Consider the following 542,559-nt stretch of genomic DNA (forward strand, 5'->3'; position numbering starts at 1 on the left):
TGTCAGTACACAGCGGTATAATGACAGGGGTCCTGGAGGTCTGACACAATTCAGAATAAATGGTTTTGAACACATTCACATATATTGCTGCAGTGGAGTTCTTGGCATCCTCCGCAGACAAAAATGAGATTGGTTCAGCCTTCAGTTGTAATGTAGGTTATAATAAATCCCTGCTGCTGATAACATGCAAATACCACTGATGCACTCCTTCCTGCTGTAACTGTTCAGCAAGCTGTCTTCCAGAGGAAACCTCCTTGCAGTGCAACTGCCAGCTTCTTGCATTCTTCAGGCTTGAAAATGTTTTCCTTGATGGTTTATTAAGAGATGTACTGAAAGCGAGACATAATGGGGTCATCTGGAACATTGCTGCTGCTTGCCCAAAACTAACAGTTTGAGCTCAAGAAGCCACATGCTGTTCTATTAAGATGCTCTTTCATGTTGTAATCTAACTCAGCATGTCGTGATCTGTGCAGTGCATTGTTCAGTGTTTCTCTCCAGCTGAGAGCCCTGTTCCTGGATTTCCATGCTGGCATACTCTGGGATCATGTTGTAAAAATTTGCTGCATTGCAGTACTTTGTCTTGGAGCTAGTAATGTGGAAGATGTATTTTTTCTAAGCTAATAGACTCTCTAGCACAAGTATGCATTCACCATGTATCTTTTAAGCACCGTAACATTCCTTCTGGACATGAAAGGGGATGTCCTAATTACTCTAGTGTGTGTGCACACTACGTTTGAAAGTCTAATGGAAGATTTTTAGTGTGTTAAAGTCTTGTTTTCCTTACAGTATGCTCCCCTTGGAGAAGAGAAATGCAGTCTGGCCAATGACAATTAAATTGACAAGAAAGGGGGTTTTCTTGTATGTTTGAAAATCACTCAGCTGCATTTGAAGCAAGTACTGGGTATTGGTATGTTCTGTTGAGCTCTGAAAACTGAAGTTGCTTAGGTTTGTGTTTTGTGTTTTGTTTTTTTTTTTTTTAAATGGATAGTACAGGTATTGAAGGGAAGGAAATACTTCATTCTTCGTACAGGTATTGAAGGGAAGGAAATACTTCATTCTTCGTACAGGTATTGAAGGGAAGGAAATACTTCATTCTTCGTACAGGTATTGAAGGGAAGGAAATACTTCATTCTTCGTACAGGTATTGAAGGGAAGGAAATACTTCATTCTTCGTACAGGTATTGAAGGGAAGGAAATACTTCATTCTTCGTACAGGTATTGAAGGGAAGGAAATACTTCATTCTTCGTACAGGTATTGAAGGGAAGGAAATACTTCATTCTTCGTACAGGTATTGAAGGGAAGGAAATACTTCATTCTTCGTACAGGTATTGAAGGGAAGGAAATACTTCATTCTTCGTACAGGTATTGAAGGGAAGGAAATACTTCATTCTTCGTACAGGTATTGAAGGGAAGGAAATACTTCATTCTTCGTACAGGTATTGAAGGGAAGGAAATACTTCATTCTTCGTACAGGTATTGAAGGGAAGGAAATACTTCATTCTTCGTACAGGTATTGAAGGGAAGGAAATACTTCATTCTTCAGTCTACCTGGTTTGTCTCCATCAGTGTGACCTGTAATGGTAGCTGGCAGACCACTGTTACTTTAAAGGAAATGTGTTTTATTGATTCTGTGTTATGACCTCAACTTTAATCATAAAGTGTTTCCCCATTTTCACCTTAATAAAAAGAGCATGGAGCTGTGGTCTGCAGTAGATGGAAGGTACAGTGATATTTGAAATGTAATGGGACTTACACTGTCTAAAACCTGTGACCTTGTGTGTAAACTCAGTAATCTGAATGTTTCATGAAAACTGAAGGGGTGCTGCCCAGAGGCACTTGACCAATGTTTCTTTGTGTTCCCTGGGGTTGACTTGCTGGAAAACTGTTCTAAATCGGACTAATCTGGCTTTTCTTGTAGTTGCTGGATATGATGCTGTTGTAGGCTTGGTAATCGCTTCTAGTTAGCAGTATTGGGAAGCTGTGGGTTTTTTCTCCTTTATGGTTTCTCACTTGGATAGAGCAACAATACTGTAAGAACTGTGTGAGATACATACTTGTGAGGGGCTGGAACAGGATTGAAGGGAAATATTGAGGTACTCGCTCACATGTAAAGTGGTGGTACTGGAGGAACGTGGCTGGGAAGAGAGTCACTCCTTGTAGGTTGACTGGCTCAAGAGCCCGTTTATGTTTTGACTGCAGCAATTGTGTAGAAAGGACAACTCTTAATAAATAAATCCCACAGGGAAATAACTCTGTTCTGCTCTCTGTGTAATGAAGTAGAGCCTGACATCCACATTATCAGAAGCACTTTGTCTTGTAGCTAGGATACTGGAGTACTAGGCTGGTGTGTGTTCTGTCAAAACAGAGTATGGGTCTAAATAGCTTCCCTTTCCCTTTAGTAACTATTAATAATTAATTCTAGATCCTCTCGTGTCACTAAGCAGCTTTAGGCCACCTTGTACAATGTAGCTTTGAATTCATTTAGTAAATGACCTCCAAAAGAACTCAGATTTCCCTGTGTATAGCAAGGTGTCCAGTTCCAGGAGGTCTGGTGACCTGTAAATATCCTGTTCCTCAGTTCGTGTTCAGATGAACAAATGGATTTTTGAGTATTTTTTTAACTTTTTTAATAAAGAAGAGCAAACGGTATTTGAAGAGGAGCAAGGTGGATACAAATCAGGATGGTCTATGTAACTTGGTTTCCCTGCTGTGGTGCAAACATGTGAAATTAAACTTCTTTCTGGTTAATCTTTATGCATCTCATTTTCCGTTTCTGAAGTGCCAGCAACTAAACTGATCCATTGATTCAAAAGTCCACATTTTCCCGTGCCCAACTTCCATTTGCAGCCATTAACAACTGCATCACAAAAGATCTTGTGTGGAAGAAACTTCTCTAGAGGAAAAGCTTTCCTGTAAGTCGCCCACGGTAGGATTCATTGAGGTGTGTTTTCTTGAGCTGAAAGATATCTGGGTACTACAGCTGTGCGTCTATGTGCCCAGTTCCTCCTTCAGCTTTGTAAGCTGAATTTAGGCAATATTTTGTGGACTGTGTTTCTCATGGCCTTGCAGTCTTGGGCATGCAGGAAGGCAGGCACATCCAGGACTTGTTGCTGCTAGCCAGCATTGTGGTCGCCTCGTTCCACAGGGCTTGGTGTCAGCTTGCCGTTCAAGGGAGGGCGAGGAGCTGGTGCTTTGAACCTTGGTGACCAGATACAATTTAAGGGTAGCAACCTGTATTTTAAGATCCTTTGTGGATCTGGCCATACTATCTCAAAAGGGCAAGTCCATGATCTGTTTTTAGGCTAGACTGAGGGTGATTGGGGACTTCTGTAGTTCTTCCTGCTGTAGTAGTTCTCTTCCTGAGATGTCAGGATCAAACTATGCATTTTAGTTCTGCAGACTGGTTGGGTTGGCAGGGATGAGGAGGGCTAAGTATTTCTGTCAAGTGCTCTTCTTGATAATCCCCCGCACCTCAAAAGCATATGTCCTTCACCACGAAATGTAACTCTTCAAGATGTTTCTTACAGTTTAGCCTGTAGTTCTCGTCGTCCTACAAAGGGGTAATGCCAAAAATAGCCTGTGTTCTTTACCCTGCAAATCTCAGGCAGCCAGTTCTGCATTGCCTCAAGCCTTTGGGTGGGTGATGTTTTACCAGGGAACTAAACTATTAAAAGTAGCTGGGTTTGGGGCTTACTAATACCCCATTGTAGGATAAAACAAACTTAATGTGATGAAGGTGACAGCTGGTTGTTGCACTGGAGTAGCCTTTGTCTATTTCATGCAGGTAGCTCTTGGGTGTTAGGTTTCTCCAAAGGAACCATCCTCTGCATTTTCTCTTTCTTATGTATTTGGCCTTTTAAAACATTCCCCCTTAAAGTGATAGCAGCTAAACTCATCCCTCCTTTAACTGCAATGTCCAGTGGAGTTAGCTACACTGGGCCAAAAAATTGCTTAGCTGTAATGAAGATTAAATGCTAGAGATGGGGTGTGTAAAGTGGGACTAAATTGTGGGATGCTTGAGACTGAGACCAAGCGTAGGTTATGGGGGGGTGTGGAAGCTTGATTTCAGACTACTTTCTCCAAGGAGAGAGAAAAAGAAAAAGCCTGTAATTCATAGAATGGGTTGGATTGGAAGGGACCTTAAAGATCACCTAGTTCCAACCCCCCTGCTATGGGCAGGGACACCTTCCACTAGACCAGGTTGCTCCGAGCCCTGTCCAACCTGGCCTTGGACATTTCCAGGGATGGGGCATCCACAGCTTCTCTAGGCAACCTGGTCCAGTGCCTCACCTCGCTCATAGTGAAAATTGTCTTCCTTACATCTAATCTAAATCTGCCATCTTTCAGTTCAAAGCCATTCCCTCTTGTCCTATCACTACATGCCCTTGTAAAAAGCCCCTCTCCAGCTTTCTTGTTGGCCCCTTTAGGTACTGGAAGGCTGCTCTGAGGTCTCCTTGGAGCCCCCTCTTCTCCAGGCTGAAGAACCCCCAACTCTCTCAGCCTGTTTTCACAGGAGAGGTGCTCCAGCCCTCTGATCATCTTTGTGGTAACAGAGCTCCTAGTGTTTAAGGTCTATTGTATGTGAAGATTGTCTGGTAGATACATAGTGGGGAGAATAAAACCAGAGGCCAAACCAAGCTTCTCTCAATGTGCTGTGTTTGGATGTAGGTTTGTAGGTGTCTTTCTATCCAGGGGAGGTAAATTGTTCTACCTGCTTTAAGGATTTTCTTCTAGCATTTTGAATTCTGACTTAGTCAATTGCTGTTCCTTATTGTAGTCCAAGCTGCCTGCTGTCAATGCTTTTGCTCTAGTGAGATTATCTTCATGACTGCAAAGAGCTGCCTTCTCTTTAAATCTTGCTTTTACCTTTCTTTGCCTTCTGTCTTGACAGACTCTAATGAGCAGGAGCATGTTGTAGTGCCCTCTATAGTAAATGGTCAATAAAAGCCAATTGCTTTGTTCAGAAGAGATGATAATGCAGCTTGTATTGGCGCAGCTGATCCTGATACTGGGGTCCTCAGTTAAGACACACAAAAGCCTTTGTCTCTTAAGTAGTAACAAATGTATATCATCCCTTTGTTTTCTTCCCTCTTATCCATGGAAAATAATGTAACTTGGGGTGACACTGCTTTTTTTGTGACTCTTCTCACCTGTGGGATGGCTGAGCCATAATAGATGAGATGGCTCTTGTATTGCTGGAAAAAACACAGGCATGCGTGGTGAGGCTGTTGCAGGTGCGGTGGGTGGCATAAGTGAGGATCAGAATGGAGGGAATGTCTTGAAATTTGTTTTAGTGCTGTCTTGGGATGATTGTGCTGAGCTTGGCAAAGAGGCTTCCAGCATCCTCGATGAGAGAGGCAGTTACCACAGGTCTCCTGTGGCAAGGGTAAGTGTATTAATAAGGCGTTTGGTTTTTTTGTCCCCGAGGACACTGTTCTGGGGTGCTGATCTGCTATACTGTCTTGAGTCCTGAGTCACTTTTGTAGGGTGGCACGATATCCCATTGGCCGCATATCTCCCTAAGAACGTGTATGCACCTGCCACTTGCTGAGGGGTGTGTGGAAGAGCAATTGTCGGTGCCTCAGCTGCCTCTTCCCCTGAGCTGCTTGGGATGCTTTGTTCTGTGGGAGCTCTGTGAAGCTGGCAGGCATTCCATGCTCAGCGTGGCTGTGAAGGTACCGATCTGCATCTCCTGGGTGAAGCCAGACTTATTTGCTTTGGGATGGATCTCATACCAGGAGGTGGTAGCCCAGTTGGAGGGGCTACAAAGAAGAGCTGCAGTGACTGAAACAAGAGAATTGGGCAATGACAGAAGATTATGACAACTAAAGCTGTAATCTTGACTAAGTGATACTTAAAGAGTGGCAAGAAGATGTAGCATGTTACAAAATGGCTGCTTGGGGATGAAACCACAGAAATGAGTGGAAATTAATTAGTGTGGCTCAAGGCCTGAGCTGTGGTGAGGTGAGATGTAATAGAGGAAAACAAGATGTTGGGAGAAACCTTTTGCCAATGAGACTGGTTTGGCTGCGAACAATCTCCCTGGAGAACTGGAGGTGGTTCTGTGTTGTTTTAGACAATCAACACTAGACTGGACAAATCACTGCTGAATATACTGTAGGGAACAACCCTTTATTGGCTGTGAGTTGGACTAAACACCTGACTCGGTCTTTTTCTGTTTGCTTATCTCTGTGTGCAGTATATTGCATGCACAATTTCTGGTTTGGGGGTTCACTTCTCTTTTACTATTAAACCTTGTAGATGCCTTAAGTGAGCTTGGCCACTCCATAGCAGGAACATAAAAGTACTATGTTAAAATGAAGCTGGAGTGTGTGCACCCTAATCTGTATTCCTAATAAGTCAGGGTTTTAACTGCTGCTGCAAAAACTGAGCTGAAATATCTGCTGGGATTTACCAGGCACACAATGCCTGTGTGTAGCCATGAATCAGAGCAGCCTTGTGGGAGGCAATAGCTCAACCTGTTATGCTAACAAGATTTTAAGAGTAGGTACAGGTTGATTTTGTATGTTTGAATGGGTTTTCATTTTGTTTGTGGTAGGTTATTTGTGGGTGTTTTGATTTTGGTTTTTTTCAATTTAACAGTCTCCAGGGTGAGGCTTGGGTGGAGAGATGGACAGACATCATTGCTGCAGTTCAGTTTGCTCACCATGCTCAAGAGGCTTGTGTCTTGTCTTAGAACCAGACCAGGTCAGCAGTGACCAGCCCTGGCTGATGCTGCTCCTCGGGCTGCTCCACAGCAGCACCTGGGAGCAGAAAAAGAAGGTGGTTTCCAGTTGCCAGTTGTGATTTGTGCTGTGCCACAAGGGAAGATCGCAACACCTCCTCCTGCTTGTTTTTGTCTCAGCCAACTGCTGGCTACACATGGCAGGCAACTGGGAGAACAGCTGATGAGTTTACCACAGCCACCCTTTCCACGTTCATGCATTAGCTAACAGGCACAGCCCCAAGGCTGTAAAGGGCATACAGTCTTTAAAAAAAAATATACCAGAATTTAACAGAGGAATTAATAGCATAGCAAATTTTAATGCTCAGCACATTGTCTGCATGTCAGTCTTGAAAGACAGCTGTACGTGCAGCCTGGGCACAGTTGTGCTCATTTCCAGGCCTTCCTCTGCATTTGGCCATCATGTCAACATCTGCAATTCTGTTTCCTGGGGAAGGAGCCTGTGTGGCACCATTCCTGCTGCTACCTACCAAAAAACCTGGTAGGGTTTTTTCTGTTGCGTTACCTCTAAAGCCATTGTATGTATTGGCACTAAAATGCTGTGCTATCTGGAATGAATTTATAATGGTGATAGCCAGTAGGTCTGCTAGAGGTCGAGTCTCACCGTATTTTGGTTTATAAATCTAGATTTCCGAGAGTTTTCTTATTTAGTCATATATAGCTCAGCTATCAAAACAGTTACAATGATAACTGCCAACACCTGTTGTGCTTGCTGTGGCCACCAGTGAGACCAGGGGTGAGGCAAGAGCAGCACTGCTCACATCTTGTCAGGCTTAAAAGAGCTTCAGGAATGCACTGGTTAATGAGCTTGAAGCTATGGAGTCCCATTTAAAGCTGCCCACAGTCTTGAAGTCATACACTTATGTAAAATCGTTGTAATCTGAGATCCGTGTGATGCCTGGGAAGCTGTGGCACTGTCGAGGATGTCTCCAGGACTAGCTGCTGCATTCCTGCAGCATTCCTTCCTTCTGCAATCCCAATTTCTTAGTTGTTTAGGATCCTTAAGCATGCAAACCTCGGAGAGGAAGGCCCGCTGCAGGAATGCACCAGGATGTTGAACTTACTCTACTGGCTTTTTTTTTCCAAATCTCCTTGAAAAGCAGCTGGTTTGATGGCACTTAGTGCCAGCGGTGACCTGGCTTGTCTGGTGGAGCAGCCAGAACTGATGCCAATAATTTCTTTGGTGCTTTTTCAGAGTCAGATCACTTAAGCATTAACCTTAAAATAGCAACTATTTTTGTAGTTGATATAATTAATCTTGTACGTGTATGTGCTTTCCCCATCCTAGGCTTTGAGGCTTCACCACTCCCCTGCTGACTGACTTCCTGCTTTGGCACATAAAAGCTCTTAGCAAAACTTGGCTTTTTCATTAAAAAGCACAAAGTACAGGCTATGTGAGCTCTGCTCCATGGGTTCACTGCCAGGCTGATTGCCTTTGCTGCTGCTGTCTCCAGTAACAGATTCCTCATTCACATGGTTGGTTGGTTTTGGAGCACCTTCTCGATGAGCTTTTGGGTGGGTGGATGCAGAACAGGGATGTTCACAAGCTGACAGCTCTGGGGGTGACACTGGCCACAAAGACGCCAGTAACAGACAGACGGGTGTTGGTGAAGCCTGGAGCATGAGTGGACCCTGTGTGGAGCCTCATCCAGCCCTGGGAAGTGGAGAAGAGAGTCAGAGGCTGAGCTGAGCAGGGTTGCAGATCTGCCACCTAGCTCAGCCCAGCCCCTGCCTCTCTCTGCCTTCCCAGTGCAGTTGCTGTGTCAGTGCACAGCCAAGAGTGCACATGTGGGATGCTGCTTACTACTCCATGCCCCCTTTCCAGCCCCACTCGTGGCCTGGCTCCAGCCATGCCCGAGGTAGGAGTCCAGAGAATGCTGTGCTTGGGCAGTGTTATACCACTGATTTTTTTCAAATCTGAGCACATCAGGAAGGGGGAAAGAAAAGACCTTTGTACAATAATGCACAGAGAATGAGTACACTAGAGCTGGGGGACTGAACATTGCCACTTGCATGCGGTGCTATTCCCATGAGGCGACTGTAATCTTAACAAATCAAGAAGGATGCATTGGGGAAAACCTCCATGATGGTGTCTGAGCTGCGTGCTTTTAATAAGCATGCATGGTGAGCCCATGTGGAACAAAAGGCTGCATGGCTAAGCCTGTCAGTCTTGCTGTGTTCTAGGGAAAAAGGATGCAGTGGTTTTATTAAGCACTTTTAAGTGAATATCTGAGGAAGCAAAAGCTTTCTGCAGCACAGACACGGCCACGCAGCTCCCAGCTTTTGCAGTCAGAGCATGAAGCATCCTTGGATCCCATCTCAAGCGTCAGTGGTGGCACAGCAGGAGAGGTAGTGGCTTCTCCATAAGCAAGACCCTGCTCTGACTGCGACAGGGACAGCAAATATTGCCCAGGGAATAATCATTTCTATGGCAGCATGTTGCAGTATGGTGAACAAACAGTGGATGCACCATGAGCAGCATATGTGGCTGCTTAATAAAAAAGCCAGCGCAGGCTGGCTGCAAGCTTGTGCTGCAGTTGCTGACAGTGGGGAGGTGTGAGCACTGCTTGGGCTGCTGAGGTCTGCCTTGGCGGAGAGATGCAAAAGGACCTGCAAAGCAAAATTGCTGTCAGGGGCTGGCCAAGCACTGGATTTTCCTCTCTGAGCAACCAGCCAAGCTCCTTCCCTGGTACACTGACTGCGTTCGGCTGGACAGGATTGTTTTGTACCCCAGTCACTGTTCAGATGTCAATTTTGCTGGCCCCAAGAGTCTTTCCAGACTGGGGCTGTGTTCCTTGGGCTGCAGAAATGTCACTGCATCTCAGAAAATACCACTGTTGGTGTTATTTAAGCAATAATAGGATTAAAGCTAATAATTAGGAAGAGAAAGTGACTGGCTTGCACCATTTCTGACTATTTTTCTCCTCTCATCTGGGTGATCTGAGCTCTCTCTTCAGCATTCCCTGCGGTGGAGGCAGGGTAGAGTTTTAAATAAAATTAAATGCCTTTACCATCGGTTTTGCATCAGCAGAGCTTATGCTAAAGCGGCTGTGCTGCAGGGGGAGGGTTTGGAGCTGGCCTGATCTCCTCAGCTGGGTGCAGGACAGGTTGTGCTCTGTACACAGCAGGACACCCCTGCTGCAACGTGGTTACAGCCCAGTGACCGCAGATGAAGGGAAATACTGCAAAAATTGGTGTATTGCTGATGGGTAGCAAAGGAAGGGGCTGCATGGGGCATTTTGCAGCAGATTTGTGGACTGAACTGAAATCTGCTGAGACCTATGCCAGAGTCACAGAAGGGCCTTTGTCCCTAAAAGCAGTGCAAACATTGGTAGTGGCTGGAAGAGATGCTGGAGGGTAGACACGAGCCTTGAGCCTTGCAGCTCTGCGCTGCAAATCCCCCATCTCTCAGTGCTGTTGCTCCTGGTGGTCCCCCCAGGGTGTGCCGCTGCTGGGTGCCTGAGCTGGGACACAATGATGGTGGTTTTATACTATTCTGCCTTAATGAGCTCGTTTCTGGAAGGCTGGGTAGTGGAGGAATATGCGTTTTAGAAACATCTGCCTGGGGAACATATCCCTAGAGAAGTGAGTCAGGCAACCCTTTGCTGGTAAAAAAAAAAAAAAAAAAACAACAAAAAAACCCCACACAACCCCCACCCCCCCCAAAAAAAAAAACCCAACAAGGTGCAGAGAACAGCATTGTATCAGCTGTGCTCTTTTGCTTCGCAAGTAGCCAGTGTGCGTGCTTGTGTTGGGTGCTTTGCAGCCCGTTTCACTGTATGCAAGCCCAGTTTTTTTCCCTGCTTGGCTGCTGCCACGGAAGTCCAGGCGTGCCTGGGCAGCTCCAGCCGGCCTCTGTTGCAACATAAGCAGGAAGAAAACTATCATGCACATCAGTACAGCTAATGAATGTGTGCACACATATCTAGAGAGCTTTTATAGAGGCATAAAGCCCTGCACGGTGTTGAGGTGGAAAAGAGCCAAGTGCCGCCGATTTTAGCACTTGCATGATTTCCTGGCTGTGCCGCAAACCTGCTGTAGGTTGAATCCGTGGGTTTTTGAAGGGATTGAGCTTGGTCTCTAGATGCACGTTGCAGAGAGTGGAGAGGGTCCTGCCGTGCGCGGCACAGGCCTGCCCTTGGCTGGGGGCAGCCGGGAGCTGGAGGTGTTGGTGTCCCACCAAGGTCATCCCCGCCCCTCAGGCCCTAAGCGCAGCCCTGCTGCCGGCTGCGAGCTCCCCTCGCCCCGTCCTCCCACCGCCCGTCAGCCCTCCCCGACCTCCACCGAGGGGCGGCCTCGGCGGGACCCCAGCTGAGCGTTGTCGCCTCCCGCATTTTGCTCCGGGCTTTCCCCGTGGATCCCTGCAGAGCAGCTCCGGGAGGGGGTGGTGGGTGCGTCTCCGTGGCGGGGGCCGGGCGAAGCCGGCCGACCCCCCCTCCCTGCCGGGGCCTTCGCGATTGGGGGCGGCGGGGCCGCGCCAGTCCCCCCCCCCTCCCCTCCCCGCCCAGGCCGGGCCCACAGGCGGGGCGGAGCGCGCCGCCCCTCCGCAGCGCCCCTCCGCAGCGCCCCCCCGCCCCGAAGCGCGGCCGCGGCCGCTCCGCGCCTGGCAGCGGAGGGGGGAGGGTGCGGTAACCAGGGTCACGCGCGGGCGGGGAGGGCGGCCCTGTAGCGCCGCTCGGCTCCGCGGCCCGGCCCCGGCCGCAAAGCCGCCCCCTTCTCGCCCCGGCCCCGGCCGCGAAGCCGCCCCCGCCCCGGCCTCGCCGCGGCATGTAGCCCGGCCGGGCGCTGCCAGCGAGGCGCCGCGGCCCCCCCACCCCGTCCCTCAATGCCCCCGCAGTGAGGCCGGGAGCTGGGCGAGCCGGCGCTGCGCGCGCTGCCGGCCACCATGGGGAAATCCAACAGCAAGTTGAAGCCTGAAGTCGTGGAGGAGCTGACCAGGAAAACGTACTGTGAGTGAGCGGGCCCGGCGAGGCGCGGGGGCTGGGGCGGGCGGCGGGGGCGCTCTGGGGGGCGCGGGGCTTCCCCACCGGCACGGAGGCGCGATGCCGGCCCCGGCCTCCTGCCCCTGCTCGGCCCTGCCGGGGCAGCGGCGGGCTGGGCTCCCTCCGGTGCCGCTCCCCAGGGCAGGCGCGGGCTCGGCCGGGCTTTGTTGCGAGAATTCGGAGATGAGCCCGGGAGGATAAAAAACAAGCTACCCCGTGAGGCCGCAGAGGCAACGGTAGGGAGCCAGGGAAACGCTCTGCTCTCTTGTGAAAGCGATTCTCCGTGGCCTGCTCCTAAGCCTCCGGTAACCGCGGGACAAGGGCCGCATCCTGCGCCCACCCGGTGCGATGCATCTTCCTTTGCTGATCCCCCTGCCCCAGCGCGGGGCATCCTTCCTCGGCGCCGGGGTTGTGCTGCCAGGCCGGTGCCGGGGGACGGCCGTGGTGTCTCGTCCTCCCCTCCCCACTTCCCCGGGGCCAGGCGGCTGCTCCCTCAACGGCGACCCAAACTGCCTGGTTGGCTTCCAGAGTTTGGATGCGTTAGGTGGAGGGTTTCTCTTTGTTATTATGCTCTGAAGTGGAGACAGGAGCCCAATGCCAGAGAGTTCAGTGTTTTTCTACGAGTATCTCAGTATCAGTTTAATAACCTGATTTTCTAAGTGAGTGGTTTTCCCATCTGAACCTCTACTGTAATTTTATTAATGTGGCTGGTGCCTGAGCCCATCCAGTTTTAGCAAAATCAGGGTTTTGTTTTCCCTGAAGGTTGCACAAAGGAAACAAAGGCTTCCATGTTTCAAGTTTCCCTCTCCGCTTGCAGGTTGGAGATGCTCCCCTACCATGCAGCAGACCTGCGAGCTCTCCCCGCTGTCATTGCTGCAGTCCCACAGCAGTGCTTACCCAAAAAGGCAATAGATTAGGTAGGATGCAGCAAGTTCTCCCATATGGAGAAGAGGCAATGCTGGTGCATTGCACAACCCTGCATGTAAGGTTGCGCTCTCGTCGCAGCACAGCCAGGAGCAGGCGGAAGAAGGGCAGTTGTGGGGGGCATGTCTGCAACAGCTAAACCGTGAGTGGTGGTAGGAGAGGTTGTAGTACCCTGGCTGGGCTTCCTCGAAGTGGCTTGGGGAGAAGAAGCAGTGAGAACATGGCAGTGCCAGCTGGGCACTGACCCCAGCTGGGGTTGAGTCCTGGATTTTGGTGTCCTTACTGCAGTTGTGACCCACGGTGGGTGCAGCCGCGCTGGGCCAGGTATGGTTATTGCCATGCTGCAGTCGCCCACTCCAATGCAGCCACTGTGATGATCCCATCTGCGATGGAGAGGGAGGGGAAGAGCTGGCCCTGGTACAGCCTCTTCTGCTGGTGATCTCCCGTGTGCTGGGCTTTTTGCACTCCTGGGGTGGCTTCTCTGCATGAGGAAGGTGCTGACCCCGGTGAAGCTTACAGTGAGACACATGGGCAGTGATGCCCTGTGTCTTACCAGTAGCTGATGCCAAATAAACACTGCGCTGGTGAAACCATGACCTGTGGGCACAGGGGTGGCTTTTGCTGGATAAGGCCAGAAGAGGGTCATTGCCCTTTGAATCGCTTTATTCCCAACTTTCTGCGCCTCTTTCTTGGGCACCCTCCCCTTCCTACCACAGCGCCTCCAAAATGGACTCTGGTCCTCTGATAGCTCCCTCAGTGAGCTCCCAGCCTGCCCACTCCGGGCCTCTCACTGCCTCTTTTTCAAAGTGCAGCAGACTCATCCATGTACCTGTGCAGGTGAAGCAACAGTGCCTGGGCAGCCGTGCCATAGGGCATCATGTGGCCCTTTGCATGGCTGGAGCCTGGTGCAGCATCCTGACGTGCCCCAGCAGCATGCAGCCAGCAGGGCAATGCTCGCCAGGGAGAGCTGTTGCTAATACCAGGCTCTTGTTTGTTGAGCTCTGCTTGTTCCACCTCTCGTCTCCGGGATTAATTACTTTTGCTGAGTGTTTCTGCAGCTGTCAAGGCAAGCACGCGTTCCCTTGTCTGGCAAAGCACTTCACAGGGCCCTCCCAGGCATGTCTGAGAGCTGATTTATCTTCAGATGATTTATCTTCAGAACCTGGGAGATTGGAAAGCTATTGATTTCCTTCTGCATTTTGGGGAATCTAGGCAGAGGAGGTGCAGGTAGGAGTGCAGGGTTGCACTGAGTACAGTGGAAGGGACTGATCCAGACCCCTGTGCCACAGCTGGCAGACCAGTGTGAGCAGGGGATAAGTCGTACCCATAAATCCATGGCATGCTCAAGAATTTCTCAAGGTCTGCCTGGGAAAGGCTTTACTTCACAGCACTGTGGTATTTTGGCACCTTTCTGGGGGACTAGCAGTGACCATCCTTCTAAGAGCATCGCTAGCACGTGGTGCCCTTCCTGCATGCTGGCTGCTGTGTTACTGAGTGTGCGCTGGCCCTGCCTTGTGCATGGTGCTGTTTCTGCTGCTGTTACAGCACATCTGGGCAGGTGTCTCCAGGAGCCGGTAGCTGCCTGTGGTACGTGAAGGGTTTCTCCCACAGTGGGGTTTCCTTCCATTGCATCATTTTATGTTTGTGCCATTTCCACATGAAACGAAGCAAATAACCGAAGCCCCTTCTTGGTTCTGCAGTGTCAGAGGCATGAGGAGACATCACCCACTCTCCCTGCCCCACACAGCTCTTCTGTAGATCTTTCTCATCCATGGGACACAGAGGATCCGCAGCCTTTGCCATGTCCCCTCAGTGCTCTTCCAGTGCCTGGTGGCTTATTGCATGCCCCAGCCACTGTCCCCTCTGTTCTCTCCATCTCTGATTTGGGGCATTTCTCTGGCCGTGCATCAGTCGCAGCAGTCTTGGGGCAAAGCAGGTGGTGGGAGCAGTTGGGAGAGGAGCATGGGCCTGCTCATGTACCAGAGCAGTCACAGGCATGGTGATCGTGCCGAGGATGCTGCTGGGTTGCCGCCAGTGGCCTCCATGAGATGCAAGAATTATTTTACTGTGGGTATTCAGAGCAGGTTGTCCCGGGCCCTGCTGGGAACCAGACACGGAAGGGCAGGAGCCTGGAAAACTTGTATCTTGGCTTCCCTCCCCACTCCGCTCCCAACTTATGGTTCCAGGGGCCAGATTTTAGTGGCACTTGGACACCTCAAGGCACAGGAGATCCGAGGGCTTCTTCGAAGTGCCAGCTGCCCAAGTCCTGTTGTTCTGGTGACCCATCACTGTGTGCCTTTCAGCATCTCTGGGCATCGGAGTGCCCAGGAATATCCGGCAGTGCCAATCTCGCCTGCCTGCCAGGCACTGGAGTGATGCTGGTGGGGAGAGCCCAGCTGTGGGGCAAGGATTTAACCTTCCTCATGGGCCAGGCTGGTGCCATATAGGAGCGTGTGGGAGAAGGCAATGCTGAGTAATAATAATGAATAATAAATTGTGTAGTTCTTTGTACTTCCATAGAGCCTTTCATCCAAATGCTCTTGAAGTGCTTTATAATCATTAATTTATTAATCTTCCTGATGCCTTGTTGAGGCAGCTCAGAGACACAGTTTTGGCCGAGTGTGTGTTTTGTCCCAGGAGGCAGTAACGCCCAAGACTCGAAGGAACCACTGTCCTCCCTGGATCGTGCCTGCCAGCCCCTCTTTGGTGGGGATTTAAGCCTGGACTTAACTTGGGCTGGGTGCTTGCAGCTCATGGATTGTGCTTAAAGAGCTTTGCGGGGCTGCAGTCAAAAGGTTCTGCTACGCTGGATGTTTATGAAGGTCCTGAGGCGTTGCTGCTCCCTGCAGCCTGCCTGAAGTTGTGTAAAGTGCACGTGTGCATTTGTGGGTGCAGAACATGTGTGGTGGATGTGAATGGCTTGGTGTGGATTCCTGGCAGAGAAACTGGGAGAGAAATGCAGTGCTGAGTATTCCTACTTGCAGCAGTGCTCCCAGGCCAGGCCAGCCACTGCAATGGCAACCCTTAAAATCACAAAACGTGCTTAAAAATACCATGAATTTTTTCATAAGAGCACATATTAGCTGTTTTACTTAGTCATTTTGAGGGGGGGTGGGTTTCAGGGTTTGCTTTTTGTAGCTATTGCCTGTGTCCAGTACTAGTAACTGTATTTTTTTTAACACTAGCTGCGGTAGCCGTGCAATCCAGTGCATTCGGAGCCATGTAGATGCAGCAGCATCACTGCTGGGACCAGGCATGGGGTCACGATGACAGTCCCTGTGCTCTGGAGACTGCAGCCAGGCTCTGGTGAAGGCATAGGAACTGCGGCAAGGGTGCCAAAATGACGCCTACGGCGCTGGGAGGCCTGGGCTGCAGAGTGGGCGCAAGGAGAGGAAGAACACTCTTTTCCCAAGAACCACGTCCCACCCACTGTGATCTATTTTGTGGAATTTAAACTCACTCTGGCATCATCATTTTCTGCTCTTTTACAATAAGCCGCAAAATCGGCTCTGTTGCTGGACAGTAATGCGTTGAATTAGTGGGCATTAGTTTAAGAGCAAACTACAAACATATTGATTTATGGTTACAGGGGTACGTCGTGGTGGACTGAATTCTGTGGGAAAGGTAATTCTCCGACTGCAGCCATTTTCAGCCAGGAAAATGGCTCTTTTCCTTGCTGAGGGAACTGGCTTGGGGCTTTGCTCCATCATGCTGCCCCGGTGCTGGGGGAATGCACCATCCAGGGTGGTGGGCAGGAGCAGAGGGGCAGACGGAGCAGAGGAGGGACCTCAGTAGCTTCCCACTGTCGCTTTATTTTTAGCCTCTGAAATGTTTGGCCCTGGGTGCTGGGTTTCTCTGCCAGGTTGGTTCGTGTTGAAATACCTCCTGTTGCTCATCTGGCAGAAAGCAGGGCAAACTGGCCAGGTGGTTACGCACCCGTTATCCCTCCGTGGCAAATGCTGAGTGAAATGCTTAAAGCGTGGAGCCCTGAAGCCAGGCTGAAAGGCAGCTCCTTGCCTGTGTCTGGTGGCTGCCTGCGGTCACCCCTGCAGCGTCGGTCCTGCACCCCTTGGCTGCACTTGGCCCTGTAAGCACCTGTTTTGGGGCTGCCTGCACAGCCGTGGGCAGAGAGCAGATGGCAGAATCTTAGCCCATGCAGCCTGCTCCTGGGAGAAGGGCACTGGGATGCTGAGGTGGGCATGCGCCCAGTGTGTAAAGCTGAGGCTGGGCTGCTGCTGGCTGGTTGAGCTGGCGAGCATGCCTGCCTGCTTCGAGTGCTCTCAGCGCATCACAGCGTTTGCAGGAGCCCAAAAGGGAAGTTCTAGGGGGAGGAGGAGAGCACCTGCCCAAGCACCCTGGAGGTGTGCTGGGGACAGGGGAGCAGAGCAGGTCTGCCATCCTGTGCCAGCCAGGGAACTCCAAAGGAGAGCAATGGGCACGACACGCCAGAGGGATGCCCAGTGCCTGGCTGTTGTTCAGTACCTGTTTTTACTGCAGCCGTGTGTAATCCAGAGCTGTGAAGATGGCAGCTGCAGTGCAGGTTCACTGTGAGCTTGGTGGGGACCTCATGTGCTGCCTCTGGAGGGCTGTGGCACTCTGGAGGTATCTCCAGCCCCTTCCCCAAGGAGACCCCAGCCTGCTCCTAGTGGATCTTATGAATAGGCATCCCATGTACATGTGGACCTGGAGCTCCGCAGGTACGTGCAAGCGAAGTAAGTTTTGGGGTGTCCCTGCAGTCCCTGGGAGGTGCTTGCAGTGCCTGGGTGGGAAGGGGAAGAGGTGACTGAGGGGCCCTCTTGGCTCCCTCTGCAGCAGAGCAGAGCAGCCGTTCCTGCCGGCCGTGCTTGCACCACTGTAGTGCTGCTCACACATCAGAAGAATTACATTTCATTTATCCCCTGACATGTTAATAGATCCGCTTAACCACTCTCCTGACCTTTGCTGCTGCCACTGTTATTAAGGTTGTGAAACAAGAAGCTCTGAAGGCATCAAAGGAAGTGGCTGCTTCAGGTAGGAGCCCACAGATGCAGTCAGTTATTGGGGTGGCATTTGTGGGGTCACTTTGTTCCACCCACCCCTCCTTGTCCTCTAGGTCTTCTAGGGAGCTGGATGGGAAAGGGAGCCAGGGTCTGTGCCCTGCATCCCTGCCCTCATCCTGGGGTGCAGTGCTCCCATCACCACCACTGCTGTGTGTTCCCAAGCCCAGTGGTGCTGGCACAGGGCTAGCTTCTTGTACCTCCTGCACGTTGTTCTCCCTTCAAGGCATGTTTTTGGTCTCTACAAGGAAGGAGGGCTGCCTGTGCTTTGTCCACCTGTGCTTCTCCAGTGTCTCCTGACTGATGGCTGGACCCTGTGGAGATGCCCTGGGTGTCTCTGTTACCCCCCACAGAGGAGCAGGTGTTCTGCACCTCCAGCACCCTTCACTTCTACACCCCTGGGCGCAGCATGGTCCCTGCAGGCAAGACAGGGAGGGGGATGGAGGTGGTGGCCCCACTGCCAGCGAGGCTTTGCCCTGCAGAGCCCTCCTCAGCTCCCCTTGGCTCCTGGGTTTGATGGCCAAGTTGGAGAGACTTCCCTTCCCCTGCCTGCGCTCACTCCAGAGGGGAGTTCTCTCTGCTGGGGGCAGGAGTTGCTCCGCAGATTGGGGACAGCACCTTGGAGCACCAGGCTATGCTGAAATCCCCATAACCAAGGCGGCAATTGAGCAGAGGGCAGGACACAGCTGCCCCCTGCCCAGCCATGGCTCCATCCCTGCTCCTGGCTGCGTTGGCTTGTGGAGAAGCTGGGATTAAATCCAGCCTGGGATAGACCTACCACAGCCACCAGCTCCTGCTGCAGCTGTGTTTCAGTCTGATTCATTAATTTCCAAATGAAGGCACTGTCCTTTGCCCTTCCTCTACTGCCTTCGCTGCAATGAGCAACTGCTGCTTTTTCCCTGAACCCAATTTCCAAAGCCTAATGTTGGGCCCTTAAATATTTAATAAAGTCTAAAAAGGATTTTAACTGCATATTGGCTTTCCTGTTGGTACCAGCCCTGCGGGAGATGAGAACAGAGCTGCTCATAGACCTGTTTATCCAGTCTGGGAGCAAGGCAGATGAGCAACCGCCATCGAGAAGAGTGCCAAACGCACATGCAGCTCTCTCTGCATATTGCTTTGTATCTCAGTAGTAACAAATGACACCAGTAACACTGTTGGGCTTGTGCTTTGAACATCTCGGAGGCTTCCGGACCTGCTGTGGTGCTGGTGACATCTGTGTTCGATGGGGAGAAGCCAAACTGGGCAAGTGCATGGGGAGATGGGTGAGCTGGGCTGGGGATGTCCTGTGCAGACAGGTAGGCAGCTCTGGCTGTGTTGGTGCCTGCGCGCTGAGGCTGCTCCGACATCCCTTTGCGATGGGATGTTACACAGGTGAGTACCTGCATGGGAACACCCCCAGCGCATGGGCGACACGGCTGGGGTACGTGGGGCTGGAGAGATGGTATGTGGAGACGGAGACACAGTGGTTCAGGCAAGCTGCTGCTGGTCATCTCCAGGAGCAAAAGAAAATGTCATCAGGCAGGTTCTTGCCACGGTTGTTTCCATGGGGGGTGACCTCCATGCTGCAGCCAGGTTTTGCTGGGGTCTGCTTCCCCAAAGCTAGCCCTGTGTGGGCTGGCAGCAGGAGCAGACCTCAGCCCCGGGGCAGTCTGGTAGCCCCAGAGCTGGGACAGCCCTGACAGAGGGCAGGAGGACGGTGTGCTCTGTAATGTTTGACCAGGACATTGGTTATTTAGTTAAACCTGAATTTTAATGGGACTGAGGTGTCAGAGCCAAACAACCCAAATTTCCAAAGTGCTGACGCATCTTAAAAGTTACCATCATCAAATGGGGTGAGCTCTGGGGTGTCCCAAGGTGGGGTGATGGACAGTCCCAGGGGAGGACTGAGACTGTGGCACCCCTTCCCCTCACCGCAGTGCGGCTCCTGTGGGTGCTGTGCTCCATGCTGGGGGTTTGGTGCTGGAGCCAGGGGAGTGCATTGGTGGAGGAGTCTTGTGTCCACACTCTAGCCATCCCCAAGTGACCAGCCAATACTTTTCCCCTTCCCAGCCTGTATAAAGCCACCCAGATTGTCCCAGACTGCCCTGGTGCATGGTAGGGCCTGCCCACGGGGCACCCTGCTTCTCCCTGCAGAGAGATGCCTCTTGTGCACCAAGCAGGTGCTGCCCAGTGCCCATTTGGGGGCTGGATGAAGCCCCACAGCTGCTGCACTCATCAGTACCTCCAACAGCTTGAGCTGCTGCCATGCGCTTGGCTATGTGTTCTGTAGGTATAAGGCCTGAAATTGGTAATGATTGCTCAGGTTATGATGCAGTTAGCCCGGTAATCACTCTGCGGGGCCAGGGGCTGGTGCTGGTGGTGGGTCCGTTTGTGCTGACTAATGGGACCTCCTTAGGGCAGTGTTCACAGGAGCAAGGTGTGAAGTCTGCACCAAGTATCCTTTCAGACTGCCTTACTGAGCCCAGTGGTCACTGTGTGGGGACCAAGGGCTATTCTGTGGTCGGTGTTTGTTCAGGCTGCGATGCTGACCCTGAATCTGGGTCCCAGGGGCAAGGAGCACATGCACATGCTGTGGAGCCCTGTCACCTGCTTGGTGGGCAGGGAGGGGGGAGGTCGTAACTGGTGAAATGTTAACGTTGTGATGATGTTGAAGGTAGACTTTCTAACAGCTCTACGTTCAGACAGTTCTTAAGGATGTGTTTTGCAGTGGTGAGGGGTGGTGTGTTAGGCATTAATTGCAGGGTGTGTGTGGGGTTCACCCTGGAGCATTGTGGTATTTTATGCGTGAGGGACTGGTTAGCTCATACATGAGCACCCCAGTCACTTCTGCATCAGCATCCAGTAAGTTCACACATGAATATCCAATTAATACACACACGAGCACACAATTAATTTACATGGGCACCCGGTTCCTTTATGCATGGGTACCCAATTAATTTGTGCTGTACTGCACACTGATCCGTGCATGAGTGTCCTGTTAGTTGATGCATGGGTGCCCAATTAATTGGTGCAAGTGCCTCCAGTCAGCTGGTGCCTGATTGTCTACTTAATTTGTGCATGAGCACCTGAGCCATTCACACCTGAGTGCCCAATTAGTACATGCACAAGTGTGTTACCTACTAATTACAGTAATTTACATGAGTGCCCAATTCACCCAGGAGTGCCCACGGAATTTATGCGTGAGTGCTCTGTTAGTCCATGCATGAGTGTCTGATAAATTCGTGAGTGTCCAGAACATTTATGCATGAGCACCCAGCTGGTTCATGCACAAGTGCCCCTTTCATTCGTGCCGGAGCACCCAGGTAGTTCATGCATGAGCACCTGATTAGTTCACCTAGAAGCATCCAAATATTTTATGCATGAGTGCCCAATTAGTCCATGCATGATCACCCAATTTATTTTTACATGAATGCCCATCTAGCTCAGACATGGGTGCCCAGTTAGTGCGTGCATAAGTGCCCCATTAATGCACACCTGAGCACTCTTTTTGCTCACGTGGGAGCACCCGCTCTGCACATGTATGGGTGCCCAGTTTGTCCTCATCTGGGCACTGCACTGAGCACCCACAGCAAGTTCAGGCAGCCTCAGACCCAGGCAGGAGCTGGAGTACAGGGTCATGTGCCAGCTTCCCCCAGACCGGGATGTCCAGGGGCCTGCAGGGACCCCTGGAAGGAGCTGCAGCAAGTCCCTGGGGGAAATAAATGCCTCTGAGAGTGATGCCGGACCAACGGCCCATGGGTTGGCAACAGGGCCCTTGACCTGGCAGGGCTGGCATGCCCACCTGGCAGTGGCAGGGGAGCCACTTTGTGCCTGGAAATAATTAACCCCGGCTTCCCTGATGAAGTGGCAGTGCCCACGGCCCTGTGGGATCAAGGTGCTGCTGGAGTGAGGGGGTATGTGTGGGGCTCAGTGGAGACTCCCCGCTGGCCGCTGCGTGGGGACAGTGCTTGCTGAGCCTTTGGGAGCCCAAGCTCACTTAAGGACACACCTGTGCCATGGCCGTGGCACATGGGGCCAGGCTGAGTGTGTGTGTTCCTGCTGAGGATCCAGCCCTGCAGCTGTGGCTAAACCCCTGCCCTTGTTCAGACAGGGCAGGGGATGGTTGTGGGATGGTATGGCAGCACGAAAGAAGCTCTGTGCAGCTGGAGCAGCATGTCATGTCTTGCACCCCACCATGGCCAGAAGTCCCCAATCCAGCCGCCTCTCTGACACTCCTTACTGTCGCCATGCCCTGCCACGGTCCAGCGAGCAACGAGCTCCCCCCACGGGCAGGGCAGTGGATGGGCATTTGCAGTCCCTGGTCCCTCCTCTCCTCAGTGCCTGGCAAACGCAAATTAATGGGCTTGAGCACTGCTTAACCAGATCTGTTTCTTGCTGCAGTGGCAGCTGGATGGTGGGAGGAGAGGGGGCACACAAAGGGCGGGTGGTGATGGAGCTGTCAGTCCTTGCCTGTGCCATTGGGGATTGATGGAAGGGTGGGGGTAGAGGTTTGGGGTTTTTTGGGTACAGGTTGCTGGCAGGAGGGGGCTGGGGGCTGCTTGCAGTGTAGCCCTGTCTGCAGTCTCTGCCCCTCTGTGCTGTGTGAGATGTGTGGCCACAACCCTCCTCCAAGCTGAGACTGGAATGGAGATGGACCAACCAGCACTGCGACGGGGCAGCAAGGGCCCATGACTGAAGCTTGGCCATGCAGGCAGCTACCGTGCTGCTCTGGGGTGACTGCCCCTGCTGCCTGCTCCTGCCTGTGGTGCAAGCCCTGCCGTTGGCGTTTCCCTGCACTTTGTTAAGAGCAGTGGAAACAAAGATGCTGCTGGCATAAGCTGCCATGTGGTGGTGTACATACAAGAGGGTGTCTGCAGCACGTAGCCAGGGCTCCCAGCTTAGTGCTGCCTCTTACAGTACTGCAGTTCATAGCGAATGCTAATACGCTGCCTTTATTTAGCACCTTTCATCCCCAAGGATCCTGGGGCATACTGCATCCACTAACAAGCTGCTACATGTGCCATTTATATCTGTCCCCATAGTGGCTGTAGGAATGGTGGTCCCTGGGGAGCGTGGCATGGCAGCTGAGCCCAGTCACAGCCCTGGCTCAGCAGGGGCACAGTGGGAGAGCTGGCCCTGCTCGGGTGGGATATCGCAACAGAGCTGCTGTGGGTCACCCCTGTGTTCTTGTGCACTTTGGGTCAAACCTGGCTGAGGTTTATGTCGCTGCAAATTGATTTGCATTGACTCAGCATCACACCATAATCGATGCCAGAGGAGGGAAATGCAGCAACTGCCACTGCACAGGTATTTTCTGTGAGCTTGGCTGGGCTCTGCGGACTGGGAAGCTGCAGAGGTTGGATTGGGGAGAGCGGAGGGACAGCCTGGCCCCTGCATGCGTGCCCTGTCCCCAGCCCCAGGACAGGTGGCTCAGTCAGCTGGGAGAGTGGCATGTCCCCAAGGCTTCCATGGCTGTGGGTCCCTGCTTCGGGGGATGGGAACGGACATGGACGGGACACAGACACAGATGACACACGATGGTCGTTAGCATCCCTAATCACTGCTGCTTGGGAGTGTCAACACCCAGCAAGGTCATAGCAGCTGGGAAGTGGCAGGTGTTAAGTCATCATCTGTCTTGGATCCATAACTGCAGATATGGGGAGGCAGGTGCCCACTCAGCCCCGGCTTGCCCGGCTGCAACCGTGCTGGGCTTGGGGCCGTAGTGATTCCCTGCAGCTGGAACCTCTGCCCCGGGGAGAGGGAAGATTTGGTGGCAGTGGAGGGATGCACCCAGACATGGGTGGTTTTCTGAGGGCTGGAAGATTGGGCCCCATTCCCACCCCAGGGCAAACCCCACAGCTTTGTGCCTGCCTCATGCCTGGGGCAGGAGGAAGGGCACCGGTGCCAATGTGCTGGTGGAGGGATGGGGCTTTGCTTGGCCCCGTTTCCAGGGATGCATATTAACAAATCCCACCTCAGGAGCCCAGTGCCGGTTTTCAGGCTGGCACCTGAATGTGCCCCTCTGTTGGAAAAAACTCTCCTGGGAGCATCACGCATCCCTCCTGTGGGCACGAGGGGAGACAGCTCCATCCTTCCCCTCCCACCCCAGCCCGAGCATGTCATTACTGGCATCTCTCCTGTACTAAAAAAAGCACAGATTCCTTAATTGTTTCCTGGTGGAGTTGAAAGGCAGCTCCTGGGCCTGAAATAGCACGTTGCGGGAAACGCAGCCAAACAAGAGAGCGAGTAGAAGGTGATCTGCCTGGAGGGGCTGAGCCAAGCCCCGACTGCAGCCCCAGGCTGCTGCTGTTGCCCCTTTCACCTGTCCCAAGGGCTGGCCGAAGTCCTGCTACTATCCCTCCTCCTCCCACCCACCTTCTTCGGCATCTGAGGGTGACTGGGGCTGCAGCGCTGGTGGATGGGGCATCCCCGGGGAATCCTCAGGGTGCGGCTTGTGGCTGGTGTCTGGATGCTTGGGGGCAATGTGTGCAGGGAAGCCTGTTTCTGTTGGAGACATCACTCAGCATCTCTCTTTTGGAAGGATGCTTACGTGAAACCCTTTTTTTTTGGGGGGTGGGGAATGCTTCAGGACTGGCGTGACTGTTGTTTGACTGTTGTTTGTGCCTGGCTCAGCTCAGCTGCTGGATGCAGTGTCCTTCCTGGTTCCCTCCTGCCAGGACACCTCTGTCCTCCCTGTCTGCTCTTCTGCCAGACAGCCCTGCCAAAACAACCCTCCAAATCCTTCCTGTGGCACAGCTGAAGCCCTTAGTGTCCTTCAGCCCAGGTGCAGAGCATCTCCACACCTGCCTCCTCTCTCCCGGGGTGCTGCCATCCAGACTCCCCATGGTGGTACAGTGGGTGCTGCTGCCCTCCCAGCATGGCTGGTCCCTGTGCTTCTGGCACAGCTGCCGCAGCACACTGCCAGCTCCCTGGGTAGGTGAGGTGTGAGGCTTCTCTGTACCGAGCCCTTTCTGGGGGAGTTTGCAGGCTCTGTCCCCCCAGCGGTCCCTAAGCCTGGATAGAGGGAAGCGCCCATATGCATGTGGACAGCCTCGGGTGCAGCAATTCCTGGCCACAGGGATGCAGGAGCCAGCACCTGGCCAGCGGCTGGCCTGTGCCCTCCCGGCTGCCCCACAGCTGCTGCCTGCCAGCCCTCACCTTCTGTGATCTGCACCTTCTGCCAGGCATGTTGTACATCTTTCTGATGGAAAATTGCTTTCTTTTGGGTTTTTTGCCATCCAAGGTAATTGGCATTTGTTGGTGTGTCTTTGGTCTCTATTTTTATCCGCTGTTTGCACGTTGACACATCTCCACTCCTCCTCATATCTCATGGCATTTCAGAGCTATTGCTTTTTTATTGTTATTTCGATGCATGATGCAAAGGAAATGACTAATGAAGCCATTCCCCCCATGCCTGCCTGCTGGCAGCGAGCTCCCTGCTGGCGTGCTGGTCAGGCACCGTTCCTGCAGCGGGATGGGTGCCAGCCCCCCACCCCATCAGGCTCCCCAGTGTCCCACATTCCATCAGAGCTTTTCCTCTGCAGAGGACATTTGCAATCTCAGCAGCTGTCCCCAGGCTGGGGACACTCAGGCTTGGCAACACTCATTTTCTAGCTTGTCACGTTTTTGGGATTTCTTTGGAGCCCGGTAAAGCTTCCCAGGACCCTGGGATGGGTTTGATGACGCTTCTCTGTTGAGTTCAGAGGCAGCACCTGGTACCTGGGGGGATGGCAGCCCCAGGGCTGTACCTGTGCCCATGCCCATGTTCAGTGTATCAATGTTGGGACTAAGCAAGTGCCTTCCCCAAGCCACCTCCAGGCAGCTGTTTTGGCAGATGTTTCCAGGGAAGTTTTGGCTCTGGGAGGGCAGGGCTGAATCCTCCCCAGGCATGAACCAACCCAACCCCTGCATGGTCTGTAGCATCTCACAGCAATGGTACTGCACTGCCCTAGCAGGGAGCAAAACATCTTGGTGGGCTCCCTGGTTTTGGGGCCAGAGGGACCCAAGCACCCGCAGCCCTGGCCCCATCAACCCCCTGGGCTGCTCCAGGCTGGGCCTTGAAACCTAACCCTAATGCGGGTAACACCTGGCAGTGCATAGAGGGGCGAGCCCTGGGATGTCACATAGGTGAAGTGCAGAACAGCAGCCATTACTGGGAAAGCACTAAATTCCTTTCTCTTTTCTTTTTCTCTTTTCTCCTGTTTTCTCTTGCAGTTACGGAGAAGGAGGTGCAGCAGTGGTGAGTGTCCATTTTGGTGGCGTGGCAGTGAGCTGCCGGGGCGCGGGGCTGGCGGGCGAGGGGGCCAAAGCCAGCGGTGCTCAGCAACCCCACCAGCCATGCAGAGCAAGGAGGTGCAGGAGGGTGCATCTGTTTTGGGATGTAGATGTTAGCTTCTAGAGGGGATACCAGAAAATAGAGGGTGTTTTCTTGCAGGCTTCGTGCACAGTGCACGGTGGGCTTGGCTCTGGCTGCTCTTAGCCATCCATGTGGGATGGTACGTGCTCCCTCTCGTCGCTTCCCTGCCTGTGTGGGTGGCCAAGGGTAGGAGGGATGTGAGGATTTTTCAGCTGGTGGCCATGGCCCTGGCTGCAGGAGGCCGGTGCTGTCCCAGTGTGTCCCCCTTTTGCAGTGGGGTCAGTAGAGGCTGGCAGGGGCTGGGGCCATGGTGCCTTGTTGGCAGCACGCTCTTGCCTCATCCCTTCCACCTCACTAAACATGACCCTAAAAAAGCCACTGCGTCCCTTTCATCTTCCTATCCCACCAGTCAAGGTTTGCTTTCTTTGTCTCTTTCTCTCATCCTTCCCCTACCCTGATGAGTCATAGCTGCAGCAGCATGAAAAAGATGTCACTGGCCATTTTCCCACCTTGCCACCCTCTTCCCCTCCTCCTCCAGCCCTTGGCCTGCTGCAGTGGGTGCCCGACAGATCTGGGCAATGCATTGCATAATGTTCACGCACACTGTGTGGTCGCCGCACCCCCAGAGCCAGCGAGCCCCTTCCCCTGCACCCTCCGGGGTGGCACTCAGTATCCTGGTCCAGCTCAGAGCTGGAACCAAGGGCTTTTGGGGGTGTTTAACTGCAGATGGGTTTTGGGGGACACCCTGGGCTGTGCCACCCCGAAGACACAGTAACCCTGCTGTGCCCCCCAGCTCATCTGAGCAGCTTTCAGTTGGAGTTGTGTGAAAAATGCTGTCACAGAGCCTCATCTGCCTGGGGTGCTTCAGGCCTCTGTGCTGTTGGTTTTTAGCAGGGCATGGCTGCAGCATGTGCGTGCCAAGTGGCGGGTTGCAAATTGCCTGTGAGGTTGCTGTCTGTCATGAGTCCCTCCCCTGCGATGGTGCAGCAACTTGAGGGGAGTTTTCCTGCCTGTCTCCATGCCGGAGAGCCAGCCAGATGCACCTGATGTAGCGGGGCCAAGCCGCAGCAGTGGAGGGGAAGGGAAGCTCTGGCCCTCGGGTGAAGCTTTCTGTTTGCAGCTTCTTGCTTGGAGCCGTGTGCATCTGAATTTCTGGGATATGTTTATATCTCTATATATGTATATAAACTCTGTTGCTGGCCCTGTGATGGCTTCAGGGCTGAGCGAGGCATCACTTGCTGTGGCACCTCTGCCTGCAGCATGGCCGTGCAGGTGGGAGGTGACTCTGGGCAGAGGCCTTTTTATTTTAAAGGAGGTTTAAAAGACCCTCTTGGGTGCCTCTGGCTAGGCAACGGGTCCCTGTTCCCTCCCGGGTCCAGGAGTCTGGCTGTGGCTTGGTTGCCACTACTGGGCTCATGGCAGGATTGGAGCAGTGTGGTGGGCACTGCTTGGTGTCACCGGTGCCACTCACTACTTACCCGGGCTCTCCTTGCTGCCACCCTTGCTGCGGTGCCCGCGGGGACCTCATGCTGCAGGGCTGGGAGGTTGTGGGTAGGTGATGGGAGCAATTCAGGGAGCACCCTGGGACCTTCCTGGCTCCAGCCCACTGCAGCACCAGGGAGGGCCCTGTCCCAGCGTCCCAGGGCTTGGGGGGACTGCATTCAGCAGGGAGACCCACCTGGTGCCCATCCTTGGCCCTTCCTTCACAGGTACAAGGGCTTTATCAAGGACTGCCCCAGCGGGCAGCTCGATGCCGCTGGCTTTCAGAAGATCTATAAGCAGTTCTTCCCTTTCGGTGACCCAACCAAATTTGCCACCTTTGTTTTCAATGTCTTCGACGAGAACAAAGTAAGTCTGTGAGCTGGGGGTTATGTTCCGGGGTGTCCGGGCTGGGCCTGTGGTGATGGTGGGACAGGTTCAGTACACGGCTGTGCGGCACCAGAGAAGCAAAATATTGCAGCACTTCCTGGGGCGTGAAATTAGAGTGGTGCAGCAGTACCGGGTGAGCCCCTGTGCCCTTTCTAGTCGATGACAGTCACATGGGAAAAGGCAATGAAGTGGCAAGCGAGAGAGGAGAAACGCGATGTTTCAGTGCCGCTGACAAAAGCCCTACCGTGCAGTGCACCCCACGCTCCGCAGTCACTCCCATCAGGATGTTTGCTGACGGGCTTGGCACCAGTGGCTGGATCACAATGCTGGAGATAAATGCGCATCACTCCTCCCTCCTCATTGCCTTTTTGGATGTGCCCCCTGAGACGGCACACATGGGCAGGGGGGGCTTTGCAGGGTGGGGGCGGCAGCGGCCCCCTCACCCCCTCCTTTCCTCACCAGGATGGGAGGATCGAGTTTTCGGAGTTCATCCAGGCGCTGTCGGTCACCTCCCGGGGGACACTGGATGAGAAGCTGAGGTGTAAGTGCTCCCTGTGGGATGCTGGTGGGCTCAGCCCTGCGAGGGTGCTGGGGGTGGCCCAGGGGTGCTGGGACGTGTGTCCTGTGGGGAGGGGGCTGCAGACCTCAGCACCTTGGTGTTGCTCTGGCTTGCAGGGGCATTTAAGCTGTACGACTTGGACAACGATGGGTACATCACTAGGAACGAGATGCTGGACATTGTGGATGCGATTTACCAGATGGTGGTAAGCAGCAGGGGGGGTGGGGCTGAGCAGCCTCTGGGGGTCCCTGCTGGGCTGGAGATGGAGCTCTGTGGGCAGGGGGGCTGTGGGGAGGATGCTGAAACACCCTGATTCCCCCCATAGGCTTTTCAGTGGGGGGGCTGTGGCCATTGCAGCTGGGTCAGGGTCTGGGTCTGGCCGCTGAGGATGGTTATGATGCCAGTGCCAGCCCTTTGTGCCTGTCCTGATGTTGGGGATGTTGAGGGTGTCCTCACCGAGGGACACCATCTAGGCAGGGCACAGATGGGTGCATGACCAGGTCCCATCCTGCTGCTGCAGGGAAACACAGTGGAGCTTCCCGAGGAGGAGAACACACCAGAGAAGAGGGTGGATCGGATTTTTGCCATGATGGACAAGGTGAGGATGCTCGAGGGATTTTTCCCTTGGGGCCCAAGGGATTTAGGAGGCGGTTGTGGGCCCCCCTGCCACATCTTGGCTCTTGCAAGTGCCTCCTTCCCCTGCCAAGAGAAGGTATCAACTGCTGCTGAGCTTGCTGCAGAGCCCTGCCTCCCTCCAGAGTCCCTGTATCCATTTCAGGTCCCTGAGGTGGCATTGCACTCTCCACGGCACTCCTCCCTGGCTGCCAGTGTGAATGGCTTGACAGGGAAACCGAGGCTGTGGGGGTGGACGCGGGCATCTATACAGGATGGCATGGGTGCTGCCAGCGCACTGGGGTGCTTGGTCTCAGGGTGCTCAGTGACTTCTCCCTCCCGGGGGTGAAGCCGCAGTGCAACAGGGGTGTTTTGCAGAATGCAGATGGGAAGCTGACACTGCAGGAGTTTCAGGAAGGCTCCAAGGCTGACCCCTCCATCGTGCAGGCGCTCTCCCTCTATGACGGACTTGTATAGTCCTGGGGCCAAGCGGTGGTAAGCACAGTGTGAGAGGGGGGGTCTGGGGATGCCTGTCTCCCACCCACCTGATGCCATTCCCCATTCCCACCTTCCCTGGGGGCAGGTGGCTGTTTCTCCTCTGATGAAGCATCAAACCATGGGCTTCCCCCTCAAATCCAGCTGCAGGGGGATGCTGCTCCCATACCGATGGGTTTCTCCCAGTGCCCCGCATCCCGCAGTGCACCCTCAGACTGCAGCTCCCAAGGATGCAGTACAAGCCTCCCAGCTGGCAGGCGTTTGCCTGAGGCACAACTCTTGCTCTCACCTGCAGGTGTGGCTGCAGAGGGGGCAGGGAGGGAGCTGGCTTGCTGGGAGCACAGGAATGCCCCAGAAAGAGATTATATTCAAAGTTTTATTTATATTATATCTTACTATGTTACGCTCTGGAGTTGCCAGGGTTTGGCATGGTGTTGGCAGGGACACTGTAGTTTGCAGCATCCCAGGGGTGCTGAGCACCCTTGCCATGCAGAGGTGTCATTGCAGTCCAAGCAGTGTCCAACCATGGGGGGTGGTTTTTTTTTTAACCCTGCTGGAGTTTTGTGCTGTTCAGAATCTGTTTTGTCTTTCCAGCTTTGCCCCTTCCAGCTGCCCCAGTGCTGCGCGAGATGGCTGCAGGGCTTTCTGCCCATCCTTCTCACCTGATTTTCCTTCTCCCAACCCGCTCCTGCAGATGCCTGGGGGAAGACACTCTCTGTGCCATGTGACCACTGCTGCGTGAAGCTTACCTGTCCCTCTTGGCCTTCCTTTCTGTTCTGCAAACAAAGGATGCCCTTGAAATGTGAGCTCACTCCCCCTCTCTGCACTCTGAACCAGCCGCTGCCATTTGCCGACTTCTGCTTTTTCGAAGAAATACCCCACAGCAGACCCCAGTCTGAGCAGCAGCAAATGCCCAAGACTTCAGGGTTGGGGGAACAGGTTGAGCATCACTGAAGGCAGAGCCCCCCTGGCCTCCTCACCTCCTATGCTCCCTCTTTCCTACATTTTCGGATGGGACTGCAGATGCGCCAGCACCAGCATGGTCCTCTCCTAAGAACTGGCCAGCTGGAGATGGAACCCAAAGGTACCGGGGGGCCGCGCACCCCGGGGTGCTGCCTGCGTGGGGCAGCTGGGGAGCCGGGGCACTGACAGCAATTGGAAACACAATCCTGGCGTCACCTGTGATGCTGCTGGCAGCCCAGCCCGGCTCACTAGGGAGATATATATATATATGGTTATATATATATATATATATATATATATTTCTTTTTTGTGGTGAGACAGTAGTGAGGCTTTTTTTAATATGCCTGTCTCGACGATTGATATCCTTATTTATTTGTTGTAAATGTTGTTGCTGTGTTTAGTCTTTCATGTGTGTGTCTGACCACCTAGGTGATGATCTGTAAGGTTTACATGCTCATACGCCATTGCGGGGCACTGGGAGCCTGCAATAACAATGAAGCCAAAAATCTGCCTTCCTCCCTCTCCTCTCACCCCCCATATCCTGAGCTCTGTGGGCTGGCTGCTGTTTTAAGGGGATGCTGTAGCTTCTTTTCCTCCTCCCGTTCCCATGTTCCCTGCATTTTTCTGTTCACCCTTCTCTTTGCAAGCTCAGCGAGGGCTCACTCAGCTCAGGCTCCAAGCAGACTGAGCCCAGATCATCCCTCAGTTGGGCAGGGCAAGGAAACTGCTGGCCACCAGGATATTGCTATTTCCTCTTTTTTTTTTTTTTTAATTTTCTCACTGCATGAAAAAGTATTAGTGGAGCTGAGAGTTGGGTTTTGCTTTCAAGGGGATTCCTTGATTATTTTCTGTTTTGCAAATGGTGGGAAGGTCTGTTTGCACCCTAGGTTGGTGGCTGTGAATTAGCCCATGTGCCGGTGGGGCTTGGGGAGCAGAAGGGATGCTCATGGGGATGGCTTGCTCCGTGCCCACCATCGCGGCTGGGGCAATGTGGCAGCTCCTGCCTCGGGGGTCCCAGCCTGGGAGACATGCAACTAGGAGTGTCTCCTTATCCCCTTCTTCCTTGTTTAGGACGTGGGAGGTTTTGCTGTAAACGAAGGGCATGGCCCCAAAACGGAGCCACTTGTGCCTGCCCTGGGGGAGGTGTAGGGCTGGGGAAACACGCCTGGAGACACCTGAGTGTGGCGCTTGGAAACAGCCACCCAGGCACAAGAGCTGCCTTTGTGGCCTCTCCATCACCAACTGCCACTCCGGGATGTGCCCAAGTAGGGCTCAGCTGCACCGCAGCACTGCAGGACACTGTTGGCATCTCCACCGAAGGATGAGCATTACGTGGATGCTGCTGCAGCTCCGTTCCCATCTGCCTTGGCCTCTGTCCTGGGGAAGGAGAGATTTGCATCTCCTCAGGAGCAAAGTGCAGGATGTCTGTGGGACCCTTGAAGCCAGCCAGGGTACAAACCCCTCCTGCTCCATCATGGTTTGTTCCTGGCCCAGCAGCACCAATGTGGCTCTCCCACCCCCCCAGGGGCTCACCCATCCACCGCCGATCTGGGTGGTGGTAGTGGCATCTTTCTGCCCCACTGTCTGCAGCTCCTGTGGCTGGAGCCCAGGCAGGGGACTGTCCCCATGGTGGTGGGAGGTGACATCTGGACATGGAGGATGTTCTCACAGATGTCCCACAGTGCAGGAGACATAGACGGTGCCCCAACGGGGTCTGAATCCTCCTGGTGTGGCAGGGACAGAGTCTGCAGCCAAGCAGTGCTTGTCCTTTGCTGTGCAAGCCCTGCTCCCCTGTTTTGGGGCCATGTGTTGGTGGTACTTTCTGATGCCCATAAAATAACCACCCTTCCCCATCCCCAAGGAGACTAACCTGACATTCACATGCAATATTTCTGCCTCTTCTGTGGTTTCTTGCCCCCAAGGGTGCCTGTGTTTTATTGTGGGGGGCTCCTGAGTGGTGTCACCTTGCTCCCTTCTTTGCAAACTCCTTTTTCTTGATGGCCTTTGTGGTCAAAACACAACTTTCTTGGGTAGATCTTTGCAGTGCCTCCAACTTCTCTAACTCTCATCTGCCAGATTAGTCCCTTCCCAGTGCCAATTGATGTTCCCAATGAATGTGACTGCTATAATTGCCTCCACTGATAAATGATGGATGCTGTGACATTTGACATAATTCCCAGGAAAAGACAAACCTCATTTGCTCTGACACTTTCCCCTGAAAGGCTTTTAATTTCTGGAGGACTTGTCATGCTTTGAGCCCCATCAGTGCTTGCTGATGTCTCACTGGGGAGGCAGCCCTGCAAGGGCAGTGTGTGCGCAGCCCCTTGTCGTGGATGGGGTGAGGGACCAGCATTGGCTTAGAAGAGCTTCAGACCCCAGAAATACCAAAATTCAGCGTCCACTGGGCTAGTGCTGCCCTTTCTGCCAGCAACATCCTGCTGCCGCTGCCGCTGGTGGGCACAGGGAATGGAGCCCAATGCCTCATTCTCCCTTGCCCCTTATTAAATATTTGCACATCAGAAAAAAAAAAGGCAAAAAGGTTTTTGTCTGTGTTCAAAAGCTCAGTGCTGGCTGTTGGTTTGGTGGCAATGATGAGTTTTCCTGGGCAGTGGCCCCTTCTGCAGGATTGGGGCTGGCTCTTGTCCTAGGTCCTGGCTCCAGACCCGTGGTGGGTCCCAGCATGGGGTTTGTCCTGCCCTGGTCTTGGCATGCTGAGTGTCCCTGAGCAGATCATTTTGGCCCCAGTACTTCCCCTTGGCTGTGGATTTGGGACCCTGGCTTGGATGCTTATAGCTTGCCTTTGGGGAGCACCAAGGGCCTCCAACCCCTGAATATCACCAGAATCTGCAGATTCTCTGTACCGCTGAAAATAAGGCTTGAAGCATCTCACGCTTGGAAATGTTGGCCTTAACCACCTTGTGCCTCAGTTTCCCCATCAGTAAAATGGCCTGGGTGACCCATCCCCTCTCCAGAAAGTGATTCGATGCCTGTGCCCAGGGGAGCATGAGTGCTGGATACAGCTCGCAGCTGTGACCATGAGGGTTTGGCAGGACCCGCTGAACGTCAGGCATGTGCAGAACACTGGGAGTGGTGCATGAACTGCTGTGTCAGAATTTACATCAGTGAGTAATTCATTTTGGTCTTCTTTTTACATCTGCTCATTATTAAAAGCAGACAGCTGACAAGACCTGGTTTGTTTCCGTTTATGCTTGGGGTTCCTGATGCCTGGCTGAAATAAAGCTGGCTGCAGCACTGGCAATGGGAGGGGGACCTGAAGCACAGCCAGGCAAAGGCGAGGGTCTGGCCCCAGCAATTGCAGCGTGTCTGCACCCCCCCCGCCACCCCCCCAGTCTGTCCACACCAGTGTTGCCCCATTAAAATGCTGTGTCTATACTTCCTTTTGATTTTTCTGTTTGTGCGCTGACTGTTGCTGTTTTGTAACCATCTTTCCTTGAGCTCTGGGGCTGGGCTGAGCTCTTTTCCCTGGAGAGCAAGGACATGGGAGAAGGCTCTGGGGGCAGATGCCCCTCACCCTCTCATCACGCCACGAACCAGAACCTGAGAGAGAGAAGCTAAGTAGGTTTTTCCTCCAGAGCAGCCCTTTAATTGCTGCATTTTGTAATGAGACCGGGTGGCCCCTGGGAGTACTCCTCACTGCATTCACGGCAGGGGGTGTTTGCTTATGGGGGACCCCAGATCCTGTTTGTGCCTGGTACTGGCTGCATGTCAGCTGGCCTCACAGAACTGGGTACCTGTCAGTGCACACCTCCCATGCTATTGAGACACTGCATCCCAGCTGGATGGGAGGGCCTGAGGCTGTGGGACCCCAGTCCCAGAGCCACTGCTCCCCCCGAGCATGCAGGGATGCAAGTAAAAGGCTGCCATGGGGCTGTGCTAACCCAGGGGGTGGGAGTGTCTCCAGTTCTGGGGCCGAACCCTGCTTGGAGCAGGGCTGGCTGTGAAGCAGGGCCAAGTGTGGCATGGGGACAGCCGAAATTGCTGGCAGTGTCCCTCTTGCCCTATATTTAGGGTCAGGGGATTTGGTTGGATGGAGTGGGTGGGTGACCCACAGCCAGCTTGCTGTCCCAGCATCGACAGCCCTGAGGTAAAGGGGGAGATCTGAGGCATTTTGGGAGGGCATCAGCCACCCCTCCTTCATGGGGGCATTGGAGGGGAAGGGTCTGGCCGGAGTGGTGGCTGGCAGGGCTGGAGTGAGGGCTGGGGGCAAAGGAGGGAGCCGATGGCCCTGGTCTCGGTGCCCAGCTTGGGGTGTCTCCTTGCAGTGCAGTTTTGGGGTCACAGTTACACATACCAGTTCTGACTGTTCCAGTGGTGCTGCAGGAAAGCCGTCCTTCCCTTTCTTTCTGCTCCTGCAGCCGCCAGCCCAGGTTGAGTGCTGTGTCCCCCGGGACCCCTTCCTGGGGGGCAGCCAAGACCCCAGCTGAGAAACAGCAGCTCCAGCAAAGAGCCTTGTTTGTAAAGATGAACCCTGTTTCTGTGTCCGTGCCAGTGTCTCAGTTTGCATGCCCTGCTGCCTTGTCTTGAGATGAATGCAAGAGCAAACCAAGCAAATGCAACAGTTTAAAAACAAAAGAAATCAAAACAAAACCCAGGAACTTTGTGACAGTGGAAATAAAAGCTTAATGACAGTAATGAAGCACCCATGGTCTGTGATGTGCTGCAGGGGGAAGGCAGGCAGGCTTGCAGGGCGGCATGGGTCAGGCTTGCAGCCTGCTGTAGCCCTCAAAGCTTCCCCCAAACCTGCCCTGGCGCTCAGCAGGGCCGGGATCTGGGCTGGGGAGTGCGGCTGGCCAGTGCCTTGTGCCAAGTACGGGGCTGCAGTGGCAGCAGCAGTGAGCGGTACCTGGGCTATGCCAGCATGGCTGCAAATGGGGATGCACTGAGGTGTGCTGGCAAGCAGTCCGTGAGGCCCCTTGCCCACATGCTGTGATGAGCTTTCAGGTCTCAGCTCCAGGCATGCCAGGGACCATTTGTCCCTGTAACACTGCTCCTTCCACCTCCATTTGCCCAGACACAGCTTTTCTTCTGCCAGGTCATATCCCCCCACAGTGCCCACATCCTTTCTTCTTTTTCTGCAGCAAAGACACTTGCAGCTGTGCCTGCCTGCAACTGTCCCCTTGTTGATGCAGAGGGCTGGGAGCCATCAGGTCACTTTTGGCATGCAATGGCTGCTGAGGAAGCTAGGTATTAATGTCTCATATTTGTGCCCCACAAGCCGTAACAGAGGTGCCCCTTGGCAGCCCCCTCCACGGCTGGCTGGGCAAGCAGGGGGGCTCACAGGCTGCATTAGGCTTTTCACATGTGGTCGGATCACATTTGCTGTTCTGCCCGGCCAAGTCTTCCAGAAACGAGCACTTCCAGAAACTGGCCTCCCTGCCAGCCCATCTTCATTTGTTTGCTCTCCTAATGAGGCTGACTAATTATTTTCAGGAAGCCAGAGATGCCCTAATGGTCTAAACAAGGAGGCTGTGTTTGCACAGGGGGTTTTGTTCAGCGGTGCCTTGTGCCAGCACATGGTAGGGGCACCCAGGGATTTATCCCCTGTGCCGGGGAGCAAGCAAGGATGGGCAGAGGCTCCAAACCACAGTGGTTACACAGGGGCTGTGCCTTGCTTTGCTGTGCTTTAACCCCCAGCAAGGAAGGGGTTAAAGACCAGCAGGTGCTCCTGGGATGGGGAGCACTAGTGGGTGTGATGGGGAAAAGCTGCTGTCATTTCCTCTGTGCCAGCAGCATTGGCAAGAGGTGCTCCCTGGTGGGGAGCCGAATGGAGCTGGGGTGCAGGGGAGGATGCTCTGTGCTAGGCTTGGTGGCACTGTGGGGTGATGGACCTCCCCAAGCTTGCATTGATTGTGGAGTCAAGGGTACAAAGCCTGCGGGGGAAGCCTTGCCTTGGCTGGGGGAACAGGCCACTGGCACAGCTCACGGCTCAGTGCTGTGGGGCAGAGGTATCACCTGGCTGTTTAAGTCACAAATCCTGAAGGACAGGACCAAGTCTGTTGGGTTACAAAAGCGCTCTAAGTCTCACTGTCTAGACACTGCCTCAAAAATGTGGCTTCTTGAATAACTAAGGCAGGTGATAAGTCAGACACTGCTGAGGGGATAAAGTGTTATCAGGACCCTCGTTGTTGAGATTGTGAGGTATAACAGGTGGACAGAAGTGAGTATTAAAGACACCTGTATTAGCCACAGAAAAAAAAAGAGATTTTAATTAGAAAGTATGAAATATGCATGAAAAGCAATCATTAACCTTACTTCTTTAATCAAATACTTTATGGTAGTTATGATCAAGCAAATAAAAACTTTTAGGAAAATACACCCATTGTTAAGCAACTGTATGAGACTTACTTTCTACAGCTTACAACATTCAAACAAGTTGAAAATACACTTAAGAATTCAACTGGTATGGGTTTTGATCCTGTAATTACACTAAAAGATAGCGTCAGGAAGAATGCAGCTTAGTAATTCCTATGCTTTGTCAAAGCCATGGTTCCTACCATTTGAAGAAGGACACCTGTACAACACACGGAGACTTTCAAAATAGAGCAACTAGTAACAGCTTTCTGAATGCAATCGGTAGCTGCCTGTCAAGTTGTCTCGGACAGCACCGAGGTACTGCAGACAGCTTAGGTACTATAAAGAAACTGCAGTACATAAAAATCCACATGCAAAGTTTCTTGCTGTTAACATGGTCCTCTGAAGAGGGTCCCAAATCGGAGAGTCAGCCGAGTAACAACAATCACACCAATATGGCTACGTGTCATCCTACTTTATTCAGCAACTTAGTCATATTTATACTTCTAATGCACTGCTCACATGGTAACAATCATTGGTTAGCTGATTGCAACTACGTCTTCATATTACTTGTTGATTGGACTGCAATTAAGTATTCAGGTTACTTGTTGATTGGTTGTTAATTACATATTCATGTTATTTGTGGACTGGTTAACAATTACGTATTCACGTTACTTGTTGATTGGTTGTCATGCTGCAAGCACCTAATAAGGATGCGCTAACTTAGCAATTTTCATATCTTGCTTGGCATCCGGCTTTGTTCTTGTACAATGCTCATTATTCTTTATTCTGCCTATTCAAGGATAATACAAGATCTTCAAAGTAACTTTGTAATCTACAGGCCACGGTTGTCCAATTCCTGCAAGGGTACAGTATGCCCTTGTTCTGCCAGGAATGAGCTACAGTCCTCAACTTGCATGCAGATATGACGTGTGACACTGGAAAACTCTGCCCATGTTAAAAGAAAGGAAACAGTAAGAACCACCCATAAAAAGTTCAATCCTCTATTGCCATTCAATGGAAATGAATGAGATGACATCCCAGCACAGAATGCAACCTACCATAGAAATCATTAAGCTATTAACTATTTTAACGTAACTATGATCAGGAAAAGCCTCCACATACTACCCCATAATATTTAGGTATGCTTTACTAAATTTAAGGTCAACATTAAAGAAAATGGATTTTTAACTAAGAAATTTAATGTGCTGAAGCAGCTAAGTGGCAGAACCAGGCCTTGTCCCTAGCGTAGCCCTAATCCAAGGCTGGTTTAACACCCAGTCCAGTTAATCGGTGGCAGAACAGAGAAACAACAGATGATCAATTTGTGGACACAGGTGCTCTCAGAAACACAGGTGTTTTTAGAGAAATTGGTGTATGTGAATAGGAATTGCTTGTTCAAAGACTAACTGTGCTTGAAAGAGCGTGTGAGTTAAAGCTGGCAGAATGAAGACCATGATCCGAGGAGGAGCCTGGAACTGAGGCAAAGACTGGAACCAAGCAGGTGAATCAACTGGGACAGAGTCAGGTGATGGATTCACAGAACCGACAGGATAAAAGGAAACTCCTAAAAACTTCAGACATTGACTAATGATCTGATAAGCGTATATAAGCTGTGCTGTATCCCTTGGTTCTCTGCCACTCACTGGGGTGGTGGCCGAACTCTTGAGTCGTGACTAAAGCAAGCCCAGCGGTAACCACGTCTGTGTGGATTTTTCCTTTACCAGTCAATACTGCTATAGTTGCCATTTAAATAACTGACTGAACATCAAGTGTTACTAACAGAAACAATCGTAGAGTTTCACGAAGATGGGTGTACACTTCCAATCTAACTTGCCACACGTGTGGTGGAAATCAAACTAGCCATATACTTTTTCCAGACAGCAGAAGAAATTGCTTGTTGCATGCAATGGAATTTGATCGCTTTCAAAATGCCTCTCTTGGATGAGACTGTTTGCTCCCTGCAAGTTTCTCTTCCTCTCCGTTGATAATATAAGGAGCGAGAGCAACCAGTTCAGACCAAGTAATCCCAGTGGAGGCTGGCAACATAAGCAAGGCAGGAGGCCTACATGTGTTAACAGAGAATTAGATACAGAAAAGCGGGGTTTGACCCCAGACATTACATTCGTCACGCCACAGCCTCTGAATACAGAAAGGCTGCTAAGTGACACAACAGTAAGAACGCTATCACCACACTTCTGTGGCAACAGGAGAAGCTCTTGTACCTACCCATTGTTCAGCTCTTGGCTTAGTTTAGCCTTTCAGCATTTAAGAACAGAAAAGTTAAATCCGAGTTACAACAAATCAGCAAATTTAGTTCATGCCAATATACAGAACTACACTATCTCCCAGAACAGATAATAAGGACCTCACATTTTAGAAAGACAAAGTGAGGACAGTATTACCATTAGATTGCAACACTACCAGAATTGTTCCCGGGTTGTATTGAAGTAGAACAGTAAGCCATAACATGTAAAAAAAATACAGAGGAGAGGTTTATGTAGCCAAGGACCATTTACTCCAACATGTAACTGATAAATCAACTGAAATCTATGAATCGGGTATGCATTAACACACACAAAGCAAACATAGTAAGACGCAATTTTAGGCTTAAGGGTCAAGTCAGCGGAGCCTTCCCTGGAGAGAGGCTCTTTCCTCTAACCAGCTTGTCCCGTTTGTCAGCCTTCTAGGATTTAAAGATGCAACCAAAGTCAAGTTTCGCCAGAGCAGCTGCTTGATTTCTAGTAGGAAAAGCCTGCTCACTCAGCAGCTTTGCTCCTGAAATGCATCAATGGGTCCTTGTCCCAGTTTCAGAGGGACGAGGCAAAGACTTGCCTCGCATAAGTACCGAGTATAATATATACACACACACAGAGGAGCTTGTCTGATCTGCCAGTGTAATAGATTTGTGTCCTATAAACTCTTCAAGAGTTTGTGGTGTTTAAAACGCTGTGAATTCAGCCGTCCCTCGTCCCCAGGAATATCATAGCAGGCATACGGTGACGGAAAGGCTATGAGAGCATCCATCCAAGAATGGCAGAATAGCATCTTACCGTGTCTCTCAGCTTCTGGAGTCACACGATTGGCAGCTTTATCCAAGTGTTGTTTAAACAGCTTGTGCTCTACATCCTGCTGCTGCTCTCCTGTTACATCCATGGCATCGATGCTCAAATCTGAAAGCAGTGAGCAAGGAAAGCGGTCTATGAACACACAAGTGTTATGGCCTGTGGCAAGCTGAGGAAATGAAAAGACAGAATCTTTCAGCCAGCAAGGTAAGAATGTGCCAAACCGGGAGAGTGTGTATGGCTAGGGCCAAGTGACCAACAGGGAATAAAACGCATGGTGTGGCATGCTAAATGGCCCTCCCAGGTACAGGGTTTGGTTTGGTGTCCAAGAAGGACAGTTTCCAACTTCCAAGAAAGCGTTGCCCTGAAAGGTAGACGCGCTTAAGGCAAAAAGCCAAAAGCAAACCCCTCAAAGCCCAGAACCATTTACAGGAACACAGGAGTTAAGCCTAAAATTGGTTGAAAGCTGCCTCCTACCTCTTCCCCCACCACCTCTCCCCCTTCAACATCAGCACATTTCCTTGTGATCCCTTTTCACAAAAAGATTTGAGGCCTGTGGTATCAGCTCGGTACCGAAGCACCACGATGCGCTTGCTGGCTAGATGCTCTCTTAGAAGGCTGACAGCTTCTCCACACACAACCGCCGAGGCTTCCAGTCTCTCTGGCCTTCCCACACCCTGTGAAACGTGAGGAAGGCAAAGACCAATAACATCTCGGGGGGGTCAGGAGGAAGTCAAGATGCACTACATTAGAGCCCAACGCATTACCCAAAGGAATTACCACAACAGAACAAGAGGCAGGAATGATCGGTAGACAGGCAGATAACGTGCACGGCAGCAATACCCAGTCAGACTTGCAGGGCTTCCAGTCACTTCATCCCACAACTTTGTTTTGAATTTAGTTAAAAGGTAATCAGATTCCTAATGCTCATTCTGCCTTTATAACTTCTGGAGAAAGGCTAACACGTGGCATTGGCATTACAGTCCAATTATTGCCCAAGCAGCAGCGCAGCACTTGGAAGCAGCGGGCACATGGAGCCTTGTGGCACTCGGCAAGAACATAAGTTATCCCTCCACTGTCAGCAGTCCGACTCACAAGCACAAGGCACACGTGGAAAAGTAACATCTAGACTGAACTTCAGTTTAGCTCCCCTTGATTTGTCAGCGTACAATTCCCGATGTACCTAGGTACAAAGAAAAAAACAAATGAGCCCTGTTTCACTGGGAAGCAAATCCAAAGGCCTCTTCCCCTCGGCTGCTCTGGCCCAGGAGCTGACTGTCACGACACAGGATCAGCGAGACACCAGAGCTGCTGCCTCCCAACCCTCCCCGGTAGTTAAACGCTTGCCCTTTGCAATACTTTTTAGAGATATCAGCAGTCGGGGGCGAGGGGGGAGGATTCCACCGCCGGCTTTCTTTTCCTTCTCTTGCCCGCTCGCAGGGGTGGGAAGAGGCTCCTGGGCCACCCCCCTGAGACAGCGTTACCGCAGGCCCCAAGGCAGCCCCTGCGGCCCCAGCCCACTGCCACGGCCCCGGCCGGCGGCTGGGGGAAAGACAAAGCCCCGCGCAGAGCTGCGGCGGCTGCCCGGAGGCGGCGGGGGGGCGGCAGGGCGCCGCGGGCCGACCCCCCTCCCGGGACCCGCCGCCACAAGGGAGCACCGGGGCCGCCCCATCACCGCTCCTCACCTCCTCGCTGAGGCAGTACTGCAGCTCCGAGAAAAAAAAAAGGCAGCAGCGTGAATAGCCCGCTGACCACCGTCACTGCCGGAGAGACGAGAACCGCCGGCAGCCCCGCCGGTCCCGGGCCGGGCCGCCCGCCTCAGCCCGCCCGCCGCCGCTACCAGGCGCTCCCTGCCGCGGCCGAGCGCCGGCCAGCCACGTCCCCCCCAGCTGGACGCTGCCCGACGGCCGCGCCCGGGCTCACCCACCGGCACCCGGCCGCCCTCAGCTCGACCGCTCACCCAGCGCGCCGCCCGAAAGTCTTCCCAGCCCTAAAGTCTTCCAGGCTCCTGGGGAAGCCCCGCACCACCTCAGCCGCTCCATCGCGCCGCGCGGGCCAGAAATGAACCCACCTTCCGGCGCCGTATGCGTAAGCCCATACGCGTACGTAGCCGGAAACCCCGCCCCAAGGCATCAGCCGATGCTGCGCATGCGCTGCCCTTCGTTTGCCAAAAACTATATTATGCAGGCGTAAAAGCCGATTTCGTAATAACCATACGTAGCCACAAGCCCTGCCCCTAAGCGTCCAGCGCAATCTGCGCATGCGCTGCCCTTGTCCGCCAGAAAAGCTACTACGCATGCGTAGCCACAACCCCCGCCCCTAGGCGTCAAGCCAATTGTGCGCATGCGCTGCTCTTGGCGTGCAACAAAACCCGACTGCGCATGCGTAAAAGCCCATGTCGTAAAGCGCATGCGCCGCCTGAAACCACGCCCCGTAGCGGCAGGCCCATTCTGCACATGCGCTGACCTTAGTTTGCCATTAACGCTATTGTGCATGCGTGTTAGCGTTAGGGTTAGGGTTAGGGTTAGGGTTGGGGTTAGGGTTAGGGTTAGGTTAGGGTTAGGGTTAGGTTAGAGTTAGAGTTAGGGTTAGGTTTACAGTTAGGGTTAGGATTAGGATTAGGGTTAGGTTTACAGTTAGGGTTATGGTTAGGTTATGGTTAGGGTTAGAGTTAGGTTATAGGGTTAGGGTTAGGTTTAGGGTTGGGGTTAGGGTTAGGGTTAGGTTTACAGTTAGGGTTAGGGTTAGGTTTAGGGTTAGGGTTAGAGTTAGCGTTAAGGTTAAGTTAGGGTTAGGGTTAGTTATGCTTAGAGGTAGGGTTAGGGTTAGGATTAGGGTTGGGGTTAGGGTTAGGGTTAGAGTTAGCATTAAGGTTAGGTTAGGGTTAGAGTTAGCATTAAGGTTAAGTTAGGGTTAGGGTTAGAGTTAGGTTTAGGGTTAGAGTTAGCGTTAAGGTTAAGTTAGGGTTAGGGTTAGGTTTAGGGTTAGGGTTAGGTTAGGGTTAGGGTTAGTTATGCTTAGAGTTAGGGTTAGGTTTAGGTTTAGGGTTACGGTTACAGTTATGGTTAGGGTTAGGGTTAGGTTAAGGGTTAGGGTTAGCGTTAAGGTTAGATTAGGGTTAGGGTTAGGCTTAGTTTTAGGCTTAATCTTAGTCTTAGGCTTAGAGTTGGGGTTAGGGTTAGGGTTAGGTTAAGGGTTAGGGTTAGGGTTAGGGATAGGGTTAGGGTTAGGGTTAGCGTTAAGGTTAGGCTTAGTCTTAGTCTTAGGCTTAGAGTTGGGGTTAGGGTTAGGGTTAGGTTATGGTTAGGCTTAGGTTAAGGATAGGATTACCTTTATGGTTACCCTAGAAACTTAATATTTAAAACTTAAATATAAGACATGGTGGTAGGACTAAACCCTAAAACTTAGGGTTAAGTATTAAGGTTAAGATTGATTAAGGTTGAGTTTAGGGTTAAATCTTAGAGTTAAGTCTTAGGGTTAAGTCTTAGGGGTAGGCCTTTAGGTTAAAGACTTATGGTTAAGTCTCAAGGTTAAGACATAGGGATAAGAGTTAAGGATAAGTCTTAACGTTGACTCTTAGGGTTAAGTCTTAAGGTTAAGTATTAAGGTTGAGTCTTAGGGTTAAGACTTAGAGGTTGAGTCCTGGGGTTAAGTCTTAGGGTTAAGTCTTAAGGTTAAGTCTTAGGGTTAAGCCTTAGGGTTAAGTCTTAAGGTTAAGCCTTAAGGTTGAGTCTTAGGTTTAAGACTTAGGTTAAGTCTTAGGGTGAAGTCTTAAGGTTAATTCATAGGGTTAACTCTTAAGGATAATTCTTAACATTGAGTCTTAGGTTTAAGTCTTAACGTTGAGACTTAGGGTTAAATCTCAAGGTCGAGTCTTAGGTTTAAATCATAGTGTTAAGTCTTAGGAATAAGTCTTAGGGTTAAGTCCTAAGGTTAAATATTAGGGTTAAGTCTTAAGGTTGAGTCTTAGGGTTAAGTCTTAGGGTTAAGCCTTTGGTGTAAATCTTAATGTTAATTTTTAAGGTTAAGTCTTATGGTTATGTCTTAAAGTTAAGTCGTAGGGTTAAGTCTCAGGGTTAAGTCTTAGGTTAAGTTTTAGGATTAGGTCTTAATGTTAAGTCATAGGGTGAAGACATGTTTATGACTTAGAATTCAGACTTAGGGTTAGGTCATTAGGTTAGTTCTTAGGGTTAAGTCTTAAGGTTAAGACTGAGGTTTAAGTCTTAGGGTTAGATCTTAGCACTATGTCTTAAGGTTAAGTGTTAGGGTTAAGCCTGAGGGTTCAGTCTTATGGTTAAGTCTTAAGGTTAAGTATTAAGGTTAAATCTCAAGGTTAAGTCTTAGAGTAAAGTCTCAGGGTTATATCTTAGGGTTAAGTTTTAAGGTTAAGTCTTAGGGTTAAGTCTTAAAGATTAAGTCTTAAGGTTAAGACTTAGGGTTAGGTCTTAGGATTCAGCCTTAGGGATAAGTCTTAAGGTTGAGTCTTAAAGTTAAGTCTTAGGGTTAAAGACATAAGGTTAAGTATTAAGGTTATGTGTTAGGGTTAAGAGAGTTAAATCTCTACAATTAAGTCTTTAGGTTAAGTCTCAATGTTAAATCTTAGGGTTGAGTCTTTAGGGTTAAGTCCTTAGTTTAAGTCTTAAGGTTGAGTCTTAGGATTAAGCCTTAAGGTTGAGACTTAGAGTTAAGTCTTAGTATTAAGGATCAGGGATAAGTCTTAGGGTTAAATCTCTAGGGTTAAGTCTTTAGGTTAAGTCTCAATGACAATTTTTAGGGTTGAGTCTTAGGGTTAAGTATTTGGGTTAAGACTTAGGGTTAAGTCTTAAGGTTAAATCTTAGGGTTAAGTCTTAAGGTTGAGTCTTAAGGCTAATTCTTAGGGTTAAGTTTTAGAGTTAAGTCTTAAGGTTAATTGTTAAGGTTGTGTCTTAGGGTTAAGTCTTAAGGTTCAGTCTTAGAGTTAAGTCTTAGAGTTAAATCTTAAGGTTGAGTCTTAGGGTTGAGTCTTAGGGTTAAGTCTTAATGTTGAGTCTTAGGGTTAATTCTTAGGGTTAAGTTTTAGAATTAAGTCCTAAGGTTAATTCTTAAGGTTGTGTCTTAGGGTTAGGTCTTAAGGTTCAGTCTTAGAGTTAAGTCTTAGAGTTAAGCTATAAGATGAAGTCTTAAAGGTTGAGTCTGAAAGTTGAGCCTTAGAGTTAATCTTATAGTTAAGTCTTAGGGTTAAGTCTTTAGGTTAAGTCTCAATGTGAACTCTTAGGGTTAAGTCTTAGTGTTAAGTGTCCGCGTTAAGTCTTAAGGTTGAGTCTTTACAGTTAACTCTTAGCGATACGTCTCTAGTTTAAGACAGAGTTAAAGTCTCATGGATAAGTCTTAGGTTTTAGTCTTAAGGTTATGTCTTAAGGTTAAGTCTTAGAGGTTGAGTCTTGGACTTAAGTCTTAGGGTTAAGTCTTAAGGTTAATTAATAAGGTTGAGTCTTACGGGTTAAGTCTTAAGATTCAGTCTTAGCGTTAAGTCTTATAGGTAAGTCTTAGGGTTAAGTCTTAGGGTTCAGTCTCAGGTTTAAGTCTTAGGGTAAATATTAAGGTTAAGTCTAAAGTTTTTGTCTTAGGGTAAAGTCTTAGAGTTAAGTTTTAAGGTTAATTTTTCAGGTTGAGTCTTAGGGTTAAGTCTTAAAGTTGAGTCTTAGGGTTAAGTCTTAGAGTTAAGACTTTAGGTTAAGTCCTAAGGTTAAATTTTAAGGTTCAGTTTTAAGACTTATGGTTATGTCTTAGGGTTAAGTATTTAGTTTAAGTCTTAAGGTCAAGTCATAAGGTTGAGTCTTAGGGTTAAGTCTTAAGGATGAGCCTTAGAGTTAAGTCTTAGGGTTAAGCCTTAGGGATAAGTCTTAGGGTTAAGTCTCTACAATTAAGTCTTTATGTTAAGACTCAATGTTAAATCTTAGGGTTGAGTCTTTAGGGTTGAATGCTTAGTTTAAGTCTTAAGATTGAGTCTTAGGATTAAGCCTTAAGGTTGAGCCTTAGAGTTAAGTCTTAGTGTTAGGGATCAGGGATAAGTCTTAGGGTTAAATCTCTAGGGTTAAGTCTTTAGGTTAAGTCTCAATGACAATTTTTAGGGTTGAGTCTTAGGGTTAAGTATTTGGGTTAAGACTTAGGATTAAGTCTTAAGGTTAAATCTTAGGGTTAAGTCTTAAGGTTCTGTCTTAGGGATAAATCTTGAGGTTGAGTCTTGAGTCTTAGGGTTACTTCTTAGGGTTAAGTTTTAGAGTTAAGTCTTAAGGTTAATTGTTAAGGTTGTGTCTTAGGGTTAAGTCTTAAGGTTCAGTCTTAAGTCTTAAAGTTAAGTCTTGGGGTTCAGTCTTAGGGTTAAGTCTCAGGGTTAAGTTTCTAGTTATGTCTAAGGGTTAAGTCTTAGGTTTAAGTATTAAGGTTATGTCCCAGTGTTAAGTCTTAGGGTTAAGTCTTAAGGTGAAATATTAAATTTAAGTCTTAAGGGAAAGTCTTAAGTTTAAGTTATAGGTTAACTCTTAGGGTTAAGTCTTAAGGTTAAATCTTCAGTTTATTTCTTAGGGTTAAGTCTTAGCGTTAAGTCTCAGGGTTAAATCTTAGGATTAATTCTTAAGGTTAAGTATTAAATTTAAGTCTTAGTGTTAAGTCTTAAGGTTAAGTTTTGAATTTAAGTCTTAAGGTTAAGTCCTAAGTTTAAATCTTAAGTTTAAGTCTTAGGGTTAATATTAGGGTTAACTCTCAGGGTTCAGTCTTGAGGTTTAGCCTTATGGTTAAGTCTTAAGGTTAAGTATTAAGGTTAAGTCTTGGGTTAAGTCTCACGGTTATGTCTTAGGGTTAAGTTTTAAGGTTAAGTCATAAGGTTAAGTATTAAGGTTATGTGTTAGGGTTAAGTCGTAGGGTTAGGACTTAGGATTATGTCTTAGGGTTAAGTTTTAAGATTAAGTCATAAGGTTAAGTATTAAGGTTATGTGTTAGGGTTAAGTTGTAGGGTTAGGACTTAGGGTTATGTCTTAGGGTTAAGTCTTAGGGTTATGTCTCAGAGTTAAGTCTCAGGGTTAAGTTTTAAGGTTAAGTCTTATGGTAAAATCTTAGAGTTAAGTCTCAGCATTATATCTTAGGGTTAAGTCTTAAGGTTAAGTTTTAAGGTTAAGACTTAGGGTTAGGTTTTAGGATTAAGCCTTAGGGATAAGTCGTAGGACTAAGTCTTACGGTTACATCTTAGGGTTAAGTCATAAGGTTAAGTATTAAGGTTATGTGTTAGGGTTAAGTCTTAGGGTTAAGCTTTATGGTTATGTCCTAGGATTAAATCTTAAGGTTAAGTCTTAGGGTTAAGACTTAAGGTTAAGTCTTAGGGTTAAGTCTTAAGGCTGAGTCTTAGGGTTAAGTCTTAGGGATAAGTCTTATGGTTAAATCTTAGCGTTAAATCTTAGGGATAGGTCTTAGCATTAATTCTTAGGGTTAGTTATTAAGGTTATGTCTTAGGGTTAAGTCTTATGGTTAAGTTTTAGGGTTAAGTATTAAGGTTAAGTCTTAGGTGTAAGTCTCAGGGTTAAGTCTTAGGGTTATATCTTAGGATTATTCTTAAGTTTAAATCTTATTTTTAAGTCTTAGGGTTAAGTCTTAATGTTATGTTTTAAATTTAAGTCTTACATTTAAGTAGTAAATTTAAGTCCTAAGTTTAAATCTTAAGGTTAAGTCTTAGTGTTAATATTAAGGTTAACTCTCAGGGTTAAATCTTAAGTTTGATCCTTAAGGTTAAGTCTTAGGGTTAAGTCTTGAGGTTGAATCTTAAGGTTAAGTCTTAAATTTAAGTCTTAAGGTTAAGTCGTAAGGTCAAGTCTTAGGGTTAAGTCTTAAGGTAAAGTTTTAAGGTTAAGTCTTAGGGTAAGTCTTAAGGTTAAATCTTAGGTTAAGTCTTAGGGTCTTAAGTTTATGTCTTAGAATTCAGACTTAGGGTTAGGTCATACCTAACATAGGGTTATGTAATGACTAGAAATTCATAAAATGCCATGCAATTTTCCATGTTCGAGAAACACATCTGTTCTGGCTGTTGCAAAGGCCCCAGAAATGTCCATAACTTACGGCCAATTAATTTGTTCTGTAAAAATTGTGTTAGTTTCCAATGAAGAATTAACGGGACATATGAAAAATGGTAAACAGCTTCTGAAGTGCTGCTTCTTTGTATCTTGCAGATGAGTAATACTGCAGAATTACACTGTGGCCAATAAGGTGCTCCCCTTCCATCTTCCCAAGCTGGGAACTACTCTTTACAGGATACTATCAAAGTTGCAGGAGCGGGCTGGAAACTAGGACCATGCATGGCAATCAGTTAGCTGAGGGAAATGTGCTCGAGCTTGTACAGACAACAATTAACATGATGAGACATGTTTACAGAGCACAGGGGAGTGGGAGACGGATGGCGCCAAGCAAAGGTAACACCTTGTGGTTAATTGATGGTAGTTAACCACCAATCAGGGATTGCCTAGTATGCAAGGCTTAGCTTCAAGAACCAATCAGTTTAAAACACGCAGCTTTTGAAAGTGTATATAAGCTCGTGCTTCTGTACAATAAATTGACATTTGCTTGCATCAAGCTGCGTCCCGTCTCTTCATTCGCAGCACAAAGTAACATTTTAAAGTTAGGATAAACACTCTGAATTATTAACAATTAATGTTTTGCTCATATTATAGCAGTTATCCAGCTAGAGAGCACAGTGTAAGGTTTAAAACACACTATTTCACAAGAAAGTACATCTAAGCATACCTTAATAAGCTGGGCCAGAGAAAGAGGTGTGGAAGAGTCGCAATCTATTCAGAAAAATTAAACACATATTCAAGTTCTACAATCAAAACACAGAAATAGTTCACCCCTATTGCTGTATGAAAGCCTGCACTATATCCTCTGAGTGTCACTGGAAGAGCCATCTCCAAGCCAGTGGAATTTGTATTTGTTCAAAACAAAGTCCAAACCTTAAACAGCTTAAGTATCCCTACGTTGTTAACGAGAAGAATCTAAAGTAACCAACCCCTCTTGAGATCAACCTATTGCTCAGAATACCTCAGAGAGGGACCCTTTTCAAATGCTCACAACTGCTTAAAAGACAGAGGGTTAAGGAAGCTGTCCATTTTCAGCTCAAAAGGATCTAAAAAAAATATTTCCATTTATTTGAGAAGGAAGTGTCACTACAGGAAACATTGTCAGCACAGTTTATAAATTAATCAGTTAATAGCTCATCATTTTCTAAATGCACACAGGTATGATTCATGAACACAGTATAGTTTTTGCGCTGTCTTTTATTTACTATCATTAGACCCCAAGTTCATTAATTTCTAGATTAAGTTATTCTAAGAGCTTACAAAGTGATCAGATCCAGTGACCTAGAGCTCGTGTAATGCCTCACACCATTCTAGTGAAGAAAAAGCAGTTATACTTACAGATGAAAACCAAACACCACCACAAAGTAATGTTTGTACTATGAGGGCTATTTTGAAATGCATCATTGCACGTAGCATTCCACCCAAGGGCCAAATGGAGATCTAGACCATTACTAGTCAAGGATCTCCTCGAGTTACTTATTCATGTTTTAGCAGCAGAACGACAGTGTTTTCTGACCTGAAGAAAAATGCTGCCCCTTTTCCTAACGTAAATTCAAAGTGGTGGTGGTGTACTGAAGAGTGGCACCAAGTTCAGTGGTGCAAACCTTGAACCTACAAGCTCTAAAAATGAGCCTACATTTTCTGTACAACACACAGTCATACAAGAAATATTCTAGCCTATTCAGTACGAAATGCGATGCGTTACTAGGCACAAATACCATTCTTCACATTAGAACTGCGCAAATGTTGGCATTGCTCAGTTTTCACTATGCTGAATCAAATACATTGGATTTATAGCATACACTATGTTTCACTGGAAAATATGTTTTTATATATATATTATAAATATATATAAAACATATATATTTTATATATAAAAAAATAGTACAAGACTACATTTCTTAGACTTAGGTGCAGCATGTAGAAAAAAGTTTCAGCTTGTGTTTTTACATACCTCTTTTGATGTTCTACTCGCTGGCTCAGCTCGACTTCTAGAAGAAGAAAGAAAGATGATCAGAACTTAAAATAAAGCACTTGTAACCAACATAAAGCAGTGAAAACAGTTTATAAAACCTGAACACCAAAACATTGTGTTCTGATAGTCTTATGAATATGGAAATTTATTTCTATACATAAAGTGTGCTCTCCTGGTACATTCAGTGCAATTGAAATAAAACCCCAAATCCCATTCCTTCTTTGTCCCAAATTACTCTAAGATACAGAATACAGCAGTGCAAGAAGAAGTCCTCAGATATCTTCTTTCTGCTCTCTAAGTATCAAAACTATGAAGACTGTGCTACAGTTTTCTGTTCTTTAAATAGTCAGCCATACAAATACGAAGGCACCTTCAGGCAATCTGTATAGCCCCACTATCACAAATAGGTATCAGATAGAGCACTTTGGTTTCTACACTTCTCTGACAAAACAGGAACAGTTGTCTGTAGAAAAGTGTTTCTTTGTGGAAGCCCAAGCACTGTGTTCAGGTACCTACGATACTTAGCCTAAAGTGACTACAAATAGCAGTAGAAACATCACCTGAAAGCAGTTCCTAGGATTTTCTGTGATCGAGGAGGCCTGTGTTAAAAAAATAAGAAAAAAGGTCTTGATTACCAGAATTTGCTTTAAGATCATCTTGAACGTGCTACAATATTTTAGGAAACACTTATGACACACAAGCCCTTGCCGAGATTCCACATACTCATTGGTCTGTACCTGCATGCTACTCATGAATCAAACATGCAACTGCCGATCTAGTTAACAAACAATTCAGACATCATCCAAAGCGTCCCACGAGCAGAGGCAACCCAAAGGCTGCTGTGCAATTCCTGCACAAATAGAAAGGCTCATACTTCCTGCCACTGCTACACCACCACCAGGCTCGCAAGTACAGCCATGTACCTCCTGAAGATGAGGAAGCGCGAGGAAATGCTTTAAATAACCACACCATGGTTTCTTCATCCACTTGCCTTGAGGAAGATACTACAAGGTGACTAACGCATTTCTGAAGGCCTCTCCACCATGACAGCATACATTCATCATTCCCAAACATTAACGACTCTACCAGTTGTTTCCACAATGTTTCCAGCTGAAGGAATAGAAAGCTAACCTGCCTGATCTATTTGCAACTTTAGGAGAGCAGCGGCATTCATCCCTTATCCCCACGTGCAGATATTTCTTGGATCTTTGATGCTAGTGGCACCTAGCCTCTCATTTTAGGGCAGCATTCCAACACCAGGAGAGGGTGCCAACCAACCAGAAATGGAGGATATATTGACAAGACAGCACTAAGCATCCCTATCTAAATTAACCCCCCAAACAAGGCCATGTTTAGCAGCACAGTGCCGCGGCATCCAGGAATTCTTGGTAGTGCCTGAAAGCACTAATATGCCCAAAGCTTACAGGAGAGCCACATAAATTCAGGAGGGTTTGCTTGCAGATGCTTCATGGGTACTAGGATGCTGCTGTACTGTTTGTTTGAGACACGCTGTAACTCGCCAGTATACTTTATTTATTGAGAACTAACATTAGAAAGACATGGCAAAACCACAAGTCAGTAATATCTACTAATGGTGGAGGAGAGGTCTGTCTTGAAGAAGACTGGAAAACATGACCATTCAAACCATGCTGATACAGCTGATACAGAACCGGACTGTACGAATACATCGATGACAGCAATAATGCTGTAGTCAGGCTTACATTTGAATATCTGCAATTGTAATCAGATTCTCTGTTCTCCATAAATCTGAGGAATACAGCAGTAATACCTGGAGCACAGAGAGCAGCTTAGGGTGAAAACAAACTTAGAAAGGTAACTACTAACATTTGGGAATGTGCTAAACTGCTTTCTGAGCTTCAGGTTTGGAAAAGATCAACTGTTCCTTCACCATCCTGGCACAAAAGGCAATACACTTTAGGATGTTGTTCTTTTTCTCTTGCCCGACACAGACATTGTCTTTAGGAAACTAATAGGAATCAATTAAGAATCAATCTTCTTGTTTGCATGGTTTGCCAGCTGGCCACTCTCAGTCCTTCCTCTGGAGATAGTATGCAGCCCACACACACACACCCCTTTGGGGTGTAAGAATACCCTGCCCCCCTCCCCTAAACAAAGGAAGCAGTCAAACACCGAGACTCAGACTGCTGGCAGATGGGAAAAAATTACCAGTTCACACTGCAGTGTGTCTCTCCGTTTACTCTAAAAGCAATAAAAGCAAAAGCATACAATAAGGAATCTCTCTGCATAGAGGAAACAGGATGGAGAACTTGACTCTCAGAAAAACCAACCCCAAGAACAAACTCAATTCAAACGTCTGAACAGCTACCACTGTTGGACTTTGAATGCCACATCCCAGCAGGCTGAAAAATCTAAGTCTGCTTTGGGACAGATACATTCAAATCTGCCCTGTCACAACAAAATTTAACAGCAGCTTTAACAAGAAAGATACAACCTGAATGCCTCCGCAAACTAACAGCCACAAAGAAGGTGAACACACTGAAACCCCTCCCAAAGAACACAATGCGTTATGGCTACTTACCCAAGGTCTGTTTTGCTGGTAGCTTTAAATCCTCTAACAGGGACTCTCCTAACAGTTACCGATGAGTGCCTTGGAATCAGGGCCTTATCATCTGTGTATTCTGAAAACAACATCAATACAGAGAAAGCATCAGTCAGTTCACAAGAGTGATATTAATCTGTCATGACATAGCACTTCAGGGAATCCCTTTACAGATATAAAAGCAACATTTTACACACAGCATCATGCTTTTATCATCTCCACACACTCACGGTACCTTTCCAGAAATCTTCAGGTCTGATAGTCAAACACAAGCAGCAAATTCTTTTCCATTTTTTTGGAATCGTTTCAATGCCAACAGCAAAATGGTCTCTAAAGTCACTAAAGCAGAGTCTGCTAAAGCATGAGGTTCTTTCCTGATCTAACTTACATTGCTTTTGCTCCTGTTAGCTTACAAAACCCTAGAACATGTCTCTATAATAGCGAGCACGGAAGAGGACACCCCCACCCCGCCTCCCACCTTTTAAAACACATCCCAACCATCCATTTTGCCTTCCCACCATCTTCAAAAAGAGTCCACCATCTCTTTTTTTTTTCCCCAGTGATGTTTAAAATCCTGTTTACTTTTAGCTTCTGTTAGCATTGCTTCTATTACAAGATTTCCGTGATCACGAGGCTCAGAAAAATCTGAACAAGTTGGCCATCTTCACTCAAGGTTCACTGAAGGGTCTTTCCAAGATCATGTCAACATTTAGTCAGGACTCCTGCACAAAGTTATAAAACCCACTACCATATCTCCACAGGTAAGAACTCCAAAACCCCCTTTAGGCAGAACTTCCTGGCCTAGTTCTTTCCTTCATCTTCTGAAGGTGACTTTAAGCACGTAGATGCTGTTTAATAAAAATGGAAATTCACGGTTATGTATAAAACCCCAAAATCTGGCATACATGTGTATGACACTGAAATGTACTCCTTAGCTTTGCTCTGACAACCGCTGGGGGATTTTTCCATTTTCACAGGGAAAACACCCTTACAAAAGTTCCAGTAAGCATCTGTGTCACAACCTGTACATCTGCCTCTACCTGCATGTCTGTCTCTACTGCCGTATGACATGCGATCCCGTAACACCCCCAAGACCCCTAACACCGTGCTGTTAAGTCTCCTCACAGATACTCTCCTGAACATACTTTACCTATCTGTAGGTAAGCAGCGTGTTTAGGTCCAACCACTTGCAAGGCTGGGGCCAAAGTTACAGTTACCGCAGCAGGCATGTTATTCTGTTTAAGTTTTAATACATCAAACAGGAAGAGGAAAAAATCCTGTGAGTACACATTGTAAAGAAAAGACTGTTGTGAGAATGTCACAGAACCACAGGAACAGAAAAAAAAAAACCCCCAACCAATAAAATTTGAACGTTTAAGGAATGGAAACAGTTTCCAAGTCTTTTTATTTCTGTCATATCCCAAAATCTTTAATCACATGCAAGCTTTGCCAGATGGTACATTACCAAACTGAAACAGCACACAAAGTAATACGAAACCATTACTGTCTCTGAGAATCAACCACCATTTCTGAGATTCAAAAGAACTTAGGGCTTCTTTAAGACCATTTTTAGGTATATTCACCATAACCGATCTGCCATAAAACTTCAGTATTGCCCTGACACCGTTTAACACACAGTACCAGGAAAAAAATGCACCTTTTGAAAGAAACGAAGAAATGATGCTCAATAGCATCTGAATGAGAATGTCTTTGGTGTAGCAAAGAAGCTGTATTAGCAAGAAATGCCAAGTATACTTTAACAGAACACTCGTGTACAAGATGGCTTTCCAGGGTCTGCATAGATTCTCACTCACAGATACACTCTTGATCCAAAACGTTGCTACTGAGCAGCTTCTGCAGCAGCCAAGCACCACTTTTCCAATGCGGTGGAGTAAAAGTAGCTGAAGACAAATTTCAGTCACCAAACCCACTTTTTTTCCCTTCAAATTAGCCATCCATTCCTTTTCTATCACGTTCAGCCTTCTCTGATGGGTTTCAAAGAAATCTGGCATGTTTGTGATTACAAGGCATTGTTGCACATTTCCTTATGGTTTTACCTAGAAGGGTTCCCAGAAACCAAACCTCTTCCACGCGCGGTGTCTCACATCGACCCCGTACGCTGCTGTGCCTGGCTGCACACACAGCCCTGACACCAGCTGCCAGCGCACAACCACGGAAGAGCAGTTCTGATGCCCCAGCACAAGTCACCGCTGCCGGCCGTGGCCCAACCACCTCACTGGCTGCCTGTGCCGCCGCCAGCCGGCCAGTCCCCGCGCCCCGCGCCTGCCGCCCCCACACACCTTCCATGGTCTGGGTGTTGGTGACCTGCAGGTTGCAGTGGGTCTCCTTCAGCCTCTCGCAGCCCATGTTCTGGCGCCTGAGGTCGCACAGGGAGATGTGGGGGCCGTGAAAGGTGACCACATCAGAGTTCAGCCTGGAGGAGAACTTGTAGTGGACACACGACATGGCCGGGGCCAGGCGGTGCCCGTTCTGTGATGGCACCTCATGCAGCAGGTGGCCTCATGGCCCCCACGGCAGGTCAGTAACAAGTAAACACCAAAGGCGATAGCAGAGCTTACCATTTCCCTCCACTGGCGACCAGCTGTGCAGTAAACCAGCTTAACCATCCTCCCTAAGGATGGCTCTAAAGTCACTGAAAAGTAAAAAAAAGAAGGTAAGTTCTTAGCCCGGAATGTAAAGGCACCATCTTGGCTCCCAGGCAGGTGGTACAGATGGCCCAGCAGGGTCATGCCCCCACGTTCCAGGAAAGATAAAAAAAGTGCAGGATGTCTTTGTGGGGTGGGTTTGATGCATCCTTTCCGTTTGGTGAAAGCCTGAGGAAGGATGTATTCCGCAGTAGGACCGGTGGCACTTTAGACCTGAGGTTAAAAAAGTGCTGCACTTCAGTGACACTCCCCAAGCTGCTTTCACCACCAAACAAAAAAAGATTTGCTTTCTCCAGTATGGTGGGAATGATATCATAAAGTTGGTCATGGAGAAAAACCCTCTAAGACTTGCATGCAAGTTTCAGAAGGCCGGCTTTAATGCAAACGAGCACACACCCTCACACAGCACTATCTACATCACATTGGTGTCGATAAGTTCTTCATTCCGAGATTTCGGTAACAGTTTTGGCGACCCAGGTGGGACCTTGCTGAAGGAGACCAGAGGAGTTGGGGACCTGATCGGTTCCAGCCGGCACCGAGGACTTCTCGGGGATACCCATCGATCCCCAATCCGTAAGGCTCTTCACGACATTCCGTGGATTTTAGAAAGACACTTCTTTTTGTAATTGTAGTAAGTGGGTTGGAGTCCCACTAAAGTAAGTGCACTGGAGGAAGTGGGTTAGAGTCCCACTAAAGCAAGTGGGCTAGAGTCCCACTGTAATAAGTGTATGGTAAGGAGTGGGTTAGAGTCCCACCAGTGGGTTCGAATCCCACTGAGTAAGTCTGCCTGTCAGACACGGCGAAAGCTGCACAGGTGTGGATAACTGGCTAGCTGAAAAAGGTCTCAGAGACATAGTCCAGCTGGCTGGACAAAAATGCACATCGCTCTCAGCTTATCTGAAGTAAAGCAAAAATACACTGTCTTTGGCTGTCCTTGTTACACAGTAACAGGAAGATTTTGGTGGGAAAAGAATGTTGCAGGTGGGAACAGATAACTACAGAAGAGAAACTAGGGGCGGACTTGGTATTTAGGCAACTAACCAATAATGAGCTTAACTTTTGTAATATGTATGAGCTAATTATAAGAAGGCATAAAAGGTGACTGTAAGGTACAATAAACGAAGTCTGCTGATCACTCTTATTGAGTGACTGTGTCTTCCTTCCGTCGCGACACACAGGGTTGGACTAAAAGGATCCTTGTGGAACTGGAAGCCTAGGCGTCTGCCCATAAGACATAAGCGAAAGCTGTTGCAGGGTTGGACAAAAGTGGAAACAAGAGAACCTATATGCTGTATTGTTCCCTAAGGTAGTGCCTCTAACAAGAAGTTAGTTATTTTTTTGTGTGTTACGGAATTGTGTACTGTGTTTGTGTATTGAGAAGAAAATTAAGAAGTGTATAATATTGTGTTTCATATCTTTGTTTAAAGTAACAATTGTGGAAAAGTGTGAGTGTGGCTGTAAGGGTGAGACGTGCAATTGAGCACAAAAGCGAGTGTGGAGAGTGGATCCATGGATCGGAGTGACAGAGTTGAATAATTGTGTATTGTACTGAAGTGATTATACCATGGCATCTAAGTTAACTCAGTTGTTTAAAAGTAAAAGCATGGGTAATCTTGTGGTAAATGACAAAATCCTGAAAAATTCTCCGTTGAGATGTTTATTGGCACATTGGGGAGATTTACATGATGATCTGCAAAAGAGCCAAATGATTGAGCATTGTAATAATTTGAGTATTGTAATAATTGGTGGCCTTTGTATATATTGGATGATCAGGAAAAGTGGCCCATGAGTGGGACACTGAATTGTAACACTATTCTGCAGTTAATGCTGTATTGTAAAAGAGAAGGGAAATGGAATAAAATGCCAAATGTGGATTTGTTCTTTTACTGAAGGCAAGGAAAGGATTGGCAGGATGAATGTAAGCTAACTATTAGAGATAATTTGGTAATGTCTATAACTTCTGATAATAAGAAAGTGGAGGGGAAAAAAAAATGTTGCTCAACCTGTGAGATTGGGAGTGGATACAGGAGCAACATTTTTGGTATTAAATACCTGTAAAGGAAAAATTGGAACAAAACCAGGCCATGCCGGCAACCCCCGGATTTGAAATTTGGAAATAAGATAATTACACATGAATTTTTTTATGTACCAGAATGTCCGGTACCCTTGTTAGGAAGAGATTTGTTATCCAAATTAAATGCACAAATTGTTTTTGATGAAGGAGAACTCTTTTTGAAAATACCCGAGTCAAAAACGGGAGAAGTCTTGATGATACAAGAAAAGGTAAAGGAACAAGAAATTCCACCGGAGGTGGATTTGGCAGTGATCCCTACTGTATGGGAGACGGATATTCCTGGTAAATCGAAACTAGCAGAACCTGTTAAAATAGATTTGAAGGAAGGCGCAGGAACAGTGAGAATTAAACAATATCCAATCAAACCGGAAGTGAGACAGGAATTGAAGAAATTGATTGGTAAATTTTTGGAGTATAAAATTTTGGAAGAATGTGAATCTGAGTATAATACTCCTATTTTACCAGTCAGAAAACCCTCGGGTGAATATAGGCTGGTACAAGACTTGAGAGCAGTAAATTAAATAGTTAAGGATATTTATCCTGTAGTAGCAAACCCTTATACACTGTTAACAACATTAAGGGAGACTTATCAGTGGTTTACAGTGCTTGATTTAAAAGATGCTTTCTTTTATATACCTTTGGAAAAGGGAAGCAGAAAACTGTTTGCTTTTGAATGGGAAAATCCACAAACCAGGCAAAAGATGCAGCTGACATGGACCAGATCACCCCAAGGATTTAAAAACAGTCCAACTATTTTTGGAAATCAGTTAGCAAAAGAACTTGAGATCTGGAAACAGGACAAATCAAGGCCTGGACATTTACTTTTACAATATGTGGATGATATATTGATTGCTACAGAAGAAAGGTCTACTTGTATACAGGTGACTATTGTCCTCTTGAATTTTCTTGGACTAAATGGGTATAAGGTATCCAGGAAGAAAGCCCAAATAGCCTGCCAGACTGTGATATATCTGGGCTTTGAGATTTCAAAAGGACAACGACAATTAGGAAAAAATCGCAAAGAAGCTATTTGTGGTATACCTGAGCCGAGAAATATTCATGAACTCAGAGCATTTTTGGGAATGACTGGGTGGTGTCGCCTTTGGATCATGAACTATGGGCTAATAGCTAAACCGCTGTACGAGGCCCAAAAGAACTCTCCCTTTGTATGGGGCCCACAACAACAAAAGGCTTTTGTAGAGTTGAAACGTGCCCTAATGTCTGCACCTGCCTTGGGACTGCCAGATCTAACCAAAGATTTCCAGCTGTTTGTACATGAAAGACAACAGCTTGCGCTGGGTGTGTTAACCCAGAGGATAGGAAGCTGGAAACGACCAGTCGGATATTTCTCCAAACAACTGGAAACAGTGAGTAAAGGCTGGCCAAACTGCCTTCGAGCAGTGGCCGCAATAGTGATGCTCATACAAGAAGCTTGGAAATTGACTTTGGGAAGAACAATAACAGTCTATGTTCCACACATGGTGATAACTGTCCTACAACAGACATTGGCTGTCCCCCAGCCGAATGATGAAATACCAGGTGGTATTGACTGAACAAGATGATGTGATTCTAAAGACAACTAACCTGGTAAATCCTGCAGTGTTTTTAAGTTCCATACAGGAAGAAGAACAACTGGAACATGATTGCTTGGCTACCATCGAGTATGTTTATTCCAGTCGTGAAGATCTGAAGGATGTGCCATTGGAGTGACCAGACTGGGAATTGTATACTGATGGAAGCAGCTTTATGGAACAAGGAGTTCGATATGCCAGATATGCGGTAACAACAGAGACTACAGTTATAGAAGCAGGAGCATTGGCGAGTACCACATCAGCCCAAAAGGCGGAACTCATCGCTTTAATTTGAGCCTTAGAACTAAGCAAAGACAAGAGAGTAAATATCTGGACTGATTCAAAATATGCCTTTGGGGTAGTGCATGTCCATGGAGCTTTGTGGAAAGAGAGGGGGTTATTGTCCTCTCAAGGATCAAACATTAAGCATCAAACAGAAATTTTACGATTATTGCAAGCAGTTCAAAAGCCAGATCAAGTAGCAATCATGCACTGTAAGGCACATCAGATTGGGAATACAAAAATAATAGCTGGGAATAATTTAGCTGATAGAACAGCAAAAAAGGTAGCAAAGGAACAAGCATTGCAAATGGCAATAATTCCTTCTAAAACAGTAAACCTTCCGAGGGAAAAAACCAAGATATTCAGAGGAAGATGACAAATTGGGTCAGTTACTAAATGCTAAGGAAAACTTAGTGGGATGGTGGGTAACTCCTAACGGACAAGTAGTAATTCCACCTCTTTTGATGAGAGAGATAATTCAAATGAGACACCAAGAATGTCACTGGGGGGCAGAAGCCTTAGTAACATCTTTACGAAAGCAAATAATATCAGTTAAAATGTTGGGAATAGCTAAAATAGTAACTGCAAAATGTGAGGTATGTTTGAAAAATAATCCAACGATTAAGAAAAAGGTTCAAATGGGTAGGCTGAAGTCTGGTACAGAACCTGGAGATTATTGGCAAGTAGATTTTTCAGAGCTGCCTAGACAAAATGGGTACCGGTACATCCTGGTAAGGGTTGATACTTTTACAGGATGGCCAGAAGCCCTTCCCTGTCGTACCACCCAAGCAAAAAAGGTTGTAAAGTGTTATTACAAGAAATAATTCCGAGATTTGGAGTTTCTATTGGAATTTCTTCTGACAGAGGTCCACACTTTGTTGCTGAAGTAGTCCAAAGTATTAGCAAAGTATTGGGTATTAATTGGGATTTACATACGTCTTGGAGGTCACAATCTACTGGGAAAGTGGAAAGGATGAATCAAAGTTTAAAAAGACAAATAACTAAAATTAGTCAAGAGACTAGTCTAAAGTGGCCTCAGGCGCTTCCATTGGCATTATTATGAATCAGGGTACAGCCAAAGAGTGGAACCTCAGTCAGTCCTTATGAATTATTATATGGAAAACCATATGAGCCTCCAGAACCAAATCCAAGCATACATGTAAAAGGAAAACAAGATGTGTATAACTATTTGCTTTTTCTAAGGAAAACTTTGGCTGCAATATGGAGTGCAGTAATTTGGAATAGACCTTTATTCCAGGAAAATTCAGAGCATGATTTCCAACCAGGAGACTATGTCTATGTGAAGACCTGGACCTCTGAACCTTTGCAGGAGCACTGGAGACGACCTTTCCAGATACTGTTAACCACTTTTACAGCTATCAAAATTGCAGAATTGGATGCTTGGATACATTATACTCAAGTGAAGAAAGCACCTACTCCGTGGAAGATTGTGAATCATGACCCAGAGACTTCAAAATTGACACTGAAATATGTCTAATTTTTTTATATCAGGTTATGATTGTTCTTTGGATTTTATTTTGGTCGGTAGTGTTGGTGGGATCATGGGCTGGCTTGGTGGACAGGAACAAAAGACAAGTAGAAACAGAACAAGTGATTGAAATTCCCAAACAAATGGCTGAGGAAAATTTGATGGTAGGATTGACTAAAGAATTTGCCAATTTACAAAATGTCACGCAGATCACTGCTTGTTTGCCAATACCGAGGGCAGTAGGTGAATCTATTCCATGGGGAATTTTAACCATGAATCTGACCAATCTGGAATATAAAAATGAGACCACCTATTGTGAACAAAGGCCAGTAACTCAATGGTATGAACAAGTAAAGGTTATTAGAAAACAGTGGAAGTCACCAGGTAAAGAAACAGATTGTAAAAAAAAACTATTGAATCATGATTTTATAACAGGATCCCGACCTAGTGCCATAGCTTGAGTTCTTCTTCCTGGGGGTCCAAATCCCCAGTTAGGATGGTGTTCTTATGATGAACAACTTAAAACCAATGTGAGCAGAAGTATCATGAAATGGAAGTGTAACAAAACTGGCCAAGGTACCCAATTAGTAGAACAATGGGACTCTATATGGTCTATGTCCATATTTTCCCATTTTCAGTATATAAAAGAACTTCTTGGTGTTTTACCTGGGATGGAAATGTTTGTTTCAGTATTACCCTGGGTCAATGATAGATCAATTTCATCGGGAGAGAAGGAAAATAAAATAGTGCAGTGGTGGAAATGTGAAAAAGTGTATGATTGCAGTAATGCAGACTTAGTAATCCAAAGAATTCCTCCATAGGCCACTGTTTTAAATTTTTGTCAAGGTCTTAAGAACACTCTCAATTTAACCAGCACTTTTACAGTTAGAAAAGGAACTCTGTTTAGTTGTAGTAAAACTGCTATTTGAAGTCCAGGACATTTAGTTTGGGCATTAAGTGATGGAACCTGGACCACACACTTACCATTAGATGGTAAGGTGAAACAAATTACTTTAGGCATGCCAACATTGTGTCCAATTTAGAAGAAATCTCCATTCAAAGGATCCTTAGAGAATTTGGAATTGAAACGAATAAAGAGATCTGAGATAAATGATGATATTTGGAATGAACCATTTACAGGAGTGAAAACTGGTTGGGCACTTGAATCGCTTTTAAATCCTATAGCTTCATATAGAAACAGAGCATGGCTCTATCAGTTAACTGGTCAAGTGGAAAAAGTAGCAAACGTTAACAAAAAGGGGTTTAAGGAATTGAATATATAATTACAGGCGACCTCCAGAATGACTTTACAAAATAGAATGGCACTAGATATGCTCCTACTTAAAGAACATGGAGTATGTGGGTATCTCAAGGATAAATTGGACCACTGTTGTATCCACGTTCCAAATGTCACTCAGGATGTGGAACATGATATAGACCTATTGGGAAAAATTGAAAAAGAAACTGAAACAATTCAAAAGGATATGTCAGAAGATTGGCTTGGGAAAATTTTTAACAAACTGGGATGGAATTTGAGCTCTTGGATACAATCTATAATTAAAACTTTGTTTCTGTTACTAATTGTCTTTTTGATGAGCATGCTAGTATATGCATGTTTGAAGAAACAGTTTACCAATAGAATTGCAGTCAATCGTATGATTATGAGAGAAGTACCAACTATTTTATCAAGACATGATCCATCACCAAAATATGTTGAAACAAAAGATATATGAATAATGTGAAAGTATTGAAATAATGATTTTCAACACTTTCAAAGGGGGGAAATGTTATCGATTTGTTAATAAGTTAAGATTGATTGACTTCATTTGATTGATTAATTGATTTTATAAAATCATTTTATAAAATTGAAAAATAGAAGGACAAGAAATATTTTTAATGAAACTTATAGCTGCACAGTAAAAGCTGCTATGAGATCTTCTGTACATCCTGTACCAAGGCTAGAAGAATGGGCTAGAACCATTGTTAAAACTTAGGTAATAACTTTAGGGTTTGAAAGGTTTCTTTGTATTTGACCAGTCTTCTGTATGTAGAAGTGTATTGAAATGTCAGAATATGAGATTAATGGAAACCGGGGAGAGTCGACTGGAACAGCTTGTAGTTACCTGCCAAGAAACCGTGAACTTTACTAAAAGGTAATTCCGGCAGGGGGAGATCGCGACCACCGACTCATATACATACCACCTACCCAAATCGTACCCCAGACCCATTTCTAGACCTTTCTAAGCTCTACTGCGCAGAATCGGATATAGGAGGAGAATATGTTAATGACTTATGGGAAATAACATGGTTATGCATGAATACTTAATTAATATGTATGAACGAGTTCTATATATGGTGTCTGATTTTGAGACCTGGCGTGCGTTGATCGTGAGAGGACTCGCTCACACACCCGGCCGTCAATAAAGAAGTGTCTGCTTATCTACATCACATTGGTGTCGATAAGTTTTTCATTCCGAGATTTCGGTAACAGGAGCACATCTCACGAGTGACCAAACCACTTTCCTCAACACAGGTAGTGACTTGGATGGCCAAGTATTCTGCTGAGGCATGCTGGGGTTGTGTAGAAGTAGCGCTGAAGAACCTGAGTTACAGTTATAAAAATATAAAAGAACATTTAGAAACTTTTCATATGTATTCTTTACTATTGGTCATTTATACGCTATCTTGCATGAACACCTAGCTTAAGTATATTTTTATTTTATAACCATCTTTTATCCTGTATGCAGAGGTAGTATAAAGATGCACTGTTAACAGATTATGTTAGCTATGGATTAAATGAGGGACCATAAGAGCCTCGTGTGTGGTCCTTCTTGGATTCATAAATATAAAACTCCAGTAACGGTCTGTAAAATAAAATTAAATAAATTTAAAAATCAGTCAGTCTCATTCTCCATTATTTGTATTCATTTCTGACATGTAACTTTTTCATTTTTCTGGTCTGGCACCATCTCTCTAGTCACAGTTGGTTAAGGTTAGTTTGTTGGTGAAAGTTGGTTGAGGAAGGTTGGTTAAGATGATCAACCTTCCCTCCACCTGCTTCTTGCCTAGAGCCCCGTGGTGGTTCCTCAGTGCCCCCTTCCCACAGCAGGTGCCAGGCACGCTCTGGCACCAGCGGCTCATGCCAGCATTTTTGTCCCTCCTGCTTTAGTAGCCTAGTTTTTATTTTGTCCAGAAGTCTCTAATCATTCATACTCGTTTCAAGTCAATACTGAATACTTCAATGAAAAAAATTGAAATATATTTTTAATCTTAGGTTGCCTCAGGCTGGAAAACTGGGATTTTATGTAAGTTCTGACAAGCTTTGGTTGTAGTTACTCATGCAGTAACAATTTTGGTTTGGAGCTCTGTAGAAAGGTGTGTATTCCTTTCCTTTCTGAGTTTATTATCAGTAGAAAATAATTTTATCTGCGTTGTAATTATGTGGTTTTCTGTTTTTTCTTTGTTTGCCAAATGTAATGAAAATTTAAAAAGAGCTTGCAAACAGAAAACTTCTCATGTGTAGTGGGTAAGGTCTTTCATCTATTCTTGCACTAGATTGAACAAGCTTTGGTAGAAACATTTCTTACTGATAACATTTTTGAGAGGTTTCTGCCACTTTTATTCACACTACTGAATATTACAAGGTATTCTCCAAGGTAATTCCATGTTATTTCAGTACTTGATCGTGTACCTTGAACGAATGTGTGGAATGATTGGGAAAAAAATATGCATTACATGTTTCTCTCTTTGCCATTAATATAATTCCTTGTTCATAAAATATAACATTCTTTTGAATGTTTTGAAAGTTGATCTTCCTTTATATTTCTGCTAATATTGTGCATCCCACTCAATTTTAGAAACAGTTTATTGCATTTTGTTATGGCTTATTTTGGCAGATGATATTTTTCAAAGGTGACTTAGTACCTTTGTCTAGGTGGAGGAAACATCACTTGTAAGGGCTGCTACAGCTTGGAATTTGCTTTTGCTAGAGTGTTCGCTACTTACTTGCTGACGCAACAAAACCATCCTGCCATGGTAATGACCAGAACAAACTAGTACTCTTTTATAGTTCTTCAATGACAGCTTAACGTGCCAGGCAAACTGGCTTCCTGCCAGCTGCTGGAAACAATATAAAAAGTATATAAATTCTGGGGGGGTTCTAAAACATGGGAATGAATGAAAAGCTCCACCAGCTTCACTGTGGTCAGTGTTGGGAGGATGATGCTCTCCTAAGATGGCGTAATTTATAACCAGACATTTGCTGGTGCTTTTGTGTCAATGTCTTCATGTTCTGTGACTAGCCCCACATCCCAGTGATAGGATTGGCTGTGAAGTCACCTTCCATGTGAGCCTTTCCCCCTCCTATTTTATTTTTCCCTTTTCTTGGAAACTATCTAGCTTTTGAAAGGCAGCAATCACGAGCATAATGTGCCCTTTGGGATTGTTACTCACTATTAAAAAAGATTAATCAATATCCTTTCATTCTGAACTTGATCATAGAAATAATTAAAGGATACTCTTTATTAGTAAAGTGTAGATTATGGCCTTTTGATGGGAAAGGTGAGTGATAACATCTGTATTTACATACAATTATACCTGACAGCACGGACACTTCGGTAGTTCCGAGGCTTGTATTTATGATATAACATTATTTTTTTGGTACTAATTTCTTTAATAACAATGCCTTATTATTATACTAAAATGATCTCATTTTTGCAGCAGCCTTCATTAAACCTTGCATAATGAGCCTGGGAGAGAGTTAAACTTAATGTTAATAAATATTGGACTAAGTAAAATGTTCCAATATTTGTTGTTCTTCATAGGCTCTGGTCTCAATGATGGGCAGTGGCACGAAGTTCGATTCCTAGCTAAGGAAAATTTTGCTGTCCTCACCATTGATGGCGATGAAGCTTCAGCTGTTCGAACAAACAGTCCTCTACAGGTTAAGACTGGAGAGAAATATTTCTTTGGAGGTAAGAAAGTACCAAAACAAGTATCTGCTTACTGGGCTGTTGTCTTTCAATCTACATAATGGAGCTCAGAATTGAATTAATTCATGTAGGTCTTAATACGGCTACAGTGGCTAGGTGCTTCTCATCAAAAAGTAGAATACAAAACTTAATTTCACTTTTAAGACTCTTTTTACACCTCGTCATCCTTGCAAAAGAAGTCCTGAGAAGTTCTGTACAAGAGTCAGTCTGACTTGGAGTGATTTCTCAGGTCTTCTCTGAACATTTCAGAGACCTTCTCTGAAAGGGGAATCTTCCATTAGTAGTTTAATTAAATGGCTCTGAGAAGAGAGAGAAATTTGTCTTTTCATGTTTGGTATCCTGAAAACAAAAAAACTACCATTATTCAGGATAGGTCTTAACCTTTGCTGATTTCTTTAAGAGCTGTCATGATTATGGGTAATTAAGAAGCTCTTCTAAATTGAAGCCTTAGATTGTTCAGTATTTCTGTCTCTCGACAGTCCATATACTAAAAAGAGTTCTTGCAAATTGTACCGTGAATGTATATCCCTCTTGCTCTTCTATGTTAGCATTTATGGAAATCAAAAAAGGCCATCAAAACTCTTGGATTTTTTAAATATATGTTTAAATTGCTATCTTAAGAAGCCTATTAAGCATACCACAAATATTTTTTTATACACTGCTGTCTTATGGGGGAAGGTCATTAAGAGTTTTAACTCAAATATAAGTATCACTTTTCATACTGCTAGCCATGTATTTCTAAAAACAGTTCCCTATGAATGAAAATCATGCCTGTGCTATGCTTTAATAGTTAGATTTGCTCCCAGTAGCAATATAGTACATACCTGTTTAAAATGTGTAGTCCAGGTGGTATGTGATGTAAGAACAGAGGTGGGCTATTATGTACGTATTTTCTCCTAGCTGAGCTTGGGTACAACCCTGCAGACAGTTTGAGAATGGCATAGTCTTTGTGTTTTGCAGGAGATTACTTTAAAAATAGGAGAAATATCATGTTTGTAATTACCTCAGGGAAGGAAAACATAAAAAAAATAAAAAAAGAGTAACCATCCTTTGACACTGAAAAGTAAAACGAAAGGAAAAAGCTGCCATAGCTGAAGGTGAGGTATACCTCAGGGCCCACTGTGGTTTGTTTCAAACAGCTGAACTGGTACCATCACCTTGGAACCTGAAAGCCTGGGTTACAACCCCGCTATTTCCCAACTGGAAGGCACAAATGTATTTGGATTCTTTGAATTCTCTGGCCAGCCATTGGGAAAAGTGTCTCAGAACAGTTTTTATAAGAAGTACACTGTTGTTCACACTAAGATCCACAGCAATCTGAGAGAAGCACTGAATCAACTAAGCTGATAAAAAGAGACAACGCTACTGTAGTCTTCCCTTGTTACTGTCGGTAGTTTTCTTGTGTGCTATTAAAGACAGTCTGCCTTGCTCCTGTTTCTGCTTATGTCAGTGCCTTCTTAACTGTATTTCCTTTACTTTTTTCTCGGCTGTCATCCTAACCATTTAATACCTTGTAAAATAATATTTCCAAGTTACAGTGTGGCTTGAAGGTTGTTTGTTCACAGCTAGTTTCTCAGCTGTTATCATCTGAGTTTCTTTTGGGCTTTTTCTTACCTAGATTGTTGCATTATTGGTCTGTGCCTTTGCTTGATGACCGACTTACAAACTACCATTATAATCAGATGTTCAGATAACCTATTGTGCTATACATAACCTATATCTACGGCTAGATCGCATAACCCTAGAATTATTACATATAGATCTCAGGTGTGCTCCAGGAAGAATTTCTCTGGCACATGGTAAAGGAGGACTGTAGTACTGTATTTGTATTCTTCATACCTCGGGTAGAGGGGTCCTAGAAGCTACTTTTTAAAGAATTCAGTACCATCGAGAATGGTGGGTACTGAATCAGTGTCAATGCACCTAAGTAAAATCTAACTGCAAGTTAAGGAGTGATTGCATGGAGAGAGACTGAAAAATCTCAATTTTTTTCCCCCTTCGATTAATAAGCAGAACACCTGGTGACAAAATACTTTTAGAGATGAGGGTCTGGCTGAAGACAAGATTTCCAGAGGAGACAAAACAAATCAGGTGTTGCACCACTGGTAGAAAATGCTGCCAAGTTTATGAGATCTGGTTAAATATTTTGTCATAATATGAATGACATGTACAGGAAAGATTCTGTGAAGTCCACTGTAGACATGGGATCCAAATTTCTTGGTAAGCCCCATCCTTAGTCCTCACATTCCCTAACACAGGATTATGACTGGAGTTAAAGAGGCATGACTGCTGAAACTTCCAATATTAATCCCATATTCCTTCAAATATCTAGTATATGTGTGATTTTTTGAGCATTTATGTAGCTTTACAGAGGTGCAATGAAATGGAAACCCCCCACATTTTAACTCATGCTATTCATCCCTTCTGCAGTTTGTTTACTTCAGTTTATTTCATGCTCTTGGAACAGGAAACTTTTAGTATTCCAAAGTTACTGCCTGTGTTGCAGTTCACGCTAAGGGCCCCATTCTGGTCTGACTGAAACAAGCATAAAAATACGATAGTGAATTTGGGTATGTAGGTGTGTTAAGCTTTTATTTTAGTGTCTTTTCCTGATTATTGACATATGAAACTGATATTGTATGCATTCACTTTAGGATAGAACAAACCTTGTAATTAAAATATAATGAATATAAGAAATATATTCTAATGAAACTAGTAGTTGCACAACAAAAGCTGCTATGAAATCCTCTGTACAGCCCTGTACCAAGGCTAAGAACTTATATTTACTCAAAGAACGTAGGTATAGTAATTAGGTCATGTAACCATAGTCTGAAAGAAATAATTAATGAAATAACTGATGAAAGAAGGAGTCTGTTTCTCTTTCTTTAACTTTCTCTAACAAGGGGCCTGTTTATAAGTTATCTAGAGGGAGTGACTAAAAGAAATAAGCAGAAGGACCAGATGGTCAACAAGGACATAAATTAGCTCGGACCGACAAGAACACTGCAGACTTGCAAGACCATCACATACCAGGCAAAGGTGAAAAGCACACCATGAGGAAGACCTACAGCCTTCCTCCCAGAGACCACCGCCCACGTCCCAAAGACCCCTGCCCACAATTCTTGGAGGAATTTGCGCAAGCGCAAAAAGGACTGATAAGCTAATTAACATACGAAGTGAGAGTGGGCGGGGTTATGTAATGAATATGTATAGGCATTAATTGAATATTCATTGGTTTATGGTATAAATATAAGATAATTAGTTACTTTAGACATGCACGTTAGGCGGAAGGATCCCCCATGCATCCAGCGCTGCCAATAAATACTTAGTCACTAAGAAATTTTGACTACGTTCTTTAAATCAAAACACCAGCTATAACTTGAGACTAAGTATATTATTATGCACTGAATTTGAATTTTGTTTTATGGGTTCAGAATAAAATCTTACAACTGTGCAATATGTGTAGAATATTTGAAGATTACTTGACCCTTGAACCTCTGCTGATATTTATCTTGTCAGACAAAGATTTTTGTTTCCTCTCATTTTGCATAGCAAAGATTCAAGATGTGTGGTTGAAATACCATGCAGAGAGATATCACTGTCAGACTTGAGATCAGCCACTTTTTCTATTGATTACTAGATTCTGCAGCTACCCATGCAACTAGTTGAAGACCATACGGACTACCAGCTGGGTATCTAAAATAATAGTTTTTTCTTTTTTTTTTAATGAGGTGTACTTTTTTTTAAAAAAAAGATGTAAAATACCAAGTACCATCTGTACACAAACATCAGCCCATTATTAATTTACAAATAAAAGTAAAAAATAAAATTATAATGATGAGGTGTTCTCAAAAGCTGGGGAGAAAATTTTTCTTCTCACAATAAATTTATATTATGTTTCAGAGAAAACTTGAGTCTTTCACATAGGGATACAAAATAAACTCTAATTGTGTGTTCAGAATCTAGTATGATATTTCATTCCTAGGTCAGATCGCAGAAACAAGTAACGCATCCGATGTGTAACGGTATACTCTGACTGTCTGCTCTTTTGTTATTATACCATGAACCTGAATGTATTCTTCGTTCAACTTCCTTTATTATAATGTCTTTGACAGAACCATACTCAAGTGATTAGAAGTGAGGAATTAGAAGTGAGCTTGACAGTGGAAAAGAAAGACTGTATTTAATTTATAGCTATTTTATGATACTTATTATAGTTTTTAAAATATATATTTTATATTAAAGTGACTTCTAACATAGAAAATAGCATGAATCAAAAGTATAGATTTTCTAATTTTTCTTCCAAGTTTGAATTAAAATCAGGAGCTGAATCTAGAATTTTGGCTGTTATGTGTTTGGTAGGTAGGTCAGAATGAAGTCCTGGAAACAAATTTCCTTGAACTTGGGAAAATTCGGGCTGAATCCATGTCCGACCTTTGCAGGCTAATCCATCTCTTTAAGGGTTTAAAACACGAAAAATAAAATCATTAGGATTTTAGCACAGGACGTTCAACAGGAATTATTACAACTAATTTATCCCAGCAGTATCAGAGAATTCTGAAACTTGCCTGACGTTATTGTGGCTAGAATTATGGATGTTAATCACAAAATCACAATGATAAGGTACTAAAATTGTTTCAAAATCTCGTGTCAAATCTGTCATTGCAGATTAGGCAGAACACATGCCAATTTTAATGAAAATCTCTGTGTATCATAAGAGGTGAAATGACAGAAGTGGGGGGAAAAACGCAGTACCAAGAATTTTAATTTAGCTGCTTCTAGTGTTTTATGAATGTGTAAATTGTGTGATTGCCTTTGTAATACAGTGAGATGAATTAGACGCCAATTTTTGATAACAATTTCATGTTAAAGAATTCATGTAAGTAATCAGATATGTGCAGCAGAACGTTTCTGGGTGATTATCGCTTACCTGCTGTGGTGGTACACTCTGTATGACAGCCAGCATTCAGCTTTAATCCCACACAGCCACATGCTCTAGATTATGTGATCGTCAATCAAAATTTGAAATAAATCATTTAAATAACAAAACACAGCAAGCATATTGGTGCGTGAAAATGGCCATAATGTAACTGACAGCAAAACAGAATTTCTTTGGAATTTAAAATCTTCATTTCAAGGAGTCTTACAATTCTTCACTTCTGGCTCTTTGCATGAACTTTAGGCTTCTGGCCTTCCTCTTTGTTCTCTCCCTTCCTCTGCCAGTTCAGTGGTGAGGCAGACAGTGAGGAATAAGACATCATCCTGTAGTATGCTCATAAGAAGCATAAGATATACTAATATCCAGACTGGAAGGAAAAACCTGCTTTACAGTTCAGTTGTTTCCAAGACAAATTCACAAAAAGGAAGTAAAATAGGACTGGGGAAGAGCTGAAACCATACAGTGACTTCAACCTGCAGACGCTCCTGGCCCTATGGCTGGAAGCCACTTCCTACATGTGCACTCCCTCTGCTGGCCCTCTCATATTTATTTTTTTTTTAACTATGAAAAAAACGCCTATTCTCTCACATTTTAAAAGAATAAAAAAATTAAGAGAGGAAAACACTGTAAAAATAGGGAAAAAGGAGGCAGGAAAAAAGGCAACACACTAACAAATTGAATTAATTGGGTTTTCCCATGTGTTCACGTACATTCTCCCTTGCATGCAGCTGGAAACTTTTGGATAATTTGCAAAACTTAACAAAGAATCAGTCCAATGAGAACTAAAATATAAGTTGTTTTAGAGATAAGATACTGATATAAAAATAGTTGTTTGACTGAAGATGTCTATGCATCGCTTTGATATACACAAGAAACTGGCTGGACATTCCTGCTGTCATTAGAAGTGAGCTCCCCAAGACAGCAACACAAAAAATGAAGATGATGCTGATTAGATCATGGAAGTTTCCACACAAAAAAACAGCATCAAGGGATGGAGCAGGACTGAATGGATAGAAGGCAGAAAACATGTGAAGTTCCCTGTGTGAAACAGTAGGACTAATGACCCAGATTGTTAAAGAACTAAATAGTGTAATCAGTAGCTGTCTAAGCAAATTAGGATAGTTTCAAATCCAGATGATTTGAACACTATTTTATTTTTATGCTTTTGATGTACTGATTTTTTTGAGGTGGTGGTGGTGGGTTTTGGTCGATATTTTTTTTCCCCACGTTAACTTATATAGCATAGTTTACAACAGTCAATAGCATACTTCTAAAGCTCTTTAAAGTCACTTTGTGGGTTACATATCATCCTATATCTGTATGCGTAAACATTTTAAAATCTCCAAAATCCTTATTTGTTGTCTTCTATTTAATCCTAGATAAACTCTGAAAAGAGGGGGGAAAAATCTTCTTTCATTTTAACACCAGTAATTATTAATCCATCTTCCTATTATGAAAAATGTATGCCACTGAAATAATTTTCTAAAGCAAGTGGATTATTGCATGTTATATACTTCTTGCTAATACAAAACTAAGATAGTAAACATTTAGGTATATTTCTGAGGAGCAGTAGTATGCAAAACAGAGCCTGGACAACATGACAGCCAACAGGGGTGCTGGCTGGGTTGCAGGAACAGTCCCTGCCATGGCCCAGGAGAGGAGAAACAGCCGGGGGTCTGTCCTTGGGAGGCCAGAGGGAGAGGAGGTGTCAGGGACGCCTAGCAGCTGTGCCCGGTGCATGGCTACCAAGGGCAGGGACACCCCCCGAGGGCCTCCTGGGAACAGGGGCTGCCTCAGTACTGGCACCAAGCCCTTCCTCCCAAGGGTGCTGGGCAGGGTATTGGGTGGCGCCTGGGGGGCTGTGTAACCCCATGTCACCCCGATGTCACAGTGCTGTCACCCGGCAACGCAGCAGTCACAGTGCCCCAGAGGACTATAAAAGGGGCATCGTCCTGTGTCTCCCAACCAGAGCTGACCTGGCACCGGCCTGAAGGCACCTGAGAGGAAGGCCTGGAGGGGCTGGTGGGATTCCCTGAGGGCTGAGGGAGGAAGGCTGGGGGACACTGGATGAAGCTGCTGGAGCTTATCCACTGCAAGTACAGATTCTGGCAGGGCCACGTACAAAGTTCATCTGATGGATGGAAATCTTGCTTCAACCTTCAGGGAGCAGACACAAGCTCCTCAGGAGAAGAAGAACCACCAGCACCTGGAGGTGCCCAAGGCTATCAGGCTTTTTCAGCTGGACAGCCATGGCAACACCGAGGGAATGCCTTCTTAAGGAGCACTGCAGAGCTCACCATCCTCACCCCTGTGGAGCCAGGGGCAACAGCCGTAAGACATGGAATGCAGAGATATTGCCAGGGATCCCAGAGCTTTGGAGCACCCACTGGTGCCCTGCCAGGCACGGGAAGGATTCTTGCCCCCCTGGTCGATCAGGCCAGGGGTGTTTGGTCACTCTTGGAAGCCCCTGAGATGGCTCCGGGCTGAGGGAGAAGAGGGCTTGGGCATCTCCCGGGAGGCGTGTCCAGCCCGTGGGACGAGGAGGCCGGTCCCGCTCACGTGCTCAGGGAACAGCCGATCGCCAGCGCTGCCTGGGGTCAGGAAGGAATTTTCCCCCGGGGCACATTGGCACTGGCCCCCGGGGGGGTTTTGCCTTCCTCTGCAGCACTGAGTTCGACCACTTGTCAGGGCTCCTGTGGTCCCTTGGGCCAGGCCACCGCCTGCTGCTGGTGCCCCACGAAGGTGGCCTCTCATGCCCTGCAGCTGGGGGGAGGAAGGCTTTTTTTCCCCCGCGGTGGGCGAGCAAGTGTCCCTGCCCGGGGGTTTTTGCCTGCCTCTGCAGCACCCAGCAGGGCCCCTGGCCAGGGCTCCTTTGGGCCATTCTGGCCAGGTGCCTGCTGCTGGTGCCCCACGAAGGTGGCCTCATGCCCCGCATCCGGGGGGAGGAAGCTTTCGAGGATCCCAGGGGGCCCCCAGCGTGGCCCCCGCGGGTTGCTGCTTTTCCTCGGTAGCACTGAGCACAGCCCCTGGCCAGGGCTCCTCAGGGCCCTTTCGGCCAGGTTCTTGCCCACTGCCCTCGCACCCCCGAGGCACCCCCGTGCCCTGGCGCTCTGGCTCTCTTGCCCATCGCAAGCCTTAGCAGGAGCGAGCTGCGCAAAGCAATCTCATTGTTTTATCAGCCTGTGATGAACACTGGGAACAGAAGGCTCTCCTTGTCGTGATGTTTATGGTTGGCCATTTTGGAGACAATGCCACTAGGCCACAGACGTCTGCCCTGAGGGAGTACTGCTGTTCTCAGGATATTGAAGTTTAGCTTGTTTCTCCAAGGAAAACAGCTCAGGCATTTCTAAAAATGAGTACAAAGGGGATAAAAAGTCCATGGGGAAATGAGCAGGTATTGCTCACCTCACAAGGGTTTGCAGCCATTCCATTGAGGAGCATGTCCTGCTCCAGACCGAGGGCTTGGTCTCAGCCTCCCCAGGGTCAGAGATGTGGGGGTTTGCCATCCTGTGGAAACCCAGTGAAACTGGGTGAACACAGAACCCCTTCACAAACCACCCGCAACACCTGCTCTTTGCAAATTTGCCTGGATGGTCAAATGATCTGGAAACGACCCACAGCTCTACCCCGCATCAGGAGGGACATGACTCCTGCCCACAAGGTGACAGAGGCAATGCCCAGGCTGGGACATGACTGCCCATTCAATCCCTTCTGCTAGGGCAGGGCTGGGAAGAAATGTCAGCAGAGATTTCCTCAGCACATGCTGGTAGGGAAAGGAGGTAGGAAGAAAATTACAAGAGAAGAGAAAAGAATATTTAAGCTGGAAGGGACGTACAACAATCATTGAGTCCAGCTGCCTGACTGCTTCCCAGCGCTGACCAAACATTGAAGCACAGTTATTAAGGGCATTGTCCAAATGTCTCTTAAGCAGTGACAGGTGGGGCATTGACCACCTCACCAGGAAGCCTGTCCCAGGGTCTGACCACTCTGAAGAGCAAGGACAAAGATGATCAAGAAACAAAACAAGTTTTGGATTTTTTTCCAAGACGATGACCTCACCACAAGGAGGTTAGGAGCAAATGTCCCTTGGTGCATTGGTAAGGAGTGGTGAGGAAATACTGCAACAGGGGGCTGCGCCACTACTATGTCACAGTGACAAAAGCAGTCACAGTGCCCCAGAGGACTATAAAAGGGGCATCGTCCTGTGTCCCCCAACCAGAGCTGGCCTGGCACCAGCCTGAAGGCACCTGAGAGGAAGGCCTGGAGGGGCTGGTGGGATTCCCCGAGGGCTGAGGGAGGAAAGCTGGGGGACACTGGATGAAGCTGCCGGAGCTTATCCACTGCAAGGACATATTCTGGCAGGGCCACGTACAAAGTTCATCTGATGGATGGAAATCTTGCTTCAACCTTCAGGGAGCAGACACAAGCTCCTCAGGAGATGAGAAGAACCACCAGCACCTGGAGGTGCCCAAGGCTATCAGGCTTTTTCAGCTGGACAGCCATGGCAACACCGAGGGAATGCCTTCTTCAAGAGTGCTGCAGAGCGCCTTGGAACAGTTTGTCTGCAGCCGAGTACAAAAGTCAGCAGTTCACCATCTCAGCCCAGGAAACCCAACTTTTGTGGTGCCTTTCAGCTGGCTACCAGGGCACTGTGAGAACTACCAAAAGAATTCCTTCCTGGCACCTTCCCCGGTGGAGTTGTGCATGGGGTGTGGAGAACTCAGCGGTTCCCCATCTCAGCCCAGAAACAAGTTAGTCCAACTTTAGTGCTGCCTTTCAGCTGGCTACCTGCAGGAGCGGGCTGGAAACTAGGACCACGCGTGGCAATCAGTTAGCTGAGGGGAATGTGCTCGAGCTTGTCTAGACAACAATTAACATGATGAGGCATGTTTACAGAGCACGGGGGAGTGGGGGACGGATGGCGCCAAGGAAAGGTAACACCTTGCTGTTAATTGCTGGCAGTTAACCACCAATCAGGGATTGCCTAGTATGCAAGGCTTAGCTTCAAGGACCAATCTGTTTAAAACGCGCAGCTTCTGAAAGTGTATAAAACCGCGTGCTTCTGTACAATAAATTGACATTTGCTTGCATCAAGCTGTGTCCCGTCTCTTCATTCGCCGCAAATTGGTGACCCCGACGTGATGCGTTTAAGGATCTAATGTGAAGGGCTCTCGAATCGCCTATCTGAGCGACATGCAGCGAATCCCACAGAACTTTGAATGATCTGCTGAAAGGAAGCAGAAGCCGGCCAGAAATCCCTCCGGAGTTGAGAGGTGAGCTGTGGGAAATCCATAATGGGGAATCATGCTTCATCCCCAGAAAGAGACATATATGGACTCATAAAGGGTCTTCTAGTCAGATCAGAGAGTCCGTGCCTCAGTCTCCTCAAATGGTGACCCCTCTGGTGGTGTTCCGAAGCCTTGGAAGAATAAGGACGGAACTGGTCAATAAAAAAGACAGCTCATGGAAGAGGGCTGCGTTCCGGAGGAGACGTCTTGGCTGAACGATCATCTTGCTGTCTGGACCAGGCGGACAACCTAAACCCCGAGGATAACACCTGTATTCATCGAGACAGGTGAGCAGCCAAGAAACTTTAGAGACTTTGAAAGAATGAAAGTGTGTACAGACAGCAGCCAATTGTATGATGCTGCCGCGGAGGGGAACTCCGTGTCGGGAATGCATTTAGCATCTTGGTGGCAAATTCTGACTACTCTTTGCCAAGTGTGGACTAATTCTACTAACGGCGCTAAACCAGGAGAGGCTGTAAATCCCCCCGACAGCGCGGCTCTTCTCAACACACCGCCAGCGATGGCGATTCCGTCCACACCTCCTCTGCCCCCAAAGCTCCTGTCACTGATTGCAGCGACCCTCACAGCACAGGACCGAGCGCGGGAACAGGACAACTCGGACAATGATTCCATTGACACCGATAAACCTTTGGATCCAGGTCCTATAGACCCGGAAGAGGAGCTAGACCTTTTTCCTCCTCCCCCTGATGCACTGGCTGTATGTTCGGGGAGGGTGAAAGGGGGTCTGCGGGATCGGTGGCAGCAATGCAGGCAGGAAGCGCTTAAGCGAGGGCATTTGGGAGGCGCCATGGCACGTTCACTATTTTGTCAGCCAAATCAACCTGCAGAGTGGCAGCCTGTGCAATACGAGGCTGTTTAAAGGGTTAAGCAAAGCCGTGCGGGAAGGGGGGATTCATAGTACTTTTGCTGTGTCCCTTCTTGAAGTGATGGCAGAGCTTATACACTCACACTGCATGATTGGAAGTCATTGCTTTGTATGGTACTAACTGATACAGTATATGATGTGGTTATTTGATTTTTGTGATCTATGTGTAGTGGCCTTGATTGAAAACCTTAATCGGGGAATTGCTGTTAACTATGAGCAGTTGGCTGGAGAAAATAATTGTGCCGATTCTGTGACTCAGGCAAGGTATCCCAGGGACAACTGTTTGCAAATGCATGAGATGGCTATTAAGGCAGTCAGGATGCGGGAGTCTTGCCACAGTGTTGCGGGGTCCTAGAGAGTCACTAACTGTAATACTAACTTTATTGATTGGCTTCAGAATATTTTGTAGCAAGTCGAACATCAGGAAGCTCAAGAGTTGCTTTCAAAACAACTAGCTGTGATAATGCCAATGAAAATTGTAAACGGGCAACTTTCACAATCGCAACCCCAACATGTGTCAATGATTGTAACGCAGAACTCACAGCAGACTGTAATTCTCAGGCTGAGTTCTGGAATGCAGCATAACACATTTTTGCTTCTCTAATCTCTTCTGTAAGAATAGTACATGCTTTTAACTTGCTTAGTAAATTAGGCTGCTAGCTTGCCAAACAAAGTAATACTACAAATACTATTTTTTTTTCTGGCTTATTAACCGATGTTGATTCTGTCCATCATATGTTGCTACAGAACCGAGTTGCTATTGATTTTTATTATTAGCACAGGGACACAAGTGTGAAGACTTTGATAGGATGTGTTACGTGAATCTGAGTGACCACTGTGAATTAATTTACAAAAGTATATAAAACTCAAAAGCCTTAAAACAAAGATCTGCAACAGAGCCAGGGGCAGGATGCCTTTGGTCTCTTCTCACGGCTGGGAAACTTTGGGCCATCACTCAAAAGTATTACAGGATTTATTATAATTATCTTTAACCACCTTATTGATGTTTGCCTTATGTCTCCCATACCTTTTTTTTTTTCCTGTATTCAGCGTTTAGTTGATTGTAACATGAAGCAGGTCATGGTCACCCAGCTACACACACCCTTTGCCTTGTCGCAATTAACAAGCAAAAAAGAGGATAGAGAATGTCTGAAGAGAGATGTAGGAGAGGAAGCTGGAGAATATTTGACCTAACAAGAGATGAGAGAACAGCTGGGTATTGTGAAGGAGACTAGGAAAGATAAACATGGTTATCTAGTGTTTAATAGGTGTCTGCATGCATGTAGCGGTACATAGCTATGTAACTGCGTGAATGAGCTCTGCCCTGAGCCTGGTGGTACGTGCAGCTGCAGTTTGTGTCCGGTCTCAGATGTAAATAGGGGCTTCTCTGTTATGGTAAAAGTGTTTCTCTTTGCATAAAAAAGAGAGGGAATGAAGGGAATGACCCCAGAGGTATGTTCAGAGAAGGCATGCGATGTTTCGAACTTTTTGATTGAACCAGTTCTTGTTTGCTGTGCCCTTCCACCTATGTATAATGTTAATCCAAAAGAAGATGATATTGTTTACACTTTGTCGATAATTGTCTTTCTGTAGATACTAATGTAGTAGGAGGCTATGACGGGAACGTGTCGCAGCGGTTCTTCTCTTATCCAGAGTAACAGCAGGGAAAGCATTAAAGAGTTAAATCACCTTGTTTGTTAGGCAGTTCAGAATGTGAGTCAAAATTGCCACTGCTTTTTGTTGTTGGTTCAGGGACATGGCTGTGAGGATTTTGATGGTATGGGCTGCGTGGATTTTAGGCGCCCCATTGCAGCAACATGTTAACAAAATCTGAGAAAATTTCAGCCTTTTTTTGGCATCCATTCACTCAATCGGCAGTATTGTTTGTTTGCTATTGCCTTGGTTGCTGTCATGTTTGCAAGGGCCCTGCAGAACATGGCAAACCTGGTACTAGCTGTTCAAAAACAAAAAGGGGAAATTGTAAAACTGTACGGAACAAAGACAGTGGGTTATTTTGACATTGATAATATGTCTTAGTTGGTTTTTTATTTGTTCTATTACTTGTGCCTTGTTTTTGCTCGATTTCAGGGGTTCTTTTTGTGCAACAGGAAGGGGGAGATGCAGGAGCGGGCTGGAAACTAGGACCACGCGTAGCAATCAGTTAGCTGAGGTAAATGTACTTGAGCTTGTCTAGACAACAATTAACATGATGAGACATCTTTACAGAGCACAGGGGAGTGGGAGACAGATGGCGCCAAGGATGGCACCAAGGAAAGGTAACACCTTGCGGTTAATTGCTGGTAGTTAACCACCAATCAGGGATTGCCTAGTATGCAGTGCTTAGCTTCAAGAACTAATTAGTTTAAAACGCGCAGCTTCTGAAAGTATATATAAAACCTCGTGCTTCTGTACAATAAATCAACATTTGCTTGCATCAAGCTGCGTCCCGTCTCTCCATTCGCCACATGATGGGACAGTATTTTTTTTTTCCAAGTCTTCACTGTATGCTTTCAGGTTCTTTTTGAACAGCAGCAATAACAGTTGAGCAGTTATTTAAGGTAAAACTTTGCTCTACACAATTTCCACTTCCATGCTTTAGAATGGAGGCACAGCGGAACACTCGCCCAAGGGCAAGATTTCAAGAGCTTTTAAGTAGGTTTTATCTTTTCACGTTAGGATAGAAAATGTTCCTTAACAGCTTATATATAGAATTTACAAGTTAAACACAATTTCTCATGCTCATTTATTGGATTAGAAGTTCCTGAAAAATATTTTCATAAAACTCCCATAGCTTATTGCACGTTCTTATAAATAATCATAAACCTGTATGTTGACCTCTGGATGAAATGCACCGATAACAAGTTTAACATTTTGTGAACCCGACTGAAATGTACAAACGTACACATAAAAGGCGGCCAAAATTGGTAATTAAGTAGTGAGAAAGAAAACAAAAGAAAAAGGGATGACAACTGTAGGACAAGGCCTCAATGACAAGAGTCCAAGTACTGATAGCCTGATGAATAGAGACTTGTTAGAACTTGCAGGGCACAAGCCCTGGGAACAAAGGAACAAGCTAACTGCAGACCCCTGAGCCGTTACAGTTGAGGAGGCAACCAGACGGACAGAGAAACAAGTAGCCAGATAAGGGAACGGATGGCGCCGATATGTAACTTTGTTAATCAAGAAAGCTGCGTAGAAAGAAACTCCCTAACGTTGGAATAGAAACTGTTGCTATGTCAAGGTAAACTAATAAGTTCCTATTGTTCTAACGGTGTGCCTTAAGTATCAACCAATCAGTGTTTTTTACGCTTAAGATTTAACCAATCAGTGTGTAATATGTAGAAGGTAGAAACGTATATAATTGTAAGAAAATCACTAATAAAGGGACAACTTGCTTGCATCAAGCTGCGTCCCGTCTCTTCATTCGCCGCAGACAACTCCATAACATGGTAAAGCAACCTTTTACAAAATAAAAACCAACAAAGAAACAAAACCAAAAACCACAAACAGGGGTGAATTGTAGAGAACAGAGACAGGGGGTTGTTTTGACATTGATAATGCGCAGCCGAGAACCTGCAGCAAAGAGTCAAATAACTTTGAGGGAGCACGAGAAGACACCAGCATGAGACAGAAAGAAAGGAGGGATGTGATCTCACCTGTAGAAGGCAAGTGAACAGCAGAGAGTGGCCTGTCGCAGCACTCTCCAAAGGAGCCAGCTGCAGCCAGGTCTTTTACCATCACACTCTCCCATGGCAGTCCCTCTGCTGCCTTCTAGTCTCGCCTCATCCAGGGCACGCTCACCCTCTCTGCCTCTTCCTCGGCTGCCCAACCGCTTCACAGAACCAGCCACAGCTGCACCTTGTCTACACCAGCCAACCCACCGCCCCTGAAGCCAGCCCACAGCTGTACATTGTCAGTGCTGATTAACCCAGCTTCGTTCCTCTGCAGTAGCCTACAGTGCACAGCGCTAAGGAATGTGTTGTACGAACCTTCCGGGCCATTCCGCGTCGATTCACAGTCAGTTGCAAAAATTGAAGGACATGTCCCAGGGCTTACGGCATGAACTTTTGGGAGATTGGTTGCGGAATCTTTTCAAGTCTCAGGGAACCACCAGATGGTTGCAGGAGTTTACAACACGCGGAGGAATATTGTTATTGGTAATTGTAGTCATGTTGACCATTATTCCCTGTATGCTGAACTGTATAATGATTCAAAAATAGTTTAACCTCTAATGTTGTTTCTGTTCAAAATAAAGACGGGGGAAGTATAGAGAGCTTTATGGCCAGTGCTGGAGGCCACGATGCCTGTGAAGGGCCTTGAAGGCTAAAGAAGAGAGAAAGTACGATAAGGTTGGCTGAACGCCTGGAAGAAAGACGGGGTATGAAGCAAGGCCAGAGCGGATGCGCGATGCCACATCTCGGCGGCTGGCTGAGAACATGAAACCCACAGAGATAAGAAAGAAGAGAGAAAAAAAGGCAAGAAGTTCAGTGCATTTGCAGCTTAGTAATTAACCAATTATATGTAGCCAAGACGTGTGTGAACAGCATTGATTAACCAATGATAATTTAGTATGGGGCGCGTGAACAGCAAACGAGGATATTATAAGCGTGGGTTCTGGACTAATAAAAGGTCTTCTGGTTGAACTCGGGAGTCTCCTCAGGCCATGTGCTCCTCCTCCTCGTCTGCCATTGCATGGACCTGCAAGGCCACACCATAAAAGTTATAACAACGTTCATGGTGCATTCACTCCTGCCTGTGTTTGTCTAGAGCAGCTGTGACGCTGCCCCTGGTGTTACCTGCTCAGAGAACTGCTGCACCTACTGCTGCCACATTCTCCGCACCTCCTTCAGTTTCTTTACATAGTGATCTCTTTCTGCCTGGAGCTGGTGAACTGACCCTGAGAGCTGTTCAAAACAAAATAAAACACAAAGAAAATCACATTGGCTAAAGAAATTTGGCAGTGACTGCTTCAGGGATAAAGCCTGAAGAAACCAGTGTTAACGCAAAGCTCAGGCTGCATTCTTCTGCCACACAAGTTTCTTTACAGACATGAAGATCTGGATGTCATTCCGTACAAGCCCTGAGCAACCCGGGTTCCCAGGCCTGCCTTCTCCTCCAGTGCCACCTGCAACTGCTGCTTTGCATCCAGACTCCCTGCCTGATTTGACAACTGCCAAGAAAAATCAAAAAGTCACGGCAAAATGTTAACACGCCACTTCTGCATAGCCTTTCCCCTGATAGCAACCTGCCACATGATCCATGTTGCAACCTTAAAGTGCTCCAACTCACGGTGATGTTCAATGGGGAAAAAAAAAAAAAAAAAAAAAAAGAGGAGGGGGGAAGGAGATTAAAATCAAAAAGCTTAGATTTTAGCCCTGTAAAACAGGCTGAGCTAGACAGCTCCTCCCTACCAATTTTGTATTTACGACTTGTTTGATTAAAACCTATTTTCTTAATCTAAAAATCTGGCTCAGAAACTTTGTGCATTTCCAGAGCCTGTATTACACAGCCAGACCAGATGGTATAAAAGCTTGTGATTTTAAAAGTTGTCAAACACGTCAGGAATTTAAAGCCAATGTCTGGAGCATGTCAGTTGGCACACAGTACTTTTCCCAGAAGAGGAGCAGCTGCCTTTATTTCAAGGGTAACTTAAGCCACTGTCTGGGGAGGAAAAAAAAAACAAACCCCAAAATAAACAAAAGAGCAGTTTCTTCCCTCACAGGCTCAGGTTCACACCGGCTTGCTCTCTGAACTGCTGACAGCTGGCTTCCTGAATTCCCTTCCTAACTGGCTGCTTCTCTTAACTTTCCCCAGCTGACCTTCAAGTTACCATTGTCCAATTCACCTTCTGCAAGGGTGGGTACAAACACCAGCCCTATTCAACTGGCTTCTCAGTGAGACCACGAGACAGCTGCGTAACCAAAATGCCAAACAGATACAAAGCAGGAAAAGTCTTCGTATTGTCACGCGCTGTATGTTCAGTCACCCTCTCATATTGTAGAACATTCTTTTCGCAGACCAGCGTCACAACAGCTTCCAGTCTACTGCTCCAGCTCCTTCAAACAGACCTTCTGTTCCTCAGAGGCCTCGCTGAAGGCCTTTGACCAAGAGGATGCCTTGATGAGGTTTTGTGCCTTCCTTTCAGAACAAGGGTTAAGCCTTGCCCCCACTCTCAGAAGCAAAGTCTTACAACGGTCAGTGTGATCTACCCTCACAGCCTGGAAGCAGTATGGGCACCTGTTGGATCCTCCGTTCAGCCACGTCCAGTTCCTCATGCAAATCCTTTATATATAACTGCAAGGCTGAGTCCTCGGAAACCAGGCAGCGAATCTTCTGTGACAGCTCTAAATTCTGCAGCTTCATTTCCTCACTGCTTTTGCTGAAACAAACCAAGATTAAAGCAGCATCACTGTATGTACTATGGGTCTGGGCAAGTACATGTCATAAATTTGCAGTCCAGCTAGTCGTAACAGTTAGAATCACGGAAACATCACATCCAGTCACTTTTTTTAAGCTGAATATCCAACCCCCCAAGTCACCACCTGTGGTGCATGCCCCTTGTGATGTTTTGTGGCTCTACCGGGAAGAGCAGTGTTACTCTGCAGTAACAAGCAGCAAATGGACTTACCTTTGTTTGTACAGCTCCTGTTTCAGGTCTTCTAGCTCCTTCATTAACTCTTCGTTATGCTGGAGAAAAAAGAAATGACTGATTCAGCTGCAGACTTCAGCAAAATATTTCACCTTTAGCACATCAGCTGAAGTGGAAAGCATCAGAACTTTGGCAAAACCCTTCAGGACAGGTTGCTTAGAACCTCCTGAATTTGCCAGGAATAAATCTGCTCAGCCTTTTCAAACGCGATGCTACTAACTGAACGTGAGGTCATTTCTGCAGACTTCTGGATTAATATCAACACTGAAGTGTCTGCCTGATGGAGACCCTCCTGAGACAAGGTCTCGGTGGCGCTTCTGTTGCGTGTGGAGCTGGCAAGACTAATGAAGTAAGGTGCCGGATCTGAAGACAGCAACTGGACCATATGATTAGTGGTCACAGAAACCTGAATGAACTTTGCCTTGACCATGGAGAACACAGGGCTTTACAAGGTTAATTAACAATTCAGAATGTTAATTTCTGCCCCTTCTCCGAGCAGGGACTACAGACTTTGCATTAGTGTACTGACAAGCAAATAGCCAAAGGCAGAGCTGCTGGTGAAGCGTAAGCAGAGGTGACTCTTACCTTCTCTGCCTGTTTCTGCTGCAGAGAGATGGAGGCCAAAGTACGTTCCAGCTCCGATTCCCTCTCGCGCAATGAACATAAATCAACACGAAAGCTCTCGGCTTCTCCTGAACAAGTTAGAACAGAGTGAGTTGAGGCTGGACCACAAAGAGCTTTTTGGAACTGCTAAACAGCACTTTCTACTTTGTCTACAAGCTCTTAAGGCAGCACAGAGCTTTGCAAGTCAGTAGACCTGGTTCCGCCCCTGGCTCTACAGGTGGCTCACTAGCAGCTCTGGGCAGTAAAGCTCTCTGTAACTACCATCCTCACTTTGAGGGAGATGACGAAACTTCCTCTGCAGAATAGGCAATATGTTGGTTGGGATCTTTCTTTCTAATAGAAGAAGTCGCTCAAACTTGGTTCAGAATGAAGGGCTCGGGTAAAACCTACCTTTACGCGATAGCTGTGTGGGAGGGAGGGTGGCAAAAAGGGAACTAAGTTTTAAAAGGATCAGAAGAAAGTCAGAAAGGAACAGCCTGGGGTAGTCACCGGGGCTGAACAGGGCTGACAAGGCTTTAGCGATGCACAAAAGAACCTCAACTGCCATGGGATCAACATGCTCCCACTTGGGGGCAGCTCTGGTGACAGAGGCAGCGATGGTGCCAAGTATTGCCCACCGAGGAGTCGGCCACTGCTGTGAGCTGGCTGCCAGCAACTGTCATGCCTCTGGCTTGAAATTCACACTTTGACCAACAGCTTGAGCTGGAGTGCCCACAGTCAATTACCTGATTTCTTCCCTGCAGCTTCTCGAGTATGTGCAAGGGCCGCCTGCAACTCAGACTTCTTAGAAGTTAGAATTCCAATAGTCTGGACACGACCCTTTGGGAAAGGAAAATCGGCTCAGCACGAAACTTCTTTGCTTGTAACTGCAACATCACTGTTGCCACAAAAGGCTAACTCAGTAAAGGGAAAGAGCTCGTGCAGTTAAGCACAGTCGGGCTGACTCCCAGTTTTCCTGAAGGAACACGCTCGCGGCTTCCCGAGTAAAGACTATGAATGGTCAGTAATCCAGAGAACAGCAGAAGGCAGGTAGTGTTACTGTAATGGAGGCTCTGCCATACCCGTAGCTGTTCCCTCAGCGCGGCTTGCTCTTCAGAAAATTTCTTTTCCAACTCCTTCTTTTCCTGTATAAAGAAATGATGCCTATTTAGCACAAAAATGTAGATAGGTAACCCTTGTTTTGTGTCAAACTAAAAAAGCAGTGATACATTGGTAGGACTTGCAGCATCGAAACAACAGCAGTCTTTTTAAAGACATACTTCAGCCCTGCGTTATTTGAACGCCTTCACTATTTATCCATCCTAGATTGGCAGTAACAGCATAGCACAATCGCTGCTAGCATAAATACGGTAGTGCTTGGAAGCAAGCTGCTGGCAAGGACTTGTATTCTCCTGCCTCCACCACACTCCTCTAATACTTGAGTATTTAAACGTTCGCTTGTGTCAAAATAAGAACGCTACCTGCCAGGCAGGCCTAACTCATGAAGTCAAAGCATTCAACCCTACGCTACAAATGAAACTGAATCTAACATAAGACAAGACCACACGTGCCTGGGCCACAGCCCACTATACTCTCTACTCCGCCAAGGAAGAGATACTATTTTTCTGCCTGTCCAAAAACAGGACACACTTTACCTTCTCCAGCTGATCCACTGCCTCCTGGCTCTGCTCTTTCTGTGGAAGAAAAGTGATGCACCAGTATCAAGAGAAAATACTCTCACACATCTGAAACACATTTTCACTTCAACAAAGTAGGATACACGCCCAATTCACGCAAACAGAATTTCCACTTTCTGTACCCCTTGCTGTAGAGGACTAGGAAGTTCATCTTAGCTATTAAAAATACAAGATCTGGAGCTGCCTTCACTAACGTACTTCATATGCCAGGCATCTTTTTCATTGCTCAGTAGATTGCCACAGTTGTTCTCCAACACCGCTGCTGAAACCCCTCCATGTCTACATCTGAGCATCTACCACCTTCAGTTAAACTCGCATCCCCACATCTGTGCAACTGATGGCAGTAATCCTGGTGTATTGGGATGATCGCCAGAAATGCTGGGTTTTTTTTAAAAAACACCACCAATAAAACAAACAAACAAACAAACAAACAATAACCCCAAAGAAAAACGTAGTCTTTTCCTTGAACTGAGACCTCAGACCTTTCTTCCACTGAAGAGCTGGCCTTAAGTCACGCAGAGCCGCACTTGTGTTGGCAGACTTCTGCAGGAGGTGGTATGGGAGGGCTGAAGCCAGATACAAAGAGAAGGGGTAATTCTGTCCTAGCCCATTTCCATCTTAGCGGTGAAGTATTTGGAGATTTGTTGTCCGTAGGTAATGCACCTTTAGATAGGAGGTGAAGGAGACAAAGGTGGCAGCTGCCTACCCAGGCCGCCACACAACTGTGCTGCTGCGTTTGCTATTTGCTTGTTGTCTCCCTGACAGCTTCTTCACAGATGCCTCGTAACTAACTACAGAAGCAGGGCTTTTTTGCCTTCCCAAAGAATGAGCATTGTCCAAGCTCTTTCTTTACTACTACTGCTACTACTTCAATGCATTTTGAAAGGTGACTACAGATGGAAGAGCGATGAGTGAGAGGTTTTGATTCTAGCAATGCCCATGCACAACATAACCAGCAAAAGCAAAGGCAAGACCACAAATGCAGCAAAGGCCCTACACAGTTGCAGGCCAGCGTAAAAGCAGGCAAACAAGGAGAATCTTGGGTGGGCAATGCACTATGCCAAGTTCCTCTGCAGCCCAGCTAAAACACAAAAAGAACCAGAATGGAACAAAAATAACCCAAAGCCCAAAGGAAAACAACAAGGGGGGGTCACGGGGTACACCGGGAAATGCTGAACTTTGCAAAAAGTGTACTTTTACAGAGGAACAAAATGGGGAAAAGCATTTCACACAAGAAAGGCTCTTGTCAGACTGAAGCAAGTCCACTTGGCTGCATTTCTTGCAGTGTTAAAGCTGAAGGCTGAAAAGCTGCAGCGGGAATCCATGCAGGCCACAGGACAAAGCAGTTCACTCATCGCGCCAAGAGAAGCTGAGGATATGATCAGAAACCAGCCCCAGACCCTCTCAGAGACCTACTGCTCCCACTCTGCCGATATCGTTAGACCAGCAGCACCACCTGCAGAAACAGGTTTTCACACTGCTGCCAGCACCAGAATTGTGTGCTTCAAGGATTCGGACAGGCGCAGAAATAGCTGTTTTATCAGGATGCTTATCATCCAGGGAAAGCCTGATGAGATCGGCAGAGCACACTTAAATGGAAACAACAAAACTCCGTTTCTTGTTCCTCAGTTGAGCCAATACATTCACCAGCGGCCTTAGACTTTGAAGCCCCTTAACAGGTTTTCCGTGCAGCTCATTTTGTTCCCTACAGAGTGCTGTGTAAGCAGCCTTCCTTGTGGCACTAGGAGAGAACCCATAACTTTGCAGACACCCAAAGAGCTTGGAGGAGCAGCGAGGACCACATCAGACTGGTTGGTTGGATTGTTTCTTACCAGTTCCTCTATCTGTGTAACGAACTGCTTGTTCGTTAAGATTGCTGGAATCCAGGGCTACTGCCAGCTCCCGGTAACGTGTCTGATGGGCACATGCAGACAGGAGAAAAAGGAAGGAGCAGAAGAGGAGGAGGGGAGGAAAAAAAGCAGGAATTAAAGAGGACAGCAAAATAAATCCTATCAAACTGTGATAATCAGATTCTCCAAACAAAACAAAAATCTACCGCTTCAACAAAAGCAGCTGAGACATCAACACATTTTATCCATTCTGCCAAGGCTTCATTTTGACCTAACAGTGACTCAGAAATAAGAACGGCAGTTGCACGGAAGCCAGATTATCCCCAGTCCCCAAACTGGAAACACCTCCGATACCTGCCTCCCACTGTTGATCACAACTACCCGATGATAGCACAAGACAACACTAGACAGCAGTGAACGAGAACTGTGCATTCAATGAGGTCTCGCTAACACTGCCGAAAGCAGAGTAGCAAATAAGAAAGGGGGCGGGGGGGACGGGGACACTGAGAACAACCTCCTTCCATTTCCTTAATATTTGTGGAAGAAACAGCACTTTCTCCATTCACATATGATGTAGACTACAAGCAAAGCAGTCAAGTCAGCCAGTTTTATTCCCCACGGAAACAAGTCACTACTAAGGAAGAACTGACTATCACAATAATACTCCTTATAGCGCCTTTCACTCCAAAGTACCACACAGAGAAAACATCCTTTTCTGGGTAAGGAGAGATGCAGACTCCCTCTGCGACAAGCTAATGTCAATGATGCAGGTTGATTTCCCATTCTTTTCCACTAAATCAAGAATACATCTTTCCATGAATACATGCTGTCCGTTCATCCCACTCAGCTTTTCTTCCCACTGCTGAAAGTTTACGTTCTAAACCAGGATTTTTTGCTTCTCAATGCTTAAATATCATATTGTTCAGTAGGATGACTGCAGACACCGCTGAGATCCAGGAGTGTTTTCTTGAGCTGACTGCTTAAAGCTCCACATCAAATATCAAGAGAATTAACAGGACAAAAGGAATACAAAGGCAAACCAGAGTGAACTCCATTCCATCTTACAGGTTTCACTGCATCTAACTGGTACCCCTGGTGATTACTATAGTTACGTTTATTGATAAGAGACGCATGGATATGTAGTAAACAGGAGTTACTTTATGACAACTGAACTGAAGCAATGGTAGGAAAATAAGCTACCAAAATGATGCAAGTGAAACGAAAATCAGAGCTTTGCCACAGCAACAGCGGAAGACAATTCTGGCCTACCAAATTTGACTTCCCTGAGCTTCTATCACAATTTGATCAAGCCTTCCGTTTAAATAAACTGCCTGAAAAGAATTGGTTTAAAAAGGCTGGGGTTTTATGTTTGTGCCTGAACGCGTTTCTATTGCTTATCGGCATAGTTCCTGCCCTTTCCTCTTCAGAAGCCTGGCAACACGAAGACGCTAAAGCCTGTAAACGCTTGACTCAAAGGATCCGACTTCCTGCCTAAACCTATTTAAACCCAGCACTGGAACTTGCCAGACTGTGCATCCCCTGCGCAAGTTTCATCGCCTGTTGTAAAACGGGTTGGCAGGAGTAACTAGACAGCTTCCTCAGGGCAGCTGTTCAGAAAAACCAAAGAGCAAGGAGGTAGCAAATGAGCTGGGACAAAGACCGAGGCACTCACATTCTCTGGAGGCTGCCGGTCATCGCCCGTGGGAGTCTCGGGCCGACCGTCGTCTTTAGTTTTGTGTTTTTTCTTAGCTCCTGCAGCTGCTCCAGGGCTCTTCTTCTGCTGATACTCCTTCAGCTGTGAAAAATAATAATAATGATGATCTGAAATCCAAACAGAATATGCCTTCCGTGAGAATGATGTCAACTCCCCAGCCCCAACTCCACTGGCTAAAAAGACCAAGAGAAATGCTCTTCAATGAGTTTGTCGCTCCGGCGGAAGAAAAATAAAAATCAAAACACGTCCAGAAAAGGCTAACCTAAGATCTAATGTGATGAGTGTTCAACTTTTGTATACAGCTAAGAGTTTTTGGGAAACGACTTGATACTCCATCCTGCAACTAGAAGGAGATGAAAAGAAGTATCTTGGGGTGGGGTTTTTTTAGGGTTATAACTAAGAGCATTGAGGAAAAATGAATAAAGGGCAATGAAATCTGAATGTCAAGTGAAACATCAACACCCGACAGTAAGGTCTCCCACTCTGTGAAAGATTTTGAGGAGGAAAATTACAATCCTCACAGACAAACGCCACGTTAATACAAGCAGCGTAGTCACTGTGAACTAAGGGCAGAAGCAACCTACAACGGATTTTTCAATCACACCCACTTCACCCCGGAAAAGCTAGTCGGATAAGCCGTTCGCTTGAATTCGGCTGGGTCTTCCGAGCCGAATCGTTTGTGCTCCAGCAGGGTGAAGCCCCCAGGCAAGCGAGCCCCAGGCAGTTCGGTCAACTGCCCCTTTCCCCAGCCCGCAGCCCGCCCTCCGGCCCCCCGCCGGGCCGGACCGCGCCGCGCCTCGGCCTCCAGGTGGGGAAAGAAGGACCCGTTATTGGCAGAACTCCAAAATGGAAGCCCGAACCGCTCCAGGACACTTTCCCCTCCCCAGGACTTTCACATACGCCGCCCACGCCGCGGCCGGGGAACTAAGTAACATGAGACCAAAACCCCCCCAGAAAAGGGTGTGGGGGAGGCCAGGGGGAGGGAAATCCGCCAAACCGAACCCGGCGGACCCACGGCACCGCCGGCCCGGCCCGCCCCGGCCCCCGCCGCCCCTCACCTTCTCCTTGCCCGCCGCCAGCCAGCTCTGCCCGCTGCCGGCCGCCACGGCCGCCCCGCGCCTGGGCCGCCTTGGCTTCGCCCACCGCCGGCGGCAGCAGCCAGGGCCCGCCCAGCCTGCGCTGCCGCCCTGGAGGCCCGGCCCATCGCCGTGCCGCGACGTGCCCGGCCCATCGCCGGGCCCCGCCTCATGGCCGGGCTCCACCGGCTCCGGCACGGCGCCGGGCTGTGGCTCGTGGCCGGGCTCCACCGGCCGGGGCTCGCGGCCGGGCTCCATCGCCTCGAGGTTGCCGGGCCCGGTGGCTCTGCTTTTACTGCAGGGACTGGAGGAGCAGGTGCCACCTTGCAGTGCCTGCTGCCCGTGTTGGAGCCCGCACCGCCCGCTGCTCGGGTGACAGCCCGCACCGCCCGCTGCTCGGGTGACACCTGGCTGCCCGGCGTGCCCCACCCAGAGCTCACCTGCAGCTTCCCGGAGACGTTTGTTCCCCGGCGCTGACGGCACAGTGGGCCCTGTCGCTGGGAGACTCCACTTCCCAGCGTGCCCCGCGGCGCGCCCGCGCCTGCCGCTCCCGGCCGGCCCCGCGCGCACCCGGCCGGCCCGGCGGGAGGCGGCAGCCCTGGCCGAGCGGGTCCCGCCGAGCGCGGGTCGCAGCCCGGGCCGCCCCGGCGAGCCTGCCCGCCCCGCCGCGGCCCGGGCCCGGGCGGTAGGAGCCGGGTCCCCGTGTTACAGATTTGCTAACGGTTAGAATTAACTAACCTTATTTGATTTTATAAAATCATTTTCATAGAACTGTAGAGGAATAAGAAATATATTTTAGTGGAACCAGCAGCTGCACAACACAAGCTGCTGTGGAATCCTCTGTACAGCCCTGTACCACGGCCAAGGACTGAGAAGCTGATTAACATACGAAGCGAGAGTCTGTTAATGATTTTGGGGAAACAGTATGTTCATGCATGAATACTTACTGCATATGCATGACTCAGTCCTAGATGAGCTGTATGATGTCGAAGCTCGGTGTGCGTTGGTCGGGAGAGGACTCACTCACGCACCCGGCCGTCCATAAAGAAGTGTCTGCTTATCTCCCTCACATCGGGGTCGGCAAGTTTTTCATTCCGAGGTTTCGGTACCAGCCGCTCCCCGCCCCCGCCGCGGGCCGTGCCTGCGCTGAGGCGGCGCGGCCCGGCCCCTGACGCGGCGCCGCTCTGCTCTGCCAGGGCCTCCGGTGGCGGCCGGCGGAGCGGCGCGGCCGGCTGCAGGTCCGCGGTGAGGCCCTGCGCGGGCTGGGGGGAGCGGGCCCTGCTCCAGGGCTGCCCCGGCCGCCGTCTGTGGCACGGCCCGGCCCGGCACGGCACGGCCCGGCCGGGGGTGTGTTTTCTTGGGGGGGAGCTGCCGGCCTCGCCCCCCGGCGCTGCCTCGTCCTGGCAGCGCCTCTGAACACCGAAATTGTGGGGGTTACGGTCTTACTGTCACCTGACGCTGTAAATCTACAAAACGCCGTAGAATATGATGGGGGGCGGGGCAACGTTACAGAAACCCATCAGTCTTTTACCTGAGCTTCCCCCCTCCCTGCCCAGGAGACACGTTTTCCCTTTTTTCTCCTCTTTTATCCACTGACAGACACATCAGAGGATTTTCTGGTTAGTGCCCCCCAGCACCGCAGCATCTTCCCCTGGGCTGACGTAGCGTGAAATGTCTCCTGTGCTCTACAGATGCCCCGTCCCGCGTCCTGCCGACCTAATGGAACCAGCCAAGAAGCCCTGCAGTATGAAATCGAAGAGCTGAAGCAGAAAGACCTTGCTCTAGACCAGGAAACTGCACAATTCTTGTCCGAGTATGTCCTTGGCGAGCTCAGTGTCCGCTGTGATGCCTCAGTTGGTTTTGTTTAAAAAAAAAATACGGTCTAGGGCTTAGAGCTAAAAGCCGTCCTCTTACGCCACCGCTTTTATCATGGTGGTGTGCAACGTTGATTACAGCGTTGTTTTGATTTATGGGACCCGTTAAGGGAGAATTCTTTCCACTTTATTTGGTAAAGCAACCCCAGGTTTCACTAGGAGCTGGGATAGGAGCATTTTAACTTTACCCCAGGTGTTGCTGAGGCAAATTACCTGTGAACTGGGAATGAATGGTTTTAACCGTCGTGATGCTATGACACATCATGCTCCCGGAAGGCCTTGTTCATGTGAGAATTAAAATTGAGATTGTGGCTTGTATGACCTGCCCGGTTTAGCCCCGGATGAAACAGTTTCCTTGTTTGTTCCATCCCGATCAAGTGTCTATTTATTTCCTGTCTGAAGCGAGTGGGTTAAACGTTGGTGTTCAAGAAGCAGAGGTGTTTCCCAGGCAAGCGAAGGGCCTGGAAAGAGACGGGTGCCGCTTACAGGGTAGCGCAACTGCTTTAACTGCGGTTTCTTATGACCTACTGTGGCAGCTGCTTATTAGCAGCTCTTTTGAGATAAAGTTGCTGCTTGGTTTTTAAAGAGAGGGTATCTCTGTGCGTTATTTGTTGCAAAGGAGTGTTATTTTCTAAGGTCACGTGTAGTACAGAGAACGGAAATGGTAGAACAACAAAGGCTGTTCCCAAAGCTTTTTTGCTTTACCACCACGCCTTTTTTTTTCACTAGCTACAGATTAGAGATACAGATCCAAACAGAATTCACCACAGCCTATTCCTGTTTCTACTTGATTCTGAGAATTCAGGTGGGTTGGGGTTTTTTTGTAAGTCGATGTGGCAAAAAAAAACCCACTCAAAATGAGGGTCTACTCATTTGTAGCTTTCGTGTTGATGACTTGCAGCAACTGTACTTGCTGCCTTCGGATTCTGCTTTGGATAGTGCCAGGCTTGAGCGTCTCAAATCTGCTTGCTGTGCTGGGTCAGTAGGGGCAACACTCGCTGTGCGGCATTTGTGACCTTGTCTGCTTTTATTGCTACAGAGGCTACAGCCTGGAGGAATTGGAGCAGCACATTTCTCTGCTCGCTCCATGAGTACAATGATATTAAAGATGCTGGACAGATGCTGCTGGGCAAACTGGGTAAGGAAGGGGAAAACTGTTGATGAACAACTCAGTCAATGTTTTCATGTAGACAGAGAGAGAGAAGGTACTACGCCACGAAGGCAGAGCTTGTTTTAAAGATTCTTGAATTCTAGGGCTTTCATTGCCCAGCCACTTGTGCAGGCACAAACACTTCTGTCGTTATTTTCGCAGGATGTGTTTAGAACCGAACATGCGAAAGAATTGTCATTTACTGCTATTTTAGTCTGTGTTATGTACTGCCAAAATTTGTTCAGTCTTACCAATTTTTGTCAGTTTTGCTCTTCATATACTTTAAAAGAGTGTTGAGACAAGCAGAGAGCGCAGCTGCAAAACCTTAGGTTGGTTCCTTAGCTATGGGAGGTTCTGTGAGAGAGTTAGGGGCTACTGGGAGGAAAACACAACTTTTCTGACTGGTCTGATACTTCTGTAATGAAAATAGTGGTCTTTCTTTTCCAGCTGTTATCCGAGGGGTTACTACAAAGCAGCTCTGCCCTGAATACATACGACCTGGAGCTTAGCGACTAGTATTGAACCTGAAGATTGCCCCGTCCTGCAAAGCTGACACTTACTGGGCCGTGACGGTTTGGTGTGGTATTGGTTCAGAACGGACAGAAGGTGGCCTCAGAAGCGTGTGTGTGGAATTGCAACAGCGCGTGCATGAACAGCCTTATTTCCGAGCAGCTTTACAACGTGAAAGCTGTTGAATCTGTCAGCTGTGTCCTGCTTGTGGGAAAGGGATGTAGGACTTTGGATGATTTTGTCTCCTGTCTGATGGGACAGTATTTTTTTTTTTTTTTCGTTTGTTGGAAAGGCCGTAATTCAGGTTGATGTGAAGACTCTTCCCGTGGAGTCCTTGCTTCTCTCCAGCATCCAGGGGCTGTTTGGTTACTGAATAACAAGAGGAAGTGAGGGCATGCAAACGTGCAATGTAATAGCTGCTTTGAAAGAAAAGAAAAAACCCTCAGAAGCAGCATGGGATGAAGGCTGAACTTGTGGTGGCTTGGGGGTTGGTTTTGTTTTACGATCACATCTGGGTGAGTCTGGGTATTCTGCATTTTTGTACTTAACTGCTCGGGTATCTAGAGGTTCTGTATCATTTCTGTGGTAAATGGCAAAAGGTGAAGTTGTATTGAACTGTCCTGTCTGAATAAAGCAGCTGTCACATTTCTCAGTAATTCACTTATTTAAGAGCCTATAAAACAGCGCATGAACCTGGGAGCAAATTCTTAACCTCTATTCTGAGGCAACTGGAACATCTATTACTCAAATGTTTTCTGAGGACTCTCAATGGTGACGGTGTGGCAGCGCTACCCAGTAGTGGGTAGGTGCCGAATTACCTTTACTGCTACAGAGGCTACAGCCTGGAGGAACTGGAGCAGCACATTTCGTTTTTGCAGCTAAAACAGGAACAGTCAAAAGTAAGGAGGAAGCGAGTGGTGCGGCAGAGCGGTAATAAGGGGAGCAGCGGCGATGATGAAAATGCTATCGGCAGACGCGTTACAGAGGGCTGGAGGAGAGTGCGCTTGGAAAGTATGAAAGAGGGAGCGCACGCGTTTCCCGTGATATTACAAGATAGACACCCGGGCCAATATCAGGCATTTCACTGGGAAATGATTAAGGAACTACGGAAAACTGTCATGCGAAATGCACTATATTCTCCTTTTACACAAACTTTATTAGAGAACGTGGTGATGGGTCCGCAGCTAGTGACTCTGCTAGAATGGATCTGTGACAAAGTGCTGGACTTTCCACCTGATGGCACCTGGAAAATTCCTGCCTGGCAAGCAGTCGGCAGGCGATTGTGTGATGCTGCCGTGGAGGGGGACTCCGTGGCAGGCATGTGTTTAGCGCCTTGGTGGCAAATTCTGACTCCTCTTCCGCAGAGTGTGGGCTAATTCTAGTAACGGTGCTAAACCAGGGGAGGCTGTAAATCCCCCCGACAGCGCGGCTCTTCTCAACACACCGCCAGCGATGGCGATTCCGTCCACACCTCCTCTGCCCCCAAAGCTCCTGTCACTGATTGCAGCGACCCTCACAGCACAGGACCGAGCGCGGGAACAGGACAACTCGGACAATGATTCCATTGACACTGATAAACCTTTGGACCCAGGTCCTATAGACCCGGAAGAGGAGCTAGACCTTTTTCCTCCTCCCCCTGATGCACTGGCTGTATGTTCGGGGAGGGTGAAAGGGGGTCTGCGGGATCGGTGGCAGCAATGCAGGCGGGAAGCGCTTAAGCGAGGGCATTTGGGAGGCGCCATGGCACGTTCACTATTTTGTCAGCCAAATCAACCTGCAGAGTGGCAGCCTGTGCAATACGAGGCTGTTAAAGGGTTAAGCAAAGCCGTGCGGGAAGGGGGGATCCATAGCACATTTGCTGTGTCCCTTCTTGAAGTGATGGCAGAGCCTTATACACTCACACCACGTGATTATTGGAAGTCATCGCTTTGTGTGGTACGCACTCCGACGCAGTGCATGATGTGGTTATCTGATTTTTGCGAGCTATGTGTAGTGGCCTCGATTGAAAAGCTTAATCGGGGAATTGCTGTGAACTGTGAGCCGCTGGCTGGAGAAAATGATTGTGCCGTCCGATTCTGTGACTCAGGCAAGGCATCCCAGGGACAGCTATTTGCAGACGGAGGAGATGGCTACGAAGGCAGTCCGGGTAGGGGCATACGGGAGTCTGGGCGAGCCTCTAGTGCGTCCTTCGCCACAGTCTTGCAGGGTCCTAGAGAGTCATAGACTAACTTTATTGATCGGCTTCAGAATAGTTTGCAACAACAAGTTGAGCAGGAGGAAGCTCAAGGGTTGCTTTTAAAACTAGCTGTGATAATGCCAATGAAAATTGCAAGTGGGCATCACAGCCCTTGCACAGTCGCAACCCCAACACGTGTCAAATGGTTATAACCCAGAACTCACAGCAGACTGTAACTCCCAGGTTGAGTTCTGGAATGCAGCGTGACACGTTTTTGCTTCTCTAATCTCTTCTGTAAGAACAGTGCACGCTCTTCACGTGCTTCGTAAATAAGGCTGCTAGCCTGCTAAAGAAAGTAATACTACAATACTATTTCTTTTTTTTTTCCCCTGGCTTATTATTATTTACAGGTGTCGATTCTGTCTGTCGTATGTTGCTACAGAACCGAGTTGCTATTGATTTTTATTATTAGCGCAGGGACAAGGGTGTGAAGGCTTTGATAGGTTGTGTTACGTCAGTCCGAGTGACCACTCTGAATCAATCCACAAAAGCATACAAAACTTAAACCAAAGACCTGCAGCAGAGCCAGGGGTGGGAGGCCTTTGGTCTCTTCTCACGGCTGGGAAACTTTGGGCCGTGGATCAAAAGTAGTCCAGGATTTATTATAATCGCCTTAACCCCCGTATTGATGTTTGCCTTACGTCTCCCACGCCTTTTTGTCCTGTATTCAGCGTTTAGCTGAGTGTGACATAAATCAGGTCACGGGCACCCAGCTACACACCACCTTTGCCTTGTCGCAATTCACAAGCAAAAAAGAGGAGGATAGAGAATGTCTGAAGAGATATACAGGAGAGGAAAATGGGGAATGGCTGACCTAACAAGAGATGAGAGAACAGCTAGGTATTGTGAAGGAGAGGAGGAAAGACGAACACGGTTATCTAGTGACAAATAGGTGTCTGCATGCGTGTAGCGGTACATAGCTATGTAACTGCGTGAATGAGCTCCGCCCTGAGCCTGGTGGTACGTGCAGCTGCGGTTCGTGTCCGGGCTCAGAGATGTCAATACGGGCTTCTCTGTTACGGTCAAGTGTCTCTGGTTGCATTAAAAAACCAAACCAAACCAAACCAAACCAAAAAAACACAGTGACTTTAATAAGACTGCAACCTAATCGAATTCCAAGAAATGTGAGATAAGATGAACTTCTGAATTTTGTTCATAAGCTGTAATGGAGTGCTACCTATATATGAATGCTAGAACATAACTCTGTTTCAGTGTGACCAGAATTTAGCATGCAACTGCATCAGCATATTGACAGAATACCTTTTGAGTTATTTCTTTTTTTTCATAACCTCTAAACTGGGAACAGCTCAAGGTGAAAAGAGACTGTTCAAATCCTCAGCGGTTGCCTCAGAAGGAATAACGTGTTCTTTGTGTACAGGTGAATTTAACACAGCTGACAATTTGTTTTGAGTTAGAAGTATCTGTCACACCTTCATCCCCACCACCACAACCTTTAAGGCCGGTGGGAAAAGCATTCTGTACTCCGTTGCAGCGGTGAAACTTCAGTTGAGCTGCAGTAGTTTGCGTACTTAACTGCAGCTCCTTTGGTGAAAATGAAGTTGTCGTAGAAGTTAAGACTTTAACTTGAGTAACATACCATTTGATACCTTGTAAGCGAGAAAGATTGTGTCCTGAGAGCATGCTCTTTCCCACACTTGTGCCTAGAGTTGTACTTGAAATCAGGTTGCGTGTTAAGTTTAAACCTAATCACACAGACATCTCAAAGTCCACAAAGACACATCACTGCTTAGGGGATTCTTGCAGTATAGCAGGTGCAAAACCCGTTCCAAAGTAACGATCTAGTGAAGCGTTTTCTTTCAGGAACACCATTTTCTCACTTCTCATAGGTTATACACCATACAACGTAATATCTCTCCATCAAGTCTCTTGTGGCTAAACTGCATTCGGCAAATTTGTGTTAGAAATAGATGCTTGCATTTTCACCTGCCGAAGTTCCCTAAGCTAAAGGATTGTGACCTAGGCATTGCTACGAAGCTCAAAGATCGTGACAACAGCGATGGCGAAGAGTGATTTAACACGTAGTTGATTTATGGTTCATACAGGTCTATATCACACTATAAAACCGGTATGAATTCAGAGTTGTGGATGTACCACATGTTCAGGTAATAGTTTCTCTACAATTTTTTTTTTTTTTTTTTTAAAAAGGTGCCTAAGCTATAAATACCATATACTATTCTCTTTCCCTATTTTTTTAAGCATTTTTTATTTCCCTGTTTGTGTATAGTTTTATCTATCTATCTCGATATAAACAACCAACACAAAGCAACCAGAACATTTTGAGAAACTTTTATAGTTAACTTCTGCATTTAATTCCAGTAACAATCTAGAGGTGTCCATTCAGCCGTTTGTTTAGTTCCAAGTCTTCACTGTATGCTTTCGGGTTCTTTGAAAAGCAGCAGTAACAGTTGAGCAGTTATTTAAAGTAAAACTTTGCTCTACACAATTTCCATTTCCATGCCTTAGAATGGAGGCACAGCGGAACACTCGCCCAAGGGCAAGATTTCAAGAGCTTTTAAGTAGGTTTTATCTTTTCACATTAGGATAGAAAATGTTCCTTAACAGCTTATATATAGAATTTACAAGTTAAACACAATTTCTCATGCTCATTTATTGGATTAGAAGTTCCTGAAAAATATTTTCATAAAACTCCCATAGCTTATTGCACGTTCTTATAAATAATCATAAACCTGTATGTTGACCTCTGGATGAAATGCACCGATAACAAGTTTAACATTTTGTGAACCCGACTGAAATGTACAAACGTACACATAAAAGGCGGCCAAAATCGGTAATTAAGTAGTGAGAAAGAAAACAAAAGAAAAAGAGATGCCAACTCCGTAACATGGTAAAGCAACCTTTTACAAAATAAAAACCAACAAAGAAACAAAACCAAAAACCACAAACAGGGGTGAATTGTAGAGAACAGAGACAGGGGGTTGTTTTGACATTGATAATGTGCAGCTGAGAACCTGCAGCAAAGAGTCACATAACTTTGAGGGAGCACGAGAAGACACCAGCATGAGACAGAAAGAAAGGAGGGATGTGATCTCACCTGTAGAAGGCAAGTGAACAGCAGAGAGTGGCCTGTCGCAGCACTCTCCAAAGGAGCCAGCTGCAGCCAGGTCTTTTACCATCACACTCTCCATGGCAGTCCCTCTGCTGCCTTCTAGTCTCGCCTCATCCAGGGCACGCTCACCCTCTCTGCTTCTTCCTCGGCTGCCCAACCGCTTCACAGAACCAGCCACAGCTGCACCTTGTCTACACCAGCCAACCCACCGCCCCTGAAGCCAGCCCACAGCTGTACATTGTCAGTGCTGATTAACCCAGCTTCCTTCCTCTGCAGTAGCCTACAGTGCACAGCGCTAAGGAATGTGTTGTACGAACCTTCCGGGCTGTTCCGCGTCGATTCACAGTCAGTTACAAAAACTGAAGGACATGTCCCAGGGCTTACGGCATGAACTTTTGGGAGATTGGTTGCGGAACCTTTTCAAGTCTCGGGGAACCACCAGACGGTTGCAGGAGTTTACAACACGCGGAGGAATATTGTTATTGGTAATTGTAGTTATATTGACCATTTTTCCCTCTATGCCGAACTGTGTAAGATCTATGATTCAAAAGTAGTTTAACCTCTAATGTTGTTTTTGTTCAAAATAAAGACGGGGGAAGTGTAGAGAGCTTTATGGCCAGTGCTGGAGGCCACAATGCCTGTGAAGGGCCTTGAAGGCTAAAGAAGAGAGAAAGTACGATAAGGTTGGCTGAACGCCTGGAAGGAAGACGGGATATGAAGCAAGGCCAGAGCAGATGCGCGATGCCACATCTCGGCGGCTGGCTGAGAACATGAAACCCGCAGAGATAAGAAAGAAGAGAGAAAAAAAGGCAAGAAGTTCAGTGCATTTGCAGCTTAGTAATTAACCAATTATATGTAGCCAAGACGTGTGTGAACAGCATTGATTAACCAATGATAATTTAGTATGGGGCACGTGAACAGCAAACGAGGATATTATAAGCGTGGGTTCTGGACTAATAAAAGGTCTTCTGGTTGAACTCGGGAGTCCACGTCATCGTCTCCTCAGGCCATATGCTCCTCCGCCTCCTCGTCTGCCATTGCATGGACCTGCAAGGCCACACCATAAAAGTATAAACAACGTTCATGGTGCATTCACTCCTGCCTGTGTTTGTCTAGAGCAGCTGTGACGCTGCCCCTGGTGTTACCTGCTCAGAGAACTGCTGCACCTACTGCTGCCACATTCTCTGCACCTCCTTCAGTTTCTCTGCATAGTGATCTCTTTCTGCCTGGAGCTTGAAAACTGACCCTGAGAGCTGTTCAAAACAAAATAAAACACAAAGAAAATCGTATTGGCTAAATAAATTTGGCAGTGACTGCTTCAGGGATAAAGCCTGAAGAAACCAGTGTTAACGCAAAGCTCAGGCTGCATTCTTCTGCCACACAAGTTTCTTTACAGACATGAAGATCTGGATGTCATTCCGTACAAGCCCTGAGCAACCCGGGTTTCCAGGCCTGCCTTCTCCTCCAGTGCCACCTGCAACTGCTGCTTTGCATCCAGACTCCCTGCCTGATTTGACAACTGCCAAGAAAAATCAAAAAGTCACGGCAAAATGTTAACACGCCACTTCTGCATAGCCTTTCCCCTGATAGCAACCTGCCACATGATCCATGTTGCAACCTTAAAGTGCTCCAACTCACGGTGATGTTCAATGAAAAAAAAAAAAGAGGAGGGGGGAAGGAGATTAAAATCAAAAAGCTTAGATTTTAGCCCTGTAAAACAGGCTGAGCTAGACAGCTCCTCCCTACCAATTTTGTATTTACGACTTGTTTGATTAAAACCTATTTTCTTAATCTAAAAATCTGGCTCAGAAACTTTGTGCATTTCCAGAGTCTGTATTACACAGCCAGATCAGATGGTATAAAAACTTGTGATTTTAAAAGTTGTCAAACACGTCAGGAATTTAAAGCCAGTGTCTGGAGCATGTCAGTTGGCACACAGTACTTTTCCCAGAAGAGGAGCAGCTGCCTTTATTTCAAGGGTAACTTAAGCCACTGACTGGGGAGGAAAAAAAAACCAAACCCCAAAATAAACAAAAGAGCAGTTTCTTCCCTCACAGGCTCAGGTTCACACCGGCTTGCTCTCTGAACTGCTGACAGCTGGCTTCCTGAATTCCCTTCCTAACTGGCTGCTTCTCTTAACTTTCCCCAGCTGACCTTCAAGTTACCATTGTCCAATTCACCTTCTGCAAGGGTGGGTACAAACACCAGCCCTATTCAACTGGCTTCTCAGTGAGACCACGAGACAGCTGCGTAACCAAAATGCCAAACAGATACAAAGCAGGAAAAGTCTTCGTATTGTCACGCGCTGTATGTTCAGTCACCCTCTCATATTGTAGAACATTCTTTTCGCAGACCAGCGTCACAACAGCTTCCAGTCTACTGCTCCAGCTCCTTCAAACAGACCTTCTGTTCCTCAGAGGCCTCGCTGAAGGCCTTTGACCAAGAGGATGCCTCGATGAGGTTTTGTGCCTTCCTTTCAGAACAAGGGTTAAGCCTTGCCCCCACTCTCAGAAGCAAAGTCTTACAACGGTCAGTGTGATCTACCCTCACAGCCTGGAAGCAGTATGGGCACCTGTTGGATCCTCCGTTCAGCCATGTCCAGTTTCTGATGCAAATCGTCCATACGCAAATCCTTAGCTGAGATCTTGGAAGACAGGCAGCGAATCTTCTGTGACAGCTCTAAATTCTGCAGCTTCATTTCCTCACTACTTTTGCTGAAACAAACCAAGATTAAAGCAGCATCACTGTATGTACTATGGGTCTGGGCAAGTACATGTCATAAATTTACAGTCCAGCTAGTCGTAACAGTTAGAATCACAGAAACATCACATCCAGTCACTTTTTTTAAGTTGAATATCCAGCCTCCCAAGTCACCACCTGTGGTGCATGCCCCTTGTGATGTTTTGTGGCTCTACCGGGAAGAGCAGTGTTACTCTGCAGTAACAAGCAGCAAATGGACTTACCTTTGTTTGTACAGCTCCTGTTTCAGGTCTTCTCGCTCCTTCATTGACTCTTCGTTATGCTGGAGAAAAAAGAAATGACTGATTCAGCTGCAGACTTCAGCAAAATATTTCACCTTTAGCACATCAGCTGAAGTGGAAAGCATCAGAACTTTGGCAAAATCCTTCAGGACAGGTTGCTTAGAACCTCCTGAATTTGCCAGGAATAAATCTGCTCAGCCTTTTCAAACGCGATGCTACTAACTGAACGTGAGGTCATTTCTGCAGACTTCTGGATTAATATCAACACTGAAGTGTCTGCCTGATGGAGACCCTCCTGAGACAAGGTCTCGGTGGCGCTTCTGTTGCGTGGAGCTGGCAAGACTAATGAAGTAAGGTGCCGGATCTGAAGACAGCAACTGGACCATATGATTAGTGGTCACAGAAACCTGAATGAACTTTGCCTTGACCATGGAGAACACAGGGCTTTACAAGGTTAATTAACAATTCAGAATGTTAATTTCTGCCTCTTCTCCGAGCAGGGACTACAGACTTTGCATTAGTGTACTGACAAGCAAATAGCCAAAGGCAGAGCTGCTGGTGAAGCATAAGCAGAGGTGACTCTTACCTTCTCTGCCTGTTCTTGCAGCATAGAGATGAAGGACAAAGTACGTTCCAGCTCCACTACCCTCTGGTGAGATGAACGTAAACGAGCAGCAAGGCTCTCGGCTTCTCCTGAACAAGTTAGAACAGAGTGAGTTGAGGCTGGACCACAAAGAGCTTTTTGGAACTGCTAAGCAGCACTTTCTACTTTGTCAACAAGCTCTTAAGGCAGCACAGAGCTTTGCAAGTCAGTAGACCTGGTTCCGGCCCTGGCTCTACAGGTGGCTCACTAGCAGCTCTGGGCAGTAAAGCTCTCTGTAACTACCATCCTCACTTTGAGGGAGATGATGAAACTTCCTCTGCAGAATAGGCAATATGTTGGTTGGGATCTTTCTTTCTAATAGAAGTTGTTGCTCAAACTTGGTTCAGAATGAAGGGCTCGGGTAAAACCTACCTTTACGCGATAGCTGTGTGGGAGGGAGGGTGGCAAAAAGGGAACTAAGTTTTAAAAGGATCAGAAGAAAGTCAGAAAGGAACAGCCTGGGGTAGTCACCGGGGCTGAACAGGGCTGACAAGGCTTTAGCGATGCACAAAAGAACCTCAACTGCCATGGGATCAACATGCTCCCACTTGGGGGCAGCTCTGGCGACAGAGGCAGCGATGGTGCCAAGTATTGCCCACTGAGGAGTCGGCCACTGCTGTGAGCTGGCTGCCAGCAACTGTCATGCCTCTGGCTTGAAATTCACACTTTGACCAACAGCTTGAGCTGGAGTGCCCACAGTCAGTTACCTGATTTCTTCCCTGCAGCTTCTTGAGTATGTGCAAGGGCCGCCTGCAACTCAGACTTCTCAGAAGTTAGAATTCCAATAGTCTGGACACGACCCTTTGGGAAAGGAAAATTGGCTCAGCACGAAACTTCTTTGCTTGTAATTGCAACATCACTGTTGCCACAAAAGGCTAACTCAGTAAAGGGAAAGAGCTCGTGCAGTTAAGCACAGCCGGGCTGACTCCCAGTTTTCCTGAAGGAACGCGCTCGCGGCTTCCCGAGTAAAGACTATGAATGGTCAGTAATCCAGAGAACAGCAGAAGGCAGGTAGTGTTACTGTAATGGAGGCTCTGCCATACCCGTAGCTGTTCCCTCAGCGCGGCTTGCTCTTCAGAAAATTTCTTTTCCAACTCCTTCTTTTCCTGTATAAAGAAATGATGCCTATTTAGCACAAAAATGTAGATAGGTAACCCTTGTTTTGTGTCAAACTAAAAAAGCAGTGATACATTGGTAGGACTTGCAGCATCGAAACGACAGCAGTCTTTTTAAAGAAATACTTCAGCCTTGCGTTATTTGAACGCCTTCACTATTTATCCATCCTAGATTGGCAGTAACAGCATAGCACAATCGCTGCTAGCATGAATACGGTAGTGCTTGGAAGCAAGCTGCTGGCAAGGACTTGTATTCTCCTGCCTCCACCACACTCCTCTAATACTTGAGTATTTAAACGTTCGCTTGTGTCAAAATAAGAACGCTACCTGCCAGGCAGGCCTAACTCATGAAGTCAAATTATTCAACTCTACGCTACAAATGAAACTGAATCTAACATAAGACAAGACCACACGTGCCTGGGCCACAGCCCACTATACTCTCTACTCCGCCAAGGAAGAGATACTATTTTTCTGCCTGTCCAAAAACAGGACACACTTTACCTTCTCCAGCTGATCCACTGCATCCTGGCTCTGCTCTTTCTGTGGAAGAAAAGTATGAGAGTATTTTCTCTGGTGCATCACATCTGAAACACATTTTCACTTCAACAAAGTAGGATACATGCCCAATTCACGCAAACAGAATTTCCACTTTCTGTACCCCTTTCTGTAGAGGACTAGGAAGTTCATCTTAGCTATTAAAAATACGAGATCTGGAGCTGCCTTCACTAACGTACTTTATTTGCCAGGCATCTTTTTCATCGCTCAGTAGATTGCCACAGTTGTTCTCCAACACCGCTGCTGAAACCCCTCCATGTCTACATCTGAGCATCTACCACCTTCAGTTAAACTCGCATCCCCACATCTGTGCAACTGATGGCAGTAATCCTGGTGTATTGGGATGATCGCCAGAAATGCTGGGTTTTTTTAAAAAACACCACCAATAAATTAAAAAAAAAAACAACCAACCAATAATCCCAAAGAAAAACGTAGTCTTTTCCTTGAACTGAGACCTCAGACCTTTCTTCCACTGAAGAGCTGGCCTTAAGTCACGCAGAGCCGCACTTGTGTTGGCAGACTTCTGCAGGAGGTGGTATGGGAGGGCTGAAGCCAGATACAAAGAGAAGGGGTAATTCTGTCCTAGCCCATTTCCATCTTAGTGGTGAAGTATTTGGAGATTTGTTGTCCGCAGGTAATGCACCTTTAGATAGGAGGTGAAGGAGACAAAGGTGGCAGCTGCCTACCCAGGCCGCCACACAACTGTGCTGCTGCGTTTGCTGTTTGCTTGTTGTCTCCCTGACAGCTTCTTCACAGATGCCTCGTAACTAACTACAGAAGCAGGGCTTTTTTGCCTTCCCAAAGAATGAGCATTGTCCAAGCTCTTTCTTTACTACTACTGCTACTACTTCAATGCATTTTGAAAGGTGACTACAGATGGAAGAGCAATGAGCGAGAGGTTTTGATTCTAGCAATGCCCATGCACAACATAACCAGCAAAAGCAAAGGCAAGACCACAAATGCAGCAAAGGCCCTACACAGTTGCAGGCCAGCGTAAAAGCAGGCAAACAAGGAGAATCTTGGGTGGGCAATGCACTATGCCAAGTTCCTCTGCAGCCCAGCTAAAACACAAAAAGAACCAGAATGGAACAAAAATAACCCAAAGCCCAAAGGAAAACAACAAGGGGGGGTCACGGGGTACACCGGGAAATGCTGAACTTTGCAAAAAGTGTACTTTTACAGAGGAACAAAATGGGGAAAAGCATTTCACACAAGAAAGGCTCTTGTCAGACTGAAGCAAGTCCACTTGGTTGCATTTCTTGCAGTGTTAAAGCTGAAGGCTGAAAAGCTGCAGCGGGAATCCATGCAGGCCACAGGACAAAGCAGTTCACTCATCGCGCCAAGAGAAGCTGAGGATATGATCAGAAACCAGCCCCAGACCCTCTCAGAGACCTACTGCTCCCACTCTGCCGATATCGTTAGACCAGCAGCACCACCTGCAGAAACAGGTTTTCACACTGCTGCCAGCACCAGAATTCTGTGTTTCAAGGATTCGGACAGGCACAGAAATAGCTGTTTTATCAGGATGCTTATCATCCAGGGAAAGCCTGATGAGATCAGCAGAGCACACTTGAATGGAAACAACAAAACTCCGTTTCTTGTTCCTCAGTTGAGCCAATACATTCACCAGCGGCCTTAAACTTTGAAGCCCCTTAACAGGTTTTCCGTGCAGCTCATTTTGTTCCCTACAGAGTGCCGTGTAAGCAGCCTTCCTTGTGGCACTAGGAGAGAACCCTAACTTTGCAGACACCCAAAGAGCTTGGAGGAGCAGCGAGGACCACGTCAGACTGGTTGGTTGGATTGTTTCTTACCAGTTCCTCTATCTGTGTAACGAACTGCTTGTTCGTTAAGATTGCTGGAATCCAGGGCTACTGCCAGCTCCCGGTAACGTGTCTGATGGGCACATGCAGACAGGAGAAAAAGGAAGGAGCAGAAGAGGAGGAGGGGAGGAAAAAAGCAGGAATTAAAGAGGACAGAAAAATAAATCCTATCGAACTGTGATAATCAGATTCTCCAAACAAAACAAAAATCTACCGTTTCAACAAAAGCAGCTGAGACATCAACACATTTTATCCATTCTGCCAAGGCTTCATTTTGACCCAACAGTGACTCAGAAATAAGAACGGCAGTTGCACGGAAGCCAGATTATCCCCAGTCCCCAAACTGGAAACACCTCCGATACCTGCCTCCCACTGTTGATCACAACTACCCGATGATAGCACAAGACAACACTAGACAGCAGTGAACGAGAACTGTGCATTCAATGAGGTCTCGCTAACACTGCCGAAAGCAGAGTCCCAGTAAGTTATCAACAGTAGCAAATAAGAAAGGGGGCGGGGGGGGACGGGGACACTGAGAACAACCTCCTTCCGTTTCCTTAATATTTGTGGAAGAAACAGCACTTTCTCCATTCACATATGATGTAGACTACAAGCAAAGCAGTCAAGTCAGCCAGTTTTATTCCCCACGGAAACAAGTCACTACTAAGAAAGAACTGACTATCACAATAATACTCCTTATAGCGCCTTTCACTCCAAAGCACCACACAGAGAAAACATCCTTTTCTGGGTAAGGAGAGATGCAGACTCCCTCTGCGACAAGCTAATGTCAATGATGCAGGTTGATTTCCCATTCTTTTCCACTAAATCAAGAATACATCTTTCCATGAATACATGCTGTCCGTTCATCCCACTCAGCTTTTCTTCCCACTGCTGAAAGTTTACGTTCTAAACCAGGATTTTTTGCTTCTCAATGCTTAAATATCATATTGTTCAGTAGGATGACTGCAGACACCGCTGAGATCCAGGAGTGTTTTCTTGAGCTGACTGCTTAAAGCTCCACATCAAATATCAAAAGAGAAGTAACAGGACAAAAGGAATACAAAGGCAAACCAGAGTGAACTCCATTCCATCTTGCAGGTTTCACTGCATCTAACTGGTACCCCTGGTGATTACTGTAGTTACGTTTATTGATAAGAGACGCACGGATATGTAGTAAACAGGAGTTACTTTATGACAACTGAACTGAAACAATGGTAGGAAAATAAGCTACCAAAATGATGCAAGTGAAACGAAAATCAGAGCTTTGCCACAGCAACAGCGGAAGACAATTCTGGGCTACCAAATTTGACTTCCCTGAGCTTCTATCACAATTTGATCAAGCCTTCCGTTTAAATAAACTGCCTGAAAAGAATTGGTTTAAAAAGGCTGGGGGTTTATGTTTGTGCCTGAACACGTTTCTATTGCTTATCGGCATAGTTCCTGCCCTTTCCTCTTCAGAAGCCTGGCAACGTGAAGATGCTAAAGCCTGTAAACGCTTGACTCAAAGGATCCGACTTCCTGCCCAAACCTATTCAAAGCCAGTACTGGAACTTGCCAGACTGTACATCCCCGGCGCAAGTTTCATCGCCTGTTGTAAAATGCGTTGGCAGGAATAACTAGACAGCTTCCTCAGGGCAGCTGCTTGCCTGGAGATCAGCAGAGTCATGCCCTTCAGAAGCAAGGCCCTAGGGAATACAGCAACGACACGCACAGCGGGAGAAATACAGACTAAGAAAACACTGCCTCTCCCTACTGCGCTTGCCCTCAGCAGTTCAGTTAGTTTATCGCCTCACCCCACACTCCTCCTTTTCCTCAAAGCTCAGCTGTCTCACGGAAGAGGTTTTGACAAGGTTCACTTTTTCACACGTTCAGTTCGACACAAACCAGAAGGGCGCAAGCACTTTATGAGCAATGGCAACGCATGGTATCAACTAGCTCCATGATAATAAAAACAGCAACAAAACTCAAGCAACTGAGAGGGGCTATGTCAGGACAAGGCTCCACCCAAGAAATCGAGGCCAGCGTAAACAGAACCTGAAGCATGCAGTAGGGAGAGAGAGTCACTGCGAGGGACACGAGCACTGCCTCACCTTCCTCCTGTCCAATGAGGGCATGGCTACCCCATTGGAGCGCTTCAGGTCTGACACCGGCACCTTCAGAACGTTCTGAATCTGAAGGAGGTGAAAGAAAAGGGGGAACGGCTCAGAAAAGGACAGAGAGAAAGTGTCAATCGAAGGTAGCCAAAGAAACCGGCATCCTCCGGCTGGCCAGGAGCACGCAGCTCAAAGCAGCAGCTCTGGGCACACCCAGGGCTGCGTGACAGCACCGCATGATCAGATGCGGCTTTGGCACGTACCCTGAGCTCTAGTGTGCACCTTCCAGCAGCGGTAGCTGCTAACTATTGTGGCACGCTTCGCGTGCTGGCGATACAGGCAGCTGCGCCAGTCATCTATTACACCCGCATAACCATTTCCCGGCTCTAGTCACGTTGTTCAGAAAACCAGAGAACAAGGACGTAGCAAATGAGCTGGGACAAAGACCGAGGCACTCACGTTCTCTGGAGGCTGCTGGTCATCGCCCGGGGGAGTCTCAGGTCGACCGTCTCCTTTAGTTTTGCGGTTTTCCTTACTTGCTGCAGCTGCTCCAGGGCTCTTCTTCTGCTGATACTCCTTCAGCTGTGAAAAATAATAATAATCTGAAATCCAAACAGAACATGCCTTCTGTGAGAATGATGTCAACCCCCCAGCCCCAACTCCACTGGGTAAAAAGACCAAGTGTATAGGACAAGAGAAACGCTCTTCAATGAGTTTGTCGCCCGCGGGGGGAAGAAAAATAAAAGTCAAAACACGTCCAAAAAAAAGGCTAAAGTAAGATCTAATGTGATGAGTTTACGACAAGAGGCTCAGAGCCTCAAACGTTCAACTTTTGTACACAGCTAAGAGTTGCTGGGAAACGACTTGATACTCCATCCTGCAACTAGAAGGAGATGAAAAGAAGTATCTTGGGGTGGGGTTTTTTTAGGGTTATAACTAAGAGCATTAAGGAAAAATGAATAAAGGGCAATGAAATCTGAATGTCAAGTGAAACATCAACACCTGACAGTAAGGTCTCCCACTCTGTGAAAGATTTTGAGGAGGAAAATTACAATCCTCACAGACAAACGCCACGTTAATACAAGCAGCGTAGTCACTGTGAACTAAGGGCAGAAGCAACCTACAACGGATTTTTCAATCACACCCACTTCACCCCGGAAAAGCTAGTCGGATAAGCCGTTCGCTTGAATTCGGCTGGGTCTTCCGAGCCGAATCGTTTGTGCTCCAGCAGGGTGAAGCCCCCAGGCAAGCGAGCCCCAGGCAGTTCGGTCAACTGCCCGTTTCCCCAGCCCGCAGCCCGCCCTCCGGCCCCCGCCGGGCCGGACCGCGCCGCGCCTCGGCCTCCAGGTGGGGAAAGAAGGACCCGTTATTGGCAGAACTCCAAAATGGAAGCCCGAACCGCTCCAGGACACTTTCCCCTCCCCAGGACTTTCACATACGCCGCCCACGCCGCGGCCGGGGAACTAAGTAACATGAGACCAAAACCCCCCCAGAAAAGGGTGTGGGGGAGGCCAGGGGGAGGGAAATCCGCCAAACCGAACCCGGCGGACCCACGGCACCGCCGGCCCGGCCCGCCCCGGCCCCCGCCGCCCCTCACCTTCTCCTTGCCCGCCGCCAGCCAGCTCTGCCCGCTGCCGGCCGCCACGGCCGCCCCGCGCCTGGGCCGCCTTGGCTTCGCCCACCGCCGGCGGCAGCAGCCAGGGCCCGCCCAGCCTGCGCTGCCGCCCTGGAGGCCCGGCCCATCGCCGTGCCGCGACGTACCCGGCCCATCGCCGGGCCCCGCCTCATGGCCGGGCTCCACCGGCTCCGGCACGGCGCCGGGCTGTGGCTCGTGGCCGGGCTCCACCGGCCGGGGCTCGCGGCCGGGCTCCATCGCCTCGAGGTTGCCGGGCCCGGTGGCTCTGCTTTTACTGCAGGGACTGGAGGAGCAGGTGCCACCTTGCAGTGCCTGCTGCCCGTGTTGGAGCCCGCACCGCCCGCTGCTCGGGTGACAGCCCGCACCGCCCGCTGCTCGGGTGACACCTGGCTGCCCGGCGTGCCCCACCCAGAGCTCACCTGCAGCTTCCCGGAGACGTTTGTTCCCCGGCGCTGACGGCACAGTGGGCCCTGTCGCTGGGAGACTCCACTTCCCAGCGTGCCCCGCGGCGCGCCCGCGCCTGCCGCTCCCGGCCGGCCCCGCGCGCACCCGGCCGGCCCGGCGGGAGGCGGCAGCCCTGGCCGAGCGGGTCCCGCCGAGCGCGGGTCGCAGCCCGGGCCGCCCCGGCGAGCCTGCCCGCCCCGCCGCGGCCCGGGCCCGGGCGGTAGGAGCCGGGTCCCCGTGTTACAGATTTGCTAACGGTTAGAATTAACTAACCTTATTTGATTTTATAAAATCATTTTCATAGAACTGTAGAGGAATAAGAAATATATTTTAGTGGAACCAGCAGCTGCACAACACAAGCTGCTGTGGAATCCTCTGTACAGCCCTGTACCACGGCCAAGGACTGAGAAGCTGATTAACATACGAAGCGAGAGTCTGTTAATGATTTTGGGGAAACAGTATGTTCATGCATGAATACTTACTGCATATGCATGACTCAGTCCTAGATGAGCTGTATGATGTCGAAGCTCGGTGTGCGTTGGTCGGGAGAGGACTCACTCACGCACCCGGCCGTCCATAAAGAAGTGTCTGCTTATCTCCCTCACATCGGGGTCGGCAAGTTTTTCATTCCGAGGTTTCGGTACCAGCCGCTCCCCGCCCCCGCCGCGGGCCGTGCCTGCGCTGAGGCGGCGCGGCCCGGCCCCTGACGCGGCGCCGCTCTGCTCTGCCAGGGCCTCCGGTGGCGGCCGGCGGAGCGGCGCGGCCGGCTGCAGGTCCGCGGTGAGGCCCTGCGCGGGCTGGGGGGAGCGGGCCCTGCTCCAGGGCTGCCCCGGCCGCCGTCTGTGGCCCGGCCCGGCCCGGCCCGGCCCGGCACGGCCCGGCCCGGCCCGGGGTGTGTTTTCTTGGGGGGGGAGCTGCCGGCCTCGCCCCCCGGCGCTGCCTCGTCCTGGCAGCGCCTCTGAACACCGAAATTGTGGGGGTTACGGTCTTATTGTCACCTGACGCTGTAAATCTACAAAACGCCGTAGAATATGATGGGGGGCGGGGCAACGTTACAGAAACCCATCAGTCTTTTACCTGAGCTTCCCCCCTCCCTGCCCAGGAGACACGTTTTCCCTTTTTTCTCCTCTTTTATCCACTGACAGACACATCAGAGGATTTTCTGGTTAGTGCCCCCCAGCACCGCAGCATCTTCCCCTGGGCTGACGTAGCGTGAAATGTCTCCTGTGCTCTACAGATGCCCCGTCCCGCGTCCTGCCGACCTAATGGAACCAGCCAAGAAGCCCTGCAGTATGAAATCGAAGAGCTGAAGCAGAAAGACCTTGCTCTAGACCAGGAAACTGCACAATTCTTGTCCGAGTATGTCCTTGGTGAGCTCAGTGTCCGCTGTGATGCCTCAGTTGGTTTTGTTTAAAAAAAAAATACGGTCTAGGGCTTAGAGCTAAAAGCCGTCCTCTTACGCCACCGCTTTTATCATGGTGTTGTGCAACGTTGATTACAGCGTTGTTTTGATTTATGGGACCCGTTAAGAGAGAACTCTTTCCACTTTATTTGGTAAAGCAACCCCAGGTTTTACTAGGAGCTGGGATAGGAGCATTTTAACTTTACCCCAGGTGTTGCTGAGGCAAATTACCTGTGAACTGGGAATGAATGGTTTTAACCGTCGTGATGCTATGACACATCATGCTCCCAGAAGGCCTTGTTCATGTGAGAATTAAAATTGAGATTGTGGCTTGTATGACCTGCCCGGTTTAGCCCCGGATGAAACGGTTTCCTTGTTTGTTCCATCCTGATCAAGGGTTATTTATTTCCTGTCTGAAGCGAGTGGGTTAAACGTTGGTGTTCAGGAAGCAGAGGTGTTTCCCAGGCAAGCGAAGGGCCTGGAAAGAGACGGGTGCCGCTTACAAGGTAGCGCAACTGCTTTAACTGTGGTTTCTTATGACCTACTGTGGCAGCTGCTTATTAGCAGCTCTTTTGAGATAAAGTTGCTGCTTGGTTTTTAAAGAGAGGGTACCTCTGTGGGTTATTTGTTGCAAAGGAGTGTTATTTTCTAAGGTCACGTGTAGTACAGAGAATGGAAATGGCAGAGCAACAAAGGCTGTTCCCAAAGCTTTTTTGCTTTACCACCACGCCGTTTTTTTTCACTAGCTACAGATTAGAGATACAGATCCAAACAGAATTCACCACAGCCTATTCCTGTTTCTACTTGATTCTGAGAATTCGGGTGGGTTGGGGTTTTTTTGTAAGTCGATGCGGCAAAAAACACCCCACTCAAAATGAGGGTCTACTCATTTGTAGCTTTCGTGTTGATGACTTGCAGCAACTGTACTTGCTGCCTTCGGATTCTGCTTTGGATAGTGCCAGGCTTGAGCGTCTCAAATCTGCTTGCTGTGCTGGGTCAGTAGGGGCAACACTCGCTGTGCGGCATTTGTGACCTTGTCTGCTTTTATTGCTACAGAGGCTACAGCCTGGAGGAAGTGGAGCAACACATTTCGTTTTTGCGGCTAAAAAAGGAACAGTCAAAAGTAAGGAGGAAGCGAGTGGTGCGGCAGAGCGGTAATAAGGGGAGCAGCGGCGATGATGAAAATGCTATCGGCAGACGCGTTACAGAGGGCTGGAGGAGAGTGCGCTTGGAAAGTATGAAAGAGGGAGCGCACGCGTTTCCCGTGATATTACAAGATAGACACCCGGGCCAATATCAGGCATTTCACTGGGAAATGATTAAGGAACTACGCAAAACTGTCACGCAAAATGCACTATATTCTCCTTTTACACAAATTTTGTTAGAGAATGTGATGATGGGTCCGCAGCTAGTGACTCTGCTAGAATGGATCCGTGACAAAGTGCTGGACTTTCCACCTGATGGCACTTTGCAAATTCCTGCCTGGCAAGCGGTCGGCAGGCGATTGTGTGATGCTGCCGTGGAGGGGGACTCCGTGGCAGGCATGTGTTTAGCGCCTTGGTGGCAAATTCTGACTCCTCTTCCGCAGAGTGTGGGCTAATTCTAGTAACGGTGCTAAACCAGGGGAGGCTGTAAATCCCCCCGACAGCGCGGCTCTTCTCAACACACCGCCAGCGATGGCGATTCCGTCCACACCTCCTCTGCCCCCAAAGCTCCTGTCACTGATTGCAGCGACCCTCACAGCACAGGACCGAGCGCGGGAACAGGACAACTCGGACAATGATTCCATTGACACCGATAAACCTTTGGACCCAGGTCCTATAGACCCGGAAGAGGAGCTAGACCTTTTTCCTCCTCCCCCTGATGCACTGGCTGTATGTTCGGGGAGGGTGAAAGGGGGTCTGCGGGATCGGTGGCAGCAATGCAGGCAGGAAGCGCTTAAGCGAGGGCATTTGGGAGGCGCCATGGCACGTTCACTATTTTGTCAGCCAAATCAACCTGCAGAGTGGCAGCCTGTGCAATACGAGGCTGTTTAAAGGGTTAAGCAAAGCCGTGCGGGAAGGGGGGATCCATAGTACTTTTGCTGTGTCCCTTCTTGAAGTGATGGCAGAGCCTTATACACTCACACCACGTGATTATTGGAAGTCATCGCTTTGTGTGGTACGCACGCCGACGCAGTGCATGATGTGGTTATCTGATTTTTGCGAGCTATGTGTAGTGGCCTCGATTGAAAAGCTTAATCGGGGAATTGCTGTGAACTGTGAGCCGCTGGCTGGAGAAAATGATTGTGCCGTCCGATCCTGTGACTCAGGCAAGGCATCCCAGGGACAGCTATTTGCAGACGGAGGAGATGGCTACGAAGGCAGTCCGGGTAGGGGGATACGGGAGTCTGGGCGAGCCTCTAGTGCGTCCTTCGCCACGGTCTTGCAGGGTCCTAGAGAGTCATAGACTAACTTTATTGATCGGCTTCAGAATAGTTTGCAACAACAAGTCGAGCAGGAGGAAGCTCAAGGGTTGCTTTTAAAACAACTAGCTGTGATAATGCCAATGAAAATTGCAAATGGGCATCGCAGCCCTTGCACAGTCGCAACCCCAACACGTGTCAAGTGGTTATAACCCAGAACTCACAGCAGACTGTAACTCCCAGGTTGAGTTCTGGAATGCAGCGTGACACGTTTTTGCTTCTCTAATCTCTTCTGTAAGAACAGTGCACGCTCTTCACGTGCTTCGTAAATAAGGCTGCTAGCCTGCTAAAGAAAGTAATACTACAATACTATTTCTTTTTTTTTTCCCCTGGCTTATTATTATTTACAGGTGTCGATTCTGTCTGTCGTATGTTGCTACAGAACCGAGTTGCTATTGATTTTTATTATTAGCGCAGGGACAAGGGTGTGAAGGCTTTGATAGGTTGTGTTACGTCAGTCCGAGTGACCACTCTGAATCAATCCACAAAAGCATACAAAACTTAAACCAAAGACCTGCAGCAGAGCCAGGGGTGGGAGGCCTTTGGTCTCTTCTCACGGCTGGGAAACTTTGGGCCGTGGATCAAAAGTAGTCCAGGATTTATTATAATCGCCTTAACCCCCGTATTGATGTTTGCCTTCTGTCTCCCACGCCTTTTTGTCCTGTATTCAGCGTTTAGCTGAGTGTGACATAAATCAGGTCACGGGCACCCAGCTACACACCACCTTTGCCTTGTCGCAATTCACAAGCAAAAAAGAGGAGGATAGAGAATGTCTGAAGAGATATACAGGAGAGGAAAATGGGGAATGGCTGACCTAACAAGAGATGAGAGAACAGCTAGGTATTGTGAAGGAGAGGAGGAAAGACGAACACGGTTATCTAGTGACAAATAGGTGTCTGCATGCGTGTAGCGGTACATAGCTATGTAACTGCGTGAATGAGCTCCGCCCTGAGCCTGGTGGTACGTGCAGCTGCGGTTCGTGTCCGGGCTCAGAGATGTCAATACGGGCTTCTCTGTTACGGTCAAGTGTCTCTGGTTGCATTAAAAAACCAAACCAAACCAAACCAAACCAAACCAAAAAAACACAGTGACTTTAATAAGACTGCAACCTAATCGAATTCCAAGAAATGTGAGATAAGATGAACTTCTGAATTTTGTTCATAAGCTGTAATGGAGTGCTACCTATATATGAATGCTAGAACATAACTCTGTTTCAGTGTGACCAGAATTTAGCATGCAACTGCATCAGCATATTGACAGAATACCTTTTGAGTTATTTCTTTTTTTTCATAACCTCTAAACTGGGAACAGCTCAAGGTGAAAAGAGACTGTTCAAATCCTCAGTGGTTGCCTCAGAAGGAATAACGTGTTCTTTGTGTACAGGTGAATTTAACACAGCTGACAATTTGTTTTGAGTTAGAAGTATCTGTCACACCTTCATCCCCACCACCACAACCTTTAAGGCCGGTGGGAAAAGCATTCTGTACTCCGTTGCAGCGGTGAAACTTCAGTTGAGCTGCAGTAGTTTGCGTACTTAACTGCAGCTCCTTTGGTGAAAATGAAGTTGTCGTAGAAGTTAGACTTTAACTTGAGTAACGTACCATTTGATACCTTGTAAGCGAGAAAGATTGTGTCCTGAGAGCATGCTCTTTCCCACACTTGTGCCTAGAGTTGTACTTGAAATCAGGTTGCGTGTTAAGTTTAAACCTAATCACACAGACATCTCAAAGTCCACAAAGACACATCACTGCTTAGGGGATTCTTGCAGTATAGCAGGTGCAAAACCTGTTCCAAAGTAACGATCTAGTGAAGCGTTTTCTTTCAGGAACACCATTTTCTCACTTCTCATAGGTTATACACCATACAACGTAATATCTCTCCATCAAGTCTCTTGTGGCTAAACTGCATTCGGCAAATTTGTGTTAGAAATAGATGCTTGCATTTTCACCTGCCGAAGTTCCCTAAGCTAAAGGATTGTGACCTAGGCATTGCTACGAAGCTCAAAGATCGTGACAACAGCGATGGCGAAGAGTGATTTAACACGTAGTTGATTTATGGTTCATACAGGACTATATCACACTACAAAACCGGTATTAATTCAGAGTTGTGGATGTACCGCATGTTCACGTAATAGTTTCTCTACAATTTTTTTTTTTTTTTTTTAAAAAGGTGCCTAAGCTCCCTGACAGCTTCTTCACAGATGCCTCGTAACTAACTACAGAAGCAGGGCTTTTTTGCCTTCCCAAAGAATGAGCATTGTCCAAGCTCTTTCTTTACTACTACTGCTACTACTTCAATGCATTTTGAAAGGTGACTACAGATGGAAGAGCAATGAGCGAGAGGTTTTGATTCTAGCAATGCCCATGCACAACATAACCAGCAAAAGCAAAGGCAAGACCACAAATGCAGCAAAGGCCCTACACAGTTGCAGGCCAGCGTAAAAGCAGGCAAACAAGGAGAATCTTGGGTGGGCAATGCACTATGCCAAGTTCCTCTGCAGCCCAGCTAAAACACAAAAAGAACCAGAATGGAACAAAAATAACCCAAAGCCCAAAGGAAAACAACAAGGGGGGGTCACGGGGTACACCGGGAAATGCTGAACTTTGCAAAAAGTGTACTTTTACAGAGGAACAAAATGGGGAAAAGCATTTCACACAAGAAAGGCTCTTGTCAGACTGAAACAAGTCCACTTGGCTGCATTTCTTGCAGTGTTAAAGCTGAAGGCTGAAAAGCTGCAGCGGGAATCCATGCAGGCCACAGGACAAAGCAGTTCACTCATCGCGCCAAGAGAAGCTGAGGATATGATCAGAAACCAGCCCCAGACCCTCTCAGAGACCTACTGCTCCCACTCTGCCGATATCGTTAGATCAGCAGCACCACCTGCAGAAACAGGTTTTCACACTGCTGCCAGCACCAGAATTCTGTGTTTCAAGGATTCGGGCAGGCGCAGAAATAGCTGTTTTATCAGGATGCTTATCATCCAGGGAAAGCCTGATGAGATCAGCAGAGCACACTTGAATGGAAACAACAAAACTCCGTTTCTTGTTCCTCAGTTGAGCCAATACATTCACCAGCGGCCTTAGACTTTGAAGCCCCTTAACAGGTTTTCCGTGCAGCTCATTTTGTTCCCTACAGAGTGCCGTGTAAGCAGCCTTCCTTGTGGCACTAGGAGAGAACCCATAACTTTGCAGACACCCAAAGAGCTTGGAGGAGCAGCGAGGACCACGTCAGACTGGTTGGTTGGATTGTTTCTTACCAGTTCCTCTATCTGTGTAACGAATTGCTTGTTCGTTAAGATTGCTGGAATCCAGGGCTACTGCCAGCTCCCGGTAACGTGTCTGATGGGCACATGCAGACAGGAGAAAAAGGAAGGAGCAGAAGAGGAGGAGGGGAGGAAAAAAGCAGGAATTAAAGAGGACAGCAAAATAAATCCTATCGAACTGTGGTAATCAGATTCTCCAAACAAAACAAAAATCTACCGTTTCAACAAAAGCAGCTGAGACATCAACACATTTTATCCATTCTGCCAAGGCTTCATTTTGACCCAACAGTGACTCAGAAATAAGAACGGCAGTTGCACGGAAGCCAGATTATCCCCAGTCCCCAAACTGGAAACACCTCCGATACCTGCCTCCCACTGTTGATCACAACTACCCGATGATAGCACAAGACAACACTAGACAGCAGTGAACGAGAACTGTGCATTCAATGAGGTCTCGCTAACACTGCCGAAAGCAGAGTCCCAGTAAGTTATCAACAGTAGCAAATAAGAAAGGGGGCGGGGGGGGACGGGGACACTGAGAACAACCTCCTTCCGTTTCCTTAATATTTGTGGAAGAAACAGCACTTTCTCCATTCACATATGATGTAGACTACAAGCAAAGCAGTCAAGTCAGCCAGTTTTATTCCCCACGGAAACAAGTCACTACTAAGAAAGAACTGACTATCACAATAATACTCCTTATAGCGCCTTTCACTCCAAAGCACCACACAGAGAAAACATCCTTTTCTGGGTAAGGAGAGATGCAGACTCCCTCTGCGACAAGCTAATGTCAATGATGCAGGTTGATTTCCCATTCTTTTCCACTAAATCAAGAATACATCTTTCCATGAATACATGCTGTCCGTTCATCCCACTCAGCTTTTCTTCCCACTGCTGAAAGTTTACGTTCTAAACCAGGATTTTTTGCTTCTCAATGCTTAAATATCATATTGTTCAGTAGGATGACTGCAGACACCGCTGAGATCCAGGAGTGTTTTCTTGAGCTGACTGCTTAAAGCTCCACATCAAATATCAAGAGAATTAATAGGACAAAAGGATCAAAACGAGGCTGTACCCGAGAACACGGGGCAGTAACGTCACCCAACTCTTCAAGTTCACACACTAGATGAATGGCAAAGGACGCACCAAGAAGCGAGCGAGGGCAAAGCCAGATGGTGGCCACTCTGCTCTGAAAAGCGCTACCTTCAGGATGTATCTGGGGAAAACAGAGATCGCTGGATGCAGATTAAGATAGAAAAGAACCGGTCAGCGACTACCTGAAAACTGCTGGTTTTTTGAGTCAAACTCAAACACTCCCTGTAAAACTTGGTGAGATGTGCGGCACGCTATGAACCACAAGTTTAGAAGGAGGACATTTACGAACAGGGCAAACTCAGCGTGGCTGGGAGCAGGTGCCAGTGGCCCTCATGGAGCGATGAATCCCATGACTAGAAGAAACTAAACGGAAAAGGGCCAAAAACCTGTTCCTGGACAGCAATGCAAGTTCTCATCCAGCCTTCGTGGGAGGATGAACAGCATCTGACCACACCTCTACCCACCGTGAACCAGACAACTTCATTTATCTTGTACAGCATCAGAGCGCCATGAAGACCCGGAGCAGTGCTCTAGCGTTTCATGGCAAATTATTTCATCATCCAGCTCTGCTAAGCCATAATTTAAAAACACTACAAAACAAACGAGATAATCGTTTTCAACATCCAACCCCAGCAATCTATCACAGCTCTTTGCAATGCCACCTGCAAGGGTTCCCTCTTACTTCAGTCGCTTCCTTCTTGGCACTTCACAGGAAACAAGAAATCTCTCTCTTGGCATTCCCCGTCTACCTGCTCAGCACTTTTCTCGTGAATCGAGCAGCAAGAATACGGTAATGGTGAAGACATTTAAGGAAAGCAATAAAGTGGAAGACTGCAGAGGGAAACAAACAGAATTTTCTCCCTTTCTTTTTAGCAGGACAGATACTTGTGCTCTCAAGGGAAAACGTATGTTAGGTGCTTCTAGGAAGGTCAGGAACTCCCTTACTTCTTCCAGTTACAGGTCACCTCACCCTTATTGGTTCAAACACTCCTCAATATGAAACATCAGATGGACAAGAGGAATACCTTCACCAGTACATGTCAAAAATGTTTCCTTCATTTCTTCCAGTCCAGACGTTCTGTTTGCTTAACGCTTCAAGATGCAAAGAACAGTAATGTGCCTTAACCACAAGAACTTCCTTCTTCCTCCACCATCAGTTGTGAAACAAATCAAAAAAAACCAACCAACAACTCAATAAACTACTTGAACAGCTGGATTTGTTGGAAACAGAGAGAACTAGGAACAAGACACTTCTCGGGAAATTATGCATTGTGAGGTTCTAATAACATAGCAAAAAAAAGTTAGTAATTCTGCTCAGCTTGGAACGCCATGCTTGATCCATTTGCTTTCACACACGGAGACCTATTTTGATGGGCTTTCTGCGTTTCACAGCCAAGAAAGCTGAAGTGGCTGAGATGGGAAGGGTCTGCCTCGCATGAAGACACCAATGGCGGCAGCAGCTCATGCCAACAATCAGCTTTCCTGCCCTATTAGCGCCAAGTGAGCTTCTGAACAGCATTTTCCTGAACGCAGGATTTTTACAAGACGGCAACTGGAAAAAGAAATCTGTCATGACATATTGCAAGTAAAGATCAGTTTACAAATTATTTCTGAAACCTCAGACACAACGGTCCACATAACAGCCAATCAGATCAAAATGTATCTCTCCGTGCTAAGAAAACGACAGCAGAGAAAAAACTGGGCTCAGAAACTTTGTGCATTTCCAGAGTCTGTATTACACAGCCAGATCAGATGGTATAAAAACTTGTGATTTTAAAAGTTGTCAAACACGTCAGGAATTTAAAGCCAGTGTCTGGAGCATGTCAGTTGGCACACAGTACTTTTCCCAGAAGAGGAGCAGCTGCCTTTATTTCAAGGGTAACTTAAGCCACTGTCTGGGGAGGAAAAAAAAACCAAACCCCAAAATAAACAAAAGAGCAGTTTCTTCCCTCACAGGCTCAGGTTCACACCGGCTTGCTCTCTGAACTGCTAACAGCTGGCTTCCTGAATTCCCTTCCTAACTGGCTGCTTCTCTTAACTTTCCCCAGCTGACCTTCAAGTTACCATTGTCCAATTCACCTTCTGCAAGGGTGGGTACAAACACCAGCCCTATTCAACTGGCTTCTCAGTGAGACCACGAGACAGCTGCGTAACCAAAATGCCAAACAGATACAAAGCAGGAAAAGTCTTCGTATTGTCACGCGCTGTATGTTCAGTCACCCTCTCATATTGTAGAACATTCTGTTCGCAGACCAGCGTCACAACAGCTTCCAGTCTACTGCTCCAGCTCCTTCAAACAGACCTTCTGTTCCTCAGAGGCCTCGCTGAAGGCCTTTGACCAAGAGGATGCCTCGATGAGGTTTTGTGCCTTCCTTTCAGAACAAGGGTTAAGCCTTGCCCCCACTCTCAGAAGCAAAGTCTTACAACGGTCAGTGTGATCTACCCTCACAGCCTGGAAGCAGTATGGGCACCTGTTGGATCCTCCGTTCAGCCATGTCCAGTTTCTGATGCAAATCGTCCATACGCAAATCCTTAGCTGAGATTTTGGAAGACAGGCAGTGAATCTTCTCTGACAGCTCTAAATTCTTCTGATTAATTACCTCACTACTTTTGCTGAAACAAACCAAGATTAAAGCAGCATCACTGTATGTACTATGGGTCTGGGCAAGTACATGTCATAAATTTACAGTCCAGCTAGTCGTAACAGTTAGAATCACAGAAACATCACATCCAGTCACTTTTTTTAAGCTGAATATCCAACCTCCCAAGTCACCACCTGTGGTGCATGCCCCTTGTGATGTTTTGTGGCTCTACCGGGAAGAGCAGTGTTACTCTGCAGTAACAAGCAGCAAATGGACTTACCTTTGTTTGTACAGCTCCTGTTTCAGGTCTTCTCGCTCCTTCATTGACTCTTCGTTATGCTGGAGAAAAAAGAAATGACTGATTCAGCTGCAGACTTCAGCAAAATATTTCACCTTTAGCACATCAGCTGAAGTGGAAAGCATCAGAACTTTGGCAAAACCCTTCAGGACAGGTTGCTTAGAACCTCCTGAATTTGCCAGGAATAAATCTGCTCAGCCTTTTCAAACGCGATGCTACTAACTGAACGTGAGGTCATTTCTGCAGACTTCTGGATTAATATCAACACTGAAGTGTCTGCCTGATGGAGACCCTCCTGAGACAAGGTCTCGGTGGCGCTTCTGTTGCGTGTGGAGCTGGCAAGACTAATGAAGTAAGGTGCCGGATCTGAAGACAGCAACTGGACCATATGATTAGTGGTCACAGAAACCTGAATGAACTTTGCCTTGACCATGGAGAACACAGGGCTTTACAAGGTTAATTAACAATTCAGAATGTTAATTTCTGCCTCTTCTCCGAGCAGGGACTACAGACTTTGCATTAGTGTACTGACAAGCAAATAGCCAAAGGCAGAGCTGCTGGTGAAGCATAAGCAGAGGTGACTCTTACCTTCTCTGCCTGTTCTTGCAGCATAGAGATGAAGGACAAAGTACGTTCCAGCTCCACTACCCTCTGGTGAGATGAACGTAAACGAGCAGCAAGGCTCTCGGCTTCTCCTGAACAAGTTAGAACAGAGTGAGTTGAGGCTGGACCACAAAGAGCTTTTTGGAACTGCTAAGCAGCACTTTCTACTTTGTCAACAAGCTCTTAAGGCAGCACAGAGCTTTGCAAGTCAGTAGACCTGGTTCCGGCCCTGGCTCTACAGGTGGCTCACTAGCAGCTCTGGGCAGTAAAGCTCTCTGTAACTACCATCCTCACTTTGAGGGAGATGACGAAACTTCCTCTGCAGAGTAGGCAATATGTTGGTTGGGATCTTTCTTTCTAATAGAAGAAGTCGCTCAAACTTGGTTCAGAATGAAGGGCTCGGGTAAAACCTACCTTTACGCGATAGCTGTGTGGGAGGGAGGGTGGCAAAAAGGGAACTAAGTTTTAAAAGGATCAGAAGAAAGTCAGAAAGGAACAGCCTGGGGTAGTCACCGGGGCTGAACAGGGCTGACAAGGCTTTAGCGATGCACAAAAGAACCTCAACTGCCATGGGATCAACATGCTCCCACTTGGGGGCAGCTCTGGCGACAGAGGCAGCGATGGTGCCAAGTATTGCCCACTGAGGAGTCGGCCACTGCTGTGAGCTGGCTGCCAGCAACTGTCATGCCTCTGGCTTGAAATTCACACTTTGACCAACAGCTTGAGCTGGAGTGCCCACAGTCAATTACCTGATTTCTTCCCTGCAGCTTCTTGAGTATGTGCAAGGGCCGCCTGCAACTCAGACTTCTCAGAAGTTAGAATTCCAATAGTCTGGACACGACCCTTTGGGAAAGGAAAATCGGCTCAGCACGAAACTTCTTTGCTTGTAATTGCAACATCACTGTTGCCACAAAAGGCTAACTCAGTAAAGGGAAAGAGCTCGTGCAGTTAAGCACAGTCGGGCTGACTCCCAGTTTTCCTGAAGGAACGCGCTCGCGGCTTCCCGAGTAAAGACTATGAATGGTCAGTAATCCAGAGAACAGCAGAAGGCAGGTAGTGTTACTGTAATGGAGGCTCTGCCATACCCGTAGCTGTTTCCTCAGTGCAGCTTGCTCTTCAGAAAACGTATTTTCCAACTCCTTCTTTTCCTGTATAAAGAAATGATGCCTATTTAGCACAAAAATGTAGATAGGTAACCCTTGTTTTGTGTCAAACTAAAAAAGCAGTGATACATTGGTAGGACTTGCAGCATCGAAACGACAGCAGTCTTTTTAAAGAAATACTTCAGCCTTGCGTTATTTGAACGCCTTCACTATTTATCCATCCTAGATTGGCAGTAACAGCATAGCACAATCGCTGCTAGCATGAATACGGTAGTGCTTGGAAGCAAGCTGCTGGCAAGGACTTGTATTCTCCTGCCTCCACCACACTCCTCTAATACTTGAGTATTTAAACGTTCGCTTGTGTCAAAATAAGAACGCTACCTGCCAGGCAGGCCTAACTCATGAAGTCAAATCATTCAACCCTACGCTACAAATGAAACTGAATCTAACATAAGACAAGACCACACGTGCCTGGGCCACAGCCCACTATACTCTCTACTCCGCCAAGGAAGAGATACTATTTTTCTGCCTGTCCAAAAACAGGACACACTTTACCTTCTCCAGCTGATCCACTGCATCCTGGCTCTGCTCTTTCTGTGGAAGAAAAGTGATGCACCAGAGAAAATACTCTCATACATCTGAAACACATTTTCACTTCAACAAAGTAGGATACACGCCCAATTCACGCAAACAGAATTTCCACTTTCTGTACCCCTTTCTGTAGAGGACTAGGAAGTTCATCTTAGCTATTAAAAATACGAGATCTGGAGCTGCCTTCACTAACGTACTTTATTTGCCAGGCATCTTTTTCATCGCTCAGTAGATTGCCACAGTTGTTCTCCAACACCGCTGCTGAAACCCCTCCATGTCTACATCTGAGCATCTACCACCTTCAGTTAAACTCGCATCCCCACATCTGTGCAACTGATGGAAGTAATCCTGGTGTATTGGGGTGATCGCCAGAAATGCTGGGTTTTTTTAAAAAAACACCACCAATTAAAAAAAAAAAAAAAACAACCAACCAATAACCCCAAAGAAAAACGTAGTCTTTTCCTTGAACTGAGACCTCAGACCTTTCTTCCACTGAAGAGCTGGCCTTAAGTCACGCGGAGCCGCACTTGTGTTGGCAGACTTCTGCAGGAGGTGGTATGGGAGGGCTGAAGCCAGATACAAAGAGAAGGGGTAATTCTGTCCTAGCCCATTTCCATCTTAGCGGTGAAGTATTTGGCGATTTGTTGTCCGTAGGTAATGCACCTTTAGATAGGAGGTGAAGGAGACAAAGGTGGCAGCTGCCTACCCAGGCCGCCACACAACTGTGCTGCTGCGTTTGCTATTTGCTTGTTGTCTCCCTGACAGCTTCTTCACAGATGCCTCGTAACTAACTACAGAAGCAGGGCTTTTTTGCCTTCCCAAAGAATGAGCATTGTCCAAGCTCTTTCTTTACTACTACTGCTACTACTTCAATGCATTTTGAAAGGTGACTACAGATGGAAGAGCAATGAGCGAGAGGTTTTGATTCTAGCAATGCCCATGCACAACATAACCAGCAAAAGCAAAGGCAAGACCACAAATGCAGCAAAGGCCCTACACAGTTGCAGGCCAGCGTAAAAGCAGGCAAACAAGGAGAATCTTGGGTGGGCAATGCACTATGCCAAGTTCCTCTGCAGCCCAGCTAAAACACAAAAAGAACCAGAATGGAACAAAAATAACCCAAAGCCCAAAGGAAAACAACAAGGGGGGGGTCACGGGGTACACCGGGAAATGCTGAACTTTGCAAAAAGCGTACTTTTACAGAGGAACAAAATGGGGAAAAGCATTTCACACAAGAAAGGCTCTTGTCAGACTGAAACAAGTCCACTTGGCTGCATTTCTTGCAGTGTTAAAGCTGAAGGCTGAAAAGCTGCAGCGGGAATCCATGCAGGCCACAGGACAAAGCAGTTCACTCATCGCGCCAAGAGAAGCTGAGGATATGATCAGAAACCAGCCCCAGACCCTCTAAGGCCTACTGCTCCCACTCTGCCGATATCGTTAGACCAGCAGCACCACCTGCAGAAACAGGTTTTCACACTGCTGCCAGCACCAGAATTCTGTGTTTCAAGGATTCGGGCAGGCGCAGAAATAGCTGTTTTATCAGGATGCTTATCATCCAGGGAAAGCCTGATGAGATCGGCAGAGCACACTTGAATGGAAACAACAAAACTCCGTTTCTTGTTCCTCAGTTGAGCCAATACATTCACCAGCGGCCTTAGACTTTGAAGCCCCTTAACAGGTTTTCCGTGCAGCTCATTTTGTTCCCTACAGAGTGCCGTGTAAGCAGCCTTCCTTGTGGCACTAGGAGAGAACCCATAACTTTGCAGACACCCAAAGAGCTTGGAGGAGCAGCGAGGACCACGTCAGACTGGTTGGTTGGATTGTTTCTTACCAGTTCCTCTATCTGTGTAACGAATTGCTTGTTCGTTAAGATTGCTGGAATCCAGGGCTACTGCCAGCTCCCGGTAACGTGTCTGATGGGCACATGCAGACAGGAGAAAAAGGAAGGAGCAGAAGAGGAGGAGGGGAGGAAAAAAGCAGGAATTAAAGAGGACAGCAAAATAAATCCTATCGAACTGTGGTAATCAGATTCTCCAAACAAAACAAAAATCTACCGTTTCAACAAAAGCAGCTGAGACATCAACACATTTTATCCATTCTGCCAAGGCTTCATTTTGACCCAACAGTGACTCAGAAATAAGAACGGCAGTTGCACGGAAGCCAGATTATCCCCAGTCCCCAAACTGGAAACACCTCCGATACCTGCCTCCCACTGTTGATCACAACTACCCGATGATAGCACAAGACAACACTAGACAGCAGTGAACGAGAACTGTGCATTCAATGAGGTCTCGCTAACACTGCCGAAAGCAGAGTCCCAGTAAGTTATCAACAGTAGCAAATAAGAAAGGGGGCGGGGGGGGACGGGGACACTGAGAACAACCTCCTTCCGTTTCCTTAATATTTGTGGAAGAAACAGCACTTTCTCCATTCACATATGATGTAGACTACAAGCAAAGCAGTCAAGTCAGCCAGTTTTATTCCCCACGGAAACAAGTCACTACTAAGAAAGAACTGACTATCACAATAATACTCCTTATAGCGCCTTTCACTCCAAAGCACCACACAGAGAAAACATCCTTTTCTGGGTAAGGAGAGATGCAGACTCCCTCTGCGACAAGCTAATGTCAATGATGCAGGTTGATTTCCCATTCTTTTCCACTAAATCAAGAATACATCTTTCCATGAATACATGCTGTCCGTTCATCCCACTCAGCTTTTCTTCCCACTGCTGAAAGTTTACGTTCTAAACCAGGATTTTTTGCTTCTCAATGCTTAAATATCATATTGTTCAGTAGGATGACTGCAGACACCGCTGAGATCCAGGAGTGTTTTCTTGAGCTGACTGCTTAAAGCTCCACATCAAATATCAAGAGAATTAATAGGACAAAAGGATCAAAACGAGGCTGTACCCGAGAACACGGGGCAGTAACGTCACCCAACTCTTCAAGTTCACACACTAGATGAATGGCAAAGGACGCACCAAGAAGCGAGCGAGGGCAAAGCCAGATGGTGGCCACTCTGCTCTGAAAAGCGCTACCTTCAGGATGTATCTGGGGAAAACAGAGATCGCTGGATGCAGATTAAGATAGAAAAGAACCGGTCAGCGACTACCTGAAAACTGCTGGTTTTTTGAGTCAAACTCAAACACTCCCTGTAAAACTTGGTGAGATGTGCGGCACGCTATGAACCACAAGTTTAGAAGGAGGACATTTACGAACAGGGCAAACTCAGCGTGGCTGGGAGCAGGTGCCAGTGGCCCTCATGGAGCGATGAATCCCATGACTAGAAGAAACTAAACGGAAAAGGGCCAAAAACCTGTTCCTGGACAGCAATGCAAGTTCTCATCCAGCCTTCGTGGGAGGATGAACAGCATCTGACCACACCTCTACCCACCGTGAACCAGACAACTTCATTTATCTTGTACAGCATCAGAGCGCCATGAAGACCCGGAGCAGTGCTCTAGCGTTTCATGGCAAATTATTTCATCATCCAGCTCTGCTAAGCCATAATTTAAAAACACTACAAAACAAACGAGATAATCGTTTTCAACATCCAACCCCAGCAATCTATCACAGCTCTTTGCAATGCCACCTGCAAGGGTTCCCTCTTACTTCAGTCGCTTCCTTCTTGGCACTTCACAGGAAACAAGAAATCTCTCTCTTGGCATTCCCCGTCTACCTGCTCAGCACTTTTCTCGTGAATTGAGCAGCAAGAATACGGTAATGGTGAAGACATTTAAGGAAAGCAATAAAGTGGAAGACTGCAGAGGGAAACAAACAGAATTTTCTCCCTTTCTTTTTAGCAGGACAGATACTTGTGCTCTCAAGGGAAAACGTATGTTAGGTGCTTCTAGGAAGGTCAGGAACTCCCTTACTTCTTCCAGTTACAGGTCACCTCACCCTTATTGGTTCAAACACTCCTCAATATGAAACATCAGATGGACAAGAGGAATACCTTCACCAGTACATGTCAAAAATGTTTCCTTCATTTCTTCCAGTCCAGACGTTCTGTTTGCTTAACGCTTCAAGATGCAAAGAACAGTAATGTGCCTTAACCACAAGAACTTCCTTCTTCCTCCACCATCAGTTGTGAAACAAATCAAAAAAAACCAACCAACAACTCAATAAACTACTTGAACAGCTGGATTTGTTGGAAACAGAGAGAACTAGGAACAAGACACTTCTCGGGAAATTATGCATTGTGAGGTTCTAATAACATAGCAAAAAAAAGTTAGTAATTCTGCTCAGCTTGGAACGCCATGCTTGATCCATTTGCTTTCACACACGGAGACCTATTTTGATGGGCTTTCTGCGTTTCACAGCCAAGAAAGCTGAAGTGGCTGAGATGGGAAGGGTCTGCCTCGCATGAAGACACCAATGGCGGCAGCAGCTCATGCCAACAATCAGCTTTCCTGCCCTATTAGCGCCAAGTGAGCTTCTGAACAGCATTTTCCTGAACGCAGGATTTTTACAAGACGGCAACTGGAAAAAGAAATCTGTCATGACATATTGCAAGTAAAGATCAGTTTACAAATTATTTCTGAAACCTCAGACACAACGGTCCACATAACAGCCAATCAGATCAAAATGTATCTCTTCGTGCTAAGAAAACGACAGCAGAGAAAAAACTGGGCTCAGAAACTTTGTGCATTTCCAGAGTCTGTATTACACAGCCAGATCAGATGGTATAAAAACTTGTGATTTTAAAAGTTGTCAAACACGTCAGGAATTTAAAGCCAGTGTCTGGAGCATGTCAGTTGGCACACAGTACTTTTCCCAGAAGAGGAGCAGCTGCCTTTATTTCAAGGGTAACTTAAGCCACTGTCTGGGGAGGAAAAAAAAACCAAACCCCAAAATAAACAAAAGAGCAGTTTCTTCCCTCACAGGCTCAGGTTCACACCGGCTTGCTCTCTGAACTGCTAACAGCTGGCTTCCTGAATTCCCTTCCTAACTGGCTGCTTCTCTTAACTTTCCCCAGCTGACCTTCAAGTTACCATTGTCCAATTCACCTTCTGCAAGGGTGGGTACAAACACCAGCCCTATTCAACTGGCTTCTCAGTGAGACCACGAGACAGCTGCGTAACCAAAATGCCAAACAGATACAAAGCAGGAAAAGTCTTCGTATTGTCACGCGCTGTATGTTCAGTCACCCTCTCATATTGTAGAACATTCTGTTCGCAGACCAGCGTCACAACAGCTTCCAGTCTACTGCTCCAGCTCCTTCAAACAGACCTTCTGTTCCTCAGAGGCCTCGCTGAAGGCCTTTGACCAAGAGGATGCCTTGATGAGGTTTTGTGCCTTCCTTTCAGAACAAGGGTTAAGCCTTGCCCCCACTCTCAGAAGCAAAGTCTTACAACGGTCAGTGTGATCTACCCTCGCAGCCTGGAAGCAGTATGGGCACCTGTTGGATCCTCCGTTCAGCCATGTCCAGTTTCTGATGCAAATCGTCCATACGCAAATCCTTAGCTGAGATTTTGGAAGACAGGCAGTGAATCTTCTCTGACAGCTCTAAATTCTTCTGATTAATTACCTCACTACTTTTGCTGAAACAAACCAAGATTAAAGCAGCATCACTGTATGTACTATGGGTCTGGGCAAGTACATGTCATAAATTTACAGTCCAGCTAGTCGTAACAGTTAGAATCACAGAAACATCACATCCAGTCACTTTTTTTAAGCTGAATATCCAACCTCCCAAGTCACCACCTGTGGTGCATGCCCCTTGTGATGTTTTGTGGCTCTACCGGGAAGAGCAGTGTTACTCTGCAGTAACAAGCAGCAAATGGACTTACCTTTGTTTGTACAGCTCCTGTTTCAGGTCTTCTCGCTCCTTCATTGACTCTTCGTTATGCTGGAGAAAAAAGAAATGACTGATTCAGCTGCAGACTTCAGCAAAATATTTCACCTTTAGCACATCAGCTGAAGTGGAAAGCATCAGAACTTTGGCAAAACCCTTCAGGACAGGTTGCTTAGAACCTCCTGAATTTGCCAGGAATAAATCTGCTCAGCCTTTTCAAACGCGATGCTACTAACTGAACGTGAGGTCATTTCTGCAGACTTCTGGATTAATATCAACACTGAAGTGTCTGCCTGATGGAGACCCTCCTGAGACAAGGTCTCGGTGGCGCTTCTGTTGCGTGTGGAGCTGGCAAGACTAATGAAGTAAGGTGCCGGATCTGAAGACAGCAACTGGACCATATGATTAGTGGTCACAGAAACCTGAATGAACTTTGCCTTGACCATGGAGAACACAGGGCTTTACAAGGTTAATTAACAATTCAGAATGTTAATTTCTGCCTCTTCTCCGAGCAGGGACTACAGACTTTGCATTAGTGTACTGACAAGCAAATAGCCAAAGGCAGAGCTGCTGGTGAAGCATAAGCAGAGGTGACTCTTACCTTCTCTGCCTGTTCTTGCAGCATAGAGATGAAGGACAAAGTACGTTCCAGCTCCACTACCCTCTGGTGAGATGAACGTAAACGAGCAGCAAGGCTCTCGGCTTCTCCTGAACAAGTTAGAACAGAGTGAGTTGAGGCTGGACCACAAAGAGCTTTTTGGAACTGCTAAGCAGCACTTTCTACTTTGTCAACAAGCTCTTAAGGCAGCACAGAGCTTTGCAAGTCAGTAGACCTGGTTCCGGCCCTGGCTCTACAGGTGGCTCACTAGCAGCTCTGGGCAGTAAAGCTCTCTGTAACTACCATCCTCACTTTGAGGGAGATGACGAAACTTCCTCTGCAGAGTAGGCAATATGTTGGTTGGGATCTTTCTTTCTAATAGAAGAAGTCGCTCAAACTTGGTTCAGAATGAAGGGCTCGGGTAAAACCTACCTTTACGCGATAGCTGTGTGGGAGGGAGGGTGGCAAAAAGGGAACTAAGTTTTAAAAGGATCAGAAGAAAGTCAGAAAGGAACAGCCTGGGGTAGTCACCGGGGCTGAACAGGGCTGACAAGGCTTTAGCGATGCACAAAAGAACCTCAACTGCCATGGGATCAACATGCTCCCACTTGGGGGCAGCTCTGGCGACAGAGGCAGCGATGGTGCCAAGTATTGCCCACTGAGGAGTCGGCCACTGCTGTGAGCTGGCTGCCAGCAACTGTCATGCCTCTGGCTTGAAATTCACACTTTGACCAACAGCTTGAGCTGGAGTGCCCACAGTCAATTACCTGATTTCTTCCCTGCAGCTTCTTGAGTATGTGCAAGGGCCGCCTGCAACTCAGACTTCTCAGAAGTTAGAATTCCAATAGTCTGGACACGACCCTTTGGGAAAGGAAAATCGGCTCAGCACGAAACTTCTTTGCTTGTAATTGCAACATCACTGTTGCCACAAAAGGCTAACTCAGTAAAGGGAAAGAGCTCGTGCAGTTAAGCACAGTCGGGCTGACTCCCAGTTTTCCTGAAGGAACGCGCTCGCGGCTTCCCGAGTAAAGACTATGAATGGTCAGTAATCCAGAGAACAGCAGAAGGCAGGTAGTGTTACTGTAATGGAGGCTCTGCCATACCCGTAGCTGTTTCCTCAGTGCAGCTTGCTCTTCAGAAAACGTATTTTCCAACTCCTTCTTTTCCTGTATAAAGAAATGATGCCTATTTAGCACAAAAATGTAGATAGGTAACCCTTGTTTTGTGTCAAACTAAAAAAGCAGTGATACATTGGTAGGACTTGCAGCATCGAAACGACAGCAGTCTTTTTAAAGAAATACTTCAGCCTTGCGTTATTTGAACGCCTTCACTATTTATCCATCCTAGATTGGCAGTAACAGCATAGCACAATCGCTGCTAGCATGAATACGGTAGTGCTTGGAAGCAAGCTGCTGGCAAGGACTTGTATTCTCCTGCCTCCACCACACTCCTCTAATACTTGAGTATTTAAACGTTCGCTTGTGTCAAAATAAGAACGCTACCTGCCAGGCAGGCCTAACTCATGAAGTCAAATCATTCAACCCTACGCTACAAATGAAACTGAATCTAACATAAGACAAGACCACACGTGCCTGGGCCACAGCCCACTATACTCTCTACTCCGCCAAGGAAGAGATACTATTTTTCTGCCTGTCCAAAAACAGGACACACTTTACCTTCTCCAGCTGATCCACTGCATCCTGGCTCTGCTCTTTCTGTGGAAGAAAAGTGATGCACCAGAGAAAATACTCTCATACATCTGAAACACATTTTCACTTCAACAAAGTAGGATACACGCCCAATTCACGCAAACAGAATTTCCACTTTCTGTACCCCTTTCTGTAGAGGACTAGGAAGTTCATCTTAGCTATTAAAAATACGAGATCTGGAGCTGCCTTCACTAACGTACTTTATTTGCCAGGCATCTTTTTCATCGCTCAGTAGATTGCCACAGTTGTTCTCCAACACCGCTGCTGAAACCCCTCCATGTCTACATCTGAGCATCTACCACCTTCAGTTAAACTCGCATCCCCACATCTGTGCAACTGATGGAAGTAATCCTGGTGTATTGGGGTGATCGCCAGAAATGCTGGGTTTTTTTAAAAAAACACCACCAATTAAAAAAAAAAAACAACAACCAACCAATAACCCCAAAGAAAAACGTAGTCTTTTCCTTGAACTGAGACCTCAGACCTTTCTTCCACTGAAGAGCTGGCCTTAAGTCACGCGGAGCCGCACTTGTGTTGGCAGACTTCTGCAGGAGGTGGTATGGGAGGGCTGAAGCCAGATACAAAGAGAAGGGGTAATTCTGTCCTAGCCCATTTCCATCTTAGCGGTGAAGTATTTGGAGATTTGTTGTCCGTAGGTAATGCACCTTTAGATAGGAGGTGAAGGAGACAAAGGTGGCAGCTGCCTACCCAGGCCGCCACACAACTGTGCTGCTGCGTTTGCTATTTGCTTGTTGTCTCCCTGACAGCTTCTTCACAGATGCCTCGTAACTAACTACAGAAGCAGGGCTTTTTTGCCTTCCCAAAGAATGAGCATTGTCCAAGCTCTTTCTTTACTACTACTGCTACTACTTCAATGCATTTTGAAAGGTGACTACAGATGGAAGAGCAATGAGCGAGAGGTTTTGATTCTAGCAATGCCCATGCACAACATAACCAGCAAAAGCAAAGGCAAGACCACAAATGCAGCAAAGGCCCTACACAGTTGCAGGCCAGCGTAAAAGCAGGCAAACAAGGAGAATCTTGGGTGGGCAATGCACTATGCCAAGTTCCTCTGCAGCCCAGCTAAAACACAAAAAGAACCAGAATGGAACAAAAATAACCCAAAGCCCAAAGGAAAACAACAAGGGGGGGGTCACGGGGTACACCGGGAAATGCTGAACTTTGCAAAAAGCGTACTTTTACAGAGGAACAAAATGGGGAAAAGCATTTCACACAAGAAAGGCTCTTGTCAGACTGAAACAAGTCCACTTGGCTGCATTTCTTGCAGTGTTAAAGCTGAAGGCTGAAAAGCTGCAGCGGGAATCCATGCAGGCCACAGGACAAAGCAGTTCACTCATCGCGCCAAGAGAAGCTGAGGATATGATCAGAAACCAGCCCCAGACCCTCTAAGGCCTACTGCTCCCACTCTGCCGATATCGTTAGACCAGCAGCACCACCTGCAGAAACAGGTTTTCACACTGCTGCCAGCACCAGAATTCTGTGTTTCAAGGATTCGGGCAGGCGCAGAAATAGCTGTTTTATCAGGATGCTTATCATCCAGGGAAAGCCTGATGAGATCGGCAGAGCACACTTGAATGGAAACAACAAAACTCCGTTTCTTGTTCCTCAGTTGAGCCAATACATTCACCAGCGGCCTTAGACTTTGAAGCCCCTTAACAGGTTTTCCGTGCAGCTCATTTTGTTCCCTACAGAGTGCCGTGTAAGCAGCCTTCCTTGTGGCACTAGGAGAGAACCCATAACTTTGCAGACACCCAAAGAGCTTGGAGGAGCAGCGAGGACCACGTCAGACTGGTTGGTTGGATTGTTTCTTACCAGTTCCTCTATCTGTGTAACGAATTGCTTGTTCGTTAAGATTGCTGGAATCCAGGGCTACTGCCAGCTCCCGGTAACGTGTCTGATGGGCACATGCAGACAGGAGAAAAAGGAAGGAGCAGAAGAGGAGGAGGGGAGGAAAAAAGCAGGAATTAAAGAGGACAGCAAAATAAATCCTATCGAACTGTGGTAATCAGATTCTCCAAACAAAACAAAAATCTACCGTTTCAACAAAAGCAGCTGAGACATCAACACATTTTATCCATTCTGCCAAGGCTTCATTTTGACCCAACAGTGACTCAGAAATAAGAACGGCAGTTGCACGGAAGCCAGATTATCCCCAGTCCCCAAACTGGAAACACCTCCGATACCTGCCTCCCACTGTTGATCACAACTACCCGATGATAGCACAAGACAACACTAGACAGCAGTGAACGAGAACTGTGCATTCAATGAGGTCTCGCTAACACTGCCGAAAGCAGAGTCCCAGTAAGTTATCAACAGTAGCAAATAAGAAAGGGGGCGGGGGGGGACGGGGACACTGAGAACAACCTCCTTCCGTTTCCTTAATATTTGTGGAAGAAACAGCACTTTCTCCATTCACATATGATGTAGACTACAAGCAAAGCAGTCAAGTCAGCCAGTTTTATTCCCCACGGAAACAAGTCACTACTAAGAAAGAACTGACTATCACAATAATACTCCTTATAGCGCCTTTCACTCCAAAGCACCACACAGAGAAAACATCCTTTTCTGGGTAAGGAGAGATGCAGACTCCCTCTGCGACAAGCTAATGTCAATGATGCAGGTTGATTTCCCATTCTTTTCCACTAAATCAAGAATACATCTTTCCATGAATACATGCTGTCCGTTCATCCCACTCAGCTTTTCTTCCCACTGCTGAAAGTTTACGTTCTAAACCAGGATTTTTTGCTTCTCAATGCTTAAATATCATATTGTTCAGTAGGATGACTGCAGACACCGCTGAGATCCAGGAGTGTTTTCTTGAGCTGACTGCTTAAAGCTCCACATCAAATATCAAGAGAATTAATAGGACAAAAGGATCAAAACGAGGCTGTACCCGAGAACACGGGGCAGTAACGTCACCCAACTCTTCAAGTTCACACACTAGATGAATGGCAAAGGACGCACCAAGAAGCGAGCGAGGGCAAAGCCAGATGGTGGCCACTCTGCTCTGAAAAGCGCTACCTTCAGGATGTATCTGGGGAAAACAGAGATCGCTGGATGCAGATTAAGATAGAAAAGAACCGGTCAGCGACTACCTGAAAACTGCTGGTTTTTTGAGTCAAACTCAAACACTCCCTGTAAAACTTGGTGAGATGTGCGGCACGCTATGAACCACAAGTTTAGAAGGAGGACATTTACGAACAGGGCAAACTCAGCGTGGCTGGGAGCAGGTGCCAGTGGCCCTCATGGAGCGATGAATCCCATGACTAGAAGAAACTAAACGGAAAAGGGCCAAAACCCTGTTCCTGGACAGCAATGCAAGTTCTCATCCAGCCTTCGTGGGAGGATGAACAGCATCTGACCACACCTCTACCCACCGTGAACCAGACAACTTCATTTATCTTGTACAGCATCAGAGCGCCATGAAGACCCGGAGCAGTGCTCTAGCGTTTCATGGCAAATTATTTCATCATCCAGCTCTGCTAAGCCATAATTTAAAAACACTACAAAACAAACGAGATAATCGTTTTCAACATCCAACCCCAGCAATCTATCACAGCTCTTTGCAATGCCACCTGCAAGGGTTCCCTCTTACTTCAGTCGCTTCCTTCTTGGCACTTCACAGGAAACAAGAAATCTCTCTCTTGGCATTCCCCGTCTACCTGCTCAGCACTTTTCTCGTGAATCGAGCAGCAAGAATACGGTAATGGTGAAGACATTTAAGGAAAGCAATAAAGTGGAAGACTGCAGAGGGAAACAAACAGAATTTTCTCCCTTTCTTTTTAGCAGGACAGATACTTGTGCTCTCAAGGGAAAACGTATGTTAGGTGCTTCTAGGAAGGTCAGGAACTCCCTTACTTCTTCCAGTTACAGGTCACCTCACCCTTATTGGTTCAAACACTCCTCAATATGAAACATCAGATGGACAAGAGGAATACCTTCACCAGTACATGTCAAAAATGTTTCCTTCATTTCTTCCAGTCCAGACGTTCTGTTTGCTTAACGCTTCAAGATGCAAAGAACAGTAATGTGCCTTAACCACAAGAACTTCCTTCTTCCTCCACCATCAGTTGTGAAACAAATCAAAAAAAACCAACCAACAACTCAATAAACTACTTGAACAGCTGGATTTGTTGGAAACAGAGAGAACTAGGAACAAGACACTTCTCGGGAAATTATGCATTGTGAGGTTCTAATAACATAGCAAAAAAAAGTTAGTAATTCTGCTCAGCTTGGAACGCCATGCTTGATCCATTTGCTTTCACACACGGAGACCTATTTTGATGGGCTTTCTGCGTTTCACAGCCAAGAAAGCTGAAGTGGCTGAGATGGGAAGGGTCTGCCTCGCATGAAGACACCAATGGCGGCAGCAGCTCATGCCAACAATCAGCTTTCCTGCCCTATTAGCGCCAAGTGAGCTTCTGAACAGCATTTTCCTGAACGCAGGATTTTTACAAGACGGCAACTGGAAAAAGAAATCTGTCATGACATATTGCAAGTAAAGATCAGTTTACAAATTATTTCTGAAACCTCAGACACAACGGTCCACATAACAGCCAATCAGATCAAAATGTATCTCTTCGTGCTAAGAAAACGACAGCAGAGAAAAAACTGGGCTCAGAAACTTTGTGCATTTCCAGAGTCTGTATTACACAGCCAGATCAGATGGTATAAAAACTTGTGATTTTAAAAGTTGTCAAACACGTCAGGAATTTAAAGCCAGTGTCTGGAGCATGTCAGTTGGCACACAGTACTTTTCCCAGAAGAGGAGCAGCTGCCTTTATTTCAAGGGTAACTTAAGCCACTGTCTGGGGAGGAAAAAAAAACCAAACCCCAAAATAAACAAAAGAGCAGTTTCTTCCCTCACAGGCTCAGGTTCACACCGGCTTGCTCTCTGAACTGCTAACAGCTGGCTTCCTGAATTCCCTTCCTAACTGGCTGCTTCTCTTAACTTTCCCCAGCTGACCTTCAAGTTACCATTGTCCAATTCACCTTCTGCAAGGGTGGGTACAAACACCAGCCCTATTCAACTGGCTTCTCAGTGAGACCACGAGACAGCTGCGTAACCAAAATGCCAAACAGATACAAAGCAGGAAAAGTCTTCGTATTGTCACGCGCTGTATGTTCAGTCACCCTCTCATATTGTAGAACATTCTGTTCGCAGACCAGCGTCACAACAGCTTCCAGTCTACTGCTCCAGCTCCTTCAAACAGACCTTCTGTTCCTCAGAGGCCTCGCTGAAGGCCTTTGACCAAGAGGATGCCTCGATGAGGTTTTGTGCCTTCCTTTCAGAACAAGGGTTAAGCCTTGCCCCCACTCTCAGAAGCAAAGTCTTACAACGGTCAGTGTGATCTACCCTCGCAGCCTGGAAGCAGTATGGGCACCTGTTGGATCCTCCGTTCAGCCATGTCCAGTTTCTGATGCAAATCGTCCATACGCAAATCCTTAGCTGAGATTTTGGAAGACAGGCAGTGAATCTTCTCTGACAGCTCTAAATTCTTCTGATTAATTACCTCACTACTTTTGCTGAAACAAACCAAGATTAAAGCAGCATCACTGTATGTACTATGGGTCTGGGCAAGTACATGTCATAAATTTACAGTCCAGCTAGTCGTAACAGTTAGAATCACAGAAACATCACATCCAGTCACTTTTTTTAAGCTGAATATCCAACCTCCCAAGTCACCACCTGTGGTGCATGCCCCTTGTGATGTTTTGTGGCTCTACCGGGAAGAGCAGTGTTACTCTGCAGTAACAAGCAGCAAATGGACTTACCTTTGTTTGTACAGCTCCTGTTTCAGGTCTTCTCGCTCCTTCATTGACTCTTCGTTATGCTGGAGAAAAAAGAAATGACTGATTCAGCTGCAGACTTCAGCAAAATATTTCACCTTTAGCACATCAGCTGAAGTGGAAAGCATCAGAACTTTGGCAAAACCCTTCAGGACAGGTTGCTTAGAACCTCCTGAATTTGCCAGGAATAAATCTGCTCAGCCTTTTCAAACGCGATGCTACTAACTGAACGTGAGGTCATTTCTGCAGACTTCTGGATTAATATCAACACTGAAGTGTCTGCCTGATGGAGACCCTCCTGAGACAAGGTCTCGGTGGCGCTTCTGTTGCGTGTGGAGCTGGCAAGACTAATGAAGTAAGGTGCCGGATCTGAAGACAGCAACTGGACCATATGATTAGTGGTCACAGAAACCTGAATGAACTTTGCCTTGACCATGGAGAACACAGGGCTTTACAAGGTTAATTAACAATTCAGAATGTTAATTTCTGCCTCTTCTCCGAGCAGGGACTACAGACTTTGCATTAGTGTACTGACAAGCAAATAGCCAAAGGCAGAGCTGCTGGTGAAGCATAAGCAGAGGTGACTCTTACCTTCTCTGCCTGTTCTTGCAGCATAGAGATGAAGGACAAAGTACGTTCCAGCTCCACTACCCTCTGGTGAGATGAACGTAAACGAGCAGCAAGGCTCTCGGCTTCTCCTGAACAAGTTAGAACAGAGTGAGTTGAGGCTGGACCACAAAGAGCTTTTTGGAACTGCTAAGCAGCACTTTCTACTTTGTCAACAAGCTCTTAAGGCAGCACAGAGCTTTGCAAGTCAGTAGACCTGGTTCCGGCCCTGGCTCTACAGGTGGCTCACTAGCAGCTCTGGGCAGTAAAGCTCTCTGTAACTACCATCCTCACTTTGAGGGAGATGACGAAACTTCCTCTGCAGAGTAGGCAATATGTTGGTTGGGATCTTTCTTTCTAATAGAAGAAGTCGCTCAAACTTGGTTCAGAATGAAGGGCTCGGGTAAAACCTACCTTTACGCGATAGCTGTGTGGGAGGGAGGGTGGCAAAAAGGGAACTAAGTTTTAAAAGGATCAGAAGAAAGTCAGAAAGGAACAGCCTGGGGTAGTCACCGGGGCTGAACAGGGCTGACAAGGCTTTAGCGATGCACAAAAGAACCTCAACTGCCATGGGATCAACATGCTCCCACTTGGGGGCAGCTCTGGCGACAGAGGCAGCGATGGTGCCAAGTATTGCCCACTGAGGAGTCGGCCACTGCTGTGAGCTGGCTGCCAGCAACTGTCATGCCTCTGGCTTGAAATTCACACTTTGACCAACAGCTTGAGCTGGAGTGCCCACAGTCAATTACCTGATTTCTTCCCTGCAGCTTCTTGAGTATGTGCAAGGGCCGCCTGCAACTCAGACTTCTCAGAAGTTAGAATTCCAATAGTCTGGACACGACCCTTTGGGAAAGGAAAATCGGCTCAGCACGAAACTTCTTTGCTTGTAATTGCAACATCACTGTTGCCACAAAAGGCTAACTCAGTAAAGGGAAAGAGCTCGTGCAGTTAAGCACAGTCGGGCTGACTCCCAGTTTTCCTGAAGGAACGCGCTCGCGGCTTCCCGAGTAAAGACTATGAATGGTCAGTAATCCAGAGAACAGCAGAAGGCAGGTAGTGTTACTGTAATGGAGGCTCTGCCATACCCGTAGCTGTTTCCTCAGTGCAGCTTGCTCTTCAGAAAACGTATTTTCCAACTCCTTCTTTTCCTGTATAAAGAAATGATGCCTATTTAGCACAAAAATGTAGATAGGTAACCCTTGTTTTGTGTCAAACTAAAAAAGCAGTGATACATTGGTAGGACTTGCAGCATCGAAACGACAGCAGTCTTTTTAAAGAAATACTTCAGCCTTGCGTTATTTGAACGCCTTCACTATTTATCCATCCTAGATTGGCAGTAACAGCATAGCACAATCGCTGCTAGCATGAATACGGTAGTGCTTGGAAGCAAGCTGCTGGCAAGGACTTGTATTCTCCTGCCTCCACCACACTCCTCTAATACTTGAGTATTTAAACGTTCGCTTGTGTCAAAATAAGAACGCTACCTGCCAGGCAGGCCTAACTCATGAAGTCAAATCATTCAACCCTACGCTACAAATGAAACTGAATCTAACATAAGACAAGACCACACGTGCCTGGGCCACAGCCCACTATACTCTCTACTCCGCCAAGGAAGAGATACTATTTTTCTGCCTGTCCAAAAACAGGACACACTTTACCTTCTCCAGCTGATCCACTGCATCCTGGCTCTGCTCTTTCTGTGGAAGAAAAGTGATGCACCAGAGAAAATACTCTCATACATCTGAAACACATTTTCACTTCAACAAAGTAGGATACACGCCCAATTCACGCAAACAGAATTTCCACTTTCTGTACCCCTTTCTGTAGAGGACTAGGAAGTTCATCTTAGCTATTAAAAATACGAGATCTGGAGCTGCCTTCACTAACGTACTTTATTTGCCAGGCATCTTTTTCATCGCTCAGTAGATTGCCACAGTTGTTCTCCAACACCGCTGCTGAAACCCCTCCATGTCTACATCTGAGCATCTACCACCTTCAGTTAAACTCGCATCCCCACATCTGTGCAACTGATGGAAGTAATCCTGGTGTATTGGGGTGATCGCCAGAAATGCTGGGTTTTTTTAAAAAAACACCACCAATTAAAAAAAAAAAAAAAACAACCAACCAATAACCCCAAAGAAAAACGTAGTCTTTTCCTTGAACTGAGACCTCAGACCTTTCTTCCACTGAAGAGCTGGCCTTAAGTCACGCGGAGCCGCACTTGTGTTGGCAGACTTCTGCAGGAGGTGGTATGGGAGGGCTGAAGCCAGATACAAAGAGAAGGGGTAATTCTGTCCTAGCCCATTTCCATCTTAGCGGTGAAGTATTTGGCGATTTGTTGTCCGTAGGTAATGCACCTTTAGATAGGAGGTGAAGGAGACAAAGGTGGCAGCTGCCTACCCAGGCCGCCACACAACTGTGCTGCTGCGTTTGCTATTTGCTTGTTGTCTCCCTGACAGCTTCTTCACAGATGCCTCGTAACTAACTACAGAAGCAGGGCTTTTTTGCCTTCCCAAAGAATGAGCATTGTCCAAGCTCTTTCTTTACTACTACTGCTACTACTTCAATGCATTTTGAAAGGTGACTACAGATGGAAGAGCAATGAGCGAGAGGTTTTGATTCTAGCAATGCCCATGCACAACATAACCAGCAAAAGCAAAGGCAAGACCACAAATGCAGCAAAGGCCCTACACAGTTGCAGGCCAGCGTAAAAGCAGGCAAACAAGGAGAATCTTGGGTGGGCAATGCACTATGCCAAGTTCCTCTGCAGCCCAGCTAAAACACAAAAAGAACCAGAATGGAACAAAAATAACCCAAAGCCCAAAGGAAAACAACAAGGGGGGGGTCACGGGGTACACCGGGAAATGCTGAACTTTGCAAAAAGCGTACTTTTACAGAGGAACAAAATGGGGAAAAGCATTTCACACAAGAAAGGCTCTTGTCAGACTGAAACAAGTCCACTTGGCTGCATTTCTTGCAGTGTTAAAGCTGAAGGCTGAAAAGCTGCAGCGGGAATCCATGCAGGCCACAGGACAAAGCAGTTCACTCATCGCGCCAAGAGAAGCTGAGGATATGATCAGAAACCAGCCCCAGACCCTCTAAGGCCTACTGCTCCCACTCTGCCGATATCGTTAGACCAGCAGCACCACCTGCAGAAACAGGTTTTCACACTGCTGCCAGCACCAGAATTCTGTGTTTCAAGGATTCGGGCAGGCGCAGAAATAGCTGTTTTATCAGGATGCTTATCATCCAGGGAAAGCCTGATGAGATCGGCAGAGCACACTTGAATGGAAACAACAAAACTCCGTTTCTTGTTCCTCAGTTGAGCCAATACATTCACCAGCGGCCTTAGACTTTGAAGCCCCTTAACAGGTTTTCCGTGCAGCTCATTTTGTTCCCTACAGAGTGCCGTGTAAGCAGCCTTCCTTGTGGCACTAGGAGAGAACCCATAACTTTGCAGACACCCAAAGAGCTTGGAGGAGCAGCGAGGACCACGTCAGACTGGTTGGTTGGATTGTTTCTTACCAGTTCCTCTATCTGTGTAACGAATTGCTTGTTCGTTAAGATTGCTGGAATCCAGGGCTACTGCCAGCTCCCGGTAACGTGTCTGATGGGCACATGCAGACAGGAGAAAAAGGAAGGAGCAGAAGAGGAGGAGGGGAGGAAAAAAGCAGGAATTAAAAAGGACAGCAAAATAAATCCTATCAAACTGTGGTAATCAGATTCTCCAAACAAAACAAAAATCTACCGTTTCAACAAAAGCAGCTGAGACATCAACACATTTTATCCATTCTGCCAAGGCTTCATTTTGACCCAACAGTGACTCAGAAATAAGAACGGCAGTTGCACGGAAGCCAGATTATCCCCAGTCCCCAAACTGGAAACACCTCCGATACCTGCCCCCCAGTGTTGATCACAACTACCCGATGATAGCACAAGACAACACTAGACAGCAGTGAACGAGAACTGTGCATTCAATGAGGTCTCGCTAACACTGCCGAAAGCAGAGTCCCAGTAAGTTATCAACAGTAGCAAATAAGAAAGGGGGCGGGGGGGGACGGGGACACTGAGAACAACCTCCTTCCGTTTCCTTAATATTTGTGGAAGAAACAGCACTTTCTCCATTCACATATGATGTAGACTACAAGCAAAGCAGTCAAGTCAGCCAGTTTTATTCCCCACGGAAACAAGTCACTACTAAGAAAGAACTGACTATCACAATAATACTCCTTATAGCGCCTTTCACTCCAAAGCACCACACAGAGAAAACATCCTTTTCTGGGTAAGGAGAGATGCAGACTCCCTCTGCGACAAGCTAATGTCAATGATGCAGGTTGATTTCCCATTCTTTTCCACTAAATCAAGAATACATCTTTCCATGAATACATGCTGTCCGTTCATCCCACTCAGCTTTTCTTCCCACTGCTGAAAGTTTACGTTCTAAACCAGGATTTTTTGCTTCTCAATGCTTAAATATCATATTGTTCAGTAGGATGACTGCAGACACCGCTGAGATCCAGGAGTGTTTTCTTGAGCTGACTGCTTAAAGCTCCACATCAAATATCAAGAGAATTAATAGGACAAAAGGATCAAAACGAGGCTGTACCCGAGAACACGGGGCAGTAACGTCACCCAACTCTTCAAGTTCACACACTAGATGAATGGCAAAGGACGCACCAAGAAGCGAGCGAGGGCAAAGCCAGATGGTGGCCACTCTGCTCTGAAAAGCGCTACCTTCAGGATGTATCTGGGGAAAACAGAGATCGCTGGATGCAGATTAAGATAGAAAAGAACCGGTCAGCGACTACCTGAAAACTGCTGGTTTTTTGAGTCAAACTCAAACACTCCCTGTAAAACTTGGTGAGATGTGCGGCACGCTATGAACCACAAGTTTAGAAGGAGGACATTTACGAACAGGGCAAACTCAGCGTGGCTGGGAGCAGGTGCCAGTGGCCCTCATGGAGCGATGAATCCCATGACTAGAAGAAACTAAACGGAAAAGGGCCAAAACCCTGTTCCTGGACAGCAATGCAAGTTCTCATCCAGCCTTCGTGGGAGGATGAACAGCATCTGACCACACCTCTACCCACCGTGAACCAGACAACTTCATTTATCTTGTACAGCATCAGAGCGCCATGAAGACCCGGAGCAGTGCTCTAGCGTTTCATGGCAAATTATTTCATCATCCAGCTCTGCTAAGCCATAATTTAAAAACACTACAAAACAAACGAGATAATCGTTTTCAACATCCAACCCCAGCAATCTATCACAGCTCTTTGCAATGCCACCTGCAAGGGTTCCCTCTTACTTCAGTCGCTTCCTTCTTGGCACTTCACAGGAAACAAGAAATCTCTCTCTTGGCATTCCCCGTCTACCTGCTCAGCACTTTTCTCGTGAATCGAGCAGCAAGAATACGGTAATGGTGAAGACATTTAAGGAAAGCAATAAAGTGGAAGACTGCAGAGGGAAACAAACAGAATTTTCTCCCTTTCTTTTTAGCAGGACAGATACTTGTGCTCTCAAGGGAAAACGTATGTTAGGTGCTTCTAGGAAGGTCAGGAACTCCCTTACTTCTTCCAGTTACAGGTCACCTCACCCTTATTGGTTCAAACACTCCTCAATATGAAACATCAGATGGACAAGAGGAATACCTTCACCAGTACATGTCAAAAATGTTTCCTTCATTTCTTCCAGTCCAGACGTTCTGTTTGCTTAACGCTTCAAGATGCAAAGAACAGTAATGTGCCTTAACCACAAGAACTTCCTTCTTCCTCCACCATCAGTTGTGAAACAAATCAAAAAAAACCAACCAACAACTCAATAAACTACTTGAACAGCTGGATTTGTTGGAAACAGAGAGAACTAGGAACAAGACACTTCTCGGGAAATTATGCATTGTGAGGTTCTAATAACATAGCAAAAAAAAGTTAGTAATTCTGCTCAGCTTGGAACGCCATGCTTGATCCATTTGCTTTCACACACGGAGACCTATTTTGATGGGCTTTCTGCGTTTCACAGCCAAGAAAGCTGAAGTGGCTGAGATGGGAAGGGTCTGCCTCGCATGAAGACACCAATGGCGGCAGCAGCTCATGCCAACAATCAGCTTTCCTGCCCTATTAGCGCCAAGTGAGCTTCTGAACAGCATTTTCCTGAACGCAGGATTTTTACAAGACGGCAACTGGAAAAAGAAATCTGTCATGACATATTGCAAGTAAAGATCAGTTTACAAATTATTTCTGAAACCTCAGACACAACGGTCCACATAACAGCCAATCAGATCAAAATGTATCTCTCCGTGCTAAGAAAACGACAGCAGAGAAAAAACTGGGCTCAGAAACTTTGTGCATTTCCAGAGTCTGTATTACACAGCCAGATCAGATGGTATAAAAACTTGTGATTTTAAAAGTTGTCAAACACGTCAGGAATTTAAAGCCAGTGTCTGGAGCATGTCAGTTGGCACACAGTACTTTTCCCAGAAGAGGAGCAGCTGCCTTTATTTCAAGGGTAACTTAAGCCACTGTCTGGGGAGGAAAAAAAAACCAAACCCCAAAATAAACAAAAGAGCAGTTTCTTCCCTCACAGGCTCAGGTTCACACCGGCTTGCTCTCTGAACTGCTAACAGCTGGCTTCCTGAATTCCCTTCCTAACTGGCTGCTTCTCTTAACTTTCCCCAGCTGACCTTCAAGTTACCATTGTCCAATTCACCTTCTGCAAGGGTGGGTACAAACACCAGCCCTATTCAACTGGCTTCTCAGTGAGACCACGAGACAGCTGCGTAACCAAAATGCCAAACAGATACAAAGCAGGAAAAGTCTTCGTATTGTCACGCGCTGTATGTTCAGTCACCCTCTCATATTGTAGAACATTCTGTTCGCAGACCAGCGTCACAACAGCTTCCAGTCTACTGCTCCAGCTCCTTCAAACAGACCTTCTGTTCCTCAGAGGCCTCGCTGAAGGCCTTTGACCAAGAGGATGCCTTGATGAGGTTTTGTGCCTTCCTTTCAGAACAAGGGTTAAGCCTTGCCCCCACTCTCAGAAGCAAAGTCTTACAACGGTCAGTGTGATCTACCCTCGCAGCCTGGAAGCAGTATGGGCACCTGTTGGATCCTCCGTTCAGCCATGTCCAGTTTCTGATGCAAATCGTCCATACGCAAATCCTTAGCTGAGATTTTGGAAGACAGGCAGTGAATCTTCTCTGACAGCTCTAAATTCTTCTGATTAATTACCTCACTACTTTTGCTGAAACAAACCAAGATTAAAGCAGCATCACTGTATGTACTATGGGTCTGGGCAAGTACATGTCATAAATTTACAGTCCAGCTAGTCGTAACAGTTAGAATCACAGAAACATCACATCCAGTCACTTTTTTTAAGCTGAATATCCAACCTCCCAAGTCACCACCTGTGGTGCATGCCCCTTGTGATGTTTTGTGGCTCTACCGGGAAGAGCAGTGTTACTCTGCAGTAACAAGCAGCAAATGGACTTACCTTTGTTTGTACAGCTCCTGTTTCAGGTCTTCTCGCTCCTTCATTGACTCTTCGTTATGCTGGAGAAAAAAGAAATGACTGATTCAGCTGCAGACTTCAGCAAAATATTTCACCTTTAGCACATCAGCTGAAGTGGAAAGCATCAGAACTTTGGCAAAACCCTTCAGGACAGGTTGCTTAGAACCTCCTGAATTTGCCAGGAATAAATCTGCTCAGCCTTTTCAAACGCGATGCTACTAACTGAACGTGAGGTCATTTCTGCAGACTTCTGGATTAATATCAACACTGAAGTGTCTGCCTGATGGAGACCCTCCTGAGACAAGGTCTCGGTGGCGCTTCTGTTGCGTGTGGAGCTGGCAAGACTAATGAAGTAAGGTGCCGGATCTGAAGACAGCAACTGGACCATATGATTAGTGGTCACAGAAACCTGAATGAACTTTGCCTTGACCATGGAGAACACAGGGCTTTACAAGGTTAATTAACAATTCAGAATGTTAATTTCTGCCTCTTCTCCGAGCAGGGACTACAGACTTTGCATTAGTGTACTGACAAGCAAATAGCCAAAGGCAGAGCTGCTGGTGAAGCATAAGCAGAGGTGACTCTTACCTTCTCTGCCTGTTCTTGCAGCATAGAGATGAAGGACAAAGTACGTTCCAGCTCCACTACCCTCTGGTGAGATGAACGTAAACGAGCAGCAAGGCTCTCGGCTTCTCCTGAACAAGTTAGAACAGAGTGAGTTGAGGCTGGACCACAAAGAGCTTTTTGGAACTGCTAAGCAGCACTTTCTACTTTGTCAACAAGCTCTTAAGGCAGCACAGAGCTTTGCAAGTCAGTAGACCTGGTTCCGGCCCTGGCTCTACAGGTGGCTCACTAGCAGCTCTGGGCAGTAAAGCTCTCTGTAACTACCATCCTCACTTTGAGGGAGATGACGAAACTTCCTCTGCAGAGTAGGCAATATGTTGGTTGGGATCTTTCTTTCTAATAGAAGAAGTCGCTCAAACTTGGTTCAGAATGAAGGGCTCGGGTAAAACCTACCTTTACGCGATAGCTGTGTGGGAGGGAGGGTGGCAAAAAGGGAACTAAGTTTTAAAAGGATCAGAAGAAAGTCAGAAAGGAACAGCCTGGGGTAGTCACCGGGGCTGAACAGGGCTGACAAGGCTTTAGCGATGCACAAAAGAACCTCAACTGCCATGGGATCAACATGCTCCCACTTGGGGGCAGCTCTGGCGACAGAGGCAGCGATGGTGCCAAGTATTGCCCACTGAGGAGTCGGCCACTGCTGTGAGCTGGCTGCCAGCAACTGTCATGCCTCTGGCTTGAAATTCACACTTTGACCAACAGCTTGAGCTGGAGTGCCCACAGTCAATTACCTGATTTCTTCCCTGCAGCTTCTTGAGTATGTGCAAGGGCCGCCTGCAACTCAGACTTCTCAGAAGTTAGAATTCCAATAGTCTGGACACGACCCTTTGGGAAAGGAAAATCGGCTCAGCACGAAACTTCTTTGCTTGTAATTGCAACATCACTGTTGCCACAAAAGGCTAACTCAGTAAAGGGAAAGAGCTCGTGCAGTTAAGCACAGTCGGGCTGACTCCCAGTTTTCCTGAAGGAACGCGCTCGCGGCTTCCCGAGTAAAGACTATGAATGGTCAGTAATCCAGAGAACAGCAGAAGGCAGGTAGTGTTACTGTAATGGAGGCTCTGCCATACCCGTAGCTGTTTCCTCAGTGCAGCTTGCTCTTCAGAAAACGTATTTTCCAACTCCTTCTTTTCCTGTATAAAGAAATGATGCCTATTTAGCACAAAAATGTAGATAGGTAACCCTTGTTTTGTGTCAAACTAAAAAAGCAGTGATACATTGGTAGGACTTGCAGCATCGAAACGACAGCAGTCTTTTTAAAGAAATACTTCAGCCTTGCGTTATTTGAACGCCTTCACTATTTATCCATCCTAGATTGGCAGTAACAGCATAGCACAATCGCTGCTAGCATGAATACGGTAGTGCTTGGAAGCAAGCTGCTGGCAAGGACTTGTATTCTCCTGCCTCCACCACACTCCTCTAATACTTGAGTATTTAAATGTTCGCTTGTGTCAAAATAAGAACGCTACCTGCCAGGCAGGCCTAACTCATGAAGTCAAATCATTCAACCCTACGCTACAAATGAAACTGAATCTAACATAAGACAAGACCACACGTGCCTGGGCCACAGCCCACTATACTCTCTACTCCGCCAAGGAAGAGATACTATTTTTCTGCCTGTCCAAAAACAGGACACACTTTACCTTCTCCAGCTGATCCACTGCATCCTGGCTCTGCTCTTTCTGGGGAAGAAAAGTGATGCACCAGAGAAAATACTCTCATACATCTGAAACACATTTTCACTTCAACAAAGTAGGATACACGCCCAATTCACGCAAACAGAATTTCCACTTTCTGTACCCCTTTCTGTAGAGGACTAGGAAGTTCATCTTAGCTATTAAAAATACGAGATCTGGAGCTGCCTTCACTAACGTACTTTATTTGCCAGGCATCTTTTTCATCGCTCAGTAGATTGCCACAGTTGTTCTCCAACACCGCTGCTGAAACCCCTCCATGTCTACATCTGAGCATCTACCACCTTCAGTTAAACTCGCATCCCCACATCTGTGCAACTGATGGAAGTAATCCTGGTGTATTGGGGTGATCGCCAGAAATGCTGGGTTTTTTAAAAAAACACCACCAATTAAAAAAAAAAAAAAAACAACCAACCAATAACCCCAAAGAAAAACGTAGTCTTTTCCTTGAACTGAGACCTCAGACCTTTCTTCCACTGAAGAGCTGGCCTTAAGTCACGCGGAGCCGCACTTGTGTTGGCAGACTTCTGCAGGAGGTGGTATGGGAGGGCTGAAGCCAGATACAAAGAGAAGGGGTAATTCTGTCCTAGCCCATTTCCATCTTAGCGGTGAAGTATTTGGAGATTTGTTGTCCGTAGGTAATGCACCTTTAGATAGGAGGTGAAGGAGACAAAGGTGGCAGCTGCCTACCCAGGCCGCCACACAACTGTGCTGCTGCGTTTGCTATTTGCTTGTTGTCTCCCTGACAGCTTCTTCACAGATGCCTCGTAACTAACTACAGAAGCAGGGCTTTTTTGCCTTCCCAAAGAATGAGCATTGTCCAAGCTCTTTCTTTACTACTACTGCTACTACTTCAATGCATTTTGAAAGGTGACTACAGATGGAAGAGCAATGAGCGAGAGGTTTTGATTCTAGCAATGCCCATGCACAACATAACCAGCAAAAGCAAAGGCAAGACCACAAATGCAGCAAAGGCCCTACACAGTTGCAGGCCAGCGTAAAAGCAGGCAAACAAGGAGAATCTTGGGTGGGCAATGCACTATGCCAAGTTCCTCTGCAGCCCAGCTAAAACACAAAAAGAACCAGAATGGAACAAAAATAACCCAAAGCCCAAAGGAAAACAACAAGGGGGGGGTCACGGGATACACCGGGAAATGCTGAACTTTGCAAAAAGCGTACTTTTACAGAGGAACAAAATGGGGAAAAGCATTTCACACAAGAAAGGCTCTTGTCAGACTGAAACAAGTCCACTTGGCTGCATTTCTTGCAGTGTTAAAGCTGAAGGCTGAAAAGCTGCAGCGGGAATCCATGCAGGCCACAGGACAAAGCAGTTCACTCATCGCGCCAAGAGAAGCTGAGGATATGATCAGAAACCAGCCCCAGACCCTCTAAGGCCTACTGCTCCCACTCTGCCGATATCGTTAGACCAGCAGCACCACCTGCAGAAACAGGTTTTCACACTGCTGCCAGCACCAGAATTCTGTGTTTCAAGGATTCGGGCAGGCGCAGAAATAGCTGTTTTATCAGGATGCTTATCATCCAGGGAAAGCCTGATGAGATCGGCAGAGCACACTTGAATGGAAACAACAAAACTCCGTTTCTTGTTCCTCAGTTGAGCCAATACATTCACCAGCGGCCTTAGACTTTGAAGCCCCTTAACAGGTTTTCCGTGCAGCTCATTTTGTTCCCTACAGAGTGCCGTGTAAGCAGCCTTCCTTGTGGCACTAGGAGAGAACCCATAACTTTGCAGACACCCAAAGAGCTTGGAGGAGCAGCGAGGACCACGTCAGACTGGTTGGTTGGATTGTTTCTTACCAGTTCCTCTATCTGTGTAACGAATTGCTTGTTCGTTAAGATTGCTGGAATCCAGGGCTACTGCCAGCTCCCGGTAACGTGTCTGATGGGCACATGCAGACAGGAGAAAAAGGAAGGAGCAGAAGAGGAGGAGGGGAGGAAAAAAGCAGGAATTAAAAAGGACAGCAAAATAAATCCTATCGAACTGTGGTAATCAGATTCTCCAAACAAAACAAAAATCTACCGTTTCAACAAAAGCAGCTGAGACATCAACACATTTTATCCATTCTGCCAAGGCTTCATTTTGACCCAACAGTGACTCAGAAATAAGAACGGCAGTTGCACGGAAGCCAGATTATCCCCAGTCCCCAAACTGGAAACACCTCCGATACCTGCCCCCCAGTGTTGATCACAACTACCCGATGATAGCACAAGACAACACTAGACAGCAGTGAACGAGAACTGTGCATTCAATGAGGTCTCGCTAACACTGCCGAAAGCAGAGTCCCAGTAAGTTATCAACAGTAGCAAATAAGAAAGGGGGCGGGGGGGGACGGGGACACTGAGAACAACCTCCTTCCGTTTCCTTAATATTTGTGGAAGAAACAGCACTTTCTCCATTCACATATGATGTAGACTACAAGCAAAGCAGTCAAGTCAGCCAGTTTTATTCCCCACGGAAACAAGTCACTACTAAGAAAGAACTGACTATCACAATAATACTCCTTATAGCGCCTTTCACTCCAAAGCACCACACAGAGAAAACATCCTTTTCTGGGTAAGGAGAGATGCAGACTCCCTCTGCGACAAGCTAATGTCAATGATGCAGGTTGATTTCCCATTCTTTTCCACTAAATCAAGAATACATCTTTCCATGAATACATGCTGTCCGTTCATCCCACTCAGCTTTTCTTCCCACTGCTGAAAGTTTACGTTCTAAACCAGGATTTTTTGCTTCTCAATGCTTAAATATCATATTGTTCAGTAGGATGACTGCAGACACCGCTGAGATCCAGGAGTGTTTTCTTGAGCTGACTGCTTAAAGCTCCACATCAAATATCAAGAGAATTAATAGGACAAAAGGATCAAAACGAGGCTGTACCCGAGAACACGGGGCAGTAACGTCACCCAACTCTTCAAGTTCACACACTAGATGAATGGCAAAGGACGCACCAAGAAGCGAGCGAGGGCAAAGCCAGATGGTGGCCACTCTGCTCTGAAAAGCGCTACCTTCAGGATGTATCTGGGGAAAACAGAGATCGCTGGATGCAGATTAAGATAGAAAAGAACCGGTCAGCGACTACCTGAAAACTGCTGGTTTTTTGAGTCAAACTCAAACACTCCCTGTAAAACTTGGTGAGATGTGCGGCACGCTATGAACCACAAGTTTAGAAGGAGGACATTTACGAACAGGGCAAACTCAGCGTGGCTGGGAGCAGGTGCCAGTGGCCCTCATGGAGCGATGAATCCCATGACTAGAAGAAACTAAACGGAAAAGGGCCAAAACCCTGTTCCTGGACAGCAATGCAAGTTCTCATCCAGCCTTCGTGGGAGGATGAACAGCATCTGACCACACCTCTACCCACCGTGAACCAGACAACTTCATTTATCTTGTACAGCATCAGAGCGCCATGAAGACCCGGAGCAGTGCTCTAGCGTTTCATGGCAAATTATTTCATCATCCAGCTCTGCTAAGCCATAATTTAAAAACACTACAAAACAAACGAGATAATCGTTTTCAACATCCAACCCCAGCAATCTATCACAGCTCTTTGCAATGCCACCTGCAAGGGTTCCCTCTTACTTCAGTCGCTTCCTTCTTGGCACTTCACAGGAAACAAGAAATCTCTCTCTTGGCATTCCCCGTCTACCTGCTCAGCACTTTTCTCGTGAATCGAGCAGCAAGAATACGGTAATGGTGAAGACATTTAAGGAAAGCAATAAAGTGGAAGACTGCAGAGGGAAACAAACAGAATTTTCTCCCTTTCTTTTTAGCAGGACAGATACTTGTGCTCTCAAGGGAAAACGTATGTTAGGTGCTTCTAGGAAGGTCAGGAACTCCCTTACTTCTTCCAGTTACAGGTCACCTCACCCTTATTGGTTCAAACACTCCTCAATATGAAACATCAGATGGACAAGAGGAATACCTTCACCAGTACATGTCAAAAATGTTTCCTTCATTTCTTCCAGTCCAGACGTTCTGTTTGCTTAACGCTTCAAGATGCAAAGAACAGTAATGTGCCTTAACCACAAGAACTTCCTTCTTCCTCCACCATCAGTTGTGAAACAAATCAAAAAAAACCAACCAACAACTCAATAAACTACTTGAACAGCTGGATTTGTTGGAAACAGAGAGAACTAGGAACAAGACACTTCTCGGGAAATTATGCATTGTGAGGTTCTAATAACATAGCAAAAAAAAGTTAGTAATTCTGCTCAGCTTGGAACGCCATGCTTGATCCATTTGCTTTCACACACGGAGACCTATTTTGATGGGCTTTCTGCGTTTCACAGCCAAGAAAGCTGAAGTGGCTGAGATGGGAAGGGTCTGCCTCGCATGAAGACACCAATGGCGGCAGCAGCTCATGCCAACAATCAGCTTTCCTGCCCTATTAGCGCCAAGTGAGCTTCTGAACAGCATTTTCCTGAACGCAGGATTTTTACAAGACGGCAACTGGAAAAAGAAATCTGTCATGACATATTGCAAGTAAAGATCAGTTTACAAATTATTTCTGAAACCTCAGACACAACGGTCCACATAACAGCCAATCAGATCAAAATGTATCTCTCCGTGCTAAGAAAACGACAGCAGAGAAAAAACTGGGCTCAGAAACTTTGTGCATTTCCAGAGTCTGTATTACACAGCCAGATCAGATGGTATAAAAACTTGTGATTTTAAAAGTTGTCAAACACGTCAGGAATTTAAAGCCAGTGTCTGGAGCATGTCAGTTGGCACACAGTACTTTTCCCAGAAGAGGAGCAGCTGCCTTTATTTCAAGGGTAACTTAAGCCACTGTCTGGGGAGGAAAAAAAAACCAAACCCCAAAATAAACAAAAGAGCAGTTTCTTCCCTCACAGGCTCAGGTTCACACCGGCTTGCTCTCTGAACTGCTAACAGCTGGCTTCCTGAATTCCCTTCCTAACTGGCTGCTTCTCTTAACTTTCCCCAGCTGACCTTCAAGTTACCATTGTCCAATTCACCTTCTGCAAGGGTGGGTACAAACACCAGCCCTATTCAACTGGCTTCTCAGTGAGACCACGAGACAGCTGCGTAACCAAAATGCCAAACAGATACAAAGCAGGAAAAGTCTTCGTATTGTCACGCGCTGTATGTTCAGTCACCCTCTCATATTGTAGAACATTCTGTTCGCAGACCAGCGTCACAACAGCTTCCAGTCTACTGCTCCAGCTCCTTCAAACAGACCTTCTGTTCCTCAGAGGCCTCGCTGAAGGCCTTTGACCAAGAGGATGCCTTGATGAGGTTTTGTGCCTTCCTTTCAGAACAAGGGTTAAGCCTTGCCCCCACTCTCAGAAGCAAAGTCTTACAACGGTCAGTGTGATCTACCCTCGCAGCCTGGAAGCAGTATGGGCACCTGTTGGATCCTCCGTTCAGCCATGTCCAGTTTCTGATGCAAATCGTCCATACGCAAATCCTTAGCTGAGATTTTGGAAGACAGGCAGTGAATCTTCTCTGACAGCTCTAAATTCTTCTGATTAATTACCTCACTACTTTTGCTGAAACAAACCAAGATTAAAGCAGCATCACTGTATGTACTATGGGTCTGGGCAAGTACATGTCATAAATTTACAGTCCAGCTAGTCGTAACAGTTAGAATCACAGAAACATCACATCCAGTCACTTTTTTTAAGCTGAATATCCAACCTCCCAAGTCACCACCTGTGGTGCATGCCCCTTGTGATGTTTTGTGGCTCTACCGGGAAGAGCAGTGTTACTCTGCAGTAACAAGCAGCAAATGGACTTACCTTTGTTTGTACAGCTCCTGTTTCAGGTCTTCTCGCTCCTTCATTGACTCTTCGTTATGCTGGAGAAAAAAGAAATGACTGATTCAGCTGCAGACTTCAGCAAAATATTTCACCTTTAGCACATCAGCTGAAGTGGAAAGCATCAGAACTTTGGCAAAACCCTTCAGGACAGGTTGCTTAGAACCTCCTGAATTTGCCAGGAATAAATCTGCTCAGCCTTTTCAAACGCGATGCTACTAACTGAACGTGAGGTCATTTCTGCAGACTTCTGGATTAATATCAACACTGAAGTGTCTGCCTGATGGAGACCCTCCTGAGACAAGGTCTCGGTGGCGCTTCTGTTGCGTGTGGAGCTGGCAAGACTAATGAAGTAAGGTGCCGGATCTGAAGACAGCAACTGGACCATATGATTAGTGGTCACAGAAACCTGAATGAACTTTGCCTTGACCATGGAGAACACAGGGCTTTACAAGGTTAATTAACAATTCAGAATGTTAATTTCTGCCTCTTCTCCGAGCAGGGACTACAGACTTTGCATTAGTGTACTGACAAGCAAATAGCCAAAGGCAGAGCTGCTGGTGAAGCATAAGCAGAGGTGACTCTTACCTTCTCTGCCTGTTCTTGCAGCATAGAGATGAAGGACAAAGTACGTTCCAGCTCCACTACCCTCTGGTGAGATGAACGTAAACGAGCAGCAAGGCTCTCGGCTTCTCCTGAACAAGTTAGAACAGAGTGAGTTGAGGCTGGACCACAAAGAGCTTTTTGGAACTGCTAAGCAGCACTTTCTACTTTGTCAACAAGCTCTTAAGGCAGCACAGAGCTTTGCAAGTCAGTAGACCTGGTTCCGGCCCTGGCTCTACAGGTGGCTCACTAGCAGCTCTGGGCAGTAAAGCTCTCTGTAACTACCATCCTCACTTTGAGGGAGATGACGAAACTTCCTCTGCAGAGTAGGCAATATGTTGGTTGGGATCTTTCTTTCTAATAGAAGAAGTCGCTCAAACTTGGTTCAGAATGAAGGGCTCGGGTAAAACCTACCTTTACGCGATAGCTGTGTGGGAGGGAGGGTGGCAAAAAGGGAACTAAGTTTTAAAAGGATCAGAAGAAAGTCAGAAAGGAACAGCCTGGGGTAGTCACCGGGGCTGAACAGGGCTGACAAGGCTTTAGCGATGCACAAAAGAACCTCAACTGCCATGGGATCAACATGCTCCCACTTGGGGGCAGCTCTGGCGACAGAGGCAGCGATGGTGCCAAGTATTGCCCACTGAGGAGTCGGCCACTGCTGTGAGCTGGCTGCCAGCAACTGTCATGCCTCTGGCTTGAAATTCACACTTTGACCAACAGCTTGAGCTGGAGTGCCCACAGTCAATTACCTGATTTCTTCCCTGCAGCTTCTTGAGTATGTGCAAGGGCCGCCTGCAACTCAGACTTCTCAGAAGTTAGAATTCCAATAGTCTGGACACGACCCTTTGGGAAAGGAAAATCGGCTCAGCACGAAACTTCTTTGCTTGTAATTGCAACATCACTGTTGCCACAAAAGGCTAACTCAGTAAAGGGAAAGAGCTCGTGCAGTTAAGCACAGTCGGGCTGACTCCCAGTTTTCCTGAAGGAACGCGCTCGCGGCTTCCCGAGTAAAGACTATGAATGGTCAGTAATCCAGAGAACAGCAGAAGGCAGGTAGTGTTACTGTAATGGAGGCTCTGCCATACCCGTAGCTGTTTCCTCAGTGCAGCTTGCTCTTCAGAAAACGTATTTTCCAACTCCTTCTTTTCCTGTATAAAGAAATGATGCCTATTTAGCACAAAAATGTAGATAGGTAACCCTTGTTTTGTGTCAAACTAAAAAAGCAGTGATACATTGGTAGGACTTGCAGCATCGAAACGACAGCAGTCTTTTTAAAGAAATACTTCAGCCTTGCGTTATTTGAACGCCTTCACTATTTATCCATCCTAGATTGGCAGTAACAGCATAGCACAATCGCTGCTAGCATGAATACGGTAGTGCTTGGAAGCAAGCTGCTGGCAAGGACTTGTATTCTCCTGCCTCCACCACACTCCTCTAATACTTGAGTATTTAAACGTTCGCTTGTGTCAAAATAAGAACGCTACCTGCCAGGCAGGCCTAACTCATGAAGTCAAATCATTCAACCCTACGCTACAAATGAAACTGAATCTAACATAAGACAAGACCACACGTGCCTGGGCCACAGCCCACTATACTCTCTACTCCGCCAAGGAAGAGATACTATTTTTCTGCCTGTCCAAAAACAGGACACACTTTACCTTCTCCAGCTGATCCACTGCATCCTGGCTCTGCTCTTTCTGGGGAAGAAAAGTGATGCACCAGAGAAAATACTCTCATACATCTGAAACACATTTTCACTTCAACAAAGTAGGATACACGCCCAATTCACGCAAACAGAATTTCCACTTTCTGTACCCCTTTCTGTAGAGGACTAGGAAGTTCATCTTAGCTATTAAAAATACGAGATCTGGAGCTGCCTTCACTAACGTACTTTATTTGCCAGGCATCTTTTTCATCGCTCAGTAGATTACCACAGTTGTTCTCCAACACCGCTGCTGAAACCCCTCCATGTCTACATCTGAGCATCTACCAACTTCAGTTAAACTCGCATCCCCACATCTGTGCAACTGATGGAAGTAATCCTGGTGTATTGGGGTGATCGCCAGAAATGCTGGGTTTTTTTAAAAAAACACCACCAATTAAAAAAAAAAAACAACAACCAACCAATAACCCCAAAGAAAAACGTAGTCTTTTCCTTGAACTGAGACCTCAGACCTTTCTTCCACTGAAGAGCTGGCCTTAAGTCACGCGGAGCCGCACTTGTGTTGGCAGACTTCTGCAGGAGGTGGTATGGGAGGGCTGAAGCCAGATACAAAGAGAAGGGGTAATTCTGTCCTAGCCCATTTCCATCTTAGCGGTGAAGTATTTGGAGATTTGTTGTCCGTAGGTAATGCACCTTTAGATAGGAGGTGAAGGAGACAAAGGTGGCAGCTGCCTACCCAGGCCGCCACACAACTGTGCTGCTGCGTTTGCTATTTGCTTGTTGTCTCCCTGACAGCTTCTTCACAGATGCCTCGTAACTAACTACAGAAGCAGGGCTTTTTTGCCTTCCCAAAGAATGAGCATTGTCCAAGCTCTTTCTTTACTACTACTGCTACTACTTCAATGCATTTTGAAAGGTGACTACAGATGGAAGAGCAATGAGCGAGAGGTTTTGATTCTAGCAATGCCCATGCACAACATAACCAGCAAAAGCAAAGGCAAGACCACAAATGCAGCAAAGGCCCTACACAGTTGCAGGCCAGCGTAAAAGCAGGCAAACAAGGAGAATCTTGGGTGGGCAATGCACTATGCCAAGTTCCTCTGCAGCCCAGCTAAAACACAAAAAGAACCAGAATGGAACAAAAATAACCCAAAGCCCAAAGGAAAACAACAAGGGGGGGGTCACGGGGTACACCGGGAAATGCTGAACTTTGCAAAAAGCGTACTTCTACAGAGGAACAAAATGGGGAAAAGCATTTCACACAAGAAAGGCTCTTGTCAGACTGAAACAAGTCCACTTGGCTGCATTTCTTGCAGTGTTAAAGCTGAAGGCTGAAAAGCTGCAGCGGGAATCCATGCAGGCCACAGGACAAAGCAGTTCACTCATCGCGCCAAGAGAAGCTGAGGATATGATCAGAAACCAGCCCCAGACCCTCTAAGGCCTACTGCTCCCACTCTGCCGATATCGTTAGATCAGCAGCACCACCTGCAGAAACAGGTTTTCACACTGCTGCCAGCACCAGAATTCTGTGTTTCAAGGATTCGGGCAGGCGCAGAAATAGCTGTTTTATCAGGATGCTTATCATCCAGGGAAAGCCTGATGAGATCGGCAGAGCACACTTGAATGGAAACAACAAAACTCCGTTTCTTGTTCCTCAGTTGAGCCAATACATTCACCAGCGGCCTTAGACTTTGAAGCCCCTTAACAGGTTTTCCGTGCAGCTCATTTTGTTCCCTACAGAGTGCCGTGTAAGCAGCCTTCCTTGTGGCACTAGGAGAGAACCCATAACTTTGCAGACACCCAAAGAGCTTGGAGGAGCAGCGAGGACCACGTCAGACTGGTTGGTTGGATTGTTTCTTACCAGTTCCTCTATCTGTGTAACGAATTGCTTGTTCGTTAAGATTGCTGGAATCCAGGGCTACTGCCAGCTCCCGGTAACGTGTCTGATGGGCACATGCAGACAGGAGAAAAAGGAAGGAGCAGAAGAGGAGGAGGGGAGGAAAAAAGCAGGAATTAAAGAGGACAGCAAAATAAATCCTATCGAACTGTGGTAATCAGATTCTCCAAACAAAACAAAAATCTACCGTTTCAACAAAAGCAGCTGAGACATCAACACATTTTATCCATTCTGCCAAGGCTTCATTTTGACCCAACAGTGACTCAGAAATAAGAACGGCAGTTGCACGGAAGCCAGATTATCCCCAGTCCCCAAACTGGAAACACCTCCGATACCTGCCCCCCAGTGTTGATCACAACTACCCGATGATAGCACAAGACAACACTAGACAGCAGTGAACGAGAACTGTGCATTCAATGAGGTCTCGCTAACACTGCCGAAAGCAGAGTCCCAGTAAGTTATCAACAGTAGCAAATAAGAAAGGGGGCGGGGGGGGACGGGGACACTGAGAACAACCTCCTTCCGTTTCCTTAATATTTGTGGAAGAAACAGCACTTTCTCCATTCACATATGATGTAGACTACAAGCAAAGCAGTCAAGTCAGCCAGTTTTATTCCCCACGGAAACAAGTCACTACTAAGAAAGAACTGACTATCACAATAATACTCCTTATAGCGCCTTTCACTCCAAAGCACCACACAGAGAAAACATCCTTTTCTGGGTAAGGAGAGATGCAGACTCCCTCTGCGACAAGCTAATGTCAATGATGCAGGTTGATTTCCCATTCTTTTCCACTAAATCAAGAATACATCTTTCCATGAATACATGCTGTCCGTTCATCCCACTCAGCTTTTCTTCCCACTGCTGAAAGTTTACGTTCTAAACCAGGATTTTTTGCTTCTCAATGCTTAAATATCATATTGTTCAGTAGGATGACTGCAGACACCGCTGAGATCCAGGAGTGTTTTCTTGAGCTGACTGCTTAAAGCTCCACATCAAATATCAAGAGAATTAATAGGACAAAAGGATCAAAACGAGGCTGTACCCGAGAACACGGGGCAGTAACGTCACCCAACTCTTCAAGTTCACACACTAGATGAATGGCAAAGGACGCACCAAGAAGCGAGCGAGGGCAAAGCCAGATGGTGGCCACTCTGCTCTGAAAAGCGCTACCTTCAGGATGTATCTGGGGAAAACAGAGATCGCTGGATGCAGATTAAGATAGAAAAGAACCGGTCAGCGACTACCTGAAAACTGCTGGTTTTTTGAGTCAAACTCAAACACTCCCTGTAAAACTTGGTGAGATGTGCGGCACGCTATGAACCACAAGTTTAGAAGGAGGACATTTACGAACAGGGCAAACTCAGCGTGGCTGGGAGCAGGTGCCAGTGGCCCTCATGGAGCGATGAATCCCATGACTAGAAGAAACTAAACGGAAAAGGGCCAAAAACCTGTTCCTGGACAGCAATGCAAGTTCTCATCCAGCCTTCGTGGGAGGATGAACAGCATCTGACCACACCTCTACCCACCGTGAACCAGACAACTTCATTTATCTTGTACAGCATCAGAGCGCCATGAAGACCCGGAGCAGTGCTCTAGCGTTTCATGGCAAATTATTTCATCATCCAGCTCTGCTAAGCCATAATTTAAAAACACTACAAAACAAACGAGATAATCGTTTTCAACATCCAACCCCAGCAATCTATCACAGCTCTTTGCAATGCCACCTGCAAGGGTTCCCTCTTACTTCAGTCGCTTCCTTCTTGGCACTTCACAGGAAACAAGAAATCTCTCTCTTGGCATTCCCCGTCTACCTGCTCAGCACTTTTCTCGTGAATCGAGCAGCAAGAATACGGTAATGGTGAAGACATTTAAGGAAAGCAATAAAGTGGAAGACTGCAGAGGGAAACAAACAGAATTTTCTCCCTTTCTTTTTAGCAGGACAGATACTTGTGCTCTCAAGGGAAAACGTATGTTAGGTGCTTCTAGGAAGGTCAGGAACTCCCTTACTTCTTCCAGTTACAGGTCACCTCACCCTTATTGGTTCAAACACTCCTCAATATGAAACATCAGATGGACAAGAGGAATACCTTCACCAGTACATGTCAAAAATGTTTCCTTCATTTCTTCCAGTCCAGACGTTCTGTTTGCTTAACGCTTCAAGATGCAAAGAACAGTAATGTGCCTTAACCACAAGAACTTCCTTCTTCCTCCACCATCAGTTGTGAAACAAATCAAAAAAAACCAACCAACAACTCAATAAACTACTTGAACAGCTGGATTTGTTGGAAACAGAGAGAACTAGGAACAAGACACTTCTCGGGAAATTATGCATTGTGAGGTTCTAATAACATAGCAAAAAAAAGTTAGTAATTCTGCTCAGCTTGGAACGCCATGCTTGATCCATTTGCTTTCACACACGGAGACCTATTTTGATGGGCTTTCTGCGTTTCACAGCCAAGAAAGCTGAAGTGGCTGAGATGGGAAGGGTCTGCCTCGCATGAAGACACCAATGGCGGCAGCAGCTCATGCCAACAATCAGCTTTCCTGCCCTATTAGCGCCAAGTGAGCTTCTGAACAGCATTTTCCTGAACGCAGGATTTTTACAAGACGGCAACTGGAAAAAGAAATCTGTCATGACATATTGCAAGTAAAGATCAGTTTACAAATTATTTCTGAAACCTCAGACACAACGGTCCACATAACAGCCAATCAGATCAAAATGTATCTCTCCGTGCTAAGAAAACGACAGCAGAGAAAAAACTGGGCTCAGAAACTTTGTGCATTTCCAGAGTCTGTATTACACAGCCAGATCAGATGGTATAAAAACTTGTGATTTTAAAAGTTGTCAAACACGTCAGGAATTTAAAGCCAGTGTCTGGAGCATGTCAGTTGGCACACAGTACTTTTCCCAGAAGAGGAGCAGCTGCCTTTATTTCAAGGGTAACTTAAGCCACTGTCTGGGGAGGAAAAAAAAACCAAACCCCAAAATAAACAAAAGAGCAGTTTCTTCCCTCAAAGGCTCAGGTTCACACCGGCTTGCTCTCTGAACTGCTAACAGCTGGCTTCCTGAATTCCCTTCCTAACTGGCTGCTTCTCTTAACTTTCCCCAGCTGACCTTCAAGTTACCATTGTCCAATTCACCTTCTGCAAGGGTGGGTACAAACACCAGCCCTATTCAACTGGCTTCTCAGTGAGACCACGAGACAGCTGCGTAACCAAAATGCCAAACAGATACAAAGCAGGAAAAGTCTTCGTATTGTCACGCGCTGTATGTTCAGTCACCCTCTCATATTGTAGAACATTCTGTTTGCAGACCAGCGTCACAACAGCTTCCAGTCTACTGCTCCAGCTCCTTCAAACAGACCTTCTGTTCCTCAGAGGCCTCGCTGAAGGCCTTTGACCAAGAGGATGCCTTGATGAGGTTTTGTGCCTTCCTTTCAGAACAAGGGTTAAGCCTTGCCCCCACTCTCAGAAGCAAAGTCTTACAACGGTCAGTGTGATCTACCCTCGCAGCCTGGAAGCAGTATGGGCACCTGTTGGATCCTCCGTTCAGCCATGTCCAGTTTCTGATGCAAATCGTCCATACGCAAATCCTTAGCTGAGATTTTGGAAGACAGGCAGTGAATCTTCTCTGACAGCTCTAAATTCTTCTGATTAATTACCTCACTACTTTTGCTGAAACAAACCAAGATTAAAGCAGCATCACTGTATGTACTATGGGTCTGGGCAAGTACATGTCATAAATTTACAGTCCAGCTAGTCGTAACAGTTAGAATCACAGAAACATCACATCCAGTCACTTTTTTTAAGCTGAATATCCAACCTCCCAAGTCACCACCTGTGGTGCATGCCCCTTGTGATGTTTTGTGGCTCTACCGGGAAGAGCAGTGTTACTCTGCAGTAACAAGCAGCAAATGGACTTACCTTTGTTTGTACAGCTCCTGTTTCAGGTCTTCTCGCTCCTTCATTGACTCTTCGTTATGCTGGAGAAAAAAGAAATGACTGATTCAGCTGCAGACTTCAGCAAAATATTTCACCTTTAGCACATCAGCTGAAGTGGAAAGCATCAGAACTTTGGCAAAACCCTTCAGGACAGGTTGCTTAGAACCTCCTGAATTTGCCAGGAATAAATCTGCTCAGCCTTTTCAAACGCGATGCTACTAACTGAACGTGAGGTCATTTCTGCAGACTTCTGGATTAATATCAACACTGAAGTGTCTGCCTGATGGAGACCCTCCTGAGACAAGGTCTCGGTGGCGCTTCTGTTGCGTGTGGAGCTGGCAAGACTAATGAAGTAAGGTGCCGGATCTGAAGACAGCAACTGGACCATATGATTAGTGGTCACAGAAACCTGAATGAACTTTGCCTTGACCATGGAGAACACAGGGCTTTACAAGGTTAATTAACAATTCAGAATGTTAATTTCTGCCTCTTCTCCGAGCAGGGACTACAGACTTTGCATTAGTGTACTGACAAGCAAATAGCCAAAGGCAGAGCTGCTGGTGAAGCATAAGCAGAGGTGACTCTTACCTTCTCTGCCTGTTCTTGCAGCATAGAGATGAAGGACAAAGTACGTTCCAGCTCCACTACCCTCTGGTGAGATGAACGTAAACGAGCAGCAAGGCTCTCGGCTTCTCCTGAACAAGTTAGAACAGAGTGAGTTGAGGCTGGACCACAAAGAGCTTTTTGGAACTGCTAAGCAGCACTTTCTACTTTGTCAACAAGCTCTTAAGGCAGCACAGAGCTTTGCAAGTCAGTAGACCTGGTTCCGGCCCTGGCTCTACAGGTGGCTCACTAGCAGCTCTGGGCAGTAAAGCTCTCTGTAACTACCATCCTCACTTTGAGGGAGATGACGAAACTTCCTCTGCAGAGTAGGCAATATGTTGGTTGGGATCTTTCTTTCTAATAGAAGAAGTCGCTCAAACTTGGTTCAGAATGAAGGGCTCGGGTAAAACCTACCTTTACGCGATAGCTGTGTGGGAGGGAGGGTGGCAAAAAGGGAACTAAGTTTTAAAAGGATCAGAAGAAAGTCAGAAAGGAACAGCCTGGGGTAGTCACCGGGGCTGAACAGGGCTGACAAGGCTTTAGCGATGCACAAAAGAACCTCAACTGCCATGGGATCAACATGCTCCCACTTGGGGGCAGCTCTGGCGACAGAGGCAGCGATGGTGCCAAGTATTGCCCACTGAGGAGTCGGCCACTGCTGTGAGCTGGCTGCCAGCAACTGTCATGCCTCTGGCTTGAAATTCACACTTTGACCAACAGCTTGAGCTGGAGTGCCCACAGTCAATTACCTGATTTCTTCCCTGCAGCTTCTTGAGTATGTGCAAGGGCCGCCTGCAACTCAGACTTCTCAGAAGTTAGAATTCCAATAGTCTGGACACGACCCTTTGGGAAAGGAAAATCGGCTCAGCACGAAACTTCTTTGCTTGTAATTGCAACATCACTGTTGCCACAAAAGGCTAACTCAGTAAAGGGAAAGAGCTCGTGCAGTTAAGCACAGTCGGGCTGACTCCCAGTTTTCCTGAAGGAACGCGCTCGCGGCTTCCCGAGTAAAGACTATGAATGGTCAGTAATCCAGAGAACAGCAGAAGGCAGGTAGTGTTACTGTAATGGAGGCTCTGCCATACCCGTAGCTGTTTCCTCAGTGCAGCTTGCTCTTCAGAAAACGTATTTTCCAACTCCTTCTTTTCCTGTATAAAGAAATGATGCCTATTTAGCACAAAAATGTAGATAGGTAACCCTTGTTTTGTGTCAAACTAAAAAAGCAGTGATACATTGGTAGGACTTGCAGCATCGAAACGACAGCAGTCTTTTTAAAGAAATACTTCAGCCTTGCGTTATTTGAACGCCTTCACTATTTATCCATCCTAGATTGGCAGTAACAGCATAGCACAATCGCTGCTAGCATGAATACGGTAGTGCTTGGAAGCAAGCTGCTGGCAAGGACTTGTATTCTCCTGCCTCCACCACACTCCTCTAATACTTGAGTATTTAAACGTTCGCTTGTGTCAAAATAAGAACGCTACCTGCCAGGCAGGCCTAACTCATGAAGTCAAATCATTCAACCCTACGCTACAAATGAAACTGAATCTAACATAAGACAAGACCACACGTGCCTGGGCCACAGCCCACTATACTCTCTACTCCGCCAAGGAAGAGATACTATTTTTCTGCCTGTCCAAAAACAGGACACACTTTACCTTCTCCAGCTGATCCACTGCATCCTGGCTCTGCTCTTTCTGGGGAAGAAAAGTGATGCACCAGAGAAAATACTCTCATACATCTGAAACACATTTTCACTTCAACAAAGTAGGATACACGCCCAATTCACGCAAACAGAATTTCCACTTTCTGTACCCCTTTCTGTAGAGGACTAGGAAGTTCATCTTAGCTATTAAAAATACGAGATCTGGAGCTGCCTTCACTAACGTACTTTATTTGCCAGGCATCTTTTTCATCGCTCAGTAGATTACCACAGTTGTTCTCCAACACCGCTGCTGAAACCCCTCCATGTCTACATCTGAGCATCTACCAACTTCAGTTAAACTCGCATCCCCACATCTGTGCAACTGATGGAAGTAATCCTGGTGTATTGGGGTGATCGCCAGAAATGCTGGGTTTTTTTAAAAAAACACCACCAATTAAAAAAAAAAAACAACAACCAACCAATAACCCCAAAGAAAAACGTAGTCTTTTCCTTGAACTGAGACCTCAGACCTTTCTTCCACTGAAGAGCTGGCCTTAAGTCACGCGGAGCCGCACTTGTGTTGGCAGACTTCTGCAGGAGGTGGTATGGGAGGGCTGAAGCCAGATACAAAGAGAAGGGGTAATTCTGTCCTAGCCCATTTCCATCTTAGCGGTGAAGTATTTGGAGATTTGTTGTCCGTAGGTAATGCACCTTTAGATAGGAGGTGAAGGAGACAAAGGTGGCAGCTGCCTACCCAGGCCGCCACACAACTGTGCTGCTGCGTTTGCTATTTGCTTGTTGTCTCCCTGACAGCTTCTTCACAGATGCCTCGTAACTAACTACAGAAGCAGGGCTTTTTTGCCTTCCCAAAGAATGAGCATTGTCCAAGCTCTTTCTTTACTACTACTGCTACTACTTCAATGCATTTTGAAAGGTGACTACAGATGGAAGAGCAATGAGCGAGAGGTTTTGATTCTAGCAATGCCCATGCACAACATAACCAGCAAAAGCAAAGGCAAGACCACAAATGCAGCAAAGGCCCTACACAGTTGCAGGCCAGCGTAAAAGCAGGCAAACAAGGAGAATCTTGGGTGGGCAATGCACTATGCCAAGTTCCTCTGCAGCCCAGCTAAAACACAAAAAGAACCAGAATGGAACAAAAATAACCCAAAGCCCAAAGGAAAACAACAAGGGGGGGGTCACGGGGTACACCGGGAAATGCTGAACTTTGCAAAAAGCGTACTTCTACAGAGGAACAAAATGGGGAAAAGCATTTCACACAAGAAAGGCTCTTGTCAGACTGAAACAAGTCCACTTGGCTGCATTTCTTGCAGTGTTAAAGCTGAAGGCTGAAAAGCTGCAGCGGGAATCCATGCAGGCCACAGGACAAAGCAGTTCACTCATCGCGCCAAGAGAAGCTGAGGATATGATCAGAAACCAGCCCCAGACCCTCTAAGGCCTACTGCTCCCACTCTGCCGATATCGTTAGATCAGCAGCACCACCTGCAGAAACAGGTTTTCACACTGCTGCCAGCACCAGAATTCTGTGTTTCAAGGATTCGGGCAGGCGCAGAAATAGCTGTTTTATCAGGATGCTTATCATCCAGGGAAAGCCTGATGAGATCGGCAGAGCACACTTGAATGGAAACAACAAAACTCCGTTTCTTGTTCCTCAGTTGAGCCAATACATTCACCAGCGGCCTTAGACTTTGAAGCCCCTTAACAGGTTTTCCGTGCAGCTCATTTTGTTCCCTACAGAGTGCCGTGTAAGCAGCCTTCCTTGTGGCACTAGGAGAGAACCCATAACTTTGCAGACACCCAAAGAGCTTGGAGGAGCAGCGAGGACCACGTCAGACTGGTTGGTTGGATTGTTTCTTACCAGTTCCTCTATCTGTGTAACGAATTGCTTGTTCGTTAAGATTGCTGGAATCCAGGGCTACTGCCAGCTCCCGGTAACGTGTCTGATGGGCACATGCAGACAGGAGAAAAAGGAAGGAGCAGAAGAGGAGGAGGGGAGGAAAAAAGCAGGAATTAAAGAGGACAGCAAAATAAATCCTATCGAACTGTGGTAATCAGATTCTCCAAACAAAACAAAAATCTACCGTTTCAACAAAAGCAGCTGAGACATCAACACATTTTATCCATTCTGCCAAGGCTTCATTTTGACCCAACAGTGACTCAGAAATAAGAACGGCAGTTGCACGGAAGCCAGATTATCCCCAGTCCCCAAACTGGAAACACCTCCGATACCTGCCCCCCAGTGTTGATCACAACTACCCGATGATAGCACAAGACAACACTAGACAGCAGTGAACGAGAACTGTGCATTCAATGAGGTCTCGCTAACACTGCCGAAAGCAGAGTCCCAGTAAGTTATCAACAGTAGCAAATAAGAAAGGGGGCGGGGGGGGACGGGGACACTGAGAACAACCTCCTTCCGTTTCCTTAATATTTGTGGAAGAAACAGCACTTTCTCCATTCACATATGATGTAGACTACAAGCAAAGCAGTCAAGTCAGCCAGTTTTATTCCCCACGGAAACAAGTCACTACTAAGAAAGAACTGACTATCACAATAATACTCCTTATAGCGCCTTTCACTCCAAAGCACCACACAGAGAAAACATCCTTTTCTGGGTAAGGAGAGATGCAGACTCCCTCTGCGACAAGCTAATGTCAATGATGCAGGTTGATTTCCCATTCTTTTCCACTAAATCAAGAATACATCTTTCCATGAATACATGCTGTCCGTTCATCCCACTCAGCTTTTCTTCCCACTGCTGAAAGTTTACGTTCTAAACCAGGATTTTTTGCTTCTCAATGCTTAAATATCATATTGTTCAGTAGGATGACTGCAGACACCGCTGAGATCCAGGAGTGTTTTCTTGAGCTGACTGCTTAAAGCTCCACATCAAATATCAAGAGAATTAATAGGACAAAAGGATCAAAACGAGGCTGTACCCGAGAACACGGGGCAGTAACGTCACCCAACTCTTCAAGTTCACACACTAGATGAATGGCAAAGGACGCACCAAGAAGCGAGCGAGGGCAAAGCCAGATGGTGGCCACTCTGCTCTGAAAAGCGCTACCTTCAGGATGTATCTGGGGAAAACAGAGATCGCTGGATGCAGATTAAGATAGAAAAGAACCGGTCAGCGACTACCTGAAAACTGCTGGTTTTTTGAGTCAAACTCAAACACTCCCTGTAAAACTTGGTGAGATGTGCGGCACGCTATGAACCACAAGTTTAGAAGGAGGACATTTACGAACAGGGCAAACTCAGCGTGGCTGGGAGCAGGTGCCAGTGGCCCTCATGGAGCGATGAATCCCATGACTAGAAGAAACTAAACGGAAAAGGGCCAAAAACCTGTTCCTGGACAGCAATGCAAGTTCTCATCCAGCCTTCGTGGGAGGATGAACAGCATCTGACCACACCTCTACCCACCGTGAACCAGACAACTTCATTTATCTTGTACAGCATCAGAGCGCCATGAAGACCCGGAGCAGTGCTCTAGCGTTTCATGGCAAATTATTTCATCATCCAGCTCTGCTAAGCCATAATTTAAAAACACTACAAAACAAACGAGATAATCGTTTTCAACATCCAACCCCAGCAATCTATCACAGCTCTTTGCAATGCCACCTGCAAGGGTTCCCTCTTACTTCAGTCGCTTCCTTCTTGGCACTTCACAGGAAACAAGAAATCTCTCTCTTGGCATTCCCCGTCTACCTGCTCAGCACTTTTCTCGTGAATCGAGCAGCAAGAATACGGTAATGGTGAAGACATTTAAGGAAAGCAATAAAGTGGAAGACTGCAGAGGGAAACAAACAGAATTTTCTCCCTTTCTTTTTAGCAGGACAGATACTTGTGCTCTCAAGGGAAAACGTATGTTAGGTGCTTCTAGGAAGGTCAGGAACTCCCTTACTTCTTCCAGTTACAGGTCACCTCACCCTTATTGGTTCAAACACTCCTCAATATGAAACATCAGATGGACAAGAGGAATACCTTCACCAGTACATGTCAAAAATGTTTCCTTCATTTCTTCCAGTCCAGACGTTCTGTTTGCTTAACGCTTCAAGATGCAAAGAACAGTAATGTGCCTTAACCACAAGAACTTCCTTCTTCCTCCACCATCAGTTGTGAAACAAATCAAAAAAAACCAACCAACAACTCAATAAACTACTTGAACAGCTGGATTTGTTGGAAACAGAGAGAACTAGGAACAAGACACTTCTCGGGAAATTATGCATTGTGAGGTTCTAATAACATAGCAAAAAAAAGTTAGTAATTCTGCTCAGCTTGGAACGCCATGCTTGATCCATTTGCTTTCACACACGGAGACCTATTTTGATGGGCTTTCTGCGTTTCACAGCCAAGAAAGCTGAAGTGGCTGAGATGGGAAGGGTCTGCCTCGCATGAAGACACCAATGGCGGCAGCAGCTCATGCCAACAATCAGCTTTCCTGCCCTATTAGCGCCAAGTGAGCTTCTGAACAGCATTTTCCTGAACGCAGGATTTTTACAAGACGGCAACTGGAAAAAGAAATCTGTCATGACATATTGCAAGTAAAGATCAGTTTACAAATTATTTCTGAAACCTCAGACACAACGGTCCACATAACAGCCAATCAGATCAAAATGTATCTCTCCGTGCTAAGAAAACGACAGCAGAGAAAAAACTGGGCTCAGAAACTTTGTGCATTTCCAGAGTCTGTATTACACAGCCAGATCAGATGGTATAAAAACTTGTGATTTTAAAAGTTGTCAAACACGTCAGGAATTTAAAGCCAGTGTCTGGAGCATGTCAGTTGGCACACAGTACTTTTCCCAGAAGAGGAGCAGCTGCCTTTATTTCAAGGGTAACTTAAGCCACTGTCTGGGGAGGAAAAAAAAACCAAACCCCAAAATAAACAAAAGAGCAGTTTCTTCCCTCAAAGGCTCAGGTTCACACCGGCTTGCTCTCTGAACTGCTAACAGCTGGCTTCCTGAATTCCCTTCCTAACTGGCTGCTTCTCTTAACTTTCCCCAGCTGACCTTCAAGTTACCATTGTCCAATTCACCTTCTGCAAGGGTGGGTACAAACACCAGCCCTATTCAACTGGCTTCTCAGTGAGACCACGAGACAGCTGCGTAACCAAAATGCCAAACAGATACAAAGCAGGAAAAGTCTTCGTATTGTCACGCGCTGTATGTTCAGTCACCCTCTCATATTGTAGAACATTCTGTTTGCAGACCAGCGTCACAACAGCTTCCAGTCTACTGCTCCAGCTCCTTCAAACAGACCTTCTGTTCCTCAGAGGCCTCGCTGAAGGCCTTTGACCAAGAGGATGCCTTGATGAGGTTTTGTGCCTTCCTTTCAGAACAAGGGTTAAGCCTTGCCCCCACTCTCAGAAGCAAAGTCTTACAACGGTCAGTGTGATCTACCCTCGCAGCCTGGAAGCAGTATGGGCACCTGTTGGATCCTCCGTTCAGCCATGTCCAGTTTCTGATGCAAATCGTCCATACGCAAATCCTTAGCTGAGATTTTGGAAGACAGGCAGTGAATCTTCTCTGACAGCTCTAAATTCTTCTGATTAATTACCTCACTACTTTTGCTGAAACAAACCAAGATTAAAGCAGCATCACTGTATGTACTATGGGTCTGGGCAAGTACATGTCATAAATTTACAGTCCAGCTAGTCGTAACAGTTAGAATCACAGAAACATCACATCCAGTCACTTTTTTTAAGCTGAATATCCAACCTCCCAAGTCACCACCTGTGGTGCATGCCCCTTGTGATGTTTTGTGGCTCTACCGGGAAGAGCAGTGTTACTCTGCAGTAACAAGCAGCAAATGGACTTACCTTTGTTTGTACAGCTCCTGTTTCAGGTCTTCTCGCTCCTTCATTGACTCTTCGTTATGCTGGAGAAAAAAGAAATGACTGATTCAGCTGCAGACTTCAGCAAAATATTTCACCTTTAGCACATCAGCTGAAGTGGAAAGCATCAGAACTTTGGCAAAACCCTTCAGGACAGGTTGCTTAGAACCTCCTGAATTTGCCAGGAATAAATCTGCTCAGCCTTTTCAAACGCGATGCTACTAACTGAACGTGAGGTCATTTCTGCAGACTTCTGGATTAATATCAACACTGAAGTGTCTGCCTGATGGAGACCCTCCTGAGACAAGGTCTCGGTGGCGCTTCTGTTGCGTGTGGAGCTGGCAAGACTAATGAAGTAAGGTGCCGGATCTGAAGACAGCAACTGGACCATATGATTAGTGGTCACAGAAACCTGAATGAACTTTGCCTTGACCATGGAGAACACAGGGCTTTACAAGGTTAATTAACAATTCAGAATGTTAATTTCTGCCTCTTCTCCGAGCAGGGACTACAGACTTTGCATTAGTGTACTGACAAGCAAATAGCCAAAGGCAGAGCTGCTGGTGAAGCATAAGCAGAGGTGACTCTTACCTTCTCTGCCTGTTCTTGCAGCATAGAGATGAAGGACAAAGTACGTTCCAGCTCCACTACCCTCTGGTGAGATGAACGTAAACGAGCAGCAAGGCTCTCGGCTTCTCCTGAACAAGTTAGAACAGAGTGAGTTGAGGCTGGACCACAAAGAGCTTTTTGGAACTGCTAAGCAGCACTTTCTACTTTGTCAACAAGCTCTTAAGGCAGCACAGAGCTTTGCAAGTCAGTAGACCTGGTTCCGGCCCTGGCTCTACAGGTGGCTCACTAGCAGCTCTGGGCAGTAAAGCTCTCTGTAACTACCATCCTCACTTTGAGGGAGATGACGAAACTTCCTCTGCAGAGTAGGCAATATGTTGGTTGGGATCTTTCTTTCTAATAGAAGAAGTCGCTCAAACTTGGTTCAGAATGAAGGGCTCGGGTAAAACCTACCTTTACGCGATAGCTGTGTGGGAGGGAGGGTGGCAAAAAGGGAACTAAGTTTTAAAAGGATCAGAAGAAAGTCAGAAAGGAACAGCCTGGGGTAGTCACCGGGGCTGAACAGGGCTGACAAGGCTTTAGCGATGCACAAAAGAACCTCAACTGCCATGGGATCAACATGCTCCCACTTGGGGGCAGCTCTGGCGACAGAGGCAGCGATGGTGCCAAGTATTGCCCACTGAGGAGTCGGCCACTGCTGTGAGCTGGCTGCCAGCAACTGTCATGCCTCTGGCTTGAAATTCACACTTTGACCAACAGCTTGAGCTGGAGTGCCCACAGTCAATTACCTGATTTCTTCCCTGCAGCTTCTTGAGTATGTGCAAGGGCCGCCTGCAACTCAGACTTCTCAGAAGTTAGAATTCCAATAGTCTGGACACGACCCTTTGGGAAAGGAAAATCGGCTCAGCACGAAACTTCTTTGCTTGTAATTGCAACATCACTGTTGCCACAAAAGGCTAACTCAGTAAAGGGAAAGAGCTCGTGCAGTTAAGCACAGTCGGGCTGACTCCCAGTTTTCCTGAAGGAACGCGCTCGCGGCTTCCCGAGTAAAGACTATGAATGGTCAGTAATCCAGAGAACAGCAGAAGGCAGGTAGTGTTACTGTAATGGAGGCTCTGCCATACCCGTAGCTGTTTCCTCAGTGCAGCTTGCTCTTCAGAAAACGTATTTTCCAACTCCTTCTTTTCCTGTATAAAGAAATGATGCCTATTTAGCACAAAAATGTAGATAGGTAACCCTTGTTTTGTGTCAAACTAAAAAAGCAGTGATACATTGGTAGGACTTGCAGCATCGAAACGACAGCAGTCTTTTTAAAGAAATACTTCAGCCTTGCGTTATTTGAACGCCTTCACTATTTATCCATCCTAGATTGGCAGTAACAGCATAGCACAATTGCTGCTAGCATGAATACGGTAGTGCTTGGAAGCAAGCTGCTGGCAAGGACTTGTATTCTCCTGCCTCCACCACACTCCTCTAATACTTGAGTATTTAAACGTTCGCTTGTGTCAAAATAAGAACGCTACCTGCCAGGCAGGCCTAACTCATGAAGTCAAATCATTCAACCCTACGCTACAAATGAAACTGAATCTAACATAAGACAAGACCACACGTGCCTGGGCCACAGCCCACTATACTCTCTACTCCGCCAAGGAAGAGATACTATTTTTCTGCCTGTCCAAAAACAGGACACACTTTACCTTCTCCAGCTGATCCACTGCATCCTGGCTCTGCTCTTTCTGTGGAAGAAAAGTGATGCACCAGAGAAAATACTCTCATACATCTGAAACACATTTTCACTTCAACAAAGTAGGATACACGCCCAATTCACGCAAACAGAATTTCCACTTTCTGTACCCCTTTCTGTAGAGGACTAGGAAGTTCATCTTAGCTATTAAAAATACGAGATCTGGAGCTGCCTTCACTAACGTACTTTATTTGCCAGGCATCTTTTTCATCGCTCAGTAGATTGCCACAGTTGTTCTCCAACACCGCTGCTGAAACCCCTCCATGTCTACATCTGAGCATCTACCAACTTCAGTTAAACTCGCATCCCCACATCTGTGCAACTGATGGAAGTAATCCTGGTGTATTGGGGTGATCGCCAGAAATGCTGGGTTTTTTTAAAAAAACACCACCAATTAAAAAAAAAAAAAAACAACCAACCAATAACCCCAAAGAAAAACGTAGTCTTTTCCTTGAACTGAGACCTCAGACCTTTCTTCCACTGAAGAGCTGGCCTTAAGTCACGCGGAGCCGCACTTGTGTTGGCAGACTTCTGCAGGAGGTGGTATGGGAGGGCTGAAGCCAGATACAAAGAGAAGGGGTAATTCTGTCCTAGCCCATTTCCATCTTAGCGGTGAAGTATTTGGAGATTTGTTGTCCGTAGGTAATGCACCTTTAGATAGGAGGTGAAGGAGACAAAGGTGGCAGCTGCCTACCCAGGCCGCCACACAACTGTGCTGCTGCGTTTGCTATTTGCTTGTTGTCTCCCTGACAGCTTCTTCACAGATGCCTCGTAACTAACTACAGAAGCAGGGCTTTTTTGCCTTCCCAAAGAATGAGCATTGTCCAAGCTCTTTCTTTACTACTACTGCTACTACTTCAATGCATTTTGAAAGGTGACTACAGATGGAAGAGCAATGAGCGAGAGGTTTTGATTCTAGCAATGCCCATGCACAACATAACCAGCAAAAGCAAAGGCAAGACCACAAATGCAGCAAAGGCCCTACACAGTTGCAGGCCAGCGTAAAAGCAGGCAAACAAGGAGAATCTTGGGTGGGCAATGCACTATGCCAAGTTCCTCTGCAGCCCAGCTAAAACACAAAAAGAACCAGAATGGAACAAAAATAACCCAAAGCCCAAAGGAAAACAACAAGGGGGGGGTCACGGGGTACACCGGGAAATGCTGAACTTTGCAAAAAGCGTACTTCTACAGAGGAACAAAATGGGGAAAAGCATTTCACACAAGAAAGGCTCTTGTCAGACTGAAACAAGTCCACTTGGCTGCATTTCTTGCAGTGTTAAAGCTGAAGGCTGAAAAGCTGCAGCGGGAATCCATGCAGGCCACAGGACAAAGCAGTTCACTCATCGCGCCAAGAGAAGCTGAGGATATGATCAGAAACCAGCCCCAGACCCTCTAAGGCCTACTGCTCCCACTCTGCCGATATCGTTAGATCAGCAGCACCACCTGCAGAAACAGGTTTTCACACTGCTGCCAGCACCAGAATTCTGTGTTTCAAGGATTCGGGCAGGCGCAGAAATAGCTGTTTTATCAGGATGCTTATCATCCAGGGAAAGCCTGATGAGATCAGCAGAGCACACTTGAATGGAAACAACAAAACTCCGTTTCTTGTTCCTCAGTTGAGCCAATACATTCACCAGCGGCCTTAGACTTTGAAGCCCCTTAACAGGTTTTCCGTGCAGCTCATTTTGTTCCCTACAGAGTGCCGTGTAAGCAGCCTTCCTTGTGGCACTAGGAGAGAACCCATAACTTTGCAGACACCCAAAGAGCTTGGAGGAGCAGCGAGGACCACGTCAGACTGGTTGGTTGGATTGTTTCTTACCAGTTCCTCTATCTGTGTAACGAATTGCTTGTTCGTTAAGATTGCTGGAATCCAGGGCTACTGCCAGCTCCCGGTAACGTGTCTGATGGGCACATGCAGACAGGAGAAAAAGGAAGGAGCAGAAGAGGAGGAGGGGAGGAAAAAAGCAGGAATTAAAGAGGACAGCAAAATAAATCCTATCGAACTGTGGTAATCAGATTCTCCAAACAAAACAAAAATCTACCGTTTCAACAAAAGCAGCTGAGACATCAACACATTTTATCCATTCTGCCAAGGCTTCATTTTGACCCAACAGTGACTCAGAAATAAGAACGGCAGTTGCACGGAAGCCAGATTATCCCCAGTCCCCAAACTGGAAACACCTCCGATACCTGCCTCCCACTGTTGATCACAACTACCCGATGATAGCACAAGACAACACTAGACAGCAGTGAACGAGAACTGTGCATTCAATGAGGTCTCGCTAACACTGCCGAAAGCAGAGTCCCAGTAAGTTATCAACAGTAGCAAATAAGAAAGGGGGCGGGGGGGGACGGGGACACTGAGAACAACCTCCTTCCGTTTCCTTAATATTTGTGGAAGAAACAGCACTTTCTCCATTCACATATGATGTAGACTACAAGCAAAGCAGTCAAGTCAGCCAGTTTTATTCCCCACGGAAACAAGTCACTACTAAGAAAGAACTGACTATCACAATAATACTCCTTATAGCGCCTTTCACTCCAAAGCACCACACAGAGAAAACATCCTTTTCTGGGTAAGGAGAGATGCAGACTCCCTCTGCGACAAGCTAATGTCAATGATGCAGGTTGATTTCCCATTCTTTTCCACTAAATCAAGAATACATCTTTCCATGAATACATGCTGTCCGTTCATCCCACTCAGCTTTTCTTCCCACTGCTGAAAGTTTACGTTCTAAACCAGGATTTTTTGCTTCTCAATGCTTAAATATCATATTGTTCAGTAGGATGACTGCAGACACCGCTGAGATCCAGGAGTGTTTTCTTGAGCTGACTGCTTAAAGCTCCACATCAAATATCAAGAGAATTAATAGGACAAAAGGATCAAAACGAGGCTGTACCCGAGAACACGGGGCAGTAACGTCACCCAACTCTTCAAGTTCACACACTAGATGAATGGCAAAGGACGCACCAAGAAGCGAGCGAGGGCAAAGCCAGATGGTGGCCACTCTGCTCTGAAAAGCGCTACCTTCAGGATGTATCTGGGGAAAACAGAGATCGCTGGATGCAGATTAAGATAGAAAAGAACCGGTCAGCGACTACCTGAAAACTGCTGGTTTTTTGAGTCAAACTCAAACACTCCCTGTAAAACTTGGTGAGATGTGCGGCACGCTATGAACCACAAGTTTAGAAGGAGGACATTTACGAACAGGGCAAACTCAGCGTGGCTGGGAGCAGGTGCCAGTGGCCCTCATGGAGCGATGAATCCCATGACTAGAAGAAACTAAACGGAAAAGGGCCAAAAACCTGTTCCTGGACAGCAATGCAAGTTCTCATCCAGCCTTCGTGGGAGGATGAACAGCATCTGACCACACCTCTACCCACCGTGAACCAGACAACTTCATTTATCTTGTACAGCATCAGAGCGCCATGAAGACCCGGAGCAGTGCTCTAGCGTTTCATGGCAAATTATTTCATCATCCAGCTCTGCTAAGCCATAATTTAAAAACACTACAAAACAAACGAGATAATCGTTTTCAACATCCAACCCCAGCAATCTATCACAGCTCTTTGCAATGCCACCTGCAAGGGTTCCCTCTTACTTCAGTCGCTTCCTTCTTGGCACTTCACAGGAAACAAGAAATCTCTCTCTTGGCATTCCCCGTCTACCTGCTCAGCACTTTTCTCGTGAATCGAGCAGCAAGAATACGGTAATGGTGAAGACATTTAAGGAAAGCAATAAAGTGGAAGACTGCAGAGGGAAACAAACAGAATTTTCTCCCTTTCTTTTTAGCAGGACAGATACTTGTGCTCTCAAGGGAAAACGTATGTTAGGTGCTTCTAGGAAGGTCAGGAACTCCCTTACTTCTTCCAGTTACAGGTCACCTCACCCTTATTGGTTCAAACACTCCTCAATATGAAACATCAGATGGACAAGAGGAATACCTTCACCAGTACATGTCAAAAATGTTTCCTTCATTTCTTCCAGTCCAGACGTTCTGTTTGCTTAACGCTTCAAGATGCAAAGAACAGTAATGTGCCTTAACCACAAGAACTTCCTTCTTCCTCCACCATCAGTTGTGAAACAAATCAAAAAAAACCAACCAACAACTCAATAAACTACTTGAACAGCTGGATTTGTTGGAAACAGAGAGAACTAGGAACAAGACACTTCTCGGGAAATTATGCATTGTGAGGTTCTAATAACATAGCAAAAAAAAGTTAGTAATTCTGCTCAGCTTGGAACGCCATGCTTGATCCATTTGCTTTCACACACGGAGACCTATTTTGATGGGCTTTCTGCGTTTCACAGCCAAGAAAGCTGAAGTGGCTGAGATGGGAAGGGTCTGCCTCGCATGAAGACACCAATGGCGGCAGCAGCTCATGCCAACAATCAGCTTTCCTGCCCTATTAGCGCCAAGTGAGCTTCTGAACAGCATTTTCCTGAACGCAGGATTTTTACAAGACGGCAACTGGAAAAAGAAATCTGTCATGACATATTGCAAGTAAAGATCAGTTTACAAATTATTTCTGAAACCTCAGACACAACGGTCCACATAACAGCCAATCAGATCAAAATGTATCTCTCCGTGCTAAGAAAACGACAGCAGAGAAAAAACTGGGCTCAGAAACTTTGTGCATTTCCAGAGTCTGTATTACACAGCCAGATCAGATGGTATAAAAACTTGTGATTTTAAAAGTTGTCAAACACGTCAGGAATTTAAAGCCAGTGTCTGGAGCATGTCAGTTGGCACACAGTACTTTTCCCAGAAGAGGAGCAGCTGCCTTTATTTCAAGGGTAACTTAAGCCACTGTCTGGGGAGGAAAAAAAAACCAAACCCCAAAATAAACAAAAGAGCAGTTTCTTCCCTCACAGGCTCAGGTTCACACCGGCTTGCTCTCTGAACTGCTAACAGCTGGCTTCCTGAATTCCCTTCCTAACTGGCTGCTTCTCTTAACTTTCCCCAGCTGACCTTCAAGTTACCATTGTCCAATTCACCTTCTGCAAGGGTGGGTACAAACACCAGCCCTATTCAACTGGCTTCTCAGTGAGACCACGAGACAGCTGCGTAACCAAAATGCCAAACAGATACAAAGCAGGAAAAGTCTTCGTATTGTCACGCGCTGTATGTTCAGTCACCCTCTCATATTGTAGAACATTCTGTTCGCAGACCAGCGTCACAACAGCTTCCAGTCTACTGCTCCAGCTCCTTCAAACAGACCTTCTGTTCCTCAGAGGCCTCGCTGAAGGCCTTTGACCAAGAGGATGCCTTGATGAGGTTTTGTGCCTTCCTTTCAGAACAAGGGTTAAGCCTTGCCCCCACTCTCAGAAGCAAAGTCTTACAACGGTCAGTGTGATCTACCCTCGCAGCCTGGAAGCAGTATGGGCACCTGTTGGATCCTCCGTTCAGCCATGTCCAGTTTCTGATGCAAATCGTCCATACGCAAATCCTTAGCTGAGATTTTGGAAGACAGGCAGTGAATCTTCTCTGACAGCTCTAAATTCTTCTGATTAATTACCTCACTACTTTTGCTGAAACAAACCAAGATTAAAGCAGCATCACTGTATGTACTATGGGTCTGGGCAAGTACATGTCATAAATTTACAGTCCAGCTAGTCGTAACAGTTAGAATCACAGAAACATCACATCCAGTCACTTTTTTTAAGCTGAATATCCAACCTCCCAAGTCACCACCTGTGGTGCATGCCCCTTGTGATGTTTTGTGGCTCTACCGGGAAGAGCAGTGTTACTCTGCAGTAACAAGCAGCAAATGGACTTACCTTTGTTTGTACAGCTCCTGTTTCAGGTCTTCTCGCTCCTTCATTAACTCTTCGTTATGCTGGAGAAAAAAGAAATGACTGATTCAGCTGCAGACTTCAGCAAAATATTTCACCTTTAGCACATCAGCTGAAGTGGAAAGCATCAGAACTTTGGCAAAACCCTTCAGGACAGGTTGCTTAGAACCTCCTGAATTTGCCAGGAATAAATCTGCTCAGCCTTTTCAAACGCGATGCTACTAACTGAACGTGAGGTCATTTCTGCAGACTTCTGGATTAATATCAACACTGAAGTGTCTGCCTGATGGAGACCCTCCTGAGACAAGGTCTCGGTGGCGCTTCTGTTGCGTGTGGAGCTGGCAAGACTAATGAAGTAAGGTGCCGGATCTGAAGACAGCAACTGGACCATATGATTAGTGGTCACAGAAACCTGAATGAACTTTGCCTTGACCATGGAGAACACAGGGCTTTACAAGGTTAATTAACAATTCAGAATGTTAATTTCTGCCTCTTCTCCGAGCAGGGACTACAGACTTTGCATTAGTGTACTGACAAGCAAATAGCCAAAGGCAGAGCTGCTGGTGAAGCATAAGCAGAGGTGACTCTTACCTTCTCTGCCTGTTCTTGCAGCATAGAGATGAAGGACAAAGTACGTTCCAGCTCCACTACCCTCTGGTGAGATGAACGTAAACGAGCAGCAAGGCTCTCGGCTTCTCCTGAACAAGTTAGAACAGAGTGAGTTGAGGCTGGACCACAAAGAGCTTTTTGGAACTGCTAAGCAGCACTTTCTACTTTGTCAACAAGCTCTTAAGGCAGCACAGAGCTTTGCAAGTCAGTAGACCTGGTTCCGGCCCTGGCTCTACAGGTGGCTCACTAGCAGCTCTGGGCAGTAAAGCTCTCTGTAACTACCATCCTCACTTTGAGGGAGATGACGAAACTTCCTCTGCAGAGTAGGCAATATGTTGGTTGGGATCTTTCTTTCTAATAGAAGAAGTCGCTCAAACTTGGTTCAGAATGAAGGGCTCGGGTAAAACCTACCTTTACGCGATAGCTGTGTGGGAGGGAGGGTGGCAAAAAGGGAACTAAGTTTTAAAAGGATCAGAAGAAAGTCAGAAAGGAACAGCCTGGGGTAGTCACCGGGGCTGAACAGGGCTGACAAGGCTTTAGCGATGCACAAAAGAACCTCAACTGCCATGGGATCAACATGCTCCCACTTGGGGGCAGCTCTGGCGACAGAGGCAGCGATGGTGCCAAGTATTGCCCACTGAGGAGTCGGCCACTGCTGTGAGCTGGCTGCCAGCAACTGTCATGCCTCTGGCTTGAAATTCACACTTTGACCAACAGCTTGAGCTGGAGTGCCCACAGTCAATTACCTGATTTCTTCCCTGCAGCTTCTTGAGTATGTGCAAGGGCCGCCTGCAACTCAGACTTCTCAGAAGTTAGAATTCCAATAGTCTGGACACGACCCTTTGGGAAAGGAAAATCGGCTCAGCACGAAACTTCTTTGCTTGTAATTGCAACATCACTGTTGCCACAAAAGGCTAACTCAGTAAAGGGAAAGAGCTCGTGCAGTTAAGCACAGTCGGGCTGACTCCCAGTTTTCCTGAAGGAACGCGCTCGCGGCTTCCCGAGTAAAGACTATGAATGGTCAGTAATCCAGAGAACAGCAGAAGGCAGGTAGTGTTACTGTAATGGAGGCTCTGCCATACCCGTAGCTGTTTCCTCAGTGCAGCTTGCTCTTCAGAAAACGTATTTTCCAACTCCTTCTTTTCCTGTATAAAGAAATGATGCCTATTTAGCACAAAAATGTAGATAGGTAACCCTTGTTTTGTGTCAAACTAAAAAAGCAGTGATACATTGGTAGGACTTGCAGCATCGAAACGACAGCAGTCTTTTTAAAGAAATACTTCAGCCTTGCGTTATTTGAACGCCTTCACTATTTATCCATCCTAGATTGGCAGTAACAGCATAGCACAATCGCTGCTAGCATGAATACGGTAGTGCTTGGAAGCAAGCTGCTGGCAAGGACTTGTATTCTCCTGCCTCCACCACACTCCTCTAATACTTGAGTATTTAAACGTTCGCTTGTGTCAAAATAAGAACGCTACCTGCCAGGCAGGCCTAACTCATGAAGTCAAATCATTCAACCCTACGCTACAAATGAAACTGAATCTAACATAAGACAAGACCACACGTGCCTGGGCCACAGCCCACTATACTCTCTACTCCGCCAAGGAAGAGATACTATTTTTCTGCCTGTCCAAAAACAGGACACACTTTACCTTCTCCAGCTGATCCACTGCATCCTGGCTCTGCTCTTTCTGGGGAAGAAAAGTGATGCACCAGAGAAAATACTCTCATACATCTGAAACACATTTTCACTTCAACAAAGTAGGATACACGCCCAATTCACGCAAACAGAATTTCCACTTTCTGTACCCCTTTCTGTAGAGGACTAGGAAGTTCATCTTAGCTATTAAAAATACGAGATCTGGAGCTGCCTTCACTAACGTACTTTATTTGCCAGGCATCTTTTTCATCGCTCAGTAGATTGCCACAGTTGTTCTCCAACACCGCTGCTGAAACCCCTCCATGTCTACATCTGAGCATCTACCAACTTCCGTTAAACTCGCATCCCCACATCTGTGCAACTGATGGAAGTAATCCTGGTGTATTGGGGTGATCGCCAGAAATGCTGGGTTTTTTTAAAAAAACACCACCAATTAAAAAAAAAAAAAAACAACCAACCAATAACCCCAAAGAAAAACGTAGTCTTTTCCTTGAACTGAGACCTCAGACCTTTCTTCCACTGAAGAGCTGGCCTTAAGTCACGCGGAGCCGCACTTGTGTTGGCAGACTTCTGCAGGAGGTGGTATGGGAGGGCTGAAGCCAGATACAAAGAGAAGGGGTAATTCTGTCCTAGCCCATTTCCATCTTAGCGGTGAAGTATTTGGAGATTTGTTGTCCGTAGGTAATGCACCTTTAGATAGGAGGTGAAGGAGACAAAGGTGGCAGCTGCCTACCCAGGCCGCCACACAACTGTGCTGCTGCGTTTGCTATTTGCTTGTTGTCTCCCTGACAGCTTCTTCACAGATGCCTCGTAACTAACTACAGAAGCAGGGCTTTTTTGCCTTCCCAAAGAATGAGCATTGTCCAAGCTCTTTCTTTACTACTACTGCTACTACTTCAATGCATTTTGAAAGGTGACTACAGATGGAAGAGCAATGAGCGAGAGGTTTTGATTCTAGCAATGCCCATGCACAACATAACCAGCAAAAGCAAAGGCAAGACCACAAATGCAGCAAAGGCCCTACACAGTTGCAGGCCAGCGTAAAAGCAGGCAAACAAGGAGAATCTTGGGTGGGCAATGCACTATGCCAAGTTCCTCTGCAGCCCAGCTAAAACACAAAAAGAACCAGAATGGAACAAAAATAACCCAAAGCCCAAAGGAAAACAACAAGGGGGGGGTCACGGGGTACACCGGGAAATGCTGAACTTTGCAAAAAGTGTACTTCTACAGAGGAACAAAATGGGGAAAAGCATTTCACACAAGAAAGGCTCTTGTCAGACTGAAACAAGTCCACTTGGCTGCATTTCTTGCAGTGTTAAAGCTGAAGGCTGAAAAGCTGCAGCGGGAATCCATGCAGGCCACAGGACAAAGCAGTTCACTCATCGCGCCAAGAGAAGCTGAGGATATGATCAGAAACCAGCCCCAGACCCTCTAAGGCCTACTGCTCCCACTCTGCCGATATCGTTAGACCAGCAGCACCACCTGCAGAAACAGGTTTTCACACTGCTGCCAGCACCAGAACTCTGTGTTTCAAGGATTCGGGCAGGCGCAGAAATAGCTGTTTTATCAGGATGCTTATCATCCAGGGAAAGCCTGATGAGATCAGCAGAGCACACTTGAATGGAAACAACAAAACTCCGTTTCTTGTTCCTCAGTTGAGCCAATACATTCACCAGCGGCCTTAGACTTTGAAGCCCCTTAACAGGTTTTCCGTGCAGCTCATTTTGTTCCCTACAGAGTGCCGTGTAAGCAGCCTTCCTTGTGGCACTAGGAGAGAACCCATAACTTTGCAGACACCCAAAGAGCTTGGAGGAGCAGCGAGGACCACGTCAGACTGGTTGGTTGGATTGTTTCTTACCAGTTCCTCTATCTGTGTAACGAATTGCTTGTTCGTTAAGATTGCTGGAATCCAGGGCTACTGCCAGCTCCCGGTAACGTGTCTGATGGGCACATGCAGACAGGAGAAAAAGGAAGGAGCAGAAGAGGAGGAGGGGAGGAAAAAAGCAGGAATTAAAGAGGACAGCAAAATAAATCCTATCGAACTGTGGTAATCAGATTCTCCAAACAAAACAAAAATCTACCGTTTCAACAAAAGCAGCTGAGACATCAACACATTTTATCCATTCTGCCAAGGCTTCATTTTGACCCAACAGTGACTCAGAAATAAGAACGGCAGTTGCACGGAAGCCAGATTATCCCCAGTCCCCAAACTGGAAACACCTCCGATACCTGCCCCCCAGTGTTGATCACAACTACCCGATGATAGCACAAGACAACACTAGACAGCAGTGAACGAGAACTGTGCATTCAATGAGGTCTCGCTAACACTGCCGAAAGCAGAGTCCCAGTAAGTTATCAACAGTAGCAAATAAGAAAGGGGGCGGGGGGGGACGGGGACACTGAGAACAACCTCCTTCCGTTTCCTTAATATTTGTGGAAGAAACAGCACTTTCTCCATTCACATATGATGTAGACTACAAGCAAAGCAGTCAAGTCAGCCAGTTTTATTCCCCACGGAAACAAGTCACTACTAAGAAAGAACTGACTATCACAATAATACTCCTTATAGCGCCTTTCACTCCAAAGCACCACACAGAGAAAACATCCTTTTCTGGGTAAGGAGAGATGCAGACTCCCTCTGCGACAAGCTAATGTCAATGATGCAGGTTGATTTCCCATTCTTTTCCACTAAATCAAGAATACATCTTTCCATGAATACATGCTGTCCGTTCATCCCACTCAGCTTTTCTTCCCACTGCTGAAAGTTTACGTTCTAAACCAGGATTTTTTGCTTCTCAATGCTTAAATATCATATTGTTCAGTAGGATGACTGCAGACACCGCTGAGATCCAGGAGTGTTTTCTTGAGCTGACTGCTTAAAGCTCCACATCAAATATCAAGAGAATTAATAGGACAAAAGGATCAAAACGAGGCTGTACCCGAGAACACGGGGCAGTAACGTCACCCAACTCTTCAAGTTCACACACTAGATGAATGGCAAAGGACGCACCAAGAAGCGAGCGAGGGCAAAGCCAGATGGTGGCCACTCTGCTCTGAAAAGCGCTACCTTCAGGATGTATCTGGGGAAAACAGAGATCGCTGGATGCAGATTAAGATAGAAAAGAACCGGTCAGCGACTACCTGAAAACTGCTGGTTTTTTGAGTCAAACTCAAACACTCCCTGTAAAACTTGGTGAGATGTGCGGCACGCTATGAACCACAAGTTTAGAAGGAGGACATTTACGAACAGGGCAAACTCAGCGTGGCTGGGAGCAGGTGCCAGTGGCCCTCATGGAGCGATGAATCCCATGACTAGAAGAAACTAAACGGAAAAGGGCCAAAAACCTGTTCCTGGACAGCAATGCAAGTTCTCATCCAGCCTTCGTGGGAGGATGAACAGCATCTGACCACACCTCTACCCACCGTGAACCAGACAACTTCATTTATCTTGTACAGCATCAGAGCGCCATGAAGACCCGGAGCAGTGCTCTAGCGTTTCATGGCAAATTATTTCATCATCCAGCTCTGCTAAGCCATAATTTAAAAACACTACAAAACAAACGAGATAATCGTTTTCAACATCCAACCCCAGCAATCTATCACAGCTCTTTGCAATGCCACCTGCAAGGGTTCCCTCTTACTTCAGTCGCTTCCTTCTTGGCACTTCACAGGAAACAAGAAATCTCTCTCTTGGCATTCCCCGTCTACCTGCTCAGCACTTTTCTCGTGAATCGAGCAGCAAGAATACGGTAATGGTGAAGACATTTAAGGAAAGCAATAAAGTGGAAGACTGCAGAGGGAAACAAACAGAATTTTCTCCCTTTCTTTTTAGCAGGACAGATACTTGTGCTCTCAAGGGAAAACGTATGTTAGGTGCTTCTAGGAAGGTCAGGAACTCCCTTACTTCTTCCAGTTACAGGTCACCTCACCCTTATTGGTTCAAACACTCCTCAATATGAAACATCAGATGGACAAGAGGAATACCTTCACCAGTACATGTCAAAAATGTTTCCTTCATTTCTTCCAGTCCAGACGTTCTGTTTGCTTAACGCTTCAAGATGCAAAGAACAGTAATGTGCCTTAACCACAAGAACTTCCTTCTTCCTCCACCATCAGTTGTGAAACAAATCAAAAAAAACCAACCAACAACTCAATAAACTACTTGAACAGCTGGATTTGTTGGAAACAGAGAGAACTAGGAACAAGACACTTCTCGGGAAATTATGCATTGTGAGGTTCTAATAACATAGCAAAAAAAAGTTAGTAATTCTGCTCAGCTTGGAACGCCATGCTTGATCCATTTGCTTTCACACACGGAGACCTATTTTGATGGGCTTTCTGCGTTTCACAGCCAAGAAAGCTGAAGTGGCTGAGATGGGAAGGGTCTGCCTCGCATGAAGACACCAATGGCGGCAGCAGCTCATGCCAACAATCAGCTTTCCTGCCCTATTAGCGCCAAGTGAGCTTCTGAACAGCATTTTCCTGAACGCAGGATTTTTACAAGACGGCAACTGGAAAAAGAAATCTGTCATGACATATTGCAAGTAAAGATCAGTTTACAAATTATTTCTGAAACCTCAGACACAACGGTCCACATAACAGCCAATCAGATCAAAATGTATCTCTCCGTGCTAAGAAAACGACAGCAGAGAAAAAACTGGGCTCAGAAACTTTGTGCATTTCCAGAGTCTGTATTACACAGCCAGATCAGATGGTATAAAAACTTGTGATTTTAAAAGTTGTCAAACACGTCAGGAATTTAAAGCCAGTGTCTGGAGCATGTCAGTTGGCACACAGTACTTTTCCCAGAAGAGGAGCAGCTGCCTTTATTTCAAGGGTAACTTAAGCCACTGTCTGGGGAGGAAAAAAAAACCAAACCCCAAAATAAACAAAAGAGCAGTTTCTTCCCTCACAGGCTCAGGTTCACACCGGCTTGCTCTCTGAACTGCTAACAGCTGGCTTCCTGAATTCCCTTCCTAACTGGCTGCTTCTCTTAACTTTCCCCAGCTGACCTTCAAGTTACCATTGTCCAATTCACCTTCTGCAAGGGTGGGTACAAACACCAGCCCTATTCAACTGGCTTCTCAGTGAGACCACGAGACAGCTGCGTAACCAAAATGCCAAACAGATACAAAGCAGGAAAAGTCTTCGTATTGTCACGCGCTGTATGTTCAGTCACCCTCTCATATTGTAGAACATTCTGTTCGCAGACCAGCGTCACAACAGCTTCCAGTCTACTGCTCCAGCTCCTTCAAACAGACCTTCTGTTCCTCAGAGGCCTCGCTGAAGGCCTTTGACCAAGAGGATGCCTTGATGAGGTTTTGTGCCTTCCTTTCAGAACAAGGGTTAAGCCTTGCCCCCACTCTCAGAAGCAAAGTCTTACAACGGTCAGTGTGATCTACCCTCGCAGCCTGGAAGCAGTATGGGCACCTGTTGGATCCTCCGTTCAGCCATGTCCAGTTTCTGATGCAAATCGTCCATACGCAAATCCTTAGCTGAGATTTTGGAAGACAGGCAGTGAATCTTCTCTGACAGCTCTAAATTCTTCTGATTAATTACCTCACTACTTTTGCTGAAACAAACCAAGATTAAAGCAGCATCACTGTATGTACTATGGGTCTGGGCAAGTACATGTCATAAATTTACAGTCCAGCTAGTCGTAACAGTTAGAATCACAGAAACATCACATCCAGTCACTTTTTTTAAGCTGAATATCCAACCTCCCAAGTCACCACCTGTGGTGCATGCCCCTTGTGATGTTTTGTGGCTCTACCGGGAAGAGCAGTGTTACTCTGCAGTAACAAGCAGCAAATGGACTTACCTTTGTTTGTACAGCTCCTGTTTCAGGTCTTCTCGCTCCTTCATTGACTCTTCGTTATGCTGGAGAAAAAAGAAATGACTGATTCAGCTGCAGACTTCAGCAAAATATTTCACCTTTAGCACATCAGCTGAAGTGGAAAGCATCAGAACTTTGGCAAAACCCTTCAGGACAGGTTGCTTAGAACCTCCTGAATTTGCCAGGAATAAATCTGCTCAGCCTTTTCAAACGCGATGCTACTAACTGAACGTGAGGTCATTTCTGCAGACTTCTGGATTAATATCAACACTGAAGTGTCTGCCTGATGGAGACCCTCCTGAGACAAGGTCTCGGTGGCGCTTCTGTTGCGTGTGGAGCTGGCAAGACTAATGAAGTAAGGTGCCGGATCTGAAGACAGCAACTGGACCATATGATTAGTGGTCACAGAAACCTGAATGAACTTTGCCTTGACCATGGAGAACACAGGGCTTTACAAGGTTAATTAACAATTCAGAATGTTAATTTCTGCCTCTTCTCCGAGCAGGGACTACAGACTTTGCATTAGTGTACTGACAAGCAAATAGCCAAAGGCAGAGCTGCTGGTGAAGCATAAGCAGAGGTGACTCTTACCTTCTCTGCCTGTTCTTGCAGCATAGAGATGAAGGACAAAGTACGTTCCAGCTCCACTACCCTCTGGTGAGATGAACGTAAACGAGCAGCAAGGCTCTCGGCTTCTCCTGAACAAGTTAGAACAGAGTGAGTTGAGGCTGGACCACAAAGAGCTTTTTGGAACTGCTAAGCAGCACTTTCTACTTTGTCAACAAGCTCTTAAGGCAGCACAGAGCTTTGCAAGTCAGTAGACCTGGTTCCGGCCCTGGCTCTACAGGTGGCTCACTAGCAGCTCTGGGCAGTAAAGCTCTCTGTAACTACCATCCTCACTTTGAGGGAGATGACGAAACTTCCTCTGCAGAGTAGGCAATATGTTGGTTGGGATCTTTCTTTCTAATAGAAGAAGTCGCTCAAACTTGGTTCAGAATGAAGGGCTCGGGTAAAACCTACCTTTACGCGATAGCTGTGTGGGAGGGAGGGTGGCAAAAAGGGAACTAAGTTTTAAAAGGATCAGAAGAAAGTCAGAAAGGAACAGCCTGGGGTAGTCACCGGGGCTGAACAGGGCTGACAAGGCTTTAGCGATGCACAAAAGAACCTCAACTGCCATGGGATCAACATGCTCCCACTTGGGGGCAGCTCTGGCGACAGAGGCAGCGATGGTGCCAAGTATTGCCCACTGAGGAGTCGGCCACTGCTGTGAGCTGGCTGCCAGCAACTGTCATGCCTCTGGCTTGAAATTCACACTTTGACCAACAGCTTGAGCTGGAGTGCCCACAGTCAATTACCTGATTTCTTCCCTGCAGCTTCTTGAGTATGTGCAAGGGCCGCCTGCAACTCAGACTTCTCAGAAGTTAGAATTCCAATAGTCTGGACACGACCCTTTGGGAAAGGAAAATCGGCTCAGCACGAAACTTCTTTGCTTGTAATTGCAACATCACTGTTGCCACAAAAGGCTAACTCAGTAAAGGGAAAGAGCTCGTGCAGTTAAGCACAGTCGGGCTGACTCCCAGTTTTCCTGAAGGAACGCGCTCGCGGCTTCCCGAGTAAAGACTATGAATGGTCAGTAATCCAGAGAACAGCAGAAGGCAGGTAGTGTTACTGTAATGGAGGCTCTGCCATACCCGTAGCTGTTTCCTCAGTGCAGCTTGCTCTTCAGAAAACGTATTTTCCAACTCCTTCTTTTCCTGTATAAAGAAATGATGCCTATTTAGCACAAAAATGTAGATAGGTAACCCTTGTTTTGTGTCAAACTAAAAAAGCAGTGATACATTGGTAGGACTTGCAGCATCGAAACGACAGCAGTCTTTTTAAAGAAATACTTCAGCCTTGCGTTATTTGAACGCCTTCACTATTTATCCATCCTAGATTGGCAGTAACAGCATAGCACAATCGCTGCTAGCATGAATACGGTAGTGCTTGGAAGCAAGCTGCTGGCAAGGACTTGTATTCTCCTGCCTCCACCACACTCCTCTAATACTTGAGTATTTAAACGTTCGCTTGTGTCAAAATAAGAACGCTACCTGCCAGGCAGGCCTAACTCATGAAGTCAAATCATTCAACCCTACGCTACAAATGAAACTGAATCTAACATAAGACAAGACCACACGTGCCTGGGCCACAGCCCACTATACTCTCTACTCCGCCAAGGAAGAGATACTATTTTTCTGCCTGTCCAAAAACAGGACACACTTTACCTTCTCCAGCTGATCCACTGCATCCTGGCTCTGCTCTTTCTGTGGAAGAAAAGTGATGCACCAGAGAAAATACTCTCATACATCTGAAACACATTTTCACTTCAACAAAGTAGGATACACGCCCAATTCACGCAAACAGAATTTCCACTTTCTGTACCCCTTTCTGTAGAGGACTAGGAAGTTCATCTTAGCTATTAAAAATACGAGATCTGGAGCTGCCTTCACTAACGTACTTTATTTGCCAGGCATCTTTTTCATCGCTCAGTAGATTGCCACAGTTGTTCTCCAACACCGCTGCTGAAACCCCTCCATGTCTACATCTGAGCATCTACCACCTTCAGTTAAACTCGCATCCCCACATCTGTGCAACTGATGGAAGTAATCCTGGTGTATTGGGGTGATCGCCAGAAATGCTGGGTTTTTTTAAAAAAACACCACCAATTAAAAAAAAAAAAAAACAACCAACCAATAACCCCAAAGAAAAACGTAGTCTTTTCCTTGAACTGAGACCTCAGACCTTTCTTCCACTGAAGAGCTGGCCTTAAGTCACGCAGAGCCGCACTTGTGTTGGCAGACTTCTGCAGGAGGTGGTATGGGAGGGCTGAAGCCAGATACAAAGAGAAGGGGTAATTCTGTCCTAGCCCATTTCCATCTTAGCGGTGAAGTATTTGGAGATTTGTTGTCCGTAGGTAATGCACCTTTAGATAGGAGGTGAAGGAGACAAAGGTGGCAGCTGCCTACCCAGGCCGCCACACAACTGTGCTGCTGCGTTTGCTATTTGCTTGTTGTCTCCCTGACAGCTTCTTCACAGATGCCTCGTAACTAACTACAGAAGCAGGGCTTTTTTGCTTTCCCAAAGAATGAGCATTGTCCAAGCTCTTTCTTTACTACTACTGCTACTACTTCAATGCATTTTGAAAGGTGACTACAGATGGAAGAGCAATGAGCGAGAGGTTTTGATTCTAGCAATGCCCATGCACAACATAACCAGCAAAAGCAAAGGCAAGACCACAAATGCAGCAAAGGCCCTACACAGTTGCAGGCCAGCGTAAAAGCAGGCAAACAAGGAGAATCTTGGGTGGGCAATGCACTATGCCAAGTTCCTCTGCAGCCCAGCTAAAACACAAAAAGAACCAGAATGGAACAAAAATAACCCAAAGCCCAAAGGAAAACAACAAGGGGGGGGTCACGGGGTACACCGGGAAATGCTGAACTTTGCAAAAAGCGTACTTTTACAGAGGAACAAAATGGGGAAAAGCATTTCACACAAGAAAGGCTCTTGTCAGACTGAAACAAGTCCACTTGGCTGCATTTCTTGCAGTGTTAAAGCTGAAGGCTGAAAAGCTGCAGCGGGAATCCATGCAGGCCACAGGACAAAGCAGTTCACTCATCGCGCCAAGAGAAGCTGAGGATATGATCAGAAACCAGCCCCAGACCCTCTAAGGCCTACTGCTCCCACTCTGCCGATATCGTTAGACCAGCAGCACCACCTGCAGAAACAGGTTTTCACACTGCTGCCAGCACCAGAATTCTGTGTTTCAAGGATTCGGGCAGGCGCAGAAATAGCTGTTTTATCAGGATGCTTATCATCCAGGGAAAGCCTGATGAGATCAGCAGAGCACACTTGAATGGAAACAACAAAACTCCGTTTCTTGTTCCTCAGTTGAGCCAATACATTCACCAGCGGCCTTAGACTTTGAAGCCCCTTAACAGGTTTTCCGTGCAGCTCATTTTGTTCCCTACAGAGTGCCGTGTAAGCAGCCTTCCTTGTGGCACTAGGAGAGAACCCATAACTTTGCAGACACCCAAAGAGCTTGGAGGAGCAGCGAGGACCACGTCAGACTGGTTGGTTGGATTGTTTCTTACCAGTTCCTCTATCTGTGTAACGAATTGCTTGTTCGTTAAGATTGCTGGAATCCAGGGCTACTGCCAGCTCCCGGTAACGTGTCTGATGGGCACATGCAGACAGGAGAAAAAGGAAGGAGCAGAAGAGGAGGAGGGGAGGAAAAAAGCAGGAATTAAAGAGGACAGCAAAATAAATCCTATCAAACTGTGGTAATCAGATTCTCCAAACAAAACAAAAATCTACCGTTTCAACAAAAGCAGCTGAGACATCAACACATTTTATCCATTCTGCCAAGGCTTCATTTTGACCCAACAGTGACTCAGAAATAAGAACGGCAGTTGCACGGAAGCCAGATTATCCCCAGTCCCCAAACTGGAAACACCTCCGATACCTGCCTCCCACTGTTGATCACAACTACCCGATGATAGCACAAGACAACACTAGACAGCAGTGAACGAGAACTGTGCATTCAATGAGGTCTCGCTAACACTGCCGAAAGCAGAGTCCCAGTAAGTTATCAACAGTAGCAAATAAGAAAGGGGGCGGGGGGGGACGGGGACACTGAGAACAACCTCCTTCCGTTTCCTTAATATTTGTGGAAGAAACAGCACTTTCTCCATTCACATATGATGTAGACTACAAGCAAAGCAGTCAAGTCAGCCAGTTTTATTCCCCACGGAAACAAGTCACTACTAAGAAAGAACTGACTATCACAATAATACTCCTTATAGCGCCTTTCACTCCAAAGCACCACACAGAGAAAACATCCTTTTCTGGGTAAGGAGAGATGCAGACTCCCTCTGCGACAAGCTAATGTCAATGATGCAGGTTGATTTCCCATTCTTTTCCACTAAATCAAGAATACATCTTTCCATGAATACATGCTGTCCGTTCATCCCACTCAGCTTTTCTTCCCACTGCTGAAAGTTTACGTTCTAAACCAGGATTTTTTGCTTCTCAATGCTTAAATATCATATTGTTCAGTAGGATGACTGCAGACACCGCTGAGATCCAGGAGTGTTTTCTTGAGCTGACTGCTTAAAGCTCCACATCAAATATCAAGAGAATTAATAGGACAAAAGGATCAAAACGAGGCTGTACCCGAGAACACGGGGCAGTAACGTCACCCAACTCTTCAAGTTCACACACTAGATGAATGGCAAAGGACGCACCAAGAAGCGAGCGAGGGCAAAGCCAGATGGTGGCCACTCTGCTCTGAAAAGCGCTACCTTCAGGATGTATCTGGGGAAAACAGAGATCGCTGGATGCAGATTAAGATAGAAAAGAACCGGTCAGCGACTACCTGAAAACTGCTGGTTTTTTGAGTCAAACTCAAACACTCCCTGTAAAACTTGGTGAGATGTGCGGCACGCTATGAACCACAAGTTTAGAAGGAGGACATTTACGAACAGGGCAAACTCAGCGTGGCTGGGAGCAGGTGCCAGTGGCCCTCATGGAGCGATGAATCCCATGACTAGAAGAAACTAAACGGAAAAGGGCCAAAAACCTGTTCCTGGACAGCAATGCAAGTTCTCATCCAGCCTTCGTGGGAGGATGAACAGCATCTGACCACACCTCTACCCACCGTGAACCAGACAACTTCATTTATCTTGTACAGCATCAGAGCGCCATGAAGACCCGGAGCAGTGCTCTAGCGTTTCATGGCAAATTATTTCATCATCCAGCTCTGCTAAGCCATAATTTAAAAACACTACAAAACAAACGAGATAATCGTTTTCAACATCCAACCCCAGCAATCTATCACAGCTCTTTGCAATGCCACCTGCAAGGGTTCCCTCTTACTTCAGTCGCTTCCTTCTTGGCACTTCACAGGAAACAAGAAATCTCTCTCTTGGCATTCCCCGTCTACCTGCTCAGCACTTTTCTCGTGAATCGAGCAGCAAGAATACGGTAATGGTGAAGACATTTAAGGAAAGCAATAAAGTGGAAGACTGCAGAGGGAAACAAACAGAATTTTCTCCCTTTCTTTTTAGCAGGACAGATACTTGTGCTCTCAAGGGAAAACGTATGTTAGGTGCTTCTAGGAAGGTCAGGAACTCCCTTACTTCTTCCAGTTACAGGTCACCTCACCCTTATTGGTTCAAACACTCCTCAATATGAAACATCAGATGGACAAGAGGAATACCTTCACCAGTACATGTCAAAAATGTTTCCTTCATTTCTTCCAGTCCAGACGTTCTGTTTGCTTAACGCTTCAAGATGCAAAGAACAGTAATGTGCCTTAACCACAAGAACTTCCTTCTTCCTCCACCATCAGTTGTGAAACAAATCAAAAAAAACCAACCAACAACTCAATAAACTACTTGAACAGCTGGATTTGTTGGAAACAGAGAGAACTAGGAACAAGACACTTCTCGGGAAATTATGCATTGTGAGGTTCTAATAACATAGCAAAAAAAAGTTAGTAATTCTGCTCAGCTTGGAACGCCATGCTTGATCCATTTGCTTTCACACACGGAGACCTATTTTGATGGGCTTTCTGCGTTTCACAGCCAAGAAAGCTGAAGTGGCTGAGATGGGAAGGGTCTGCCTCGCATGAAGACACCAATGGCGGCAGCAGCTCATGCCAACAATCAGCTTTCCTGCCCTATTAGCGCCAAGTGAGCTTCTGAACAGCATTTTCCTGAACGCAGGATTTTTACAAGACGGCAACTGGAAAAAGAAATCTGTCATGACATATTGCAAGTAAAGATCAGTTTACAAATTATTTCTGAAACCTCAGACACAACGGTCCACATAACAGCCAATCAGATCAAAATGTATCTCTCCGTGCTAAGAAAACGACAGCAGAGAAAAAACTGGGCTCAGAAACTTTGTGCATTTCCAGAGTCTGTATTACACAGCCAGATCAGATGGTATAAAAACTTGTGATTTTAAAAGTTGTCAAACACGTCAGGAATTTAAAGCCAGTGTCTGGAGCATGTCAGTTGGCACACAGTACTTTTCCCAGAAGAGGAGCAGCTGCCTTTATTTCAAGGGTAACTTAAGCCACTGTCTGGGGAGGAAAAAAAAACCAAACCCCAAAATAAACAAAAGAGCAGTTTCTTCCCTCACAGGCTCAGGTTCACACCGGCTTGCTCTCTGAACTGCTAACAGCTGGCTTCCTGAATTCCCTTCCTAACTGGCTGCTTCTCTTAACTTTCCCCAGCTGACCTTCAAGTTACCATTGTCCAATTCACCTTCTGCAAGGGTGGGTACAAACACCAGCCCTATTCAACTGGCTTCTCAGTGAGACCACGAGACAGCTGCGTAACCAAAATGCCAAACAGATACAAAGCAGGAAAAGTCTTCGTATTGTCACGCGCTGTATGTTCAGTCACCCTCTCATATTGTAGAACATTCTGTTCGCAGACCAGCGTCACAACAGCTTCCAGTCTACTGCTCCAGCTCCTTCAAACAGACCTTCTGTTCCTCAGAGGCCTCGCTGAAGGCCTTTGACCAAGAGGATGCCTTGATGAGGTTTTGTGCCTTCCTTTCAGAACAAGGGTTAAGCCTTGCCCCCACTCTCAGAAGCAAAGTCTTACAACGGTCAGTGTGATCTACCCTCGCAGCCTGGAAGCAGTATGGGCACCTGTTGGATCCTCCGTTCAGCCATGTCCAGTTTCTGATGCAAATCGTCCATACGCAAATCCTTAGCTGAGATTTTGGAAGACAGGCAGTGAATCTTCTCTGACAGCTCTAAATTCTTCTGATTAATTACCTCACTACTTTTGCTGAAACAAACCAAGATTAAAGCAGCATCACTGTATGTACTATGGGTCTGGGCAAGTACATGTCATAAATTTACAGTCCAGCTAGTCGTAACAGTTAGAATCACAGAAACATCACATCCAGTCACTTTTTTTAAGCTGAATATCCAACCTCCCAAGTCACCACCTGTAGTGCATGCCCCTTGTGATGTTTTGTGGCTCTACCGGGAAGAGCAGTGTTACTCTGCAGTAACAAGCAGCAAATGGACTTACCTTTGTTTGTACAGCTCCTGTTTCAGGTCTTCTCGCTCCTTCATTAACTCTTCGTTATGCTGGAGAAAAAAGAAATGACTGATTCAGCTGCAGACTTCAGCAAAATATTTCACCTTTAGCACATCAGCTGAAGTGGAAAGCATCAGAACTTTGGCAAAACCCTTCAGGACAGGTTGCTTAGAACCTCCTGAATTTGCCAGGAATAAATCTGCTCAGCCTTTTCAAACGCGATGCTACTAACTGAACGTGAGGTCATTTCTGCAGACTTCTGGATTAATATCAACACTGAAGTGTCTGCCTGATGGAGACCCTCCTGAGACAAGGTCTCGGTGGCGCTTCTGTTGCGTGTGGAGCTGGCAAGACTAATGAAGTAAGGTGCCGGATCTGAAGACAGCAACTGGACCATATGATTAGTGGTCACAGAAACCTGAATGAACTTTGCCTTGACCATGGAGAACACAGGGCTTTACAAGGTTAATTAACAATTCAGAATGTTAATTTCTGCCTCTTCTCCGAGCAGGGACTACAGACTTTGCATTAGTGTACTGACAAGCAAATAGCCAAAGGCAGAGCTGCTGGTGAAGCATAAGCAGAGGTGACTCTTACCTTCTCTGCCTGTTCTTGCAGCATAGAGATGAAGGACAAAGTACGTTCCAGCTCCACTACCCTCTGGTGAGATGAACGTAAACGAGCAGCAAGGCTCTCGGCTTCTCCTGAACAAGTTAGAACAGAGTGAGTTGAGGCTGGACCACAAAGAGCTTTTTGGAACTGCTAAGCAGCACTTTCTACTTTGTCAACAAGCTCTTAAGGCAGCACAGAGCTTTGCAAGTCAGTAGACCTGGTTCCGGCCCTGGCTCTACAGGTGGCTCACTAGCAGCTCTGGGCAGTAAAGCTCTCTGTAACTACCATCCTCACTTTGAGGGAGATGACGAAACTTCCTCTGCAGAGTAGGCAATATGTTGGTTGGGATCTTTCTTTCTAATAGAAGAAGTCGCTCAAACTTGGTTCAGAATGAAGGGCTCGGGTAAAACCTACCTTTACGCGATAGCTGTGTGGGAGGGAGGGTGGCAAAAAGGGAACTAAGTTTTAAAAGGATCAGAAGAAAGTCAGAAAGGAACAGCCTGGGGTAGTCACCGGGGCTGAACAGGGCTGACAAGGCTTTAGCGATGCACAAAAGAACCTCAACTGCCATGGGATCAACATGCTCCCACTTGGGGGCAGCTCTGGCGACAGAGGCAGCGATGGTGCCAAGTATTGCCCACTGAGGAGTCGGCCACTGCTGTGAGCTGGCTGCCAGCAACTGTCATGCCTCTGGCTTGAAATTCACACTTTGACCAACAGCTTGAGCTGGAGTGCCCACAGTCAATTACCTGATTTCTTCCCTGCAGCTTCTTGAGTATGTGCAAGGGCCGCCTGCAACTCAGACTTCTCAGAAGTTAGAATTCCAATAGTCTGGACACGACCCTTTGGGAAAGGAAAATCGGCTCAGCACGAAACTTCTTTGCTTGTAATTGCAACATCACTGTTGCCACAAAAGGCTAACTCAGTAAAGGGAAAGAGCTCGTGCAGTTAAGCACAGTCGGGCTGACTCCCAGTTTTCCTGAAGGAACGCGCTCGCGGCTTCCCGAGTAAAGACTATGAATGGTCAGTAATCCAGAGAACAGCAGAAGGCAGGTAGTGTTACTGTAATGGAGGCTCTGCCATACCCGTAGCTGTTTCCTCAGTGCAGCTTGCTCTTCAGAAAACGTATTTTCCAACTCCTTCTTTTCCTGTATAAAGAAATGATGCCTATTTAGCACAAAAATGTAGATAGGTAACCCTTGTTTTGTGTCAAACTAAAAAAGCAGTGATACATTGGTAGGACTTGCAGCATCGAAACGACAGCAGTCTTTTTAAAGAAATACTTCAGCCTTGCGTTATTTGAACGCCTTCACTATTTATCCATCCTAGATTGGCAGTAACAGCATAGCACAATCGCTGCTAGCATGAATACGGTAGTGCTTGGAAGCAAGCTGCTGGCAAGGACTTGTATTCTCCTGCCTCCACCACACTCCTCTAATACTTGAGTATTTAAACGTTCGCTTGTGTCAAAATAAGAACGCTACCTGCCAGGCAGGCCTAACTCATGAAGTCAAATCATTCAACCCTACGCTACAAATGAAACTGAATCTAACATAAGACAAGACCACACGTGCCTGGGCCACAGCCCACTATACTCTCTACTCCGCCAAGGAAGAGATACTATTTTTCTGCCTGTCCAAAAACAGGACACACTTTACCTTCTCCAGCTGATCCACTGCATCCTGGCTCTGCTCTTTCTGGGGAAGAAAAGTGATGCACCAGAGAAAATACTCTCATACATCTGAAACACATTTTCACTTCAACAAAGTAGGATACACGCCCAATTCACGCAAACAGAATTTCCACTTTCTGTACCCCTTTCTGTAGAGGACTAGGAAGTTCATCTTAGCTATTAAAAATACGAGATCTGGAGCTGCCTTCACTAACGTACTTTATTTGCCAGGCATCTTTTTCATCGCTCAGTAGATTGCCACAGTTGTTCTCCAACACCGCTGCTGAAACCCCTCCATGTCTACATCTGAGCATCTACCACCTTCAGTTAAACTCGCATCCCCACATCTGTGCAACTGATGGAAGTAATCCTGGTGTATTGGGGTGATCGCCAGAAATGCTGGGTTTTTTTAAAAAAACACCACCAATTAAAAAAAAAAAAAAACAACCAACCAATAACCCCAAAGAAAAACGTAGTCTTTTCCTTGAACTGAGACCTCAGACCTTTCTTCCACTGAAGAGCTGGCCTTAAGTCACGCGGAGCCGCACTTGTGTTGGCAGACTTCTGCAGGAGGTGGTATGGGAGGGCTGAAGCCAGATACAAAGAGAAGGGGTAATTCTGTCCTAGCCCATTTCCATCTTAGCGGTGAAGTATTTGGAGATTTGTTGTCCGTAGGTAATGCACCTTTAGATAGGAGGTGAAGGAGACAAAGGTGGCAGCTGCCTACCCAGGCCGCCACACAACTGTGCTGCTGCGTTTGCTATTTGCTTGTTGTCTCCCTGACAGCTTCTTCACAGATGCCTCGTAACTAACTACAGAAGCAGGGCTTTTTTGCCTTCCCAAAGAATGAGCATTGTCCAAGCTCTTTCTTTACTACTACTGCTACTACTTCAATGCATTTTGAAAGGTGACTACAGATGGAAGAGCAATGAGCGAGAGGTTTTGATTCTAGCAATGCCCATGCACAACATAACCAGCAAAAGCAAAGGCAAGACCACAAATGCAGCAAAGGCCCTACACAGTTGCAGGCCAGCGTAAAAGCAGGCAAACAAGGAGAATCTTGGGTGGGCAATGCACTATGCCAAGTTCCTCTGCAGCCCAGCTAAAACACAAAAAGAACCAGAATGGAACAAAAATAACCCAAAGCCCAAAGGAAAACAACAAGGGGGGGGTCACGGGGTACACCGGGAAATGCTGAACTTTGCAAAAAGCGTACTTTTACAGAGGAACAAAATGGGGAAAAGCATTTCACACAAGAAAGGCTCTTGTCAGACTGAAACAAGTCCACTTGGCTGCATTTCTTGCAGTGTTAAAGCTGAAGGCTGAAAAGCTGCAGCGGGAATCCATGCAGGCCACAGGACAAAGCAGTTCACTCATCGCGCCAAGAGAAGCTGAGGATATGATCAGAAACCAGCCCCAGACCCTCTAAGGCCTACTGCTCCCACTCTGCCGATATCGTTAGACCAGCAGCACCACCTGCAGAAACAGGTTTTCACACTGCTGCCAGCACCAGAATTCTGTGTTTCAAGGATTCGGGCAGGCGCAGAAATAGCTGTTTTATCAGGATGCTTATCATCCAGGGAAAGCCTGATGAGATCAGCAGAGCACACTTGAATGGAAACAACAAAACTCCGTTTCTTGTTCCTCAGTTGAGCCAATACATTCACCAGCGGCCTTAGACTTTGAAGCCCCTTAACAGGTTTTCCGTGCAGCTCATTTTGTTCCCTACAGAGTGCCGTGTAAGCAGCCTTCCTTGTGGCACTAGGAGAGAACCCATAACTTTGCAGACACCCAAAGAGCTTGGAGGAGCAGCGAGGACCACGTCAGACTGGTTGGTTGGATTGTTTCTTACCAGTTCCTCTATCTGTGTAACGAATTGCTTGTTCGTTAAGATTGCTGGAATCCAGGGCTACTGCCAGCTCCCGGTAACGTGTCTGATGGGCACATGCAGACAGGAGAAAAAGGAAGGAGCAGAAGAGGAGGAGGGGAGGAAAAAAGCAGGAATTAAAGAGGACAGCAAAATAAATCCTATCGAACTGTGGTAATCAGATTCTCCAAACAAAACAAAAATCTACCGTTTCAACAAAAGCAGCTGAGACATCAACACATTTTATCCATTCTGCCAAGGCTTCATTTTGACCCAACAGTGACTCAGAAATAAGAACGGCAGTTGCACGGAAGCCAGATTATCCCCAGTCCCCAAACTGGAAACACCTCCGATACCTGCCTCCCACTGTTGATCACAACTACCCGATGATAGCACAAGACAACACTAGACAGCAGTGAACGAGAACTGTGCATTCAATGAGGTCTCGCTAACACTGCCGAAAGCAGAGTCCCAGTAAGTTATCAACAGTAGCAAATAAGAAAGGGGGCGGGGGGGGACGGGGACACTGAGAACAACCTCCTTCCGTTTCCTTAATATTTGTGGAAGAAACAGCACTTTCTCCATTCACATATGATGTAGACTACAAGCAAAGCAGTCAAGTCAGCCAGTTTTATTCCCCACGGAAACAAGTCACTACTAAGAAAGAACTGACTATCACAATAATACTCCTTATAGCGCCTTTCACTCCAAAGCACCACACAGAGAAAACATCCTTTTCTGGGTAAGGAGAGATGCAGACTCCCTCTGCGACAAGCTAATGTCAATGATGCAGGTTGATTTCCCATTCTTTTCCACTAAATCAAGAATACATCTTTCCATGAATACATGCTGTCCGTTCATCCCACTCAGCTTTTCTTCCCACTGCTGAAAGTTTACGTTCTAAACCAGGATTTTTTGCTTCTCAATGCTTAAATATCATATTGTTCAGTAGGATGACTGCAGACACCGCTGAGATCCAGGAGTGTTTTCTTGAGCTGACTGCTTAAAGCTCCACATCAAATATCAAGAGAATTAATAGGACAAAAGGATCAAAACGAGGCTGTACCCGAGAACACGGGGCAGTAACGTCACCCAACTCTTCAAGTTCACACACTAGATGAATGGCAAAGGACGCACCAAGAAGCGAGCGAGGGCAAAGCCAGATGGTGGCCACTCTGCTCTGAAAAGCGCTACCTTCAGGATGTATCTGGGGAAAACAGAGATCGCTGGATGCAGATTAAGATAGAAAAGAACCGGTCAGCGACTACCTGAAAACTGCTGGTTTTTTGAGTCAAACTCAAACACTCCCTGTAAAACTTGGTGAGATGTGCGGCACGCTATGAACCACAAGTTTAGAAGGAGGACATTTACGAACAGGGCAAACTCAGCGTGGCTGGGAGCAGGTGCCAGTGGCCCTCATGGAGCGATGAATCCCATGACTAGAAGAAACTAAACGGAAAAGGGCCAAAAACCTGTTCCTGGACAGCAATGCAAGTTCTCATCCAGCCTTCGTGGGAGGATGAACAGCATCTGACCACACCTCTACCCACCGTGAACCAGACAACTTCATTTATCTTGTACAGCATCAGAGCGCCATGAAGACCCGGAGCAGTGCTCTAGCGTTTCACGGCAAATTATTTCATCATCCAGCTCTGCTAAGCCATAATTTAAAAACACTACAAAACAAACGAGATAATCGTTTTCAACATCCAACCCCAGCAATCTATCACAGCTCTTTGCAATGCCACCTGCAAGGGTTCCCTCTTACTTCAGTCGCTTCCTTCTTGGCACTTCACAGGAAACAAGAAATCTCTCTCTTGGCATTCCCCGTCTACCTGCTCAGCACTTTTCTCGTGAATCGAGCAGCAAGAATACGGTAATGGTGAAGACATTTAAGGAAAGCAATAAAGTGGAAGACTGCAGAGGGAAACAAACAGAATTTTCTCCCTTTCTTTTTAGCAGGACAGATACTTGTGCTCTCAAGGGAAAACGTATGTTAGGTGCTTCTAGGAAGGTCAGGAACTCCCTTACTTCTTCCAGTTACAGGTCACCTCACCCTTATTGGTTCAAACACTCCTCAATATGAAACATCAGATGGACAAGAGGAATACCTTCACCAGTACATGTCAAAAATGTTTCCTTCATTTCTTCCAGTCCAGACGTTCTGTTTGCTTAACGCTTCAAGATGCAAAGAACAGTAATGTGCCTTAACCACAAGAACTTCCTTCTTCCTCCACCATCAGTTGTGAAACAAATCAAAAAAAACCAACCAACAACTCAATAAACTACTTGAACAGCTGGATTTGTTGGAAACAGAGAGAACTAGGAACAAGACACTTCTCGGGAAATTATGCATTGTGAGGTTCTAATAACATAGCAAAAAAAAGTTAGTAATTCTGCTCAGCTTGGAACGCCATGCTTGATCCATTTGCTTTCACACACGGAGACCTATTTTGATGGGCTTTCTGCGTTTCACAGCCAAGAAAGCTGAAGTGGCTGAGATGGGAAGGGTCTGCCTCGCATGAAGACACCAATGGCGGCAGCAGCTCATGCCAACAATCAGCTTTCCTGCCCTATTAGCGCCAAGTGAGCTTCTGAACAGCATTTTCCTGAACGCAGGATTTTTACAAGACGGCAACTGGAAAAAGAAATCTGTCATGACATATTGCAAGTAAAGATCAGTTTACAAATTATTTCTGAAACCTCAGACACAACGGTCCACATAACAGCCAATCAGATCAAAATGTATCTCTCCGTGCTAAGAAAACGACAGCAGCGAAAAAACTGGGCTCAGAAACTTTGTGCATTTCCAGAGTCTGTATTACACAGCCAGATCAGATGGTATAAAAACTTGTGATTTTAAAAGTTGTCAAACACGTCAGGAATTTAAAGCCAGTGTCTGGAGCATGTCAGTTGGCACACAGTACTTTTCCCAGAAGAGGAGCAGCTGCCTTTATTTCAAGGGTAACTTAAGCCACTGTCTGGGGAGGAAAAAAAAACCAAACCCCAAAATAAACAAAAGAGCAGTTTCTTCCCTCGCAGGCTCAGGTTCACACCGGCTTGCTCTCTGAACTGCTAACAGCTGGCTTCCTGAATTCCCTTCCTAACTGGCTGCTTCTCTTAACTTTCCCCAGCTGACCTTCAAGTTACCATTGTCCAATTCACCTTCTGCAAGGGTGGGTACAAACACCAGCCCTATTCAACTGGCTTCTCAGTGAGACCACGAGACAGCTGCGTAACCAAAATGCCAAACAGATACAAAGCAGGAAAAGTCTTCGTATTGTCACGCGCTGTATGTTCAGTCACCCTCTCATATTGTAGAACATTCTGTTCGCAGACCAGCGTCACAACAGCTTCCAGTCTACTGCTCCAGCTCCTTCAAACAGACCTTCTGTTCCTCAGAGGCCTCGCTGAAGGCCTTTGACCAAGAGGATGCCTCGATGAGGTTTTGTGCCTTCCTTTCAGAACAAGGGTTAAGCCTTGCCCCCACTCTCAGAAGCAAAGTCTTACAACGGTCAGTGTGATCTACCCTCGCAGCCTGGAAGCAGTATGGGCACCTGTTGGATCCTCCGTTCAGCCATGTCCAGTTTCTGATGCAAATCGTCCATACGCAAATCCTTAGCTGAGATTTTGGAAGACAGGCAGTGAATCTTCTCTGACAGCTCTAAATTCTTCTGATTAATTACCTCACTACTTTTGCTGAAACAAACCAAGATTAAAGCAGCATCACTGTATGTACTATGGGTCTGGGCAAGTACATGTCATAAATTTACAGTCCAGCTAGTCGTAACAGTTAGAATCACAGAAACATCACATCCAGTCACTTTTTTTAAGCTGAATATCCAACCTCCCAAGTCACCACCTGTAGTGCATGCCCCTTGTGATGTTTTGTGGCTCTACCGGGAAGAGCAGTGTTACTCTGCAGTAACAAGCAGCAAATGGACTTACCTTTGTTTGTACAGCTCCTGTTTCAGGTCTTCTCGCTCCTTCATTAACTCTTCGTTATGATGGAGAAAAAAGAAATGACTGATTCAGCTGCAGACTTCAGCAAAATATTTCACCTTTAGCACATCAGCTGAAGTGGAAAGCATCAGAACTTTGGCAAAACCCTTCAGGACAGGTTGCTTAGAACCTCCTGAATTTGCCAGGAATAAATCTGCTCAGCCTTTTCAAACGCGATGCTACTAACTGAACGTGAGGTCATTTCTGCAGACTTCTGGATTAATATCAACACTGAAGTGTCTGCCTGATGGAGACCCTCCTGAGACAAGGTCTCGGTGGCGCTTCTGTTGCGTGTGGAGCTGGCAAGACTAATGAAGTAAGGTGCCGGATCTGAAGACAGCAACTGGACCATATGATTAGTGGTCACAGAAACCTGAATGAACTTTGCCTTGACCATGGAGAACACAGGGCTTTACAAGGTTAATTAACAATTCAGAATGTTAATTTCTGCCTCTTCTCCGAGCAGGGACTACAGACTTTGCATTAGTGTACTGACAAGCAAATAGCCAAAGGCAGAGCTGCTGGTGAAGCATAAGCAGAGGTGACTCTTACCTTCTCTGCCTGTTCTTGCAGCATAGAGATGAAGGACAAAGTACGTTCCAGCTCCACTACCCTCTGGTGAGATGAACGTAAACGAGCAGCAAGGCTCTCGGCTTCTCCTGAACAAGTTAGAACAGAGTGAGTTGAGGCTGGACCACAAAGAGCTTTTTGGAACTGCTAAGCAGCACTTTCTACTTTGTCAACAAGCTCTTAAGGCAGCACAGAGCTTTGCAAGTCAGTAGACCTGGTTCCGGCCCTGGCTCTACAGGTGGCTCACTAGCAGCTCTGGGCAGTAAAGCTCTCTGTAACTACCATCCTCACTTTGAGGGAGATGACGAAACTTCCTCTGCAGAGTAGGCAATATGTTGGTTGGGATCTTTCTTTCTAATAGAAGAAGTCGCTCAAACTTGGTTCAGAATGAAGGGCTCGGGTAAAACCTACCTTTACGCGATAGCTGTGTGGGAGGGAGGGTGGCAAAAAGGGAACTAAGTTTTAAAAGGATCAGAAGAAAGTCAGAAAGGAACAGCCTGGGGTAGTCACCGGGGCTGAACAGGGCTGACAAGGCTTTAGCGATGCACAAAAGAACCTCAACTGCCATGGGATCAACATGCTCCCACTTGGGGGCAGCTCTGGCGACAGAGGCAGCGATGGTGCCAAGTATTGCCCACTGAGGAGTCGGCCACTGCTGTGAGCTGGCTGCCAGCAACTGTCATGCCTCTGGCTTGAAATTCACACTTTGACCAACAGCTTGAGCTGGAGTGCCCACAGTCAATTACCTGATTTCTTCCCTGCAGCTTCTTGAGTATGTGCAAGGGCCGCCTGCAACTCAGACTTCTCAGAAGTTAGAATTCCAATAGTCTGGACACGACCCTTTGGGAAAGGAAAATCGGCTCAGCACGAAACTTCTTTGCTTGTAATTGCAACATCACTGTTGCCACAAAAGGCTAACTCAGTAAAGGGAAAGAGCTCGTGCAGTTAAGCACAGTCGGGCTGACTCCCAGTTTTCCTGAAGGAACGCGCTCGCGGCTTCCCGAGTAAAGACTATGAATGGTCAGTAATCCAGAGAACAGCAGAAGGCAGGTAGTGTTACTGTAATGGAGGCTCTGCCATACCCGTAGCTGTTTCCTCAGTGCAGCTTGCTCTTCAGAAAACGTATTTTCCAACTCCTTCTTTTCCTGTATAAAGAAATGATGCCTATTTAGCACAAAAATGTAGATAGGTAACCCTTGTTTTGTGTCAAACTAAAAAAGCAGTGATACATTGGTAGGACTTGCAGCATCGAAACGACAGCAGTCTTTTTAAAGAAATACTTCAGCCTTGCGTTATTTGAACGCCTTCACTATTTATCCATCCTAGATTGGCAGTAACAGCATAGCACAATCGCTGCTAGCATGAATACGGTAGTGCTTGGAAGCAAGCTGCTGGCAAGGACTTGTATTCTCCTGCCTCCACCACACTCCTCTAATACTTGAGTATTTAAACGTTCGCTTGTGTCAAAATAAGAACGCTACCTGCCAGGCAGGCCTAACTCATGAAGTCAAATCATTCAACCCTACGCTACAAATGAAACTGAATCTAACATAAGACAAGACCACACGTGCCTGGGCCACAGCCCACTATACTCTCTACTCCGCCAAGGAAGAGATACTATTTTTCTGCCTGTCCAAAAACAGGACACACTTTACCTTCTCCAGCTGATCCACTGCATCCTGGCTCTGCTCTTTCTGGGGAAGAAAAGTGATGCACCAGAGAAAATACTCTCATACATCTGAAACACATTTTCACTTCAACAAAGTAGGATACACGCCCAATTCACGCAAACAGAATTTCCACTTTCTGTACCCCTTTCTGTAGAGGACTAGGAAGTTCATCTTAGCTATTAAAAATACGAGATCTGGAGCTGCCTTCACTAACGTACTTTATTTGCCAGGCATCTTTTTCATCGCTCAGTAGATTGCCACAGTTGTTCTCCAACACCGCTGCTGAAACCCCTCCATGTCTACATCTGAGCATCTACCACCTTCAGTTAAACTCGCATCCCCACATCTGTGCAACTGATGGAAGTAATCCTGGTGTATTGGGGTGATCGCCAGAAATGCTGGGTTTTTTTAAAAAAACACCACCAATTAAAAAAAAAAAAAAACAACCAACCAATAACCCCAAAGAAAAACGTAGTCTTTTCCTTGAACTGAGACCTCAGACCTTTCTTCCACTGAAGAGCTGGCCTTAAGTCACGCGGAGCCGCACTTGTGTTGGCAGACTTCTGCAGGAGGTGGTATGGGAGGGCTGAAGCCAGATACAAAGAGAAGGGGTAATTCTGTCCTAGCCCATTTCCATCTTAGCGGTGAAGTATTTGGAGATTTGTTGTCCGTAGGTAATGCACCTTTAGATAGGAGGTGAAGGAGACAAAGGTGGCAGCTGCCTACCCAGGCCGCCACACAACTGTGCTGCTGCGTTTGCTATTTGCTTGTTGTCTCCCTGACAGCTTCTTCACAGATGCCTCGTAACTAACTACAGAAGCAGGGCTTTTTTGCCTTCCCAAAGAATGAGCATTGTCCAAGCTCTTTCTTTACTACTACTGCTACTACTTCAATGCATTTTGAAAGGTGACTACAGATGGAAGAGCAATGAGCGAGAGGTTTTGATTCTAGCAATGCCCATGCACAACATAACCAGCAAAAGCAAAGGCAAGACCACAAATGCAGCAAAGGCCCTACACAGTTGCAGGCCAGCGTAAAAGCAGGCAAACAAGGAGAATCTTGGGTGGGCAATGCACTATGCCAAGTTCCTCTGCAGCCCAGCTAAAACACAAAAAGAACCAGAATGGAACAAAAATAACCCAAAGCCCAAAGGAAAACAACAAGGGGGGGGTCACGGGGTACACCGGGAAATGCTGAACTTTGCAAAAAGCGTACTTTTACAGAGGAACAAAATGGGGAAAAGCATTTCACACAAGAAAGGCTCTTGTCAGACTGAAACAAGTCCACTTGGCTGCATTTCTTGCAGTGTTAAAGCTGAAGGCTGAAAAGCTGCAGCGGGAATCCATGCAGGCCACAGGACAAAGCAGTTCACTCATCGCGCCAAGAGAAGCTGAGGATATGATCAGAAACCAGCCCCAGACCCTCTAAGGCCTACTGCTCCCACTCTGCCGATATCGTTAGACCAGCAGCACCACCTGCAGAAACAGGTTTTCACACTGCTGCCAGCACCAGAATTCTGTGTTTCAAGGATTCGGGCAGGCGCAGAAATAGCTGTTTTATCAGGATGCTTATCATCCAGGGAAAGCCTGATGAGATCAGCAGAGCACACTTGAATGGAAACAACAAAACTCCGTTTCTTGTTCCTCAGTTGAGCCAATACATTCACCAGCGGCCTTAGACTTTGAAGCCCCTTAACAGGTTTTCCGTGCAGCTCATTTTGTTCCCTACAGAGTGCCGTGTAAGCAGCCTTCCTTGTGGCACTAGGAGAGAACCCATAACTTTGCAGACACCCAAAGAGCTTGGAGGAGCAGCGAGGACCACGTCAGACTGGTTGGTTGGATTGTTTCTTACCAGTTCCTCTATCTGTGTAACGAATTGCTTGTTCGTTAAGATTGCTGGAATCCAGGGCTACTGCCAGCTCCCGGTAACGTGTCTGATGGGCACATGCAGACAGGAGAAAAAGGAAGGAGCAGAAGAGGAGGAGGGGAGGAAAAAAGCAGGAATTAAAGAGGACAGCAAAATAAATCCTATCGAACTGTGGTAATCAGATTCTCCAAACAAAACAAAAATCTACCGTTTCAACAAAAGCAGCTGAGACATCAACACATTTTATCCATTCTGCCAAGGCTTCATTTTGACCCAACAGTGACTCAGAAATAAGAACGGCAGTTGCACGGAAGCCAGATTATCCCCAGTCCCCAAACTGGAAACACCTCCGATACCTGCCTCCCACTGTTGATCACAACTACCCGATGATAGCACAAGACAACACTAGACAGCAGTGAACGAGAACTGTGCATTCAATGAGGTCTCGCTAACACTGCCGAAAGCAGAGTCCCAGTAAGTTATCAACAGTAGCAAATAAGAAAGGGGGCGGGGGGGGACGGGGACACTGAGAACAACCTCCTTCCGTTTCCTTAATATTTGTGGAAGAAACAGCACTTTCTCCATTCACATATGATGTAGACTACAAGCAAAGCAGTCAAGTCAGCCAGTTTTATTCCCCACGGAAACAAGTCACTACTAAGAAAGAACTGACTATCACAATAATACTCCTTATAGCGCCTTTCACTCCAAAGCACCACACAGAGAAAACATCCTTTTCTGGGTAAGGAGAGATGCAGACTCCCTCTGCGACAAGCTAATGTCAATGATGCAGGTTGATTTCCCATTCTTTTCCACTAAATCAAGAATACATCTTTCCATGAATACATGCTGTCCGTTCATCCCACTCAGCTTTTCTTCCCACTGCTGAAAGTTTACGTTCTAAACCAGGATTTTTTGCTTCTCAATGCTTAAATATCATATTGTTCAGTAGGATGACTGCAGACACCGCTGAGATCCAGGAGTGTTTTCTTGAGCTGACTGCTTAAAGCTCCACATCAAATATCAAGAGAATTAATAGGACAAAAGGATCAAAACGAGGCTGTACCCGAGAACACGGGGCAGTAACGTCACCCAACTCTTCAAGTTCACACACTAGATGAATGGCAAAGGACGCACCAAGAAGCGAGCGAGGGCAAAGCCAGATGGTGGCCACTCTGCTCTGAAAAGCGCTACCTTCAGGATGTATCTGGGGAAAACAGAGATCGCTGGATGCAGATTAAGATAGAAAAGAACCGGTCAGCGACTACCTGAAAACTGCTGGTTTTTTGAGTCAAACTCAAACACTCCCTGTAAAACTTGGTGAGATGTGCGGCACGCTATGAACCACAAGTTTAGAAGGAGGACATTTACGAACAGGGCAAACTCAGCGTGGCTGGGAGCAGGTGCCAGTGGCCCTCATGGAGCGATGAATCCCATGACTAGAAGAAACTAAACGGAAAAGGGCCAAAAACCTGTTCCTGGACAGCAATGCAAGTTCTCATCCAGCCTTCGTGGGAGGATGAACAGCATCTGACCACACCTCTACCCACCGTGAACCAGACAACTTCATTTATCTTGTACAGCATCAGAGCGCCATGAAGACCCGGAGCAGTGCTCTAGCGTTTCATGGCAAATTATTTCATCATCCAGCTCTGCTAAGCCATAATTTAAAAACACTACAAAACAAACGAGATAATCGTTTTCAACATCCAACCCCAGCAATCTATCACAGCTCTTTGCAATGCCACCTGCAAGGGTTCCCTCTTACTTCAGTCGCTTCCTTCTTGGCACTTCACAGGAAACAAGAAATCTCTCTCTTGGCATTCCCCGTCTACCTGCTCAGCACTTTTCTCGTGAATCGAGCAGCAAGAATACGGTAATGGTGAAGACATTTAAGGAAAGCAATAAAGTGGAAGACTGCAGAGGGAAACAAACAGAATTTTCTCCCTTTCTTTTTAGCAGGACAGATACTTGTGCTCTCAAGGGAAAACGTATGTTAGGTGCTTCTAGGAAGGTCAGGAACTCCCTTACTTCTTCCAGTTACAGGTCACCTCACCCTTATTGGTTCAAACACTCCTCAATATGAAACATCAGATGGACAAGAGGAATACCTTCACCAGTACATGTCAAAAATGTTTCCTTCATTTCTTCCAGTCCAGACGTTCTGTTTGCTTAACGCTTCAAGATGCAAAGAACAGTAATGTGCCTTAACCACAAGAACTTCCTTCTTCCTCCACCATCAGTTGTGAAACAAATCAAAAAAAACCAACCAACAACTCAATAAACTACTTGAACAGCTGGATTTGTTGGAAACAGAGAGAACTAGGAACAAGACACTTCTCGGGAAATTATGCATTGTGAGGTTCTAATAACATAGCAAAAAAAAGTTAGTAATTCTGCTCAGCTTGGAACGCCATGCTTGATCCATTTGCTTTCACACACGGAGACCTATTTTGATGGGCTTTCTGCGTTTCACAGCCAAGAAAGCTGAAGTGGCTGAGATGGGAAGGGTCTGCCTCGCATGAAGACACCAATGGCGGCAGCAGCTCATGCCAACAATCAGCTTTCCTGCCCTATTAGCGCCAAGTGAGCTTCTGAACAGCATTTTCCTGAACGCAGGATTTTTACAAGACGGCAACTGGAAAAAGAAATCTGTCATGACATATTGCAAGTAAAGATCAGTTTACAAATTATTTCTGAAACCTCAGACACAACGGTCCACATAACAGCCAATCAGATCAAAATGTATCTCTCCGTGCTAAGAAAACGACAGCAGAGAAAAAACTGGGCTCAGAAACTTTGTGCATTTCCAGAGTCTGTATTACACAGCCAGATCAGATGGTATAAAAACTTGTGATTTTAAAAGTTGTCAAACACGTCAGGAATTTAAAGCCAGTGTCTGGAGCATGTCAGTTGGCACACAGTACTTTTCCCAGAAGAGGAGCAGCTGCCTTTATTTCAAGGGTAACTTAAGCCACTGTCTGGGGAGGAAAAAAAAACCAAACCCCAAAATAAACAAAAGAGCAGTTTCTTCCCTCGCAGGCTCAGGTTCACACCGGCTTGCTCTCTGAACTGCTAACAGCTGGCTTCCTGAATTCCCTTCCTAACTGGCTGCTTCTCTTAACTTTCCCCAGCTGACCTTCAAGTTACCATTGTCCAATTCACCTTCTGCAAGGGTGGGTACAAACACCAGCCCTATTCAACTGGCTTCTCAGTGAGACCACGAGACAGCTGCGTAACCAAAATGCCAAACAGATACAAAGCAGGAAAAGTCTTCGTATTGTCACGCGCTGTATGTTCAGTCACCCTCTCATATTGTAGAACATTCTGTTCGCAGACCAGCGTCACAACAGCTTCCAGTCTACTGCTCCAGCTCCTTCAAACAGACCTTCTGTTCCTCAGAGGCCTCGCTGAAGGCCTTTGACCAAGAGGATGCCTTGATGAGGTTTTGTGCCTTCCTTTCAGAACAAGGGTTAAGCCTTGCCCCCACTCTCAGAAGCAAAGTCTTACAACGGTCAGTGTGATCTACCCTCACAGCCTGGAAGCAGTATGGGCACCTGTTGGATCCTCCGTTCAGCCATGTCCAGTTTCTGATGCAAATCGTCCATACGCAAATCCTTAGCTGAGATTTTGGAAGACAGGCAGTGAATCTTCTCTGACAGCTCTAAATTCTTCTGATTAATTACCTCACTACTTTTGCTGAAACAAACCAAGATTAAAGCAGCATCACTGTATGTACTATGGGTCTGGGCAAGTACATGTCATAAATTTACAGTCCAGCTAGTCGTAACAGTTAGAATCACAGAAACATCACATCCAGTCACTTTTTTTAAGCTGAATATCCAACCTCCCAAGTCACCACCTGTGGTGCATGCCCCTTGTGATGTTTTGTGGCTCTACCGGGAAGAGCAGTGTTACTCTGCAGTAACAAGCAGCAAATGGACTTACCTTTGTTTGTACAGCTCCTGTTTCAGGTCTTCTCGCTCCTTCATTAACTCTTCGTTATGCTGGAGAAAAAAGAAATGACTGATTCAGCTGCAGACTTCAGCAAAATATTTCACCTTTAGCACATCAGCTGAAGTGGAAAGCATCAGAACTTTGGCAAAACCCTTCAGGACAGGTTGCTTAGAACCTCCTGAATTTGCCAGGAATAAATCTGCTCAGCCTTTTCAAACGCGATGCTACTAACTGAACGTGAGGTCATTTCTGCAGACTTCTGGATTAATATCAACACTGAAGTGTCTGCCTGATGGAGACCCTCCTGAGACAAGGTCTCGGTGGCGCTTCTGTTGCGTGTGGAGCTGGCAAGACTAATGAAGTAAGGTGCCGGATCTGAAGACAGCAACTGGACCATATGATTAGTGGTCACAGAAACCTGAATGAACTTTGCCTTGACCATGGAGAACACAGGGCTTTACAAGGTTAATTAACAATTCAGAATGTTAATTTCTGCCTCTTCTCCGAGCAGGGACTACAGACTTTGCATTAGTGTACTGACAAGCAAATAGCCAAAGGCAGAGCTGCTGGTGAAGCATAAGCAGAGGTGACTCTTACCTTCTCTGCCTGTTCTTGCAGCATAGAGATGAAGGACAAAGTACGTTCCAGCTCCACTACCCTCTGGTGAGATGAACGTAAACGAGCAGCAAGGCTCTCGGCTTCTCCTGAACAAGTTAGAACAGAGTGAGTTGAGGCTGGACCACAAAGAGCTTTTTGGAACTGCTAAGCAGCACTTTCTACTTTGTCAACAAGCTCTTAAGGCAGCACAGAGCTTTGCAAGTCAGTAGACCTGGTTCCGGCCCTGGCTCTACAGGTGGCTCACTAGCAGCTCTGGGCAGTAAAGCTCTCTGTAACTACCATCCTCACTTTGAGGGAGATGACGAAACTTCCTCTGCAGAGTAGGCAATATGTTGGTTGGGATCTTTCTTTCTAATAGAAGAAGTCGCTCAAACTTGGTTCAGAATGAAGGGCTCGGGTAAAACCTACCTTTACGCGATAGCTGTGTGGGAGGGAGGGTGGCAAAAAGGGAACTAAGTTTTAAAAGGATCAGAAGAAAGTCAGAAAGGAACAGCCTGGGGTAGTCACCGGGGCTGAACAGGGCTGACAAGGCTTTAGCGATGCACAAAAGAACCTCAACTGCCATGGGATCAACATGCTCCCACTTGGGGGCAGCTCTGGCGACAGAGGCAGCGATGGTGCCAAGTATTGCCCACTGAGGAGTCGGCCACTGCTGTGAGCTGGCTGCCAGCAACTGTCATGCCTCTGGCTTGAAATTCACACTTTGACCAACAGCTTGAGCTGGAGTGCCCACAGTCAATTACCTGATTTCTTCCCTGCAGCTTCTTGAGTATGTGCAAGGGCCGCCTGCAACTCAGACTTCTCAGAAGTTAGAATTCCAATAGTCTGGACACGACCCTTTGGGAAAGGAAAATCGGCTCAGCACGAAACTTCTTTGCTTGTAATTGCAACATCACTGTTGCCACAAAAGGCTAACTCAGTAAAGGGAAAGAGCTCGTGCAGTTAAGCACAGTCGGGCTGACTCCCAGTTTTCCTGAAGGAACGCGCTCGCGGCTTCCCGAGTAAAGACTATGAATGGTCAGTAATCCAGAGAACAGCAGAAGGCAGGTAGTGTTACTGTAATGGAGGCTCTGCCATACCCGTAGCTGTTTCCTCAGTGCAGCTTGCTCTTCAGAAAACGTATTTTCCAACTCCTTCTTTTCCTGTATAAAGAAATGATGCCTATTTAGCACAAAAATGTAGATAGGTAACCCTTGTTTTGTGTCAAACTAAAAAAGCAGTGATACATTGGTAGGACTTGCAGCATCGAAACGACAGCAGTCTTTTTAAAGAAATACTTCAGCCTTGCGTTATTTGAACGCCTTCACTATTTATCCATCCTAGATTGGCAGTAACAGCATAGCACAATCGCTGCTAGCATGAATACGGTAGTGCTTGGAAGCAAGCTGCTGGCAAGGACTTGTATTCTCCTGCCTCCACCACACTCCTCTAATACTTGAGTATTTAAACGTTCGCTTGTGTCAAAATAAGAACGCTACCTGCCAGGCAGGCCTAACTCATGAAGTCAAATCATTCAACCCTACGCTACAAATGAAACTGAATCTAACATAAGACAAGACCACACGTGCCTGGGCCACAGCCCACTATACTCTCTACTCCGCCAAGGAAGAGATACTATTTTTCTGCCTGTCCAAAAACAGGACACACTTTACCTTCTCCAGCTGATCCACTGCATCCTGGCTCTGCTCTTTCTGTGGAAGAAAAGTGATGCACCAGAGAAAATACTCTCATACATCTGAAACACATTTTCACTTCAACAAAGTAGGATACACGCCCAATTCACGCAAACAGAATTTCCACTTTCTGTACCCCTTTCTGTAGAGGACTAGGAAGTTCATCTTAGCTATTAAAAATACGAGATCTGGAGCTGCCTTCACTAACGTACTTTATTTGCCAGGCATCTTTTTCATCGCTCAGTAGATTGCCACAGTTGTTCTCCAACACCGCTGCTGAAACCCCTCCATGTCTACATCTGAGCATCTACCAACTTCAGTTAAACTCGCATCCCCACATCTGTGCAACTGATGGAAGTAATCCTGGTGTATTGGGGTGATCGCCAGAAATGCTGGGTTTTTTTAAAAAAACACCACCAATTAAAAAAAAAAAAAAACAACCAACCAATAACCCCAAAGAAAAACGTAGTCTTTTCCTTGAACTGAGACCTCAGACCTTTCTTCCACTGAAGAGCTGGCCTTAAGTCACGCGGAGCCGCACTTGTGTTGGCAGACTTCTGCAGGAGGTGGTATGGGAGGGCTGAAGCCAGATACAAAGAGAAGGGGTAATTCTGTCCTAGCCCATTTCCATCTTAGCGGTGAAGTATTTGGAGATTTGTTGTCCGTAGGTAATGCACCTTTAGATAGGAGGTGAAGGAGACAAAGGTGGCAGCTGCCTACCCAGGCCGCCACACAACTGTGCTGCTGCGTTTGCTATTTGCTTGTTGTCTCCCTGACAGCTTCTTCACAGATGCCTCGTAACTAACTACAGAAGCAGGGCTTTTTTGCCTTCCCAAAGAATGAGCATTGTCCAAGCTCTTTCTTTACTACTACTGCTACTACTTCAATGCATTTTGAAAGGTGACTACAGATGGAAGAGCAATGAGCGAGAGGTTTTGATTCTAGCAATGCCCATGCACAACATAACCAGCAAAAGCAAAGGCAAGACCACAAATGCAGCAAAGGCCCTACACAGTTGCAGGCCAGCGTAAAAGCAGGCAAACAAGGAGAATCTTGGGTGGGCAATGCACTATGCCAAGTTCCTCTGCAGCCCAGCTAAAACACAAAAAGAACCAGAATGGAACAAAAATAACCCAAAGCCCAAAGGAAAACAACAAGGGGGGGGTCACGGGGTACACCGGGAAATGCTGAACTTTGCAAAAAGCGTACTTTTACAGAGGAACAAAATGGGGAAAAGCATTTCACACAAGAAAGGCTCTTGTCAGACTGAAACAAGTCCACTTGGCTGCATTTCTTGCAGTGTTAAAGCTGAAGGCTGAAAAGCTGCAGCGGGAATCCATGCAGGCCACAGGACAAAGCAGTTCACTCATCGCGCCAAGAGAAGCTGAGGATATGATCAGAAACCAGCCCCAGACCCTCTAAGGCCTACTGCTCCCACTCTGCCGATATCGTTAGACCAGCAGCACCACCTGCAGAAACAGGTTTTCACACTGCTGCCAGCACCAGAACTCTGTGTTTCAAGGATTCGGGCAGGCGCAGAAATAGCTGTTTTATCAGGATGCTTATCATCCAGGGAAAGCCTGATGAGATCAGCAGAGCACACTTGAATGGAAACAACAAAACTCCGTTTCTTGTTCCTCAGTTGAGCCAATACATTCACCAGCGGCCTTAGACTTTGAAGCCCCTTAACAGGTTTTCCGTGCAGCTCATTTTGTTCCCTACAGAGTGCCGTGTAAGCAGCCTTCCTTGTGGCACTAGGAGAGAACCCATAACTTTGCAGACACCCAAAGAGCTTGGAGGAGCAGCGAGGACCACGTCAGACTGGTTGGTTGGATTGTTTCTTACCAGTTCCTCTATCTGTGTAACGAATTGCTTGTTCGTTAAGATTGCTGGAATCCAGGGCTACTGCCAGCTCCCGGTAACGTGTCTGATGGGCACATGCAGACAGGAGAAAAAGGAAGGAGCAGAAGAGGAGGAGGGGAGGAAAAAAGCAGGAATTAAAGAGGACAGCAAAATAAATCCTATCAAACTGTGGTAATCAGATTCTCCAAACAAAACAAAAATCTACCGTTTCAACAAAAGCAGCTGAGACATCAACACATTTTATCCATTCTGCCAAGGCTTCATTTTGACCCAACAGTGACTCAGAAATAAGAACGGCAGTTGCACGGAAGCCAGATTATCCCCAGTCCCCAAACTGGAAACACCTCCGATACCTGCCTCCCACTGTTGATCACAACTACCCGATGATAGCACAAGACAACACTAGACAGCAGTGAACGAGAACTGTGCATTCAATGAGGTCTCGCTAACACTGCCGAAAGCAGAGTCCCAGTAAGTTATCAACAGTAGCAAATAAGAAAGGGGGCGGGGGGGGGACGGGGACACTGAGAACAACCTCCTTCCGTTTCCTTAATATTTGTGGAAGAAACAGCACTTTCTCCATTCACATATGATGTAGACTACAAGCAAAGCAGTCAAGTCAGCCAGTTTTATTCCCCACGGAAACAAGTCACTACTAAGAAAGAACTGACTATCACAATAATACTCCTTATAGCGCCTTTCACTCCAAAGCACCACACAGAGAAAACATCCTTTTCTGGGTAAGGAGAGATGCAGACTCCCTCTGCGACAAGCTAATGTCAATGATGCAGGTTGATTTCCCATTCTTTTCCACTAAATCAAGAATACATCTTTCCATGAATACATGCTGTCCGTTCATCCCACTCAGCTTTTCTTCCCACTGCTGAAAGTTTACGTTCTAAACCAGGATTTTTTGCTTCTCAATGCTTAAATATCATATTGTTCAGTAGGATGACTGCAGACACCGCTGAGATCCAGGAGTGTTTTCTTGAGCTGACTGCTTAAAGCTCCACATCAAATATCAAGAGAATTAATAGGACAAAAGGATCAAAACGAGGCTGTACCCGAGAACACGGGGCAGTAACGTCACCCAACTCTTCAAGTTCACACACTAGATGAATGGCAAAGGACGCACCAAGAAGCGAGCGAGGGCAAAGCCAGATGGTGGCCACTCTGCTCTGAAAAGCGCTACCTTCAGGATGTATCTGGGGAAAACAGAGATCGCTGGATGCAGATTAAGATAGAAAAGAACCGGTCAGCGACTACCTGAAAACTGCTGGTTTTTTGAGTCAAACTCAAACACTCCCTGTAAAACTTGGTGAGATGTGCGGCACGCTATGAACCACAAGTTTAGAAGGAGGACATTTACGAACAGGGCAAACTCAGCGTGGCTGGGAGCAGGTGCCAGTGGCCCTCATGGAGCGATGAATCCCATGACTAGAAGAAACTAAACGGAAAAGGGCCAAAAACCTGTTCCTGGACAGCAATGCAAGTTCTCATCCAGCCTTCGTGGGAGGATGAACAGCATCTGACCACACCTCTACCCACCGTGAACCAGACAACTTCATTTATCTTGTACAGCATCAGAGCGCCATGAAGACCCGGAGCAGTGCTCTAGCGTTTCATGGCAAATTATTTCATCATCCAGCTCTGCTAAGCCATAATTTAAAAACACTACAAAACAAACGAGATAATCGTTTTCAACATCCAACCCCAGCAATCTATCACAGCTCTTTGCAATGCCACCTGCAAGGGTTCCCTCTTACTTCAGTCGCTTCCTTCTTGGCACTTCACAGGAAACAAGAAATCTCTCTCTTGGCATTCCCCGTCTACCTGCTCAGCACTTTTCTCGTGAATCGAGCAGCAAGAATACGGTAATGGTGAAGACATTTAAGGAAAGCAATAAAGTGGAAGACTGCAGAGGGAAACAAACAGAATTTTCTCCCTTTCTTTTTAGCAGGACAGATACTTGTGCTCTCAAGGGAAAACGTATGTTAGGTGCTTCTAGGAAGGTCAGGAACTCCCTTACTTCTTCCAGTTACAGGTCACCTCACCCTTATTGGTTCAAACACTCCTCAATATGAAACATCAGATGGACAAGAGGAATACCTTCACCAGTACATGTCAAAAATGTTTCCTTCATTTCTTCCAGTCCAGACGTTCTGTTTGCTTAACGCTTCAAGATGCAAAGAACAGTAATGTGCCTTAACCACAAGAACTTCCTTCTTCCTCCACCATCAGTTGTGAAACAAATCAAAAAAAACCAACCAACAACTCAATAAACTACTTGAACAGCTGGATTTGTTGGAAACAGAGAGAACTAGGAACAAGACACTTCTCGGGAAATTATGCATTGTGAGGTTCTAATAACATAGCAAAAAAAAGTTAGTAATTCTGCTCAGCTTGGAACGCCATGCTTGATCCATTTGCTTTCACACACGGAGACCTATTTTGATGGGCTTTCTGCGTTTCACAGCCAAGAAAGCTGAAGTGGCTGAGATGGGAAGGGTCTGCCTCGCATGAAGACACCAATGGCGGCAGCAGCTCATGCCAACAATCAGCTTTCCTGCCCTATTAGCGCCAAGTGAGCTTCTGAACAGCATTTTCCTGAACGCAGGATTTTTACAAGACGGCAACTGGAAAAAGAAATCTGTCATGACATATTGCAAGTAAAGATCAGTTTACAAATTATTTCTGAAACCTCAGACACAACGGTCCACATAACAGCCAATCAGATCAAAATGTATCTCTCCGTGCTAAGAAAACGACAGCAGAGAAAAAACTGGGCTCAGAAACTTTGTGCATTTCCAGAGTCTGTATTACACAGCCAGATCAGATGGTATAAAAACTTGTGATTTTAAAAGTTGTCAAACACGTCAGGAATTTAAAGCCAGTGTCTGGAGCATGTCAGTTGGCACACAGTACTTTTCCCAGAAGAGGAGCAGCTGCCTTTATTTCAAGGGTAACTTAAGCCACTGTCTGGGGAGGAAAAAAAAACCAAACCCCAAAATAAACAAAAGAGCAGTTTCTTCCCTCACAGGCTCAGGTTCACACCGGCTTGCTCTCTGAACTGCTAACAGCTGGCTTCCTGAATTCCCTTCCTAACTGGCTGCTTCTCTTAACTTTCCCCAGCTGACCTTCAAGTTACCATTGTCCAATTCACCTTCTGCAAGGGTGGGTACAAACACCAGCCCTATTCAACTGGCTTCTCAGTGAGACCACGAGACAGCTGCGTAACCAAAATGCCAAACAGATACAAAGCAGGAAAAGTCTTCGTATTGTCACGCGCTGTATGTTCAGTCACCCTCTCATATTGTAGAACATTCTGTTCGCAGACCAGCGTCACAACAGCTTCCAGTCTACTGCTCCAGCTCCTTCAAACAGACCTTCTGTTCCTCAGAGGCCTCGCTGAAGGCCTTTGACCAAGAGGATGCCTCGATGAGGTTTTGTGCCTTCCTTTCAGAACAAGGGTTAAGCCTTGCCCCCACTCTCAGAAGCAAAGTCTTACAACGGTCAGTGTGATCTACCCTCGCAGCCTGGAAGCAGTATGGGCACCTGTTGGATCCTCCGTTCAGCCATGTCCAGTTTCTGATGCAAATCGTCCATACGCAAATCCTTAGCTGAGATTTTGGAAGACAGGCAGTGAATCTTCTCTGACAGCTCTAAATTCTTCTGATTAATTACCTCACTACTTTTGCTGAAACAAACCAAGATTAAAGCAGCATCACTGTATGTACTATGGGTCTGGGCAAGTACATGTCATAAATTTACAGTCCAGCTAGTCGTAACAGTTAGAATCACAGAAACATCACATCCAGTCACTTTTTTTAAGCTGAATATCCAACCTCCCAAGTCACCACCTGTGGTGCATGCCCCTTGTGATGTTTTGTGGCTCTACCGGGAAGAGCAGTGTTACTCTGCAGTAACAAGCAGCAAATGGACTTACCTTTGTTTGTACAGCTCCTGTTTCAGGTCTTCTCGCTCCTTCATTAACTCTTCGTTATGATGGAGAAAAAAGAAATGACTGATTCAGCTGCAGACTTCAGCAAAATATTTCACCTTTAGCACATCAGCTGAAGTGGAAAGCATCAGAACTTTGGCAAAACCCTTCAGGACAGGTTGCTTAGAACCTCCTGAATTTGCCAGGAATAAATCTGCTCAGCCTTTTCAAACGCGATGCTACTAACTGAACGTGAGGTCATTTCTGCAGACTTCTGGATTAATATCAACACTGAAGTGTCTGCCTGATGGAGACCCTCCTGAGACAAGGTCTCGGTGGCGCTTCTGTTGCGTGTGGAGCTGGCAAGACTAATGAAGTAAGGTGCCGGATCTGAAGACAGCAACTGGACCATATGATTAGTGGTCACAGAAACCTGAATGAACTTTGCCTTGACCATGGAGAACACAGGGCTTTACAAGGTTAATTAACAATTCAGAATGTTAATTTCTGCCTCTTCTCCGAGCAGGGACTACAGACTTTGCATTAGTGTACTGACAAGCAAATAGCCAAAGGCAGAGCTGCTGGTGAAGCATAAGCAGAGGTGACTCTTACCTTCTCTGCCTGTTCTTGCAGCATAGAGATGAAGGACAAAGTACGTTCCAGCTCCACTACCCTCTGGTGAGATGAACGTAAACGAGCAGCAAGGCTCTCGGCTTCTCCTGAACAAGTTAGAACAGAGTGAGTTGAGGCTGGACCACAAAGAGCTTTTTGGAACTGCTAAGCAGCACTTTCTACTTTGTCAACAAGCTCTTAAGGCAGCACAGAGCTTTGCAAGTCAGTAGACCTGGTTCCGGCCCTGGCTCTACAGGTGGCTCACTAGCAGCTCTGGGCAGTAAAGCTCTCTGTAACTACCATCCTCACTTTGAGGGAGATGACGAAACTTCCTCTGCAGAGTAGGCAATATGTTGGTTGGGATCTTTCTTTCTAATAGAAGAAGTCGCTCAAACTTGGTTCAGAATGAAGGGCTCGGGTAAAACCTACCTTTACGCGATAGCTGTGTGGGAGGGAGGGTGGCAAAAAGGGAACTAAGTTTTAAAAGGATCAGAAGAAAGTCAGAAAGGAACAGCCTGGGGTAGTCACCGGGGCTGAACAGGGCTGACAAGGCTTTAGCGATGCACAAAAGAACCTCAACTGCCATGGGATCAACATGCTCCCACTTGGGGGCAGCTCTGGCGACAGAGGCAGCGATGGTGCCAAGTATTGCCCACTGAGGAGTCGGCCACTGCTGTGAGCTGGCTGCCAGCAACTGTCATGCCTCTGGCTTGAAATTCACACTTTGACCAACAGCTTGAGCTGGAGTGCCCACAGTCAATTACCTGATTTCTTCCCTGCAGCTTCTTGAGTATGTGCAAGGGCCGCCTGCAACTCAGACTTCTCAGAAGTTAGAATTCCAATAGTCTGGACACGACCCTTTGGGAAAGGAAAATCGGCTCAGCACGAAACTTCTTTGCTTGTAATTGCAACATCACTGTTGCCACAAAAGGCTAACTCAGTAAAGGGAAAGAGCTCGTGCAGTTAAGCACAGTCGGGCTGACTCCCAGTTTTCCTGAAGGAACGCGCTCGCGGCTTCCCGAGTAAAGACTATGAATGGTCAGTAATCCAGAGAACAGCAGAAGGCAGGTAGTGTTACTGTAATGGAGGCTCTGCCATACCCGTAGCTGTTTCCTCAGTGCAGCTTGCTCTTCAGAAAACGTATTTTCCAACTCCTTCTTTTCCTGTATAAAGAAATGATGCCTATTTAGCACAAAAATGTAGATAGGTAACCCTTGTTTTGTGTCAAACTAAAAAAGCAGTGATACATTGGTAGGACTTGCAGCATCGAAACGACAGCAGTCTTTTTAAAGAAATACTTCAGCCTTGCGTTATTTGAACGCCTTCACTATTTATCCATCCTAGATTGGCAGTAACAGCATAGCACAATCGCTGCTAGCATGAATACGGTAGTGCTTGGAAGCAAGCTGCTGGCAAGGACTTGTATTCTCCTGCCTCCACCACACTCCTCTAATACTTGAGTATTTAAACGTTCGCTTGTGTCAAAATAAGAACGCTACCTGCCAGGCAGGCCTAACTCATGAAGTCAAATCATTCAACCCTACGCTACAAATGAAACTGAATCTAACATAAGACAAGACCACACGTGCCTGGGCCACAGCCCACTATACTCTCTACTCCGCCAAGGAAGAGATACTATTTTTCTGCCTGTCCAAAAACAGGACACACTTTACCTTCTCCAGCTGATCCACTGCATCCTGGCTCTGCTCTTTCTGTGGAAGAAAAGTGATGCACCAGAGAAAATACTCTCATACATCTGAAACACATTTTCACTTCAACAAAGTAGGATACACGCCCAATTCACGCAAACAGAATTTCCACTTTCTGTACCCCTTTCTGTAGAGGACTAGGAAGTTCATCTTAGCTATTAAAAATACGAGATCTGGAGCTGCCTTCACTAACGTACTTTATTTGCCAGGCATCTTTTTCATCGCTCAGTAGATTGCCACAGTTGTTCTCCAACACCGCTGCTGAAACCCCTCCATGTCTACATCTGAGCATCTACCAACTTCAGTTAAACTCGCATCCCCACATCTGTGCAACTGATGGAAGTAATCCTGGTGTATTGGGGTGATCGCCAGAAATGCTGGGTTTTTTTAAAAAAACACCACCAATTAAAAAAAAAAAAAAACAACCAACCAATAACCCCAAAGAAAAACGTAGTCTTTTCCTTGAACTGAGACCTCAGACCTTTCTTCCACTGAAGAGCTGGCCTTAAGTCACGCGGAGCCGCACTTGTGTTGGCAGACTTCTGCAGGAGGTGGTATGGGAGGGCTGAAGCCAGATACAAAGAGAAGGGGTAATTCTGTCCTAGCCCATTTCCATCTTAGCGGTGAAGTATTTGGAGATTTGTTGTCCGTAGGTAATGCACCTTTAGATAGGAGGTGAAGGAGACAAAGGTGGCAGCTGCCTACCCAGGCCGCCACACAACTGTGCTGCTGCGTTTGCTATTTGCTTGTTGTCTCCCTGACAGCTTCTTCACAGATGCCTCGTAACTAACTACAGAAGCAGGGCTTTTTTGCCTTCCCAAAGAATGAGCATTGTCCAAGCTCTTTCTTTACTACTACTGCTACTACTTCAATGCATTTTGAAAGGTGACTACAGATGGAAGAGCAATGAGCGAGAGGTTTTGATTCTAGCAATGCCCATGCACAACATAACCAGCAAAAGCAAAGGCAAGACCACAAATGCAGCAAAGGCCCTACACAGTTGCAGGCCAGCGTAAAAGCAGGCAAACAAGGAGAATCTTGGGTGGGCAATGCACTATGCCAAGTTCCTCTGCAGCCCAGCTAAAACACAAAAAGAACCAGAATGGAACAAAAATAACCCAAAGCCCAAAGGAAAACAACAAGGGGGGGGTCACGGGGTACACCGGGAAATGCTGAACTTTGCAAAAAGCGTACTTTTACAGAGGAACAAAATGGGGAAAAGCATTTCACACAAGAAAGGCTCTTGTCAGACTGAAACAAGTCCACTTGGCTGCATTTCTTGCAGTGTTAAAGCTGAAGGCTGAAAAGCTGCAGCGGGAATCCATGCAGGCCACAGGACAAAGCAGTTCACTCATCGCGCCAAGAGAAGCTGAGGATATGATCAGAAACCAGCCCCAGACCCTCTAAGGCCTACTGCTCCCACTCTGCCGATATCGTTAGACCAGCAGCACCACCTGCAGAAACAGGTTTTCACACTGCTGCCAGCACCAGAATTCTGTGTTTCAAGGATTCGGGCAGGCGCAGAAATAGCTGTTTTATCAGGATGCTTATCATCCAGGGAAAGCCTGATGAGATCAGCAGAGCACACTTGAATGGAAACAACAAAACTCCGTTTCTTGTTCCTCAGTTGAGCCAATACATTCACCAGCGGCCTTAGACTTTGAAGCCCCTTAACAGGTTTTCCGTGCAGCTCATTTTGTTCCCTACAGAGTGCCGTGTAAGCAGCCTTCCTTGTGGCACTAGGAGAGAACCCATAACTTTGCAGACACCCAAAGAGCTTGGAGGAGCAGCGAGGACCACGTCAGACTGGTTGGTTGGATTGTTTCTTACCAGTTCCTCTATCTGTGTAACGAATTGCTTGTTCGTTAAGATTGCTGGAATCCAGGGCTACTGCCAGCTCCCGGTAACGTGTCTGATGGGCACATGCAGACAGGAGAAAAAGGAAGGAGCAGAAGAGGAGGAGGGGAGGAAAAAAGCAGGAATTAAAGAGGACAGCAAAATAAATCCTATCAAACTGTGGTAATCAGATTCTCCAAACAAAACAAAAATCTACCGTTTCAACAAAAGCAGCTGAGACATCAACACATTTTATCCATTCTGCCAAGGCTTCATTTTGACCCAACAGTGACTCAGAAATAAGAACGGCAGTTGCACGGAAGCCAGATTATCCCCAGTCCCCAAACTGGAAACACCTCCGATACCTGCCTCCCACTGTTGATCACAACTACCCGATGATAGCACAAGACAACACTAGACAGCAGTGAACGAGAACTGTGCATTCAATGAGGTCTCGCTAACACTGCCGAAAGCAGAGTCCCAGTAAGTTATCAACAGTAGCAAATAAGAAAGGGGGCGGGGGGGGACGGGGACACTGAGAACAACCTCCTTCCGTTTCCTTAATATTTGTGGAAGAAACAGCACTTTCTCCATTCACATATGATGTAGACTACAAGCAAAGCAGTCAAGTCAGCCAGTTTTATTCCCCACGGAAACAAGTCACTACTAAGAAAGAACTGACTATCACAATAATACTCCTTATAGCGCCTTTCACTCCAAAGCACCACACAGAGAAAACATCCTTTTCTGGGTAAGGAGAGATGCAGACTCCCTCTGCGACAAGCTAATGTCAATGATGCAGGTTGATTTCCCATTCTTTTCCACTAAATCAAGAATACATCTTTCCATGAATACATGCTGTCCGTTCATCCCACTCAGCTTTTCTTCCCACTGCTGAAAGTTTACGTTCTAAACCAGGATTTTTTGCTTCTCAATGCTTAAATATCATATTGTTCAGTAGGATGACTGCAGACACCGCTGAGATCCAGGAGTGTTTTCTTGAGCTGACTGCTTAAAGCTCCACATCAAATATCAAGAGAATTAATAGGACAAAAGGATCAAAACGAGGCTGTACCCGAGAACACGGGGCAGTAACGTCACCCAACTCTTCAAGTTCACACACTAGATGAATGGCAAAGGACGCACCAAGAAGCGAGCGAGGGCAAAGCCAGATGGTGGCCACTCTGCTCTGAAAAGCGCTACCTTCAGGATGTATCTGGGGAAAACAGAGATCGCTGGATGCAGATTAAGATAGAAAAGAACCGGTCAGCGACTACCTGAAAACTGCTGGTTTTTTGAGTCAAACTCAAACACTCCCTGTAAAACTTGGTGAGATGTGCGGCACGCTATGAACCACAAGTTTAGAAGGAGGACATTTACGAACAGGGCAAACTCAGCGTGGCTGGGAGCAGGTGCCAGTGGCCCTCATGGAGCGATGAATCCCATGACTAGAAGAAACTAAACGGAAAAGGGCCAAAAACCTGTTCCTGGACAGCAATGCAAGTTCTCATCCAGCCTTCGTGGGAGGATGAACAGCATCTGACCACACCTCTACCCACCGTGAACCAGACAACTTCATTTATCTTGTACAGCATCAGAGCGCCATGAAGACCCGGAGCAGTGCTCTAGCGTTTCATGGCAAATTATTTCATCATCCAGCTCTGCTAAGCCATAATTTAAAAACACTACAAAACAAACGAGATAATCGTTTTCAACATCCAACCCCAGCAATCTATCACAGCTCTTTGCAATGCCACCTGCAAGGGTTCCCTCTTACTTCAGTCGCTTCCTTCTTGGCACTTCACAGGAAACAAGAAATCTCTCTCTTGGCATTCCCCGTCTACCTGCTCAGCACTTTTCTCGTGAATCGAGCAGCAAGAATACGGTAATGGTGAAGACATTTAAGGAAAGCAATAAAGTGGAAGACTGCAGAGGGAAACAAACAGAATTTTCTCCCTTTCTTTTTAGCAGGACAGATACTTGTGCTCTCAAGGGAAAACGTATGTTAGGTGCTTCTAGGAAGGTCAGGAACTCCCTTACTTCTTCCAGTTACAGGTCACCTCACCCTTATTGGTTCAAACACTCCTCAATATGAAACATCAGATGGACAAGAGGAATACCTTCACCAGTACATGTCAAAAATGTTTCCTTCATTTCTTCCAGTCCAGACGTTCTGTTTGCTTAACGCTTCAAGATGCAAAGAACAGTAATGTGCCTTAACCACAAGAACTTCCTTCTTCCTCCACCATCAGTTGTGAAACAAATCAAAAAAAACCAACCAACAACTCAATAAACTACTTGAACAGCTGGATTTGTTGGAAACAGAGAGAACTAGGAACAAGACACTTCTCGGGAAATTATGCATTGTGAGGTTCTAATAACATAGCAAAAAAAAGTTAGTAATTCTGCTCAGCTTGGAACGCCATGCTTGATCCATTTGCTTTCACACACGGAGACCTATTTTGATGGGCTTTCTGCGTTTCACAGCCAAGAAAGCTGAAGTGGCTGAGATGGGAAGGGTCTGCCTCGCATGAAGACACCAATGGCGGCAGCAGCTCATGCCAACAATCAGCTTTCCTGCCCTATTAGCGCCAAGTGAGCTTCTGAACAGCATTTTCCTGAACGCAGGATTTTTACAAGACGGCAACTGGAAAAAGAAATCTGTCATGACATATTGCAAGTAAAGATCAGTTTACAAATTATTTCTGAAACCTCAGACACAACGGTCCACATAACAGCCAATCAGATCAAAATGTATCTCTCCGTGCTAAGAAAACGACAGCAGAGAAAAAACTGGGCTCAGAAACTTTGTGCATTTCCAGAGTCTGTATTACACAGCCAGATCAGATGGTATAAAAACTTGTGATTTTAAAAGTTGTCAAACACGTCAGGAATTTAAAGCCAGTGTCTGGAGCATGTCAGTTGGCACACAGTACTTTTCCCAGAAGAGGAGCAGCTGCCTTTATTTCAAGGGTAACTTAAGCCACTGTCTGGGGAGGAAAAAAAAACCAAACCCCAAAATAAACAAAAGAGCAGTTTCTTCCCTCGCAGGCTCAGGTTCACACCGGCTTGCTCTCTGAACTGCTAACAGCTGGCTTCCTGAATTCCCTTCCTAACTGGCTGCTTCTCTTAACTTTCCCCAGCTGACCTTCAAGTTACCATTGTCCAATTCACCTTCTGCAAGGGTGGGTACAAACACCAGCCCTATTCAACTGGCTTCTCAGTGAGACCACGAGACAGCTGCGTAACCAAAATGCCAAACAGATACAAAGCAGGAAAAGTCTTCGTATTGTCACGCGCTGTATGTTCAGTCACCCTCTCATATTGTAGAACATTCTGTTCGCAGACCAGCGTCACAACAGCTTCCAGTCTACTGCTCCAGCTCCTTCAAACAGACCTTCTGTTCCTCAGAGGCCTCGCTGAAGGCCTTTGACCAAGAGGATGCCTTGATGAGGTTTTGTGCCTTCCTTTCAGAACAAGGGTTAAGCCTTGCCCCCACTCTCAGAAGCAAAGTCTTACAACGGTCAGTGTGATCTACCCTCACAGCCTGGAAGCAGTATGGGCACCTGTTGGATCCTCCGTTCAGCCATGTCCAGTTTCTGATGCAAATCGTCCATACGCAAATCCTTAGCTGAGATTTTGGAAGACAGGCAGTGAATCTTCTCTGACAGCTCTAAATTCTTCTGATTAATTACCTCACTACTTTTGCTGAAACAAACCAAGATTAAAGCAGCATCACTGTATGTACTATGGGTCTGGGCAAGTACATGTCATAAATTTACAGTCCAGCTAGTCGTAACAGTTAGAATCACAGAAACATCACATCCAGTCACTTTTTTTAAGCTGAATATCCAACCTCCCAAGTCACCACCTGTGGTGCATGCCCCTTGTGATGTTTTGTGGCTCTACCGGGAAGAGCAGTGTTACTCTGCAGTAACAAGCAGCAAATGGACTTACCTTTGTTTGTACAGCTCCTGTTTCAGGTCTTCTCGCTCCTTCATTAACTCTTCGTTATGCTGGAGAAAAAAGAAATGACTGATTCAGCTGCAGACTTCAGCAAAATATTTCACCTTTAGCACATCAGCTGAAGTGGAAAGCATCAGAACTTTGGCAAAACCCTTCAGGACAGGTTGCTTAGAACCTCCTGAATTTGCCAGGAATAAATCTGCTCAGCCTTTTCAAACGCGATGCTACTAACTGAACGTGAGGTCATTTCTGCAGACTTCTGGATTAATATCAACACTGAAGTGTCTGCCTGATGGAGACCCTCCTGAGACAAGGTCTCGGTGGCGCTTCTGTTGCGTGTGGAGCTGGCAAGACTAATGAAGTAAGGTGCCGGATCTGAAGACAGCAACTGGACCATATGATTAGTGGTCACAGAAACCTGAATGAACTTTGCCTTGACCATGGAGAACACAGGGCTTTACAAGGTTAATTAACAATTCAGAATGTTAATTTCTGCCTCTTCTCCGAGCAGGGACTACAGACTTTGCATTAGTGTACTGACAAGCAAATAGCCAAAGGCAGAGCTGCTGGTGAAGCATAAGCAGAGGTGACTCTTACCTTCTCTGCCTGTTCTTGCAGCATAGAGATGAAGGACAAAGTACGTTCCAGCTCCACTACCCTCTGGTGAGATGAACGTAAACGAGCAGCAAGGCTCTCGGCTTCTCCTGAACAAGTTAGAACAGAGTGAGTTGAGGCTGGACCACAAAGAGCTTTTTGGAACTGCTAAGCAGCACTTTCTACTTTGTCAACAAGCTCTTAAGGCAGCACAGAGCTTTGCAAGTCAGTAGACCTGGTTCCGGCCCTGGCTCTACAGGTGGCTCACTAGCAGCTCTGGGCAGTAAAGCTCTCTGTAACTACCATCCTCACTTTGAGGGAGATGACGAAACTTCCTCTGCAGAGTAGGCAATATGTTGGTTGGGATCTTTCTTTCTAATAGAAGAAGTCGCTCAAACTTGGTTCAGAATGAAGGGCTCGGGTAAAACCTACCTTTACGCGATAGCTGTGTGGGAGGGAGGGTGGCAAAAAGGGAACTAAGTTTTAAAAGGATCAGAAGAAAGTCAGAAAGGAACAGCCTGGGGTAGTCACCGGGGCTGAACAGGGCTGACAAGGCTTTAGCGATGCACAAAAGAACCTCAACTGCCATGGGATCAACATGCTCCCACTTGGGGGCAGCTCTGGCGACAGAGGCAGCGATGGTGCCAAGTATTGCCCACTGAGGAGTCGGCCACTGCTGTGAGCTGGCTGCCAGCAACTGTCATGCCTCTGGCTTGAAATTCACACTTTGACCAACAGCTTGAGCTGGAGTGCCCACAGTCAATTACCTGATTTCTTCCCTGCAGCTTCTTGAGTATGTGCAAGGGCCGCCTGCAACTCAGACTTCTCAGAAGTTAGAATTCCAATAGTCTGGACACGACCCTTTGGGAAAGGAAAATCGGCTCAGCACGAAACTTCTTTGCTTGTAATTGCAACATCACTGTTGCCACAAAAGGCTAACTCAGTAAAGGGAAAGAGCTCGTGCAGTTAAGCACAGTCGGGCTGACTCCCAGTTTTCCTGAAGGAACGCGCTCGCGGCTTCCCGAGTAAAGACTATGAATGGTCAGTAATCCAGAGAACAGCAGAAGGCAGGTAGTGTTACTGTAATGGAGGCTCTGCCATACCCGTAGCTGTTTCCTCAGTGCAGCTTGCTCTTCAGAAAACGTATTTTCCAACTCCTTCTTTTCCTGTATAAAGAAATGATGCCTATTTAGCACAAAAATGTAGATAGGTAACCCTTGTTTTGTGTCAAACTAAAAAAGCAGTGATACATTGGTAGGACTTGCAGCATCGAAACGACAGCAGTCTTTTTAAAGAAATACTTCAGCCTTGCGTTATTTGAACGCCTTCACTATTTATCCATCCTAGATTGGCAGTAACAGCATAGCACAATCGCTGCTAGCATGAATACGGTAGTGCTTGGAAGCAAGCTGCTGGCAAGGACTTGTATTCTCCTGCCTCCACCACACTCCTCTAATACTTGAGTATTTAAACGTTCGCTTGTGTCAAAATAAGAACGCTACCTGCCAGGCAGGCCTAACTCATGAAGTCAAATCATTCAACCCTACGCTACAAATGAAACTGAATCTAACATAAGACAAGACCACACGTGCCTGGGCCACAGCCCACTATACTCTCTACTCCGCCAAGGAAGAGATACTATTTTTCTGCCTGTCCAAAAACAGGACACACTTTACCTTCTCCAGCTGATCCACTGCATCCTGGCTCTGCTCTTTCTGGGGAAGAAAAGTGATGCACCAGAGAAAATACTCTCATACATCTGAAACACATTTTCACTTCAACAAAGTAGGATACACGCCCAATTCACGCAAACAGAATTTCCACTTTCTGTACCCCTTTCTGTAGAGGACTAGGAAGTTCATCTTAGCTATTAAAAATACGAGATCTGGAGCTGCCTTCACTAACGTACTTTATTTGCCAGGCATCTTTTTCATCGCTCAGTAGATTGCCACAGTTGTTCTCCAACACCGCTGCTGAAACCCCTCCATGTCTACATCTGAGCATCTACCAACTTCAGTTAAACTCGCATCCCCACATCTGTGCAACTGATGGAAGTAATCCTGGTGTATTGGGGTGATCGCCAGAAATGCTGGGTTTTTTTAAAAAAACACCACCAATTAAAAAAAAAAAAAAACAACCAACCAATAACCCCAAAGAAAAACGTAGTCTTTTCCTTGAACTGAGACCTCAGACCTTTCTTCCACTGAAGAGCTGGCCTTAAGTCACGCGGAGCCGCACTTGTGTTGGCAGACTTCTGCAGGAGGTGGTATGGGAGGGCTGAAGCCAGATACAAAGAGAAGGGGTAATTCTGTCCTAGCCCATTTCCATCTTAGCGGTGAAGTATTTGGAGATTTGTTGTCCGTAGGTAATGCACCTTTAGATAGGAGGTGAAGGAGACAAAGGTGGCAGCTGCCTACCCAGGCCGCCACACAACTGTGCTGCTGCGTTTGCTATTTGCTTGTTGTCTCCCTGACAGCTTCTTCACAGATGCCTCGTAACTAACTACAGAAGCAGGGCTTTTTTGCCTTCCCAAAGAATGAGCATTGTCCAAGCTCTTTCTTTACTACTACTGCTACTACTTCAATGCATTTTGAAAGGTGACTACAGATGGAAGAGCAATGAGCGAGAGGTTTTGATTCTAGCAATGCCCATGCACAACATAACCAGCAAAAGCAAAGGCAAGACCACAAATGCAGCAAAGGCCCTACACAGTTGCAGGCCAGCGTAAAAGCAGGCAAACAAGGAGAATCTTGGGTGGGCAATGCACTATGCCAAGTTCCTCTGCAGCCCAGCTAAAACACAAAAAGAACCAGAATGGAACAAAAATAACCCAAAGCCCAAAGGAAAACAACAAGGGGGGGGTCACGGGGTACACCGGGAAATGCTGAACTTTGCAAAAAGCGTACTTTTACAGAGGAACAAAATGGGGAAAAGCATTTCACACAAGAAAGGCTCTTGTCAGACTGAAACAAGTCCACTTGGCTGCATTTCTTGCAGTGTTAAAGCTGAAGGCTGAAAAGCTGCAGCGGGAATCCATGCAGGCCACAGGACAAAGCAGTTCACTCATCGCGCCAAGAGAAGCTGAGGATATGATCAGAAACCAGCCCCAGACCCTCTAAGGCCTACTGCTCCCACTCTGCCGATATCGTTAGACCAGCAGCACCACCTGCAGAAACAGGTTTTCACACTGCTGCCAGCACCAGAACTCTGTGTTTCAAGGATTCGGGCAGGCGCAGAAATAGCTGTTTTATCAGGATGCTTATCATCCAGGGAAAGCCTGATGAGATCAGCAGAGCACACTTGAATGGAAACAACAAAACTCCGTTTCTTGTTCCTCAGTTGAGCCAATACATTCACCAGCGGCCTTAGACTTTGAAGCCCCTTAACAGGTTTTCCGTGCAGCTCATTTTGTTCCCTACAGAGTGCCGTGTAAGCAGCCTTCCTTGTGGCACTAGGAGAGAACCCATAACTTTGCAGACACCCAAAGAGCTTGGAGGAGCAGCGAGGACCACGTCAGACTGGTTGGTTGGATTGTTTCTTACCAGTTCCTCTATCTGTGTAACGAATTGCTTGTTCGTTAAGATTGCTGGAATCCAGGGCTACTGCCAGCTCCCGGTAACGTGTCTGATGGGCACATGCAGACAGGAGAAAAAGGAAGGAGCAGAAGAGGAGGAGGGGAGGAAAAAAGCAGGAATTAAAGAGGACAGCAAAATAAATCCTATCAAACTGTGGTAATCAGATTCTCCAAACAAAACAAAAATCTACCGTTTCAACAAAAGCAGCTGAGACATCAACACATTTTATCCATTCTGCCAAGGCTTCATTTTGACCCAACAGTGACTCAGAAATAAGAACGGCAGTTGCACGGAAGCCAGATTATCCCCAGTCCCCAAACTGGAAACACCTCCGATACCTGCCTCCCACTGTTGATCACAACTACCCGATGATAGCACAAGACAACACTAGACAGCAGTGAACGAGAACTGTGCATTCAATGAGGTCTCGCTAACACTGCCGAAAGCAGAGTCCCAGTAAGTTATCAACAGTAGCAAATAAGAAAGGGGGCGGGGGGGGGACGGGGACACTGAGAACAACCTCCTTCCGTTTCCTTAATATTTGTGGAAGAAACAGCACTTTCTCCATTCACATATGATGTAGACTACAAGCAAAGCAGTCAAGTCAGCCAGTTTTATTCCCCACGGAAACAAGTCACTACTAAGAAAGAACTGACTATCACAATAATACTCCTTATAGCGCCTTTCACTCCAAAGCACCACACAGAGAAAACATCCTTTTCTGGGTAAGGAGAGATGCAGACTCCCTCTGCGACAAGCTAATGTCAATGATGCAGGTTGATTTCCCATTCTTTTCCACTAAATCAAGAATACATCTTTCCATGAATACATGCTGTCCGTTCATCCCACTCAGCTTTTCTTCCCACTGCTGAAAGTTTACGTTCTAAACCAGGATTTTTTGCTTCTCAATGCTTAAATATCATATTGTTCAGTAGGATGACTGCAGACACCGCTGAGATCCAGGAGTGTTTTCTTGAGCTGACTGCTTAAAGCTCCACATCAAATATCAAGAGAATTAATAGGACAAAAGGATCAAAACGAGGCTGTACCCGAGAACACGGGGCAGTAACGTCACCCAACTCTTCAAGTTCACACACTAGATGAATGGCAAAGGACGCACCAAGAAGCGAGCGAGGGCAAAGCCAGATGGTGGCCACTCTGCTCTGAAAAGCGCTACCTTCAGGATGTATCTGGGGAAAACAGAGATCGCTGGATGCAGATTAAGATAGAAAAGAACCGGTCAGCGACTACCTGAAAACTGCTGGTTTTTTGAGTCAAACTCAAACACTCCCTGTAAAACTTGGTGAGATGTGCGGCACGCTATGAACCACAAGTTTAGAAGGAGGACATTTACGAACAGGGCAAACTCAGCGTGGCTGGGAGCAGGTGCCAGTGGCCCTCATGGAGCGATGAATCCCATGACTAGAAGAAACTAAACGGAAAAGGGCCAAAAACCTGTTCCTGGACAGCAATGCAAGTTCTCATCCAGCCTTCGTGGGAGGATGAACAGCATCTGACCACACCTCTACCCACCGTGAACCAGACAACTTCATTTATCTTGTACAGCATCAGAGCGCCATGAAGACCCGGAGCAGTGCTCTAGCGTTTCATGGCAAATTATTTCATCATCCAGCTCTGCTAAGCCATAATTTAAAAACACTACAAAACAAACGAGATAATCGTTTTCAACATCCAACCCCAGCAATCTATCACAGCTCTTTGCAATGCCACCTGCAAGGGTTCCCTCTTACTTCAGTCGCTTCCTTCTTGGCACTTCACAGGAAACAAGAAATCTCTCTCTTGGCATTCCCCGTCTACCTGCTCAGCACTTTTCTCGTGAATCGAGCAGCAAGAATACGGTAATGGTGAAGACATTTAAGGAAAGCAATAAAGTGGAAGACTGCAGAGGGAAACAAACAGAATTTTCTCCCTTTCTTTTTAGCAGGACAGATACTTGTGCTCTCAAGGGAAAACGTATGTTAGGTGCTTCTAGGAAGGTCAGGAACTCCCTTACTTCTTCCAGTTACAGGTCACCTCACCCTTATTGGTTCAAACACTCCTCAATATGAAACATCAGATGGACAAGAGGAATACCTTCACCAGTACATGTCAAAAATGTTTCCTTCATTTCTTCCAGTCCAGACGTTCTGTTTGCTTAACGCTTCAAGATGCAAAGAACAGTAATGTGCCTTAACCACAAGAACTTCCTTCTTCCTCCACCATCAGTTGTGAAACAAATCAAAAAAAACCAACCAACAACTCAATAAACTACTTGAACAGCTGGATTTGTTGGAAACAGAGAGAACTAGGAACAAGACACTTCTCGGGAAATTATGCATTGTGAGGTTCTAATAACATAGCAAAAAAAAGTTAGTAATTCTGCTCAGCTTGGAACGCCATGCTTGATCCATTTGCTTTCACACACGGAGACCTATTTTGATGGGCTTTCTGCGTTTCACAGCCAAGAAAGCTGAAGTGGCTGAGATGGGAAGGGTCTGCCTCGCATGAAGACACCAATGGCGGCAGCAGCTCATGCCAACAATCAGCTTTCCTGCCCTATTAGCGCCAAGTGAGCTTCTGAACAGCATTTTCCTGAACGCAGGATTTTTACAAGACGGCAACTGGAAAAAGAAATCTGTCATGACATATTGCAAGTAAAGATCAGTTTACAAATTATTTCTGAAACCTCAGACACAACGGTCCACATAACAGCCAATCAGATCAAAATGTATCTCTCCGTGCTAAGAAAACGACAGCAGAGAAAAAACTGGGCTCAGAAACTTTGTGCATTTCCAGAGTCTGTATTACACAGCCAGATCAGATGGTATAAAAACTTGTGATTTTAAAAGTTGTCAAACACGTCAGGAATTTAAAGCCAGTGTCTGGAGCATGTCAGTTGGCACACAGTACTTTTCCCAGAAGAGGAGCAGCTGCCTTTATTTCAAGGGTAACTTAAGCCACTGTCTGGGGAGGAAAAAAAAACCAAACCCCAAAATAAACAAAAGAGCAGTTTCTTCCCTCACAGGCTCAGGTTCACACCGGCTTGCTCTCTGAACTGCTAACAGCTGGCTTCCTGAATTCCCTTCCTAACTGGCTGCTTCTCTTAACTTTCCCCAGCTGACCTTCAAGTTACCATTGTCCAATTCACCTTCTGCAAGGGTGGGTACAAACACCAGCCCTATTCAACTGGCTTCTCAGTGAGACCACGAGACAGCTGCGTAACCAAAATGCCAAACAGATACAAAGCAGGAAAAGTCTTCGTATTGTCACGCGCTGTATGTTCAGTCACCCTCTCATATTGTAGAACATTCTGTTCGCAGACCAGCGTCACAACAGCTTCCAGTCTACTGCTCCAGCTCCTTCAAACAGACCTTCTGTTCCTCAGAGGCCTCGCTGAAGGCCTTTGACCAAGAGGATGCCTCGATGAGGTTTTGTGCCTTCCTTTCAGAACAAGGGTTAAGCCTTGCCCCCACTCTCAGAAGCAAAGTCTTACAACGGTCAGTGTGATCTACCCTCGCAGCCTGGAAGCAGTATGGGCACCTGTTGGATCCTCCGTTCAGCCATGTCCAGTTTCTGATGCAAATCGTCCATACGCAAATCCTTAGCTGAGATTTTGGAAGACAGGCAGTGAATCTTCTCTGACAGCTCTAAATTCTTCTGATTAATTACCTCACTACTTTTGCTGAAACAAACCAAGATTAAAGCAGCATCACTGTATGTACTATGGGTCTGGGCAAGTACATGTCATAAATTTACAGTCCAGCTAGTCGTAACAGTTAGAATCACAGAAACATCACATCCAGTCACTTTTTTTAAGCTGAATATCCAACCTCCCAAGTCACCACCTGTGGTGCATGCCCCTTGTGATGTTTTGTGGCTCTACCGGGAAGAGCAGTGTTACTCTGCAGTAACAAGCAGCAAATGGACTTACCTTTGTTTGTACAGCTCCTGTTTCAGGTCTTCTCGCTCCTTCATTAACTCTTCGTTATGATGGAGAAAAAAGAAATGACTGATTCAGCTGCAGACTTCAGCAAAATATTTCACCTTTAGCACATCAGCTGAAGTGGAAAGCATCAGAACTTTGGCAAAACCCTTCAGGACAGGTTGCTTAGAACCTCCTGAATTTGCCAGGAATAAATCTGCTCAGCCTTTTCAAACGCGATGCTACTAACTGAACGTGAGGTCATTTCTGCAGACTTCTGGATTAATATCAACACTGAAGTGTCTGCCTGATGGAGACCCTCCTGAGACAAGGTCTCGGTGGCGCTTCTGTTGCGTGTGGAGCTGGCAAGACTAATGAAGTAAGGTGCCGGATCTGAAGACAGCAACTGGACCATATGATTAGTGGTCACAGAAACCTGAATGAACTTTGCCTTGACCATGGAGAACACAGGGCTTTACAAGGTTAATTAACAATTCAGAATGTTAATTTCTGCCTCTTCTCCGAGCAGGGACTACAGACTTTGCATTAGTGTACTGACAAGCAAATAGCCAAAGGCAGAGCTGCTGGTGAAGCATAAGCAGAGGTGACTCTTACCTTCTCTGCCTGTTCTTGCAGCATAGAGATGAAGGACAAAGTACGTTCCAGCTCCACTACCCTCTGGTGAGATGAACGTAAACGAGCAGCAAGGCTCTCGGCTTCTCCTGAACAAGTTAGAACAGAGTGAGTTGAGGCTGGACCACAAAGAGCTTTTTGGAACTGCTAAGCAGCACTTTCTACTTTGTCAACAAGCTCTTAAGGCAGCACAGAGCTTTGCAAGTCAGTAGACCTGGTTCCGGCCCTGGCTCTACAGGTGGCTCACTAGCAGCTCTGGGCAGTAAAGCTCTCTGTAACTACCATCCTCACTTTGAGGGAGATGACGAAACTTCCTCTGCAGAGTAGGCAATATGTTGGTTGGGATCTTTCTTTCTAATAGAAGAAGTCGCTCAAACTTGGTTCAGAATGAAGGGCTCGGGTAAAACCTACCTTTACGCGATAGCTGTGTGGGAGGGAGGGTGGCAAAAAGGGAACTAAGTTTTAAAAGGATCAGAAGAAAGTCAGAAAGGAACAGCCTGGGGTAGTCACCGGGGCTGAACAGGGCTGACAAGGCTTTAGCGATGCACAAAAGAACCTCAACTGCCATGGGATCAACATGCTCCCACTTGGGGGCAGCTCTGGCGACAGAGGCAGCGATGGTGCCAAGTATTGCCCACTGAGGAGTCGGCCACTGCTGTGAGCTGGCTGCCAGCAACTGTCATGCCTCTGGCTTGAAATTCACACTTTGACCAACAGCTTGAGCTGGAGTGCCCACAGTCAATTACCTGATTTCTTCCCTGCAGCTTCTTGAGTATGTGCAAGGGCCGCCTGCAACTCAGACTTCTCAGAAGTTAGAATTCCAATAGTCTGGACACGACCCTTTGGGAAAGGAAAATCGGCTCAGCACGAAACTTCTTTGCTTGTAATTGCAACATCACTGTTGCCACAAAAGGCTAACTCAGTAAAGGGAAAGAGCTCGTGCAGTTAAGCACAGTCGGGCTGACTCCCAGTTTTCCTGAAGGAACGCGCTCGCGGCTTCCCGAGTAAAGACTATGAATGGTCAGTAATCCAGAGAACAGCAGAAGGCAGGTAGTGTTACTGTAATGGAGGCTCTGCCATACCCGTAGCTGTTTCCTCAGTGCAGCTTGCTCTTCAGAAAACGTATTTTCCAACTCCTTCTTTTCCTGTATAAAGAAATGATGCCTATTTAGCACAAAAATGTAGATAGGTAACCCTTGTTTTGTGTCAAACTAAAAAAGCAGTGATACATTGGTAGGACTTGCAGCATCGAAACGACAGCAGTCTTTTTAAAGAAATACTTCAGCCTTGCGTTATTTGAACGCCTTCACTATTTATCCATCCTAGATTGGCAGTAACAGCATAGCACAATCGCTGCTAGCATGAATACGGTAGTGCTTGGAAGCAAGCTGCTGGCAAGGACTTGTATTCTCCTGCCTCCACCACACTCCTCTAATACTTGAGTATTTAAACGTTCGCTTGTGTCAAAATAAGAACGCTACCTGCCAGGCAGGCCTAACTCATGAAGTCAAATCATTCAACCCTACGCTACAAATGAAACTGAATCTAACATAAGACAAGACCACACGTGCCTGGGCCACAGCCCACTATACTCTCTACTCCGCCAAGGAAGAGATACTATTTTTCTGCCTGTCCAAAAACAGGACACACTTTACCTTCTCCAGCTGATCCACTGCATCCTGGCTCTGCTCTTTCTGTGGAAGAAAAGTGATGCACCAGAGAAAATACTCTCATACATCTGAAACACATTTTCACTTCAACAAAGTAGGATACACGCCCAATTCACGCAAACAGAATTTCCACTTTCTGTACCCCTTTCTGTAGAGGACTAGGAAGTTCATCTTAGCTATTAAAAATACGAGATCTGGAGCTGCCTTCACTAACGTACTTTATTTGCCAGGCATCTTTTTCATCGCTCAGTAGATTGCCACAGTTGTTCTCCAACACCGCTGCTGAAACCCCTCCATGTCTACATCTGAGCATCTACCAACTTCAGTTAAACTCGCATCCCCACATCTGTGCAACTGATGGAAGTAATCCTGGTGTATTGGGGTGATCGCCAGAAATGCTGGGTTTTTTTAAAAAAACACCACCAATTAAAAAAAAAAAAAAACAACCAACCAATAACCCCAAAGAAAAACGTAGTCTTTTCCTTGAACTGAGACCTCAGACCTTTCTTCCACTGAAGAGCTGGCCTTAAGTCACGCGGAGCCGCACTTGTGTTGGCAGACTTCTGCAGGAGGTGGTATGGGAGGGCTGAAGCCAGATACAAAGAGAAGGGGTAATTCTGTCCTAGCCCATTTCCATCTTAGCGGTGAAGTATTTGGAGATTTGTTGTCCGTAGGTAATGCACCTTTAGATAGGAGGTGAAGGAGACAAAGGTGGCAGCTGCCTACCCAGGCCGCCACACAACTGTGCTGCTGCGTTTGCTATTTGCTTGTTGTCTCCCTGACAGCTTCTTCACAGATGCCTCGTAACTAACTACAGAAGCAGGGCTTTTTTGCCTTCCCAAAGAATGAGCATTGTCCAAGCTCTTTCTTTACTACTACTGCTACTACTTCAATGCATTTTGAAAGGTGACTACAGATGGAAGAGCAATGAGCGAGAGGTTTTGATTCTAGCAATGCCCATGCACAACATAACCAGCAAAAGCAAAGGCAAGACCACAAATGCAGCAAAGGCCCTACACAGTTGCAGGCCAGCGTAAAAGCAGGCAAACAAGGAGAATCTTGGGTGGGCAATGCACTATGCCAAGTTCCTCTGCAGCCCAGCTAAAACACAAAAAGAACCAGAATGGAACAAAAATAACCCAAAGCCCAAAGGAAAACAACAAGGGGGGGGTCACGGGGTACACCGGGAAATGCTGAACTTTGCAAAAAGCGTACTTTTACAGAGGAACAAAATGGGGAAAAGCATTTCACACAAGAAAGGCTCTTGTCAGACTGAAACAAGTCCACTTGGCTGCATTTCTTGCAGTGTTAAAGCTGAAGGCTGAAAAGCTGCAGCGGGAATCCATGCAGGCCACAGGACAAAGCAGTTCACTCATCGCGCCAAGAGAAGCTGAGGATATGATCAGAAACCAGCCCCAGACCCTCTAAGGCCTACTGCTCCCACTCTGCCGATATCGTTAGACCAGCAGCACCACCTGCAGAAACAGGTTTTCACACTGCTGCCAGCACCAGAATTCTGTGTTTCAAGGATTCGGGCAGGCGCAGAAATAGCTGTTTTATCAGGATGCTTATCATCCAGGGAAAGCCTGATGAGATCAGCAGAGCACACTTGAATGGAAACAACAAAACTCCGTTTCTTGTTCCTCAGTTGAGCCAATACATTCACCAGCGGCCTTAGACTTTGAAGCCCCTTAACAGGTTTTCCGTGCAGCTCATTTTGTTCCCTACAGAGTGCCGTGTAAGCAGCCTTCCTTGTGGCACTAGGAGAGAACCCATAACTTTGCAGACACCCAAAGAGCTTGGAGGAGCAGCGAGGACCACGTCAGACTGGTTGGTTGGATTGTTTCTTACCAGTTCCTCTATCTGTGTAACGAATTGCTTGTTCGTTAAGATTGCTGGAATCCAGGGCTACTGCCAGCTCCCGGTAACGTGTCTGATGGGCACATGCAGACAGGAGAAAAAGGAAGGAGCAGAAGAGGAGGAGGGGAGGAAAAAAGCAGGAATTAAAGAGGACAGCAAAATAAATCCTATCAAACTGTGGTAATCAGATTCTCCAAACAAAACAAAAATCTACCGTTTCAACAAAAGCAGCTGAGACATCAACACATTTTATCCATTCTGCCAAGGCTTCATTTTGACCCAACAGTGACTCAGAAATAAGAACGGCAGTTGCACGGAAGCCAGATTATCCCCAGTCCCCAAACTGGAAACACCTCCGATACCTGCCTCCCACTGTTGATCACAACTACCCGATGATAGCACAAGACAACACTAGACAGCAGTGAACGAGAACTGTGCATTCAATGAGGTCTCGCTAACACTGCCGAAAGCAGAGTCCCAGTAAGTTATCAACAGTAGCAAATAAGAAAGGGGGCGGGGGGGGACGGGGACACTGAGAACAACCTCCTTCCGTTTCCTTAATATTTGTGGAAGAAACAGCACTTTCTCCATTCACATATGATGTAGACTACAAGCAAAGCAGTCAAGTCAGCCAGTTTTATTCCCCACGGAAACAAGTCACTACTAAGAAAGAACTGACTATCACAATAATACTCCTTATAGCGCCTTTCACTCCAAAGCACCACACAGAGAAAACATCCTTTTCTGGGTAAGGAGAGATGCAGACTCCCTCTGCGACAAGCTAATGTCAATGATGCAGGTTGATTTCCCATTCTTTTCCACTAAATCAAGAATACATCTTTCCATGAATACATGCTGTCCGTTCATCCCACTCAGCTTTTCTTCCCACTGCTGAAAGTTTACGTTCTAAACCAGGATTTTTTGCTTCTCAATGCTTAAATATCATATTGTTCAGTAGGATGACTGCAGACACCGCTGAGATCCAGGAGTGTTTTCTTGAGCTGACTGCTTAAAGCTCCACATCAAATATCAAAAGAGAAGTAACAGGACAAAAGGAATACAAAGGCAAACCAGAGTGAACTCCATTCCATCTTGCAGGTTTCACTGCATCTAACTGGTACCCCTGGTGATTACTGTAGTTACGTTTATTGATAAGAGACGCACGGATATGTAGTAAACAGGAGTTACTTTATGACAACTGAACTGAAACAATGGTAGGAAAATAAGCTACCAAAATGATGCAAGTGAAACGAAAAATCAGAGCTTTGCCACAGCAACAGCGGAAGACAATTCTGGGCTACCAAATTTGACTTCCCTGAGCTTCTATCACAATTTGATCAAGCCTTCCGTTTAAATAAACTGCCTGAAAAGAATTGGTTTAAAAAGGCTGGGGGTTTATGTTTGTGCCTGAACACGTTTCTATTGCTTATCGGCATAGTTCCTGCCCTTTCCTCTTCAGAAGCCTGGCAACGTGAAGATGCTAAAGCCTGTAAACGCTTGACTCAAAGGATCCGACTTCCTGCCCAAACCTATTCAAAGCCAGTACTGGAACTTGCCAGACTGTACATCCCTGGCGCAAGTTTCATCGCCTGTTGTAAAATGCGTTGGCAGGAATAACTAGACAGCTTCCTCAGGGCAGCTGCTTGCCTGGAGATCAGCAGAGTCATGCCCTTCAGAAGCAAGGCCCTAGGGAATACAGCAACGACACGCACACCGGGAGAAATACAGACTAAGAAAACACTGCCTCTCCCTACTGCGCTTGTCCTCAGCAGTTCAGTTAGTTTATCGCCTCACCCCACACTCCTCCTTTTCCTCAAAGCTCAGCTGTCTCGCGGAAGAGGTTTTGACAAGGTTCACTTTTTCACACGTTCAGTTCAACACAAACCAGAAGGGCGCAAGCACTTTACGAGCAATGGCAACGCATGGTATCAACTAGCTCCATGATAATAAAAACAGCAACAAAACTCAAGCAACTGACAGGCGCTATGTCAGGACAGGGCTCCACCCAAGAAATCGAGGCCAGCGTAAACAGAACCTGAAGCATGCAGTAGGGAGAGGGAGTCACTGCGAGGGACACGAGCACTGCCTCACCTTCCTCCTGTCCAATGAGGGTATGGCTACCCCATTGGAGCGCTTCAGGTCTGACACCGGCACCTTCAGAACGTTCTGAATCTGAAGGAGGTGAAAGAAAAGGGGAAACGGCTCAGAAAAGGACAGAGAGAAAGTGTCAATCGAAGGTAGCCAAAGAAACCGGCATCCTCCGGCTGGCCAGGAGCACGCAGCTCAAAGCAGCAGCTCTGGGCACACCCAGGGCTGCGTGACAGCACCGCATGATCAGACGCGGCTTTGGCACGTACCCTGAGCTCTAGTGTGCACCTTCCAGCAGCGGTAGCTGCTAACTATTGTGGCACGCTTCGCGTGCTGGCGATACAGGCAGCTGCGCCAGTCATCTATTACACCCGCATAACCATTTCCCGGCTCTAGTCACGTTGTTCAGAAAACCAGAAAACAAGGAGGTAGCAAATGAGCTGGGACAAAGACCGAGGCACTCACGTTCTCTGGAGGCTGCTGGTCATCGCCCGGGGGAGTCTCAGGTCGACCGTCTCCTTTAGTTTTGTGGTTTTCCTTACTTCCAGCAGCTGCTCCAGGGCTCTTCTTCTGCTGATACTCCTTCAGCTGTGAAAAATAATAATAATCTGAAATCCAAACAGAACATGCCTTCTGTGAGAATGATGTCAACCCCCCAGCCCCAACTCCACTGGGTAAAAAGACCAAGTGTATAGGACAAGAGAAACGCTCTTCAATGAGTTTGTCGCCCGCGGGGGGAAGAAAAATAAAAGTCAAAACACGTCCAAAAAAAAGGCTAAAGTAAGATCTAATGTGATGAGTTTATGACAAGAGGCTCAGAGCTGCAAACGTTCAACTTTTGTACACAGCTAAGAGTTGCTGGGAAACGACTTGATACTCCATCCTGCAACTAGAAGGAGATGAAAAGAAGTATCTTGGGGTGGGTTTTTTTTAGGGTTATAACTAAGAGCATTAAGGAAAAATGAGTAAAGGGCAATGAAATCTGAATGTCAAGTGAAACATCAACACCTGACAGTAAGGTCTCCCACTCTGTGAAAGATTTTGAGGAGGAAAATTACAATCCTCACAGACAAACGCCACGTTAATACAAGCAGCGTAGTCACTGTGAACTAAGGGCAGAAGCAACCTACAACGGATTTTTCAATCACACCCACTTCACCCCGGAAAAGCTAGTCGGATAAGCCGTTCGCTTGAATTCGGCTGGGTCTTCCGAGCCGAATCGTTTGTGCTCCAGCAGGGTGAAGCCCCCAGGCAAGCGAGCCCCAGGCAGTTCGGTCAACTGCCCCTTTCCCCAGCCCGCAGCCCGCCCTCCGGCCCCCCGCCGGGCCGGACCGCGCCGCGCCTCGGCCTCCAGGTGGGGAAAGAAGGACCCGTTATTGGCAGAACTCCAAAATGGAAGCCCGAACCGCTCCAGGACACTTTCCCCTCCCCAGGACTTTCACATACGCCGCCCACGCCGCGGCCGGGGAACTAAGTAACATGAGACCAAAACCCCCCCAGAAAAGGGTGTGGGGGAGGCCAGGGGGAGGGAAATCCGCCAAACCGAACCCGGCGGACCCACGGCACCGCCGGCCCGGCCCGCCCCGGCCCCCGCCGCCCCTCACCTTCTCCTTGCCCGCCGCCAGCCAGCTCTGCCCGCTGCCGGCCGCCACGGCCGCCCCGCGCCTGGGCCGCCTTGGCTTCGCCCACCGCCGGCGGCAGCAGCCAGGGCCCACCCAGCCTGCGCTGCCGCCCTGGAGGCCCGGCCCATCGCCGTGCCCCACCAGGCCCGGCAGCTCCGCTTTTCCCTCAGTCACTGGGGGAGCCGGTGCCACCTTGCAGTGCCTGCTCCCCATGTTGGAGCCCGCACCGCCCGCTGCTCGGGTGACAGCCCGCACCGCCCGCTGCTCGGGTGACAGCCCGCACCGCCCGCTGCTCGGGTGACACCTGGCTGCCCGGCGTGCCCCACCCAGAGCTCACCTGCAGCTTCCCGGAGACGTTTGTTCCCCGGCGCTGACGGCACAGTGGGCCCTGTCGCTGGGAGACTCCACTTCCCAGCGTGCCCCGCGGCGCGCCCGCGCCTGCCGCTCCCGGCCAGCCCCGCGCGCACCCGGCCGGCCCGGCGGGAGGCGGCAGCCCTGGCCGAGCGGGTCCCGCCGAGCGCGGGTCGCAGCGCGCCCGCCCCGGCGAGCCTGCCCGCCCCGCCGCGGCCCGGGCCCGGGCGGTAGGAGCCGGGTCCCCGTGTTACAGATTTGCTAACGTTAGAATTAACTAACCTTATTTGATTTTATAAAATCATTTTCATAGAACTGTAGAGGAATAAGAAATATATTTTAGTGGAACCAGCAGCTGCACAACACAAGCTGCTGTGGAATCCTCTGTACAGCCCTGTACCAAGGCCAAGGACTGAGAGCAACCGAATGAAACAACTCGTAGCTACCTGCCAAGAAACCGTGAACTTTAATAATAGTGATATAAAGAAATGGTATGGAATGGGGACAATCAGTTACGGGTAAATATATTTTAATATATTTTAATAAATACGCAAAGAATGTAGGTCTAGTAATCAGGTCATGGAACCATAGTTTGAACGAAATAATTAATGAAAGAGCTAGCGAAAGAAGGAGTCCGTTTCTCTAACTTTCTCTGACAAGGGGCCTGTTTATAAGTTATCTAGAGGGAGCGAGTAAAAGAAACAAGCAGAAGGACCAGATGGTCGACAAGGACATCCATGAGCTCGGACCGACAAGAACACTGCAGACTTGCAAGACCATCACATACCAGGCAAAAGGTAAAAAGTACCCCATGAGGTGACGTACGGAATTAAACTCTGTAACTCGAAAGTTATAAAGTAGGTATGTTTATTGCGCGCAGGTGCATGGGGGATCTCTCCTCCACAAGCGTGCGTGCCCCATCTCACATTTATACAATAAAACAAATGAATATTCAATTAACGCCTATACATATTCGTTACCTAAACCCGCTTACTCTCGCTTCGTATGTTAATTAGCTTACCAGTCCTTTGCCTGGAATGTGGTGGTCTTGCAGGTTTGTAGGTCCTTGTGACCATCTGATCTTCTCCAGCAAGAAGACTTAGCACTCCCTTCCTCTAGATAACATTGGAATGTCTCTCATCCTTTTCTCATTCTTTTTTAAATAGCCCCTTTGTTAGAGGAAGAAGGGCAGGCGTCTCCTCAAAGCTGTGTGCCTATGTGACCAGACACCGCACCCATGACCGGTCACCATACCCGCATTCCTTGAGCAGACATATACAATCACGATCGATGTCCATTGTCCCCATTTCACACTATTTCTCCATATCAGAGAAATATTCACTGCAAAACTGGCTTCATAAAGTATTGGAAGAATTTTTAACATTTTGCCCAATTACAGACAATTTAACGTCTCTGCAATGCCTGTGCCTGTCCACAGAATTTAAATACTGCTTATAGCAGAGGAGGCACCTTACCTTCCCTACAGGGAGGTACAGAAAAAGTAAGCATACACAGTTATTTCTCTTTCAGTGAGATCTTCTGCTCCAGCTATTAATGCATGGTAGTAGAGCAAGGGTATTTCACCTCGATTTCCTATTCCGTTTGCAGGGCAGTGCCACTGGCTTCAACAGCACCAGAGGCCCAAAGGACCACCTGCCAAGTCTGAGGGAACTTACAGACAAGACTTTCCACATACCCTGATTTTCTCTGATTTCTTCGGATGGAAGAAAAACCAAGCTTAATGCGCAATCATCGGCTGCTACAGCCTGTGCGTGCTACGCCTGGAGCCAAGTGATCAGGCAGGTTCCTGCCACCCATTCAGGGAAATCACACAAACACATTAATTGAATGCTCTTAGTACTGCTGGGCTGGGGCTCTGAAAATACATTCTTAATTTCTGGCACAATTAACACTTGAGCAACATTAACTGCTCATTTTCTTACCACTGCGTTGTTGAGGTGCACTCAGCGATTTAAGACACAAGTATGCAGTGGCAGAGTCCTGTAGAGAGCTCTCTCCCTGGCAATGCTTCAAACCCACAGCAGGAGCACAAAACTCCTGGAAAAAAATGGAATATGGGGGGATTTCAAAAGGCAACTACAGAAGTAAGTAAAAGGTTGTGCCTTGTACTTTGCCAGCTGGTTTTCTTCAGGACGTATTTAATAGCAGAATAAGTGACATCTCTGTTCCTGTCCTTCACAGGTCAAACTGATTTAATATACAGAGAATCAGCATTAAACACATAGTTAATTACAAAATAAGACTAAGAAAACAGGCTTTTGAGGCTAATCTTAGTAGCTCAAGAGGCAGCATCTCAGCCACGCTGAGGGTAATTCTTGCCAGTCTTGGCTAACTACTGCATCTCGCCTCCACCAACCAGCCTGACCAGATGCATGGGGAGATGAAGCTGAAAAGCAGTCATAGCACGAGGGAACCAACTAGGGAGAAACATCCCCAGAAGGCACAGCACTGGCCTTGCACCCTGTCCTGACAGATGACTCATGGTGCAAGATGGTGACTGTCTTGCTGAGCTGACACTGTTTGGCCCTGAGCCCTGTTGTTCTGGACTCCAGCATTCAGCTCCCTCTAATGATGAAACGAAGTCTTGAAGATGCCTTGTGGCAGGGCTTCTCAGACAAGGATGGTCTCAGACCTACAGCCTTTTCTTTCTTTCTCTAATCCCTAGACTGCAAGCTTCTTTGCGAAAAGCAAAGCACCCACAACTCTCTCAACCTCTGACTTGAGGGCTTCCCTGTAGCATACACAGAGAGCTCTCCCAGTTTACACATTTCTCCCCAACACCCCCCACCCCCCCCCATGCGCGGGTTTTAGGTTGAACAGGAACATGTTAGGGAAGCTGCAAACCTAGCAAGGCACCCCAAAGTGTACCCATGTAGAGCTTGCTTGGAGATGAAGGCGCTCTTCTTTTTTGAAGACATGGTTGGGTGCTGGAGCCTCTGTGTTCCTCTACTAAAAGAAGGTTACAGTAAACAAGAGATGCGTTCAAAATCCAGGGCTCCAAAGCACGTATCGATAACAGATTTCCTTTTAGTTATCAAAACAAAAAGCAGCAGTCTAGCCAACTAGGCAATATACAGGCGAGGGAGGCATCAGATTCCCAGCATGTCCAGCGGGGCAGATCATTGACGACAGGACCCCGCAGTTAGTGCTAAAGAAACTCTGTCCTCTAGGGTGTAGGAAGATCTGCTGTTGGGCAGGATGTATTCCCAGTCATGCTAATAGTAACAAGGCACATGAGGTCCTGAGCAGTTTCTCTTCTCAACATCTAAAATTTAGGAAAGTGGTTAAGGTCCTTGAGGAAATGCAGCAGTTGACAGATGATGAGAGTGGGGCACAGATACTGAAGGAGGGTCATCAGCTTCTCACTCGTCCCTCTGGTTCCTCATCCTAGCACTCAGCTAGCAATGCTGAAGAGGACCACACCTGTACACTTTTCAAACCCATAGCGCTCTCCCATCTAGAAGTGCAGGTGCTACACAGACAGATCCTGATAGGGAAATACAGTTGAAGGAAAGCTGAACTCTGCAGCAGCAGATGTAAAATAAATATATTTAAACCCAGGGAGTGAGAATTGTATAATCATAGGATAGTTTGGGTTGGAAGGGACCTTGAAGATCATCTGGTTCGAACCTCCCTGCTATGTGCAGGGCCACCTTCCACTTGACCAGGTTGCTCAAAGCCCCATTAAAATAGAAAAAATATGGAAATGCTCTTAAAACACTCAAACCCCCACATACAGTTTGCCAGAAGAACAGTTAGAGAGCTAGCTCAGCATTTATATGACACAAGCTCTTTTGGCAACCTAAAATTCAAAACACTGCAGAAGTACCCCTCTCTGTTTCATTTTCTTCTGCTGACACATAATTAAAATGACAAAAGAGACCACATAGCCAAGCCTAGCACTTAGTCCATGCAGCACAGATGCAAACCAAAGCACATGCCACCATTTCTCTCATCCACCTGCTCCTTCTAGGAAAGCCTGGGGTCGCACTGTCGTGCAGGTGGGTGGTTGCTGGACCCTGAACGCCCTAATAATGGGAACAGTTACATCCACTGCAGCAAGCTGTAGCCAGCAGAAGGTCAGATGACATTTGCCTGTAAGCAAAGGAAAACCAACAGCAATACAGTGGTCTTTGGTCTCAGTCCTTTCATTGCAACTGTCCTTGCTACAGAAGACACAGCAACCAGCCTCTGTCCCCATCCACCACATCAAGCTGCCCCCAAGTCAGAAACTCAGCTCCCACCCCATTAGCCCCAGCGAAGCTCTCATAAAATGAGTTTTTAACGTGAAAAGCTTTAGCATGCAACAGGGGAAGCCCTTTTGAGTCTTGGCTCAGGAGCAAGCACAGAGAATAGAAGAACTAAGTTTTCTAAGACTACTTTGCCAATACATACTATTTCTACCTTCCCACTTTTGCCACCTAGTCCCACTTTACTATCATTTTAATTTTTTTTTTCCCCACTCAACATGACAACTTTTCTAGAACTCATTTCCCTTCCTTTTCAGAGCAAGAACAATGTCAGCTTCCTTTGGCAAGGTACAATAAAGAAACACACCGCGGATTGCACTTGGTGCCCCACCACTGCTTTACCTGGGGGATCTTCACTCGTGGTACTGGCAAAGACACACATGGATTTAAATGGGAAACAGACCCTATTAACATTGCCTGGCTTTGTAGTCAGGTAAAAAGTGACACTTGAATGTAAAGCACTTAGATTTTCATACTCCAGTCAGGGGAATGAAGACATTATTCTTATCAATTATATTGCCACAAATTAATTTTCTCACAGCTGCCAATTTCTGTTACGAAAGAACCACACACAAATTTGAGCCTCTCCATTGCAGTTCTCCACCAGAACAAAACTATTCTGCAAGCAGAGTTTTAAAGTTTGTTTAGGTTCAAATGATTATAATGGTGGGACCCACTTAGGCTGTAACAGTATTAACTTTTGCAGTGAACAGAGTACTCTCCTCTTATTAACTGTATGTACCTGTGTGTGCACATTGTACTCCCCCCCATATGGCTGGGGAAAAAAAAAGAATCTTGATTTATTGCACAGGAGAAATGCTTGCCTTTTACAGCAAATGAAGTGCTAATCCTTTATTTAATAAAAGGTACAAATAATCTCACTTACACTGTTTCCAAATTACATTTTTCATATAATACCCAGGCATCAGTGAATGAAGGTGCTCTACAAGTACCTTGCCTTACAACAGCTTCATGTAACACACTCTCAAAATTATCGCTTCCTAATTAATTTCATTGTGAAGTACAGAGATTGAAAATGTCAATAATCCATAAATGCTTTCACGAACCACAACCTAAATTAGATCCCTAAATATGGTATCTATAGATTTTCAGAAATCAAAGCTGTCATTTTTCGTAAGTGGATTTTTATTTTCTGCTTAGATTTCCACTCATCTGATAAATTCGTGAAACCTTTCAAACCATTAATTTGGGCTTCCTTAAAATGTCAGTGGTTTTAGTCTGCTTTTTAATACATAATAACTAAATTTAATAGATGTTCACTGAAATAATACTAAGGATTATTAATGTTAAAATCCTTGTCAGTCTAACTGTGAATCATCAGGACCCAGGAAACCACTAATATACATTAACTCTTCTTGTCCACTAGAGGTTTCTGAGAGATGAAAAAAGTCACCATTATCTACAAAATTGTCTTGTGTATTATAGATCAAACTCTAGGCTATTTTGGGAGGAAGCCATATTTTTGTTAGACATTTCTATAAGGAACGACAGGCATCAGAGGCCCAAGCCTTCACACAGAGTTTCTGCCAAACCCAAAAATCAACAAATGCTTTTCCACAGCACTATCCTCTCAAGGCCAATTTTCTAGGAGCTTAAACATTATGAACTCATTTCCAAATTTTAGGTAATAAAGTACACAAAAATTATGCCTTTAAATATTTTGTTGGGGGGGGGGGGGGGGGGCAGGGGAACACAAAACCCACAACATTGGGATTCTGAGTTTCAGGGTCAAACTGTAAGATTCCTACTACATGCCCGGCCCTGCAAGAGCTGACGTGGTGTGCAGAGCAGAGATCATCAGTGAGATGATTCTGAACGGTTCTGCAAACATTCAGATTTCCCAACATTCTGTGAATAATTTCTATTCTTTCTTTGCTTCTCTCTTCTTGTTATTATTCCAGGTGGCAGTCACAGTGACTGGCTTCTCTGAAGAAGCAGACACTTCATCAGCTTCAGCAGATACTGAATGTGATTGCACTGCATTTATAAGTGTATTATTCCAAGAGGTAAATATTTTTTGCTCAAGTAAAGATAATTCATTTAAGGTCTAATAAGCCCTGAAATATACTACACTGGGAAAAAAAAGGAGCAACTATTGTTATATTCAAAGTTCATCTTCAGAAGGAATATCTAATTTTTTTCAAGTGTCTAAATCTCTTCTGTAGATGAGATTTTATGTTTGGAGCACTATTCCTGAGATAAAGCAACCTCAATTTTTGAAATAGAAAGGTTGTTTATGCTAGTCAAAGTGTCAGAGCACTGGCCACTACCCACCACCATCACAAGCAGAAAAATGAACCGTTGCAGACTTCTGCTGTGACCCTACTGCCAGTAGCACATCCCCCTGTTGTCAGTAGTTTATACAAAAACCAGTAGTAACTTCTCAGTTCACTGCAACCCTCAACTTGTTGTACACCCGCATTTTCCTCTAGAATTTGTCAATTAAAAAGAAGCAGCAAGATGAGTTAGCAAAAAGAGGGGGAAGGAGCATACAAGTACTGCGTGAAATCCAATTATGGCTGCAAGTCATTCAGCCCAACTTCCCTTGGCAGTTGGCCTCTTACTGTTTCCAGCACAACAGCAGATGAGTGAGCTGCCATTACATTACAGCAGAATCAGCCACCTGGACATCATTGTCCAATAATGCGGGGGGGGGGGGGGGGGGGGCATGGGTCGACATGAACGGACAACACATGACAGGACAGGAAAAGTGAAAGTGCAGATCCAGAAAGGGAGACAAGCACTGCAGGACTGACCCTCTGCAGCACTGCTTCTGTAGCCGGCTCTTGCTGCCGATGAAAACCCACCAGCCTTTTGCAACACAGCCTGATGGTTAGGACGAGAGAGTTATGTGGAGATCTGGTCCCTCCAATGGAGGTGTGGATTAAACCTCACCTGGGTTTTGAGCTCCTTTTATAGAGGAGAGCAGCATTACCATGCATTACTTACAGGTCCAGGTCCAAAAAAAAAAAAAAAAAAAAACCCAAAAAAAAACCAACCCAAAAAAAAGCTGAGCATTTTCCAAGAATGTTAATTCCAGGGTGCCCCTCTGGAAAAGATTTGGACACAAAATGAGTACTAAGATGCTGCTCCCCTCCATCAGGAAAGGCTTCTGTGCACATAAAGGAGCACAAGGAGGTGCTGGCAGCAGGGTTTGATTCTCCAGGGCTGTTAAACGTGGCTTTCCAGGGAATGAACCTTCCTTACACCTGATTCCCAGTGCTGCCAGGTCAACCCAGGAGTGCTCAGAGAAGGGGCATGGAGACATGGACCAACAGAAACGTTAAAATCCCCACAACAGAACAGCTGTTTGAGAAATAACCTTGCCTGGTAAAATCTAACCCTGGAGAGCTCTTGTAAGCAAGTTTGAGTCTGGGCCTTACTCCCCCTGTAAGGGAGTGGAATCGGGTCAGGTAAACGGACCCGCAAAACCACCCCACTTCTTCTTCCCCCTGAGATGTCAAACACATGGAAAGATTACTTGGCAACTAGGCAAATATAGCTAATTAAGAATAATTATTATTTGCATAGCTCTTTATGTCTTCCTTGCCAGATGAATTGCAAACCCTCCTCACCTGACTTTAAAAGGAACAAACCCCTGAAGTTCATTAAAGATCTGTCCTCAGCCAGGCATGAGATAAATCTGGGATGCCAAGAGCCTGACAGAGCCATCAAGGCAAACATTAGGTGTCTTGCCTTAAGCAATAAGCAGGAAGGAAAAAATGTCTTAGGTGGGGGAAGGCAGAATTAAAGCTCTGTGTCTTTTGGTCTGATTTCTCTCCAAAGAGGAATAAACTGTTTGTCATCCTGCCAGCTATGAGACTAGCTATAAAATAATGGATTTCACAGGCCCAAATGAGGCTAATCATGATTGCCAAGGCATGTCTGTGCTGTGAGAAGTGAGTGAAATCTGATACTCTTCAGAGAAAACATTTTTTGAAAAGCTCTTTGCTCTGCAATAAGCCTTGGCAGTTATCTCATGTCTTGGAGTATCTACCATATTTCTTGTTCGATTGCAAGGCGTATTGCTGACACTGGCTGCTATGGCTGAGTTTCCTTTAATAACACTTTGGTAGGTAAAACACCGCTTCTTTTTTAACTATTGAGAAAATGGTATGGAAGGATTTTGCATCAATTGCCTCTCTCAGTAGTACTTAAAGGGTAAGCGTCTCCAACCGAATGCTGTAGTAAAATGCCCCATCAAAATCAGAAAAGGATTTCCACAAAGCTGAACACCAAAACAACACATTTGTTTTTTCCTCTCTGGATTGGGGGAACACCTACAAAGTAGCTGGAGAGGTGGGATTTTACTACAACCACTTTGGAGAGCAAGTGAACAGCAGGGGAAGGAGTCGTCAGATTTCTTCAGGAGCTGGTCCTTTGGAACAAGATTTTACAATCTGGTCTAAATTTTAACAACATCTGCTATTTTACAAAAAAGCAGAAAAAAAAGAATCAAGGCGCGACTTCTAGCATTTCTAGGTTTAAGTAATTAACACAAGTGTGCCGTATGTGTGTGCACATATGCACACTCATATGCAGAGGAGTGACTCCCAAGATTTAAAGATTTAAATAATTAACCCAAGCGTGTCACACGCACATACGTTCACATGTGTTACAGAAAGGTACTGGCATAGCTTACACTTTGAGGCACATTCCCAATCACTCTAAAGAAACGATTCTGCAGCAGACTGACACGCACATCCCATCTACTACCCGTTAAAGCAAGTATTGCAGAAAATTGCTTGGGAGTCTTAATTTAAATCATCTTTTCTTTTGCTCCAACTCTCAGTACTCAAGAGTCAACACAAATCTCAGCTGAGAGGCAGATGTTTCAGAGGAGATCATGCCCTGCTGAATTGTGAAATGCTCTCATGCCTTTTCCCCAGTTCATGCTCCAGATGTGCTGGGGAGACGGGAGAGACTGTGTGCACGCCTATGCAGTGCAGAGACAGTCATCGCTGCCTCCTCGAGATGCACAGACCAGAAGGTAACATTAAATGTGCTGGTTCTGGTGAACGTTAGCGTGTCCTCAAACCCCAGCTGAGCAAATCTCTCTCTGCTGTGCACAAGCATCTTCCTCGCCTCTGTTTCACTTGTCTCCCTGCCACGCCAAGCGCCCAGTAATCACTACCTACCAAACAGTGCAGAAGACCCTCACAGATTTGCAGAGCTGAGTGAGGAGCAGAAATGAAGCCGGGAGTCCCTGTGGTGCTCTTGGCAAGGCTGCGGCAAGCCAGCCTGCCACCAGCTGAGGCTGCCGTGCCAGCAAACCCTCCATAGGCTGGTGCTGGGGTGCATCTACTCAACCAAGCATGCAGGTAAATGCATTAAGGGACAGTAGCTTACTACTAATGTGTGCTCTGAGCCCAAGTGTGAATACAGAGCACTGTATGGGGTTTGGGATTTGGCTCCCCACTATTTGAATCTGGGACTAAGAAGGATGACGTTATATTTTATACTTTTTTTCAATGAATAAGTACTGATACAAAGGGACCTAGCTAGAATGTACTGTCATTTTAAAGGAATACATCTGAGACCTTTAACTTGTACTGGTATAACCAGTCAAGTAAAAATATTATTCTGCTTGGGAGAACCACAAATCACAGCAATAAAATATATGCAGGGAATACACAGAAATTTGGTACTATTTGCAATGAACGAATATTAGGCACCGCTAAGACCTATCATTTTCATCACTAATGAAAAAGAGACTATTTTATTTCTAATTTAAAGCATAAGAATTTATGAAGGTTCAGAGAAGTCTTTTGTGTGCGTGTGCTTTTGGAACAGCTTACCTTCTAATATATTATGTATTCTAAAACTAGGATCCTTGAGCTCTTGCACAATATATACTGGTGCACGTTACTGGAGCAGTCAGTGTGTGGTGCCCTCTGTCTATTTCATAGCCAATGCAGCATTTTCCCCATAGCACCAATAGATTAAAAAAAATTAATATCTTGCTAAGTAAAACAAAACAAAACAAAAGTGACAATGAAACACACTCATTTTGCTATGAGGTAATTCAATAAATCTGTCTGTTTTGCTAAGGCTTAGTTTTTATGTAAAACAACACTTGTTTATCTTGCTAACTTCAAAAATGAAAAAAAGAATTAAGTGCGAGGTTTAGTTTTCAGCCCAGATTTTACTAATTTGAAAATAGGAAATAGAGCTAAGAGGGATGCTGAGAAATCTAGGGGACAGAGCCAGATGACAAGGCTATGCCTGCTTCACGTAAATGCTCTCTTGAAATCTCTTTTGGACAATTCAGATGAGGCAAACTCACAAGAATTAAATGATCGTGTTGTCAGAGGTTCCCAGAGGGACATCAATGATGTCATGCTGATATGGTGGCACAGAAGACTTGGCCCTTTTCTTTCACTGTATGCTATTCTGTTCTGCACAGGAGGCCTCATCTAACAGATCAAATGGAAGCATGTCATGGCCTGAGCCCATGTGCAGCACGAGCATATAGCTTACAGCATCTCCTGGGAGAGGCTTTTGAAGATCCAGCTTCCCACCAAATTACTAAAAAACCTTGCATTGGAAGGAAAGGTTGAGAAGGTAGAGAAGAGTTGGAACAAAAGAAGTACTACTAGGTGACCTAAGGCTGGTGAGAAGAGGCTGCACCAGGATAGAACTTGAAGTGAAACAGTTTAAGAAGCATCTACCAGTAAGACTGGTATGGAAACACAACCTAGAGACCACCCAACAACACACATCTCAACTAGTACACACCACAGCTCATTGCTAACCCAGCCTGCTTTTTCCATGTTCACCTCTTAGAGACATGCAGCAGTTTCTGATGACCAGCAAAACACCAACATGAGAATAACATGTGTTCTTGGCAGTGACAGCACATCATAAAATTCACACTTAAAAATCATACTTGGGCACAACGCAACAAAGATTTAGTCAACTGTGTAGTCTCAACAGGTTTATGAAAGCCTAGGATGCCGTGCATCTTCATCACAACTTGAGGGCAAGAGCAGTGCCTCAAGTGAGGGTTGTGGGTAGCCCATCCTACTGCTACAAGGAGCTTGTGCGGTATGATATTTCACAAACACATACTTCATACAAATGTACACAATTTCCAGTGCATTGCTATGTTCTCATTGAGCTAACGCATGAAACAGAAAGTCCCCACGACAGCTCTACCCGGGTTGACTGAGGCGGAAGGCCTGATCTTTAGTCTACATTAGCAGAAGACCAACCTATTTTTCAAAGAGGCCTCTAATTTAAAGAGAGCAGGTATTCAGCAGTTTCAGAAAGATGATAGCCCATACCTTCATTTAACGCCCATATTCTTAATAATAGTAGGTTGTGTGTGTGACCTGAGACGTGGAGAAAGGATGAAAGTGTACGTATTACATTGGCTGAGAGACTGCCCTTCTCTGAGAGTTAAAGGAAGGGGTGCTGGGGGCTCTCGGCAGCTGGTGTTGCCTGTTCTGGTGTCACACTCAAATGGAGGGAAGGAAACAAGGTAGATGGATGGGATGGCTCCAGTGCTGCATGGTCACAGGCAGCTGCGGGAGACAGCTGACATGGGAGTCAGGGAGAAGAAAAAGCAGCAGCAGGGACATCCTGCTCCTTGGTGTGCACTGAGGTTTTGATGAACCCAGGCCAGGCTCCCAGCAAAGGAACCTACTGTTGGGCTGTAGCATCCAAGCTTTTTCATGATGCACGATTTCAACCAGCAGAACACGTGCCCTTGAGACATGCCATTGGAAACAAATACAAAATGGGCACAACAATGCCACGTGGCATTTCAGGGTGCATCAGAACAAAGAAAAGCCGTCCTCATCTCTGCAAAAATCCCCAATTCCCTCTTGCCTGAAGGTACATCCAGAAGACCCCATGCTTTCTTATCCTCTCCTTACATGACCACATGCCCGTGTCTTCCAGACAGTGTTTCTGCGGCTCTCACTCCCACAGCTGTACAGCAAAGACAGCATTCCTTACAACAAGTGCAAAATCTATAGGGAAAGACAGATCTGATTGATTTACAGGAACTCTCACTGCTGAGTGGCTCATAACCCCAGCAGACATCTCTGGTTTTAAGCCATGGTGAACCTCCTGGGCAGGGCTACGGCATTGCTCTTGTCATGCCCAAAAGGCAAGAAACATAAGCTGGAAGCAGCCTGGTTTGCTGGCCTCCAGATCTTTTAGTGGACCTCTCCGAGTCTGCAAAATAAACATGCGACTAATGAGTTCTGGACTCTCCATTCAATGCGAAGACTAGGTATTATAAAGCTACTCCCTCCAAACCACATCTGAGGAAGTGGTATCTCCATCATGCTGGTAACGAAGCCAACACAAATGCAACACCCTGCAACCCTGGCAGTGCAAGGATCAGTGACCTGGCACAGCTGGCCAGGTATTTAATTCAATGTCCATTAACTTACAGCAATTTTTAGTTCAAAAACTCTCTAAAAATATTACTACTCCAGTTTTCAGGATGGCAAAAGGGAAAAAAAAAGCCCAGGGATTTTACAGTTTGCTCCAAGTCATGCAACAAAGTCAGAGGAAAACTGGACCAGGTGCTCATAGCACAATCTGTAGTGAATTAAGTGAAATGAAACTGTGCTTGACATATGCACAGCCATGCATGAACACAAGGACAGGAGAAATACGCTCAATGAAATACTGAGATGAAAAGTCTAGTACGTCAGAGCTCTTCAAAGGTCTGGATGTTCCACAGTAAACCTACATTTGCTAAATATGTCTCATTCCTTGCTGAAGTGTGAGTGGAGCCAGGAGAAAGCATCCACAGTATGAACAGCAAAGGCACTTTTTTTTTTTTTTTTTTTTGGGGGGGGGGGGGGGGGGGCGGGGGCAGGGAAGTGAAGCACATGAAGACAGCCATATGTAAGTTTTACAGTGAAACCAAACAAAACCAATATCCAACACCTAAAGAGGTACTTTAAAAAATATCTGTAATTTCCATCCAAAGTCACATGCCACTTTGGACTGGAATTGCAATTTGAAGCTCTTGTCAAAAAACTTATTTCATTGCTCACAACGCTGGTCATCTCTGACTGTATCATAGCCAAATACAGAGAAAAATACCAGCCCAAAAGAACAGTGCTCATTTTTCTAATGAAAGGGATGAAACAATCACTTCACAACCCTAACTCACAGGGAAAAAACCCACTACTGGTAAAACTATATACATATTCTCAGCTTGTCACGCTGAGACTCTTAAGCAAAGACCTTCAGAAATAAAAAGCATTTTGTTTATACTTGCCTAAACTTGGAAACACAATACAAACACTAGATGAAATGTGAAAAATCCCTAAACCACTGCGTTTTGCTATGAAGAAAGTTTGCTTTTTCATGGATGTATCTTGTTTTGCTCCTCTTAATCCTATAATAAGCGTAAGTCTCATAGATGTTGCAAAACTGCTTCTCTGAACACTCCTGTTACGCATGCTGGAATTCAAAACTTAGTTAAAATTATGGATCAACAAGTCAATGGCGGTATTTCCACCATGGGTGTGACTGCAACAGCAAAGCCACGGACGAGGAAATACCACGTTATTTTTGATGATACAGGTCCTATAGCAATATCCCAGGGCCAGGGCAGAAACAGACAGCCGTCCACTGCTAATGGGAGAAAAAAATGTTCTCCCAATAGCTTGCAAGCTCATCAGACAAAACAGTCAGGATTAATGAAAGACTGATTAAGAGTCCTGTTAGGGAACAGTGGCAGGAAAACATTACTTGCTTCACCTGAGAAGCTGTGGCAGAGCTGGGAAATGGTGCCAAATCCAGATTCCATCACTTAAACCATAGTCCAAAATAAAATACAAAAACCTGCAAGCAGCAGAAGTGAACACAGATGCTACCACCTGCCTGGATGCCTATTGGCTGCTGTCAGTAGTCTGGTTGACAGTGGGGAATGCCTCGTCATGGGGAGATCTGCTTTAAGGAACTGAGAAAATTTGTTACCTTACAGCATCATTTTCAGGTGTTGGCTTGTTAACTGGCCAAGCCACTTCCTAGGGACGGCCTCGCCACACAGCTGACTCTATGACTCATGAAGCAGCAGGAGGGAAAAAAAGCCTGTAAGAAAAGCTCCTCTGTCTTCCTCAGCTTGTCAGAAGTCTCTTCTCTTCCTCTGAGAGATGGGCCTGGCCTCCACCATTACAAGGTTAAACTCCCAGAAAGCCACCAAGCTTTCCAAAGCCACCAAGATTAAAGCTGGCGCGCAACACAGCTGTTCCTCCTTCACACAAGTCGGCTCCCAAGAGGAAAGGCCATGGTCTCTGCTCTGGACAAGGTGCCAGTTGCCTTCTGGATGCACTTCAACCTACCATGATGCTGGCAAAGACTCAGAAGCAGCTACCCCCAGCACCCTGTTGTCAGGGCAGCTGTCTTTGCATGAACCTGCTGGCAATGGCCATCTCAGGAGTGGGGATGGCCAAAGAAGTGACAGCCATCCTCCCCAGCAGCCAAAGCTGGAAAAAAACAGGAATGCTGCTCCATGGGCACCAAACACAGGAAAACAGTATGGGGCTGCAGCCATAGCCGCTTTGACAAATGATGCAAGGGTGCCACCATCCTTCCCATCTCTATCAGGCATATGGCACTCTCACTGATGCTCATTCTCCCCCATTCCTGATGTCTGCACAGCAGCTGCAAGGTGAAGTCAAACTCTGCATGTACGCATATGCTGTAGAGCCACGCTGGACTGATGGATGTCAGTTTGGTCATGGATAAGGATACATGCTGAATATCCACCACCAGAGCTGCACCAGTTTGAAGGGGCTCTGGATAATGGCCTTACTGTTTTCTTTCCTGGCAATGCCAGGGGAGGCCAAGGATCATCAAGATGCTACCTTAAAAAAAACACAGACCAGAACTACAGGAAAGTGGAAAATATGACAGCAAGAGCTGGAGTTCAGTATCACTGCGAGACCACACAGGGGTGGCATTCACAGCAGGGGAGAGCAAAATGAGATGTTTAGGAGCTTCAGGAAAATAAATGCCAAGACAGACAGATGCCAGCGGAGCACCACCAGTTCGGCCCTCTGTTACGTTCTCAGCTTTGCCAGGCCAGGACTGCAGGGATAGCCTGATGCGGTGACATGCGTGACATACACACGATGGCTTGGAAAGTCACAGGACCTTCAACTCTGAATTCCCCTACCATAACAGCAGGAATTTGCCTTGTTAGATTATACCATAAAAATCATTTAGTGTATGCATGCTTTGAGGACTGTGATGAAAGGAACCAACAACCCCTCCCCCAAGAGACAGTATGAGATACAGTTCCTTCCAGGAAAGGGTTATGGGATTCTTCAAAGCAAGTCTTGCTACCCTTCCTCACAAGGAGGATAAATTGAGAGCACTTAGTGTGCAGAGAGGACTTCAGATCTGAACAGTGCAGTCCGTGGGGAGGAGCCCCAGGAGCAGCTCAGCACGCTGTTTTTTGTTGCTTGCTCTGTTAATAAATCTGAAGGGGACTTTGAGCTTTGTGTGCAACATGGACTTTATTTATAGACCAGGTCAGGGAAGGCTCCTGCTCACAAAGTCGATAGTGGAAAATGGCACTGCTGTACACAGTATCATCACACCAGGGACCTGAGTGTGCAGAATGCTGAGCTTGTTGACTGTAATCAGAATTTCTGCTTTGTCTTCCAATCTTTAGCCACATAATGACTATGTTTCACAAGAGGAAAACTGGAACAGAAAATAGTGGCCACCAGGTTAGGGCATAACTGGGTTTCCTTCTGGACCATCAGGATTCATCCAAGCCACACCCAATCAACACAGTGTTTGCAAGCATGACCTTCTCTGGCAATTACGGCTTTGCTTCCCTGTTAAAATGTTTTATCCAGCAATGATTTTGCAGCCGCATGAAGCATTCCCGATTAGATTTTCAACACTGCTACACATGAGGTCTCTTGTACAGAACAGTTTCCACACAGAGAATGTGAGAATTGCTGTTCAGCACTTTTCAGTGCACATTTTGAAGGAAAATAGAAAGAGAAACCCCTTATTTTATAAAAAAAGTAATTTTAAAGTGCTTGAAAATTCTTTAAAAGCAAGGGTTCCCCCCCCACCCGCGACCACCATGTGTGCATTTCAACAAACGTGTATAAATGAAACTGTGTTAAGAGTAAGAAAATAACAACTCCTAGCACCACACATATTCAGGAACAGAAAGTCAATATTAAAATCATCTATAGCGCCATCGTAGGCTATTGCCCTATAGTTTTAGGGCAAAGCTGAAGCAGAGAGAGTTTTCAACTTGTCCTAGATTAATTCCACATGCTAAAGCTGGAGATAGGAAAGATGGGTGGTATACAGCCTGTAAAAAACCTTCAGGTCATGTCCAACCAAGTCCCGTACCGGCTATTTTACAGACAGAAGGGGGAAGAGGAGAGGAAAGTGACACATTATGACCAAACTGTTTTAGACAGGAAGAATGTTGAGCACATCTATTAGCTTTTCTAAAAGTAATCTCCATCAGATGGAGGAACGGAGGGGGAGATCTCCTACCTGTGGAATAGAAATGCAGTCTGCAGCACCAATGTCATGCTGTAAGGCCAAGACTCTTTCCTTCCAGATGATAGAAATCCAACACAAGGGAGCCAGGGCATTAGCAAGAGCAAAACAGGAATGATGAAACACACCGCATATCTTGTCTTCTCTACACCCTGCATTGCGATACTCCCAACTGAAGCAGAAACATTTTGATGCAACTGGTCCAAAAGGTCTCCATAATCATGGAGAGCTTGCCTTCCCCTAGAATGTTATATGGCAAGCCATGGCATCCCTTGAAGTGGGATCATTGGTATCAATGAGTTCAATGTTTTGCATGGAACAAAAAAGGCAGTGAAAGAAACAATGGGACAGACAAAGAGCAATCAGATCCTATTTGGTTTCTCTTTTTTGACGTCTTTCAGCAGATATAATTTCAATTCCTTAAAAGCAATTAACTGTGAGAAGCTGGCAACAGCTTACGTCATCTACACTTACCATCAAAGGATGCAGGGTCCTGCAATCAATAGGCTTTTTTTTATTTTATTTGGTCAATTTACAATGAACTCTTAACATTTGGTAAAATTCCACCCCAACTAAATAGACACAGGATTTGTAAACGTTGCTCCATTAGCAGTGAAACAGTCAAGGATTAGCTCTTCTGGATAAAAAGAGAAAGTGTATCCAAAAATTCTAAATAATGACAAGATCACACTAAATAGAAGTAGAAGAAGATTTTTTTTAAATTTATTTTACCTATTATTTCACTCACAAGTTTCACCTGCCAAGCTTGCTATTTTTGTCACTAATCTTTTTACAATTACTCAGTTGCCTGAGCAGCTAGGAATAACACAGGCAGCACACAATGCCCACTGCAAAGCACCTTCAGCAGGATAACTATCAAACAAGGCTGCATTAATCATCTCTTGCAGACTAAACCTTACTGAGAGCCGACTGGGTTTTTAAAAACAAACTACTTCTGTGTGCCTAGTCCAAAACATTTGGAGCTTTTAGTTCAGTTGTATGCTGCAGGTACACACAATGGCGCATTTATATTTCCAGCAATTCCTTGGTATCAAATCTTTTAAAGTTCAGGTCAATTAGGTTTGGAGCCTGCCAGCCCATGAAGTTGGAAAAGCCCTTCCACTAGGTACTGGACTACTAAGGAGGTTTTGCATCTACACAAGCATTACAGATCAGGCATCTCCCTGAGAAACTCAAACAAATTTTGTTTGGATTTAAGTTAAAAGAGTGACTCAAACGTTGAAGCAGTGGTGCTGAAATTCTGTTTTCTGCTCCATCCCCATTTCAAGGCAGGCAAAAGCCTGCCCAAATGGCCCAGCGGGAGCATCCACTGGCCCAAAATTCAGGCCCACATACGGCACTCTTTCCCAACTACAAAGACAAATGAGTAAAGCCAGTGTTTTCTTTGCATGTTGTCCAGAGCATCACCCAGTTTGTTACGCTTTTTTATAGAGCTGCCATGTATCACCACATAAACGTCTCCTGGGTGAAGAGAGACATCAGGATGCTGCTACATGTTAATTAATATGTGAAAGAATTTCTGGTTTTTTCAAATAAAATGTGTTTTGGAGCAAAAGTTGTTTGCATATTCATCTCTTTAAATGAAACTAACAAGTCATGTAAATAATAAAACCTAAAAGCAAAGGAAAAAACTCTATAAAATTAATTTTCTCTTAGGTACGTCCAATTCACCATTTTCTGTAGCACATAATTCTTTGGAGCTTTAATGTCCATGCTTTTATAGACCAAAACCAATCTGTTATTTTGCTTGAAAGAAAACATGCAGGCTGTGAAAAGAAGGCTCTAATTGACTTATTTTGTTTTATGAAAAACTGTCCCCCCAAATTCTTTATGCAGTAAATTGAATTTTCAAACTGATGCTTATCATATGTGCAATTGTTTCCAGAAATTAATTTTCAAAACAGTGATACTGGACAGACCACTCTGGTAAAGAGCTTGCCTGATGTTTTTAAAACTAATGGTTGCAGTACAAATGTCAGTCTGAAGAGGAAGTAACAATATTGGCTTCTGCTGCTGATTTCATACATTTCAAATTTTTATTAGGACATTCATTTATGGCCAGCATTAATCAGGAGTCATAATAGCTGTAGGTCAGAGCGATTATATGCATTTAGAAGCAAGTCCATTACTTCTGCATATGATTTTTCTTTGTAGGTTAAGAATAGTTTTATGGTGAATATATGTTGTTAGTCTCCAATAAAAGCATAATTGTTATTTTTAGATCCATTACACATACACAATTCATTCTGGGAACTTCGGAAATTCAGCAAGGTACACTATATTTAGAAACAGGAGTTGTTCTCAGTTTGATGCTTTCTTACTGATCATTAACTACCACACAACTGGCAATGAAATCAAGCCGCCCAATTGTCTTTTAAATTCAATAAATACATAACCGGGTCATATTATTGCTGTGAATCATCTTTATCCACTTTTACATCATGTAATTTAATATCCATTTGCAGAAGAGCTGACACTACCACTCTATTCTTGTTCAATATCGGAAAATTTAATTGCCTACCTATCCGACTTCAGGCAAACAGTGGTATAAACCTGACAAACTCTTTCGTCTTGACCCTATTGACTGACCAAAGTAAAACACACCACTGGTACCACAAAACCCATGTGCACATTAAGTTACAACAATTCTGCATTCCTAGCAGTGAACAGATTTTAGGACTCTCTACTGGCATAACAAGAAAAACTTGGGGTGGTGGTGGGGGGGGGTGGTGGTGGTGGGAAGTCCATGTTGACCATTTAATAGTAAATACAATTCTCTGCAAGCCAATATCCTCCCAGAACCCTGTCTTTCAGAAGATCCTCTGCTCCCAAAAGGCAAGGTCAACTGCAAAGAACAGCATTTGGATTTAAAAGACTGAAGCTTGTAAAGCCAAAGTCACAGCTGTACAGGTACATTTATGATAGAGTAAGTAGGAGTGGGAGAAAGGAAGTGGAAAGAGAATAGGAGGGGAGAGGAAATGTGAATTTTCAATAACATTTCCCTGAATTCAGGCAGAGAGAAGGAAAAGGAATAAAGAAGCTCTCTGCAGATAGCTCACATGTCTACACTGTTTAACAGTATTCATACACCTAACTTCCATAGACTCCGATATCATGAGGAAAACAGCAAATTTTGGCTACCTGGGGCTCCTTCCTACACATCCTGACTTCCTCACTTCTAATGAGTCTGCCAACCTGCTGAGATTTATGCCGCCCGCAAATAGCATGGCAAAGGTAACAGTAGCTCAGTGTTGGACCAAAAGCATCGCAGGGAGTATGATCACAAGTGGGAGAGAAGAAGGAAGAAGATGCGTCTCTCATGCATCTTCACGCAGCAATATTCAGGTAGCAGGAGGTGCACCTCTTGCCAAGATGACCATCAGTATCTAAGTCTGCCCCTTCTTGCCCCTAGCTCTACAGAAACTAAAACGTTTAGAGCTTGCATGACTCTCACCATGCTTCTGCAGATGATCAGGAAGGAGCCACAGAGCAGCAAATCTCACCACAAAAAAAATAGGCTTTTACAGTGGACACTCTCTACAACCAGATCTGACCTACGGCACAATACAAGAACTTTGTCCCACTGTTAGCAGAGAGCACTGCAGAATTCCTCTAATTTTGTCAGATAAAAATAAAATGTTTTTTTTTTCTCCCCATTAAAATAAATATCAAAAGTAGTGCTTAAGAAACTTGTTTAACTTCAGAGCTTTCTTTAGATTTATTTATTTTCTTTGCCTGAAGAGAGGGCTGTGTAAATGCTGCTCTGTTAAGGGAAAGAAGTTCAAACTTTACATCAGGGCTTTTTGCCCAGTGTCTCTTGGCACGCTTCCTTGGGTTTTAGATTGCTTTGTATGGTGAAGCATTACAGAATAAGATAACACTGTGTTATCTAGGCACTAAGGAAGGGCTTTGCACTAAAGAAATTGAGCCAAAATTTCTTTTCAAGGAGAGCAGAGAATGCATTTGAATAAGCACTAAATTCAGCAGGAGAATAACTAATATGGTTGGTTTTAAAGACACAGAAATTAATATTTTGCTGTGTTATGAATGTTAAGTGTGGATTTTAAAAGGCCAGAGGAAGAACATACATGATTTCTACTCCCAGTTTCTGGCACGATGCTGTAGCAATTTGATAAATGAGAGAGTAAGCAAATGATTGTGATTTTATTTTTGAATGGCTACTATCACAAAAGACCTTTGGCCCATTTGTTCTGGCAATATGTGCCTTAATGATGTCTTTTGCATCATAGCCAGCAAACATTTTTGCAGCATATTTTGTAAAAGCAACAAAGAACAGCCTGTTCTCCACCAAATTAAGCACCAATCCTGCAGATGCTTACACAGTTTATTTGTTTCCAGATAAGGCGTGTGCATGGACTTTTATGTCTGTAGTAAAACTAGGCACACACTCAGAGAATGTAGTCTCTGAGACGGTTGGTCCAGTTTCTGAGGATGGCTGGGCTGCAGTCATCTGGATGCAAATGAATCACAGCATTGCTGTTATCTGGATTGCTCTTCAAGGGCCAGGCTTTTATTCCACAACCACCTTTCACCTGGCTGTATTTAGAGCAATAATTTCATTTTTAGAAGAAAGCAGTGCAACAGATGCAGAATGAAAGGAAAACTAGCTTACTAAAGGAATACACTGTATTTTCTGCAAAGCCAGGCAACTGACAAAGCACCCATGAACATCATCATGATACACCCTCACCTTAGGTTACCAGCTGCCCCCCTTGCAGTAAACATTGTACGAAGTTCTCAAGATGTCAGGTAAGAGCTCTTGCAAAACTTCCCGGTCCCAAGGTCCCTCAGGAAAGGCTGATCAATACTTTTTTGTTGTGTTGCGAACACAAATTTCAGCCTTGCCCAGACAAGTGCAGCTCCCACCAAGCTGAGAAAGAGCAGGATTCTCTTACACTGGAATTGATGTTTGCTCACAGTTTTCCATCATGCAGTATTTCATGGTCTTCATTCTCTGGTTATTAAAACAGGATGTTAATCAACAAGTGGAGAAGGAGGAGTCAGGGAGTTGGTTCCCATCTCAGAAGTGGCAGCTAAAGCTGCAGAGCAACACGTGTTTCTCATTTGAAACATATCACTCATTCTTAAAAACAATAAGACATACCATCTGTTGCAGCCATTCATAATAAGATTTGGGCTGAGTTTGACTGTGAAAACCCATTTCAACATGAGTATAAATGTGCAGATGAAGAAGTGTTGCGAAGCAATTCATTGGAGCTTTCCTTGCTATACACTACAGGCAACAATGGCCAACTGTCTCCAGGCGTACACACGGGGTTCTATAAGCCCCATTTATCGAGTCATTGCAAAGCATCAACATCTTCCTGTGGCAAAAATAGTTTTAACAATTTGGCACCATTTCCCTCAAGCAGTTAATAAACAAATTACTAGATGTTTGTGGGACTGTGCAAAGCAGCTGACTCTGTCAACAGAACTTTTAAAATGCAAGGATAGACAGGGCATATTTTCAGTTGAAAGGGACCTACAAGGATCATCTAGCCCAACTGCCTGACCAATTCAGGGCGGACCAAAAGTTAAAGCATGTTATTAAGGGCATTGTCCAAATGGCCAACACTGACAGGCTTGGGCATCGACTGCCTCTCAGGGAAGCCTCTTCCAGTGTTTGACCACCCTCACAGTAAAGAAATGCTTCCTAACGCCCAGTCTAAAACCTCTCCTGGCACAGCTGTGAACCCTTCCCGCGTGTCCTGTCAGTGGGTATCAGGGAGAAGAGATCAGCACCTGCCTCTCCACTCCACCTCCTCAGGAAGCTGTAGAGAGCCATGAGGTCATTCCTTGGCCACCTCCTCTCCAAATTAGGTGAACCCAAAGTCCTCAGCTGCTCCTCACAGGACATGCCTTCCAGCCCTTCCACCAGCTTTGCTGCCCTCCTCTCGAGACATGCAAGTCCAATTGTAGGGCCCAAACCTGCACACAGTACTCAAAGTGAGGAGGCTGAACCAACTCTAAATACAGCGGGATAAACACCTCTTTTGACTGGCTGGTTAGACTGTGTTTGATGCACCCCAGGATGCGGTTTGCCCTCTTGGCTGCCTGGGCACACTGCTGATTCATATTGAGCCGCTGTCAACAAGCACACCCAGATCCCTTTCTGCAGGGCTGCTCTCCAGCCACTCCCCTCCCAATTTACGTTTGTGCCTGACTTTACTCCATCCCAGATAAAGAATCCAGCAGTTGTTCTCATTAAATTTCATCCCATTAATCATTGTCCGATGCTCTGATCTATGGAGATGCCTCTGCAAAGCCTCTTGTCCCTCTAGAGAGTCAATACCACCTCCCAGTTTGGTATCATCATCAAACTTGCTAATAGTGCATTCAAATCCTGCACCTAGACCTTTGATAAATATATTGAACAGAACTGGCCCTAGAATTGAGCCCTGAGGAACAGCCCTGGTGACCAGTCACCAGCCAGATGTAGCCCCATTCACTACAACCCTTTCAACTCTGCCCTTCAGCCAGTTCTTCACCCAGTGCACTGTAAACCCACTCATCCAACAGTTGGACAACTTGCCTTATTAATCTCCAGAAAAACTACATTTACCACATTCTTTTCATCTACTGGGTGGGTGACCTTATCATATAAGGGTATCAAATCAGTCGGACAGGACTTTCCCTTTGTGAACCCACGTTGACTGTGCCTGATGATCACATTATTCTTTAAATGTCTTGCAATAGTATCCAGTATAATCTTCTCCATATTTTTTTCAGGATCTGAGGTCAGACTAATAGGTCTGTAGTTCCCTGACTCTTCCCTCATACACTTCTTGTAAATTGGAATGACATTGGCTAGCTTCCAGTCAGCAGGGACCTCCCCAGACTCCAAAGACCTTTGGTCAGTAGTTGAGAGGGGTCCCTGCTGTAACATCTACTAGCTCATTCAGCACTCTGGGATGAATCCTATCAGGCTACATGGACTTGTGAATGTTCAGCCGATACAGCTTGTCTCTTACAATTTCAGTGTCCACAAATGGAAAGTCACTGCTCCCACGCTCATGGTCCTCCAGCTCAGGGAACTGGGCAGCCCAAGGTCTATCAGCATTATTAAAGACAAGAGGCAAGAAAAAAAACCCCAAAACATCACTGAATGCCTCTGCTCTTTCCTTTTTTCTTTTTCTTTTTCTTTTTTTTTTTCCAATCCCTATCAGTCAGATAACAATTTCCAACAAGTATTGGTCCAATGTTTTCTTAGACCTCCTCTTGCTATGAATGTACTCTAAAAAGTCCTTCTTGTTATCTGATACAACACTGGCCAGTTCCAACCCTAACTGAGCTTTGGCCTTTCATGTCTTCTTGCATATATGAACCATAGCTCTGTAATCTTCCTTGTATCAAGGGAAAAACAGAATGATTGCTTTATGTACTCTGGAACTGGTATAGGACTTTGATAGCAATTAAATTTTGCCTCTGAGAGGAGACAGGAGGACGGAGCAGTCCTCTTTGAGAAAGGAATGCCTTTCCTTTGCACTGGAAATATCTTCATTATCATCTCTGCACCACAGATTTCTCCACTCACAAATCTGAGGGCTCAGACTCACTCTGTTTAATAACCAAGGCTGCACTGATTTTAATACTGCCCAATTTTACTCTGTACATTCAAATTCCCTCCAAGTCAACAAGAAAACTCCCAAGTGTTTCATCGGATTCTCATCAGAAGCACGTGCTCAAAGACAACTACTGCACCTTTATCAAGTCTGTTTGAAAAAACTAAAAACATACAACACAATCAACAATTAAAAACACCCAGAAAAAAAAAACCCTCAAATTGAAGACATTAATTTAACAAATGTGACAATAGAACCAAGACATATTTTTAATGGATTCTATTTGAAACACAGACTTTGTTTTCAAAGTACCTGCACAGAATGTAAATTTGTCACTTTATGGTAATTACTAATATCCTCCCCCACCAGAGTCATCTGGAACGTATTTAATTATTGACGTCATTGAAAATGTACATGGCACATGCTCACTGTTCGGAGTAAGTCTTTAAATGGACAAAGGCCCATTTGTTCCTTCTTTGAAAATGTAGCCTCAGCATATAAAGTGACCCCCAAACTACGCTTCTGTTATTTATGCACAGCATACATAAAATGTAAAAACAAGCTGACATTCATCAAGCAGTGAAGCACATGCCTAGGTAGAAGCATCCCAGTGGTCTCAATGGGAAAAAAATGGGGGAAAATCTAGGGGTGCAACTGTGCCTCATACAAATATTCATGTGGTACATTTATGCCTCTGCCACACCTTGTGCCTCTGCATCACTTCCAGTTGGTATCAGAGCCACCTCAGGTGTGCCTGTATGTACTGCTGGCACTCCCTGCACATGCATTGCTCCGTATCAAACCTGTGGCAGGACTCAGATACCACCACATTTTCCCTGTGACATTTTAATAGCTGATGCCTCCATATTTTCAGCTCTACGCTGACTATCAACTAAAAGTTTCTAAAAGTAAAAAGGCACTGCCAACCTGAGTATAAATACCCAAAGTAGCAATAGCATACAAATGCAATTATACTTGAAGCAGGACTAATTTCAGCCTATGATAAGAAAGGGACCACCAGTATCCATATAGTGTAATTTTATAGTGAAGCCACTAGTGGTTAGAGCCACTAGACGCTCCTTTCTACTCTCCTAAGCAAGGGTAGAATATCAGTCATTCATCTTACAATTTCAGTGTTTTCTGCCAAGCCTTATCAATAAAAAATACCTCCAACATCAGCTTTGTATTGTTTCTTGATTTTTTTTTCTATTCAGGGTCAAATCTTCAAACCCTAGTCTGCATTCGCTACGTGGACTTCACATTCCTTCCCATTCCTTCAGTTTTGCTGCAGAAACATGGAACCATCTTTTAAGGTTGCATTCAGAATAGCACTTAAATGCACGATTTGTTACTTTAAATAGCAACACAGGTGGAATAACTCTGGAGTGTTTCATATACAGACATTAAAGGCAGATTTCTAGGGGAGCTTAGCTTTCATTAGGGCACCTGAAAAGAATGGGCTCATTTTCAAAATCCCACAGAGCGCAACAGCTCCTGTTCTGTTTAGCAGAACCATTATTTTGCGAATCTGAACATCTGAGGTTTTGGAAGCTTTCAGGTATGAGTGTGTGTCTGTGTGGTCCCACAAGCTTCTGCAAGAGCTTAAATTGAAAACTGTGCAATTATTAATTTTTAAAGCAAAAATGACAAAGGCCCGACACTGCCTCTCCTGGCATAAAAAGAAAGGACTCAGCTGGATTACGTAGTGAGGTGCTAGCCGAAGCCTCTGCTGAACTAGCATGTGCTCTCCTGCAAAGGGCAAGACAATAGTTTCACTCACACACACTGTTCCACACACACAAGAGAGGAAAAAAAACAGAGTTAATGCAGGGCAGCTGAATAATACCTTCACAGAAGCAGAGAGAGAAACCAGGTAGACGTCATCTGCAAGGTAAATTAAAATTATACATCTCTGAGGATTATTGGTGAAAGTTGAGACCTGGAAGGGAATTTGCTTTTGATATTGGAAAGGATAAATACCCAATGTAAATCCTTTTATGTGGGCCTCTAGAGTAGAACAGAGAAATTAAAGATAAATGAGATTAAGGCATTTTTTAAAACTACCTCAGACATATTTAAATTACCCGTGGAGGGGAAAAAGACTTTGGAGGAGGAGATTAGTTTAGACCCTCAACAAGACATTCATCTAGGAAATCAATTGGAAGAAATCTTTTCTAGTCTGAATTGGTCACTGCCCCCCGCAAAAGCCAGACACATCCCCAAAAAACATTTAAGAACATTTCTGCATAGCCTGGCAATCAGCCTGGGGGGGTAAATGACATGCCATGTCATTTTTTTGGTGAGGTCTGGGTTAGGAAACATGTAGGTATAACTTGATCCCTTCCCAACCCCCCCAGAGTATGCCCTGGGGAAGGCCCCTTTGCCTTAGCCTCCCACAAATCCTCCTCTCATTTAATTGCTCTTGGAAACAGAGACAGCAGCTAACAAAAGTCAAATGCTACGCAGTCTGTGTTTCTGTCTCTTTTGCCAGAGTTTGAGGTACATACAACTACTGTGGTTTCGTGCAGGCCTATATTGTTATTAAAAGTGGACTGGAAATGTTGTTAGCAAGGAAAGTGCAGGAAATGAGTAAAAAAGTAATACATTCAGATACGTTTGGCTCTCTTCCTGGGAGCTCTTTCAATATAAAGAAACTCAACAAAGTTGTATTTTTAGATCTGGAAAGATGCGTTCTCGTATTTCACACACTAAAGGGATTTGCCTTAATACACTCAAATTTCCCCCTCCCTCCTCCTCCCTCATGTGCTAGAAGACATGAACTTCAATCCTCAACTTAACCACTGGGCATACGTATTCTGTTCTCCCCATTGGCCAGAATAAAAACCAAAAAATGTATTTAATTTCTTTTTTGGATTTATAATGGCACCTGGCAAGGATGGTCTTAATCTCCTTACACTGCTTGCACCAATGAAAGAAAACTTTGCAGTACTTTTTGCTGAAGAAATGAAAGGGTAACTGCAGCGAATGAAGAGACAGGATGCAGCTTGATGCAAGCAAATGTCAATTTATTGTACAGAAGCACGCGGTTTTATACACTTTCAGAAGCTGCGCGTTTTAAACAGATTGGTTCTTGAAGCTAAGCACTGCATACTAGGCAATCCCTGACTGGTGGTTAACTACCAGCAATTAACCGCAAGGTGTTACCTTTCCTTGGTAAGCCATCCTTGGCGCCATGCGTCCCCCACTCCCCTGTGCTCTGTAAACATGCCTCATCATGTTAATTGTTGTCTAGACAAGCTCGAGCACATTCCCCTCAGCTAACTGATTGCCACGCGTGGTCCTAGTTTCCAGCCCGCTCCTGCATCTCCCCCTTCCTGTTGCACAAAAAGAACCCCTGAAATCGAGCAAAAACAAGGCACAAGTAATAGAACAAATAAAAAACCAACTAAGACATATTATCAATGTCAAAATAACCCACTGTCTTTGTTCCGTACAGTTTTACAATTTCCCCTTTTTGTTTTTGAACAGCTAGTACCAGGTTTGCCATGTTCTGCAGGGCCCTTGCAAACATGACAGCAACCAAGGCAATAGCAAACAAACAATACTGCCGATTGAGTGAATGGATGCCAAAAAAAGGCTGAAATTTTCTCAGATTTTGTTAACATGTTGCTGCAATGGGGCGCCTAAAATCCACGCAGCACATACCATCCAAATCCTCACAGCCATGTCCTTGAACCAACAACAAAAAGCAGTGGCAATTTTGACTCACATTCTGAACTGCCTAACAAACAAGGTGATTTAACTCTTTAATGCTTTCCCTGCTGTTACTCTGGATAAGAGAAGAACCGCTGCGACACGTTCCCATCATAGCCTCCTACTACATTAGTATCTACAGAAAGACAATTATTGACATTCAAAGTGTAAAGAATATCAGCTTCTTTTGGATTAACATTATACATAGATGGAAGGGCACACCAAACAAGAACTGGTTCTCTGAACATACCTCTGGGGTCGTTCCCCTCATTCCCTCTCTTTTTTATGCAAAGAGAAACACTTTACCATAACAGAGAAGCCCCTATTTACATCTGAGACTGGACACAAACCGCAGCTGTATGCTCCACCAGGCTCAGGGCAGAGCTCATTCATGCAGTTACATAGCTATGTACCGCTACACGCATGCAGACACCTATTTGTCACTAGATAACCGTGTTCATCTTTCCTCCTCTCCTTCACAATACCTAGCTGTTCTCTCATCTCTTGTTAGGTCAAATAATTCTCCAGTTTCCTCTCCTATCTCTCTCTTCAGACATTCTCTATCCTCTTTTTTGCTTGTTAATTGCAACAAGGCAAAGGTTGTGTGTAGCTGGGTGACCATGACCTGCTTTATGTTACAATCAACTAAACGCTGAATACAGGAAAAAAAGGTATGGGAGACATAAGGCAAACATCAATAAGGTGGTTAAAGATAATTATAATAAATCCTGTAATACTTTTGAGTCATGGCCCAAAGTTTCCCAGCCATGAGAAGAGACCAAAGGCATCCCGCCCCTGGCTCTGTTGCAGATCTTTGTTTTAAGGCTTTTGAGCTTTGTATACTTTTGTAAATTAATTCACAGTGGTCACTCAGATTCACGTAACACATCCTATCAAAGTCTTCACACTTGTGTCCCTGTGCTAATAATAAAAATCAATAGCAACTCGGTTCTGTAGCAACATATGATGGACAGAATCAACATCTGTTAATAAGCCAGAAAAAAAAATTAGTATTTGTAGTATTACTTTGTTTAGCAAGCTAGCAGCCTAATTTACTAAGCAAGTTAAGAGCGTGTACTATTCTTACAGAAGAGATTAGAGAAGCAAAAATGTGTTATGCTGCATTCCAGAACTCAGCCTGAGAATTACAGTCTGCTGTGAGTTCTGCGTTACAATCATTGACACATGTTGGGGTTGCGATTGTGAAAGTTGCCCGTTTACAATTTTCATTGGCATTATCACAGCTAGCTGTTTTAAAAGCAACCCTTGAGCTTCCTGATGTTCAACTAGTTGCAAAATATTCTGAAGCCAATCAATAAAGTTAGTATTACAGTTAGTGACTCTCTAGGACCCCGCAACACTGTGGCAAGACTCCCGCATCCTGACTGCCTTAATAGCCATCTCATGCATTTGCAAACAGTTGTCCCTGGGATACCTTGCCTGAGTCACAGAATCGGCACAATTATTTTCTCCAGCCAACTGCTCATAGTTAACAGCAATTCCCCGATTAAGGTTTTCAATCGAGGCCACTACACATAGCTCGCAAAAATCAAATAACCACATCATATACTGTATCAGTTAGTACCATACAAAGCAATAACTTCCAATCATGCAGTGTGAGTGTATAAGCTCTGCCATCACTTCAAGAAGGGACATAGCAAATGCATTATGAATCCTCCCTTCCCGCACTGCTTTGCCTAACCCTTTAACAGCCTCGTATTGCACAGGCTGCCACTCTGCAGGTTGATTTGGCTGACAAAATACTGAACATGCCCTAGCGACTCCCAAAACCTATCACTTAAGTGTTTCCCACTTGCATTCCTGCCACCGATCCCTCAGACTCCCTTTCACCCTCCCCAAAAATACAATCAATGCATCAGGAGAGACAAGGGGATGGGGGAAAGGTCCAGCTCCTTTTCCAGATCTATAGGACCTGGATCAAAAGGTTTATCAGTGTCAACAAAATCATTGTCCGAGTTGTCCTGTTCCCGTGCTTGGTCCTGTGTTGTGAGGGTCGCTGCAATCAGTGACAGAAGCTTTGGGGGCAGAGGAGGTGTGGAGGGAATCGCCATCGCTGACCATGTCTTGAGAAGAGTCGCACTGTCGGTGGAATTTACAGCTTCCTCTGGTTTAGCACCATTAGTAGAATTAGTCCACACTTGGCAAAGAGTAGTCAGAATTTGCCACCAAGATGTTAAATGCATTCCCGACACGGAGTTCCCCTCCGCGGCAGCATCATACAATTGGCTGCTGTATGTACACACTTTCATTCTTTCAAAGTCTCTAAAGTTTCTTGGCTGCTCACCTGTCCCGATGCATACAGGCGTTATCCTCGGGGTTTAGGTTGTCCGCCTGGTCCAGACAGCAAGACGATCGTTCAGCCAAGCCGTCTCCTCCGGAACGCAGCCCTCTTCCACGAGCTGTCTTTTTTTTTGTCCTTATTAGTCCAAGGCTTCGGAACACCACCAGAGGGGTCACCATTTGAGGAGACTGAGGCACGGACTCCCTGATCTGACTAGAAGACCCTTTATGAGTCCATTTACGTCTCTTTCTGGGGACGAAGCCTGATTCCCCGTTACGGATTTCCCACAGCTCACCTCTCAACTCCGGAGGGATTTCTGGCCGGCTTCTGCTTCCTTTCAGCAGATCATTCAAAGTTCTGTGGGATTCGCTGCATGTCGCTCAGATAGGCGATTCGAGAGCCCTTCACATTAGATCCTTAAACGCATCACGTCGGGGTCACCAATTTGCGGTGAATGAAGAGACGGGACGCAGCTTGATGCAAGCAAATGTCAATTTATTGTACAGAAGCACGCGGTTTTATACACTTTCAGAAGCTGCGCGTTTTAAACAGATTGGTTCTTGAAGCTAAGCCTTGCATACTAGGCAATCCCTGATTGGTGGTTAACTACCAGCAATTAACCGCAAGGTGTTACCCTTCCTTGGCGCCATCCGTCCCCCACTCCCCCGTGCTCTGTGAACATGCCTCATCATGTTAATTGTTGTCTAGACAAGCTCGAGCACATTCCCCTCAGCTAACTGACTGCCACGTGTGGTCCTAGTTTCCAGCCCGCTCCTGCAGGTAACAGGAAAAAAATCTAGAAATATGAATATAATCTCCATGTAGATCTGTTATAAAATGTATAAAATCCCTGTCCATGTTTCCAGAGGGCACTTGGCATAACAGCACAATTTAAACAATGATTATTGAAGACAGAAAGAAATATATTCTACTTAATGATGACAGAATTGTTCAGAGATAATTGGGAAGTATGGGGTCATGTTTAGACAAGAAACTGGTGGCAAATATCTAGTAGTAGACCTGTCAGAAAAGATGTACAAATGACCTAAAGTCAGTGGTTTTTTCCCCATTGGTATGCCAGACAAGCACATTTGCAGGAGTCACGCTGCTTTGTTTCGTCAACATGTTTGTTAAGCAAACACAATTCTATTGCAGACATCCAAAAGACACTCTGCTATTTGGATGTGGAACCATCAGCCTCTAAGGTGGAAGGATGGTAGTGTATTAATATATTGAGGAATTCAACAACATTTCGTTCTTCTTTCTGCCCAGTACTGGTTACAATTCCAATTTTAGGTGGGACAGTATCAGTTATTTGCTATGCTAGAAATGGGGGTGACAAAGACTAATTTGTGGAGAAAAGCTAATGGCTTCAGATAGCCTCAGGTTGCCAGGATATGGCCCAAAGTTTGCTGACACTGATCATTCCCTTGTGATTTAATTACCTTTGATTCAGACTCAAAGGCCAAAGGCATTCAGGCAACAGATTGAAAGATTTTAAGCAACTTTTAGTTTAAATGGCTAAACCTAAAGCAACAAGATACGCTTTCTTACCAAAAATGCAGCTGCTGTGGGACAAGATCAGAAAGGAGTAAGTGGTGCACAGAAGTCACACAAGGAATTGAGTTACTCCCTTATATTCATAATCTTCATAAAATGAGATGTTACACTACTCATCGCAGTTTTCCACCTTCAGTTTCCATAATAAACCAGTTATAGAGGCCCTAGGGAGAACTGACCGGGCTCTACATCAGGAAAAACATCAGATGTGAGAAACACTTATCTACAGTAAAGTCTTTGACTTATTCACAGTCTGGATCTCCACACTGCAAATTTTGTGAGCGTGAGGTGATGGCGGGGATAAAGATGTAAATTTTGCCTCTCTTGCTGTACCACAGAAGCCTTTTTCTATTCTCTAAAGAATACCTTCTCCCAGCTACACTTGTTTCAGAAAAAAAAATATCTTAAATTAAACCCAACATTAAATTACTGTCATACTTTCCATGTTCCCCCACATTCCCTTCAGTCTGTGAATTTTACTCTTGCAAACTTCTCACTGGTACCCATTTAACTTTCCACCTACTTAAGTATTAATTGGAAGGGAAAATGGAAGGGAAAAATCTAATCTCCTCCTTAATTATATCTATCACCAGAATACCCAAATTTTCACACCAGAAGAATCACATCATTCCTGCTGTTTCTCTCACCTATGTTCAATGTGTCCAACATCTCCAAAAGATGCTCAGTGTTTTCCAAATTAGTGGAAAAGGAAGTTCTCAGTTTGCCTCAGAAAATAAATAAAAATACACCTTTCTCACTCTAAGACTTGGCATTCAGACCGTGTGTGTTTAATTTATACCTTGTGTAGCCCAACAAGCTGTGCCATTCAGACGCCTGTCAGTAGAGCATGCTGCTGGCTGCTCTGCTTGTAGTTCATATAATGGGTTAGCTCAGCCTTCAGATAAAAAAAAAAAAAGACATGTTTTAATGTTGTGGGAAAAAATACACTTTTTTGGAGTGAAAATTGAAAAATCTGGAGGTAATGAAACTGTTACAATAGAACAGAGAAAAAGGAATATACAGGGGTGCAAGGCATCCTTCTGTATTCTTGAGAGCAAATTAAACTGTCTCCCCCCCTCCACCTCCTGCAACGCTTTGGTTTTCACTGTGCTTGAGCGCAAGATCTTCAACAACTACAAAGCTTGTAGATGTCCAGCTTAAATATCAGATCTCATTCTGGGGTTACCTCACTTCCATGATTAATTAGGAGTGCAACTTTAAAGTGGCCAGAGAAGTGACGCTCAAACATTCATATGACTGAATTTACACTTACTCATGGCAATGACTCTTCCATAACAACCTGTTCAGCTGGTAAGCTACCAAGTTATTTTTCTAAGTGGTATTCATACATGTCCATCAAATTATGTCCTTACTGACTTTGACAGCAAATGTGCAATAAAACACCCTGTGATTGGCTGACAAGTTCATAGGTGCCCAGGCTATAACAGACTCCAACTCCTTTCCTCTGCTGCATTTCAGAACTAATACCATTAACCAGGAGCACTGTGGCGACTTTTCTGATAAAGATAGCATGTGCGATTCAAAGACACACGGGAGCACTGCCTGTTGTATGTGGAGATAGGATTTTCAGAACCAACACAAGGCGTAAAGATAGAATGCGTCAGTAAATAGAGGCATTTCAATATTTTAAGCCTGGCACTGGGGAGTGATGAGCTAGTTCAGGAAGTGACCAGCTAAACACTCAGAAGAGAGAAACAGAGGTAAACAGAGAAAAGATTACTTTTCACACAAAGGCTCGTACTGGCAGAAGTTGGAGACATGAAGAAGTGTCCCACAGACACTAGAGGAAAGGACCAAGATAGCAGGAGCTGGCTTTACACAAGAGCACGCTGGAAATTATTGATGGAGCAAGCAGTGATGGCATTCATACCATGGAGACCATTTAACATTTATCTAACTTCTCCGAAGAAGATCCATAGTGCTCCTGGTGACCACAGACTTTTAAACCAGTAGGTATTACAGGCACAAACAGCTGAAATCATCTTGTTAATCTAAACAAAACTCACCTTAGGTCCAAAAATGAACCACATTGCCATATATTTCACCGTGTCTCACAAAAAAAATGTCCTTTTCCCCTCATCTCAGGCTACTCTCAAGTTTTCGAACACCAGAATTTCCCCCAGATCTCAGCACTTAGTTTTCTTCCCATTCTTGAAAACCATGCACACACCTATGCAGATAGCTCAGCCTCCATGATCGCAAAGTACCATAATAGCAGGTTATTTTAATTAAGGGTCTTTTCCAGCTGGCTGTTGTGTAGGTCCGTTCTCCCCACAAACACGCAGTGAAAGGAGACTGACAGGGGAAGTACCACATCCTTAATTTCTGCCTCTGTGGATAAAGAACGAACAAGCAAAGCTGGAAGTTTCAGCAAATACAAAAAAAAGGTTTTTTTGGTTGCAATGCGCAGGAAATTGTATGCCTTGGAAGAAAGGCCATTAGTCAGCAGGATACAAAGTAAAGAATCTTTGCTGAGAAATAATCATAATGGGTAGTTAGGTCTGGTGGTTTTCGTTTGGTTGGTTAGTCTTAATTATTGTTCCTAGCCCAAGCACACAAATCATTTATTTAACTAAATAAAACAAAGGATTCCTGGCTTCAGGTGGAAATCACTCATTACTGACCAAAGCACCAATAGCTGGGTTTAACTCCTTGGGAATGCTTGCCATTTTCGCTGGTGGGCCCCAGAGGACCAAATTCTCCTGGGAAAAGACAAAACACCCAGAAATCCAGAGCAAAAGAAAAGCGGAGAAGCCACACGTCCATTTGTTTAACAAAACACAGCACTGCTCTCAATGGGCAAACGCCGCTTCTCAACCGATAGGGAAGGCGGCAAGAAAACACACGCAGGGAAAGTCTGGAGGCCACATAATGGTCTTGCAGCACTCCAGAAATAATTAAGAACTGTATTCTTGGGAAAAGTGGTCTCATTAAATTGCTTTGAGACTGCAATTTTCTCCCAGCTTCTCCCCCCTATTCCCCCTTCCACCAGCAATCTTGGAGCAATGAAAACATCAGTTTGCTTTCTAGTGCTTGCATTCTCTTAAAAATGTCATTATTCAATTATCTGTCTATTCACTGGCCCGAAGGTCCAGTGGAGCAGATATTGTGAGCCTTCATTTAATGTTTTTTAATGCACTTCAGTCCACTCGTGATACAATAAAACTTTATCGAAGTCTGTTCCCACATCACATTTACCATCCCACACTTTTTTGGATATGTGAGCCCATCTATTCTTCTGTCAGCAGTAATAGGGATATTTCTAGCAAAGAAATGACCTTTCCTTCCGTCAATACAGTAATTGGGAAATGTGATTTCAGGTTCCATGTGTAAAAAGAAAAAAAGTCTTAAGAAAAGATGAACCATGCTCAAGTGTTGTTTTCCTTCCCCTTGTTAGCATTTAAGAAGCAGGAAAATCTCTGTAAGCACCAAAGATATTTGGTGCCTTCATAACATTTATTAGCCCATTTACCCAGAGGAACAGAAAGAAAGGATGAATCATCTCTCCTCAGAAGCCACAAATATTTTTCCCTTGCGGGGAACAGCCCTTTGAATAGATCTCCCCAATATTAAAAGCTGATGGAAGACTTGTCGCCTGGGTGCAAGACAAGTTATCATCACAGTGGGCTATGCCATGCCTGGGCCACCTGCCTTGCTCCTTCTGCTGCCATCCTTTCCGTTAATGCAGCAACGGCCCTCGTTAAGCCCCCATCTTTTTTACACTTTGTCCTGCCCCCTACCTTAGATTTTCCAATTCTAGTAGAAAAATAGACTGTTTCTGGAGGACAACAGTGCACAAGTTATTCTGCGAACTCCAAAACCTAGAACCTAAGGGAACTGAGAGTTCAGAAAAAACTGAAGGTAAATTTCAACTCAGCTAGCTAAATCCTCTTCCTAGCACCACGCTGGATCCTTGGGAGCCTGAACAGCTGTCTCAAGGGGGAAATGAACAGAAAAAGCACTTCGAAATACCTCCACACATTCAACTCACGCTTTTTTTTCAAAACTAAAGGAAAATCTAAATGCAGACAATCCCTGATTTTCAGTCAAAGCCAGCGGGGGGTAGTTGCTCACATGTTGGAAAATCTCCCCCTGTTCTGACTTGGGGTATCACCCATGAAGGGCAGCACTGTCGCTGTGGCTCACAGAGCTCCCATGCTCAGGAGAGCAAAGGCAAGGAGGCTTGTCAGCCCCAAGTGGATTGTTCTTTCTCTTCAGGGCTACTAAAACATGGATGGTTTACACATACTAAAGGCTGTGTTTCTATACGGAAAACCAACACGTTGGTTTGAGTTTGTCAGATTACCAATACAAAAACTGGCTACTTACAATGACAACTAGCTCAGCAGCTCTCCCTGTCACCAAAGCTCTTGCAAAATTGGACTCTCTTGGTTGTCACCAGTCTCGTGTATGGCATTGGACAAATTGTTCATCTCCTTTCTGTGCTGGCTCATGAGCAAAATGGGAAGTTCTTCAGCACATTACAAAGGTGAAGTAAGAAAAATTACAGTCCTACATGTACTGGCGCCAGGACAACAGGACTGTACAAGCACCAGAAGAAGATACTGACGTGTTTCTGCAATCGGAGAGTTGGCCTAGCTTCACAAACCACCTCCACCACTGCTATTTCTCATTATCCATTTAATGCTGCTTTGTAAAGGGAGAAGGAGAGAGGGAAGGGATGCACTAGGAAACAACAGAGTACTGGATCAAAGGGACCCTCGCAGAGCAAGGTTTCTCATACTTACATACAGAGCAACACTGCCTAAAATGCAGTTTCAGACATCTCTGCAACGTGCATGTATGCGCAGCTCTAGCAATAGCAAACTACAGGTCTGGAGTAGCAAATAATTAATAGAAAACTGGGGAAAAGCTGTCTTGGTCAGAAAGAAAATTCAATTTAAGAAAACTGGAGTAGTAATTTCAGTATTTTGGAAGAAAAGGGGCAGTCTTTAAGGCAGGTGTCAGAGGAATAAAGAGCACATGCCAAGGCCTGCTCTGACAAGGACAAAAATAATTTGGCAACTTCAATGCAACTGAGGCCTGTCAGTTTAGGCCCCAGTATCTTTTAACCTGCTGAAATCATCAGTTTTTCACTTGGTTTTCATTGTCAGAGGGCAACAAACAAAGTCCAGAGATCCTTGGAATGACTGTCCATTTTTTCAGACAGCATCTGCCATCACATAAACTGACTACAGCATCAGCAAAACGAGGAGACAACCGGGCTGTCTGCGTGATCATCTGTTTTCCTCCCCACATGTCAAGTAACTGCAGCCTCATGAAACTCTCATTATCAGGAGTATCTGTACTGAACACACAGGAATGTGGTGCAGAGGGTAACACAGAGGACATTTTAAAATATATGAACGACTGAAGTTAGAAGAGGTTGGGTTTTCCCCCCCCTCCTGACAGGAAAGGGGGATGCTTTCCTTTTGAAAATGAAATGAGTTGTTGGTGGAAAATTTAATAAATAAATAAGAGTTCAAGAGGAGTATGCTACCCAATGGAGTTTTAAATCTTCTGTAATTTTTCTCCAAGGGAATGTATACACTAGCACTATACTGAGCATAAGCACCTAAGGTCAGCCCTAACAACATATGTTAAAGATGACTCCTAAACGCTGCTCTCTTGAGACACACACACACTCCCTTCTGCTGCTGAGCTAGCGCTTAGGTAAACTCTCTCCATCTATAAGGAGTAATTTTGAAACCATAAGGAGTAACTCATGCAACGAGACAAAGAAAGCTGGAATTACACACAAGTACAAGTGCCTGCTGACATATTAATTCCTTTGTTACGCAGCTGCTGTCTTTCTTTAGGAGGTGGCCATATGGCAGACACCACCATTCATTCACCAAGGGCTTGGTGCACGAAGCCACTGAGGAAACGTCAGCGGATAAGGAGGGGTTGTCCCAGTAGCAACCAGCACCATGGAACCTGTAGAGCCCACTCCCCTCCCTCCAGTGAAGCATCACGCAAGGCAGCTGGGTGTGGGTAGCAACGCTAAGAAAGCTGGACCTGAAAGGACATGGGCAACAGCCCAAATTCAGCTAGACAGGCTGAAGCACGTGGGCTCAGTGACAAGGGGACCAACTGACCCACAGCAAATGGCAGAGGTATCACACCAAGGGCATCAAAGGGGAAAACAGATTTCATCCACCGGGGTAGCTTTGGTCTGACCATACCCTCACTGACTTCCTTGTCCAGAGCTGACACCTTCCCCATCACCTGGATGGCCTTCACTCATGGGGCACTCCTGGGGCCCAGGCAAGGAACATCTGTACAGCTGAGCTGACCATTTTCAGAGGGCAGAAACGGAGGAAGTAACAAAGCCAGACAGAGACTGAGGTAGGGCAAGAATAAAAAGGAGCCCTAGGTTTCCCCCTCCATGTCTGCAGATGAAGGGACACAGTTTGCCTGAACACAACCAACTTCCCTGGAGCTACACTGAATAACAATAATTAAGGTTCGACCCAAAATATCCTAGACGATACAGAAAAACAAGGGCGGAGATGGGACCCTATTTTACAATGCGCCTCCCCCTCATTTCCACCCCCATAACTGTACTAGCAGAGGCCCTATATTTGGTTTATAAAGAAACTGAGGAAACAGCCAGCTAAACCACTAACTTAACTGTAAGGACAGCATGACTTGTCATTATTGTTTTCCCTCCCCACATTCAGTCCATTAAAATACACTCAATCCCTACGGTATGTTTGGTACTCAGCAGCCCCTCACAAGAGTTACTTTACATCTTGTACACAGGTCCGATTAACACCTCAGGGCATAATATTCACATATTACCTTTCTCACGAGACACCACTATTCCTCTTTGTTTTATATGCAACAAGGGCTACAGAGGCATACTATGTAATCACTATTGCTTTACCAGCTCAGCCTCAGAAGGGAGCAGCATGCCTCATGCAAATCACAAATCACAAGGAAATACAACCTGCTATGATAAGTAGAAACCAATCCCCTTGCCCTCCCCACACACAGTGTTGTGTGTAAAATGAAAGATCTCATTTAGAGTGGAACAACTCCAAACCAGTAATTTGGTATGAGCCTGCTAGGGCAGACCCTAAGCCCTGATGTCATTCTTTCCATGGGTTTAATAGTTCACCCCATTAAAAATATTCCAACACTGCATTTAGGAGCTTCACATTTTTGTTTAGAAAAGATCAAATATGGTTATGCCGAGACCCCTGTCAGCAGACAGAGTCGCTCAGCAGAGAGGGTCTCCTTTGCTCAGAGAGGTGGTCTTTGCTGCATCCCTCAACTCGTGGTTTCACAAGCAAAACCTTGCACAACCTTTCCACATCGTAGTGGCAGACAGGTGCCCACCTCCTGCATGAGGGACAGGGACCACCCAAAGGATTGTAAATTCTTGCTTCCCCTCCAGACAGCATGTCTATCATTTGTCAGCCACATCTGCTCTCCAGCAGCCCATGCTCAAGGCAACAAAGAAGATGCTTTTAGTCCTCAAGCCAAATCCTGGGTTTCAGCAAACTGAAGTCTAATGCAACTCTGTAGCTAAGAAGCATCCTTTCCTGTACCTGCTTTATTATTTTGAGAGCTGTGCTATGAGCACTGGCCTACACAAACTGAGAACCTAGAGATGGTGCTGCTATTCACCGCTCAGCCTTTACGACTGCTAACAAAAAGTGCACTCCTACTATTACTGTTTTTATGTCTTTTTTGAGGTATGCCATTTTTGATAGTAGGACCATAACTGCACCTAACACATTTGGTTTCTACAGAAGCAGAACCTGAGATATACTTAACTTTTTGTAGCTCTGACACTTCCCTTTTGGCACATATTACACATATGTAATCCCAGATGACTGTCTGTCTGTCTACCTGCAAAAATTTAGGCTAAATAGCTTGCCTGTAATTTGCCTTCATAATCTCAGAAGCTTATAAATTAGTATTTTCTATCATCAAACATCAAATTTCCCGAAACACTAGCTTTCTACCTCCTCAGTGATACAATACTGTATTTAAGGCACTTATTAAATGTCACCAATTACATGGACACATGCTGGTCAAAGTGCGCTGCTATATGATTACAAGCATAAAACCCTGGAAAGAGAAACTATAAGCTAGCAATAGTGCTTCATTCTCCCGGTCTGCTTCCCAAGTGTTTTCCAAAAGGAGATATGTCACTGTTACACTGTACTACATGGAAAACATGGGGCACTATTAGGGTATTTTTAACATGAACACAAATCTTGCACAGAGGAAATTTTTTTACAGCTTGCTAGCTCAGTCTCATATGATGTACCTGGTTTGTCACCAAGCATTTACTTGCCCTTGGGCAACAACAGACAAGCTCAAGGATGGCCTAGTCTCCACAATCAATCAGATCTCTATTAAAGAAACAAAGGCAAATATATCAAAATACATACTGTAAGGGACGCATTCATACTGCACTTCCAGGTACTTGTATGTCCCAGGGCAAGGGTCTGGAAACACATCAGGGCCAGCAACAACTGCACATTGGGTCCGATTACTGCATCTGAAAAACAAGAAAAAAGGGAGTCAGAAAACAGTCCAGACAGAAGGACAGGTCAAGAGGTTGAGCAGCAGCCCCCACAGTGTCAACAGGAGTGAACATGCAGAAGCCAGGACTTCAGCATCAGCTGGGGAAGCTCGACAGAGAGCGTGTAAAGGCTGATGGCAAACGCTGATGTCTTCATCAGCTTATTGCCAGAAGCAAAGACATATGGTGGCACAACACCCCTTTCCCTCCAAGCAGTTCTTACAGCACTAGGAATTATTTTTTTAAAACGGAACTGAGAGGATGGTTTAAAACAAATAACAATAACAAAACCCAAATAATTACAGATATGTGGTCCTCTAAATCTTGAAACCCAAACTCCATCACAGTGATTTCAACTAACCTTAAATACCAGCATTCCCACGAAACAAAATGCAAAGACTAAACCGACAACATTTGTGGCAAAAATAATCATTGTATATTTTATAGCAGGCATAATAAATACATTTTACAACATATTTATAAAGTGTTCCCACAAAAAACAGTCATCTCAAATAATGTTTAATACAAAGACTAGAAACAGCAACCTTTGAGGGAAAAAAATAATCACCCAATAAGGTGTCTAAAAACACATTAATTTAATTTTAAGTGGATTTTTAATTGTCAAGTAGTTTTTCACACAGAGCCAACACACATCAGTTATAAATGGCCAAGTTTTAGTTACTCATTCTGCCCAGCATGGATGCACCTACTGAGACAATGTATTTTTTCCAGAAGCAAACCTTGTTCTCACTAAAGAACTTGCCATACAAGTGCACAGAGAAGGAAGCGACCCTGTCCGCTGCAGCAAGCATCTTTCAGGTTAAGATTATGCACGCACACAGGTTGGGCTTTGCGAGATGCTTTCTCTGTGGCACATATGACTCACATCCATGGGTGACTGATTTTAGCATGTGTGGAATGCCAAATTACTTAGTTTACAGCAGTTTTACGGAGAAGAATCCTCAGCTTGTTTGTTGGGGGGGGTGGGGGTGGGGGTGTATGTGTGTGAAGAGAGAGAAGTATAGTTAGCATTTGATTTTTATGCTTTTGCACGACAAAGAGACCTCCTAAGGGCTAGTTCATTGCATTTACTTTCTCTGCAATGCTGCATCCTCTGATGTGACATAAGACCCCTGACACTCCTGCTCTTCTAGCAGAAGCTGTGACATCCAGCACAGAACTCATTTAGGTCTGCAGTGGAAATGCTTCATGTTTACCTGAGGCTACAGTTTGTCATCCTTAATGCAGATTTTATTTGAGCCCATAAATTAAAATTGATTCATTAGTGACTGCCTTAAGCTCCATACTTTCTTTAATTTTATGAAAGATTAATAAGAGCTGATACGCTTGCTCATCAGGCTCTTTTGCTGGATAACACACAATCCAGAGGGCTGGGTTGTTCTTTTTTTTCCTAGCTGAAAGATGACAGTTATCACAGCAACTGACTAGTTTTATTATACACACAGAAAAACAGTTTAATTAACAGAACAGGGTAACTATGTTGTCCTCACCCTTGCTACTTACACTTAGGTGGCTTGGCTGGGATATCACAGGTAGACTAGACCATGCAAGTGGGCAGTCTTCCAGGAGAGGCTTTGAACATCATCCAAACCTTCACTTTCAACAAAAGTCGTTTACTGGGCTCAATGTGCCTTTCAAAAAGCAGTTGCACTGGCCTAATCAATAGTCTCTCTGGCTGTAGCGACATTCCTGGCCACGCTATATAGAAGAGCAGCAATGGATCAAAGAGACATTTCAAAAGCATGAGTCAGGATCAAAAATTGCGAGGAACTGGATGTGGGGGGAGAAACAGACATTTAGGGTTCATCTGCGTGGTTTTTCTTTCTTTCTATCTGTAAGTGTTTGGTTTGAATCACCACTTGACCAAGCGTTTCCTTGTGGTCAAAAACCAGAAGTGAAAACACACAACCCAGAAAGCTCCAGGTTCATAACCAGTATTTCAAAACTTGGTTTGGAAGTCGAAAGTCGTGAACACCAGCTTTAACCTCTCCAAATGCACACTGCCTTCTGAGATATCACCAAAGAGAGTAAAAACACCATGATACAAGAGGTCAAGTTGGGAATGCAGAGTGGTGGTATGGGCTTGCCCCCCTAACTCTAGGCAGTCCTGAAGCCCCCTTGCACATCCCTGGGGATTGGGGGATGGCAAAGCACTGTGCCTACCAAGCACAGAAACTTCAATAGCAGGCAAAATCAAATCAACAGTATCACCTTACGGGGGTAAACAACAGAAAAGCAGGTGAAAAAGTCCTAAATAAAAGCTCAAATAGTATGCCATGTCACCTCACACAATTTGCAAAAAAGGGCTCATACAAAACACCCCACCAAAACCAGAGAAACTCAGCCTCCTCTCTTTTTCACAGCCATTTCCTATGGGCAGCAGTCCCGAGTCTAGACTTGGCATTTTTAGTTTCCTTTTATCACCCCAGGGTGAAACATGCAGGTTCCCATTCTAACACGCTAAGAGATGAGGGCAATATGGACTAAAAACCTCAGGAAAAAACCCTAATAACTGTTTAACCAACTACTACTGTCAGACATCAGTCTATGAAAATTGTAAGCAGAGAAAGAGGTAAAAAATACTCATCATTAAAGCTCTGGCCACTGTGCTTTTGCTCAAACTTTTTCTTCATTTTCACAACAGCTTCCTGGTCCCTTCAGTTTTTTTTTATTTCTTTCCCGACAGATTAAAGGCCCGCGTGACACTATGTGACACACAAGAACTGACACAGAAAAGGAGATGTTTAAAAGAAGATGCATCTGTAGACTTGAAAACACAGGGGTGGGCGGTGGGGAAATATAATCTTGCTTTACTGCATTCCCAGCAAATCAGCCCATGAGCTCTTCTTTGTAAATTACGGGACTATACAATGAACCCTGGGATTTCTTGGTGCTTGGGTTTTAGTAATACTTGCTCCAAACTCCTGCAAGGTGCGAAGCTCGCTGCTGGGTATTGACCTTTCCAGCCAATACAACAAGAATCCCTTGTTTTAGTTATGGGTTGGTTTTCCTATTCTTTTTTCCCTCCTTTCTTGAAGGAAGATCTTTACTAACTACTGGAGTTACAATTCACAGTAAGAACCAGTGCTGCATCATTTCATAAAACTGTCTCTTCTGTAGGTCGATTGCAGGAATACTACCCGAGTCCCTTAGCTGTATGCTAGAAACAGCAGCTCTACATCTTGCCAGACTCCCCTCCAAAACAGGGCAGAAACTGTTTGCATCATTGGCTCTAGCATAACTGTACTCCAAAAAACTACAGTCACCTTTTTTACAGCCATCAATACCTCTTTTACTTTCTTTTGGCAAGCAGTATATTAGTTTATATAAATGTATTTCCAACACTGATTCATCAGCTCCTTCAGATGAAACTACTTCCCTTGCCCCTGCATTACCCTCATGGCACAACTTTCCCAAGTGAACCCTGGTGTCTTGGAATATGTTCTCATTCTCCATATGCTCTGACACCAAGAAAACAAGAGAGCTGTGGGAGAAATCTGTGAATTTGGGGGAACAAATACACAATTTTATGCCTGTTAAAAAAGTAGCTTCGATTTTATGAGTTTGTACCATATTTTAAGGCAAATGTTCTGGAGACACGGAAGAATTAAAGGAGCCCCTCAAGTGGTTTTAGTTCCCTTTATTGCCATTTATCATTAAATCTGACAAGAAATTTATCACCATCCTGTTGTTTGGGGTTGGTTTGTTTTATCTGGAAATCCTTGTTTCTAACTGTAATCGCTCCTCTCTGTTGCTCCCTGAAGTGCGAGGTGGGCACATGAAGATACAGCTTGCTTCTCGGAGACCCTGCATGTCTCAGGCCACCTCCATAACTGGTGCTGGGATTCGTGGACACTTTGCCGCGACCAAGAGCATCCACACAGCTCTTCAGAAATAACTCACCACGCTGTCACAGCATTCAGGCTAGCAAGGCAAAAAGCCTGCTGCATCTTCCATTTCGCAAGACATGGAAACTGTGACTTGCCAGTGCCCAGGTTTCCTTTGAAAATGCTTATGTTGGTGCAAAGGGCAATGAAAAGGCCAGTACGTCACATCCACTTGCCAAGGTGCAGATGCCTACCAAAACCAACAAAGAGATCAGAAACCAAAGCATAACCCGAGATCTGTATTTTCACCCCGACTTGAAAGACTGATGGAAATATATGTTCCTGTGGTTCAGGAAAAGAGAATAACTCAAAACCCTCCTAAAAATCAGTCTGAGATACTCAGCAGTCTTTAAGAACCCAGCATCTCATAAACAGAAGTTCACGTTATTCACTTATATGTTTTGGCGAGGAAAAATTACCCCCTGGGAAAATTATAAATTGTCCCAGTCATAAGAAAAAAAAAAAAAGAGAGAAAAAGAAAGAAAGAAGAAGAAAGAAAGGGGGTTTCTTTTTGCCTTTTTTCTAGCTACATTTATTCCCACCACTTACTAATGTACCTGTTCTGTCTTTCAGATGTGGAAAAGTATTTATCCTAGAAGAGAAGCGTCAATCCAGTGTAACACAGACACTGTAACAGAAAGCATGCATCATTTTTTCAGAACTTCTCCCAGTTCCAGTGGAAAATGACTTTCAAGAGTTTTAATGTGAAACAGTAATAATAATTCATGTGGCATTTGTTTTGCATTTATAGCAGTGGGACTGAAGGAAGCATTTGAGTTCAGAAGCAGCTGCAGGGCTCAATGCTGCTTGCAACTTCCAGTTCAGACTAAAAAAAAAAAAAACAAACCACACCACTAAAACTTGATTTCCCTTCAGCAAACTTCCATTCCTTCTCCCTGGCAACAGTTTTATGATTTTTAAGTGACAAGGTCGTTTTGTGATAGTGAGGCAGGAACACTTTGAGACATAAACAGCTCCTTACTCCTGCTCCAATATCTTTGCTTTCTTCCAATGCTGACATTTCTGATATATTTACCAAGAGAGAGAAAAAAAAAAAAAAAAAAAAAAGAGAGAAACAATAATAGTTTGGCAGGTGATGTTTATTTTAGGCCTTTCCACAAACGTTAATAGCACAGACATGTTGACAGCATCAGGCTAGATATGTCTGTGGTGATATGTTTGCCAGAAGAAAAATGCAAAGGCAGCACAAAATAAAAGATCAATCCCAAACAAAAGCCTTTCAGCATTAATCATTGCAGGTGCAATACCAGTAAGAAGACAAGAAAAACAGGTGCCAAAACCATGGGGGCAGGCACCCATCATACTAGGGTCAGCAGGAGTAGAGCAACCAAAAATCCGTGCAGAAGTCCACAACAAGCCTAGAGGCTCAAACATCCATTTCATCCCAACGCACCCTCTTTCTCCTCACCCTTATACTCTAGAGACAAGCACTTCTGAGGTAGAGCAAGGCTTTCTGCGACACCAGGGCGGGGAGCTCCTGTAAACAGGGCGTACTGGAAAACACTACAAATGGGGAAGTCACCCACTCCCTCTGAATTCACAAGCAGATGGTCAGAGTCCAGGGCTAGGCTCTTAAATACCCTGAGGATCAGAAAATTTCGGGCTACACGTCTGTGAACTTGGACTTGTACGGAGAGCACTGTGCTGCCATTGCCATCCCTTGCTGCTGCTGCTGACAAACCCTGCTCAGAGCTGGCGCTACCCTCCACCTACAGCAACCTATAACAAGGGTTTCTTAATGCCCACACGTGCAGACCAAGCTGCCTCACCTGCCTTCACGAGCACCAGTCACCAAAAGCAAAGATACTCTTTCCCTCTGCCCTCAACTGAAGCACTTACTTTACACAGACTTTTTTTTTTTTTCTGCAATGACAGACACGGCAGCCATCGTGTGCCTAGGCACACTAATATAGCCAAGACATCAGTACCTAAGCCTCTTTCTCAAGGTCTATTATACTTCTCTAATGGTTTTACGGTAAGAGACAGACTTAATTCATTATCCTTCATGGTAACGCTGCAAGGCATCCTTTTTCCATCTCTGGAACACAAAAATCTCTTCTCTGGATGACCGCTTTAAGAAAGAGGCTGTCACAGCAAATAAGTCAGCCTGGAGTGTGTTCTCCCTTGTCAATATGTGATATTTCCAAATCAACCCTTTAGGAAGGGCCAAGGAAAAAAAAATAAAAATGCCCTGGAGAAAGTAAACAGGAAGAAAAGAGAAATTTCACTTGTAAAGTGGAGTTAATGTGATGCCTTGCAAATAAGAAGAAAAAAAGCAAGCAGAGAAGGAAGGCAGTGGAAGGTGGAGAGGGGAGAACAGAACCGCAAGCCCCAAGAAAAGCCTTTGGTTCACCACATTTGCTTTCAATAACGCAGTACACAAGAGCAAACCTAAATCTTCACCTGTTTAGCTTCCAGAAACAATGAATTCCTCAACAGAATCTTTTTCTGCCTCTGCAAAACCTTAAAAGCAAAGGATCTAATGACAGGGAGATGAAAATCCAGCCTCTCTAATGTTTTCTCCATTATGAATGGGCCTTTTTATTGACCTTTCAGAGCACAGAGAAGCTGGCTTTCCAACCTCTGCTGCGATACAATTATCTGCAGTGTTTAATGCTAGTACAGGTGATTCCCACTACATACTGCATTTTGTTGTTTTGTTGATGAGTTTTAATTATCCATCCGGGTGCTAGAGCTGTCAGATGGGCTGCTGCTTATGTGATCAAACTAATACAAGGAGAGGCAAAGCACACTAATTGCAGCCTCACCAAGTGCCTTTGTGGAGATATGCCAATGAGATACATTTAAACTGCTGTGTTTATTGTAAAATATTATTATGTTTGATGAGAAAAAATAGTCCTCTTTCTATAGCCTCAAACAATTTTGTTCCTCTGATTCTTATTCTACGTTGAGAAAAGCAAAACTGAGGAAAAACAAACCACCAAAACCACACCCAGCCAAACAGCAGAAAATTCCTGCAGAGCCAAACTGAATCAGAGTTGTAAAGGTCACCAATGGGATTACTTTCATATATTATGGAGAGCCTGGGAGCAAGACGGAAAACAGGTACTGGAAATAATTTAAATATTAGTTTTACATAAGGGAAAAAAAAGTTATGCTGTTTCAACTCATTGATAAGGCCCTTAAAATTTAACAAGAGCATTAAACAGCAAATTCATAAGATTTTACAGATTTAATGGCAATTTGGGGCACCCCTTTAAATGGTGCATCTGCTCCCCTGCCAGGAACTCCCCAGCTTAGGAATCTGAGGTCTCGGACAGGACTTGCCAGTAGGGTGTGCTGCCTCATCATCACCCTCCAAGGAGGGTCTCCCCCAAGCAATGAAAGGTTTGTCCTCTGTGCTTCATCATGTAATGCCTCACATTTTATAGTTTCCTTGGATTTCTTTCTGTCCCATCTCTTTGTGATTAACAGAGTGAGAAGGGGAGATGAAACCCCCAAAGGCAATGAATGTGTAACCCAACAGGAAAACCTGCCGAGAACCATGTACTAATGCGCCTGGCTACAGCATCCCTGCAGCAAAGGCAACCTGAATGCAAGGCTAGTGAAAGAAACATTCAATGTTAGCGCAAGAACAACAAAGCAATGTACCCAATTCTGTCCAAGCCATTGGGTATGTTTTGACAAAAGCTTTGGGTCACCATGGAAACCAGATCTGCACTGAGCACGTCTGAAGCAGTCACAGTGCTGCTGCATCAGCTGCAAGTAGCTGAGGTTCCAAGCAAGGGCAGGTTTGCGATATAGACTAATGTCTTTCATTGGATGCTGGTCTGTAGGGCTGAAAACCAAACTAGGCAAGCCTTAAGGCTGTAAAGTACATCTTTTAAAGGACTACATCTGCCTTTTTACAGGTATTCTACTTCTTCCAACTCCATAAACTTCTGTAGCACACTAATAAAAATCCACTTTACAAAACACTGACAGGATATCTGGAGAGGAGAGTAAACACCTGAAGTAAACCAACCAATAAAAGGCTCATCAGTTTAGCCAGAGTTAACACTACTTAAAATAACTGCGAACAGAAAACAATTTGGCTTTTAGTTTGGATTATGAGTTCAAATTAAATGCTAGATGAGGTCAAGGCTGAATTTCAGCTGGTGTTCCACATTACTTTGTCTTCACTGCCACTTTAACAAGAGTCATTGCAAGTTAAAGCCCATTTTTTCTTCTTTAGTACAGCTGCCGAGAGCTAGGATAGCCAGGGGAAGTGGCAAAGGATTATATTCTCTAGAACAGCTCTGAAGTGCTTTCAGACCCTCAGTCTACTATTGCCTACCTATCCACCGAGTCGGCAGCACAGGGAGCCCACGCCATGCTGCACACCAAGGTGCTGCAGCCGTGTAGCAGCACAAAGGTGTGAACTTGGCGCTCAGCACTGGCAAAGCAAAAAGCAAATCTGAATGTGAGCACGTAGAAGCCTTTTAAAAATACTAACAAAAGAAATCTTTTTTAAAAAAGATAATTCTGTCCTGTTGTTAAAGCAAAATCCAGTATTACTCCCACTGCATCCCCCTTCAGTAACTGTCAAGTTTTCTTGAAGGACAAGGAACTACACAGCCTGTAATAACCACAGTGCTGCCGTTTACTGTCACCACCCAATGCCCCTGACCCAACCACTGACTGATTCCTGCAAAAGGAAAAACTGAGATTAGAGAGTATTGTCTGTAAAAGGGCTAAAGTAATCTGTTTCATGGGTTGGTAGGTTTAATGTATTAGCCTTTCACCGCTGCAAACAGGGTTAAAGAAGGGTTTGGGGCCAAAATAATTTGTACTGCTCTCCATCTCAAATTTGACATAATAATTGAATGACTCAATGAAACAAAAATGAATACATCCAAACAGCACAGGAGGTCGAAGCTGGGCAACTCCCTGATGAACTCAGGAGTGAACCGAAGGCAGCCATGCAGCACTGCTTCTAAAACCCAGAGCAACCGCTCCCTTCATCACTCTCGCCGATGACATGATACCAAGGTGATTTTTAAGTACAGGTCTATAGATTTTAGTTAAGAAACAATCATCCCTCAGCCTCTTGAGGGGCGGGGGGGGGGGGGGGGGGGGGGTGGCGCGGGGGGGGAGCTTCCCAACTGAGTCATATTTAGGATCAACATGTGACAGGTTATGCCTTTAGCATCATTGCTAAATCAGTTCAGACAAAAAGGTAATACTGCCAAGTAAAACAAACAGCCTGCCAGGGTTGTACGCTGTTAATACAGCATCTGTTTATGGTGCCTGATTTTGTATAGCACCTTGTGCAAAGGAGTCTTGGCCCCTGTCTGTCTGAGGCATTAAATCAGTACAAATATTAATCAGAAGCAAACCAAATTTTCTCAAAAAATAATCCTGAAATGAGCTAAATACGTTTTTGATATTCAAAAGCCTGTGGTGGGGTTTTTGTTGTTGTTGTTTTTTGGTTGGGTTTTTTTTTTCCCCACGTAGCCAACTCTGCCTCTCTGATCTTCAGCCCAAAGCTTGAATATAGGCAGCCTGCACTTTGATTCTAAGCTGAAGAGAAAGCACAGCCTCACAAAACCTTCATGTGCTTCCCAGCCCGGCACTGCCCAACCCAAGCATACACAAAAGCAAATGGTAGGGGGGGTGGGGGGGGCAGGAAGCCTATTCTTAAATATATTACTGGAAACGTCCATTGTGAAATTCCTCAAAATGTCTAAACACAGCCCTGAACTTTCTGTGGCTGCATGCAGCAACACGGAGGGGCTGGAGGGATGCATTTTTGAGAACACCTGTCCAGCAGCTCCCCTGAGGCTTTCTCACGCTGTGCTCAGCACTAAGCTGGGGAAAGTCAGGGATCAGACTCTGCTGCCTGCCCTCCCACCACCCCATTCCCTCCTCGCTTCTTCTTCCAGGGGTAGTTTTCAGCATATCTATCTATCTATCTCCGTTTTCAGCTATATACACCCACCAGCTCTTTTCCTGCTCCACCCTATCTGGTCACCATCCTGAAAGGGACACTACTTGCTCATTACATATCTTATCTGCCTGTAAAATACATGATTAAAATACATACAGATTTAGCTAAAAAGACTATGCTGAAAAAAAGTCTGATAGGAAAATGGCTTCTGAACACCTGTGGGACAACAACTGGCAGGAACCGAGCAACTGGGCTTCTGCAAAACTCCAAGTCTTTTTTGTGAGATGCAGAAACTACTTTGTTAGTGGAGGATTGACAATTTCATGCTACAGAGCCTGCCTAATGCTGTACTCACAGAATTAAACTCGCTGTATGCAAGAACGTTTCCTTTGGGGAAGCTAAACTCAAAGACCAAGTTTTCTGGAAAGGCTATGCCTCCCACTGGAGCTGAACTTTTCCAGAGCTTGGTTCTTGGAGGAACTACAAAAAGGCGTAGCTGCTGAGCATGGCCAGGGACTCCTGTGTTCTCATGGACAGCAGTGAAGCTGCTGGCTATGAAGCATTTTTCAGGCAGCAGGCTGTGTCATGGAGTGCGTAACCGCTTTAGTAATCCAACCCAAACAGCTCTGCAGAAAAAAAACCCTGCCTGCCTGGGATTCCACAGGAGCCTTAGGTGGAGCAGAAACTGGGAAATCCACATTCCAGAGCATGGAGCATTTCTCCAGCAAGTCAACTTTAAAATATGTGACTGATGCTGCTCAGACATACTAGCTGAAGCCCAGGGAGATGGATGAAAGGGTAAAGATGCAGAATAAATTCATCAGATGTCTCCATAAATCATTTCTATAGTTCACATTTGTTCTCTGCCTTTCATTACTTACATTTCTAAAGCCACCGGGTGCCTTGGTGCAGTAGATCTAATAAAAAGGAAGATAAAGTTTAACATCCCTTTTTGAAACATATTAAAATGATGTAGCTTTCTTCTGAATGTTAATGGCAAGCATTACAAGAAACATACTGTCTCAAAACAATTCACTGGGGCTGGGAACGAAAGCAGAGTCCCACTGCAGCCTGGAAATTCACAGTCCTCATCTCCACTCCCCCACCCCCATCTCCACTCCCCCACCTGGTAGAAAAGATCTTATTTCTGACCCTAATGTTTTGGCAGTCTTAAGTTTGTCACCAAATCCTGACCTTGCTTTGTGCAGACCCTCTGACTCAGGGTCAAAATTCCATACTCGAGGAGAGGAGAAAATATTTTTGGAGACTGGCATTTTGGGAAAGAATCTAAGCTGTGTGACAGCTGTTTGGAGATGCGGCATGCCAGAGGGGTCCCAGCGGAGCATACAGTTTTACACACACGCACACGTACAGAAAATCATTAAAGTTTCTGTCTCTAAAGTTTCACATTTAATGAAAGAAAGCAAGAGAGATATCTGGAGAACTCTTGGGTTATATTAACAACTAGTGATACTCCCTTTGCCAAGAGCACAGGCCTGGGAAGCTCACCGACAGGGATGGGAAGGACCCACAAAAACAACAGCAGGTCCAAGCGGTGTGGCGAGAGGGAGCGGGAAGAGCCGAGGGGGAGCGGGAAGAGCCGTCCTGCCCTCTCCCTGCCATGACCCTGGGCCGGTCAGGAATTGAGCAGAGAACCTGCTCTTGCGGCTGGAGTTGTTCTACGACAGAGGCAAGGACCTTTATAACACAGTTTAATCTGCTGCAGGTTAAACAAAACAAATGACTGCACAAGTGAGCAATTACAGAGCATTCCACAGCCAGCACTCAGAAAGCCTTGCCATTGATTAATTAGGTTCTGAGGCTAACCTCACAGTCCCCTGAGAAAGAGAGACCACTTAGCCCCTTTAAAAAACAAACAAACAACAACAAAATTAAGATTTTTTTTCAGTATTCTTATTTAATACTTGAGCATTAGTTAAACAGCTGCTAAAGTATTTGAACAGTTACTTGGGACTGACCTACATTCAGCTGTATCGCTTTATTACACAGGAGAAACTTAGTTAAGCTTCTGTTCCTTAATAAAAGCAAATAAAATCCTCCACTTTATGACAAGGAGCTGCACTGCTACAGCCATGTAAAGCTTTCAAATTTGTCAGCAGTTTCCCAAGAGTGTGGCTCCCACTATCACATTCCTCCTCTTTGCATTTGAGAGATAACAAGATACAGGGTATTTTTATGCATTAATGCTCCTCAAGGCAGGCTAGCTCACTCTGCTAGCCACCGCCAAGGTGGAGAAGACCGTAGCCTGTGATACCCACCCTGTTATCTTATGAGACCTACTGTACCTGTGCAATATGGTCTGCTCCCAGTCACATCATGGGCTAGGTCATGAGTACTTCAGCCCTGCCAGGAGGAAGGCATCAACTATTCACTTCATGGCAAGAAGTAAAAGAGTAACCTGTGCCTTGAAAAAAAACACAAACGAAACAACCAAACCACATCCTGCTGGCCATATAGTTGCACTTACCCATGGGCCTGATCCGCACCCCACTGAATTCCGGGGGTGAATGGTCATTTACAGGCACCACTAACCATTAACAGGGTTAATGAGCTAGGTAGTGGCAGCGTACAATGAAGGATGCTCCCGTTTTAAGAAAATACACAAGAGTTTCACCAGCTCATGTCACCAAAGCGACCCCCCAAGTCACCTACCCAAAGCCTCCCATGAGTATTAACATTTTAAAATGCTGTTAATGAAAAGAACCACCCCATACATGTGACCCACACTCAGCTACACTCACCACTGTAACTGTGCCGAACCTCTCTACAGGATTATTCAGCCACGTGTTACGTGCTCATCACCCTCCTCCCTAAAACACTCATCTTGGCCTCCTTGTCTCCTGCCCTCACACAAGCAGCTCCCCTGCTCTGACTTACCAGAGATCCATTTTGGGGGAGAAATCTGTCCCCAGCCTTGTACAACTAATGAAAGCAAGTGCTTAAAATATAAACAGCTAGACAAAAACACTCACCAGCTGCCCAGATCCTCTAGATTTTCGTTGAAGTGACTACAGATACTCAGACAAACCCTTGGAACTTTGGTGAGGTAATAGGATTTTTTTTTCTACATGAGGGAGAAAGCCCAAAAACTGTTCGTTGCTGAGCACAGACCGTGGGTGGGCAGCCCTTCCAGCACCGGCATCATGGTCAGAAAATTACTTCTGAACACCCGACAGCTCCTCCCATGTTTCCCAATCAAGGGATAATTTTCCAACTGGCTTTCAGTCCTGCTGAACCCTGTGCTGAATGCTTGAGACCATGAAGCTGCTACTGGACTTTTTGCCAAATCCAATTCTATATGTGCCTTGCTGACATCTATATTTATAAAGCTCCCTATTCTCTCAACAGGATGAAGAGACAGGTGCAGAGGTGGGAGTCATGCACCAAAGAGCAATTTCCCCAGCCTCATGACACAGGAGTCCTTCTACCAGCTCAACAACTCACAGAAATTAACTGGTACAAATGCTACAACACCTCCCAGGCTTAAAAAAAAAAAACAAAAACAAAAACAAAAAAAACCAACAACAAACCAAAAAACACCAAAACACACACAAAAACCCAACCAACCAAAAAAAAACCAACCACAAAACACAACAAAAAAAGAAAAAACAACAACAACAACAAAAATACCCAACAACAACACCACCACCACACAAGAAGCTCTTAAGTCCTGCACCCCATCAGGGCCATTAGTGCTGAGCACAGTGGCCTGATGATGCCTTGTCCCTTGGGCCTACTTTATTCCTGCTCTCTGAAGGACCACAGACATTGTTCAGGATCTGAAAAAGTTGGATTTAATTCCATGGATGGCTGTAAACCTTTAGTTCCCATCCTGTAGCAGAACAGCCTTACAATGAAGTCCAACCTCGTCTCTGCAACGGGCTCCACTTTTTCTGAATAATTAAGGAAGCATTTGGGCAGGGGCTGAAAATGGCATCCTCACTTTCTAGTATATGTTGGACTGTTAGAATGAAGTATCAGGCAGGCTCTGCTGCTATCTGTCTCTATGAATATTTGACTAATTAACATATAAGCAAGAGCAGCAATGGAAAAAATGATGCATTCAGTTCTATGCAATGCCGTTACAATTGTGATGACTTAAAATCCTGCAATACTTTGGTAGGCCATTTTACAGCCTGGCTGTAATAAGGAGCTGTGGTGAATGGTATCTCAGGTGCTGGAGAGTAAGCAGTTAGGGGTGAAGACACCTCAAGTCAGCTTTGGGGTTAAAGAAACTCTCCGTATACTCACTACTGCCAACCCTGAAGGCAGTAAAAATAATGGGTGACTATCAGTATTTTATTTGCTTTGTTAGTGTAAATAAGACTAGCTTAAGTCACAGGTTGCATATAAATTCGTCCTCCTTTTTTTCAGTGCATCTATGGAAAGTAAATTCTTTTCCAAGTGTTGAGAAAACGATGCTTTCCCTTATGTCAGTCAGTGCCTTTAACAGCATTCATCTCACTCCAGGCTTTTTGAAGCTTTGTGTATAGAAAACCAGTGCCCCTCAGTATACTGAAGTAGCCAGTACAGGCATCTGGACAGCGCTGAGGAACAGTTTAGTGCAAACAAATTGACAGGCGAACTGTAAAATACTGACCAACGAGGAAATTCTCTCTGTGTCCCAACCAGCCTCATCCTACCGGTCACTCCCCGCAACCGTCCAGCCTGGGCAAGAGAAGCTTCAGTTTTCCAGCTAACAGCAATCTACCTGCTAGTGCCAGGGGATCGGGTTTGATTCTGTGGCCTCTGCCTTTACAAATACTCTTAACAACTCTCTCAAAAAGCCAGCAAGCCTCATCTCACTTACTCTGACATGACTGAGTAAACAAATAATGCTATTTATGCACTGCAAACCGTTTGTCAACCCATTTGTCATTTCCAATCTTTCATTGCTCATGCAGTAAAAATATGTGGGATTTTATTCAAACCTCCCTTGCAGGTGTGATGAATGCTTTATTTATACAACAGCACTTCATCTCACAGAACTGTTACTATGCATATGCAGCCCTTTAAGTCCCTGTGTGGCGTAAGCAGAAGGTGTAAAGAGAGATGAAAACAAGAGGCAGTGCTGTAATTATAGCCAAGGGGGTAATCATGGATGGCTCAGCTAAAACTGGAGAATGTGTGCCAGAGGAAAGTTACCACTTCAGAAGAGTTCAGTCCCCATCAGCAGGCAAGGTGAAAAACATGGACCCATTCTCAAAGACCTCTTAAAGGTCAGCGTTACACTGTCAATCCCCGCTCAGCTTATCAGCGTACTCATGGCATCAGCATCCACTGTATATAGCGAGCACATTATTTCCAGGCAAATCATCTCCCATTGACACCCCCCAATTTGAATTTCAGTCCAGGACTGGAAAACCTGGAAGCAGACGCTGCTACAAATAACTACAATTTTGCAAGACATGAATAAATTCCTTTGGGCAGTCTTCTCGTGGCCAGATCAGACAGGGAGCAGCAAAAGGGCTTCCACTGTAATTTCTACTGCAAGGCAGAGTGACCTTGGAGGCAGCACCTGTGCTCTTCTGCAAAATGGGAAGAATGATAGTGAACTCCCTGCAAAGTCTTTTGAGATTCACAGATAGAAAAAAAAATATTACTTTGATTACTATTCATTGATGTGTGAAGTCTGCTACACAAACCTGCTGAGACCTACGGCATCTCCTCTAGAAGTAAAGCACCACTGGGATGAAGGGCAGCAGAACCTGTCCCTTGTTTCTACTTTGCATCACTGACACCACAGTAAGACTTGAGTTTCATTCACTCATGCCATGGAGCACACCAAATGCTTCCCTGGCTTACAGAAGCCTCACAACCATTTGACTCAAGCCGGTTTGCGGTAAAAAGAGTAAAGGATCGGTCCCAAGTGGATCCCTGTCTCTTGGAAGGCACATCCCTTGCAGTTTTTACCATGAGGGCAAAACATCGTCAGCTCCAGCATGATCTTCCTGGAAGCTCCTGGTTGCCTCTGATAAATCTGCAAGAGCTACCATCAATTTTCACATTTCTGAGGGTGTGGGGTAAAGAAAAGGTGAGAGGAGCAGCTGTGGACCAATTTCAGGTACCTTGATATCAAACCTCTCTTTCCTCCACCTTTTATTAAAAATTTCAAGGGGAGGGTGGGATTCACAAAGAACTATGTAAACAGACATCAGACTTATGTTTATTGCCTAAGCAAAAGAAGATTAGAATTGACAACTGGAGAGGTTTTTGGAGACACAGATGCTACAATCATTTTAATATAATTTGGATTTCCAAATCAGTAATTACTCTATCACATATTTATGATTTTGTAGATGCTACTAGAAATGCTGATGTCTTTTTCTATGCATAGTAATGAGCAACAACAAGGGCTGTTAATATAAAGCCTGTAATGTTTGTATTCATATGTAAATAGGTTATGTAAACGTTTTAGACGTTTTTCAGTAAAACAGAGTTCTAACCTAAGTGGCTCCATTCCTAAAGTAGAAAAATTGCACTCTACATAGAAATCGTTTACTAGTCTGTCAGCAAAGCCGCCAAAGCAGTGAGCTGTATTTATAGGGGCATTTACATCTCTCCATTAGATGTGATCTTAGAGTAATTGGAAACTTATAAATGTGCAGACAGATACTGGTTGATATTTAGAAAGTTGCTTGCACGTACATGGTGGCATACACATTCAGCACACATGCACCTTCTGCATATACATATGCACAAGCACAGGAACCTTCTTGGGAGACTGAGGAAAGCAGTAGTGTTTGATTTAATTAAACTCATTTAGTTAAGCTGATACAAACCCCTGGTTAAGAGTGACAGAATCAGTTTCTGTCCTGTTCTGCCTGCTAATTGACTTATGATAAAACTAAATAAGGCATGTTAAAACACCAACACATGTCTCCAAGCAGGAGTAAATTACACAAACATGAAACCACAGCTTTAGCTGACTCCAAACAATGCTAGGGTTGGGAAAGGGGTGGGGGGTGGGGAAGGGGGGGTAGTGGGCTAAATTACACTAAGGCCGCCCTTTGTACCTAAGAATGTTACCATTTTCCTTCCGACCCCTTCCACTCACGCATGCATAACTGTGGCCTCCATGTGTCCCACCTGGTGCATGGACAGCTCAAGGAAGTGGTCCCTGGGTCTTACGCAAGCCATTTCTAACTCAGCTGGAGCACAGACACACCACCATGGTACTGTTCCTTACAGGACCCGATGTGCCTATGGACGCAAAACCCTGGGACTCTCTACTCTTTGAACACCATATGACTAACGTGCATTACCTTCAGTGAGATCCACTCTCAACTCTATGATGCAGAGAATCACATCGTGAGACTTTTTCCTTGGTGTCTTTAACAAATCATATGCAGCCTCTCATCTCCTTCTCTTCTCCTCGAAGGTATGTATTTGAAAAGATGGTTTTGTGCCATTAAAGGCTTTAGAAAGACAGCTCAGAGACCCCTGTGTCTCCACTACAGCACGAGTAAGTCCCAGTTGTATAGGAGACAACAGACGTATTCTCTTCATAATAGATGTTCTTCTCTCGTAAGCAAAAATTAAATGGAAATGACAACAAGGGAGCAAACATACTGCTGTTACTCCAGCAACTCTCAGCATCTTCTACCATCCTAGGGGCAGTATTTTCAAGATCTGTTCAGTCCTTCACTTTTTATGAGGCTGCCAAAAGCTGCCAGAGGTAGCTACCTTTCTCTCTTGTGCCTTCTCTGCTCATCCTTCCGCACCACTTTCCCTCTGCTCTACTTCAGAGCACTCTCACACTGCTCCTGGAATAGTATTAACACCAAAAGAGTCAAGGTACATTTACATCTCATGCAATCGTAGCTTTACTCATCCTGTCCCCTTAACTGCTGCCTTCAACCAATGCAAAGTAACAGCAGTCATGCCACAAAACAAAAGGGAGACAGCCTGACATCCATACCAAGTAGCTGAATTATTGCCATTTCCCTGGTGAGCTGCAGTGATGTGTGATGACCTCTGGCAAACAAGGCAGTTTTCACCAGATACAGGAAGAAAGAAAAGAAAAAAGAAAAAAAAAAAAAGAAAAAAAAAAAGAGGCAGATAGCTCTACTGGAAAAGCCAGGCCACAAGTGTAGACTCTGTTATGCCCATGCCAACAACAGTTACTTACACAAGTAGAATTGAGAGGACTACCGACTAGGTGAGTAAATCCATGTCCACTTTGTTTCCAAGGGAAGAAATTCACCCTGGCAAGATTCTGTTTGTACACTGGAATAGCAGTATTGATTTCAGCAGTTATTCCAATCCCCCAGTACTAGAACACTGCAGTGCGGCAAATGGAGAGACGGGACGCAGCTTGATGCAAGCAAATGTCAATTTATTGTACAGAAGCACGAGGTTTTATACACTTTCAGAAGCTGCGCGTTTTAAACAGATTGGTCCTTGAAGCTAAGCCTTGCACACTAGGCAATCCCTGATTGGTGGTTAACTGCCAGCAATTAACAGCAAGGTGTTACCTTTCCTTGGCGCCATCCGTCCCCCACTCCCCCGTGCTCTGTGAACATGCCTCATCATGTTAATTGCTGTCTAGACAAGCTCGAGCACATTCCCCTCAGCTAACTGATTGCCACGCGTGGTCCTAGTTTCCAGCCCGCTCCTGCACTGCAGTGAATCAAACCCGCTGTGGTTTTGCCCCCGCTACCTTTGTGCTAAGAACTACTGGGATGCCCAGTGCTTTAAAACCGGCGCATAGACTGCTTTCAGGTTTTATTCCCTTTTAAAGGGGACACTCTTGGATATGATAAATGGTCAGCACTTTCTTGTGATGATGTAAGTGTCAAAAGCTGGTTGCATCTGAAAAAACCCATGGAACTGAAAGACATTTTGCCTATTCACCTGGAACTTGTTACATCAAGTGAAATAGCAGACAAGCAATCACAGCAAAATGAAAGCCCTTTGCTCCTGTTTGGTGAACCTTCACCTATAAATTCTGTGAAGAAAAAGTAAATAATGGCCCACATGGCACATGCTCAGCAGCACTGGTGGTCTGACATCACTATGTTACTTTATTATAGCTGTATACTTATCAAATCTAACCAGATTTCTCATTACCTAATGATTTCCAACAAGGATGATTATTTTTACTACATCACCCCAACGAGAGACCTTCACTGGGTGTCCAAAGCCCCCCTTGGTTTTGAAACACAAGCCCTGACCTGATGAGTTTGCAGTCTAACCTGCAGACTGTCTCAAAATGATGCTCTGAAATCAGGGAAGCACCCAGGCCCCTCGTGTCACCCAAGAGAAGGGGACCTTGTCTGAAGGGGCCAGCCTCTGTCTAAGGTCTGCATAGGGAGCAAAGTCAGCACTGTCTCCGTTAGAAGTATTGCAAGTGATGTTGAATCCAGTTTAGCATTTGTGTTTAATAACAATAATGCTTGCTTCATAAAAACCTGATTTTTGTGTAACCATATCCAAACTAAACCAACTGAACAACACTGTGAAGTAAAAGAGGTTGATAAGTGAGGGCTTTTGCTGGCAGAGCTTTCCTCATGCTCTTTGTAAAACCAGCTACCCTTGCAAAACAAGTTATTTGCTAATAGTTATGTGCTCAAATTATGAGTCCCTGTAGCATGGCACAACTTCCCAGACTGTTAACAAACGCACTGGCAAAATGGTCCAGTGCAGACCAGCCTGCAGATTGGTGTCCAGTGCTGTTTCCAAAGGCTTCCCCCTCACATCAGGAAAATCCCATTCAGCTTTTGATTCCTCTGGTGCTGATATGCCCTTAAACATCTGCCCTTAAGAATATCCATCCACTTTACCTCACAGCATAATTACAAGGGCACAAAGCTGGAGTCTCCCTCCCTATCCACTCCAAATCCTCTCTCACACTGGCCTGCCTATTCCTGTGTTGCCACCCCATTTCAGGCAAATCCCAATTATAGCAACAGAAAAGGAATCAGACGTCTTTGTTCAGATGCAGATTGAACATCATCAGCAAGACAGATACCGAGTGCTTGTATTTGTAGAGGTCTCTGCTGCCTTTGGGTTTTTTTTCCCCTTTTCTTCTTCTGTTATTGATGTTAAAGAGGGAGCTAAAAAGTCTGTAACCATTTCACCAATTAAAAAATCACAATGGTCTTCTGCAAAAGCTACTAAGAAACTCCATTCTCTCCCTCTTTCAGTTATAGCTGCTACACGTTCTTACATAAGAGATACTGCTCCAAAATATGTTTAGGTCCCTATTGATTTAGCCTAAGTCCACTTGGCTATGGGTGGGAGAGAAAGCAGGAATGAAAACTGAAGCAGGAAAAGGTTCATAATTTTGTACCACAATTCAGAGGGCTGTGAGGAGCTGCCAGCTTGTCTTGCCTTGAACTTGTCATCAAGTCTTGTCAACTCATCTGTTTAATCAAAGAATTTTAATCAAAGTACAGTTCAAGAAACCACAGGCTAACGTGGACAAATGATAAGAATAATTAAACCACTCAGCTAATCTGTAGCTTGTCTGTCATTGGCTCCTAAGTATGCTGGAGGCTTGAGATAACAACTGTCTTGCATATTTAGCAAGCTAGATCCTTAGCAGGTCTCAGTCAATAAAGATCCCATGGAGCTACGAGTAATCCCTGCTGAATGCAGAGCTAGTACCACCAAATGTTGCACCACTCCAGTCTCTGTGTTTCTTTAGACTCTCACATGCATTCCCAGGAAGAGCCACCATGTTGTTTCTTATCAACACAACTGAATCCACATAGTTGTCACAGCCAAATATTTTTGAGGGATGGTTTTCCTTAGGAATATGATGGAACCATTGAATCAAAATGTTATGGACATGTTTATTCACATTGTCATTTAGGAAAAAGCTTTCCAGTTTAAAATGCATTTTATGTGTTCTCGTTAAAATTGGTTATGTAGCCTTGAAAATCAGAATACTCCGATTCAACAGAAATATTTCTTTCAATGCAAAAATCAGTTTTCTGGACTATTTACAAATGTTTGATCTTATGTTAATACAGAATTGTTTTACAATGAAGTTACATTGCCACTTCAATGACAGAATTTCCTGCAGCACAGAATAATTGGTCTCCAGTTAACTCCAAAAGTTGCTTATTTTTATTCCTGTCTTTTAACTGAACATATATTTGCTCTCCAGCAGCTGACCATGCTTTCAGCAAATGCCAGGTAATGCAGCTTACGAGCTACCTAGAATTGACTTGGGATTACTATATGGTCCCTCAAAAGACATATATTTGAGAGTTACTGCAGAGCCACTGTTCTGCAGTGCCTCACTGTCCAGACAAAGCCCTTCCCTTGGTCCCTAATCCTGGACACTTACAGTATTTCAAAGGATTGGCTGAGCAGATTTCTGGGCATTAAAATGCAAAAAACAAGTGTGCACACATGAGATGTTGATTGCACTGCAGCCTAGGAGAAACTACTCGGCAAGAGACAACCTGAGCCTTTTACAGGAAGCAGGCTTCTAAGGAGGGAAAAAGATTTCATGTTGGTCCAGCTGCATTGTAAGGCCTTTTAAGTTAAGCAGTTTGTATACCACTGTGTGTTTAGCTCTCATAATACGACTCCTGTTTTTAAATAAGAAGTTTTCTTATCAACACATTTCTTATTTTCTCCTCCTCAAGATGACCCTTCACTCCACAGCTGCAAGAGTGCCGGGGTATCCAGCAGCCACTGGGACAACCATTGCCATTCAGATCTTGCTTGTGTTGGTATTGTGACACAGCACTTCTGAGGTTTAACCTGCTCCTACCACTGCCTGTTGGCATTGCTGACCTTCACTCAGCTGCTTTTTGAGGGAGGCCCCGTGATCACGACACAGCACTTGAATTCTGCTGGGCTGAGGTGAACTCAGTATTTATCTGAGAGCAGTGAAAGAAAATGAGAGCAACAGGAACTTCTTCCTGTGCTGCAGAGGAGCTGAACCCATACATGCTCACCAGGCTGAGGGAGCACAGCAAAGTCTAAGCTTCAGGACATCACCTATGGTCTAAAAGAGGACATTCGTAAAGGAACCTGCAGGAAAAAATATACAAGGAAGGGTAGAGTTGTTGAGCAGGGAACCCTAGATGATGCTCTTGAAAAGAAAAAGAAAAAAAAAAAAAAAAGAAACAAAACAAAAAAGCATAGTATTGTTCCCCAAAGGATATTTCCCAACATTTTTGAAGTAGGTCTGGAAAATGAACTAATGGCCACAGGAAAGGTAAGAAGATGGCCAAGGCCATTTTTCCTACACTGTTAAAAGCAAAAATTGTACTAGCAGAAAATTAAGGTCAACATGTCCCAGTAACTCAGGAGATCCAGAGGGGAAAAAACACCAAACAATGGGGTCCCCCCTTTGGGATGTGGGTGGGCTGCAGCAGTCACAAGAGGACAAGGAAATCTTTACTATTTTGTCCAAAGCTGTACTCATAATAAAGAGAATGGACATTCTAGCTAATACCTGCAAACATGCAGATTATGAATCAGTGGGAAAACCAAAGCATAACCATAGGCAGACTGCCACCTTTTTAAAAGCAAACAAAACTCTTTGGTTACAATGGTGGTAGTTCTTGTATTTTTGTCTCAAGTTTATCCTTCAGTTATCCCTGTGAATTGGAAATGTGCTACCAGGACCAATTTATTATCTAATACATTGCAACAGCTACTGCTGCTTATTATGAAATGCTACAGCAATGTTACTCAAACATTCAAGAAAAGCAAATTCATATCCCACCTTAGACTGCTTGTTCGGCTGCACACTGATACTGATGCTACCCAACATCAAGTTAAAAATCACACATTAGAAACACTAGCTTCCACCTGTTTTGCCCCTATGTTTTATCACCAAGGATCAGATAAATCAAAACAATTTTTTTTTTCCTTTCATCTGCTTTTAAACATATTCTACTGTACGTTGGTTTTACTTGGGTCGAGAGATGGCTGTATAATACATAAGACATTTGCTTCTGCAGACTTGGAAAGGCATTTAATCAGTGCATGAATGAGGCTTAAAGAAACAGAAAGCTTCCTAATGCAAATGCAGCTGCGACTGATAAGAAGGACAATGGACAGAAATCCTTGACTTGATTAGCTTAGTGACCTAGAAAGAGGGATGTGTCTCAGTCCAACAGGGCAGAACAGAGAAACACTCATGAACTGTTCCTTTCTGCAGCGCTCACTTCCGCACCCAAAGGAGCCATTCACCAGAAACCTGGACACACTAGGGAAGCCTTTCTTTCAGTTTCTGACTGTACAAAGTCGAACGGAGGGACAGACTTCACATAAATAAGTGTCTTTCTCTCTCCCCTCTCCCTCTCTTGCTCCCCGTGTTGGCTTTGCAGAGGATTCAGCTGGTCCTAAACCACATACAGTAAGAAAGATTATTTCAAAAGGCCTTAATTCACTTTGATGTATTGTTTTGGTTTAATGCGGTGTCTTTTCTAAGGACACACAAGAACTCTGAAGTATTTCATATCTGCGCATCTACTGTGCACATCTCACGGTAATTGTATGGGAAAGAGCAAAAGTCTGCAAAACTCAACTTAGTAATACATTTAAAAACATTTCAGATATACCTTACACCTTCAGAGCCCTGTGGACAGCAGCTAATTAAATCTCTCAACACTGTTCTTACACAGATGGGTAGTTATCTCTGTTTTGCAGATGGAAGGAGTGAAATAACACGACATGCTGCAGAATTTACAAAGGCTACAGGCGCTTCCTTCTCCAACTCACAGCTCTAAGTGCACACCGCAAAGCCTCACAGAGCAGACCGACTGCGAGGGCAGAAGGGGTCACAGGTGACCCTGGGGGACAGGGAGGACATGAACCCTGAGCCAGTCTCCTGACCCCAAGGACTCATGCCACAGAGCAATGCTGCCAAACAGCACTGACATGTTTTGCACAGAAAGAAATGGAGCACAGAGGCCTCATCAAGAATCAATTAGATACTGCAAGAGAACACAAAGTAAAGGTGGGACAGCCACACACACATGACGTATCAAATGGAGAGGAGAAAGGCGGCTGGCTCACGTCCCCACCCCAGGTATCACAGGGTTAACCGGCACACAGGAGGATAGGAATCCAGAAGTGTAACAGACCTGGAAAAGAAGCCAGATGTTTCTTATCTTGCCGCTATGGTCCCAATTCATCCAAATAACAGAGGTTCGGAAAATTAATTAACATTCTGAAAGGAAAACCTGACTGTAAGAGCAGATTTCTAATTAGCTACAGACAGCGCTGGCAGGCTGCTTAAAAGTCAAGGCTGATTCTACCCGCCACACATCGGGTGTGGGCCCTGGCCGAGTAAAAGGCAAACAAACCTGGAGACTGCTTACTACCGTGATTCACGGGTAGCAGGGCAAAAAGAGCACATTAATTTTTTTTTTTTTATGATTATGAGATAGTGGGATTGCAGCATATCCCTAAGGATCCTAACAGCACTTCCTAAGAAATAAGACCCATATGTCTCTGAATGCCTATACGAGCCTAACCCTTTTTCCTTCTCTCATCTCAAAACAGCAACGTACAAAAGATAGCATAAAAAAATTGTGAGAGCTTATCTGAGCCTCAGCCCTGTCTTGATCATACTGCTAAGCATATAACTCACGCTTGGCTAAGGACTGCAGAAGCAGTGGGATAAAAGTAATGGGAAGGCAGTGGGAATGCCAGGACTCTTCAATGAATGGAGCTCTTTCATTCCACCTGACCAGGATTACGGGAGTTAAGTATTTTTGATGATAAAACCAGCAACAGAGATCTTCAGGAGTGTCATCACTGTGCCGAATCTCGGGAAGCTGCCTGAGATTTCCAAAGTCACTTTAACCTTCCTGCTCCCACCAGCACTACCATGCTCTCCCCTCCAAACACTTCTTGTCATAATGGAAGTCTGCTGTTTTGGAGGGGTCCAAATTTTCCCCTGAAGCTTAAACTCATCTTTTGCAACCATATCTAAATCAGAATAACGCTCGTAAGAAATGAGAGCATAGGAGAGATTTAATGTAGAACTAGAGCAGGAAAGAAGAGCCAACCAATAAAAGTGAAAGGTGCCGATAAACTAAGAGACTGAAAACCACCTAAGCACAGCTAAATGCAGTTAGCAGGGAAGGAACATCTCATCTGCTGGGCAGGAAGATGCACCAAGGGTAGAACGAGGTGTGCGAGGGGGCGCGCCAGCTCTGCAGAACAGAAAGCACACAAAAAGAAGCTGCAAGTCCTTCCGGGAGGCATAAAGGCATGATCCAAAAGTGGAATCCCTGGGAGGAGGGGGGAAGCGGGAAGTGCCAACTTCTCCTGACAGCCTCTGAGGCTGGCACAAGGTGATTGATGGGGGACATGTGAGATGTATAAAGGAAAGGAACTGCAAGGAGAAGGAAGAACCAGCTAATTTTCCCACAAGCAACTAATACAGCCAAAATCGTGCTAGGGTCAGGAGCCAGGCAAAAATCAGGAGCTTTGACTTGACAGGAAGGTGCTCAGCAAAGAGACAAAGACAACCCAGTTTCTTTGTAAAAAGACTGTGGAAATGGAGGCTGTTAGGAGGAACACACTAATTGTTAAAAAAAAAAAACCAACAAAACCCCAACAAAACAAAACCAAAAAACCAACAAACCCACAAGCAAAAAAAACCTCACAAGATGTAAGAAGAAAGGAGGTAATGAAGGAAACCTGTTCTAGAAAGGGAGTGGGGAGTGAGGTGCCTGACATGAAGCTGAAAGAATGAGCTGGTCAGTGGCAAAAGAAAGAGGAAGACGGATTTATGATTTTGGAACAAATCACTGAATTACAGACAGAACAAATAAAGCTTTCACCTAATAACCTACTTCTTAATGAAACTCCAAGATAGTTTGCTGTGTGCCTACCGCTAAGAAGCTAGTTCAAAATAAAAGGAAAACAAACACAAACCTTCAAGCGCTTACAAAAATCCAGTATATGGTCTTATCCTGCTGGTAAGATTCGTGTGACTACAGCCAGCCACATGCAAGCCATTCGCATTTAGCCGGCAGGAGAGGCAGATCAGACCCTGGAAGGAGCAGGGCTCTTATTCCAGGGAAGCAGCTGACAAGGACCCGTGGAGGCAAACACTCAAACACATTGCCAGAAACGCAATCTACAAGAAGTGGCTCCTTCGTAGTCTGGATTAGGGACAAGGGCCAGCCCTGATAGGAAAAAAGGTCTACAACTATAGCCTGAAACTATAAAGTGGGGCGGGTGGGGGAGGGGGGAGCATTAGTGCCCCAAAATAAAGCTTGAATGATGTTTAATTCAAAACAAATGTCTGAAAAATTGCAGGAACCTCTCTAATCCCATCACTGACACCTTATTTTTCAGCCACCTTATCTAATCTCTCTTTTTCAGAAGGAAGAGAAAAAAGATTTTAGTAATTAAATTAATAAAATCCCTTGTTGACTCCAGTCCATCCTGAGTGATAAGGAATCCTTTCCAGATGGATTGTAATTTCCATTTAATCTTTTATTCCTCTGCTGGTCAGCAACCCACAGGGCATGAGAACTCATTTTCTGGCCATCACTGGCGTGGTGCTAGATGGTCAGATGTAACCATTACAGCCCTTTACAAGACTTTAATCCATTTTGAGATCACATTCAAAATCAGAGTCCTTTAGTACCCCCATAGAGGTGAAACACTGAATCACACCCCAGCCTTCAGTCATATCTGTGAAAACCTCTCTTCTCAAAAGTTACCCAAAGATGAGCAGGATCTGCTAACATAACTCCGATTCAAATGCTGGAGGCTTAGATTTGAGAATGTGCTGCATGTTCAGGTTCATCCTCTAGCCCTTTACCATTACAAATCATGCTTGTGATGTTGCTCAATATTGTCATGAGTGTGTGTCTGCATTGCTAAATCGCTGACTGCAGCTGCTTTCACATATACTTTAGGAAGCTGTATTAATAGCATGACTGAAGCTTGCACGAAGGGAGTGAAAAGTGCCATCCTTCTTATAACAATAATAATAAAAGACTGTTAACAAGGAAGAGCTGAAAATCCTATTTTAGTGCTACAGCTCTGTGTCTGCAGATCATTAATTAACGTCTTTGTGCATCACAAGATTCTGCCCTTTGATTGAGCCATTAACCAGGTTTGGAAAAGGATGCTAGCAGCGCTCTCACCTTTTTTCTCTCTCTCCGTTTCCTTGCCCCTCGCAGGGCAGCCACAATGAAGATGCCCAAAGAGGGAGTGAAGGCTCCTCCTAAGCCCATCACAGATAAGGAAAGGTGGAAAAAGCAATGTAGACAGCACATTTTCTCAGCCATTTTAAAACAAAATATCCTTTTATCATCACTTGATAATGCATCACTTGATGCACTTCCCTGCATCAACTTGAAAGAACAGGCTTCCTTTCCTGTTCAATGATAGCGAAGGGATTAAAACAGAATACCCTTGCTATAAACGACTGTCACACACAATGCAAATTCCTTAGCCTGAGGTAAACCCTAAGAAAACATTTATTAATATTAAGGGATGGGCGGGGGCAGGAGGGGGAGATGCTGAAAATCCCTGCCAAAAAAGATTCTCAAAGCCCCTCACTTGTTGAAAACAAAGTAATAACAACCTATACACTTACAGGAGGGAATACATTCTCAAACTTCAGCCCAAATTTCCAAAAGCTACGAAGGGATTCAGGAGTCCTGACAAGCTGCCAATCCCGGGCTCTCAGCTACCCTCAGAAGGGGACAGTTTAACAAAACAACAGCAAGGTGGTCTCAAAGGCTGACACAAATAGCAAGAAGAGAGGCATGAAGACTGTCTTAACCTTTCAATTTGCCCAAGCTGGCAATTGAACAGTGTAGTTTTTGCAGCTGGGTCTCTGTGGTGCAGAGAGCTCCAAAATGCAAAGGAACAGCCAGAACCATGAGCCCACATTGTGCTGCGCTTCATTAGACCTAGGGTCTAGGTTTCCATCCAAAAAGAGAAAAACTGCTGTTCAGGTATGTCCAGAAAAAAGAAACCATCTCTTTCCCCTTAGCATAACCATTTCAAAACAACTCCAGTTCCATTAGTTTACCTATGTTTAACCGTTGTGTTCACATAAAACCAAGTAACAGCAGCACTGAAAGCCACAATGAACTATTATGTCAAATGACTTCTGACTTCTCTCTTCGGTGGTCACTTAACTCTGCAGCAAGACAATTGAAATAATGTTTATTTTAAGGAGTAATGAAGAATAGCCTTAATAAAATAAATCAAGTTTATTTTCCCTGATTATTTTTCCTGTTTCCTTGAATGACTTACCTATGCTCATTGAAATACCGTTCTTGAGTGCCTAGGGGTAGACAGTTAATGATTTTAATAGGAACAAGATTTCAACCACTACATTCAGATGTTGTTCACATCTGCATAAAATCACATTCCTAATAACAGAATTTAATTCTGTACATATTCACACAGAACAATACGTACAGGGATAGGCCAATACTGGTTTCAAACCCAAGGGTACTTATGCTATAGGCATATGTACTTAAATACAGATCTTTTCCAAAATACACTTATAAAACTACACACACAATATACATACGCACACATCTAACGTACAGGTATAACATATTCAATAAGATGCCGCCCAACAAATGAAAGAAAAGATTCTGAATATGACTGAAAATAGGGTAATAGTACAATCTAAGACTTGCTCTTTGCACGCGTTTCTTAGAAATGTTCTGTGGATGACTGAGGACTGCTCATACATCTACAATGCTGAATGCAGGAATGTCTGGGCATCTGGTAGCCCAGATGAAGCTACTGTATGTCCACAAATCTTAGCTATGCACACTGTACAGGCTCTGGTGAAATTACACAGCACATGCACAAAGGGTCCAGGAATTTGGGAAAAAGTTTAAGGTGTAGGCAAAGAAGCAACTCATGCATATTTAAACACACACTTCCAAAGAGCATCCAGCTGATTTTCTGTACAGGAAAGAATCATGCAGACAGTCATGGATACAAAACTGGAAGATTCCTGTACTGTATCACTGAAGTGCTGCTTCAAAGATGCTTTGGAAAGAAATATAGTAGCTGTAAGATTCAAGGCACTGACATGTGTCTTCATTTGCATTCAATCAAAAAAAAAAAATACCTCTTTGGCTAAAAAGTGAACCAGTACACCATCCATTTGAAACACACACATATATATATATATGTAAATAGTTTCAAAAAAGAAAGAAAAACCAGAGTTACTAAGTTAAATTAGACTCAAACACAATTTCTGATTGTAGGACATTTCTGATGTAAAGCATCTGAAGAAACTCTATCACAACTAAAACCTACCATACATTTCTTAACTGTGGAAAGAGTCAGCTAAGAAAACTTCGACACACTCCCCATATTGAATGTTCTGTACAAAGTCGTTCTCACTTCCCTCTCTTCCTTTGGCTGTCAAAATGAAGAATTGTAAAGTTTTTACCCAAAGATTGGCAGAGTCTGTCAAAGATTTAGCAATGTAATTGATGGGGAATCTAGTGTGTTTAAACTGCACTGACTAAAATCAGCCTCTACAACATACTGTGCCAGAATCTTATGCCATTACAAAACATGTCCAACAAAAGCAGTCCAAGTTCCAGCAGCTTGTAATGGCAGCTTACTTGGATATGACCAAAAGCAGCTTTGTCCAAAAGAGAACAGAACATGGATTTACGCTGTTAACTAATAAAAATGGGTGCATTGCCAGTAATATGTAACCGACATGGAAATGGAAACTGTAAACAATGGATGCATACGGGACAGTGCATCGCTGTGACAAAAGGAAGTTGACAATGTAATGTTCCTGAGGTGGAGAAAAACCAAGCAGCTAGAATTAATAACAGCGTAACTACCTACAAAGCTTTCCAGCTAGAACGGACATCAGATCATTAGTATTTTTTACTTAGACATCTTTGACGGTGAGCAGAAGCCTGGAAGCTGCGAGCATAACAACCAGCAGCAGAAAGATCAGGCTCAACCTGCAAGGTGAATTTCAATACATAGTTCTCCCCCAATGGGAGTTCAGTCAGGTACCACAAAACACATCAGAAATATTTAACAAAGCTTAACTCTCTGCAAAGGCATCTGCATGCTGCTTTCTTGCACCATATTGACCGTTTGAGTTACTCAAAGCAGGATTACCAACTCTATTGACAAGTCCACCTCGACATTCCTCAGTGTTCAGCAGCTCAAACTAACAAGATGCGGCAGTTTCCTAACAAACATGAATTAATGTCATCACCAGTCAATAGCAAAGTTTCAAAATAAAGGCTATATTCACAAACACAAGAGGCCAATGACAGGGGCAGTATATCAAATGTGGTATCAAGAAATAATTGTGATTTAACAGTCTAAAAATTTTTAGGTGAAATTTCCTGCAAGGCACACTTTCTGTGATATATGCAGGTTTAACATGAATGCTCAGCTTTTACATGCTATGTGTTATATTTTTGCTTTATAGGTTTTCTTTAAGATGTCTTTAGGCAGACAAATGGTTTACGACTCCAAGCTCCCCAGAAGGCAGCCGAGAGGATCTATTGGTAGGCAAGCTTTCACAGATTAAAGAAAGGAAAGGTACTTCCCCAAGAAACAAAAATAGTAATGGTCAACTGATTTTTCTTTTATTATTCTTTTATTATTTTTTGGCTGGCATACTTGCAGTTGAAATCAAATTCCTCCCTCCCTCTACCAACGCATCATCTAGAACCAAAGCTGTGTAATGTCAATGCAAGTTTGGAGTATCAACGATATCATGATCTGTAACGGTGTACAGGACATAAAGCTAGGCAAAGCCTTTTATTGCATTTCTTGACAAACTGTTCAGATGCATAATCTCAAAATGGAAAAAAACCAAACACAAAATAAAACCCAAATCAAAAAGCATTTGTGTGCTTAAAAAGTTACTGGAGTTTAATAAACACAAAGGGAAACGAACAGCAAAGAAATCTGAAGTATTGGTCTCAAATACATAAAAGCATACGCTTACTAAGATTAGTACTACAATGTGTAAGTAAATGTTATCAGTAAAAATCAGTAATATTTTTTTCCAATATCTGCCATACCTTAAAGGAGGGTTTTATAAGAAAAAAACCTCTGCATTGCAATCCACGCTTCATAGTTTTTGTATTTAAAAAGAAAAGAAAAGACAGCTTTACAGAAATGCACTTCCCTCTACTCCATTCTGTGTAACTTGTGTGGGTAGCAAACCATACAAATCAACTAAAAATACAGAATTCGTAAGTGGGAAAAAAATGCATGCCCTAACTCCAACAGTAAGGTGGTGATGTTTTCCTTCTCACAGTTTTTTTACTGGACTATTTCTTCATTGTAATAACAATTCTTCATTTCTTCACAAATTTATTTATCGTACCTAAGAAATACAGGGAAAGGGAGGAAGTGTTTGGGATTATAAAGAGTATAGACGGTGAATCATTATTTCAGTTTTTTAAGGAAATGGATGAAAAGGCAACAAGATTCACCTGAATCATGTACTCCTTAAGAAGAACCTATACTGATTGCTAACTGAGTAGTATTGCCAAACACAGATGCTTGAACATCACGTGTTAATTCCCTTAAAAACAGGATGATTTAAGAAAAAAAACGATGTAAAAAGAAGGAACATTTTCCTGACATTTCTGAGCATGAATCTCTCAAATAAAAGTCTTTTTAAATAGCCAGTGTAAAAATATAGTTTCAAAAATCAAAATGGTAAAAAATAACATGCCTGCAGCAGCTAGAGATTAAGGTGAAAAAACGTCCAGTTTGCTAAAGAAAACAAGATCACTATCACACTGGAAACTTCAGAAAGCTGCTCCAGGGTTTCTCTCCTCTGCAAAACTGGGATACCGTTAAAGCTGGTAAAGACTGGCTGCCCTCACAGAAGCAAATGATGGCCCTAATCCTGCAGATAGCTTGCAAGTGCTTCCAGGACTAGGGCAGATGAATTGAAATAATTTCCTTTTTATGGCTTGCAATAGCAGGATCATCTGTATTCTGCACAGAAGACAATTCATTGCAGGCAGGCAAACAAATCAGATATTCTTGGAGTTTGCAAGCTGAGCTTATTATTTGTCATTAACAACTTCAGTAACTACGCTGCAAATGACCACCTGTTTAAACTACTCGGGTATCTGTGTTCCAGTCAGACTACTGGAAAATCTAGGCCTGTGGAGTTTTAGGGAAGTCAGTCCATAGCTCAATAATTGAGTTTGATCTTATTACAAAGAGAGGAAACCTTAGGAAAAAACCATAAAACACGTGCAGATTGAGGAGTAACCACGCACACAAACTGCTACCACACACGCAATTGGAGAGAACAGCCATACCATACATCCTGCTCTCTGGGAAAACTTAAGTGGTTTGATTCCTGATTTTCCTTCAACCTCCAATCCCTGGCTGCTCTCCTCCACGCCCAGTGTATCTGCCTTAATTCAGAGCCGCTCCTTGATGTGTTCTGGCTTTCTGGCCTAAATTTAAATGACACCATTTTGCTCCACATTTCCTTGTCGCAACACATTATGGATTTACCATTCCCACTACTGCTCCTGAAAAGACGCTGTCAGATTTCATGCAGAAGAAATCTGCACACAAGTTATTTAGACCACGTGACATCTCTACCCAGAGAGAATACTTCTGGAAAGGGAATCTAGGAAGGCTTCTAGGAAGTGATTCAAAAGGTTTTAAACACACATTTGTTAAATAACTATTTCTGAAACTTCAACAAAAGCCACTGGATATAGAAATTAACTTACTAACTTGCATTACAGACCATGTTGGCCATCTCATCAACGCACGCATTCCTCCAAAGTGGGAAGCAGGGGGATTACCTGCTCACTGATAGGCGCCAATGGAAAAAAATTTGGGGGGTTTGGCAGGTGGCGGACTGTTTTGGGTCAGTGTAGCTTGTTGATTATATTTTGTATGTTATCTCAAAAATACTGCAGAGATTTCAAAGTCTTACTCTGCTAGTCCGCTTGACAGTGTTGACAGTCTGCAATATTTTGGTTGTTAAATGAACTACATTACATTTACTATGCAGCTCAGGGAAGGGAAATGGGAAACCCAACTAACTTACAAAAAGAGGGGCACGGGGAGGTTTTGGCAGAAACAGTAGCCTGATAGGCTGTTAATAGGAAATGCACCCTTAAACAAGTAGTTAAGAATTCCAAATAAGATGTGAAGAACTTCTTGCTGCATTAACAACTTTCATTTTCTTAAGACGATGCTGTGGTATCCCCAAATAAGTTCTTGGATATAGAACAGAAGCGTTAAGCCTTTGCTCTTGCCATTACTAGCCAGCTTACTTAGACAAAAGCTTAATGGCAAACTACTTTCCACTGCTGGAAAATACCCATACTTTACCGAAAGGGTTAGCGATTTTATAGCATGCATTAGTTGCCAACTCTCTGTCAATTTACTTTCCAACTAATTTAACACATCTTGACTCTGAAGTGTTTTTTTTTTTTTTTATTTTCTCCCCTGCTGGTATCACAGTGTCAGAGATCAAAGGCTTGTCCCCATCTTCCAGCTTGTGCTGCATTCAACTAAATTACCAGATTGGTTACAGAAAATTTGCAGCACTCATCCAAGCACGGTCACAAGCAACCCAACAAAGCCCTGAACACATCAGTCAGGGGTACTGACAAGCTGGGGCTGGAAAGGCAAGCTAATAAACTATGAAAATGTGTCTCCTGCACCAAGCAGGCACTTACACATGTGTGGGCTGGAAAGAAAAACCCCAAATCCTATGGGGGTAGGAGGATGGGGGTGGGGTGAGAATAAAGGAGAAAGAAAGAAGATATACGGGGTTTCTTTTAGCTTGGTTTAATAAAGCTAGTAAAGACATTTGTAAAGCTTTGGCAGGTCTACATGGTTTTTAACCTGTTCTTGTCCACAGGCATGAAGAAGGACTTGCAAAACATTCAAAAGAAAATAATGAGCAAATGTCTAGTAAAGACCAGGTCAAGCATTTCTATCTCACCTCTCTGCTCCTTTCAGCACAAGCTAATCCTCCTCCTTTGGCACTGAAACAGAGAAATACAAACAGAAATCCCTTCTGCCTTGGCTGCCTGCCTGAACTATGGTGACTGTAAACTTCCATTGAAAACGCTGTTGTAGTGAAAATTAATTCGGTGAGGACAATTCATTGCTACAGTAAGTGACTCCTTCATAACAAAACATACCTGACAGTTCAGCTTTATGACCTACATCAGAGGAAAAGACGTATGTATATACAACACATGGCAAGTATGCACTGGAAATGGGGAATAGTTGGCTTCTGACTTGAAGTTTGCAAGAATACATCAAAGTTACAGACCTGTGATGAGGATTTTCCCATTCAAAAGCAAACAGTTTTCTGCTTCCCTTTTCCAAAGGTATACAAAAGAGAGCATCTTTTAAATCACGCACTGTAAACCACTGATAAGTCTCCCTTAACGCTGTTAACAGTGTATAAGGGTTTGCTACTACAGGATAAATATCCTTAACTATTTAATTTACTGCTCTCAAGTCTTGCACCAGCCTATATTCACCCGAGGGTTTTCTGACTGGTAAAATAGAAGTATTATACTCAGATTCACATTCTTCCAAAATTTTATACTCCAAAAATTTACCAATCAATTTCTTCAATTCCTGTCTCACTTCTGATTTGATTAGATATTGTTTAATTCTCACTGTTCCTGCGCCTTCCTTCAAATCTATTTTAACAGGTTCTGCTAGTTTTGATTTACCAGGAATATCAGTCTCCCATACAGTAGGGATCACTGCCAAATCCACCTCCGGTGGAATTTCTTGTTCCTTTACTTTTTCTTGTATCATCAGGATTTCTCCCGTTTTTGACTCAGGTATTTTCAAGAAAAGTTCTCCTTCGTCAAAAACAATTTGTGCATTTCATTTGGATAACGGATCTCTTCCTAAGAAGGGTATCGGACACTCTGGTACATACAAAAATTCATGTGTAATTATCTTATTTCCAAATTTCAAATCCGGGGGTTGCAGGAATGGCCTGGTTTTGTTCCAATTTTTCCTTTACAGGTATTTAATTAAAAAAATGTCACTCCTGTATCCACTCCCAATCTCACAGGTTGAACAACATTTTTTTTTCCACTTTCTTATTATCAGAAGTTATAGCCATTACCAAATTATCTCTAATAGTTAGCTTACATTCATCCTGCCAATCCTTTCTTTGTCTTAAGTTAAAAGAACAAATCCACATTTGGCATTTTATTCCGTTTCCCTTCTCTTTTACAATACAGCATTAACTGCAGAACAGTGTTATAATTCAGCGTCCCATTCATGGGCCACTTTTCCTGATCATCCAATATATACAAAGGCCACCAATTATTACAATACTCAGATTATTACAATACTCAATCATCTGGCTCTTTTGCAGATCATCATGTAAATTTCCCCAATGTGCCAATAAACATCCCAACAAAGAATTTTTCGGGATTTTGTCATTTACAGCAAGATTACCCATGCTTTTACTTTTAAACAACCGAGTTAACTTAGATGCCCTGGTATAATCACTCACAGTACAATACACAATTATTCAGCTCTGTCACTCTGATCCGCGGATCCACTCTCCACACTCGCTTTTGTGCTCAATTGCACGTCTCACCCTTACAGCCACACTCACACTTTCCCACAGTTACTTTAAACAAAGACATAAAACACAATATTATACACTTCTTAATTTTCTTCTCAATACACAAACACAAGAAAAAATTCCGTATCAAAAAAAAAAAACCAAAACCCTTCTAACTTCTTGTTAGAGGCACTACCTTAGAGAACACTACAGCATATTCTTGTTCTCTTGCTTCCACTTTTGTCCAACCCTGCAATAGCTTTCGCTTTTGTCTTACGGGCAGACGCCTAGGCTTCCAGTTCCACAAGGATCCTTTTAGTCCAACCCTGCAATAGCTTTCACTTATGTCTTACGGGCAGACTCCTAGTCCTACCCTGCGCAGCTGTCACTGCGTCTGACAGGCAGACTTACTCAGTGGGACTCCAACCCAGTGGTGGGACTCCATCCCACTCCTTACCATACACTTACTATAGTGGGACTCCTACCCACTTCCTCTAGTGCACTTACTTACTTACTTTAGTGGGACTCCAACCCACTTACTACAATTAGAAAAAGAAGTGTCTTACCAAAAATCCAGGGAACGTCGCGAAGAGCCTTATGAATCGGGGATCAATGGGTATCCCCGAGAAATCCTCGGTGCCGGCTGGAACCGATCAGGTCCCCGACTCCGCCGGTCTCCTTCAGCGAGGTCCCATCTGCGTTGCCAAAACTGTTACCGAAATCTCGGAATGAAGAACTTATCGACACCAATGTGATGTAGATAAGCAGACACTTCTTTATTGACGGCCGGGTGCGTGAGCGAGTCCTCTCACGATCAACGCACGCCAGGTCTCAAAATCAGACACCATATATAGAACTTATTCATACATATTCATTAAGTATTCATGCATAAACATGATATTTCCCATAAGTCATTAATATTCTCCTCCTATATCCGATTCTGCGCAGTAGAGCTTAGAAAGGTCTAGAAATGGGTCTGGGGTACGATTTGGGTAGGTGGTATGTATATGAGTCGGTGGTCGCGATCTCCCCCTGCCGGAATTACCTTTTAGTAAAGTTCACGATTTCTTGGCAGGTAACTACAAGCTGTTCCAGTCGACTCTCCCCAGTTTCCATTCATCTCATATTCTGACATTTCAATACACTTCTACAGACAGAAGACTGGTCAAATACAAAGGAACCTTTCAAACCCTAAAGTTATTAGCTAAGTTTTAACAATGGTTCTAGCCCCTTCTTCTAGCCGTGGTACGGGATGCACAGAGGATCTCATAGCAGCTTTTACTGTGCAACTCTAAGTTTCATTAAAATATATTTCTTATCCTTCTATATTTCTGTTCTATAAAATAATTTTATAAAATCAAATAATCAATCGAATAAAGGAAATCAATCTTAACTTATTAGCAAATCTATAACATTGGTACCCCCCTTTTCTTGGGAGTTTGGAAAATCAGCTTGCCACTGTTGTCCTGGATAGTTTCCTCTACTAATGTTCCCTAGTTTTATTTTATTTGCTGTATTGGGATTATTGCGTAAACACATTTCACATTGCTGAGTCACCTGTTTTATTACAGTATACAAGTTTTGCCCTATCAATTTCTGATTTAGACTTTTATATAAAGTATCAGCTCCCCAATGAGTCTCATTATGTTCTGTTAGGGCTGTGGTCCATATTAAATTGGATGGTACCACTATACGACCATCCCTTAAATAAGTCCACTTACTTATTTTTATTTTATCATTCATGTCCTGAATTACCTTTAAGTTTTCTTTAGAATAGTTTGGCTCCTGATCTGTACTTACAGTTTGGATTTTACCGTCTGGTATTAAGGATAATTCCTCCTTTCCTACCTCCTCTGTTACTCGTCTGGCCTCATGGTCAGCCAGGCGGTTTCCAATTTCCAAATCAGTCCCTCAATGGGCCATCTTATGTTCTTTCTTCCTGGATGACCCTCTTATAACAGAGGGGGCCATTCCTCACATCAAGGTCTGGCATGGCATATGTTCCCACTGCTCAGCACCTACTGGGCTGCAGCCAACAGCAGAGCTCAAGATTCTTCTCGGTGGCAAACACAGAGGCCAACCCAGTCTTGCCCTTGACTACGGTAGGAGGCACCTGACCAACCTTATTCCTTGTACTTTGTTGTCAATGCGGAGCTTCATCTGCACATCCCATAACAAGTCACCGTCATGGTAAGACACACAGATTTACATTAGTAGAACTACTAGAGAGTGTATTTTATTTCAGTTTTTCTGCCAATATCCCCCACAGCCTTACTGACCAAGGGATATTGTTTTAGCTGAACTGGGCAAGCCTCCCCCTTATCATTTTTACTGTAACAGGTAAAGCATTTTTCACCTTTCCTGGAATTTATTTTAAGATACACCTGGTTAAAAATTTCTTTTACTTCAGGGAGGTCCTCTTTTCCTTTTTTCTGTTGAATTAAAGATAAGCTCAATATTTCAATTACTTGATCATTTTTAACTTTTAGTTTCATTTCTCCTTCTTTAAACGTCTAGATGTTCTAATAAATCTCAGCCCAACAAAGATTTTGGTGAATTTGGCATTCTTATTTGTTTTCTTAGTTTGTACTTTAAAGGTTTCAGGATGTTTTCCTGTGGCCAGCAGCTCCCACAACTGTAACAAATTATTTAATTTTTTTTACTGCAGTTTAACAAATAAGTTAGTTTTGTATTCACTAAAATTCCACCTCATTTTTCCTAGTCCCTAGTTCACCAGAACCCCTTGATGGTTCTTTAGCTTAGGGCCATCTCGCTTCCAGTGTCCACTTTCCCCACAACATGCACAGTGATCCGATCCCATAGGAGAGGGATTCACTCTTTCACTTCTGCCCGACATTCCTCCCGTCCCTGCCTCATCTCCTCTACCGGTTTAGCACGACCCAGCTCTTCTTCTCTTACCTTCTGTACACCTTCCCTGTTCCTTCTATCAACTTTTCTATATCACGCTTACCTAGTAACTCGAACCTTTCTCTAGTCCTATTAGATCATCCTGACAAATCTTTCATAACCAACTTTCAAACATCTAAATTTCCCATCAAAGGTTCACCTTTACTCTCCTCAGACCCGTTGCCTGCCCTAAAGGGGCCGTTACCGGTCCTGTTGTACTGCAAATGCTGCAGCAATTGGGCTGACATTGTCAGGTCCTTCTGCTCAATTGTCAGCAACAGCAACCCCCTCCTCCTCACCATCGGAAGGATTCGGGGCAGGAGATGCTCTTCCTGCTCTGCAGGTTACACAAGCCTGCCTCTGCAACAGCACTTCTGTTTTAACTCTTTCTTACCCTGAATGCAAATCTGCTCCTTGTTGCTTTAAGTCTGCGTTCTTACATATCATGCCTTTGCAGGCAAACAGAAAACATCCTGCCATGCATCCCAGCATGACTCAGTCGCACCTTCGAGGGGGTACGGGGGTTTGTACAAACTCACCCCAATACTTTAACACTTTCACAAGGTCTTTGATTCTCCACACACCCACCCCCCCCCGCCTCAGGTTTTTACATACATTGGTACAAGTTTTTATCTTACAACGCGTTTCATTCTGGTTGCTCCACAGAAGGAACTACAACCTGAGCTTTTTAACACAAAAATTTCAACAAGAACATCCTTCTAGTTTAGGTCTCAGGTTTTTTTTTTTCCTATCCTTTTCTAGAGCCATAATCAAAGATCAGGTGATGTTAATCCCGCACTCTTTCTGCCACACAAACATATCTGCACACATTATTTCATCCCACTTTTGTTCTCTACGAAGAAACAACATAAGCTGTAAAATCGTGTTGTAATACAAGACCTCCTTCAGGTGGCCATCTTTCACCATCGCCTAATGTATACAAAGGCCACCAATTCTGACAATATTTTAAAAATGTCTTTTTTGTTCAAATTTCCTCCGGGAATTCCGCCAAATTCTTTCCAATGCTTCAAAATACATCCCAGGGGTATTTTGGTATTTATTTCTTGGCTCGGTTTGCCCCCCATCTTCCTAATAAGTCTGATATATTTGCCTACAATGTATTAGTTATTTAGCCTTATTTCTTGGTCTCTTTTTTTTTTTTTTTTTTTTTTTGAAAGGAGATAATATATTTTAGCAGCACCTACAACACTAAGAGCAGAGGTTAACCCGTGTTTTTTCCAAATGATGTTAGCTCTAATGTTTTGTCCACAGTCTCCCTCTCTAATTTCTAATTATGCATTCCAACACTTCATAAATTGATTTTTCAATCGCTCCGTCCCTCTCTGGCCGGCCCCTCGCGGGGAACACGGACACGCAGATCGGTCCCGACTCACTGCGCAGTGACACTCACACACTTCACACTCTCCGGGCAGCCCTCAGTCACACAAGTAGTATGTTATACGGTACCGTGCACTTATGTACAACTTTTAGGAACACTGACAGTTCACAAAGTATGCATTTCAATGAACAATTGCCAAAAAACCAAACAACAGATTCTAATTTTTCCTGGTCTTAAGCAGAGTGTTAAGTTTTCCGCTATTTGCCTAGAATTACCAGAATATTATTATTTTTCAACATACATTTCATAACTCCGAGTTTTGAACATGTAACAAGACAACACATAGAACCAACGACACAGAGCGCTATTTCAGTTGTTACATTCTAGGAATTCCCCAATTCTTAAGACAACCTAAAGGAAGTTTTTAGCTTCCCAGATCTTTATCAAGTATTTAAGATTTTGTTACTCTCATGTTTTCCTTTTTTTTTTTTTTTTTTTTCCGACCTTTTGCTATGAGGTTCCTCTTAACTTGTTACTGTGAGATTCCGCCTTATTTCGCCCCCCCCCCCCCCCCCCCCCCCCGCTTTCCGTCACGAGGCCTCCGGGCTTTTAGGATCTGGCAGTAACCTCGGGTTTGCTCGATCTGCCCTCAAGATCGCTAGCGGCCACCCCTTGGTCAGCAAACCCCCTCCCAAGGTACCTTTCCTCCTGGGGACTACGCTGGACAGCTGAGAAGAGGAGGCTCCTCCGAGGAAATCTGCCGGGGCGCGCCTAGGAGCGTCCGCTCCGCAGCTGGTCCCTCAGCCGAGCAGAAATCCTCCTGCCTGGCTCGCCAAAATGACGTGCGGAATTAAGACTCTATCACTCGAAAGTTATAAAGTAGGTATGTTTCTTGCGCGCAGATGCACGGGGATCGCTCCTCCACAAGCGTGCGTGCCCGAAGTGACGAACCATCTCACATTTATACAATAAAACAAATGAATATTCAATTAACGCCTATACATACTCGTTACCTAAACCCGCTTACTCTCGCTTCGTATGTTAATTAGCTTACCAGTCCTTTGCCTGGAATGTGGTGGTCTTGCAGGTTTGTAGGTGATTCATGTCCTTGTGACCATCCGATCTTCTCCGGCAAGGAGACTTAGCACTCCCTCCCTCTAGACAGCATTTGAATGTCTCTCATCCTTTTCTCATTCTTTTTTAAATAGCCCCTTTGTTAGAGGAAGAAGGGCAGGCGTCTCCTCAAAGCTGTGTGCCTATGTGACCAGACACCGCACCCATGACCGGTCACCATACCCACATTCCTTGAGCAGACATATACAATCACGATCGATGTCCATTGTCCCCATTTCACGCTATTTCTCCATATCATGTCAAACCCAAATGGACTGCACCAAAAAAATCCCAGCTGGCAAACCACCAAATACAATTTTTTACCATTTTCCAATGGTTTTCGTGCCGCATACCTTCAAGCTATTCGACTGCACTACCTATCAGACAGAATGGCTAGATAGATGGGAGGTGATTAGTGTCAGAGAAATTCCTGCATAGGGGCTGAGCTACCCAGGGCATTAACAAGTGAGGATTTAAAAAAAAAAAAAGAAAGAAACTGAAAAAGAGCTGCACAAAAATAGAGTGAATCACATAGGGTGATCGATACTTCATTACAAAGGGTTTATCCTGCTTTTCTGGCAGGGCTGCAGTGACAAGTACCAATGATGAGAAACAACTTGAGAGACAAATTTCAGCTGTTATTGGGGTTACAAAGACAACAGCTTCCACAGGGTGAAAGCTGTCAGGTTACAGCAACCAAGCAAGAGATAAATGAAGGTATTTAAAGTAGATAGTGAGGTAATCTTTGCCCCCTCCCCCCCCTTCATTGTTCTTTCTTACTATTCCCCCCCTCATTCTACTAGCGTAACTAACCATCCTACCCCTTATCTTTGTGAGCTAGTTGCCACACAGCAGGCAGACCTACCAGTTGTACTGAAATTGAAATGGTGACCAGACAGATGTTTTCAGTTAAGTTTATATGACTTCTTATTTCAGTCCTCTTTCCAATAAACTGCAATTGCGTGAATCTTGCTTGTGTAAATCTGAGGTACCCAGCACCAGGTCATACATAATGACTGTCATGTTTTCTGGGCTAAATTCTCCAACGCGCTCAGCTCCTGTTTAGAGTTGTTAGGTGAACCAGGTCATATTTAAAGGGTTTGGCAGACAGCAAAATAATCAGTCTCACAGCTTTTTCCCAACAAATGTACTTTCCAAAATGACATGCCTTCTCCCTTCTCATTGTAAAAACAGAGCCGAAAACCATGCTACCATTCCTCATCTAGAGCGGGGGTTGTACAAACAGCAAATGCCAAATCCCTCAAAACACTGGAGAGTCACACGTATCATCACTAGAAGGACACTGCAAAAAAAAGTTTTCAGTTGGATTATTCACCTATTCAGCCCCATTTAAAAAACACCAAACAAGCCTGTCTTCCCGACACTTATTGAGCACACAACTTAAAATTAAGTATGGGTCCATTGCACAGCTAACTGCACTTTAATTACTGCTGTGTCTTCCTAAATCTGCTTGTCCTGATACTGGGTCTACAGAAACGGGACAAGTACTCGTTGTATTAAACAACAGCAAAGAGTTAGAATTAATCTTACAAGCACGAACAAAATATACTTGGTACTAATGGTGAGAGCAGCCTGCCCACACACAGCCTGTCGACCCAGGCTACAAAATCCACCTGAAATTCAACTCTTTGTAAAGCAGGAGATTATCTGAACTGGGGTTGATGCTGTCTGACCAGTTTTAATTGTCTTCTTTTCTTTTTTTTTCCTTCTACCAACTCCCTTGATATTCCTTATTCTTTTAAATCCACGCACGCAATCCTGCTACAGCTTCCAAGTCAGGCATTTCAAAGACTCCTCCCCAAGCCGTTTACAATGTGCCAGAGCTGACTCGGTGCATTTCAGTACTGAACGCTGATACAATGAGAAAGGTTATTTTACCCACGGCTCCTTGACCATGTGAGGGAGCTTTCTTTTACTGGGAATGGTCTGCTGTCACCTTGGCTGCAATCCTCTGTTAATGTGACTTGGAAGACGGTGCTAAGCTAAAGCCCCCACTTCTTTCGCTTTTCTTCAGAGAATCAAGCTCCGCATCTTGATAAAATGACACAGAGTATCTTCCTCAAGAACAGAACCGATTTTCCAGCCTTTGATTGCTGAAAGCACGCTTGATAAATTGAATGGGATAGCATAAAAAAAAAAAAAAAAAAAAAAAAAGGTGTGTGACAGAGAACAAGACGTGTTAACAATGAAGCTCTTATGTGAGGAGGATTCAGGTCATCAATTTTCCTTCAGTATGAATCAAGTACTGTTAACATGGAAGCGGCTCCACGATAAGGCACACAGACGCGCTTCAGAAATTTAATGCTTTGCCCCTCATCGCAGAATTTACAGCATTTAATCGACCAAATGGAAAGGCAGAGGCTCTTGTCAACTGGAAAGCGGGAGGCATGACAGGAGAGTAGGCTGGGATAACGAACGCACAATGAAGTCATAGGGATGCTTGCAAAGTCACTCCAGCGTCTGGATGATACTGAGGTTCTCTGAGATAATTAAATTACATCTCCACATGGCCACAATCTAATTTGGGATGTGATGGAAGTCAGGGATTGCCTCCGTTTTCTTCCATGGCCCAGAGGACAGGGAGAATCACTGAGACAGATGTCCCATGATCCATGTCAAGGTTTGCATCCATGTCAGTGCACTCTTCTGCCTTTACCCACATTTCCCCCCTTTTCTTCCCCAGATCCTCTCTCCAGGCTCCTTCCCAGAGTACTTCCCTAGAAATCTCTCTCAGCTATCACACAGATGTCCATCCCTGCCACCACACATTTAATACTAACCAAATTTGTCTGCCTCCGGGTTGTGCCTGTTGCATGCTTGTTGCATGCTTTGCTGTCTCATCATTCTCCAAATTAATGTTGCTAGTACACAGCATGTAGTAGGTAACAGCAGCAACACCGCCACCACCACCACACCTGCTAAAAAAAAAAAACAAACAACAAACCAAAACCACAAACAAAAAACAACAACCAAAAAAACCCCCAAACCAACAAAACCAAACCATCCAGCACTCAACAAGATGATCCAGTCCTTCACCAGGCTTTCATACACATCTCTTCTTCCTCAAAGGTGGTTACAATATCTTGGAGGCTTTTTCCAGTCTAAATTTCTCTAAGAGACAAAAGTACTTCTCAAGCGAAAGCTATCTGATACGGATGCAAACTTTTACGCGCAGAAAGATCTTCATTAAACAATGTAAAGGACACAACATTTAATTAAAATATAGACTCTGCTAACAGAGACAGTCCCATTCTTCCCCGTTACCTTTTTAATGTTGGTGGAAAGGATACCAAGTAAGCTTTACAGATTATCCCATATTTTTTTTTAGCATGTATTGATGTAACCATGTATTTTAATACACAAGAATGTCAAAGACACAGAGTATTCTAATATTTCTTGGAAACAGAAATCACTTACTGTTCACAAGGAACTTGTCCTATAAAAATTAAGGGTAAAATTAATATATAGCACCCACATTCAGATCAAGCAACCTGTAAGCAGAAAATTGAACAGAAATGAAAGGTTATTGGCAGTAATAGTTGCAAATGGCTATCCAGGGGACTTCTCCCTGCTCACAACACTCATCTAAACATTGATTCAGCACACAAAAAACATCTTTGGTAACCTGAATGGGACCTGCTAGTACCTGTTTTTATTATGTTAGTTGAATCACACCATCTTTCAGCTTCTGGAGAGCCAAGAAACAAATATATTCAAGTATCTACGGTGTCAGTTTCCCCGGCACATTCTTCCCAGAATTTCTCTTTTGACAAGCATTTCATTCTTGCTATTGATCCAAAACACACACTAAAATGACTTAACAGAAAACAAATTACTCTATCCTTACTGTACTCAATACTTGCCATTCTCCAAGGCAAAAAACCCGGTGCCTTTCAATTACAGAAAAAAGGGACAAACTGCAGCTTCACCCAGAAGTTCACTCAGATTCCTGCGACACCCAGCTTTCCTTACAAGTTTGGTCTCAATAACGCTCCTTCTGTGAAGCTGCTAAAACTTTTCTGCTGCCTTGATGCAGCCAAAGGGCCCAGCTAAGGATGTGGGAGAGGTTCTGCTTACACTCTGCAGCTTGTGAGCAGCTGCTGCCAACACCACTGATGGCCCTCCTTGTGATCAACTAGTACAAAATCATCATCTCTGACATGGGAAGGATCCATGTTTCTCCCGAAAGCATGCATTTACTTGTGGAGAAAAGACACTGGTGGACAAAGTCTCAGCCAACAGTCTCTCTGTTTCATGACCAGAAATAGTCCTCCCTTAGGAAGGGATCTCAAGGTGGCATTTCTTACTTGACAGCAAGCTGAAAGAACAGTTTTCATCAAAGAACAACATACTCAGGTAAACAATAATTAAAGAATAATCCTCACACTTTATTCACATGCTAATTGGTCCTCTTTATCTAGGTAGATCTAGACACACAATCAGGTAATCACATTTTTCATCACAGAAAAGACTTTTCGAATGGCATCACTTCTGGATTCAGAAAACGGAATCTACTGCACACTTCAAATGAGGGGAAAGACTTTTCTTCAGATTGCTTCTGAGGAAGCACATAAAAGACAAAATTGTAGGAACACGAGAAATGCCAGAGGCTTTGACCATCCAACTCTGCTCTCACTGCCCTGGTGAAATTCTCATTGTCTGTCAGCAATATAGGCAACAGAGGTACACAATGATGAAATACCATTATTGCAACTTAATTCCTGACTTGAATACATATATGCTTTCCGTTTTTGGACAACAGAGAATGGGAATTACCCCAGCGATCCACACATTGAGTGTTTCAGGTGGAATTAGGATGAGGAGTGGAGGGCATGGGAAGCTGCCTTCTTTCCTCTGTTGAACTTGCCAACAGTGTCTGCACTGGAGAAGGAATCAGAGATTTTTACCCTGCCATTGCCCCTCAGCATTTCTGCCTGTGCGCCTACCAAACTGAAAACTAGTTCTGTTTTACTGTGTAAAAGCAACTTCGGAGGCACCTTTGGGACTATACATAAAAAATACAAAAGAAAGAGGCTCAGTTTTGAGTTCTCTGCAAGGATCACAAAATACCTGAGAGCAAACCACACATTTTATGATTTTCAGGACCAAAGCGACAAATTCCTGACCATATTACTGCAGGTATCATTGAGGCAATTAAGCAATAACACAGAGATACAGGCTATCAGACAATCCTGTTGTCAGCAGCAACCAAAGGCATCTGCAACAAAAAGGATCAGCAGAAGCAGAAGCACCAGGGACATCAATTCATTCCAAACATCTTACAGGAAAGTAAATGCCACGGACAGGCAGGAAGACAGATCTCTCTACACTGAAGCGATATATAAGCCTTAAAAACCCCAGAAGGTATTCACACTGAGAAAAAGCAAAAGCACAGTGCTGGCAAGGCAGCTGGTTAGGAGAACAGAAACCTCTGCCACTTGCCCCAGGGGTGCCCAAGAGCTCTAAGACACTATTAGGATGCCAGAAAAAGAGAATAGAGAACAACATGTGTAATATTATATCTGGGGAAAACTACTAAATCAGTGACAGCAAGGATCAGAAAGGAGAGGTGGCAAGAACTTGCCCTAAAGGCAAATTTTCACAATTGCCTGCTTCAGGACTACTCAAGTCCTAAGCACTACTCCAGTTTAATCTCCATAAAATCAGTTCGCAGTGCTGAATACTGCTAATTTTGAAAACAATTTCTTTATAAAGATTAGTGATAACATGTATTCGCATATAGCGTTAAGTGGAAAAGTCAGGAGCAAATAGTAGATGAATTCTGATGTGACTCGGTCTAACAAACCCAGGATAAATCATTCCTCCCCTCACTGTTTAAATCCTTGGTCCACAGTGTTAATGACACATCAACAAAGCACTCTCCAATCACAACCAGAGGATCAATTCTACCCCAGCCACCCATCTGAAGGTTTTTTGGAAACAGCCCTTTCTCCCCCACCATTATATTGCAACTTAAGTATTTCTTTGTAGATGTTTTGACTTCATAGCTAAAGCTCTTGCAGCTTAGAGTAGAAAGCCTTTCCTTACCTAAAGCGCTGGCATCCTTAAAGATATGAGTAATAAAACACAGTTTGAGATACAGCCATTCAGGATAAATTCTCTTTTAGAAAAGACGAAAAACCCATTCTGTCCCCAGAGCCAAGCTGAAGCAGTCAGGAGTATTCATGTCTTTCTGCTATTAACTCAATTAAGTAGGCAATAAGGATTGCTGGGTAAAATGCAGCGCGTATTTGCATGCATGTAAAATGCAGACTCAAGGAGTCTTAAAATGCCCTTACAAATACAGAAAAAATAGACCAATAAAATATTTTGTAGTGACTATTTATGTATGTGTAACAACTCATTATTTCAATTCTCCGCATCAGGGATTTCTTGTTTCTTTCCTCTACCCCTTAAATAAGTCTAAATAAATTATACATTTAAAAACAGTCTATGCATCTGTAACAACAGAAACAAATTTCATTTAGCACCCAGCTGTCAAAGCCAGCCCTTCTGTCACTCTTTATTCAAGTTTGTTTTACAGAATGCATGCCATCTTAATTATTTCCTTCTCTTCTGGGTAGGATAGCACTTAAGGACGAGCCACTTCCAGCATAAGTCATTTCCTTTGGAGATGGTAAGACTGCGTGACATGATCCGTCACAAAAATATACAGTGATCTTTTAAGGTCTCCAGGTGGGAAATTATGTATATGCAGAGCTTATCATGATGGGATGTCACTTGATCCACATACTACAGCAATAAAAATAACAGTATATATGCATAATACTGTATTTTAATGCAGACATACTGTACTGTTAATAGCCTCTGATTTTACTTCTTTAACTCCTTTACAAACAGATGCTGACAGAGTTTATGGAAAGCAGAGGAAGAGAGCATTGCTCAAATCAAATTGAGATTTTGGGGGTGGGCTCTCCCACTCCAAAGTCTCCAAAATTCAAAATCCTTAACCCTCAGCCAAGGTCCTTGCCATCCTTCACCACTCCATGCCATTAGTTAATTAGCAGGAATTACAAACAGACCTTTAATCACATGTATACTAAAATATCTCTAAAAGCAATACAGGCATTACTGTAGAAGTATCCTATCCCACCTGCACAGGATAAATTAATAAATTGTCTTAAGCGGTCTAATCTATTAACACCTGGAGAGGCCTTAATTTTGGCCACTAAATTTCAAGAAGCTACGTTCATCAGTTCAATACAGTTAACAGCCATAAATCAACTTCCTTGCTGTACATGACTAATGAATTTACTACTTGATGAAAAAAGCCAATTCCTCAGATTAAGGTTTGCCTCAAAAATGTTCTTTATTCTCCTTATTGCGAAGCACGTTTCTCTTCCACCTCCCTCCTTCCTGTGGCCTCCTGAAATCCACAGCAAGAGACCTTCAAAAGCAATAGGCTGGATCTTGCAAACATCACAAAGATGACCACTATGACTCAGGAAATGTCTTCAGTTGAACCAAGCCACTAATGCACAACAGCGCTTTGAATTACCTCAGACCCTCCAGCATCAGGCTTTTCATGCTCCAAAACACCGTTAGAACCATCATTGACCATGGCCAATGCTTCCCAGGCTATAAACTCATCTGGTTTTGCTCCCTGTGCATACAGCCCTGTACTTTCCACCCTACTGTGCTGCTCAGGATGCTTTGCACACCATCTCAAGCTATTCAGAGCCTCAGGGAAGCATGACCACTTACGCTGAGCTGAGCTGAAATGGCAGGAAGAGTCTCCATGCCCAGCTCAGACCACAGCCCAAGGCCAGGAATACAAACACAGATTTATCTGCAGAGCCGCACACACAGCACACAAAGTCAGGGCTCCCACCTCATTAGGTACTAGAAAGATTGAAGGGATTGAACACAGCCACAGAACAAGTGCCTTGCAAAATATTCACGTAATTCCATACCAGCTGACTGTGCAACTTCAGAAAAATTCCCCTCTTCTCCAGTCATGCAATGTACCTCACTAAGACACAGATTGCCTGTTCAGTGCAAAACCTGAATCTGAAGATAGCCTGCTGCTGGTCATATGAAGTCACTAAAAGCAGAAACTTCCCTCCCTGGTGATGCTATCCCCATGGAAGGCATTTGCTGGTGCAGCCATGCAATGGATGTATTGAATGCAACAGATCCTCAGAACTTGCAGATCAGGTGCTCCAACTGCATCAGCAAAGTGCAGCTTACCTCAAGCAGTTCAGGACCTAGACTTCCATGCCGCGTAATGAAAGTCCCTGCAACCACATAAAACCCCCAAGCATAAGGATTACCTATAAATAAGCAACAACAGTGTGGGTTTCACAGTTACAGAGAAAATGCAGTGATCACCCGGGAGCAAAAGGACGCTGAAAAGCTCCTAGGAAGAAAAAAATCCAACAGATATAAAGTCAGGAAAAAATAGAAAGTGTTAAAAGCAAGAGTTACAGCTTTCTCCACTGCCTAATAATGAGATGATAATAATACGATAATAAAGTTAAAAGCTTGGATAAGATGGAAAAATTTATACAGTTGGAAGTCAAAGTCTAAATTCTTGGGTGTATGTATTATGGAGCCAGCTCCCTTGGACCCTATTTGCCTCCCATGGTCTTACGCACCAAGTGGGCTATAAGGTCACAGTGTGAGTTCATTGATTAGGAGTCATACAAGTTTGGAGGTGCCAAGCTGAACGTCACAACACCTGTATGGGATATGAAGACACAGCAATTTTTCAGCCTTATGTGTGGTGGAACAGTGCAGGCTTAACAGACATCCAGGACAGTGCAACTTTCTTACTTGCTTTGTGGTTTCAAAGAAAAACAAATGACCAACAAATATATGCATCATAAACCAATGTGGACTTGCCAGTATGCTACACCACCTTTGGGGTCTTCTGGACGTTGATAGTGGTTTTAATTATCTTCAGAGATAGTGAGCTGTTTCTGCTTTCCTTCTTATTTTAAATCTGTTCTACTCTTTGTGTACACGAAAGGGAAGAATTGTGAAGTTTCCCATTTTAAAAAGGCTGTCATTTGCTATTTTTCTGTGCACGTTTCTGTACTTTCTCATCTGTATATCCCTTTCTACATATATGCAAGTCAACCTAGATATATACAAACATGCCAAATGTTTCACATTAAAGAAATGCATATATTTAAAATATCATACTGTATACTGTCTATTTTGGCAATAGCCATCTGGAAGAGGAAAAAACCATAGAAGAAATACTTAATGTAATCAAACTAGATTTTGTACACTTCTGCCAACCTACACAAAGAAAATTTACCAGCTGCTTTTCGTTCTGCAAGCAAATTACCCATTACTGCAATAGCTTTTTCAGAGACACCCAGGCTACATCAAGTGGCAACCAACATCAGCAGAAGACCATCTTGCTTTTCAGTGCATTGTAAACTGCTGTGGAAGATAGGACAGACACACTTTTATCACCGCTACAAAGGACATACCCCGTGAAAATCGCAGTCTCTCAATATCTTTTATTTTCCTGTGTGGTCAACACATTTTTTGTACCATTTATTTCTAGTTAAGTCCTCCCCTGGACCAGGTCTGGGCAACCAACAGCTGACAATGGCTCCTGTCGCAGCACAGGGATTTCAGAATCACCTACTGTTTACCCCAGGGCTTCATATCCACGACTAAGCACTCCAGCCGGTTCCTGCTGCCCATGCTAAGCATGTCTTTAAATTAGCTTCTCTTCCAGACGAGTAACACTGGACTGTGACCAAAGCCCTACCTGTCCTATAGATTTTCTCCTTCCTACAACACCTTTAATAAAATCTGTGTTATCAGAAAGTGATGGGCTCTTGATTTCACATTCCTCTTTCACAGCTGCCTTATTCCTGCTGAAACAGTGGAATGAAATTATGCATGGAAACTCCGCTGAAAATTTTCTTCATGGAAGAAGAAAAAATGCCCAACATGCTCAGAATCCAAATCGGAACCAGAAGGGCCCTGATTCCATATACATGTTATCAATATGGTACACATTTGAAAATTGCACAGTACTTATCAAACGTGAGGGTCTTCCCCTGGGAGGAAGAGGATTAAGATGCAACCTTGGGTCAAAAGAGGTTACACAATCAGGCTTTGCCATACCAACACCGAGGATACTAAATTCATGGTGGAGATGCTCACCTGCAGAAATGCAAGGGAACACTGGAAGAAACTAAAATGATTAAAAAACATAAATTAATTACTTTATGCAGAAGAGCCCCAAAACACAGATTTGGCAGGAATACTCCTCAGACTCACTTATTTATTCATTCATTTTAGTGGCCATGCTCTACTTTGTGAATTATTCTTGATAATTCAAGCAGACATTTGGGAAAGTACCCAGTTCCCACATATATTAATATATATTATACAGCTTCAAAAATGAGTTTTTGAACTACATATCCATTCCTGTGTGTGCCTATCTGTGTACATCTCCAAAGACGACAGCTGAAAAAGGGCGTATTTGTTTTTCATCTCTTAATTATGCTTCCCCTCCCCTCCTCTTTGGCTGCTAAAGGTTTCTGCTCTCACTGAAGGGTGAGACAACAGAGCCTCTCAGAGCCCCGATTTTTGGCACCACCTCACTCCAACTTGATGCTTGAGGCTACTTCCCCTCTGACTGATTCTTAATTTGAACAAGCTTTCACAGAAGACTGTATCAGAACTGCAGCAAGTTAATCTTATTAAACCACATGAGTTTAAAAACTCAGAGCTTGATGTCAGGCAGGCTGTTTCCAAATTGGTATACTTAAGATCCAAATTAGATCATGAGCAAAATATTAAAAGGCACTAAAGCTACTTCAGAGTGAATTTCACTTTCCAAAAGAAATTTCCAGACATTGGGAACCCAGGACTCGTGCCAGTTCAGTGGGAGTCAGGCTCCTGGCTGCAATGGGCACTTTTGAGTGTTTTTAAGCCCTTAAATTGTAAGCTACAGAGAAAGGTTGTTAAGACGTAAAAGAATTTACTTCACCTATTGTCAAACCCAGTGAAAATACATGGGTCCTTCTGAAAGGATACTTTCGTTATAGGAGGTTTCTGCTCCACTCAAAGTCTCCTGACACAAAACACCTTTGGCGGATGCTGTGTTAATTGGCACTGAATCTGTAAACTGATGAAACAGCGTGTTCTTTAAACACTATAGAAGAAAATCTCCATCCTCTTCCTCTCCCTTCACTCTTCATAGAGTACTTTTGGTTTTTAAATAATTGACAAATATTTACAATTTCAGTTTCACTTCAGCCACCCCTGGGCATAGAAAACTGCAGTGATCAGAAATGGGGGAAGTGGTGACTAGGATACAATCCACCCTTGGCTCGCCAACCCAATCACCTGCACAGTTTGCAGCGAAGTAGCTGGCTGCTTAGTTGCCCTTACGTCCCCTTGGCTTCCAGTGACTTGGCAAGATGACCCACCATGTGCTTTTGCTGGCCTCGATGCCATCCACGACACGCAAAGTTTGCAGAGATCTCATGGAATGCTTCTACCTCTGCACTGGCTTCAGACAGCTCCTGTCACATGCATGGCATTACACAAGCACCAATGTGTTTTCTGGATTGCAGCCTGACACAAGAGACATTAGTCTGTGTAGCCTGGTACCTGGCTTTAACTCTTTACATCTGGCTACAAGTGCAACTAATCAACTGAAATTGATTTTCCAGAGCTCAGTCTAAATCCACTGCATTGAAGGTGACCGATATTATTTGTGTGTATGTATAGGTAAGGGCTTTAAGTTTTTTTAAAGTGTCTCAGATATTAGATGTCTGTGTTCAGCTGTCGCCAACATTGCCAGTAATTCCAAAGAATGCCAAGGAGCAGTTCTGACACAGGCAGATTTTACAGGGTTCCTACAGATTTTTCCCCTGCTCCCCTAAATGTCAACAGAGATTATTCGTCTGTCTCCACACACGCAATTCTCTGTTACCCATGGGAAAAATCACAACTTGAGCACACCTCCCGTCCACCAACATCCCTGATAACAGCACAGTGCTCTGATATGCAGCGCGGTTAAGACCCAGGACATCTGCAACAAGCACTAATTTTTTTCCAGAATTAACCTTGCTCCCTCCAAGCTAACGGTTGCTTTTGTATTTTACTCCACACATTTGCTAGTACTAGCATCGAGGACCAAACTTTACTTTCCATCAGTGCTAGCTGGGCACCACTGTAATCATTTAAGTAGAACAACCTGTTCCAAGTGACCAAGAGAGCTAATTTATCAGCAACAGAACAGGCATTTTGGGGAAGGACATAGCTATATATTTATGTGGCTTGTAATATTTGAGTCAAATGGGACATTCTGCTTAATTCAAAGCCACTTTGGGGAAAGGAAGAGAGGAAGCAAGCTTTCCAAAGAGAAATGGCTCCAAACTCTCAAATTTATCATAAATTTAGCATAAAGATCTTTTTTCTCCCTCTCCTGTCCTTTTGGTTTTGCTTAAAATAAAGAAAACCCTCAGCATTTGGAGTAGGCTTCACAGGGGGCGGGGGCAGCAAGAGCACATAATAATAAAAAAATAACATCTTGCCTTTATATAGGTCAAGATGCAGCCTGAACTGAAACACTGTACAGCTCATCTTGCCTCAAACATGGCAATGTAGAATTAAAGGGTAACCAGGGAAAAACAAGAAGAACCTTCACATACTCAATAAAAACTCAAAACACCACCCATAAGAAAGATCATAACTTTCTCCCTTGGAGAGCAGCTAAGTTAGAAGCAACATGACGGATGCATACAAGCTAATGAACAGAAATGGAAAAGGTAGCTTGGATGCCTCCCTCTCCACAGTCTGAGGAGGGAAAATTAAAACCTGACAAAAACCCAATCATTTTTCACATGATAAGCTGTTATCCTGCTGGAAGTCATCATGGCCGGGGATTTGATGAGATTCAGAAAGGATTTGGCATTTCATGCGGACAGCAAGAACATCTAGCAATTGCAATTAATGCTAACAAAAAAAAACAACCTAGAAAGAGTATTAACAATTTTGGGCATTGGGGTGAAAGCCCCTCTCTAACTATGAGGGATCAGGATAAAAAAATGCATGGGAGTGGCAGAGACAGTTCTTGCCCAAGGTGGGCACGCCAAGGCACAGCGGTAGCCCAGTGACTGCATGGGGGAATCCTATTCCCATTCTGACATCTTTTCTTCTGGCTAGCTCCAAATCATCCCTTCTTCCCTTGCATTAGTTTTATAGTTTTCTATGGTTTTCTTGCCCGTAACTCCATCTCCCACTCCTCAAAGCATCTCTGCCATAAACGTTTTCCTCCTTTGTCACCAGTCCTACTCTGGGTAAAAGCACGTAATACACTGTCTACCACAAACTGCAACTCTCATTAACAGACTGAATGCTGAGACCGTAATTCAGTCCAGAGGCTCTACCACTGCCCATAAACTACTTGCTGTCTCCCAGTTTACGATGTCAGCAGGACTCCAGCTGAATTAAGGCTTCTACTGTATATAACTGACACCAATGTATTATCTTATGCATAATGCATAGAAGATGGCTCTAATCATAAATTCCATATCCTGCCCTTCCTTTACATCACAGATGCGGCCTGGCATCTCTTATGCACTCTGCTTACTGATACATAAACTCCTTCTCCTGAATCATAATGGCAGCAAAACCTTTTCTTGGGTCACTGCTCCTGATAATAGCCATTCGTTCCTTCTTTTCCTCAAAGAGGTTGAAATAAACTCCAGTTCATCCCACTAAAAAACTCACACTAAAATGTAAGGACCATGTTGAACTGATGATCCAGGAACATTGCCTGCATCAGTCTGTATTTTTGACACTGGGAAGCAAATGATTTTTGCCTAATACCCATCTTTTGCCTGTTTGCATTTGGTATCAGCAGAGTGGTTACACAAAATGCAAAGCTACACTGTGGATGCCAAAGTACAAACGTGCAGAGGTGAGTGAAGACTGCAGAGTGCATTTCCAGCCCCGCAGAGAAGTACAGAAAACCCAGGGATACACACAGAGAGGCTGTGGTATAACCCAGCACAGGTTTTACATGTCTTGGAATGGAATATGGAGTTCAAGCTCCAAAGATTCCACAAATGATGCAGTCAAAAACGTGCTGAATGCAAGCTTTGAAATATCCTGGAGAACAGACAATCCCCTCTGTATAAACCCAGTTTTGACCTCAGGCAAAGACTAACTGAGCTCTTTTGTACAAGAAGAAAGAAAAAAAGCAAAATAAACCGATATAGATGCATTACTTCAAAGTCATCTTACCTCTCAGCCTTTTAGCCATTATTTCTAGCCAGAAGACTAACTGGAGAAGGAGCATGCATGTATCTATTTCCTGAAACTAAATTATTTCTTTGTTATCTTAAGACAGTGTAAGTCCATTTAGCCTGAATAAACTCATTACACTACCTTGCAATGCTCTAAATCAGTTTAAGCCTTGTGACAAAAAGACCAAGCACCTGAAGAACAAGCCCTGAGATGGCCTTGTAAGGCTGTCACATTCAAGTGGACTGAAGATGTAGGAAGACTGAGCAGAAGCATCTTCAATGTTGACTGCTTCAGCAATTTAGGCAATGGACAGGAGGTACCATGGGCACCACGCAGATACTTGGTTTAAACTTTGCTTTTCAGGCATCTTGGATAATGCTTTTCAGGTACAAAATCTGTTTCAGCAAAAGCAGAGAACGGTACCTGAGGGTCTAGAGCTGCATCTTCCCCGACTGCCCTCCCTGCAGCTACAGGAAGGCTTTCTATGAGCTTGCACCTGCCTCCTGCAACGTAGTAATAAATGTAACACACGTTTCAAATGGTGGACACCACTGTCAGCAAGATGTCTCCATCTTTGCTCAACACCTCCTCCTTGGGTACAAATTACTAGCTGCTATTTTCAACAAGCCTCAAACGTTCAGAAAAAACAGATGACAGGAGCATGTTTCACATAGGCCTCCTCCCACTGGCAAAAGCTACACGCAGCGAGCTGCCAGGGGCTGGCCGGTCCCTTCCCTCTGACAGGCTTGAGCTGGCCACTTTCATACTCTTAAAGAAATGGATGGAGTAATAAACCTGGATTTTCCCTGCTTGGTTTTCAGCACACCAAAGTGTTCAGCACTTCTGAGAACACTTCAAGACAGGATTTATCCAAGAGATTATCCCATGCCTTCTCTTTGTCAGTTAAGGCCAGCGAGGGGGAAAAAAATGAAATTAACAAAACAAAATAACCAGAAAATTTAAAACAGTCTTAGAAAACAGCAATGATTAATTCCTCCAGCTTCCTCCAGCCTGTGCACTTCAGGGTGGCCTTTCCCTTTGGCCACAGAGGTCACCAGTTGCACATCGCTTTCCCAGTGCAAGCCTGGATCTTCTCAAATGATAGCAGATTGGAGTTGCATGCTAACAGCAACAAAAAGCGGCCATGGCACAGCACACCTGTCTAGTCATTTATTTAAGTGTGGTGGTTTATAGCAGACCACGGCTACCGGTTGGTAACCAAAGACGCCTAAAGCATTATTTTTGATCTACAGAGCCTTCCACGATTTGGAACCTGATTACCTTCAGAAACTGCTGCCTCCTCATCTGTTACCATGGCAGCTGCAATCAGCTGAGATGCTTGGACTGACAAGACCTGATTTACTAAGGTACCAGGGCAATTCCAGGGGGCTGTCTCAGAATTTACTCCTCTGCTCGGGTCTGCCAGCATTTTCAGGAAAGGAAAAGGTGGGATAAATTAAGACTGTACAGGCTGGGAAGTACTGTCTTTTTTTACAGTGATACAACAGCTCAGTGCACGCTGCTCCACCCAGCACTTACCGGGTTGTTTTTTTTTTCTTTTTTATTTCTTCCCCACTCTTAGCAACAGTATATGTGCCCTTGTCCCAGGGTCAAAGTGCAAATGAGATCAGTATAATTTACTTCACTTTAAAATATCTTTCCACATGGTGAGAAAATAGATTGTTTAATCAAGTCATGAGGCTAGTTTTCTAGCCTTTAAAAGCTAAATCCTGAGAATATGAGTTTCAGTATTCCCTATTAGTTTCTGCTGGTTACAGAAACTACTGCTTAACTGAAACATTAATATTTTTCCATACAGATGCTTTTCACGTGGTAATCTCAAAGCACCAGACACACTTCCCAGGAAGAGAAAAAAGCTTCCCATTGCAACAACTCAGTCCTTCAAAAATGTACTTCCCATGCCATCTGTGTGATAACGAATTTAGAAAAATGAGTAGTATCTTGGCAGTCTTTGCAAAATGTACTCAGGATGCAGGGAAAGGAGGAGGGGTTCCTACCAAATGGGACATTCAGTATCCAAGTCAGAGGCGATGACAACGTCTAAGCAGGGGGCTTTTTTTCTGAGAAATATGCCATTAATTTTGAAGAGCCTGACACAACTGTGCTGCAATTCAGCTGAAGTCTGCTCATTCAGTCCTACTGACAGCCATGTCATTACAGAACTTCCAGATCTGCAGCTCTCCTTGTCCTGCACATTTCCCCCCACGTACGCCGTGACAAGCTACTTTATAAAAAACTCTGCCAGAACATCCCAAAATTGGTGTGATCAAAAACTGTGGCTATTTCTTGAATTATTGCAGTGAATTATCCTATCTGTAAAATACGCACATCTCTGCCTCTTATTTCCCAATGCAAGAGCAGATCACTGGCATTTGAGAAGTGTCTTGAAAATCACAGGTGCCGATAGCATCAATAACAGCACACCATGAGATGTAATATTATTACAAGAATAACGGCACTTGTTTGGGACTCCTGCATTTTTCAGGTCATCAACCAAAAACATTAACAAAACACAGCCCTTCAGGAAATGAAAAATCTTTGCAGTGTAATGCAAGGTGGTTCATACAGTTTCTTTCTTCTCACCCACCACGTGCAGAGCGCCTGCCGCTGTGCTTCTGACTACTGGAAAAGAAACTGCAGGCTTCTTCAACGATGCCAACGCTGAAACCACAGCGACAAACCATGCAGATTAAACTCAAACCTAAAGGAAACTAGCTTAGCTAAGCAACTGCAGCTTGGTAGGCCATCTAGTACCTTCCAGCTCTGCCTCCACCAGAGCTGCTAGAAATTCCCTATCTGCTTGTCCAGCAGAGCTGCAGCGCCCAGCTGCCAGGCCCTGGTGGGCACCGCACAAGGGCGCTTTGCTGGGGCAGACGGCACCATGGCCAGCTTCTGTGGTGCTGAGGGCACCCATCCTGCTGCACTGTGCAGACTACACATCCTCCACCGGAGCACCCGCAGTTTCTCTGTCCTGTGAGCAGCAGGTTGCTTTGGGCAAGAGGCGTCTTGCCTGTGAGACACAAAATGGGTCCAGTCCTTCCTTCAGGCGAGGAGAGAGCTGAGCAGCTTTCAGCCCTCATCCCTAAGCCAGAAGTGGCAAAAGCGGCACAGAGCTCTACAATGCTCTGCTGTGGCAGAAAGCAAAAGCTGCCCCCTTTGCAAACTGAGCTGAGTTGATGAGAAATCTGAGTTCCCCAGCAAGAGCTTTCCACGTTTTCTAACTTCCAGATTTTGAAAAGGCAGAAGGAATTTTGCTTTGATTTTGGGAACAGCTGTTGAGACCTGCGAACATTTCTCCCCTGATTCTCCTGTTGTGCCTGCTGGTTTTATCTTGTTATTCCATCCCTCCTTTGCTTCCTCCAGCTTAAGAGTAGCAGACAATGGTTGGGGCAGACAAAGATCCCCTCACCCCTGATACATGGAAAGCAAAAGGAAAGCCTTGATCTTGCCTTTAAAACAAAAAAATACAATTGTTCTGCGTATGTGTACCTACATGTGCCAGCTTTGCTACTTGGACGTTCCAGCCCATAATAACATTCAAGGTTAAAGCCTACAGGAAAGGATAAGGAGCTCAGTAACTGTTTCAAATTACAAAGTTAAAAACAAAAGTGGTATCAAGAGCGCTCAGTTCTGCGAACATACATGCAAAACCTGATCCACCCCATCTTCTTCCTTCCATTGGCTTCAACCCAGGAGAGTACACGGACAGTTCTTCATTCCACAAAATGCTTAAGCACGTGCCTTAAAAAGAAACATGTGCTGGTGTATTTGTCTGAATCAAGGAGGAGGCAACTAAATGTTTAATTCCCTTGCCCACGTTGCAGCCTTAAATTTCTGTGGCACTTTTACAGGGCGACTAGCTCCGCTGACTTGTGAAACCACCAACATGCAAAAAATAATACACAGATTTTGTCTTTCGGAGTGGGGCATTTCCTTGGTGGAAAGCATCCACAAGAAATTCAAGAGAGGATGCTGAAAGCTTTTTTTTTTCTTTTCTTTTCTCTTTTCTTCAGTAGGGTGTTTTTTAATAAACGGCAGTGTCAACACTATGAAAACAAAGGCAACTCTTATGGGAATAGGAGGCTGCTTTTCCCTGTTGTTTGCAGAGAACCCCGGCTGTTTGAATGGATGATATGTTAATTTTGTGGCACAGTTGCTCAACGGAGGACATAGTGAAGTCTCCCATGGTACAGTGCACGCAGTTTACAATGGACATGGCTAGAATGTTATTGTGTGTTGTAGCCCTCAAAAAGACGTTTCTCCCAAGCAAACATGCTATGAAATACATTTTTCTCTAATCATATCAGAAAAACTTCACTCCGTAAAGCAGTCTTTTTGAGCTTTTATGAGCAGCTGCTGCTCGAATGCTTGAAGGAAGAGCTGGCAAGTTAAAAAACAAAACAGGCCACAGAGATTTAATTTCCTATAAAATAGCTCCCTACAAACTGTTTAAACCATTCTTTACTTAGAGCAATACTCCAAAGATTTTAGAGATTTTCAGGGCAACGCTTGCAGTAAGAACTCCTTGTGTTCCCTCTGCTCAGGGGGCTACACAAACACACCATCAGATTTATGCCTTTCCCCTTCCAAATAACCTCACGTACTTGTCTGCAAAATTAATTTAAATAAACATAGAGAAGAAAGAAACATGCTCGCTTTTTTTTTTTTTTTTTTTTTTTTTTTTTTTCAGTGGCAGTGGGTGCAGGAGGAGGTTGTGCTAGGGGAGCAGTTTCTAATATCTACCATAAATCTGCTCACTCACAGCCTCAGCTCACATACTAATAACATGTCTCACACATACTTTTCTTCCCAACTTTCTGTCTTCCCCAACCCCACAGCCATGCCATAATGTGTCTAAGTACAGCACTGCCGATTAAAAACTGCCAGCAGTTAAGACAACTTATTTTAAAAAAGGGGACTGTGTATTTATGAATGCAATAATTAATCAATGCATAATAAGCATGCACTGCGCATATCATTTTTCTTTCCATACACAGACAGCTTCGATTACCATGCGGGTTACACTGCCACAGGATCTTTAGTTCCCAGTAACTGCTTCCCCACCCCGCAGTGTTAGCAAAGACAAGCTCATTGTATTAAAGTCTGCAAAACCACCCAAATACTGCTAAATTGATTAATTTTGCAGGTAAAGTCTTTCAGAAGAAAATGCCGTAGTTAGTGCCACAGCTACTAGGGCTGTCACAGTTTTGCGTTTACAGTACTTTTTTCAGAGGATAAGCTATAAAGGCGCACTCAGGGCTGTGAGCTGGTAGACTGGTTTGCATTTTAAGAACGTATTTCATTTTAATGGCTTTGTTTTAAAATTGTTTCAACTCTTTGAATTAATCAAGAGTTAAAAAAGACGTGAGACTGACATAAAAACGTATTTTCCCTCCTTTTAACCTGCCTTTTGACTAGAACCAGTTTATATTTATTTTCAAGAAACTCAGTAGTATCCAATTAATAATACGATTGCACACTTTTTCATGGAAATTGATCCACAAGTGGCTTAAACTGAAAGAGCCACCACCCTTTCCTGAGCCTCCCCACTGATAAACAGCATCAAACAAGGCCCCACAGATGCTAATATTCAGTCAGCAGGGAGTTGCTTTTCCCTTACAAACAATTTTTCCTCGGTGACCGTTCTCTACAGCACCACTTTCTGCCCAAATGGGAAAACAGAGATGCTTTGCCACAGAGATATGCTTCCCTGCTAACTCTCTGCTAAGCCCAGCTGTTCGAGTCCACAGTGATGACATCTGCAGCCGAGTTACCAATGCGAGTTTTCATCCCAGTACAGTGGGCGCACAACATGATTATGTGCCCTCCCTCACCAAGCAGCTAATATTTATTGTAAACCTGCGACACACGGGGACTGACCAGAAGACTGCAGAGCTCTGCACTTGGCTTAAAGGCTGGCACTTGGAGGATGCTGCTACATATGTATATATAAAAATAGCAATACTTTGTATACTGTGATAGTCCACAAAGGGGATGACGCCATTTTATTCTGCCAATATGCAGAGGATTAGGGGTTTCTGCTTGAAGCCACTAACAACCTGAACAGGAGAATTACAGTAATTCCACTAAACCCACGCCGAATCCAAGGGACCAGCTGATGCACAGTGTTAGCGTTTCCGCTTGTCTTGAAAACGTAACTGGCACTATCCTACAAACAGAGCTTCAACTAGCTATGCAAGGAGGTTTAACTTTAAGAATGGACTTACAGGAGGCATATGCAGTGATGAGGACATTTTTTTCACAAGACCTCTCAACGTTTTGAGATCTAAATCGTTGACACAGAGCAATTCTAAAGGGAGCTCAAAAATAGCCGTTGAGCGGTCAAACACAAGTGAAACACATGCTTTCTGTTGCTCACACAGCTCCATTTTTAGTGCAAAGTGCCTCACAGCAAACAACAGCAAGATACTCCATTAAAACCTTGCAGTGCTTTATCCATTACACCACCATGCAAACACTGTTGTCATGACTTCGATTAGCAACACTTTGCCTATATCAATACCATTATTAATACACTGAAATATTAATGTCTATTATATTTAATTAACAGTCAAAAGTAATGAATAAATATTCACGTGCCGTTATTCCGAGAAATACTGCACGCAACTACATGTCAAGAGCTGTGACTTGCAACTCTTTCCCACAGCACCTCTGGTGCCAGAAAATACCCTGAACAATTCAGCACGAGTTAAACCTTCCACAACCAGGATACCTCTAGGTTGGAATAAGCTGTTAGGCCCTGGTTCTGCCATACAGGAGTCTAAGTAGTGTGTATCGCAGTTACCATTTCCAGATGCAGTAGCCTGGTTCTGCAATATAGGAGTCTGTCGAAATAGTGTGTATCTCAGTGCCATTTCCAGATGCAGTAGCCACACTTAACAACAATAGTTACTATACAGAAATTTAGCAGGTCTTCTGCAAAACCAGTGTGAATACGAGTCCTTGACCGGGAATTCAGACCTCTCCTAAAACTAAACATGGCAACACAAGGAAAAATGGAGAGTTTTCATTGTATTGTGAAAAATGTTATTCTGGACACAAAATATTAATGGTTTATTGGCCATCTCTTTGAACACAGCGCAAAAAACAATGAATGTGCATTTAAGAAAGACTTCACTTCCATGTTCATTAAAAGCAATGACATTTAGGTACTTCAGAGGTAAAACTGGCACACAGTGCGTATCAAGATAACTGATTAGTAGCACTTACAGCAAATGTTATTTATATTGTGTGATGCTAACCCAGCTCTGCTAAACCCACAGTTTAGCAATGATAGCTGAAATTTTATGCACATACATACAGACTAAGTACCTGCATTTTCTCATGCAAACACAAGCACAAATTGGTGTGTACATACTGGATTAAAAAAATGACAGTCAGCAAACAAAGATTAGTAAATACTATACCTTTGAGTCATAATCTTATCTGCATCTGGCAGATAACAGCGGATATTCTCCATCTGAGCAGGATCAGAGTCACAGATTTTATCATCAGTCCTCCCATAGCTGGCACTTTCAATCATGATGACATCTGTTCCCGGGCAGCGAAGCTCTATGGGGTAACTCTCACAGGACAGTTCCCTTCGGGCCACAGCCATGGGGACTGGGGCACGGCTGAAAGCTGCAAGGATTAACACAGAAACACAGCAAACATTTACTTTCCATACCGAGGCTAGGATTAAAAGCGGAACGACTTTTAGCAGCAGATTTTATCCATATGCTGTACTGAGATAGTTTCAGTACCATTGGGATATGATCTGCAGAAATGAGGTCTGATCCCCAGTTTGCTGGCTGCCCAGAGAAATTACTTCTCCACTCAGTGGCTTGATTTTCTCATCTCAAAAATAAGCTAGCGATCTCCTTTGTTCTAAAGCTAGCTTTAGAAATACCCTATTGAACGAGGTAAATAGCAACTATGGCATTGTTATTACTTCTACTTACCAGGTGAAAAGCTAGTTGGCTTTGATACATAAAATTACAGACCTTTGTCGTACCTGATCAACCAGGGAAAATTTTCTGACCATGAGCAATCCAAGCACCAGGATCCCACCTGCTCAGTGAGATTGCTTCTGTCCTCCTGCAGATGTAACAGCATCTGCATTGCTCCTGGTACTTCTCTTGGTCCTTAGAAAACGAGCCTAATGGCTTTTGCTGTTGCCTGCAGTGTGTCGGGGGATGGTCTGCAGGTTCTGGCAACCATCCCAAGGTTTGGGCCCTGCAGTGATATTTTCCACGGAAAGGCCAATATATTGGACACTAGGTGATTAAAGTTTAGCCCTAGCTTTGCATCAGATCTGCCTGAATGTTCAATACTGGCACGTACTTGCAAAGTTAAAGATCTCTCAGAAATCTTACCCGTTTTAAAAGAAATCCAGGCTACAGTTTGCAAAAGAAAAAAGAAACACGCTTTGAGATGCTTTGAAAACAAAGCCCTGAATTATTAGTACATAAACTCACATGACAACAAGCAATGATATTTCCCATTTTTACAGAGTCTTTGATTTAAAGATCTTCAACGGCTTGGCAAACATTAATGCTTTAATCCCCCAAATATCCATACGAAGTAGCTATGCATTGCCTTTCTCGTCTCAGCCGCAGAAGGGTTATGTGGCTTCCAGAAGATCTCAAAGGAAATCCATGGTGAAACTGGAAATAAAATACTTATTTTCCAGCCGAACACACCAGCTGGAAGCTGAAACTAAAGCTAGCCCCTTCCCTTCCTTATTACACGGGAATGAAAACTCACCCACACCAAAAGGTTTGCAGCTGCAGGGATGACATGCCCTTCTGGCTCCATGTTGTACTACTTCCAACCACAAAACAAAAGATAGAAACTAAGTCTGTACCTGTGTGACGGTCACAGAGCAGTCAGGGAAGTTTTAACCCTCTAACAGATTCAGGGCCCATCTGACACCAAGCATCTTTCAACAACTCACTCACCCTCAAGCACCATTTTAAGAGCCGCTATACCCTCTCAAAATCAAAAAAATCCCTTCCAAAACTCTGTGCACGGTACACGCACACCAACTTCACTTATGGAAATAAAAGTGTACTGATAATTCTCAGTATACCCCTTAACTCCATCAAGGCTGTTGTGTTTTTCTAGCAAGCAGCAATCCAATACGTTACTCTGACTTCTGTTAAGCCTTTTATTATTGTTGTCTCATTTAGATTTGTATTATTGGACATATAAGAATTCCCATTTCTGTAAATTTGCAGGGATTACTCTAATATCAGATTCTTACTGATGTGCCAGAGTTGTGGACTAATTGCCAAACTCCCAAGACAGACGTGCATTTATTCTTGAATAATAGCTTCTACAATTAGCACAGACAGCTTTAGAGCTTGGATCACGTACGATGTCCTTCCCTGATATCGGAGAAACGGTTTTGCCCTGAGCTTGTATCACACCATATGTTTGTGTAATGCAGTAAATTCTTACCACAAACAAGTTTTCCTATTACAGAAGGAAGGAAGCCAGGACAATTGTGAACCTCTGAGACACAATACCTTGTTCTTACCTGTGGCTTTACATCACTAAACAACAAGGTGAGCGGAGGAAGAACGGGACATAAAGTTAGAGACAACATTTGACCAAGGAGGTAAGCCTGTCAGAAAGGTAGAGTCAGCAAAGCCCAGCAATTTTAGCCTGTCCTACACACGACATCAAGAGCTATTGACTCTGCTTAAAAGGATCTGTCTGCAGAAGCTTGCAGCAGCCCCTGCTCCGTGAAACGCCAGGCTCTGTGGCAACAGAGGGAGAGTTTATATTCGCCTGCATTACCTTTAGCATTCACAGGCCCAGTGCTGACTAGAAAACGTTTGATGCCAGGCTGCTGATTTTTCACAAGAGCTGTGGTGAGCTTTCTCTTCAAGCCTCTTCTGTACTAAACCTGAGCAGATTAGCGACATGGGAGGCAGAAAGTTTCTAGCAGCATTTGGCAGAACGCTGAGGCCAAGTGCCCTCCCTCCTCCTGCCATGTGCTTAGATGACTCCTATTAACTGCCAAGAAAGCAGAAAAATCAGGTTTACAGTAAACATTAGCTGTTTGGGGCTATGGTTCAGCCCGGTTCTTGGGCAAATGGGATCCTTGTCTCTGGGAGGCTACTGTAGACTACAGAAACAGCAAAGACGGTTGCTAATACTACTTCACAGTTCCCATTACTCAACACAAAACTCAAACCCCCAACCCAATTGCTTCAGAAAGTGTATTTTTGCTGTTAATTCCTATACATTTTTTTGCAGTAACCATCCTGTATTGTCAAAGAAAGCAAACGTTCAACATATGATAGTTGAGGAATATCACGCTTAAAATCACAGAAATGAACTGTCTGGGAGTTCACTCATACAAACCTGGTGTGTTTCTCAAACAGCAATCCTGTACATATGCAGCTAATCTTAACTCTCGTGTTTTGTTGGAAAGAAGACATTAGGATCTGCTAAGAGCAATGTGGTTCTATTAAAATAGAACCTTATCTGAGGGCAAAGGTAGCATTTTCAATCTCACAGCAACTCTATCAACCATGACGATGCAGTACTTCAGGCTTCTGGTGGAGGATTTCACAGTTAATACAAAAATACAGAAGTTTAGTAAAAGCTTTTAAACAAATTTCTTTACCAGATTAGAAAGCACATTTATTGTACCTTGGGTAACGTCCCTGTACATGAGACTCTATGGCATTGATCTACCAAAACTGCATGAATGACAGTGCCTGGTGTCCCCCTAAAAACCAAAACCAACCCACCCACCCCTTGCCCCCAAAGTAACAGCTCACATTCTACTTCACATTGAAGAACATCTGGACAGATGCAAACATTTCTAGATGTGGCTTTCTGTTTACTGGTATTCACCTTTTTGTTTCTCACATAATCACTTGACCGCTTGCCATTAGAAGGGCAGCTTTTACTTACAGGCACCCCGCTGTGGAATCATGGACTTAACATTTATTTCCTGGGTATATGACATAAAGGAAATGGGACACTCCGGAGAAACCGTAGGAATAGCCAAACACTATAATAGAATATAATAGGAGAAAGCAATGGTGCATGCTTTACATCCTGCCATCCTCCCACAAATCAGTTGCTCTGCATGGCTTTTTTTCTACCCTGATAATCTGCAATAAATACTCCAAAGGGAGATTAGAGGTTGGCTGTTTATCTCCTTGTAAGCACATTTCTCGATGCTGTGTCCCTATATGATAATCTTAAACATTTCTACTAGTTCTTCTGTGAGAAGCAAAGATTTTTTGTTGGTTTTGCTATGAAATAAGATACAACAAAGGCCATCTGTGAAATACACAGCACAATTGTATTAATTCATTAATACACTTCTCACTTCCTTGAGTAGCTCTCTCTCTTTGCAGTCTCTCACTGAGCTCCTTATTTAATCTCCTAAGTAAGTGACCTAATTGTTGGCTTGAAGTCAAGAGGAGCTGATGGCTGCTCACTACTTTGGAAAACAGGTGTCTTTTTCCACGATCCTATGTGCAGACAGCCATCTAAATACAGATGACAGAACTTACAGATTTTGAAAAACACTCTTTTTAACATTTAAACGTGTGCCAACTTGAGTGTTCTAAGTGCAGCCATTTGGTTGAAAATCGTCCTCCTGAGCCTCTGCAGGGCAAAGCAAGAGCAGAGGGTAAAAAGGCAACAGATAACGACAGGATTTTATCTGAGCGATTTAGAACTTCTTTGTCTCTGCTAATTTCAGGAGCTGGAAAATTAAGTAAGTCATCAAAATCTTGTGCTTTTTCTCCCCCTTGCTTTTGACCTCAGAACATAATTGCCTCTTGTCATGCCTGCAGGGCATGGGCTTGTAGTTATCACTGTGTGCTTAATCAAATGCTGAAATAGCCTTTAAATTACATGTCTTCTTGGCAGCTAGAGACTTGCTGAGCTCTGTTACATTTAGAGCCATGATGGCAGTAGAGGTACTTTTAAAAGAAAAGTGTGGGATGATGGTATTAAATAGGTTTTATATGCAATTTTCCCAGCAACATCATGTTCTGGCTCAGAATTTTGAGAGTGAAATTTCTGTGCATATTTAAGGGCAGTGAAACAAAAGCTGGAAATGTAGAGATAATTATTTTCACAAGCTCTGCAAATGATTTGGTCTGCCCAGGTAAAAATCGGACTGACTGTTCCCAAAGGCAAATACAACATGCTGGCAGAAAAGTTTTCCCGCTAATTTGGAGGAATGCTTCTGTGTTTGTAATTCCCCAGTACATAATATTCATACAGTTCACCTTCAGTCGGGGGTGGGGGTGGCGGGAAATATCAGAAAGCAATAATGAAAAAATCCTTTACCCCCTCTTATTCTGAAGCCTACTCAGGTATGGGTATGAGCTGAAATCCCTTACAGTTCTTGAGTCAACAGGCCTTACGTGACTGTCACTCCCTAAAGAGAAGCAACACGTTTAAGTGATTTTCTAAATCAGGGCCCTGCTTTTCGCTATTAAGATATAAAGTCTCATTAATGCATTCATTTGCAGCATGCTGTATCGGGCCTGGCTGAGCCCCACAGCAGCCTTCCCAGCGCTGTGCTTGTGTTGGTAGCTGGAAAGGTGGTGATAACACACTGGTGTTTCGGCTGCTGCTGAGCAGCGCTCACACAGCATCAAGGCTGGCTCTCCAACCTCCCCACCACCAGTAGGCTGGGGGTGGGCAAGATCTTGGGAGGGGACGCAGCCAGGACAGCTGACCCAAAGTGACCAAAGGGATATCCCACACCATATGATACCTGCTCAGATATAAAAGCTAAGAGAAAGGAGGAGGAAGGGGGAGTATTTGTTATTTACAGTGTTTGCCTTCCTGAGCAACCGCTACGCGTACCGAAGCCCTGCTTCCCGGGAGGTGGCTGAACATCACCTGCTGATGGGAAGTAGAGAATATTATCTTTTGGTTTCCTTACCTTCCATACACATAACTTTTGCTGTTGCTTCCACTGAACTGCAGTTACCTTGACCCACAATTTTTTTCATCTTATTTTCTCCCCCCTATTCTGCTGAGGAGTGATAGAGCAGCTTGGTGGGCACCTGGCGTCCAGCCAAGGTCAACCCACCACACGTGCAAGCACAGCTCAGTGCTTCTTCTCTGTCTCCCTTTTCCTTAATCAAGTTATACCTGGCCTCTGATCTCGTCATTATTAGTAGCAAACAAAAACTCAGGTTAAAGATCGTGAGAACAGACATTTGTCCAATGCACAATACTCCCATTCCCCAGTATTTTCACTGCTCACAAATATCAATCCAGTACCGAACAGCTTAAAATCCTCATTGGTCCAAAGTTCTCTGCAAACTTGGGATTGGTATACGAGTATGGAAATACTATTCTCTCCCACCCAATTTTCTCTACATACGCTGACAACAAATTAAACAGGATACAACACTGTGTCTTTTCTAGGGAACAGTTTTCTTCTACTCTCAGCCTGCAGAAGGGTTAAAGGTGCATCCTACAGACAGTGGCTAGTGCCAAGGCATTGCAGCAAATATTTGGAACAGTTCACATCCAGCTCCCCTGGGGAAGAAATGAAGACTGAAGGCAGCCAGCGTGGCCAAACGGCTGGAGCCATCAGCAATGCAAAGGTGGAGCTCGACAGTGCTACTCTCCACTCCTGCCTCTCCCTCTGTGACTCAGATGATTGCTTTCTCAGTGATAAAAATGGGGATATTATCTGATCTCCTCCATTAGGGACTCCAAAATCTGCTAGAGAAAGGAAAAAGAGAACTAGATATAATCCTCCGAGAGACGAGTGTGGCCTCAGCCTGGGTTTCCCCATGAGAATCAAATACCCACATCCCCCCCAGGCTACCTTGGATTCCTATTTTATAGAAGATATTAAAAAAAAAACCACCAACCCTGTGACTTTCCTTCAGGGACCTCCACCAGCAGTGATTCCCCTTACCCAATAAACACCCACCTACGAACAGACTTCACAAACTGCAAGAGCATCCTTCTACATGGTGGGATGGAGTATACCAAAAAGACAGAAGAGAAACACATGCTGTGCAACACCCCCGCCATGGCAACAAAAGAAAAGCTAAAAACACTCTCACACACTTCCATGTGCATTTTAGGTGGAGGCTGAGGTCAACTATCTTATGGTTCCATAAACTGCTCAATATACCTCCATCATAACACTCAAGTGACGCTTGCTAGGGATTTGCTCTCAGGTTATGTGACTGAAAATACAATAGATGTTTGTCACCATGTTTACATCTGACACCCTCCTCCACAATGAAGAGGAGACACAGGAGAAGGGTGTAGTAAACATAGAGAGAGTTTTCTATAGGGGTTGCCAAACCTACACACAGAAAACATTTTCCAAGGCAATACAGCCGAGGATGCAAACAGGAGCACAATGAAAAGCCTAGCCAAGTCCCAAACAGCACGTCTTTGAAGCGAGCCTCAGCCCCTAGGTACCAGCCTTCTGGAAAATACCTTTTATTTCCATGGAAGATCTCTTCCTTCCACGTTTCTAGACACCCTAGAGGGTGATGCAGAAACAACTCTCCCTTTCTAGCACCCACTGGATGTCCAAGAAGCCCAGGAACAGCAGCCAGAGAACTAAGCACCAGACAGCTACATCCTTGGGCACTTCTGCTGCTCATACTTCGTACCACTGATATTCCTCATCTTCTTCCTATGCCCAGTTAGTAAATGCCCTTCTTCTCTCCCCTCACTCTTCCAAAACCCAGATCAAAGTATGGAGAAGCTATTCTCATTAGTAAAAATATTAGATTCTCTTAAACTCCCTAAGTATTACATTAGCTCTTCCTATAGGTGAAAAGAGAAAATAAATCCACAAATAATGGGCAAAGAGGACTGGTGGAAGATCACCAGAAAGAGGGGAGAACAGTGAATTCGATGCACTTGCACCTAAGGATGGGCATTCACAAGGGAAACGGGTCTTTGTGAGGCCTTATGAGGAAAGGACATGAAGTGATAAAAGAGCAAGACCACAGAAACTAGATGGGAACTACGAATGGAGGAGTCTGACAGTAGGAAGTGACTGAGGACATGTAAAGAGAGAGAGGCAAGGTGGCAGACTGCCTCAGGGAGACGTGGCATTGAACCGAACCAGACCTGCAGGAGAAAGCAGTGCAACAGCAGTACTGCAGTTTCTTTCTGGTTCTCCACTCCCAACTTTTGGGACTCACCGGCCGTTGCCTCATCAGTGAGTGATGAGAATTGCAACTAATGTTTCTTTTGACAAGCTCTCCTCTTCACAAATATCCCACTTACAGCAGTAAATGCCTCTGCTGCTAATATTTACACCATTACAGCATACTGCAAGGCAAGGCATCACCGAGGGCCAGCCTCCATGCTGCTAAAGAGGCAGCGGTTCAGGGTAAGCTGACATACCAGGTCCACTGTTGTTGAAGAGAAAGTAGGTCCTGCTTCTCACCCAGCCAAGCCCTCCTATCTCCAGCCATGGTTCAGCTGCTGGACCTGCACTCAGTTCTGATGCTCACTGCATCCCTTCATGAAGAATGTCAACTTAGCAGTCCACCAAGAAACTAAACTGGGGGTGGGGGTGGGGTGGGGGAGGCAGAGGAGAGAGAAAGAGAGATTCTGCTGGACCGGTAGAGTTGAATCAGCTCAGAACAGGTTTGCTAAGGTCATAGAAAGGAAGGAAAAGGTTTTTAGGTGGCAGGAAAGGAAACTGCATTTAAGTGCTTTCCAAAAACACAGGGCCAACCTACCTTCAAATCAGAGGTCAGAAGTACAATCCCAGCCTGACCTGAACGTCACTTAAATGATTTTAATTGAAGCAGAAGCAATCAGTTGAGAACAACAGACAAATGAAACGCTGTCTCCAACAGAAAGGTTGAATGCAAGTACATTAATATTTAGGCTCCATCATGGGAAAAAGCTATTCCCAAGTATCTTTTCCTTTGCAGTGTACCACCTCATTTGTAATGAAAGGCACGCACAAGAAGATACTTGGATATGACTGCTCTTTAAATTCACAGGCTTCCTTCATGTGAATTAACTTTCCAGTGTAGAAAAATGGTGCACAGATACAGAAAGAGTCCATGGTTAAAGCCCTGTACTGCAGTGCATAAGATGTATAACCAACCGTTATGCTAAACTTGCCCTCCAGCCTAACAGTGGCGTCACTTAAAATATCAGGGTTTCAGATACTGGTCCATAACACTGAGATGCTCATGTTCTCGATAAAGGAAGCTTTAGGTGCTGTGCCAGGTGGACCAGTCCTTTTTACAAATTCACACTGCAAATCAGACTGGGGCCTTCAATATGGAAAACCACACCATTTATTACCTACCGCACTCAAAGTTATTGCTGTTACAATAGATACTTAACTGTTTCCCAAACAAAAGAACAAAAACCAATTAACCCCCCCCAAAAGACCCAAAAAACCAGTGAACTCTAACAAACAACCTTGAAATCTCAAATATAATGCAGCACAAATTGTGGTGAGGCCAGCAGAATCTGAGTAACAACAAAACTCACCCCATTTTTAAACTACTCTACTGTAGCTTTTTATTTTAGCCATTAGTAAGATTAATTTTATGATCACCGGTAAAAAAACTTTTATAAACCACCATAGTAGGTATCATCATAGAGGCAGCTAGATAAACGAGTATCAAGGGGTTAGCCTAAGATAAACTAAGGAAAAAGAATCTGTTTACCATTTTCAGATTTCATATTAAATCATAAGTTCATTTGATATTGCACTTTAGTATCATTTCCATCTAAAACAATAACTTAAATTCTTAGCCTTGCTAAAATAATGCTGATCTGGAATAACTTTTCTGTTACCAGCAGAGATTTTTTAGGTATCTAATCAAAATGGGCTTCATTAGGATTAGTGGTGTCCCCAGATGGACACTGCCCAAACGCTGAGGACATGCTTCTCTCCATCATTTGTATCGCTGTAAACTGGGAAGCATCAACCGTGAGCTACAGGAAGCAGGACAAGGATAAGCTGGCGGAGACTGAAACCCAAATGCATCCTCAAAAGTTAGAGATTGTCTGCCATGGAGGCTGGCTGAATGCCATAGAGGCCAGGCTGACATCTATCTCCCCACAGGAGAAAAAAAAATATGGGGAAACCAAAAAAGCAAACAATGACACAAACAAAACAAAACCCAAAACAAACCACCAAAACAAAAATACCCCCAAACCCCTCCAAAGTCGGGAAGAGATACAGTTCACTTAGCAGGTTCGGAAATTAGAAATTATTTTATGGCTGACCCAAATCGGACAAGTTGGATGTATTTGGAGTTTTGCTAAGGAGCATAGTGACTACAAATAATAGATTCCTACTGAGTAACCCCTCCTCAAAGTTAGAATTTCAGTTCCCTGGAGAGCCTAGGAAGGAGAACATGAAAGCTCTTGTAGAAGTATTTGCATTGTTAAAGAAATTACGAACAGCAGAGTGAGGATTACTTTGTGCTGTTTATGGACTTGTTTGCCAGAGTAGTAAATCTGTTTTTAAGTTTGTGTTGTCTGGAAAGGAGAAGTGTGTGAAACCTGAAGAACTGTCCAGAGAAAAAAGATAGGCAGGCAAAAGAAAAGACTTTCTCCCTAAGTATTACAGCCTGTCATTCAAATAACTGTATAAAAATCTAGGGCGTCACATATTTGTTATTTAAACCACTTGCTTTACATCATCAAATGCCAAGAATTTAGAGTTAATTTTTCAAGAAATTACCCCGACCTTGAAGACTAGCCATCTCCAGCAAGTAGTATGGCTAAACTGTAGATCTTTGAAAAAATAATTGTGATTTTTCTTGGTGTTTTTGACATCACAGCTCCTTTGAGTCTCTGCCATAAACAGCAACTGCCCATGACACATACATATATATATCATTTATATATATACGCATATATATATACATATATATATACACACATACTTCTATAAAAGCATGATATATATTAAACAGTCAAAATGGAAAGTGTAGTATTCTACATGACAAGATGAAATTTGGGGTCCCCTACTCAGGCAGGACCTGCTCAGCACAACTTAAGGTCACTTATTTTTAGAAACCAGTGGGTGCTTATCAGCAAGATCTGTGAGTAAACTACAAAGAGAATCCACCCTTCAGCTTCTGGGCAAGGATTTCCATAGCATGTCACTTAGGAGCTCCATCTCTGAAACAGTGGCATGAGATCTAAGACCCTTTTTGCTGATATGCTGACAAGAATTACAAGTCGGCTGTGGCAAGCCATTCTTTGCAGCCCCCTGAATCATGACTCTCCCAAAAGCCTTTGGCGTAATTCCCCTCTGACCTCAAAAAATTAAGGATTTCACCTCAAATATGCTAGCAGCTAAGAAGAGCTTTTCAGAAGCATATGCAGTCATCTGAACAGTGGCCAACTTTATCTACACTCCCCACCCCACCGCCCACCCCCCATGTCTTAAAAATAAAAAATAATAGGAGATTTAAATCTGGAGAATGACCTGCAGCACGTACACTTGCTCCAGGTGGAAACATATTCCAAGTAGAAGCAGGTTTTCAGGGAAGTCACATGCCTGCAGATACACATTCTCCTCAGTGGAAATATAGCAAAACATTAAAACTAATGAACTAAATTAACTCCACAACATGGTCCACTTACTGGGATACACAACTAAAATCCTGAGTGATAAAGTTTCCTATTGTACTTACCTGCTCACAGCAAACACTGCGGTTAATTGTTTTTCCACCTAATGCAGCCTGTGCAAACATTGCTTCAGAAACAGTGTGTATGCAGATATGCCTGTATCTATAATACACATACACACACAATACTTCCCTTCTCAAGGTGAGCCACAAAAAATTCTGAAATAATGGTCACCTGTCGGCTCCCAGAAATGCTCTGAACAGATTCACTGTTCCCAGAAGAGTCAGGTGAACAGCTCTGCAAAATAGCTGCAAACTCCTGGGCTTCACACTAGGGAGGTGATGCTTATCCTGCAGCACCACCAGGACTGCCATCCCTAACCCAGCTTGCTTGGGGCTTGGCAGCCTGACCAAACTCGCCTGATTACATTTTTGTCTGCAATAAATGCTCTGAATCCTGCCCTCCACACCCCACAATTTCAGTTTAAAGTAACCAGGGTACACCAGAATATGTTTCCACTTACTTTCCACTCCAGCCTTCAAAAGTGGTTAACAATAGCCTAAAAAAACATTTTAAAAAGCAGTAATAACACATACGGATATCCACAGAGGCATTGCACCCAGTAAGAAAACAACCCAGTACCAGTTAAAAGGTAACACTGTTTTATGGAAGTCCCTACGGCACTGGATATCATGATTTATTACTTGTCTTGTGGGAAAGCATAGGGCTCCATCACAGACACCCAATGAACCAAAAGAGTGTCAGGCCCACAAAGGACGCTTTAAAAAGAAGAGGAAATACATGCAGATTAGAGACAGGAACTACGGTAACACAGAAAAGGACAGCCATGCAGCACGGTTAACAAACAGATGCAGATACTATACTTGAGGGCATAATGCTCACCAGGTCAATGAAAATACGGTTTAGGAAAAAAAAGCAAAATCTAACTTACTTCAGGAAAAATAAAATCACCTGCAAACAGCTATGATGGGTGGAATACTCCCCCAACCCCCACCCTTTTTTTTTTTTTAAACACAATCACTAATCTTGTTTCAACTTTTCTTCCTCTGAGAGACAGATGAAAGAAGTAAATCTTTTGCAGATCTCTCTGGCAAAAACCACCAGGATCTAATTGCCCAACAAAACCAGAGAGAGATAGCAGGTCTAAAGGCATGTGTTTAGCGCCTTGGTGGCAAATTCTGACTCCTCTTCCGCAGAGTGTGGGCTGATTCTACTAACGGTGCTAAACCAGGGGAGGCTGTAAATCCCCCCGACAGCGCGGCTCTTCTCAACACACCGCCAGCGATGGCGATTCCCTCCACACCTCCTCTGCCCCCAAAGCTCCTGTCACTGATTGCAGCGACCCTCACAGCACAGGACCGAGCGCGGGAACAGGACAACTCGGACAATGATTCCATTGACACCGATAAACCTTTGGACCCAGGTCCTATAGACCCGGAAGAGGAGCTAGACCTTTTTCCTCCTCCCCCTGATGCACTGGCTGTATGTTCGGGGAGGGTGAAAGGGGGTCTGCGGGATCGGTGGCAGCAATGCAGGCGGGAAGCGCTTAAGCGAGGGCATTTGGGAGGCGCCATGGCACGTTCACGATTTTGTCAGCCAAATCAACCTGCAGAGTGGCAGCCTGTGCAATACGAGGCTGTTAAAGGGTTAAGCAAAGCCGTGCGGGAAGGGGGGATTCATAGTACTTTTGCAAATAGGTGTCTGCATGCGTGTAGCGGTACATAGCTATGCAACTGCGTGAATGACCTCAGCCCTGAGCCTGGTGGTACGTGCAGCTGCGGTTTGTGTCCGGGCTCAGAGATGTAAATACGGGCTTCTCTGTTACGGTCAAGTCTTTCTGGTTGCATTAAAAAAACAAAACAAAACAAAACAAAACAAAACAGTGACTTTAGTAAGACTGCAACCTGATCGAATTCCAAGAAATGTGAGATAAGATGAACTTCTGAATTTGTTCATAAGCTGTAATGGAGTGCTACCTATATATGAATGCTAGAACATAACTCTATTTCAGTGTGACCAGAATTTAGCATGCAACTGCATCAGCATATTGACAGAATAGCTTTTGAGTTATTTCTTTTTTTTCATAACCTCTAAACTGGGAACAGCTCAAGGTGAAAAGAGACTGTTCAAATCCTCAGCTGTTGCCTCAGAAGGAATAACGTGTTCTTTGTGTACAGGTGAATTTAACACAGCTGAACATTTGTTTTGGGTTAGAAGTATCTGTCACACCTTCATCCCCACCACCACAACCTTTAAGGCCGGTGGGAAAAGCATTCTGTACTCTGTTGCAGCGGGGAAACTTCAGTTGAGCTGCAGTAGTTTGCGTACTTAACTGCAGCTCCTTTGGTGAAAATGAAGTTGTCGTAGAAGTTAGACTTTAACTTGGGTAACATACCCTTTGATACCTTGTAAGCGAGAAAGATTGTGTCCTGACAGCATGCTCTTTCCTACGCTTGTGCCTAGAGTTGTACTTGAAATCAGGTTGCGTGTTAAGTTTAAACCTAATCACACAGATATCTCAAAGTCCACAATGATACATCACTGCTTAGGGGATTCTTGCAGTATAGCAGGTGCAAAACCCGTTCCAAAGTAACGACCTAGAGAAGCGTTTTCTTTCAGGAACACCATTTTCTCACTTCTCATAGGTTATACACCATACAACATAATATCTCTCCATCAAGTCTCTTGTGGCTAAACTGCATTCTGCAAATTTGTGTTAGAAATAGATGCTTGCATTTTCACCTGCCGAAGTTCCCTAAGCTAAAGGATTGTGACCTAGGCAATGCTACGAAGCTCAAAGATCGTGACAACAGCGATGGAGAAGAGTGATTTAACACGTAGTTGATTTATGGTTCATACAGGACTATATCACACTACAAAACCGGTATGAATTCAGAGTTGTGGATGTACTGCATGTTCACGTAATAGTTTCTCTACAATTTTTTTTTTTTTTAAAAAAGGTGCCTAAGCTATAAATACCGTATACTATTATCTTTCCCTATTTTTTTAAGCATTTTTTATTTCCCTGTTTGTGTATAGTTTTATCTATCTATCTCTATATAAACAACCAACACAAAGCAACCAGAACATTTTGAGAAACTTTTATAGTTAACTTCTGCATTTAATTCCAGTAACAATCTAGAGGTGTCCATTCAGCTGTTTGTTTAGTTCCAAGTCTTCACTGTATGCTTTCAGGTTCTTTGAAAAGCAGCAGTAACAGTTGAGCAGTTATTTAAAGTAAAACTTTGCCCTACACAATTTCCACTTCCATGCCTTAGAATGGAGGCACAGCGGAACACTCGCCCAAGGGCAAGATTTCAAGAGCTTTTAAGTAGGTTTTATCTTTTCACGTTAGGATAGAAAATGTTCCTTAACAGCTTATATATAGAATTTACAAGTTAAACACAATTTCTCATGCTCAGGATTAGAAGTTCCTGAAAAATATTTTCATAAAACTTCCATAGCTTATTGCACGTTCTTCTAAATAATCATAAACCTGTATGTTGACCTCTGCATGAAATGCACCGATAACAAGTTTAACATTTTGTGAACCCGACTGAAATGTACAAACGTACACATAAAAGGCGGCCAAAATCGGTAATTAAGTAGTGAGAAAGAAAACAAAAGAAAAAGAGATGACAACTCCGTAACATGGTAAAGCAACCTTTTACAAAATAAAAACCAACAAAGAAACAAAACCAAAAACCACAAACAGGGGTGAATTGTAGAGAACAGAGACAGTGGGTTGTTTTGACATTGATAACGTGCAGCTGAGAACCTGCAGCAAAGAGTCACATAACTTTGAGGGAGCACGAGAAGAAACCAGCATGAGACAGAAAGAAAGGAGGGATGTGATCTCACCTGTAGAAGGCAAGTGAACAGCAGAGAGTGGCCTGTCGCAGCACTCTCCAAAGGAGCCAGCTGCAGCCAGGTCTTTTACCATCACACTCTCCATGGCAGTCCCTCTGCTGCCTTCTAGTCTCGCCTCATCCAGGGCACGCTCACCCTCTCTGCTTCTTCCTCGGCTGCCCAACCGCTTCACAGAACCAGCCACAGCTGCACCTTGTCTACACCAGCCAACCCACCGCCCCTGAAGCCAGCCCACAGCTGTACATTGTCAGTGCTGATTAACCCAGCTTCGTTCCTCTGCAGTAGCCTACAGTGCACAGCGCTAAGGAATGGGTTGTACGAACCTTCCGGGCTGTTCCGCGTCGATTCACAGTCAGTTACAAAAACTGAAGGACATGTCACAGGGCTTACGGCAGGAACTTTTGGGAGATTGGTTGCGGAATCTTTTCAAGTCTCGGGGAACCACCAGACGGTTGCAGGAGTTTACAACACGCGGAGGAATATTGCTATTGGTAATTGTAGTTATATTGACCATTATTCCCTGTATGCCGAACTGTGTAAGACCTATGATTCAAAAGTAGTTTAACCTCTAATGTTGTTTCTGTTCAAAATAAAGACGGGGGAAGTGTAGAGAGCTTTATGGCCAGTGCTGGAGGCCACGATGCCTGTGAAGGGCCTTGAAGGCTAAAGAAGAGAGAAAGTACGATAAGGTTGGCTGAACGCCTGGAAGGAAGACGGGGTATGAAGCAAGGCCAGAGCGGATGCGCGATGCCACATCTCGGCGGCTGGCTGAGAACATGAAACCCACAGAGATAAGAAGGAAGAGAGGAAAAAAAAGGCAAGAAGTTCAGTGCATTTGCAGCTTAGTAATTAACCAATTATATGTAGCCAAGACGTGTGTGAACAGCATTGATTAACCAATGATAATTTAGAATGGGGCGCGGGAACAGCAAACGAGGATATTATAAGCGTGGGTTCTGGACTAATAAAAGGTCTTCTGGTTGAACTCGGGAGTCCACGTCATCGTCTCCTCAGGCCATATGCTCCTCCGCCTCCTCGTCTGCCATTGCACGGACCTGCAAGGCCACACCATGAAAGTTAAAACAACGTTCATGGTGCATTCACTCCTGCCTGTGTTTGTCTAGAGCAGCTGTGACGCTGCCCCTGGTGTTACCTGCTCAGAGAACTGCTGCACCTACTGCTGCCACATTCTCTGCACCTCCTTCAGTTTCTTTGCATACTGATCTCTTTCGAACTGGAGCTCGAAAACTGACCCTGAGAGCTGTTCAAAACAAAACAAAACACAAAAGAAAATCGTATTGGCTAAATAAATTTGGCAGTGACCGCTTCAGGGATAAAGCCTGAAGAAACCAGTGTTAACACAAAGCTCAGGCTGCATTCTTCTGCCACACAAGTTTCTTTACAGACATGAAGATCTGGATGTCATTCCGTACAAGCCCTGAGCAACCCCGGTTTCCAGGCCTGCCTTCTCCAGTGCCACCTGCAACTGCTGCTTTGCATCCAGACTCCCTGCCTGATTTGACAACTGCCAAGAAAAATCAAAAAGTCATGGCAAAATGTTAACACGCCACTTCTGCATAGCCTTTCCCCTGATAGCAACCTGCCACATGATCCATGTTGCAACCTTAAAGTGCTCCAACTCACGGTGATGTTCAATGAAAAAAAAAAAAAAAAAAAAGAGGGGGGAAGGAGATTAAAATCAAAAAGCTTAGATTTTAGCCCTGTAAAACAGGCTGAGCTAGACAGCTCCTCCCTACCAATTTTATATTTACGACTTGTTTGATTAAAACCTATTTTCTTAATCTAAAAATCTGGCTCAGAAACTTTGTGCATTTCCAGAGTCTGTATTACACAGCCAGATCAGGTGGTCTAAAAGTTGTCAAACACGTCAGGAATTTAAAGCCAGTGTCTGGAGCATGTCAGTTGGCACACAGTACTTTTCCCAGAAGAGGAGCAGCTGCCTTTATTTCAAGGGTAACTTAAGCCACTGACTGGGGAGGAAAAAAAAACCAAAACCAACAATAAACAAAAGAGCAGTTTCTTCCCTCACAGGCTCAGGTTCACACCGGCTTGCTCTCTGAACTGCTAACAGCTGGCTTCCTGAATTCCCTTCCTAACTGGCTGCTTCTCTTAACTTTCCCCAGCTGACCTTCGAGTTACCATTGTCCAATTCACCTTCTGCAAGGGTGGGTACAAACACCACCCCTATTCAACTGGCTTCTCAGTGAGACCACGAGACAGCTGCGTAACCAAAATGCCAAACAGATACAAAGCAGGAAAAGTCTTTGTATTGTCACGCGCTGTATGTTCAGTCACCCTCTCATATTGTACAACATTCTTTTCGCAGACCAGCGTCACAACAGCTTTCAGTCTACTGCTCCAGCTCCTTCAAACAGACCTTCTGTTCCTCAGAGGCCTCGCTGAAGGCCTGTGACCAAGAGGATGCCTTGATGAGGTTTTGTGCCTTCCTTTCCGAACAAGGGTTAAGCCTTGCCCCCACTCTCAGAAGCAAAGTCTTACAACGGTCAGTGTGATCTACCCTCACAGCCTGGAAGCAGTATGGGCACCTGGTGGATCCTCTGTTTAGCCATTTCCCGCTTGTTCTGCAAATATTCCAATTGCAGCTCCTTAACTTTGCTTTTCTTATCCAGGTAGAGAAGCTTCTCTGACAGCTGTGAATTCTTCTGCTTCATTTCCTCACTGCTTTTGCTGAAACAAACCAAAATTAAAGCAGCATCACTGTATGTACTATGGGTCTGGGCAAGTACATGTCATACATTTACAATCCAGCTAGTCGTAACAGTTAGAATCACAGAAACATCACATCCAGTCACTTTTCTTAAGCTGAATATCCAGCCTCCCAAGTCACCACCTGTGGTGCATGCCCCTTGTGATGTTTTGTGGCTCTACCGGGAAGAGCAGTGTTACTCTGCAGTAACAAGCAGCAAATGGACTTACCTTTGTTTGTACAGCTCCTGTTTCAGGTCTTCTAGCTCCTTCATTAACTCTTCATTACGCTGCAGAAAAAAAGAAATGACTGATTCAGCTGCAGACTTCAGCAAAATATTTCACCTTTAGCACATCAGCTGAAGTGGAAAGCATCAGAACTTTGGCAAAACCCTTCAGGACAGGTTGCTTAGAACCTCCTGAATTTGCCAGGAATAAATCTGCTCAGCCTTTTCAAACGCGATGCTACTAACTGAACGTGAGGTCATTTCTGCAGACTTCTGGATGAATATCAATACTGAAGTGTCTGCCTGATGGAGACCCTCCTGAGACAAGGTCTCGGTGGCGCTTCTGTTGCGTGTGGAGCTGGCAAGACTAATGAAGTGAGGTGCCGGATCTGAAGACAGCAACTGGACCATATGATTAGTGGTCACAGAAACCTGAATGAACTTTGCCTTGACCATGGAGAACACAGGGCTTTACAAGGTTAATTAACAATTCAGAATGTTAATTTCTGCCTCTTCTCCGAGCAGGGACTACAGACTTTGCATTAGTGTACTGACAAGCAAATAGCCAAAGGCAGAGCTGCTGGTGAAGCATAAGCAGAGGTGACTCTTACCTTCTCTGCCTGTTTCTGCTGCAGAGAGACGGAGGCCAAAGTACGTTCCAGCTCCACTACCCTCTGGTGAGATGAACGTAAACGAGCAGCAAGGCTCTCGGCTTCTCCTGAACAAGTCAGAACAGAGTGAGTTGAGGCTGGACCACAAAGAGCTTTTTGGAACTGCTAAACAGCACTTTCTGCTTTGTCAACAAGCTCTTAAGGCAGCACAGAGCTTTGCAAGTCAGTAGACCTGGTTCTGCCCCTGGCTCTACAGGTGGCTCACTAGCAGCTCTGGGCAGTAAAGCTCTCTGTAACTACCATCCTCACTTTGAGGGAGATGATGAAACTTCCTCTGCAGAATAGGCAATATGTTGGTTGGGATCTTTCTTTCTAATAGAAGAAGTCGCTCAAACTTGGTTCAGAATGAAGGGCTCGGGTAAAACCTACCTTTACGCGACAGCTGTGTGGGAGGGAGGGTGGCGAAAAGGGAACTAAGTTTTAAAAGGATCAGAAGAAAGTCAGAAAGGAACAGCCTGGGGTAGTCACCGGGGCTGAACAGGGCTGACAAGGCTTTAGCGATGCACAAAAGAACCTCAACTGCCATGGGATCAACATGCTCCCACTTGGGGGCAGCTCTGGCGACAGAGGCAGCGATGGTGCCAAGTATTGCTCACCGAGGAGTCGGCCACTGCTGTGAGCTGGCTGACAGCAACTGTCATGCCTCTGGCTTGAAATTCACACTTTGACCAACAGCTTGAGCTGGAGTGCCCACAGTCAATTACCTGATTTCTTCCCTGCAGCTTCTCGAGTATGTGCAAGGGCCGCCTGCAACTCAGGCTTCTCAGAAGCTAGAATTCCAATAGTCTGGATACAAACCTTTGGGAAAGGAAAATCGGCTCAGCATGAAACTTCTTTGCTTGTAATTGCAACATCACTGTTGCCACAAAAGGCTAACTCAGTAAAGGGAAAGAGCTCGTGTAGTTAAGCACAGTCGGGCTGACTCCCAGTTTTCCTGAAGGAACGCGCTCGCGGCTTCCCGAGTAAAGACTATGAATGGTCAGTAATCCAGAGAACAGCAGAAGGCAGGCGGTGTTACTGTAATGGAGGCTCTGCCTTACCTGTAGCTGTTCCCTCAGCGCGGCTTGCTCTTCAGAAAATTTCTTTTCCAACTCCTTCTTTTCCTGTATAAAGAAATGATGCCTATTTAGCACAAAAACATAGATGGGTAACCCTTGTTTTGTAGCAAACTAAAAAAGCAGTGATACATTGGTAGGACTTGCAGCATCGAAACGACAGCAGCCTTTTAAAGACATACTTCAGCCCTGCGTTATTTGAACGCCTTCACTATTTATCCATCCTAGATTGGCAGTAACAGCATAGCACAATCGCTGCTAGCATAAAAACGGTAGTGCTTGGAAGCAAGCTGCTGGCAAGGACTTGTATTCTCCTGCCTCCACCACACTCCTCTAATACCTGAGTATTTAAACGTTCGCTTGTGTCAAAATAAGAACGCTACCTGCCAGGCAGGCCTAACTCATGAAGTCAAATCATTCAACCCTACGCTACAAATGAAACTGAATCTAACATAAGACAAGACCACACGTGCCTGGGCCACAGCCCACTATACTCTCTGCGCCGCCAAGGAAGAGATACTATTTTTCTGCCTATCCAAAACCAGGACACACTTTACCTTCTCCAGCTGATCCACTGCCTCCTGGCTCTGCTCTTTCTGTGGAAGGAAAGTGATGCACCAGTATCAAGAGAAAATACTCTCATACATCTGAAACACATTTTCACTTCAACAAAGTAGGATACATGCCCAATTCACGCAAACAGAATTTCCACTTTCTGTAGTCCTTTCTGTAGAGGACTAGGAAGTTCATCTTAGCTATTAAAAATACGAGATCTGGAGCTGCCTTCACTAATGTACTTCATATGCCAGGCATCTTTTTCATCGCTCAGTAGACTGCCACAGTTGTTCTCCAACACCGCTGCTGAAACCCCTCCATGTCTACATCTGAGCATCTACCACCTTCAGTTAAACTCGCACCCCCACATCTGTGCAACTGATGGCAGTAATCCTGGTGTATTGGGATGATCGCCAGAAATGCTGGGGGTTTTTAAAAAACACCACCAATAAATTAAAAAAAAAAACAACCAACCAATAACCCCAAAGAAAAACGTAGTCTTTTCCTTGACCTGAGACCTCAGACCTTTCTTCCACTGAAGAGCTGGCCTTAAGTCACGCAGAGCCGCACTTGTGTTGGCAGACTTCTGCAGGAGGTGGTATGGGAGGGCTGAAGCCAGATACAAAGAGAAGGGGTAATTCTGTCCTAGCCCATTTCCATCTTAGCGGTGAAGTATTTGGAGATTTGTTGTCCGTAGGTAATGCACCTTTAGATATGAGGTGAAGGAGACAAAGGTGGCAGCTGCCTACCCAGGCCGCCACACAACTGTGCTGCTGTGTTTGCTATTTGCTGACTATCACAATAATACTCCTTATAGCGCCTTTCACTCCAAAGTACCACACAGAGAAAATATCCTTTTCTGGGTAAGGAGAGATGCAGACTCCCTCTGCGACAAGCTAATGTCAATGATGCAGGTTGATTTCCCATTCTTTCCCACTAAATCAAGAATACATCTTTCCATGCATACATGCTGTCCATTCATCCCACTCAGCTTTTCTTCCCACTGCTGAATGTTTACGTTCTAAACCAGGATTTTTTGCTTCTCAATGCTTAAATATCATATTGTTCAGTAGGATGACTGCAGACACCGCTGAGATCCAGGAGTGTTTTCTTGAGCTGACTGCTTAAAGCTCCACATCAAATATCAAGAGAATTAATAGGACAAAAGGAATACAAAGGCAAATCAGAGTGAACTCCATTCCATCTTGCAGGTTTCACTGCATCTAACTGGTACCCCTGGTGATTACTATAGTTACGTTTATTGATAAGAGACGCACGGATATGTAGTAAACAGGAGTTACTTTATGACAACTGATCTGAAACAATGGTAGGAAAATAAGCTACCAAAATGATGCAAGTGGAACGAAAATCAGAGCTTTGCCACAGCAACAGCGGAAGACAGTTCTGGGCTACCAAATTTGACTTCCCTGAGCTTCTATCACAATTTGATCAAGCCTTCCGTTTAAATAAACTGCCTGAAAAGAATTGGTTTAAAAAGGCTGGGGTTTTATGTTTGTGCCTGAACACGTTTCTATTGCTTATCGGCATAGTTCCTGCCCTTTCCTCTTCAGAAGCCTGGCAACGTGAAGACGCTAAAGCCTGTAAACGCTTGACTCAAAGGATCCGACTTCCTGCCTAAACCTATTTAAACCCAGCACTGGAACTTGCCAGACTGTACATCCCCTGCGCAAGTTTCATCGCCTGTTGTAAAACGGGTTGGCAGGAGTAACTAGACAGCTTCCTCAGGGCAGCTGCTTGCCTGGAGATCAGCAGAGTCATGCCCTTCAGAAGCAAGGCCCTAGGGAATACAGCAACGACACGCACAGCGGGAGAAATACAGACTAAGAAAACACTGCCTCTCCCTACTGCACTTGCCCTCAGCAGCTCAGTTAGTTTATCGCCTCACCCCACACTCCTCCTTTTCCTCAAAGCTCAGCTGTCTCGCGGAAGAGGTTTTGACAAGGTTCACTTTTTCACACGTTCAGTTCAACACAAACCAGAAGGGCGCAAGCACTTTACGAGCAATGGCAACGCATGGTATCAACTAGCTCCATGATGATAAAAACAGCAACAAAACTCAAGCAACTGACAGGGGCTATGTCAGGACAAGGCTCCACCCAAGAAATCGAGGCCAGCGTAAACAGAACCTGAAGCATGCAGTAGGGAGAGCGAGTCACTGCGAGGGACACGAGCACTGCCTCACCTTCCTCCTGTCCAATGAGGGTATGGCTACCCCATTGGAGCGCTTCAGGTCCGACACCGGCACCTTCAGAATGTTCTGAATCTGAAGGAGGTGAAAGAAAAGGGGGAACGGCTCAGAAAAGGACAGAGAGAAAGTGTCGATCGGAGGGAGCCAAAGAAACCGGCATCCTCCGGCTGGCCAGGAGCACGCAGCTCAAAGCAGCAGCTCTGGGCACACCCAGGGCTGCGTGACAGCACCGCATGATCAGACACGGCTTTGGCACGTACCCTGAGCTCTAGTGTGCACCTTCCAGCAGCGGTAGCTGCTAACTATTGTGGCACGCTTCGCGTGCTGGCGATACAGGCAGCTGCGCCAGTCATCCATTACACCCGCATAACCATTTCCCGGCTCTAGTCACGTTGTTCAGAAAACCAAAGAACAAGGAGGTAGCAAATGAGCTGGGACAAAGACCGAGGCACTCACGTTCTCTGGAGGCTGCTGGTCATCGCCCGGGGGAGTCTCAGGTCGACCGTCTCCTTTAGTTTTGTGGTTTTCCTTACTTCCAGCAGCTGCTCCAGGGCTCTTCTTCTGCTGATACTCCTTCAGCTGTGAAAAATAATAATAATCTGAAATCCAAACAGAACATGCCTTCTGTGAGAATGATGTTAACCCCCCAGCCCCAACTCCACTGGGTAAAAAGACCAAGTGTAAGGACAAGAGAAACGCTCTTCAATGAGTTTGTCGCCCGGGGGGGGGGGGGGGGGGGAGAGAAATAAAAATCAAAACACGTCCAAGAAAAAGGCTAAAGTAAGATCTAATGTGATGAGTTTACGACAAGAGGCTCAGAGCTGCAAACGTTCAACTTTTGTACACAGCTAAGAGTTGCTGGGAAACGACTTGATACTCCATCCTGCAACTACAAGGAGATGAAAAGAAGTATCTCGGGGTGGGGTTTTTTTAGGGTTCTAACTAAGAGCATTGAGGAAAAATGAGTAAAGGGCAATGAAATCTGAATGTTAAGTGAAACATCAACACCTGACAGTAAGGTCTCCCACTCTGTGAAAGACTTTGAGAAGGAACATTACAGTCCTTACAGACAAATGCCATGTTAATACAAGCAGCGTAGTCACTGTGAACTAAGGGGAGAAGCAACCTACAACGGATTTTTCAATCGCACCCGCTTCACCCCGGAGAAGCTAGTCTGATAAGCCGTTCGCTTGAATTCGGCTGGGTCTTCCGAGCCGAATCGTTTGTGCTCCAGCAGGGTGAAGCCCCCAGGCAAGCGAGCCCCAGGCAGTTCGGTCAACTGCCCGTTTCCCCAGCCCGCAGCCCGCCCTCCGCCCCCCCGCCGGGCCGGGCCGGGCCGCGCCTCGGCCTCCAGGTGGAGAAAGAAGGACCCGTTATTGGCAGAACTCCAAAATGGAAGCCCGAACCGCTCCAGGACACTTTCCCCTCCCCAGGACTTTCACCCACGCCGCGGCCGGGGAGAAAACGAAGGCCGGGGAAATAAGCAACATGAGACCAAAAAACCCCAAAAAAGGGTGTGGGGGAGGCCAGGGGGAGGGAAAACCGCCAAACCAAACCCGGCGGACCCACGGCACCGCCGGCCCGGCCCGCCCCGGCCCCCGCCGCCCCTCACCTTCTCCTTGCCCGCCGCCAGCCAGCTCTGCCCGCTGCCGTCCGCCACGGCCGCCCCGCGCCTGCGCCGCCTTGGCTTCGCCCACCGCCGGCGGCAGCAGCCAGGGCCCGCCCAGCCTGCGCTGCCGCCCTGGAGGCCCGGCCCATCGCCGTGCCCCGCCGGGCCCGGCAGCTCCGCTTTTCCCTCAGTCACTGGGGGAGCCGGTGCCACCTTGCAGTGCCTGCTCCCCATGTTGGAGCCCGCACCGCCCGCTGCTCGGGTGACAGCCCGCACCGCCCGCTGCTCGGGTGACAGCCCGCACCGCCCGCTGCTCGGGTGACACCTGGCTGCCCGGCGTGCCCCACCCAGAGCTCACCTGCAGCTTCCCGGAGACGTTTGTTCCCCGGCGCTGACGGCACAGCGGGCCCTGTCGCTGGGAGACTCCACTTCCCAGCGTGCCCCGCGGCGCGCCCGCGCCTGCCGCTCCCGGCCGGCCCCGCGCGCACCCGGCCGGCCCGGCGGGAGGCGGCAGCCCTGGCCGAGCGGGTCCCGCCGAGCGCGGGTCGCAGCGCGCCCGCCCCGCCGCGGCCCGGGCCCGGCCGGTAGGAGCCGGGTCCCCGTGTTACAGATTTGCTAACGGTTACAATTAACTAACCTTATTTGATTTTATAAAATCATTTTCATAGAACTGTAGAGGAATAAGAAATATATTTTAGTGGAACTAGCAGCTGCACCACACAAGCTGCTGTGGAATCCTCTGTACAGCCCTGTACCACGGCCAAGGACTGAGAGCAACCGAATGAAACAACTCGTAGCTACCTGCCAAGAAACCGTGAACTTTAATAATAGTGATATAAAGAAATGGCATGGAATGGGGACAATCAGTTCCGGGTAAATATATTTACACAAAGAATGTAGGTCTAGTAATTAGGACTCACTCACGCACCCGGCCGTCCATAAAGAAGTGTCTGCTTATCTCCCTCACATCGGGGTCGGCAAGTTTTTCATTCCGAGATTTCGGTACCAGCCGCTCCCCGCCCCCGCCGCGGGCCGTGCCTGCGCTGAGGCGGCGCGGCCCGGCCCCTGACGCGGCGCCGCTCTGCTCTGCCAGGGCCTCCGGTGGCGGCCGGCGGAGCGGCGCGGCCGGCTGCAGGTCCGCGGTGAGGCCCTGCGCGGGCTGGGGGGAGCGGGCCCTGCTCCAGGGCTGCCCCGGCCGCCGTCTGTGGCACGGCCCGGCACGGCCGGGGGTGTGTTTTCTTGGGGCGGAGCTGCCGGCCTCGCCCCCCGGCGCTGCCTCGTCCTGGCAGCGCCTCTGAACACCGAAATTGTGGGGGTTACGGTCTTATTGTCACCTGACGCTGTAAATCTACAAAACGCCGTAGAATATGATGGGGGGCGGGGCAACGTTACAGAAACCCATCAGTCTTTTACCTGAGCTTCCCCCCTCCCTGCCCAGGAGACACGGTATTTTTTCCTTTCCTTTTTTTCTCCTCTTTTCTCCATTTCTGGTTAGTGCCCCCCAGCACCGCAGCATCTTCCCCTGGGCTGAGGTAGCGTGAAATGTCTCCTGTGCTCTACAGATGCCCTGTCCCGCGTCCTGCCGACCTAATGGAACCAGCCAAGAAGCCCTGCAGTATGAAATCGAAGAGCTGAAGCAGAAAGACCTTGCTCTAGACCAGGAAACTGCACAATTCTTGTCCGAGTATGTCCTTGGCGAGCTCAGTGTCCGCTGTGATGCCTCAGTTATTTTTGTTTCAAAAAAACCCAGCGGTCTAGGGCTTAGAGCTAAAAGCCGTCCTCTTACGCCACCGCTTTTATCGTGGCGTTGTGCAACGTTGATTACAGCGTTGTTTTGATTTATGGGACCCGTTAAGGGAGAACTCTTTCCACTTTATTTGGTAAAGCAACCCCAGGTTTTCCTAGGAGCTGGGATAGGAGGATTTTAACTTTACCCCAGGTGTTGCTGAGGCAAATTACCTGTGAACTGGGAATGAATGGTTTTAACCGTCGTGATGCTATGGCACATCATGCTACCAGAAGGCCTTGTTCATGTGAGAATTAAAATTGAGATTGTGGCTTGTATGACCTGCCCGGTTTAGCCCCGGATGAAACGGTTTCCTTGTTTGTTCCATCCCGATCAAGTGTCTACTTATTTCCTGTCTGAAGCGAGTGGGTTAAACGTTGGTGTTCAAGAAGCAGAGGTGTTTCCCAGGCAAGCGAAGGGCCTGGAAAGAGATGGGTGCCGCTTACAGGGTAGTGCAACTGCTTTAACTGTGGTTTCTTATGACCTACTGTGGCAGCTACTTATTAGCAGCTCTTTAGAGATCAAGTTGCTGCTTGGTTTTTAAAGAGAGGGTATCTCTGTGGGTTATTTGTTGCAAAGGAGTGTTATTTTCTAAGGTCACGTGTAGTACAGAGAATGGAAACGGCAGAGCAACAAAGGCTGTTCCCAAAGCTTTTTTGCTTTACCACCACACATTTTTTTTTCACTAGCTACAGATTAGAGATACAGATATAAACTGAATTCACCACAGCCTATTCCTGTTCCTACTTGATTCTGAGAATTCGGGTGGGTTGGGGTTTTTTTGTAAGTCGATGCGGCAAAAAAAAACCCACTCAAAATGAGGGTCTACTCATTTGTAGCTTTCGTGTTGATGACTTGCAGCAACTGTACTTGCTGCCTTCGGATTCTGCTTTGGATAGTGCCAGGCTTGAGCGTCTCAAATCTCCTTGCTGTGCTGGGTCAGTAGGGGCAACACTCGCCGTGCGGCATTTTTGACCTTGTCTGCTTTTATTGCTACAGAGGCTACAGCCTGGAGGAATTGGAGCAGCACATTTCTCTGCTCGCTCCATGAGTACAATGATATTAAAGATGCTGGGCAGATGCTGCTGGGCAAACTGGGTAAGGAAGGGGAAAAGTGTTGATGAACAACTCAGTCAATGTTTTCATGTAGACAGAGAGAGAGAAGGTACTACGCCACGAAGGCAGAGCTTGTTTTAAAGATTCTTGAATTCTAGGGCTTTCATTGCCCAGCCACTTGTGCAGGCACAAACACTTCTGTCGTTATTTTCGCAGGATGTGTTTAGAACCGAACATGCGAAAGAATTGTCATCTACTGCTATTTTAGTCTGTGTTATGTACTGCCAAACTTTGTTCAGTCTTACCAATTTTTGTCAGTTTTGCTCTTCATATACTTTAAAAGAGTGTTGAGACAAGCAGAGAGCGCAGCTGCAAAACCTTAGGTTGGTTCCTTAGCTATGGGAGGTTCTGTGAGAGAGTTAGGGGCTACTGGGAGGAAAACACAACTTTTCTGACTGGTCTGATACTTCTGTAATGAAAATAGCGGTCTGTCTTTTCCAGCTGTTATCCGAGGGGTTACTACAAAGCAGCTCTACCCTGAATACATACGACCTGGAGCTTAGCGACTAGTATTGAACCTGAAGATTGCCCCGTCCTGCAAAGCTGACACTTACTGGGCCGTGACGGTTTGGTGTGGTATTGGTTCAGAACGGACAGAAGGTGGCCTCAGAAGCTGTGTGTGGAATTGCAACAGCGCATGCATGAACAGCCTTATTTCCGAGCAGCTTTACAACGTGAAAGCTGTTGAATCTGTCAGCTGTGTCCTGCTTGTGGGAAAGGGATGTAGGACTTTGGATAATTTTGTCTCCTGTCTGATGGGACAGTATATTTTTTTTTTCGTTTGTTGGAAAGGCCGTAATTCAGGTTGATGTGAAGACTCTTCCCGTGGAGACCTTGCTTCTCTCCAGCATCCAGGGGCTGTTTGGTTACTGAATAATAGAGGAAGCGAGGGCATGCAAACGTGCAATGTAATAGCTGCTTTGAAAGAAAAGAAAAAACCCTCGGAAGCAGCAAGGGAAGAAGGCTGAATTTGTGGTGGCTTGGGGGTTGGTTTTGTTTTATGATCACATCTGGGTGAGTCTGGGTATTCTGCATTTTTGTACTTAACTGCTCGGGTAGCTAGAGGTTCTGTATCATTTCTGTGGTGAATGGCAAAAGGTGAAGTTGTATTGAACTGTCCTGTCTGAATAAAGCAGCTGTCACATTTCTCAGGAATTCACTTATTGAAGAGCCTATAAAACAGCGCGTGAACCTGGGAGCAAATTCTTAACCTCTAATCTGAGACAACTGGAACATCTATTACTCAAATGTTTTCTGAGGACTCTCAATGGTGACGGTGTGGCAGCGCTACCCAGTAATGGGTAGGTGCCGAATTACCTTTACTGCTACAGAGGCTACAGCCTGGAGGAACTGGAGCAGCACATTTCGTTCTTGCGGCTAAAACAGGAACAGTCAAAAGTAAGGAGGAAGCGAGTGGTGCGGCAGAGCGGTAATAAGGGGAGCAGCGGCGATGATGAAAATGCTATCGGCAGACGCGTTACAGAGGGGTGGAGGAGAGTGCGCTTGGAAAGTATGAAAGAGGGAGCGCACGCGTTTCCCGTGATATTACAAGATAGACACCCGGGCCAGTATCAGGCATTTCACTGGGAAATGATTAAGGAACTACGGAAAACTGTCACGCAAAATGCACTATATTCTCCTTTTACACAAATTTTGTTAGAGAACGTGATGATGGGTCCGCAGCTAGTGACTCTGCTAGAATGGATCCGTGACAAAGTGCTGGACTTTCCACCTGATGGCACCTGGAAAATTCCTGCCTGGCAAGCAGTCGGCAGGCGATTGTGTGATGCTGCCGTGGAGGGGGACTCCGTGGCAGGCATGTGTTTAGCGCCTTGGTGGCAAATTCTGACTCCTCTTCCGCAGAGTGTGGGCTGATTCTACTAACGGTGCTAAACCAGGGGAGGCTGTAAAACCCCCCGACAGTGCGGCTCTTCTCAACACACCGCCAGCGATGGTGATTCCGTCCACACCTCCTCTGCCCCCAAAGCTCCTGTCACTGATTGCAGCGACCCTCACAGCACAGGACCGAGCGCGGGAACAGGACAACTCGGACAATGATTCCATTGACACCGATAAACCTTTGGACCCAGGTCCTATAGACCCGGAAGAGGAGCTAGACCTTTTTCCTCCTCCCCCTGATGCACTGGCTGTATGTTCGGGGAGGGTGAAAGGGGGTCTGAGGGATCGGTGGCAGCAATGCAGGCGGGAAGCGCTTAAGCGAGGGCATTTGGGAGGCGCCATGGCACGTTCACTATTTTGTCAGCCAAATCAACCTGCAGAGTGGCAGCCTGTGCAATACGAGGCTGTTAAAGGGTTAAGCAAAGCCGTGCGGGAAGGGGGGATTCATAGTACTTTTGCAAATAGGTGTCTGCATGCGTGTAGCGGTACATAGCTATGTAACTGCGTGAATGACCTCAGCCCTGAGCCTGGTTGTACGTGCAGCTGCGGTTTGTGTCTGGGCTCAGAGATGTCAATACGGGCTTCTCTGTTACGGTCAAGTGTCTCTGGCTGCATTAAAAAACAAAACCAAACCAAACCAAAAAAACACAGTGACTTTAATAAGACTGCAACCTGATCGAATTCCAAGAAATGTGAGATAAGATGAACTTCTGAATTTTGTTCATAAGTTGTAATGGAGTGCTACCTATATATGAATGCTAGAACATAGCTCTATTTCAGTGTGACCAGAATTTAGCATGCAACTGCATCAGCATATTGACAGAATACCTTTTGAGTCATTTCTTTTTTTCATAACCTCTAAACTGGGAACAGCTCAAGGTGAAAAGAGACTGTTCAAATCCTCAGCTGTTGCCTCAGAAGGAATAACGTGTTCTTTGTGTACAGGTGAATTTAACACAGCTGAAAATTTGTTTTGGGTTAGAAGTATCTGTCACACCTTCATCCCCACCACCACAACCTTTAAGGCCGGTGGGAAAAGCATTCTGTACTCTGTTGCAGCGGGGAAACTTCAGTTGAGCTGCAGTAGTTTGCGTACGTAACTGCAGCTCCTTTGGTGGAAATGAAGTTGTCGTAGAAGTTAGACTTTGAGTAACATACCCTTTGATACCTTGTAAGCGAGAAAGATTGTGTCCTGACAGCATGCTCTTTCCCACACTTGTGCCTAGAGTTGTACTTGAAATCAGGTTGCGTGTTAAGTTTAAACCTAATCACACAGATATCTCAAAGTCCACAAAGATACATCACTGCTTAGGGGATTCTTGCAGTATAGCAGGTGCAAAACCCGTTCCAAAGTAACGATCTAGTGAAGCGTTTTCTTTCAGGAACACCATTTTCTCACTTCTCATAGGTTATACACCATACAACACAATATCTCTCCATCAAGTCTCTTGCGGCTAAACTGCATTCTGCAAATTTGTGTTAGAAATAGATGCTTGCATTTTCACCTGCCGAAGTTCCCTAAGCTAAAGGATTGTGACCTAGGCATTGCGACGAAGCTCAAAGATCGTGACAACAGCGATGGAGAAGAGTGATTTAACACGTAGTTGATTTATGGTTCATACAGGACTATATCACACTACAAAACCGGTATGAATTCAGAGTTGTGGATGTACTGCATGTTCACGTAATAGTTTCTCTACAATTTTTTTTTTTTTTAAAAAAAGGTGCCTAAGCTATAAATACCGTATACTATTATCTTTCCCTATTTTTTTAAGCATTTTTTATTTCCCTGTTTGTGTATAGTTTTATCTATCTATCTCTATATAAATAACCAACACAAAGCAACCAGAACATTTTGAGAAACTTTTATAGTTAACTTCTGCATTTAATTCCAGTAACAATCTAGAGGTGTCCATTCAGCTGTTTGCTTAGTTCCAAGCCTTCATTGTGTGCTCCCAGGTTCTTTGAAAAGCAGCAATAACAGTCGAGCAGTTATTTAAAGTGAAACTTTGCTCTACGCAGCTTCCACTTCCATGCCTTAGAATGGAGGCACAGCGGAACACTCGCCCAAGGGCAAGATTTCAAGAGCTCTTAAGTAGGTTTTATCTTTTCATTTTAGGAGAGAAAATGTTTCTTAACAGCTTACATATAGAATTTACAAGTTAAACACAATTTCTCATGCTCATTTATTTGATTAGAAGTTCCTGAAAAATATTTTCATAACACTTCCATAGCTTATTGCACGTTCTTCTAAATAATCATAAACCTGTATGTTGACCTCTGCATGAAATGCACCGATAACAAGTTTAACATTTTGTGAACCCGACTGAAATGTACAAACGTACACATAAAAGGCGGCCAAAATCGGTAATTAAGTAGTGAGAAAGAAAACAAAAGAAAAAGAGATGACAACTCCGTAACATGGTAAAGCAACCTTTTACCAAAAAAAACCCCAAAAACCCAGCAAAGAAACAAAACCAAAAACCACAAACAGGGGTGAATTGTAGAGAACAGAGACAGTGGGTTGTTTTGACATTGATAACGTGCAGCTGAGAACCTGCAGCAAAGAGTCACATAACTTTGAGGGAGCACGAGAAGAAACCAGCATGAGACAGAAAGAAAGGAGGGATGTGATCTCACCTGTAGAAGGCAAGTGAACAGCAGAGAGTGGCCTGTCGCAGCACTCTCCAAAGGAGCCAGCTGCAGCCAGGTCTTTTACCATCACACTCTCCATGGCAGTCCCTCTGCTGCCTTCTAGTCTCGCCTCATCCAGGGCACGCTCACCCTCTCTGCTTCTTCCTCGGCTGCCCAACCGCTTCACAGAACCAGCCACAGCTGCACCTTGTCTACACCAGCCAACCCACCGCCCCTGAAGCCAGCCCACAGCTGTACATTGTCAGTGCTGATTAACCCAGCTTCGTTCCTCTGCAGTAGCCTACAGTGCACAGCGCTAAGGAATGGGTTGTACGAACCTTCCGGGCTGTTCCGCGTCGATTCACAGTCAGTTACAAAAACTGAAGGACATGTCACAGGGCTTACGGCAGGAACTTTTGGGAGATTGGTTGCGGAATCTTTTCAAGTCTCGGGGAACCACCAGACGGTTGCAGGAGTTTACAACACGCGGAGGAATATTGCTATTGGTAATTGTAGTTATATTGACCATTATTCCCTGTATGCTGAACTGTGTAAGACCTATGATTCAAAAGTAGTTTAACCTCTAATGTTGTTTCTGTTCAAAATAAAGACGGGGGAAGTGTAGAGAGCTTTATGGCCAGTGCTGGAGGCCACGATGCCTGTGAAGGGCCTTGAAGGCTAAAGAAGAGAGAAAGTACGATAAGGTTGGCTGAACGCCTGGAAGGAAGACGGGGTATGAAGCAAGGCCAGAGCGGATGCGCGATGCCACATCTCGGCGGCTGGCTGAGAACATGAAACCCACAGAGATAAGAAGGAAGAGAGGAAAAAAAAGGCAAGAAGTTCAGTGCATTTGCAGCTTAGTAATTAACCAATTATATGTAGCCAAGACGTGTGTGAACAGCATTGATTAACCAATGATAATTTAGAATGGGGCGCGGGAACAGCAAACGAGGATATTATAAGCGTGGGTTCTGGACTAATAAAAGGTCTTCTGGTTGAACTCGGGAGTCCACGTCATCGTCTCCTCAGGCCATATGCTCCTCCGCCTCCTCGTCTGCCATTGCACGGACCTGCAAGGCCACACCATGAAAGTTAAAACAACGTTCATGGTGCATTCACTCCTGCCTGTGTTTGTCTAGAGCAGCTGTGACGCTGCCCCTGGTGTTACCTGCTCAGAGAACTGCTGCACCTACTGCTGCCACATTCTCTGCACCTCCTTCAGTTTCTTTGCATACTGATCTCTTTCGAACTGGAGCTCGAAAACTGACCCTGAGAGCTGTTCAAAACAAAACAAAACACAAAAGAAAATCGTATTGGCTAAATAAATTTGGCAGTGACCGCTTCAGGGATAAAGCCTGAAGAAACCAGTGTTAACACAAAGCTCAGGCTGCATTCTTCTGCCACACAAGTTTCTTTACAGACATGAAGATCTGGATGTCATTCCGTACAAGCCCTGAGCAACCCCGGTTTCCAGGCCTGCCTTCTCCTCCAGTGCCACCTGCAACTGCTGCTTTGCATCCAGACTCCCTGCCTGATTTGACAACTGCCAAGAAAAATCAAAAAGTCATGGCAAAATGTTAACACGCCACTTCTGCATAGCCTTTCCCCTGATAGCAACCTGCCACATGATCCATGTTGCAACCTTAAAGTGCTCCAACTCACGGTGATGTTCAATGAAAAAAAAAAAAAAAAAAAAAGAGGGGGGAAGGAGATTAAAATCAAAAAGCTTAGATTTTAGCCCTGTAAAACAGGCTGAGCTAGACAGCTCCTCCCTACCAATTTTATATTTACGACTTGTTTGATTAAAACCTATTTTCTTAATCTAAAAATCTGGCTCAGAAACTTTGTGCATTTCCAGAGTCTGTATTACACAGCCAGATCAGGTGGTCTAAAAGTTGTCAAACACGTCAGGAATTTAAAGCCAGTGTCTGGAGCATGTCAGTTGGCACACAGTACTTTTCCCAGAAGAGGAGCAGCTGCCTTTATTTCAAGGGTAACTTAAGCCACTGACTGGGGAGGAAAAAAAAACCAAAACCAACAATAAACAAAAGAGCAGTTTCTTCCCTCACAGGCTCAGGTTCACACCGGCTTGCTCTCTGAACTGCTAGCAGCTGGCTTCCTGAATTCCCTTCCTAACTGGCTGCTTCTCTTAACTTTCCCCAGCTGACCTTCGAGTTACCATTGTCCAATTCACCTTCTGCAAGGGTGGGTACAAACACCACCCCTATTCAACTGGCTTCTCAGTGAGACCACGAGACAGCTGCGTAACCAAAATGCCAAACAGATACAAAGCAGGAAAAGTCTTTGTATTGTCACGCGCTGTATGTTCAGTCACCCTCTCATATTGTACAACATTCTTTTCGCAGACCAGCGTCACAACAGCTTTCAGTCTACTGCTCCAGCTCCTTCAAACAGACCTTCTGTTCCTCAGAGGCCTCGCTGAAGGCCTGTGACCAAGAGGATGCCTTGATGAGGTTTTGTGCCTTCCTTTCCGAACAAGGGTTAAGCCTTGCCCCCACTCTCAGAAGCAAAGTCTTACAACGGTCAGTGTGATCTACCCTCACAGCCTGGAAGCAGTATGGGCACCTGGTGGATCCTCTGTTTAGCCATTTCCCGCTTGTTCTGCAAATATTCCAATTGTAGCTCCTTAACTTTGCTTTTCTTATCCAGGTAGAGAAGCTTCTCTGACAGCTGTGAATTCTTCTGCTTCATTTCCTCACTGCTTTTGCTGAAACAAACCAAAATTAAAGCAGCATCACTGTATGTACTATGGGTCTGGGCAAGTACATGTCATACATTTACAATCCAGCTAGTCGTAACAGTTAGAATCACAGAAACATCACATCCAGTCACTTTTTTTAAGCTGAATATCCAGCCTCCCAAGTCACCACCTGTGGTGCATGCCCCTTGTGATGTTTTGTGGCTCTACCGGGAAGAGCAGTGTTACTCTGCAGTAACAAGCAGCAAATGGACTTACCTTTGTTTGTACAGCTCCTGTTTCAGGTCTTCTAGCTCCTTCATTAACTCTTCATTACGCTGCAGAAAAAAAGAAATGACTGATTCAGCTGCAGACTTCAGCAAAATATTTCACCTTTAGCACATCAGCTGAAGTGGAAAGCATCAGAACTTTGGCAAAACCCTTCAGGACAGGTTGCTTAGAACCTCCTGAATTTGCCAGGAATAAATCTGCTCAGCCTTTTCAAACGCGATGCTACTAACTGAACGTGAGGTCATTTCTGCAGACTTCTGGATGAATATCAATACTGAAGTGTCTGCCTGATGGAGACCCTCCTGAGACAAGGTCTCGGTGGCGCTTCTGTTGCGTGTGGAGCTGGCAAGACTAATGAAGTGAGGTGCCGGATCTGAAGACAGCAACTGGACCATATGATTAGTGGTCACAGAAACCTGAATGAACTTTGCCTTGACCATGGAGAACACAGGGCTTTACAAGGTTAATTAACAATTCAGAATGTTAATTTCTGCCTCTTCTCCGAGCAGGGACTACAGACTTTGCATTAGTGTACTGACAAGCAAATAGCCAAAGGCAGAGCTGCTGGTGAAGCATAAGCAGAGGTGACTCTTACCTTCTCTGCCTGTTTCTGCTGCAGAGAGACGGAGGCCAAAGTACGTTCCAGCTCCACTACCCTCTGGTGAGATGAACGTAAACGAGCAGCAAGGCTCTCGGCTTCTCCTGAACAAGTCAGAACAGAGTGAGTTGAGGCTGGACCACAAAGAGCTTTTTGGAACTGCTAAACAGCACTTTCTGCTTTGTCAACAAGCTCTTAAGGCAGCACAGAGCTTTGCAAGTCAGTAGACCTGGTTCTGCCCCTGGCTCTACAGGTGGCTCACTAGCAGCTCTGGGCAGTAAAGCTCTCTGTAACTACCATCCTCACTTTGAGGGAGATGACGAAACTTCCTCTGCAGAATAGGCAATATGTTGGTTGGGATCTTTCTTTCTAATAGAAGAAGTCGCTCAAACTTGGTTCAGAATGAAGGGCTCGGGTAAAACCTACCTTTACGCGATAGCTGTGTGGGAGGGAGGGTGGCGAAAAGGGAACTAAGTTTTAAAAGGATCAGAAGAAAGTCAGAAAGGAACAGCCTGGGGTAGTCACCGGGGCTGAACAGGGCTGACAAGGCTTTAGCGATGCACAAAAGAACCTCAACTGCCATGGGATCAACATGCTCCCACTTGGGGGCAGCTCTGGCGACAGAGGCAGCGATGGTGCCAAGTATTGCTCACCGAGGAGTCGGCCACTGCTGTGAGCTGGCTGACAGCAACTGTCATGCCTCTGGCTTGAAATTCACACTTTGACCAACAGCTTGAGCTGGAGTGCCCACAGTCAATTACCTGATTTCTTCCCTGCAGCTTCTCGAGTATGTGCAAGGGCCGCCTGCAACTCAGGCTTCTCAGAAGCTAGAATTCCAATAGTCTGGATACAAACCTTTGGGAAAGGAAAATCGGCTCAGCATGAAACTTCTTTGCTTGTAATTGCAACATCACTGTTGCCACAAAAGGCTAACTCAGTAAAGGGAAAGAGCTCGTGTAGTTAAGCACAGTCGGGCTGACTCCCAGTTTTCCTGAAGGAACGCGCTCGCGGCTTCCCGAGTAAAGACTATGAATGGTCAGTAATCCAGAGAACAGCAGAAGGCAGGCGGTGTTACTGTAATGGAGGCTCTGCCTTACCTGTAGCTGTTCCCTCAGCGCGGCTTGCTCTTCAGAAAATTTCTTTTCCAACTCCTTCTTTTCCTGTATAAAGAAATGATGCCTATTTAGCACAAAAACATAGATGGGTAACCCTTGTTTTGTAGCAAACTAAAAAAGCAGTGATACATTGGTAGGACTTGCAGCATCGAAACGACAGCAGCCTTTTAAAGACATACTTCAGCCCTGCGTTATTTGAACGCCTTCACTATTTATCCATCCTAGATTGGCAGTAACAGCATAGCACAATCGCTGCTAGCATAAAAACGGTAGTGCTTGGAAGCAAGCTACTGGCAAGGACTTGTATTCTCCTGCCTCCACCACACTCCTCTAATACTTGAGTATTTAAACGTTCGCTTGTGTCAAAATAAGAACGCTACCTGCCAGGCAGGCCTAACTCATGAAGTCAAATCATTCAACCCTACGCTACAAATGAAACTGAATCTAACATAAGACAAGACCACACGTGCCTGGGCCACAGCCCACTATACTCTCTGCGCCGCCAAGGAAGAGATACTATTTTTCTGCCTATCCAAAACCAGGACACACTTTACCTTCTCCAGCTGATCCACTGCCTCCTGGCTCTGCTCTTTCTGTGGAAGGAAAGTGATGCACCAGTATCAAGAGAAAATACTCTCATACATCTGAAACACATTTTCACTTCAACAAAGTAGGATACGTGCCCAATTCACGCAAACAGAATTTCCACTTTCTGTAGTCCTTTCTGTAGAGGACTAGGAAGTTCATCTTAGCTATTAAAAATACGAGATCTGGAGCTGCCTTCACTAATGTACTTCATATGCCAGGCATCTTTTTCATCGCTCAGTAGACTGCCACAGTTGTTCTCCAACACCGCTGCTGAAACCCCTCCATGTCTACATCTGAGCATCTACCACCTTCAGTTAAACTCGCACCCCCACATCTGTGCAACTGATGGCAGTAATCCTGGTGTATTGGGATGATCGCCAGAAATGCTGGGGGGTTTTAAAAAACACCACCAATAAATTAAAAAAAAAAACAACCAACCAATAACCCCAAAGAAAAACGTAGTCTTTTCCTTGAACTGAGACCTCAGACCTTTCTTCCACTGAAGAGCTGGCCTTAAGTCACGCAGAGCCGCACTTGTGTTGGCAGACTTCTGCAGGAGGTGGTATGGGAGGGCTGAAGCCAGATACAAAGAGAAGGGGTAATTCTGTCCTAGCCCATTTCCATCTTAGCGGTGAAGTATTTGGAGATTTGTTGTCCGTAGGTAATGCACCTTTAGATATGAGGTGAAGGAGACAAAGGTGGCAGCTGCCTACCCAGGCCGCCACACAACTGTGCTGCTGTGTTTGCTATTTGCTGACTATCACAATAATACTCCTTATAGCGCCTTTCACTCCAAAGTACCACACAGAGAAAACATCCTTTTCTGGGTAAGGAGAGATGCAGACTCCCTCTGCGACAAGCTAATGTCAATGATGCAGGTTGATTTCCCATTCTTTCCCACTAAATCAAGAATACATCTTTCCATGCATACATGCTGTCCATTCATCCCACTCAGCTTTTCTTCCCACTGCTGAATGTTTACGTTCTAAACCAGGATTTTTTGCTTCTCAATGCTTAAATATCATATTGTTCAGTAGGATGACTGCAGACACCGCTGAGATCCAGGAGTGTTTTCTTGAGCTGACTGCTTAAAGCTCCACATCAAATATCAAGAGAATTAATAGGACAAAAGGAATACAAAGGCAAATCAGAGTGAACTCCATTCCATCTTGCAGGTTTCACTGCATCTAACTGGTACCCCTGGTGATTACTATAGTTACGTTTATTGATAAGAGACGCACGGATATGTAGTAAACAGGAGTTACTTTATGACAACTGATCTGAAACAATGGTAGGAAAATAAGCTACCAAAATGATGCAAGTGGAACGAAAATCAGAGCTTTGCCACAGCAACAGCGGAAGACAGTTCTGGGCTACCAAATTTGACTTCCCTGAGCTTCTATCACAATTTGATCAAGCCTTCCGTTTAAATAAACTGCCTGAAAAGAATTGGTTTAAAAAGGCTGGGGTTTTATGTTTGTGCCTGAACACGTTTCTATTGCTTATCGGCATAGTTCCTGCCCTTTCCTCTTCAGAAGCCTGGCAACGTGAAGACGCTAAAGCCTGTAAACGCTTGACTCAAAGGATCCGACTTCCTGCCTAAACCTATTTAAACCCAGCACTGGAACTTGCCAGACTGTACATCCCCTGCGCAAGTTTCATCGCCTGTTGTAAAACGGGTTGGCAGGAGTAACTAGACAGCTTCCTCAGGGCAGCTGCTTGCCTGGAGATCAGCAGAGTCATGCCCTTCAGAAGCAAGGCCCTAGGGAATACAGCAACGACACGCACAGCGGGAGAAATACAGACTAAGAAAACACTGCCTCTCCCTACTGCACTTGCCCTCAGCAGCTCAGTTAGTTTATCGCCTCACCCCACACTCCTCCTTTTCCTCAAAGCTCAGCTGTCTCGCGGAAGAGGTTTTGACAAGGTTCACTTTTTCACACGTTCAGTTCAACACAAACCAGAAGGGCGCAAGCACTTTACGAGCAATGGCAACGCATGGTATCAACTAGCTCCATGATAATAAAAACAGCAACAAAACTCAAGCAACTGACAGGGGCTATGTCAGGACAAGGCTCCACCCAAGAAATCGAGGCCAGCGTAAACAGAACCTGAAGCATGCAGTAGGGAGAGCGAGTCACTGCGAGGGACACGAGCACTGCCTCACCTTCCTCCTGTCCAATGAGGGTATGGCTACCCCATTGGAGCGCTTCAGGTCCGACACCGGCACCTTCAGAATGTTCTGAATCTGAAGGAGGTGAAAGAAAAGGGGGAACGGCTCAGAAAAGGACAGAGAGAAAGTGTCGATCGGAGGGAGCCAAAGAAACCGGCATCCTCCGGCTGGCCAGGAGCACGCAGCTCAAAGCAGCAGCTCTGGGCACACCCAGGGCTGCGTGACAGCACCGCATGATCAGACACGGCTTTGGCACGTACCCTGAGCTCTAGTGTGCACCTTCCAGCAGCGGTAGCTGCTAACTATTGTGGCACGCTTCGCGTGCTGGCGATACAGGCAGCTGCGCCAGTCATCCATTACACCCGCATAACCATTTCCCGGCTCTAGTCACGTTGTTCAGAAAACCAAAGAACAAGGAGGTAGCAAATGAGCTGGGACAAAGACCGAGGCACTCACGTTCTCTGGAGGCTGCTGGTCATCGCCCGGGGGAGTCTCAGGTCGACCGTCTCCTTTAGTTTTGTGGTTTTCCTTACTTCCAGCAGCTGCTCCAGGGCTCTTCTTCTGCTGATACTCCTTCAGCTGTGAAAAATAATAATAATCTGAAATCCAAACAGAACATGCCTTCTGTGAGAATGATGTTAACCCCCCAGCCCCAACTCCACTGGGTAAAAAGACCAAGTGTAAGGACAAGAGAAACGCTCTTCAATGAGTTTGTCGCCCGGGGGGGGGGGAGAGAAATAAAAATCAAAACACGTCCAAAAAAAAGGCTAAAGTAAGATCGAATGTGATGAGTTTACGACAAGAGGCTCAGAGCTGCAAACGTTCAACTTTTGTACACAGCTAAGAGTTGCTGGGAAACGACTTGATACTCCATCCTGCAACTACAAGGAGATGAAAAGAAGTATCTCGGGGTGGGGTTTTTTTAGGGTTCTAACTAAGAGCATTGAGGAAAAATGAGTAAAGGGCAATGAAATCTGAATGTTAAGTGAAACATCAACACCTGACAGTAAGGTCTCCCACTCTGTGAAAGACTTTGAGAAGGAACATTACAGTCCTTACAGACAAATGCCATGTTAATACAAGCAGCGTAGTCACTGTGAACTAAGGGGAGAAGCAACCTACAACGGATTTTTCAATCGCACCCGCTTCACCCCGGAGAAGCTAGTCTGATAAGCCGTTCGCTTGAATTCGGCTGGGTCTTCCGAGCCGAATCGTTTGTGCTCCAGCAGGGTGAAGCCCCCAGGCAAGCGAGCCCCAGGCAGTTCGGTCAACTGCCCGTTTCCCCAGCCCGCAGCCCGCCCTCCGCCCCCCCGCCGGGCCGGGCCGGGCCGCGCCTCGGCCTCCAGGTGGAGAAAGAAGGACCCGTTATTGGCAGAACTCCAAAATGGAAGCCCGAACCGCTCCAGGACACTTTCCCCTCCCCAGGACTTTCACCCACGCCGCGGCCGGGGAGAAAACGAAGGCCGGGGAAATAAGCAACATGAGACCAAAAAACCCCAAAAAAGGGTGTGGGGGAGGCCAGGGGGAGGGAAAACCGCCAAACCAAACCCGGCGGACCCACGGCACCGCCGGCCCGGCCCGCCCCGGCCCCCGCCGCCCCTCACCTTCTCCTTGCCCGCCGCCAGCCAGCTCTGCCCGCTGCCGTCCGCCACGGCCGCCCCGCGCCTGCGCCGCCTTGGCTTCGCCCACCGCCGGCGGCAGCAGCCAGGGCCCGCCCAGCCTGCGCTGCCGCCCTGGAGGCCCGGCCCATCGCCGTGCCCCGCCGGGCCCGGCAGCTCCGCTTTTCCCTCAGTCACTGGGGGAGCCGGTGCCACCTTGCAGTGCCTGCTCCCCATGTTGGAGCCCGCACCGCCCGCTGCTCGGGTGACAGCCCGCACCGCCCGCTGCTCGGGTGACACCTGGCTGCCCGGCGTGCCCCACCCAGAGCTCACCTGCAGCTTCCCGGAGACGTTTGTTCCCCGGCGCTGACGGCACAGTGGGCCCTGTCGCTGGGAGACTCCACTTCCCAGCGTGCCCCGCGGCGCGCCCGCGCCTGCCGCTCCCGGCCGGCCCCGCGCGCACCCGGCCGGCCCGGCGGGAGGCGGCAGCCCTGGCCGAGCGGGTCCCGCCGAGCGCGGGTCGCAGCGCGCCCGCCCCGCCGCGGCCCGGGCCCGGCCGGTAGGAGCCGGGTCCCCGTGTTACAGATTTGCTAACGGTTACAATTAACTAACCTTATTTGATTTTATAAAATCATTTTCATAGAACTGTAGAGGAATAAGAAATATATTTTAGTGGAACTAGCAGCTGCACCACACAAGCTGCTGTGGAATCCTCTGTACAGCCCTGTACCACGGCCAAGGACTGAGAGCAACCGAATGAAACAACTCGTAGCTACCTGCCAAGAAACCGTGAACTTTAATAATAGTGATATGTAGGTCTAGTAATCAGGTCGTGGAACCATAGTTTGGACGAAATAATTAATGAAAGAGCTAGCGAAAGAAGGAGTCCGTTTCTCTAACTTTCTCTGACAAGGGGCCTGTTTATAAGTTATCTAGAGGGAGCGAGTAAAAGAAACAAGCAGAAGGACCAGATGGTCGACAAGGACATCCATTAGCTCGGACCGACAAGAACACTGCAGACTTGCAAGACCATCACATACCAGGCAAAAGGTGAAACGTACCCCATGAGGTGACGTACGGAATTAAACTCTGTAACTCAAAAGTTATAAAGTAGGTATGTTTATTGCGCGCAGATGCATGGGGGATCGCTCCTCCACAAGCGTGCGTGCCCCATCTCACATTTATACAATAAAACAAATGAATATTCAATTAACGCCTATACATATTCGTTACCTAAACCCACTTACTCTCGCTTCGTATGTTAATTAGCTTACCAGTCCTTTGCCTGGAATGTGGTGGTCTTGCAGGTTTGTAGGTCCTTGTGACCATCTGATCTTCTCCAGCAAGAAGACTTAGCACTCCCTTCCTCTAGATAACATTGGAATGTCTCTCATCCTTTTCTCATCCTTTTTATAAATAGCCCCTTTGTTAGAGGAAGAAGGGCAGGCATCTCCTCAAAGCTGTGTGCCTATGTGACCAGACACCGCACCCATGACCGGTCACCATACCCGCATTCCTTGAGCAGACATATACAATCACAATCGATGTCCATTGTCCCCATTTCACGCTATTTCTCCATATCAGAGAAATATTCACTGCAAAACTGGCTTCATAAAGTATTGGAAGAATTTTTAACATTTTGCCCAATTACAGACAATTTAAAGTCTCTGCAATGCCTGTGCCTGTCCACAGAATTTAAATACTGCTTATAGCACAGGAGGCACCTTACCTTCCCTACAGGGAGGTACAGAAAAAGCGAGCATACACAGTTATTTCTCTTTCAGTGAGATCTTCTGCTCCAGCTATTAATGCATTGTAGTAGAGCAAGGGTATTTCACCTCAATTTCCTATTCCGTTTGCAGGGCAGTGCCACTGGCTTCAACAGCACCAGAGGCCCAAAGGACCACCTGCCAAGTCTGAGGGGACTTACAGACAAGACTTTCCACATACCCTGATTTTCTCTGATTTCTTCGGAGGGAAGAAAAACCAAGCTTAATGTGCCATCATCGGCTGCTACAGCCTGTGCGTGCTACGCCTGGAGCCAAGTGATCAGGCAGATTCCTGCCACCCATTCAGGGAAATCACACAAACACATTAATTGAATGCTCTTAGTACTGCTGGGTTGGGGCTCTGAAAATACATTCTTAATTTCTGGCACAATTAACACTTGAGCAACATTAACTGCTCATTTTCTTACCACTGCGTTGTTGAGGTGCACTCAACGATTTAAGACACAAGTATGCAGTGGCAGAGTCCTGTAGAGAGCTCTCTCCCTGGCAATGCTTCAAACCCACAGCAGGAGCACAAAACTCCTGGAAAAAAATGGAATATGGGGGGATTTCAAAAGGCAACTACAGAAGTAAGTAAAAGGTTGTGCCTTGTACTTTGCCAGCTGGTTTTCTTCAGGACGTATTTAATAGCAGAATAAGTGACATCTCTGTTCCTGTCCTTCACAGGTCAAACTGATTTAATATACAGAGAATCAGCATTGAACACATAGTTAATTACAAAATAAGACTAAGAAAACAGGCTTTTGAGGCTAATCTTAGTAGCTCAAGAGGCAGCATCTCAGCCACGCTGAGGGTAATTCTTGCCAGTCTTGGCTAACTACTGCATCTCGCCTCCACCAACCAGCCTGACCAGATGCATGGGGAGATGAAGCTGAAAAGCAGTCATAGCACTAGGGAACCAACTAGGGAGAAACATCCCCAGAAGGCACAGCACTGGCCTTGCACCCTGTCCTGACAGATGACTCATGGTGCAAGATGGTGACCGTCTTGCTGAGCTGACACTGTTTGGCCCCTGTTGTTCTGGACTCTAGCATTCAGCTCCCTCTAATGATGAAACGAAGTCTTGAAGATGCCTTGTGGCAGGGCTTCTCAGACAAGGATGGTCTCAGACCTACAGCCTTTTCTGTCTTTCTCTAATCCCTAGACTGCAAGCTTCTTTGCGAAAAGCAAAGCACCCACAACTCTCTCAACCTCTGACTTGAGGGCTTCCCTGTAGCATACACAGAGAGCTCCCCCAGTTTACACATTTCTCCCCAACACCCACCCCCCCACCCCCCCATGTGTGGGTTTTAGGTTGAACAGGAACATGTTAGGGAAGCTGCAAACCTAGCAAGGCACCCCAAAGTGTACCCATGTAGAGCTTGCTTGGAGATGAAGGCGCTCTTCTTTTTTGAAGACATGGTTGGGTGCTGGAGCCTCTGTGTTCCTCTACTAAAAGAAGGTTACAGTAAACAAGAGATGTGTTCAAAATCCAGGGCACCAAAGCACGTATCGATAACAGATTTCCTTTTAGTTATCAAAACAAAAAGCAGCAGTCTAGCCAACTAGGCAATATACAGGCGAGGGAGGCATCAGATTCCCAGCATGTCCAGCGTGGCAGATCATTGACGACAGGACCCCGCAGTCAGTGCTAAAGAAACTCTGTCCTCTAGGGTGTAGGAAAATCTGCTGTTGGGCAGGATGTATTCCCAGTCATGCTAATAGTAACAAGGCACATGAGGTCCTGAGCAGTTTCTCTTCTCAACATCTAAAATTTAGGAAAGTGGTTAAGGTCCTTGAGGAAATGCAGCAGTTGACAGATGATGAGAGTGGGGCACAGATACTGAAGGAGGGTCATCAGCTTCTCACTCGTCCCTCTGGTTCCTCATCCTAGCACTCAGCTAGCAATGCTGAAGAGGACCACACCTGTACACTTTTCAAACCCATAGCGCTCTCCCATCTAGAAGTGCAGGTGCTACACAGACAGATCCTGATAGGGAAATACAGTTGAAGGAAAGCTGAACTCTGCAGCAGCAGATGTAAAATAAATATATTTAAACCCAGGGAGTGAGAATTGTATAATCATAGGATGGTTTGGGTTGGAAGGGGCCTTAAAGATCATCTGGTTCGAACCTCCCTGCTATGTGCAGGGCCACCTTCCACTTGACCAGGTTGCTCAAAGCCCCATTAAAATAGAAAAAATATGGAAATGCTCTTAAAACACTCAAACCCCCACATACAGTTTGCCAGAAGAACAGTTAGAGAGCTAGCTCAGCATTTATATGACACAAGCTCTTTTGGCAACCTAAAATTCAAAACACTGCAGAAGTACCCCTCTCTGTTTCATTTTCTTCTCCTGACACATAATTAAAATGACAAAAGAGACCACATAGCCAAGCCTAGCACTTAGTCCATGCAGCACAGATGCAAACCAAAGCACGTGCCACCATTTCTCTCACCCACCTGCTCCTTCTAGGAAAGCCTGGGGTCGCACTGTCGTGCAGGTGGGTGGTTGCTGGACCCTGAACGCCCTAATAATGGGAACAGTTACCTCCACTGCAGCAAGCTGTAGCCAGCAGAAGGTCAGATGACATTTGCCTGTAAGCAAAGGAAAACCAACAGCAGTACAGTGGTCTTTGGTCTCAGTCCTTTCATTGCAACTGTCCTTGCTCCAGAAGACACAGCGACCAGCCTCTGTCCCCATCCACCACATCAAGCTGCCCCCAAGTCAGAAACTCAGCTCCCACCCCATTAGCCCCAGCGAAGCTCTCATAAAATGAGTTTTTAACGTGAAAAGCTTTAGCATGCAACAGGGGAAGCCCTTTTGGGTCTTGGCTCAGGAGCAAGCACAGAGAATAGAAGAACTAAGTTTTCTAAGACTACTTTGCCAATACATACTATTTCTACCTTCCCACTTTTGCCACCTAGTCCCACTTTACTAATCATTTTAATTTTTTTTTTCCCCACTCAACATGACAACTTTTCTAGAACTCATTTCCCTTCCTTTTCAGAGCAAGAACAATGTCAGCTTCCTTTGGCAAGGTACAATAAAGAAACACACCGCGGATTGCACTTGGTGCCCCACCACTGCTTTACCTGGGGGATCTTCACTCGTGGTACTGGCAAAGACACACATGCATTTAAATGGGAAACAGACCCTATTAACATTGCCTGGCTTTGTAGTCAGGTAAAAAGTGACACTTGAATGTAAAGCACTTAGATTTTCATACTCCAGTCAGGGGAATGAAGACATTATTCTTATCAATTATATTGCCACAAATTAATTTTCTCACAGCTGCCAATTTCTGTTACGAAAGAACCACACACAAATTTGAGCCTCTCCATTGCAGTTCTCCACCAGAACAAAACTATTCTGCAAGCAGAGTTTTAAAGTTTGTTTAGGTTCAAATGATTATAATGGTGGGACTCACTTAGGCTGTAACAGTATTAACTTTTGCAGTGAACAGAGTACTCTCCTCTTATTAACTGTATGTACCTGTGTGTGCACATTGTACTCCCCCCCATATGGCTGGGGAAAAAAAAAGAATCTTGATTTATTGCACAGGAGAAATGCTTGCCTTTTACAGCAAATGAAGTGCTAATCCTTTATTTAATAAAAGGGACAAATAATCTCACTTACACTGTTTCCAAATTACATTTTTCATATAATACCCAGGCATCAGTGAATGAAGGTGCTCTACAAGTACCTTGCCTTACAACAGCTTCATGTAACACACTCTCAAAATTATCGCTTCCTAATTAATTTCATTGTGAAGTACAGAGATTGAAAATGTCAATAATCCATAAATGCTTTCACGAACCACAACCTAAATTAGATCCCTAAATATGGTATCTATAGATTTTCAGAAATCAAAGCTGTCATTTTTCATAAGTGGATTTTTTTTTTTCTGCTTAGATTTCCACTCATCTGATAAATTCGTGAAACCTTTCAAACCATTAATTTGGGCTTCCTTAAAAATGTCAGTGGTTTTAGTCTGCTTTTTAATACATAATAACTAAATTTAATAGATGTTCACTGAAATAATACTAAGGATTATTAATGTTAAAATCCTTGTCAGTCTAACTGTGAATCATCAGGACCCAGGAAACCACTAATATACATTAACTCTTCTTGTCCACTAGAGGTTTCTGAGAGATGAAAAAAGTCACCGTTATCTACAAAATTGTCTTGTGTATTATAGATCAAACTCTAGGCTATTTTGGGAGGAAGCCATATTTTTGTTAGACATTTCTGTAAGGAACGACAGGCATCAGAGGCCCAAGCCTTCACACAGAGTTTCTGCCAAACCCAAAAATCAACAAATGCTTTTCCACAGCACTATCCTCTCAAGGCCAATTTTCTAGGAGCTTAAACATTATGAACTCATTTCCAAATTTTAGGTAATAAAGTACACAAAAATTATGCCTTTAAATATTTTGTTGGGGGGGGGGGGGGGTGCGGGGAAACACAAAACCCACAACATTGGGATTCTGAGTTTCAGGGTCAAACTGTAAGATTCCTACTACATGCCCGGCCCTGCAAGAGCTGACGTGGTGTGCAGAGCAGAGATCATCAGTGAGATGATTCTGAACGGTTCTGCAAACATTCAGATTTCCCAACATTCTGTGAATAATTTCTATTCTTTCTTTGCTTCTCTCTTCTTGTTATTATTCCAGGTGGCAGTCACAGTGACTGGCTTCTCTGAAGAAGCAGACACTTCATCAGCTTCAGCAGATACTGAATGTGATTGCACTGCATTTCTAAGTGTATTATTCCAAGAGGTAAATATTTTTTGCTCAAGTAAAGATAATTCATTCAAGGTCTAATAAGCCCTGAAATATACTACACTGGGAAAAAAAGGAGCAACTATTGTTATATTCAAAGTTCATCTTCAGAAGGAATATCTAATTTTTTTCAAGTGTATAAATCTCTTCTGTAGATGAGATTTTATGTTTGGAGCACTATTCCTGAGATAAAGCCACCTCAATTTTTGAAATAGAAAGGTTGTTTATGCTAGTCAAAGTGTCAGAGCAGTGGCCACTACCCACCGCCATCACAAGCAGAAAAATGAACCGTTGCAGACTTCTGCTGTGACCCTACTGCCAGTAGCACATCCCCCTGTTGTCAGTAGTTTATACAAAAACCAGTAGTAACTTCTCAGTTCACTGCAACCCTCAACTTGTTGTACACCCGAATTTTCCTTTAGAATTTGTCAATTAAAAAGAAGCAGCAAGATGAGTTAGCAAAAAGAGGGGGAAGGAGCATACAAGTACTGCGTGAAATCCAATTATGGCTGCAAGTCATTCAGCCCAACTTCCCTTGGCAGTTGGCCTCTTACTGTTTCCAGCACAACAGCAGATGAGTGAGCTGCCATTACATTACAGCAGAATCAGCCACCTGGACATCATTGTCCAATAATGAGGGAAGGGCGGGGGGGGGGGGGACACGGGACGACATGAACGGACAACACACGACAGGACAGGAAAAGTGAAAGTGCAGATCCAGAAAGGGAGGCAAGCACGGCAGGACTGACCCTCTGCAGCACTGCTTCTGTAGCCGGCTCTTGCTGCCGATGAAAACCCACCAGCCTTTTGCAACACAGCCTGATGGTTAGGACGAGAGAGTTATGTGGAGATCTGGTCCCTCCAATGGAGGTGTGGATTAAACCTCACCTGGGTTTTGAGCTCCTTTTATAGGGGAGAGCGGCATTACCATGCATTACTTACAGCTCCAGGTCCAAAAAAAAACCAACCAAAAAACCACAAACCACCCAAAAAAAAAAAGCCGAGCATTTTCCAAGAATGTTAATTCCAGGGTGCCCCTCTGGAAAAGATTTGGACACAAAATGAGTACTAAGATGCTGCTCCCCTCCATCAGGAAAGGCTTCTGTGCACATAAAGGAGCACGAGGAGGTGCTGGCAGCAGGGTTTGATTCTCCAGGGCTGTTAAACGTGGCTTTCCAGGGAATGAACCTTCCTTACACCTGATTCCCAGTGCTGCCAGGTCAACCCAGGAGTGCTCAGAGAAGGGGCATGGAGACATGGACCAACAGAACCGTTAAAACCCCCACAACAGAGCAGCTGTTTGAGAAATAACCTTGCCTGGTAAAATCTAACCCTGGAGAGCTCTTGTAAGCAAGTTTGAGTCTGGGCCTTACTCCCCCTGTAAGGGAGTGGAATCGGGTCAGGTAAACGGACCCGCAAAACCACCCCACTTCTTCTTCCCCCTGAGATGTCAAACACATGGAAAGATTACTTGGCAACTAGGCAAATGTAGCTAATTAAGAATAATTATTATTTGCATAGCTCTTTATGTCTTCCTTGCCAGATGAATTGTAAACCCTCCTCGCCTGACTTTAAAAGGAACAAACCCCTGAAGTTCATTAAAGATTTGTCCTCAGCCAGGCATGAGATAAATCTGGGATGTCAAGAGCCTGACAGAGCCATCAAGGCAAACATTAGGTGTCTTGCCTTAAGCAATAAGCAGGAAGGAAAAAATGTCTTAGGTGGGGGAAGGCAGAATTAAAGCTCTGTGTCTTTTGGTCTGATTTCTCTCCAAAGAGGAATAAACTGTTTGTCATCCTGCCGGCTATGAGACTAGCTATAAAATAATGGATTTCACAGGCCCAGATGAGGCTAATCATGATTGCCAAGGCATGTCTGTGCTGTGAGAAGTGAGTGAAATCTGATACTCTTCAGAGAAAACATGTTTTGAAAAGCTCTTTGCTCTGCAATAAGCCTTGGCAGTTATCTCATGTCTTGGAGTATCTACCATATTTCTTGTTCGATTGCAAGGCGTATTGCTGACACTGGCTGCTATGGCTGAGTTTCCTTTAATAACACTTTGGTAGGTAAAACACCGCTTCTTTTTTAACTATTGAGAAAATGGTATGGAAGGGTTTTGCATCAATTGCCTCTCTCGGTAGTACTTAAAGGGTAAGTGTCTCCAACCGAATGCTGTAGTAAAATGCCCCATCAAAATCAGAAAAGGATTTCCACAAAGCTGAACACCAAAACAACACATTTGTTTTTTCCTCTCTGGATTGGGGGAACACCTACAAAGTAGCTGGAGAGGTGGGATTTTACTACAACCACTTTGGAGAGCAAGTGAACAGCAGGGGAAGGAGTCGTCAGATTTCTTCAGGAACTGGTCCTTTGGAACAAGATTTTACAATCTGGTCTAAATTTTAACAACATCTGCTGTTTTACAAAAAAGCAGAAAAAAAAGAATCAAGGCGCGACTTCTAGCATTTTTAGGTTTAAGTAATTAACGCAAGTGTGCCGTATGTGTGTGCACATATGCACACTCATATGCAGAGGAGTGACTTCCAAGACTTAAAGATTTAAATAATTAACCCAAGCGTGTCACACGCACATACGTTCACATGTGTTACAGAAAGGTACTGGCATAGCTTACACTTTGAGGCACATTCCCAATCACTCTAAAGAAACGATTCTGCAGTAGACTGACACGCACATCCCATCTACTACCCGTTAAAGCAAGTATTGCAGAAAATTGCTTGGGAGTCTTAATTTAAATCATCTTTTCTTTTGCTCCAACTCTCAGTACTCAAGAGTCAACACAAATCTCAGCTGAGAGGCAGATGTTTCAGAGGAGATCATGCCCTGCTGAATTGTGAAATGCTCTCATGCCTTTTCCCCAGTTCATGCTCCAGATGTGCTGGGGAGATGGGAGAGACTGTGTGCACGCCTATGCAGTGCAGAGACAGTCATCGCTGCCTCCTCGAGATGCACAGACCAGAAGGTAACATTAAATGTGCTGGTTCTGGTGAACGTTAGCGTGTCCTCAAACCCCAGCTGAGCAAATCTCTCTCTGCTGTGCACAAGCATCTTCCTCGCCTCTGTTTCACTTGTCTCCCTGCCACGCCAAGCGCCCAGTAATCACTACCTACCAAACAGTGCAGAAAACCCTCATAGATTTGCAGAGCTGAGTGAGGAGCAGAAATGAAGCCGGGAGTCCCTGTGGTGCTCTTGGCAAGGCTGCGGCAAGCCAGCCTGCCACCAGCTGAGGCTGCCGTGCCAGCAAACCCTCCATAGGCTGGTGCTGGGGTGCATCTACTCAACCAAGCATGCAGGTAAATGCATTAAGGGACAGTAGCTTACTACTAATGTGTGCTCTGAGCCCAAGTGTGAATACAGAGCACTGTATGGGGTTTGGGATTGGGCTCCCCACTATTTGAATCTGGGACTAAGAAGGATGACGTTATATTTTATACTTTTTTTCAATGAATAAGTACTGATACAAAGGGACCTAGCTAGAATGTACTGTCATTTTAAAGGAATACATCTGAGACCTTTAACTTGTACTGGTATAACCAGTCAAGTAAAAATATTATTCTGCTTGGGAGAACCACAAATCACAGCAATAAAATATATGCAGGGAATACACAGAAATTTGGTACTATTTGCAATGAACGAATATTAGGCACCGCTAAGACCTATCATTTTCATCGCTAATGAAAAAGAGACTATTTTATTTCTAATTTAAAGCATAAGAATTTATGAAGGTTCAGAGAAGTCTTTTGTGTGCGTGTGCTTTTGGAACAGCTTAACTTCTAATATATTATGTATTCTAAAACTAGGATCCTTGAGCTCTTGCACAATATATACTGGTGCACGTTACTGGAGCAGTCAGTGTGCGGTGCCCTCTGTCTATTTCATAGCCAATGCAGCATTTTCCCCATAGCACCAATAGATTAAAAAAAAATAATATCTTGCTAAGTAAAACAAAACAAAACAAAAGTGACAATGAAACACACTCATTTTGCTATGAGGTAATTCAATACATCTGTCTATTTTGCTAAGGCTTAGTTTTTATGTAAAACAACACTTGTTTATCTTGCTAACTTCAAAAATGGAAAAAAGAATGAAGTGCGAGGTTTAGTTTTCAGCCCAGATCTTACTAATTTGAAAATAGGAAATAGAGCTAAGAGGGATGCTGAGAAATCTAGGGGACAGAGCCAGATGACAAGGCTATGCCTGCTTCACGTAAATGCTCTCTTGAAATCTCTTTTGGACAATTCAGATGAGGCAAACTCACAAGAATTAAATGATCGTGTTGTCAGAGGTTCCCAGGGGGACATCAATGATGTCATGCTGATATGGTGGCACAGAAGACTTGGCCCTTTTCTTTCACTGTATGCTATTCTGTTCTGCACAGGAGGCCTCATCTAACAGATCAAATGGAAGCATGTCATGGCCTGAGCCCATGTGCAGCACGAGCATATAGCTTACAGCATCTCCTGGGAGAGGCTTTTGAAGATCCAGCTTCCCACCAAATTACTAAAAAACCTTGCATTGGAAGGAAAGGTTGAGAAGGTAGAGAAGAGCTGGAACAAAAGAAGTACTACTAGGTGACCTAAGGCTGGTGAGAAGAGGCTGCACCAGGATAGAACCTGAAGTGAAACAGTTTAAGAAGCATCTACCAGTAAGACTGGTATGGAAACACAACCTAGAGACCACCCAACAACACACATCTCAACTAGTACACACCACAGCTCATTGCTAACCCAGCCTGCTTTTTCCATGTTCACCTCTTAGAGACATGCAGCAGTTTCTGATGACCAGCAAAACACCAACATGAGAATAACATGTGTTCTTGGCAGTGACAGCACATCATAAAATTCACACTTAAAAATCATACTTGGGCACAACGCAACAAAGATTTAGTCAACTGTGTAGTCTCAACAGGTTTATGAAAGCCTAGGATGCCGTGCATCTTCATCACAACTTGAGGGCAAGAGCAGTGCCTCAAGTGAGGGTTGTGGGTAGCCCATCCTACTGCTACAAGGAGCTTGTGCGGTATGATATTTCACAAACACATACTTCATACAAATGTACACAATTTCCAGTGCATTACTATGTTCTCATTGAGCTAACGCATGAAACAGAAAGTCCCCACGACAGCTCTACCCGGGTTGACTGAGGCGGAAGGCCTGATCTTTAGTCTACATTAGCAGAAGACCAACCTATTTTTCAAAGAGGCCTCTAATTTAAAGAGAGCAGGTATTCAGCAGTTTCAGAAAGATGATAGCCCATACCTTCATTTAACGCCCATATTCTTAATAATAGTAGGTTGTGTGTGTGACCTGAGACGTGGAGAAAGGATGAAAGTGTACGTATTACATTGGCTGAGAGACTGCCCTTCTCTGAGAGTTAAAGGAAGGGGTGCTGGGGGCTCTCGGCAGCTGGTGTTGCCTGTTCTGGTGTCACACTCAAATGGAGGGAAGGAAAAAAGGTAGATGGATGGGATGGCTCCAGTGCTGCATGGTCACAGGCAGCTGCGGGAGACAGCTGACATGGGAGTCAGGGAGAAGAAAAAGCAGCAGCAGGGACATCCTGCTCCTTGGTGTGCACTGAGGTTTTGATGAACCCAGGCCAGGCTCCCAGCAAAGGAACCTACTGTTGGGCTGTAGCATCCAAGCTTTTTCATGATGCACGATTTCAACCAGCAGAACACGTGCCCTTGAGACATGCCATTGGAAACAAATACAAAATGGGCACAACAATGCCACGTGGCATTTCAGGGTGCATCAGAACAAAGAAAAGCCGTCCTCATCTCTGCAAAAATCCCCAATTCCCTCTTGCCTGAAGGTACATCCGGAAGACCCCATGCTTTCTTATCCTCTCCTTACATGACCACATGCCCGTGTCTTCCAGACAGTGTTTCTGCGGCTCTCACTCCCACAGCTGTACAGCAAAGACAGCATTCCTTACAACAAGTGCAAAATCTATAGGGAAAGACAGATCTGATTGATTTACAGGAACTCTCACTGCTGAGTGGCTCATAACCCCAGCAGACATCTCTGGTTTTAAGCCATGGTGAACCTCCTGGGCAGGGCTACGGCATTGCTCTTGTCATGCCCAAAAGGCAAGAAACATAAGCTGGAAGCAGCCTGGTTTGCTGGCCTCCAGATCTTTTAGTGGACCTCTCCGAGTCTGCAAAATAAACATGCGACTAATGAGTTCTGGACTCTCCATTCAATGCGAAGACTAGGTATTATAAAGCTACTCCCTCCAAACCACATCTGAGGAAGTGGTATCTCCATCATGCTGGTAACGAAGCCAACACAAATGCAACACCCTGCAACCCTGGCAGTGCAAGGATCAGTGACCTGGCACAGCTGGCCAGGTATTTAATTCAATGTCCATTAACTTACAGCAATTTTTAGTTCAAAAACTCTCTAAAAATATTACTACTCCGGTTTTCAGGATGGCAAAAGGGAAAAAAAAAGCCCAGGGATTTTACAGTTTGCTCCAAGTCATGCAACAAAGTCAGAGGAAAACTGGACCAGGTGCTCATAGCACAATCTGTAGTGAATTAAGTGAAATGAAACTGTGCTTGACATATGCACAGCCATGCATGAACACAAGGACAGGAGAAATACGCTCAATGAAATACTGAGATGAAAAGTCTAGTACGTCAGAGCTCTTCAAAGGTCTGGATGTTCCACAGTAAACCTACATTTGCTAAATATGTCTCATTCCTTGCTGAAGTGTGAGTGGAGCCAGGAGAAAGCATCCACAGTATGAACAGCAAAGGCACTTTTTTTTTTTTTTTTTTTTTTGGGGGGGGGGCGGGGGCAGGGAAGTGAAGCATATGAAGACAGCTATATGTAAGTTTTACTGTGAAACCAAACAAACCCAATATCCAACACCTAAAGAGGTACTTTAAAAAATATCTGTAATTTCCATCCAAAGTCACATGCCACTTTGGACTGGAATTGCAATTTGAAGCTCTTGTCAAAAAACTTATTTCATTGCTCACAACTCTGGTCATCTCTGACTGTATCACAGCCAAATACAGAGAAAAATACCAGCCCAAAAGAACAGTGCTCATTTTTCTAATGAAAGGGAGGAAACAATCACTTCACAACCCTAACTCACAGGAAAAAAAACCCACTAATGGTAAAACTATATACATATTCTCAGCTTGTCACGCTGAGTCTCTTAAGCAAAGACCTTCAGAAATAAAAAGCATTTTGTTTATACTTGCTTAAAGTTAGAAACACAATACAAACACTAGATGAAATGTGAAAAATCCCTAAACCACTGAGTTTTGCTATGAAGAAAGTTTGCTTTTTCATGGATGTATCTTGTTTTGCTCCTCTTAATCCTATAGTAAGCGTAAGTCTCATAGATGTTGCAAAACTGCTTCTCTGAACACTCCTGTTACGCATGCTGGAATTCGTTAAAATTATGGATCAACAAGTCAATGACAGTATTTCCACCATGGGTGTGACTGCAACAGCAAAGACACGGACGAGGAAATACCACGTTATTTTTGATGATACAGGTCCAATAGCAATATCCCAGGGCCAGAGCAGAAACAGACAGCCGTCCACTGCTAATGGGAGAAAAAAATGTTCTCCCAATAGCTTGCAAGCTCATCAGACAAAACAGTCAGGATTAATGAAAGACTGATTAAGAGTCCTGTTAGGGAACAGTGGCAGGAAAACATTACTTGCTTCACCTGAGAAGCTGTGGCAGAGCTGGGAAATGGTGCCCAATCCGGATTCCATCACTTAAACCGTAGTCCAAAATAAAATACAAAAACCTGCAAGCAGCAGAAGTGAACACAGATGCTACCACCTGCCTGGATGCCTATTGGCTGCTGTCAGTAGTCTGGTTGACAGTGGGGAATGCCTCGTCATGTGGAGATCTGCTTTAAGGAACTGGGAAAATTTGTTACCTTACAGCATCATTTTCAGGTGTTGGCTTGTTAACTGGCCAAGCCACTTCCTAGGGACGGCCTCGCCACACATCTGACTCTATGACTCATGAAGCAGCAGGAGGGAAAAAAAGCCTGTAAGAAAAGCTCCTCTGTCTTCCTCAGCTTGTCAAAAGTCTGTTCTCTTCCTCTGAGAGATGGGCCTGGCCTCAACCATTACAAGGTTAAACTCCCAGAAATAGGCTGTACTTTGGAAAGCCACCAAGCTTTCCAAAGCCACCAAGATTAAAGCTGGCGCACAACACAGCTCTTCCTCCTTCACACAAGTCGGCTCCCAAGAGGAAAGGCCATGGTCTCTGCTCTGGACAAGGTGCCAGTTGCCTTCTGGATGCACTTCAACCTACCACGATGCTGGCAAAGACTCAGAAGCAGCTACCCCCAGCACCCTGTTGTCAGGGCAGCTGTCTTTGCATGAACCTGCTGGCAATGGCCATCTCAGGAGTGGGGATGGCCAAAGAAGTGACAGCCATCCTCCCCAGCAGCCAAAGCTGGGAAAAAACAGGAATGCTGCTCCATGGGCACCAAACACAGGAAAACAGTATGGGGCTGCAGCCATAGCCGCTTTGACAAATGATGCAAGGGTGCCACCATCCTTCCCATCTCTATCAGGCATATGGCACTCTCACTGATGCTCATTCTCCCCCATTCCTGATGTCTGCACAGCAGCTGCAAGGTGAAGTCAAACTCTGCATGTACGCATATGCTGTAGAGCCACGCTGGACTGATGGATGTCAGTTTGGTCATGGATAAGGATACATGCTGAATATCCACCACCAGAGCTGCACCAGTTTGAAGGGGCTCTGGATAATGGCCTTACTGTTTTCTTTCCTGGCAATGCCAGGGGAGGCCAAGGATCATCAAGATGCTACCTTAAAAAAAACACAGACCAGAACTACAGGAAAGTGGAAAATATGACAGCAAGAGCTGGAGTTCAGTATCACTGCGAGACCACACAGGGGTGGCATTCACAGCAGGGGAGAGCAAAATGAGATGTTTAGGAGCTTCAGGAAAATAAATGCCAAGACAGACAGATGCCAGCGGAGCACCACCAGTTCGACCCTCTGTTACGTTCTCAGCTTTGCCAGGCCAGGACTGCAGGGATAGCCTGATGCAGTGACATGCGTGACATACACACGATGGCTTAGAAAGTCGCAGGACCTTCAAGTCTGAATTCCCCTACCATAACAGCAGGAATTTGCCTTGTTAGATTATACCATAAAAATCATTTAGTGTATGCATGCTTTGAGGACTGTGATGAAAGGAACCAACAACCCCTCCCCCAAGAGACAGTATGAGATACAGTTCCTTCCAGGAAAGGGTTAAGGGATTCTTCAAAGCAAGTCTTGCTACCCTTCCTCACAAGGAGGATAAATTGAGAGCCCTTAGTGTGCAGAGAGGACTTCAGATCTGAACAGTGCAGTCCGTGGGGAGGAGCCCCAGGAGCAGCTCAGCACGCTGTTTTTTGTTGCTTGCTCTGTTAATAAATCTAAAGGGGACTTTGAGCTTTGTGTGCAACATGGACTGTATTTATAGATCGGGTCAGGGAAGGCTCCTGCTCACAAAGTCGATAGTGGAAAATGGCACTGCTGTACACAGTATCGTCACACCAGGGACCTGAGTGTGCAGAATGCTGAGCTTGTTGACTGTAATCAGAATTTCTGCTTTGTCTTCCAATCTTTAGCCACATAATGACTATGTTTCACAAGAGGAAAACTGGACCAGAAAATAGTGGCCACCAGGTTAGGGCATAACTGGGTTTCCTTCTGGACCATCAGGATTCATCCAAGTCACACCCAATCAACACAGTGTTTGCAAGCATGACCTTCTCTGGCAATTACAGCTTTGCTTCCCTGTTAAAATGTTTTATCCAGCAATGATTTTGCAGCTGCATGAAGCATTCCTGATTAGATTTTCAACACTGCTACACATGAGGTCTCTTGTACAGAACAGTTTCCACACAGAGAGTGTGAGAATTGCCGTTCAGCACTTTTCAGTGCACATTTTGAAGGAAAATAGAAAGAGAAACCCCTTATTTTATAAAAAAAGTAATTTTAAAGTGCTTGAAAATTCTTTAAAAACAAGGGTTCCCCCCCCCACCCGCCACCACCATGTGTGCATTTCAACAAACGTGTATAAATGAAACTGTGTTAAGAGTAAGAAAATAACAACTCCTAGCACCACACATATTCAGGAACTGTAAGTCAATATTAAAATCATCTATAGCGCCATCGTAGGCTATTGCCCTATAGTTTTAGGGCAAAGCTGAAGCAGAGAGAGTTTTCAACTTGTCCTAGATTAATTCCACATGTTAAAGCTGGAGATAGGAAAAGATGGGTGGTATACAGCCTGTAAAAAACCTTCAGGTCATGTCCAACCAAGTCCCGTACCAGCTATTTTACAGACAGAAGGGGGAAGAGGAGAGGAAAGTGACACATTATGACCAAACTGTTCTAGACAGGAAGAATGTTGAGCACATCTATTAGCTTTTCTAAAAGTAATCTCCATCAGATGGAGGAATGGAGGGGGAGATCTCCTACCTGTGGAATAGAAATGCAGTCTGCAGCACCAATGTCATGCTGTAAGGCCAAGACTCTTTCCTTCCAGACGATAGAAATCCAACACAAGGGAGCCAGGGCATTAGCAAGAGCAAAACAGGAATGATGAAACACCCTGCATATCTTGTCTTCTCTACACCCTACATTGCGATACTCCCAACTGAAGCATAAACATTTTGATGCAACTGGTCCAAAAGGTCTCCATAATCATGGAGAGCTTGCCTTCCCCTAGAATGTTATATGGCAAGCCATGGCATCCCTTGAAGTGGGATCATTGGTATCAATGAGTTCAATGTTTTGCATGGAACAAAAAAGGCAGTGAAAGAAACAGTGGGACAGACAAAGAGCAATCAGATCCTATTTGGTTTCTCTTTTTTGACGTCTTTCAGCAGATATAATTTCAATTCCTTAAAAGCAATTAACTGTGAGAAGCTGGCAACAGCTTACATCATCTACACTTACCATCAAAGGATGCAGGGTCCTGCAATCAATAGGCTTTTTTTTATTTTATTTGGTCAATTTACAATGAACTCTTAACATTTGGTAAAATTCCACCCCAACTAAATAGGCACAGGATTTGTAAACGTTGCTCCATTAGCAGTGAAACAGTCAAGGATTAGCTCTTCTGGATAAAAAGAGAAAGTGTATCCAAAAATTCTAAATAATGACAACTTCACACTAAATAGAAGTAGAAGAAGATTTTTTTTTTTATTTATTTTACCTATTATTTCACTCACAAGTTTCACCTGCCAAGCTTGCTATTTTTGTCACTAATCTTTTTACAATTACTCAGTTGCCTGAGCAGCTAGGAATAACACAGGCAGCACACAATGCCCACTGCAAAGCACCTTCAGCAGGATAACTATCAAACAAGGCTGCATTAATCATCTCTTGCAGACTAAACCTTACTGAGAGCCGACTGGGTTTTTAAAAACAAACTACTTCTGTGTGCCTAGTCCAAAACATTTGGAGCTTTTAGTTCAGTTGTATGCTGCAGGTACACACAATGGCGCATTTATATTTCCAGCAATTCCTTGGTATCAAATCTTTTAAAGTTCAGGTCAATTAGGTTTGGAGCCTGCCAGCCCATGAAGTTGGAAAAGCCCTTCCACTAGGTACTGGACTACTAAGGAGGTTTTGCATCTACACAAGCATTACAGATCAGGCATCTCCCTGAGAAACTAAACCAAATTTTGTTTGGATTTAAGTTAAAAGAATGACTCAAACGTTGAAGCAGTGGTGCTGAAATTCTGTTTTCTGCTCCATCCCCATTTCAAGGCAGGCAAAAGCCTGCCCAAATGGCCCAGCGGGAGCATCCACTGGCCCAAAATTCAGGCCCACATATCGCACTCTTTCCCAACTACAAAGACAAATGAGTAAAGCCAGTGTTTTCTTTGCATGTTGTCCAGAGCATCACCCAGTTTGTTACGCTTTTTTATAGAGCTGCCATGTATCACCACATAAACGTCTCCTGGGTGAAGAGAGACATCAGGATGCGGCTACATGTTAATTAATATGTGAAAGAATTTCTGTTTTTTCAAATAAAATGTGTTTTGGAGCAAAAGTTGTTTGCATATTCATTTCTTTAAATGGAACTAACAAGTCACGTAAATAATAAAACCTAAAAGCAAAGGAAAAAACTCTATAAAATTAATTTTCTCTTAGGTACGTCCAATTCAACATTTTCTGTAGCACATAATTCTTTGGAGCTTTAATGTCCATGCTTCTATAGACCAAAAACAATCTGTTATTTTGCTTGAAAGAAAACATGCAGGCTGTGAAAAGAAGGCTCTAATTGACTTATTTTGTTTTATGAAAAACTGTCCCCCCAAATTCTTTATGCAGTAAATTGAATTTTCAAACTGATGCTTATCATATGTGCAATTGTTTCCAGAAATTAATTTTCAAAACAGTGATACTGGACAGACCACTCTGGTAAAGAGCTTGCCTGATGTTTTTAAAACTAATGGTTGCAGTACAAATGTCAGTCTGAAGAGGAAGTAACAATATTGGCTTCTGCTGCTGATTTCATACATTTCAAATTTTTATTAGGACATTCATTTATGGCCAGCACTAATCAGGAGTCATATAGCTGTAGGTCAGAGCGATTATATGCATTTAGAAGCAAGTCCATTATTTCTGCATATGATTTTTCTTTGTAGGTTAAGAATAGTTTTATGGTGAATATATGTTGTTAGTCTCCAATAAAAGCATAATTCTTATTTTTAGATCCATTACACATACACAATTCATTCTGGGAACTTCGGAAATTCAGCAAGGTACACTATATTTAGAAACAGGAGTTGTTCTCAGTTTGATGCTTTCTTACTGATCATTAACTACCACACAACTGGCAATGAAATCAAGCCGCCCAATTGTCTTTTAAATTCAATAAATACATAACCGGGTCATATTATTGCTGTGAATCATCTTTATCCACTTTTATATCATGTAATTTAATATCCATTTGCAGAAGAGCTGACACTACCACTCTATTCTTGTTCAATATCGGAAAATTTAATTGCCTACCTATCCGACTTCAGGCAAACCGTGGTATAAACCTGACAAACCCTTTCGTCTTGACCCTATTGACTGACCAAAGTAAAACACACCACTGGTACCACAAAACCCATGTGCACATTAAGTTACAACAATTCTGCATTCCTAGCAGTGAACAGATTTTAGGACTCTCTACTGGCATAACAAGAAAAACTTGGGGGGGGGGGGGGGGCGGCGGTGGGAAGTCCATGTTGACCATTTAATAGTAAATACAATTCTCTGCAAGCCAATATCCTCCCAGAACCCTGTCTTTCAGAAGATCCTCTGCTCCCAAAAGGCAAGGTCAACTGCAAAGAACAGCATTTGGATTTAAAAGACTGAAGCTTGTAAAGCCAAAGTCACAGCTGTACAGGTACATTTATGATAGAGTAAGTAGGAGTGGGAGAAAGGAAGTGGAAAGAGAATAGGAGGGGAGAGGAAATGTGAATTTTCAATAACATTTCCCTGAATTCAGGCAGAGAGAAGGAAAAGGAATAAATAATCTCTCTGCAGATAGCTCACATGTCTACACTGTTTAACAGTATTCATACACCTAACTTCCATAGACTCTGGTATCATGAGGAAGACAGCAAATTTTGGCTACCTGGGGCTCCTTCCTACACATCCTGACTTCCTGACTTCTAATGGGTCTGTCAACCTGCTGAGATTTATGCCGCCCGCAAATAGCATGGCAAAGGTAACAGTAGCTCAGTGTTGGACCAAAAGCATTGCAGGGAGCATGATCACAAGTGGGAGAGAAGAAGGAAGAAGATGCGTCTCTCATGCATCTTCACGCAGCAATATTCAGGTAGCAGGAGGTGCACCTCTTGCCAAGATGACCATCAGTATCTAAGTCTGCCCCTTCTTGCCCCTAGCTCTACAGAAACTAAAACGTTTAGAGCTTGCATGACTCTCACCATGCTTCTGCAGATGATCAGGAAGGAGCCACAGAGCAGCAAATCTCACCACAAAAAAATAGGCTTTTACAGTGGACACTCTCTACAACCAGATCTGACCTACAGCACAATACAAGAACTTTGTCCCACAGAGAGCACTGCAGAATTCCTCTAATTTTGTCAGATAAAAATAAAATGGTTTTTTTTCTTCCCATTAAAATAAATATCAAAAGTAGTGCTTAAGAAACTTGTTTAACTTCAGAGCTTTCTTTAGATTTATTTATTTTCTTTGCCTGAAGAGAGGGCTGTGTAAATGCTGCTCTGTTAAGGGAAAGAAGTTCAAACTTTACATCAGGGCTTTTTGCCCAGTGTCTCTTGGCATGCTTCCTTGGGTTTTAGATTGCTTTGTATGGTGAAGCATTACAGAATAAGATAACACTGTGTTATCTAGGCACTAAGGAAGGGCTTTGCACTAAAGAAATTGAGCCAAAATTTCTTTTCAAGGAGAGCAGAGAATGCATTTGAATAAGCACTAAATTCAGCAGGAGAATAACTAATATGGTTGGTTTTAAAGACACAGAAATTAATATTTTGCTGTGTTATGAATGTTAAGTGTGGATTTTAAAAGGCCAGAGGAAGAACATACATGATTTCTACTCCCAGTTTCTGGCAAGATGCTGTAGCAATTTTATACATGAGAAAGTAAGCAAATGATTGTGATTTTATTTTTGAATGGCTACTATCACAAAAGACCTTTGGCCCATTTGTTCTGGCAATATGTGCCTTAATGATGTCTTTTGCATCATAGCCAGCAAACATTTTTGCAGCATATTTTGTAAAAGCAACAAAGAACAGCCTGTTCTCCACCAAATTAAGCACCGATCCTGCAGATGCTTACACAGTTTGTTTGTTTCCAGATAAGGCGTGTGCATGGACTTTTATGTCTGTAGTAAAACTAGGCACACCCTCAGAGAATGTAGTCTCTGAGACGGTTGGTCCAGTTTCTGAGGATGGCTGGGCTGCAGTCATCTGGATGCAAATGAATCACAGCATTGCTGTTATCTGGATTGCTCTTCAAGGGCCAGGCTTTTATTCCACAACCACCTTTCACCTGGCTGTATTTAGAGCAATAATTTCATTTTTAGAAGAAAGCAGTGCAACAGATGCAGAATGAAAGGAAAACTAGCTTACTAAAGGAATACACTGTATTTTCTGCAGAGCCAGGCAACTGACAAAGCACCCATGAACATCATCATGATACACCTTCACCTTAGGTTACCAGCTGCCCCCCTTGCAGTAAACATTGTACGAAGTTCTCAAGATGTCAGGTAAGAGCTCTTGCAAAACTTCCCGGTCCCAAGGTCCCTCAGGAAAAGCTGATCAATACTTTTTTGTTGTGTTGCGAACACAAATTTCAGCCTTGCCCAGACAAGTGCAGCTCCCACCAAGCTGAGAAAGAGCAGGATTCTCTTACACTGGAATTGATGTTTGCTCACAGTTTTCCATCATGCAGTATTTCATGGTCTTCATTCTCTGGTTATTAAAACAGGATGTTAATCAACAAGTGGAGAAGGAGGAGTCAGGGAGTTGGTTCCCATCTCAGAAGTGGCAGCTAAAGCTGCAGAGCAACACGTGTTTCTCATTTGAAACTTATACTCATTCTTAAAAACAATAAGACATACCATCTGTTGCAGCCATTCATAATAAGATTTGGGCTGAGTTTGACTGTGAAAACCCATTTCAACATGAGTATAAATGTGCAGATGAAGAAGTGTTGCGAAGCAATTCATTGGAGCTTTCCTTGCTATACACTACAGGCAACAATGGCCAACTGTCTCCAGGCGTACACACGGGGTTCTATAAGCCCCATTTATCGAGTCATTGCAAAGCATCAACATCTTCCTGTGGCAAAAATAGTTTTAACAATTTGGCACCATTTCCCTCAAGCAGTTAATAAACAAATTACTAGATGTTTGTGGGACTGTGCAAAGCAGTTGACTCTGTCAACAGAACTTTTAAAATGCAAGGATAGACAGGGCATATTTTCAGTTGAAAGGGACCTACAAGGATCATCTAGCCCAACTGCCTGACCAATTCAGGGCGGACCAAAAGTTAAAGCATGTTATTAAGGGCATTGTCCAAATGGCCAACACTGACAGGCTTGGGCATCGACTGCCTCTCAGGGAAGCCTCTTCCAGTGTTTGACCACCCTCACAGTAAAGAAATGCTTCCTAACGCCCAGTCTAAAACCTGTCCTGGCACAGCTGTGAACCCTTCCCGCGTGTCCTGTCAGTGGGTATCAGGGAGAAGAGATCAGCACCTGCCTCTCCACTTCACCTCCTCAGGAAGCTGTAGAGAGCCATGAGGTCATTCCTTGGCCACCTCCTCTCCAAATTAGGCGAACCCAAAGTGCTCAGCTGCTCCTCACAGGACATGCCTTCCAGCCCTTCCACCAGCTTTGCTGCCCTCCTCTCGAGACATGCAAGTCCAATTGTAGGGCCCAAACCTGCACACAGTACTCAAAGTGAGGAGGCTGAACCAACTCTAAATACAGCGGGATAAACACCTCTTTTGACTGGCTGGTTAGACTGTGTTTGATGCACCCCAGGATGCGGTTTGCCCTCTTGGCTGCCTGGGCACACTGCTGATTCATATTGAGCCGCTGTCAACAAGCACACCCACATCCCTTTCTGCAGGGCTGCTCTCCAGCCACTCCCCTCCCAATTTACGTTTGTGCCTGACTTTACTCCATCCCAGATAAAGAATCCAGCAGTTGTTCTCATTAAATTTCATCCCATTAATCATTGTCCCATGCTCTGATCTATGGAGATGCCTCTGCAAAGCCTCTTGTCCCTCTAGAGAGTCAATACCACCTCCCAGTTTGGTATCATCATCAAACTTGCTAATAGTGCATTCAAATCCTGCACCTAGACCTTTGATAAATACATTGAACAGAACTGGCCCTAGAATTGAGCCCTGAGGAACAGCCCTGGTGACCAGTCACCAGCCAGATGTAGCCCCACTCACTACAACCCTTTCAACTCTGCCCTTCAGCCAGTTCTTCACCCAGTGCACTGTAAACCCACTCATCCAACAGTTGGACAACTTGCCTTATTAATCTCCAGAAAAACTACATTTACCACATTCTTTTCATCTACTGGGTGGGTGACCTTATCATATAAGGGTATCAAATCAGTTGAACAGGACTTTCCCAATCTGAACCCACGTTGACTGTGCCCGATGATCACATTATTCTTTAAATGTCTTGCAATAGTATCCAGTATAATCTTCTCCGTATTTTTTTCAGGATCTTAGGTCAGACTAATAGGTCTGTAGTTCCCTGACTCTTCCCTCATACACTTCTTGTAAATTGGAATGACATTGGCTAGCTTCCAGTCAGCAGGGACCTCCCCAGACTCCAAAGACCTTTGGTCAGTAGTTGAGAGGGGTCCCTGCTGTAACATCTACTAGCTCATTCAGCGCTCTGGGATGAATCCTATCAGGCTACATGGACTTGTGAATGTTCAGCCGATACAGCTTGTCTCTTACAATTTCAGTGTCCACAAATGGAAAGTCACTGCTCCCACGCTCATGGTCCTCCAGCTCAGGGAACTGGGCAGCCCAAGGTCTATCAGCATTATTAAAGACAGAGACAAGAAAAAAACCCCAAAACATCACTGAATGCCTCTGCTCTTTCCTTTTTTCTTTTTCTTTTTTTTTTTTTTCCAATCCCTATCAGTCAGATAACAATTTCCAACAAGTATTGGTCCAATGTTTTCTTAGACCTCCTCTTGCTATGAATGTACTCTAAAAAGTCCTTCTTGTTATCTGATGCAACACTGGCCAGTTCCAACCCTAACTGAGCTTTGGCCTTCCATGTCTTCTTGCATATATGAACCATAGCTCTGTAATCTTCCTTGTATCAAGGGAAAAACAGAATGATTGCTTTATGTACTCTGGAACTGGTATAGGACTTTGATAGCAATTAAATTTTGTCTCTGAGAGGAGACAGGAGGACGGAGCAGTCCTCTTTGAGAAAGGAATGCCTTTCCTTTGCACTGGAAATATCTTCATTATCATCTCTGCACCACAGATTTCTCCACTCACAAATCTGAAGGCTCAGACTCACTCTGTTTAATAACCAAGGCTGCACTGATTTTAATACTGCCCAATTTTACTCTGTACATTCAAATTCCCTCCAAGTCAACAAGAAAACTCCCAAGTGTTTCATTGGGTTCTCATCAGAAGCACGTGCTCAAAGACAACTACTGCACCTTTATCAAGTCTGTTTGAAAAAACTAAAAACATACAACACAATCAACAATTAAAAACACCCAGAAACCCCCCCCCTCAAATTTGAAGACATTAATTTAACAAATGTGACAATAGAACCAAGACATATTTTTAATGGATTCTATTTGAAACACAGACTTTGTTTTCAAAGTACCTGCACAGAATGTAAATTTGTCACTTTATGGTAATTACTAATATCCTCCCCGACCAGAGTCATCTGGAACGTATTTAATTACTGACGTCATTGAAAATGTACATGGCACATGCTCACTGTTCGGAGTCAGTCTTTAAATGGACAAAGGCCCATTTGTTCCTTCTTTGAAAATGTAGCCTCAGCATATAAAGTGACCCCCAAACTACGCTTCTGTTATTTGTGCACAGCATACATAAAATGTAAAAACAAGCTGACATTCATCAAGCATTGAAGCACATGCCTAGGTAGAAGCATCCCAGTGGTCTCAATGGGAAAAAAATGGGGAAAAATCTAGGGGTGCAACTGTGCCTCATACAAATATTCATGTGGTACATTTATGCCTCTGCCACACCCTGTGCCTCTGCATCACTTCCAGTTGGTATCAGAGCCACCTCAGGTGTGCCTGTATGTACTGCTGGCACTCCCTGCACATGCATTGCTCCGTATCAAACCCGTGGCAGGACTCAGATACCACCACATTTTCCCTGTGACATTTTAATAGCTGATGCCTCCATATTTTCAGCTCTACGCTGACTATCAACTAAAAGTTTCTAAAAGTAAAAAGGCACTGCCAACCTGAGTATAAATACCCAAAGTAGCAATAGCATACAAATGCAATTATACTTGAAGCAGGACTAATTTCAGCCTATGATAAGAAAGGGACCACCAGTATCCATATAGTGTAATTTTATAGTGAAGCCACTAGTGGTTAGAGCCACTAGACGCTCCTTTCTACTCTCCTAAGCAAGGGTAGAATATCAGTCATTCATCTTACAATTTCAGTGTTTTCTGCCAAGCCTTATCAATAAAAAATACCTCCAACATCAGCTTTGTATTGTTTCTTGATTTTTTTTTCTATTCAGGGTCAAATCTTCAAACCCTAGTCTGCATTCGCTACGTGGACTTCACATTCCTTCCCATTCCTTCAGTTTTGCTGCAGAAACATGGAACCATCTTTTAAGGTTGCATTCAGAATAGCACTTAAATGCACGATTTGTTACTTTAAATAGCAACACAGGTGGAATAACTCTGGAGTGTTTCATATACAGACATTAAAGGCAGATTTCTAGGGGAGCTTAGCTTTCATTAGGGCACCTGAAAATAATGGGCTCATTTTCAAAATCCCGCAGAGTGCAACAGCTCCTGTTCTGTTTAGCAGAACCATTATTTTGCGAATCTGAACATCTGAGGGTTTGGAAGCTTTCAGGTATGAGTGTGTGTCTGTGTGGTCCCGCAAGCTTCTGCAAGAGCTTAAATTGAAAACTGTGCAATTATTAATTTTTAAAGCAAAAATGACAAAGGCCCGACACTGCCTCTCCTGGCATAAAAAGAAAGGACTCAGCTGGATTACGTAGTGAGGTGCTAGCCGAAGCCTCTGCTGAACTAGCATGTGCTCTCCTGCAAAGGGCAAGACAATAGTTTCACTCACACACACTGTTCCACACACACAAGAGAGGAAAAAAACAGAGTTAATGCAGGGCAGCTGAATAATACCTTCACAGAAGCAGAGAGAGAAACCAGGTAGACGTCATCTGCAAGGTGAATTAAAATTATACATCTCTGAGGATTATTGGTGAAAATTGAGACCTGGAAGGGAATTTGCTTTTGATATTGGAAAGGATAAATACCCAATGTAAATCCTTTTATGTGGGCCTCTAGAGTAGAACAGAGAAATTAAAGATAAATGAGATTAAGGCATTTTTTAAAACTACCTCAGACATATTTAAATTACCCATGGAGGGGAAAAAGGCTTTGGAGGAGGACATTAGTTTAGACCCTCAACAAGACATTCATCTAGGAAATCAATTGGAAGAAATCTTTTCTAATCTGAATTGGTCACTGCCCCCCGCAAAAGCCAGACACATCCCCGAAAAACATTTAAGAACATTTCTGCATAGCCTGGCAATCAGCCTGGGGGGGTAAATGACATGCCATGTCATTTTTTTGGTGAGGTCTGGGTTAGGAAACATGTAGGTATAACTTGATCCCTTCCCAACCCCCCCAGAGTATGCCCTGGGGAAGGCCCCTTTGCCTTAGCCTCCCACAAATCCTCCTCTCATTTAATTGCTCTTGGAAACAGAGACAGCAGCTAACAAAAGTCAAATGCTACGCAGTCTGTGTTTCTGTCTCTTTTGCCAGAGTTTGAGGTACATACAACTACTGTGGTTTCATGCAGGCCTATATTGTTATTAAAAGTGGACTGGAAATGTTGTTAGCAAGGGAAGTGCAGGAAATGAGTAAAAAAGTAATACATTCAGATACATTTGGCTCTCTTCCGGGGAGCTCTTTCAATATAAAGAAACTCAACAAAGTTGTATTTTTAGATCTGGAAAGATGCGTTCTCGTATTTCACACACTAAAGGGATTTGCCTCAATACACTCAAATTTCCCCCTCCCTCCTCCTCCCTCATGTGCTAGAAGACATGAACTTCAATCCTCAACTTAACCACTGGGTATACGTATTCTGTTCTCCCCATTGGCCAGAATAAAACCCAAAAAATGTATTTAATTTCTTTTTTGGATTTATAATGGCACCTGGCAAGGATGGTCTTAATCTCCTTACACTGCTTGCACCAATGAAAGAAAACTTTGCAGTGCTTTTTGCTAAAGAAAGGAAAGGATAACAGGAAAAAAATCTAGAAATATAAATATAATCTCCGTGTAGATCTGTTATAAAATGTATAAAATCCCTATCCATGTTTCCAGAGGGCACTTGGCATAACAGCACAATTTAAACAATGATTATTGAAGACAGAAAGAAATATATTCTACTTAATGATGACAGAATTGTTCAGAGATAATTGGGAAGTATGGGGTCATGTTTAGACAAGAAACTGGTGGCAAATATCTAGTAGTAGACCTGTCAGAAAAGATGTACAGATGACCTAAAGTCAGTGGTTTTTTCCCCATTGGTATGCCAGGCAAGCACATTTGCAGGAGTCACGCTGCTTTGTTTCGTCAACATGTTTGTTAAGCAAACACAATTCTATTGCAGACATCCAAAAGACACTCTGCTATTTGGATGTGGAACCATCAGCCTCTAAGGTGGAAGGATGGTAGTGTATTAATATATTGAGGAATTCAACAACATTTCGTTCTTCTTTCTGCCCAGTACTGGTTACAATTCCAATTTTAGGTGGGACAGTATCAGTTATTTGCTATGCTAGAAATGGGGGTGACAAAGACTAATTTGTGGAGAAAAGCTAATGGCTTCAGATAGCCTCAGGTTGCCAGGATATGGCCCAAAGTTTGCTGACACTGATCATTGCCTTGTGATTTAATGACCTTTGATTCAGACTCAAAGGCCAAAGGCATTCAGGCAACAGATTGAAAGATTTTAAGCAACTTTTAGTTTAAATGGCTAAACCTAAAGCAACAAGATACGCTTTCTTACCAAAAAATGCAGCTGCTGTGGGACAAGATCAGAAAGGAGTAAGTGGTGCACAGAAGTCACACAAGGAATTGAGTTACTCCCTTATATTCATAATCTTCATAAAATGAGATGTTACACTACTCATCGCAGTTTTCCACCTTCAGTTTCCATAATAAACCAGTTATAGAGGCCCTAGGGAGAACTGACCGGGCTCTACATCAAGAAAAACATCAGATGTGAGAAACGCTTATCTACAGTAAAGTCTCTGACTTATTCACAGTCTGGATCTCCACACTGCAAATTTTGTGAGCGTGAGGTGATGGCGGGGATAAAGATGTAAATTTTGCCTCTCTTGCTGTACCACAGAAGCCTTTTTCTATTCTCTAAAGAATACCTTCTCCCAGCTACACTTGTTTCAGAAAAAAAAATATTAAATTAAACCCAACATTAAATTACTGTCATACTTTCCATGTTCCCCCGCATTCCCTTCAGTCTGTGAATTTTACTCTTGCAAACTTCTCACTGGTACCCATTTAACTTTCCACCTACTTAAGTATTAATTGGAAGGGAAAATGGAAGGGAAAAATCTAATCTCCTCTTTAATTATATCTATCACCAGAATACCCACATTTTCACACCAGAAGAATCACATCATTCCTGCTGTTTCTCTCACCTATGTTCAATGTGTCCAACATCTCCAAAAGATGCTCAGTGTTTTCCAAATTAGTGGAAAAGGAAGTTCTCAATTTGCCTCAGAAAATAAAAATACACCTTTCTCACTCTGAGACTTGGCATTCAGACCATGTGTGTTTAATTTATACCTTGTGTAGCCCAACAAGCTGTGCCATTCAGACACCTGTCAGTAGAGCATGCTGCTGGCTGCTCTGCTTGTAGTTCATATAATGGGTTAGCTCAGCCTTCAGGTAAAAAAAAAAAAAAGACATGTTTTAATGTTGTGGGAAAAAATACACTTTTTTGGAGTGAAAATTGAAAAATCTGGAGGTAATGAAACTGTTATGATAGAACAGAGAAAAAGGAATATACAGGGGTGCAAGGCATCCTTCTGTATTCTTGAGAGCAAATTAAACTGTCTCCCCCCCTCCACCTCCTGCAACACTTTGGTTTTCACTGTGCTTGAGTGCAAGATCTTCAACAACTACAAAGCTTGTAGATGTCCAGCTTAAATATCAGATCTCATTCTGGGGTTACCTCACTTCCATGATTAATTAGGAGTGCAACTTTAAAGTGGGCAGAGAAGTGACGCTCAAACATTCATATGACTGAATTTACACTTACTCATGGCAATGACTCTTCCATAACAACCTGTTCAGCTGGTAAGCTACCAAGTTATTTTTCTAAGTGGTATTCATACATGTCCATCAAATTATGTCCTTACTGACTTTGACAGCAAATGTGCAATAAAACACCCTGTGATTGGCTGACAAGTTCATAGGTGCCCAGGCTATAACAGACTCCAACTCCTTTCCTCTGCTGCATTTCAGAACTAATACCATTAACCAGGAGCACTGTGGCGACTTTTCTGATAAAGATAGCATGTGCGATTCAAAGACACACGGGAGCACTGCCTGTTGTATGTGGAGATAGGATTTTCAGAACCAACACAAGGCGTAAAGATAGAATGTGTCAGTAAATAGAGGCATTTCAATATTTTAAGCCTGGCACTGGGGAGTGATGAGCTAGTTCAGGAAGTGACCAGCTAAACACTCAGAAGAGAGAAACAGAGGTAAACAGAAAAGATTACTTTTCACACAAAGGCTCGTACTGGCAGAAGTTGGAGACATGAAGAAGTGTCCCACAGACACTAGAGGAAAGGACCAAGACAGCAGGAGCTGGCTTTACACAAGAGCACGCTGGAAATTATTGATGGAGCAAGCAGTGATGGCATTCATACCATGGAGACCATCTAACATTTATCTAACTTCTCCGAAGAAGATCCATAGTGCTCCTGGTGACCACAGACTTTTAAACCAGTAGGTATTACAGGCACAAACAGCTGAAATCATCTTGTTAATCTAAACAAAACTCACCTTAGGTCCAAAAATGAACCACATTGCCATATATTTCACCGTGTCTCACAAAAAAACGTCCTTTTCCCCTCATCTCAGGCTACTCTCAAGTTTTCGAACACCAAAATTTCCCCCAGATCTCAGCACTTAGTTTTCTTCCCATTCTTGAAAACCATGCACACACCTATGCAGATAGCTCAGCCTCCATGATCGCAAAGTACCATAATAGCAGGTTATTTTAATTAAGGGTCTTTTCCAGCTGGCTGTTGTGTAGGTCCGTTCTCCCCACAAACACACAGTGAAAGGAGACTGACAGGGCAAGTACCACATCCTTAATTTCTGCCTCTGTGGATAAAGAACGAACAAGCAAAGCTGGAAGTTTCAGCAAATACAAAACCAAAGGTTTTTTTGGTTGCAATGCCCAGGAAATTGTATGCCTTGGAAGAAAGGCAATTAGTCAGCAGGATACAAAGTAAAGAATCTTTGCTCAGAAATAATCATAATGGGTAGTTAGGTCTGGTGGTTTTTGTTTGGTTGGTTAGTCTTAATTATTGTTCCTAGCCCAAGCACACAAATCATTTATTTAACTAAATAAAACAAAGGATTCCTGGCTTCAGGTGGAAATCACTCATTACTGACCAAAGCACCAATAGCTGGGTTTAACTCCTTGGGAATGCTTGCCATTTTCGCTGGTGGGCCCCAGAGGACCAAATTCTCCTGGGAAAAGACAAAACACCCAGAAACCCAGAGCAAAAGAAAAGCGGAGAAGCCACACGTCCATTTGTTTAACAAAGCACAGCACTGCTCTCAATGGGCAAACGCCGCTTCTCAACCGATAGGGAAGGCGGCAAGAAAACACACGCAGGGAAAGTCTGGAGGCCACATAATGGTCTTATAGCACTCCAGAAATAATTAAGAACTGCATTCTTGGGAAAAGTGGTCTCATTAAATTGCTTTCAGACTGCAATTTTCTCCCAGCTTCTCCCCCCTATTCCCCCTTCCACCAGCAATCTTGGAGCAATGAAAACATCAGTTTGCTTTCTAGTGCTTGCATTCTCTTAAAAATGTCATTATTCAATTATCTGTCTATTCACTGGCCCGAAGGTCCAGTGGAGCAGATATTGTGAGCCTTCATTTAATGTTTTTAAATGCACTTTAGTCCACTCGTGCTACAATAAAACTTTATTGAAGTCTGTTCCCACATCACATTTACCATCGATGCCACACTTTTTTGGATATGTGAGCCCATCTATTCTTCTGTCAGCAGTAATAGGGATATTTCTAGCAAAGAAATGACCTTTCCTTCCGTCAATACAGTAATTGGGAAATGTGATTTCAGGTTCCATGTGTAAAAAGAAAAAAAGTCTTAAGAAAAGATGAACCATGCTCAAGTGTTGTTTTCCTTCCCCTTGTTAGCATTTAAGAAGCAGGAAAATCTCTGTAAGCACCAAAGATATTTGGTGCCTTCATAACATTTATTAGCCCATTTACCCAGAGGAACAGAAAGAAAGGATGAATCATCTTTCCTCAGAAGCCACAGATATTTTTCCCTTGCGGGGAACAGCCCTTTGAATAGATCTCCCCAATATTAAAAGCTGATGGAAGACTTGTCGCCTGGGTGCAAGACAAGTTATCATCACAGTGGGCTATGCCATGCCTGGGCCACCTGTCTTGCTCCCTTCTGCTGCCATCCTTTCCGTTAATGCAGCAACGGCCCTCGTTAAGCCCCCATCTTTTTTACACTTTGTCCTGCCCCCTACCTTAGATTTTCCAATTCTAGTAGAAAAACAGACTGTTTCTGGAGGACAACAGTGCACAAGTTATTCTGCGAACTCCAAAACCTAGAACCTAAGGGAACTGAGAGTTCAGAAAAAACTGAAGGTAAATTTCAACTCGGCTAGCTAAATCCTCTTCCTAGCACCATGCTGGATCCTTGGGAGCCTGAACAGCTGTCTCAAGGGGGAAATGAACAGAAAAAGCACTTCGAAATACCTCCACACATTCAACTCACACTTTTTTTCAAAACTAAAGTAAAATCTAAATGCAGACAATCCCTGATTTTCAGTCAAAGCCAGTGGGGGGTAGTTGCTCACATGTTGGAAAATCTCCCCCTGTTCTGACTTGGGGTATCACCCATGAAGGGCAGCACTGTCGCTGTGGCTCACAGAGCTCCCATGCTCAGGAGAGCAAAGGCAAGGAGGCTTGTCAGCCCCAAGTGGATTGTTCTTTCTCTTCATCCATCTTGAAAATACATAAAGGGCTACTAAAACATGGATGGTTTACACATACTAAAGGCTGTGTTTCTATACGGAAAACCAACACGTTGGTTTGAGTTTGTCAGATTACCAATACAAAAACTGGCTACTTACAATGACAACTAGCTCAGCAGCTCTCCCTGTCACCAAAGCTCTTGCAAAATTGGACTCTCTTGGCTGTCACCAGTCTCGTGTATGGCATTGGACAAATTGTTCATCTGCTTTCTGTGCTGGCTCATGAGCAAAATGGGAAGTTCTTCAGCACATTACAAAGGTGAAGTAAGAAAAATTACAGTCCTACATGTACTGGCGCCAGGACAACAGGACTGTACAAGCACCAGAAGAAGATACTGACGTGTTTCTGCAATCGGAGAGTTGGCCTAGCTTCACAAACCACCTCCACCACTGCTATTCTCATTATCCATTTAATGCTGCTTTGTAAAGGGAGAAGGAGAGAGGGAAGGGATGCACTAGGAAACAACAGAGTACTGGATCAAAGGGACCCTCGCAGAGCAAGGTTTCTCATACTTACATACAGAGCAACACTGCCTAAAATGCAGTTTCAGACATCTCTGCAACGTGCCATGTATGCGCAGCTCTAGCAATAGCAAACTACAGGTCTGGAGTAGCAAATAATTAATAGAAAACCGGGGAAAAGCTGTCTTGGTCAGAAAGAAAATTCAATTTAAGAAAACTGGAGTAGTAATTTCAGTATTTTGGAAGAAAAGGGGCAGTCTTTAAGGCAGGTGTCAGAGGAATAAAGAGCACATGCCAAGGCCTGCTCTGACAAGGACAAAAATAATTTGGCAACTTCAATGCAACTGAGGCCTGTCAGTTTAGGCCCAGTATCTTTTAACCTGCTGAAATCATCAGTTTTTCCCTCGGTTTTCATTGTCAGAGGGCAACAAACAAAGTCCAGAGATCCTTGGAATGACTGTCCATTTTTTCAGACAGCATCTGCCATCACCTAAACTGACTACAGCATCAGCAAAACGAGGAGACAACCGGGCTGTCTGTGTGATCATCTGTTTTCCTCCCCACATGTCAAGTAACTGCAGCCTCATGAAACTCTCATTATCAGGAGTATCTGTACTGAACACACAGGAAGGTGGTGCAGAGGGTAACACAGAGGACATTTTAAAATATATGAACTACTGAAGTTAGAAGAGGTTGGGTTTTCCCCCCCTCCTGACAGGAAAGGGGGATGCTTTCCTTTTGAAAATGAAATGAGTTGTTGGTGGAAAATTTAATAAATAAATAAGAGTTCAAGAGGAGTATGCTACCCAATGGAGTTTTAAATCTTCTGTAATTTTTCTCCAAGGGAATGTATACACTAGCACTATACTGAGCATAAGCACCTAAGGTCAGCCCTAACAACATATGTTAAAGATGACTCCTAAACGCTGGTCTCTTGAGACACACACACACTCCCTTCTGCTGCTGAGCTAGCGCTTAGGTAAACTCTCTCTCTCCATCCATAAGGAATAATTTGAAACCATAAGGAGTAACTCATCCAACGAGACAAAGAAAGCTGGAATTGCACACAAGTACAAGTGCCTGCTGACATATTAATTCCTTTGTTACGCAGCTGCTGTCTTTCTTTAGGAGGTGGCCATATGGCAGACACCACCATTCATTCACCAAGGGCTTGGTGCACGAAGCCACTGAGGAAACGTCAGCGGATAAGGAGGGGTCGTCCCCAGTAGCAGCCAGCACCATGGAACCTGTAGAGCCCACTCCCCTCCCTCCAGTGAAGCATCACGCAAGGCAGCTGGGTGTGGGTAGCAACGCTAAGAAAGCTGGACCTGAAAGGACATGGGCAACAGCCCAAATTCAGCTAGACAGGCTGAAGCACGTGGGCTCAGTGACAAGGGGACCAACTGACCCACAGCAAATGGCAGAGGTATCACCAAGGGCATCAAAGGGGAAACAGATTTCATCCGCCGGGGTAGCTTTGGTCTGACCATACCCTCGCTGACTTCCTTGTCCAGAGCTGACACCTTCCCCATCACCTGGATGGCCTTCACTCATGGGGCACTCCTGGGGCCCAGGCAAGGAACATCTGTACAGCTGAGCTGACCATTTTCAGAGGGCAGAAACGGAGGAAGTAACAAAGCCAGACAGAGACTGAGGTAGGGCAAGAATAAAAAGGAGGCCTAGGTTTCCCCCTCCATGTCTGCAGATGAAGGGACACAGTTTGCTTGAACACAACCAACTTCCCTGGAGCTACACTGAATAACAATAATTAAGGTTTGACCCAAAATATCCTAGACGATACAGAAAAACAAGGGCGGAGATGGGACCCTATTTTACAATGTGCCTCCCCCTCATTTCCACCCCCATAACTGTACTAGCAGAGGCCCTATATTTGGCTTATAAAGAAACTGAGGAAACAGCCAGCTAAACCACTAACTTAACTGTAAAGGCAGCATGACTTGTCATTATTGTTTTCCTCCCCACATTCAGTCCATTAAAATACACTCAATCCCTACGGTATGTTTGGTACTCAGCAGCCCCTCACAAGAGTTACTTTACATCTTGTACACAGGTCCGATTAACACCTCAGGGCATAATATTCACATATTACCTTTCTCACGAGACACCACTATTCCTCTTTGTTTTATATGCAACAAGGGCTACAGAGGCATACTATGTAATCACTATTGCTTTACCAGCTCAGCCTCAGAAGGGAGCAGCATGCCTCACGCAAATCACAAATCACAAGGAAATACAACCTGCTATGATAAGTAGAAACCAATCCCCTTGCCCTCCCCACACACAGTGTTGTGTGTAAAATGAAAGATCTCATTTAGAGTGGAACAACTCCAAACCAGTAATTTGGTACGAGCCTGCTAGGGCAGACCCTAAGCCCTGATGTCATTCTTTCCATGGGTTTAATAGTTCACCCCATTAAAAATATTCCAGCACTGCATTTAGAAGCTTCACATTTTTGTTTAGAAAACATCAAATATGGTTATGCCGAGACCCCTGCCAGCAGACAGAGTCGCTCAGCAGAGAGGGTCTCCTTTGCTCAGAGAGGTGGTCTTAGCTGCATCCCTCAACTCGTGGTTTCACAAGCAAAACCTTGCACAACCTTTCCACATCGTAGTGGCAGACAGGTGCCCACCTCCTGCATGAGGGACAGGGACCACCCAAAGGACTGTAAATTCTTGCTTCCCCTCCAGACAGCATGTCTATCATTTGTCAGCCACATCTGCTCTCCAGCAGCCCACGCTCAAGGCAACAAAGAAGATGCTTTTAGTCCTCAAGCCAAATCCTGGGTTTCAGCAAACTGAAGTCTAATGCAACTCTGTAGCTAAGAAGCATCCATTCCTGTACCTGCTTTATTATTTTGAGAGCTGTGCTATGAGCACTGGCCTACACAAACTGAGAACCTAGAGATGGTGCTGCTATTCACCGCTCAGCCTTTACGACTGCTAACAAAAAGTGCACTCCTACTATTGCTGTTTTTATGTCTTTTTTGAGGTATGCCATTTTTGATAGTAGGACCATAACTGCACCTAACACATTTGGTTTCTACAGGAAGCAAAACCTGAGATATACTTAACTTTTTGTAGCTCTGACACTTCCCATTTGGCACATATTCTGTAATCCCAGATGACTGTCTGTCTACCTGCAAAAATTTAGGCTAAATAGCTTGCCTGTAATTTGCCTTCATAATCTTAGAAGCTAATAAATTAGTATTTTCTATCATCAAACATCAAATTTCCCGAAACACTAGCTTTCTACCTCCTCAGTGATACAATACTGTATTTAAGGCACTTATTAAATGTCACCAATTACATGGACACATGCTGGTCAAAGTGCGCTGCTGTATGATTACAAGCATAAAACCCTGGAAAGAGAAACTATAAGCTAGCAATAGTGCTTCATTCTCCCGGTCTGCTTCCCAAGTGTTTTCCAAAAGGAGATATGTCACTGTTACACTGTACTACATGGAAAACATGGGGCACTATTAGGATATTTTTAACATGAACACAAATCTTGCACAGAGGAAATTTTTTTACAGCTTGCTAGCTCAGTCTCATATGATGTACCTGGTTTGTCACCAAGCATTTACTTGCCCTTGGGCAACAACAGACAAGCTCAAGGATGGCCTAGTCTCCACAATCAATCAGATCTCTATTAAAGAAACAAAGGCAAATATATCAAAATACATACTGTAAGGGACGCATTCATACTGCACTTCCAGGTACTTGTATGTCCCAGGGCAAGGGTCTGGAAACACATCAGGGCCAGCAACAACTGCACATTGGGTCCGATTAATGCATCTGAAAAACAAGAAAAAAGGGAGTCAGAAAACAGTCCAGACAGAAAGACAGGTCAAGAGGTTGAGCAGCAGCCCCCACAGTGTCAACAGGAGTGAACATGCAGAAGCCAGGACTTCAGCATCAGCTGGGGAAGCTCGACAGAGAGCGTGTAAAGGCTGATGGCAAACGCTGATGTCTTCATCAGCTTATTGCCAGAAGCGAAGACATATGGTGGCACAACCCCTTTCCCTCCAAGCAGTTCTTACAGCACTAGGAATTATTTTTTTAAAACGGAACTGAGAGGATGGTTTAAAACAAATAACAATAACAAAACCCAAATAATTACAGATATGTGGTCCTCTAAAGCTTGAAACCCAAACTCCATCACAGTGATTTCAACTAACCTTAAATACCAGCATTCCCACGAAACAAAATGCAAAGACTAAACCGACAACATTTGTGGCAAAAATAATCATTGTATATTTTATAGCAGGCATAATAAATACATTTTACAACATATTTATAAAGTGTTCCCACAAAAACAGTCATCTCAAATAATGTTTAATACAAAGACTAGAAACAGCAGCCTTTGAGGGAAAAAAATAACCACCCAATAAGGTGTCTAAAAACACATTAATTTTAATTTTAAGTGGATTTTTAATTGTCAAGTAGTTTTTCACACAGAGCCAACACACATCAGTTATAAATGGCCAAGTTTTAGTTACTCATTCTGCCCAGCATGGATGCACCTACTGAGACAATGTATTTTTTCCAGAAGCAAACCTTGTTCTCACTAAAGAACTTGCCATACAAGTGCACAGAGAAGGAAGCGACCCTGTCCGCTGCAGCAAGCATCTTTCAGGTTAAGATTATGCACACACACAGGTTGGGCTTTGCGAGATGCTTTCTCTGTGGCACATATGACTCACATCCATGGGTGACTGATTTTAGCATGTGTGGAATGCCAAATTACTTAGTTTACAGCAGTTTTACAGAGAAGAATCCTCAGCTTGTTTGTTGGGGTGGGGGTGGGGGGGGGGGTGTATGTGTGTGAAGAGAGAGAAGTATAGTTAGCATTTGATTTTTATGCTTTTGCACGACAAAGAGACCTCCTAAGGGCTAGTTCATTGCATTTACTTTCTCTGCGATGCTGCATCCTCTGATGTGACATAAGACCCCTGACACTCCTGCTCTTCTAGCAGAAGCTGTGACATCCAGCACAGAACTCATTTAGGTCTGCGGTGGAAATGCTTCATGTTTACCCGAGGCTACAGTTTGTCATCCTTAATGCAGATTTTATTTGAGCCCATAAATTAAAATTGATTCATTAGTGACTGCCTTAAGCTCCATACTTTCTTTAATTTTATGGAAAGATTAATAAGAGCTGATACGCTTGCTCATCAGGCTGTTTTGCTGGATAACACACAATCCAGAGGGCTGGGTTGTTCTCTTTTTTCCTAGCTGAAAGATGACAGTTATCACAGCAACTGACTAGTTTTATTATACACACAGAAAAACAGTTGAATTAACAGAACAGGGTAACTATGTTGTCCTCACCCTTGCTACTTACACTTAGGTGGCTTGGCTGGGATATCACAGGTAGACTAGACCATGCAAGTGGGCAGTCTTCCAGGAGAGGCTTTGAACATCATCCAAACCTTCACTTTCAACAAAAGTCGTTTACTGGGCTCAATGTGCCTTTCAAAAAGCAATTGCACTGGCCTAATCAATAGTCTCTCTGGCTGTAGCGACATTCCTGGCCACGCTATATAGAAGAGCAGCAATGGATCAAAGAGACATTTCAAAAGCATGAGCCAGGATCAAAAATTGCGAGGAACTGGATGTGGGGGGAGAAACAGACATTTAGGGTTCATCTGTGTGTTTTTTCTTTCTTTCTATCTGTAAGTGTTTGGTTTGAATCACCACTTGACCAAGCGTTTCCTTGTGGTCAAAAACCAGAAGTGAAAACACACAACCCAGAAAGCTCCAGGTTCATAACCAGTATTTCAAAACTTGGTTTGGAAGTCGAAAGTCGTGAACACCAGCTTTAACCTCTCCAAATGCACACTGCCTTCTGAGATATCACCAAAGAGAGTAAAAACACCATGATACAAGAGGTCAAGTTGGGAATGCAGAGTGGTGGTATGGGCTTTTCCCCCTAACTCTAGGCAGTCCTGAAGCCCCCTTGCACATCCCTGGGGATTGGGGGATGGCAAAGCACTGTGCCTACCAAGCACAGAAACTTCAATAGCAGGCAAAATCAAATCAACAGTATCACCTTACGGGGGTAAACAACAGAAAAGCAGGTGAAAAAGTCCTAAATAAAAGCTCAAATAGTATGCCATGTCACCTCACACAATTTGCAAAAAAGGGCTCATACAAAACACCCCACCAAAACCAGAGAAACTCAGCCTCCTCTCTTTTTCACAGCCATTTCGAATGGGCAGCAGTCCCCAGTCTAGACTTGGCATTTTTAGTTTCCTTTTATCACCCCAGGGTGAAACATGCAGGTTCCCATTCTAACACGCTAAGAGATGAGGGCAATATGGACTAAAAACCTCAGGAAAAAACCCTAATAACTGTTTAACCAACTACTACTGTCAGACATCAGTCTATGAAAATTGTAAGCAGAGAAAGAGGTAAAAAATACTCATCATTAAAGCTCTGGTCACTGTGCTTTTGCTCAAACTTTTTCTTCATTTTCACAACAGCTTCCTGGTCCCTTCAGGTTTTTTTTTATTTCTTTCCCGACAGATTAAAGGCCCGGGTGACACTATGTGACACACAAGAACCGACACAGAAAAGGAGATGTTTAAAAGAAGATGCATCTGTAGACTTGAAAACACAGGGGTGGGCGGTGGGGAAATATAATCTTGCTTTACTGCATTCCCAGCAAATCAGCCCATGAGCTCTTCTTTGTAAATTACGGGACTATACAATGAACCCTGGGATTTCTTGGTGCTTGGGTTTTAGTAATACTTGCTCCAAACTCCTGCAAGGTGCGAAGCTCGCTGCTGGGTATTGACCTTTCCAGCCAATACAACAAGAATCCCTTCTTTTAATTATGGGTTGGTTTTCCTTTTCTTTTTTCCCCTCCTTTCTTGAAGGAAGATCTTTACTAACTACTGGAGTTACAATTCGCAGTAAGAACCAGTGCTGCATCATTTCATAAAACTGTCTCTTCTGTAGGTCGATTGCAGGAATACTACCCGAGTCCCTTAGCTGTATGCTAGAAACAGCAGCTCTACATCTTGCCAGACTCCCCTCCAAAACAGGGCAGAAACTGTTTGCATCATTGGCTCTAGCATAACTGTACTCCAAAAAACTACAGTCACCTTTTTTACAGCCATCAATACCTCTTTTACTTTCTTTTGGCAAGCAGTATATTAGTTTATATAAATATATTTCCAACACTGATTCATCAGCTCCTTCAGATGAAACTACTTCCCTTGCCCCTGCATTACCCTCACGGCACATCTTTCCCAAGCGAACCCTGGTGTCTTGGAATATGTTCTCATTCTCCGTATGCTCTGACACCAAGAAAACAAGAGAGCTGTGGGAGAAATCTGTGAATTTGGGGGAACAAATACACAAGTTTATGCCTGTTAAAAAAGTAGCTTCGATTTTATGAGTTTGTACCATATTTTAAGGCAAATGTTCTGGAGACACGGAAGAATTAAAGGAGCCCCTCAAGTGGTTTTAGTTCCCTTTATTGCCATTTATCATTAAATCTGACAAGAAATTTATCACCATCCTGTTGTTTGGGGTTGGTTTGTTTTATCTGGAAATCCTTATTTCTAACTGTAATCGCTCCTCTCTGTTGCTCCCTGAAGTGCGAGGTGGGCACATGAAGATACAGCTTGCTTCTCGGAGACCCTGCATGTCTCAGGCCACCTCCATAACTGGTGCTGGGATTCGTGGACACTTTGCCGCGACCAAGAGCATCCACACAGCTCTTCAGAAATAACTCACCACGCTGCCACAGCATTCAGGCTAGCAAGGCAAAAAGCCTGCTGCATCTTCCATTTCGCAAGACATGGAAACTGTGACTTGCCAGTGCCCAGGTTTCCTTTGAAAATGCTTATGTTGGTGCAAAGGGCAATGAAAAGGCCAGTACGTCACATCCACTTGCCAAGGTGCAGATGCCTACCAAGACCAACGAAGAGATCAGAAACCAAAGCATAACCCGAGGTCTGTATTTTCACCCCGACTTGAAAGACTGATGGAAATATATGTTCCTGTGGTTCAGGAAAAGAGAATAACTCAAAACCCTCCTAAAAATCAGTCTGAGATACTTAGCAGTCTTTAAGAACCCAGCATCTCATAAACAGAAGTTCACGTTATTCACTTATATGTTTTGGCGAGGAAAAATTAGCCCCTGGGAAAATTATAAATTGTCCCAGTCATAAGAAAAAAAAAAAAAGAGAGAAAAAGAAAGAAAGAAGAAGAAAGAAAGGGGGTTTCTTTTTGCCTTTTTTCTAGCTACATTTATTCCCACCACTTACTAATATACCTGTTCTGTCTTTCAGATGTGGAAAAGTATTTATCCTAGAAGAGAAGCGTCAATCCAGTGTAACACAGACACTGTAACAGAAAGCATGCATCATTTTTTCAGAACTTCTCCCAGTTCCAGTGGAAAATGACTTTCAAGAGTTTTAATGTGAAACAGTAATAATAATTCATGTGGCATTTGTTTTACATTTATAGCAGTGGGACTGAAGGAAGCATTTGAGTTCAGAAGCAGCTGCAGGGCTCAATGCTGCTTGCAACTCCCAGTTCAGACTTTAAAAAAAAAAAAAAAAAACAAAAAACCACACCACTAAAACTTGATTTCCCTTCAGCAAACTTCCATTCCTTCTCCCTGGCAACAGTTTTATGATTTTTAAGTGACAAGGTCGTTTTGTGATAGTGAGGCAGGAACACTTTAAGACATAAACAGCTCCTTACTCCTGCTCCAATATCTTTGCTTTCTTCCAATGCTGACATTTCTGATATATTTACCAAGAGAGAGAAAAAAAAAAAAAAAAAAAAAAAAAAAAGAGAAACAATAATAGTTTGGCAGGTGATGTTTATTTTAGGCCTTTCCACAAACGTTAATAGCACAGACATGTTGACAGCATCGGGCTAGATATGTCTGTGGTGATATGTTTGCCAGAAGAAAAATGCAAAGGCAGCACAAAATAAAAGATCAATCTCAAACAAAAGCCTTTCAGCATTAATCATTGCAGGTGCAATACCAGTAAGAAGACAAGAAAAACAGGTGCCAAAACCATGGGGGCAGGCACCCATCATACTAGGGTCAGCAGGAGTAGAGCAACCAAAAATCCGTGCAGAAGTCCACAACAAGCCTAGAGGCTCAAACATCCATTTCATCCCAACGCACCCTCTTTCTCCTCACCCTTATACTCTAGAGACAAGCACTTCTGAGGCGGAGCAAGGCTTTCTGCGACACCAGGGCAGGGAGCTCCTGTAAACAGGGCGTACTGGAAAACACTACAAATGGGGAAGTCACCCGCTCCCTCTGAATTCACAAGCAGATGGTCAGAGTCCAGGGCTAGGCTCTTAAATACCCTGAGGATCAGAAAATTTCAGGCTACACGTCTGTGAACTTGGACCTGTGCGGAGAGCACTGTGCTGCCATTTCCATCCCTTGCTGCTGCTGCTGACAAACCCTGCTCAGAGCTGGCGCTACCCTCCACCTACAGCAACCTATAACAAGGGTTTCTTAATGCCCACATGTGCAGACCAAGCTGCCTCACCTGCCTTCATGAGCACCAGTCACCAAAAGCAAAGATAAAGAGAAATTTCACTTGTAAAGTGGAGTTAATGTGATGCCTTGCAAATAAGAAGAAAAAAAGCAAGCAGAGAAGGAAGGCAGTGGAAGGTGGAGAGGGGAGAACAGAACCGCAAGCCCCAAGAAAAGCCTTTGGTTCACCACATTTGCTTTCAATAACGCAGTACACAAGAGCAAACCTAAATCTTCACCTGTTTAGCTTCCAGAAACAATGAATTCCTCAACAGAATCTTTTTCTGCCTCTGCAAAACCTTAAAAGCAAAGGATCTAATGACAGGGAGATGAAAATCCAGCCTCTCTAATGTTTTCTCCATTATGAATGGGCCTTGTTATTGACCTTTCAGAGCACAGAGAAGCTGGCTTTCCAACCTCTGCTGCGATACAATTATCTGCAGTGTTTAATGCTAGTACAGGTGATTCCCACTACATACTGCATTTTGTTGTTTTGTTGATGAGTTTTAATTATCCATCTGGGTGCTAGAGCTGTCAGATGGGCTGCTGCTTATGTGATCAAACTAATACAAGGAGAGGCAAAGCACACTAATTGCAGCCTCACCAAGTGCCTTTGTGGAGATATGCCAATGAGATACATTTAAACTGCTGTGTTTATTGTAAAATATTATTATGTTTGATGAGAAAAAATAGTCCTCTTTCTATAGCCTCAAACAATTTCGTTCCTCTGATTATTGTTCTACGTTGAGAAAAGCAAAACTGAGGAAAAACAAACCACCAAAACCACACCCAGCCAAACAGCAGAAAATTCCTGCAGAGCCAAACTGAATCAGAGTTGTAAAGGTCACCAATGGGATTACTTTCATATATTATGGAGAGCCTGGGAGCAAGACGGAAAACAGGTACTGGAAATAATTTAAATATTAGTTTTACATAAGGGAAAAAAGTAATTATGCTGTTTCAACTCATTGATAAGGCCCTTAAAATTTAACAAGAGCATTAAACAGCAAATTCATAAGATTTTACAGATTTAATGGCAATTTGGGGCACCCCTTTAAATGGTGCATCTGCTCCCCTGCCAGGAACTCCCCAGCTTAGGAATCTGAGGTCTCGGACAGGACTTGCCAGTAGGGTGTGCTGCCTCATCATCACCCTCCAAGGAGGGTCTCCCCCAAGCGATGAAAGGTTTGTCCTCTGTGCTTCATCATGTAATGCCTCACATTTTATAGTTTCCTTGGATTTCTTTCTGTCCCATCTCTTTGTGATTAACAGAGTGAGAAGGGGAGATGAAACCCCCAAAGGCAATGAATGTGTAACCCAACAGGAAAACCTGCCGAGAACCATGTACTAATGCGCCTGGCTACAGCATCCCTGCAGCAAAGGCAACCTGAATGCAAGGCTAGTGAAAGAAACATTCAATGTTAGCGCAAGAACAACAAAGCAATGTACCCAATTCTGTCCAAGCCATTGGGTATGTTTTGACAAAAGCTTTGGGTCACCATGGAAACCAGATCTGCACTGAGCACGTCTGAAGCAGTCACAGTGCTGCATCAGCTGCAAGTAGCTGAGGTTCCAAGCAAGGGCAGGTTTGCGATATAGACTAACGTCTTTCATTGGATGCTGCTCTGTAGGGCTGAAAACCAAACTAGGCAAGCCTTAAGGCTGTAAAGTACATCTTTTAAAGGACTACATCTGCCTTTTTACAGGTATTCTACTTCTTCCAACTCCATAAACTTCTGTAGCACACTAATAAAAATCCACTTTACAAAACACTGACAGGATATCTGGAGAGGAGAGTAAACACCTGAAGTAAACCAACCGATAAAAGGCTCATCAGTTTAGCCAGAGTTAACACTACTTAAAATAACTGCAAACAGAAAACAATTTGGCTTTTAGTTTGGATTATGAGTTCAAATTAAATGCTAGATGAGGTCAAGGCTGAATTTCAGCTGGTGTTCCACATTACTTTGTCTTCACTGCCACTTTAACAAGAGTCATTGCAAGTTAAAGCCCATTTTTTCTTCTTTAGTACAGCTGCCGAGAGCTAGGATAGCCAGGGGAAGTGGCAAAGGATTATATTCTCTAGAACAGCTCTGAAGTGCTTTCAGACCCTCAGTCTACTATTGCCTACCTATCCACCGAGTCGGCAGCACAGGGAGCCCACGCCATGCTGCACACCAAGGTGCTGCAGCCGTGTAGCAGCACAAAGGTGTGAACTTGGCGCTCAGCACTGGCAAAGCAAAAAGCAAATCTGAATGTGAGCACGTAGAAGCCTTTTAAAAATACTAACAAAAGAAATTTTTTTAAAAAAAGATAATTCTGTCCTGTTGTTAAAGCAAAATCCAGTATTACTCCCACTGCATCCCCCTTCAGTAACTGTCAAGTTTTCTTGAAGGACAAGGAATTACACAGCCTGTAATAACCACAGTGCTGCCGTTTACTGTCACCACCCAATGCCCCTGTCCCAACCACTGACTGATTCCTGCAAAAGGAAAAACTGAGATTAGAGAGTATTGTCTGTAAAAGGGCTAAAGTAATCTGTATTCATGGGTTGGTAGGTTTAATGTATTAGCCTTTCGCCGCTGCAAACAGGGTTAAAGAAGGGTTTGGGGCCAAAATAATTTGTACTGCTCTCCATCTCAAATTTGACATAATAATTGAATGACTCAATGAAACAAAAATGAATACATCCAAACAGCACAGGAGGTCGAAGCTGGGCAACTCCCTGATGAACTCAGGAGTGAACCGAAGGCAGCCATGCAGCACTGCTTCTAAAACCCAGAGCAACCGCTCCCTTCATCACTCTCGCCGATGACATGATACCAAGGTGATTTTTAAGTACAGGTCTATAGATTTTAGTTAAGAAACAATCATCCCTCAGCCTCCTGGGGGGGGGGGGGGGGGGGGGGGAGCTTCCCAACTGAGTCAGATTTAGGATCAACATGTGACAGGTTATGCCTTTAGCATCATTGCTAAATCAGTTCAGACAAAAAGGTAATACTGCCAAGTAAAACAAACAGCCTGCCAGGGTTGTATGCTGTTAATACAGCATCTGTTTATGGTGCCTGATTTTGTATAGCACCTTGTGCAAAGGAGTCTTGGCCCCTGTCTGTCTGAGGCATTAAATCAGTACAAATATTAATCAGAAGCAAACCAAATTTTCTCAAAAAATAATCCTGAAATGAGCTAAATACGTTTTTGATATTCAAAAGCCTGTGGTGGGGTTTTTGTTGTTGTTGTTTTTTGGTTGTTTTTTTTTTTCCAACGTAGCCAACTCTGCCTCTCTGATCTTCAGCCCAAAGCTTGAATATAGGCAGCCTGCACTTTGATTCTAAGCTCAAGAGAAAGCACAGCCTCACAAAACCTTCATGTGCTTCCCAGCCCAGCACTGCCCAACCCAAGCATACACAAAAGCAAATGGTAGGGGGGGTGGGGAGGGCAGGAAGCCTATTCTTAAATATATTACTGGAAACGTCCATTGTGAAATTCCTCAAAATGTCTAAACACAGCCCTGAACTTTCTGTGGCTGCATGCAGCAACATGGAGGGGCTGGAGGGATGCATTTTTGAGAACACCTGTCCAGCAGCTCCCCTGAGGCTTTCTCATGCTGTGCTCAGCACTAAGCTGGGAAAAGTCAGGGATCAGACTCTGCTGCCTGCCCTCCCACCACCCCATTCCCTCCTCGCTTCTTCTTCCAGGGGTAGTTTTCAGCATATCTATCTATCTATCTCCGTTTTCAGCTATATACACCCACCAGCTCTTTTCCTGCTCCACCCTATCTGGTCACCACCCTGAAAGGGACACTACTTGCTCATTACATATCTTATCTGCCTGTAAAATACATGATTAAAATACATACAGATTTAGCTAAAAAGACTATGCTGAAAAAAAGTCTGATAGGAAAATGGCTTCTGAACACCTGTGGGACAACAACTGGCAGGAACCGAGCAACTGGGCTTCTGCAAAACTCCAAGTCTTTTTTGTGAGATGCAGAAACTACTTTGTTAGTGGAGGATTGACAATTTCATGCTACAGAGCCTGCCTAATGCTGTACTCACAGAATTAAACTCGCTGTATGCAAGAACGTTTCCTTTGAGGAAGCTAAACTCAAAGACCAAGTTTTCTGGAAAGGCTATGCCTCCCACTGGAGCTGAATTTTTCCAGAGCTTGGTTCTTGGAGGAACTACAAAAAGGCGTAGCTGCTGAGCATGGCCAGGGACTCCTGTGTTCTCATGGACAGCAGTGAAGCTGCTGGCTATGAAGCATTTTTCAGGCAGCAGGCTGTGTCATGGAGTGCGTAACCGCTTTAGTAATCCAACCCAAACAGCTCTGCAGAAAAAAAACCCTGCCTGCCTGGGATTCCACAGGAGCCTTAGGTGGAGCAGAAACTGGGAAATCCACATTCCAGAGCATGGAGCGTTTCTCCAGCAAGTCAACTTTAAAATATGTGACTGATGCTGCTCAGACATACTAGCTGAAGCCCAGGGAGATGGATGAAAGGGTAAAGATGCAGAATAAATTCATCAGATGTCTCCATAAATCATTTCTATAGTTCACATTTGTTCTCTGCCTTTCATTACTTACATTTCTAAAGCCACCGGGTGCCTTGGTGCAGTAGATCTAATAAAAAGGAAGATAAAGTTTAACATCCCTTTTTGAAACATATTAAAATGATGTAGCTTTCTTCTGAATGTTAATGGCAAGCATTACAAGAAACATACTGTCTCAAAACAATTCACTGGGGCTGGGAACGAAAGCAGAGTCCCACTGCAGCCCGGAAATTCACGGTCCTCATCTCCACTCCCCCACCCCCATCTCCACTCCCCCACCTGGTAGAAAAGATCTTATTTCTGACCCTAATGTTTTGGCAGTCTTAAGTTTGTCACCAAATCCTGACCTTGCTTTGTGCAGACCCTCTGACTCAGGGTCAAAATTCCATACTTGAGGAGAGGAGAAAATATTTTTGGAGACTGGCATTTTGGGAAAGAATCTAAGCTGTGTGACAGCTGTTTGGAGATGCGGCATGCCAGAGGGGTCCCAGCGGAGCATACAGTTTTACACACACGCACACGTACAGAAAATCATTAAAGTTTCTGTCTCTAAAGTTTCACATTTAATGAAAGAAAGCAAGAGAGATATCTGGAGAACTCTTGGGTTATATTAACAACTAGTGATACTCCCTTTGCCAAGAGCACAGGCCTGGGAAGCTCACCGACAGGGATGGGAAGGACCCACAAAAACAACAGCAGGTCCAAGCGGTGTGGCGAGAGGGAGCGGGAAGAGCCGAGGGGGAGCGGGAAGAGCCGTCCTGCCCTCTCCCTGCCATGACCCTGGGCAGGTCAGGAATTGAGCAGAGAACCTGCTCTTGCGGCTGGAGTTGTTCTACGACAGAGGCAAGGACCTTTATAACAGAGTTTAATCTGCTGCAGGTTAAACAAAACAAATGACTGCACAAGTGAGCAATTACAGAGCATTCCACAGCCAGCACTCGGAAAGCCTTGCCATTGATTAATTAGGTTCTGAGGGCCAAGGCTAACCTCACAGTCCCCTGAGAAAGAGAGACCACTTAGCCCCTTTAAAAAACAAACAACAACAAAATTAAGATTTTTTTCAGTATTCTTATTTAATACTTGAGCATTAGTTAAACAGCTGCTAAAGTATTTGAACAGTTACTTGGGACTGACCTACATTCAGCTGTATCGCTTTATTACACAGGAGAAACTTAGTTAAGCTTCTGTTCCTTAACAAAAGCAAATAAAATCCTCCACTTTATGACAAGGAGCTGCACTGCTACAGCCATGTAAAGCTTTCAAATTTGTCAGCAGTTTCCCAAGAGTGTGGCTCCCACTATCACATTCCTCCTCTTTGCATTTGAGGGATAACAAGATACAGGGTATTTTTATGCATTAATGCTCCTCAAGGCAGGCTAGCTCACTCTGCTAGCCACCACCAAGGTGGAGAAGACTGTAGCCTGTGATACCCACCCTGTTATCTTATGAGACCTACTGTACCTGTGCAATATGGTCTGCTCCCAGTCACATCATGGGCTAGGTCATGAGTACTTCAGCCCTGCCAGGAGGAAGGCATCAACTATTCACTTCATGGCAAGAAGTAAAAGAGTAACCTGTGCCTTGAAAAAAAACACAAACGAAACAACCAAACCACATCCTGCTGGCCATATAGTTGCACTTACCCATGGGCCTGATCCGCACCCCACTGAATTCAGGGGGTGAATGGTCATTTACAGGCACCACTAACCATTAACAGGGTTAATGAGCTAGGTAGTGGCAGCGTACAATGAAGGATGCTCCCGTTTTAAGAAAATACACAAGAGTTTCACCAGCTCATGTCACCAAAGCGACCCCCCAAGTCACCTACCCAAAGCCTCCCATGAGCATTAACATTTTAAAATGCTGTTAATGAAAAGAACCACCCCATACATGTGACCCACACTCAGCTACACTCACCACTGTAACTGTGCCGAACCTCTCTACAGGATTATTCAGCCACATGTTACGTGCTCATCACCCTCCTCCCTAAAACACTCATCTTGGCCTCCTTGTCTCCTGCCCTCACACAAGCAGCTCCCCTGCTCTGACTTATCAGAGATCCATTTTGGGGGAGAAATCTGTCCCCAGCCTTGTACAGCTAATGAAAGCAAGCGCTTAAAATATAAACAGCTAGACAAAAACACTCACCAGCTGCCCAGATCCTCTAGATTTTCGTTGAAGTGACTACAGATACTCAGACAAACCCTTGGAACTTTGGTGAGGTAACAGGATGTTTTTTTCTACATGAGGGAGAAAACCCAAAAACTGTTCGTTGCTGAGCACAGACCGTGGGTGGGCAGCCCTTCCAGCACCGGCATCATGGTCAGAAAATTACTTCTGAACACCCGACAGCTCCTCCCATGTTTCCCAATCAAGGGATAATTTTCCAACTGGCTTTCAGTCCTGCTGAACCCTGTGCTGAATGCTTGAGACCATGAAGCTGCTACTGGACTTTTTGCCAAATCCAATTCTATATGTGCCTTGCTGACATCTATATTTATAAAGCTCCCGATTCTCTCAAGAGGATGAAGAGACAGGTGCAGAGGTGGGAGTCATGCACCAAAGAGCAATTCCCCCAGCCTCATGACACAGGAGTCCTTCTACCAGCTCAACAACTCACAGAAATTAACTGGTACAAATGCTACAACACCTCCCAGGCTTTAAAAAAAAAAAAAAAAAAAAAAAAAAAACACAAAATAAAAAAAAAAACAACAACAAACCAAAAAACACCAAAAAACACACAAAAAACCAACCAACCAAAAAAAAACCAACCACAAAACACAACAAAAAAAGAAAAAACAACAACAACAACAAAAATACCCAACAACACCACCACCACCACACAAGAAGCTCTTAAGTCCTGCACCCCATCAGGGCCATTAGTGCTGAGCACAGTGGCCTGATGATGCCTTGTCCCTTGGGCCTACTTTATTCCTGCTCTCTGAAGGACCACAGACATTGTTCAGGATCTGAAAAAGTTGGATTTAATTCCATGGATGGCTGTAAACCTTTAGTTCCCATCCTGTAGCAGAACAGCCTTACAATGAAGTCCAACCTCGTCTCTGCAACGGGCTCCACTTTTTCTGAATAATTAAGGAAGCATTTGGGTAGGGGCTGAAAATGGCATCCTCACTTTCTAGTATATGTTGGACTGTTAGAATGAAGTATCAGGCAGGCTCTGCTGCTATCTGTCTCTATGAATATTTGACTAATTAACATATAAGCAAGAGCAGCAATGGAAAAAATGATGCATTCAGTTCTATGCAATGCCGTTACAATTGTGATGACTTAAAATCCTGCAATACTTTGGTAGGCCATTTTACAGCCTGGCTGTAACAAGGAGCTGTGGTGAATGGTATCTCAGGTGCTGGAGAGTAAGCAGTTAGGGGTGAAGACACCTCAAGTCAGCTTTGGGGTTAAAGAAACTCTCCGTATACTCACTACTGCCAACCCTGAAGGCAGTAAAAATAATGGGTGACTATCAGTATTTTATTTGCTTTGTTAGTGTAAATAAGACTAGCTTAAGTCACAGGTTGCATATAAATTCGTCCTCCTTTTTTTCAGTGCATCTATGGAAAGTAAATTCTTTTCCAAGTGTTGAGAAAACGATGCTTTCCCTTATGTCAGTCAGTGCCTTTAACAGCATTCATCTCACTCCAGGCTTTTTGAAGCTTTGTGTATAGAAAACCAGTGCCCCTCAGTATACTGAAGTAGCCAGTACAGGCATCTGGACAGCGCTGAGGAACAGTTTAGTGCAAACAAACTGACAGGCGAACTGTAAAATACTGACCAACGAGGAAATTCTCTCTGTGTCCCAACCAGCCTCATCCTACCGGTCACTCCCCGCAACCGTGCAGCCTGGGCAAGAGAAGCTTCAGTTTTCCAGCTAACAGCAATCTACCTGCTAGTGCCAGGGGATCGGGTTTGATTCTGTGGCCTCTGCCTTTACAAATACTCTTAACAACTCTCTCAAAAAGCCAGCAAGCCTCATCTCACTTACTCTGACATGACTGAGTAAACAAATAATGCTATTTATGCACTGCAAACCGTTTGTCAACCCATTTGTCATTTCCAATCTTTCATTGCTCATGCAGTAAAAATATGTGGGATTTTATTCAAACCTCCCTTGCAGGTGTGATGAATGCTTTATTTATACAACAGCACTTCATCTCACAGAACTGTTACTATGCATATGCAGCCCTTTAAGTCCCTGTGTGGCGTAAGCAGAAGGTGTAAAGAGAGATGAAAACAAGAGGCAGTGCTGTAATTATAGCCAAGGGGGTAATCATGGATGGCTCAGCTAAAACTGGAGAATGTGTGCCAGAGGAAAGTTAACCACTTCAGAAGAGTTCAGTCCCCATCAGCAGGCAAGGTGAAAAACATGGACCCATTCTCAAAGACCTCTTAAAGGTCAGCGTTACACTGTCAATCCCCGCTCAGCTTATCAGCGTACTCATGGCATCAGCATCCACTGTATATAGCGAGCACATTATTTCCAGGCAAATCATCTCCCATTGACACCCCCCAATTTGAATTTCAGTCCAGGACTGAAAAACCTGGAAGCAGACGCTGCTACAAATAACTACAATTTTGCAAGACATGAATAAATTCCTTTGGGCAGTCTTCTAGTGGCCAGATCAGACAGGGAGCAGCAAAAGGGCTTCTACTGTAATTTCTACTGCAAGGCAGAGTGACCTTGGAGGCAGCACCTGTGCTCTTCTGCAAAATGGGAAGAATGATAGTGAACTCCCTGCAAAGTCTTTTGAGATTCACAGATAGAAAAAAAAAATATTACTTTGATTACTATTCATTGATGTGTGAAGTCTGCTACACAAACCTGCTGAGACCTACGGCATCTCCTCTAGAAGTAAAGCACCACTGGGATGAAGGGCAGCAGAACCTGTCCCTTGTTTCTACTTTGCATCACTGACACCACAGTAAGACTTGAGTTTCATTCACTCATGCCATGGAGCACACCAAATGCTTCCCTGGCTTACAGAAGCCTCACAACCATTTGACTCAAGCCAGTTTGCGGTAAAAAGAGTAAAGGATCGGTCCCAAGTGGATCCCTGTCTCTTGGAAGGCACATCCCTTGCAGTTTTTACCATGAGGGCAAAACATCGTCAGCTCCAGCACGATCTTCCTGGAAGCTCCTGGTTGCCTCTGATAAATCTGCAAGAGCTACCATCAATTTTCATATTTCTGAGGGTGTGGGGTAAAGAAAAGGTGAGAGGAGCAGCTGTGGACCAATTTCAGGTACCTTGATATCAAACCTCTCTTTCCTCCACCTTTTATTAAAAATTTCAAGGGGAGGGTGGGATTCACAAAGAACTATGTAAACAGACACCAGACTTATGTTTATTGCCTAAGCAAAAGAAGATTAGAATTGACAACTGGAGAGGTTTTTGGAGACACAGATGCTACAATCATTTTAATATAATTTGGATTTCCAAATCAGTAATTACTCTATCACATATCTATGATTTTGTAGATGCTACTAGAAATGCTGATGTCTTTTTCTATGCATAGTAATGAGCAACAACAAGGGCTGTTAATATAAAGCCTGTAATGTTTGTATTCATATGTAAATAGGTTATGTAAACGTTTTAGACATTTTTCAGTAAAACACTGAGTTCTAACCTAAGTGGCTCCATTCCTAAAGTAGAAAAATTGCACTCTACATAGAAATTGTTTACTAGTCTGTCAGCAAAGCCGCCAAAGCAGTGAGCTGAATTTATAGGGGCATTTACATCTCTCCATTAGATGCGATATTAGAGTAACTGGAAACTTATAAATGTGCAGACAGATACTGGTTGATATTTAGAAAGTTGCTTGCACGTACATGGTGGCATACACATTCAGCACACATGCACCTTCTGCATATACATATGCACAAGCACAGGAACCTTCTTGGGAGACTGAGGAAAGCAGTAGTGTTTGATTTAATTAAACTCATTTAGTTAAGCTGATACAAACCCCTGGTTAAGAGTGACAGAATCAGTTTCTGTCCTGTTCTGCCTGCTAATTGACTTATGATAAAACTAAATAAGGCATGTTAAAACACCAACACATGTCTCCAAGCAGGAGTAAATTACACAAACACGAAACCACAGCTTTAGCTGACTCCAAACAATGCTAGGGTTGGGAAAGGGGTGGGGGGTGGAGGGTGGGGAAGGGGGGGTAGTGGGCTAAATTACACTAAGGCCGCCCTTTGTACCTAAGAATGTTACCATTTTCCTTCCGACCCCTTCCACTCACGCATGCATAACTGTGGCCTCCACGTGTCCCACCTGGTGCATGGACAGTGGTCCCTGCGTCTTACGCAAGCCATTTCTAACTCAGCTGGAGCACAGACACACCACCATGGTACTGTTCCTTACAGGACCCGATGTGCCTATGGACACAAAACCCTGGGACTCTCTACTCTTTGAACACCATACGACTAACGTGCATTACCTTCAGTGAGATCCACTCTCAACTCTATGATGCAGAGAATCACATCGTGAGACTTTTTCCTTGGTGTCTTTAACAAATCATATGCAGCCTCTCATCTCCTTCTCTTCTCCTCGAAGGTATGTATTTGAAAAGATGGTTTTGTGCCATTAAAGGCTTTAGAAAGACAGCTCAGAGACCCCTGTGTCTCCACTACAGCACGAGTAAGTCCCAGTTGTATAGGAGACAACAGACGTATTCTCTTCGTAATAGAAGTTCTTCTCTCGTAAGCAAAAATTAAATGGAAATGACAACAAGGGAGCAAACATACTGCTGTTGCTCCAGCAACTCTCAGCACCTTCTACCATCCTAGGGGCAGTATTTTCAAGATCTGTTCAGTCCTTCACTTTTTATGAGGCTGCCAAAAGCTGCCAGAGGTAGCTACTGGCATTTTGACCTTTCTCTCTTGTGCCTTCTCTGCTCATCCTTCCTCACCACTTTCCCTCTGCTCTACTTCAGAGCACTCTCACACTGTTCCTGGAATAGTATTAACACCAAAAGAGTCAAGGTACATTTACATCTCATGCAATCGTAGCTTGACTCATCCTGTCCCCTTAACTGCTGCCTTCAACCAATGCAAAGGAACAGCAGTCATGCCACAAAACAAAAGGGAGACAGCCTGACATCCATACCAAGTAGCTGAATTATTGCCATTTCCCTGGTGAGCTGCAGTGATGTGGGATGACCTCTGGCAAACAAGGCAGTTTTCACCAGATACAGGAAGAAAGAAAAGGAAAAAAAAAAAAAAAAAAAAAAAAAAAAGAGGCAGATAGCTCTACTGGAAAAGCCAGGCCACAAGTGTAGACTCTGTTATGCCCATGCCAACAACAGTTACTTACACAAGTAAAATTGAGAGGACTACCGACTAGGTGAGTAAATCCATGTCCACTTTGTTTCCAAGGGAAGAAATTCACCCTGGCAAGATTCTGTTTGTACACTGGAATAGCAGTATTGATTTCAGCAGTTATTCCAGTCCCCCAGTACTAGAACACTGCAGTGCGGCAAATGGAGAGACGGGACGCAGCTTGATGCAAGCAAATGTCAAGTTATTGTACAGAAGCACGAGTTTTTATACACTTTCAGAAGCTGCGCGTTTTAAACAGATTGGTCCTTGAAGCTAAGCCTTGCATACTAGGCAATCCCTGATTGGTGGTTAACTGCCAGCAATTAACCGCAAGGTGTTACCTTTCCTTGGCGCCATCCGTCCCCCACTCCCCCGTGCTCTGTAAACATGCCTCATCATGTTAATTGCTGTCTAGACAAGCTCGAGCACATTCCCCTCAGCTAACCGATTGCCACGCGTGGTCCTAGTTTCCAGCCCGCTCCTGCACTGCAGTGAATCAAACCCGCTGTGGTTTTGCCCCCGCTACCTTTGTGCTAAGAACTACTGGGATGCCCAGTGCTTTAAAACCGGCTCATAGACTGCTTTCAGGTTTTATTCCCTTTTAAAGGGGACACTCCTGGATATGATAAATGGTCAGCACTTTCTTGTGATGATGTAAGTGTCAAAAGCTGGTTGCATCTAAAAAAACCCATGGAACTGAAAGACATTTTGCCTATTCAACCTGGAACTTGTTACATCAAGTGAAATAGCAGACAAGCAATCACAGCAAAATGAAAGCTCTTTGCTCCTGTTTGGTGAACCTTCACCTATAAATTCTGTGAAGAAAAAGTAAATAATGGCCCACATGGCACATGCTCAGCAGCACTGGTGGTCTGACATCACTATGTTACTTTATTATAGCTGTATACTTATCAAATCTAACCAGATTTCTCATTACCTAATGATTTCCAACAAGGATGATTATTTTTACTACATCACCCCAACGAGAGACCTTCACTGGGTGTCCAAAGCCCCCCTTGGTTTTGAAACACAAGCCCTGACCTGATGAGTTTGCAGTCTAACCTGCAGACTGTAATAACTTTGATGCTCAAAATGATGCTCTGAAATCGGGGAAGCACCCAGGCCCCTCGTGTCACCCAAGAGAAGGGGACCTTGTCTGAAGGGGCCAGCCTCTGTCTAAGGTCTGCATAGGGAGCAAAGTCAGCGCTGTCTCCGTTAGAAGTATTGCAAGTGATGTTGAATCCAGTTTAGCATTTGTGTTTAATAACAATAATGCTTGCTTCATAAAAACCTGATTTTTGTGTAACCATATCCAAACTAAACCAACTGAACAACACTGTGAAGTAAAAGAGGTTGATAAGTGAGGGCTTTTGCTGGCAGAGCTTTCCTCATGCTCTTTGTAAAACCAGCTACCCTTGCAAAACAAGTTATTTGCTAATAGTTATGTGCTCAAATTATGAGTCCCTGTAGCATGGCACAACTTCCCAGACTGTTAACAAACGCACTGGCAAAATGGTCCAGTGCAGACCAGCCTGCAGATTGGTGTCCAGTGTTGTTTCCAAAGGCTTCCCCCTCACATCAGGAAAATCCCATTCAGCTTTTGATTCCTCTGGTGCTGATATGCCCTTAAACATCTGCCCTTAAGAATATCCATCCACTTTACCTCACAGCATAATTACAAGGGCACAAAGCTGGAGTCTCCCTCCCTATCCACTCCAAATCCTCTCTCACACTGGCCTGCCTATTCCTGTGTTGCCACCCCATTCCAGGCAAATCCCAATTATAGCAACAGAAAAGGAATCAGACGTCTTTGTTCAGATGCAGATTGAACATCATCAGCAAGACAGATACCGAGTGCTTGTATTTGTAGAGGTCTCTGCTGCCTTTGGGTTTTTTTTCCCCTTTTCTTCTTCTGTTATTGATGTTAAAGAGGGAGCTAAAAAGTCTGTAACCATTTCACCAATTAAAAAATCACAATGGTCTTCTGCAAAAGCTACTAAGAAACTCCATTCTCTCCCTCTTTCAGTTATAGCTGCTACACCTTCTTACATAAGAGATACTGCTCCCAAATATGTTTAGGTCCCTATTGATCTAGCCTAAGTCCACTTGGCTATGGGTGGGAGAGAAAGCAGGAATGAAAACTGAAGCAGGAAAAGGTTCATAATTTTGTACCACAATTCAGAGGGCTGTGAGGAACTGCCAGCTTGTCTTGCCTTGAACTTGTCATCAAGTCTTGCCAACTCATCTGTTTAATCAAAGAATTTTAATCAAAGTACAGTTCAAGAAACCACAGGCTAACGTGGACAAATGATAAGAATAATTAAACCACTCAGCTAATCTGTAGCTTGTCTGTCATTGGCTCCTAAGTATGCTGGAGGCTTGAGATACAACTATCTTGCATATTTAGCAAACTAGATCCTTAGCAGGTCTCAGTCAATAAAGATCCCATGGAGCTACGAGTAATCCCTGCTGAATGCAGAGCTAGTACCACCAAATGTTGCACCACTCCAGTCTCTGTGTTTCTTTAGACTCTCACATGCATTCCCAGGAAGAGCCACCATGTTGTTTCTTATCAACACAACTGAATCCACATAGTTGTCACAGCCAAATATTTTTGAGGGATGGTTTTCCTTAGGAATATGATGGAACCATTGAATCAAAATGTTATGAACATGTTTATTCACATTGTCATTTAGGAAAAAGCTTTCCAGTTTAAAATGCATTTTATGTGTTCTCGTTAAAATTGGTTATGTAGCCTTGAAAATCAGAATACTCCGATTCAACAGAAATATTTCTTTCAATGCAAAAATCAGTTTTCTGGACTATTTACAAATGTTTGATCTTATGTTAATACAGAATTGTTTTACAATGAAGTTACATTGCCACTTCAATGACAGAATTTCCTGCAGCACAGAATAATTGGTCTCCAGTTAACTCCAAAAGTTGCTTATTTTTATTCCTGTCTTTTAACTGAATATATATTTGCTCTCCAGCAGCTGACCATGCTTTCAGCAAATGCCAGGTAATGCAGCTTACGAGCTACCTAGAATTGACTTGGGATTACTATATGGTCCCTCAAAAGACATATATATATATATATATATATATATATATATTTGAGAGTTACTGCAGAGCCACTGTTCTGCAGTGCCTCACTGTCCAGACAAAGCCCTTCCCTTGGTCCCTAATCCTGGACACTTACAGTATTTCAAAGGATTGGCTGAGCAGATTTCTGGGCATTAAAATGCAAAAAACAAGTGTGCACACATGAGATGTTGATTGCACTGCAGCCTAGGAGAAACTACTCGGCAAGAGACAACCTGAGCCTTTTACAGGAAGCAGGCTTCTAAGGAGGGAGTAAGATTTCATGTTGGTCCAGCTGCATTGTAAAGCCTTTTAAGTTAAGCAGTTTGTATACCACTGTGTGTTTAGCTCTCATAATACGACTCCTGTTTTTAAATAAGAAGTTTTCTTATCAACACATTTCTTATTTTCTCCTCCTCAAGATGACCCTTCACTCCACAGCTGCAAGAGTGCCGGGGTATCCAGCAGCCACTGGGACAACCATTGCCATTCAGATCTTGCTTGTGTTGGTATTGTGACACAGCACTTCTGAGGTTTAACCTGCTCCTACCACTGCCTGTTGGCATTGCTGACCTTCACTCAGCTGCTTTTTGAGGGAGGCCCCGTGATCACGACACAGCACTTGAATTCTGCTGGGCTGAGGTGAGCTCAGTATTTATCTGAGAGCAGTGAAAGAAAATGAGAGCAACAGGAACTTCTTCCTGTGCTGCAGAGGAGCTGAACCCATACATGCTCACCAGGCTGAGGGAGCACAGCAAAGTCTAAGCTTCAGGACATCACCTATGGTCTAAAAGAGGACATTTGTAAAGGAACCTGCAGGAAAAAATATACAAGGAAGGGTAAAGTAGAGTTGTTGAGCAGGGAACCCTAGATGATGCTCTTGAAAAGAAAAAAAAAAAAAAAAAAGAAACAAAACAAAAAAGCATAGTATTGTTCCCCAGAGGATATTTCCCAACATTTTTGAAGTAGGTCTGGAAAATGAACTAATGGCCACAGGAAAGGTAAGAAGATGGCCAAGGCCATTTTTCCTACACTGTTAAAAGCAAAAATTGTACTAGCAGAAAATTAAGGTCAACATGTCCCAGTAACTCAGGAGATCCAGAGGGGAAAAACAAACAAACAATGGGGTCCCCCCTTTGGGATGTGGGTGGGCTGCAGCAGTCACAAGAGGACAAGGAAATCTTTACTATTTTGTCCAAAGCTGTACTCATAATAAAGAGAATGGACATTCTAGCTAATACCTGCAAACATGCAGATTATGAATCAGTGGGAAAACCAAAGCATAACCATAGGCAGACTGCCACCTTTTTAAAAGCAAACAAAACTCTTTGGTTACAATGGTGGTAGTTCTTGTATTTTTGTCTCAAGTTTATCCTTCGGTCATCCCTGTGAATTGGAAATGTGCTACCAGGACCAATTTATTATCTAATACATTGCAACAGCTACTGCTGCTTATTATGAAATGCTACAGCAATGTTACTCAAACATTCAAGAAGAGCAATTTCATATCCCACCTTAGACTGCTTGTTCGGCTGCACACTGATACTGATGCTACCCAACATCAAGTTAAAAATCACACATTAGAAACACTAGCTTCCACCTGTTTTGCCCCTATGTTTTATCACCAAGGATCAGATAAATCAAAACAATTTTTTTTTCCTTTCATCTGCTTTTAAACATATTCTACTGTACATTGGTTTTACTTGGGTCGAGAGATGGCTGTATAATACACAAGACATTTGCTTCTGCAGACTTGGAAAGGCATTTAATCAGTGCATGAATGAGGCTTAAAGAAACAGAAAGCTTCCTAATGCAAATGCAGCTGTGATTGATAAGAAGGACAATGGACAGAAATCCTTGACTTGATTAACTTAGTGACCTAGAAAGAGGGATGTGTCTCAGTCCAACAGGGCAGAACAGAGAAACACTCATGAACTGTTCCTTTCTGCAGCGCTCACTTCCGCACCCAAAGGAGCCATTCACCAGAAACCTGGACACACTAGGGAAGCCTTTCTTTCAGTTTCTGACTGTACAGAGTCGAACGGAGGGACAGACTTCACATAAATAAGTGTCTTTCTCTCTCCCCTCTCCCTCTCTTGCTCCCTGTGTTGGCTTTGCAGAGGATTCAGCTGGTCCTAAACCACATACAGTAAGAAAGATTATTTCAAAAGGCCTTAATTCACTTTGATGTATTGTTTTGGTTTAATGCGGTGTCTTTTCTAAGGACACACAAGAACTCTGAAGTATTTCATATCTGCGCATCTACTGTGCACATCTCACGGTAATTGTATGGGAAAGAGCAAAAGTCTGCAAAACTCAACTTAGTAATACATTTAAAAACATTTCAGATATACCTTACACCTTCAGAGCCCTGTGGACAGCAGCTAATTAAATCTCTCAACACTGTTCTTACACAGATGGGTAGTTATCTCTGTTTTGCAGATGGAAGGAGTGAAATAACACGACATGCTGCAGAATTTACAAAGGCTACAGGCGCTTCCTTCTCCAACTCACAGCTCTAAGTGCACACCGCAAAGCCTCACAGAGCAGACCGACTGCGAGGGCAGAAGGGGTCACAGCTGACCCTGGGGGACAGGGAGGACATGAACCCTGAGCCAGTCTCCTGACCCCAAGGACTCATGCCACAGAGCAATGCTGCCAAACAGCACTGACATGTTTTGCACAGAAAGAAATGGAGCACAGAGGCCTCATCAAGAATCAATTAGATACTGCAAGAGAACACAAAGTAAAGGTGGGACAGCCACACACACATGACGTATCAAATGGAGAGGAGAAAGGCGGCTGGCTCACGTCCCCACCCCAGGTATCACAGGGTTAACCGGCACACAGGAGGATAGGAATCCAGAAGTGTAACAGAGCTGGAAAAGAAGCCAGATGTTTCTTATCTTGCCACTATGGTCCCAATTCATCCAAATGACAGAGGTTCGGAAAATTAATTAACATTCTGAAAGGAAAACCTGACTGTAAGAGCAGATTTCTAATTAGCTACAGACAGCGCTGGCAGGCTGCTTAAAAGTCAAGGCTGATTCTACCCGCCACACATCGGGTGTGGGCCCTGGCCGAGTAAAAAGCAAACAAACCTGGAGACTGCTTACCACCGTGATTCACGGGTAGCAGGGCAAAAAGAGCACATTAATATTGGATTATGAGATAGTGGGATTGCAGCATATCCCTAAGGATCCTAACAGCACTTCCTAAGAAATAAGACCCATATGTCTCTGAATGCCTATGCGAGCCTAACCCTTTTTCCTTCTCTCATCTCAAAACAGCAACGTACAAAAGATAGCATAAAAAAATTGTGAGAGCTTATCTGAGCCTCAGCCCTGTTTTGATCATACTGCTAAGCATATAACTCACGCTTGGCTAAGGACTGCAGAAGCAGTGGGATAAAAGTAATGGGAAGGCAGTGGGAATGCCAGGACTCTTCAATGAATGGAGCTCTTTCATTCCACCTGACCAGGATTATGGGAGTTAAGTATTTTTGATGATAAAACCAGCAACAGAGATCTTCAGGAGTGTCATCACTGTGCCGAATCTCGGGAAGCTGCCTGAGATTTCCAAAGTCACTTTAACCTTCCTGCTCCCACCAGCACTACCATGCTCTCCCCTCCAAACACTTCTTGTCATAATGGAAGTCTGCTGTTTTGGAGGGGTCCAAATTTTCCCCTGAAGCTTAAACTCATCTTTTGCAACCATATCTAAATCAGAATAACGCTCGTAAGAAATGAGAGCATAGGAGAGATTTAATGTAGAACTAGAGCAGGAAAGAAGAGCCAACCAATAAGAGTGAAAGGTGCCGATAAACTAAGAGACTGAAAACCACCTAAGCACAGCTAAATGCAGTTAGCAGGGAAGGAACATCTCGTCTGCTGGGCAGGAAGATGCACCAAGGGTAGAACGAGGTGTGCGAGGGGGCGCGCCAGCTCTGCAGAACAGAAAGCACACAAAAAGAAGCTGCAAGTCCTTCCGGGAGGCATAAAGGCATGATCCACAAGTGGAATCCCTGGGAGGAGGGGGGAAGCGGGAAGTGCCAACTTCTCCTGACAGCCTCTGAGGCTGGCACAAGGTGATTGATGGGGGACATGTGAGATGTATAAAGGAAAGGAACTGCAAGGAGAAGGAAGAACCAGCTAATTTTCCCACAAGCAACTAATACAGCCAAAATCGTGCTAGGGTCAGGAGGCAGGCAAAAATCAGGAGCTTTGACTTGACAGGAAGGTGCTCAGCAAAGAGACAAAGACAACCCAGTTTCTTTGTAAAAAGACTGTGGAAATGGAGGCTGTTAGGAGGAACACACTAATTGTTTAAAAAAAAAAAACACCAAAACAAAAACCCAACAAAAAAACCCCAACAAAACAAAACCAAAAAACCAACAAACCCACAAGCAAAAAAACCCTCACAAGATGTAAGAAGAAAGGAGGTAATGAAGGAAACCTGTTCTAGAAAGGGAGTGGGGAGTGAAGTGCCTGACATGAAGCTGAAAGAATGAGCTGGTCAGTGGCAAAAGAAAGAGGAAGACGGATTTATGATTTTGGAACAAATCACTGAATTACAGACAGAACAAATAAAGCTTTCACCTAATAACCTACTTCTTAATGAAACTCCAAGATAGTTTGCTGTGTGCCTACCGCTAAGAAGCTAGTTCAAAATAAAAGGAAAACAAACACAAACCTTCAGGCGCTTACAAAAATCCAGTATATGGTCTTATCCTGCTGGTAAGATTCGTGTGACTACAGCCAGCCACATGCAAGCCATTCGCATTTAGCCGGCAGGAGAGGCAGATCAGACCCTGGAAGGAGCAGGGCTCTTATTCCAGGGAAGCAGCTGACAAGGACACGTGGAGGCAAACACTCAAACACATTGCCAGAAATGCAATCTACAAGAAGTGGCTCCTTCGTAGTCTGGATTAGGGACAAGGGCCAGCCCTGATAGGAAAAAAGGTCTACAACTATAGCCTGAAACTGAAGTGGGGCGGGGGGGGGGGAGGGGGGAGCATTAGTGCCCCAAAATAAAGCTTGAATGATGTTTAATTCAAAACAAATGTCTGAAAAATTGCAGGAACCTCTCTAATCCCATTACTGACACCTTATTTTTCAGCCACCTTATCTAATCTCTCTTTTTCAGAAGGAAGAGAGAAAAGATTTTAGTAATTAAATTAATAAAATCCCTTGTTGACTCCAGTCCATCCTGAGTGATAAGAAATCCTTTCCAGATGGATTGTAATTTCCATTTAATCTTTTATTCCTCTGCTGGTCAGCAACCCACAGGGCATGAGAACTCATTTTCTGGCCATCACTGGCGTGGTGCTAGATGGTCAGATGTAACCATTACAGCCCTTTAAAAGACTTTAATCCATTTTGAGATCACATTCAAAATCAGAGTCCTTTAGTACCCCCATAGAGGTGAAACACTGAATCACACCCCAGCCCTTCAGTCATATCTGTGAAAACCTCTCTTCTCAAAAGTTACCCAAAGATGAGCAGGATCTGCTAACATAACTCCGATTCAAATGCTGGAGGCTTAGATTTGAGAATGTGCTGCATGTTTAGGTTCATCCTCTAGCCCTTTACCATTACAAATCATGCTTGTGATGTTGCTCAATATTGTCATGAGTGTGTGTCTGCATTGCTAAATCGCTGACTGCAGCTGCTTTCACATATACTTTAGGAAGCTGTATTAATAGCATGACTGAAGCTTGCACGAAGGGAGTGAAAAGTGCCATCCTTCTTAGAACAATAATAATAAACGACTGTTAACAAGGAAGAGCTGAAAATCCTATTTTAGTGCTACAGCTCTGTGTCTGCAGATCATTAATTAACGTCTTTGTGCATCACAAGATTCTGCCCTTTGATTGAGCCATTAACCAGGTTTGGAAAAGGATGCTAGCAGCGCTCTCACCTTTTTTCTCTCTCTCCGTTTCCTTGCCCCTCACAGGGCAGCCACAATGAAGATGCCCAAAGAGGGAGTGAAGGCTCCTCCTAAGCCCATCACAGATAAGGAAAGGTGGAAAAAGCAATGTAGACAGCACATTTTCTCAGCCATTTTAAAACAAAATATCCTTTTATCGTCACTTGATAATGCATCACTTGATGCACTTCCCTGCATCAACTTGAAAGAACAGGCTTCCTTTCCTGTTCAATGATAGTGAAGGGATTAAAACAGAATACCCTTGCTATAAACGACTGTCACACACAATGCAAATTCCTTAGCCTGAGGTAAACCCTAAGAAAACATTTATTAATATTAAGGGATGGGCGGGGGCAGGAGGGGGAGATGCTGAAAATCCCTGCCAAAAAAGATTCTCAAAGCCCCTCACTTGTTGAAAACAAAGTAATAACAACCTATACATTTACAGGAGGGAATACATTCTCAAACTTCAGCCCAAATTTCCAAAAGCTACGAAGGGATTCAGGAGTCCTGACAAGCTGCCAATCCCGGGCTCTCAGCTACCCTCAGAAGGGGACAGTTTAACAAAACAACAGCAAGGTGGTCTCAAAGGCTGACACAAATAGCAAGAAGAGAGGCATGAAGACTGTCTTAACCTTTCAATTTGCCCAAGCTGGCAATTGAACAGTGTAGTTTTTGCAGCTGGGTCTCTGTGGTGCAGAGAGCTCCAAAATGCAAAGGAACAGCCGGAACCATGAGCCCACATTATGTTGCGCTTCATTAGACCTAGGGTCTAGGTTTCCATCCAAAAAGAGAAAAACTGCTGTTCAGGTATGTCCAGAAAAAGAAACCATCTCTTTCCCCTTAGCATAACCATTTCAAAACAACTCCAGTTCCATTAGTTTACCTATGTTTAACCGTTGTGTTCACATAAAACCAAGTAACAGCAGCACTGAAAGCCACAATGAACTATTATGTCAAATGACTTCTGACTTCTCTCTTCGGTGGTCACTTAACTCTGCAGCAAGACAACTGAAATAATGTTTATTTTAAGGAGTAATGAAGAATAGCCTTAATAAAATAAATCAAGTTTATTTTCCCTGATTATTTTTCCTGTTTCCTTGAATGACTTACCTATGCTCATTGAAATACCGTTCTTGAGTGCCTAGGGGTAGACAGTTAATGATTTTAATAGGAACAAGTTCAACCACTACATTCAGATGTTGTTCACATCTGCATCAAATCACATTCCTAATAACAGAATTTAATTCCGTACATATTCACACAGAACAATACGTACAGGGATAGGCCAATACTGGTTTCAAACCCAAGGGTACTTATGCTATAGGCATATGTACTTAAATACAGATCTTTTCCAAAATACACTTATAAAACTACACACACAATATACATACGCACACATCTAATGTACAGGTATAACATATTCAATAAGATGCCGCCCAACAAATGAAAGAAAAGATTCTGAATATGACTGAAAATAGGGTAATAGTACAATCTAAGACTTGCTCTTTGCACGCGTTTCTTAGAAATGTTCTGTGGATGACTGAGGGCTGCTCATACATCTACAATGCTGAATGCAGGAATGTCTGGGCATCTGGTAGCCCAGATGAAGCTCCTGTATGTCCACAAATCTTAGCTATGCACACTGTACAGGCTCTGGTGAAATTACACAGCACATGCACAAAGGGTCCAGGAATTTGGGAAAAAGTTTAAGGTGTAGGCAAAGAAGCAACTCATGCATATTTAAACACACACTTCCCAAGAGCATCCAGCTGATTTTCTGTACAGGAAAGAATCATGCAGACAGTCATGGATACAAAACTGGAAGATTCCTGTACTGTATCACTGAAGTGCTGCTTCAAAGATGCTTTGGAAAGAAATATAGTAGCTGTAAGATTCAAGGCACTGACATGTGTCTTCATTTGCATTCAATCAAAAAAAAAAATACCTCTTTGGCTAAAAAGTGAACCAGTACACCATCCATTTGAAACACACACACACACATATATATATATATATATATATGTAAATAGTTTCAAAAAAGAAAAAGAAAAACCAGAGTTACTAAGTTAAATTAGACTCAAACACAACACTAGGACATTTCTGATGTAAAGCATCTGAAGAAACTCTATCACAACTAAAACCTACCATACATTTCTTAACTGTGGAAAGAGTCAGCTAAGAAAACTTCGACACACTCCCCATATTGAATGTTCTGTACAAAGTCGTTCTCATTTCCCTCTCTTCCTTTGGCTGTCAAAATGAAGAATTGTAAAGTTTTTACCCAAAGATTGGCAGAGTCTGTCAAAGATTTAGCAATGTAATTGATGGGGAATCTAGTGTGTTTAAACTGCACTGACTAAAATCAGCCTCTACAACATAATGTGCCAGAATCTTATGCCATTACAAAACATGTCCAACAAAAGCAGTCCAAGTTCCAGCAGCTTGTAATGGCAGCTTACTTGGATATGACCAAAAGCAGCTTTGTCCAAAAGAGAACAGAACATGGATTTACGCTGTTAACTAATAAAAATGGGTGCATTGCCAGTAATATGTAACCGACATGGAAATGGAAACTGTAAACAATGGATGCATACGGGACAGTGGCATCGCTGTGACAAAAGGAAGTTGACAATGTAATGTTCCTGAGGTGGAGAAAAACCAAGCAGCTAGAATTAATAACAGCGTAACTACCTACAAAGCTTTCCAGCTAGAACGGACATCAGATCATTAGTATTTTTTACTTAGACATCTTTGACAGCGAGCAGAAGCCTGGAAGCTGCGAGCATAACAACCAGCAGCAGAAAGATCAGGCTCAACCTGCAAGGTGAATTTCAATACATAGTTCTCCCCCAATGGGAGTTCAGTCAGGTACCACAAAACACATCAGAAATATTTAACAAAGCTTAACTCTCTGCAAAGGCATCTGCATGCTGCTTTCTTGCACCATATTGACAGTTTGAGTTACTCAAAGCGGGATTACCAACTCTATTGACAAGTCCACCTCGACATTCCTCAGTGTTCAGCAGCTCAAACTAACAAGATGCGGCAGTTTCCTAACAAACATGAATTAATGTCATCACCAGTCAATAGCAAAGTTTCAAAATAAAGGCTATATTCACAAACACAAGAGGCCAATGACAGGGGCAGTATATCAAATGTGGTATCAAGAAATAATTGTGATTTAACAGTCTAAAAATTTTTAGGTGAAATTTCCTGCAAGGCACATTTTCTGTGATATATGCAGGTTTAACATGAATGCTCAGCTTTTACATGCTAAGCTATGTGTTATATTTTTGCTTTATAGGTTTTCTTTAAGATGTCTTTAGGCAGACAAATGGTTTACGACTCCAAGCTCCCCAGAAGGCAGCCGAGAGTATCTATTGGTAGGCAAGCTTTCACAGATTAAAGAAAGGAAAGGTACTTCCCCAAGAAACAAAAATAGTAATGGTCAACTGATTTTTCTTTTATTATTCTTTTATTATTTTTTGGCTGGCATACTTGCAGTTGAAATCAAATTCCTCCCTCCCTCTACCAACGCATCATCTAGAACCAAAGCTGTGTAATGTCAATGCAAGTTTGGAGTATCAACGATATCATGATCTGTAACGGTGTACAGGACATAAAGCTAGGCAAAGCCTTTTATTGCATTTCTTGACAAACTGTTCAGATGCATAATCTCAAAATGGAAAAAAACCAAACACAAAATAAAACCCAAATCAAAAAGCATTTGTGTGCTTAAAAAGTTACTGGAGTTTAATAAACACAAAGGGAAACGAGCAGCAAAGAAATCTGAAGTATTGGTCTCAAATACATAAAAGCATACGCTTACTAAGATTAGTACTACAATGTGTAAGTAAATGTTATCAGTAAAAATCAGTAATATTTTTTTCCAATATCTGCCATACCTTAAAGGAGGGTTTTATAAGAAAAAAACCTCTGCATTGCAATCCACGCTTCATAGTTTTTGTATTTAAAAAGAAAAGAAAAGACAGCTTTATAGAAATGCACTTCCCTCTACTCCATTCTGTGTAACTTGTGTGGGTAGCAAACCATACAAATCAACTAAAAATACAGAATTCGTAAGTGGGAAAAAAAATGCATGCCCTAACTCTAACAGTAAGGTGGCGATGTTTTCCTTCTCACAGTTTTTTTACTGGACTATTTCTTCATTGTAATAACAATTCTTCATTTCTTCACAAATTTATATATCGTACCTAAGAAATACAGGGAAAGGGAGGAAGTGTTTGGGATTATAAAGAGTATAGACGGTGAATCATTATTTCAGTTTTTTAAGGAAATGGATGAAAAGGCAACAAGATTCACCCGAATCATGTACTCCTTAAGAAGAACCTATACTGATTGCTAACTGAGTAGTATTGCCAAACCCAGATGCTTGAACATCACGTGTTAATTCCCTTAAAAACAGGATGATTTAAGAAAAAAAACGATGTAAAAAGAAGGAACATTTTCCTGACATTTCTGAGCATGAATCTCTCAAATAAAAGTCTTTTTAAATAGCCAGTGTAAAAATATAGTTTCAAAAATCAAAATGGTAAAAAATAACATGCCTGCAGCAGCTAGAGATTAAGGTGAAAAAACGTCCAGTTTGCTAAAGAAAACAAGATCACTATCACACTGGAAACTTCAGAAAGCTGCTCCAGGGTTTCTCTCCTCTGCAAAACTGGGATACCGTTAAAGCTGGTAAAGACTGGCTGCCCTCACAGAAGCAAATGATGGCCCTAATCCTGCAGATAGCTTGCAAGTGCTTCCAGGACTAGGGCAGATGAATTGAAATAATTTCCTTTTTATGGCTTGCAATAGCAGGATCATCTGTATTCTGCACAGAAGACAATTCATTGCAGGCAGGCAAACAAATCAGATACTCTTGGGGTTTGCAAGCTGAGCTTATTATTTGTCATTAACAACTTCAGTAACTACGCTGCAAATGACCACCTGTTTAAACTACTCGGGTATCTGTGTTCCAGTCAGACTACTGGAAAATCTAGGCCTGTGGAGTTTTAGGGAAGTCAGTCCATAGCTCAATAATTGAGTTTGATCTTATTACGAAGAGAGGAAACCTTAGGAAAAAAACATAAAACACGTGCAGATTGAGGAGTAACCATGCACACAAACTGCTACCACACACGCAATTGGAGAGAACAGCCATACCATACATCCTGCTCTCTGGGAAAACTTAAGTGGTTTGATTCCTGATTTTCCTTCAACCTCCAATCCCTGGCTGCTCTCCTCCACGCCCAGAGTATCTGCCTTAATTCAGAGCCGCTCCTTGATGTGTTCTGGCTTTCTGGTCTAAATTTAAATGACACCATTTTGCTCCACATTTCCTTGTCGCAACACATTATGGATTTACCATTCCCACTACTGCTCCTGAAAAGACGCTGTCAGATTTCATGCAGAAGAAATCTGCACACAAGTTATTTAGACCACGTGACATCTCTACCCAGAGAGAATACTTCTGGAAAGGGAATCTAGGAAGGCTTCTAGGAAGTGATTCAAAAGGTTTTAAACACACACTTGTTAAATAACTATTTCTGAAACTTCAACAAAAGCCACTGGATATAGAAATTAACTTACTAACTTGCATTACAGACCATGTTTGCCATCTCATCAACGCACGCATTCCTCCAAAGTGGGAAGCAGGGGGATTACCTGCTCACTGATAGGCGCCGATGGAAAAAAATTCGGGGTTTTGTTTGGGTTTGGCAGGTGGCGGACTGTTTTGGGTCAGTGTAGCTTGTTGATTATATTTTGTATGTTATCTCAAAAATACTGCAGAGATTTCAAAGTCTTACTCTGCTAGTCCGCTTGACAGTGTTGACAGTCTGCAATATTTTGGTTGTTAAATGAACTACATTACATTTACTATGCAGCTCAGGGAAGGGAAATGGGAAACCAAACTAACTTACAAAAAGAGGGGCACGGGGAGGTTTTGGCAGAAACAGTAGCCTGATAGGCTGTTAATAGGAAATGCACCCTTAAACAAGTAGTTAAGAATTCCAAATAAGATGTGAAGAACTTCTTGCTGTATTAACAACTTTCATTTTCTTAAGACAATGCTGTGGTATCCCCAAATAAGTTCTTGGATATAGAACAGAAGCGTTAAGCCTTTGCTCTTGCCATTACTAGCCAGCTTACTTAGACAAAAGCTTAATGGCAAACTACTTTCCACTGCTGGAAAATACCCATACTTTACCGAAAGGGTTAGCGATTTTATAGCATGCATTAGTTGCCAACTCTCTGTCAATTTACTTTCCAACTAATTTAACACACCTTGACTCTGAAGTGGTGGTTTTTTTTTTATTTTCTCCCCTGCTGGTATCACAGTGTCAGAGATCAAAGGCTTGTCCCCATCTTCCAGCTTGTGCTACATTCAACTAAATTACCAGATTGGTTACAGAAAATTTGCAGCACTCATCCAAGCACGGTCACAAGCAACCCAACAAAGCCCTGAACTCATCAGTCAGGGGTACTGACAAGCTGGGGCTGGAAAGGCAAGCTAATAAACTATGAAAATGTGTCTCCTGCACCAAGCAGGCACTTACACATGTGTGGGCTGGAAAGAAAAACCCCAAATCCTATGGGGGTAGGAGGATGGGGGTGGGGTGAGAATAAAGGAGAAAGAAAGAAGATATACGGGGTTTCTTTTAGCTTGGTTTAATAAAGCTAGTAAAGACATTTGTAAAGCTTTGGCAGGTCTACATGGTTTTTAACCTGTTCTTGTCCACAGGCATGAGGAAGGACTTGCAAAACATTCAAAAGAAAATAATGAGCAAATGTCTAGTAAAGACCAGGTCAAGCATTTCTATCTCACCTCTCTACTCCTTTCAGCACAAGCTAATCCTCCTCCTTTGGCACTGAAACAGAGAAATACAAACAGAAATCCCTTCTGCCTTGGCTGCCTGCCTGAACTATGGTGACTGTAAACTTCCATTGAAAATGCTGTTGTAGTGAAAATTAATTCGGTGAGGACAATTCATTGCTACAGTAAGTGACTCCTTCATAACAAAACATACCTGACAGTTCAGCTTTATGACCTACATCAGAGGAAAAGACGTATGTATATACAACACATGGCAAGTATGCACTGGAAATGGGGAATAGTTGGCTTCTGACTTGAAGTTTGCAAGAATACATCAAAGTTACAGACCTGTGATGAGGATTTTCCCATTCAAAAGCAAAGTTTTCTACTTCCCTTTTCCAAAGGTATACAAAAGAGAGCATCTTTTAAATCAAGCACTGTAAACCACTGATAAGTCTCCCTTAACGCTGTTAACAGTGTATAAGGGTTTGCTACTACAGGATAAATATCCTTAACTATTTAATTTACTGCTCTCAAGTCTTGCACCAGCCTATATTCACCCGAGGGTTTTCTGACTGGTAAAATAGAAGTATTATACTCAGATTCACATTCTTCCAAAATTTTATACTCCAAAAATTTACCAATCAATTTCTTCAATTCCTGTCTCACTTCTGATTTGATTGGATATTGTTTAATTCTCACTGTTCCTGCGCCTTCCTTCAAATCTATTTTAACAGGTTCTGCTAGTTTTGATTTACCAGGAATATCCATTTCCCATACAGTAGGGATCACTGCCAAATCCACCTCCGGTGGAGTTTCTTGTTCCTTTACTTTTTCTTGTATCATCAGGATTTCTCCCGTTTTTGACTCAGGTATTTTCAAGAAAAGTTCTCCTTCGTCAAAAACAATTTGTGCATTTCATTTGGATAACAGATCTCTTCCTAAGAAGGGTATCGGACACTCTGGTACATACAAAAATTCATGTGTAATTATCTTATTTCCAAATTTCAAATCCGGGGGTTGCAGGAATGGCCTGGTTTTGTTCCAATTTTTCCTTTACAGGTATTTAATAAAAAAAATGTCGCTCCTGTATCCACTCCCAATCTCACAGGTTGAACAACATTTTTTTTCCACTTTCTTATTATCAGAAGTTATAGCCATTACCAGATTATCTCTAATAGTTAGCTTACATTCATCCTGCCAATCCTTTCTTTGTCTTAAGTTAAAAGAACAAATCCACATTTGGCATTTTATTCCATTTCCCTTCTCTTTTACAATACAGCATTAACTGCAGAACAGTGTTATAATTCAGCGTCCCATTCATGGGCCACTTTTCCTCATCATCCAATATATACAAAGGCCACCAATTATTACAATACTCAATCATCTGGCTCTTTTGCAGATCATCATGTAAATTTCCCCAATGTGCCAATAAACATCCCAACAAAGAATTTTTCAGGATTTTGTCATTTACAGCAAGATTACCCATGCTTTTACTTTTAAACAACCGAGTTAACTTAGATGCCCTGGTATAATCACTCACAGTACAATACACAATTATTCAGCTCTGTCACTCTGATCCGCGGATCCACTCTCCACACTCGCTTTTGTGCTCAATTGCACGTCTCACCCTTACAGCCACACTCCCACTTTCCCACAGTTACTTTAAACAAAGACATAAAACACAAGATTATACACTTCTTAATTTTCTTCTCAATACACAAACACAAGAAAAAATTCCGTATCAAAAAAAAAAAAAACCAAAACCCTTCTAACTTCTTGTTAGAGGCACTACCTTGGAGAACACTACAGCATATTCTTGTTCTCTTGTTTCCACTTTTGTCCAACCCTGCAATAGCTTTCGCTTTTGTCTTACGGGCAGACGCCTAGGCTTCCAGTTCCACAAGGATCCTTTTAGTCCAACCCTGCAATAGCTTTCACTTATGCCTTACGGGCAGACTCCCAGTCCTACCCTGCGCAGCTTTCACTGCGTCTGACAGGCAGACTTACTCAGTGGGACTCCAACCCACTGGTGGGACTCCATCCCACTCCTTACCATACACTTACTATAGTGGGACTCCTACCCACTTCCTCTAGTGCACTTACTTACTTACTTTAGTGGGACTCCAACCCACTTACTACAATTAGAAAAAGAAGTGTCTTACCAAAAATCCAGGGAACGTCGCGAAGAGCCTTATGAATCGGGGATCGATGGGTATCCCCGAGAAATCCTCGGTGCTGGCTGGAACCGATCAGGTCCCCGACTCCTCCGGTCTCCTTCAGCGAGGTCCCATCTGGGTCGCCAAAACTGTTACCGAAATCTCGGAATGAAGAACTTATCGACACCAATGTGATGTAGATAAGCAGACACATCTTTATTGACGGCCGGGTGCGTGAGCGAGTCCTCTCACGATCAACGCACACCAAGACTCAAAATTAGACACCATATATAGAACTTATTCATACATATTCATTAAGTATTCATGCATAACCATGATATTCCCCATCAATCATTAACATATTCTCCTCCTATATCCGATTCTGCGCAGTAGAGCTTAGAAAGGTCCAGAAATGGGTCTGGGGTACGATTTGGGTAGGTGGTATGTATATGAGTCGGTGGTCGCGATCTCCCCCTGCCGGAATTACCTTTTAGTAAAGTTCACGGTTTCTTGGCAGGTAACTACAAGCTGTTCCAGTCGACTCTCCCCAGTTTCCATTCATCTCATATTCTGACATTTCAATACACTTCTACATACAGAAGACTGGTCAAATACAAAGGAACCTTTCAAACCCTAAAGTTATTAGCTAAGTTTTAACAATGGTTCTAGCCCATTCTTCTAGCCGTGGTACGGGATGCACAGAGGATCTCATAGCAGCTTTTACTGTGCAACTCTAAGTTTCATTAAAATATATTTCTTATCCTTCTATATTTCTAGTCTATAAAATAATTTTATAAAATCAAATAATCAATCGAATAAAGGAAATCAATCTTAACTTATTAGCAAATCTATAACATTGGTACCCCCCTTTTCTTGGGAGTTTGGAAAATCAGCTTGCCACTGTTGTCCTGGATAATTTCCTCTACTAATGTTCCCTAGTTTTATTTTATTTGCTGTATTGGGATTATTGCGTAAACACATTTCACATTGCTGAGTCACCTGTTTTATTACAGTATACAAGTTTTGCCCTATCAATTTCTGATTTAGACTTTTATATAAAGTATCAGCTCCCCAATGAGTCTCATTATGTTCTGTTAGGGCTGTGGTCCATATTAAATTGGATGGTACCACTATACGACCATCCCTTAAATAAGTCCACTTACTTACTTTTATTTTATCATTCATGTCCTGAATTACCTTTAAGTTTTCTTTAGAATAGTTTGGCTCCTGATCTGTACTTACAGTTTGGATTTTATCGTCTGGTATTAAGGATAATTCCTCCTTTCCTACCTCCTCTGTTACTCATCTGGCCTCATGGTCGGCCAGGCGGTTTCCAATTTCCAGATCAGTCCCTCAATGGGCCATCTTATGTTCTTTCTTCCTGGATGACCCTCTTATAACAGAGGGGGCCATTCCTCACATCAAGGTCTGGCATGGCATATGTTCCCACTGCTCAGCACCTACTGGGCTGCAGCCAACAGCAGAGCTCAAGATTCTTCTCGGTGGCAAACACAGAGGCCAACCCAGTCTTGCCCTTGACTATGGTAGGAGGCACCTGACCAACCTTATTCCTTGTACTTCGTTGTCAATGCGGAGTTTCATCTGCACATCCCATAACAAGTCACCGTCATGGTAAGACACACAGATTTACATTAGTGGAACTACTAGAGAGTGTATTTTATTTCAGTTTTTCTGCCAATATCCCCCACAGCCTTGCTGACCAAGGGATATTGTTTTAGCTGAACTGGGCAAGCCTCCCCCTTATCATTTTTACTGTAACAGGTAAAGCATTTTTCACCTTTCCTGGAATTTATTTTAAGATACACCTGGTTAAAAATTTCTTTTACTTCAGGGAGGTCCTCTTTTCCTTTTTTCTGTTGAATTAAAGATAAGCTCAATATTTCAATTACTTGATCATTTTTAACTTTTAGTTTCATTTCTCCTTGTTTAAACGTCTAGATGTTCTAATAAATCTCATCCCAACAAAGATTTTGGTGAATTTGGCATTCTTATTTGTTTTCTTAGTTTGTACTTTAAAGGTTTCAGGATGTTTTCCTGTGGCCAGCAGCTCCCACAACTGTAACAAATTATTTAATTTTTTTTACTGCAGTTTAACAAATAAGTTAGTTTTGTATTCACTAAAATTCCACCTCATTTTTCCTAGTCCCTAGTTCACCAGAACCCCTTGATGGTTCTTTAGCTTAGGGCCATCTCGCTTCCAGTGTCCACTTTCCCCACAACATGCACAGTGATCCGATCCCATAGGAGAGGGATTCACTCTTTCACTTCTGCCCGACATTCCTCCCGTCCCTGCCTCATCTCCTCTACCGGTTTAGCACGACCCAGCTCTTCTTCTCTTACCTTCTGTACACCTTCCCTGTTCCTTCTATCAGCTTTTCTATATCACGCTTACCTAGTAACTCGAACCTTTCTCTAGTCCTATTAGATCATCCTGACAAATCTTCCATAACCAACTTTCAAACATCTAAATTTCCCATCAAAGGTTCACCTTTACTCTCCTCAGACCCATTGCCTGCCCTAAAGGGGCCGTTACCGGTCCTGTTGTACTGCAAATGCTGCAGCAATTGGGCTGACATTGTCAGGTCCTTCTGCTCAATTGTCAGCAACAGCAACCCCCTCCTCCTCACCATCGGAAGGATTCGGGGCAGGAGATGCTCTTCCTGCTCTGCAGGTTACACAAGCCTGCCTCTGCAACAGCACTTCTGTTTTAACTCTTTCTTACCCTGAATGCAAATCTGCTCCTTGTTGCTTTAAGTCTGCGTTCTTACATATCATGCCTTTGCAGGCAAACAGAAAACATCCTGCCGTGCATCCCAGCATGACTCAGTCGCACCTTCGAGGGGGTACGGGGGTTTGTACAAACTCACCCCAATACTTTAACACTTTCACAAGGTCTTTGATTCTCCACCCCCCCCCCCCCCCCCCCCCCGCCTCAGGTTTTACATACATTGGTACAAGTTTTTATCTTACAACGTGTTTCATTCTGGTTGCTCCACAGAAGGAACTACAACCTGAGCTTTTTAACACAAAAATTTCAACAAGAACATCCTTCTAGTTTAGGTCTCAGTTTGGTTTTTTTTCCTATCCTTTTCTAGAGCCATAATCAAAGATCAGGTGATGTTAATCCCGCACTCTTTCTGCCACACAAACATATCTGCACACATTATTTCATCCCACTTTTGTTCTCTACGAAGAAACAACATAAGCTGTAAAATCGTGTTGTAATACAAGACCTCCTTCAGGTGGCCATCTTTCACCATCACCTAATGTATACAAAGGCCACCAATTCTGACAATATTTTAAAAATGTCTTTTTTGTTCAAATTTCCTCCGGGAATTCCGCCAAATTCTTTCCAATGCTTCAAAATACATCCCAGGGGTATTTTGGTATTTATTTCTTGGCTCGGTTTGCCCCCCATCTTCCTAATAAGTCTGATATATTTGCCTACAATGTATTAGTTATTTAGCCTTATTTCTTGGTCTCTTTTTTTTTTTTTTTTTTGAAAGGAGATAATATATTTTAGCAGCACCTACAACACTAAGGGCAGAGGTTAACCCGTGTTTTTTCCAAATGATGTTAGCTCTAATGTTTTGTCCACAGTCTCCCTCTCTAATTTCTAATTATGCATTCCAACACTTCATAAATTGATTTTTCAATCGCTCCGTCCCTCTCTGGCCGGCCCCTCGCGGGGAACACGGACACGCAGATCGGGACTCCCGACTCACTGCGCAGTGACACTCACACACTTCACACTCTCCGGGCAGCCCTCAGTCACACAAGTAGTATGTTATACGGTACCGTGCACTTATGTACAACTTTTAGGAACACTGACAGTTCACAAAGTATGCATTTCAATGAACAATTGCCAAAAAACCAAACAACAGATTCTAATTTTTCCTGGTCTTAAGCAGAGTGTTAAGTTTTCCGCTATTTGCCTAGAATTACCAGAATATTATTATTTTTCAACATACATTTCATTGAACATGTAACAAGACAACACATAGAACCAACGACACAGAGCGCTATTTCAGTTGTTACATTCTAGGAATTCCCCAATTCTTAAGACAACCTAAAGGAAGTTTTTAGCTTCCCAGATCTTTATCAAGTATTTAAGATTTTGTTACTCTCATGTTTTCCTTTTTTTTTTTTTTTTTTCCCGACCTTTTGCTATGAGGTTCCTCTTAACTTGTTACTGTGAGATTCCGCCTTATTTCGCGCCCCCCCCCCCGCTTTCCGTCACGAGGCCTCCGGGCTTTTAGGATCTGGCAGTAACCTCGGGTTTGCTCGATCTGCCCTCAAGATCGCTAGCGGCCACCCCTTGGTCAGCAAACCCCCTCCCAAGGTACCTTTCCTCCTGGGGACTACGCTGAACAGCTGAGAAGAGGAGGCTCCTCCGAGGAAATCTGCCGGGGCGCGCCTAGGAGCGTCCGCTCCGCAGCTGGTCCCTCAGCCGAGCAGAAATCCTCCTGCCTGGCTCGCCAAAAGGACGTGCGGAATTAGACTCTATCACTCGAAAGTTATAAAGCAGGTATGTTTCTTGCGCGCAGATGCACGGGGATCGCTCCTCCACAAGCGTGCGTGCCCGAAGTGACGAACCATCTCACATTTATACAATAAAACAAATGAATATTCAATTAACGCCTATGCATACTCGTTACCTAAAATTGCTTACTCTCGCTTCGTATGTTAATTAGCTTACCAGTCCTTTGCCTGGAATGTGGTGGTCTTGCAGGTTTGTAGGTGATTCGTGTCCTTGTGACCATCCGATCTTCTCCAGCAAGGAGACTTAGCACTCCCTCCCTCTAGACAGCATTTGAATGTCTCTCATCCTTTTCTCATTCTTTTTTAAATAGCCCCTTTGTTAGAGGAAGAAGGGCAGGCGTCTCCTCAAAGCTGTGTGCCTATGTGACCAGACACCGCACCCATGACCGGTCACCATACCCACATTCCTTGAGCAGACATATACAATCACAATCGATGTCCATTGTCCCCATTTCACGCTATTTCTCCATATCATGTCAAACCCAAATGGACTGCACCAAAAAAATCCCAGCTGGCAAACCACCAAATACAATTTTTTACCATTTTCCAATGGTTTTCGTGCCGCATACCTTCAAGCTATTCGACTGCACTACCTATCAGACAGAATGGCTAGATAGATGGGAGGTGATTAGCGTCAGAGAAACTCCTGCATAGGGGCTGAGCTACCCAGGGCATTAACAAGTGAGGATTTAAAGAAAAAAAAAGAAAGAAAATGAAAAAGAGCTGCACAAAAATAGAGTGAATCACATAGGGTGATCGATACTTCATTACAAAGGGTTTATCCTGCTTTTCTGGCAGGGCTGCAGTGACAAGTACCAATGATGAGAAACAACTTGAGAGACAAATTTCAGCTGTTACTGGGGTTACAAAGACAACAGCTTCCACAGGGTGAAAGCTGTCAGGTTACAGCAACCAAGCAAGAGATAAATGAAGGTATTTAAAGTAGATAGTGAGGTAATCTTTGCCCCCTCCCCCCCTTCATTGTTCTTTCTTACTATTCCCCCCTCATTCTACTAGCGTAACTAACCATCCTACCCCTTATCTTTGTGAGCTAGTTGCCACACAGCAGGCAGACCTACCAGTTGTACTGAAATTGAAATGGTGACCAGACAGATGTTTTCAGTTAAGTTTATATGACTTCTTGTTTCAGTCCTCTTTCCAATAAACTGCAATTGCGTGAATCTTGCTTGTGTAAATCTGAGGTATCCAGCACCAGGTCATACATAATGACTGTCATGTTTTCTGGGCTAAATTCTCCAACGCGCTCAGCTCCTGTTTAGAGTTGTTAGGTGAACCAGGTCATATTTAAAGGGTTTGGCAGACAGCAAAATAATCAGTCTCACAGCTATTTCCCAACAAATGTACTTTCCAAAATGACATGCCTTCTCCCTTCTCATTGTAAAAACAGAGCCGAAAACCATGCTACCATTCCTCATCTAGAGCAGGGGTTGTACAAACAGCAAATGCCAAATCCCTCAAAACACTGGAGAGTCACACGTATCATCACTAGAAGGACACTGCAAAAAAAAGTTTTCAGTTGGATTATTCACCTATTCAGCCCCATTTAAAAAACACCAAACAAGCCTGTCTTCCCGACACTTATTGAGCACACAACTTAAAATTAAGTATGGGTCCATTGCACAGCTAACTGCACTTTAATTACTGCTGTGTCTTCCTAAATCTGCTTGTCCTGATACTGGGTCTACAGAAACGGGACAAGTACTAGTTGTATTAAACAACAGCAAAGAGTTAGAATTAATCTTACAAGCACGAACAAAATATACTTGGTACTAATGGTGCGAGCAGCCTGCCCACACACAGCCTGTCAACCCAGGCTACAAAATCCACCTGAAATTCAAGTCTTTGTAAAGCAGGAGATTATCTGAACTGGGGTTGATGCGGTCTGACCAGTTTTAATTGTCTTCTTTTCTTTTTTTTTCCTTCTACCAACTCCCTTGATATTCCTTATTCTTTTAAATCCACGCACGCAATCCTTCTACAGCTTCCAAGTCAGGCATTTCCAAGACTCCTCCCCAAGCCGTTTACAATGTGCCAGAGCTGACTCGGTGCATTTCAGTACTGAACGCTGATACAATGAGAAAGGTTATTTTACCCACGGCTCCTTGACCATGTGAGGGAGCTTTCTTTTACTGGGAATGGTCTGCTGTCACCTTGGCTGCAATCCTCTGTTAATGTGACTTGGAAGACGGTGCTAAGCTAAAGCCCCCACTTCTTTCGCTTTTCTTCAGAGAATCAAGCTCCGCATCTTGATAAAATGACACAGAGTATCTTCCTCAAGAACAGAACCGATTTTCCAGCCTTTGATTGCTGAAAGCACGCTTGATAAATTGAATGGGTTAGCATAAAAAAAAAAAAAAAAAAAAAAAAGGTGTGTGACAGAGAACAAGACGTGTTAACAATGAAGCTCTTATGTGAGGAGGATTCAGGTCATCAATTTTCCTTCAGTATGAATCAAGTACTGTTAACATGGAAGCGGCTCCACGATAAGGCACACAGACGTGCTTCAGAAATTTAATGCTTTGCCCCTCATCGCAGAATTTACAGCATTTAATCGACCAAATGGAAAGGCAGAGGCTCTTGTCAACTGGAAAGCGGGAGGCATGACAGGAGAGTAGGCTGGGATAACGAACGCACAATGAAGTCATAGGGATGCTTGCAAAGTCACTCCAGCGTCTGGATGATACTGAGGTTCTCTGAGATAATTAAATTACATCTCCACATGGCCACAATCTAATTTGGGATGTGATGGAAGTCAGGGATTGCCTCCGTTTTCTTCCATGGCCCAGAGGACAGGGAGAATCACTGAGACAGATGTCCCATGATCCATGTCAAGGTTTGCATCCATGTCAGTGCACTCTTCTGCCTTTACCCACATTTCCCTCCTTTTCTTCCCCAGATCCTCTCTCCAGGCTCCTTCCCAGAATACTTCCCTAGAAATCTCTCTCAGCTATCACACAGATGTCCATCCCTGCCACCACACATTTAATACTAACCAAATTTGTCTGCCTCCGGGTTGTGCCTGTTGCATGCTTGTTGCATGCTTTGCTGTCTCATCATTCTCCAAATTAATGTTGCTAGTACACAGCATGTAGTAGGTAACAGCAGCAACACCGCCACCACCACCACACCCGCTAAAAAAAAAAACAAACAACAAACCAAAACCACAAACAAAAAACAACAACCAAAAAAACCCCCAAACCAACAAAACCAAACCATCCAGCACTCAACAAGACGATCCAGTCCTTCACCAGGCTTTCATACACATCTCTTCTTCCTCAAAGGTGGTTACAATATCTTGGAGGCTTTTTCCAGTCTAAATTTCTCTAAGAGACAAAAGTACTTCTCAAGCGAAAGCTATCTGATACGGATGCAAACTTTTACGCGCAGAAAGATCTTCATTAAACAATGTAAAGGACACAACATTTAATTAAAATATAGACTCTGCTAACAGAGACAGTCCCATTCTTCCCCGTTACCTTTTTAATGTTGGTGGAAAGGATACCAAGTAAGCTTTACAGATTATCCCATATTTTTTTTTAGCATGTATTGATGTAACCATGTATTTTAATACACAAGAATGTCAAAGACACAGAGTATTCTAATATTTCTTGGAAACAGAAATCACTTACTGTTCACAAGGAACTTGTCCTATAAAAATTCAGGGTAAAATTAATATATAGCACCCACATTCAGATCAAGCAACCTGTAAGCAGAAAATTGAACAGAAATGAAAGGTTATTGGCAGTAATAGTTGCAAATGGCTATCCAGGGGACTTCTCCCTGCTCACAACACTCATCTAAACATTGATTCAGCACACAAAAAACATCTTTGGTAACCTGAATGGGACCTGCTAGTACCTGTTTTTATTATGTTAGTTGAATCACACCATCTTTCAGCTTCTGGAGAGCCAAGAAACAAATATATTCAAGTATCTACGGTGTCAGTTTCCCCGGCACATTCTTCCCAGAATTTCTCTTTTGACAAGCATTTCATTCTTTCTATTGATCCAAAACACACACTAAAATGACTTAACAGAAAACGAATTACTCTATCCTTACTGTACTCAATACTTGCCATTCTCCAAGGCAAAAAACCCGGTGCCTTTCAATTACAGAAAAAAGGGACAAACTGCAACTTCACCCAGAAGTTCACTCAGATTCCTGCGACACCCAGCTTTCCTTACAAGTTTGGTCTCAATAACGCTCCTTCTGTGAAGCTGCTAAAACTTTTCTGCTGCCTTGATGCAGCCAAAGGGCCCAGCTAAGGATGTGGGAGAGGTTCTGCTTACACTCTGCAGCTTGTGAGCAGCTGCTGCCAACACCACTGATGGCCCTCCTTGTGATCAACTAGTACAAAATCATCATCTCTGACATGGGAAGGATCCATGTTTCTCCCGAAAGCATGCATTTACTTGTGGAGAAAAGGCACTGGTGGACAAAGTCTCAGCCAACAGTCTCTCTGTTTCATGACCAGAAATAGTCCTCCCTTAGGAAGGGATCTCAAGGTGGCATTTCTTACTTGACAGCAAGCTGAAAGAACAGTTTTCATCAAAGAACAACATACTCAGGTAAACAATAATTAAAGAATAATCCTCACACTTTATTCACATGCTAATTGGTCCTCTTTATCTAGGTAGATCTAGACACACAATCAGGTAATCACATTTTTCATCACAGAAAAGACTTTTCGAATGGCATCACTTCTGGATTCAGAAAACGGAATCTACTGCACACTTCAAATGAGGGGAAAGACTTTTCTTCAGATTGCTTCTGAGGAAGCACATAAAAGACAAAATTGTAGGAACACGAGAAATGCCAGAGGCTTTGACCATCCAACTCTGCTCTCACTGCCCTGGTGAAATTCTCATTGTCTGTCAGCAATATAGGCAACAGAGGTACACAATGATGAAATACCATTATTGCAACTTAATTCCTGACTTGAATACATATATGCTTTCCGTTTTTGGACAACAGAGAATGGGAATTACCCCAGCGATCCACACATTGAGTGTTTCAGGTGGAATTGGGATGAGGAGTGGAGGGCATGGGAAGCTGCCTTCTTTCCTCTGTTGAACTTGCCAACAGTGTCTGCACTGGAGAAGGAATCAGAGATTTTTACCCTGCCATTGCCCCTCAGCATTTCTGCCTGTGCGCCTACCAAACTGAAAACTAGTTCTGTTTTACTGTGTAAAAGCAACTTCGGAGGCACCTTTGGGACTATACATAAAAAATACAAAAGAAAGAGGCTCAGTTTTGAGTTCTCTGCAAGGATCACAAAATACCTGAGAGCAAACCACACATTTTATGATTTTCAGGACCAAAGCGACAAATTCCTGACCATATTACTGCAGGTATCATTGAGGCAATTAAGCAATAACACAGAGATACAGGCTATCAGACAATCCTGTTGTCAGCAGCAACCAAAGGCATCTGCAACAAAAAGGATCAGCAGAAGCAGAAGCACCAGGGACATCAATTCATTCCAAACATCTTACAGGAAAGTAAATGCCACGGACAGGCAGGAAGACAGATCTCTCTACACTGAAGCGATATATAAGCCTTAAAAACCCCAGAAGGTATTCACACTGAGAAAAAGCAAAAGCACAGTGCTGGCAAGGCAGCTGGTTAGGAGAACAGAAACCTCTGCCACTTGCCCCAGGGGTGCCCAAGAGCTCTAAGACACTATTAGGATGCCAGAAAAAGAGAATAGAGAACAACATGTGTAATATTATATCTGGGGAAACCTACTAAATCAGTGACAGCAAGGATCAGAAAGGAGAGGTGGCAAGAACTTGCCCTAAAGGCAAATTTTCACAATTGCCTGCTTCAGGACTACTCAAGTCCTAAGCACTACTCCAGTTTAATCTCCATAAAATCAGTTCGCAGTGCTGAATACTGCTAATTTTGAAAACAATTTCTTTATAAAGATTAGTGATAACATGTATTCGCATATAGCGTTAAGTGGAAAAGTCAGGAGCAAATAGTAGATGAATTCTGATGTGACTCGGTCTAACAAACCCAGGATAAATCATTCCTCCCCTCACTGTTTAAATCCTTGGTCCACAGTGTTAATGACACATCAACAAAGCACTCTGCAATCACAACCAGAGGATCAATTCTACCCCAGCCACCCATCTGAAGGTTTTTTGGAAACAGCCCTTTCTCCCCCACCATTATATTGCAACTTAAGTATTTCTTTGTAGATGTTTTGACTTCATAGCTAAAGCTCTTGCAGCTTAGAGTAGAAAGCCTTTCCTTACCTAAAGCGCTGGCATCCTTAAAGATATGAGTAATAAAACACAGTTTGAGATACAGCCATTCAGGATAAATTCTCTTTTAGAAAAGACGAAAAACCCATTCTGTCCCCAGAGCCAAGCTGAAGCAGTCAGGAGTATTCATGTCTTTCTGCTATTAACTCAATTAAGTAGGCAATAAGGATTGCTGGGTAAAATGCAGCGCGTATTTGCATGCATGTAAAATGCAGACTCAAGGAGTCTTAAAATGCCCTTACAAATACAGAAAAAATAGACCAATAAAATATTTTGTAGTGACTATTTATGTATGTGTAACAACTCATTATTTCAATTCTCCGCATCAGGGATTTCTTGTTTCTTTCCTCTACCCCTTAAATAAGTCTAAATAAATTATACATTTAAAAACAGTCTATGCATCTGTAACAACAGAAACAAATTTCATTTAGCACCCAGCTGTCAAAGCCAGCCCTTCTGTCACTCTTTATTCAAGTTTGTTTTACAGAATGCATGCCATCTTAATTATTTCCTTCTCTTCTGGGTAGGATAGCACTTAAGGACGAGCCACTTCCAGCATAAGTCATTTCCTTTGGAGATGGTAAGACTGCGTGACATGATCCGTCACAAAAATATACAGTGATCTTTTAAGGTCTCCAGGTGGGAAATTATGTATATGCAGAGCTTATCATGATGGGATGTCACTTGATCCACATACTACAGCAATAAAAATAACAGTATATATGCATAATACTGTATTTTAATGCAGACATACTGTACTGTTAATAGCCTCTGATTTTACTTCTTTAACTCCTTTACAAACAGATGCTGACAGAGTTTATGGAAAGCAGAGGAAGAGAGCATTGCTCAAATCAAATTGAGATTTTGGGGGTGGGCTCTCCCACTCCAAAGTCTCCAAAATTCAAAATCCTTAACCCTCAGCCAAGGTCCTTGCCATCCTTCACCACTCCATGCCATTAGTTAATTAGCAGGAATTACAAACAGACCTTTAATCACATGTATACTAAAATATCTCTAAAAGCAATACAGGCATTACTGTAGAAGTATCCTATCCCACCTGCACAGGATAAATTAATAAATTGTCTTAAGCGGTCTAATCTATTAACACCTGGAGAGGCCTTAATTTTGGCCACTAAATTTCAAGAAGCTACGTTCATCAGTTCAATACAGTTAACAGCCATAAATCAACTTCCTTGCTGTACATGACTAATGAATTTACTACTTGATGAAAAAAGCCAATTCCTCAGATTAAGGTTTGCCTCAAAAATGTTCTTTATTCTCCTTATTGCGAAGCACGTTTCTCTTCCACCTCCCTCCTTCCTGTGGCCTCCTGAAATCCACAGCAAGAGACCTTCAAAAGCAATAGGCTGGATCTTGCAAACATCACAAAGATGACCACTATGACTCAGGAAATGTCTTCAGTTGAACCAAGCCACTAATGCACAACAGCGCTTTGAATTACCTCAGACCCTCCAGCATCAGGCTTTTCATGCTCCAAAACACCGTTAGAACCATCATTGACCATGGCCAATGCTTCCCAGGCTATAAACTCATCTGGTTTTGCTCCCTGTGCATACAGCCCTGTACTTTCCACCCTACTGTGCTGCTCAGGATGCTTTGCACACCATCTCAAGCTATTCAGAGCCTCAGGGAAGCATGACCACTTACGCTGAGCTGAGCTGAAATGGCAGGAAGAGTCTCCATGCCCAGCTCAGACCACAGCCCAAGGCCAGGAATACAAACACAGATTTATCTGCAGAGCCGCACACACAGCACACAAAGTCAGGGCTCCCACCTCATTAGGTACTAGAAAGATTGAAGGGATTGAACACAGCCACAGAACAAGTGCCTTGCAAAATATTCACGTAATTCCATACCAGCTGACTGTGCAACTTCAGAAAAATTCCCCTCTTCTCCAGTCATGCAATGTACCTCACTAAGACACAGATTGCCTGTCCAGTGCAAAACCTGAATCTGAAGATAGCCTGCTGCTGGTCATATGAAGTCACTAAAAGCAGAAACTTCCCTCCCTGGTGATGCTGTCCCCATGGAAGGCATTTGCTGGTGCAGCCATGCAATGGATGTATTGAATGCAACAGATCCTCAGAACTTGCAGATCAGGTGCTCCAACTGCATCAGCAAAGTGCAGCTTACCTCAAGCAGTTCAGGACCTAGACTTCCATGCCGCGTAATGAAAGTCCCTGCAACCACATAAAACCCCCAAGCATAAGGATTACCTATAAATAAGCAACAACAGTGTGGGTTTCACAGTTACAGAGAAAATGCAGTGATCACCCGGGAGCAAAAGGACGCTGAAAAGCTCCTAGGAAGAAAAAAATCCAACAGATATAAAGTCAGGAAAAAATAGAAAGTGTTAAAAGCAAGAGTTACAGCTTTCTCCACTGCCTAATAATGAGATGATAATAATACGATAATAAAGTTAAAAGCTTGGATAAGATGGAAAAATTTATACAGTTGGAAGTCAAAGTCTAAATTCTTGGGTGTATGTATTATGGAGCCAGCTCCCTTGGACCCTATTTGCCTCCCATGGTCTTACGCACCAAGTGGGCTATAAGGTCACAGTGTGAGTTCATTGATTAGGAGTCATACAAGTTTGGAGGTGCCAAGCTGAACGTCACAACACCTGTATGGGATATGAAGACACAGCAATTTTTCAGCCTTATGTGTGGTGGAACAGTGCAGGCTTAACAGACATCCAGGACAGTGCAACTTTCTTACTTGCTTTGTGGTTTCAAAGAAAAACAAATGACCAACAAATATATGCATCATAAACCAATGTGGACTTGCCAGTATGCTACACCACCTTTGGGGTCTTCTGGACGTTGATAGTGGTTTTAATTATCTTCAGAGATAGTGAGCTGTTTCTGCTTTCCTTCTTATTTTAAATCTGTTCTACTCTTTGTGTACACGAAAGGGAAGAATTGTGAAGTTTCCCATTTTAAAAAGGCTGTCATTTGCTATTTTTCTGTGCACGTTTCTGTACTTTCTCATCTGTATATCCCTTTCTACATATATGCAAGTCAACCTAGATATATACAAACATGCCAAATGTTTCACATTAAAGAAATGCATATATTTAAAATATACTGTATACTGTCTATTTTGGCAATAGCCATCTGGAAGAGGAAAAAACCATAGAAGAAATACTTAATGTAATCAAACTAGATTTTGTACACTTCTGCCAACCTACACAAAGAAAATTTACCAGCTGCTTTTCGTTCTGCAAGCAAATTACCCATTACTGCAATAGCTTTTTCAGAGACACCCAGGCTACATCAAGTGGCAACCAACATCAGCAGAAGACCATCTTGCTTTTCAGTGCATTGTCAACTGCTGTGGAAGATAGGACAGACACACTTTTATCACCGCTACAAAGGACATACCCCGTGAAAATCGCAGTCTCTCAATATCTTTTATTTTCCTGTGTGGTCAACACATTTTTTGTACCATTTATTTCTAGTTAAGTCCTCCCCTGGACCAGGTCTGGGCAACCAACAGCTGACAATGGCTCCTGTCGCAGCACAGGGATTTCAGAATCACCTACTGTTTACCCCAGGGCTTCATATCCACGACTAAGCACTCCAGCCCGTTCCTGCTGCCCATGCTAAGCATGTCTTTAAATTAGCTTCTCTTCCAGACGAGTAACACTGGACTGTGACCAAAGCCCTACCTGTCCTATAGATTTTCTCCTTCCTACAACACCTTTAATAAAATCTGTGTTATCAGAAAGTGATGGGCTCTTGATTTCACATTCCTCTTTCACAGCTGCCTTATTCCTGCTGAAACAGTGGAATGAAATTATGCATGGAAACTCCGCTGAAAATTTTCTTCATGGAAGAAGAAAAAATGCCCAACATGCTCAGAATCCAAATCGGAACCAGAAGGGCCCTGATTCCATATACATGTTATCAATATGGTACGCATTTGAAAATTGCACAGTACTTATCAAACGTGAGGGTCTTCCCCTGGGAGGAAGAGGATTAAGATGCAACCTTGGGTCAAAAGAGGTTACACAATCAGGCTTTGCCATACCAACACCGAGGATACTAAATTCATGGTGGAGATGCTCACCTGCAGAAATGCAAGGGAACACTGGAAGAAACTAAAATGATTAAAAAACATAAATTAATTACTTTATGCAGAAGAGCCCCAAAACACAGATTTGGCAGGAATGCTCCTCAGACTCACTTATTTATTCATTCATTTTAGTGGCCATGCTCTACTTTGTGAATTATTCTTGATAATTCAAGCAGACATTTGGGAAAGTACCCAGTTCCCACATATATTAATATATATTATACAGCTTCAAAAATGAGTTTTTGAACTACATATCCATTCCTGTGTGTGCCTATCTGTGTACATCTCCAAAGACGACAGCTGAAAAAGGGCGTATTTGTTTTTCATCTCTTAATTATGCTTCCCCTCCCCTCCTCTTTGGCTGCTAAAGGTTTCTGCTCTCACTGAAGGGTGAGACAACAGAGCCTCTCAGAGCCCCGATTTTTGGCACCACCTCACTCCAACTTGATGCTTGAGGCTACTTCCCCTCTGACTGATTCTTAATTTGAACAAGCTTTCACAGAAGACTGTATCAGAACTGCAGCAAGTTAATCTTATTAAACCACACGAGTTTAAAAACTCAGAGCTTGATGTCAGGCAGGCTGTTTCCAAATTGGTATACTTAAGATCCAAATTAGATCATGAGCAAAATATTAAAAGGCACTAAAGCTACTTCAGAGTGAATTTCACTTTCCAAAAGAAATTTCCAGACATTGGGAACCCAGGACTCGTGCCAGTTCAGTGGGAGTCAGGCTCCTGGCTGCAATGGGCACTTTTGAGTGTTTTTAAGCCCTTAAATTGTAAGCTACAGAGAAAGGTTGTTAAGACGTAAAAGAATTTACTTCACCTATTGTCAAACCCAGTGAAAATACATGGGTCCTTCTGAAAGGATACTTTCGTTATAGGAGGTTTCTGCTCCACTCAAAGTCTCCTGACACAAAACACCTTTGGCGGATGCTGTGTTAATTGGCACTGAATCTGTAAACTGATGAAACAGCGTGTTCTTTAAACACTATAGAAGAAAATCTCCATCCTCTTCCTCTCCCTTCACTCTTCATAGAGTACTTTTGGTTTTTAAATAATTGACAAATATTTACAATTTCAGTTTCACTTCAGCCACCCCTGGGCATAGAAAACTGCAGTGATCAGAAATGGGGGAAGTGGTGACTAGGATACAATCCACCCTTGGCTTGCCAACCCAATCACCTGCACAGTTTGCAGCGAAGAAGCTGGCTGCTTAGTTGCCCTTACGTCCCCTTGGCTTCCAGTGACTTGGCAAGATGACCCACCATGTGCTTTTGCTGGCCTCGATGCCATCCACGACACACAAAGTTTGCAGAGATCTCATGGAATGCTTCTACCTCTGCACTGGCTTCAGACAGCTCCTGTCACATGCATGGCATTACACAAGCACCAATGTGTTTTCTGGATTGCAGCCTGACACAAGAGACATTAGTCTGTGTAGCCTGGTACCTGGCTTTAACTCTTTACATCTGGCTACAAGTGCAACTAATCAACTGAAATTGATTTTCCAGAGCTCAGTCTAAATCCACTGCATTGAAGGTGACCTATATTATTTGTGTGTATGTATAGGTAAGGGCTTTAAGTTTTTTTAAAGTGTCTCAGATATTAGATGTCTGTGTTCAGCTGTCGCCAACATGGCCAGTAATTCCAAAGAATGCCAAGGAGCAGTTCTGACACAGGCAGATTTTACAGGGTTCCTACAGATTTTTCCCCTGCTCCCCTAAATGTCAACAGAGATTATTCGTCTGTCTCCACACACGCAATTCTCTGTTACCCATGGGAAAAATCACAACTTGAGCACACCTCCCGTCCACCAACATCCCTGATAACAGCACAGTGCTCTGATATGCAGCGCGGTTAAGACCCAGGACATCTGCAACAAGCACTAATTTTTTTCCAGAATTAACCTTGCTCCCTCCAAGCTAACGGTTGCTTTTGTATTTTACTCCACACATTTGCTAGTACTAGCATCGAGGACCAAACTTTACTTTCCATCAGTGCTAGCTGGGCACCACTGTAATCATTTAAGTAGAACAACCTGTTCCAAGTGACCAAGAGAGCTAATTTATCAGCAACAGAACAGGCATTTTGGGGAAGGACATAGCTATATATTTATGTGGCTTGTAATATTTGAGTCAAATGGGACATTCTGCTTAATTCAAAGCCACTTTGGGGAAAGGAAGAGAGGAAGCAAGCTTTCCAAAGAGAAATGGCTCCAAACTCTCAAATTTATCATAAATTTATCATAAAGATCTTTTTTCTCCCTCTCCTGTCCTTTTGGTTTTGCTTAAAATAAAGAAAACCCTCAGCATTTGGAGTAGGCTTCACAGGGGGCGGGGGCAGCAAGAGCACATAATAATAAAAAAATAACATCTTGCCTTTATATAGGTCAAGATGCAGCCTGAACTGAAACACTGTACAGCTCATCTTGCCTCAAACATGGCAATGTAGAATTAAAGGGTAACCAGGGAAAAACAAGAAGAACCTTCACATACTCAATAAAAACTCAAAACACCACCCATAAGAAAGATCATAACTTTCTCCCTTGGAGAGCAGCTAAGTTAGAAGCAACATGACGGATGCATACAAGCTAATGAACAGAAATGGAAAAGGTAGCTTGGATGCCTCCCTCTCCACAGTCTGAGGAGGGAAAATTAAAACCTGACAAAAACCCAATCATTTTTCACATGATAAGCTGTTATCCTGCTGGAAGTCATCATGGCCGGGGATTTGATGAGATTCAGAAAGGATTTGGCATTTCATGCGGACAGCAAGAACATCTAGCAATTGCAATTAATGCTAACAAAAAAAAACAACCTAGAAAGAGTATTAACAATTTTGGGCATTGGGGTGAAAGCCCCTCTCTAACTATGAGGGATCAGGATAAAAAAATGCATGGGAGTGGCAGAGACAGTTCTTGCCCAAGGTGGGCACGCCAAGGCACAGCGGTAGCCCAGTGACTGCATGGGGGAATCCTATTCCCATTCTGGCATCTTTTCTTCTGGCTAGCTCCAAATCATCCCTTCTTCCCTTGCATTAGTTTTATAGTTTTCTATGGTTTTCTTGCCCGTAACTCCATCTCCCACTCCTCAAAGCATCTCTGCAATAAACGTTTTCCTCCTTTGTCACCAGTCCTACTCTGGGTAAAAGCACGTAATACACTGTCTACCACAAACTGCAACTCTCATTAACAGACTGAATGCTGAGACTGTAATTCAGTCCAGAGGCTCTACCACTGCCCATAAACTACTTGCTGTCTCCCAGTTTACGATGTCAGCAGGACTCCAGCTGAATTAAGGCTTCTGCTGTATATAACTGACACCAATGTATTATCTTATGCATAATGCATAGAAGATGGCTCTAATCATAAATTCCATATCCTGCCCTTCCTTTACATCACAGATGCGGCCTGGCATCTCTTATGCACTCTGCTTACTGATACATAAACTCCTTCTCCTGAATCATAATGGCAGCAAAACCTTTTCTTGGGTCACTGCTCCTGATAATAGCCATTCGTTCCTTCTTTTCCTCAAAGAGGTTGAAATAAACTCCAGTTCATCCCACTAAAAAACTCACACTAAAATGTAAGGACCATGTTGAACTGATGATCCAGGAACATTGCCTGCATCAGTCCGTATTTTTGACACTGGGAAGCAAATGATTTTTGCCTAATACCCATCTTTTGCCTGTTTGCATTTGGTATCAGCAGAGTGGTTACACAAAATGCAAAGCTACACTGTGGATGCCAAAGTACAAACGTGCAGAGGTGAGTGAAGACTGCAGAGTGCATTTCCAGCCCCGCAGAGAAGTACAGAAAACCCAGGGATACACACAGAGAGGCTGTGGTATAACCCAGCACAGGTTTTACATGTCTTGGAATGGAATATGGAGTTCAAGCTCCAAAGATTCCACAAATGATGCAGTCAAAAACGTGCTGAATGCAAGCTTTGAAATATCCTGGAGAACAGACAATCCCCTCTGTATAAACCCAGTTTTGACCTCAGGCAAAGACTAACTGAGCTCTTTTGTACAAGAAGAAAGAAAAAAAGCAAAATAAACCGATATAGATGCATTACTTCAAAGTCATCTTACCTCTCAGCCTTTTAGCCATTATTTCTAGCCAGAAGACTAACTGGAGAAGGAGCATGCATGTATCTATTTCCTGAAACTAAATTATTTCTTTGTTATCTTAAGACAGTGTAAGTCCATTTAGCCTGAATAAACTCATTACACTACCTTGCAATGCTCTAAATCAGTTTAAGCCTTGTGACAAAAAGACCAAGCACCTGAAGAACAAGCCCTGAGATGGCCTTGTAAGGCTGTCACATTCAAGTGGACTGAAGATGTAGGAAGACTGAGCAGAAGCATCTTCAATGTTGACTGCTTCAGCAATTTAGGCAATGGACAGGAGGTACCATGGGCACCACGCAGATACTTGGTTTAAACTTTGCTTTTCAGGCATCTTGGATAATGCTTTTCAGGTACAAAATCTGTTTCAGCAAAAGCAGAGAACGGTACCTGAGGGTCTAGAGCTGCATCTTCCCCGACTGCCCTCCCTGCAGCTACAGGAAGGCTTTCTATGAGCTTGCACCTGCCTCCTGCAACGTAGTAATAAATGTAACACACGTTTCAAATGGTGGACACCACTGTCAGCAAGATGTCTCCATCTTTGCTCAACACCTCCTCCTTGGGTACAAATTACTAGCTGCTATTTTCAACAAGCCTCAAACGTTCAGAAAAAACAGATGACAGGAGCATGTTTCACATAGGCCTTCTCCCACTGGCAAAAGCTACACGCAGCGAGCTGCCAGGGGCTGGCCGGTCCCTTCCCTCTGACAGGCTTGAGCTGGCCACTTTCATACTCTTAAAGAAATGGATGGAGTAATAAACCTGGGTTTTCCCTGCTTGGTTTTCAGCACACCAAAGTGTTCAGCACTTCTGAGAACACTTCAAGACAGGATTTATCCAAGAGATTATCCCATGCCTTCTCTTTGTCAGTTAAGGCCAGTGAGGGGGAAAAAAATGAAATTAACAAAACAAAATAACCAGAAAATTTAAAACAGTCTTAGAAAACAGCAATGATTAATTCCTCCAGCTTCCTCCAGCCTGTGCACTTCAGGGTGGCCTTTCCCTTTGGCCACAGAGGTCACCAGTTGCACATCGCTTTCCCAGTGCAAGCCTGGATCTTCTCAAATGATAGCAGATTGGAGTTGCATGCTAACAGCAACAAAAAGCGGCCATGGCACAGCACACCTGTCTAGTCATTTATTTAAGTGTGGTGGTTTATAGCAGACCACGGCTACCGGTTGGTAACCAAAGACGCCTAAAGCATTATTTTTGATCTACAGAGCCTTCCACGATTTGGAACCTGATTACCTTCAGAAACTGCTGCCTCCTCATCTGTTACCATGGCAGCTGCAATCAGCTGAGATGCTTGGACTGACAAGACCTGATTTACTAAGGTACCAGGGCAATTCCAGGGGGCTGTCTCAGAATTTACTCCTCTGCTCGGGTCTGCCAGCATTTTCAGGAAAGGAAAAGGTGGGATAAATTAAGACTGTACAGGCTGGGAAGTACTGTCTTTTTTTACAGTGATACAACAGCTCAGTGCACGCTGCTCCACCCAGCACTTACCGGGTTGGTTTTTTTTTCTTTTTTATTTCTTCCCCACTCTTAGCAACAGTATATGTGCCCTTGTCCCAGGGTCAAAGTGCAAATGAGATCAGTATAATTTACTTCACTTTAAAATATCTTTCCACATGGTGAGAAAATAGATTGTTTAATCAAGTCATGAGGCTAGTTTTCTAGCCTTTAAAAGCTAAATCCTGAGAATATCAGTTTCAGTATTCCCTATTAATTTCTGCTGGTTACAGAAACTACTGCTTAACTGAAACATTAATATTTTTCCATACAGATGCTTTTCACATGGTAATCTCAAAGCACCAGACACACTTCCCAGGAAGAGAAAAAAGCTTCCCATTGCAACAACTCAGTCCTTCAAAAATGTACTTCCCATGCCATCTGTGTGATAACGAATTTAGAAAAATGAGTAGTATCTTGGCAGTCTTTGCAAAATGTACTCAGGATGCAGGGAAAGGAGGAGGGGTTCCTACCAAATGGGACATTCAGTATCCAAGTCAGAGGCGATGACAACGTCTAAGCAGGGGGCTTTTTTTCTGAGAAATATGCCATTAATTTGGAAGAGCCTGACACAACTGTGCTGCAATTCAGCTGAAGTCTGCTCATTCAGTCCTACTGACAGCCATGTCATTACAGAACTTCCAGATCTGCAGCTCTCCTTGTCCTGCACATTTCCCCCCACGTACGCCGTGACAAGCTACTTTATAAAAAACTCTGCCAGAACATCCCAAAATTGGTGTGATCAAAAACTGTGGCTATTTCTTGAATTATTGCAGTGAATTATCCTATCTGTAAAATACGCACATCTCTGCCTCTTATTTCCCAATGCAAGAGCAGATCACTGGCATTTGAGAAGTGTCTTGAAAATCACAGGTGCCGATAGCATCAATAACAGCACACCACGAGATGTAATATTATTACAAGAATAACGGCACTTGTTTGGGACTCCTGCATTTTTCAGGTCATCAACCAAAAACATTAACAAAACACAGCCCTTCAGGAAATGAAAAATCTTTGCAGTGTAATGCAAGGTGGTTCATACAGTTTCTTTCTTCTCACCCACCACGTGCAGAGTGCCTGCCGCTGTGCTTCTGACTACTGGAAAAGAAACTGCAGGCTTCTTCAACGATGCCAACGCTGAAACCACAGCGACAAACCATGCAGATTAAACTCAAACCTAAAGGAAACTAGCTTAGCTAAGCAACTGCAGCTTGGTAGGCCATCTAGTACCTTCCAGCTCTGCCTCCACCAGAGCTGCTAGAAATTCCCTATCTGCTTGTCCAGCAGAGCTGCAGCGCCCAGCTGCCAGGCCCTGGTGGGCACCGCACAAGGGCGCTTTGCTGGGGCAGACGGCACCATGGCCAGCTTCTGTGGTGCTGAGGGCACCCATCCTGCTGCACTGTGCAGACTACACATCCTCCACCGGAGCACCCGCAGTTTCTCTGTCCTGTGAGCAGCAGGTTGCTTTGGGCAAGAGGTGTCTTGCCTGTGAGACACAAAATGGGTCCAGTCCTTCCTTCAGGCGAGGAGAGAGCTGAGCAGCTTTCAGCCCTCATCCCTAAGCCAGAAGTGGCAAAAGCGGCACAGAGCTCTACAATGCTCTGCTGTGGCAGAAAGCAAAAGCTGCCCCCTTTGCAAACTGAGCTGAGTTGATGAGAAATCTGAGTTCCCCAGCAAGAGCTTTCCACGTTTTCTAACTTCCAGATTTTGAAAAGGCAGAAGGAATTTTGCTTTGATTTTGGGAACAGCTGTTGAGACCTGCGAACATTTCTCCCCTGATTCTCCTGTTGTGCCTGCTGGTTTTATCTTGTTATTCCATCCCTCCTTTGCTTCCTCCAGCTTAAGAGTAGCAGACAATGGTTGGGGCAGACAAAGATCCCCTCACCCCTGATACATGGAAAGCAAAAGGAAAGCCTTGATCTTGCCTTTAATACAAAAAAATACAATTGTTCTGCGTATGTGTACCTACATGTGCCAGCTTTGCTACTTGGACGTTCCAGCCCATAATAACATTCAAGGTTAAAGCCTACAGGAAAGGATAAGGAGCTCAGTAACTGTTTCAAATTACAAAGTTAAAAACAAAAGTGGTATCAAGAGCGCTCAGTTCTGCGAACATACATGCAAAACCTGATCCACCCCATCTTCTTCCTTCCATTGGCTTCAACCCAGGAGAGTACACGGACAGTTCTTCATTCCACAAAATGCTTAAGCACGTGCCTTAAAAAGAAACATGTGCTGGTGTATTTGTCTGAATCAAGGAGGAGGCAACTAAATGTTTAATTCCCTTGCCCACGTTGCAGCCTTAAATTTCTGTGGCACTTTTACAGGGTGACTAGCTCCGCTGACTTGTGAAACCACCAACATGCAAAAAATAATACACAGATTTTGTCTTTCGGAGTGGGGCATTTCCTTGGTGGAAAGCATCCACAAGAAATTCAAGAGAGGATGCTGAAAGCTTTTTTTTTTCTTTTCTTTTCTCTTTTCTTCAGTAGGGTGTTTTTTAATAAACGGCAGTGTCAACACTATGAAAACAAAGGCAACTCTTATGGGAATAGGAGGCTGCTTTTCCCTGTTGTTTGCAGAGAACCCCGGCTGTTTGAATGGATGATATGTTAATTTTGTGGCACAGTTGCTCAACGGAGGACATAGTGAAGTCTCCCATGGTACAGTGCACGCAGTTTACAATGGACATGGCTAGAATGTTATTGTGTGTTGTAGCCCTCAAAAAGACGTTTCTCCCAAGCAAACATGCTATGAAATACATTTTTCTCTAATCATATCAGAAAAACTTCACTCCGTAAAGCAGTCTTTTTGAGCTTTTATGAGCAGCTGCTGCTCGAATGCTTGAAGGAAGAGCTGGCAAGTTAAAAAACAAAACAGGCCACAGAGATTTAATTTCCTATAAAATAGCTCCCTACAAACTGTTTAAACCATTCTTTACTTAGAGCAATACTCCAAAGATTTTAGAGATTTTCAGGGCAACGCTTGCAGTAAGAACTCCTTGTGTTCCCTCTGCTCAGGGGGCTACACAAACACACCATCAGATTTATGCCTTTCCCCTTCCAAATAACCTCACGTACTTGTCTGCAAAATTAATTTAAATAAACATAGAGAAGAAAGAAACATGCTCGCTTTTTTTTTTTTTTTTTTTTTTTTTTTTCAGTGGCAGTGGGTGCAGGGGGAGGTTGTGCTAGGGGAGCAGTTTCTAATATCTACCATAAATCTGCTCACTCACAGCCTCAGCTCACATACTAATAACATGTCTCACACATACTTTTCTTCCCACTTTTCTGTCTTCCCCAACCCCACAGCCATGCCATAATGTGTCTAAGTACAGCACTGCCGATTAAAAACTGCCAGCAGTTAAGACAACTTATTTTAAAAAAGGGGACTGTGTATTTATGAATGCAATAATTAATCAATGCATAATAAGCATGCACTGCGCATATCATTTTTCTTTCCATACACAGACAGCTTCGATTACCATGCGGGTTACACTGCCACAGGATCTTTAGTTCCCAGTAACTGCTTCCCCACCCCGCAGTGTTAGCAAAGACAAGCTCATTGTATTAAAGTCTGCAAAACCACCCAAATACTGCTAAATTGATTAATTTTGCAGGTAAAGTCTTTCAGAAGAAAATGCCATAGTTACTGCCACAGCTACTAGGGCTGTCACAGTTTTGCGTTTACAATACTTTTTTCAGAGGATAAGCTATAAAGGCGTACTCAGGGCTGTGAGCTGGTAGACTGGTTTGCATTTTAAGAACGTATTTCATTTTAATGGCTTTGTTTTAAAATTGTTTCAACTCTTTGAATTAATCAAGAGTTAAAAAAGACGTGAGACTGACATAAAAACGTATTTTCCCTCCTTTTAACCTGCCTTTTGACTAGAACCAGTTTATATTTATTTTCAAGAAACTCAATAGTATCCAATTAATAATACGATTGCACACTTTTTCATGGAAATTGATCCACAAGTGGCTTAAACTGAAAGAGCCACCACCCTTTCCTGAGCCTCCCCACTGATAAACAGCATCAAACAAGGCCCCACAGATGCTAATATTCAGTCAGCAGGGAGTTGCTTTTCCCTTACAAACAATTTTTCCTCGGTGACCGTTCTCTACAGCACCACTTTCTGCCCAAATGGGAAAACAGAGATGCTTTGCCACAGAGATACGCTTCCCTGCTAACTCTCTGCTAAGCCCAGCTGTTCGAGTCCACAGTGATGACATCTGCAGCCGAGTTACCAATGCGAGTTTTCATCCCAGTACAGTGGGCGCACAACATGATTATGTGCCCTCCCTCACCAAACAGCTAATATTTATTGTAAACCTGCGACACACGGGGACTGACCAGAAGACTGCAGAGCTCTGCACTTGGCTTAAAGGCTGGCACTTGGAGGATGCTGCTACATATGTATATATAAAAATAGCAATACTTTGTATACTGTGATAGTCCACAAAGGGGATGACGCCATTTTATTCTGCCAATATGCAGAGGATTAGGGGTTTCTGCTTGAAGCCACTAACAACCTGAACAGGAGAATTACAGTAATTCCACTAAACCCACGCCGAATCCAAGGGACCAGCTGATGCACAGTGTTAGCGTTTCCGCTTGTCTTGAAAACGTAACTGGCACTATCCTACAAACAGAGCTTCAACTAGCTATGCAAGGAGGTTTAACTTTAAGAATGGACTTACAGGAGGCATATGCAGTGATGAGGACTTTTTTTTCACAAGACCTCTCAACGTTTTGAGATCTAAATCGTTGACACAGAGCAATTCTAAAGGGAGCTCAAAAATAGCCGTTGAGCGGTCAAACACAAGTGAAACACATGCTTTCTGTTGCTCACACAGCTCCATTTTTAGTGCAAAGTGTCTCACAGCAAACAACAGCAAGATACTCCATTAAAACCTTGCAGTGCTTTATCCATTACACCACCATGCAAACACTGTTGTCATGACTTCGATTAGCAACACTTTGCCTATATCAATACCATTATTAATACACTGAAATATTAATGTCTATTATATTTAATTAACAGTCAAAAGTAATGAATAAATATTCACGTGCCGTTATTCCGAGAAATACTGCACGCAACTACATGTCAAGAGCTGTGACTTGCAACTCTTTCCCACAGCACCTCTGGTGCCAGAAAATACCCTGAACAATTCAGCACGAGTTAAACCTTCCACAACCAGGATACCTCTAGGTTGGAATAAGCTGTTAGGCCCTGGTTCTGCCATACAGGAGTCTAAGTAGTGTGTATCGCAGTTACCATTTCCAGATGCAGTAGCCTGGTTCTGCAATATAGGAGTCTGTCGAAATAGTGTGTATCTCAGTGCCATTTCCAGATGCAGTAGCCACACTTAACAACAATAGTTACTATACAGAAATTTAGCAGGTCTTCTGCAAAACCAGTGTGAATACGAGTCCTTGATCGGGAATTCAGACCTCTCCTAAAACTAAACATGGCAACACAAGGAAAAATGGAGAGTTTTCATTGTATTGTGAAAAATGTTATTCTGGACACAAAATATTAATGGTTTATTGGCCATCTCTTTGAACACAGCGCAAAAAACAATGAATGTGCATTTAAGAAAGACTTCACTTCCATGTTCATTAAAAGCAATGACATTTAGGTACTTCAGAGGTAAAACTGGCACACAGTGCGTATCAAGATAACTGATTAGTAGCACTTACAGCAAATGTTATTTATATTGTGTGATGCTAACCCAGCTCTGCTAAACCCACAGTTTAGCAATGATAGCTGAAATTTTATGCACATACATACAGACTAAGTACCTGCATTTTCTCATGCAAACACAAGCACAAATTGGTGTGTACATACTGGATTAAAAAAATGACAGTCAGCAAACAAAGATTATTAAATACTATACCTTTGAGTCATAATCTTATCTGCATCTGGCAGATAACAGCGGATATTCTCCATCTGAGCAGGATCAGAGTCACAGATTTTATCATCAGTCCTCCCATAGCTGGCACTTTCAATCATGATGACATCTGTTCCCGGGCAGCGAAGCTCTATGGGGTAACTCTCACAGGACAGTTCCCTTCGGACCACAGCCATGGGGACTGGGGCACGGCTGAAAGCTGCAAGGATTAACACAGAAACACAGCAAACATTTACTTTCCATACCGAGGCTAGGATTAAAAGCGGAACGACTTTTAGCAGCAGATTTTATCCATATGCTGTACTGAGATAGTTTCAGTACCATTGGGATATGATCTGCAGAAATGAGGTCTGATCCCCAGTTTGCTGGCTGCCCAGAGAAATTACTTCTCCACTCAGTGGCTTGATTTTCTCATCTCAAAAATAAGCTAGCGATCTCCTTTGTTCTAAAGCTAGCTTTAGAAATACCCTATTGAACGAGGTAAATAGCAACTATGGCATTGTTATTACTTCTACTTACCAGGTGAAAAGCTAGTTGGCTTTGATACATAAAATTACAGACCTTTGTCGTACCTGATCAACCAGGGAAAATTTTCTGACCATGAGCAATCCAAGCACCAGGATCCCACCTGCTCAGTGAGATTGCTTCTGTCCTCCTGCAGATGTAACAGCATCTGCATTGCTCCTGGTACTTCTCTTGGTCCTTAGAAAACGAGCCTAATGGCTTTTGCTGTTGCCTGCAGTGTGTCGGGGGATGGTCTGCAGGTTCTGGCAACCATCCCAAGGTTTGGGCCCTGCAGTGATATTTTCCACGGAAAGGCCAATATATTGGACACTAGGTGATTAAAGTTTAGCCCTAGCTTTGCATCAGATCTGCCTGAATGTTCAATACTGGCACGTACTTGCAAAGTTAAAGATCTCTCAGAAATCTTACCCGTTTTAAAAGAAATCCAGGCTACAGTTTGCAAAAGAAAAAAGAAACACGCTTTGAGATGCTTTGAAAACAAAGCCCTGAATTATTAGTACATAAACTCACATGACAACAAGCAATGATATTTCCCATTTTTACAGAGTCTTTGATTTAAAGATCTTCAACGGCTTGGCAAACATTAATGCTTTAATCCCCCAAATATCCATACGAAGTAGCTATGCATTGCCTTTCTCGTCTCAGCCGCAGAAGGGTTATGTGGCTTCCAGAAGATCTCAAAGGAAATCCATGGTGAAACTGGAAATAAAATACTTATTTTCCAGCCGAACACACCAGCTGGAAGCTGAAACTAAAGCTAGCCCCTTCCCTTCCTTATTACACGGGAATGAAAACTCACCCACACCAAAAGGTTTGCAGCTGCAGGGATGACATGCCCTTCTGGCTCCATGTTGTACTACTTCCAACCACAAAACAAAAGATAGAAACTAAGTCTGTACCTGTGTGACGGTCACAGAGCAGTCAGGGAAGTTTTAACCCTCTAACAGATTCAGGGCCCATCTGACACCAAGCATCTTTCAACAACTCACTCACCCTCAAGCACCATTTTAAAAGCCGCTATACCCTCTCAAAATCAAAAAAATCCCTTCCAAAACTCTGTGCACGGTACACGCACACCAACTTCGCTTATGGAAATAAAAGTGTACTGATAATTCTCAGTATACCCCTTAACTCCATCAAGGCTGTTGTGTTTTTCTAGCAAGCAGCAATCCAATACGTTACTCTGACTTCTGTTAAGCCTTTTATTATTGTTGTCTCATTTAGATTTGTATTATTGGACATATAAGAATTCCCATTTCTGTAAATTTGCAGGGATTACTCTAATATCAGATTCTTACTGATGTGCCAGAGTTGTGGACTAATTGCCAAACTCCCAAGACAGACGTGCATTTATTCTTGAATAATAGCTTCTACAATTAGCACAGACAGCTTTAGAGCTTGGATCACGTACGATGTCCTTCCCTGATATCGGAGAAACGGTTTTGCCCTGAGCTTGTATCACACCATATGTTTGTGTAATGCAGTAAATTCTTACCACAAACAAGTTTTCCTATTACAGAAGGAAGGAAGCCAGGACAATTGTGAACCTCTGAGACACAATACCTTGTTCTTACCTGTGGCTTTACATCACTAAACAACAAGGTGAGCGGAGGAAGAACGGGACATAAAGTTAGAGACAACATTTGACCAAGGAGGTAAGCCTGTCAGAAAGGTAGAGTCAGCAAAGCCCAGCAATTTTAGCCTGTCCTACACACGACATCAAGAGCTATTGACTCTGCTTAAAAGGATCTGTCTGCAGAAGCTTGCAGCAGCCCCTGCTCCGTGAAACGCCAGGCTCTGTGGCAACAGAGGGAGAGTTTATATTCGCCTGCATTACCTTTAGCATTCACAGGCCCAGTGCTGACTAGAAAACGTTTGATGCCAGGCTGCTGATTTTTCACAAGAGCTGTGGTGAGCTTTCTCTTCAAGCCTCTTCTGTACTAAACCTGAGCAGATTAGCGACATGGGAGGCAGAAAGTTTCTAGCAGCATTTGGCAGAACGCTGAGGCCAAGTGCCCTCCCTCCTCCTGCCATGTGCTTAGATGACTCCTATTAACTGCCAAGAAAGCAGAAAAATCAGGTTTACAGTAAACATTAGCCGTTTGGGGCTATGGTTCAGCCCGGTTCTTGGGCAAATGGGATCCTTGTCTCTGGGAGGCTACTGTAGACTACAGAAACAGCAAAGACGGTTGCTAATACTACTTCACAGTTCCCATTACTCAACACAAAACTCAAACCCCCAACCCAATTGCTTCAGAAAGTGTATTTTTGCTGTTAATTCCTATACATTTTTTTGCAGTAACCATCCTGTATTGTCAAAGAAAGCAAACGTTCAACATATGATAGTTGAGGAATATCACGCTTAAAATCACAGAAATGAACTGTCTGGGAGTTCACTCATACAAACCTGGTGTGTTTCTCAAACAGCAATCCTGTACATATGCAGCTAATCTTAACTCTCGTGTTTTGTTGGAAAGAAGACATTAGGATCTGCTAAGAGCAATGTGGTTCTATTAAAATAGAACCTTATCTGAGGGCAAAGGTAGCATTTTCAATCTCACAGCAACTCTATCAACCATGACGATGCAGTACTTCAGGCTTCTGGTGGAGGATTTCACAGTTAATACAAAAATACAGAAGTTTAGTAAAAGCTTTTAAACAAATTTCTTTACCAGATTAGAAAGCACATTTATTGTACCTTGGGTAACGTCCCTGTACATGAGACTCTATGGCATTGATCTACCAAAACTGCATGAATGACAGTGCCTGGTGTCCCCCTAAAAACCAAAACCAACCCACCCACCCCTTGCCCCCAAAGTAACAGCTCACATTCTACTTCACATTGAAGAACATCTGGACAGATGCAAACATTTCTAGATGTGGCTTTCTGTTTACTGGTATTCACCTTTTTGTTTCTCACATAATCACTTGACCGCTTGCCATTAGAAGGGCAGCTTTTACTTACAGGCACCCCGCTGTGGAATCATGGACTTAACATTTATTTCCTGGGTATATGACATAAAGGAAATGGGACACTCCGGAGAAACCGTAGGAATAGCCAAACACTATAATAGAATATAATAGGAGAAAGCAATGGTGCATGCTTTACATCCTGCCATCCTCCCACAAATCAGTTGCTCTGCATGGCTTTTTTTCTACCCTGATAATCTGCAATAAATACTCCAAAGGGAGATTAGAGGTTGGCTGTTTATCTCCTTGTAAGCACATTTCTCGATGCTGTGTCCCTATATGATAATCTTAAACATTTCTACTAGTTCTTCTGTGAGAAGCAAAGATTTTTTGTTGGTTTTGCTATGAAATAAGATACAACAAAGGCCATCTGTGAAATACACAGCACAATTGTATTAATTCATTAATACACTTCTCACTTCCTTGAGTAGCTCTCTCTCTTTGCAGTCTCTCACTGAGCTCCTTATTTAATCTCCTAAGTGACCTAATTGTTGGCTTGAAGTCAAGAGGAGCTGATGGCTGCTCACTACTTTGGAAAACAGGTGTCTTTTTCCACGATCCTATGTGCAGACAGCCATCTAAATACAGATGACAGAACTTACAGATTTTGAAAAACACTCTTTTTAACATTTAAACGTGTGCCAACTTGAGTGTTCTAAGTGCAGCCATTTGGTTGAAAATCGTCCTCCTGAGCCTCTGCAGGGCAAAGCAAGAGCAGAGGGTAAAAAGGCAACAGATAACGACAGGATTTTATCTGAGCGATTTAGAACTTCTTTGTCTCTGCTAATTTCAGGAGCTGGAAAATTAAGTAAGTCATCAAAATCTTGTGCTTTTTCTCCCCCTTGCTTTTGACCTCAGAACATAATTGCCTCTTGTCATGCCTGCAGGGCATGGGTTTGTAGTTATCACTGTGTGCTTAATCAAATGCTGAAATAGCCTTTAAATTACATGTCTTCTTGGCAGCTAGAGACTTGCTGAGCTCTGTTACATTTAGAGCCATGATGGCAGTAGAGGTACTTTTAAAAGAAAAGTGTGGGATGATGGTATTAAATAGGTTTTATATGCAATTTTCCCAGCAACATCATGTTCTGGTTCAGAATTTTGAGAGTGAAATTTCTGTGCATATTTAAGGGCAGTGAAACAAAAGCTGGAAATGTAGAGATAATTATTTTCACAAGCTCTGCAAATGATTTGGTCTGCCCAGGTAAAAATCGGACTGACTGTTCCCAAAGGCAAATACAACATGCTGGCAGAAAAGTTTTCCCGCTAATTTGGAGGAATGCTTCTGTGTTTGTAATTCCCCAGTACATAATATTCATACAGTTCACCTTCAGTCGGGGGTGGGGGTGGCGGGAAATATCAGAAAGCAATAATGAAAAAATCCTTTACCCCCTCTTATTCTGAAGCCTACTCAGGTATGGGTATGAGCTGAAATCCCTTACAGTTCTTGAGTCAACAGGCCTTACGTGACTGTCACTCCCTAAAGAGAAGCAACACGTTTAAGTGATTTTCTAAATCAGGGCCCTGCTTTTCGCTATTAAGATATAAAGTCTCATTAATGCATTCATTTGCAGCATGCTGTATCGGGCCTGGCTGAGCCCCACAGCAGCCTTCCCAGCGCTGTGCTTGTGTTGGTAGCTGGAAAGGTGGTGATAACACACTGGTGTTTCGGCTGCTGCTGAGCAGCGCTCACACAGCATCAAGGCTGGCTCTCCAACCTCCCCACCACCAGTAGGCTGGGGGTGGGCAAGATCTTGGGAGGGGACGCAGCCAGGACAGCTGACCCAAAGTGACCAAAGGGATATCCCACACCATATGATACCTGCTCAGATATAAAAGCTAAGAGAAAGGAGGAGGAAGGGGGAGTATTTGTTATTTACAGTGTTTGCCTTCCTGAGCAACTGCTACGCGTACCGAAGCCCTGCTTCCCGGGAGGTGGCTGAACATCACCTGCTGATGGGAAGTAGAGAATATTATCTTTTGGTTTCCTTACCTTCCATACACATAACTTTTGCTGTTGCTTCCACTGAACTGCAGTTACCTTGACCCACAATTTTTTTCATCTTATTTTCTCCCCCCTATTCTGCTGAGGAGTGATAGAGCAGCTTGGTGGGCACCTGGCGTCCAGCCAAGGTCAACCCACCACACGTGCAAGCACAGCTCAGTGCTTCTTCTCTGTCTCCCTTTTCCTTAATCAAGTTATACCTGGCCTCTGATCTCGTCATTATTAGTAGCAAACAAAAACTCAGGTTAAAGATCGTGAGAACAGACATTTGTCCAATGCACAATACTCCCATTCCCCAGTATTTTCACTGCTCACAAATATCAATCCAGTACCGAACAGCTTAAAATCCTCATTGGTCCAAAGTTCTCTGCAAACTTGGGATTGGTATACGAGTATGGAAATACTATTCTCTCCCACCCAATTTTCTCTACATACGCTGACAACAAATTAAACAGGATACAACACTGTGTCTTTTCTAGGGAACAGTTTTCTTCTACTCTCAGCCTGCAGAAGGGTTAAAGGTGCATCCTACAGACAGTGGCTAGTGCCAAGGCATTGCAGCAAATATTTGGAACAGTTCACATCCAGCTCCCCTGGGGAAGAAATGAAGACTGAAGGCAGCCAGCGTGGCCAAACGGCTGGAGCCATCAGCAATGCAAAGGTGGAGCTCGACAGTGCTACTCTCCACTCCTGCCTCTCCCTCTGTGACTCAGATGATTGCTTTCTCAGTGATAAAAATGGGGATATTATCTGATCTCCTCCATTAGGGACTCCAAAATCTGCTAGAGAAAGGAAAAAGAGAACTAGATATAATCCTCCGAGAGACGAGTGTGGCCTCAGCCTGGGTTTCCCCATGAGAATCAAATACCCACATCCCCCCCAGGCTACCTTGGATTCCTATTTTATAGAAGATATTAAAAAAAAAACCACCAACCCTGTGACTTTCCTTCAGGGACCTCCACCAGCAGTGATTCCCCTTACCCAATAAACACCCACCTACGAACAGACTTCACAAACTGCAAGAGCATCCTTCTACATGGTGGGATGGAGTATACCAAAAAGACAGAAGAGAAACACATGCTGTGCAACACCCCCGCCATGGCAACAAAAGAAAAGCTAAAAACACTCTCACACACTTCCATGTGCATTTTAGGTGGAGGCTGAGGTCAACTATCTTATGGTTCCATAAACTGCTCAATATACCTCCATCATAACACTCAAGTGACGCTTGCTAGGGATTTGCTCTCAGGTTGTGTGACTGAAAATACAATAGATGTTTGTCACCATGTTTACATCTGACACCCTCCTCCACAATGAAGAGGAGACACAGGAGAAGGGTGTAGTAAACATAGAGAGAGTTTTCTATAGGGGTTGCCAAACCTACACACAGAAAACATTTTCCAAGGCAATACAGCCGAGGATGCAAACAGGAGCACAATGAAAAGCCTAGCCAAGTCCCAAACAGCACGTCTTTGAAGCGAGCCTCAGCCCCTAGGTACCAGCCTTCTGGAAAATACCTTTTATTTCCATGGAAGATCTCTTCCTTCCACGTTTCTAGACACCCTAGAGGGTGATGCAGAAACAACTCTCCCTTTCTAGCACCCACTGGATGTCCAAGAAGCCCAGGAACAGCAGCCAGAGAACTAAGCACCAGACAGCTACATCCTTGGGCACTTCTGCTGCTCATACTTCGTACCACTGATATTCCTCATCTTCTTCCTATGCCCAGTTAGTAAATGCCCTTCTTCTCTCCCCTCACTCTTCCAAAACCCAGATCAAAGTATGGAGAAGCTATTCTCATTAGTAAAAATATTAGATTCTCTTAAACTCCCTAAGTATTACATTAGCTCTTCCTATAGGTGAAAAGAGAAAATAAATCCACAAATAATGGGCAAAGAGGACTGGTGGAAGATCACCAGAAAGAGGGGAGAACAGTGAATTCGATGCACTTGCACCTAAGGATGGGCATTCACAAGGGAAACGGGTCTTTGTGAGGCCTTATGAGGAAAGGACATGAAGTGATAAAAGAGCAAGACCACAGAAACTAGATGGGAACTACGAATGGAGGAGTCTGACAGTAGGAAGTGACTGAGGACATGTAAAGAGAGAGAGGCAAGGTGGCAGACTGCCTCAGGGAGACGTGGCATTGAACCGAACCAGACCTGCAGGAGAAAGCAGTGCAACAGCAGTACTGCAGTTTCTTTCTGGTTCTCCACTCCCAACTTTTGGGACTCACCGGCCGTTGCCTCATCAGTGAGTGATGAGAATTGCAACTAATGTTTCTTTTGACAAGCTCTCCTCTTCACAAATATCCCACTTACAGCAGTAAATGCCTCTGCTGCTAATATTTACACCATTACAGCATACTGCAAGGCAAGGCATCACCGAGGGCCAGCCTCCATGCTGCTAAAGAGGCAGCGGTTCAGGGTAAGCTGACATACCAGGTCCACTGTTGTTGAAGAGAAAGTAGGTCCTGCTTCTCACCCAGCCAAGCCCTCCTATCTCCAGCCATGGTTCAGCTGCTGGACCTGCACTCAGTTCTGATGCTCACTGCATCCCTTCATGAAGAATGTCAACTTAGCAGTCCACCAAGAAACTAAACTGGGGGTGGGGGTGGGGTGGGGGAGGCAGAGGAGAGAGAAAGAGAGATTCTGCTGGACCGGTAGAGTTGAATCAGCTCAGAACAGGTTTGCTAAGGTCATAGAAAGGAAGGAAAAGGTTTTTAGGTGGCAGGAAAGGAAACTGCATTTAAGTGCTTTCCAAAAACACAGGGCCAACCTACCTTCAAATCAGAGGTCAGAAGTACAATCCCAGCCTGACCTGAACGTCACTTAAATGATTTTAATTGAAGCAGAAGCAATCAGTTGAGAACAACAGACAAATGAAACGCTGTCTCCAACAGAAAGGTTGAATGCAAGTACATTAATATTTAGGCTCCATCATGGGAAAAAGCTATTCCCAAGTATCTTTTCCTTTGCAGTGTACCACCTCATTTGTAATGAAAGGCACGCACAAGAAGATACTTGGATATGACTGCTCTTTAAATTCACAGGCTTCCTTCATGTGAATTAACTTTCCAGTGTAGAAAAATGGTGCACAGATACAGAAAGAGTCCATGGTTAAAGCCCTGTACTGCAGTGCATAAGATGTATAACCAACCGTTATGCTAAACTTGCCCTCCAGCCTAACAGTGGCGTCACTTAAAATATCAGGGTTTCAGATACTGGTCCATAACACTGAGATGCTCATGTTCTCGATAAAGGAAGCTTTAGGTGCTGTGCCAGGTGGACCAGTCCTTTTTACAAATTCACACTGCAAATCAGACTGGGGCCTTCAATATGGAAAACCACACCATTTATTACCTACCGCACTCAAAGTTATTGCTGTTACAATAGATACTTAACTGTTTCCCAAACAAAAGAACAAAAACCAATTAACCCCCCCCAAAAGACCCAAAAAACCAGTGAACTCTAACAAACAACCTTGAAATCTCAAATATAATGCAGCACAAATTGTGGTGAGGCCAGCAGAATCTGAGTAACAACAAAACTCACCCCATTTTTAAACTACTCTACTGTAGCTTTTTATTTTAGCCATTAGTAAGATTAATTTTATGATCACCGGTAAAAAAACTTTTATAAACCACCATAGTAGGTATCATCATAGAGGCAGCTAGATAAACGAGTATCAAGGGGTTAGCCTAAGATAAACTAAGGAAAAAGAATCTGTTTACCATTTTCAGATTTCATATTAAATCATAAGTTCATTTGATATTGCACTTTAGTATCATTTCCATCTAAAACAATAACTTAAATTCTTAGCCTTGCTAAAATAATGCTGATCTGGAATAACTTTTCTGTTACCAGCAGAGATTTTTTAGGTATCTAATCAAAATGGGCTTCATTAGGATTAGTGGTGTCCCCAGATGGACACTGCCCAAACACTGAGGACATGCTTCTCTCCATCATTTGTATCGCTGTAAACTGGGAAGCATCAACCGTGAGCTACAGGAAGCAGGACAAGGATAAGCTGGCGGAGACTGAAACCCAAATGCATCCTCAAAAGTTAGAGATTGTCTGCCATGGAGGCTGGCTGAATGCCATAGAGGCCAGGCTGACATCTATCTCCCCACAGGAGAAAAAAAAAATATGGGGAAACCAAAAAAGCAAACAATGACACAAACAAAACAAAACCCAAAACAAACCACCAAAACAAAAATACCCCCAAACCCCTCCAAAGTCGGGAAGAGATACAGTTCACTTAGCAGGTTCGGAAATTAGAAATTATTTTATGGCTGACCCAAATCGGACAAGTTGGATGTATTTGGAGTTTTGCTAAGGAGCATAGTGACTACAAATAATAGATTCCTACTGAGTAACCCCTCCTCAAAGTTAGAATTTCAGTTCCCTGGAGAGCCTAGGAAGGAGAACATGAAAGCTCTTGTAGAAGTATTTGCATTGTTAAAGAAATTATGAACAGCAGAGTGAGGATTACTTTGTGCTGTTTATGGACTTGTTTGCCAGAGTAGTAAATCTGTTTTTAAGTTTGTGTTGTCTGGAAAGGAGAAGTGTGTGAAACCTGAAGAACTGTCCAGAGAAAAAAGATAGGCAGGCAAAAGAAAAGACTTTCTCCCTAAGTATTACAGCCTGTCATTCAAATAACTGTATAAAAATCTAGGGCGTCACATATTTGTTATTTAAACCACTTGCTTTACATCATCAAATGCCAAGAATTTAGAGTTAATTTTTCAAGAAATTACCCCGACCTTGAAGACTAGCCATCTCCAGCAAGTAGTATGGCTAAACTGTAGATCTTTGAAAAAATAATTGTGATTTTTCTTGGTGTTTTTGACATCACAGCTCCTTTGAGTCTCTGCCATAAACAGCAACTGCCCATGACACATACATATGTATATCATTTATATATATACACATATATATATATACATATATATATACACACATACTTCTATAAAAGCATGATATATATTAAACAGTCAAAATGGAAAGTGTAGTATTCTACATGACAAGATGAAATTTGGGGTCCCCTACTCAGGCAGGACCTGCTCAGCACAACTTAAGGTCACTTATTTTTAGAAACCAGTGGGTGCTTATCAGCAAGATCTGTGAGTAAACTACAAAGAGAATCCACCCTTCAGCTTCTGGGCAAGGATTTCCATAGCATGTCACTTAGGAGCTCCATCTCTGAAACAGTGGCATGAGATCTAAGACCCTTTTTGCTGATATGCTGACAAGAATTACAAGTCGGCTGTGGCAAGCCATTCTTTGCAGCCCCCTGAATCATGACTCTCCCAAAAGCCTTTGGCGTAATTCCCCTCTGACCTCAAAAAATTAAGGATTTCACCTCAAATATGCTAGCAGCTAAGAAGAGCTTTTCAGAAGCATATGCAGTCATCTGAACAGTGGCCAACTTTATCTACACTCCCCACCCCACCGCCCACCCCCCATGTCTTAAAAATAAAAAATAATAGGAGATTTAAATCTGGAGAATGACCTGCAGCACGTACACTTGCTCCAGGTGGAAACATATTCCAAGTAGAAGCAGGTTTTCAGGGAAGTCACATGCCTGCAGATACACATTCTCCTCAGTGGAAATATAGCAAAACATTAAAACTAATGAACTAAATTAACTCCACAACATGGTCCACTTACTGGGATACACAACTAAAATCCTGAGTGATAAAGTTTCCTATTGTACTTACCTGCTCACAGCAAACACTGCGGTTAATTGTTTTTCCACCTAATGCAGCCTGTGCAAACATTGCTTCAGAAACAGTGTGTATGCAGATATGCCTGTATCTATAATACACATACACACACAATACTTCCCTTCTCAAGGTGAGCCACAAAAAATTCTGAAATAATGGTCACCTGTCGGCTCCCAGAAATGCTCTGAACAGATTCACTGTTCCCAGAAGAGTCAGGTGAACAGCTCTGCAAAATAGCTGCAAACTCCTGGGCTTCACACTAGGGAGGTGATGCTTATCCTGCAGCACCACCAGGACTGCCATCCCTAACCCAGCTTGCTTGGGGCTTGGCAGCCTGACCAAACTCGCCTGATTACATTTTTGTCTGCAATAAATGCTCTGAATCCTGCCCTCCACACCCCACAATTTCAGTTTAAAGTAACCAGGGTACACCAGAATATGTTTCCACTTACTTTCCACTCCAGCCTTCAAAAGTGGTTAACAATAGCCTAAAAAAACATTTTAAAAAGCAGTAATAACACATACGGATATCCACAGAGGCATTGCACCCAGTAAGAAAACAACCCAGTACCAGTTAAAAGGTAACACTGTTTTATGGAAGTCCCTACGGCACTGGATATCATGATTTATTACTTGTCTTGTGGGAAAGCATAGGGCTCCATCACAGACACCCAATGAACCAAAAGAGTGTCAGGCCCACAAAGGACGCTTTAAAAAGAAGAGGAAATACATGCAGATTAGAGACAGGAACTACGGTAACACAGAAAAGGACAGCCATGCAGCACGGTTAACAAACAGATGCAGATACTATACTTGAGGGCATAATGCTCACCAGGTCAATGAAAATACGGTTTAGGAAAAAAAAGCAAAATCTAACTTACTTCAGGAAAAATAAAATCACCTGCAAACAGCTATGATGGGTGGAATACTCCCCCAACCCCCACCCTTTTTTTTTTTTTAAACACAATCACTAATCTTGTTTCAACTTTTCTTCCTCTGAGAGACAGATGAAAGAAGTAAATCTTTTGCAGATCTCTCTGGCAAAAACCACCAGGATCTAATTGCCCAACAAAACCAGAGAGAGATAGCAGGTCTAAAGGCATGTGTTTAGCGCCTTGGTGGCAAATTCTGACTCCTCTTCCGCAGAGTGTGGGCTGATTCTACTAACGGTGCTAAACCAGGGGAGGCTGTAAATCCCCCCGACAGCGCGGCTCTTCTCAACACACCGCCAGCGATGGCGATTCCCTCCACACCTCCTCTGCCCCCAAAGCTCCTGTCACTGATTGCAGCGACCCTCACAGCACAGGACCGAGCGCGGGAACAGGACAACTCGGACAATGATTCCATTGACACCGATAAACCTTTGGACCCAGGTCCTATAGACCCGGAAGAGGAGCTAGACCTTTTTCCTCCTCCCCCTGATGCACTGGCTGTATGTTCGGGGAGGGTGAAAGGGGGTCTGAGGGATCGGTGGCAGCAATGCAGGCGGGAAGCGCTTAAGCGAGGGCATTTGGGAGGCGCCATGGCACGTTCACTATTTTGTCAGCCAAATCAACCTGCAGAGTGGCAGCCTGTGCAATACGAGGCTGTTAAAGGGTTAAGCAAAGCCGTGCGGGAAGGGGGGATTCATAGTACTTTTGCAAATAGGTGTCTGCATGCGTGTAGCGGTACATAGCTATGTAACTGCGTGAATGACCTCAGCCCTGAGCCTGGTTGTACGTGCAGCTGCGGTTTGTGTCCGGGCTCAGAGATGTAAATACGGGCTTCTCTGTTACGGTCAAGTGTCTCTGGCTGCATTAAAAAACAAAACCAAACGAAACCAAAAAAACACAGTGACTTTAGTAAGACTGCAACCTGATCGAATTCCAAGAAATGTGAGATAAGATGAACTTCTGAATTTTGTTCATAAGCTGTAATGGAGTGCTACCTATATATGAATGCTAGAACATAACTCTATTTCAGTGTGACCAGAATTTAGCATGCAACTGCATCAGCATATTGACAGAATACCGTTTGAGTTATTTCTTTTTTTTCATAACCTCTAAACTGGGAACAGCTCAAGGTGAAAAGAGACTGTTCAAATCCTCAGCTGTTGCCTCAGAAGGAATAACGTGTTCTTTGTGTACAGGTGAATTTAACACAGCTGAAAATTTGTTTTGGGTTAGAAGTATCTGTCACACCTTCATCCCCACCACCACAACCTTTAAGGCCGGTGGGAAAAGCATTCTGTACCCTGTTGCAGCGGGGAAACTTCAGTTGAGCTGCAGTAGTTTGCGTACGTAACTGCAGCTCCTTTGGTGGAAATGAAGTTGTCGTAGAAGTTAGACTTTAACTTGAGTAACATACCCTTTGATACCTTGTAAGCGAGAAAGATTGTGTCCTGACAGCATGCTCTTTCCCACACTTGTGCCTAGAGTTGTACTTGAAATCAGGTTGCGTGTTAAGTTTAAACCTAATCACACAGATATCTCAAAGTCCACAAAGATACATCACTGCTTAGGGGATTCTTGCAGTATAGCAGGTGCAAAACCCGTTCCAAAGTAACGATGTAGTGAAGCGTTTTCTTTCAGGAACACCATTTTCCCACTTCTCATAGGTTATACACCATACAACACAATATCTCTCCATCAAGTCTCTTGTGGCTAAACTGCATTCTGCAAATTTGTGTTAGAAATAGATGCTTGCATTTTCACCTGGTGAAGTTCCCTAAGCTAAAGGATTGTGACCTAGGCATTGCTACGAAGCTCAAAGATCGTGACAACAGCGATGGAGAAGAGTGATTTAACACGTAGTTGATTTATGGTTCATACAGGACTATATCACACTACAAAACCGGTATGAATTCAGAGTTGTGGATGTACTGCATGTTCACGTAATAGTTTCTCTACAATTTTTTTTTTTTTTTAAAAAAGGTGCCTAAGCTATAAATACCGTATACTATTATCTTTCCCTATTTTTTTAAGCATTTTTTATTTCCCTGTTTGTGTATAGTTTTATCTATCTATCTCTATATAAACAACCAACACAAAGCAACCAGAACATTTTGAGAAACTGTTAGAGTTAACTTCTGCATTTAATTCCAGTAACAATCTAGAGGTGTCCATTCAGCTGTTTGCTTAGTTCCAAGCCTTCACTGTATGCTTTCAGGTTCTTTGAAAAGCAGCAGTAACAGTCGAGCAGTTATTTAAAGTAAAACTTTGCCCTACACAATTTCCACTTCCATGCCTTAGAATGGAGGCACAGCGGAACACTCGCCCAAGGGCAAGATTTCAAGAGCTTTTAAGTAGGTTTTATCTTTTCATGTTAGGATAGAAAATGTTCCTTAACAGCTTATATATAGAATTTACAAGTTAAACACAATTTCCCATGCTCAGGATTAGAAGTTCCTGAAAAATATTTTCATAAAACTTCCATAGCTTATTGCACGTTCTTCTAAATAATCATAAACCTGTATGTTGACCTCTGCATGAAATGCACCGATAACAAGTTTAACATTTTGTGAACCCGACTGAAATGTACAAACGTACACATAAAAGGCGGCCAAAATCGGTAATTAAGTAGTGAGAAAGAAAACAAAAGAAAAAGAGATGACAACTCCGTAACATGGTAAAGCAACCTTTTACAAAATAAAAACCAACAAAGAAACAAAACCAAAAACCACAAACAGGGGTGAATTGTAGAGAACAGAGACAGTGGGTTGTTTTGACATTGATAACGTGCAGCTGAGAACCTGCAGCAAAGAGTCACATAACTTTGAGGGAGCACGAGAAGAAACCAGCATGAGACAGAAAGAAAGGAGGGATGTGATCTCACCTGTAGAAGGCAAGTGAACAGCAGAGAGTGGCCTGTCGCAGCACTCTCCAAAGGAGCCAGCTGCAGCCAGGTCTTTTACCATCACACTCTCCATGGCAGTCCCTCTGCTGCCTTCTAGTCTCGCCTCATCCAGGGCACGCTCACCCTCTCTGCTTCTTCCTCGGCTGCCCAACCGCTTCACAGAACCAGCCACAGCTGCACCTTGTCTACACCAGCCAACCCACCGCCCCTGAAGCCAGCCCACAGCTGTACATTGTCAGTGCTGATTAACCCAGCTTCGTTCCTCTGCAGTAGCCTACAGTGCACAGCGCTAAGGAATGTGTTGTACGAACCTTCCGGGCTGTTCCGCGTCGATTCACAGTCAGTTACAAAAACTGAAGGACATGTCACAGGGCTTACGGCAGGAACTTTTGGGAGATTGGTTGCGGAATCTTTTCAAGTCTCGGGGAACCACCAGACGGTTGCAGGAGTTTACAACACGCGGAGGAATATTGTTATTGGTAATTGTAGTTATATTGACCATTATTCCCTGTATGCCGAACTGTGTAAGACCTATGATTCAAAAGTAGTTTAACCTCTAATGTTGTTTCTGTTCAAAATAAAGACGGGGGAAGTGTAGAGAGCTTTATGGCCAGTGCTGGAGGCCACGATGCCTGTGAAGGGCCTTGAAGGCTAAAGAAGAGAGAAAGTACGATAAGGTTGGCTGAACGCCTGGAAGGAAGACGGGGTATGAAGCAAGGCCAGAGCGGATGCGCGATGCCACATCTCCGCGGCTGGCTGAGAACACGAAACCGACAGAGATAAGAAGGAAGAGAGAAAAAAAGGCAAGAAGTTCAGTGCATTTGCAGCTTAGTAATTAACCAATTATATGTAGCCAAGACGTGTGTGAACAGCATTGATTAACCAATGATAATTTAGTATGGGGCGCGGGAACAGCAAACGAGGATATTATAAGCGTGGGTTCTGGACTAATAAAAGGTCTTCTGGTTGAACTCGGGAGTCCACGTCATCGTCTCCTCAGGCCATATGCTCCTCCGCCTCCTCGTCTGCCATTGCACGGACCTGCAAGGCCACACCATGAAAGTTAAAACAACGTTCATGGTGCATTCACTCCTGCCTGTGTTTGTCTAGAGCAGCTGTGATGCTGCCCCTGGTGTTACCTGCTCAGAGAACTGCTGCACCTACTGCTGCCACATTCTCTGCACCTCCTTCAGTTTCTCCGCATAGTGATCTCTTTCTGCCTGGAGCTTGAAAACTGACCCTGAGAGCTGTTCAAAACAAAATAAAACACAAAGAAAATCGTATTGGCTAAATAAATTTGGCAGTGACCGCTTCAGGGATAAAGCCTGAAGAAACCAGTGTTAACACAAAGCTCAGGCTGCATTCTTCTGCCACACAAGTTTCTTTACAGACATGAAGATCTGGATGTCATTCCGTACAACCCCTGAGCAACCCGGGTTTCCAGGCCTGCCTTCTCCTCCAGTGCCACCTGCAACTGCTGCTTTGCATCCAGACTCCCTGCCTGATTTGACAACTGCCAAGAAAAATCAAAAAGTCATGGCAAAATGTTAACACGCCACTTCTGCATAGCCTTTCCCCTGATAGCAACCTGCCACATGATCCATGTTGCAACCTTAAAGTGCTCCAACTCACGGTGATGTTCAATGAAAAAAAAAAAAAGAGGAGGGGGGAAGGAGATTAAAATCAAAAAGCTTAGATTTTAGCCCTGTAAAACAGGCTAAGCTAGACAGCTCCTCCCTACCAATTTTGTATTCACGACTTGTTTGATTAAAACCTATTTTCTTAATCTAAAAATCTGGCTCAGAAACTTTGTGCATTTCCAGAGTCTGTATTACACAGCCAGACCAGATGGTATAAAAGCTTGTGATTTTAAAAGTTGTCAAACACGTCAGGAATTTAAAGCCAGTGTCTGGAGCATGTCAGTTGGCACACAGTACTTTTCCCAGAAGAGGAGCAGCTGCCTTTATTTCAAGGGTAACTTAAGCCACTGACTGGGGAGGAAAAAAACCCCAAAACCAACAACAAACAAAAGAGCAGTTTCTTCCCTCACAGGCTCAGGTTCACACCGGCTTGCTCTCTGAACTGCTAACAGCTGGCTTCCTGAATTCCCTTCCTAACTGGCTGCTTCTCTTAACTTTCCCCAGCTGACCTTCGAGTTACCATTGTCCAATTCACCTTCTGCAAGGGTGGGTACAAACACCACCCCTATTCAACTGGCTTCTCAGTGAGACCACGAGACAGCTGCGTAACCAAAATGCCAAACAGATACAAAGCAGGAAAAGTCTTTGTATTGTCACGCGCTGTATGTTCAGTCACCCTCTCATATTGTACAACATTCTTTTCGCAGACCAGCGTCACAACAGCTTTCAGTCTACTGCTCCAGCTCCTTCAAACAGACCTTCTGTTCCTCAGAGGCCTCGCTGAAGGCCTGTGACCAAGAGGATGCCTTGATGAGGTTTTGTGCCTTCCTTTCCGAACAAGGGTTAAGCCTTGCCCCCACTCTCAGAAGCAAAGTCTTACAACGGTCAGTGTGATCTACCCTCACAGCCTGGAAGCAGTATGGGCACCTGGTGGATCCTCCGTTCAGCCATGTCCAGTTTCTGATCCCAATCCTTTATATATAACTGCAAGGCCGAGTACTTGGAAACCAGGCAGCAAAATTGCTGTGACAGCTGTGAATTCTTCTGCTTAATTTCCTCACTGCTTTTGCTGAAACAAACCAAAATTAAAGCAGCATCACTGTATGTACTATGGGTCTGGGCAAGTACATGTCATAAACTTACAATCCAGCTAGTCGTAACAGTTAGAATCACAGAAACATCACATCCAGTCACTTTTTTTAAGCTGAATATCCAGCCTCCCAAGTCACCACCTGTGGTGCATGCCCCTTGTGATGTTTTGTGGCTCTACCGGGAAGAGCAGTGACTCTGCAGTAACAAGCAGCAAATGGACTTACCTTTGTTTGTACAGCTCCTGTTTCAGGTCTTCTAGCTCCTTCATTAACTCTTCGTTACGCTGCAGAAAAAAAGAAATGACTGATTCAGCTGCAGACTTCAGCAAAATATTTCACCTTTAGCACATCAGCTGAAGTGGAAAGCATCAGAACTTTGGCAAAACCCTTCAGGACAGGTTGCTTAGAACCTCCTGAATTTGCCAGGAATAAATCTGCTCAGCCTTTTCAAACGCGATGCTACTAACTGAACGTGAGGTCATTTCTGCAGACTTCTGGATGAATATCAACACTGAAGTGTCTGCCTGATGGAGACCCTCCTGAGACAAGGTCTCGGTGGTGCTTCTGTTGCGTGGAGCTGGCAAGACTAATGAAGTAAGGTGCCGGATCTGAAGACAGCAACTGGACCATATGATTAGCGGTCACAGAAACCTGAATGACATTTGCCTTGACCATGGAGAACACAGGGCTTTACAAGGTTAATTAACAATTCAGAATGTTAATTTCTGCCTCTTCTCCGAGCAGGGACTACAGACTTTGCATTAGTGTACTGACAAGCAAATAGCCAAAGGCAGAGCTGCTGGTGAAGCATAAGCAGAGGTGACTCTTACCTTCTCTGCCTGTTTCTGCTGCAGAGAGACGGAGGCCAAAGTACGTTCCAGCTCCGACTCCCTCTGGAGAGATGAACGTAAACAAGCAGCAAGGCTCTCGGCTTCTCCTGAACAAGTCAGAACAGAGTGAGTTGAGGCTGGACCACAAAGAGCTTTTTGGAACTGGCTAAACAGCACTTTCTGCTTTGTCTACAAGCTCTTAAGGCAGCACAGAGCTTTGCAAGTCAGCAGACCTGGTTCCGCCCCTGGCTCTACAGGTGGCTCACTAGCAGCTCTGGGCAGTAAAGCTCTCTGTAACTACCATCCTCACTTTGAGGGAGATGATGAAACTTCCTCTGCAGAATAGGCAATATGTTGGTTGGGATCTTTCTTTCTAATAGAAGAAGTCGCTCAAACTTGGTTCAGAATGAAGGGCTCGGGTAAAACCTACCTTTACGCGATAGCTGTGTGGGAGGGAGGGTGGCGAAAAGGGAACTAAGTTTTAAAAGGATCAGAAGAAAGTCAGAAAGGAACAGCCTGGGGTAGTCACCGTGGCTGAACAGGGCTGACAAGGCTTTAGCGATGCACAAAAGAACCTCAACTGCCATGGGATCAACATGCTCCCACTTGGGGGCAGCTCTGGCGACAGAGGCAGCGATGGTGCCAAGTATTGCCCACCGAGGAGTCGGCCACTGCTGTGAGCTGGCTGCCAGCAACTGTCATGCCTCTGGCTTGAAATTCACACTTTGACCAACAGCTTGAGCTGGAGTGCCCACAGTCAATTACCTGATTTCTTCCCTGCAGCTTCTCGAGTATGTGCAAGGGCCGCCTGCAACTCAGACTTCTCAGAAGCTAGAATTCCAATAGTCTGGATACGAACCTTTGGGAAAGGAAAATCGGCTCAGCACAAAACTTCTTTGCTTGTAATTGCAACATCACTGTTGCCACAAAAGGCTAACTCAGTAAAGGGAAAGAGCTCGTGCAGTTAAGCACAGTCGGGCTGACTCCCAGTTTTCCTGAAGGAACGCGCTCGCGGCTTCCCGAGTAAAGACTATGAATGGTCAGTAATCCAGAGAACAGCAGAAGGCAGGCGGTGTTACTGTAATGGAGGCTCTGCCTTACCCGTAGCTGTTCCCTCAGCGCGGCTTGCTCTTCAGAAAATTTCTTTTCCAACTCCTTCTTTTCCTGTATAAAGAAATGATGCCTATTTAGCACAAAAACATAGATGGGTAACCCTTGTTTTGTAGCAAACTAAAAAAGCAGTGATACATTGGTAGGACTTGCAGCATCGAAACGACAGCAGCCTTTTAAAGACATACTTCAGCCCTGCGTTATTTGAACGCCTTCACTATTTATCCATCCTAGATTGGCAGTAACAGCATAGCACAATCGCTGCTAGCATAAAAACGGTAGTGCTTGGAAGCAAGCTACTGGCAAGGACTTGTATTCTCCTGCCTCCACCACACTCCTCTAATACTTGAGTATTTAAACGTTCGCTTGTGTCAAAATAAGAACGCTACCTGCCAGGCAGGCCTAACTCATGAAGTCAAATCATTCAACCCTACGCTACAAATGAAACTGAATCTAACATAAGACAAGACCACACGTGCCTGGGCCACAGCCCACTATACTCTCTGCGCCGCCAAGGAAGAGATACTATGTGGATAAGTGGCTAGCTGAAAAGGGTCACATAGACATAGTCCAGCTGGCTGGACAAAAATGCACATTGCTCTCAGCTTATCTGAAGTAAAGCAAAAATAACTGCCTTTGGCTGTCCTTGTTACACAATAACAGGAAGATTTTGGTGGGAAAAGAATGTTGCAGGTGGGAACCGATAACTACAGAAGAGAAACTAGGGGCGGGCTTGGTATTTAGGCAACTAACCAATAATGAGCTTAACTTTTGTAATATGTATGAGCTAATTATAAGAAGGCATAAAAGGTGACTGTAAGGTACAATAAACGAAGTCTGCTGATCACTCATATTGAGCGACTGTGTCTTCCCTCCGTCGCGACAAATGGCGCCCGAACAGGGACCCTAGAGAGGGCTGAACCTGCGAGCCACGGCTCGACGGAGATTCGGGTACCGGTCCTGAAAGCAGCGCAGGAGGCGGAAGGGCACAGTCCCCGCGCCCGGGAGCACCTACAGAGGGTCCCGCCGGCCACGCGTCGCCGAAGTCTCGCAAAGGCTGCAACAGCGCTGACGAAGGTATGGAGAGACAAGCGACGTACGATTCGCTCATATGCTTTTTAGAAAAGCGGAACGTTCAGGACATAGATTGTAAAAAGGAATTACCCGGGTTATTAGCGTATGGGATAGCATCCGGGACCCCCGCGGCAGCGGCGAGCGGCGGCGTGCGGCCCGGCAGGCCCCGTCCCGGCCGCGGTTTCTCTCCGAGGCTGCACCCCCCCCCTCCACCCCCCCCCGCTCCGATCGGCGCCATGGCGATGCAAGCGGCCAAGCGAGCTAACATCTGGCTGCCCCCAGAGGTCAATCGGATCCTTTATATTCGGAACCTGCCGTATGAAATCACAGCGGAGGAAATGTAGGATATCTTTGGGAAATACGGACCTATTCGACAAATCAGAGTTGGAAACACTCCTGAAACAAGAGGAACAGCTTAAGCTTCTGAAGGAAAAATACGGAATTGAGTACAAACCCACCAAAAAAAGTGCTTCAGATGTCCCCTACAAGAAATGGGTTTCTGCCTTGAACTAGCAAACATCTCTGTGCTTAAAGAGAAGCCTTTTTGCCTTGATGGAGATAATTTATTCTGTATTTATGCTGTATTCTGAATGTGGAAATTGGTTGGGACTAGGAGGCTGGCTTAAAGGCATTTTGCAAACGGGATTATTATTTTTGATCGTTATTGTAATAATAGTTTCTTGATCAAAACCAGCCAACACTATTTGTAAGCATTAGGCATATGTGGAAGAGAATGCCTTTATTTGAATCAGCAGTTAAGGTGTAGTTTAGTCTGATGCTGTGGTTTTATCTGCTTCTGGTGAATTTTTGAAGTGATGAAATCAGAGATACAAGGTATACTAAGAGTTATGAGGTAATAAGGTAATAATCTAAGTAAGGGTGCTGTCTTTTATATCTACAAGTGCAACATGCTTTTATGTAGCAGAGAGAAACTTTGACAATAATGTTGCTTGAGCGAGATGTGCATGTGACAACTTGGGAAAAGGGATATCACAACTGGAGTGCAACAGTGTTTCTATGTCTGGCAGAGTGAAATCTTTCAAGACCTGAGTTTAGACAGTCTAAAATAAATTGTTAGTATTCAGAAAACCCATCTTAGGCCTCTTTTGCTTACATAGTGTTATGGAAGTCAACTGCTATTGTAGAGAATTAATGATTTTTTAATACATATTAACGAATACTACTATTTTACCTTGAGGCAGTTGAGTGAGAAATACTCACGTGTAGCATTTGAGGGAATGTCAGCATAAATCGCACTTACAGTAAGACTGCATTTTTAATTACTGTACTCGTTAAGATTTGATGATGCCTTAAGGCTAAGGCCTTATATCACAGATTGGTTCTGAACTAAAAGGTGTGTGCACATGTAGATATGCACATTTGTGTTATTTTCCTTAATTGGCTACAAAATAATATAATTAGGTTGGGGACTAGATCTTGGGAATTTACCTATTATACTTCTGTTTGTTAAGGAACGTGCATAACACACAGCACCCATGTAGGCTTGGCTTGTGGCATAGTTGTCAAATTTAGCATAGACATTCAGACAGATAAGCAACGTACTCTTCTTGTGTGTATCACCTACAAGCCATCATGGCTTAGTGTGTAAATCTGTATGTAACTATTGAAAAATCCCCTTATGAATGTATATAGCTTAGAACTAATTTTTTCCCTTTGTTAATTCTTTGATATCAATGAGGTATTCTTCAGAAAATGTATGGACTGGTTGGTTGCATAAGGGCAGTTGTTATTTGGACAGAAAATTGTTAATGGTCAGGGATTTTCCACTAAAATATTTGCAAATATTCCTAGTCAAACATCAGTTTGGTTTCTTTTGGGGTTTTGAGCTTGCATTAGTCCATGTTCAGAACTTTAAAATTACCTTTGAATTTTTTAAACTTTTTGTATCACTGGAACAGAAAGAGCATCTAAATTAAAGCTTCAAGCTAACTTTATTTTTCAAGTATTTCTGGAATTATACTTCTGAACTGAGATTTTATAAGTTGGCTGTGTATTTTCCTGTGTTAAAACGCTGTTATTGAAAATGGTCAACCAGGCCTATGTCGCCCAAAATAAAAACGGGGGAATTGTGGATAACTGGCTAGCTGAAAAGGGTCACATAGACATAGTCCAGCTGGCTGGACAAAAATGCACATTGCTCTCAGCTTATCTGAAGTAAAGCAAAAATAACTGTCTTTGGCTGTTCTTGTTACACAATAACAGGAAGATTTTGGTGGGAAAAGAATGTTGCAGGTGGGAACGGATAACTACAGAAGAGAAACTAGGGGCGGGCTTGGTATTTAGGCAACTAACCAATAATGAGCTTAACTTTTGTAATATGTATGAGCTAATTATAAGAAGGCATAAAAGGTGACTGTAAGAGACAATAAACGAAGTCTGCTGATCACTCATATTGAGCGACTGTGTCTTCCCTCCGTCGCAACAATACTATTTTTCTGCCTATCCAAAAACAGGACACACTTTACCTTCTCCAGCTGATCCACTGCCTCCTGGCTCTGCTCTTTCTGTGGAAGAAAAGTGATGTACCAGTATCAAGAGAAAATACTCTCATACATCTGAAACACATTTTCACTTCAGCAAAGTAGGATACATGCCCAATTCATGCAAACAGAATTTCCACTGTCCTTTCTGTAGAGGACTAGGAAGTTCATCTTAGCTATTAAAAATACGAGATCTGGAGCTGCCCTCACTAATGTACTTCATATGCCAGGCATCTTTTTCATCGCTCAGTAGATTGCCACAGTTGTTCTCCAACACCGCTGCTGAAACCCCTCCATGTCTACATGTGAGCATCTACCACCTTCAGTTAAACTCGCACCCCCACATCTGTGCAACTGATGGCAGTAATCCTGGTGTATTGGGATGATCGCCAGAAATGCTGGGGGGTTTTAAAAAACACCACCAATAAATTAAAAAAAAAAACAACCAACCAATAACCCCAAAGAAAAACGTAGTCTTTTCCTTGAACTGAGACCTCAGACCTTTCTTCCACTGAAGAGCTGGCCTTAAGTCACGCAGAGCCGCACTTGTGTTGGCAGACTTCTGCAGGAGGTGGTATGGGAGGGCTGAAGCCAGATACAAAGAGAAGGGGTAATTCTGTCCTAGCCCATTTCCATCTTAGCGGTGAAGTATTTGGAGATTTGTTGTCCGTAGGTAATGCACCTTTAGATATGAGGTGAAGGAGACAAAGGTGGCAGCTGCCTACCCAGGCCGCCACACAACTGTGCTGCTGTGTTTGCTATTTGCTTGTTGTCTCCCTGACAGCTTCTTCACAGATGCCTCGTAACTAACTACATAAGCAGGGCTTTTTTGCCTTCCCAAAGAATGAGCATTGTCCAAGCTCTTTCTTTACTACTACTGCTACTACTTCAATGCATTTTGAAAGGTGACTACAGATGGAAGAGCGATGAGCGAGAGGTTTTGATTCTAGCAATGCCCATGCACAACATAACCAGCAAAAGCAAAGGCAAGACCACAAATGCAGCAAAGGCCCTACACAGTTGCAGGCCAGCGTAAAAGCAGGCACACAAGGAGAATCTTGGGTGGGCAATGCACTATGCCAAGTTCCTCTGCAGCCCAGCTAAAACAGAAAAAGAAACAGAATGGAACAAAAATAACCCAAAGCCCAAAGGAAAACAACAAGGGGGGGTCACGGGGTACACCGGGAAATGCTGAACTTTGCAAAAAGTGTACTTTTACAGAGGAACACAATGGGGAAAAGCATTTCACACAAGAAAGGCTCTTGTCAGACTGAAACAAGTCCACTTGGCTGCATTTCTTGCAGTGTTAAAGCTGAAGGCTGAAAAGCTGCAGCGGGAATCCATGCAGGCCACAGGACAAAGCAGTTCACTCATCGCGCCAAGAGAAGCTGAGGATATGATCAGAAACCAGCCCCAGACCCTCTCAGGCCTACTGCTCCCACTCTGCCGATATCGTTAGACCAGCAGCACCACCTGCAGAAACAGGTTTTCACACTGCTGCCAGCACCAGAATTGTGTGTTTCAAGGATTCGGACCAGGCGCAGAAATAGCTGTTTTATCAGGATGCTTATCATCCAGGGAAAGCCTGATGAGATCAGCAGAGCACACTTAAATGGAAACAACAAAACTCCGTTTCTTGTTCCTCAGTTGAGCCAATACATTCACCAGCGGCCTTAGACTTTGAGCCCCTTAACAGGTTTTCCGTGCAGCTCATTTTGTTCCCTACAGAGTGCCGTGTAAGCAGCCTTCCTTGTGGCACTAGGAGGGAACCCATAACTTTGCAGACACCCAAAGAGCTTGGAGGAGCAGCGAGGACCATGTCAGACTGGTTGGTTGGGTTGTTTCTTACCAGTTCCTCTATCTGTGTAACGAACTGCTTGTTCGTTAAGATTGCTGGAATCCAGGGCTACTGCCAGCTCCCGGTAACGTGTCTGATGGGCACATGCAGACAGGAGAAAAAGGAAGGAGCAGAAGAGGAGGAGGGGAGGAAAAAAAGCTGGAATTAAAGAGGACAGAAAAATAAATCCTATCGAACTGTGATAATCAGATTCTCCAAACAAAACAAAAATCTACCGTTTCAACAAAAGCAGCTGAGACATCAACACATTTTATCCATTCTGCCAAGGCTTCATTTTGACCCAACAGTGACTCAGAAATAAGAACGGCAGCTGCACGGAAGCCAGATTATCCCCAGTCCCCAAACTGGAAACACCTCCGATACCTGCCCCCCAGTGTTGATCACAACTACCCGATGATAGCACAAGACAACACTAGACAGCAGTGAACGAGAACTGTGCATTCAATTAGGTCTCGCTAACACTGCCGAAAGCAGAGTCCCAGTAAGTTATCAACAGCAGCAAATAAGAAAGGGGGCGGGGGGGACGGGGACACTGAGAACAACCTCCTTCCGTTTCCTTAATATTTGTGGAAGAAACAGCACTTTCTCCATTCACATATGATGTAGACTACAAGCAAAGCAGTCAAGTCAGCCAGTTTTATTCCCCAAGGCAACAAGTCACTACTAAGGAAGAACTGACTATCACAATAATGCTCCTTATAGCGCCTTTCACTCCAAAGTACCACACAGAGAAAACATCCTTTTCTGGGTAAGGAGAGATGCAGACTCCCTCTGCGACAAGCTAATGTCAATGATGCAGGTTGATTTCCCATTCTTTCCCACTAAATCAAGAATACATCTTTCCATGCATACATGCTGTCCATTCATCCCACTCAGCTTTTCTTCCCACTGCTGAATGTTTACGTTCTAAACCAGGATTTTTTGCTTCTCAATGCTTAAATATCATATTGTTCAGTAGGATGACTGCAGACACCGCTGAGATCCAGGAGTGTTTTCTTGAGCTGACTGCTTAAAGCTCCACATCAAATATCAAGAGAATTAATAGGACAAAAGGAATACAAAGGCAAATCAGAGTGAACTCCATTCCAACTTGCAGGTTTCACTGCATCTAACTGGTACCCCTGGTGATTACTATAGTTACGTTTATTGATAAGAGACGCACGGATATGTAGTAAACAGGAGTTACTTTATGACAACTGAACTGAAACAATGGTAGGAAAATAAGCTACCAAAATGATGCAAGTGGAACGAAAATCAGAGCTTTGCCACAGCAACAGCGGAAGACAACTCTGGGCTACCAAATTTGACTTCCCTGAGCTTCTATCACAATTTGATCAAGCCTTCCGTTTAAATAAACTGCCTGAAAAGAATTGTTTTAAAAAGGCTGGGGTTTTATGTTTGTGCCTGAACACGTTTCTATTGCTTATCGGCATAGTTCCTGCCCTTTCCTCTTCAGAAGCCTGGCAACGTGAAGACGCTAAAGCCTGTAAACGCTTGACTCAAAGGATCCGACTTCCTGCCTAAACCTATTTAAACCCAGCACTGGAACTTGCCAGACTGTACATCCCCTGCGCAAGTTTCATCGCCTGTTGTAAAACGGGTTGGCAGGAGTAACTAGACAGCTTCCTCAGGGCAGCTGCTTGCCTGGAGATCAGCAGAGTCATGCCCTTCAGAAGCAAGGCCCTAGGGAATACAGCAACGACACGCACAGCGGGAGAAATACAGACTAAGAAAACACTGCCTCTCCCTACTGCACTTGCCCTCAGCAGCTCAGTTAGTTTATCGCCTCACCCCACACTCCTCCTTTTCCTCAAAGCTCAGCTGCCTCGCGGAAGAGGTTTTGACAAGGTTCACTTTTTCACACGTTCAGTTCAACACAAACCAGAAGGGCGCAAGCACTTTACGAGCAATGGCAACGCATGGTATCAACTAGCTCCATGATGATAAAAACAGCAACAAAACTCAAGCAACTGACAGGGGCTATGTCAGGACAAGGCTCCACCCAAGAAATCGAGGCCAGCGTAAACAGAACCTGAAGCATGCAGTAGGGAGAGCGAGTCACTGCGAGGGACACAGAGCACTGCCTCACCTTCCTCCTGTCCAATGAGGGTATGGCTACCCCATTGGAGCGCTTCAGGTCCGACACCGGCACCTTCAGAATGTTCTGAATCTGAAGGAGGTGAAAGAAAAGGGGGAACGGCTCAGAAAAGGACAGAGAGAAAGTGTCGATCGGAGGGAGCCAAAGAAACCGGCATCCTCCGGCTGGCCAGGAGCACGCAGCTCAAAGCAGCAGCTCTGGGCACACCCAGGGCTGCGTGACAGCACCGCATGATCAGACACGGCTTTGGCACGTACCCTGAGCTCTAGTGTGCACCTTCCAGCAGCGGTAGCTGCTAACTATTGTGGCACGCTTCGCGTGCTGGCGATACAGGCAGCTGCGCCAGTCATCCATTACACCCGCATAACCATTTCCCGGCTCTAGTCACGTTGTTCAGAAAACCAAAGAACAAGGAGGTAGCAAATGAGCTGGGACAAAGACCGAGGCACTCACGTTCTCTGGAGGCTGCTGGTCATCGCCCAGGGGAGTCTCAGGTCGACCGTCTCCTTTAGTTTTGTGGTTTTCCTTACTTGCTGCAGCTGCTCCAGGGCTCTTCTTCTGCTGATACTCCTTCAGCTGTGAAAAATAATAATAATCTGAAATCCAAACAGAACATGCCTTCTGTGAGAATGATGTCAACCCCCCAGCCCCAACTCCACTGGGTAAAAAGACCAAGTGTAAGGACAAGAGAAACGCTCTTCAATGAGTTTGTCGCCCAGGGGGGGGGGGGAAGAAAAATAAAAATCAAAACACGTCCAAAAAAAAGGCTAAAGTAAGATCTAATGTGATGAGTTTACGACAAGAGACTCAGAGCTGCAAATGTTCAACTTTTGTACACAGCTAAGAGTTGCTGGGAAACGACTTGATACTCCATCCGGCAACTACAAGGAGATGAAAAGAAGTATCTTGGGGTGGGTTTTTTTTAGGGTTCTAACTAAGAGCATTGAGGAAAAATGAGTAAAGGGCAATGAAATCTGAATGTCAAGTGAAACATCAACACCTGACAGTAAGGTCTCCCACTCTGTGAAACACTTTGAGAAGGAACATTACAGTCCTTACAGACAAATGCCATGTTAATACAAGCAGCGTAGTCACTGTGAACTAAGGGGAGAAGCAACCTACAACGGATTTTTCAATCGCACCCGCTTCACCCCGGAGAAGCTAGTCGGATAAGCCGTTCGCTTGAACTCGGCTGGGTCTTCCGAGCCGAATCGTTCGTGCTCCAGCAGGGTGAAGCCCCCAGGCAAGCGAGCCCCAGGCAGTTCGGTCAACTGCCCGTTTCCCCAGCCCGCAGCCCGCCCTCCGCCCCCCCGCCGGGCCAGGCCGGGCCGGGCCGTGCCTCGGCCTCCAGGTGGGGAAAGAAGGCCCCGTTATTGGCAGAACTCCAAAATGGAAGCCCGAACCGCTCCAGGACACTTTCCCCTCGCAAGGACTTTCACATACGCCGCCGCCGCGGCCGGGGAGAAAACCAAGGGCGGGGAACTAAGTAAAATGACACCAACCCCCCCCCAAAAAGGGTGTGGGGGAGGCCAGGGGGAGGGAAAACCGCCAAACCGAACCCGGCGGACCCACGGCACCGCCGGCCCGGCCCGCCCCGGCCCCCGCCGCCCCTCACCTTCTCCTTGCCCGCCGCCAGCCAGCTCTGCCCGCTGCCCTCCGCCACGGCCGCCCCGCGCCTGCGCCGCCTTGGCTTCGCCCACCGCCGGCGGCAGCAGCCAGGGCCCGCCCAGCCTGCGCTGCCGCCCTGGAGGCCCGGCCCATCGCCGTGCCGCGACGTGCCCGGCCCATCGCCGGGCCCCGCCTCATGGCCGGGCTCCACCGGCTCGGCCACGTCGCCGGGCTGCGGCCCATGTCCGTGCCCCGCCGGGCCCGGCAACTCTGCTTTTGCCTCCTTCTCCTCAGGAGCAGGTGCCACCTTGCAGTGCCTGCTCCCCATGTTGGAGCCCGCACCGCCCGCTGCTCGGGTGACAGCCCGCACCGCCCGCTGCTCGGGTGACACCTGGCTGCCCGGCGTGCCCCACCCAGAGCTCACCTGCAGCTTCCCGGAGACGTTTGTTCCCCGGCGCTGACGGCACAGTGGGCCCTGTCGCTGGGAGACTCCACTTCCCAGCGTGCCCCGCGGCGCGCCCGCGCCTGCCGCTCCCGGCCGGCCCCGCGCGCACCCGGCCGGCCCGGCGGGAGGCGGCAGCCCTGGCCGAGCGGGTCCCGCCGAGCGCGGGTCGCAGCGCGCCCGCCCCGCCGCGGCCCGGGCCCGGCCGGTAGGAGCCGGGTCCCCGTGTTACAGATTTGCTAACGGTTACAATTAACTAACCTTATTTGATTTTATAAAATCATTTTCATAGAACTGTAGAGGAATAAGAAATATATTTTAGTGGAACTAGCAGCTGCACCACACAAGCTGCTGTGGAATCCTCTGTACAGCCCTGTACCACGGCCAAGGACTGAGAGCAACCGAATGAAACAACTCGTAGCTACCTGCCAAGAAACCGTGAACTTTAATAATAGTGATATAAAGAAATGGCATGGAATGGGGACAATCAGTTAACTGTAAATATATTTACACAAAGAATGTAGGTCTAGTAATTAGGACTCACTCACGCACCCGGCCGTCCATAAAGAAGTGTCTGCTTATCTCCCTCACATCGGGGTCGGCAAGTTTTTCATTCCGAGATTTCGGTACCAGCCGCTCCCCGCCCCCGCCGCGGGCCGTGCCTGCGCTGAGGCGGCGCGGCCCGGCCCCTGACGCGGCGCCGCTCTGCTCTGCCAGGGCCTCCGGTGGCGGCCGGCGGAGCGGCGCGGCCGGCTGCAGGTCCGCGGTGAGGCCCTGCGCGGGCTGGGGGGAGCGGGCCCTGCTCCAGGGCTGCCCCGGCCGCCGTCTGTGGCACGGCACGGCACGGCCCGGCCCGGCCCGGCACGGCCCGGCACGGCACGGCCGGGGGTGTGTTTTCTTGGGGCGGAGCTGCCGGCCTCGCCCCCCGGCGCTGCCTCGTCCTGGCAGCGCCTCTGAACACCGAAATTGTGGGGGTTACGGTCTTATTGTCAGCTGACGCTGTAAATCTACAAAACGCCGTAGAATATGATGGGGGGTGGGGCAACGTTACAGAAACCCATCAGTCTTTTACCTGAGCTTCCCCCCTCCCTGCCCAGGAGACACGTTTTCCCTTTTTTCTCCTCTTTTATCCACTGACAGACACATCAGAGGATTTTCTGGTTAGTGCCCCCCAGCACCGCAGCATCTTCCCCTGGGCTGAGGTAGCGTGAAACGTCTCCTGTGCTCTACAGATGCCCCCTCCCGCGTCCTGCCGACCTAATGGAACCAGCCAAGAAGCCCTGCAGTATGAAATCGAAGAGCTGAAGCAGAAAGACCTTGCTCTAGACCAGGAAACTGCACAATTCTTGTCCGAGTACGTCCTTGGCGAGCTCAGTGTCCGCTGTGATGCCTCAGTTGGTTTTGTTTAAAAAAAAAAATACGGTCTAGGGCTTAGAGCTAAAAGCCGTCCTCTTACGCCACTGCTTTTATCATGGCGTTGTGCAACGTTGATTACAGCGTTGTTTTGATTTATGGGACCCGTTAAGGGAGAATTCTTTCCACTTTATTTGGTAAAGCAAACCCAGGTTTCACTAGGAGCTGGGATAGGAGCATTTTAACTTTACCCCAGGTGTTGCTGAGGCAATTACCTGTGAACTGGGAATGAATGGTTTTAACCGTCGTGATGCTATGACACATCATGCTACCAGAAGGCCTTGTTCATGTGAGAATTAAAATTGAGATTGTGGCTTGTATGACCTGCCCGGTTTAGCCCCGGATGAAACGGTTTCCTTATTTGTTCCATCCCGATCAAGTGTCTATTTCTTTCCTGTCTGAATCGAGTGGGTTAAACGTTTGTGGTCAAGAAGCAGAGGTGTTTCCCAGGCAAGCGAAGGGCCTGGAAAGAGATGGGTGCCGCTTACAGGGTAGCGCAACTGCTTTAACTGTGGTTGCTTATGACCTACTGTGGCAGCTGCTTATTAGCAGCTCTTTTGAGATCAAGTTGCTGCTTGGTTTTTAAAGAGAGGGTATCTCTGTGGGTTATTTGTTGCAAAGGAGTGTTATTTTCTAAGGTCATGTGTAGTACAGAGAATGGAAACGGCAGAGCAACAAAGGCTGTTCCCAAAGCTTTTTTGCTTTACCACCACGCCTTTTTTTTTCACTAGCTACAGATTAGAGATACAGATACAAACTGAATTCACCACAGCCTATTCCTGTTTCTACTTGATTCTGAGAATTCAGGTGGGTTGGGGTTTTTTTGTAAGTCGATGCGGCAAAAAAAAACCCACTCAAAATGAGGGTCTACTTATTTGTAGCTTTCGTGTTGATGACTTGCAGCAACTGTACTTGCTGCCTTCGGATTCTGCTTTGGATAGTGCCAGGCTTGAGCGTCTCAAATCTCCTTGCTGTGCTGGGTCAGTAGGGGCAACACTCGCCGTGCGGCATTTTTGACCTTTTCTGCTTTTATTGCTACAGAGGCTACAGCCTGGAGGAATTGGAGCAGCACATTTCTCTGCTCGCTCCATGAGTACAATGATATTAAAGATGCTGGGCAGATGCTGCTGGGCAAACTGGGTAAGGAAGGGGAAAAGTGTTGATGAACAACTCAGTCAATGTTTTCATGTAGACAGAGAGAGAGAAGGTACTACGCCACGAAGGCAGAGCTTGTTTTAAAGATTCTTGAATTCTAGGGCTTTCATTGCCCAGCCACTTGTGCAGGCACAAACACTTCTGTCGTTATTTTCGCAGGATGTGTTTAGAACCGAACATGCGAAAGAATTGTCATCTACTGCTATTTTAGTCTGTGTTATGTACTGCCAAACTTTGTTCAGTCTTACCAATTTTTGTCAGTTTTGCTCTTCATATACTTTAAAAGAGTGTTGAGACAAGCAGAGAGCGCAGCTGCAAAACCTTAGGTTGGTTCCTTAGCTATGGGAGGTTCTGTGAGAGAGTTAGGGGCTACTGGGAGGAAAACACAACTTTTCTGACTGGTCTGATACTTCTGTAATGAAAATAGCCGTCTTTCTTTTCCAGCTGTTATCCAAGGGATTACTACAAAGCAGCTCTACCCTGAATACATACGACCTGGAGCTTAGCGACTAGTATTGAACCTGAAGATTGCCCCGTCCTGCAAAGCTGACACTTACTGGGCCGTGACGGTTTGGTGTGGTATTGGTTCAGAACGGACAGAAGGTGGCCTCAGAAGCGTGTGTGTGGAATTGCAACAGCGCGTGCATGAACAGCCTTATTTCCGAGCAGCTTTACAACGTGAAAGCTGTTGAATCTGTCAGCTGTGTCCTGCTTGTGGGAAAGGGATGTAGGACTTTGGATAATTTTGTCTCCTGTCTGATGGGACAGTATATTTTTTTTTTCGTTTCTTGGAAAGGCCGTAATTCAGGTTGATGTGAAGACTCTTCCCGTGGAGACCTTGCTTCTCTCCAGCATCCAGGGGCTGTTTGGTTACTGAATAATAGAGGAAGCGAGGGCATGCAAACGTGCAATGTAATAGCTGCTTTGAAAGAAAAGAAAAAACCCTCGGAAGCAGCAAGGGAAGAAGGCTGAATTTGTGGTGGCTTGGGGGTTGGTTTTGTTTTATGATCACATCTGGGTGAGTCTGGGTATTCTGCATTTTTGTACTTAACTGCTCGGGTAGCTAGAGGTTCTGTATCATTTCTGTGGTGAATGGCAAAAGGTGAAGTTGTATTGAACTGTCCTGTCTGAATAAAGCAGCTGTCAAATTTCTCAGGAATTCACTTATTGAAGAGCCTATAAAACAGCGCGTGAACCTGGGAGCAAATTCTTAACCTCTGATCTGAGACAACTGGAACATCTATTACTCAAATGTTTTCTGAGGACTCTCAATGGTGACGGTGTGGCAGCGCTACCCAGTAATGGGTAGGTGCCGAATTACCTTTACTGCTACAGAGGCTACAGCCTGGAGGAACTGGAGCAGCACATTTCGTTCTTGCGGCTAAAACAGGAACAGTCAAAAGTAAGGAGGAAGCGAGTGGTGCGGCAGAGCGGTAATAAGGGGAGCAGCGGCGATGATGAAAATGCTATCGGCAGACGCATTACAGAGGGGTGGAGGAGAGTGCGCTTGGAAAGTATGAAAGAGGGAGCGCACGCGTTTCCCGTGATATTACAAGATAGACACCCAGGCCAGTATCAGGCATTTCACTGGGAAATGATTAAGGAACTACGGAAAACTGTCACGCAAAATGCACTATATTCTCCTTTTACACAAATTTTGTTAGAGAACGTGATGATGGGTCCGCAGCTAGTGACTCTGCTAGAATGGATCCGTGACAAAGTGCTGGACTTTCCACCTGATGGCACTTTGCAAATTCCTGCCTGGCAAGCGGTCGGCAGGCGATTGTGTGATGCTGCCGTGGAGGGGGACTCCGTGGCAGGCATGTGTTTAGCGCCTTGCTGGCAAATTCTGACTCCTCTTTTGCCAAGCGTGGGCTAATTCTACTAACGGTGCTAAACCAGGGGAGGCTGTAAATCCCCCCGACAGCGCGGCTCTTCTCAACACACCGCCAGCGATGGCGATTCCCTCCACACCTCCTCTGCCCCCAGAGCTCCTGTCACTGATTGCAGCGACCCTCACAGCACAGGACCGAGCGCGGGAACAGGACAACTCGGACAATGATTCCATTGACACCGATAAACCTTTGGACCCAGGTCCTATAGACCCGGAAGAGGAGCTAGACCTTTTTCCTCCTCCCCCTGATGCACTGGCTGTATGTTCGGGGAGGGTGAAAGGGGGTCTGAGGGATCGGTGGCAGGAATGCAGGCGGGAAGCGCTTAAGCGAGGGCATTTGGGAGGCGCCATGGCACGTTCACTATTTTGTCAGCCAAATCAACCTGCAGAGTGGCAGCCTGTGCAATACGAGGCTGTTAAAGGGTTAAGCAAAGCCGTGCGGGAAGGGGGGATCCATAACACATTTGCTGTGTCCCTTCTTGGAGTGATGGCAGAGCCTTATACACTCACACCATGTGATTATTGGAAGTCATTGCTTTGTGTGGTACGCACACCGACGCAGTGCATGTGGTTATCTGGTTTTTGCGAGCTATGTGTAGTGGCCTCGATTGAAAAGCTTAATCGGGGAACTGCTGTGAACTGTGAGCCGTTGGCTGGAGAAAATAATTGTGCCGACCGATCCTGTGACTCAGGCAAGGCATCCCAGGGACAGCTATTTGCAGACGGAGGAGATGGCTACGAAGGCAGTCCGGGTAGGGGGATACGGGAGTCTGGGCGAGCCTCTAGTGCGTCCTTCGCCACGGTCTTGCAGGGTCCTAGAGAGTCATAGACTAACTTTATTGATCGGCTTCAGAATAGTTTGCAACAACAAGTCGAGCAGGAGGAAGCTCAAGGGTTGCTTTTAAAACAATTAGCTGTGATAATGCCAATGAAAAGTGAACATGGGCATCGCAGCCCTTGCACAGGCGCAACCCCAACACGTGTCAAATGGTTATAACCCAGAACTCACAGCAGACTGTAACTCCCAGGTTGAGTTCTGGAATGCAGCGTGACACGTTTTTGCTTCTCTAATCTCTTCTGTAAGAATAGTGCACGCTCTTAACTGGCTTCGTAAATAAGGCTGCTGGCTTGCTAAAGAAAGTAATGCTACAATACTATTTCTTATTTTTCCTGGCTTATTAACAGGTGTCGATTCTGTCCGTCGTATGTTGCTACAGAACCGAGTTGCTATTGATTTTTATTATTAGCGCAGGGACAAGGGTGTGAAGGCTTTGATAGGTTGCGTTACGTCAGTCTGAGTGACCACCATGAATCAATCCACAAAAGCATACAAAACTTAAAACAAAGATCCGCAGCAGAGCCAGGGGTGGGAGGCCTTTGGTCTCTTCTCACGGCTGGGAAACTTTGGGCCGTGGATCAAAAGTAGTCCAGGATTTATTATAATCGCCTTAACCCCCGTATTGATGTTTGCCTTACGTCTCCTATGCCTTTTTGTCCTGTATTCAGCGTTTAGCTGAGTGTGACATAAATCAGGTCACGGGCACCCAGCTACACACAACCTTTGCCTTGTCGCAATTCACAAGCAAAAAAGAGGAGGATAGAGAACGTCTGAAGAGATATACAGGAGAGGAAAATAGGGAATGGCTGACCTAACGAGAGATGAGAGAACAGCTAGGTATTGTGAAGGAGAGGAGGAAAGACGAACACGGTTATCTAGTGACAAATAGGTGTCTGCATGCGTGTAGCGGTACATAGCTATGTAACTGCGTGAATGATTTCTGCCCTGAGCCTGGTGGTACGTGCAGCTGTGGTTTGTGTCCGGGCTCAGAGATGTCAATACGGGCTTCTCTGTTACGGTCAAGTGTCTCTGGTTGCATTAAAAAACAAAACCAAACCAAACCAAAACAAAACAAAAAACACAGTGACTTTAATAAGACTGCAACCTGATCGAATTCCAAGAAATGTGAGATAAGATGAACTTCTGAATTTTGTTCATAAGCTGTAATGGAGTGCTACCTATATATGAATGCTAGAACATAGCTCTATTTCAGTGTGACCAGATTTAGCATGCAACTGCATCAGCATATTGACAGAATACCTTTTGAGTTATTTCTTTTTTTCATAACCTCTAAACTGGGAACAGCTCAAGGTGAAAAGAGACTGTTCAAATCCTCAGCTGTTGCCTCAGAAGGAATAACGTGTTCTTTGTGTACAGGTGAATTTAACACAGCTGAACATTTGTTTTGGGTTAGAAGTATCTGTCACACCTTCATCCCCACCACCACAACCTTTAAGGTCGGTGGGAAAAGCATTCTGTACTCTGTTGCAGCGGGGAAACTTCAGTTGAGCTGCAGTAGTTTGCGTACGTAACTGCAGCTCCTTTGGTGAAAATGAAGTTGTCGTAGAAGTTAGACTTTGAGTAACATACCCTTTGATACCTTGTAAGCGAGAAAGATTGTGTCCTGACAGCATGCTCTTTCCCACACTTGTGCCTAGAGTTGTACTTGAAATCAGGTTGCGTGTTAAGTTTAAACCTAATCACACAGATATCTCAAAGTCCACAAAGATACATCACTGCTTAGGGGATTCTTGCGGTATAGCAAGTGCAAAACCCGTTCCAAAGTAACGATCTAGTGAAGCGTTTTCTTTCAGGAACACCATTTTCCCACTTCTCATAGATTATACACCATACAACGTAATATCTCTCCATAAAGTGTCTTGTGGCTAAACCGCATTCTGCAAACTTGTATTAGAAATAGATGTTTGCACTTTCACCTGCCGAAGTTCCCTAAGCTAAAGGATTGCGACCTAGGCATTGCTACGAAGCTCAAAGATCGTGACAACAGTGATGGAGAAGAGTGATTTAACACGTAGTTGATTTATGGTTCATACAGGACTATATCACACTACAAAACCGGTATTAATTCAGAGTTGTGGATGTACTGCATGTTCAGGTAATAGTTTCTCTACAATTTAAAAAAAAAAAAAGTGACTAAGCTATAAATACCGTATACTCTTATCTTTCCCTATTTTTTAAGCATTTTTTTATTTCCCTGTTTGTGTATAGTTTTCTATACCTATCTAGATATAAACCACCAACACAAAGCAACCAGAACATTTTGAGAAACTTTTATAGTTAACTTCTGCATTTAATTCCAGTAACAATCTAGAGGTGTCCATTCAGCTGTTTGCTTAGTTCCAAGCCTTCATTGTGTGCTCCCAGGTTCTTTGAAAAGCAGCAATAACAGTCGAGCAGTTATTTAAAGTGAAACTTTGCTCTACGCAACTTCCACTTCCATGCCTTAGAATGGAGGCACAGCGGAACACTCACCCAAGGGCAAGATTTCAAGAGCTCTTAAGTAGGTTTTATCTTTTCATTTTAGGAGAGAAAATGTTTCTTAACAGCTTACATACAGAATTTACAAGTTAAACACAATTTCTCATGCTCGTTTATTTGATTAGAAGTTTCTGAAAAATATTTTCATAACACTTCCATAGCTTATTGCATGTTCTTGTAAATAATCATAAACCTGTATGTTGACCTCTGTAGGAAATGCACCGATAACAAGTTTAACATTTTGTGAACCCGACTGAAATGTACGAACGTACACATAAAAGAAGGCTAAAACTGGTAATTAAGTCATGAGACAGAAAACAAAAGAAAAAGGATGACAACTCCATAACATGGTAAAGCAACCTTTTACAAAATAAAAACCCAAAAACCCAGCAAAGAAACAAAACCAAAAACCACAAACAGGGGTGAATTGTAGAGAACAGAGACAGTGGGTTGTTTCGACATCGATAACGTGCAGCTGAGAACCTGCAGCAAAGAGTCACATAACTTTGAGGGAGCACGAGAAGAAACCAGCATGAGACAGAAAGAAAGGAGGGATGTGATCTCACCTGTAGAAGGCAAGTGAACAGCAGAGAGTGGCCTGTTGCAGCACTCTCCAAAGGAGCCAGCTGCAGCCAGGTCTTTTACCATCACACTCTCCATGGCAGTCCCTCTGCTGCCTTCTAGTCTCGCCTCATCCAGGGCACGCTCACCCTCTCTGCTTCTTCCTCGGCTGCCCAACCGCTTCACAGAACCAGCCACAGCTGCACCTTGTCTACACCAGCCAACCCACCGCCCCTGAAGCCAGCCCACAGCTGTACATTGTCAGTGCTGATTAACCCAGCTTCGTTCCTCTGCAGTAGCCTACAGTGCACAGCGCTAAGGAATGGGTTGTACGAACCTTCCGGGCTGTTCCGCGTCGATTCACAGTCAGTTACAAAAACTGAAGGACATGTCACAGGGCTTACGGCAGGAACTTTTGGGAGATTGGTTGCGGAATCTTTTCAAGTCTCGGGGAACCACCAGATGGTTGCAGGACTTCACAACACGCGGAGGAATATTGCTATTGGTAATTGTAGTTTTATTGACCATTTTTCCCTGTATGCCGAACTGTGTAAGACCTATGATTCAAAAGTAGTTTAACCTCTAATGTTGTTTCTGTTCAAAATAAAGACGGGGGAAGTGTAGAGAGCTTTATGGCCAGTGCTGGAGGCCACGATGCCTGTGAAGGGCCTTGAAGGCTAAAGAAGAGAGAAAGTACGATAAGGTTGGCTGAACGCCTGGAAGGAAGACGGGGTATGAAGCAAGGCCAGAGCGGATGCGCGATGCCACATCTCGGCGGCTGGCTGGCTGAGAACATGAAACCCGCAGAGATAAGAAAGAAGAGAGAAAAAAAACGCAAGAAGTTCAGTGCATTTGCAGCTTAGTAATTGACCAATTATACGTGGCCAAGAAGTGCGTGAACAGTATTGATTAACCAAGGATATTTTAGTATGGGGCGCGTGAACAGCAAACGAGGATATTATAAGCGTGGGTTCTGGACTAATAAAAGGTCTTCTGGTCGAACTCAGGAGTCCACGTCATCATCTCCGCAGGCCACATGCTCCTCCTTCTCGTCTGCCATTGCACGGACCTGCAAGGCCACACAATAAAAGTCAAAACAGCGTTCATGGTGCATTCACTCCTGCCTGTGTTTGTCTAAAGCAGCTGTGATGCTGCCCCTGGTGTTACCTGTTCAGAGAGCTGCTGCACCTGCTGCTGCCAAATGCTCCACACCTTCACTTTCTCTACATACTGCTCTCTTTCTGCCTGGAGCTGGTGAACGGACTCCGAGAGCTGTTCAAAACAAAATTAAACACAAAGAAAATCGTATTGGCTAAATAAATTTGGCAGTGACCGCTTCAGGGATAAAGCCTGAAGAAACCAGTGTTAACACAAAGCTCAGGCTGCATTCTTCTGCCACACAAGTTTCTTTACAGACATGAAGATTTGAATGTCATTTCGTACAACCCCTGAGCAACCTGGGTTTCCAGGCCTGCCTTCTCCTCCAGTGCCACCTGCAACTGCTGCTTTGCATCCAGACTCCCTGCCTGATTTGACAACTGCCAACAAAAATCAAAAAGTCATGGCAAAATGTTAACACGCCACATCTGCATAGCCTTTCCCCTGACAGTAACCTGCCACTTATGATCCATGTTGCAACCCTAAAGTGCTCCGACTCACGGTGATGTCCAATGGGAAAAAAAAAAAAAAAAAGAAAAAAAGAGGGAGGAAAGGAGATTTCTGTGTTTCACAGCCAAGAAAGCTGAAGTGGCTGAGACGGGAAGGGTCTGCCTCGCGTTAAGACACCAATGGCAGCAGAAGCTCATGCCAACAATCAGCTTTTCTGCCCTATTAGCGCCAAGTGAGCTTCTGAACAGCATTCTCCTGATGCAGGATTTTTACAAGACGGCAACTGGAAAAAGAAATCTGTCATGACATATTGCAATTAAAGATTAGTTTTCAAATGATTTCTGAAACCCCAGGCACAACGGTCCACATAACAGCCAATCAGATCAAAATGTATCTCTCCGTGCCAAGAAAACGAGAGCGGGGAAAAAACTGGGAAAACAAGAAGGAACATAATTCTCCTTTTTCAGAACAGGACTAAAACTGCAGATGCAGGTAGGCCTGCACTGCAAGACCAAATGCCAGCTCAGCAACAGCACCGGACCACCCATCTTCACCTCACCCTCCAGTGTGAAACCAGCCTCTTTCTCTGAGATCTAACTTAAACTGAGCTTACGAGCATTCACTGAAAATAATCCCCGTGACAAGAGCAAAACCCCAATCAAAATACATGCTTTCTGGTGCTAGACAGGCACACCCAGCACCCTCAGAGCTAACAGTATGTCACGTCACTCGGGTTCTACCGGTACGCAACCTACACGTACAAGGTCCAGCTGGAGGGACTTTCAGCTTTTCACTCTGTCTGCTGGACAGAACGGCTGCTGTATTATCACACAAAAAAAGGAGAAAAGGAATACCAAAGGCCAATCGGAGTGAACTCTGTTCCGTCTTGCGGGTTTCACTGCATCTACCTGGTACCGCTGGTGATTACTATAGTTACATTTATTGATAAAAGACGCACAGATATGTAGTAAATACGAGTTACTTTATGACAACTGAACTGAAGCAATGGTAGGAAAATAAGCTACCAAAATGATGCAAGTGAAACGAAAATCAGAGCTTTGCCACAGCAACAGCGGAAGACAACTCTGGGCTACCAAATTTGACTTCCCTGAGCTTCTATCCCAATTTGATCAAGCCTTACATTTAAATAAACTGCCTGAAAAGAATTGGTTTAAAAAGGCTGGGGTTTTATGTTTGTGCCTGAACACGTTTCTGTGACTTATTGGCATAGTTCCTGCCCTTTCCTCTTCAGAAGCCTGGCAACATGAAGACGCTAAAGCCTGTAAATGCTTGACTCAAAGGATCCGACTTCCTGCCTAAACCTATTTAAACCCAGCACTGGAACTTGCCAGACTGTGCATCCCCTGCGCAAGTTTCATTGCCTGTTGTAAAACGGGTTGGCAGGAGTAACTAGACAGCTTCCTCAGGGCAGCTGTTCAGAAAAACCAAAGAGCAAGGAGGTAGCAAATGAGCTGGGACAAAGACCGAGGCACTCACATTCTCTGGAGGCTGCTGGTCATCGCCCGTGGGAGTCTCGGGCCGACCGTCGTCTTTAGTTTTGCGTTTTTTCTTAGCTCCTGCAGCTGCTCCAGGGCTCTTCTTCTGCTGATACTCCTTCAGCTGTGAAAAATAATAATAATAATGATCTGAAATCCAAACAGAATATGCCTTCCGTGAGAATGATGTCAACCCCCCAGCCCCAACTCCACTGGCTAAAAAGACCAAGAGAAATGCTCTTCAATGAGTTTGTCGCTCCGGCGGAAGAAAAATAAAAATCAAAACACGTCCAGAAAAGGCTAACCTAAGATCTAATGCGATGAGTGTTCAACTTTTGTATACAGCTAAGAGTTTTTGGGAAACGACTTGATACTCCATCCTGCAACTACAAGGAGATGAAAAGAAGTATCTTGGGGTGGGGTTTTTTTAGGGTTCTAACTAAGAGCATTAAGGAAAAATGAATAAAGGGCAATTAAATCTGAATGTCAAGTGAAACATCAACACCTGACAGTAAGGTCTCCCACTCTGTGAAACACTTTGAGGAGGAAAATTACAATCCTCACAGACAAACGCCACGTTAATACAAGCAGCGTAGTCACTGTGAACTAAGGGGAGAAGCAACCTACAACGGATTTTTCAATCGCACCCGCTTCACCCCGGAGAAGCTAGTCTGATAAGCCGTTCGCTTGAATTCGGCTGGGTCTTCCGAGCCGAATCGTTCGTGCTCCAGCAGGGTGAAGCCCCCAGGCAAGCGAGCCCCAGGCAGTTCGGTCAACTGCCCGTTTCCCCAGCCCGCAGCCCGCCCTCCGCCCCCCCGCCGGGCCGGGCCGGGCCGGGCCGCGCCTCGGCCTCCAGGTGGGGAAAGAAGGACCCGTTATTGGCAGAACTCCAAAACAGAAGCCCGAACCGCTCCAGGACACTTTCCCCTCGCAAGGACTTTCACATACGCCGCCCACGCCGCGGCCGGGGAACTAAGTAACATGAGACCAAAAAAACCCAAAAAAGGGTGTGGGGGAGGCCAGGGGGAGGGAAAACCGCCAAACCGAACCCGGCAGATCCACGGCACCGCCGCCCCTCACCTTCTCCTTGCCCGCCGCCAGCCAGCTCTGCCCGCTGCCGCCCGCCACGGCCGCCCCGCGCCTGGGCCGCCTTAGCTTCGCCCACCAGCGGCGCCAGCAGCCAGGGCCCGCCCAGCCTGCGCTGCCGCCCTGGAGGCCCGGCCCATCGCCGTGCCGCGACGTGCCCGGCCCACCGCCGGGCCCCGCCTCGTGGCCGGGCTCCACCGGCTCGGGCTCGTCGGCGGGCCGCGGCTCGTGGCCGGGCTCCACCGGCTCGGGCTCGCCGCCAGGCTGCGGCGGCTCGGGCTCGCGGTCGGGCTGCGGCGGCTCGGGCTCGCCGCCGGGCTGCGGCCCATGTCCGTGCCCCGCCGGGCCCGGCAACTCTGCTTTTGCCTCCTTCTCCTCAGGAGCAGGTGCCACCTTGCAGTGCCTGCTCCCCATGTTGGAGCCCGCACCGCCCGCTGCTCGGGTGACAGCCCGCACCGCCCGCTGCTCGGGTGACAGCCCACACCGCCCGCTGCTCGGGTGACACCTGGCTGCCCGGCGTGCCCCACCCAGAGCTCACCTGCAGCTTCCCGGAGACGTTTGTTCCCCGGCGCTGACGGCACAGCGGGCCCTGTCGCTGGGAGACTCCACTTCCCAGCGTGCCCCGCGGCGCGCCCGCGCCTGCCGCTCCCGGCCGGCCCCGCGCGCACCCGGCCGGCCCGGCGGGAGGCGGCAGCCCTGGCCGAGCGGGTCCCGCCGAGCGCGGGTCGCAGCGCGCCCGCCCCGCCGCGGCCCGGGCCCGGCCGGTAGGAGCCGGGTCCCCGTGTTACAGATTTGCTAACGGTTACAATTAACTAACCTTATTTGATTTTATAAAATCATTTTCATAGAACTGTAGAGGAATAAGAAATATATTTTAGTGGAACTAGCAGCTGCACCACACAAGCTGCTGTGGAATCCTCTGTACAGCCCTGTACCACGGCCAAGGACTGAGAGCAACCGAATGAAACAACTCGTAGCTACCTGCCAAGAAACCGTGAACTTTAATAATAGTGATATAAAGAAATGGCATGGAATGGGGACAATCAGTTAACTGTAAATATATTTACACAAAGAATGTAGGTCTAGTAATTAGGACTCACTCACGCACCCGGCCGTCCATAAAGAAGTGTCTGCTTATCTCCCTCACATCGGGGTCGGCAAGTTTTTCATTCCGAGATTTCGGTACCAGCCGCTCCCCGCCCCCGCCGCGGGCCGTGCCTGCGCTGAGGCGGCGCGGCCCGGCCCCTGACGCGGCGCCGCTCTGCTCTGCCAGGGCCTCCGGTGGCGGCCGGCGGAGCGGCGCGGCCGGCTGCAGGTCCGCGGTGAGGCCCTGCGCGGGCTGGGGGGAGCGGGCCCTGCTCCAGGGCTGCCCCGGCCGCCGTCTGTGGCACGGCACGGCACGGCCCGGCCCGGCCCGGCACGGCCCGGCACGGCACGGCCGGGGGTGTGTTTTCTTGGGGCGGAGCTGCCGGCCTCGCCCCCCGGCGCTGCCTCGTCCTGGCAGCGCCTCTGAACACCGAAATTGTGGGGGTTACGGTCTTATTGTCACCTGACGCTGTAAATCTACAAAACGCCGTAGAATATGATGGGGGGCGGGGCAACGTTACAGAAACCCATCAGTCTTTTACCTGAGCTTCCCCCCTCCCTGCCCAGGAGACACGTTTTCCCTTTTTTCTCCTCTTTTATCCACTGACAGACACATCAGAGGATTTTCTGGTTAGTGCCCCCCAGCACCGCAGCATCTTCCCCTGGGCTGAGGTAGCGTGAAATGTCTCCTGTGCTCTACAGATGCCCCGTCCCGCGTCCTGCCGACCTAATGGAACCAGCCAAGAAGCCCTGCAGTATGAAATCGAAGAGCTGAAGCAGAAAGACCTTGCTCTAGACCAGGAAACTGCACAATTCTTGTCCGAGTACGTCCTTGGCGAGCTCAGTGTCCGCTGTGATGCCTCAGTTGGTTTTGTTTAAAAAAAAAAATACGGTCTAGGGCTTAGAGCTAAAAGCCGTCCTCTTACGCCACCGTTTTTATCGTGGTGTCGTGCAACGTTGATTACAGCGTTGTTTTGATTTATGGGACCCGTTAAGGGAGAACTCTTTCCACTTTATTTGGTAAAGCAAACCCAGGTTTCACTAGGAGCTGGGACAGGAGCATTTTAACTTTACCCCAGGTGTTGCTGAGGCAAATTACCTGTGAACTGGGAATGAATGGTTTTAACCGTCGTGATGCTATGACACATCATGCTACCAGAAGGCCTTGTTCATGTGAGAATTAAAATTGAGATTGTGGCTTGTATGACCTGCCCGGTTTAGCCCCGGATGAAACGGTTTCCTTGTTTGTTCCATCCCGATCAAGTGTCTACTTATTTCCTGTCTGAAGCGAGTGGGTTAAACGTTGGTGTTCAAGAAGCAGAGGTGTTTCCCAGGCAAGCGAAGGGCCTGGAAAGAGATGGGTGCCGCTTACAGGGTAGCGCAACTGCTTTAACTGTGGTTTCTTATGACCTACTGTGGCAGCTGCTTATTAGCAGCTCTTTTGAGATCAAGTTGCTGCTTGGTTTTTAAAGAGAGGGTATCTCTGTGGGTTATTTGTTGCAAAGGAGTGTTATTTTCTAAGGTCATGTGTAGTACAGAGAATGGAAACGGCAGAGCAACAAAGGCTGTTCCCAAAGCTTTTTTGCTTTACCACCACGCCTTTTTTTTTCACTAGCTACAGATTAGAGATACAGATATAAACTGAATTCACCACAGCCTATTCCTGTTCCTACTTGATTCTGAGAATTCGGGTGGGTTGGGGTTTTTTTGTAAGTCGATGCGGCAAAAAAACCCCCACTCAAAGTGAGGGTCTACTCATTTGTAGCTTTCGTGTTGATGACTTGCAGCAACTGTACTTGCTGCCTTCGGATTCTGCTTTGGGTAGTGCCAGGCTTGAGCGTCTCAAATCTCCTTGCTGTGCTGGGTCAGTAGGGGCAACACTCGCCGTGCGGCATTTTTGACCTTTTCTGCTTTTATTGCTACAGAGGCTACAGCCTGGAGGAATTGGAGCAGCACATTTCTCTGCTCGCTCCATGAGTACAATGATATTAAAGATGCTGGGCAGATGCTGCTGGGCAAACTGGGTAAGGAAGGGGAAAACTGTTGATGAACAACTCAGTCAATGTTTTCATGTAGACAGAGAGAGAGAAGGTACTACGCCACGAAGGCAGAGCTTGTTTTAAAGATTCTTGAATTCTAGGGCTTTCATTGCCCAGCCACTTGTGCAGGCACAAACACTTCTGTCGTTATTTTCGCAGGATGTGTTTAGAACCGAACATGCGAAAGAATTGTCATCTACTGCTATTTTAGTCTGTGTTATGTACTGCCAAACTTTGTTCAGTCTTACCAATTTTTGTCAGTTTTGCTCTTCATATACTTTAAAAGAGTGTTGAGACAAGCAGAGAGCGCAGCTGCAAAACCTTAGGTTGGTTCCTTAGCTATGGGAGGTTCTGTGAGAGAGTTAGGGGCTACTGGGAGGAAAACACAACTTTTCTGACTGGTCTGATACTTCTGTAATGAAAATAGCCGTCTTTCTTTTCCAGCTGTTATCCGAGGGGTTACTACAAAGCAGCTCTACCCTGAATACATACGACCTGGAGCTTAGCGACTAGTATTGAACCTGAAGATTGCCCCGTCCTGCAAAGCTGACACTTACTGGGCCGTGACGGTTTGGTGTGGTATTGGTTCAGAACGGACAGAAGGTGGCCTCAGAAGCTGTGTGTGGAATTGCAACAGCGCGTGCATGAACAGCCTTATTTCCGAGCAGCTTTACAACGTGAAAGCTGTTGAATCTGTCAGCTGTGTCCTGCTTGTGGGAAAGGGATGTAGGACTTTGGATGATTTTGTCTCCTGTCTGATGGGACAGTATATTTTTTTTTTCGTTTGTTGGAAAGGCCGTAATTCAGGTTGATGTGAAGACTCTTCCCGTGGAGACCTTGCTTCTCTCCAGCATCCAGGGGCTGTTTGGTTACTGAATAATAGAGGAAGCGAGGGCATGCAAACGTGCAATGTAATAGCTGCTTTGAAAGAAAAGAAAAAACCCTCGGAAGCAGCAAGGGAAGAAGGCTGAATTTGTGGTGGCTTGGGGGTTGGTTTTGTTTTATGATCACATCTGGGTGAGTCTGGGTCTTCTGCATTTTTGTACTTAACTGCTCGGGTAGCTAGAGGTTCTGTATCATTTCTGTGGTGAATGGCAAAAGGTGAAGTTGTATTGAACTGTCCTGTCTGAATAAAGCAGCTGTCACATTTCTCAGGAATTCACTTATTGAAGAGCCTATAAAACAGTGCGTGAACCTGGGAGCAAATTCTTAACCTCTATTCTGAGACAACTGGAACATCTATTACTCAAATGTTTTCTGAGGACTCTCAATGGTGACGGTGTGGCAGCGCTACCCAGTAATGGGTAGGTGCCGAATTACCTTTACTGCTACAGAGGCTACAGCCTGGAGGAACTGGAGCAGCACATTTCGTTCTTGCGGCTAAAAAAGGAACAGTCAAAAGTAAGGAGGAAGCGAGTGGTGCGGCAGAGCGGTAATAAGGGGAGCAGCGGCGATGATGAAAATGCTATCGGCAGACGCGTTACAGAGGGGTGGAGGAGAGTGCGCTTGGAAAGTATGAAAGAGGGAGCGCACGCGTTTCCCGTGATATTACAAGATAGACACCCAGGCCAGTATCAGGCATTTCACTGGGAAATGATTAAGGAACTACGGAAAACTGTCACGCAAAATGCACTATATTCTCCTTTTACACAAATTTTGTTAGAGAACGTGATGATGGGTCCGCAGCTAGTGACTCTGCTAGAATGGATCCGTGACAAAGTGCTGGACTTTCCACCTGATGGCACCTGGAAAATTCCTGCCTGGCAAGCGGTCGGCAGGCGATTGTGTGATGCTGCCGTGGAGGGGGACTCCGTGGCAGGCATGTGTTTAGCGCCTTGCTGGCAAATTCTGACTCCTCTTTTGCCAAGCGTGGGCTAATTCTACTAACGGTGCTAAACCAGGGGAGGCTGTAAATCCCCCCGACAGCGCGGCTCTTCTCAACACACCGTCGACGACGGCGATTCCCTCCACACCTCCTCTGCCCCCAGAGCTCCTGTCACTGATTGCAGCGACCCTCACAGCACAGGACCGAGCGTGGGAACAGGACAACTCGGACAATGATTCCATTGACACCGATAAACCTTTGGACCCAGGTCCTATAGACCCGGAAGAGGAGCTAGACCTTTTTCCTCCTCCCCCTGATGCACTGGCTGTATGTTCGGGGAGGGTGAAAGGGGGTCTGAGGGATCGGTGGCAGGAATGCAGGCGGGAAGCGCTTAAGCGAGGGCATTTGGGAGGCGCCATGGCACGTTCACTATTTTGTCAGCCAAATCAACCTGCAGAGTGGCAGCCTGTGCAATACGAGGCTGTTAAAGGGTTAAGCAAAGCCGTGCGGGAAGGGGGGATCCATAACACATTTGCTGTGTCCCTTCTTGGAGTGATGGCAGAGCCTTATACACTCACACCATGTGATTATTGGAAGTCATTGCTTTGTGTGGTACGCACACCGACGCAGTGCATGTGGTTATCTGGTTTTTGCGAGCTATGTGTAGTGGCCTCGATTGAAAAGCTTAATCGGGGAACTGCTGTGAACTGTGAGCCGTTGGCTGGAGAAAATAATTGTGCCGACCGATCCTGTGACTCAGGCAAGGCATCCCAGGGACAGCTATTTGCAGACGGAGGAGATGGCTACGAAGGCAGTCCGGGTAGGGGGATACGGGAGTCTGGGCGAGCCTCTAGTGCGTCCTTCGCCACGGTCTTGCAGGGTCCTAGAGAGTCATAGACTAACTTTATTGATCGGCTTCAGAATAGTTTGCAACAACAAGTCGAGCAGGAGGAAGCTCAAGGGTTGCTTTTAAAACAATTAGCTGTGATAATGCCAATGAAAAGTGAACATGGGCATCGCAGCCCTTGCACAGGCGCAACCCCAACACGTGTCAAATGGTTATAACCCAGAACTCACAGCAGACTGTAACTCCCAGGTTGAGTTCTGGAATGCAGCGTGACACGTTTTTGCTTCTCTAATCTCTTCTGTAAGAATACTGCACGCTCTTAACTGGCTTCGTAAATAAGGCTGCTGGCTTGCTAAAGAAAGTAATGCTACAATACTATTTCTTATTTTTCCTGGCTTATTAACAGGTGTCGATTCTGTCCGTCGTATGTTGCTACAGAACCGAGTTGCTATTGATTTTTATTATTAGCGCAGGGACAAGGGTGTGAAGGCTTTGATAGGTTGCGTTACGTCAGTCTGAGTGACCACCATGAATCAATCCACAAAAGCATACAAAACTTAAAACAAAGATCCGCAGCAGAGCCAGGGGTGGGAGGCCTTTGGTCTCTTCTCACGGCTGGGAAACTTTGGGCCGTGGATCAAAAGTAGTCCAGGATTTATTATAATCGCCTTAACCCCCGTATTGATGTTTGCCTTACGTCTCCTATGCCTTTTTGTCCTGTATTCAGCGTTTAGCTGAGTGTGACATAAATCAGGTCACGGGCACCCAGCTACACACAACCTTTGCCTTGTCGCAATTCACAAGCAAAAAAGAGGAGGATAGAGAACGTCTGAAGAGATATACAGGAGAGGAAAATAGGGAATGGCTGACCTAACGAGAGATGAGAGAACAGCTAGGTATTGTGAAGGAGAGGAGGAAAGACGAACACGGTTATCTAGTGACAAATAGGTGTCTGCATGCGTGTAGCGGTACATAGCTATGCAACTGCGTGAATGATTTCTGCCCTGAGCCTGGTGGTACGTGCAGCTGTGGTTTGTGTCCGGGCTCAGAGATGTCAATACGGGCTTCTCTGTTACGGTCAAGTGTCTCTGGTTGCATTAAAAAACAAAACCAAACCAAACCAAAACAAAACAAAAAACACAGTGACTTTAATAAGACTGCAACCTGATCGAATTCCAAGAAATGTGAGATAAGATGAACTTCTGAATTTTGTTCATAAGCTGTAATGGAGTGCTACCTATATATGAATGCTAGAACATAGCTCTATTTCAGTGTGACCAGAATTTAGCATGCAACTGCATCAGCATATTGACAGAATACCTTTTGAGTTATTTCTTTTTTTCATAACCTCTAAACTGGGAACAGCTCAAGGTGAAAAGAGACTGTTCAAATCCTCAGCTGTTGCCTCAGAAGGAATAACGTGTTCTTTGTGTACAGGTGAATTTAACACAGCTGAACATTTGTTTTGGGTTAGAAGTATCTGTCACACCTTCATCCCCACCACCACAACCTTTAAGGTCGGTGGGAAAAGCATTCTGTACTCTGTTGCAGCGGGGAAACTTCAGTTGAGCTGCAGTAGTTTGCGTACGTAACTGCAGCTCCTTTGGTGAAAATGAAGTTGTCGTAGAAGTTAGACTTTAACTTGAGTAACATACCCTTTGATACCTTGTAAGCGAGAAAGATTGTGTCCTGACAGCATGCTCTTTCCCACGCTTGTGCCTAGAGTTGTACTTGAAATCAGGTTGCGTGTTAAGTTTAAACCTAATCACACAGATATCTCAAAGTCCACAAAGATACATCACTGCTTAGGGGATTCTTGCAGTATAGCAGGTGCAAAACCCGTTCCAAAGTAACGATCCAGTGAAGCGTTTTCTTTCAGGAACACCATTTTCCCACTTCTCATAGATTATACACCATACAACGTAATATCTCTCCATAAAGTGTCTTGTGGCTAAACCGCATTCTGCAAACTTGTATTAGAAATAGATGTTTGCACTTTCACCTGCCGAAGTTCCCTAAGCTAAAGGATTGCGACCTAGGCAATGCTACGAAGCTCAAAGATCGTGACAACAGTGATGGAGAAGAGTGATTTAACACGTAGTTGATTTATGGTTCATACAGGACTATATCACACTACAAAACCGGTATTAATTCAGAGTTGTGGATGTACTGCATGTTCAGGTAATAGTTTCTCTACAATTTAAAAAAAAAAAAAGTGACTAAGCTATAAATACCGTATACTCTTATCTTTCCCTATTTTTTAAGCATTTTTTTATTTCCCTGTTTGTGTATAGTTTTCTATACCTATCTAGATATAAACCACCAACACAAAGCAACCAGAACATTTTGAGAAACTTTTATAGTTAACTTCTGCATTTAATTCCAGTAACAATCTAGAGGTGTCCATTCAGCTGTTTGCTTAGTTCCAAGTCTTCATTGTGTGCTCCCAGGTTCTTTGAAAAGCAGCAATAACAGTCGAGCAGTTATTTAAAGTGAAACTTTGCTCTACGCAACTTCCACTTCCATGCCTTAGAATGGAGGCACAGCGGAACACTCACCCAAGGGCAAGATTTCAAGAGCTCTTAAGTAGGTTTTATCTTTTCATTTTAGGAGAGAAAATGTTTCTTAACAGCTTACATACAGAATTTACAAGTTAAACACAATTTCTCATGCTCGTTTATTTGATTAGAAGTTTCTGAAAAATATTTTCATAACACTTCCATAGCTTATTGCATGTTCTTGTAAATAATCATAAACCTGTATGTTGACCTCTGTAGGAAATGCACCGATAACAAGTTTAACATTTTGTGAACCCGACTGAAATGTACGAACGTACACATAAAAGAAGGCTAAAACTGGTAATTAAGTCATGAGACAGAAAACAAAAGAAAAAGGATGACAACTCCATAACATGGTAAAGCAACCTTTTACAAAATAAAAACCCAAAAACCCAGCAAAGAAACAAAACCAAAAACCACAAACAGGGGTGAATTGTAGAGAACAGAGACAGTGGGTTGTTTCGACATCGATAACGTGCAGCTGAGAACCTGCAGCAAAGAGTCACATAACTTTGAGGGAGCACGAGAAGAAACCAGCATGAGACAGAAAGAAAGGAGGGATGTGATCTCACCTGTAGAAGGCAAGTGAACAGCAGAGAGTGGCCTGTCGCAGCACTCTCCAAAGGAGCCAGCTGCAGCCAGGTCTTTTACCATCACACTCTCCATGGCAGTCCCTCTGCTGCCTTCTAGTCTCGCCTCATCCAGGGCACGCTCACCCTCTCTGCTTCTTCCTCGGCTGCCCAACCGCTTCACAGAACCAGCCACAGCTGCACCTTGTCTACACCAGCCAACCCACCGCCCCTGAAGCCAGCCCACAGCTGTACATTGTCAGTGCTGATTAACCCAGCTTCGTTCCTCTGCAGTAGCCTACAGTGCACAGCGCTAAGGAATGTGTTGTACGAACCTTCCGGGCTGTTCCGCGTCGATTCACAGTCAGTTACAAAAACTGAAGGACATGTCACAGGGCTTACGGCAGGAACTTTTGGGAGATTGGTTGCGGAATCTTTTCAAGTCTCGGGGAACCACCAGACGGTTGCAGGAGTTTACAACACGCAGAGCAATATTGTTATTGGTAATTGTAGTTATATTGACCATTATTCCCTGTATGCCGAACTGTGTAAGACCTATGATTCAAAAGTAGTTTAACCTCTAATGTTGTTTCTGTTCAAAATAAAGACGGGGGAAGTGTAGAGAGCTTTATGGCCAGTGCTGGAGGCCACGATGCCTGTGAAGGGCCTTGAAGGCTAAAGAAGAGAGAAAGTACGATAAGGTTGGCTGAACGCCTGGAAGGAAGACGGGGTATGAAGCAAGGCCAGAGCGGATGCGCGATGCCACATCTCGGCGGCTGGCTGAGAACACGAAACCCGCAGAGATAAGAAAGAAGAGAGAAAAAAAAAGGCAAGAAGTTCAGTGCATTTGCAGCTTAGTAATTGACCAATTATATGTAGCCAAGACGTGTGTGAACAGTATTGATTAACCAATGATAATTTAGTATGGGGCGCGTGAACAGCAAACGAGGATATTATAAGCGTGGGTTCTGGACTAATAAAAGGTCTTCTGGTCGAACTCAGGAGTCCACGTCATCGTCTCCTCAGGCCATATGCTCCTCCGCCTCCTCGTCTGCCATTGCACGGACCTGCAAGGCCACACCATGAAAGTTAAAACAACGTTCATGGTGCATTCACTCCTGCCTGTGTTTGTCTAGAGCAGCTGTGACGCTGCCCCTGGTGTTACCTGCTCAGAGAACTGCTGCACCTACTGCTGCCACATTCTCTGCACCTCCTTCAGTTTCTCTGCATAGTGATCTCTTTCATCCTGGAGCCTGAAAACTGACCCTGAGAGCTGTTCAAAACAAAACAAAACACAAAGAAAATCATATTGGCTAAATAAATTTGGCAGTGACCGCTTCAGGGATAAAGCCTGAAGAAACCAGTGTTAACACAAAGCTCAGGCTGCATTCTTCTGCCACACAAGTTTCTTTACAGACATGAAGATCTGGATGTCATTCCGTACAAGCCCTGAGCAACCCGGGTTTCCAGGCCTGCCTTCTCCTCCAGTGCCACCTGCAACTGCTGCTTTGCATCCAGACTCCCTGCCTGATTTGACAACTGCCAAGAAAAATCAAAAAGTCATGGCAAAATGTTAACACGCCACTTCTGCATAGCCTTTCCCCTGATAGCAACCTGCCACATGATCCATGTTGCAACCTTAAAGTGCTCCAACTCACGGTGATGTTCAATGAAAAAAAAAAAAAAAAAGAGGAGGGGGGAAGGAGATTAAAATCAAAAAGCTTAGATTTTAGCCCTGTAAAACAGGCTGAGCTAGACAGCTCCTCCCTACCAATTTTGTATTTACGACTTGTTTGATTAAAACCTATTTTCTTAATCTAAAAATCTGGCTCAGAAACTTTGTGCATTTCCAGAGTCTGTATTACACAGCCAGATCAGGTGGTCTAAAAGTTGTCAAACACGTCAGGAATTTAAAGCCAGTGTCTGGAGCATGTCAGTTGGCACACAGTACTTTTCCCAGAAGAGGAGCAGCTGCCTTTATTTCAAGGGTAACTTAAGCCACTGACTGGGGAGGAAAAAAAAACCAAAACCAAAAGAAACAAAAGAGCAGTTTCTTCCCTCACAGGCTCAGGTTCACACCGGCTTGCTCTCTGAACTGCTAACAGCTGGCTTCCTGAATTCCCTTCCTAACTGGCTGCTTCTCTTAACTTTCCCCAGCTGACCTTCAAGTTACCATTGTCCAATTCACCTTCTGCAAGGGTGGGTACAAACACCACCCCTATTCAACTGGCTTCTCAGTGAGACCACGAGACAGCTGCGTAACCAAAATGCCAAACAGATACAAAGCAGGAAAAGTCTTTGTATTGTCACGCGCTGTATGTTCAGTCACCCTCTCATATTGTACAACATTCTTTTCGCAGACCAGCGTCACAACAGCTTTCAGTCTACTGCTCCAGCTCCTTCAAACAGACCTTCTGTTCCTCAGAGGCCTCGCTGAAGGCCTGTGACCAAGAGGATGCCTTGATGAGGTTTTGTGCCTTCCTTTCCGAACAAGGGTTAAGCCTTGCCCCCACTCTCAGAAGCAAAGTCTTACAACGGTCAGTGTGATCTACCCTCACAGCCTGGAAGCAGTATGGGCACCTGGTGGATCCTCCGTTCAACAATTTCCAGTTCCTCATGCAAATCCGTTATATATAACTGCAAGGCTGAGTACTTGGAAACCAGGCAGCAAATCTGCTGTGACAGCTGTGAATTCTTCTGCTTAATTTCCTCACTGCTTTTGCTGAAACAAACCAAAATTAAAGCAGCATCACTGTATGTACTATGGGTCTGGGCAAGTACATGTCATAAACTTACAATCCAGCTAGTCGTAACAGTTAGAATCACAGAAACATCACATCCAGTCACTTTTTTTAAGCTGAATATCCAACCTCCCAAGTCACCACCTGTGGTGCATGCCCCTTGTGATGTTTTGTGGCTCTACCGGGAAGAGCAGTGTTACTCTGCAGTAACAAGCAGCAAATGGACTTACCTTTGTTTGTACAGCTCCTGTTTCAGGTCTTTTCGCTCCTTCATTAACTCTTCATTACGCTGCAGAAAAAAAGAAATGACCGATTCAGCTGCAGACTTCAGCAAAATATTTCTCCTTTAGCACATCAGCTGAAGTGGAAAGCATCAAAACTTTGGCAAAACCCTTCAGGACAGGTTGCTTAGAACCTCCTGAATTTGCCAGGAATAAATCTGCTCAGCCTTTTCAAACGCGATGCTACTAACTGAACGTGAGGTCATTTCTGCAGACTTCTGGATGAACATCAACACTGAAGTGTCTGCCTGATGGAGACCCTCCTGAGACAAGGTCTCGGTGGCGCTTCTGTTGCGTGTGGAGCTGGCAAGACTAATGAAGTAAGGTGCCGGATCTGAAGACAGCAACTGGACCATATGATTAGTGGTCACAGAAACCTGAATGAAGTTTGCCTTGACCATGGAGAACACAGGGCTTTACAAGGTTAATTAACAATTCAGAATGTTAATTTCTGCCCCTTCTCCGAGCAGGGACTACAGACTTTGCATTAGTGTACTGACAAGCAAATAGCCAAAGGCAGAGCTGCTGGTGAAGCATAAGCAGAGGTGACTCTTACCTTCTCTGCCTGTTTCTGCTGCAGAGAGATGGAGGCCAAAGTACGTTCCAGCTCCGACTCCCTCTGGAGAGATGAACGTAAACAAGCAGCAAGGCTCTCGGCTTCTCCTGAACAAGTCAGAACAGAGTGAGTTGAGGCTGGACCACAAAGAGCTTTTTGGAACTGCTAAACAGCACTTTCTGCTTTGTCAACAAGCTCTTAAGGCAGCACAGAGCTTTGCAAGTCAGCAGACCTGGTTCCGCCCCTGGCTCTACAGGTGGCTCACTAGCAGCTCTGGGCAGTAAAGCTCTCTGTAACTACCATCCTCACTTTGAGGGAGATGACGAAACTTCCTCTGCAGAATAGGCAATATGTTGGTTGGGATCTTTCTAATAGAAGTTGTTGCTCAAACTTGGTGCAGAATGAAGGGCTCGGGTAAAACCTACCTTTACGCGATAGCTGTGTGGGAGGGAGGGTGGCGAAAAGGGAACTAAGTTTTAAAAGGATCAGAAGAAAGTCAGAAAGGAACAGCCTGGGGTAGTCACCGGGGCTGAACAGGGCTGACAAGGCTTTAGCGATGCACAAAAGAACCTCAACTGCCATGGGATCAACATGCTCCCACTTGGGGGCAGCTCTGGCGACAGAGGCAGCGATGGTGCCAAGTATTGCCCACCGAGGAGTCGGCCACTGCTGTGAGCTGGCTGCCAGCAACTGTCATGCCTCTGGCTTGAAATTCACACTTTGACCAACAGCTTGAGCTGGAGTGCCCACAGTCAATTACCTGATTTCTTCCCTGCAGCTTCTCGAGTATGTGCAAGGGCCGCCTGCAACTCAGACTTCTCAGAAGTTACAATTCCAATAGTCTGGACACGAACCTTTGGGAAAGGAAAATCGGCTCAGCACAAAACTTCTTTGCTTGTAATTGCAACATCACTGTTGCCACAAAAGGCTAACTCAGTAAAGGGAAAGAGCTCGTGCAGTTAAGCACAGTCGGGCTGACTCCCAGTTTTCCTGAAGGAACGCGCTCGTGGCTTCCCGAGTAAAGACTATGAATGGTCAGTAATCCAGAGAACAGCAGAAGGCAGGTAGTGTTACTGTAATGGAGGCTCTGCCATACCCGTAGCTGTTCCCTCAGTGCGGCTTGCTCTTCAGAAAATGTATTTTCCAACTCCTTCTTTTCCTGTATAAAGAAATGATGCCTATTTAGCACAAAAACACAGATGGGTAACCCTTGTTTTGTATCAAACTGAAAAAGCAGTGATACATTGGTAGGACTTGCAGCATCGAAACGACAGCAGCCTTTTAAAGACATACTTCAGCCCTGCGTTATTTGAACGCCTTCACTATTTATCCATCCTAGATTGGCAGTAACAGCATAGCACAATCGCTGCTAGCATAAATACGGTAGTGCTTGGAAGCAAGCTGCTGGCAAGGACTTGTATTCTCCTGCCTCCACCACACTCCTCTAATACTTGAGTATTTAAACGTTCGCTTGTGTCAAAATAAGAACGCTACCTGCCAGGCAGGCCTAACTCATGAAGTCAAATCATTCAACCCTACGCTACAAATGAAACTGAATCTAACATAAGACAAGACCACACGTGCCTGGGCCACAGCCCACTATACTCTCTGCGCCGCCAAGGAAGAGATACTATTTTTCTGCCTATCCAAAAAGAGGACACACTTTACCTTCTCCAGCTGATCCACTGCCTCCTGGCTCTGCTCTTTCTGTGGAAGAAAAGTGATGCACCAGAGAAAATACTCTCATACATCTGAAACACATTTTCACTTCAGCAAAGTAGGATACATGCCCAATTCACGCAAACAGAATTTCCACTTTCTGTAGTCCTTTCTGTAGAGGACTAGGAAGTTCATCTTAGCTATTAAAAATACGAGATCTGGAGCTGCCCTCACTAATGTACTTCATATGCCAGGCATCTTTTTCATCGCTCAGTAGACTGCCACAGTTGTTCTCCAACACCGCTGCTGAAACCCCTCCATGTCTACATGTGAGCATCTACCACCTTCAGTTAAACTCGCACCCCCACATCTGTGCAACTGATGGCAGTAATCCTGGTGTATTGGGATGATCGCCAGAAATGCTGGGGTTTTTTTAAAAAACACCACCAATAAAAAAAAAACAACACCAAGCAACCAATAACCCCAAAGAAAAACATAGTCTTTTCCTTGACCTGAGACCTCAGACCTTTCTTCCACTGAAGAGCTGGCCTTAAGTCACGCAGAGCCGCACTTGTGTTGGC

The 542,559-nt window shown here is 45.0% G+C and overlaps 2 protein-coding genes and 1 long non-coding RNA gene across 36 annotated transcripts; 1 reads left to right on the forward strand and 2 right to left on the reverse strand.

Annotated features, from left to right (window-relative positions):
* The first annotated feature begins 11,294 nt into the window (after positions 1–11,294).
* NCS1 (neuronal calcium sensor 1) lies at positions 11,295–33,054 on the forward strand. Of its 3 annotated transcripts, none has more exons than XM_056352331.1 (8): positions 11,299–11,695; positions 25,885–25,909; positions 27,736–27,874; positions 28,358–28,436; positions 28,571–28,659; positions 28,975–29,052; positions 29,445–29,561; positions 30,156–33,054. In XM_056352331.1, the coding sequence occupies exons 1-7, from the start codon at positions 11,632–11,634 to the stop codon at positions 29,541–29,543; spliced, it is 573 nt and encodes a 190-aa protein (XP_056208306.1). In that variant the 5' UTR covers positions 11,299–11,631; the 3' UTR covers positions 29,544–29,561; positions 30,156–33,054. The 3 variants fall into 3 exon arrangements, with proteins under 3 accessions (XP_056208308.1, XP_056208306.1, XP_056208307.1); XM_056352332.1 differs by having other exon boundaries at positions 30,256–33,054; XM_056352333.1 differs by lacking the exon at positions 29,445–29,561 and having other exon boundaries at positions 11,295–11,695; positions 30,256–33,054.
* Positions 33,055–36,455: 3,401 nt separating this feature from the next.
* On the reverse strand, positions 36,456–324,288 carry LOC130155253 (endoplasmic reticulum-Golgi intermediate compartment protein 3-like). Of its 32 annotated transcripts, none has more exons than XR_008823972.1 (5): positions 41,862–42,006; positions 41,038–41,084; positions 40,379–40,578; positions 39,890–40,009; positions 37,297–39,614 (listed from the first exon to the last, which is right to left on the reverse strand). XR_008823972.1 is itself a non-coding variant. In XM_056352337.1 (4 exons), exons 1-4 carry the CDS (start codon positions 41,997–41,999, stop codon positions 37,672–37,674), a joined length of 348 nt encoding a protein of 115 aa, XP_056208312.1. In that variant the 5' UTR covers positions 42,000–42,026; the 3' UTR covers positions 36,735–37,671. The 32 variants fall into 32 exon arrangements, 6 of the variants coding, with proteins under 6 accessions (XP_056208315.1, XP_056208312.1, XP_056208313.1 ...); XR_008823970.1 differs by having other exon boundaries at positions 40,997–41,084; XR_008823967.1 differs by having other exon boundaries at positions 40,745–41,084.
* A 215,157-nt stretch (positions 324,289–539,445) lies between these two features.
* LOC130155255 (uncharacterized) lies at positions 539,446–540,366 on the reverse strand. The gene is made up of 3 exons (XR_008823987.1): positions 540,320–540,366; positions 539,713–539,771; positions 539,446–539,463 (listed from the first exon to the last, which is right to left on the reverse strand). It is a non-coding gene; the product is annotated as an uncharacterized LOC130155255 (long non-coding RNA).
* Positions 540,367–542,559: the final 2,193 nt, after the last annotated feature.

Source organism: Falco biarmicus, chromosome 9, assembly GCF_023638135.1.
Source record: "Falco biarmicus isolate bFalBia1 chromosome 9, bFalBia1.pri, whole genome shotgun sequence".
Lineage (NCBI taxonomy): Eukaryota > Metazoa > Chordata > Aves > Falconiformes > Falconidae > Falco > Falco biarmicus.

Bases quoted from the DNA above. Each gene is read 5' to 3' on its own strand.
- NCS1 (XM_056352331.1), top strand. From the start codon at position 11,632: ATGGGGAAATCCAACAGCAAGTTGAAGCCTGAAGTCGTGGAGGAGCTG. The intron at 25,910-27,735 runs GTGAGTGTCCAT...CTTCCTTCACAG, and splicing joins GAGAAGGAGGTGCAGCAGTG to GTACAAGGGCTTTATCAAGG. The intron at 29,053-29,444 runs GTGAGGATGCTC...GGTGTTTTGCAG, and splicing joins TTTTTGCCATGATGGACAAG to AATGCAGATGGGAAGCTGAC.
- LOC130155253 (XM_056352334.1), bottom strand. From the start codon at position 41,999: ATGGGCTTACGCATACGGCGCCGGAAG. The intron at 41,085-41,972 runs GTGGGTTCATTT...CTTTGTACCTAG, and splicing joins TACGCATACGGCGCCGGAAG to GTACATCGGGAATTGTACGC. The intron at 38,902-39,889 runs GTAAGATGCTAT...TAACACATGTAG, and splicing joins TCCAGAAGCTGAGAGACACG to GCCTCCTGCCTTGCTTATGT.